Source organism: Sus scrofa, chromosome 4 (assembly GCF_000003025.6).
Source record: "Sus scrofa isolate TJ Tabasco breed Duroc chromosome 4, Sscrofa11.1, whole genome shotgun sequence".
Taxonomy (NCBI): Eukaryota; Metazoa; Chordata; class Mammalia; order Artiodactyla; family Suidae; genus Sus; species Sus scrofa.
The window spans coordinates 22,779,481-23,298,849 of NC_010446.5; the positions used below are offsets into that span (position 1 = coordinate 22,779,481).

At 37.2% G+C, this 519,369-nt stretch overlaps 1 protein-coding gene across 14 annotated transcripts; it reads left to right on the plus strand.

The window, feature by feature from the left end:
* On the plus strand, positions 126,147-383,382 carry TRPS1 (transcriptional repressor GATA binding 1). Of its 14 annotated transcripts, none has more exons than XM_021088994.1 (8): positions 131,468-131,998; positions 133,421-133,545; positions 175,494-175,652; positions 178,799-179,727; positions 192,879-194,008; positions 210,204-210,807; positions 373,278-373,400; positions 376,749-383,382. In XM_021088994.1, the coding sequence occupies exons 3-8, from the start codon at positions 175,616-175,618 to the stop codon at positions 377,808-377,810; spliced, it is 3,885 nt and encodes a 1,294-aa protein (XP_020944653.1). In that variant the 5' UTR covers positions 131,468-131,998; positions 133,421-133,545; positions 175,494-175,615; the 3' UTR covers positions 377,811-383,382. The 14 variants fall into 14 exon arrangements, with proteins under 14 accessions (XP_020944652.1, XP_020944657.1, XP_020944659.1 ...); XM_021089001.1 differs by having other exon boundaries at positions 175,494-175,638; XM_021088996.1 differs by lacking the exon at positions 131,468-131,998 and adding an exon at positions 132,057-132,662.

Below are 519,369 nucleotides of genomic sequence, written 5' to 3' on the forward strand. Positions count from 1 at the left end.
GATTTTTATTAAGATGTGTTACATATATAGGAGTTCCCTTTGTGGCTCAGCAGTAACAAACCCAACTACTATCCATGAGGATGCAGGTTGAATCTGTGGCCTCGGTTAGAGGGTTGAGGATCCAGTGTTGCCATAAACTGTGATGTAGGTTGCAGATGCCACTCAGATCCTGCACTGCTATGGCTGTGGTGTAGGCTGACAAGCTGCAGCTCCAATTCGACTGCTAGCCTGGGAACTTCCGTATGCTACAGGTGTGGCCATAAAGAAAAAAAAAAAAAAAAATAAAGATGTGATATATATAAACGAATAGAATATTACTTAGCCATAAAAAATAAAATACTGCCTTTTGCGGCAGCTTGGGTGGACCTAGAAAATATCATGCTTAGTGAAATGTCAGATAGATAAAGACAAATACTATTTGATATAATTTATATGTGGAGTCTAAAAAATAATACAAATGAATACATGTGCAAAGTGGAAGCAGACTCACAGATGTAGAAAAAAAACTTGTGGCTGCCAAAGGGGAGAAGAGAATGAGGAGGGACAAATCAAGGGTGTGAGATTAACAGATACAAACTACTGTATATAAAATCGATAAGCACCAAGGATATACTGTATAGCACAGGGAATTATACCCATTCCATTACACTGTAATAACCTATGATAGAGTATAATCTCCCAAAATAATAAATCACTATGCTATATATCTGAAATATTGCCAATAAACTATACTTCTATTAAAAAAAATTCTGAGGGCAGAGTAAATTTGGAGTATGGAATTAACAGATATACACTACTATATTTAAAATAAACAAATAAAAAGGATTTTTTTTTGTATAGTCCAGAAACTACATTCAATATCTTATGATAACTTATAATGAAAAAGAATCTGAAAAATATACATGTATATAACTGAATCACTTTGCTGTACATCTGAAAGTGACACAATACTGTAAATCCAACTATACTTCAGTAAAAATATATATTCAGTAAATATCACATTTGAGCTATTGTAATTTTCATTCTTAGAAGTTCTGCTTATTTCTTTTTTTCTTAAAAGTTCTTTTTATAGCCTCCATATTTCTACTTACTATGCTTGTTTCCCTTTAAATATTACAACATGATTGTAGTAGTTGTTTAGGGCTTTTGTCTACTAATCCTTTCTTTGCTATTGTTTTTATCCCTTTCTAATGACTGATTTTTGTTACCTAGTTATGGGTCGCATTTCTCTGCTTCTTTGAATGGCTGATAATCTTTCATTGGATGCAGAGCATTGTGAATATTTAATGCTACCTTTCTGGATTTTGTTGTCTTTCTTCAGTGGTTGTTGGTTTTGTTCCAATAGATAGTTAAGTACTCACATTTTGATTTGAATCTTTTGAGGTTCATTTCTAAGCTTTGTGTGGGTCTCAAATAGACTTTAGACTTGGGATATTTTAGTCTCAGTGCAAGAACCAGCCCTACTCTAGTTTCCACTAAATTTTACAGTTGACCATGAAGAAATTTCCATTCTGACTAGTGGGGGACTCACATGATTCTTAGTCCTCTGTGAGCTCTGAGAACAGTTCAACCAGTTATCATGTTACACAATCGTATGGGTTTTTACCGTATGTATATGAATGTTTGTAACCCAGAGATTTGTGGAAATGTTCTCCATGAGTCCCTTCTCCCTACACGTTCCCACTAGCTCAGATCTGCTGACTGCTTGATTTCCATACTTCTCCTAAACTCCACAAGACTCTCCTTTCTGCTTAGGTGGGTTTGATCCCTGGCTTCACTCAGTGGGTTAAGGATCCAGCATTACTGTGAGCCATGGTGTAGGTTGCAGACTCAGCTGGGATCCAGTGTTGCTGTAGCTATGGCATAGGCTGACAGCTGTAGCTCTAATTTGACCCCTGGCTTGGGAACTTCCATATGCCTCAGATGCAGCCCTAAAAAGAAAAAAAAAAAGAAGAAGAAGAAAGACAATTGCTCAAATACACTTATTGACCTGATTTCCTAGTATAATTTACTTAAAAGATCATTAACAAAGAGCACATATTCCAAGGAGCTTCATGTTTGGCTAGGAGGTCGGTTTTATATCCCTATAATACTAGAAAAAGAAAATTCAAGATATTAATCATCATACGTACTAAATGAGATAGATGATATTCAATACATATCCTTAATAGCCTGATGGCTGAACAACTAATAATTTTATTTTCTGCCTTAGTAACTTATTGTAGCTCCCAATACGGGATTTAATTTAATGAAGAAAACATAGAATTTCTACCTAATTTCTAAATGTAAGACCCTAGCTCCATCACAAAAAAAAAAAAAAAAAAAAGAAAGAAAGAAATTTCTTCAGGCCTTTTTCAAGAGCCTTAACAAGTTTTATAAGAGAAATGTGAACAAATCTGAACAGTTTCAATTACATGACAAATATAAAGGTAACACTAGCTAAGATATTATATTGATTTTTTATTATTGGACAGCCATATGCCTACATCAAACTTAAAATGCATGATTTAGCGTCTTATTAAATCACTTTAATCTTTTAAAATTTTTTTTTGCTTTTTAGGGCCTCACGTGCAGCATATGAAAGTTCCCAGGCTAGAGGTTGAATCAGAGCTGCCACTGCCGTCCTACACCACAGCCACAGCAATGCCATATCTGAGCTGCATCTGTGACCTACACCAAAGTGTGCTGCAATGCTGGATACTTAACCCACTAAGCGAGACCAGGAATCGAACCCACATCCTCATGGATACTAGTCTGGTTTGTAACCACTGAGCCGTAACAGGTGCTTCCTAAATCATTTTAATCTTTATCTTTTTCTCTGACTTTGGACTCTTTACCAGATATTTTTATTTTTTAAGGTCACCTTATATCCAGTGTAAGCAAACCATGGCTTAGAGACTAAATACAGTCCACCCCCTGTCTTTGTGAATAAAGATTTATTGGAACATATTCACCCTCATTTATTTATCTTTGGATGCTTTCAGCAGCAGCATCCTGTAGTTGTAGCAGAAGGTGTATGACCTAAATCGTCTAAAATATTTACTTAACATAAAAAAAAAAAATGTACGTGGTGGTGGTGGTGTAGAAGGAAGAGATTAGATATTGTGAAGGAAGTGGTGGGAAATGGTGGGAAGGAGTATGATGAGAATTGTGTCCACATGGTTACTGAACATTCTGCTCTTTGCTCTTATGCCTTGCTTAAAATTAAAATTTTAAAGATAGGAGTTCCCGTCGTGGCGCAGTGGTTAACGAATCCGACTAGGAACCATGAGGTTGCGGGTTCGGTCCCTGCCCTTGCTCAGTGGGTTAAGGATCCGGCGTTGCCGTGAGCTGTGGTGTAGGTTGCAGACGCGGCTCGGATCCCGTGTTGCTGTGGCTCTGGCATAGGCTGGTGGCTACAGCTCCGATTCAACCCCTAGCCTGGGAACCTCCATGTGCCGCGGGAGCGGCCCAAGAAATAGCAACAACAACAAAAGACAAAAAAAAAAAAAATTTTAAAGATAATTTTCAGCATCTGGAAGAGACTCTAGAGAACATTTAGACTTTTAATAAACTCCCTTTAAATCCTACTGACATCTTAGTTCACTCAGGTGAAATAGGATTGTAGTCATTTTTGTACCAGATTAACCTAAGGCCAAGATAAAAATCAAGTGTATGTGAAAATGTTTTTTCAACTCTACTGTTGACACTAGCAGGCCGTTGGTACATGATTGTAGCGTGCAATAAAAGTTGTCTAGACACCCCTCATTTTACAGAAGAGGAAACCAAGGCAGAAGGATTAGATGGATTGGGCGAAATCTCCCTGATTATTTTGTAGTGTGAGTAGAAATCGATCCGTGTCTTTTTTTCCTCTTTCAATGCCATTTACGCCACAGCCCTAGGTCATCTCCTTATGGTCTCCTTTCCCTATCACCTAACTTGGGGCTAAAAAAGATTCACGCAACCTTATTCAGCCTGCCACCCAGCTCATTAGAATATATGTATCTTCATGGACATTTGGCTTGAAACACACTTATGCTTTGGGGTTTTGCTTTCAATTTTTCCTTTTTTATATCTTTCCATCAGATTTGAGTGTTTAGTTTTTTCTCTTCTCTTTATTGTAGAGAATGAAATGGCAGGAAAAAAACACCTCCTATGGTACCCACATCTAATATAGTAACATTTCATACTTAAAATAGAAACTGACACAGTTACAGTAGAGCTCAGCTGAAATATAAACATGTATGTGTGTATGCAAACACTTGTATGTTGGGATACATATATGTGTAGATTGAAAATAGATGCTTAAATACTACTTTATTTCTTTGAAATGACTATAGGTTAGTGCTGCCCCAAAGTCAGTATCAAATCTAAATATGACTTTTCTTAGCTTATGAAAGAAAGGCATAAGATCGTCACTTTCTGTTAAACTATACAATGTACCAGGTATACTTTTAACCATTAGAAGCATACGGAAAAATCCGACCTAAATACAATGCCACCCACACCAAGGGCACTTGAAATGTTCCTTCCAGCAAAAAAGGATATTTTGGTCATTGTATCCTCAGTATGTGTAATATCTGTGGTGCCTGGGACTCCTGGATAGACACTCAATTGTTTATCAAATGAATATTTTTCTCCCTTGAATGATTCCTTCATTTCAATCTCCTACAGGAAAAAAAAAAGCAAATTATATTAGTGAACAAAGGACTTTAAAAATTACATCTTTCAAGCAAACTCTTTAAAATCTTTACAGAAGTTCAAAAACATTTTAAAGCATTTTAATTTGTTTTGTGTTCTTTCTGTACTTGATGCCAAAGACATGATGCTGCCTGCCTCCACTTGCTTACAGGTAGAGGCAACTTGATTCTGTCTCATGGAGGATGCCAGGAGAGGTGAGAGGAAGCGTGAGATGGAGGTATTTCAGAACCAGATTGTACTTGGACTTGTCACACATCTCTTGGAGGGCCATGGCAGCTCCAACTCTCTTCTTGCTGTAGAAGCAACAGTCAAAGAGAGGAATGTCCTGACAGTTTGTGGGTGGGTGGACTCTGCCAGACCTGAAGAACCCACAGTGTTCTCCACTTGATCCCAATTCTCTCTGAATCACTTTTGTTCCCAGGAGCAGCTGTCTTTCTCTTGGTACAAGATAGTCACATATCCATACTAATTAAACAATAAAGGCTTGATGGTCGCTCAAAATTATTTAGATTCCTGTTATTGGCATTGGTTGGTAGACATTTACCTCTGTAAAATAGTCAGCAGTGAACCAGAAGCTACTTAGGGACTTGCATGTACAGAATACTGTTGAAAAAAAACTGTATTAAAGAAAAAGGCTGGTATGTGGCAGGGTTATACATGGTTTTTATTTTGTTGTTGTTGTTGTATCTTCTGCAATTTAGGGCAAAAATAAAAGACACAGAAAAAGCAGCATGTGGGCAAGGCTTAGGAACCTTTAAAATGTAAACAAGGAAAAATGGCAATAGCATATCATTAAATAGGATGTGTAAGCAAAAAGAGTTATCTTTTCAAAGGTAAAATAAGGTGATTTACTTTTCTTACTTTGGAAGTATTGACTACAAGCATATTCATATAACAACTTTGTTATTGAGTGAATAACGTATGAAATTTTAATTTTAATAGGAGTATGACAAAAATTTGGATTTTGGAAAAATATCCACTATCAGTCATAATCCACCAACCAAATTTTATTTTTGTGTATCGCTGGATAGTCTATGTCTGCAAGGAAGCATTGTCTTGTAACATTCACTAAATACACATATGCTATATACTTTTTCCATAATTAATTCAAGATAAACTTAAATCTGAATTATTTTGATGGGAAAAAAAAATCTCTATGGCTCTCTTTAGTGTTCTAAAATGCCCGCCATATTTTTCAAAATTTCATTGACAGTGCCTACTCCCTACCTTTGTGTACTGACATCAAAATGGCTTTACCCAGTCATCATTTATTTCGAGGTATCAAATATCAGAAGGGAAAATAAATGAGTGTGTTTCTTAAGGCCATCTCATCAGTAGGTGTGGCTGGTATTCCCTGGCATGGATTTTCTGGTAGATGGCATGCCAAGGTCTTAAGGCTAAAAGTAATTATATCCAATGTAAGTTAGTTATTCTTTGTCAGTTAAAAGTGTCTTTTCAAAGAAGGATTTGAATCTACATATACATAAACTATTTCAAGAACAGAAGTACAAGAAGTACAAGTTAAATGATTTATTCAACTTTCAAACACAAAGTGAAAGTCAGAAAATACTGAGCGAAAGTAAGTGAAAAATACGTGGGAATTATAAAGGCGTTATCTAGGTAAGGAATTTTACCTTATTTGCATTGAAAATAGGTTGGCAGCAGAGTAGTTATTGAGCATTGCCTTTGCTAACTTTTTCCTCTATCGTATACATTATATCCTAAGGAAAAAAAAATGTCATTGTATTGCAACTGTGTATTCAACTACACATTTTCTATAACATTACTTAATTGAGCTAAGTGATAATGTTGTATAATGTTGAATAAAACATTTCTCAAATGCTGATTATCAGATTAAAACATCTCCTAGTAGCACAATAATAGGCTTTCAGTTAAATTATATGAAGTTGTATAATATAGAAGTATATTACTATATGTAACAAGGCATAGAAACCTATTTATTTTATATCAGTATTACTTTGATAGTACAAAATTTCTTGCTAAGGACATCAGGACCTTCTCAAGGGTTTTGGTTGAGTCTAACTAAGATCTAATGAGAACTCTTTGACTTTTCATTTCTATTCATCTCCTTTCCAAGTATTTTGTTTTAAATATACTGATAATATTCCTTAAATCATAACTGTAATAGAGCTTCCGAAGCGTGCTAAGCCAAGGATGGTCCTTACAATTTGTTTAAGTTACGTATTTACAATGTCCTTAATGTGACACAGTTATTACTCTAAATAGATGCAGATGTGACTGACAGCTATGTACATAATTTCTCTTACTTTCAGATCTGGTTTTAACATATCTCCAAATAATATGCTCTCCCCCCCACCAAAAAAAAAAAAAAAAAAAAAAATCTGCAGCTTGCTTTGTTAGTAAGTTTTTTGTTTTTTGTTTTTGTTTTTTGGTCTTTTTGTCTTTTCTAGGGCCGTACCTGCAGCATCTATGGAGGTTCCCAGGCTAGGGGTCCAACTGGAACTGTAGCCACTGGCCTACGCCACAGCCATTTCTACCTAAATGTTATAATACAGTAAGATTTTCAATCCTAATAGGATTTTAAAAGAGAGAGAGAGAGAGAGAGAGAACTGGAACTGTAGCCGCTGGCCTACGCCACAGCCATTTCTACCTAAATGTTATAACACAGTAAGATTTTCAATCCTAATAGGATTTTAAAAGAGCGAGAGAGAGAGAGAGAGAGAGAGAGAGAGAGAGAGAGAGAGAGAGAGAGAGCGAGAGAGCGCGAGAACAAGAGAGAGAGCGGGAGAGAGCGAGATGAATTTGACTCATGAATCTTCTCTGTAAAGTCACCAAACCCTCCCCCTTCTCTGTGTTCACACCCTTGGAAGATTTGCAGGCAGTTATCCTGTTCCCACTTAGTCCTTGCTTCACCAAGCTATACATACTCTTTTAATCTTTTTTCATGCAGTAAGTCAAACTCTTCCTTCTGATGTTCTCTGAACTCTTTCCAATACTACTATACATTTGAAAATAGCATTCTAGTGTTGACAATATGTCCATTGTTTTCTATTTTAGAAGGCTTTTCATGGGGCCAGAGCAACAAACTGAGTTCCTTAAATAGAGTTTATTTCAGAGGGGACATGTAAATAGCATAATTATTACAAATTATCACTTGCCCAAGTGACAATGGAGAGGTATCTTGATTTCACTTACTTTTCTACCTTTGTGGGTTATAGGGATAAATATTTTAAAAGTCACATTTATTTTGTAAATTCTTTTTTTTTTCTCCAAATATGTGGGAAGAGGGGTTCTAAAATATTTGATAATTACCTTCCAAATGTCCCTTGGGTAAGCTTGTTTTTCATCCAATTTTACAGATAAAAGTCAGGTTTATAAATTATACTTTCACATCTCCTTATCTTTGCCTCCTCACATTTTAGGCAAATTTGACAATGTCATGGTTTTACAATGAAATTGGCACACCCTACCTTAAACCATCAAGAGAATTTGGAATTCTCGGTCTGGCTTTGCAGAAGGAGAGGTTTTTAGTGTACTGTTCCTACATTTTATGAAATGAAACATGCAAATTTCTCTACTTTCTACCTCCTTCCTTCCCCAAAGAAGTCCACATTTTTCCAATAATGCATATGTGACCCACCACCTCTAGTACCATTTTAGAACATGGTCTAAAGAGCTGTTGGTCCAGTTTTCATAGCTGTGTTTGTTAATCATACTCAGCAATTTGGTGCGAAGAGAAATGAGTGAGGGTAATAAGGAGACAGGAGTGGATTCTCTCATGTGAATACGATGTTAGCAAGTGGAGGCTAGATCTTTCCTATGCCTAAAAGAACTAATTTCGTGGATAAAAAGACAGTGGTTCTATGGGCACTCTGCCTGAAGATAAAGAATTGTTATGATCTTTTCCTGCTTCATATTTCCCAAGAAGGCTAAACCAAAGAGCTTTAATCATGTAACCAAACCTCTGTTGATAAAAGCAATTGCCCCAAATCTCTGCAATAGGCAAATGTGCTTTAGAGACCTCATCTAACTAACTCACTAGTACTCAAAAGGTAGTTTAATACTGTCAGAATAAGATGAGGGCTGCCTTGCTAAAGTTAAAGCCTAGGAAAAGACAAATAAGTAAAGTAGGATTGACTAGTAAGAGAAGAGTAAGAGTCTGAGACAATGTAATGGGAAACTTTAAGAAGGGCCTTGTAGCTGGTGTGTGATGGCGTGGCGGGTGGCAGGTGGGGGGCGGGAGTTACCTAATGACACTCTCTGTCAAACTCCTACATGCACATTTTTGGAACAAGAAAATAGAACATCCAGTTTACTCTCAGCAATTTTCCATATTTATCACAATGTTTTGGTTATGTAGACATAGTTGCAATCACTATTATTCTGTAACTAATATATTAAAAGCCTCTAAAAATATTCTGTGGAGTGAAATCCCATTTCTTCAGTGAGCTGAGACAATGAACAAAACTTACTTAAAGTGTCGGAATAATTACTCAGAGGTATCCTCTCACTAGTTAATTTAAAATTTTCATATATAGCCATAGAAATTTAATTAGAAAGCTATGAGCATCTCCTCTGACTTTCAGGTGGAATTTTTTTTTTTTTTTGATAAGCAGATTATTTGAAAAAAGAGCCCATGTCTTTTTCAGGGAGGGATATTCTTCATGCAGTTCTTTTCTTTCTATTTATTTCCTTCTTTTCCCTTCTTTCTCTCTTTCTCCCTCCCTCCTTCTCTCTATTTCTTTCTTCATATCTATTTAAGGAAGAAAAGCGTGTCCTAAACCATTGCAACTTTTCCAAGACAATTTGCTGCACAGCATACCTAAACATGAAATGGATGCAGGTGAAAATTTTAAGTGTGAGTTCAAAGTGGAAGAAAGGAGCCCTGCCAAGATTGTCTTTTATCCTGCTATTTGTTTATTGATTTCTCTTTCCTTTAAAAACATCAGAGCACTGTTCTTGGCCAGTGACAAGTTTTACAAGTATAACTGCACCCTAAAAAGTAAATATAGTAAAGATATAAGGAGCAGTATAGGAGTTAGTTTACAAACAAAGTGAGTAAATATAAAGAAGTTTGAAAGCTCAGGTAGCAAGAGTGTAACCTTTTAAAACACTGCATGGACTAAGGTATAATGAATGGCTTTGAGAAGAGTTGAAAAAATTAAATTTTTCTCAAAAGCGAGAGTGGATCTAGTGATCATATTTTTTCCTTGTTTACATTCTACTTCCTCAAAATAGACTTTTTTGGGCCACACTTTCAGCATGTGGAAGTTTCCCAGCCGAGGATCAAATTCATGCCACAGCAGTGACCTGAGCCACAGCAGTAACAACACCTGATCCTTAACCCACTGCACCTCATGGGAACTCCAAAGTAGAAATTTTTATGTCACTTTTTCTGAAAGCCAAAGTGTCACTATTGAAATGGAAATAAATTCTCATCATGTATCTGAACTGGGAAAAGATTTGAACCTTGTGGGTGAGAAAAACTTGAGTGGCTTTGATTTCCTGCTTGATGTCCATTCCAGAGTGAGCTCCTCTTTTCAAGTCTTCTTCCCCTGGAGCCATGGCTGAAGGCAAGGCATGCATCCTCCTGACCTTTAGAACAGAGAGGTGTTTCCTTTGCCTAGTCCCTGGTTCTCTGAAGCCCAGGCAGTGCTCCTAAGAATTCTCATTGGCCATTTCCACTCAGCTTGAGAGGACTTTTTTCCATGCACTGGAGATGAATGAAGGGGAAGAGTTCCAAAAACATCTCAGGGAAGCTGAGTGTAAGGACCATCAAGAAACAGATTTCAGTTGTTCTCAGCCATTCCTTTATTTATTTATTTTCATTTTTTGGCTACCCTGCGGCAAATGGAATTCCTGGGCCAGGGATCAGATCTGAGCCAAGTCACGACCTAAGCTGAAGCTGTGGCAATGCCGGATCCTTAACCCATTGTGCCAGGGATCAAACCTGAGACCCAGTGCTCCCGAGATGCCTCTGATCCCATTTTGCCACAGCGGGAATTCCTCAGCCTTTCTTCATAATGGTCGCCAGCCATCAGAGAGGCTAATGGTTCTCTGAGCATTTAGGGGATCTAGGCACTTGGCACCAAAGGGGTCCCACCTGGTGTATTAGCAGAGGGAGGTAATTGAGAAAACCCTTATCCTTAAGCTTCCCATTGGTGGGATTTTCTGTTTGTTCTCCTGCATTCACAGGGGTAAAGTGGATTCAGTAATCTTTAATTGTTAAAGGTATTAGGTAGTAATGTAATAATACTGTCAGATATAGTAAGCTTCAACTTTATATTTAAATGTCCTCTTTACTCAGGTTTGCAAGAAACCAGAGAATGTAAAGCCCTTTTAGGAGAACAGTCGCTCTACTATGCAAGGATTCAAGCCATATGAATGTTCACTGTAACTCTGCTGCCACCTGATAATAGATGAATAATGGTTTTAAAAGAACATTAGTAAAAAAAAAAAAAAATTAAGATTTCTTGTTCAGCTTAATTCTACATGCAGAATCTGACCTCTAAATCCATAATGGAAATGTTAGTTTCATTTTTGTTTTCTTCCTTTAGAGAAAAATTATTTTAGCACTTTATTTTTTTTTCTTTCAAAGATTCCCAAATGTAAAGCATATTGATTATATGTAAAACTTTACCCATCATAAAATAGTATATATACCAAAAAGAAAAAAAAAATGAGGTTTTTCCAGTTCTTACAGATATGTCTATTCTTTTAACTATAGTAATTTCTCTTGTGGATCTTGTTTCTTGGTCTCAGGAAAGTTGGTTTCATAGAATTATAGGCTGGGGTTGTGGGATGGAAATCCTATAAAATTGGAATGTGATGATCATCACAACTATAAATGTAATAAATTCACTTAGTAATAAAAAAAAATGAATGAAAAAAAAATCCTTTAGTTCACCTACATTTTTCAAAGAGACACCTGTCTAGTGTATCCTTCGCAATTGGCAGGGAGAGAAACGCCACACCCTTTCTTAGAAATACAATCCATAAGTCTCTAATCAGCCAGTTTTATTAAGAGGCTTATGTAAAGAACACACTTATAAAAAGCCCAGTCTATTTTCATTTGACTGTTTTGAGGGGAAGTAATAAGGCCATTTAGCTTTGTTCCTTGCAAGTATTTGAATATTATTAAATGTCAACTACCAGCCTCCTCCAGGTTACATGACTGAAATCTTTTTTGCTCATTGTGCCATTCGCACTTGCCTAGAGAGTCCAGAAAAAAATGGAAACATCCTCAGAGCATAACACTGAATTTGAAAAGAAAAAATACCTTATAAAATGGTTTGTTGGTAGAAATTAGACTGCTGCCAAGTTTATAGAATGTACCTATTCAGTAAACATGTCCAGAGTACTCACTATATACCAGGCATCTTGCAAGGCTCTAGGCATAAAATGTCATAAGACAGTTACATAGCAAAAACTTACCCTAGAGTCTGATAAATACTGTAATAGAAGTTTATATCACATGCTTTGAGAGTATAAGAAGAGATCTCAGTCTAGAAGAGCCGGAAATATTTTCACACAGTAGGTGACATTTGAAATTGGGTGGTAGCTCTCCACAAGAAGGGAGCCTCATGTGCAAAGGCAGAGATTTCTGAAATGGTATAGTTAACGAAAAGTAGCTGAAAAGGCTGAAATATAGGCCATGCATGGAGAAATTTGGGGAGTTGGGACCAAAAGTTCATAACAAAGCCTAACGTTGAGAATTATATAACTTTCAAAGTCTTTGGGCTTTATCTTGTTGGTTCAATAATATATGTATTCATTCACAAAAGTTTTTAAGAATTATGTATTGAGTACCTACTATGTAGCACTATATGGTAAACACCAGAGGCCCAGCAGTGAGTAAAGCAACAATCCATGTGGTTAAAGTCTTAATATTTTATGAGTGAAGACAGTAACAAGTCAGATAAACAGTCAATATAATAAGGTTAATATACGTGTAGTACATAATGTGAGTTGAAAATTGAAATACCGTAAGGAGCTAGTGATGTGAAATGGAAAGAGCGGATAGGGAAGTTTCTCTAAGAAAGAGAGTATCTCAAAGTTTATCAATTTCAGTCTTCTCTTGTGATACAGCGGGTTGGGGATCTGGTGTTGTCACTGAAGCAGCTTTGACCCTTTCTGTGACAGGGGTTCAATCCCTGGCCCAGCCTTGGAACTTGCACATACCGTGGGTGTGGCCAAAAAAAAAAAAAAAAAAAGTTCATCAATTTGAAGGGAAGCAGTGAGCCTTATTAAGGGTTCTGAGTAAAAAGTATCAAGTGCAGTGGAAAGAACAAATCCAGAGACTTTGCAGGAGAAGTTTCTTAGGTGGTAAGAGACCATTGCTCAATTCAAACAGGATGAGCTGTGAAGGATATGGCACTAACCCACATTCAGAAACCCTGTCATTAAGAAGAAGATGAATGAGAATATATTCTTCTATATCAGGAAAACAAAAGCTTTGCACAGCAGAATTAACATCCTTTTAAGTTATTAACTCTAAATTCCTTTTTACGTTTATTGCCTCTCACCTAGAATGAAGCCTTTGGGATATGGGTAAATTTAGAAAAGACTAATAGAAATACTGAATATTTGTCTGCATTTTCAGACAAATATTTGCATGGGAATCTATGCATAAATGCTCCTGGCCAGTATGGGAGAATTTCCCGTTTTGACTTGGGAAAACTAAGCTTTCCTTGAAATTGTGGATGAGAACAGTTGCAGAAGAAGCTTTGTTAAGGTAGATAATGGCAACACAGAGTTCAGTGGATTTTGGAGTTTCACATTCTTTTGTTTTTCCTGTGGGGGGAAAAAAATTGCTGCTCCTCTTCAAGTGTCATTCTACGCAGTTGTTAGTCAGTCTCAATGCTAAACTCCAAAGTGTTATTGGGAGATTGGGGAGTTTTAAAGGCTCTTTCTGACAGCAGCTTAAAGTTTGCTTCTCTGTGTTCCAAATTGGATTTAGCTTCAATTTATACTTTTGCTCCTGTACCTCTGGAGACGTGACAAAGACAAATAGATTGACTAAGGGACATCAGAGGCCAGTACAAGTTACCAAAAAGAAGCATCTTTAGTTTCCCAGACTCACAGCAGATTTTCAGTGCAAAGGAGAGTTTTACTTCCTGCCTTCTCAGATCTTTCTTTTATAACAAGGACACTTCCTTTCTCTGTCCTGAGAGATTCTTTGTTGTTTTGAAATTCATATGCAGGGGACAATATTTGCCATATTAAATGTCCTCACATTTGCACTGCCTTTGATTTTCTGACTAACCTTCTCTTCTGTCACCTGACATTTGCCAATGAGTTTCTGTTCATAACTAAAGCCTTAGACAAAGGCTTGACAGATCCTCTCCACAGCAGCACCCTATCCTAAATAAAACAAGTGATGGTTTCCCATATGTTTTATGAAGCAGCACACAAGCTGTTTAATTACAGTATGTCTTAGGAGAAGAATTTAAAACTTCAGATTCAGAGAAAAGTGTCTTCCTTTTCTAGAGTAAAGTAAGCCCCAGAATCCTCCTGGCCTCCTCCTCTACTCAGAGTAGGGAAAGACATATACCCTTGCTTCCTTGTGAGATCCAAGGTAAACACTGAAAAGGAATTGCAGCAAGTGTCTTAGAAACCAATTCAGAAGGAGTAAGCAAGACAGCAACAGTGACGGCATGTCACCTCTTGCATGTCAGTGTTTCATGTCAATTTATTTTGAGTTCAGCCAACCTTTTTCTTCCTCTAGTCTCACTCCAAGGGCAAGCTATAAATCTCATCTCAGCACCTTAATTCTGGGAAATGCTGCAAGCACTTTATCAATAAGATGTAGACAAATATATATTTGTGTGTTATGAGTTGGTTGAGTTTACGTTGTCATAGGAGAATTATAGCCACTGATGGTTTAAAATATCTGCTTTGGAAATAGCAGGGTTTGAAAAACCCAAGTTCTCACCGACAAAGAACAGGAGAGGATGAATGGGGGATGAGTCAAAGAGGGGCAATTTGCTTTGCTCCAGATATGTAGCTATTCTTCATACTTCCCATGGTCCTTCAGCCTGGAGATGATGCCCAATTGTCCGGAGGATGGAAACTGGACTTTAAGATAGAAAGGACAGCGTGAGTTACTTTGCTACATAGAAACTATTTGGAATTAGTCCTTAAAGAATTTTAATTAGAGAAATAGAAAAACTAAGAGTGGGATTTAACCATTCTGTGGGAGAAAAGCATCCAATAAAGCTGTTAACCTCCTGGAAAATAATAGAGAGTAGAGGACAGCTGTGCAAGTACTTTTATTTAATACCTTCTGCTTCATTGTTCAATGCTGAGATCATTTAAGGGCTTGTGATAATGAATGCGGTATTTTGCTCCCTGTGTCTTTAAAGTACCTGTATTTAGGGGTTTCCTGGTGGCTCAATGGGATAAGGATCTGGTGTTGTCACTGCTGTGGCTTGAGTTTGAGCCCTGGTCCAGGAACTTCCACATGCTGCAGAGGCAGCCAAAAAAAAAAAAAAAAAGGAAAAGGTATATGTAGTTAAACCACAGTATTTATCCATTCAATTTACAAATATGTATTACATGTGTAACATACCGTATGCCAAGCACTATACTAGGTGCCAGGAATATAAAGGTAACCTATATAGACATTGTCTCCATCATTCAATAGCTTACAAGTAAGTGGTTAATTATTTTAAATGATCAAATCCTTTCCTCTTGGGTCTGGAAGGGAAGGATTCAGGAAAAAGGAAAAAAAAAAATCCTAGTATTTGAAAAATCATTAAATATGTAAGCATGACAAATAGACCTAGAAAATAATAAAAGTGATTAAAAATGATTGGCAAAACAAACAGCCATAATACCTGCATGAATCTGAAGCAAATAATATTTATGTGGTCATGTACATGTAAACACTGATTATTAATTTAATTAGACTGTTACTATAGTGTAAGAAGAAGTCGGAGAAGAAAGACGAGGGTTGGTATAAGTGATCTGAGTCCTCATCTATTCAAAAAAAATCAAAATTTATAAATCAAGAAACCGTAAGTATATTACTTAAAAATTTGGAAATAAATTACAGAAAAGAATATCTGAAGAGTTAAATGTTTTTTGTATCTCAGAGATAGGACTAAATAGAGATAAAGTAGGGTGTATTACATTTAGTAATAAGGATATGGTAACAAATTAATTTTTTCAACATGCTCATATATTTTAATTAAAATTAAAATAATATTAAAACTGTCCAGTCTTCCTTCGGCTGCTGTCATAGCCTTTGTGAGTCTGTGAGCTTCTTAGTGTTGAGCAGAGATGCAGAATACAATTGATAAGCTCTTCACAGAATATTCCAAGTGGAAGGGCATTACCCTCTTTCTAAATCCCTTGCTACTTATCAATTCAGTCATTTATAACAAAACTAGGAACAAAGATAAAGGATATCCATGACCTTCTTATCTGTCAAGTGGTTGACAATTATAAATTAGTTTTCTTTTCGTCCTTTTAGGGCCGCACTCACAGCATAGGGAGGTTCCCAGGCAAGGGGTGGAATTGGAGCTGTAGCCACTGGCCTATGCCATAGACACAGCAACTCCAGATCCAAGCCGCATCTGCCGCCTACACCACAGCTCACCACAATTCAGGATCCTTAACCCATGGAGCAAGGCCAGAGATCAAACTTGCATCCTTATGGATGCTAGTCAGATTCATTTCTGCTGAGCCAGGATAGGAACTCCTAAATTAGTATTTTGGAAGGAGAAGTGACATGCAAAGGATCATAAATATTAGAGTTGATCTAATTATGAGTATGTCTTAATATTAAACAAGAGATTTTGAGAAGGAAAATGGGGTGGTAACTATTTCTCCAACTCTTCGTACATAAATTGCAAATCACCTTGTACTTCCTAGGGAAATACTTTTGGAATATAGGCAATGGTACCATTGCCCCTCACGATAACCTTGGTGATAACGAATGGACTGAATAAATGTTCAAAATTATAGAAAAATACATATACACATAGGCAGATTTGAAAGCTATCCTACATTTTCCTTTTTAAACAAATTCATCAAATTCCTTCCTACCTCAGAAGCTGTTAAAAATGATGCAAAAGGAAACCAAAAAAAAAAAAAAAAATCCTGTGTATAGAAAAAAAAAAAAAAGATCTCAGTACAGATAGTCATCAGTATCATTTATTGAAGAAGAAACTTGAATTTCTTAAGAGGAAACTAAAATTGAAGGAGTTCAATTTCAGAATTTCGGAATTAAGCCTTGTTGCTCAGACTTTGAAATCCAGCAGTTCTGAATTCAAATCCCAGTTTTTCTTTCTGTAGCAAATTAGTGCATTTAGCTTCAGTTTCCATATCTGCAAAATGGGGAATCAAATGACAATATTATAATTTTGTGAGACTTATGTAAAACAATGCCTATAAATCACACAGAGACCAAACAGAGCAAACTAACTATAAATATGGGCATCTCTGGAGATACTGCGGTTTCTGTTCCAGACCACCACACTAAAGTGAATATTGCAATAAAGTGAGTCACATGAATTTTTTGGTTTCCCAGTATATGTAGAAGTTATATCTCACTATACTATAATCCACTAAGTGTGCAATAGCATAATGTCTAGAAAAAAACTTATATGCAAAGATTACCAAAATGTGACACAGAAACACAAAGTAAGCAAATTCCATTGGGAAAATGGCACCAAATGACTTCCTCAATGCGGAGTTGCCAAGAGCCTTCAATTTGTAAAAAACACAATATCTACAAAGCACAGTAAAGCAAAGACTAGTAAAATGAGGTATGCCTGTGTAGGTTTTCCTCTTAATTATTAATGCCAAGTCCATTGCATGCATAGTGCAATTTTTAGTAATAGTTGATAACTCAATTGCAGGCATAGTGCAATTTTTAGTAATTATTGATAACTCAATGACCATCCCATTTGTACTCAGTGTTTTATGTGTAGGTCACTAATCCTCAGGAAACCATATGGGATTATCACCCATTTGACACAGAGAAAACATAGGCCCAGAGGGAAAAAGGAACTTGCTCCAGGTTACACAGTTAATGTGTAGCAAAGATGGAATTTGAATCCAGAAATGTTTGACTCCAAACTCAGGCACTTTCCATTATTAGTGTACATCACCAAAAATGTTGCATTTCTATCAGGAGATCAGAATTATTAAATAAAATTACTACATACAATATAAGTAGAAGCCCCATGGAAATGAGAACAAGCTTCTAACTGTGTTTAATATTAGTAACATTAAAACAACAATGCTTTCTTACAGGGGCAATTTTAAATCTGTGTCCATTCAAATTAATTAAAGCAGCACCTGTCTCCTTAAAAAGAAAAAATGGGGCCAATACGTTGAGCTATACATGGGAATTGCTTATTTGAGCATTAAGATAAAATTTAAAGTCTACTAATATGAGTCTTTAGCAGTGTAATATATTACAGAGGTATGCAGGGCTTCTGACAGCAAAGTAATTTACATATATTATTTTAATAATCCTCATAATTTTTCTACTGGGAAGGTAAGTAGCAATTATTTCTCAGATTTTTCAGATAGTGAAACAAAAGCAAAGGGAGGAAAATCTTTTATATGTATCTCTCAATAGATCTCAAATTTTATTTTTAACTTTGGAAGCATTTTCTGTATTTGAGGATAATTATAATAAAATATGTCTCTATTTTAAGTGGAAAACTAGTAGTGACTAACTTTAGAGATATACTCTGAGTTATAACAAAAATTAGGGAGAAGTAAATCAATTTGTGTGTTCTTCCTTCAACTATGGAAGATATCCAGGGGTAGTCTGGCAACTATTTCAATCAAAGTAACAACAACTCTTATCAAATAAGTCATGTTTTGACATCAACATTTAAATTGACTTGAAAATGCAAATGATAGAAACACCACCTGAAAAACAATTAGCTGTCAGATTTCACACCTACCTCATGATGTAAGATGCCATGCAAGACTATTTCCTTGGAATGTTTGTGATACCAGGATCATAATAGCCCTCAAATAAATATTTAAACTATAGGGAGCAGAAAGTCAGCACGAAACTACCACTAGTTTTATTTGAAAACTCATCATATGGTTTTTATGAGTTTTCAAACAAACTAGAAAGATGAAAACAAAATGGAAGCAAGGAAATCTGATATCTCTCGTGAGTCAGATTCTGTTTTCCTCATTGTGCCAAGTTGTGCTTTACTGCATCTGTGATGAGTAAATGGAAATTTAAATGCACTAATTGGTTGCAGAATTCTCCTATCAGCAGTTTATTTAACCATAAGATTTAAATTAGTTGTATTTGAATAGTGAATGTTGTTACAATTTGATAGAACTGTTGTCCTTTTGCTAATTTTGCTTTGGTACATAGAGAAAATTTTAATTTTATGGGAGAAAAGCTATAGTTACTTACTGGTGCATTACCTATAAGAGAAAATAGGGAAATAATAAGTTTACACGAAAGATGAATATGAAAGTAATTTCAAGGTGTTCGCCTAGACTACAAATGTTTGATGAGCACCTACTATGTGCCACGCACTGTCTTAGATAAAATAAGCAAAGATAGACATAGTCCCAGTGCTCATAACAATTTTGAGGAGGAAACATACATGCATCAAGTAGTTATATATTAGCTTAAAATTAGAAATGAGGTAAATGTTATGAAGATATGTTATGAGAGTATATATAGCAGGGGATTTAACAATTTAGGGAAGTCAGAGAACACTTCCACTGGAGAAGTGATGACTACATTGTAATCTGAAGGATAAGCAGGACTTGAGTGGATAGCAGGAGGAAAAATCATTTTGAGCAAAGAAATAGTAATGTACAAGGGCCCTTGAGGAGATACCTCAGTATATATAAAAGATAGAAGTTCAGTGTGCCTGAAGTGGAAGCAGAGTGGAAAGGTTAAATTGTACAATTATATTACATATAATTCATGACAAGAGTTGCAGTGGAAAACTGTTTCCAGAACAGAGTGATGGAGACTGATGTACCCTCCTACCTTAAACAATGATAAAAGAGATGAAAATATATGAAACTGATTTTTCAAACATTGGTCAATGGGCTGTGAATTATTTCAGGGAGTACTGCAGGAAGAGAAGCAAACTAAGTGGGTGCTATGTGCCCCAGCTTACTGCCTAGAGAGTATTCACTCTACAAAGCAGGAAGGAAAACTAAAACAGAGCCTGCAGGAGTCCGAGTTGAAGAGATAGATTTGAGAAATTGGGGACAGCAGAGTAGAGAAGAAAAGAGAGATGCATAGAAAGGGGGAGAGACACACGGAGATAATTAAAAATCTATAGAAATCTGAATAAACTACCTAAGCCCAAGAAAAGAGCACACTGAACCATACTGGATGATCATACAGAGCCAGAAATTCCATTTAATATAGCACAAAAATTAAAGCACTTATATAAAAATCTAAAGGAATATTTTCAAAAGATCTATGCTGTAAACTACCACAAAAAATGATTAAAGATAATTTTAAAAGATCTAAGTAAGTGGAGAGACATATCTGTTTTGTGAATTGGAAGACAATATTGTTAAGATGCCAATTTTTTTTTTTTTAATTTGACATCATCCCAAAATCCCAGAAAAGTTTTCTAGAGATCAATAAGATGATTTTAAATTTTATATGGAAATACAAAGAATTAGAAAAGCCAAGAAATCCTGAATAGGAAGGAAAATTTGGAGAACTCATGCTCCTTGATATCATGACTATAAATTTATAAGACAGTGTGATGTTGGTGAAAGGACAGATACAAAGTCAGTGGAACAAAATAGAAGGCCCAGAAATAGATCCACAAAAGTATAGCCCACTGAAATTTTACAAAGGTTCAGAGGCCATTTAACATTAGAAAGGATAGTATTTGCAACAAATAGTAATGAAATCATTGGGCATTCATTTGCAGAAAAAGTAACCTCACCACCTGCCTCGTATATTGTATAAAAAATAACTCAAAATGTACCACAAACCTAAATGTAAAACTAAACTATAAAACTTTTTAGATACAACTCCAAAAGTATAATCTATAAAATAAAGCATGACCCAAGGATCAAAGAAAATATCTTTGAAAATGGGAAATTTAGAAAGTATTTTGGAATGAATGAGATGAAAATGAAAACAAGATACATAAAACATGCAAGATGCCATACTTAAAGAGAAATTTATAGCAATAAACATCTATAATAGAAAAGAAAACCTGTTTCTATCTAATCAATGACCTAATAGCCTATGTTAAGAAACCAAAAAGAAGAGGAAATTAAACAAAAAAGAGAGAGACATAGAAGGAATTAATAAAAAGATCAGAAAGCAAAGAAATAGAAAACATAAAAGCAACAGAAAAAATCAGTGAAACCAAAAGCTATTCTATGAGAGGGTCAATAAGATTGAGAAGCTTCCAGCCAGACTGATCAAAAATAAGAGAATACACAAATTACCAATATCAGAAATGAGAAGAGGGGACATTATTATAAATACTACAGACATAAAAAGGATAATAGGAGAATATAAGGAATAATTTCAGTTGATAAATTTGACAACTTAAAATAAATGAACAAATTGCTCAAAAGACACAATGTATATATACTAAATAAATGGAATATGTTGTCCAAAACCTTTCCACACACACACAGACACACACACATCCCCCTTCAGAAAGCCCAAATGTCTTTCTGGATAGATTCTACCAACTATTTAAGGAATGAATAATGCCAATTCTACATAAACTCTTGCATACATTGAAAAGTAAAAAATAAGGAATATTTCTCAATATATTCTGGGCAGTCAGTATTAAGCCATTAAAGTTAATGACATTACAAGGAAAGAAACCTACAGACCAGTATCCCTCATGAACATAAATGAAAAAATTTCTAACATTTTACAACATTGAACCTAGTAAAAATAATATATCAATGGGGTTTACTCCCCCCCCCCAAGAATGCAATGTTAGTGTAACATTCATAAATTCAAATCATGTCACATACACAGACTAAAAAGTAAAAGCAAACATAATTATTTCAATGGATATAGGAAAAAAAAACATTTGATAGAATTCAGTATCCATCCATAATAAACACAGTAATAAACACTGTAAACAAACTAAGAGGGAGCTTCCTCACCCTGATAAATCAAAAATCCTACAGCTGACATCATAATACATGATGAAAGATTGAATGCTTTCCCCTGAAGATCAAGAAAACCAGAGTCTATCCAATCTTACCACCTCTGTTCAACATTACATCACAAGTTCTAGTCAGTGATATAAGGCAAATAAAAAAGAAGTAAAATTGTCTTTATTCTCAGCAGACATGATTGTCAGTGTAGAAAGTCCTAAGGAATATAGCCAAAAGAAAAAAAAGAAAAAAAGGCTACTAGAACTAGGAAGTTCAGTAACTTTGCACAATACCAGAGATCAATATCCAATATCAAATCAATTGTATTTCTATTGTTCTTACAGTGAAACAATTGTTATAATAGCAATTAAATCACAGACTCTAACACTGGATTTCATCCCACTTGAAGCCATGTTTTACATGCACCCTGTTTTATATACTTATTATATGTCTGAGTTAGAGTAGGTGATTTGACTTTATTATTACAACTCCATGACTTACTTATTTTGTAACCGGGGAGTTCCCATAGCAGCTCAGCAGAGGCGAATCTGACTAGTATCCAGGAGGATGCAGATTCAATCCCTGTTCTTTTTCAGTGGGTTAAGGATCTGGCGTTGCTGTGAGCTGGGATATAGGTCGAAGCTGCGGCTCAGATCTTGTGTTACTGTGGCTGTGGCATAGGCTGGCAGCTAGAGCTCCAATTCAGCCCCTAGCCTGGGAACCTCTATATGCTGCAGATGCAGCCCTAAAAATTAAATAAGAAAATAAAAATATTTTGTAACTAGAAGTTTGTGGATGAGGTCAGACAGACGTCTCGCCTAGACTCCAAGTCCAGTTGCACCTCTTCCTACACTGTCTCCTGGAGGGCATGTCTCCTATTTCTGGACCGCCCTCTGGGTGCAACTCCCTACCCCACATGGTCATCGAGTAGGTCTCTTCCCTGTCTCCGTCTTTCCAAGGGTGAACCGTACCGTAGTGTGGATGCTTCAAGGCCAGTAGGCTGTTTAGCTGTTGGACTTCCAGACGGGAGTATCTGTGTGCACAGGCACAAGACCCGCATGGTGTGGGAGGACGATAAGGATGAGAAGAGAGAGTGCCTAGGATGAGGATGGAAGAGACAGGGGGCATCGGCCAGGGTCCAGTGTTTCATGTCAGGCCCCAGTCTCCAAGGCTTCCGAGAATCCTAATTCCAACTGGATGCTGAGAGGTATATTTGTCAAGGGATGTGGATAGAACATATTTTATTTTAGCCATTTCTTAACTTAAAACTTTTAAATATTTAGGTCTGTAGGCAATGGGCCACAATCTGTACTCTTGTTCCAAGGTCTGCAAATGTCAGAAGCAGACCTTCTTTAAACAGGAAAACTTTCATTGAGCAACTATGCTGTACCTAACCCTCTAGTAAGAGTTCTTGATCATTTTTGCTCTTCTGACATTTCTAGACTGGTAATTTTGATTTCTCTCCTAGATGATAATCTCAGGTTAAGCAATTCCATGCCTTATAGTCAGAGAGTTCATTCCACTTTGTCTCCTTCCATCAACAACTATTGTTTTCTAAGTCATCTGCTTTCATTGTGGATTATGTCACAGTTGTTGATCTAGCATATATTTATTTATTTCTCTGTATGTACTTTTCCATTTTGTTTCTCAGTAGGTGCTGTTCTTTGAAGGAGAATTATGGGGTATTTTTTCCTCATTTCAATCCTGCCTTTAAACTGTCAAGTTTCTGACTGAAAAAATCATGTAGGTTTTGTTATAAAGAATGAAAAATAATCAGAACTTTAAAATAAGTACAGGCTGGTCACATTCTCTAAAATATTTACACCTGTTGCACTGATGAATCACCTGGCTTCTAGCAAATCAATTATAATTTATTTTGTTTATTAAAAATGGCTCAACAAGGGATAGAAACATTTTAACACACTGAATCCAAGATGAACCTGTTCTGTCACATGTTGTAGGTGTTAACGTCCCAGAAAAGCAATTACTAACAACTCCTCAGGGGTTCATTTCAGATGTCACTTTTTTCTTTGCTATTCTCCATCTTCTAAATGATACTTTTGCCTAACTTTGGCTTTCCTTGGCATTGACAGCTGCAGAAAACCATCCTAATTAAAAACTATGTCTTTTAAGGTGCAATAGCCTGTCTCTTATATTTCATTGAGCCTCTTTAATTGAAAAAATGTAAATGTTTTGAGATGATGGGCTTCATTTCTGTGTGTTTAGTATTTGCTTTAATTTGTGTTCATATATTACATGGTTATGATAGTAAATAATCTGGCTTTAGAAGTTTATATTAATGTCTCCATAAAGCTGCAAAAAGCATCTGCTACCCTCATCTCATTTTATCTTTTTAAATTCCTCTACTGCTAGCATTTGTATAAACCATTTTAACTTTCCTTACAAGTCATGCCCTGAATGTGATGCAGGGCTTCTTAATGATTTTAAAATTTACCATTTAGGATCAATTACTTTTTCACTGACGTTTATGTTGAAACTAGGGAATATGTGGGAAAAAAACAAAACAAGAGTTCCCGTCGTGGCACAGCGGAAACAAATCCGACTAGGAACCTTGAGGTTGAGGGTTCTATCCCTGGCCTCACTCAGTGGGTTAAGGATCTGACGTTGCCATAAGCTGTGGTGTAGGTCGCAGAGGCGGCTCAGATCCTGTGTTGCTGTGGCTCTGGCGAAGGCTGGTGGCTACAGCTCCAATCAGACCCCTGGCCTGGGAACTTCAGTATGCCACAGGTGTGGCCCTAAAAGGACAAAAAGACAAAACAAAACAAAAAAAATGCATGTAAGTAAAGTTAAGAGTATACACATGTCATTCCACCAGGCTGCAGAAAGAACACAAGTATGCCTTAGCCACCATCAGCATCATCATGAGTATAATGTCTGGTTTATAAATTATTTGTAAAAGAAAATTGTTTCTTAGAGCAAGAATCAGATAGGAATCAATAATGTGGAAAGGAGTGGGGGGAAAAAGAACAAATAAATCAACCTGAGGGCTGTCAAATCTGTAGTGTGTAAAATATTCAGCCTCCCAACAGCTTTTTGAGAAGTGAGGAACCGTCCAGTTTTAAGTGTCTGAAAGCCAGAAGAGTGTGTTTTTAACCAAGAAAATCTGTACTGTTGCACCTGGTTAGGGTATATTTTTACTTAAACAGGCCAGCATTTATTTTCAGGAGAGAGAGTGATGTATTGTGGCTTCCTGCTTCCATATGTGCTCTTCTGTGCCCAGGCACAATCCAGTTGACTGGAAAAGGAGAATGTGACCCATCCTCTCATCCCACTATTCACCCGCTGGCAGGGCTCAAGGCCTCTTGCCAAGGCTCTGGCAGGTTTAGGACTCTTTCCTGGCAGCCATTGGCTTTGCGAGGCCATCTGACTCTGCTTCTGTCCGCCTGGATTTTGTTCTGAATTTCTTAAGGGCTTGCTCCGTTCAGAGCAGCATCTCGGCAGCAGCAGGCGCCCTGGGATTCAGTGAAGCCATGTTAGCCAGGGACTTTGGATCCCTGAGCTGCCCCAGGCTCCTGCCAGCTGCTTGCTTCAGGGCTTCAAAGGCGGGCTCGGCTGGAGGACCCAGGATGCTTTGCAGCGGCTGCCACAGCCCCTCTTTTGAAGCACCATGGTAGCCAACAGAGAGGATTCTGTGTTACGTACAGTATGACCCTGGAGGTGCCAGCCAGCTGCTGTGACTCAGCTAAAAACAGGGAACTCGCTGTAAGAGAGAGGGCGTAAAGGGGAGAGATTACTGAGGGGGAGGGAAGAGAGGAAAAGCAGCAGGACTTTATGATTGCCCAGAGTTTGTCAAAGGGCTCAAAACCCATTTCTGGAAGAGCTTTCTGGATGCCCATCTCTGTGAGTCTCAAATTTGCTTGGGCTACATAATATTTAATGACCTTGGTGTCTAATGAAAACAGGCGGCAGAAAGATTAGGGAAAACCAGGAAAATAAACGATCTCTCCTCTGACTCTCAGGTGCCCTGAGGAAATGTGTACTAATTGGCCCTTCCAGATTCTGTTTGTGATCAAACACACTGATGTAGAGAAATAGAATCCCTCTGTGTAGAAACTTTTTATTTTCTCTTGCTTTTTGCTTTTTCCTGTGATGTCCTTCTAACAGGAGGGGGGTTACTGTCTGAACTGATCATCTCAGAATCAACGTTGAATCCATATTACCAAGGAAAATAACACGGTGTGGGGAGGATTTACTTATGAAATATTCCATTATGCCACTCTCCTTGGCTCTGGACAGTTGTGTCAGGAGAAATTCGATGCTCAGATAAGATAGGTCTTAAACCGCAATCTCAGGTTTATGTTGTGAAACCTTTGCTAGAGGATGTTGCTCAGCTCAAAGATAGAAATGTATAGACGTCTGGAATATAAGACGCAAAATGCACCTGGACTGAAAGAGCAAAGGTGGGCTTGGGGAAAAAAGGAAGAGAGGAACAGGATTGGATTCAATTAGCCTTTCAAAGCAAAGACAAAGGTACTTTCTCCCTAACATCTCATGTGAAGAGGCAATGCTGGGATGATGCAATGATCAGTCTGGATGAACAGAGAAGAAAATCAAGTTTGAGTCTTTTATCCACCAGACTGGAAGTAGCGAGTGAGACAGAAACTTAGGGTTAAGACACCAGAATGATCAAGTTTGCTCATGACAAGCAAGAAGGCACACACAGCTCATCAGCTTGGGCCTGGGTGTGTCTGATCCTGGCAGAGTTTCTAAGGTGATAAAACCCTGAGCAAGTGGTGACAGCTATCCTCTGGAAAAAAAAAAAAAAAAAAAAAAAAAAACTTGGTCTTCAGAATTTTGCCAATGATTTTTTTCTGGTCGCTTCAGCTCTCAGGAAACATGTCAAATCGATAGCAAAAGAAGAGAGGCTCCACCCAGGTTGAAGGCTTGTATTTGCGGTTTTATCTTGTTGTTGTTGTTGTTGCTTTGCCTGTCTGTAACTACTGGAGAGATAAGCAGATAGGTTTGATTCAAGAAGGATAATTTTCCTCCCAGATCCAGCACAGCTTAGGAAAGCTGGATCCTCAGAAGAAACTTAGAGGGGTTTCTCAGACATTGTTTTCATTGTGGAGGTTGTGTTCTTGGGAAGGGCATTGTTTGAGAAAAGGAGAAGAGGAGTGAATATTTTCTTTCTCACAGGGGCTTTTTTGGGAAACTCTGTTTCCACATGAGAAGAAACTAGTATTTCCTCAATAGGCCTTCTGGTGAGTGCTTCAAACGAACGGAGAGTGAGAGAGAGCAAGGAGGGAGGTCTCATTTCTGCTTACAGATACACTAACAGTCCCCAAAGAGGTCTGCAAAACCCCCTGGAGGAGAGGGGGAGAGGGTACAAACTCATCTTTGGGGGACAGGAGCAGGTTGGGAACTCCCAGTTCTGTTCTTCAACTCTGATGAGCCAAAGTTTCATCCTGAGTACCCCACAGAGTGTCTGGAATATTTGGGGGAAGGGGGATATGTAAATTGGATAAATGAATAAATGGATGATGCCCTTTCCAAGAATACAAACTCCACAATGAGCAAACTTGATCATTCTATTGTCTTAACCCTGAGCTTCTGTCTCACTCACTACCTCCAGTCTGGTGGATAAAAGACACATCTCACTGAATGATTATAAATAGCTTCAATAGGAAAATGGTATGAAAAGAAGGATGTGAACAGAATGTCAGAGAACAGTGTGAGGGAGGAGCAAAGAATTAGTAGAATTAGGAATTCCTCTAATTCAAAGAGTAACTGAAAGCATCACCTGACATCTTCTCAAATGCCCACTGCCTGGCCATTGAAATAAGAAAGCCATAAGCAGTGAACATGAGGATGAAAGGCTGGATGATCTGGTGAACAAACTGGATGGGTTGTAGCCCCAGGTGAGAAGGGGAGGATCAATTGGCTGGACTTCAGTTCTTATTCACATGGCTTATATGACTCATTTATTCCATATCCCATTTGACCCCAGTGTAGTCCTTGCCTAATTCTGGATATTTGCTGTGTGGCTTATAGGCAGGAATTTCCTTGGATATTTTAGGACGCTGTACTGAGTTGGACTGTGGCTTTTCAAGAGAGTTACCTACAACCTATGACTATGACCTTCTATATATGCAAAGGGTCTTTGCAGATATAATTATGAAGAATGTTTAAGATAAGCTCATCCTGAGTTAGACTGGGCCTTAAATCGAATAACACATATTCCTATGAGAGAAGGAAAAGGCAGAGGATACACAGAAGGGAAGGCCCTGCAGAGACTGAGGCAGAGATTGAATTAGGCAACTATAGGCCAAGGAATGCCAGCAGCTTCCAGAAGCAAAGAGAGAGGCCAGAGGAGACTCTCCTCAGAGCCTCCAGGAGAAACCAACCTTGCCAACACCTTGATTTTCAGATTTATGGCCACCAGAATGGTGAGGGAGTACATTTCTGTTGTTTTGAGCCAGCCAGTTTGTGCTAAGCTGTTACATTGGCCCTAGGAAACTAAGACAGACTCTCTTCAAAGCCAGCATTGCTGTACTGGCGGTGCTGAAGTTGAGGCAGAGAGAAAAAAACAGAATGAATCTATTTGAGCTGATTATAATATGTGTCTATGTGACTTCCTCCAGAAATGGTGGATAGATTGGTAAATCAACTCCACCAGGTGTCAGCTGAGTGCTTACTGTGGGCTGAGCACCATGCTGGGAGGCCACAGAATCAAACAGCTTGCCTGTCGTTAGGAAGTTGATGCACTAACTGTCCCCACAGAGGTCTGCAAAACCCCCTGGAGGAGAGGGGGAGAGGGTACAAACTCATCTTTGGGGGACAGGAGCAGGTTGGGAACTCCCAGTTCTGTTCTTCAACTCTGATGAGCCAAAGGTTCATCCTGAGTACCCCACAGAGTGTCTGGAATATTTGGGGGAAGGGGGATGTGTTAATTGGATAAATGAATAAATGGATGAATTCATCTTGCCCAGAAGGTAAGGGCCCCAGGTAAGATATCAACAGCAGATGGTCAATTGGGGGTGGGATTTGTTGATGCCACAAAGTGCAGAGGAGGTTTTCTGACCTGCGCCAGGACCCCCATTTACATGTCTCTTGATTGCACACTCCATGCTGTTTTCCAGGTTGTGGTTCTTCAACTGCTCTAGCAACATGTTAAATCTCCCCTGATTTCTTTGATCCACACTCAGTGGATTCTGTTCTGAAGGAACACCTGCCCCAAGGTGGGTGCAGTTTCCCATGTTCAGTTTGGAAAAGACCCACAAGCCCAATGGGGGAGGCATCGCTGAAGGCGCTGTGTCTGGGAAGTCTGCTCTTTTCGCAGCCAGCACTGCTGTTGGTTTTGCCTGCTGGCTTACACGAATTGGCTTTTACACTTCTTAATTTAGACGCTAGCAGTATGGAGACATATATGTGTATATATACATTTTCTTCCTGTCTGAGAAGAGCACTGTTTTCCATTGCACAAATGCAGACGACTGCCAGCAGCCAGGAGGCGCACAGAGCAACACGCAACCCACAGATGCTGCATGTTGTGGCACAAGGCTGGGCAGTGGGAGCTGAAGATCTTTCCTGTGATTGGTTCAGACTGTTTGTTTGTTTGTTCGTTTTTAATCTGATTAGGAGCTAGGATGTTTAAATACTAATTAAGCACATTCTATTGTAGGGGAGGTGAACCTCTTCTTTCTGGTGTTTCCAAGTGTTTGGGAAGCCATCAGTTTATCATAGTCCCCAGTCTGCACTGCAAGTACTGAGTAAATAGTGTACCTAATAATATAGCCACACCATGTGCCAGGTGCTGTGCTAAGCACTTTGCAAACATTTCATATCTACGACAAAATTATAAGGTCAGTGAAAGTAGCCATCTCTTTTAGCAGATGAGAGACCAGAAGCAGAGATGCTGTTACTTCATACATTCATCCGATGTCACAGATCAGTATCCCTAAAAGCAGAGCTGGAGGTAGTCATTTATTTAGAAGAAGACTGGGGCCTCAGCTGGAGCCCACCGTCAGTCACTCTGATCCCACACAGAGCTCTGAAGTACAGGGCACACCAGGGATTTGGTCCCACCTTGCAGGAAGAAAAGGTCTTCTGAGCCAGGCTGACAGCAGGCCATTGGCTCTCAGGAAGTTTTTGCATTTTGGCAAAGGGCAAGTCTCCGACGCATGGGGTGATTGTGACCACAGCTGGCAGCCAGTATTCACAGCAGGTGCAGTGGGCACAAAGGCTGGTAAAGGGATTCTCGATGGAGCCATCACAGCACTCATTACTATTTCTCAAGTGGAGGAACTTGGCTTCAAATCCTGTATGACTCTAATACCCAGGTTCTTAATATTGTGCTGTATTATAAACACAAACTTTTTTAACAAGGTTAAAAAGTGTCATATTTTTATCAATCTTCAGATTCCAAGGAATATGCTGTTATTGTTACTCCCAGAGAAGATGTCAATAAAATCTCCTACCTTTTCTTTCTCAGTTTAAAATAACATAATCTCAGAGCTCTTCTAGATGCTGCAGAATTTGATGCCCACTTCTGGCCCCAGGGCTACTTGCCTTCCCTCTAGCTTACGCACAGCTTGTGCCTCCCACTTCCCTTTGGCCCCCAAGTTCATGATGAAGAACAGAGCCTGGGCAACGTCTGCATGTGGACATGTGTATCTCTGCTCCTTGCAACCAGCAATAAACAAGAAAGAGTAAGAAGAGAGAAAAACTTGTTAACACCATGCTGTATCTAAACAAGCAATCCCAGATGGCATCCTTTATGCCTTCTGCCTCTGATAAGAAAAGATTGAGCAGGGAAAATAAGCAGCAGCTGACAAGCCATACCCAGCATTAAGACCAACAGGAAGAACAGACCCCAGCTCTGTATTTTGTCCTATCGTGGCTCAGCACCCAACCCAGAGCCCTGCCTGCCTCCAAACACCTTCAGCTGTGTGCTCTTTCATGGAACCAACAATCATGAAAGGCTATAGGCCAAAGGCTTTTTCTTTTATGGTTCAACACTTAGTTTGCTGATGAAGACTGAGGCAGGAGGCAGTAAGGTGATTTACTTAAGGGTATTTTGTTGTTAAAGAGACAGAGAAGAAATGAAATTCGCAAGCTCCTGATTCTTTTTTTTTTTTAATTTTATTTTAGGGCCTCACCCACAGCATATGGAGATTCCCTGCCCAGGGGTCGTATCTGTAGCTGCTGGCCTATGCCACAGCCACAGCAACACCAAATCTGAGCTGTGTCTGCGACCTACACCACAGCTTACGGCAACGCCGAATCCTTAACTCAGTGATGAGCTCCTGATTCTTGGTCACTATTTTTCCCAGAACCCAAGGCTGACTTCTCTTTAAATGTGCACACACATATGTACATATACACACATATATGCATACCTATGTGTATATATACTCACATTTTTATATGTGTGTGTGTGTGTGTGTGTGTATCAAATTCCTTTAGCAACAATCCTTGCACCTTGGTTTTTCCATTGGCAAACTGAAGATAATTCTGTCATGGAGGTTTGGGAAGCATTAAGTGAGATAGTCCATATGCAGAGCTTAGCACAATACCTAACACATGAAGCATTCAATGAAGTTAACACATGCTGGTATTTGTCTATCACCTCAGGTAAAACAATCAAATGAATACTTTCTCATACTGGGCACTGGGATCACTCACTACAGCATGATATCCCTCCTTAAAGAACTCAGTTCAATTGTTTTAAAATGCTGCCTTGGAATTAGATGTAGCTATGACACTTAACTATTTCAACATGGACATTGTTTATGTAAAGTGCAATAAGACATGAGTTATAGCAGACTCTCCAAAATCCAAGTCAGCAAGACTGTTCATTAGTAAGAGCATGATGTTGGGATGAATCAATAGACATGTTATAAAATAGTGTAGAAGGGAGTTCCCATCATGGCTCAGCAGTATTGAATCTGACTGTTATCCATGAAGACTCGGGTTCGATCCCTGGCCTCGCTCAGCTGGTTAAGGATCCGGTGTTGCTGTGAGCTGTGGTGTAGGTTGCAGACGAGGCTCAGATCCCGAGTTGCTGTGGCTGTGCTGTAGGCCAGAAAAAAAAAAAAAAGAAAAAAGAGAAGAAAAGAAAAGAAAGAATCGAAAAAAAATAAAATAAAATAAAATGATGTAGAAGGAATCCCTCAGTGTGGCCATTAGACAGCCCACCACATCTAACCAACCCAGCATCGAGGATAGTTTTTATTTGCACAATTTGATAAATGTGAAATACTCAGAGATGGTGTTGAAATGATGCAAGAATTTTAATGAAAATCCTGGAACCAAAGGGCAAAGGCAATAGTGTAGCTTTCCATACAGATGAGAAACCCAGTTGGATTTGTCTTTCTCCCCTTGCTTTCAATTCCAGAAGATGGCTGAATGTTCCATCTCAGCTTAGATGCACTGAGGTTAGACAAAGGAAGAATTTTCTGATAGTCAAGTTCCAGAAAGCAAAGGTTAGGAAGTCATGGATGACACAAATGGCAGCCTTTGAAAATGAAAAGTGTAGCAACTCTTTAAAAAGAGCTTCTGATAATGGAATGGAAATGAGTCAGAAGTATGCAAATTAAATTCACTTGAAATATATATGTCTTTAAAAATTAAGTGATAAATTGCTTTGTCAAATGCTTTTGTGTGTGATTTACCACCTGCACACCCCCATATTTAAATTTGAGTTTAAGATGCTTTTCTTAACCTGGAACGCATTTTTAGGAGTGACTGGGAAGGTCAGAGGGGAGGCATGCTTCAAAACCTGAGAAGAAGTGGCAGACATCTCAGTTCTGTTTAACAGAGAAAAGAAAACTATTATAGTGTAAGTAGAGGGAAAGCAATGTAATATCACAGGAATTTTGGTAAATTGGATGGATGGAAATGTAGCATGCTATAATGAGCCCAGGTGAGATGCTTCTTAAGAAGAGAGAGATCTCCTTATCCAATAGGCTTTTCTTCATAATTAATATAGAGCTCAGCATGCTGTCCATTCGTGAAATATCTATTGAATAAATCAGTGTGTATTTTCCTGAAATCCTAATGCACACCTTCATAGTAAGTCCTCATCAGAGATGAGCTTTAACCATTCCAGGTACTAGGAGATGATGGTGCATTTGATTGAGATGCTGTTTACTTTAAAAACAAACAAATAGGAGTTCCTGTTGTGGCTCCATGGAAACGAATCTGACTAGTATCCATGAGGAGGCAGGTTTGATCCCTGGCCTCACTCAGTGGCTTATGGATCCAGCATTGCCTTGAGCTGTGGTATAGGTCGCAGACACAGCTCAGATCCTGAGTTGCAGTGACTGTGGCATAGGCCAGTGGCTACCTACAGCTCCGATTTGACCCCTACCCCGCGAACCTCCATTTGCTGTGGGTGAGGCCCTAAACACACACACACACACACACAAAACCAGGATCTGATTGTTTCCAGAAAAGCTACAATCAAGCCTAGAATAGCAATGGATTAGGGAAACTAGGGCGCAGCCAAAGGTGGAGAGGACTCCGCTAAGACTAAAAATGGAGAGAAAGAAGCTGAGGAAGTCCAAGTGAAAAGTTAAGCTGCCCCAAAGTAGGAAAAAACACAACATCCCAAGGCTGTCAGAGAGCAGAGAATGAAAAGGCGGGCAACCAGTCAGAGACAGGTATGGTTCCAAATCCCTCACAAATTGCACTCATTAGGTATATGCCAGTTCTCATATATCAGTTATACCTCAATACAGCTATTTTAAAAAGTGAAGGGGAGGCATGCAGTGAATGAAAGCAAGATGTCCAGTCAAGAAAACAGGTGCAGACTCATGGCTCCTGAAACATAGCAACCTTGAACTCAGCGAAGCCCTGACTCAGACAGGAAGCCGTTCATGATATTCCTGCTGCAGCAGGCATGGGTGATGATGACAGGGGGAAGAGAACAGGGCCCAGGGCCTCAAAGTCAACTGAAAGATGGCAACTCCCTTTACTGGACTGCTTCTGACCCAGGCTATATTGAAAGCTATTGCAGCTTAAAGGCTCCTTGCAAACTGATACACATTTTTCAAACTATCTCTAAATCCCCAGACCACTGATGGTACCCCATGGCTCATCTGAAATGAAAGTGACTGATGGAGGGCTTCTCAGTGTTTCTCTACCTTCCTCCCATTGATTTCTTTCTCTGAGCAATGAATGTAGAAATAAGTGAAATGCATTTTCTTCTGCATAATTTCTCTGTTTGCTTAAGCAGTGATCACATATCATTTAATTTTTGTCACTGAACTTTCAGAGGTCTTATCAATTTCTGAGTTCACAATGTCAGTCACAAAACCATTTACAAACATATTTTCTCACCTTTCTCCAACCAGTTTGCTAAAGTGATTTCTAAAAAAAAATTAAAGAGAATGTACAATATATACTCAGAAAATAGGTAAGATAAGAAGAGCCTCTCCAGACAGCCAGACCAATCACTTGTCCCATCTGAGGGTTCATTTGTAATTGCAATTCATAGGGGATTCATGTACAGTATCCCTGAAAATTTTTTAAGGAAAATGACAGTTCATTGTTCCTTGTTCTAGGTGCTGGTAGAAAATTCTCATGATCCAAGGACATTTGACTCTCTGGCATTTATCATGTTTGATACAAGTTCTACCCTCCATAAGCACAATGTTTTTATATACATAAACCTTTAAAATATTTGGAGACACTTACACAGTCAGATAAACACAAATCCCCAACACTGAATCATTTTTTTTCTGTGTGTGATAAAACTCAGATTGGCATATGTCATGATTTTCATGTCTCCCAATATTCTGGTTACTCTCTTTCAGTATAATCAGTTTGTCAGCATCCTTCTGAAAATGTGTCACAAAGAAATAAGCTCAATTTTCCAGGTCTGACCTAATCTGTGCAGCAAATTTTACGTACTTTTCCTTCATGACGTTATCATTGATGTAACCTGTGATTGCATTAATTCTTCTGGCTGTGCTGTACACACTTGACTCACTGAGTTTCCAATCAAGCTAATTATTAAGGTTTTTTTTATATATAATATGCTTCTGGGTAACTACAGTCGCTGTAATCCATCAGCTTGAACAAATGAATGAATGCATGAATTATAAGCAAAAATGCAAAGATCTTGAAATATATATGTGTCTTTCTTACTGATAGCAGCTTAGCTTTTGGATGACTTTCAAGAAGGAATAAAATAGGGATAGATTATTCTATAAAGCTGATTTTTTTTCTTCTGAAAACACAAGTCTTTCCTAATCTTGAGTTTTAAGTTCATTAAAGAAATTATCTGGTTCCTTTTATTTGTTGCATCTATACTGGCCCCAACTTTTAATTTATACCTGACCTCATTTAGATAATTATTCTAGACAAACCACTATTTTCAACTAGTAATGTATTGTTATCCAGGCCACAAAATGTCTTTTCAAGCTAGATTTCCCATTTGCTAAATGGTTTTAAGAGTTTTGAAGCACCACTGGGAAACTATAAGTCATTAGAAATTTGGTTGTCAGCTTTGAGCACCGTGTACAGTTTAAACCAAATCAGAATAAAGCAAGTGGTTTAGAAGTGATTTGGAATTTTCTAACAGGCTTTTGCTTAAAAGCAGATTTGTTGCGTTGCTTCCAAAAAGTCATTTTTTTAACATAAATTATGAAAAATTGGAATTTATTTTAAATTTTATGTTTCTATTTTCTGATACAACAATTTATTTTTTATTTTTATTGAATGTTAAATTTTATAAGATATGCATTGCATTTCTTTTATTTATTTATTTATTTATTTAATTTTGCCACTGTATAGCAAGGGGATCAAGTTATCCTTACATGTATACATTACAATTACATTTTTTTCCCCACCCTTTGTTCTGTTGCAACATGAGTGTCTGGACACAGTTCTCAATGCTATTGAACTTGGAAGAGAATTTCTTGATAAATGATGATGAGGAGATCAGTGCCTTACATTGTTGTTCTATATCATATTACTTTTCCTATTTTTGCTCAAAAGAGGGTTGTGGAATCAAGATGGTGTTCTACTTCATTGTATGCAAGTTAAATGAAGCAAATTCTAAAATAAAACAACTGAAAAAATACCAATTCTAACACTTATCCCCATAATGAGTTGAGACATCTATAAAGCCCTGACTATGTGGGGGAGGCTTGCTGCCCCCCTTCCTACAATTCATAGGATGCATATTTAGATGTAGAAGAAAGGGACATACAGAGGAGAGAGCATGGGACAAGTTCTCACAACTGATATGACAAGCCTCCTATGAAAATTTATTAACATTTTCACAATAAGGGTTGTATGGAAAAAAAAAATTCCCTTGGTTAACCTAGATATCAGAAATTTGGAAATCCCAATGGAAATCCCAGATATCTCTGTCTCCTCTAGCCATAGGGCTGTGCAACTTACCTCCATGCCCTGCTGAGGAATAAATTGTTATTTGTCAACTAGAAGCCATCAGTCCCTTTGAGCGCTGTCTGCAGATGACCAAGGAAGAGGATCTTTAGGTCAGGTGAGCACTCCTCCTACAGTGGCCACAAGGAACATTTTAGAATGACCTCATTCTAGAAGCATGTGTTAATAAACACATGTGCATCCTTCTATATGTGTAAGCCGGCACACTCATATCTACACATGCAGATAATTATACATCTCCAGGTTCGGTTTGACAAAATAGGCCTATTGTGTGAGAACAAGCCATAGGAAATCTGCCTGACAGTTACAAGTATCAGGGAAGGCCTAGTGCTACATAATGAATCACTGTTGTTGAAAGAAATAGCACAAAACAGCTATTATTTCCTAGATGAAGGTGAGGCTATTCTGGCTCTTTGGGTGATTGTAAATAAATCTTTTGCAATGTCCTGGAACCCGATCAGCCAACAGGAGAAAGAACAGTTGTGAGGCTACTAAGCTGTTTGACCACAGCCTGAGCTGAGAACGGAAAATAGTCTCCTTGAAAATCTTCTTCCTTATACCTTCCGCATTTACAGGAGGGCTTGGAACCAAAGTGGAACACCGCCCCTGCTGCATTTTTTTCTCCTTATAAATGGAACAGAAGTGTTGTCCTCTTTTACTGGGAAAAGTTCTCCAAAGAGTTCAAGTTTTCCTTTCCTTTGATTGCAAGAAACAGCTTAATCTGGTGCCAGCCAGTAGAATTGGTGTGATCCCAGGCTTGAGCAGGAAGAGGTAGTGGGGCCAAGAGGTACGAAGCCTCAGGGACAGAAGAGTGCTGCAAAAATATTGAAAGGGCTGTATCTGATGAATGGGCCAGGTATGTGGAGAACGCGTGGAGCTCAGCCACAGAAGCATGTCTGTCTCGGGTGGAGTCTTCATAGTAAAAGACGAGGTAGACCCGGGCTGTCCCTGGCTCAGGATTTGAATGGAAAGGTTTAAGTGTCTGTTAGTCCCTGTAACTGGTGTACCAAAACATCTGGAAAAGAAGAGCGAGACCAGGCAGGATCAAATGTCTGTGTTAGGATCTGCTAAAAAAAAAAAAAAAAAAAGAGAGAGACAACTTAGAGCACCATTGGATGGGAAAATAACTCCATGGTTGAAAAGTTTGACTTTCCATACCTGTGTCAACTCAAAAGTCCACTTCCCAATTCGGTGGTCCCCGGATCACTGGGAGGGTCAGAGACCCATGGAAACATGTATATGTATTGCTGACCACGCCCTCTGGCTGTTACCTATTAGATTCTAGACCTATGCTGTCCAGCAGCCACAGGGCACACATGACGCTTTAAATTTAAATGAATTAAAAGTAAATATATTTTCATTTACTTAAAATTTTAAATTTCGTTCCTTAACCACACTGAGAACTGTCAAGTGTTCAGTCGCTACGTGTGGTTATGACGATCACCTAGGACAACCCGGAATATTTTCCTCATGGGAGACAATTCCTTCAGACCTCGCGCTTCTAGAAGATTGGCACAATTTGTGCATTTCTCACCGACTTCCATGGCTAGGTATCAAAGGAGAAAGATCATCATGGAGCCACCCGAAATGGTGCTCTACAGTTTATCTGTGTGGAGAACATGATGCTCCATGAGGAGGAAACAAACAAACAAGCACGTTTTAAAAAATACCCCAGGGAGTTCCTGTAGTGGCTCAGTGGAAACAAGTCTGACTTGCATCCATGAGGATGCAGGTTTGATCCCTGGCCCTGCTCAGTGGGTTAAGGATCCGGCATTGCTGTGAGCCCTGGTGCAGGTCGAAGATGTGGCTCAGATCCTGTGTTGCTGTGGCTGTGGTGTATGTCAGCAGCTGCAGCTCTGACTCGACCCCTAAGCTGGGAACTTCTGTTTGCAAGAGAGAGACAGAGACAGAGACAGAGAAGAAATAAAGGAAAGAAAGGAAGGAAGGAAGGAAGGAAGGAAGGAAGGAAGGAAGGAAGGAAGGAAGGAAGGAAGGAAGAAAGAAAAAGAAAAAGACCCCATCCTTTATCCCCAGCTGAGAAAATAGAAATGACCATAAAAGGTTCTGAGAGGTCCCATAGTAGAAAGCTTGCTTGTCAGTAATTAACCTAAGTCCTTCCAAAATAACTTAAACACATGACATCTAATAACTTTCCGCAGAACTTGAGTTCCACGAAACGTATATATCTTAGAATTTTCCCACAGAGGAAGATCAATTCAAACCTCTATAGCCGCTTTCCCCCTGGGATCTCAACAGACAGGACAGTTCCAAACTAGAGTAAATTGACCTGGGTCTGATGGTCGGCATATATGCTTTATGGTTTTAGGGAAATCAAGTTGGTTACATATAAATTAGAAAAGCTCAGCGGTGAACATGAAATAAGGTACTCCTTAAATGTCATTCCTGGAGATACTGACCAGATACACGGCACTCTTTCTAAAACGGGTTGCTGATTATCTACCTGAAATCGAAACTATCATACAATCTATCCTGGCTTTATCTCCCATAATCCTGTGACATGGAGTTCTCTTATTTCATAAAATTTACTGAGCCAAGCTTGTCAAGGGGAATTTCTCCTTGGATTTCTCTGTGTATCTGAACTCCAACATTCTTAATCTACTCGGCTGACAGAGACTTAACATTGCTTAAGAAAAATAGAAACACAGTTTCTAAGCAAGCCATGTTCTCAGTTCACTAACCCAGCACTGGGAGAGGTGGGGGTTTCTGGAAAGGGGACTTGAGGTTCCTGCCCCTCCCATGCTCTGCTTTACTCCCTGGAGCAGAACCCTGGGATTCCTTCTTATTCTCCCAAGTTTCTTTTCTTTTCTTCCCTCCTCTCCTCGTCTTTTCTCTCTTCTCTTCCTTTCTTTTCTTGGCTTCACTTTTTTCCTCTTCCATTGAGTTAGTCTGATGGCGTCACTGCACTCCAAGGGCTCTTATTATCCATGACAGCCTCCTTAAAGAGTACATCCTTGAAAATAAATAGCTGCCTTCTAGCTTGCCTCTAAAAAACATCAGCCATTCCCCTTAGACTTTTACACCCTGGCATGTGTGCTGTGCCATCTGAACAGAGAATTATAAAGTGAAATTAACTCTATATGGATTTCTGGGTTGTCCTCTCTGATGTCTCCTCACCTGAGGGATTTGTTCTTGCTCGAGGATCAGCAGGTAAGATGAGTGTTAATATTAAAAAAAAAAAAAAAAAAAGAGAAAGGAAAGAAAAAAAGCCTTTGCTGCTCACACTAATGCCACTAACATGAGGATTCCTGTTTAGAACCATGCTCTTCAAGGCTTAGACTAAAGTCTTATTTGGGATGACAGCAGTATTCAGATTAATAATATATTTGAGCACTTTAACTTTAAAGTATAGCATGGATTATTATGTCAAAAGTAAGTGGTGTATAGTAAGAGAAAGCTAAGTTAGAAGGTTTAGGCTCACTGGCTAAATTTGCCCAGTGTTTATATTTGCAATACAAGTTGTGAGATTAAAAGGGTCATAATTTAACTTTTTATAAGGAGTTTTTATAACAATACAGATTGTTTGTACATTACCTATTGCTGTAAATCAATCACAGCCCAAGAGAAGATGTTTGAAAATACTTCATCATAGTGGAAAGGAATCGAAGTTTACAAATAAAACCTCAGCCAAAAAAAAAATATATATATATATTTTGAACAATATTATAGGAAGATCATATCCCATGTGTTTTCAAAAATATTAAGCAAGTTTAAATCTGCACTGACAGTATAGTTCCTGCATTAACACATTAGTGCTTTATTCCATACCACTAATTTAATAGTCTCTCCTCCATGATTTGCAGACCTTTGTACTTTGGCAATATAAATAGTGCTACAATATAACTGATTCACAAATCTTATTCATCTGTTGGAGACATGACCTGGATAGCTCTGTAAGAAAAGCAAACATAACAAAACTGTTTTGCTGAGAAAAACCCCATGAGCCAGCAAATATAAAAGAAAGCTGAAGAAGTAAATATGGTGCTGGTGCTAGTCCAAAATTATGTGAGGAAATGTCATCTAAGTGGATGTCTTTTCTGCTTTTGAGGCTCTCATGCTTGACAGTGAATCGAAACGTCTTTTCATCTACTTGGTAATTAGAAACAGAATGTTTGTTGGATTTCTTAATGAACTAATTTCAAAATAGCCCCGAATTCCACTGATCTTTTTGCTTCTACAGATTGCACTTGCCTTTGTATTTTTTTGTTTGTTTGTTTTTTGCTGTTTGACTGTACAGTACCCCCACCCCCAGAGAAGCGTTCTGGTCAGAGCAGGTTTCCTGTAATCGCCATGTACCTAGATTCTAGAAGATAGCCCCCCACTCCTGCCCCTGCTTTCCATGAACCCTCCCCCACCTCTAACCGCACGTACCTTCATCTGCGCTTTCTGTTCCATGAAAGGAATGAAGCTGAAAGAAAGCAGGAAAGGAGAATTTGATGTTATTTTGTCCTTTCCTCTCTAAAGTTGAAGATACAACTTACTGAAAAGAGGTTTCACTAATTCAACTACATATATCCTTCCACTACATATGCATCCATTTGTGTCAATACCTTTAGGATCACACATCCTCACTTCGGTGATGCCTCCAGTAAAAGCTTTGTTTAAATCATAGAACCTGCACTCACTCTTTCAAGCTCGTCAGTCTGGCTCTTACCTGCTTCCCACTGTGAACTTAGGAAAACACTGAAGCATTGACCTACAGCAAATAAGGGGTTCAGTGTAAATCTGTTTACCTGAAATAGTAGCCACAATGAATAACAGTAAGAGAAAATATGTCTTCTAGGCTTTGCAACCTTCCTACGTGTGGGGCATTTTCACTGGACTCTTCAGGAGAGTATTCTTCTGTAAGTTCTAGATTAAGAATTAAGATGTAGGGCTCTAGTTACTAAAAGGCCCCAAATTCATTGCCCCAGAGAAGTATTTATTATTCACCTTCTATATGTTTTCATTGTACTGTGTTTACATGACTATAGAGCTCTCTTCCCATGCTATTACATTTGTTTGTCTTTCTCCAGATAGATGGTAGATTTAAAAGGCAGGGAATTTATTCATCTTTGTCTTCAGCTTCTAGAATAGTGTTTGGTATATAGTAGACACTTATGTAAATAAATATAATTTTTCCCAATAGAGGTGTGTGTATGTACACGTGTATGTTTAAGTGTGATAGTGACACTGAGACAAGTGATTAGTTATTTTGAGCACATACATGCACACACACATATTGGTCATTTATATTCGGTTTGTACTCACATATGAAAACATGGCAGAGGCAGTGTGATGTTTCCATACCATGTATGTATGAGAATTGAAGTTGGATTTCCAGATACCAGGAGAAGTTATGATTTATTTTCTCTAGGACAGCATTCTTTTCGTACATATAAATTTTGCTGAATCACGACAGTGATCTTGTTCCTTATCTACTTAGAAGTCTTCAGTAAATCCTCATTGCTGACAAATTAAAATCAAGGTACTTTCGCCTTCTTTTCAGCCTAACTTTTTCCGTTTCATTTCCCCTTATTCCTGCCACTTACCGATCAATCCCCTGACCTCGTTTATCCACAACTCTAGTTCTGCACCTTTGTTTCCACAAGACCACTGCTCAATTTTTTTTTTCTTTTTTGCATGTCCAAATGTTACCTCTCCTGCATGCCTCAGGTGAAATGCCATCACTACCTTCTGGAAAATTTCTGGGTCTACTAGGGAACAATTAATTTCTCAACTCTCAACATGTACAGCTTTTGCATCTCCTCTGAACTCCAATAGCACATGACTTATTTATCTTACTGAACCAGTAGTTACAGAATATCCACAATAACCAAACACAGTTAAAATATCCAGGGTATGTTTGTCTACTCAACTCAATCAGGGTTCCCTTTAGGAGAGAAACAGCAAGTGTTGGGTGGGTGTACTAAGATGTTTTTAACTTGCAGTTTAATATGACCAAAAGCACAATTGAGAAGAAATGAAACGATATCAGGAGGTTATGTGCAAGATGACCATCAATCCAGTTTATACATAGTGTATGATCTCCGTTTGCTAGCTATTAACTGTCTATTTCTAGACATATAGAAAATGTTTAGTGAATTATGAATAATATGCAGGCTCTTTATAATTTAGACTAGATACTGGTGACGTCTTTGGCCAGAGGTCTCTGGGTTAGAATTTTCTCTTCATATCATCCATCACCCTGATTAACTTATTGCCGCCGTCAGATATCTACGTTTGTCCCTCATAGGGATCTGCACTCTCTCAAACATTTCTTTGTGGCAGTGACAGTATTAGAATTTCCAAAATGCCCACCCTAATATTCTCAATCTCTTTCTCAATTTTTGAACTTGGAGCTTTTCCATTTTGCTAACTATTCACAATTTCTCTAGGTAGTTACTGCAGGAGTAAGAGGCGGGGACATGGCAGGTGTTCTATCCTTATCTCTCAGCATTTTGGCCTCTCTGACACTCTCAGTCCTGGTCTAAGTGATGGTCCGAATCCTAGGTTAATATGTTGAAATAACCCAGCTTCTAGGCACCTGTGTTTCCACTGTCGGCCAGAGGGTGGGGTGGGGTCTATCTCTAAGAAAAGGGAGCTGCATTAGTGATCCAAGGAGTACCCACATGTCTAACTTGAATTCAAGAGTTTCCTGCCTGTCGCCCATGGATATTGCACTGTTTCTGCTCTGGCTTCAGAGTGCAGCAAGGGTTGACAGGGAGGTGACAGCAGTTTGAGATGATCTTGGACAAGCCTCTCTAGGGGAAGGCATGAGAGAGGCTCGCTAAAGGACATCAGTGTGAAGCAGGTGGAACTGTTAATTCCACACTCTCAATTTCTTTTTTCTGTCTTTTTTTTTTTTTTTTTTTTTTTGGCTTTTGTAGGGCCACATCCACGCCATCTGAAGGTTCCCAGGCTAGGGGTCCAATCAGAGCTGTAGCCGTCAGCCTATGCACATCTGTGACCTACAGCACAGCTCATGGCAACCACGGATCCTTAACCCACTGAGCAAGGCCAGGGATTGAACCCGCAACCTCATGGTTCCTGGTCGGATTCATTAACCACTGAGCCTCGATGGGAACTCCCACACTCTTGATGTCTATGCCAGAGGAGATAAAGCTGCCTGGGAATAACTAGAGAGGGGAAACAATCAGCTTTTGGAAGTCTTTAAAATGCCTGAGCTAAGGGTAGGCAGAAAGGTTTAGAGGAAAGAAAATATCTACTATATCCACACATTTATCCCCAAAACTGCAGGGAGATTTTTTCACCCCATAACACTAATAAGATGCATTTTTGTTAATAGTGTTGGTCTGGTTTCTGAAAGCAAAATTGGTGCTCAAAAAACACTTGACACAAAGTGCTTCTTCCTCCTTAGGTTTGTGTTATGCCTACTCAAGGATGACATTTAATGAGTGACTCTTGCCTAGTTTTCCCAATTCTGGGAGGACCGTCTTTGATTGACATCACGTATGTCTTTGCATACAGCAGTGGTTGTAGTTCAGGATCTGTAGGAGGTGTGGGTCCCCTGTGTGACTCCTTCGGAAGACACATGCACACAACACACACATGCACACATTGGATTACCTTCTGTGACAGTAGGAAGTAGGATGTTGTTACCTCCAATGGGATTAGATGGATAAAATAATATATTCTTGGCAAAATGCTAACAGTAGGCTTTTTCTTTTATGGTTATGTTGTCCCCAAGTATACCCTCATCCTACGTTTAGTCCAGTGAACATGTTAACTGTTGTATATTAGCTAGTCTCATGTTAAGCATGACTTCGTCCAACTCTATTACGAGAAACTTGAAGGATGTTTCTGCTGCCTTTGTATCCTCTCATCACTCACCCTATGCAAAGTAAGAACTTAATGAACAGTTTTTTGGTTACAATTATAGCCATATTAGACTCTTAGTCTATCATATAGCCAATTAGGCTATTAAGGAATAGGCAAATTCCTTAAAATTCTTCTTTTGGAGGTTTTTTTTGTACTGGACTGTTTTATTTTGAGCTGATGCATGTGCTCTTGTGTGTCAGCAATACGAAAGATGCCATGCTGACAGAGTGTTTCTTTAAACACTACTTTCATCCACCCTTCTTGTGGTCACCTCATGGCAACTCACCCTATTGAATGGTTATTTACGAATCTTGAAATTGCTTTCAACTTGGTCCAGCCAGTAGAACTGTATCAGGGTGACGTTTGTTTGTGTGCCAGTGAATTCATTTTACATCATATTCTTATTAGTGATCGTTTATCATTTATGTCTTAGAGGTGTCGTGACAGGAAGGAAGGAGGAAAAAAGAGAGGGAGAGAGGGAAGGAGGAAGAGAGAGGAAAGAAGAAAGTGAGAAAGAAAGAGAAGGAAATGGTGGGAGGGAGGAAAGAAAGAGTAGGAGAGAAACACTTTCTAATCAAATAGTCCCATTGTATTTTATAACCAAACATGATAATATATGGAAAGGCATCCCTGAAGAAATAAAGAGAAACTGAAAGATCCTCAAAACTTGGTCAGTTAATTTTTCAGACTGTTTGACCAACTTCATGTTTACATGAGGGCAATTTGGTCACTGGTATTCAGTCTGCTGGGGCATGACTGGATCATTGCAAAAGATTTCTCTGAATTTTGATGTTGATGTCAACTTAGAAATTAATGGTTAACAAAACTATGCCATTGTTGCTATGAATTAACTTGTAGGATCTGAACAAGGTCTGTCCCTGGAAGGAAGAATTTACTTTCATCCTTGAGCATAACTGTTTTTAGTATTAGGCATTGAAAGAATTGTCTTTGGCCTCCCACAGCACCTTTTAGGGTAACAGCTCTACCAAATACTTTCAAGCACAACACAGATTGTAAAAAATGCTTGTTAAGTCCTGCCTCTCCTTTGTGTGGTTCACATTCTAAATAGCAAGTACACAGAAGTTTCCCTAATCACTTTCTAAGTGCTTCAATTTCCCTCTTTCTTAAAATTATCTGACTTTGTATTCTGCTTTTCCTATTTCACACTGGTTAGAGATGGAATTCCTGTCTCTTAATGTGTCAGCAAACATGGGAGGGTCAGGAATTGAGTTAGTCATAAAATATTTATCAGCCATCCATCCTCCATGTTAATAGTTCTTAGCACATGATTTAAATGATGCCCTCTTCATTTAAGGCTCAGGTCACCTCTTCCAGGAAGTCTTCCTGACTTATTGGCTGCTTTCCATATTCTTGTTCACCATCATGAAATCCCATAGCACTTTTTGTTTCTGCTATATTGTTTGGCCCTTGACTGTCCTTTGCCATATGTTGTTCCCTGATTCCTTTTTTATGTCTGTTCTTTCCTCTCCAGTGAGAGTATAAAGTCCCTGGGGGATAAATGATAGACAATATATGACTGAAAAACTAAAGAAATGACTTGTCTCATAAAGAAACCTGAACTTAGTCATCCAAGTGGCAACCCTCATCTTCCAAGCAGCCGCTGTGCTGTGGTATTCTGGTATTGCAAAGAAGTTTCCATCACCCCAAAATATCTGGGACCTGCCCTAAGAATCTATGACCAAGCATATTCTTTGGAATATTCCCTAAGATGACAAATCTTTGACTTTTGAAGGTGGATTTGGGTTTTGGAAACAGCCAGGAGTCAGTTGGAGCCTGGAATTATGAATCGTCCAGTGATTAAGAAGGGCGTTACAGTTTCTAGTGAGAAATTAAGTAAGACTCTAGAACATGGGCACTGATTTTTTTTGTGTTATTTCTAAACCAGCTGTGATGGCAATGCCAGGGGTGTAATGACACATGTTTTAAAGAATGACACTTCATTATCCTAAGTGTATTTCTTCTAAAGGTGAATAATTTGAAGAAGATGATTCTAACTTTTAACAAAATACCTGGTCATTTGGTTAATAAAAAAGAAATTGGTCTTACTGTTTCATACACACACATCCTAGGTCTTCTGTATATGTATATAGCCTAGTGATGAATAGTAGGTTGTAAATAGAAAATACTGCATACTCTGGAGCCAAATTGTCTGAACTTAAGGTATGCTTTTGCTGCATCCCATTGAGTGACCTTGGACAGGTAACCTACCTCTCTGGGTCTCAGTTTCCTCACCTCTAAAATCATGGATTTCTGTGAAAATTAAACTAGGTAACAAATGTGATGTGCTTAAAAGCTTTCTTGGTACATTAAATTCACTGTTAGTATTAGTGCCTCAATTAGAATTGACTAATAGGTATTAACTATAATTATTTTATTACCCTTTTTAACTTATCACCATTTTAACTCAAAATTGAAACACAATTTTAAAAGTCACTTTCTATAGGAGTTCCCGACGTGGCTCAGTGGTTAATGAATCCGACTAAGAACCATGAGGTTGAGGGTTTGATTCCTGGCCTTGCTCAGTGGGTTAAGGATCCGGCATTGCCGTGAGCTGTGGTGTAGGTCACAGATGCAGCTCGGATCCTGCATTGCTGTGCCTCTGGTGTAGGCTGGCAGCTACAGCTCTGATTAGACCCCTAGCCTGGGAACCTCCATATGCCATGGGTGCGGCCCTAGAAAAAGACAAAAATTAAAAAAAAAAAAGTCACTTTCTACAAATGTGATGTTTTTCAACTTAAATACTAGAGGACATTCAAATAACGCTCTCTCCACGGGGCCATTACTTACTACCTGTGCCCCTGGGGCTTCCCTAGCATTCTGGAAGACATCATGAGTCAAAAAGTCTTCCAATGGGGAGTTCCCAAAACGGCTCAGTGGTAATGAACCCAGCTAGTATTCACGAGGACGCAGGTTTGATCCCTCACCTTGCCGTGGGTTGGGGATCTGGCATTGCTGTGAGCTGTGGTGTAGGTTGTAGACGTGGCTCTGATCTGAGTTGCTATGGCTGTAGCATAGGCTGGCAGCTGCTGCTCTGATTCGACCTCCTAGCCTGGGAACTTCCATATGCCATGGGTATGGCCCTAAAAAGACAAAGAAAAAAATGTCTTCCAAGCACACTGGATGAGATCTGGTCTCAAAGAAGCACACTGTACAAAGTAGTAGGTAGAAAGGAACTTGGAAAGAGGCAAAAGAAAATATCTGAGTTCTGGACCAAGGCACCACACATGTCAAATGGGTTTGAAATAGCTGGCTGCCTTCTTAACATTCCTCCCGACATTCTACCCTTTAAGACCTCAGCTCTTAGTGACTGTGTAGAACTGAAGACACTTCTAGAATCCACTTATCCCTTGGCTTACCCCAAGAATCACACGCGAATTAGAGGCCACAGATTTCAGCTCTCCGGTGCAGGGGTAAATGCTCCTTCCCTCATGGATCACGAAACACCACAGACAAGCAAGCCCTCCTTCTCCTTTTCACGGCCTCGGATATCTGGCCATGGGAGCAGGAAGGCCCTCTGACTCTCCAGAAATGGGGCAGCTGCCCCTACTTCCCGCCACCTGGAAGTGGGTGGCCTTAAGCTGACGACCCATTAGTGTTGCAAACATGTATTGTGTTGAGTCCATCATCCTGTTTAACTTGGCATCACCTACAACCACTCAACATTTTGTGAATGAGATGACTGCCAAATCGCTGTGTTTCAGATTCAGTTACACTTAACCCATTATCTCTAAGTGCTTCCATGATGCTTGTACTGATGATGAACCCTGCTTCTGTCTTTTTTTTTTTTTTTTTAACTAAGAGGGTATAAGTTTTCCCTTTCTGTCAAGGAGATTGAAAGCCGTGAGCCTCTTTCCAAAAACTTTTCAGGATCTGCAGTGGCATTTTCAGTGGGAAATTGGCGAGGGTTTATGTGTGAATGAAGACAAAGAAAGCCAGTGAGCAGTTGAAGCTCTGCAATTGCACGTCTGCTTGTCCACATGTCAGAGAAGAAATGTGCAAATCTTCCTTCAGCTCCTAACAGAGTATGTCTGCCTGAAACTCATGAGGTCTGATGGATTTTAGGAATTTAAACAGAGGGAAAAAAAAGAAAAATGAACACCTAAAGCATAAATGCAGGCTTGCCTGGAAATATCATTCCTTTAACAACTGTGTCTAGTCACACCCTTCCTCTACTGCCTCCAACAGAAAATGGAAGATATGACTACATGGTGCCAAGCATCTGGGTTACATTTAATCTTGGTGTTTTGATCTCATATGGACATAGGGTTATTTTTTTTACGCCATCTGCAAGGCTGACATAATCTATGTCAGTGAGGGTAGTACAATCGCCAGACTGCAGAGACTTTTACCAGATCATAAAATTTTCACCAGCCTTTCTCTCAGTGACTACTGTTTTATCATCATTTACAAAATGAAATTCAATAAATCACTTCCTTGTATAGGTAACTACTAATGGTTCTTGTCAAGCTGGCTATTTTAGAAACAACATCTCTAATAATCTTGGCCAGAAGAATTAGTTTTGGGCAATGTTTGATTGGCCAAACAGTAGATTCTGGAATGGCTGGCCAAGATTTCAGTTATCAGCTCGGCTTTGGAGTTCTTGACAAGTCTCAAAAAATACTAAGAGTTTAAAAAAGGTAAAGGTGAAATGTAGAAAGAAAATGGACTTTGGATTAAGAAAAACTTTCTATTCGAATGTTCGCTTTATCTTGTGACACCCTGAAAGTTATTTAATCTTTTGAGCCATAGTTTTCCCATCTGCAAAATGGGGTTGTCATAATATTACATAATAAGTTAGAGTTGCTATGTTACTATCAGATTAATGGCAAGTGCTCAAAAACTTACATTAAAGCCATTATCCTTTAATTCTTATTTGTATCAAAATGACAATATTGAAGTTCCCTTGAAGCACAGCAGGTTAAGGACCTGGTGTTATCTCTACAGTCGCTTGGGTTGCTGCCGTGTGTAGGTTCAAATCCTGGCCCCAGAACTTCTGTTTGCCATGGGCATGGCCCCCAAAAATGACAAAATTATTATAAGCAAAGAGAAAAATGTAACTGTCCTTGAATTCATTGATTTGTTCTCACAGGTGGGCTCAAAATATGCTGATAAAGTCAGGAAGACAGAGCACTAGACTAGTGGTGAATTTTCAGTCAATTTTCCAGAGCTTGTTGTGGTGGCCTTGGACAAGTCTGTTTCCTTGTTTGGGCTTCATATTATTTATCCTTAATCATGAATAGGTTAGATATGCTGTCTAAGATCCTTTTAAGATCTATTATCAATGTTTCAAAGGTTTCAAAACAGCTAGAGCTAAAAAGGATGCATGAATACATGCATGAATCCCATGTTTGGATTTGATTGTGCTATATCAACATTAGTTACTGAAACAGCTAGAAGGAAAGGGGAGTCCTGTTGCGACTTTGATATTTGTCACTGTTACTACTGTACTCAGTATTGTATCATACTGGTGTTTTCATTCAGATACTTTTGTTTAAGTGGTAGCATTATTTAAAAATTTTTCACTGTGACTTCCTATCTTCACACTGGCTTTTACAATCTTTTTTTTTTTTTTTTCGGTCTTTTTAGGGCCATACCCATGGCATATGGAGGTTCCCAGGCTAGGGGTCCATTTGGAGCTGTAACCCTGGCCTATGCCACAGCCACAGCAATGCCAGATCCTCCGAGCCATGTCTGCGACCTACACCACAGCTCATAGCACCCCAGATCCTTAACCCACTGACCGAGGCCAAGGATAGAATCTGCCTCCTCATGGATACTAGTCAGATTCATTTCTGTTAAGCCACAATGGGAACTCCTACAATCTAATTTTAATTCAGCAGCTTCACTGATATCCTGTGTGGAAAATTCAATCCACTCTTCTCCAGATCTTACTTGGCCCCTTGAAAAGATTAGGGAATGAGATAGCAATTTCAAAAGTTTAATACAGATGTTTGTGAGTTTCATGGACTTTCATTTTTTTACTCCACTCAAACCTGTTTTTCTGCTGTTTTGTTTTATGTGTATTCATGGAGGGCAGAAATTATTAGCTTTCATCATTTTTTTAACAAGGGAGGACCCATCCAGTGGGAATCCGTTTGGTTATTGAAGGTGGAGGAGGATTTACTGTGTCTTTGAGGGGCAGATCAATGTTGCATCGATTGTGTATGTTTCCTATCAACTGCTTCCATGACTTCTGTCACCAAGTACTTGATTCTTGTGTTTTGGTACCTGCATCACTATGTTGGGATTTCTCTTCCACCCAGTGAATTATGGGGTGTTTTATTACATGTTTAGAAATGTCCAAACATGATTCCTCTGACTGATAGAGTAATTCCCAGAAGAAAGAACACACTGTTGGCCTTTTATTTTAACTCTTTACTAGTTCTGATCCATCCTTGAAGAAATCATATTTCTTCCTTACCTTTTTCAGCTTTTAAACATATAAGGTATCAGAGTGAATGAAATAATGTGAAATATAGCACAGAAACCTGGCAAATATTAGCGTGATCATTTTCTTAAGGATGGGTCTTATGTTTACAAATATGATTAGGATTGACTTTTCTATATACCAGTCCAGCATAAGTTACTTATATGGATTAATTAGTGAAGCCATGTTTGTGAAATCAAAGAATAAGTGGCAGTAAAATGTAAAGACATATAAAATTAAATATAAAGGCAAGAGGACTATCAAAACTGATTCTTGAATGTCCACATGTAAAGAATACCAGTCTATAGTACCAAGTCCTAAGCAAGACATTTTTAAAAGTAATTATTGAAAAATTAAAGAAATGCAGGGTAGTTCCCATTATGGCTCAGTGGTTAACGAATCCGACTAGGAACGATGAATTTGCAGGTTCGATCCCTGGCCTTGCTCAGTGGGTTAAGGATCCGGTGTTGCCATGAGCTGTGGTGTAGGTTGTAGACGCGGCTCAAATCCTACATTGCTGTGGCTGTGGTGTAGGCCAGCAGCTACAGCTCTGATTGGTCCCCTAGCTGGGAACCTCCATATGCTGCAGAAGCGGCCCTAGAAATGGCAAAAAGACAAAAAAAAAAAAAAAAAAAAAAGAAAGAAAAAGAAAAAGAAAAATTGAAGGAATGCAAAAGTCACTGACAGAATTGAGAAGAATTCCCTACCTTAGAAGAGAACGCAGTCTGTTACCCTAAAGGAAGGAAGTAGCACAGATTAGAGTACTTCTCAGTCTAGGTTTGGAAATGTTTGGTAAATTGATGATGAACACATTTCTAGTGTTTCCAAAATGTCTTTTTCCTACATTTCCCCTCCATATGTTACTATCACATTTTTTGCAATTATTGAAAGTTTCCAATATAGTAGTATAACCATTTGACTTCCGTTGACATTAGTCAGAAGAGTAGATCTAAAATAGGTCATCATTGCACTGTATATTTCAACAGATTCATCATCATTAGTTTTCTTTTTCTTCAAACATGGCGAAAGTATTTAAAGACATCTACATTTTTTTCTGTGCTTTATTATGAATTGTGTTTCTGTATTCTACTTTCTAATACCATTTCTTTATCCTATGCCTTTTTTGTTGATTTTCTCTGGACTAACAATGTCAACTATATATGTTAGAGTATACTAAGCTCCTGAGATCATTAAATCCTCAAGAATCAGTAACATAACAAATAGAAGTTTAATTTTTCTTAATGAAATAAGCCTGGGCAGCAGCTTTAAGTCAACAGTGTCTCTGCTCCCTGCACAGTCATTCATTGAAGTTAACTAAGACTGAAACTGCCTTTTTTTTTTTTTTTTTTTTTTTTTTTTTTGTCTTTTTAGCTATTTCCTGGGCCTCTCCCGCGGCATATGGAGGTTCCCAGGCTAGGGGTCTAATTGGAGCTGTGGCCGCCAGCCTATGCCAGGGCCACAGCAACACGGGATCCGAGCCGCGTCTGCAACCTACACCACAGCTCAAGGCAACGCCGGATTGTTAACACACTGAGCAAGGGCAGGGACCGAACCCACAACCTCATGGTTCCTAGTCAGATTCGTTAACCACTGCGCCACAACGGGAACTCCTGAAACTGCCATTTTTAATGCATCTTAATTCTAAGATGGCCATGGTCTTTTCCATTATAGTCTTCAGGAGTCAGAAGGAGTATGGTAGCACATTTCACATCTGCTCACATTCCTTCAGAATGATCTCAATCACATGGCCATATCTGAATTCAAGGAAGGCTGCGAAATGCAGTCCAATTCTGTGCCCAGTTAGAAGAGGAAAGCTTATTCTGGCTCCCTACATACCAGTATTTACCCTCCATGTCATTCTCCCCCTGTACTTACCTTTGCTAGCATGAATAGTTATTCTTCTTCACCTCTCTTCACTTTTACATCGTTTCTAGCTCAGATCTCATTTAATTCATCAGGCTAAAATTGAGAAGAAATTCAACACAGGAAATACAAAAAAGCCAATCTTGAGGTAATTGGCTAAAATGAATTTTTTTTTTTTGCCATCAATAAATGAGATTAAAATAACAAATCTCTGAGTTAAATCGTATGGCTTGTATCCACAAAATTTTTGTTAGAAAAAGTTTGATATGGTTTTAATAATACTAAATACTAAATCATGATAGTGAATTCATCACTCAACAGAGGCAACAAGTAGAGCTATTATAACAACTTCTGTATATATTTAGAGAGAAATCTAGGGGCTATCCAGCTTTCTTTTAACATTTATTTTTAAGCCTTGAAAATAACATGCAAATTCAGCAGTACAATGACATAATATTTCTTATATTCAATGTATCCGTTATAACCTCACTGCTGTGGCATGGGTTCGATGCCTGGCCTGGGAACCTCCACATGACTCAGTTGCAGCCAAAAAAAGAGAGAGAGTAAAGCATGTAGAAGCTGCAAGGTATGCATTAAGTGCTCGATAAACCTTGGCCATTATTATTATTTTATAATCAGGCAATTATTTTTCCTATCTTATTACTTGTCTTCTTTATAAATGGCCCCAAATAGCTTAATTGAAATTAATGTAGCAGGACAGAAGTAGGCTTTAAACCAAGAGGCAAAAATTCGTCTTTTTCTCACTTTTAAAGTGGAAGAGAATAATGCTTCTTGCCCGTGCCTAGCAGGGATCCTTTGGAAGCAAATGAGGTTTTGCACCTGAAAGGACTCTGAAAACCCAGACCTCGTGGCTCTTTGACTTGTATAAATTCAGTTACTTGCGATTGACCCCAGAGGTCCTTACAATGAATATGTTTCTAATTTTATTTAAACACAAATTTGAATCTACATGTTTCCTAAGTTAAAAAAGTTTCTGCTGTTTTAAAAAGTGTATTTAGCTACTGCCGGTATGTGTACCTAAATCACTTGGCTAGTAGGTATTTTTGAAGATAGGCCATAATGAGAGTGAGGAAGAGGGGATAAAGGGGGCCAACCCAGTGTGTCCTTCTTGCATGTCAAATGCAATCACAAATATCAATATTCTTGCATGGGGATGAGGAGGAGAGATCCCTAGGGGAGCTGAAATCCTATGGTCCTGGGTAAGCACTGTCCACTGTGGTTAGAGAATTAGGAAGATGCAGCACTGGCCTGAGTCAGCCAGTCAGAAAGGCTGAAGGAAGGAGAAAGAAGCCCTGGCCAAACGCACCTGTTGGCTTATTGGCCACCATTCAGAAACACTCTCACAAACTTGGGTGGCATCATTTAAAATCACCAGTTATTGCCCTACTGCTCTTTACAGGGTAAATTATAAGCTATAGCAGTACCTACAGATTTAGGGATTTGAGATCCTCTGAAGAAATCTAAAGGGCTATAAGTTCATCCTGAAGCTTTAAAAGGACCCACATGTCTCATATTTGGAACAAACTTTTAAAATGGTATAGGATAAGAAACCATATACCTATGAAAAGACAATTTCCATGTCATTTATCACATGTTAATTGGTTTGGAAAATGTATTTTCCTCCTCCATATCAGCAGCTGCCTTTTTTTTTTTTTTTTTTTTTTTGTCTTTTTCTCTCTTGGGGGCCACGCCCACGGCATATGGAGGTTCCCAGACTAGTGGTCCAGTCGGAGCTACAGTTGCAGGCCTGCATCATAGCTACAGCAACACAGGATCTGAGCCACATTTTGTGACCTACACCACAGTTCAGAGCAAGGCCAGATCCTTAACCCACTGAGCAAGGCTAGGGATCGATTCCACGTCCTCATGGATGCTAGTTGGGTTCGTTAACCACTGAGCCAAGACGGGAACTCCACTTTTTTTTTTTTTTTTTTTTTTTAATGACTTTACCACCTATCACCAGACATTGTCTGTTGAGCTGTTCCTTAGTTATGCAGCTGAATGATGATGGCTGACTTCTTAAGAAGGCAAGATTAGAAACTTGCTGACGAAGTTGCGGAGACACCAAGAGGCTTATATGGCATCGCCCAATTCACTCTTCATCAGTAGATGTATTTCAGACACAGCTGCTCTAGTTGATAGAGAAGTTCGGCCTTTGTCGCTGTAATGTTTGCCATACACGTGCTACAGAGAACACGAAGCTTAAAAGAAATACATAGTAGGTTAATTAAAATTTCATTAAATAAATTGCTGGTCCTAGTTTATAATTCTGATTCTCAGACCCTGTCTGGTTTCTGCCCCGTGGCACAATAATCAGGCTTATGCCCTTAGCAATTTCTCATGAAAACCTGGATTTCCAATGAACCTATATAAATTTTGGATGTAATGATGGTACTTTTCCTCAGGCATTGCTAAATGACTTTATTTTCATAGATTTTACTTTGTTTCAAATTATTCCCTTCCCTGAGAAGAATTTCAGGGTTGCCAAAGTTCAGAACCCTGACCAGTGGTCCCAAAGTCAAAATAGAATACACATGACCTCTTGCTTATAAGATAGTTGCACATTTCATTAAAGTAGTCATGATACTGAGACTTGCTCAGCTGGCGCACATGGATGTGAGAGGAGCTGTAAGAATGGAAATGACCTGTAAGATTGTACCAAGGACAAGAAGAGAAATGAATTGGCAGTGAAAGGAAGTTTGCTCGAGGTTTTTTTTTTTTTTCCCCCCACCTAGTGAGATCTCTGAGAAAGTCATGACATGCTATAACAAAGCCCTACCTCTTCCTGTCTCTTCGTGCTTGTTTCCTTGCATTCAGCCTAAGCCGCCTCTCACCTGGCCACCTGTGAATGCTCCAGCACAATAAGCCGGAGTGCCTTTGACCTTGACATTCCCTTTCTTGGAAAACCTGGCCTTGCACTTCTGACTTGCTGCTCACTTCTTTCAGATCTCTATTCCAGTATCTCACCTTGAAAGGTCTTGCCTCTCCACTCTGCTAAAATAGCCCCCCCTTCTATCCCTGCTACTCTTTTCTTTATTCTTCCTGAAACTATTTCTCTTTATCTGGCTGACAATAACTTTTTTTTACTGGTTCATTATTTCAAAGTTCATCTCCTCCACTAGAATCTGAGCTCCATAGAGGCAGAGTTTGTTGTATTCCCAGAGAAGTTTCTGGTATAGAAGAGATGCTCGGAACGTATGTCTTGAGTGAATGAATCATTTGTAGCCATACAGTTCAAATCCTAGGTTACCTGATTTCTGAGATTGTTTCCTGATCCTTAAATTGAGAATAAGACTTTTTCTGCTTCCAAACTACTGTGAAAAATCAAGTAGAATTATTTATGTAGAAGGACTTATAATCCATAAAGCCCTGTATAAAAGTTAGTGAATGTCAAGAACTGTAGTATGATGCAAAATTAGCTTACCCCGAATTCAAGGTCAGGCTTCTAATGGGGGCTTTGTCATTTAGTACGGCATGTGTCTTTGAACAGGTATACAGCCCTCTGCACCTCATTCTCCTTCTCTGCTGTAAGAATGAAATGAGATGATGTATATGTATGTACTTGATCAGCTGTAGAGCAGTACAGGACAATACCACATTATCACTTGTCTGTATAGAGCGGAACCACTCCCCTCACTGCCTTTATCCCTGGTATCCCCTGTTTATATATATGTAAATATGAAAAGGTATTACATGAGGGGGAAAGGTAAGCAACTTCTTCTGTTGTTAGGCTAGTGCTTTCCCAGAGGTGGAAAGAGTATATTCTCTAAATAAATAAGTTTATATGCAACTCATGTCACCACAATGCCAAAACTTATTTATTTTTTTAAATTTATCCTATTTTATTTAACTTATTGATGTATACCATGTTACATATGTTACAGGTATACAATGTAGTGACTCATAACTTTTAAAGGTTATGCTCCATTTATCATTATGATAAAATATCTGAAAAAGAATGGATATATGTATGTATAACTGAATCACTTTGTAGTACACCTCTGTATACCTGAAACGAATACAACATTGTAAATCAACTGTACTTCAATAAAAAATGAAAATTAAAAAAATAACAAGCTACAAGGAAATATTGTACATATGGAGAATATAGCCAATGTTCTAACCTATTTCTTGATGACACTTTGTCTCTAAATTTGTTTTAGGTTAAATTCTAAGGTTAACCAATTCCCTGGAATTCTTCAGCTGCAAAGAGCCTGTGAAGATCCTTGACCACTTTGGTTCAAGTTAAGCCATGCATGAATTGAACCTTCTTCAGATTATTTGCTTGTGCTCAAAGCACTGCATTAATCAGAGGAGGAGGCTTCAATCTTGGACTTGTTCTCAGAGGCTCTGCTGCATTGTGTTGCCTTTGATGAAAAGCTTAAAAGGCAGAGAACAGGAAATCCACTCTGATTTCATTGTTTGCTTTGAACAGTTCTTTCTTCTTTGGAACAATACTGGTTTGCCTAAAATGGCTAATAATCACTACTATTTATTGAACATTAATTCTGTGCCAGGCACTGCACAAAGTAGTTTCTATACATCTTTACATTTCATTTTCACACCAGTTCTCTGAAGGAGATTTTATTATCCCCATTCTACAGAATAGGAAACTGAGACTGAGCGACCTGGGGGAAGCGGGGGGAACAAACTTCTCCTATGGTCTCCTAGACAGAGGACCAAAGCTGGGGGTAACACATGGATCTGGTTCCGAGGCTTCTACTCCTAACCACTAAATCAGAACCAATTGCGGTCGAAGCCTGGGGGAGTTTGCAAAAGAGTAAGGGTATCTTTTCACATTTGCTGTAACAATTTTTGAGACCTCTCAAATTGTTGACTACCAATTCCATCCATTGGTGCTGAACAACCAACACTTCTATTTCTCGTTCGGTGTCTTTGTGTGTCATTACTTATTTTGGTCTCTGAAATTTGATTATGTGATTTTTGTACAATGAAAATATGTTACCTTGGAATAATTGATTCAGAGAGATCATTTTGAAGTATGCATGTAGCGCCTGGCATTGGCATGGATTATGGGCAATGTATGTAATATCCAGTTAATTAGAATTATCTGTATTGAAAGGAGCATTGTGGTTCCAACATGGGCTTTGGAATTAAGCTTGACCAACTCCAAGCCCTTGATCTATGATTTTGAGCAGTTGTAGAACCTCTCTGATGCTCAATTTCTTTATCATTTAATTGAGGGTGGTGATAACTCCTACCACACAGGCTTATTTTGAGAGTTAAGCAAGATAATGCACCTTAGATGTGAAGATTAGTTGAAATAAAATGTGTCAAGTATATAATACGGAGCCCAGGAAATAGCACTTTTTTGGTAAATCTCGACAACATTAATTTTTTTGTAAAATTAAAATTTTTTTGGAAGAATCAGGACTATCAGATATATTTTCATGTATAGTATAATTAACTACATACTAGTTGTTTATAACCTACACATTTCAAAATAGGATTTGAGATTACTAGATCAATATTTTATCCAGTGGCTGGCTGGCCTCTAAGTAGCTCACTGCCTTTGAATATTTGGGAAGAAAAATTAGTCTCTGTAGCCTGAAATCAACTTACAATTCCTTCTGGCATTTTTTTCATTACTCAAAAAACAAAACAAAACAAAACAAAAAACTCTGCTCCAGATTAATGAATTACCCTGTTTCTCAAACATATTAACATTTTTCAGCACTGCTTTCCTTCTCAAATGCTCTGCCCACACCTATTTATTCTTCAAATTAAGTAGTTATGCCAAAATCTCTTTTCTCTGCCTCTGAACTCAACCATTACTAATCGACTATCTACTCAATTGGAATTTATCATTTTTCACCTGATTTTATTTTATGTTATTTTATATCTCTTTAGGGCCACACCCACAGCATAGGGAAGTTCTCAGGCTAGGGGTCAAATAAGAGCTGCAGTTGCCGGCCTATGCCACAGCCGCAGCCACAGCAACTCGGGATCTGAGCCACACCTGCTACCTACACCACAGCTCACAGCAACACTGGATCCTTAACCCACTGAGTGAGTCCAGGGATTGAACCCGTGTCCTCATGTATACTAGTCAGACTCGTTTCCGCTGAGCCACGACAGGAACTCCTCACCTGATTTTATTAATTGGATTTTGCATGCTCTTACATGTCTTCTCTGAGCAGCTAGAGAGTAAGTAAACTGTCCTGCAATGTTTTTGTACTATTCACATTGTGGAATCTTAGTTTTATAATATTTATCCATTATTAAATCTTCATATAAAATAGTCGACAAACAGTAGATCAGGAATGAATTCTCCTTTTCATGGTGGCTTGTGCCAAATCCAGGCACTTGGATTTTATCTGCACTCTGGTATTTCATTTTTTGAAATGTCAAATTTTAGTCAAATGGCTAGTTTTCTTGTCAAGCAGTGCTGCGTAAATAATTTTCTCTTCATTTGTTCGGTTAGCAATGACTATCAGCAATTGACTTAATTTACCAAATCTATCAATTCTCCAAGCTATTACAAGAATGCTAACAAGATCAAACGCTGATGTGCCCCATTTTGTTGATACTGTGTTTAATCTCCTAGTTTATAGGAAGACATATAATAATTGTCAATAAAATAACAATTTGGTAACCGAAGCAAAACATGGATGCTTGCTCTGTAAACTAGCATGTCACTTTGTCCCAGACAATGTTTCCAACGAAGGAAAAAAACAAGTTTTAGAATCTTGATAAACCTGTTTTTACACACCCACAGCTGATTCATGAAAAGCCTTAAACCAATAGCCATTTTATCAAGCTATGAGTGTCTAAGAATTATGTCAAGTATGTTGAGGTTTTCAAAAGTGACCATCCAGTTTTAGTATTCTTAGTTGATTTGGTAAACCTTGATAGCCTGGTTTACATTTCAGTCATGATGTTTTCAGGCAACTTAATGCATAGATAAGTTCAAAAATGGATTCCATAGATGCACATAAACCCACCCTTATCCTCACCTCTAAAGAGAGAAATGTGGTATTTGGGGGATTTCCTGAGATCAGATATTTTGTTGCATTCAAGCCAGGAATGTCAATGACAGGAGCAGTATTGACAAACCCTCAGTCAATGAACAATGGCTGAGTCTAGACAAAACTTGAGGAAACTGTAGGGGAGCCAGCACCTTTCGGTCATTATAAGATTTGTTTACCTAGCTCCAACCTTCTATAAAGATGCAAGGACTTATTCAAACCACTATTACTTGGATATAAAACCTTGAACAGCCATCCATGGGAACAAAAGTTTTGGAAACCAAGTTAGGTACTCCTCAAATGTTGCCACGTGTCTGAAGCTCCCCCTTTAATAGCATTCATTAAAATTGGTGATATTACTTACTGGATGATCAGTCTTTTATGCCAGGCTCTGAGCTCTATGAAAAAACATTTGTGTTTATTTTACTCTCTATTCTACCCTTTGCATCTCCAAAGTAGTTGGCCCATGACAAGTTCTTAGTAAATATTTGTGAAAGAAAAGACGCAGAGAGGGCAAGAAGAAAATAGTGATGTATTGCGTTAGTAGAGCCTGCTTTAGGCCAAGGTGGTGAAGTTAAGTTCCATGGTCAGCCTCCACTGCACCTGTGTTTGTCCTGGTTCAGACTTCTTTTCCCCACTTCTCAACCCTACCAACTCCCATGGCACTCCAATCAATGGGTCCTGCTCTGTACACACAAAATAGGAAGTTTTATAGACTAAAGCTATTCAGGATTGTACCATCCCTGCAGTCTTTATTCTTAATCCTTAATCCCAAAGTGTCAATCATTAACAAGGGCACAGAGCAGAAGGGTTTCCCAGCACCAGATAACCATCAGCTCTGCTTACTGTAAAACCAGCTAGCCCATGTAAGCAAAACTTCCACATTCATTCATTCAGTCAGTGAGTCATTCATTTAACCAACATTTATTTAACCAGCATTTATTGAGCATCTGTAGCAAGCTAGGCTAAGTGCTGGTCAATGCCACCATGATCTGAAAAGAAAAGAGCAAACATATTATTATTTTTTTGTCTTTTTGCCTTTGTAGGGCCATACCTTCTTTTATCTATGAATGAAATTACTATTTTTTTTTTGGTCTTTTTTTTAGGGCCGCACCTGCAGCATATGGAGATTCTGAGGCTAGGGGTCTGCCGGCCTACACCACAGCCATAGCAACGCCAGATCCGAGCTGCATCTGCAAGCTACACCACAACTCACAATAATGCCTGATCCTTAGCGCAATGAGCCAGGCCAGGGATCAAACCTGCAACCTCATGGTTCTTAGTTGGATTCATTTCCGCTGCGCCACAACGGGAACTCCGAAAGGAACAAACTTATGAGGAAGTGACCCATTTCTCTTTGGGGTCCTCTTCTTCTTCTTCTTGAAACAGCTCTAAGAGATGAATCTGTAAGAGATCAATATTTACCCATGGACTGAAAAGGTACAAGGACATCATAGGCTTTCTTAAATTTTCAAGGATATAAGAATCACTTGAGGAAAGGGAGCCAGTTTTCCAGGCACCTTTGGAAATCTGTCTCTCCTTCACTGAGTCATCCAACAAATCTGCCTGAAGCACTGTCTGTGGGGCACTTACTGTACTCGGCCTGGGACATGTAGATGAAAGAGAGTTCCCTCCCTGAAGAAGGTCACAGTCTAACGACAGACAAGAACAGGCAAATTAACACTTATAATAAATACAGTGAGATAAGTACAGGGTAGACATCAGCAGAGGGTACCATGGCAACCCCAAGGAGGGGCCCACAACTAAGCCTGAGGCAGTGGGTACGGCTTCCCAGGGCAGAAGACACGGATGTGGATAGCATAAGTTTTTTCAACAAAGGAAGCAGCAGAGGCTCAGAGGTGAGAGAGAGCAACACACCCGTGGGAATCGACGAATCATTCAGGAAAGTAGGGACCTAACTCTGGTGCAAAGGGAAACAGCCAAAATGTGGTAGCCCAACTGGGACAGAGTATGAAGGGCCTATGTGGGGAGCCACCAAAGGTATTAGAAAGCTTATGAGGTGATGGAATTGCTTTTTGGCAACTTGCTCCTGGTAAGGTGGATTAGACAAAGGGAAAGGGACAGGGGAGGGGAGGATGCAAAGAGGCGAGTATTTTATTTATTTGTATGCTTTTATGTTTTGTATACAATGTTGCTCTTAAAAAAGGTTTTACAATCTTAAAGAAGACATACAGCACAGTGACATAAATTATTAAGGAGTGTTAGAAGTAAGGCAAAGGGAAAATAACAGCAGGGACATGCAATGGAACCTGAAATGAGATAGAACAACAACGGCAAAGTATACCATGTGCTTATAATCAGCATGTAAGGGAGGTAAATTTGGCTCTCAGCTTCCTACAAGCCCATGATTTATTACGTTCATAAGATAAACACGTTGCTCAATATTGTCCTGGTACTAAGATTTGAATGAGTATCTACTGAGGAGTCATATGCAAGAAATCAGGAACAATCTTATTCTTTGTTAAAACTAAAGATCCATGAGTACAGGGATTTTTTTTTTTTTTTTTTTTTTTTTTGGTCTTTTCTTTTTAGGGCCAGACCCAAGGTATGTGGAAGTTCCCAGGCTAGGGGCTGAATCGGAGCTGTAGCCACTAGCCTATACCTACACCGCAGCTCATGGTAATTCCAGATCCTTAACTCACTGAGGAAGGCCAGGGATCGAACATGTGTCCTCATGAATGCTAGTCAGATTCATTTCCTCTGAGCCACGATGGAACTCCGTATTTTTTTTTTTTTTCATTGCTCTCTCTTCAGTGACTTGAAGAGTAACATTATCCAGGGAGGGATCAATAAATATTTCTTGACTACATAGATGAATGAATGGATGCGGTTAAGTAAGCAATTCTGAATTAAGCAAAAGTGAGATAAAAGCCGAGCAAAAGTAGACCAGCATAGAATAGATCTATGAGATCCCTCAACCATTTAATCTCCCAGAGAGATCTTAACAAGCAGCATTTTCATGAACATTCTTAGAGTGAACCAAGCAAGAATTTTTATGGAGATATTTCAAATAATGCTCTAAATTTAGGATAAAAATATGATACCAAGAAGCAACTTAATAAAAATGAATTATGAGCTATCTGCTCAGTTCTCTAATAATCTGGCATAATCTAAAAATAGCTTTTAGAAGGCCATCATGAATTTCTTTTAAAACACTCTAGAAAAATTATTTCTTCCTGCCAAGTCTTCAAATATCAGGCAGTAGTGACTTCAGAATTAGACTCTCCAGCAAGTATCTGCTAGGCAGCCATTTGGTTTATCCAGTTCAGGTTAAAGCCTTTTGCCAAACTATGGATGAGGCTGATAACCTTCGAAAATATTGCAAAGCTTAAGTTGGATAATACTTGGATATAAGAAAACTCTTTTTCTATCTAGAAATAAGCAAAATGAATAACGTCAGGTAAAACCAATACATCACTGAGAAAATACGTGTATACTAACACAAAATTCTACATCATATGACATGACCAGCGCTATAGCCTGAAAAATGTAGAAGATGGTGGAGGTCTCTTGTGCCCCAGCAGGTTAAGGATCCGGTGTTGCCACTGCAGCAGCTTGGGTCATTGCCATGGTGCGGGTTTGATCCCTGGCCCAGGAACTTCTGCATGCCATGGCTGCAGTCAAAAAAGAAAATAAATTTAAAAGGTGTTATATCCGGTTACTCTCCTAGATCCTTAAAATATATTAGATATATTAGTAAAACTCCCACAGGTCACTTGGATTTGAATAATGTAACTTCCATATATACCCTTGACACTAAGGTGATTGTATGAGGTGACTTGCTCAATGGATGTATTAGTAACCAAAAAAGTTAAACATTGTAAAATGCTGATGAAAATGGTGCTTTTTTTAAAATAGTGACCTATAGCCTCTCTTTGGGGCACATGTCATCCAGTAGGTCCAGTGTCCTGTTAAGACCAATTGAAGTCATGGTAATAAAACTATATCATAGGCTTAAAAGAGGATATTCACCTTTTATTGATAGAGAAAAATGTACATGCATCCTAGTTATGGAAATAGTATGAGACTACAAGGTTAGAACACTAGAAGGAACTCATGTAAGGATGGGATCTAGAGGTTTAGGTTTCATTAACTTTGCTGAAAATTTGCTTCTCCTGCAGGGTCTATTCACTAAGAGAATGTAGAATGAAAATTTTCAGGGTCAGTGATAAAATAAATTTTAGATCTGTCAAGTTCTGGTGAGTCATCAAAATGAAAATGTCCAGCAACTAATTGGATATATAAATCTTGCCTTTAAAAGAGAAGTCCGAGTTGGAAATAGATAATTTAGGAGCAATCATTTAGATTTAAACCTATGGCAATGACTTAGAGGGAAATCTGAACCTAGTTATTAAATACAGAAGATAATTTTGCTAAGTGAGAGAGTCACAGGTCTTCTTTTCAAGTGCTTAGCTCTAAAGCGATACCACAAACATTAGTAATTTATTAAGAGCAGTTTGAAGATCATTACATAAGTAATTTCCATTCCTGATACCATGTCAGGCAGAATTGGAGGTGACTTTCTCAAACTCTGGTTTCATCATCTATAGCCATGAAGTGGAACAAATCATAGGAAGGGGCAGCATTTCTGAGAATGAGTAATTGGTACAATAAAATTTATAGGTGAAAGGAAGGCTCAAGTATGTGAAGATTGAGTTAACAAGTTTAAACAATGGAATGAAGTATCATGGCATGTTTCTTATATTCTGCATGCATTGGAAAGGCTGATAAACCTCCTCAGAAGACCTTGATTTGTGAACTCTGAGCGAGGAAAAAACTATGAATTTAGTAGGACATGGCTATTAGACCCCCTTCCACCAGCCCTTGCAGCCTCTCTTTTCAGTACTTCTCTCTCCTGACTCTCATGGACTTATTGCTGGTCTGTGTGCCTGGAGTTTCCAAGCAAAATAATTTGATGACCTCATTCATTTCAGTGGATTCATTCACGCATTTATTTTATTCAACAGATATGTAATGAGTATGTGCTTTTTGTGTGCTAGACATTATCCCATGTCTTAGAATATGGAGGTCAGCAAATAAGGGAAGAAGTAAATAGATATAGATGGATCGATTAATGATAAGAGAGAAATGGAGAGAGTGAGCAAGCAGGGTGGGAAGGAGGGATGGGAAGGAAGGAAGGAAGACAATTGGGCAGGATATGTGACATTAAGCAAGCCTTAAATAAAAGCTGAGAGATGAGAAGCATGTTCTTTTAGATACAATTTTAATAGGTGGGGATATTTGTACCTATGAAACAATTGACATGATGGAGCCAGTAATACCAAGAATGGAAGAAAAAAAAATCCTGTTTAGACAAAGTGAATAGCAGGTCTATGGCAAATTATATTTTCCAAAGATGGCCAAGACAATATGTCCCATCCAATATGCTCTACTTAGAATGGGCCATTGACACACCTCACTTGAACCTGAGCAGAACTTGGTGACTGACGCAAGCAGTAGGATCTGGTGGAAGTGACGCTGAGTACTTTTAAGACTAGGTCGTAAAATTGCTATGCAATTTTCTCCTGTTCTCTTGGGATGCTGGCTTTTATTACTCAGTTTCCACGCTGTGAGGAAGCCCAGGCTACATGGAGAACAAAGCAGGTGTTCTAGCCAGGAGCTGCAAGGGAGTCCACAGCCAACAGCCAGCATCAATCACCAGATATGTGCACAGAGAGCCTTCCAAATGATACCAGAGTCCCCCTGAGCCTTCAAGTCTTCCCAGCTGAAGACTCAGATGTCAGGGAACATAAACAAACTATCTCCCCTGTGTCCTGTATAAATCCATGATCTGCAGAGCCCATGAGCATAATAAAATGAACAGCCCACCAACTTCGGAAGTAGTTGTAATGCAGCAATGCAGGTAACTGGAACTAAGTGCTAAAGCCCATAGGTGGGGATGAGCATTGGATATTCAATAAACACTCGACACAGTGGCTACTGTGACTATGCAGGGTAGCTTCAGACACCATGTAGAGATGAGGATGGAAAGCCTTGTAGGACAGATCCCATACGGTCTTTCAAGCCATGGGAAGGAGTTTAAATCTTTTCTTCTAAGTGTGATGGGGCCTTATTATCCTATTCCTTTTGGACAAAGATCTTAATGTCTGGAATAGAAAACACTTCAACCCTGTAGCAGGATCATGTGGGTTCAAGTGACACCTTTTAAATTTGTTGTATGTATTTCTTGAAAAATCTGTTAATCTTTTGGACTTTTAGTATCATCAGCAAAGTAGGATGAAAATTACACCTACTGCTTGACAGGGTTTTTGCAAGGCTCAAATAATCTAGTGTGTGTGAGATCACTCAGGAAAGCAAAAACATCCCAGGCTTTAAAAATTTTGGAATAGGAGTACCTGTAGTGGCTCAGTGGGTCAAGAACTCGACACTGTCTCTTTGAGGATGCAGGTTCCATCCCTGGCTTCCCTCAGTGGGTTAAGCATCCAGTGTTACTACAAGCTGCAGCATAGGTTGCAGATGCAGCTCAGATCCAGTGTTGCCGTGGCTGTGGCTCAGGACTGTAGCTGCAGCTCTGATTCGATCCCTAGCCTGAAAACTTCCATAAGTTGCAGGTGCTGGCATAAAAATAAAAAAAAAAAGTTTGGAATAATATGATACATGAAGTTTAAACTTTTAAGCAGAGAAATTTAAGTGCATCAAATTTCCTTTACAAAATATACTTTCAATTAACTGATGACACCATGCCTTCCTACATGGGATTATTAGCCAACTCGAAACATATACATCCTGTAACTGACTTACAGCTGATGGTCAGATAAACGTTGTCACATATCTGGTAGTTAAATGGAAGATAGCACTTGCAAATCTTAGTAGGAAAAGGGATAACGGTATTTATATAAAGAGAAGGAAGACAAGAACTAGTGAGCATTTTGAACACTTTGCTTTGAAAGCCACCATACATCTTACTACATCAAGAAATAGCATTACTAGCTAGGCTTTTGACTCAAAACCCCTGTGTAGAATTTCAGTGATCTAGGTTGGATTATCAAAATTCCATTTTTTTTTTTTTTGACTAGCTTGCAGACTAGGACCAAAGCCCACTAAACAGGATTCTTTCCCTAAAGGCAACACCAAGGAAAAAAATCTGAGTAGCACTGGGAGTAGTGATGGATTGAGAAAGATGTACCTGTGGTTGGATTCCTCCGGTGGGGGGATGGGGGAGGGGCATTGAGCCTAGACCAGCTCTCCAGTTTCAGAAAACAAATACAAATGGAGAAAAAGCAATGGCTGGAGGTTGTCTCAGGGCTGAGCAAGTGGCTCAGGATACTTCACCACTCTCCCTAGATTTAGGAATAAGGAAGCCGTTAATCAATTGTGATAACCGCAGTAATAACATTTATTTAATGCCGCCTGCTTGACATGCATTAACATATTTAATAATCACAATTTACCAATATCAAAGTAATCATTATAAAATTATTATCACCTTTTTTACAGGTGAGGAAAAATGAGGCTTAAAGTAGCTAAGTCCTATCCAAGTCAATTCAGTTAGGAGGTATGGGAGCTGAGATTTGAACTCCAGTTTATTCTGACACCAGTGCCTGTGGGCTTAACGGCTAAGCTGTACTTTGTTTCTAATTTCCAAAAGAAAACACTCAGTACTTTCCAACTTTAAGTACTGGAAAAAATCCTTCTCTTTAGGCATGGTAGGTGAGTCTGGATAGACACTCCCCTTCCACGGGCTTTGGGTGAAATGCCCTAAACTTGACCCCTTGCTGTTAAGGGTAGGGGGATGGAGCAGTTGGACAATGGGAAGGAAACTTCACCAATGGTATTCAAAGAGACTGACAAATTGAAATTATCAAATTTATCCACGTGAAGCTACTCTAGTTTCTTCATCGTCGGTATAGTTGATATACTCTTTGAATTTGAAAAGCGTAATCTATTTTTTGGGAAAAGATAAGTTATACTAGCATCATATATTTATTCATATTCATTATATATATATCTATGTGTGTATTTTTTTCTAAGCCAGCAACAGTACAGGCAGTTGTCCATGTGAGATGATGGGATACTCTTACTTTAAGTTATCCTCCTCTCCTTGGTCCCTAGAGCCTGATAAGCTATCATTAACTACTCATTCCTTGGGGCTGAGCATTGTCCACACAATGTCAGACATTCAAATGATGGAAATTTTTATTTTTCTTCTGGAAGTCTGACTTTGAAGACACAGGCTTCATGAGTCATCCTACTCATTATTTGTGATAATAATGGACATTCTGACTAGTGCATGTTCCAACACAGAACTGGGTGCAGAGATCAGATAAAAGGCAGGCAGACAGATCGTCACAAAAGAGCTTTCAAAACGCATTTAATGATCAGTTTCTAAGTATTTTACAGCTTCAGGTACTGCCAAATTTGGCAAAAGAAGAAGGCAGTTTGAAGATATTGTACAGGGGATCTGTGTCCTTTTAGCTGTGCATATTCCCATGAATGAGCTCTTTTTTGGCTTCAAATAGTATCAATGGTTATATTCTAAGTAGGAGTCAATCGTCTTTCCTTCCTGCCTGCCTGCCTGCCTGCCTTCCGCCCCCTTGTCCCTCCCTCCCTCCTTACTTCCCTCCCTCCCTCCCTTCTTCCCTTCCTTCCTTCCATCCTTCCCTCCGTCTCTCTTTTCTACTGTTGAGCAATTCCTCTGTGAAGCACTCTCTTCTCTTGGCATTTGTGACATGATACACTGCTAATGGCCCCCCTACTTCTCTGGCAGCCTCTCTCAATTTCCTTTGTCAGCCGCTTCCTCTCTATCTGGTGTTTCATAGGCCTCAGCTTTAGGTCCTTTTTCTCCTAACTCTACACACACGTCCTGGGTACTTTCATCCATTCCCATGTCTTTGAATACACCTATAAGAAAGCAGCCCCCACATTTATATTTCCAGCCTGCATTTCTCTTTGTAACTTCAGACTGGTATGAGTGACAGCCTACTTGAAATATCTACTTGCATGTTTCAAAGGTAACATGTTTAAAAACCAACTCCTTGATCTTCAACATTCCTTTCCCCCAAAGGCTTTCCTCTAGTGTTAAACTTCTCAGTAAATGACACCTCCGCTCCCCAAGATACTCGGGGGTCTGCCCTGAATCTTCCCTTTCCTACACCCCCTACAAACAATCATCAATTCCTTCTGTTTATACATGAAATATATTTATAATTCATGTTTAAATCCATCTTCACTACCTGTCTTCTAGTTCCAACACATCATCTCTTTCCTAGATTATAGATGCCTAAAAAAGGATACAGATGAACTTATTTGAAGAACAGACGCAGATTCACAGACCTTGAAAACAAACTTATGGTTACCCAAGGGGACAGGCTGGGGGTGGTGGAAGGGATGGACTAGGGGTTTGGGACTGGCATATGCACACTGTGGTATGCGGAATGCCTGGCCAACGGGGACCTGTTGTATAGCACAGGGAACTCTACCCAATAGTCTGTGGTGCTCTGTATGGGAAAAGAATCGGAAAAAGAATGGATGATGCATGAAAATGTACAATGAATCACTTTGTTATACAGCAGAAATTATCACCACCTTTAAAGTCAACTAAACTTCAATAAAACTTTAAAAAAATGAAAAAAAAATGAATTGAGGGAAAAAAATGACTCCATAACAGGTTCCTTGTAACGAATTCTCATTCCTTTGCATTGAATTTAGCATGAAATGGAAAGTTTGTGAAAGGGGACGAAAAGTCCATAAGGAACACCTGGTAGGCTGGGGTCTTCCCAGTGGAGTTTCCTCACTCTTAAGAATGAGACAAAGGGAACCAAGTATATTTTCCTTCTTCTGGGAATTTTTGAGTCTGGATGTGACACACGGACCTGTGGGCAGCCATCTAGCAAATGTGAAGGAAACAGGCATGAGATAATACTAAAACATGGAATCTGGCAAAATCAAGACATGGAAGGAACCCATATTCAGGACAACAGCATGCAAACCCGGATGAAGCTCATCCCTGGATGTTCTTGGAAGCTCAGATTATCTCTAGAATTGTTTATTTGAGGTGATATATATATACACATGTTGTCTAAACCTGTTTGAGTGAGAGGTTTTGCCACCACAGCTGAAAGCATCCTAACTGATAGAAGATAGACCAAGAAATCAGTTTAAACCTATTGTAACTATAATCTAAATCAGAGACCACAGCAGAGAAGAAAGGTGCATTATATGTTTAAGAGATTAAATCAATAGGACTGAGATAGAGAGGAAGGAATTAACATGAATAAACAAACGTGAACACCAAGAAGTAAGAGGGAAAATGTGATAATCACAACAAAAGTGCAAATGAAAGACGCTGGGAACTCAAAGGAGAAACTTATTTCTCAGAAATAGGTATTAGGAAATGCTTTATGAAATAAAGATGTATGAGATAGAATGTAACAGAAAATAGAATTTTAACAGGCGCCAAGATGAAGAGATAGCTACAAGCATAAAAAAATTATAACAGAAGAACCTTCCAGATGGGGAGAGTAGAGAAGAAATCTAATACATTTATAAGAAAAAATTGAAAAAGTACCCTTAAATTTGAGTTTAGAAGTTCAGCGCACTATCCATTGTGTGACAGAGTCCCAAAGTCTGAGTCTAAGGTGGTGGGTGATTGTATCCACTGAAGGTACCTTTTATTTGCTGCTAAAAAAAATGTTTCCAGTACCTTTCTAATAAAGATTATCTTCTAAAGGTGCTAATTCTGTGTTTTATTCTTAATTTGATGGTCTCCTAAAGCAGAATTAATTAAGAATAAACTAATTTATTATTACTTTTTTTAAACAGATACTCATTATTTCCTTGGTAGATGAGATAAATACTTATTTCATATTTTTAATGATACCCAAGTTCAAGAAGACAATAAATACCATAATTTTCCCTTATTACTGGTGCTAATTTTCTAAAAAAATTCTGCAGGAAGTTAATATCTTAGTTTTTAATTGGATTAATAGGGCCAAGATCATGAAAAGACATGCAATGCCTTTCTGAATCTTTAAATTAATTAAAATTAAATAATAAAGGTAGCATATTAAAGAGATCGATAAAATGTTGGAATTACTTGGTTAATGGCAATGAATTTGAAGCACATTGAACTATATGAGATTATCAATATTTGGTCATTTGACCTACAAATTGTATGTTTCAAATAGTTTAACCTGATATCCTATTGATAGGTCTTTACTTATTAACAAGGATATTATGGTTTTAAAATATATTGATGAATTTATTCTGATTTGTAGTAAATAATTTTCATTTTAAGAGATTTATAAGTGCTAGTGATTAAGAGCAAACTCTAAGATAAGAGTGTCTGAAGTAAAACCTGGCTCCAACCCCACACACTCTAGTTTTGAACAAGTTACTTGACTCTTCTGTGCCTTAGGGGCCTACCCTGTAAAAAGGGTATAGAAAGAGTACTGATTTCATAGGATTATTCATAAGAAATAATAATTACACCTAAAGTATACATGCAGAGCAATGCTTGAGCCAAGGTAAAATCCTTAATAATGCTTAAATATTGGTAATATTAGTAGTATTCTTTAATATTCAAAATTTTAATTTTTCTCACTTTTCAAAATGTATTTTAAAATTTCACAACCTACAAACATAATCTAATACATAGAATTTTATATTTCAAAGTATTATGAGTCAAAAAGAAAAATACAAATTATATTTTTAGATGCTATTTTATTTATAATATCATGCTAAAATACAGGGCTATTGTATATTTAAATACAGAAAAAGAAAGCCATAAAGGTAATTGAAAATATATAGGAGTTTCTAAAAGATTCAAGATTTTAATTTTAATGAATTAGAGTTATTAGTTCCTCTCAACCAAGTCCTGCTCTTCGATATTTTTCCCAGGATAATACGATAAAAATAACATCAGTCACTTGTATTTACTCTATTAAATACTTCTAAATTGGAACTTTCTCCTCACTTTCCTCAAAGGAGAGCTTTAAGTAGCCTTATTCCACCCAAGGAGGACAGAATGTCAAAGTTCATACGGTCTGTCCTGCTTAAATAGTCTTCATTCTCAACCTTTTCCAATCCTGGACTTCACTTGTGGAGCAGATTAATAACTTCATTTCATCTTCATTCGTTTCTACAATATATTGAAAAAAGGAAAATTATATTTCCCTTCTGCTTTCTGAACTCCTTTCACTTTCATTTCACCTTTCCAAATCTGACTTTTTTTTTTTTTTTTTTTTAATTGTCTTTTTAGGGCCGCATCCACTGCATATGGAAGTTCCCAGGCTAGGGGTTGAATTGGAGCTGTAGCTGCTGGCCCACACCACCGCCACAGCAACACCAGATCCAAGCCATGTCTGTGCGACCTACACCACAGCTCATGGCAACACCAGATCCCTAACACACTGAGCAAGGCCAGGGATCGCATATGCATCCTCATGGATGCTAGTCAGATTCGTTTCCACTGAGCCACAACAGGAACTCCTAAATCTGACTTTTTCTAATGAGCCTGACCAAGAAGTCACTTTGTGACTCATGTGTAATGGAATTGTACATTTCACATTTGCAATAAAATTTTGCAGAAATAAATTAGCATGTGCTGGTATTTTATATGAGGGAAACTGAAGCTTGGATTTGGGATATTTTTATCAAGTATCTTTTTAAAGATATTAAGTAATAAAACCCTTTGAGGTTCATAATAGTCGCATAATCTAGTGCATTGAATTAAGGCTTTAAATAGGTGGACTTTCTTCTACTCGGGACTTCAACTGATTAGATAAGTCCCATCCACATCATGGAGGGCACTCTGCTTTATTCAAATGTTATCTATTTAAGTGTAAATCTCACCCAAAAGCACCCTCACAAAAACATCCAGAACAATGTTTGACAAATAGTTGTGCACCATGACCAGTTAATTTGACACATAACATTAATCATTACCTTTACCCAGTAATGTAAATTTATGTGTTTAAGGACAAATAGCCAGCTGGTCAAGTCCTCTACAAAGTGGCATTTGCCATGGTTAATTCATTTTTTTAGAGTTTTTAATCTACCTTGTCTGAGAAGACACCTCTGTTTGTAGGTATAATCAACATGGATTCAACTCTTTGACTCAGGTTTGCATTAGACAAATTCACCGGCTGTATAAATATATTTGTGTACACAAAATTCCAATATATGCCTTGACAAGGAAGAAAGACTGTAAAGCCAAGACACATGAATAAGTCCACATATATTAATTGGAGGCTGCCATGTTCCTGACACCATGCAGATGCTGAGGAATGTAATAATGAGTACTCAGCTTGAGCCCTGCCCAAGGTGGTTTGCAATGTATTTGGCTGTGTTGGAATGTGCTAGACTGTGGTGTCAGTCCTGTATACACTGTATTAATTTTCTACTGAAGTATAACAACCTACCACAAACTTAGTGACTCAGAAGAATGCCCATTTCACATTTTTGTGGGTCAGAAATATGGCCTGGGGTACTTTGATTATCTGCTTAGAATATCACAATGTTCAAATCAAGTGTCAGTCTTTTCTGTAGACGCTAGGCAAAATCTGTGGGTTCTAGGGAAAATCTGCTTCCAAGCTGATTCTTGTTGGCAGAATTTGGATCTTTGAGTTTGTAGGACTGAGATTCTTGCCTTCTTGTTGGCTGTCAGACCCTAGAGAACTCTCACCAGGATCAGTTGTACCTGAGAACCCAATATTGTCTCTATGAGGATGGGGGTTTGATCCCTGGCCTTGCTCCATGAGTTAAGGACCCAGCATTGCTGCAAGCTGCACAGAGGTCACAGATGCAGTTCAGATCTGGTGTTGCCATAAGCCTGCAGCTACAGCTCTAATTTGACCCCTAGCCTGAGAACTTCCATGTGTTGCAGGTGCAGCCATAAAAAGAAAAAACAAAAACAAACAAGCAAAAACTGTGTCTTCTCTCACTGCCTCAGTGGAATGATTCATGAGCATCATGACTAAAGCTTTAAATAACTCCTCCCTCTTTAATACCCTCTGAGAGACCCCCACTTGGTTTGGTTTATGTTTGCTGAACTCAAATCACAGTCATCATGCATGGATTTAGTTTAATTCAAAGGGCAAATATTTTCAACTTCTTGTAAGATGAGAGGAGTTTTCTCATATTTCATATTTAACATCCATTTCTTTTTTCTTTCGCTTTCTTTTTTCTATAATTTATATTTTTTAAATTTATTTGTCTTTTTTCCCCACTAGACAAAGGGCTCTCTAGAGGCAAGGCCTTGGCCTATTTCACTCCATACCGAATGTATGTAGACTTTCACAGTGCCTGCTTTGGAATATTAGTACTCAATGAATATGTATTGAAATAAAGAAATGTGTGTGTGAATGTAAACATTCATATATACCTCTATATATGCACATATCTAAAGCCTTCTGAAGAGACTTTCACATTTCTGTTATCAGAAAATATTCTGTCACCTTCAAATGATGCAAGATGTCTAAAAATATACTCTTAATATGTGTTGCTGTTGTTTCTTTTCTGTGGGGGAAAAGGACACCTGATGGAGACCTTTACATGAGTGAGGGATGCTGTACTGACTTCAATTTTTTTTCTTTTTTTCCCATATTCTAAATTTATTTTTTAATGATTTTTATTTTTTCCATTACAGTTGGTTTACAGCGTTTTGTCAATTTTCTACTATATAGCAAAGTGACCCAGTCACACATACATATATACATTCTTTTTCTCACATTACCCTCCATCATGCTCCATCACAAGTGACTAGATATAGTTCCTAGTGCTGTACAGCAGGATCTCATTGCTTATCCATTCCAAAGGCAATAGTTTGAAATTATTAACCCCAAGTTCCCAGCCCATCCCACTCCCTCCCCCTCCCCCTTGGCCACCACAAGTCTATTTTCCAAGTCCATGAGTTTCTTCTCTGTGGAAGGGTTCATTTGTGTCGTATATTAGATACCAGATATGTGATATCATATGGTATTTGTCTTTCTTTTTCTGACTTACTTCACTTAGTATGAGAGTTTCTAGTTCCATCCATGTTGCTGCAAATGGCATTATTTTGTTCTTTTTTATGGCTGAGTAGTATTCCATTGTGTATATATACTACATCTTCTTAATCTGTTCATCTGTTGATGGACATTTAGGTTGTTTCCATGTCTTGGCTATTGCGAATAGTGGTGCAATGAACATACGGGTGCATGTGTCTTTTTCAAGGAAATTTTGTCTGGATATATGCCCAAGCATGGGATTGCTGGGTCATATGGTAGTTCTATATTTAGTTTTCTGAAGTACCTCCATACTGTTTTCCATAGTGGCTGTACCAGTTTACAGTCCCACCAATGGTGTAGGAGGGTTTCCTTTTTATCCACACCCTCTTCAGCATTTGTTATCTGCTGACATTTTTTTCTGTTGTTGTTGTCATTTGTTGACTTATTGATGATGGCCATTCTGACTGGTGTGAGGTGGTACCTCATAGTAGTTTTGATTTGCATTTCTCTAATAATCAGTGATATTGAGCATTTTTTTGTGTGTTTGTTGGCCATCTATATATCTTCTTTGGAAAAATGTCTGTTCAGGTCTTTTACCCATTTTTCAATTGGGTTGTTGGTTTTTTGGTTGTTGAGTTGTATAAATTGTTTGTATATTTTAGAGATTAAGCCCTTGTCAGTTGCGTCATTTGAAACTATTTTTTCTCATTCTGTAGGTTTTTTGGGGTTTTTTTAGGGTTTCCTTTGCTGTGCAAAAGCTTGTCAGTTTAATTAGGTTCCATTGGTTTATTTTTGCTTTTATTTCTGTTGCCTTGGGAGACTGACCTAAGAAAATATTTGTAAGGTTGATGTCAGAAAATGTTTTGCCTATGTTCTCTTCTAGGAGTTTGATGGTGTCTTGTCATTAAGCTATTTTGAGTTTATTTTTGTGCATGGTATGGGGGTATGTTCCAGTTTCACTGATTTACATGTGGCTGTCCAGTTTTCCTAGCACCATTTACTGGAAAGACTTTTTCCCATTTTATGTTCTTGCCTTCTTTGTCAAAGATTAATTGACCGTAGGTGTCTGGGTTTATTTCTGGGTTCTCTATTCTGTTCCATTGGTCTGTATATCTGTTTTGGTACCAGTGCCACACTGTCTTGATTACTATAGCTTTGTAATATCGCTTGAAGTCTGTGAGAGTTATGCCTCCTGCTTGGATTTTGTGCCTTAGTATTTCTTTAGAAATTCTGGGTGTTTTATGGTTCCATATAAATTTTTGGATTGTTTGTTCTAGTTCTGTGAAAAATGTCATGGGTAGTTTGTTTCATAGGAATTGCATTGAATCCATGGATTGCTTTGGGTAGTATGGACATTTTTACAATATTAACTTTTCCAATCCAGGAGCATGGAGTATCTTTCCATTTCTTTGAATCCTCTTTAATTTCCTTGATTAATGTTTTATAGTTCTCAACATATAAGTCTTTCACCTCCTTGGTCAAGTTTATTCCTAGGTATTTAATTTTGGGGGGTGTGATTTTAAAAGATATATTTTTATATTCCTTTTCTAATATTTCATTGTCAGTATACAGAATTGCAACCAATTTCTGAATATTAATCTTGTATCCTGCTACTTTGCTGAATTTGTTGATCAGTTTGAGTAGTTTTGGGGTTGAGTCTTTAGGGTTTTCTATATATAGTATCATGTCATCTGCATACAGTGACAGTTTTACCTCTTCTCTTCCAATTTCAATACCTTTTATTTCTTTTGTTTGTCTGATTGCTGTGGTTAGGACTTCCAATACTGTGTTGAATAAAAGTGGTAAGAAGGGGCATCCTTGTCTTGTTCCAAATTTTAGCAGGAATTCTTTCAACTTTCTCCATTGAGTATTATATTTGCTGTGGGTTTGTCATAAATGGCTTTTATTATGTTAAGGTATTTTCCCTCTATACCCACTTTGGTAAGAGTTTTTATCATGAAAGGGTGTTGGACTTTGTCAAATGCTTTTTCTGCATCTATTGAGATGATCATGTGGTCTTTGACTTTTCTTTTGTTAATGGGTGTATGACATTGATTGATTTGCTATGTTGAACCATCCTTGTGAAACTGGAATGAATCCCACTCAGTCATGATATCTGATCTTTTTTATATGCTATTGGATTCAGTTGGCTAAAATGTTGTTGAGAATTTTTTGGGTCTAAATTCAACAAAGATATTGGCCTATAATTTTATTTTTTGATAGTATCTTTGATTTTGGTATTAGAGTGATGGTGGCATCTTAGAATGTCTTTGGGAATGTTCCTTCTTCTTCAACCTTTTGAAAAATTTTAAGGAGGATGGGTATAAGTTCCTCTTTGTATTTTTGGTAGAATTCACTCATGAAGCCAGCTGGTCCTGGACTTTTGTTTGTAGGGAGTGTTTTTATTACATATTCAGTTTCATTTCTAGTGATCTATCTGTTCATTTGATCTTTTTCTTCTTGATTCAGTTTTGGTGGGCTGTAAGTCTCTAGAAAGTTGTCCATTTCTTCTATGTAGTGAAATGTGTTGGCATGTAATTGTTCATAGTATTCTCTTATGGTTTTTTGTATTTCTGCAGCATCCGTTAAGATGTCTCCTTTTTCACTTCTTATTTTATTTGGGTTTTTTCTTTTCTCTTCTTAGTGAGTCTGACCAGAGGTTTATCAATTTTGTTTACCTTTTCAAAGAACCAGCTCTTGATTTTATTTATTTTTTCTATTGTTTTTTGAATCTCTATTTTAATGATTTCCTCTCTGATCTTTATGATTTCCTTCCTTCTGCTGACTTTAGGTTTTGTTTGTTCTTCTTTTTCTAATTCATTTAGATGGTGGGTTAAGTTGTCAATTTGAGATTTTTTTCTTCTTTTGTGAGGAAGGCCTGTATCACTATGAATTTCCCTCTAAGCACTGCTTTCCCAACATCCCATAGATTTTGAATAGTTGTGTCTTCATTATCATTTGTCTCAAGGTATTTTTTAATTTCCTTTTTGATTTCCTTATTGGCCCATTGGTTTTTTAGCAGCATATTGTTTAGTCTCCATGTAGGCAGTTTTTTCTCTGTACTGACTTTATGTTTGAATTCATGTCAATGAAGTTATTTTGAAAACTAGGTTAAGTCAGTGAGGCAAGCATTATCTATCTTAGTATTTTCTCTCCAGTATCTATGAGTGATAGGTCTTTTTTTTTTTTTACTTTTCTAATGAAATAAAATAAAATTTAAAGTTTGCTTTACTTAACCAAGTGACACAAATATCCTATCTTCCTTATAATATTTAATCTAAGTATAATCACCATTATAACTGATTATGATAAACTCAATTCTTATGATTTTAAAAATACTATAAGTGATATATTTTATTTTTTTATTTAATGATTTGAATTTTTTCCATTATAGCTGATTTACAGTGTTCTGTCAGTTTTATAATGTGCAGCAAGATGACCCAGTGACACATACACATATGCATTCCTTTTTCTCACATTATCATGCTCCATCCTAAGTGATTAGATATAGTTCCTAGTACTATACAGCAGGATCTCATTACTTATCCATTCCAAAAGCAATAGTTTGCATCTATTAACTCCAAATTCCCAGTCCATCCCACTCACTCTCTCCCTCTCCCCCTTGGAAACCACAAGTCTGTTCTTAAAGTCCATGAGTTTCTTTTCTGTGGAAGGGTTCATTTGTGTCATATATTAGATTCCAGATATGTGATATCATATGGTATTTGTCTTTCTTTTTCTGACTTACTTCACTTAGTATGAGAATCTCTAGGTCAATCTGTAAGTGATATATTTTAAACCATACTATAAATCTGTAGAAGTGAAGTAAAACCTCTCATAATTTCTTCACTCCTTCTTCAAATGTCAAATGGTTTTCCCCCAAAAGCTACAACACATGTTTGTGATCTTACATCAAGTTACTTACCTTCTTATGTGTTGGGGAACTCATCTATAAAATAATTATTATGCTATTCACTGAACAATGTTATCCCTCACACATGGAAAGTGGTTAATAAATCCTAACTTTTTCTTTCTGTTGGCAATCACATTTTCATAAGAAATTTTTTTATGTGCCATAAAAAATGAAGAGTTGACCACTTAAATTATGAGATAATACCATCCTACTCTATAGTATAGACTATAAGACATACCCTAGTTTCTGAAATGTTAAAATATGAAAAAATTGTGCTTTATATTGAAAGATATAAATTTATTTAGAAAGGAATCATTCAGTCATTCATCCAACAGACTTTTCCCGAACACTGATGGCAAATGGTCAAGGTAAAATAAGGTTCAGGAGTTCCCATCATGGCACAGTGGAAACAAATCTGACTAGGAACCATTGAGGTTGCGGGTTCAATCCCTGGCCTTTCTCAGTGGGCTAAGGATACGGCATTGCTGTGAGCTGTGGTGTAGGTGGCAGATGTGGCTCAGATCTGGCATTGCTGTGGCTGTGATGTAGGCCAGCATCTGTAGCTCTAATTCGACCCCTGGCCTAGGAAACTGCCATAGTCTGCAAGTGTGGACCTAAAAAGCAAAAAAAGCAAAAGCAAAAGAAACAAACAGAGCAAATACAATAGCAGCCAAACAAGCATGGAAATAATGTATTCCACAGATCAAGTAGAAGCAAGTTGGTTTAAAAAAAAATTTAGGGGTTCAGTTTTTTTTAGATTGCACAGTCGTTTACAACATTTTAATAAAAGATTGAAATAAAGGCTAACATTTAATATGATACTAGTATTACTTAACTATTTCTTTAAGCATTAGCTTACTTTACCTTTCTGTTAAAAAATATCTGATCCAGGCTTTGACTTAGATACTCAGGAAAGAAAGATGATAAGGAATTGACCCTGTGCTAAAAGCCCACAGTCTAGAAAGAAGACAGACAAGGAAATAAGTATTTACAATAAAATGGAATCAACTCACTGTCAGGATTGCTCAGGGAAGGGAGCAAGTCCCTTGCCTACCCCAACATATTGTGACCAAAATGTAAGATGATTTCCCCCATTTTCACAATAAGAAATAAAGTAAGGAAAGAATATAACCAAACAATATTTTAGACCAACTTGAAATAATAACATTGTAGGATGATAATGAACTAGTTAAGAACAATTTCTACTTGTTCTTAACTAGTTCAGATTATTGACCAGATTATAAAATCTATTTAAAATAATATATACATTAATATTGCTGTTTTTTGCATCATTTACATATTCCATGAGGCAATGTTTTTTTCCAAAGTCTTCCTAGCACTTGACATTGATTTCTTTTTTTTTGCTATTCCTCACTCCGTCTAAATTGTTAGAGAGACAATTCCTTTAGAGATTATCTAGGTATCATCTTTGAAAATTTTATCCAAATTCTCAATTGTCTATGTAAATAATATTAGAATCATCTAAAAAATACATACCCTTTACAAATATATTTGTGATCTGCACATTATAACCAGTTCCTGTATTACATTTTTAATTGATTGTTAAAAGACTTATTCTCAATAATGCAATTTTTCAGGTATGCTATCACACTGGAAAAAAATAATTTTTAAATCTATGTGATTGTATTTGCCAGCTTTTATGATTCAGTTTCATCAAGGACCTCTTTAAGAACAAATAACTGTTATTTCTGCATTTCTGCTTAATATGACTTCCCCCAAATAAATTGTTATTCGAAATAGGAATAGAAAGAATTGTGCGTAATAAAAAACACACCTTAAAGAATTAAGGTGCCCCTCCTATTTTTTGAAAGATGATTTTGAGAAGGAAACATGCTTTACATTCAGATGTATATGATATTCTTGAGAACGCAAGGGGAAAGTTTATCTTTGGAGGGGAAGAGACCAAGTCAGGACTTGAAGGATTGTTTGGATGTTCCTGAGAATGAAGGAAAGAGAGGAAGAAATAAGTATATTCCATGTAGAAGGAGAATAAAGACTCAAATTTTGTATCTTCAGAAAAAGATGTCAGTATTCAACTGGAGCCCGAAGTAAAACGTACATGAGAAATGGATCAGAAAACTTGGGAAGTATGTTGGGGTCAGATCATGTGGAAGTAGTGAGTATCTTAGAGGCAATAGGGATCCTTACAAAGTTTTTAAACTGACAGATTACAATATTAGTTTTTTAGGTCCATAAAATATCTAAATGCTAGTGACCCACACTAAGAGAAATACAGTGAGGTAGGTATACTGAAAACTAGCTCTGTGTAAAATGAACTCGCTATCCACACCCATCACTTTTGTTTCTGTACCCATTTCCCCCTCTATAGTATACTCATTTTATTCCGTATTACTTACACAGTACCCCCACACACTCTGCTTCTTCTTTAGACATCAAAAACTTCTCTTGGACAAAGAGAGGGAACCTGTTGTGCACCTTATTTAACCCACCAGACATCATGAATAAGCTTTATTATCCCTGTTTCACAGACACCAAAACTGTGCCTTGCAGAGGTTAGGTAAGTTTTAGAGTTAGAAATTCAGAAATGGTCTATGGCAACACACATCCTTGCTCTTAAACATGGCAAGATGTGTGAATCTAAAGCTGTACTGAGTTTGATGTGCCATATCAAGGAATTTATAACTCTAACAGATGGGGGAACCAAGAGGGAAGAAACAAAGTGTGTATGTATGTAATTTAGGGGTAAACTCAAATAGAGAATTAAAAGAAATCTTTGGGAGACTGAAGAGACCTGGAAAAAAGGACCTTGAACATACAACTTAGCCACTGAGGAGGGATGATGGCAAATCTGTTAGTGGGGAGTGCAAGAACCGAGATGGATCTAGAATGTTCAAGATGATAAAGAGTGACTAAAACAGGCAGAGGTTCCAGCGATAGGAAATAAGATTGGATATGGGTAAAGGGTTTATATAGGAAAGACTCTGGTGTCAGATGGGACTTACACCAGAAGTGCTAGTGATGATATCTGTAGGTTTTGATATGATGGAAAAGATAAATATTAGAAGACTCATCTGGCAGCCATATACAGGATGGATTAAATTTGGGGAGGGACAGAAGAAAAGCCAACTAACAGGCTGTTACAGTAATCCAGGTGTGGAATGATGACAGCCTGGACTTTTTTTTTTTTTTTAATCCCTTATGTAAAACTCATGGCAACAGTCAAGTCTCTGAAGCTTTTCAGAAAATAATACAAAAACATGGCCTTGCCAACTTGGAGATTACCAGTTTCACTGGACAGAGGCCATGGACCAATGAGTCACTGGAGACGTTTTAAACAATGCATTCAGACAGTCTCACTTTGTATTCAGCTGCAGTATACCTGGAAGGTAGGGTAAGGATATCATCAAAAACTGTGCTGAATAATTCTGTGATGCATAGGCCAGCCATTCAGCCTATAAAACTACAGCCTATGACCCAAGAAGCAAATAGAATTATATGTTGAGAAAAAAAGTCATCTACTGTTCTACATTCATGTCAATAGGTTCCACTAATTGAAAAAATGTTGAATTTATCAAGATTTAGAGAAAACAACAGTTTCTGTGGTCACTCTCAAATTACAGGGAAAAATCCCTCAATTTGCTGTCACAGACAATGTCTTTAATTTAGGAAAATGGAAGAAAAAATGTTAATGTTGTTAAGCACTCCAAATGTTTTTGGATCCACATTCTTTTTCTATTTGCTTTTCCAGAATGTTTCTGCCTGTGTGCTCTGTTTACTAATGTGGACAGTGTAATAAAGGCTTCCAGGATCGAGGTACTGCTTCCTATTTGTATTCTACAGAGTAGACAGAATCTACTTTAGGAACATGTATGGATAAGCACCTGAATTTATTTAGAGGCTCCTCGCATTTCAGAGAACTTAGTGCTTCTCTCTGCTTTATCCCCTTTGATCATATAGGAGAGGCAGAGTCTCCACGCGCCTAAAATAATTAGGAGTGATGAATTAGGAGGGATGCCCATGGTTTAGTGAGTGATGCCTCTGGAACCATCATCTTACTAGATATGGAACATACATTCTGCTGTTAGGTCATTCTGGGAGAAAGGAGAAAGGAGACTAAGCCATGTGACCGCTAAGGATAGCAACAGGGGACTCTGGAAGAGGAAGGGAGGAATCTGAGTAGTTTGGCCACAGTGTTTGTTCAGTACAGACCAGTGCTGTCCAACAGAAGCTTCATGAGAACCAGGATATGAGCTGCATATATAATTTAAAATTTTCTTGTACCCACAGTAAAAATGTAAAACTAAACAGGCAAAATTTGTTTTTAATAATACATTTTATTGAATCTACTATAGTCGAACTATCATCATTTCAACAAGTAATCAATATAGACATTATTTATGAATATTTTGTGTTCTCTTTTGTACAAAGTCTGGTATCTATTTTACATCTTCAGAACATCTCAATTTGGACAACCACATTTGATTTGTGTAATAGCTATGTGAGGTTAGTGGCTACCCTGATGTACCCTAACCTTTCACAAAACTGCTTAAACAAGGAAAGGTGTTCTCATTCAGAAAAGAGAATGGAATGTCACAGAGATAAACTCATCAATGTTGAAGAAGGAAAAAGAGAAGGTTAAAGAACAAACAATCAAAAAAAAAAAAAAAAAACCCTCAGTTTTACAATCATTTTAGGCCAGTGTTGAAGTTTATTCTCACAAGGGAATTCTCTTGGAGAGCCTGCAAATGAGGACACAATACTTAAGGTGAATACTGATTACTGATAAAGAGTTTACCTGCCTCCAAAAAATTAAGCAGAACAAAAATAATATGGTGAGATTTCCAAAAAGCAAAATTTATTTATGTTAGAATGTTTCTGTTTATTTTGATTGTATATTTTTCCTCACTTGTGTGGCAAAAAGGCCATCCCTTCTATTAAATACTACTAATATTAATCCAGTAGTAGATGTGTTTTTAATGTCTCCCCTGGCAAAATAAAATCTTGGCAGGTGTGGATTGATTCTGAGCTCTAAATATGTTTCTTTGAACTATGAGGATCATGAGAATAAGTCTAGAGACAGCTATTAAAGGTGATAGAGACCTGTTTTGGAAATCAGACATTCAAGTCCTGTTTTGGCTAATAAACACCTTCAATGAGTCTACTCCTATGTAGCTATAATCCTCCATTTTTCTTATATTTTAAATCCCACATAAAGGTGAAAACATACAGTAATTGTCTTTCTATATCTGACTTATTTCCTTGAACATAATACCCTCTAGGTTCACTCATGTGTTGCAAATGGCAGACGCACAGATACAGTAGACAAACCAGTAGTTCAATGGGGAAAGGATTTGGGGGAAGGGCAAGATAGGGAAAGGGGATTAAAAGGTACAAACTACCACGTACAAGATAAATAAGATGCGAGGATGTAATGTACAGCACAGGGAATACAGCCAATATCTTATAATACCATTTATGGACTATAATCTATAACATATTGAATCACTATGTCCTACACTTGAAACTAATACAGTATTATAAGTCCACTATATTCAATAAATTAATTAATCTATCATCAATCAACTAACCAATTAAAACAAAAACAAAACACATTCAATGGCCTGAATCCACTCACTGAGATCTTCTAGTCCTCACATATTCATCTGCAAATTGAGGATTTGGACCAGGTTACTGCAAGGTAGATTATACCCACGAAATCTCTGCTTTTATGACTCAACTAAGATCTTTTAGTAGGGCAGTGACAAGGTACTGAAGGCAGACAGTGGCTCCTGACACAGAGCTCGTGCATATCTCCAACAGAGGCAGATTATGTGATCCCTGTTTGAGAAACTCCTCCTTGAATGCCTATGAAAGAAAATGTTCCACATAAATAATAATCATCAAAGGAAAGATTTGCTTCTAAAATACAACCTGTATATACACGGTGATGTAGACATGTAATACCTTCTGAGTCATGCTCACAGAGCTGCCCCATCTCCTGACATGAGTAATATACCTTCCTCAATCCTTATGAGAAGCTTCATTATGGTTTTGGCAGTTAAACTGATTGATATTTGGCTTTATCACTTTAATACTTCTATAAAATACCTGTTTAACCTGTTCTAATATGTTGGTGAGTAGGAGTTGAAATAGTTTCCAATAAGTAAGCTGAAATACTTCTCTTGATTTACTGCCTAGAGTTGGGAGGAAGAGGAATTGAGTTCAAGATATAGAAGTGTTTGAATATAGTGTATAAAAATAAAACTGAAAATCATCCTCTGTACAATAGCATTGGTATTTCACTCAAGTTAAATATTAAGCTCCTGTAGAAATTTGTATAGCTTTAAGTTTGACTTTTGCTACCTTGCTCTTCCTGGCCTTTGGTAATACGAGCAAGGATCAGACTTTTACGCCAAAGCTTTCAAACTGATGTATTGTTTTTTGTAGCCTTGAAAATGTGCTGGTGCCCAATTTTCACAAGCAGAATTAGCTTTATAATGTGTGTGGGGGGGAGTAGACTTGTTTTTCATTGCTTAAAGTTTATTTATGGATATTATTTATGACTCTAGTTCCTTTCCCTGTGTATAGTTTACTCTTCATGACAGCAAAAATAAATGAATTAAAAAAACACAAATAAATGTAAAGTTAAGAAAAAAATCAGGGGTCATGCCTCAAAACAAATTCTAAGTGCTTTAAACTTCTGAGAAGGAATGTAAATGGAAAATATAAAAACAAAAAGGGAGGATTTTTCAATAATCTCTAAACTTTAACCTTTCTATGCTGATTTTGCTATCTACACAGCACATGTACCAATACAGACCTTTAGCTACCAAAGAGATGAAAAGGAGTCAGGTTCAACAATTTCTTTTTAATTTTATTTTTTAAATTAACATATAGGTGATTTATAATGTTTCTTCAATTTCTGTTGTACTCAACAGAAGTGACTCAATCAAGAATTTTTAAATAAAAAGATTCCATGATTTCGGAAAGTGAGAAAGTTCTATGTAATAGTTGAAAAATGTCATTTACTAAAGAAAATGCTGATTGTTTTCTTTTTCCTCTTCGCATTGAATATATAAATAAGCTGGTCTGAACTTACTTCTGGATAAGAATTCCATTATTTGGGAGTTATACGTATACTTATTATCTGAGAAAAATAACTAAATTCTAATCATTTTTTAAAAAGATGAAAAATACACAGACAAATCAGTTCACATAATATAATTTTTTTCAGCCACACTACATTTTTGGTTGATAAGTGCAATAGGTTCTATATGTATATATATGGCTAAATGCTGTAGAAAATATACTGTTTTCTGAAAATCTAATATTTAATGTTTCAGCAAAAGCAAAGAAATAAATCAGATTTTTCCCCTGAGTTACTTAAAGCAATTCCTGTTAATATATTTAGAATATAACTAAATGTACATTTCTAATGTGACTTTTTAAATCTGAACAGATTTCTTTCATCTGAACAGTTGATGATAATGAAATCATTTTTGCAACAATAAATCTCTTCTTTGTAAGTATTTGTACACTGAGCAAGTTAGGCTATCTTACCATTTGTTGAAAAATTTCACTTTCTCTGAAGTGTATGAATTATGTTATTGAATCTGGAATTAATATTACTGAAGTATTCACATTCAATCCTTTGTGTATTTTATTTTATTTTATTTTATTTTATTTTATTTTATTTTATTTTATTTTATTTTATTTTGCTTTTTAGAGCATACTTGCAGCAATATATGGAAGTTTTCAGGAGAGGGGTCGATTTGGAACTGTAGCTGCCAGCCACAGCCAGAGCAACGCTGGATCCAAGCTGCATCTGTGACCTACACTGCAGCTCACAGCAATGTCAGATCCTTAACCCACTGAGCTAGACCAGGGGTTGTACCTGCGTTCTCATGGATGCTTGTAGGGTTCGTCACTGCTGAGCAACAATGGAAACCCCACATTCAATCCTTTGGGGAAATGAGAATAAGAATAAAACATAACTGATCATTTCCTTGGTTATACACTTAAAACTGAGTTGCTAGTACATAGTGGGTCACCAAACTGTTCATCCAATAAACATTTCTTGAGCAGCTTCTGTTCACACATTTGATGCCTTCAGTTGTCTTGCATATATATAGTCTCTTTTGTCCTTTTAAGGCTGCACCAGTGGCATATGGAGGTTCCCAGGCTAGGGGTCTAATCAGAGCTATAGCCGTCAGCCTATGCCAGAGCCACAGCAACACCAGATCCGAGCCGCATCTTCAACCTACACCAAAGCTCACAGCAATGCTGGATCCTTAACCCACTGAGCAAGGCCAGGGATCGAACCTGCAACCTCATGGTTCCTAGTCAGATTTGTTTCCGCTGCGCCATGACGGGAACTCCTGTCTTGCAGATATTTTTTGAATACCTACTATGTATCAGTCATGTGGGACACACAGAATGCATCAGTAAAGAAGACCTAGATGGCCTTTGTCTGCATGAAGTTTACAGTGTGACATCGAATAGATAAGTGATAAATGTTATAAGACATAAGAGGATGTGGGCAAGGTGGTCAAAGACAAAGGAAAATTAAAAGGAGAGTTTATAGAGCACTTTCTGATCTGAGAGGCAAAGAGAAAAGATTCTCCTGAGGAGGCGACCTGCAATCTAAGTGGAGGATGAGTAAGAATTCTTGTTAGTTTGGAAGAAGTAAAGAGGAAAAAATAGAGCATTTTAGACAAGAAACCAATGATGGGTTGAAGGTCCTCAATCCTGAGAGATGTTGGAGCACTTGAGGAGTAGAAAGAGCAGATAGAGGGACAACATAAGATAGGGTCTCCAAGAGCTAATCAGGAGGTCGATAGTGAAGGATCTTTGGAGTTGTGATACAGGCTTCACATTTTATCGTGAGAGCAACGTGAAGCCAGAGAACGGCATTAAATAGGAAAAAATAATCTCAGAATGGAGGTGGGAGAACAATTCATTGGAAGGCAAGAGTACAAACAGAGACTATTATGAGGTTGTTGCAGTAGTCTAAGCAAGGGGCATGGCTGTGAAGATTGAGAGATGGGGATAGATTTTAGGTAATTCGAATATCAACTCTGTAGGACCTGGCTGTTAGCTTAGCTATGTGGCTAGAGATAGACTCCTGGACTTCTTGCTTGGGTAACCGGGAAGATGGTAGATTTTTGAGGAAACTGGACCAGGAAGACAAACTCAGGGCACGTCAGATGAACTCACTTTGAGCATGTTGTTATTAAGGTGCCTGTGAGACACCCAATTGTCGATGACAAGTAAGCATTTGAAAACATGATCTGGGGCTCAGAAAAGAGGTCCGAGCTAGAGAGATAAATTTTACATTTCCTTTTATGGGTGGTAATTGAAACCATGTGAGTATATGAGATTGCCTAAGGAAATTGTGTATAGAACAAGCAGGAAAGAAGTTACAGGACAAGGCTCTGAGGAACCTCACTACCTAAGAGTCAGAAGAAGAGGAGCAAGAAGAAGAGATTGAGAAGCGATAGTCTGGGTCACAGAAAGAAAACCAAGAGAGGAGCCCACAGAAAAGAGAGTTAGGAGGAGAAAATGTTGGGAGAATCCAAATGTTGAATTCTGCTGAGAGATCAATTTAGGTATGTGCTGTGTAGAAAGATGGTGCTGAGGACGCTGAGGAATACTGAGATGACGAGGCATGGACCTTATCCTCAAAGAGCTAAGGAACCAATAGAGGAAATGGACATGTCATTAACTTCCAAAGAGCAGAACACAGAGGTGCTTGCTAGATTACCTGCAGATACTTGGAGAATAAGGAAAAATTAATGTTACTGTTGAAAATGACTTTGCAAAATTGGCTTTTAAAATTTTAGACAAAGGTCATGTTTGAATGCACAGTTCAGGTATTCATTTTAATGATGGCATTGAGAAAAATACCATTTTACTTTATGTATGCATTACTTGGCTGGTACACAGCAATTGTATAAGGCAAAGGAGAAAGAAATACTTTCCTCTTGAGAAATCTGAGAGTTTTTGATGCTGGCTCAATAACTTAAGTACGTATTAGCTTATTCAAGGAAAAGTTTCAGGATCTCTTTCTTCTGGAGTTGGCTTTACCCCATCCTGGCCACTTCATAGAGATCCAGGAATTTGGCCTGAAAGAAGATTGGATCTTAAGGCAAAGGAAGATATTGTTCTTTCCTCTTTTGTCAGATATTGTGACAAAATGGCCCATCTGTTAAAATGTTTAGCAGGAGCTGGGACAAATGTCAGAGACATTAGTAATCGAAATTGGTGATAATTTGGACACACCATAATTCAGTCATTCAATTCTCATTATTTAAAAGTTGGTCCCAAATATTTACATATTTTGTATGTCTATTTCTTACTCTAATATAATCTTACAGTTTAAAATTAAACTTTCAAAGGAACAAATTCAAAAGCTCTTTTTAGCAGATTTTTATATCAGTGATTTCCCTTAAATAATGATCTTTCCTGTGAATTTAACGTTTGTTTTCATTCATTTTCACCTTTGCTCTACAAAATTTCTAGTAGTTAACCATGTTTTGTTTATTTGCTTTTATTGTTGTTTTAAGAATACTTTTGTCGGAGTTCCCGTCATGGCGCAGTGGTTAACGAATCCGACTAGGAACCATGAGGTGGCGGGTTCGATCCCTGCCCTTGCTCAGCGGGTTAACGATCCGGCGTTGCTGTGAGCTGTGGTGTAGGTTGCAGATGCGGCTCGGATCCCGCGTTGCTGTGGCTCTGGCGTAGGCCGGTGGCTATAGCTCCGATTCAACCCCTAGCCTGGGAACCTCCATATGCCGGGGGAGCGGCCCAAGAAATAGCAACAACAACAAAAGACAAAAAAAAAAAAAAAAAAAGAATACTTTTGTCATGTGAATGAGACACTGCTGTAATATTCTTATTAATACTTTTTAATATCATACCAGAAAATGCCTCATGCTTAAAAACAATGATTACCTTTCATTAAAATGATTTAAGTTACAATATTCACTAATTAGCTTGAACTTCTCCTTATTTTTGTAAGTTGATGAAGCTTTACAGACATAATTAAACTTGTCAAATTAATTTAAATACCCTGAGAGACTTTGTCTTGGACAATGATTTTATCTTACCATAGGGGGTGGTAGGCAAAAATCTTTTTGATAACCCTGCTTGTATTAAGATACTCTTTTAGTTCATAGTCTCCCTCTTATGCTTTAAAGTTTTAAAAGAAATGAAAAAAAATTCTGGTCATCTTGGGCATAGTGAATTATTGTACACATTTAAAACCAATTGGACAAGCCTTTATATTTATGGATGTATGTATTGAATCAAGTTGTAGTTCTGTATATTTTGATGAGAGTTCACATCTTAGGTGGCATTTAAGGGTCTTCTGACATGAACAAACCAGGAATTAAAATTTATTTTCTTCCTAATATATTTTAAGAGAGTATCCTTTTTGTTTCTCTGGGAAAGTTTTTATTGACATTTCAGAGTATCTGTCATGAGAATTTATATTTATCAGCTTGCTTAGTGCTTTTAAATTTAATCCCCAGCAATTTTGTCATCAGAAAATAGCCATATTCATAACAACCCACTTTAGGTTTAATTCACATGTCAGAGATTCAATACATGTGGTTTCCTCTGGGGTCTACTGGTTTTGACTCAATAAATAAAGAGCTGAAGGAATGCAGGTGCCAGACATTAAGTTTCATTCACTGAGGGATGCTGGAGAGAGCCAGGGGAAGGAGAGCAGCACCAAACAGTATGGATGGATGATCCAATTTTTGTTAAAAAATAAATAAGAAGAAAGGGTTGTGTTTAAAAGTGCGTGCGAGTAGGGCAGTGAGAGTGGAGGGTGATTTTGTTTTTTTTTTAGATCTTTATATTTTATATTGAGCTTAAATTGTTTTTACTAAAGCATGATCAATATATATTTAAATATATATGTATGCTATTTTCATTTTGGAAGAAAATGATGTAGTCAGTTATAGAGGGGGGATTCCTTCCTATATCAAATTTGAATATTTAATGAGTAAGGGCAATTTTGAGCAAGAAGCAACATGTATGATTTTGTTCTTATGTTTTAACATTTAAAAATGACTAATGTAAACCTGAGTTCTACTGCTATTCTGAGTCTTTAAATAAGACTCTCAAATCAATCCTGCATATTGATTTTAGAGATTTTAGTTTTCAGATTTCAGATTTGAAGATGCATATTTTCCTCCACAAATTTGAATGAAATTTCTGCAGAGTTCACTGATGTGTGCAGAGCATTATTTTCAAAACTGAAGTCTCCCTTCCACATACAGAATATTCTTAAACTATTCCCAAATTAAGTTAATTAAAACCCATTATTCTTGTAATATCCCTCCTGTCTTTTTTCCCATTCCTTTGTACCTTTCTCTTCTCACTGTTTTCTTGAGTATTCCTAGGAAAACAGTTGGCTGGAGTGGAAAGAAATTCAAGTTAGACAACTTGGACTTGAGTCATGTCTCAGGCACTTACCAGTGAATGACCTTGAGTATCAATTAACCTTTTATGTAGTTGTCTCAACTTCCTCCATCTGCAAAGCAAGGATAATAGCACCTGCCTTAAGCACCTCTTTGCGTGGTTCGGGGGTTCAAATTATAAGATATACGTACACTATAAAGTAGTGTACAAGGAACAGGTATTACTATGATTATTATTTTTAGTAGGCTCAGGAAGGCTAACAAAGATCATATGTTATCCTTTGGCTATCTTTATCTCAGACCACAAAAGATAAAGCATTGAGAATTTTGAAAATTAAGGCTTTAGAGGCATAGGTAGAAGGTCACAGTTGTCTACACAATAAAGTAACAGGAAGGTTGGAGAGAAATATGAAATATGTAAATATGAAGGTATGAGAAAATTAAGTTGCATGGTAACTGGATCTGTGTATGTTCCCCTATGGGTATGGAAAGGGCAGAGACAAGCTTTCTTTAATTTATCTCAAAAGTCCTGTGTTACATAATTTGTTTTTTTCTGTCTTTTTTTTTTTTTTTTTTTTTTTTATTTTCCCACTGTACAGCAAGGGGGTCAGGTTATCCTTACATGTATACATTACAATTACAGTTTTTCCCCCACCCTTTCTTAATTTGGAAAATGAAGTTAATGATATCTAATGATAGGATTTTATACGGATACTGCTTTATGATATTAAAGAATGACCTAGTCTCATGACAATTTCAATAGATTCAGCTCAACAAATATCAATTAACTAGTGACTATGCTTAAGATATTGTACTTGGCCGATAGACAAACCACTAAACCATAGGGTGTAATCCTTGGAAAGGCATACATTCTGAAAAGTAGATGATATATACCAAGTGACATGATGTAAATAAAAACGGGGCGAATGCATAATGGAGGTAAAAACAAATTGCTATGGGATTCAAAGGAGGGAAGAATCAAATTTGATTGCATTAAAATCCAGAAGTTTTATAGGAAAGACAGAGTGAGATAGTGATGTGGATAGTTTGGTTCGGCTGCCAGATAACATTGTCAGAGTGGTATGTGATCTGGGCCTTAAAGGATTGTGCTAAGGAAGAAGAAGGGAAAAATTAATTTGTTCACTTGTTTGGGATTCATTGTGGGTATATTTTGGACGTGCATTGTACAAAGAGCTAAGACTACAACAATGAAGAAATCACAGGCGGGCTTTCCTTAGAGAGTAAAACCAGAGGGAGGACAGCACAAGGCACCCCCTTCAGTCTGGTGGAGCTGCACGGAGAGAGGGCGTGTCCTAGGCATAAGGACATGTTGAAGAGGTCACAGAATGACCAGTTAAGGATGAAAAGCCATTTTTGAACCTAGGAGATAAAATATCCAGGAACAGGTTTTGAAAGTTTTATCTGACAGCAGAGTTCAGAATGGATTGAGGTGATTTTAAATGCCCCAGTGCATATTGAAGATTTTATGTGAATGTAAAACATTTTATGTATATTCTTTCCTTTAATCCTCACAATGATACTTAGAGGGAGCTGTCATGATTCCAATTTTAAAGATGAGTAAAGTGAAGTTCAGAAAAGTAAAATGACTTCTTCAAAACTATAGAGTCAGTAACGGGCAGTGCTAGGACTTCATCCCTGGCATTGACTCCAGAGTCTGTGACCTTGAACTCTGCCCTACACTGAGTCTCCGAGAGAAAGAGGTAAGCAGATATAAGCAAACTGTCATCCTTGATCCTAGCACTGATCATGTGGAGTCGTTCCATCCTCTCCACTCATTTTCACAATGGGGGTTTGGTGAGAAGCCGTGTAAGACATTCATACATTATTAATTTATTCATCCCTTTAACAAAATCTTTATTATGCCAAGAGTGGTGCCAGGTGTTTGGAACAGAGATGCATAAGAATCTTTGTCATCAAAGAGCTTAAAAATCTGGAAGAGGGGAACGTTGGGTCAGCAGGCTAACTCAGGGCACCGAAGTAAATGCTATGGTAGGAATCAAGGTGAGGATCTATAAGGAACAAATGGACGAGGTTCCTGATCAATCTGGGGAGGGTCAGGGAAGGTACAGTATGATATGGGCAAGATCAGGGGGTGCTGGCTGAGGACAAAACCGTGAAGGCCGGGGGGGAAAAACGTGGAGGCTGGGAACATGTGGGATATTGGCAGGCCTGTGGATGGTCTGGTACAGAGGCCTAGTGGGGTCATCCTAGTGGTGGTGAGAGAGGGGCGTTCTAGAGAGTGAATTCAGATCTCTCTGGGGCTGGATCATGAAAAACTGCTCACCCTTTTGGAAAAACATCACCTACCCATTGCTAGTGGAAGTGCAAATTTAGCCAAGTTTTTGTTTTTTGTTTTTAACAGCTGCACCTGCAGCATATGGACGTTCCCAGGCTAGGGGTCCAATCAGGGGTGCAGCTACAGGCCTACACCACAGCTCACAGCTTGCAGGAAGGCTGAATCCTTAACCCACTGAGCGAGACCAGGGATCGAAACTGCATCCTCTCAGACACTATGCTGGGTTCTTAATCCGCTGAGCCACAGTGGGAACTCCTAGACAGGTCTTTAAGCAACACATTACAAATGCTTTAGAATTGACATACCCTTTGATTTCATATTTAGGACACTTCTGGGCAATTCCATTAAAGGAAATAATTTCAAATGTAGACATAGACATATGCACAGTTATTCCCTGAAATTTTATTTATAATGCCAAATTTTATAAAAACCAAAATGCTTGAGGACAGAGGGGCATTTCAGTCAATGATGGTGTGAAATATGAATGTGCGATAATGCATCGCTATGTTATATAGAGAGTTGATCCTCATTATGTGTGGAGTCCATATTTTCAAATTGGCCAACTCACTAAAAATTATTTGTAACCCCCCAAATCAGTACTCATGGACTTGACAGCCATTTGCACAGGCAGAGAACAGCAAAAAAAAAAAAAAAAAAGACTTATCAGAGAGATATGTTCCCAGCTGAGATTAACAAGTAATGTTCTACCTTCTAGTTTCAACTCCCGTGCAGTAAACAAGTGCCCTTTACTCAGTGTACATAATGGCACATTTTTCACATCATTGTGAACTTTTTTTTTTTTTTTCGTGATTTTGCCTTTAAAATGGCACCAAAGTTAGGGCTGAGGTGCTGTCTAGTATTCTTTAGCACAAGAAAGCTGTGGTGTGACTTACAGAGAAAATCCACATTAGGTAAGATTTGTTCAGGCATGGGTTACAGTGCTGTTGGCGGTAAGTTCAATATCAGTGACTCAACGCATATTAAATAGGGTGTCTTTAAACGAAAACACACTTAACACAAGGTTAGGTATTGATCAGCTGGTGAAGATACTGTAACTAGAGTTTTCCAGGAATTGAATCCCATATTTCTCTTAGGAACAGTGGTTCAGTATTTACTAACTCGGTAGTAACGCAACTCTATCAAACATAACAAGCTTGGAGTTCCTGTTGTGGCTCAGTGGTTAACGCATCTGACTAGGAACCATGAGGTTGTGGGTTCGATCCCTGCCCTTGCTCAGTGGGTTAACGATCCGGCGTTGCCGTGAGCTGTGGTGTGGGTCGCAGACGTGGCTCAGATCCCGCGTTGCTGTGGCTCTGGTGTAGGCCGGTGGCTATAGCTCTGATTCGACCCCTAGCCTGGGAACCTCTATGTGCCACGAGAGCGGCCCTAGAAAAGGCCAAAAGACAAACAAACAAGCAAACAAAAAAACATAACAAGCTCAAGTAATGACTGTATATATACACTGACATACATATATATATGTGTTCACATATATGTATACCTATGTCTCTGTGTATATACAGAGACATATTGCTCAAATATTAACTAATTTAATATATTTTAGCATTATAAGATAGCAATTTTCTAATCACTTTTTATAGTGTTCTGTATGCCCCATACCTATATAACTCAGAACGAAACAAGATTGGAAACACTTAAATATGGAACCTGATTTGTTTTAACAACATATTAATATCATAATGATAGAATAATGCAACTAAATAGCAGCTAACTTAGATATTTAATTCTACCTGAGCTGAACAGCATAGGTGTAGCTAGAAGGCCTGTTGATATGTTTGGAGGAAATCAAAGGCTCAAGTCAGTGTTCCCTTAACCTCCACCTGTGAAGGAGACTGAGACACCGTCGCATCATACACTCCTTCTCCTTAATCCTTAGCCTCCTCTGTAGATTATCTCAACCTCTGCTGATGTCATGAAGCTGAGTTGATGAATGTCTCAGCTACAGAGCTGTTTGTATCTCTTGGCAAAGTCCATGTGGGAAGGATGAATTGCTGAAGGGATACTTTGGAATATCTTAAAGAGAACCAAGAGAAAAAAATCCTTTTTTGCCTTGGTGCATGCCTAGCAGAGGCCTCTAAGACAATACAGTTGGCTGACTTGGATGAAGGCAAGAAACCACCGGTACATCCAGGTTATGTTGATCGCACCTGAAACATAAGACATGCTCCGTGGGAGCTGGATTAACGGAGGGATCCCGTCAAGGTCCCACCACGTTGAAGCACGAGACTTGGTGATGGCGGTTGGTTGTGTGGTTAGGATCAGGGTGGCCCGATTGGGATTAACCATAGGGAGTTTTGGCAATGAAACCACACCATTTAGAAGGAGCCTGCAGTGAGTGGGTCTGAGCGCAAGACGGCTGCAAGGAATCAAATAAATCGACTCTCTTTTCATTCCCCACTTCCGTGGGAGTACAGCAGTTCGCAGGCCTAGTTTGGGGAAGCCTGATCCTGGGAGCAGATATCTGCAGGGGGCGGCGGGGTGGGGGGGAGGGATTCCCTCTATTTCTATGCAAAGTATTAGCATAATTCCTCAAGCACAGACTCTCTAAGATACCTTGAGTTATTTATTAATATTTAAAGAGGTTATTTGGCATGAAGCATGGAGTATAATTCTTAAAAGGAGCTGACAGCAGAATACATTTGTTAACTAGAAAGACATGTCTAAACTTTGCCAAAAGAAACACTGTGCGCATCGAGCACGCTTGGTGGGGAGGATGGTTTTTCCTATGGACAGGTTTGTGTATGTGTGTGTGACTTTTTTTGTTGTTTGGTTCCCCTCCATTTCCATGCGTCTTGGACCCATCTTTGAACAAAATTCTCATGATTAAGAAAGACAGACTCACAATGGCCAGGAAGACTCACCCTCCACCCGGTCTCGGGGCGATCTCTTCTAGTTTAAGCTTTACCAGGAGACCACCCCTACTGTCCTCCCGTCTCACTTGTTTATATTTTGTTCATTTTCTTCATTTTAATGAGGTGATGAATAAATGCGCTTTACAAGGAAAAAGGGACTGTCAGGGCTAGAGACTGGACTGCTCTGTTCATTCATACACCAGGTAAGGCACAAACAGGCAAAAGGCAACTCTGTCTGTCAGTAATCACACATTTGGCCCTGGGGGGGAGAACCCAGTTAAGTGAAGGTAGTTAATTTTTCCTCCCGGCTCCTTCATTCCTGGGCCTCTTCAGAAGGGGAGTTAAAGTGCTGGTTACTGATTTGTTTCTTTCTCCAGACCACTGACTAACACAACACTTTAACTTGTTTCCCCTGCAAGCTTCATCATACCAAGGTTTTCAGCATGTGGTGGAAATGTTGAAGTGTGCTGAGAGCGGGTAAAGACAGATCAATATTCTATCTGTGTTTGAAAAGGCTCTGAGAGCTATCGGAGCTATCAAAATTAAATACAGTTTAAAGTATAATGTCTAGGGAATTCATGCTGGGGTGCCGAAACCGTAAAAATAAAAGCAAGGAAATGATTACCATAAAAATCCAGGACGGTGGTTCCATTTGAAGGGAGGGAAAGACCACGGTTAAGATGAGGTACCTGGAGGAACTTTTGGGGAGCCAGGGAAGTTCAGTTTTTTAACCTGAGTGGTGGGTATAAAGAAGGTGTTGACTTTATAATAATTCAGGGTCTATAAAATAGTAAGTAAAATTCTGGAGAGTTGCTGTCATTGGTAGAGAGAACAGAGCAGCTTGTAAGGTACTTCTCAGATGCTGGATTTACCCTGTTTCTTGACCAGAGTAATGGATATGTGAGTTTGCTCAGTTTGTAAAGCTTCTTCCTGCTCACTATTTATGTACAGTAGTTTATATGGAAATTATATTTCAGTCAAAATATAAAAATTCAAAACTAGACTTCTTGAAAGACTTTAAAAACAGTTATTAAGATTTCACCCCAACTCTTCTCTACCTCCAATAAATCTCTTAGTGATTAACAAAAATTCTTTCAATTTTCTTGAACTTTTCAGTGGAAAGGTCTAACCAACTACCAGGAATATAAACTGTGCTTATGTCGGGGAATAGGAGTGGAGGGAGGAATTTAGAAGGTGGATTTAGAGAAAAACAGTTTATCTAGGAAATGCCATAAGACTTCCTGAGGCTACGACTTTCTATAAATACAAAACAACATTGAACAACTCAAGGCAGCAGGTCAAAATAAATATATAGTAGCTTCTCCAACTTTGACCTTGTATGTGTTAGGAAAACCAAACAGCACTAAATGAAAGTGTTTTGATTTGTTTTTCATTTTGCTGATAGAATTTTTCTTTCTCCTGGGTTGTAAGGTCCTGTTAGGACTGAAGCCAACAGAGACATTTTGGTAGCTGAATTAATATTTTTTCATCTATTGAGGATGCTTCTCACTGAAAGTCAAGTCAGAATCCATTTGGGATGTAATCTAATCTTTTTAATAGCTGATAAACGGAAATGAATAGCTTCTTGGATGCAACAGGGGTGGAGCAGGTTTGAACAGCTGGCATCTCGTTTTTTTTTTACATGTCCATGCAAAGATAAACGGCGTTTTGGAAATATGGAATGGCTAGAAAATCAAGCAAGCAGACTAGAAACCACGTTCAGATTTTTTCCTCCTGGGATTTTACATGATTTTTTTTTTTTTTTTTTTGAAAATAGGTTTGGAAAGACATAGGAGCAGTTCTGCAAATCCTAATTTAAAGGGGAAAAAAGGACTGCGTGAGGATTCTCTGCTAAAGATGAAGTTAGTGGATGCAAAGACTGCAGGAATGATAACAACAAAAGGTGTGGGAAGATTTTCCCTGGCGTCTCGAAGATTAACGTGGGCAGATTGCCTTTAATCATCACCTAAACTGACGAAAAGAAAGGGCAAGGGTTTTGAGTGACATGAGGATGGTGCTCTTTTTCTGAAGCAGGATTACCATATAGTTCCCCTAAAAAAAGCCCGGGTGAAGGTAAAGGAAATACAGTTTAGTGTAACATCCCTTAATTATTTACAGATGTTTATGAAACTCCTAGTTGTCTCATCTGTTCAGCAGGGGGAAAAGCATAAATGGAAAAACAGGGATCGTATCCCTCTGTCTGCTATCAATTAAATCATCAAAACAAAATTATCATTCAAATTACAATGTATCATTTCACTTTTAGAATGTATGGGGGAAAACCATCTATGAAACAGAAATCTGTAAACCATCAAAGCAACAAAGCGACATTAAAGTTCAATAAGAGGTTTGTTCATGCATGTTTTAATCTAGTTAAAAAATGGAAACCATGTTCACGTGGTCAAAATAACACTTGCGTCAAAGGAGTCTTTGAGGTTCAATCCAGTGAGACAGGCGAACGATTTTTGTGAAACCCCAAGATATTTTCAAGAGGAGAAAAGGGTTCCCTAGAGATCTGAATACGGTGGCATTCGTGGAATTTTAATGTGGGAAAAGCATCTAGCAATAAGGCAGGCTTGTTAGAGGGAGAAAAATATTGAATGTTCAACTTCTAAACGTGTTCTCCTCAATGATTATGTAATTGAGAACTGTTTTTTGTTTTCCATTAATACTTAACATTCTATTGTTTCCTATCATGCCTATGCTAAGCTCGCTTTGTATTAAGTCCTGTGTTATTGTGTCTTGCCATGTTAAAGTAATTATCTGTCTCTACAAAAGAGATTTATTACCTTCATGAATCTGACCATACACACATCTTAAATAAATTAATGAACTGACAAACAAAGAGTGCACCATCATTCTAAGTAGCTGACAACATTGAAAAAGCAGTCACATTGCAGTGGCAAATGTTTTCAAGGGATGGGCATTTTGGTAAGAGTAAAGGAAATGATTTTATTTATTTTTAAAAAATGTTTATTCAAGTATAGTTGCTTTACACTGTTGGGCCAATTTCTGCTGTACAGCCAAGTGACTCTGTCATACATATAGGATATCATTTTCTGAATAGTCATTCCAGCAAGTATCCTAAATTGGACCCAAAAGTTAATTCAAGATAAATGCTACTTCTACATTTTTTGAGAATATGGTTTCCTTAGAGATCCTTGGGTTATTTTCTACCAAAAACCATGTCACTCTGGTGTTTCTCAAGAAGCAGTTCTCTGGATTGACTTAGTAACTTTATCCAAAACATACTGACCAGTTTGATTCAGTAATTTGAGACCAGGTATGTGGAATTTATTAAAGATGAAAAAAGATTATTTATTTATGGACATGTGTAAAGTATTGGCAAAGAAAACAAACGCTAGGTATATTTAAGCAAAAATCCTTTTCTCCAATAAAAACTTTTTTAAAAAGATTATATTTCTTTTAAAAGGCTGCATTGTCACATGTTTTAATCTGAAATTTAAATGTTGACCAATATTTAGGACTGCCAAGTTATCTCTCACCGCCCCTCCCAGAAAATGAAAAGGATATGCTTCTTCTTATTTATCCATATTGCTCTTCTGAATTTTTAAAAATAACTGCAAAAAGAAAATAAAACTGAAAATTCTTGACTGAATAATTATCTTAACTTGATTTTACTGTAATTGAAATATAGGAGATAGTCACGGATTTTTCTCTGAGCCAGGTTACTGCTACGCTGCTTTCCTTTCACATAGCTAGCAAGGCACATTATGCTCTTATTAAATTTTAAGTCAACAAAGTGGATATAACAAACATATGACCCATCACAGGATAAAGGATGTCTCCTTTCTGTATTTAAGAATTGTCGTAGGAAGCTGGAACAGTATTTACTTCTGGGCCTCACGAATCATGAGTTTTAAAAAAATTATTGAGACAACTGTGCTCGGCTAGGTGCATCAGGGAGCCAGTCCCAAATATTCATTTTTAATGTTTGACAGTTATTTTTTGCCTTATGAACAAGGCTCTTAGGAAAGATTTGGAAATTGGATTCCAACAGAACTTCTAAAGAAAATGTCACTAAAACCAGTAGTTCCTCCAGCATGCCAAGGTTTTCTTCCCTGTGGGGATTTCTTGAGGATGCTACAAGTGTTTTGAACCTGCCAGATTATGTTTGAGGGTTCTAAAATATATTTTGTAAAACCAGATACTATAGCAGACCCATGTTTCAGAGACTAACTTTTCTGGTTAACAAACCTCTTATGTCCTGCTAGTGAAGTGCACATCATACATTCCCCTAAGTCACTTTAAACAATTTTAAAGTTTTTGCTCTCATAGGTATCAAGGCATTTCGGAGTTACTACTAGCGGATTGATGTTGGTTTCCTTTCCTTAACATTCAAAACTAGAAGCTTAATCATTAACTTGAAAAAATAAAAGTACATATCTATAATTTAAAAGATTTTCTTAAAGATATCAAAAATATCCATTGCTAATATATATCTATTACATCTTTTTGTAAGGCAAAGACACTAGATGTTAACATAAATTTGTGTTGTTTTCTATGCATTAAGATATAGGCAAATACTGATGGTAAATAGGATATATACTACAGTAGTTACTACCTGCTCCATGTTTGTGTTTTATCATCATTATCATCATATCATAACTAAAAATTTCCAAGTATTTGTTGTACTAAGTGCTTTATGTGCATCCTTTCATTTCTCTATTTAGCCCTCACTTCCAGGAATATGTCATGAAATCAGCACTTGATCAGTGATGTCTTAATGTGAAGGTGGTTCTTGGTGGAAGAGTCACCTAACAATATAGGTCAACATATTTAATGCTGCTATTTGAATTAATGGGAAAAAAAAAACTTTAACAGTTTTGTGTCCTTGTCTTTCTAATGCACTGTAGAAAAAGAAATATTGGTATTGGTGGGAGGAGGAAGGAAAGAGGAAGGGTAAAGATATTGCATTTGGAGAAGATAAGAGAGAGGTCTCTATTTAGAATGGAGGCAATGGAATTATTTTCAAATATGATACTTATTGTCATTATAACTTTCTCCTTACATATAGAATAATGTAATTTATTGTGAGTGCTATTTTCAGTCAGTGTTCAACAATTGCACTACTCCGAATCATTCAAATAGACAGAAACCTGGGTATGCTGCGGCTGTTTTAGAACTACAGTGCATTTCCCTTCCCAACTAAAAGTTATTTCTTTAGAAAGGAAACACTCTTACGTTAGCAATATTTTCTTTAAGCTGTGTGCATTTCAGTTTTGATTCTGTTGTGTAACTGTAGGAAAAGGACAGCACCTGAAAAACATTCAAACTTTATTTTATCTTTCATGTCATTTGGTACTATTCCATATTTCCAGGAATCCATTTTTGGTTTTTTTACGTTCTTTCACAGATGAAATAATTTTAAGTTGGGTTGGGCTTAATTTTAACCATTCTGCCAGAAAATAGAGCTTTTCAATCCCCCCAACTCAACTTTTTAAAAATGTTGATTTAATATTTCTTAGGTAATGTAGAAGTGGCGATTTATAGATAAAATTTTATTACTGATGATAGTTTTTCTGTGACTAAAATTTCCTGATATAAATCTCAGTACAAATAATTTTCTAAGAATCCCTTTTTTCCTTCTTCCCCGTTTCATTTTTATCGACAATTTTGTCTCATAATGATACTCCATAAATATTCTTGGATAAAAGGTGCCATGTAAATGCAAATAGGCTTTAATTAAACTCTCCTCCACCAAAGCGAGGTGGATGAACATCTATTATTTTCTCTGTCGTGAAAGAGGATCATTTCGAGGTAACTTGCCTGTGATAGGGGTTCATGCAAGCACTGGCCCCTCACACTTCCCATTTCAGCACCCCACTAAGAATGTTTTCCAATAAACCCAGCTTTGCTAGTCCTTTTCAATATAAAACTTGATTTTAATGTCCTTTGGATAGAAAGCAGCATTGCTGTCAACTTTCCAAAAGTTCAGAGTAAATATAAAGTCACATGCTTCAAAAACAGTATGACCCTGTCATGTATCAGAGTCCAAAGTCCACCTGAATAACTCAGTTTAAAGAGGCTGTCAATAAGATGTTTTTCCTTTGTAAAAGTTTCATATGAGCCAATCACACTTATTTAAATCCTACAATGCAGCAAGAATCTTTCCAAAAACAAACAAAAAAATGCCGTTGTCAAAAGAAAAAAACAAACAAACAAAAACAGAAGAAAAGAAAAGCTGTTCCTTTAAGATAGGGAGCTTGAGATGTTTTGGGGCAATTCTCACCCATTCAAAAGAATGTAGGTGTGGAGAATTAAAGACTGTTTCACTTGGAAAATTAGAGGAACTAAATCCTTAAATTGTAGGAGCAAATTATATAATGTGTTTTTTTCTATTGCAAAAAAAAAAAATGCAAGTCAGAAAGTAAACTACTCTTCAATAGAACCTGGTTTATGTTTGTGACCCATTTATTATTTCTGCTAAGAGTATCACCTCTTTGTTAAAACAACTGAAACAGCCCCAACATGCAGTAACTTAGAGAAAATTGGACATCACTGTAATTTAATAAGATACATTTTTTCCATGTACTCAGTTATTTACCTTTATGTTTTCAAGAGAGAAATTTCTTGTAAATCAACTGAATTTGTCTACATGCAAACAGCTTTGAGAATAAAAGTTCTTTAAAAACAAGGAAAATTTGGTCTGCTTGCAGAGAAGCAAGTGTAGCATATTTTTTTCCTTCTTCTAATCTTTCCACAGGTCATCAATCATGAATTTTCCCTGGTAGGTTGCCGAAGCAGGGAGTGAAATATGCAGCTGTGATTCTACCAATAGGAGGGTTTCCGTACCTGCACATTTTAATAAGTCATCCAAACACAGCCAGAAGGAAACCCAAACTTTGTTTTTTTACCTCATCTGTGATTGTAGCTGACATCACAGTGTTTTGGCTGAAAGCATTATTCACTTCAAATAAGGTGCCTTCGTATTAAAAATGAGATGACATAGTTTAAAATTAAGATCATTAATACACTGAAACATTAACAAACTCAACCACATATTCTGGAAATTGCTATATGTTTTATTTTTCATCCCTTTTTAAAACATCTCAGTCCCATCGAATTAACTCTGGGACTTTACCTCGTACTCCCCAAGTGTTCTGCTGTCTTCTCCTCTTTTCATAGCTGGCATTTATAATTATAAATTAGTTGATCCCAGCAATATGACTGGCCAGTAATGTGATATAATTTTCTATATTTTCAGATAATAAAAAATTAGGATATGTATCTAAGGTTCATGAGCAAAATGTGCTACAGGGAAAGACAAGACTTAAAAGCAACCAGTTTCCAATTAATTTCTTGAATCGTTCTCTGCCACTGTTTCTGAAAGTGGTCCAAAGCTTCCAAGCTTCCACTACAGTTTTCCACTAAAAACGTGATGGCATGTTCACATGTTGCCTTCAAGACTCTGATGTACTTTTAAAAGTAGAAAAATTTAAACCTTTTTGGTTTAAGTCAATGAACAATTACTGAACATCTGTAATATACAAGCACTATCCTAGGCACAGTGGATCACAAAGGTCCTTCACCTTAAGGAACTTCTGGTATAAAATCAGTAAAACCTGGAGAGTGAAAAAACACATGGAAAGTAATATTAAGAAACATATGGGGGATATCATAAAGAGTGATGACACTACAGATCTGAGAAGACTTCCTGAAGGAAGGGGCACTTAAAATGAGTCTTGTATTATTGGTGTATTAAAATCTGTGAGATGTTGTGAGTTGGACCTGGAGAGGTTGATAGCAGGTGATGGATCTTTAGAGGAAGAAGCATGGATTTTTTTTTTTTTTTTCCAGTGCCTGAGAAGGGCTGTAAGCAGCAGACATAGATTGTTTTCCAACTCATTCTTGAATCAACATAAAGGGAGGCTGATGTCTGAGAACAAATACGGAGACACCAAGATGACTGAAGAGATACTGTGATCTGTAGACAGCACCATTGGCACAATCTCCTCCGGTTCCACCCAAACCCTAGTGAATCGGAATCTGTTTGATCAAGAGCCCCTGGTTATTTATGTACTCCTTGAAGTTCAGGAAGCACTGATCTAGATGAGTGGGATCAGGTGATGGGTTAGGTTTTAAGAGGTATTGAGAAGGAGGAACCTAAGCCTGAAGGGGTGAGATCCACTGCGGGAATCTTGCACACCTTCCATAGAGGCTAACACATGTGTGAACTGTAAGCATGAGTGTACATGACTTGTGTTCAAAGGCTGGAGAGACTTAGTTCAAACACATTACAGAGCAAATGCAGAGTAAAGAACAGGTGACAAAGAAGATATGGGAGAAGGTATTTTTGAATTTTAGCAAAACAAAATGTGAAATGACTGGGAAACTCAAAGGGAAAGGTCCCTCAGGAGCATTTTTAGCCATGCCTGTGGCCTGCGGAATTCCCAGGCCAGGGATCGAAGCCATGCCCCAGCAGTGACCCAAGCCACTCAGTGACAATGTGGATCCTTAACAAGGGAACTCTTCCATCAGGAGTTTTGATTTACATATCTGTAGATCTGAGGAAAGGTCAGGGTAGGGCTAAAGATGTGAGAGCCTTCCATCTATTTTTGGTTGTTAAAATCATGTTGGGGGACAGCATCACAGGGGAGAATATATTGGTCTAGAAGAGCCATGGGATGCAGAATTCCTGAGGACGACCCTGATTGAGAGAAAGAAGCTAAGAAAGAGAAGTCAAAGATCCCTGAGAACATCCAGGAGCCCCAGGAAAAAGGAGTGTTTCAGGAGAGTATGTTCAACAAATTCCAGTGCAGCAGGGTTCCAGGAAGATTTATGTCTACTGGATTTGGCAATCGTTTTAGTTCGAAAGCTGGAATATTAATTTCTTAAGGAGAATCAAATTCACGGTCTTCTGCTAACTAGCTCATATTACTTTTAGAAGTGACATAGAAATCACGGCTGAGTCAGAGTCCAAAATGCAGTCTAGATTGGTGGTTTTATCCAGTATTTAAGTTTCTTTCTGACATTGAAATTTATGCCCGGTTTCAGTGGGATTCCCTAAGACGACTCCTAAAGATCCAGGTGTGATGTAGCACAGTAGCCCTAAAGTCCCTTGGGGTGTGAGTCACACTGTAAAGGTTAATTTCCTGGCAGATCAGCTGGTAGGGCAGGATTGGTTGTAGGTGGTGTGATCCTGAGGGTAGGATTTGAAATCAGGCATCTCCATGGTTAAAACTCATGTATGTCAATTAATAGCGATGCTGCTTGTTTTCTCAATCTCATTCTGCTCATCTGGAAATGGGATGAATAATGCCTAAGGAATCACTGAATTATTTAGAAGAGAGAGATAGAGAGCTGGGGCTGAGGGGGGGGAAGACAAAGAATTCCTGCAATTTGGCACACTCAATCATCCCTCCTCCCCACCCCTATAGAATCACATTTATTTTGTGACTATTATCAGAAGGTAAAGATAATTAAAAAGGTGTTTACCTTACTTTGAAATTGTTTAGAAAATTATAGTTCGATGCTTATCAGAGGAGGCCACATAGTACTTCAGAAATATTAAGGATATCAAGAATTTAGAGACCTGGATAGAAATTTCAGATTCCTAACTAATTAGGTGAGCAATAGTATTTATCTTATATATGTATATGGCACGCTCATTGTAGATCAGTTCTTTGGTAGGAAAAGCAGAATGTAAAATCCATGAGGGAAGGGATTTTCTTTGTTTACTTTATTGCTATAACTTAGAATATAGGAGGAACACTCAAATATCTATATTTACCTGGATCTTTAAGAGTTTTAAATTATTGTTGTACATCCAAGTTATTGTAGACCTCAATTTTGTCATCTGTAAAATGGCGTCTATGGTCTTTTTCTGCTCTAAGTCTCCATAACTTTACAATCATGGACAGAATACAAGAGGTAGACAATTGTATATATAAACAGAGCAGGAACAATTAAATAGTTCGTGTAATTTTTTTTATTAGGTTGGTGGGACTGGGCTACCATTAACCATCCATGTAGAGAACATTCAACATGTATTTTTGTGTGCGTACTGTGTGCTGAGCTCTGAGCATTGGTGAACACAGTTGATACCGCTTTGCCATCTTGTGATCTAGAGTTCACCTTTTCTCTTTCCCTGTACCAATGGCATCACATGTAAGAGGGCTGGCAGGGAGTTAGCCTGCAGTTCATAACCATCGTACAGAATGAATTAAACAAATCTACACTAGAGCTAGTCCCATTCCACTGAATGTTACCTAAAGACAGTGGCTTGCCAAAGATGAATTAATATGAGAATAATTTCTTCCTGACAACTGCAGTTGCCTGAGATAAACAAAATAGATTATAGTCTGCCCTTGATGCATCAGCAACCTGACCAAGTAGGGCGAAAGTATGCAGGCAAGCAGAGAAGGAAAAAGAGAAGTAAATAAAACCACACAGAGGTAGTATCACCAGAGCGGTGAAAGAGCAAGGGTGACATAAGTCACACTGACAGCCTACTTGGACTGAGCCTGATCCAGAAGAATGTCTCTGCAAGCAATGGGTTTAAATCCCATGGGCTGTTGGTGAATGTTTAGTTGTATTTCCTGGTGTCTGGTGATAACCCCTTACATACATCCCAGGAAGATATTCATCACTATATATACATATATATATATATACACATATATATATATATATTCCTTTCCATAATTTATCAGCCACCCTTTATTTTGTAGACAGTATTTCATTGTACGTTTAGAAAGACTATCTATCGCATAGCTATTCCTCCTGGTTATGTTACTATATGGCGACAATGATGATTTTTAAAGGTTTTTTTTTTTAAACTTGTTGAATTTTAAAATGTAATTCCATTTTCTCATTTCTATATGTTTTCCATTTTTAGGGTAATTCTTACTTAGTAATTATTAATTTTAATTTGTATAGATTTTTCCCTCAAGATGTTAACAGTAATTCTTTTACCTGAGGAATTAATATTAATAATATTACTCTTGTTTTTTGATATTCTAACATGGTATATTTTTAATTTACCTTTAATAAGTTGAAGTTTTTCAACTAATTTGTCTGAAAATACACTGTTTTGACAGATGTTTATATACAAAAACAAAGTCACATTTCTCTGAAGCATTAGCACGTTTATGGCAAAACTCAAAATGTTTTTTATATGTATGGCTTAAAAAGTGATGTCGTGAAAGTGCCTATCTGTATGCATAGTTGCTAATTAATGTTTCTTTAGAGTGAGAGTAGTACATAAATGTGTGCATATTGACATGGAGTTAGTACAGGCAAACGTGTAAATAAATCTATTTAACCATATGTTAAACAATCAATATATATCATCTCCTAAATACCAAAAAGGAAAACCCCAAAATGCCCTGTAAACTGTTTACAAATTATTTTAAAAACCTCAAGGCACTGGTTCTTCCTTACTCTTGGGATCATGAAACCTGAGTGCCGGATAGATTCCCATCTTTCGTAGGACCATGTGTCCGTGTTGTCTTTACAGAACTTCTACTTATGGAGCTCCTGTCATAGCTCAGTGGTTAACGAATCTGACTAGCATCCATGAGGACACAGGTTCCATCCCTGGCCTCACTCAGTGGGTTAAAGATCCGGAGTTGCTGTGAGCTGTGGTGTAGGTTGCAGACGTGGTTTGGATCCCACATTGCTTTGACTGTGGCGTAGGCCAGCAGCTGCAGCTCCAGTTCGACCCCTAGCCTGGGAACCTCCATATGCCAAGGGCATGGCCCTAAAAAGCCAAAAAAAAAAGAAGAAGAAGAACTTCTACTTATCATTACAAAAATCTGCAAAAAGTTTAGAAAAACAATTGTTCCTATCCTGCAGAATTTTTTGAAAATAGGACGTTTACACATACCAAGTATAAATCACTAAGAGGATCATTTGTTAATAAAATCTGAGATGTTCTTTTGGAATTAAGTTTTTTTATTTGATTTGAAAACAAACCCTTCTGATTTTACAGAAACTTATTTAACTTTAGAAATAAAAGCAAACTTTCATTAAGTTCCCTAATGGCTCAGTGGTTAGGGATCTGGTTTGTCATTAATGTGGCTCAGGTCACTGCTGAGGCATAGGTTCAATTCCATGGCCCAGGAACTTCTGCATGCTGCAGGTGCAGCCAATAAAAGGGAAACTATATCTTTAGTGATCCTCACATCACTTATAAGGAAAAATGTGGAATTTAGATTTTATCTTCAATTTGTCTCATATGATTTCTTTATTAGGGAGCTCCCAATTACCATACCATAAGAAAATTCCATACACTGATTAATGTCATTAAAACTTTTAATTAATAATGAGCAGAATGCTGAAAATAAAAATAGATTTTTGTTGTTCTTATTAATGTAGCTGTTTTATTTCAGAACACAAACAAGGAAGGGTTATACTCATTGCTTAAGGAAAAATGTTGTAATGTTAATAGGCAACAGAAAATAAGCATAACTACTCAACTTTTTTTTTTCCAACTTTTGTATCAAGGAGCATGATCTTTAAACTGGAAAAGTTAGAACAAACATCGTTAAGAAGGAATTGAATTCCAGAGTAGATGGGGAGATAGTAGAAAGTACCTAGCGCTTCAAATGAGTTCAAGTCTCCTTATGAATAACATCCCACGGTGCAGATGTGATGATGAAACCAGTGTCAGGAATCTTTAAGAAATCATGGACAACAGGAGAGGTGCCAGAAGACTGAGTATGTGAAAAATATCCCAATTCTCTAAAAGGGGTAAAAGCAAATTGCATCAACTACATGCTGGCAAACGTTGTCAGCTCCCAGTCCAATTCAAGATTATGTTGTCAAATAGATGGTTTAAAAGGAAGAAAAATGCAGTCATTACTAGAAGTCTTCGTGGGTAACCCCCAAACAAATATTGTCCGGCTCACCTCATTTTTTAATTTTGTTACAAACCACTACTAACTAAAATGATTGTCCAGAATTCCCATTGTGGCTCAGTGGGTTAAGGACCTGACATTGTCTCTGAGAGGATGCAGGTTCAATCCCTGGCCTCACTTAGTGGGTTAACAATGTGGTGTTGCTGCAAGCTATGGCATAGGTTGCAGATAGCGCTCAGATCCCGAGCTGCTGTGACTGTGGTACAGGCCTGCAGCCGCAGCTCTGATTGGACCTCTGGCCCAGGAACTTCCATGTGCTGCAGGTGTGGCCCTAAAAAGTAAAAATAAAAAATAATAAAATTATCTTCAAAAACAAAAACTTAAACCAAAGCAGTAGGGGACTTTAGGTGATAAAGTTATTTACTGGTTCAGGATAGATAAAAATGAATATCTCAAGAGCTGCTGAAAAAGGAGTTATGGTTTTTAATTGCCAACATGTTGTGTTAGGCAGCTGTGTGACAGACAGAATGCTTAAATGGTGGCAGCATTGTGAGGTCTATTAATTTCAGGTGAAGGAAGACAATATTACTACCGCACCTACAACTAGTCAGAGCTCATTGTGACACTTCTTATTTCCAATTTCGGGGGCGACAAGCTTTGGAGGATGATGCTGAAGTGAAGCCTATCCAAACAAGAGTGACAAGGCTGATGAAAGGAACTTCAATCGGAATGACAAACCACTGAGAAACTTAAAGCGATTGAAAGAGTAGTTTTCAGTGATGTAAGTAGAAGGACACAGTCATGCACAGATTGTTTTGAGCAGATCCAGAGTCCTAGGCAGGAACAATTGGTGGATGTTGCAGGAAACCAGGGAAGAGGTTTCTTTCAATTAGAAATACCAAAAAATGAATCTGCCTATCTTATGAAGCAATCATTTTCCTGTCTCTGGGAGTGTTTGGGGAGAGACTGAACAGAACAAAGGGATTTCCACATTGCTTGAGCAATTGGTCAAGTTTTTAGATTCCTTTCAATCCCATGATTATTTGATTCTAAGTATTTCTAACTACCACTTAGTATTCTTCGGATACCCAAAAAAAAAAAAAAAAAAAGTGATAAAATACTTCGAACAATCTCTAAATGTTTAGAAAAAGTTGATTGAATATAGTACTTTTTCATTACCATGAAGAAATGCGTTCAGATGTTATATACAAGATAACCCAAAAAAAGCTTTATTTTATTTTTAAAGCTCTCTTCTTGGGCATAGACATAATGTTTATGACATCTTAATGATGAACATATATTTTTCCATTTTATCTGATTTGTTGTTATAAAAGAAACATGTTTAAATTATATACTTACATAAACTCAGCATCATCTTCTCTTTACTGATTTCGTAAATATAGAATGCAAGACTCCAAAGTAAGCAATTGGTTGATTCTCAGAGCCTTTCGAGCTAAAAACTTATGACTGAGAAAGTAAAGACTCCCAACCAAAGAAGACTGACTGCAGCTCCTCCCAGGATAGAAATAATTCGATAATGTGAAAAACACAACTGCGATTACTCTGCTTCCATGAGCTACTCAAGTTCAGCCTGTGTAGTAAGATATGTCCTCACAAGTAGCATACCTATAAAATTGTTGGATTCCTAACTCAGGAAATTTGCATGTTGGTTGAAGATAGAATCTTTGCAATGTATATTCAAATCAATGAACCATGTGCAAAAAGAGAAACAGTCTCTAAAATGGAATACTCCCTTGAAAAAGGCTAGTACCCCAGTGCATATTTCTTAGGGAATGGGAAGTTTTAAGACGTGGAGAAAAATTAATTTACCAGTTAGAAAGCTGTGGAGGTTCTCCGTCAAAATTAGAGAAAACAGCTCTATTGTCTTACAAGTCTTGCTCACTACACCATAAATCTTTAATATACTTAACTATGGACTGATAACATCAAGGAATATTTTTGAACATATGCAAAACATAAGCAATTTAGCCAACATGACTTTACATATTCATTACATAAATTTCAATGCTTGCTCGAGTTGTGGACAAGTAATTTAATCATCATAATGAAGTGCTTGTAGAAGAATTACACTATTGGCAAAAGTTACTATATGCAGTCGAATTTTTGAAATTACGTTTTATAGCAAACCTCATGTATAATACATCTCACTAAAACAGGGTTTATATATGCCAAAGGGCAAAGACCCACTCTTTCTAACCCCTAAGCCTATGAGAAAAATGTACAAAAGAAAAGAAAAGAAAAAATTTGATTACCTCCTTAGCCCTTGTTTTAGGTATTACTCCTAATTCCTATATCCAAATGTTGTAAAGGATTTCATGGTATTTCAAAAATGTGGATTGTTATTGCACATATAATTTCATAATTAAAGTAATCAAATGTATATGAACAGAAAAGCAAAAATCTTAAGGTACAAAGTCTTGGAAAACAGCGTAATAACTTAAGAACAAATTAGTTTCTGGAAAAACATAGCATTTCTCAGAAGAATGCTAAATAAGATAAAACATAAGATAAAACATTTGTATTTCAGAAAGGCATTAATTTTCCTTCCTAAATAACACTTGCTGAGTTAGTTAAGCGTCAAGAAAAAAGTATATGAAAGAAAAAGAGGCCAAAATAAGAAAAAAATGCTTAGTGAGAATGTTTTGTTATATAAAGGTATTTAAAGGGGATTGGCTTTAGCTTCTTTAAGATTGGAGAAAGGCATCTATATTAATGGAGTTTGCAGATGGATGCCAACATTATATTAAATTGTCAACACTAAGAAATATGTTAAACTAAGAGTGCTCCTAAAGAACTGGAGATATTTACAGAAATCATGATATAAACTAAACAAATATAAAGCAAAATATCTGTGGAAAATAATTGAAAATGTACTATTCTGTGGTGAACCTGAAAGATACTTACTGGATCACTGGTTCCCTTCCTTGGGTCGTGACCCAGATTGAGGTTGCTGAGGGGCTGCAGAGGGTCAGGAAGGATCCTCAGGGAAAAAATGTTCCCTGGCCTCCTGGATAAATGCAGAATGGCACAGGGGAAGGAGGTGTATTTTGTTTTTCTCTCTGCCCCTCCTCACTGTTCCCTCCACCCAAGAAAAAAAGAAATGGTAGGGAGGAAAAATACATGCGGAGAAGTCTTTCTCTGAGCCACGGCCTCGGGGCCGGCAACCAGTATTTACAGATCAGCGTCACACAGATACCTTCCTCTATAGAGCTGGCTGTCATCCACAATCTCACTGCCTACCTGGGATTCAGCAGAACCCATGGGCTATAAAGTGCTTTATCGCAATAATCCTTGTTCTATATGAATTTCAATCACACAAATAGGTGGAACTCTTTTAGTCATTTTTCCAGTCTGGCCAATGAAACCATAATGATGAAAAGATGATAGCTTCCTTAAGAGAAAATTGAGAAGTAGGATAGTAGATGATAGAGATAGACTGAGGTCCAAAAAGGAAGCTGTGCTGATTTTTATTTTTTTATTTTTTATTTTCTTTCTGGGATCTAAATAAGGAAATTTGGAGCAATTTTGATTTTTCCGAATGAGAGCCAAAAACAACTAAAATAAATGAAGAAGCTCCAAGGATACATTGGTGGAGGAAAAAAATGTGTGAGTTAAGCTGCAGAAAGAGGAGCCTGCACACAAATTATTGTGGCAGGCAGTTCAGGTGAATGGTAAGAATAACATTGTAACTAAACCTAAAAATTTAGCTTGAATATGTAGGAACTATTCAAGTATTTGTAAGTATGAAAGAACTATTCCCATAAGACAAGCATCTGAACACCTAAGCTTGATAGAGGCTTTTTAAATGGAAGAAACATTCATTTCTTCATAAGACGAAGCTTAGACAGTAACTTAGTACTATGCTTTCAGAAATGAACTGCATAAGTGGTTGCTATTTCTCTAATAGCTAAGATTTCTGTTCTATTTACACTAAAAGGAAAGATAATTTCAACCTGATCATTCTCAGCTCCAAAATTTCACTTTGGGTGCATACTGCCAGCTTGGAGATCATCTCCAGGATTTGCACACTGCAATCAGGGTTGCACCGTGTGCAGCATCCTTTTCCTAGAACAATAAAGCCCTCCATACCTTTTCAACTTGTCACGTTTTCACTGCATTATAGAATTTAAGCAAGCTTTGAAGATGAAAAAGACTGTACACAATGCCTAAGTGTTACTATTATTATGATGATGATGATACAGTCTACAAGATGTACAAGGGCATTTTGGGATGAATGTATTATGAGTCACAAAGTTGCAACTGAAGACAGCTGTTTGATTGCTACTTGAGAGAGTAGAGTTGAACAAGCCTGAATATGGATGATCTCATTTGGCTTTATAAAACTAAACAGAGCAAGGCAGTTAGTTGGATAATATATCTCCAAGGGAAAGAAGAGTTAGTGTAATTCATCTCTCTGCTGTAGTGTATATCATGCTTTTGCTTATAAACGCCAGATAGGATTTCTGTTTCCAAAAGGTCAGATTATCTTTAGCATGGTGACCTCACTTTTTGGTCACAACACATAAACTTGCATTTTATTTTTATTTTTTAACTTTAGTTACATTTTTCACTTTCTTATTTTCTTTTATTTCCCTCCACTCTATTATCATTCTTGTGTTATTGATATCTTCCTTTGCCATTTTCTCCTCCCGTGGGATGAAGAAAAAATTGCTTAGAACATTGGCTAGTGTTTATGAGCTCCCGTGCTACTATAAAGTGTGGAGGAAGGAGATGAATTAGAAACCTACAACCCACTTAATGATTCAAGACATAAAGAAGTGAAGAGGGAGGTAATTATATAAGATTAAATAACAAGAAATTTTGGAGTTCCCACTGTGGCTCAGCAGGTTAAGAACCCAGCTAGTATCTATAAGGATGTGGGTTCAATTCCTGGCCTCATCCAGTGGGCTAAGGATTCGGCATTGCCACAAGGTGTGGTGTAGGTCATAAATACGGCTCAGATTCTGCATCATTGTGGCTATAGTGTAGGCCAGCACCTGCAGCTCTGATTCAGTTGTAAAAAAGAAAGGGGACTTTCCTAAAGCCATATTGATAAGCAGAAAGAAGCAGGAATGATATTTTCGACTGGAGGAATGCTATGAGAAAAGTCACAGAGGTGGAAAGGAAGAGGTATTTTTCATGAAATGGTATGGTTGAAATGAAGAACCCATGGAGAGTTTCTAGGAAAACAGTTGGAAAGGTTGCTGGAGAAAGATTGAGGCATATGGTGAATCTAGACTAAGATGAAACTTCATTCTGAAAGCCTACGGTAGTAAATATTATGGTGTCACATCTGATTTATTGATTGATCTATAGATAGATTGATTCGTAAAGGATGATCTGAAATGTGTGTTAACAGAAATTATGAGTTGGTTCTAGGAAGGATTTTTAAGATTCAGTTCCCAGCATGTTAAGAACCTGACTAGTATCCATGAGGATGCGGGTTCCATCCCTGGCCTTGCTTAGTGGGTTAAAGATCCGTTGTTGCCACAAGCTGCTGTGCAGTTTGCAGACATGGCTTGGATCTGGCTTTACTGTGGCTGTGGCCTAAGTGGCAGCTTTGGCTCTGATTCCACCCCTAGCCTGGGAACCTCCATACACCATGGGTGCGGTCCTAAAAAGGGGGAAAAAAAAGGATTCAGCTGGAGAGAGTGCTATGAATGTGGACCTAAATGTAATGGCCATATGGATGCAGAATGCCTGCCAGGATTAACCCATCAGTGGGTTAAGCAATATGGAGTCACTGAAGATTTTGATAAGAGGAATAAATAGATGAAAAGGCTTAAAATATTTCTTTAATAAATATGTAAGTCTGGATTGTAGAGAAAAGACAATGGAACAAACCAATCACACATGAGATTGGGTCTTAATAAGGGGAGATGGCTGTAAGAAAGGAAAAATTATAATAATAAGTTACATGACAAATAAAAAAATCAGTAAGGGCTGATGACTCGTTGTTTATATGGGATATGGTTGAGAATGAATTGAAAAGGAATACACAGTTTTGAGCTTGGTGGACTGAGAGGTTTTTTCTCAAAATTTTAAAACGGCTATTAATCTAATATGCCTGTCCACCTTGTGGAATCTGGGCCGTTGGGAAAATGGATCATCAATCTTGAATGAATAATATTCCAAAATACAGTAGAAGGAATATGAGAAATGTTTAGTTGGCAGACTTAAAGAAGAGAAAAATACGTCTAAGACAGAAGTAAGTGATTCATTGTGATTGTTGAAAATATTTGACTAGTGATTAAAAAAAATACATAATTTTCAGTGGCTTACACTGCATAAGTGAAGGATGTATATATACCTTTTTTGACCAAAATGTATTACAAGGGTTGTGTGGGTAAGTCCCAAAAAGGCAGACACCATATGTACTTTTGGTCACAAACAATATACAAGCAGATGCTCCTTGGAAATATCCAAATTAAAGTTTCCATGAAAAGGAAAGTATTCATTTGATTTTTTGGCCAGAAGTGATCTAATGGTCTATGTGAAAATGAGGTCTCTCAACTTCAGATCATACAGCTCCTAAATATACAGCCTTTTAAATCAGTAAATTTTCTTACTAGAGTATGACGCCTTGGGTAGTAATTAAGCTAAGTTAGTCACCAAAATATAACATTTGGGAAGCCTATCAATGAGGAATTGCAGATAAAAATTCACCAAGGAGAGCAGCGAAACAAATCCTTCTTCATCAAAATATATCATTGACTCTACCTTATATGTAGCACTATCTAAACTAAGAACATCCAAGGTACAAAATGTCAAAATTACTGGTCATACACTATTGTTTCACTGCAGGAAAAAAACAAAAAACAAAACAAAAAAAAAACCTCATCAAAGCCTTAATCACACATCCCCATAGCATATTTAAATGTACTTTATTTGTAAGAAATTGTTTGAGGAGCAGTTGTAAGAAAAGCTACTTGTGTTAATTCACACTTTGTTTTTAATTTGTTAACTTTTGGTGGTATCTTTCAAATCATGCAGGTAGAGATAGACCACATGCTATATGGCTGAAAGCCAAATCCTGAAAGAGATAACCTACTTCTCCAAAGGCTTGAGATATCTAAGAATGACTTGAACTGATATAATCTAACCTAGAAATGGATGGGGGAAAATATCAGAGCACAGGAACTAAATTTGGTTCTGCTACTTTTTTTTTTCTTTTTAACTAAGTAGCTGTGCGAACTTGAGAAAGCTACTAGATTTCTCTGAGTTTTCATGTCCTTAGCTCTAAAGGGAAGAGATTAGACCAGACGCCCTCTCATGGAACGAAGTTTCATGAGACTTTCTCATGTAGAATATGTGTAGGTGACCAAGCAGGCTGAAAAGAAACCCAGGAACTTTGATTTTGAACCTTAGCAACACAAGGAAGTCTAGAGCTACTGTCTCTTGACTGCTTTTTATGTGCTACTGCATTCCTTCAGTAATGTTATAGGAACAAATTCTGAGAGGAATAATAAATGTCAATTTGATTATAGAACCCTGGCAACTTTGGAGGACCACAGTCACCTGCCTCAGAAGGTATAAAATTATATAGCCCTCCCCAGTTCCTTCAGCTGTCTTCAAAAGAGTCTTGGTTCCCATGGGGACTTGCATGTCATGCTCATGAAGTTATAATCAGTGCTTTATTTCTGGAGACGACAGTACAGTTTGCAATGTGAAAAATTGGGGACCATCTATAACTTAAGAGATGGATACAAAAACAGCCATTAAAAGTAATGACATAAATGGAATGGAAAAATGTGGACGTTTTATCAGGTATTAAAAGAAAGTTAAAGACACACATGCCTAATATACTATTTATGAAAAATTTATGAACGTACATACACATATACACACATTTATATACATGAACTGATAGGGCCTCAGAATTTTTAATTTTTTTTTGGAACTTTCCTACAGCTATTGAATTGTTTTCAAATCAGTATGATCAATATTTCAAAAACAGTAAAATGGATAAAGAATAATGTTGGCTTCTAATGAGCTGGAAAGGAAAATAAGAACACCTGGATGACAGCTATGCCAGTGGTGAGCATTCTCTTTCAATCATGGGTAAATTGTAAAAGTTGTGTAGAATTAGGAATGCCTTTTTTTTTTTTTTTAAGAAGTCTTCAGTATCAGGAATTACAATGTTTGCAACTGTGCTTAAGTATTTGTTTGTTATATTATTGTAACTAAAGGACTTTCTTTTTTTTTCTGGCTTAAAAACCTTTGAAGTTATATGCTGACATGTATTATGCCCTATGACAACTTTGCTCTAGCTTCAAAGTGTGAGATTTTGTAATTATGATTTTTTTTGAAGTATATTTTGTCTTTCCTTGATAATCATTGCGGGATACTTCATTTGCCTGTCCAATATTTTAACATACTCTTCACCATATGAATCTTTGTAAAGAGTAAAGAAAAACCTTTCCCTATAGAAGTAATCATGTGAAATACTGGCTTTTATGGTATCTCTTCAGTAAATGTATAGTCTCCATCATCTGACACCTTTGCATCAGACTTTAACTAAGGGGCTAGCACTGTAAGAAGAGGGAAGTAAGGGTGACTCTTTCTCAGTAGCAGAAACACTGGCAATGGGCTAGGTTCTGGGGGAAAAATGCCAGCTGTGCAGATGTCACATTCTGGGATCAGTAGTGGCAGCAGAGATTTCTTTATCAGTCTAGTTTCTAAAGATAGTTTCAAGGGTTATTTCCGAAAGCTAAGCTTTCATTGGTTCTCAGGTTCTCCCAGTGATTTCTCGCACTGTTGGGAACACTGGTAATAAGTTTATTTACTTCTTAATCAACCAGTCGTCATGCAGCTGAGGACTCTGCCTGATACACGCATACTTCTCTGTTCCCCATCATCAAATATACCCAGATACCTGCATCTTTGCCTTTTTCTTTGACCCCCAGGAGATGTGTACCCCTCCCCCCAATGCAAGGAAGAGGATATACTGGAGATGCCATCTATCTCCATCTTAAGGACTTGGCTTCTCAGGTTATACCCTCTTTTATTTGCTTTATCCTCACTTCCTTTTCACAGGATCTTTCCCTGTAAACGTGCAAAGATGTTGACAGATCTGCCATCTTTATAAAAGACGTCTTGCCCTCATCCATACTTTCTAGTAATTAAGCCTCTGGCTCCTCAATTGCCAAACATCCTAAAAGGGTTATCTGTTCACATTGCTTCCATCTTCTCACCTCTGACTCATTCCCCAACACTCTCCATTGTGGTTTTGGTTCTCATCATTCCGCTGGAACAGATTGTGAAAATGTCTCCAACAACCGAACACCATACGATCTAACTTATGTAACTCAACCTCTTGGCTTTCCTTCTTTCTTGCAATATGTTCCTTTTGGGTTGTTTGCACCTTGCCCTTGTTTTTTGTCTTTCATATGGGTTGTTGTCTCCCTAGTCCCTTTGCCACTCTAGAAGAAATATTTGCCCGTAACCTAGCTCTCTAGTCTCAGTTGTCCTACTCCTCGTTTCTATATCTCTTCCAGAAATAATGTGACTATTTTAATGGCTTGAAATGTCACTTGTATAATGATGTTGATCATGAGCTATATAGATTTATTGAGATCTGGATCTATGTATTTTCTTTCCTTCCCAGATCCCTTTACCATGAGTTCTAGATTTCAGCATCTCCACTTGAAAGTCACACTGGCCCCACTAAAATGTATTCCTTCCCTAACCTTCTCCATCCCAGTAAATGGCACCCTATTTCTTCAAGTAGGTAAACTGGAAGTCATCTTTGAATCTTTCTTTCCTCTTATTTCTCATACTCAGTCCATCAGAAATTTCTATCAATGTGGCATGTGAGTTAGCTCTCAAGTCTGCTCACTTCTCTCTACCTCTTTGGGCACTAGCCTCATCTCTCACCTAAGTGCTAAGTGCCCTGAAAGTCCTATAGCCACTCATGCTTGATGGCTCCATTGGCTTTGCTCTAGAAGATCAGGCTCTGTGACAGAAGGGTTTGTGTGGTCTTGAATTTCTTACTCTTAGCGCCTTATACATAGTAGGTATTTGGTAAATATTTGTTTATTGAACAACAATCAAAAAAAAAAATCAGTCCATCAGTCAATTGATTAGATTCAGCTGGCAGCAAGTTGAGCTCTAACTTGTTCTAGAACACTGAGGAAAAACCAGCAGATGGTGATATGAATTGGATTGGGATACTTTATAAATAAAACTAAAATTTCCATTATCACAGTTGCCAAATAAAGAACTTGAATGCTACAATGGAATATTCAAAGTAAGTGGACTGAGAGGTATAATCATGTTAATGAAATTGCAGTTTGTCTCATTTGCAATGGAAATTGCTCTTACTTAAAATAATTTAATACATCAAACTACTATTAATTACCTGATTAATAAGACAAATAATTATTGAGGACCTATTATATGCCAGTTACTGTCCCCAATGGAGAAATCCAGCAGCAAATCAAACACTCAAAACCAGCACTTACAAAGCTTAAAACTTAGAGACATACAAATCACATAAATAAAATTCATAGTACATCATATACTGATAAACACTGAAGATAAAGAATAAAGCAAAAAAGGAAGTTATAAAATGTGGGGTGGGAATTACCATTCCGAATGGCCAGGGAAAGCTGGCTGAGGAGCTTATTTTTAAGTAAATATTTAGATGAAGTGAGGAGGAGAGCCATGGGGTTATTCATAGGAAAAGCATTCCAGGCAAAGGAAACAGCAGGTGCAAAGGCCCTGAGGAGGTAATATGTTTCCATATTAAAAGAATACCAAAGAGACCCATGGCTGGAGTAGAGGGAATGAAGTTGAGGGTAATAGGAAATTAATTGAGAGGTAAAATGAGGATGGTGGTGGGATTCTTTCAGTGTTACAGTGAGGGCTTGGGATTGAATGCAGAATGATGTAGAGAGGTATTTGATCACTTTGAGTAGAGGTGTGTTAAACAATCCAGCTCAAGTTTTTTCTTTTCCTTTCTTTTCTTTTCCTTTCTTTTCTTTTCTTCTTCTTCTCTTTTGTCTTTTTAGAAGGCCACATTGGAGGCATATGGAGGTTCCCAGGTTAGGGGTCGAATCAGAGCTAGAGCTGCAGGCCTACATCACAGCCACACCAACGAGGGATCTGAGACATGTCTTCAACCTACACCATAGCTCACAACAATGCTGGATCCTTAATTAACCCGATGAGCAAGGTCAGGGATCAATCCTGTGTCCTCATGGATGCTAGTCAGATTCATTTCTGCTGAACTACGGTGGGAACTCCCCCACTCAAGTCTAAACTGGATCACAAAATGTATTTCACAGTGATTACCCTGCAAGTTTGGTTGAGTGATGCCAATATAAACCAGGTTCAAAATTATCTTAATTATAGAACTTGTACAAATATTCATTATAGTCATGTATTTTAGAGCATGCTAGTTATATGACTTTCTGATACTATGGCCCAGGCAAAAAATTGAAGAAAAAAAACCGTTAAAGGCAATAAAATAAGACTCATGAGCACTTACAGTAATTATATTTATTTTAGAAAAATTAATTCTAAAAAGAAAAACAATTATATGATAAACACAACATTTATAAAATGGACTAATTTTTAGTGAGCGAAAAGATTATTTTTAGCCTAGTAATTATAAATCATCACTAAGTGTAAAATTTAATATGAAATACGTTCATTATTTTTTTAGGGAAACTCTGGGCCAGACTGCTCACATTTATATCCTAGCTCTGTTACCCACCAGCCATGTTTTCTCGGGCAAGTTACTTCTCTTTGTGCCTTAATTTCCTCATCTCTAAAATGTGAATAATAATAACAGCTCCTCCAAAGAGTTGTTTTGAGAGTAAAGGACTTAACACAGTGCCTGGCATAGAATAAATATTCTATAATAGTTATTATTATTATCATTATGAAACAATTGCTTATTTTAAAGCTGTTGCATTTAAGACAGAATAATCAGAAATGAATGAATGGGAACTTTTCAGGTCTAACCGTTATACAGTTGTATTTGGAGTAGAGCAAGATTCTGTTGCATTTGGCCTCACAACACAGTGCACTTTTTTAATAAACAATATTTCATGGATAAATTGGAAAATATGTTTTAGAAGTTCAGAATAATTCAAATATTTTACTGGTTTGACAGATTATTTGGATTTGGCATAACATTTGACACCTAGGTCTCACATGCTTTTAGTGTCTCATACATTGTTACAGAATAGCCTTTTTTTAATCCACCCTGTGTTTATAGGTAACATAAAATAGACACTAAGAACCATAGTGCATCGAGTGCAGTAAGTAATAATGAAGTACAACAGAAGAAGTTGATATTTTATCACTATTAATATTGATAACAGAAGGATCAGAAAAATCATTTGAGTCTCTCTACCTCTGTATCTTTAGTCCAATAATCTTGTTTTAGAGCTGAAAGCTTATACAGGTGATATATATAACCATCATTCACACACTTAGGCTAACAGTAAATGCTAACCTCTTGCCCCAAATGGATTTTTTTTTTATTTTCCATTATATTTTATTACATGGTGTTGCATACAGTTCCCTGTGCTCTGTAGTAGGACCTTGTATGTCTATTTTATATACAGTAGTTTTTATCTGCTACTTCCATACTCCTATTTTATCCTTCTTCCTGCCCTTTCCCCTTTGGGAACCGTGATTTTGTTTCCCATGTGTCCCTCATCATTCTGTGCCCACCCACTGACTTTCTGTGACACCTCGTTTCCCACCTGTGGATTTGAATTCCTTGGTCATCTCCTCATGGAGCCTTCAAATACCAAAGGGTTATCACCATGTTACAATAAGCACTTCGCCGAGTTAGTCTCTAATTTCTTTCGGCATATTTTGAAGGGTGTTGTACAAAAAACAGCCTTCTATTAATTAAATAATAGTAATGTGTGAAGTCAAGGATGCATGTAATTTAAGACTATTATATACAAGTGCCGATGTAAACAAACAAGTATCCTAGAGCTGAAGGAAGCACAGGGTATTTCAAACATTCTGCTCTTGTTCACAGCAGTTACTGGAATTTGTCTTTGCGGTATGTCTACTGTATTTCCAAATCGTTTCTAATATCTTCATGTCTTTGCCATGTGAGGATGGATTTGATGTTGAAAACTGTCCAAAATTACACAGAGCTGAGTCTGGCAAGTAATATGGCTCATCAATCTGTGCAATATCACTTCGGGTGAAACACATGAAAATCTATTTGTTTTACTCTCTTATAATTGGCTAGAAGTGCAATTATAATATCTTTAAGTTCCATCACAGTATAGTTCTGTGATACCCATTCACCTTGGTTTAAGCCAGAAGAAGCTGGAGACCACAGGAGTCGAGGCTAACTTGGGGTGCAGTGAAATTCAAGGGTCCCAGTGATGTGGCAGAACCCAGGAACTATCTCAATATGGCTAAACACTGTTTTCTTTGCCTTCACTCGAATCTTCTGTGGTGACCAGACAGCTCCACCCTTGCATCTTCACAGGACAGAGTACAGCAGAATGAACGATCAAGATTTTTCTCTCCATTTGTTCCCCAAGGTTTCTGTGGCTCCAACTCTGTCAGGTTCCTGAACGTGAGGCTCCGATAAGCAAGGCCAGAGTCAGATGCTTGCTTTCTTTCAGTGAGTCATCCTTGTGGATTAGAAACAGGGGCATCTCTTTCCTCCTAGAGAAACTCGTGGGCTTTGCTAGGAAAGAAAGAAATGCTCACCACAGTGGGGACACACACACACACACACACACACACTCTCTTTGTATTTGCAAGGTTCAATGTCAAGTCAAAATCATAGGTTTTGATTTGAGTCCTAGTTCCGCCCTCAGAATGAAAACAGTACAGTGGGGTGTTAGACCCTTGACCTAGCTAGTTCTACACTGGCAGCATGTGACTTGGGCCATGTCATTTTGTTTGCCTCAGTTTCCTTTTCTATAAACTGGAAATAAAGGAAAAACATTCTACCTCTTAGAGTGTTTATTCAGGGTAAATGAATTAATAGATGTGAAATACGTAGAGCCTGGCACATAACAAGGTCTGTGCCAGCGTTAGCCATTATTATTACTTAGGTGAGTCCTTGAGCAGCAGGCATTCACTGCCAAGGCCTCCGTTTCCTTATTTGTAAAATTAGAGGGAGGGTCTACATTGTAATGGAAAGTCGGTGTTCCATAACTTTATGCTTTCATAAGCATACCCTCTAATATAGTCTTTCCTAAGGAAACTTTGAAGCAGGAAGCCTAAAGCCCAGCACAAAGAGGCTACATTTTACCATGACCTCAGTAGAAATTACATAACTTCCCTCAAATTATATTCTGAATGAGAAAAGAAACCTACTGTCAAAGATATGGCTAAGGAATTTGTATCTGTTAGAATAGCTTGTATGCAGTTGAGTCACAAAAAAATCTTCATAAAGCAGAATAGTCCTCAGCTCTTACCTCTCTTCTATCAATAGAGTAGCATCCTGGGTATGTGACAAAGCACTGAGCAAGATTTTGTCTAATGACATTAAAAATCACAGTATAGTATCCTACTGAACAGTGCATATATGTAGTAGGATAGACCATAGAGTAACTGTGACTACAACCCATACTTGAACCATCTTTGGAACACATTCCATGTGTTAATGTATACAAATTGTCCAGAGGTACCCTAGGGAATAGGATGTTTCTAGATGAATATTTTATGTTCATTTTTTACTTTCGTGGTCTGAAGATAGAATTGCTTTTACTCACCAAATGTGAGGTCAAGATAGGAAGTGCCATGTCTCTTTAAATAAAATAAGATTTGGCTCAAAGCACCTCAAAGTTGTGCTGAGATGCTTAACTGTTACACAGTAAGTAGAAACTCATAGCACAATTGAAATAGTTGTTGCATTCTTCATATGTCTTTATGTTTGAGAGAGATAATAGGAGATATGTTTCGATTATATCTCCTTGTTTAAAGGGCCTCAGTATATGTATGAATTTTTGTATATGAACATATAGGCATTGTGCTATGAAATTCTGCATACCTGGTTTAATAATTGGATATGAATAGTTAAGGATATTACCCAGGACTGCTTTTAAAAAATAAGTTAAAGAATCTTGAGAATGTATTAGGTAGTACTGTCTAAAAACTTAATTTAAGAATAGGGGAAAAAAGATAATTTTATCACCTAATAAAAAAGTAATCTCAATCTATAGTCATTAACATAGGCCTCAGACATCTTGTGAGGGGGTGGTGAATAATATAATTAGAAGTTTCAAATATTATTAATGTTCTAAGTCTCTAAGTTGTGAATTTCTTGGGCCTGAAGAAATTTCCTTAATTCCCAAGAGTCTCACCTTGTTTATCTTACTGACTTAATTAGCTTTGAACTATGAGTGTCCATGCTTCTCTTTCCAGACAGAGCTATCTCTAGAGTCTAGACTAGAGCAAATTGGAACAATTGCCCAGGGCTCTGCTCTGCTGGGGAAACCTAGCATCTGGGGCTGCTGCCACAGATTTGTGGATGCCAGCTAGAGAGGACAGGAGGGGATGGGAGTTAATATGAGAGAACACAACGATCAAAGAAAACTATCACAGTCAGTATGGCATTGTCTACCCCAACTTTTGAACACCCCATGAAAAGGCAGTAACCCCAGTGCTTAAGCACTGGAAATCCACATAAATGACCTTGCCTTCATATCTGAAACACGTTATTTGAAACATTAGTTCATGCCTTTATTCATTCACCCAACTAACCTTTATCAAGGTCTTTGCATCTTCACGTTTGTAATGAACTATTTAATACATGTCATAGTCAAAGGATCACTCTTTCATTCTTTATTGAAGACAAGAATCACATGGAGTCCTAATTTAATTTGCATCCTCAGGCCCCTCTCCATTTGTACTTTTAAGAAGCACCCAAAGCTAGTCTAAGAAGTACTTAATTAGACCATAAAATCCATAAGGTGAGGGGCCTGTCGGCTCATTTACTTGGTACCAATACCTAACACAGTGTCTGGCACGTGACAGTTACTCAACATCTATTTGTTTAACTTTATTAAATTAGAATTCATTGAATTCTAAGGACTTGCTAGACCCTAAGGTAGAAAGGTGATTTTATCATAAGCCCTTTTTTTAAAAAAAAATCAGAGGCCCAGAAGATAAGATAAGGCACACTCAGAGAAAAATTAGAAAAGTGTTTTCATAAAGGATCATTTTCAAAGTCATGGGCAGAGTTTATAGACCCCAAAAGAAATGGTGAAACATTTAGGGCCTAAAAACCATCAGAAGCAGCCTCCCCTGGGCCTAACATCACAAGGGGTCTGAGTGGGAAAACCTATTACTGGAGCCTCGAGAAAATGTAGCCATGGCAGACAGGCAGCTAGACAGCGGGGAGTCAAGGGAATAAGTACCCTGACTGTCTATCCTTCTATTCCCTGAAACCAGACGGCAAGGGACCTCAGCTGATAAAGTGGTCCTCCTCTTATAGCAGAGAAAGGTGGCTGCTGTGACTTCTGAGCACTGTCCAAGTACTGATGCACAAAGTTTAGAATCAAAACACTAACTAATACTTCTCATTGGATCATCTGGCCGTGTCTCTGTGGATGTCTGACCACCAGGCCGTTCAAATTGTTGAGATACACAAAGGATGAATCAAATGTGTGAACACTAAGATGGAATATTAACTAAACAGCAATTTTCATTACCAGATGGTCACACACTCACCAGATGCACATGGACACACACATGCTCACATACACACACTTCCATGGGATTCACAGGACCTTGTGAGATGCAATGCCTGTGGGAACCTGGATGTTTGTATCTATAGCCTCAATCAAATATCACATAAAAGCCTGATAATTTAATACCTGCAAAAATTAATAGCTATCAGTAGACTGGCATATGCTAAAATGATTCAATAATTTTATGTTAAACATTAAAGAGAACAGACGCCACTAGTTTTTAAAGAGATTATTTTATCTCTACCTCACTGCTCTACCTTTCCTAAGGTACACCTTTGGCTTCTACAACGACTAAAAATCCCTTCCCATCTAAAAATGTTCAGCTTCTAGGCTCTTTTCTATACTGCCACATTTTAATGCCTCAGATTTAGTTAAAGATCACTTAATTCACTATTTTTAGAGCAACATGGAATTATGAACCCAAACTTAACGATAATGAGGACAATATTTCTGAGGGGGACAAGCGTCTTCTCTGATACCCTGCCAAAAATATGCTGCTGAGATGAAGACCACCCAGAAGCTTCAATTGGCACATGATGCATCAGCCCATATGCATTAAAGGAAAAAAAAGGAACAGAAAGAAAGGAAGAAAAGGCCACATGGAGCATTTGAAACTTGCACTCTGTAGTGTGTTTCTAAGTAAAACGTCAAGAGCTTGTTCCAACCTCCAAATTCAATTTAACAGATGTTACTGAGTACCCATGGCTTGATGGTCTTCTGCCCTCAAGAATCTTACAGTTTAGTAGAGAAGGTTGTTAGGTCAATATTGTGTAAATCACTGTGACGAAACACTACCTAGAAAGAGAAGCAACTCCCATAGAAGCTTACTTCCTGCTTTGCCGATTCTGATGTGGAATTTGGGAAGGCTTCACGCAAAAGGCAGAATCTGAGTTTGATCTCCCAAGAAGAGAGGATTTTCAGCATGGAGAGCTGGCATGAAAGGACCCTTCGAAGCCTTCCAAGTAAGTAGAAGGTGGCAGTAAGTATAAAACAAGGCATTTGAAATGTCAGCTGGATTGGGGGAATGGTGCAATCAGGGGGTCAGGGGGGTGTGGAAGAATGGAGGGAGGAGTGAGGCCAGAAAGGTGTTTGGGACTAGGATATGGGAGGACTTGACACCTCGGCCCTTTGGTGTTATTCTTTTGGGAGCTGGGGTCACGGGATTTTTGTCCTGAGGAATAAAAAAATGCAGAAGAGAGATGGTCAGATCTGGTAGCTCTGTGTAATAATGATGAGAGGGAGAGAGAGGAAGGAGGAAGAGCTCAATGAGAGATGATGACTTCTTAATTTGGGAAGAGTTCACGTGGGTGGAAAGAAAGGCAGTAAGAGGTACAAAAGCCTTTAGAAAGGAACAATGGGAAGACTAGGTGACTGATTGGATGTGGGGCCTGTGGGGAGGGTATTGCCAAAGATGTCAAATGTCTGAGGTTTCTGGTCCGGATGACTCATGCCTAGAACAGAGATAGGGTTTGTCTCTTTCCTTCCTCCTTCCATGCTGTCTGTCTGTATAGCCTCCTTTTCCTAAATTGTGCTATTTGACATGTATCATATCATTCAGCTTCACAAGTTTGAATTTCCACTGGAATAGTTCAGTCTGAAATTTAGGCACAATTGGGTGTTGGACTTGTTTACATACAACTGAGAGGTTAATTGCCCCAAACTGGGAAAGTGAATGGGATGGGACAGTATTGCAGCAGAAGATCATAGAGCAGAAGTTAGAAATATGGAGAAAATTGGAAAACGTCTACTTTTCAGGGTCAGATGGTGAATCGGGGTTAATTGAGGTAGGAAGTGCTGTCTCTGATGTGAGAGAAGGGGAAGTGAGTCCAGCTATGTCCCAGAGGGGTTTGGTTTGGATACCCAGTGCTGAGCGCTCCCCTCTAATTCTGCTTCTAATCTAGTGGGTAGTGTAAGAGTTGGACATTCAAAAAACCTAATGAAAAAGCAAGAATTGTTATTATTCTTTGGCACCCAGGCAGGGATTTTGTATGTATGTTCGTGTGCATGCATGTGTGCTATGTGTGTGTCTACACCTCAGAAATTTGTTTCCTCTTTTAATTAAATAAAGCCCATGTTTGTTGGCTTTTAAGGGTGGGCTGCGAGGCCCATCTGTTTAACTAGGCATTTGCTTGATACTGCAGGGGGAGGATTGGCAAGTGTAAGTGTGAACTTGAAAACCAGATACAGGCTATTTAAAGCTGAATTTATCTTTCATAAATTCACCCAGAGGTGTTCAGGAATGGGTAGTTTGGAAGATGATCATAATTTGTGCAGAAGAGCTTTTTTTTTTTTTTTTTTTTTTAAAAAAAAAAAAAAAAGGTTAAGTGGCGTGTGATTGCCAGGAGAAAGGGACTCAGGGGTGTTCATCTTTGATACATGCACGCTTGCTTCAGGTCTCGAGATGAAGGAGGCTCTGCTTCAGTAATTGCTTCTGATATGCTGGAAGCCAAAATGGTCTTCCATTTCCTATGATATAGTCCGGACTTCAGAGCAAATAATACATAAATATTTTCTGGAGCGTATGTGTTAAAGCAGTTGGCATTTATTTAGGACCAAGGGTTGTCAATCTTTGAGGTTTCTGAAAGGAATTGCAATTTATGACGTGTTGGAGTAAATGGTTGGATTACATTTCTGAAATACGTGTTCCATCAGGTAAAATCATTGTGATTACAGGCACTGGAACTGTAAGTTATGTGCTAAAAGGTTGAAAATGTAAAACAAGTATGCTTGTGCTTAACTACTAATCCCTCTTTGTATCTCTGCTGAATAAACTACAAGACAAGGGGGGGAAAAGAATGTTTAAAATAAGAAAACCAAAAATGTGTATTGTGTAATTTTGATAAATAATAAGCATTAATACATACAGCTCAAAGAATTGTTCCATCAGTGGTCTAGCCATGAGAGAAAATTCCAGAATTCAAAGAATTAAGAAAGATTATAAGAAGTCATTTTAGTTGGAAGTTGTTTCTTCGGTTTGCTTTTTAAAATTTTTCTTAATTTCTCTTTTCTTTTTTGATGTGTCCTATAAAAAGGCAGGTTGTCATTTTAACAGCCAGGCTCCATTGTTCAGAAATGCGTTGCAAATAAAAGCACAAGAAGAGAATGGTTTTAAGAGCTTTGCATATGTTTGACAGCAGAAGATAATAAATGTAAATAAATCTTTAATATTTCCCCTAATTCAGTTTGTGCCATGCAAATGTCAGGACTATAAAAACAAATCAACAAACATTTGAAGGAAAACAATATACATAACTTATTTTTTATATTAAAAACAACTGTCAAACAATTATGACCTCATGTATTAGTTGGTTGTTTTTGAAATATTCCTACTAGAATTAAAAAATGCTAATGCTACGAGGGCCTTTGAGCTTAAACATATTGTGTCCATCAAGAGCATATGTAATATATCTAAAGCATGAGGTAAAAATTTTCTTCATAAATTATTTCATAAATAAATAAGTAATTTGCTTGAAAAAGTTTACAGAAAATATTTGTGCTTTTATTAAGCTCTCCACAGATCTTTTGTGGTTAATGTAAATGGATTGATACAGACAGCATTTTGATCTGCTGTATATTCCAACTCGAAATACTAAAAGGAACATGAAGAGATTCTTCATGTCTCAGGCAAACTTCAGCAAAACTGAGTCCGTGAAACTTCATTCATTACATTTTTAAGTGACCATGAATTTGTTGGCTTAGTACCTGAAGTGTAACTTTATCCTTTCAATTAAAGAACATAATTCACCCTGAGACCTTTGGCTTTAACTTTTTATATAATATATAATTTGGGGTACGCTTAATGGTCAAATTTTTTATTATTGCAGGTGGAAAAACACTAGCCATCTCAAGGGTTTTGTGCTTGCAAAAAGGGTGTAATTTTATATTTTTGAATCAATTTAATCAATGATTTTCATGTGAGTAAATTTACACTTTTGATGACTGCTTGAGATTTGAGGGTGACAAAGAGGAAGATCACTTCCCCTTTTAAAATGTCATTTAAATCTTGGGGAACAGAAGGAGATTAGGGGACTAATCCTTGTGATGCATTACACCAGCTTTGCTGCTAAGATGTCATACTTAGCTTCAGTTTTTATCAGTTACGTACCAGCTTCAGTAGTTTTAGGTGGTGTTAACCCTTTAAATGCAAATGGTTTTACTATTCAGAGATGTATTTCAGAATTTATTTGAGCTAATATTTTTAGTTAGTCATGGCTAAAGAATGTTTCACTCAAATCCTTTTTTTTTCCCCTGAATAAAAATGCTTCTCACTCTGCCGTGCATATTTCCATAAAAGTTGGTAAGCTAATTTATGGCTTAAAAAAAGAAAATAAAGTTCTATATTTAATATATGAATATTTTTTACAGTGGAAATTGGTGGCGGACAGTATTAAATGACTCTAGTGTGGAAATATGCAGGTGGTCATTAGTAGCTGACTATGAGATTTACTGAAGGTTTTGATATTAATTTTCCCCACAAGCAGGACTATATATGAATCTAACTCTTCCCAAATCCATTTAAATTGATGATAACATATGAATAACTCTGTGCATATGAAGTTCATTGTTTTCTCCTTCCTTTAGGGAATATGTTGTTTGCCTCATTGTAAAACTGTATTTTGGATACTCTTTTACCTGACTAGCTTCTTTATTACAAGAGGATTATTGCTTTTCTACTCATAAAAAGTGTTTGGGACACAATACTAAAATTCTGGAATAAAAGTGGTACAAAAAGGAATCACCTGTCTGCCTGATTAGGTGTATTAAGCAGAAATGAAGAGCTTACAGAAAAAGCAGTAATGTTCTAAGAGCACATGCTTTTTTTTTTTTTTAAATGATTGTCTTTTCCACTTCTGATAATAGTATGTTTCAAAAATATACACATCTTTTCTCTGAAAAGATGCAAGAATCATTTAGTGAAAAATATTTTGGAGGAAATTACTTCATCTTCAACTCACAGTTTCATGATTTGTACCTCTCCAAAATTCTAATTTTAATCATTTTTTAGTTTGGAGAAGGGAGGATGTTTCTCCTTTTAGCACAAAATTAGTTTAAACTGACTTTTACTAGAGGAAAAACATGCCACTTAAAGTCACCCAACTGAATAAAATGAAGTCCAAAGCCCAAGAAATGTTTACTTAGTTTTTAACACCTACTATACTTCGAATCCTGTCTTGGTCCTCTTTTGTGCATTGTTGATCTTTAGAAGTTAAAGAAAAGGGGGGAAAAAAACCTCTCAATTCAGTAACTTCATGTTGAGGGAATTTTACTTAACAATGAGAGTATCTGAAGATGTGAACTGGTAAAAAGAATGCCATGCTTAATTCAGAACTGCTTAATTCAGAATTGCTTAATTCAGAATTCCTTATCTGCTACTAAAAACCCCAAAGAGCAGCAGGTATTAATCTTGCCGCATTTGAATAGTGTTCCCATTTTATCTATTTGTAGTACCCCCTTTAGGCACCCATTGAGCTTGCTAGCTTCTCCCCAGCTCAGAAAACCATAGCAACCTCAGTCTGTACTTCTCCAACTTAGGACAGAGTTCAAGTTGTTCTCCTCCAGCCCCCTTGCCATCAGATGCATGGGAAGCCCTGACCACCAGCTAGGTGTCCTAAGATTTCTTCACGTCCTAGAAAAAGGGCGGGGGAGGGAACGCGCACGCACACTCACACACACACACACACACACACACTGCGTCGTTTAATTGGAAGCAAGAAGGGAAAGTAAAAACCGAAAAGGTAAACACTTTCAGAGTTCTTTTGATTGTTCAGGAGGAGCATCTCTGAGTGTTTGGGGACCGTCGGTTGGGCCGCCACGCACTAGCCCCCACCTGATCCCCCTCCCACCTCCCCCCAAGGTAGGTCCTCCTCTTTATCACATTATTCCTAAAGCTTGCGGATTTTTTCTCCTTTTCCAGCCCGCACGTTCCCACATGGGGGGTGGGGGAAGAGGAGGGGGGAGAGGCGGGCGGGAAGGTAGCCGGGTCCCTGAACCGCGCAGTTCTCATTCGCCGCGCTCGGACTCGGGCGAAGTTCTCGCGCAGCCGGCTGGCCGCGGCCGGGGCCGGTCCGGGCGGGCGGCGGCGGCTGGTGCTCGGAGCCGGGCGGGGCGGCGGCGGCGGCGGCGGCGGCGGCAGCGCGGGGACGCGCGCTGTCTCTTTAAGGGAGCTCGGTCTGGGGTGGCGCTTTCCTCCGCGAAGGCTCCTTTGATATTAATAGTGTTGGTGTCTTGAAACTGACGTAATGCGCGGAGACTGAGGTCCTGACAAGCGATAACATTTCTGATAAAGACCCGATCTCACTGCAATCTCAAACGTCCTCTTTTTTGGTGCTGCTCCTTTCTCCAGACTCCGCGTCCTCTCGACCGCTCTCTCGCCTTCCTATTTTTTTTTTTTTAAACAAAAAACAACACCCCCTCCCCTCTCCCACCCGGCACCGGGCACATCCTTGCTCTATTTCCTTTCTCTTTCTCTCTCAATCTCTCTCTCTCTCTCCTTTTTTATTAAGGGGGGGGGAGGGAAGAAAAAGGGGGGGAGGCAGGAAAGACCTTTTTCTCTCCCCCCCCGCCCCAATAATCCAAGATCAACTCTGCAAACAACAGAAGACGGTTCATGGCTCTGGCCGCCGCGCCACCATCTTTCGGGCTGCCGAGGGTGTTCTTGACGATTAATCAACAGGTAAGGAGGGGAGGCCCGGGCGGGCCGCGGGGCTGGGGGCCGCGGGGGGTTCGGGAGGCACGGGAGCCCCTCGGCCGGGCCTGGGGAACCGCGACGCTAGCGCTGCGCCCGCGCTTGTGTGCGCAAAATGTGGGCGATCGCGAGCGGGGAGCCCTGGGAATTAAAAGTGACTTTCTTTGAAAAAAAAAAAAAAAAAAAAAAAGCAGAGGGAGAGTATGCAGAAAGCCAAAGGCAGGCTTCTCGGGTTTCACATGCATTTTCTTTCTTCCTTTTTTCGCGTGTGATTTCTCTCTTTCTTTCTTCCCTTTTGCTCTCTTTTTCCCCCCTTCCTCTCCTCCTTTTGGTGGGTCTAAGGCATCTGAGTCTTAGGAACGAACGACTTCAAACTGCAGTAGTCCCTGGAGTCAGGAGGGTCAAGTTCAGCCGCCGGGGAGGAGGAAAAACAAATCCCCATTTGCCAAAAAAAGAAGTTTCAGGCCGGTGCCCCCTCCCCCTCGCAGCCCCACTCCCCCTCGCTGTCTCTTTCTGGCTGATTTTAATTCTCTTCTACCGGGCGCAGCGAAGGAGCTGGGGGTGGCCGGACCCCAGGGGCCGCCGCCGCCGCTGCAAGTTTTCTGGGGCTCCTGACAAGCGGGGAGCAGACTAGACACCAGCATGCAGAGTAGTAAGTTGTTCGAACTCGGGAGGGCCGGGAGGGTCTCAGAGAGGGGCCTTCGTGTGGTCCCCAAAGAGGGAAAACAGTACAGGACTGGCGTTGGCTTTGAAGAGTTTGCAAAGCCAGGCTTCAAACTTTTTTCCCTTAAAGGCCCAGCTGGGCTGGAGATGGAGGGTGTCGCATCCCCTGATGCACCCGTCTCTGCGCGGCTCAGGGCAGCTCCGCCGTGGGGTATTTGCCCTGTCCGTGCCATGTGGCAGGCCTTGCAGCCAGGGCGCTTCCCGTAGGGGCTGAGGAAGGGGCAGACTTCCTCTGCGGTGCGGATGATGGGCCCAGTGTCGCGGGTCAGCGGACACTGGCCGGTGATTAAATGCCTGACAGCGGTGGGACATCAGGCGGACAGGCGCTCTGCCTTCTGTCTAGTTCCTGTTTGGGTTCTAGAGAAACGCATCCTTGAAAGGCCAAGGCAAACACCGCTGTCCCTTCAAATAACTCCAGGATTGTAAGACCCCATGAATAATTTGAGGGTGAGGTCGAGGTGGGAGCCTTTTGAAGTGCAAAACTGTTTTTGTGGCTGGGAAAGCTTTTTTGTTAGTACCTGTGTGAGATGGTGGTGTTTCCCCTTTTCTCTGGGGAAAGTCAGTAACTGTTTTATGGCCCTAAGACTAACAATTTAAGTTAGAGGGCGAGAGGGACTGGTGAGTTTCAGAGGGAATCTTGGACTTATTAAATTTTAGGTCTTGCTTTACTTCCTCATGTCTTTTTAGGCCTCAGAATTGATTCCATGAAAGTTTTTGAGTAAGAGCGATGGATCTTAATGATGAATCAAAATTATGATAGAATATTCATCCTTATCCTATTTTGGAAAATCACGGCTAGAGTTTTAAGTGAGGTAAGTGAAGTGAGAGGCTGAGCGGAGAAGTGAAATCGCAGACCAGTTAGGCCGATTCATTGGACTTTTGTAGATTCATTGAACTTCTGTAAACGCAGCACCAGGTGAACAGGAAAGGGTTTGAGAGTGACAATAAATTCAAAGGGAAAATACAGATAGGGCCTGGGACAAAATTACCAAGAAATTATAACGTTAGGCCTGGTCGTTGGCTTACCATTTGATTGTTTAAAGCAAAAATAAAATAGGAACCTTCTAACCACGTTTTAGAACCCTCCAGCTCTTAAGGTAAAACCTATACATCTTGCTGGCATCATGTTACTTTCCTGCTGGTTTTAGGAAAAGTTGATCATTTAGAAAAGTCTGCCAGAGTTAAAAATGCATGGGGCAGTGAAGGAAAGTCATGCAGGCGGCCAGTTCTTGACGTGGACAAAATGAGAATGAAAGTTTCTGAGCTCAGTGTTGTAAAGTTTCTTGCGTGCTACTCATTTGCTTAGACCGCTTTCTCAGATATTCCACCGGTGCATGTATAAAAGCAAACTAGCTCAAAAATGGTGTGGGCTTTTTTTTCTTTCCCCAAGTATGCCAGGGTTGTGAATAAGTACAGGGTTTGTATGGGAAGATGAAGCGTTTCCTGTAAATTGTGATGCTGACAGGACAGTCTGGAAATGATACCAACTTTTTGATGATTTTTTTTTTTTTTTACCTTTAAGTGAAAGTTTATTAATGACGTGCTTCATCTTAACAAGTCAAATATATCGTTCTTCGAGCTTCTCACTCCTCAGATTTCATAACTTCCTTTTAAAGCTGTACCCTTGGATGAAAACTCTCTAGATTCAGTTCAATGTACAGGGCTACCAACGTGCTAAGGTTTGCCGATTATTTCTGGATATTAGTAATGTGAAAATAAAAGTCCTGAAGGGGAAACAGAGTTTTAGTGCCAGCATTATGACTTGATTTCTCCAAATGCAAGGCATTCCCAAGCTTTCTCAATACTCGGCTGGCAAAGTATTCTTTGCCATCATCGGCGAGCTGATGTTTATGGCTTCCTGATAAATCTGTTATATGTGTAGGATACTTTTCCATAGGTAGGAACTAAGCCTGACGCTCTCCAAATAAATGGTGGGACATATAGCAAGTTCCTTACAAAAAAGTTAGTCACTCCTTTGAATTTTAGACACTGTCAGGGTCTTTGCTGCTTTTTAGATTTTTGTCCTTTGTCTCTTAAAGGTAACATTAAAAGAAGGAGAAAAGTGTTGTAGTAACTGTGAAGTCTGGCTTGATTTTAGAGCTCAGCATTTTGAAGCGTAGTATTTTAAAGGATTTTATAAAATTTTCTACGTGCTTGCTTAAAAATAGGTTACAGTCGGTGTGAGTGTGCTCGTCATAAGTGAGTTACACATGGCCCTACCATATTTTCAGTATTATTTTTACTTTTCTTTTAAGTCACATACCACTCCTGAGTTTACTCTGATTTCCTCAGGGTAGATCTTGCTAATACACACAAGGAAATCTTCATTCATAAGGAAAAGCTTCAAAGCAGGGAAATGAATGCATCTGTGAAAAAGCTGCTTTTTAAGATTCTAGTATTTCAGTGATGTTTCTATTATTGTTGTTATTATTTGTGATGTGTGTGGTGTGTGGGGGGGTTGAGGGGAAGAGAGAAAGAGAGAGACAAGAAATACAGACCATAATTTCAACTAATGACCCCCATATTTGTATTAAATACCATAGGGGGTTCAGTTTTAATAAACTCTTGTCTTACCTTCTTTGTTGAAGTAAAGAAACATTATTGAAAGTTTTCGAAGGGCTTGTAGCAAGTGAATATTGAGCTAGAACTTTATTTTGCATTTGAAATTAGCACAGGTATTGCTAACCCGCCTTTAAATGCTTTTTATAATACATGTATGTAAACGTTATTTTTTTTTTTACTTCAGTACCCCTTTTGATGGCAAACAGTAATGTAATATATTATGTGTATTGTGTGTAAAGCAAAACAGACTTTAAGAAAGTTAAAGTCAGGTGTTTATAATTGATTTAAAGGGAAAATTATTTTTGTAATAAGTGATGCACTTAAACTGAAATGACTGGTGCACATTAAAACACATTCTTATTAAGATATCCTCTGGTGTGTAAAATGCAGCCATTCATTCAACAGGCTGACAACTTTCCACTTGGTATTTACCTTTGCTTAATTTAGTTTCTGCAGGACAGCTAGTGTGGTAGTCTGCATCTGTTTTTGGCAGGCGTAGAAAACTATAAACTCAGACAGTTCTGTCCCAAATATTGCAGCTCACAAGTTACAATCAATTTGATAAAAACAGGCAAGTTTTATGGACTTGCTTTCTGTTGTTCATCCCTTGTCAAGCTTTCAGGTAACAGAAGTTTCTTTCTCTTCCCCTTTTGCTGGTTATAAGTACTAATACCCTTGATAACTAATTCTGAGTCTTGTGTACTCAGCTTCCTTCTTTTTTGTTTATTGAAATTTGGGGAAATTAATGACAGCATGTCTAGACTTGGTTTTACTTTGATTGTCTCTCTGTGTGATAACTACCTTCATCTTTTGGTACCACCATACAGAATGAAGTGAATTCTTTGTTACATTACTAGTTATGATTTATGGAATTGTAGGGTTCCTCCTTAGATTAAAATATGAAGAAACTCTTACAGCCTTTATCAAGTTGAAATTCAATCTGATTCTCTAAGGACTTGTAATCATCATGTATAGAGAATACTAATGCACTTTGCGATTCTCTTATGTTGAAGAAAATTGGGCAGAGTTTTTTTATAATTATCAAAAGTATTTATCGCCCAAAAGCTTTAACCAGTGGATTAATGTAAATATGTTAAAATACCAAATGGTACTTTATACCCTGCTCAGTAGCAAATAGTGTTGTGGGGGAATAACCACTTTTAAAAACTTATCCTCGGGTGCAAGTGGGTCTTAAGCCATTTGCTTATTTGTAGAGGATATTCTATTAATTATATATGTCCTTTACAAATAATGTCTGTAATGTTGCTATTGTGGTCACCTTTAGAGTTGTCCTCTACTCAGTGGTCCTCGGATCCCTGGGAATGGACTTCATTGGCCTTTGATTTGGTTTTCTGTTGGGTATAAGAATGTAGAACTTGGTTTAGATTAGAGAGAGAGATTTGGGCTTAAGGAAACCTCTTTGCTGAATTTGCAGAAGGATCTATGGATGAAAATGATTTGAATGGTTAAGAGTTAGATGAAGCAGCTTGGCTGGTCGCTGTAGCCGTAGTAACTGTTATAGCAGCAGTGTCTACTTTTTGTCATCAAACTTTTTTTTTTTCCCCCTAAGAGCACAAATCCAAGTAGCAAAAACGAAGATGAAATTATCTACGTACTTCATATTGGAAGCATCGGTGGGAATCATTTTCAGATTCAAAGCTATGATTGAAATACAAATAACATCAAAACACCCCAAGGAAAGACATGAGGGATACGCTTTTCATTCCTCAGTATGTTTCATTAAAAATCAGAAAGAGAACTTTTAATTTTTAAAATGTTTCTAGCTCTTTAAAAACCTGCAGTAAATACTTTACAAGTAGCTAGACACCTTCCCTGGTGGTTTAGTTTATACAAGCAGGAAACTTTCTCTCCTACTCTTTCTCTCTCTCTTTCTTGTTTTCTTTAAACCAACTGACGTAATGCCAAACTTTGCTTTAAAAGAACAGACAGAAGTAATTGGTAGCTTTTAACTTTTAATAATGTTCTGGATTGGTTTTAGTGGCCAAAATGCCATTAAAAAAAAAAGTTCAAGTAAGAACGGGCTTGTGGCCTGAGGAAGAAAGGCTCTGTTGATGCAGTTATTTTTATTCTGTTTTTCAATCTGTTATTAAAAATCTTTCCTGCTGAGCCCTGCTGGATTTCTCCAATTGCTGTCTGTGATGGCTGGTGCATTTCAGGTTACCGTAACTTAAACAGTTTTTGGGTTTGGGGGGAGAGTGTATATTTGTGTTGCATTGTTTCTTTCTTATTTGGGAGGGGGAGAATTTGTTTTTGTTTCATTTGAGATGAATTAATGAAGATTATCAATGGCGACAGGTCAATGAATATGTTTAAATAAAGAATGCTACACCTGTTAGCGAGAGTCTGAAATGTGGAAGTTTAATTGTGACATTAATCATTTTTATGTGCAGAGGAAGGAAAATAGATGAAACTTTACAAAAATATATTTTTAGATTGAAAGCGTTAATTTTAAGGGTCAGTTTTTACGGGCGTTTTTTTTCTCACAATTTTAGATGATAGTTTTTAACCCTATTATCACAGTGGTTTTAGTTTTCTTTTCTTTTCTTTTCTTTTCTTTTCTTTTCTTTTCTTCTCTTTTCTTTTCTTCTCTTTTCTTCTCTTCTCTTTTCTTTTCTTTTCTTTCTAATAGTCAGTTTCTCTCCTCCTGTTCTTACATAGGCAAACAGAACTTTCTCTGGTTGCGAGAAATCCTGGTGATGTTGGTGGACATCACGGCATCTCCAGAAGCTGGCAAGTAGGAAAATCTTTTCAGAGGGCAAAAAGATTTGTGCCAGTTTTTCCTTTCTTGGGGAAAGATACTCCACCCAGAAATGAGGCCCTCCACCCCATCTGGTGGGCCAGAACCCACTATCGACATTTCTAGGAGGAGTTGTTCATAAGGTTTAAATATTACGGTTACTTGTCTTAGTTTAAATCTTATGGTTCCTTGACTTGGATTTTGCTTTTAAGCCCAAATTTGTTCTGAGGGCTTTATTTTATTTTATTTTTTTCTTTTACACAGAGTGTGTTTTAGTAATAATACATCCTGAAAATGAGGTGTCATGCAGATACCTTAAAATGTCCTTTAAGGCATTGGTCGTCATCATAAAAAAGCATTCCGTCTGTTCAGGGACGTTGAAGAGTTCTCTGCATAGAAACTTGATGGTTTTGATTTACCTTACGTGTTTCTCTCTCTCTCTCTCTTTTTTTTTTCTTGTGAAAACTACAGACTTCAGTTCAAATCAGAGGCATTCTTTCTTTACCCACCGCTCCTTTACATAAGGATTTGTCTGGAAAAACTTTAGAAACTCAAGCTACACTTTGTTCGCATCAGTGTAGCAAGAGTCTCTTACACGATGTCTTGCTTTATTTTAATTTCACAAAGTTTTCAAACGAAACTCTCAAGTGATGGGTGTCTCTGTCATTCCATTTTTATTTCATGGTTGTTGGTTTATTACTGCAAAACTGAGGGAACAGTACTGAAGTTTGGCAAGAAGGAAAAAAAGGGAGGGAGGTGTTTGGAGCTGCCGTCCCTTAATATCAGCAGTTTGTTTACTGTCGACTGGTGGGGAGGGGTTGGGGAGGCTTTGTGGAAGATGATATAAAAAAAATTCCATCAGCTGCACATATGATCCCCTCCCCTTAAGGTTTACTTAAACAATATGTTTCGGTTTTGCCTCAAACCATTCTGCACCACTTCTCCTCCAAGAATCCACCACTAGCTTGGTTCCTGAGCGATTAAGGATGACACTTTGTGTTCTATAATGAACTGCAGTATTGTTTGAGCAAAGGTAACTTCTTTTGATATGTGGGATTTTTTGATAACTAGTAGTAGGATATCTGTAGTATGGGATGTCTAGCATTGAGAATGCCTGCAAATGCTCGAAGTATCCATGGTATGTTTAAGTTACTGCTGATCTGTGTGTATGCTCTTGTAGGTGTGTTTTACGTACACAGTGTATGTGGATTGATAATATGTAGATGTAGATACACTTTGATGAAGCCATCTACTTTGCTAAACAATCAACTCCATGCTTTCAACCATGACTCTTTTAAGGAGCTACCTGACCTACTTTATAAAGTCCAGAAGTTCGAAATGAGTGTGGAGTTTAAACATAATGAAGCCATCATGATCATAATACTTATACCTATGCTGAATTTACTAAGAAGTTTTAAAAATGACCAAACACTAAAAATTAAAATGCCGCCTTTCAGTGTATTTTAAGAAATGCTTCTGCAGATAATGTTTTTAAAGTCCTAAATTTCTGTTGAGAGGAACAGTTAAGTGACGGTGCTGTTTCTGAATGTATCTTTTTATGGGATAGCACTTTATAGTTTACAGTTCTGTCATCTCAAAACGTTATGCAGAAATAATATGGAACATGTAAAGACTTTGTACTATGATCCCATACGTTTTTCCCTAGGGTGATGGATTCTGTGCGTCACCCAAATGTGATGCTATTTGCCAGGCTTGTAATACTGGTTTTGAGGGTTGTATGTCCTATTTCATCAGGCAATACAGTACAACAACTTTGGTATCTAGGTAATTGACACAGTCAAAATAGGTTCTGGAAAATGTTCTAAATAATACTTTTAAGTAAGTCAGAAGTTAATGTATATTAAATTTATTTAACACTTGAATAAACAAATGACTCACTGTCAGCTATTTAAGCTTTCTATAATAGGTAGTGTTAGAGGAAAATATGCAAATGTCCATAGTTTATTTTCTGATTCTTTTTTCCTTTATTCGATGGGAGCATGGTTCTCTTAATCGCTTTATCTGTTAATTATCTGTATTCATGATAGTGAGGAGTATAGTATTATAAAGCAGAATAAATATGTTCATATTATCTACTGTATATGTCCCAAACGTTAAAAACGTTAATATTATATTATTAAATTGAGTATTATCATAGCAAAGAATGAACCCAATATAGCAGGACAGATATATCACAACTGCGACTTAGACGTTAAATAGATTTAGCTGTAGAAAAAAAGAGACAAAAAAAGGTTTTGCCTCAGAGCTTTTTTACTTATAGAATTTGGACGGAATTTATGTAGCTTACAAATCAACAAACGTTTTCACTCTAACATGTTTCTTGATTAGATTCTCCAGTATGGCTTTCAGTGAATCCTTGTGAATCATTATTTCTGTGTCTCCTTATTGAGGCATGTATTATATCTGAGAGCAGATACATCTATAAATAGTGTAAATATATACGGCAGAAGTTAGTTTGTGGAATCTAATTTCTCTATTACATGACACACTTCATGTGCAAAGGGATCAAGCATTACTAATCTATTTTAGCTTTATTTTTTTCCTGAGCTGTGCACAAGTGCAGCATATGATGTGTGACTTCATATTAACTTGGTGCATACATGTACGTGCACATATCTATATTCTCACTCAGACAGAATGCCTTTACATTACAGGCACCGAATGGAATTTTAACGTATTACATATATTTTTTTGAAATGACTTTCGTCTTTGTAATAGCCATTTGAATTACTTAATGCATCCCAACACCTATTTGAGGGTTAATTTAAACATAATTTGGGTTCTGAAATGAGAGCAAGATTGGCAAAGCAAATTAAAACAAATTTCTACTTATGGCTTCTTTGTGATGTCAATATCCACATAGCTTTAGCTTTGAAAGATGTAGAAATAAATATATCAGCCTGTTTTTTTTTCTCAATACTACTTAGTTCCGAACATGTAAAAGTTCCTAAAAGAGATTTTGGCATTTGTTTCTGCTTTACTTTTTTGATGCCATTAAATATTTTTGTGGGATTCTAGCTCACTTTAATTTTCTAAAATGACATTCAACTGGTGGAAGATTGGCCTCACGTGTGTGTGTGTGTATGCACATATGTATTACATTTAATCAAGGCCCATGTTACTAAATTTTCTCAATACATCTTAGTCTGATTGTTGAATGATTAATAATTCTTTACCATTTATTTATATATGTACCTTTGATATTGTTTAACATCATGTATTTTTCTGTATTTGGCTGCTAAAATTCTGTTAATAAATTGATTAAACTATAAATTGAAAATCCACAAATGATTACGTTTAATGCTATCTTTAACTTATTATTGGAAGTATAGTCTTTTTAAAGATTATTGCAAATTTTGAGCCTCAGTTTTGCAAACTCAGGTACGTTTGTTTTAGAAGCTAACCTTAGGTACAAGTGGCCAGTGTAAGCAATTATACACTTAAGTAATGAGTAATATGAAACCTCATTTTCTGTAATTTATAAGCAGATAGTAAGAGATGTTTCACTTTTGCATTTAGAATGAGTTTGCATTGCAGTCATTGGATGCAAGATGTGGTAAATTACTTAAAGAAACTATGTCATCTAAACCTCAGTTACAATGAACTGTTTATTTTACTCTCTGTCCCATCAGTGTTTATTCTACTTTGAAATGTCCCGTTCTGAAGACAATTTATGTTGTTGAAAGAGCGCCCTCATTATTTACATTTTCCTTTTTCTTTGTACTTTGATAAGCTTTGAGTAAGAAAGCTGTCACTCAAGATTTCAGGCCAATAGTAAAAATCATAAAGTACACATTTTCTGTGTAAATGTTTGTGCATGATCTTGCATGTTCACTTTTGCCAAACATTTAACTCTTTAGTGTTCCACATATTTGTGTACACTATGTACACACCTGTCTTTTACTTTTTGCTCCCAGGATAGCTCACCGTGTCATTGTTAACGTTTGATTATATGTATGCACACCCGTCTCTTTCCCTGAAGAATTCCATATATCACTGGCCATTATAAAAATTAAAAAGTGAGACACGTGATGATTAGAAATGGAAAGTGGGGGTGGTAGATTAGTGTAAGCAGGTTCCTTTGCTTTTTGTTTTTCCCATTTTTTGCTTCCTATTTTAAAAGATTGATGTATGCATATATCTGAACAGAAGGGGGACTTGGATGCTGTGCAGTCCATTATAGCATAAGGGCCTATTGCTCTCTCTGGCTTTCCTTATTGATATATTTTTGACATGGAAAGCTCTGACCTCTTTGCCTGCGGTACTTGGGAATGTTAGGTAAACTCCTTTGGGGTCCTACTCATCAGTTCGGGCTCTGTGTGACAAAAAGCATCCTCTAGCTTCTGGTGTGCTACTGTGCTGTTTCCCTTCAGGAATGGAAGCCCCGTAAGTTAATTTGGCATTTGAAAGCACAACTAGAATTTTTCCTTTTTGAAAATCCTCTGGATGGTTATGGTTTTCAGAGGAGTAAGCAGGGATCACGGGCAGCATGATGTTGTTTATGTCAGGATGCTAAAGAAAAATTACGCTGAGAGCAAGCATGCTTCCTCTGGATTATCATGCCATGCTTTATTGCTACTGTTCTATTTTTTCTTTTTCTTCTTTGGGATCTAATATTTCAGGATTTGGAGGAATAAGTATTTCTTCTTTCAGTGGAAAAATGTGCCAGCTCTAGGATTTTTACCTCCATTTCTTTAAAATATTTGGGGCAGGGGAGCCACATAGGAAGAGAAGAAGACCTTACATATTGTAAAGTATTAATTTGATTTGATTGTTTGCTGGTGAGCAGGCCTTTGCCATTCCATTTCTGTGAGGAAATGCATCCAAGGAAATTAAATAAAGTTGTGGTATAATTTTGCAACCATCGTAAGCACCAACTGTGACATATTTCTGGCAAAAAAATTAAGACAATTTTAGTTACTCAGTGCTTCCACCAAACTCTGTACTCCAGGTTTATAAATATGAATTTGAGCGTTTGATCATGGAGAATGCTTAAAATGAACGTATCATGATTCAGGGAAGGGAGTACTTAAATTATGCTCACCGTTGATGTGCTTTAAATGTGCAGGAAATAGAATGCCAGGCATCATGTTATCAGCCCTTTGAGATCTTAAGTAAAGAGTTTTACTTGTTTATGGTAGCTTATATTCAGTACCATCAAGCAGAGACTGCTTAACATATTTGCTTGAGCTGAAGTGAAGTTCAATAAATGATTGTATTTCCATCACAGTTTGGGGAATAAGGAGCCCTAGACTGGTAGCCATCTATGAGGGATGGTTCTGAGACTTGGGATTTATAACTGATTTTTAGGAGCCACGGCATAAATACAGTAATAGGTAGAAATCACCTTTGATAAAAGTCAGTTCTGTCTTTCATGTCTAGGAAAATGGAGCAGTGAGTGTTTGCTCTCTGTGTGTTTTGTCTCCAAGCAGAAGAAACTGACAGTTTTATGTTTTAAGTGCCGAAAGTTGTTCTTGGCTCTGTGGTCCCTGAGTTAATCACTGGGATGTTAACTTGATTTTTTGTCTTTAAAAAGTTTTCAAATTTTACAACGAAATATGCTTCCATTATTTCCAAATTGACATCCTGAGTTCTGGGTTGGTTTTTTAGAGAGAGAAATGTTTTCTAAGTTCTCTTGGATTGCTTGAAGTCCATTGATTTTTGAAATATTTAGTTTTGTTTTTTAAGCTTTTCAGAAAGGAGAGGAAATACTTCATCTTTCTAGAGTTTTCTATTTAATGTAGGATCCTCGCTAGCTCCCATAAAATGCAAATTAATTTTGCATTCATTTGGTATTCTTTGTGTGTGTGTTTGTATGTGTGTGTGTAGTATTTTCAGCAACTCATTTCGAAGCATCAGAAATTAGAGAGATCAGTGATTTTAGCTCCCCCGCCACACCTTTCTGTGATAAGATATTTTGGTCATTACTATGGAATCACTGTGGAGAAGTCCTTTCTTATGTCATATGCATACTTTTATTTTTACTTCAAAAAAAGAGTGACGTGGTGTATTTTTTTTGAGGTTAATTGCAAAAATTATGAACGGTGTAAAATGATGTGACATTCGGTTGTTTCTCATTTGCATCCTAGGCAGTTTGTATCCAAAATTTTGAAGGAAAAAGAAAAAAAATATTTTAACCGGCTTTGAAACCAGCCTAAGAGAGTCCTGTGGAGTTTTCCCAAATAAGTAAGAAAATGTGAGCTACTGTCAAGGCATGGGGTTAAAATTAAACTGCATATACAGCAGAGACTTTAACCTGACATACTTTACTCTAAAAATGTTTTAGTATAAAGACACATTTGTCTGGTGTCTCCTGTATATTATTTTTTGCAGACTACTTTGCTTAAAATGATTGGCATCCTTAAACGATAGTTTTATGTGAAACAAATAAGGCTGCTACTATCAAGAAGCAGCAGTTCTGCACATTCATCTTAAAGACGATTTTAAAATATTTTCATTTGAAACAAGTGCATCAGGCCCTAAAGAAACAGATACCTAATTGCAAACTAGTACCCATATCACATCCCCCAGCCAGTCGCTGAAAGTGGAATCGACTCTGAGAAAAGGCCTTATTTTCAATCTCAGTGCAGTGTATTTAATGGTATTTTGGTGTCTCCACTGGTAGAATGTGGACATTTCAACCAACCACCTCCTTGTTTGGCAAACATTTTGCCAAAAATTTTGGTCTGGTGTAATAAAACCCTGTTGTGGAATTAGGCTAATATGATGATTTCAAATCGTGTTGAATGTGTTATTCTGAAAGGACACTTTTAAAAAATTTACCCGTTAGGAATATAATGGAAGAGCCTGGATAGCACTTTTAGATTTAATTCAAAGCCCCAAGGTTCACAGATCCAGAAGGAAAAAAATTCCATAGACATGTCTTCTTTTCCAAATGTAGGAGAAAGTGGGGTTTATTTGCATAAACACCTTTGTACAAATAGTTGGTCAGCTTTATTTTGACAGATAATGATTGTGTAAAAATAGGAGCCAACACTCTGAGAATTTTAGTTTTTAGGTTACATTGATAAAACTGTGTGCAAAAAGAAGCTAAGAAAAAAGCAAATTCCATCTCCTGTCTCAGGTTAGATATAGATTGAACTGCTTAGTTTCTGAGAGAATTTGCCTTGTTCTGTTGCTTGTGCTCTAAAACCCAGCCCCGTCTCCTTTGCTGGTGGGCCCATTTTAACTGTGTGCACGAGCACATAATGTTCTGCTTCCCACGTACATGTGGACACGTGCATCTGGACTTGAGAATATTTTAGCAGTTTTGTTGTTGTTGTTTGTTGTGAAAAAGTAGACCCTGGCCAATTAAACACTTCTTTCCGCAATGGCTGAACTTTCCCTTAATGGTCAGTCTCGCTTCTGCTGCTCAAGTTTAAATTTTGTTTTCCTTTAATTCAAGTTATTGTTCAGAGTGGCCGTAGGTCCTGTTCTGCTTTCAGTGATAGAAAGCACATGAGCTCTACGCATTCTAGCAGAATCATCTTATTTGACAAGGGAGAAAACTGACCATTAAGTGAAATGAATTTTCCACAATCGCACATGATTAAATAAAGGACTGAGCTAGAATTGGTGTTTCATCATCATCCTCATTTATACCTAAAGCACTTGACAATTTTGATATTTGTTGAGAATATCTGCTCATTACATGACAGTAATTAATCTTTGTCTTTCCTTTTGTAGATGAATAGGGGAATAGAATTATTATTAGAATGAGTCTTTGGGAAGTTAATGATCATATAATAAATCAGTTGGTATATTCCATATTATTCTTCTATCAATATCTTATGAAGATATGCAGATCAAATATTTAGTCTAAAAGTTACCCTGGAAGGTTTAAACATACTGCAGAAAGCCTAGGCTTAATGTTTCTTTCACACACCTGAGCAAATAGATACCTCTTTGGGTTTATATATATAAAATCCAGTTGGTACTGAAGAATTGGTTATAAAATGGTCATTAATAAGAACTTAGTTTGTATTATTATTCTCCCTTTAGCTTGACATACCTCCAACATTTATCTATTTTGAGACCAATTAAAAAAAAAAACAGTCCATTGGAATTAAGGATTTTTTAATCTTTCAAGAAACTGGACTTCTCTTTACTCTTAACCCCCCATAAGCCCTTTGGCAGGTTGTAAACTACAGACAGCTTCTGTGATATTAGGCCTGAAATGTGCAATTAGTTATTAAAATGTGGTTGAGAAGCCATTTGTGGCATTTTACATAGACTTCCTCGGCATTTATAAAAACAGATTAACAAAAGAATAATGAAGGAACCTCATTTATTTTAAATGCTTTTCTTATCCTGTCTTGTGAAAGATTTCAGCCTACATATAGTGAGAATGAAATATTTTTAAAATATAAATTTAATCTGTATTTTTAGCATTTCTTTAACATTCCTCTTTTATCTATGACCCTTCTGTACAATATGGATACAATGAACATTTCTTTGTTGTTTATAGTTAAGCTAATTTTAATCATTTAATCTATTGATGGGAAAAACAGAAAAAAAAAATCTCTTCTTGGACATCTGAGGCATTTTACCTAGATTTCTTGTTTCTTTTAATCTTTCAGTTCCAGTAATTATGTTATATAATCTAAAGTGTTAATGCAGCTCCCCCATCAGTGAAATTTGTGATTTCCAACCTCTTATGCCACTGTTTCTATTTCTGTTTTAAAGAATTGCAGTGAATGCCCTCCAGAGGTATTGGACCCAAGACATCTCCCAAACTCTTTCAAAAGACAGCTTCAGAGGTGACTTGGGAAAGCAGGAGGAGTGTGTCAGTCTCTGGAAGTGGGCTGGTTTGGTCCAGGGTCTGCACTTAAATCAGCATGTTGAGTTATAAAGTGAAGATACAGGTTGGTCAGGTTTTTTATTTATCTAGGTTTTCTTCTGTTTGTTTCTTACCCAAAGGGCAGACTTGTCTTTTTTTTTTTTTTTTTTTTTTTCCCTCTGTACATATGGGTTTGTTTCTTTGGTTCTTTCAGGTGAAAACTCTTTATAAATGGTTGTGGATGGTTATTCTTTTAAAATGATGTAGTTTGCTTGTGGAACATTATCGTCTTCAATCCAGTTAGAAATAATTAAATCAGGGAGTAATGGAATGATCTTTAACATTAAAGAGCACTTCCAGAATGGATGAAGGAACCGTTTCAACTATTACGCTGATCATCCTACATAAACTCTCTTTCCTGGAGGGAGCATGCTATATAGAGAAAAGCTGAAAACTTCCATTACTTATCTGTTAAATATTTAGGACTTTCCCCTCCTCTTCCTCTGGCTATTAGCTCTTTATACAGTTGATTTTTTTTTGGCCCTGACTATAAATTACAGTTTAGCATACGATGTATACCTAATTGGAAGAAACACCATCAGTGCCTACTTTGCCCTAGTTGTTCTTAATGGTTTTCTTAATGTTATTTTGGAATTTGTTTTTCTGCTTGATTCTCTCCCTATATTCCTAGTATCTCATTTTCTCCTTTGACTTTAGGAGATTGGAACCTTATCCTGTGCTCTTGGCATTGCAGATCAAAATAAATTTAAAGTGGCCCTTATTCTGAGCTTTGTTTATCAAAAAGTACTTTTTGGTTGGCTTTTAACTCAGATCAAATCCAGATAAGGTTTCAGTAAGATGAGTTTTTGTATTTCGTTTTTTCTTTCCACTTTTTAAGGGATTTGCTTTCCTGATAAATCAGTATACATTTAATTTTACTTTATTCCCTCTGAATCAAAACTGTTCTCCCTGAATATATTTAGTTACTTGTGGTAAATGTCTTCTCAGACATTCTTTAAACTGTTTTATCCTGTTCTCATGGCACGTATTTGTGAACGAAGACTATCCTGCATGTTTTATAGATGATAGCTAAATAGCATTTAGCTTCTGCTCATTTGGATAATAATCCAGTTGCAGTTGTTTATGGAGTTTTCTTAGGATCTAGGAAAAGTTCAGTTGCAAGTGTGTTACCAATAATATAGTTACTGAAGCTGAGCAATAGGTTATGGTTTAGGCATTGGATTGATTTTAGGTAACAGTCGGCAAATAATGAATATAGTTCCCCTGACAGTTAAGAAAAAAATACAAGGTAAAACAAAACAAAAGGCTACTTTTTTCTTTATTTCCAGATGGATCTCATTTTGTATTTGGCATGGCGCAAAGTCTAAATGTTGCCCTTTAAGATTTATTAATTAGAACCTTTCTAAGCCAGATATGGAATCTGGTCTCCTTTTTCAGATAAAAGGTAAACCTACGCAAATATAAAAATAACTTTAGAGTGGAGAAATACCGAAAGCCTGAATCTGGGCCTCTCTGCATGTACATCTCCATTTCTCAACTTAGTGAACTCTGCCAAGACTCCCTTCATCGACACTGCGGTATTGAGGACACCGGTGGCATTGGCATCGTGGAAGCCAAGCCCAATGGTCTTTCCATCTGAGTGCACCTCTTAAACGAGTTGGGAGCTGCCAGCCATTCTCTTGAAGATCTCTCTTGGCTTGGCTTCTGGGGGCCCTGCATCCCCATCACACTCATTCTAGGCTATCCTTGACTTTCCTCTTAATCTCTGCAATTTTCCTTAAGGATTCTATGCCTTCACCTTTTGATCTGAATGAAATCACTCCAGAACTTCCTCTCTGGACCAAAGTTGGCCTCTGAATTCCAGCATCAAGTGGCCTTCAAACACAGAGGTACTTGTTTATCAACCTGTTTATCGTCATCAGCTTGGCATGCCCGACCCTAAACCCTGCTGCCAGTTTACCAGTTCTGTCTGTATGATAGCAGGTGTTCTATCCTCAAAATAGTACTTAGTCCCATATCATTCCCAAACCTACTTTCCTTCATGTCCTCCCCTCTGTGAAATGCCTTTCATCCAGCTTTAACTGTAGGAATTCTACCTATAGTGCGGATGTTGACTTTTGTCTTTCTTCTTCCTGAAGCCTTTCCGTTTCCACTCACTGAGAATTTAAACATCCCTGCCTTGTGCTTTCACTTATTTATGGCTTTAGTATTCCATACCAGAATCCACTTGGCATTGCAGGTGTGAGGAAAGTAAGAGCATACACAGTTTATTTCTGTTCTTTTTAAAGTGCTTTGGATACAATGCTTTCTCCAAAGTGTTGCATTAAATTGGCATTTAGGAAAAGAATGCTTTGGCCAGAAGAGCATAAGACCTTTAGGTGCTGAGAAAATTTTGAAATTGGGTTATCAGGTTTCAGAGAGGCAAAGGATTATCTGATGTTGCGTAATTGATAGCCATTTTTTTGAAGTCTGCCCTCATGTATTGTTCCTAAAGTGTAATACCGCTGGCTATAACTTAGGTTGTATTTTTCAATGTTTTCAGATTCTGTCTTTTGCTCTTTTATGTCCTTGAACCAGGTGTGACGGGGTCAATGAAACTGAGGTAAAGGGAAGCCCAAATACATTTGCCAACTATAGAAAAATGAAAATCTATCCCCCTCCCTTTTGTGCTTTCCTGATACTGCAGTTGAGGTACTAAGAAGGAATCAAAGATGCAAAGTGATAACCTATGGGCCCTTAAAACATGAGAGCTAACGGCGTTAGGCTTCAAGGTCATGAGTCAGGACTGTGTAGTTTTAACTTCCACATGTTGAGTATTTGTCAGCCCAAATGTTGTGTTCTGGTGTTTGTGGTTTATGTGTTGTCTTCATGATGAAAGTTACCTCTAAGTAGTCCACGCTTGTCTGCTAAGGGATCAAGGATTAGGTAGATCTTCAGAAGATCTAGCAAGGATACTGGTGAATGGGGTTTGTTGGGAGCTGAGCAGAACCGTAACGCTGCTTTGGGAAGCTCAGGTTTATGGCAGTGAAAGGCTATTGAACCCTTCTTTGCTCTTTTTAATATCTGTGTCTCCTTGAGAGATGGCCAGTAAAGTGATAACTGAATAATAGTTGCTTAGACATTTCTCATGTTGAAACAAGAGTACTGAGACGTCTCTGCATATTTGATTTTTACTAATCACTTTGATTTCATCTTAAAAGCCAAGGAACAATTTTTGAAGCTTTTTTTTTTTTTTTTTTTTTTTTTAAGGACTGTATCTTTGGCCTTCTCTCTGTAGTTTTTTTTTTTTTTTAAATAAACTTAAAAAAAAATCCTTTCTTTTATCTGAGAATTGGGAAGTCCCTTTGATTTAATACATGAATCTGTTAAGCACTTAAATATTATTTTAAACAGCTCTGGGAAATTATTAAGACTTGCTCTTATTGTGTATTCCCAAATCTGTATGGACCTGGAGCCATAAAGGAGAAATCAAGGACAGGATTTATTTGATGAATTTCTTTACTTCTAGGACAGTTCATTACTTGCAGGGCTCATATTTATCTATTTCTTCCTTATAACAAAACATTCCAAAGCTTCCTAGAAACCTTAGCTAATTGCATCTTTCAAACATACTTTTCTGATGTCATCTTATGTCTTTTAGCAACTTTGAAAATCTTTTGGAGGGGAGAGCTGGGGTTTTAAAAATAATATCTGCCTGAAATTTACAAACTATGTAAGTGACAGGAGAAAACATTGCATTGTAGAGTACATTCTAGTTAATGAGTAGGGGCTTTTAAATCTTCTGTACTTTTCCACCACCGAAGGGGTGCATACTTTCGGTTGAAAGTGAGTAGGCGAAACTTAGTCTGCTGTTCTGGTAGTCTTGGTGGCTTAGAAATCTCTTTATTGCAGTTTCATAATCCCTGACATGACTATCCAGCTCTCGTGTCTGCTAAATACAGAAATAGAGGAAGGAAATGTATGTTTTGGCTCCATTAAAATGTTCCTTATCAGACTGTATGTAGGAGGAGTGGACTTTGTTGAAGATGCCTCTATTTGCCAGCTGGACGGCATGTGCACTGGGCCAGTTTCCTGTCTGCTAAAGCCGCGTGCTGCCCTTTAATGATGGGAAGGGGACACGACTAAATGGGTTGGTTGTTGTGTTTTCACTTGTGAAAATCAGGGAGCAGAGGGCATGCAAACTTTGTCCAGAGGCTGGCCACTGTTTACAGTTCACGTGGAAATGAGCGAGTGACCTGTAGCAACAGCTGATTTGGTGGATGCCTGGCGAGCACTGATCACTAGAAAAGAAATGATAGCCACCACCGGCCACAGGTGAGCTAGTTTTGCAGGGGACAGGTTCGTTTTCCCGACAGGTTAGTTTTCCATTAGGGGCCACTTCCAGATGATGATAATGGGTCACAATTGTTGAGCACTCTGCTTGAGTGGCTTGTCATCCCCATTTCTCAGGGAAGTTGAATCAACTGCTCTAGCTTCAACAAGGAGCGGTCACGGCTTCAGAATTTGAACCCAGGCAGTCTGGCTGAGAGTGCTCACATTTGGTCAGCAATTTTGCTTTGGGGTGAGCAGGATTTTGAGATGCTGTTATGTTCTGGGGGTTCCACACACTAGGTGACTGTCGTATTAGTACTGTTCCTTTCGGCTTTCTTAAGCCCTAATCTACCTTTGTTCATTGTGGGGGAGAGAAAAGCCATCTATAAGACATTTTAAAGTCTGGTTTTTATCATAATTCACATGCAACATGTCTACAGAGATAGCTGCAATCTCCTGTTTAAAAAAAAAATCTGTATTAGTCTAAGTAACTGCCTCTTCTTTGGCTCCATTACAGTGAAAAGGCTGTGATCAGCAAACTCTTGTAAGGGGAAGTTGTTGAATGACGTGGAGCTGTGGTGCTGTCCTGGTAATCCTCTGGGCTTTGTGTTTCTTAAATTATTTGCACTCCTGGGTAACCGCCCCTGCTCCAAATGGGGTCTTGACAGCCTGGCTTTCTGACTTGGCTTCTGTGTTACAGACACAAAAAGGAAAGGTTGGTTTGGGTGAAACATACACACAAATAGAACCCTTCCTCATCTAAATATTAGCCGATTTGTCTCTGTTGGATTAATAAAAAAAGTAATTTCTATTTTATGAATGAGCTTTCAAGCCCCCCTGTGTTTTGGTGGTTAGTATAGTCCCAGCACTAAAAGCCAAGAGTAAAATTGCCTCTTTTTTTTTTTGAAGGAGGACTAAAAAATCAGAACCGGCGCAGATCGGGAACAGAAATAGGATTCCATTTTCTTTTAAGGGTTTCTCAAGAAGCTAGCCTGAGTTGCTGCTGTCGGGGAAGGAGGCTGCTTGCTGTCTGGGGCCCTGACTTTGAAGCTGCGGAGACCGGAGCTTTGTGTGTGTTGGGGGCGCTCGCTGTCGCCTGAGTCCCGGGGCCTGCAGCAGCGCCACGCGTGCCCCCGCCGAGCTGTGGGCGTGTTGTTGCAGGAAGTCCTGCGGAAGCAGCCGCGCTCGCCGCCCGCTTCCTCGCCCGGCTGCCCGGTGCGCGCCGAGCTCCCGGCCGCGCCGCCTCCCCATCGCCCTCCCTGCGCCCTGCCTGCCTGGCGCCCGCGTCCAGCCCGCCCGGCTTCCCCGGATCCCCACCCCTCGCCTGCTCTCCCACCTCCCTGCCATCTCCCTACTTCCCAACGAGTTTCCCTCTCTCCTCGAACTCTCTTCCCCCCTCTCGGCTTCCCCCTGGCTGCCTCCTTTGCTTGCGGCTACCCCTCTTGGATTTGACGCGCCCGTTTCCTTTCCTCCTGCCCGCCGATCCCAGGACGGGTTTTCAAACCCTCAGTCTTGAAATCTTCTGCCTCACCTGTGATCAGCGTGCCCATGCAGTCGACAAGGAGAGAAGGTCGCCGGTGGAGATAACTGAAGTTCTCCTTTTTCATTAATTAAAAGAAAAAGTATTATTAGCCTTTCAATTAGTAACATACTTTCTCATACTAGTTTTCAAGGAGGTGCTTCAGTCCTGTTGCTGATACTTTGAAATATGTGTACTTACAGACCTTCTCGAGCAGTTGGGGGGTTGGATCTCCTGTATTCTCCATCAGAAGGCTGTGAGTAAAATAGACCCAAGAAATTCGTAGGCACCAAATCACAGTTTAGGTTCTCATTTAATAGTCTTCATGAGCCTTTTTGGAGTGGTGGAGGCTTCTATTTTATTTTTGTGTTCTAGGAGTTTGAGGCCTTTGTATTTTTCTTAAATTACAAATTTGGAGACAGTTGCTCTACATGGATCCCTATTAAATTTTATCCTTTGCCACATTATCAAGTTTATTTTTAAATTAATTCTTTTTAGGGCCATGCTTTTTATATCCTCTCTATTAAGTTCCTTTTCTGGAAGCCCATATTATTAAGGCCATATCATGCCTCATCAGTACTTTTAGTAGACCTGGTCTTAAATTCCCTAGTGCAAGAGAGATTTAGTAAGGATTGCACTTTATTGATTTGTATAATTATATCCACTTGCTTCATTTTTGCCTGGAATTGTCCAGTCTGCCTGACATGAAGAAAATAGTTGACCTATAGCTGGACTGAGGGGACCATTTTAACTTGTAGATGATTGGCTTAATATATTGATGCCTTAGCTAATATTAATTATTTTTTTTAAAAAAGGAAATTTAGATCCTTCTTTTTAACTTGTAACAGATTAACTTCTAATATTGAGTTCTGTAGGGAGAGTGTTTAGGTTGATATGGTAAGCTGATTTCATAAGTCAGTATAGAACGAGAGATGTTTGAACAAACATTGACTCCTAAAACGTGAAGTGATTTAAGACAGCACATCTTTTAAAAGTAATATGTTGCCCCAAAAATGATAATCTTAGGATAAAGACATCAACACATGCTAAACCAATAATTAGTAAGTACTCTCCTGTCCTTAAAATTCTTAAATAACTGCCCTATGGAAACAAAGTACTGAAGTCACAGCACCAGGAGCAGTGGTTCTCATATACAAATAAGAACCACTGAGTTCACCAGACACGTTTCTTATTGTTGGAACTGCCATTCCTGAAGTTTAAGAGGTCCTTATTCCTTCAGTGGTCATAAACGTGCATCACAATATTTTTTTAACCTTTTCGGTTTTTTCCCCCTTTTTCTATTCTCTGAAAACTTTGGCCTCTTTCCAAGCTTATTTATTCACCAGCTCTGTATAGCACAAATTAGAAAAAAAGAAGTTTCAGCCATCTCAGTGCCTTTAGAGACATGTGATTATCTGGCATAGGCTTATGTCCAGCTGTGTTTGGAAAAGCCATAGGTTGTAGCTATACTTTCCTATCCGTGGAGTGGCTTTGGTGGAGTAAAATTAGAATCAGAGTAAGTCTCTAACATCACTAGCTTATAGCCTCCACATCTATAGGCTGTGAGTAATATTGCTTGGGCTCAGGTTGTCGGGTGTTGGGGGAGAGAGTCATTTTAAATAATATATGTAGAACAGTCTAGGTGAATGCCGAAGGGCTGTGTGAATATTTATTATTATAATAATAATTATAATCATTGTTCTGTTTCTAATCTTTGTAATTTTCATATGTCATTAACTATGGGAGTACTCATTAGACTGTTCATAAATGGTATTTCTAAGGCCTTATTTTAATGTTTAATTTTAAAAATGTTATTTAGGATATATACTGAGTGGAATTCTAGCTGTCAGGTATTATAGGGAAGAGTGGCATTAATTTATTCCAAAAGACTAACTGGCATTGTTCCCTTGGAAAAATATATGCCTTAATTCATCAGTTCTTCTGTTTGGATTTCTGTTGTATAAACTTTGGTGTTTGAGGCCACTCTGAATTATACAAGTTCCTGAAAGAAATATTTTGGGGGTATTTTTTCACATTGTCCATCTGTGCTTTATTCTTTGGGTCATTAATGACCTTATTCCATCATTTTTATTTTAAATTGCATTTGTACTTAACTTTAATACATGACTTTTTGAGAGCCAGAGATTTCCTCTTCTTGCTTACTTTTCATCTTAATTTTATGAAATTTCTTCCTCTTCTCCAAAATGAGTCTTAGAAAATTCCCCTTCAGAATTAATCACTGTCATATTTGTCAATAGGTTGCGGTAACTTGGTCAGAATGCATCAGACCCTTTCCTGAGGAGTAGTTTCTCACAGATAATATTTTGTGATTCTCTCTGGACATTTCAGAATTTTTCTTTTTTTCCACCCATATACAGGATATGTGCTTTGTGATCATAGACACTTTGTGAATAAAAATGATTTGTTACTACTGAGGTCACCGAGTTTTTCCACAGGAGAATAATAAATAGTCACATGATTTCACAGCCACTGTAGGTTGTACTCTATGGTACAGTGATTCTGAGGCAGCATTTGTAACCACATGTCCTAAATTTTCAAGCTGTGTGTGTGTGTGTGTGTGTGTGTTTCTGTGTGGGGTCTCTCTCTCTCTTTTTTTCCCTGAAGTAAGCATGCTTTTAGCATCAGAGATAAAACTGCTATTTACTGATAAAATATATCTCTTAAAATAACAAAAGTGATTAAAATTATACAAGTTTTTTTTTTTTTTTTTTTAAGGTTATAAGCTCAAAGCATTTTCTTAACAGTGACACATAAGATGCCATGCATATTTTCTAGGGGAAGTTACAGCAAACCACTGGAATTGGTTTCTGTTTGATAGATAGACAAGAGGTCCCTACTCAGAGGCACTGATCCTAAATTTGTGTTGACAAGTGCTGCTGTCGAACTCTATCTGCAATAAAAAAATTCACAAGTTCTGAGTAGGTGCTTGCAGTTATATTGATGAGATGACTTGAATTTCTCTTTGTGATATGCAAGTTTTCAAATACTGGAGGAAATTTTAAAGATCATTCAAGTATTTCCCACAGGAGACTTTCAAAGAGTCTGATTCTCTTCCATCTTCTCTTCCATCCCTATTTATTTTGTGTTCTGCAATAAATGAATCAAGTTTAGATCTATTTTGTATTTGTATTTTATATTGCATTAGGATTATTACTTATGTAGATAGTGTTTGTTAGTAAGTATATGTCTACTTAAAATATTCCTATTCCTTAGGCTTTGGAAATTAAGGAAACTGAAAATGGGACTTTTCCTCTCCACATCAGTATGTTTTTCGATACAGATCTTCAGTAACTGGAAGCCATTTCTATATTCCCGTAACTTGATAACCCATTTTGGAAATGCGTTTGTTGAGCTCATTGTAATTCCATGTGATGCTAATGAAAGGCATGTGAAGGTAGAGCTTGAAAGAATGAACTGTAGTTGGTCCCTATGGAGACCCTGCTGCTGCTTTTGGGCCATCTTTAACCTGGCACCCACTAGTGTTTTTGCTGAAACGGAGTTTTCCAAAATTCAAATGATGTCACATTTGAAAGCGATGCCAAGAAACAATGTGGCAGTTTCTAAATTTTGTGAAGCTAAAATCCCTGGTTACAGGAAAGAGTACATGTCACAGATGAGTAGTTAGTAATGACTTCAGTTTAACAGGAAAAGAGCAATTCCCATATGCTGATTCTAGTCTCAAACAAAGAATGTTATAGAAAGATTGCACAGTATTTAACAAGCTGTGAGTTAATGTGACAGTGTCAGTGGCTCTAGTTCCAGAAGGATAATCACTTTACCATATTTCTTCAAAAATATTTAAGTTATACAGAACACTTGCTGCAAATGACTTCAGACTGTTCCCCACTGTACCCCACCCCACAATTTAGGCAGTGATACTGAGTTTAGTTAAACAAATTGCTCAAGACTGCCTGATCCTAAGTACCTGGTTACATACATAAATCTCACTGTCGGACTCAGAACCTCAGAGACTTACCTCCTGTATAAGGGAGAGTGCGTGGAAATTAAATTGTTATCCTTTGAACCTTAAGTATCCAAGACTTGATTTTTAGGACATCAGTTTACCTTTTACTGAGAGCCATACCCCATTTGCACATAGACTCCATCCTGCCTCATTTATGGTGCTTAGAAGTCGGGACAATGAAGTCAAGTTGTACTGCGTTCAACCCTTTGGAACATGTACTGTGGACATTCTTTGATATGCTTGGTTTGTTATCAACAGTTCATTTCCAAGGCCTTTTCCAGAGACTTGGTCTCTGTTGTATTTTCTCATTGGCACTATGGTTTCCTTGCTGCTCTGTGCTCTAACAAATGGGTGGGGTTAATTTTGAATTGTAGGTTTGACTCTGTCCCTTTAGAGCTTAGAACTCACTCATTGTTTCACTGTTGCAAAGATTCTTAAAGGCAGGGATGGAGAGGAGCTGAGGAAGCAGGGAGAGGGTCTTATTTCCTTCAGTGATGTAGAGAAAAGTGCATCTTTTCCATCATCATGAAATCAGACAACCTTTTTTTCTACAGGCATGTGGAAATTCCCGGGCCAGGAATCAAACCCACTCTGCAGCAATAACCTAAGCTGCTGCAGTGACAGTGCTGGATCCTTAACCCACTGTGCCACAAGGGAACTCCAAAAGATAACCTTTTTAAAGTCAGAGAACATTGGGAGTTACTGTTGTGGCTCAGTGGGTTAAGAACCCAATATAGTGTCCATGAGGAGGTGGTTTTGATCCCTGGCCTTGCTCATTGGGTTAAAGATCCAGCGTTGCCATGAGCTGTGACGGCAGTCATGGATATGGCTTGGATCTGGCATTGCTTCGGCTGTGGGGTAGGCCAGCAGCTGTAGCTCCAATTCGACTCTTAGCCTGGTAACTTCCATATGCCTCGGGTGCAGCCCTAAAAAGAAGAAAAAAAAAAAAAAAGAAAAAATCAGATAACATTGTTTTATCCTTTCAGTAATGAGATTGTTTTTCTTTTTCTAATTCATATATAGAGTTGAATATTAGGAGAGGGAAGTACCTAAGATTAATACTCCGTCTCGAAGAATTTTGACAAAATGCCTTTTAAAAGGATATTTTTTTTCTTTGAAAGCAGTTGTAAGCTTGATAATTAAATGAGATGCAAATATGATTATATTTAAATAATATTTTCCAATCTTCTTATTGCTTGGGGCATTCCCTGATAGCAGACCGGAATTAAGGAGTTCTGACACTGTACATTTATAGTCTGCTACTGCTGGATATTAATTGCTTTCATAAGTAGAAATCCTAGTTTGTTAAAAGAGACAGGGCTTCTGTATCCAGTGATTACCTCATGAAGTGACACAGGCAACAGACATTCTGCAGCCACTCTTCGATTTACCCTGTGCTTCTCATATACAGAGAATTTGAGAGACATTGGCTTAGAGCAGAAAATTCAGTGGCTTCATAAAAAGATGAAACCAAGAGCAACATAATCAAATTCACTTTTTTTCTTTTTCCACTCCAAAATGTTTGGCTGCATCCTTAAAAAAAAATCGTATTATGACTGTGAATTTACCTGTTCAAGAAGTACATCTTGCCTTCCAATAGATACTGGCAACTTGATGTCAGTTTTCATTCGGTGTATGTGAGAGCCCACTGTGTGCTGTCTGCTGGGACCCTATGGTCTATGGGGGAAGAGTGGAGTGTCGTCTAGTAATTATACCCCGTTGCCTGTTACAGTATCTTGTCTTATGCATTTAATGTCTATCCACTTCTCTTTTCATTCCCTTTAAAACAATAACTTTGTAGAATAGATCACGTTGTATGTATTAGTTGTATGTATTATCATAGGAATAAAGACAATATAGGTAAACCCCAAGATGAGGATAAAAACCTGGCCAAAACCACTCTTGACTGTGGTTTATATGCTTCCGTAATCCTGAGAGTGTGTGTGTGTGAGACTGTGTGTGTTTTAAGTGTGTGCATTTCTTTTTTATTTATCCTATTCAACCTCAAAAAAGAGGCAGTTTTGCCAGGAGTTGTTTTTGGAAGTACAAGGAGATCTCTGCCCACAACTCTTTGCAAGGCCTATTCAAACTTGAGAACAGTGTGAAATTTTCTGGCAAAAAATGCAGTGTGGCTTATGCCTAAAGGGACCTTTACCTTCCTGGCCTTATTAATACCGATTCTCCGGTCACCTTGTTTTACTACCTGGGCTCACACTTCAGGGTTTCTGGCTACAGTCTTAGAGGACACAGAGAGGGCTGATCCCTGCCTAAAAGTGACCTGATTTTGGAGTGTTCCTACTTTAAAAACAAATTCCATTTGGATGGAGAGCACCTGGGACTGTTGAGTGGTTACCAGGAGGTAGGTGCTGGCAAATGAAATTTTAGGTGGACCTTTAGTGCTTAAATTTGAGGCCTGCCACGTCATTCTCTGAAGCTCTGGCTTGAAATCTTTACTTCAAGGTGTGCTGTGCCGGGGTCTTCCTGGCCACTGTTTGAACTACTAACTTCCATCGATCAGAATGTATTAGTTGGATCGTTAATGGAGTTTTTGACCAAGTGCTGAGTGAATTCCCGGTGGGACTACGAAGATCTGGGATCATTTTGGAAGGCTCACTTTTAAGTTACTTTGGAAAACTTCACAAAAGGCTGCTGGTCTAAGAACTGAAGAGTTAGAATGGATTCAGGAGAAATAGGGCTGAGGAAAAAAAGCTCTAAAAATGGGCAGGCAGTTCAGAAACAAAGGGGTGTCAGGTAAGCTAGTTTAGTTAACTGATCAACTCTATATTTTTGTTTCTTCAATAAACTTCAGAAGCTTATTCACTAGATTACAATCACTTCAATAAGTCCACTCAACAAATATTTACTAAGCAGTAACCCACTCATTTATGGGTACTGTATTTGGTCCTGAGAATATCAATATGAATGACCGTAAGGAAAACACTGTTCAGGAAGGAATTTAAATTTGGAAGCAGATACATAAAATATTAATAGTCAAACTCCCGTTCGAACTAGAGAAAGATATAGTGGCGCATAAATACCTAAGTAATCCAGTATCATTAATGTCTCACAAATGTCTGTCAGCAGTTCCTTCCTTTTATCTGAACGGGTAAGATATCTGATTTGTTGTTGTTGTTGTTCTCTTATGATCAGAATTGGAATGTGTTTGATTTTCTTTGAAATATATCACATTCTTCATTTTTCTCTTTTCTTCAATGTACGTAATAACACCACCTTTAGTTTAGTTTTCCTCATCTCTTCTGTTTGGAAACCTCAAGTGGATTCCTGTTTTCTGCAAGTGCTCCAGCCTCATCAGTTGGGATAGCAGATTCTATTGTACTAACCTTACTAACCACGCATTCTAGTAGCTCAGACTCTTCGCCATCTCTTGGCATGTTTGTATGCGAGGGTAACCCTTTGTTTCTCGTACATCCTGTTTGCTGCAGTGCTGTTTTCTTCTCCAGAGCTGTGCATTTCTTATATTTCTCCCTCAGAATCATCTTCACTCTCATCTCCCTGAAATGTTTCCACTGCTCCTGACCACATTACATTCTTTTATTATGAGTGAAATAAGTAGTGGAAATAATACTACTACTCAAACAAATAAGAGCGGACATTTAGGACTTAACTGTTTGTCTTTGAAAGAACTTATTGTTTGTACTGCTGATTTTGATGCAAAATCCTAACTTCTCCTGTATCTTTACTGAAATGCTTACTGTGAACCTTCTTTCTTTGACAGGGAACCCTTTTTTTTTTTTTTTTTTTAGAAAGTGGTAATTTTATATTAAAATTCTTTGTGGTATTCAGCAACATTTAAAAAATATACTATGTGCTCAATAAATTTAAACTGTATGAATGAAATGATTGATTAGAAATTTTAGGGTGAAATACTAAATACCCATAAGCAGGATGCATATATGACATTCGATGTTGCTTAGTACTTTTATTTTCCAACCTGATGAACCAGAATGTTTTTCTTTTTTTTTGGCCATAACCAAGACATATGGCAGTTCCTGGGCCAGGGATCCAGTCTTGCCACAGCAGCAATACAAGCTACAATGGTGACAACACTGGATCTGTAACCGTTATGCCACCAGGGAACTCCAACTATGTGATATTTTGACATGACTGACTTTATTCTAAGTTATTGAATTAGACTAAAGCAGTTCTCTTTTTTGCAATATTCCTGGTAATCGAAAAAAATACTCTCGGGAGTTTCTGTTGTGGCTCAGCAGTAACGAACCTGATAGACTTGTATTCATGAGGATGTGGGTTTGATCCCTGACCCTGCTCTATGGGTTAAAGGATCTGACATTGTCATGAGCTGTGGTGTGGATCTCAGATGTGGCTTGGATCTGGCGTTGTTATGGCTGTGGCATAGGCTGGCAGATTCGACTCCTAGCCTGGGAACTTACATATGGTGTGAGTGCGGCCCTAAAAATAAAAAATAAAAGAAAAAAGAAAAATACTTACTCTTCAATAGTGCTGTCTTTTAACTTGTTAGCTATCCAAAGTAGTTCATGCTTTTTTTTCATTATTCATACACTGGACTGAGGACCTTACCTTCCAGAGTCTGCTAGTGCTTTGGCTTATTTGGACTAAATTGATGATACTTTGTGAAGGAGAACTCCATTTTTATTTTCATAAACCAGGGCAGTATGTTTTGGGACCCACAACCTATTTTTTTCCCCCTCAGAATAATACACACTTAGTAGACCACAATTTTCTTTTATCTTTTTTTTTTTTTTTTTTTTTTTGTCTTTTTGCCATTTCTAGGCCCAATCCTGAAGCATATGGAGGTTCCCAGGCTAGGGGGTCTAATCAGAGCTGTGGCCTCTGGCCTACACCAGAGCCACAGCAATGCCAGATCTGAGCCGCGTCTTCGACGTACACCACAGCTCACAGCCAGATCCTTAACCCACTGAGCAAGGCCAGTGATCAAACCTACAACCTCATGGTTCCTAGTTGGATTCGTTAACCACTGAGCCACGACGGGAACTCCTTACAATTTCTTAAAGACTTCATGTCTCACTTTTAATGTAATCTGTTCTATTTCGGCATTAAAACAGCATTCTTGGAGTTCCTGCTATGGTGCAGTAGGTTAAGAATCTGGCTGCAGCGGCTCAGGTCTCTATGGAGGCGGAGGTGCGGGGTGGATCCCTGGCCTGGTTAAAGAATCTGTCGTTGTTGCCTCTGTGGTGTAGGTCACGGCTGCGGCTCAGATTCAGTCCCTGGGCTGGGAACTTCCAAAGGCCATGGGTACAGCCATAACAACAACAACAACAAAACAGCATTCTTAATATTACAATAGGATGAAAAATATTGTACGTCAGTTTCATCATATGTTAACTTTTTCATGAATCATTTTGGTGAGAGTAGTTTATTCTCTGACCAGCACTCTGGTTGGTAGCCTAAGTAATCAAGGCGTCATTTGCAGGTATGAAGATAATAATATTACTAGATACCAATACTTGTTGAGGTGAACTCTGCAGTGATCTGAAATAACAGTAAAACTGCCGTCATGTGTCATAAGAAGTTCAAAAGAATCACAAAGCAATTAATTTTAAATAGAACCACATAGCGCCACTGTTTTCTAGGCATTGTGTTGCTCCTTTCACAAACATCTTTTCCCATCCATGCCTCAACCTGTTTCCTGTAGTCAGCAGTTAAATGAATAGAGCATTAGTGCTTTGACGTCCGGGACACTTAGGAAATGGAACCAGCCAACCAGTTCTTACTCTGCTTAAACCAAAGGATCTTAAGCTCATTTAAGTGACTATATTCTCAGACTGTATGGTTCTCTTTGAGAAACTCCATGACCTAGTGTTACATTATCCTATCACAGAAACCCAAGCGACTTCCATAGGGTGAAATGTGTTTGTATTGTTTCTCTCTACCTACAAAACAAATGCTAAACGCCACATGAAATAGTTTTAAGAAATACTATTTTCACCTTTCTCTGTTAACACTTGTGGGCTGCTTGTTCATTCTTTTTTAGAAGCCACGTGGTAATAGAAGCCAAAGTCTTCAGAAAATATTAACCAGGTGGCAAGTTTAAAACTGGTAGAATTTTACCTATTAACTTATCTTTTCTTGTGTGTGCAAGATGGGGAACATCCATCATTATTCAATGTGTGAGATGGAATACCTTATTGCATAGACCGAGAGAGCAGCTACCTTCGGCAAAGGTAGAATCTGCCGCAATTCAATTAAACAGAGCGTTGATTCCACCTTATGCAAATACTCAGGATTTAGATGTGTGGAGTCTGTGAAAAAGCCACCGTATTGTTTGATTGGCTGTTTTTCACCAGTTCCATCCAATCTTCTAAGGTAAGCGGGTTACATGAACCCCTTTTTAATTCCAGTTTTCTCACTTGTTAAATTTTACCTATTAACTTACCTTTTTGTGTGTGTGTGATGGGAAACACCCATCATTATTCGATGTGTGAGATGGAATACCTTATTGCATAGACTGAGAGCAGCTACCTTCGGAGAAGGTAGGTTCCTTGCAGCTTTCAGTGAGGACGAAATGAGGAAATTATGTGAGCCAAGAAGCAAATGGCTGGCACATAATAGATACACAGCTTTACGTATCTATTTTTCTTTCACTTAAGTTTGCCTGTCTCTCTGGTCTTATGGATGCAGTGTGTTCTCATGAGACACTTAATAACTTCAGAGATGTGTCTTTGCTTTGTGCCTTTCTGACACCCCCACCCCACCAGGGTCCAAGACAGAGACGTTGCTCTTGTTTCCTTGTATGTTGTCTTTTGCTTTGTATGTGTGTCTGTTGCTTTTTGGCCTCTAACTTCTTTTTAAATCTTTCACCTTTTCCAGTCTCTTTTGCCCAGAACTTTTTAAGTTCTTCTGCCTTTTTTTTTTTTTCCTTTTTAGGGCCACATCTGTGGCTTATGGAGGTTCCCAGGCTAGGGGTCAAATCAGAGCTCTAGTTGCTGGCCTACACATAGCCACAGCAGCAGTGGAGCTGAGCTGTCTGCAACCTACACCACAGCTCATGGCAACACCAGATCCTTAACCCACTGATCAAGGCCAGGGATTGAACCTGCATCCTCATGGATACCATTTGGGTTTGTTAACTGCTAGGTCATGATGGGAACTCCCTCTTCTGCCTTTATTTCTCCTTTTTTTCCCCCTTCTTCTTCTACTACTGTGTTGACTGCTTGGCACATTCGGGCTCTTTGTGCCCTGCAACTCAGCCTGAGTAGCCAATGGCGGCATCCTGCTCCACTGGATGGCTTGGTTTGCCCATCAAAAAACAGCAGCTGAAAGGTTTCCTCTCAGTATATTTCATACTCTGTGGTCCCTGCAGAACAACTGCAGTTTCTCTCTCTTTTCACATACACCAACACCATTTAACTTTTTATCTGAAAAATGCACAAATCATAAGTCTGTACTTGCGTGAGTTATTACAAAATGAATACGCTTGTTTCACTGTCTCTCATGTCAATGAACAGGCTTTGCCAGTGCCCTCCACGCCCCAGGGTGCCCCCTCCTGGTCACCTTTACTTTCCTTCCCCCAGGAATTCATTGCTGTCCTGACTGTTCACACTTCAGATTGGTTTTGCTTATTTTGAGACTTTACATACATCAAATTAAAGTATTCATATGCATGAAAAATATACATTCTTTTTCTGTCTGATGTTTCACACCCACCCTCCTGGTTCGTGAAATTCACCCACGTTGTTATATGTAGTTTGATTTATTTTTTATTACAGTATAATATTCTGTTGTCTGACTCTCCCCATCCCATTGTATAATCATATATTGCAGCTTTTGAGTCTGTTCTGTTGATGTACATTTGGGTTGTTTCTAGTTTTGAAAATTTAAATAATGATATTGTGAGCATTCTTGTGAATGTGTGTGTGTGTTCATGTGCACATGCATAAGTGGGCTTGTGTGCATGCACACATTTTAAAATTGAATTTTGGTTTTATGTCATTCCAGATGTTTTAAGCTGCTAGGAGCCTGGGTCAGATGTTTGAGACTTTTCTGTATTCTTTTGTTCCAGCCTGTTCCTTTAGAAGACAAACTTTTATCTATTTTTATACATTATGGTATTAGTACAGAACATTTTGAGTTTTGGAATGTTAGTGGATATATGATAAAAAATTTGTAAATAAGATTTATAGATTTAAATGCATGTGAAGTCATACTGAGCATTAATACATATTTAAGAAACACATTAAACACCATGTGATATTCACATATAGAATTATGCAGATATATGAACTTCTAAAAGTCATTTTATGATTACAGTAACATTATTATAGAATTATTACTACATTGAGTTTTTTTTTTTTTTTTTTTTTTTTGGCTTTTAGGGCCACACCCAGGGCATATGGATGTTCCCAGGCTAGGGGTTGAATCAGCGCTACAGCTGCTGGCCTTCACCACAGCCACAACAATGCAGGATCCCAGCTGAATCTGTGACCTACCACAGCTCACAGCAAAGCTGGATCCTTAACCCACTGAGCGAGGCCAGGTATCGAACCTGCATCCTCATGGATACTAGTCAGATTCTTTTTTGCTGAGCCGTGATGGGAACTCTGAGCATGCTTAATTTTTAAATGAACCTTCCGCTAATTATGTAATTCAGTTCACAAATATTTTCAGCATGTGCATTTATATAGCCATATGTAGAAGCCAAATCAAACCAACATAGTTGTGTGAATCACAGTTGCAAAAAATAAATTTGATAATTCTTATATCTCACTCCTTAAGCATTTATTGCTCTGTGACCATGGATCCAGAGCTATGAAATCTGATTCTTTGTTTGGCTCAAAGAAAGTCAAAATTAATACTTTGCGCCCCTATATGTTTTGATTTGGTTTATTGTTAATTATGCTAGTGAGTGAACTTTAGCATCATTCTAACTTTTATTCCTGTGAGACTCATGTCCAGAGATTCAGGCATTCCTCAAAGAGATAAACCTATACAGAAATTTCCAAGTGTGTTAGCATCCATCTTTCCAGTAAGAACTTTTGTGAGTGTCTGCTCTGGGTGGTGGTGTCTCATCTCAGTGGGGAGGGCCAAGTTAGAGTTTCTTTACTTTTAGAAAACCTGTATGTCCTTCGCCCCAACACGCTACTCTATTTCCCTCTGATAACCATGATCATAATGTGCCATCATTAAGGATGGAAGTGTGTTTTAGCCTCAGAGATGCTACACTTGGGAAAAGCTTGAGAATCGTTGCTAACATAGAGATACCCAAATACATGAATTAATTTTTTTATCAGTTTTTATGAACGTGGTCCCATGTATGAAATGGCTGGCTATACATTAATACTTTGAACTAACCTTAATAATATTAATAATGCTGTTTTCTGGGCTGGAGAACTTCACCGTCTAGCCAGGTAGCCCAAAGCATAAACATATAATCTACATTGTGTTGTGGCAAGTCCTTTAAATGGAGACATGTAAATATCCACAGATGATAGTGGCAAAGACTCAACTTCTGTTTGGGGGAATTGTAGAGACTTCACAGAAGTGCATCCATTTAGAGACTAATAATTTGGTCACCTTAGTGATGTGGTAGGTGTTAGGAGGAAAATTTGAAAGTTAGAGTTAGGATAACCTAGGCATCCATGAGCATAGTGGGAAGATTGTGTATTTGCTTGACCCAAGTATGGAACCCATCACCTGTATTTGATGGCAGACCCATAAAATGGTGTCTGGTGGCTTGTATTCTTCTTAAGTTTCTGAAGTGCTATCCCTTTTTATGTCTATGAAAGCATTGCTTACCTGTGGTTCATAAAACACGAGGGAGTTTGCAGGAAGTGCAGTGGTAAACCAAGTGGTCGTCTCATTTGGCTTTGGGCTCCTTCAGACCTAAACTAACTCTTCCACGTGCTGGACCTATGACCTAGGCGAGTGATTCAACCTTTCTAAATCTTCGTTTCTTCCTCTGCAAAATGTGGGTTGTAATGGTATCTTATTCAAAGAGTTGTTATTTAAAATGAATGTAATGCACTCTTGGCCTAGTGCTTGGCTTATGGTAACAATAACGTTGTACATTTTTGTTATTAACTAAAAATCCAGGTTGTAACATACATTATCATTCACGATTGTGAGCTTAAAAAAAGAAGTCTAGTTCTGAACTTTGCTTTCCTTCAAAATTCAAGTAGATTTTGAAGGAATTATTTGTAAAACACCTGAATCCGGAATTATATAAATATATATTTTTTTCATTTACTCTGTTGTGACAGGTGTCCACAACAAGATTGACGGAGAAAAGAAATTACTAATTGGGTTGCAGGTGGTGCAGATCTTTTCTAAAGGTGTGTGTGTCTGCCTCTGTGTGTGTGTGTGTGTGTGTGTGTTTAGATAGATTCTTAAGTTTATATTGAACTTGAATGTGAAGATTGACTAGATTAGTTATACAAAATATTTAATGCGTGAGCTAATTTCTGCCCTCACCAGTTCCCGCACCTCCACTCATATACATCCCACCACTGTTCTCTCTCACCTGGTGCAAGGTAAAGGGTGAGCTGTGGGGTCCAGGAGGAACCTGAATTTGTGGTCATCCTCTCAGACTTGGACCTCACTATGACCTCACTCCCATGTCTGGCTTTGTGTTTAAAATTTACTTCAAATTAACTCCCCCTTTCACATTTATTTTGGCATATACCTAGTCTATTCCTATTTTTCAGTTTAATTTCAAATCTTTTGTTTTACTCTTTGGGGGTAGGGGAAATGCAGTAGCAATAAAACAAAATCCAAGAGCCCATAAAGCTACAGCCTGGGATTTGCAAGGGTGAGTGAGGGAGGCCACTCTCTATACATATCATTTCTCTGCGGCACCTTCTACCATTACATATTCTTTCAAAATACTGATTTTTTTTTTTTTTTTGTCTTTTTGCTATTTCTTGGGCCGCTCCTGCAGCATATGGAGGTTCCCAGGCTAGGGGTCTAATCGGAGCTGTAGTCTCCCGCTTACACCAGAGCCACAGCAACACGGGATCCGAGCCACATCTGCAGCCTACACCACAGCTCACGGCAATGCCGGATCGTTAACCCACTGAGCAAGGGCAGGGACCGAACCCGCCACCTCATGGTTCCTAGTCGGATTCGTTAACCACTGCGCCACGACGGGAACACCCCAAAATACTGATTTTAAATCTTTCCTGATAATAGATCCTCATCTTCTTTTCCTGTTGATAACCATCTTGGAAAAAACAAAAACAAAAACAAGCCCTTCAAAACTGTTGATTTCTGAGGTTCCCTGCTGACTCAGTGGGCTAAGGATCCGGTGTTGTCACTGCTGTGGCAAGGGTTTGATCCCTGGCCCTGGAATTTCCACATGCTGCAGGCATAGCCAGAAAGAAAATTGTCCACTTTGTATCAACGCATCTTAGTTTTCTTGCCAGGTTGATGAAGGAGTACTTATTTTGTTTAAAACATCACATATGCTTTTGTTTAATATTAATACTTAAAAATACTACATTTGCATAGAAAATTACTGTGTAGAGCAGCATCTCCCACTCTGCTCAGAGGAACATTAGTTTTGCGGGTAAGTGGCTTTATGTGACATAAAGCCAAATGAGATTGGGAAATTCCAATCCAAATTGAACAGACTTCCCACTGTATAACTCCCAGGACTTTTCAGAGCTGTAATCACTAATGTGCATTGTAGATCTATGAAGAGGGAGTATAAAGTATAGTTTCCACTAAATGTATTTGACCAAGGAACCTCCTTAACGTTTCTTTGTTTGAAGCTAATATCATGGAAAGAACATAGAGAACAGTCTTGAATTTCTTGTCATCTCTGTTGAAAGAGTTACCAGAGTAATATTCCAGATAGAGCCTCACTAAATTCAGGGTGCCCATAGGCAGAATGTCCTGAAATAATGGTTTATTTAAAAAAAAATTCTTATAGCTGAAGATTTCTAAGCCTGTTATCTTACCCAAATTTTGAAGGGGTTCTGCCCCATACTGTCCTTTTTTTTTCTTTTTTCTTTTTTTTTTTTTCCATACATAAAACTTTTCTTACCCTAGGTGTCAGGAAAAAGTGGTTTAGCCTACTCTACTATCAGGCATTGCTTTCCATTTTAAAGATACTTTCCTTTTAAAACATGATCAATTTTCTTGGGAAAATTTCTATATACTTAACAAAAGAGAAGAATGATCCCAACCTGTGTGTGTATAATTTGTTTTTTTTTTTTTTTAATCAGAAGGGCCAGTGATGCTATGTTCTTACATTAGCATTTAGCACTAACTAGATTGGTATTTAAACCAAATTTCATGTCATCAGGGTGTGTTCATTACATGGAGGGAAAGATAGCCATCATTGCTGTTTATTAACTTAAATGGACTTTTAAAAATATGTACTAAACAAAGATCCCTGACCTCTTGGAACACACACACACACACACACACACACACACACACACACGTATGTATGTATATTTAATACCATTCTGAAGTAACTTTAATTGCCTTTCATTGCCAGTATGCATGTACTGATTCCTCATGATATTTTTGCCTTACCTGGTAGACACTCCTGTGGTTTGCTCATTGGACAGTTGGTCTCAGGTGGGTGAGACCTTTTAAGCTGCTTTCCTTGGTACCTTAGGGATGAGCAAGTAGTACCTTAGTGGTTTGCAAGTTAATTACCAGTGTTATGAGCAAGAGCTGGTGAATACAATGGCACAAATTTATATCCCCTATTGCTTTGGCTATTTTATATTGATAATATAATTTTAAAAATGTATTTTAAAAATATGTTTTTAAATGAGACAATTGTTATAAAAATTAAAAGATATACACAAAAATATATAAACACATTATGTTGTGTATTACGTGAAAGATATATGTTAAATATATTTTATATGATTATATTTTATGTAATATTTTATATATAACATGTTATAAATATTTTACAAATAACATGTTAAATATCATATAAAACAGATAAATTTGTGTTTAAAATATGTGTGTGTGTGTGTATATGTACAGCCAGTATAAGCTCCCTGTATTCTTCATAGCAATTGTTTTAATCTTATATCTGCTTTGGCGCTCTAAAAAAATGAACAAAAACTTTGCCTAAAATGTTGGCTTAACAATGCTATGAAGACAGTGAGCATTCTTTCTGAATCATCATGGAATGCATCTCTTTAGAGTCACCTTACTGTACATGTGTGTTAATTTACCAAACGGGTTTGCAGTGATTGACTTACATTTCTAATAGGAGGACGGAGACATCTGTTAGTTAGTTATATAGTTGGATTGAGGTAATCATTGAGATTTTCTTTTCTTTCTTTTTGTCTTTTTAGGGCCGCACACACAGCATATGGAGGTTCCTAGGCTAGGGGTCAAGTCGGAGCTGTAGCTGCTGGCCTACCACAGCCAGAGCAATGTGGGAACCGAGCCACGTCTGTGACCTGCACTACGTAGTTCATGGCAACGCTGGATCCTTAACCCACTGAGCAAGGCCAGGGATCGAGCCTGCATCCTCATGAATGTTAGTAAGATTAGTTTCTGCTGAGCCACCATGGGAACTCTGAGATTTTCTTTTCCATTGAATAACAGACTGGAAAACAGACAAGTCAACATCAGTATCACAATTAAACTACCTTTAATATACAATTTTTTTTTTTTTTTGGCAAATGCTGGGAAGAAAGTCAAAGGCATTCCTATGAAGCACAATGCTTGTTATTTTTATCAGTAGAAATGTGGTATATATACAAATACAATATCAATTCCTATCATAACTATCAAGATAGAGAGATGCACATATGTGTACTTTTTCCATGAGCTATTCTTTTCGAACCTAAGTGCTTTGTTGGGCACTTTGCCCGTGGATCAGTTGAAACATTCTAAGTTTAACAAAGAAGAAAGGATAAAGTTGAGCTTGGCCCAAGCACACATGCAAAGTCAGACTGGCCCCTTTGAATCAACAGTTGTCACTGTAGATTATTTTAATTGTTTTTTTTCTTGGAGAGGAAAACAAAAGGAAAAATGATATATGTATGGGCAATGAATGGTAAGTTTCTTAATTTGCTTATTGAAATCCTGATCTTATTCAAATCAGAGTTTTTAATACATTTGCCTCTCACCTGTTATGAAAGGAAAAATAATCAATCCCCCTTTCTCTTTGATTATCCGTGATGTATACTTGTTTTATTTTAGTTGTTTTTTTAGTGAAGGAGGTGCATGCTTCATCTTTATATCCTACAATTTCATTTAGACCTCTAGCATAAAGTCTTCAAAGGCAAACCAAAAAAAAGTTTTGTAATTTCTTTATAAAAGTAGTTAATTAAACTTTTCTTTAAGATATATATAGATATATGGATACTAACTTTGGCAAATATGACATTATTACTTATTTACCAGACCATCTCCTTTTACCTAGACTAGTACGTTTGAAATGAGGTATTTAAAATGTAGAGAGCATAGCATGATGACATAAAAGCCTAATAAAATGTGTTTGGGCCAGCATCAAAACTCTTTGAAATCGGATATCTAAATAGTGTGTGTTTTATCTCAGAAAAGCTTGGGTTCATTCTAGTGTCCAGATGACTATTAATGGGCTTTGTGCTCTGAAGCATATGTTAATAGAAGCGATCATTATGGATTAATTTGATGTGAATTAATAAGAGATTTATTTGATGGGAGTTGTTTGAAGGTGATGACATTTAAATCTCAACAGGATTTACGATGTTCAAGAATACCTTTAAAGATTCAGGAACAATCAATTGAGAGAGAGCAAATTGAATAGACATGGATAGCAAAGAACAGGATCTGACACTGGATTTATGAAGTTTGAAGCAGTTTACCAAAAAAAAAAAAAAAAAAAAAAAAAAAAATCTGGAATCTGAAGAAACAGAAAACATTTAAACTCCTTCAACAATACTTGGGTTTGTGAATTGGATAAACAATGTTCTCTTGCATTTTATAGTTCACTTAAGCAATCTGATTTTGATCTGTATATATGGAGTAGACAGGATTCAAGTTTTTTTTTTCCCCTAAACCAATGAGCAGACACATATGTTCTTTAAAAACTGAACTTTATATGTTGTTCATATGGAAGCTATCTAATTTGCCAAAGCCCAAGATTCGACCTTCTTTCTATTTTGCTATCACTTGCTTAATTCTTTACATTCTTTGTGGGGGACTTTTGATCAAAAGAAACAATTTGCTTTTTTTTTTTCTTTTTAATTTTTAAAAGAAAAGCTACATGCAATGTGTAATTAATAACTCACTGCTCTTGGGCTGTTGATACAAACAAGCCTGGAAGTACATATATTAAGGAGAAGACTATCATGTCTTTTCTTTTTTGTGCTGCGCTTTGATTTTAAACCCTTGAACATTTTATTATCTAGAAAAACAATAGGAAAATGTCATATGGTATTATATATTATGATGTTAAGAACTGCTACTTATAATAAAAATCATAGCAGCATTGGAGATGGAGGTCAGATTATACAGTCTTTCTCTCCTAGCGTTTTGGTCTTGTTTGGTATACATTATACACACACACACAGAGGGAGGAAGAAAGAGAAATTATCAGTTGAAAGTGTACCTAGCTGAAATTACACCTGAAATGGTACTCAAAATTTTTTAGGTTTCTTTTTTTCTTTTTCTTTCTTTTTTTTTTTTTTAAGAAAGAGGAGTTCCTTAGAGTGTTTTTCTTTTCACTTAAAAATATCATTCCTGGAGTTCCCGTCATGGCACAGTGGAAACAAATCCAAGTAGGAACCATGAGGTTACAGGTTCGATCCCTGGCCTCGCTCAGTGGGTTAAGGATCTGGCATTGCCATGACCTGTGGTGTAGGTCGCAGACAAGGCTCAGATCTAGCATGGCTGTGGCTCTGGCATAGGCCGGCAGCTGTAGCTCTGATTAGACCCCTAGCGTGGGAACCTCCAAGGCCCTAAAAAGACGGAAGACCAAAAAAAAAAAAAAAAAAAACTACAAAAAAACCTACAAATCATTCCTCTTTTAAATTCATGTCAAATAATAAAGTTGAAGTTATCTTGCTGGATGTGTTCAGCACATAGCTGATGCTGGATATACGTTTGCTGAATGAATAAACAAAAGTTGAAGCAAATGGAAACCTGTGAATCATAGTCATCAGTATTATTTATGCCACCCTTAGTTGTTGATGGTTTTAATAGTTTATAGTCTTTGAAGGAAATTGGGTAAAAATTTTCTAAGGTAAAACAAAGTGCCTAAGCTGTTAGCCAAAGCCATCATAGGGTCTTAGAAGCAGAGTGCAGGCTAGAAATAATTTATTGTAATTCCCTCATTTGCAGATAAGAACAGAGGCTCTGGGAAGTGAAGGAGCTTGCCCTTGATTGTATCAGCAGGTTATCTGAATCAGGTTCACATACATGATCTCTATATCCTTCTTCCTCCATAGATTTTGATTCTTTGCTTTGTTTAGGGTCCAGATAACCACAAAGCACCTAGAATTTATATCTCTTACCTTCGAAGAGTTTCCCATATAATGGAAATGCATCCTTCCCTTATCGGCTTTGGATGGTTGTGTGATCTAAGGTCTTTTTTAAATTACCGTGATAGTTGATTCCTTCTGCAGGATAATTCATTTGATTATCAATGGCAGGGTTATTTATTTATTTATTTTTGTCTTTTCAGGGCTTAACTCCTGGCATATGGACGTTCCCAGGCTAGGCGTCACATTGGAGCTTAGCCACTGGCCTACGTCACAGCTACAGCAATGCCAGATCCAAGCCGTATCTTCTGCCTTTACCACAGCTCACGGCAACCTTGGATTCTTAACCCACTGAGCGAGGCCAGGGATTGAACCTGCGTCCTCATGGATACCTGTCAGATTTGTTTCCACTGAGCCATGATTGGAACTCTAGCAGGGTTATTTTGAGTAAGTGTATTTAATAAATCTGTGTGTGAGTATATTTACATACATACATTTATTACCCTCATATGGATGAAATAAAACTAAATAACAGTCAGTTCAAGATATCTAGTTAATAATAGAAAACTCAGATCCCTATTGGTGTGAAGGTGTCATTCTAAGAATATAAGTCACAGATGTCTTTAGAAAAATTTTTTCTTATGTCTTTAAGCATATTAATCATTGAGATAAAGAGGTTACCGGAATTATATTTTAAGCTCTAATGCTGGTTGTTCATATTGCATAAACCTGTCTCAGTGATGCTAAAACACAAAAATAGTGCAGTACCTTATTGTGTTTTTTTCATAGTAAACTCTTTTACTAAAAATGCAAAGAAAACTTTTAGATTTGTTTTAATCTAGAAGGCAATGAGCATAGAATTTGAGATTTTTGCGAATGGAGTGTCTTATATCTCAGTAATGAAAATGAATACAAATAGAGTGTTTTTAGAAAGCTAAATAGGTCTTGAACTGGTTTAAATATCTTGGCACGTAACACGCACTCATGCGTTTGTAAAGCTGGAAGATGATGTAAATCTGGGAATGCTCATGATTACCTTCCTCTCCCCTAGCCAGCCCCCAGGCTAGTTTATCTCATAATTAGGCAGAGGACTGATGTTGGCACTTTTGAGCCTGGTAGTGCTCATTTAGATGCTTCAGCTCCCCCTCGTTCAATTCACTTTTCGTTCGTGTTTTTTGCTCCTTGTTTAAATGGTTGTCTGTAGTGGACTAACTGTAATGGTATTTTGAACATTTTTTGGTAGTCAGTGTGAGGGTAGTCACTGCTATGTAGTGGAATGAAAAAGTTTAAAGTAAGTTGCAGGAGTTCCCGTCGTGGCACAGTGGTTAACGAATCCGACTAGGAACCATGAGGTTGTGGGTTCGGTCCCTGCCCTTGCTCAGTGGGTTAATGCTCTGGCGTTGCCATGAGCTGTGGTGTAGGTTGCAGACATGGCTCAGATCCCGAGTTGCTGTGGCTCTGGTGTAGGCCAGCGGCTACAGCTCCGATTAGACCCCTAGCCTGGGAACCTCCATATGCCGTGGGAGCGGCCCAATAAATAGCAAAAAGACAAAATAAATAAATAAATAAAGTAAGTTGCAAAAACTGATGACTGAGGCTCATTGATATGAGTATATATACTTATACACACACACACACAAATACATGTGTATACCTATATGTGTAGTACATCTGTTCAACTGTATTATGACCATTAATGCAATATTTACCTCAATAATTTCATTCAGATAATAAAAAAGATAGTATAAGGATGGTTTAATCACATTACAATCATATTTATCAAGAGTGAAAATAGAAAACTGTTAAAAATAGCTAAAAAGGTAACACATGTTATAGTGTGTCATGTTTCTGTAACTCACTGTAAGGCTTATGTAGATCTGATGCAGAATTTCTAACGGCATTGAAATAGTTTTTTTTCCCTCAGTCCCATGGTATATATGCACTGGTACTGTGCATCTGGAGAAGACTAGTTATGGGTACCACTCCATGTCTTTAACTGTGACCGTGCAGTATCAGCAGATGCACTTTGTTATCTTTTCCAGAAGCAGGTTCCCTTCATGTTTACTAATTACGATGTTTTATCCCCAACCTAATGTAGGTAAGTATGGTGGCCCTTTAGGTTCAGGGGGATTTACAGGTTAAATAATCTTTCCAAAATCACCATCTGCTGTGAAAATGACTTCTGCCATCTTTTATATCATGTCCCTCCTTCTCTTGCTGCTTTATTAAAACCCAGAGAGGGGAGAAAAATATTGCTCAAGATGTGCTCATGCTTTTTACCTGATATCTTTTAAGCGGGCCACGGTGCTGGCATATTAAGGCATTTTAGGTGTGATCCATTAAAGTATGTTCACATCATTTAGGAAGGAAAATATTTTTTTTTTGTTTTGTTTTGCAGATGTACAGATCAGCTCTCAAAATGTCTTCTGTGTCTTCTGAGCATCTTCTAAGACAGTTGCATTAGCCCTCCTGCTAGTTGACTAATAGAATTAATAATTGTAAAAAGCACTCTAAAGCCACATGCCTTATGAAGTCAATGCTGGGTATGATTTTACAAGTATGTGATCTATTTTTTCAAGTGAAAATTTAACTGGAAAAGTTCTTGGCACACAGTTCAACGTCATGCAATCTGTTATTTGTCTTAGAGATAATAACTTGAGGGTGGGTCTAGTCTTACGGTATCTAACTTATGAGTTGTTAGGGGAGTTTCTTCCACTTAGAAGTATTGCGAATGTGCTTATATTTACATAATATGTCATTCTGAAAAATTACGGGGATGTAATTCCAGTAAAAAATTATTTTTTCTCGAACTACTTCAAAGAGTAGTCAACTAAATTAACCATTTTTTTTTTAAAGCAAACTAAAAAGAACATGTCCCTTCCCCCTCACAACAACAACAACAAAAATAAAGCCCAAAGGACCTTTCAGATATGTCTTTGAAGTTTTAGCAGTTTAACATTCTTTGCAATGTATATTATTAAAGGCTTTCACATAGGGGCGTCACTGAGTCATAGGAGTTCTGAAGGTCTGTTCTTGGGTGGAAGAAGGAACTGAAATTTGAAAGGATGAGAATGGAATCAAATTATATTTTCTTTTGGTCACTGTAGAGGCTGGTTGAGTAGTTTTTAAACTATGACCCATTACTTTCCTTCATGATAACAGCACATCAGCAAGATTCAATTTTTTTTGTTGTTGTTCTGGAGAATGTATTAATTTTTCCAATTCTTCACATATTTGTATCTACTCATTTCTAAGTATTTTATCTTAGTTCCTTTGCTATGTAAGATGTTTCTGTTCTAGTTGCCGTGATCTTGATATAGGGGCCTAATCTTAATGAATTGAATTCTTTCATCCTCTTTTCTTCATGAATCCTGCCTTTCATATAGATTTTTATCTTTTCTATGTGGCCTTATTTATTTCATTTTGGTGCATCTCTGTTAGATTTTATTTATATGGTGGAGAGTATGTTAAAATCCAATGGAAAAACAAAGAGGAAATCCTGGGGGGAAAGACATAAAATTTTGTACCAAATCATCATATTTTTGTATGGAGGAATGGCTGATATTCTTTAAACTAGTATTTCCTTTTCTTTATTCTTTAAGTATAAATATATACTTAAAACAGTACATTTTTTTTTACTCAAACTCTTATGTTTTAGACTGTAACTTGTTTCTTAAGCTCCCTTTTCATTCTTTTTTTCCTTTCCTTTTTTCTTTTCCCTTTGTCGACCACCAATAAAATTGCTCTCTAGTCTTCCATGCGTTGGTACAAGTTCTCAAGTTCTGTCTCTTCACAGAGGAGGAGACTCTCCTAAAATGTCACTATCCACAGCTAAGACATGAAAATGCAAACATTAAAAGACAAATTAGTTAACCAGTGTTCCTTCTTTTAGAAACGATGGTTACCTAGCTTTCTTCATTTTAGGAGCTAATGGTAATGACACCAAGGTGAAGACCACATTCCCTCTCCTCCCCCACGCCCTCTCCCCACTTCCAACACTCCCTCCTCCCACCCCATGCCAGGCATGTTTACCCACCCTCACCTGAAGCTTCAATCCTTCATCTGATAAATGGGTTTTTGGGGGTTGTTTCCTTTCCTAGAGGGCGATTCTATGGCTGTTCAAAGACTGACCTTCCTGGCATATAAGAACAGTGTACTTTCTTAAGAAGACTTACAATATTTTGATATTATTCAAGAAAGTGAAATTTTTATCTTGTAAACAATTCATCATACTCTGTTTAGTGCATTATCCTGGCTCCATGATTCACATTCTACACATTTTGCCTGACCAGCTTTTCAGAAGCGAAGGTTAACCTGTATCTCCAGAGTCAGTGTGGTTCCTCCGTGCTTGTGAGAAATTATAAATGAGAGCAACTAAAGCATGCTATTAATTTGGATTTTCTTAGGACATTGTGGATAATCAAGGGGTAACAACCTCTGTTAAATCTGTCCTTTGGTAACATCAGCTAGTAAAGAAGGCTTCGGTCATTAGTCAGCCACAGGTGGATTTTTCCAGTTGGGGTGAGCGCTTACAGTTTTTTGGCTGGAGGATTAAGGAACACAGGCTGGAACCTCAGTTCTCCACAGCCCATTGTTACTGTGTTCTTTTACTGACACGACACATTTTGTGTCTTATCTCCTTATACCTGTGGAATTCTGACTCAGTAGACTCCAGGGGAGGAACTTGTCACTGCATTTTTATTTGGACTTTGCTCACGATGCCACTAACTTGAAAGGCACAGTTGAACTAGCCTGTGAAGGTGAACCATAGGACACTGCTAACATGCCTGTGCTGAGTTACAAAATGACAGTGTCACATGTTTCAAGTGACTGTTTTACTTGAGTCATTTTCCAGTTTGTTCCTGATGGTGGGGTTGGTACTGTGTCCACCATGCTATGTATAGAAACCCCAGGCTTAAGTAGGTTCCCATCATGCTGGATGGGGTCCCAGTAAATCCCAGCCTGGCCACTAGGCTGTGTACTAGGTCACCCTTCTTTCAGGCAAGCCCCCCACAGGGGGCTTAAAGTAATTTATTGGTAGGTCAGAGATAAAACATTTGTTATCCACCATACCTGAAAGGAAAGGGGCAGTTTGCACTTTGTTTATAACATGCCGTTTCTGTCTTTTGACTGGGAGGATATTTTGGTTGAAACTATATTTATATCTTGGTTGTACAATGTGTAACAATATCAAGTTTCACTTTATGTTGTTTATATACACGTATACATATCATATAAATAAACACATAGTCTATACTCTATAAACATAAACATGTGTATATATATTTTAGAAACATAACATGTGTACATATTATACATAGCATATAACACAGATAAATATAGGAGCATATATCTATCAACTATAATTGAAGAAAGAAATTGAGCAAAACATATAATTGGCAGGATATGGTAGCTCTAATAGGAAGGATAGAGCTAGTAAAAATAATTAATCCCTTGGTATTCATAAAACCATTTAAAAATAACAAATGAGACACTTTGTGATAAAAATAATTCTAAATGTAAATTGTTGGCTTTAGTCTCAATTTTTTTGCTATTTTCAAGCTGATTTTTCTTCCTAGAGAATTTTTTTTGTTATGCACCTCAACAAGCCTTGTTAGAGTAAGTAAAAATGTTCTAGATTCGATTACATGCCTGCAAATTTCCAATAAACCTGTATCTTTCTTTTCTTTGTATCTTTTACAGATATGGTCCGGAAAAAGAACCCCCCTTTAAGAAACATTGCTAGTGAAGGCGAGGGCCAGACCCTGGAGCCTATCGGTACAGAAAGCAAGGTATCTGGGAAGAACAAAGAATTTTCTGCAGATCAGATGTCAGAAAATACAGATCAGAGTGATGCTGCAGAACTAAATAATAAGGAGGAACAGAGCTTGCATGTCCAAGATCCATCTTCTAGCAGTAAGAAGGACCTAAAAAGCTCAGTCCTGAGTGAGAAGGCTGGCTTCAATTATGAAAGCCCTGGTAAGGGAGGAAGCCTTCCCTCCTATCCACATGATGAGGTGACAGATAGAAATATGTTGGCTTTCTTATCTCCAGCTGCTGGGGGAGTCTGTGAGCCCTTGAAGTCTCCTCAAAGAGCAGAGGCAGATGACCCTCAAGATATGGCCTGCACCCCAGCAGGGGACTCGTTGGAGACAAAGGAAGATCCTAAGATGTCACCAAAGGCTACAGAGGAAACAGGGCAAGCGCAGAGTGGTCAAGCCAATTGTCAAGGCTCAAGCCCAGTTTCAGTGGCCTCAAAAAACCCACAAGTGCCTTCAGATGGGGGTGTGAGACTGAATAAATCGAAAACTGACTTACTGGTAAACGACAACCCAGATCCGGCACCTCTGTCTCCAGAGCTTCAGGACTTTAAATGCAATATCTGTGGATATGGTTACTATGGCAACGACCCCACAGATCTGATAAAGCACTTCCGAAAGTATCACCTAGGACTGCATAACCGCACCAGGCAGGATGCTGAGCTGGACAGCAAAATCTTGGCCCTTCATAACATGGTGCAGTTCAGCCATTCCAAAGACTTCCAGAAAGTCAACCGTTCCGTGCTTTCTGGTGTGCTGCAGGATATCAATTCCTCAAGGCCTGTTTTACTAAATGGGACCTATGATGTACAGGTTTGTGCTTTGCATTGTGATCTCTGTGTACAGAAAAAAATTGTTAGTCATGAAAGGTGCATTCTTACATGCATGTTAAAATTAAGCTCCCGATTGCAAAGGGGTTAGCCTGATAGACCGACAGGAGAGACAGACACCCTCCATAGCTGTTTCATCCAAATGTGTATTCAGAGTTATCTTTAGCCTCTCATCATGGAAAATAATCCCAACATTTCTGTGAGGCTGGGAAAAGTCTTTTCAGGGAATTAGCTAGGCTTCGTATTTCTGGACATATTTCATGGTAATTTGATGTTTTCAGAGTCTTCCAAAAATGGCACTAATCTTTATGGTTCTATGTGGTAGTAATTCATGCTTTGTTCTCATTTTAGCTTCATAATCTTATGTTATAGCCTTTCCTTCAGGGAGCATCTTTCCTGTATCTTGGATGAGAATTTTATTTCACACTCAGCCAAATTGGACCAGATTTGGGTCACACGGATGGGTACAAAGATATACTATTGAAAAGGCAACATCCTTGAAAATGCAACTTTGGAAATAAAATTTTTCATTGGTTGAAAAGAAGTCAGTGTGATTGTTAAGTATTAGGGACACCAAAAATGGTGTGGGCCAATAAAGCATTCCTTCCTGAGTTTAAGGAAAATCATAATTTTCGAAAGCATTTAGTAGTAATTTAGATTTGTACATTTATTAAAACTGGCATCCCTTTTTGATCTACCTGTCTGAGTTTATGGCATATGTGAAATGAAAAAAAAAAAACAAAAAACAAAAACTACCATTTCAGATAGAGTGAAATGCAGATGGACTCTTAAGTAATGTATTCATTTGATTTTAGCAGTTTTAGTTTAGTTAAAATTCATGATCAGCTGGAGAAAATGTATTGGTTTCTGTTACATTTGGTAGATTTTTATTGTATTATTAGGCAGGGATTTCAAAATGCGTTAAATTTAATATTAACCTTCTTTAAGAATGATTCGAAGTACCAGAGAACCAATGAAATCGGATCACACTTATTTGACCTCCTAAATCTCTGAAAATATTTGCCATTTTTATCAACTTAGTAGCTTCAACATTTGTTCTAGACCTCTCTTTTGACCTAGTGCCAATTGAGAAAGGCAGGCGAAGGGGTTATAAATAACAGGTAGTGAACATATTTTGCAATTTTGCAATCCTTTTGTAAGAAGGATTAGAAGAGAAATTTCCAAGTCCTTTAAAAATGTCAGAATGGCAATCTTATCACTTTCAGGGAGATATGAAGAAAAACTCTTAAAAAGCCAGTTTCATCTTTGTAAAGCTCTCTTAAAACTTCCATCTTACTTGGTGAATTTCCACAAATAGAATGATTTCTGTGGAGCAGCAAATTAAGCCAACATAGTTATTATGCATGAAAGCTTCATGCTTTGAACTGCTGTCTTATTAAAGATCATTTCACTGTCTTATGTCAGATACACTCTGCTGTCAAGCTATGATTGGAAAGCAAATACGTGTTTTAGATAAAAGGGTTAGAAGTGAGTTATGTCAGTATGTGAAATGGTGTTTTATAATTAGCGAGGAATATGATGTTAATACCTGGATTTCCGGCCGGAGTTTCGGTTTGTTCACTCTGGGGACGACTTCTGAGGGAAGTTGATCTGGGCTGTCAGGAAGGCTCTAAAACGAAGATTACTAAAGGCCTATAGTTTGGAAGAATTCAGATTTCTAAACACACTTCCATTTCCCCCAAACAGTTATTTGTTAGGTTCCTAGTTATTTATAGTAAAGTTTATGTTTGGGTAGAACGAGCTGGACACTTTTCCTGGGCAGTGATTTTAGAAATAAAACAGATGTGGGGAGCTATCTGAGTTTGAACTAATAGAACTAGAAATAAAACAGCTGATCCTAGACTCTGGTCTCCTAAATCCTTGCAGCAGCACCCAGTAAAAAAGACAGAAAAGGTAGGAATCACCTCCAGAGAGATAATCTTGTTGAAATCAATTTTTTTTTTCAAAGAGAGATAATACGGCTAAAAATAGAAAACAGCAATCTATGGAAAAAGGGGGTGATTCTTTCAAAGAAACAGTTGTCGAGAGAAAGAAGCCTAAAGAGAGTTAACTTTCTTCAGTCTGGGAAAAGCCCACTAAATATACTTTAGGCCAAACGCTGATCTCGAATACTTGACACACACACCAGATGTTGACGCAGAAACAAATATAAAGGATAATAACATTAATATTTTTATGCTGAAGTAACAAACAGCTTCTCTATATGCTTCAGTTGCATAAGAGCAAATCTGAAATCCCCCTTTTTAACCCACATATGTTTGTGTTGCTGAAATGCTGTTTGAGTTTCTTTCCTTGGCATTTGAACTGTGTGGAGACTAAAAGCTGTGGGAAATAAAATGCTGACTACAGAATTTCTTTAATGCAGTTTTGTCAGAAATTGATAGCACATTAATGGCTTGTGTGTATTCTGATAAAAAGATATTGGTAAATACAAGGATTATAGACAGATAATTATTCAGTTTCAGGAATTATTGATATAATCTGTACTTTGGCTGGTTGAAGTCATAGATGACTGATTCATTAATCTTTTTCAATTTAACTTAAACCTTTTTTTTTTTCTTAAACCTTCAGGACAGTTGGTAGTTAATGATAGATTTATGACATTTTAGGCCAAGAAAAAAGGAGCAGAAGCCAGAAGTAGAGGACTTAAAAACTCTGTGGCTTTGATCTATATTTTGGTTTGACATGGATAGTTTTAAATAATTTGAACTGACTTGAGTGCAAACAGGAGCTAGACCACTGGGGGAAGAAATAATTGAAACAGATTATAAGATTTTGAGTTCCTGATTCAGATGGTTTGATACCTATTTGGTGTTACTAATGGAAGTTTAGACATACTTGCCCTGAAAATATCCACTTCCGTGTAAATTTTATTACACATCACAAAGCCAAAGAATCGCAGATTTGTAAAAATAGTGTCACCAACAATGCTTCTTTGTGCTTCATAGTCAACAAAGCCCCGGCCAGATAATGGAGGTTGTTTTAAAGGATCATCATCAAATCAGGACAGTCATGTCCTCCCCGTGAGGTAGCAGGCCCAGCCCTAAAGTCAAGCGAGATAGGGGTCTTTCCCAAGAAAAAAACAGGGATGGATATAATGGCTAGCTTAGGACTCATTGACCTGACTGGGATGTTAGTTTCTCAATTTTTAAATTTCCCCTGCATGGTTACATTTTTTTAAAATAATGGATGTGGCATGGTTGGGAAGCCCTTCATGTATTTTTTACTACCTATATTCAGCCTTTGAGGCTCATATATAGACCCGTAATAGGACAAGAGATTGAGTTCTTCAAAAAGTAATTACAGCCTCTTTCTTTTTAATCTGCTTTATTATGCTTATATTTAAACCATGGCCGAACTGGAGGCCTTCGCTGTTAAACGCGGACTTTGCTGTTTCATTAGGGCTTAATGTGTGGTACATTAGGGTGTTTGCGTCATCTTTATGGGGGAGCTCTTAGCCCTCAGATCAGGTTATAAAAGTCAGAGTCCTGTCAAGTTGTGCTTCCCACGGGAAAGTGTTGAAGCGCTCCCAAGTTTATAAATGCTCACGAAGTATATGTTGCCTTTTCATAATTAGGAAATCTTTCCTGTTAGTCTGCATTATTCAGTACCCCTAGGAAGGAGCTATAGGATGTCAGCTACTACATGCATTTTGGCCCTTAATGAAATTTTAAGGTTAATGAAAGAATCTCACTCTTAACTTACCAGTGACTGTCTTATGTTTGAGCTAGGAGTACTGTGTTTCTGTTTTGTAAATATTTTATATCAGAGTTGCACAACATGTCATGTTAGAAGCAGGAAGAACAGATTTTTGAGCTAGGAAGTCATCCTTTGTATTTATCTTTTCAACGTATTTAACTCTCTGAGCTTTATAGATTCCTGACACATGCCCCGGGTAGGTTCATTTGAACAGGGGTTTACAGTTTGGTCTGGGAAAAAAAAAAAAAAGTCTAGGGAACATGAATCTCATTTTGGTCTCTTTTGGCTTTTCTTGAATCTGGCTTCCAAATATTTATTTATTTATTTATTTATTTATTTATTTATTTATTTTGCCTTGCTGTTTCCTTTGATCTGGAGCAGGAGGGAAGTTGTAGATCTTAGCAGGTTCTGTTGCTTTGTTTTTCTGAGCTGAGGACAATTACTCTTTAGAAAAAACTGGTGAATGAGACTTAAATCACTTCAGACCCTCTCTCTGGAGTACAGAGTGTTTGGCATATGAACCCATACTTATTTTCGGGACTGTGTCTCTTTAACAAGTAGTAAAGTTTGCAAAATAAAGCATATGCTCACCCTAAGGCCATAAAAGCAAAGCAAGGCTCAGGCGTTTACCAGGTTATTTTCGTCATGAAGATGGCCGAGCTGGATAATGGAGCCACCCGGCTGGAATTGAGTAGTTTGACCACCTTCGCTAATCCTTTTACCTGCATGGTGGTGACATCTCCATTTGGCTTTGTTACAGGGGGTCACTGCGATAAATGTCAGTCCCTCTTTGATTTTTCAGTTTATTTGCCATCCTTGAGAGAACATGTATCACTTTCTTGAATGTCTGTATTGCTCTCTGGGCAGAATGTTTAGAAGAAAGAATCATGGTTATCAGGGCATTCAATCAAATTTGGCATCATTCAACTCTTAATAAAAATTTTATCCTCAAATGGCATGTCCTGCTAACCATACCAAGTCAGAGGATTATTCAGTGCTTTTTGTTTCTTGGGTCTTTGTAATGACAGCACACACGCAGCTGTTGGAAACACAGATACATACGTCGTGTGTGCTTAACTCCAGGAAAGTTGGGAGAAAGAGAGCAGTTTTCTTTCATTTTCTGATTTCCTGCATGGAGTCTGTGTCTGAGAATCATTCAACCAGAGACCTCTTGAATTCTTCATCATATGATTCTAAAGGTTGAAGTAAATATTATGCATGTTCAGAAAATCAGAGAAGACCTTGTTTAATCTTTTTAAAATTTTATTTATCATAGTTGATTTGCAGTGTTCTGTCAGTCTCTGCTGCAGCCTTGTTTAATTTTGATTGAAAATCAAATGTGAAATGTATTTTTTTGTATTACTTTTCATTTGATCTGCCCTTTCATTTTTAGCTTATGTTATCAAATTTTACAAATCTCCAGTTCCCCCCACCCCAAGTTGGATTTACTACTAATAATAGCTAATGTTTATTAAGGGTTTATGTGTGTATGTAGGTCTAAGCTCATAACATGTATTGATTAACTCATCTTCATGAAAACCCTTGAAGATGACACTACCATTATGTCCATTTGAAAAGAAAAATGAGGGAACAGGCATATAAGAATAAAAGTCACCTGCCCAGGCCTACAGTTGTGGCAGTCAGGTAAATGGGGTGTAAACCAAGGTAGGTGGGCTACAGAAACCTGTCTTCACAACCACTATGTTATATGGCCTTCCCAGTTACAAGACCGAGGTCACTGCAAGTAGAAAAGCAATGAAAGCTAGGACATCTGCATGTGAAGGAGGAGATAGAAGACTCCAGGCTGCCTTATGCATACTCTGTGAGTCATGTTGAATTTGGGGACTTCAGCGATTTCTCTGAGGTTAACTCTTATCCAGTCTCTGTAGTGTAATGCTGCCTTACTTGCACTTACCAGCTTATAATTGAAATTGTTGAAAAGAACCTTAGTTTTGCTGATTTGTCTTTTTACTTAATTACTGTGATTCATTTTCACTGGTACTTTGCCTACAGAAACTAGTTCTGATAGATTGTGTAAGGGCCAAATTTCGCTTTCATCCATTAAGGAGACAATGTTTTATTCCCATAGGATGGGACACTTCATCCACATATTTGATTGATTTCATATCCTCTTCATTTGGAAGACTGCGTTTCAGGAATTTAGAGTTGTATTCCCCACTTCTAGTTATTAGGCATAGTCTAGGTTGGTTTTTCTATCAAGAATACATGCCTAAAGGGATGCACCCAGCTTCCATTTACGTTCTTCAAGGCCGTATAATCGAAATTTGTTATTTACGTACAAGAAAGTACAGGATTGGGTGTGAAGGCAGAGAAATCGAGATTTACTTTAGATTTAGAATAAACTTTAGATTATCTTCTAAATTAGTGAGACTGACTCTAAGATTTACTGGTTTTCTCTCCGTCCAAATATCAAAGTGTCTAATTTGAGTGTGTACCAAGTCCCTCACCTGCTCAGGGCTGTGTGAGTTCCCCAGAGGCTGACAGTGAAGAAAGGTGGGATCTGCCTTGAGGATCTGGGAATTCAGAGAGAGTCTACTTGCCTAGTGCTTTTCCTTGACTATAGAGGTGATCTGTTGATGTAAGACTAAAAAACACCTGGATTCTCTCATGAGTCCAGTAACATGTTGGGAATCTTACAATAAGCAGTGGTTTGTTCTAAGACCTGTTTTTCCAGCTGATGGAGAGGCAGCTCCACCTTGATATTCCACCTGGCACCTCCAAGTCAACATGAGTAGAAGTGAAGTTGTTAGCTCCTACCCTAAAACAACTTTTTGTGTCTCCTTTTCTTCTAGACTCCCAGTTTCAAGTTAGTCAGGCTGGAAATGTCAGTTCCCCTGATGTCTTTCTGATTTGTATCTCTCCCCGAACAATGGAGTGATTTGTCCCCTTTTTTCCTTCTTTATTCTTTCCCTGGCACCGCCCTTATGTTTACTTAGCAAATTCTTAGTGGTTTCTTTCCTTATTATCTTTCTCTTTCTTTTCCCTTCTCTTTTCAACTCTCTTCCTTCCTTTGGTTTCTGTTTCTTTTTTTCTCCTCCTTCCTCTTAATCTTTCTTTCTTCCCCCTTTCCTGTTACCCTTTCTCCTTCCTTTCTTTAATTTGAAAAAGATTCCACTGACAGATCAGTCTTTCTGTCTTTTGTAGTGTAAGTTTACTTTCTATAAAAAAGTACATCATTTTAATTACACCTGTATAATTCAATATAGACTCTCTGTTAAGAAATACTTTCCCAAATTCTCACCCCCAGACTTCTTCCACATTTCCTGAGAGCAACTTGCACCATTTCATCTTCATTTATGCTCATTATTTTGTTTCTTGTACCTGAAAAGCTTTTCTGAGATCACTGCCTTTGAGACACATCTCAAATGCCAACTCATCTGTCCACAGCTCGCTTGTCACCTCCTTCTGGAAGCCTTTGCAGACCAGTGAGTGTAGGTTAGGTGCTTTTCCTTTGTGTGGTCATGGAACCTGATACATCCCTCAGCAGAAACACATATTCCACTGTTATCTACTTACTTGGGAACTTTTCTGCACTAAAACCCAGACATGTTGGGAGTTTGGGACTTTGTCATTTCTTTGGGTCTTCTTGGCACATGGTAGGCATGCCACAAATCATGTTTCCCTGGAGGAAGGATGTTCCAAAGTGATTCAACTCTGTTTTCCCATTAAGACACTCTTTAGAGCAAACACACAGTTATTGTTTATTTCCATCAAGAGCCAGCAGCGATGGCGGATTGAATGCTATGCTTAATGTACTCAGCCTTATCATCCACTTGCACTGCATTTTTTTGTTTTCTTTTGCATCTTTCCCCCTAAAAGATTATCTTCTAAATTAGTGAGACTGACTTTACTGGTTTTCTATCAGTCCAAATACCAAATAACCATAGAAAATTAGATTGATATTATGCTCAGTAAAGTGAAAAAACCAGTTTGGGAGAGACTTTATTATTGCAATCCAAAAAGCTTATTGTAAAAATGTAGATAATTAAGAATGGTTAGTATATTACCCTTATATTTGCCCCTTCTACCATTGTTTTCGTTCCTGTCCTTCCAAATGACAACAATGTTTATGGGATTTACTCCAGCAGCACAAGGAATCAGCTATGATGTCATGAGACTGAATTGACTGCCGTTTAACTAGATTCCTTATTGAAATTTTTAAATTTTTAATTTCCATCAAAGGTGTATCATTGAGGCACACTCTGTATTCTGTAGTGTTTTTCAAAGCACTGTACGACGCACAAACATCGCCTAGGTTGATTAGCATGTTGATGCTGACTAGAGTTATTTTCAGCCAAGATTGGCCCTGACAGATTTCTTCACTTTATTTGTGACTGCAATGTTTGAACAGTGATTTTTTTAACAACTTAGCTTTTTTATTGTCAAGGTTTGACTTTTTTGACTATCAGCCCGTAACCTCAAGTCCTTTTAAATTAGTACCCTCCTAATTGTCTCTGTTGCTATCAATTACAGCACTTGAAAACGAACCACATCTGAGGAAGTTTGTGTTTAGTTCAAACAACTCTTTTTGTTCCGTTGAAAATAAGTACATGTGCTAAAGTGTCATTTTAAGAGTTCTGAGGCTTTAACAAATCTTTTCCTTTGACACATTCTATTAGATACTATTCTTACTAGGTTTTGTTCCATATTATTAGGCAGAAAGAGCTAAATTGAGGTGGAAGACCTTGAAAAAAGCCAGCCTTTTATATTTTTAACTTCCACATGAAACATGAAACATTTTTCTGAAAAGCCATATGTAGATAAATTATAAAGGAAAAACATGGAACATACTACATGGAAGAAATAGTACTACGTGGAAGAAAAACTGAGGTTAAAAAAAACCAAAAATCAAAAAACATCATAGTCGCTAGTGAAAAACAGCTTAAAAACCTGTCCTTTTTCACGCCTTAACAGGTATCTTGGTTGTTTCCTTATAACTCATATTCACAGGGGAATGTCTCCATTTGTCATTTGTTTTTGGGAGAAAGATGCAGTTTGTCCTATTTTTTGAAGAAGCCCGTATTTTCAGGTAGAGTCGGTGATAATGGGCCATGAATTAGTATTGCTTCTATATCGCAAGTAAATGGGGAGATTTACATCTCCAGTATATAGCTCATTCTTTCAACCAAGATGTATCGGGTTCCCTTTTACTTCCAATGATGAATGAAATAGCATCCTTCCATCCAAGAAGGAATGTAAGTGGAAGCATTGGCTTAGTAACAGCAGAACTAAACTTTTCTGCTTACAGCTAAGAATACCAGACAAGTATTTGAGGTTGGCTTCACTACTCCCCCTTGTATAGTCTTCATCTCACTGTCAGGAGAAATTCAATTAGACAGTTCGTTTTTTGAAATAATAATCCCTTTCATGTGAATAGTACTGTAGAGTGTGCTGTCTGATATGGTAGTTGGTAGCTCTGTGTAGCTATTTATATTTCAGATAATTGAAACTAAATTTATGAAAAATTCATAAAAATGACATAAATTAAAAAATCAGTTGTTCAGTTGCACCAGCTCTATTCCAAGGGCTCAAGAGCCATGTGTGGCGAGTGGTTGCCATGTTGGACAGGTTAGACCACAGAACATTTCCATAATCTCAGAGAGTTCTGTTGCCCAGCATTGATCTAGACTTTGCAAATGACTCTCAGGTGCATCCTCTCAGCTGATCCTCACAATAACCCTATAAAATGGCAAGGCATGCAATAGCATTTATATCCATAAAGATGAGGAAACTGAGGTGCCAGGAGGCTAAGTAATGTGTCTTTGCACAAGATTTACCTTGAGAACTTCCCTTGGGAGCAAGGAAATGCAAATAAAGCTATATACAAATGAATAAAGGATTTCATCTACAAATTTTGATCTTAAAATATAAATAATTTAAAAGCAGAGATGAGGTCTACCTTGTTCACCATTGTATCCTGATATCCATCACAAAGGTTAGCACAAGTTAAATACTCAATAGGTACTGATAGGATGAATGAGTAGATGGAATTTTTGGTCCAAACAGAATTTGCAGTTTAATAGGAATCTTTACAGCATTGATATCTGTATCAAGGGCAATGCTGTATTGGAATTCTCCTGTGGTATAGCAGGTTAAGGATCTGGTGTTGTCATTACAACAGCTTGGGTTGCTCCTGTGGCTTGGGTTTGGTCCCTTCCTGGGAACTTCCACATGCTGTGGGCATGGACAAAAAAGATGGAAAGAAGGAAGAGAAAGAAAGAAAGAAAGAAAGAAAGAAAGAAAGAAAGAAAGAAAGAAAGAAAGAAAGAAAAAAATGTACTGGTGGATTAATGGGTTATCATTATAGGTTTGGTTAGCAAAAGAGGAAAGATTAAAGTTTATACTCTTTGTTCTGCTTGTAATATCTTTTTAGTACAGTGGTAGTTAGGGAATACGTTTTTTCTGTTCGTTGCTGGGTTCAACCATTTGGAAAGTTTGAAATAATGCTATGGGTGTGTAGGTGCTATTTCCTGGCAATAAGACTAAATAGACTATTGCTGCAAAACATTGATTTTACATTAACTCTTCTTGCTGTGTTTCATGTTTAACCCAGAAAAGAATTATTTTAAGTATTTTTGTGAATCATGAAAATAAAATGAAAATGGTCAGTAGTCTTAGGTATGGTGTTCTAAAATAATAAATTTTGTTTTATCTCAGAATGGCAGTTAAATGATATACATTAGTCATCTTTCACTATGACTTAAGTGAAAGTATAAAAAATGGCCACAAAGACCTTCTTTTGGAAAGGGAAAAGGAATGAAATACTGAGTAATTATGTTTTTCAGTTGGCTTTTATAATATGTCAGATATATAATTCTAATGTTACATTCACTTTTAATAATATATAATACTAAAATGATTAGCTGCTATTTACCGAGAAGGCAAATTGATAATCTATACAGGTGTCAGTGTTTGTTGTTTTTGCCATTAAATGAGATCCTTGTATTGTTGGGTTGACTGGGTGGTTTTTGAAAAGGCAGTAAGATGAAGGCACTTTCTGACATAAAATATATTACCATTAATAACATCCTAAATAATGGAGTTGGCTGAAAACACAACTTTTAGACACAGACACTACCAACTTAAAAGTTTTAATGCAGCTTTTATAGTAGCTTAGTTAATCCTAGACCGAAATGGTTTCCTGGAGGTTTTTGGTATGAAATGTCCTTTTCACCAAGTAGTAGTCTTTCTTAGCGTGGATTTTCTGACCCTTAAAGTTGATGTCAGACACTGGAAGAGATGCTGTGATGCATAGTAATAATTTTAGTTCATTGCAAAATCCTACATTTAGGGCTTTCTTAAGAAGGTATGTGCTCTTTGTGCAGCCCTCCCAGTGTGGACATGGAACATGAGACTGGAAGATTGCAAAATCAAAGAAAAGAGTGATGATATGTTGTGGTTTCTCAGGAACTACTAGCCGAAGTTCACAACCTTTTCTGTTAGGGAAACTAGGCAACTCCGAATTAGTGTGGTAGCTAAAAGAAGCAAATTTCTGTCTCTAGATTTTGTACACTGACTTTCTTTGCTTACATCAGAGAAGATTGGGATACTTCTGAATATGCTTTTTCTGATTCAAGTTGAAGTTCTTGAACAAAGTACCTGGGCTGGTGGCATCCCATTGAAAGATTTTTTTTGTTTTTGAAAACAAGGTTTCTTCTCACCTCTAGTGAATTGGGAAAGAGATGGAGGAGTCTGATGATATTATGCATTACATTTCGGTGCAAATTTTAGTTGCTTTGATCACTAAAGTGCTAGGTTAGAATGGGTGGTCTGGTTGGGACATCCTTCACACCTGTGATTAACTGTCAAGTTGCTGCCTGGAAGGGTGTCCCCATTTTTGCCCTTCTGGTTAGAAAATGCTGTGCTGTTGACAGACTGAAATCTCGGTGTTCCCAGTGAGGGGAACACTCTCATCCTTCCATGAAGGGCTGTGGGAGATGTTCATGAATTATTATCTTACTGTTCAGTAAATGTGCTGGTGATACGTTCACACACATCTAGAGCTGTGATCCTGGAAATAAGTTTACAGGTTGCCCCCATGGTGGAAGCTGTTGGCCAGAGAGGTTAAGTAATTTTATTCAGGTCATACATCTCTTTAAGTGGCAGAGCGGACTTCGATCTTAGTCCTCTACAGTAGAGTACAAACAGACCTCTCAGTGCGTTAAAGGAATGCTATTTGCATATTAGGTAGGATCTTTTAAATGATTTTGAGACGCTCAAGACTTTTCTCATGGAGTGATTTGGATATGGGCAGTGATCACACATGTCATTTTTGAGCAGCTGTTGAAGCTAGCAGAACACGATTATGCCACGTGCTTAATCTATTACATCTGGTTGTTGGAAAAATCCAAAAATTCCCTGATTGTTGAGAGAGGAAATCTCTTCTCCTTTAGAGATTTCTCTCAGAAACACCGTTTTAAACTAAGAATTTTGGCTTCTGGATGGTGGAACTTCGTTAAGCTGCCTGCTGCGGTGCACTCAGAGAAGAGTTTTCTATAAAACGCCCTTTGAAGGCTTCATTTCCCTAACACTGTACACAATTTTATAATTTTGGATAGACGGTAGAGCTGTGGTAATTGTTAGGGTGGAATGATCTCATTTTGGCCCTTGACTATCCCCGTGGCCCAGCCACAGGAGGGCCTGAGTGTTTGCTCTGAGACAAAGCCTTCATCAGATAAGGCCCTGGAAGGTTTCCTTCTTTTCATTTGCCCTGGGTTGGGAAACACTTTAAACTCCTTGCATTGGTCCTCCTTCTCCAAGATCTCAAGCTCACTGCATTCATTTTACTTTTCAGTCCAGTTGTGCATGCTTGGGCTTTAATTATAAACCATTTCGTGTGGTCATTTAGCACCTTTATTTTCTCCAAAAGATAGACTTCATCTTTGCCTGCAGCCTCACTGCGGTAGAAACTGAACAGACGATTTCCTTGGAGGATGTCTGCATTGAGTAATCTCTGAGCAACTGCCTCTGGTTTTGACAGCAGCCCTTAGCTTTGTGAGAAGAAATTACCACATGATTTGGATGCTTCCATGGGCATGTGATTTGAAGGAAGCAGTAGTAAAAACTCCTTAACTGAAAGTTGTCTTCTTAGTTTTTTTTTTTTTTTTAAATGTATAGATTGTTAAATCCTTTGACTTAGCTGTGGTACTTGTATTACTTACCCTCATCTGATACTTTGGCCAAAAATGTTTAGCATAATGAGCCTCTTATAGAGTCGTGATTGAGTAATGAAGAGTGAATTTCTTTGGCTCTGATTATTCAATGATTTCATAATAAGCAGAAGTCCTATTATATTTTTTGATGTGAAATACTTGGCAGTGTCACCTCCTCCCTCCTACAGAGAGCGCTGAATTAATGATACCTTTAGAGTAACATCCGTTTCTTCTATGCCAGGTCACTTCAGGTGGAACATTCATTGGCATTGGACGGAAAACACCAGATTGCCAAGGAAACACCAAGTACTTCCGCTGTAAATTCTGCAATTTCACTTATATGGGCAACTCATCAACGGAACTAGAACAGCATTTTCTTCAGACTCATCCAAACAAAATAAAAACTTCTCTCCCCTCCTCTGAGGGTGCAAAACCTTCAGAGAAAAACTCTAACAAATCCATCCCTGCACTTCGGTCCAGTGATTCTGGAGACTTGGGAAAGTGGCAGGACAAGATCACAGTCAAGGCGGGAGATGACACGCCTGTTGGCTACTCAGTGCCCATCAAGCCCCTCGATTCCTCGAGACAAAATGGTACAGAGGCCACCAGTTACTACTGGTGTAAATTTTGTAGTTTCAGCTGTGAGTCTTCGAGCTCACTGAAGCTGCTAGAACATTATAGCAAGCAGCACGGAGGAACCCAGTCTGGCAGCCTTAATCCAGAATTGAATGATAAGCTCTCCAGGGGCTCTGTCATTAATCAGAATGATCTAGCCAAAAGTGCAGAAGGGGAGCCCATGGCCAAGGCAGAGAAGGGCTCTAGTGGGGCGAAAAAGAAGGACTTCGCCAGCAAGGGAGCAGAGGACAATATGGTCACGAGCTACAATTGTCAGTTCTGCGACTTTAGATATTCCAAAAGCCACGGCCCCGATGTGATTGTGGTGGGGCCACTCCTTCGCCATTATCAGCAGCTCCATAACATTCATAAGTGTACCATTAAACACTGTCCATTCTGTCCCAGAGGCCTTTGCAGCCCAGAAAAGCACCTTGGAGAAATCACTTATCCATTTGCTTGTAGAAAAAGTAATTGTTCCCACTGTGCACTCTTGCTTTTGCACTTGTCTCCTGGGGCGGCCGGGAGCTCGAGAGTCAAACACCAGTGCCACCAGTGCTCCTTCTCCACCCCTGACGTGGACGTGCTCCTCTTCCATTACGAGAGCGCACATGATGCGCAAGCATCGGATGTCAAACAAGAAGGCAATCACCTGCAAGGATCGGATGGGCAGCAGGCGGTCAAGGAAAGCAAAGAACACTCATGTACCAAATGTGATTTCATTACCCAGGTGGAAGAAGAGATTTCCCGACACTACAGGTAAGCCTGGTGGGAGGGACAGTGGTGAGGAAATGATGGAAAATGTCCAGAGGGCTGACCCCAAAATTTATTTATTTACTTATTTGCTTATTTAGTTAGTTATTTTGCTTTTTAGGGCTGCACCTGCAGCATCTGGAGGTTTCCAGGCTGGGGGTCAAATCGGAGCTACAACTGCCACCCTACGCCACAGCCATAGCAACGTGAGATCTGAGCCGTGTCTGTGACCTAAACAACAGCTCACGGCAATGCTGGATCCTTGACCCACTGAGCGAGGCCAGGGATTGAACCTGCATCCTCATGGATACTGGTCGGGTTCGTTTCCACTGCGTCACAGTGGGGAAACTCCTGACCCAAGAACTGATGAGAATGATTGTGGAGGCTGGTGGACGTTCTAGAACAAGATCAGGTATAAGGTCATAGAATTGCAGATTATATACCTGGAGGTGTGATACCCACAGATTTTAATTTGATCATTGTTTCAAACTGTCTTCTCTTATGTTTTTTAACATCTGAAATTTGAAGTGGTGTTGATAATGGTGATGGCTTCACTGCAGTTAGATTATTAGTCCTTGTTAAATATGACTCCAGATGCCATGATTTTTGATCGAGCAGCTTCCAGATGAAAGAAACCACTATAATATGTTCTATTCTCTTTTCCAACTGGCAAACCATCCGCTTGAGAACATGTTGCTCATTTTCTTTTAAAATGAAATCAGATATTCTTCTAGGTTTAAAAGGTTAAGCAACATCCTTGTTTTGCATACAGACAGTAGTCTGCAGGTGAGAATTCTGTAACATGTGTGACTTTGGGTTTCCGTACATGCTGAGGGAGTAAAGCTGCTTAAGCTGTTTTAGATTCATACATAGGTGTAGTGTGTATCAGTGTTTTCTTTCTACTTTCATCCTGTTCTCATTATGGACATTAACTTTGCCAATTAATCCTCCTTACTTTCTAGAGATGAGTTTAGAACACATATCTTTATTTCACTTATATATTCATTCCTTAACTAATTATCTCCAAAAATGCACATGGTACCAGGCACTGATTTTAAAGGAGAAAGGAAGAAAAATATTGTGCCCTTATGAAAGTTATGGATTAGTAGGGAAGGTCTTAGCACATCATTATAAGAGTGATGAGTGTCAGGAAGGAGAGAGACAACTTTGTTTGGATATAATAACAACTTAGCCTCATATATGGTAATGAGGAAATGTCCCCTTGAGGAAGGAGCATTTAAACTGAGATTTGGTTGTAAATAGGAATTAGTTCTGCACAATTTTGGTCGTGTCATGTATTCAGATATTACTTTGTGAGTATCAGGTACTTTCTTGTTATTGAGGCTCTAAGCATCAAAGTGAAGGGTTTTCTTTACTATTTTAAGTGCTTTTCCATATGCAGACTCAATACCTTCGTGTAAAAAAAAAATCTAGCTATTTTAATTTTTACATCCCGAAGTTTTAAACAGCGCTTCCCAGTCTTTCAAAAAGTTGTGTGTTCGTACCAGTGTGTGTATGTTTTCTCAGTCCCCAGTAATGAAGCAGTTTATGTCCAACAATAGACTAATAATGTTAGATGTTAATTTGAAGGGCATCCTAATGTTCACAGTGAATCTAAATGTTCAGAAAACACTTCCTTGAGATTTACACTGTTTAATTTATAAGGTCAGCCCTGGGAAAGACACAGTCCTGCAATCAAATATGTGTTCACACTTGCAGTGAGTGTTTCTGGCTCATCTAATGTTGGCTGCATGTTAATTTATTTCTGGGGTAAGCAGACATTAGCTTTCTTCTGAGCTTTATTAGGGTACCTATTGTGTGTGTACATTTCTCTGGCAATGTAGAAATTAGATAATCCATTCTTATTTGGAAGGAGGAGGCTTTTTTTAAATCATGAAGAAATCAGCCACAGACACACACATATACAAACACACACACACACACACACACACACACATGCATGTAGATACCAGATTTCTTGGATGAGTGGCTTTTTTTTTTTTTTTTTAAGGAAGCTGAGGCCATTGCTTGAAAATCTGGCTGGAAAAAAAATTGAGATTCCATATGTTTTAGTTAAACAAAAAGAAAATCCCCCGAGAAATAAAAGTATGAATTAACATATTATTGAATAATCTCAGAGTTTACTTAATATTTAGTAATAAAAGCTTCAGAGGGAAGAACACTAGTCTTGTTTTGTTCACTAGAGTATCTGCATGATTTAGCATAGTGCCAGGTTGGGTAATAGGATGGGTAATGAAATCCCTGTAAGATTTTGACTTCACAGTAGTTAAGAATAAGTCAAAATCTCCATGGTGTGTTTTAGTTTAATCTTTGTCATTTATATGATCTTGGAACCCTTCTGAGGACACACAAAATGACAGTTGTCTGTGCATTCTGAATTTAAGTCAACCTTTCAGTGTTTTATTAGATTAAAAAAATAAGCAGCATTTGTCTCTGGGTAATTATAATACTCTTGCCCTTATTCTTAAACCCTAATGCAGTTTGCGTGATCCTAGATCCTGTAAGGCATTGAGTAGTCTATATCTGTTTCATTTGAATTCTTATAGAAATATTTGAAATTTGGACACTTGCAGTTTTGAGAATCATTGCTTGGTAGGAAGTATAAAGAAACTCTGTTGAAAGTTGAACAGGGGAGGCTCCTGGGATGTGAAAAGAAATAGTCACATGGATGTTGAAAACTTCATCAGCCATCAAAGCACTTCCCCCCAAATGCCACATTTTGAAGATAATATAAGAGCAGATGAGTTTACCACATCACCATACTATCTTTCTAGTTAAATGTATGTTTATTCATATTATTCTTATTGGGAAATCTTTACCACAATCCTCTTATTACTCTGGAATATTTTAGGCTTCTGAGTGCTTTTATACAAGACTTATAGTGTAGTAAAAAATAGCACACATGGAGAGCTGTACAATGTGTGAAGTTATGTAGTTGTAAAATAACTGCAGCTGAAAAGCATTGAGTGATTTAGAGCTAGCAGAGAAAAACCTAGTGTAGGTTTCATTCCATGGGCATTTTTTCAAAGAGCCAGGTTTAACCTGAGTTGAACTGCCAGCATTATCCAGTTAGCAAGTGAAACTCGGCCAGTTCTCCTTTATTTAGGTTTTGTATTTACTTATTGATACCCCATAGTTTACATCATGACAGAATTGTTATATTCCACTCATAAATTTGTTTCTCACACTCCTTTTCTTTTCTTATATATTATTCAGTTAAACCATGTGCCCATTCTCTGATTGACTACATTCTTATCAACATTTTCAGTGTTAGAACTTAATGATCCTGGAATACATAGGAGAACTGTCTGCTTACACAACTATACCAAACAAAACATACTTCTTAATGCCTTGTTAGACCTCCGTGAATTAAGAGAAAATCCTGAATCTCTTCTCTTTGCCTCTTCATCAAAAGTGAACTAAACCCAAACTGGGGAAAGCAAGCAGAGAATACGAGGCTGCACTGAGGGCAAATAATGACATTGATGTTGCTATTATACCAAGGCTAAGCTTGGAGTTGCTGGAAGAGACTGTTGAATCTGTGGGTTTCACTCTAAGCTGGTACCTTACAGGTGACTAGTGTGATTCTGCATCACTGCCTTCCTGTCACTCTGGTCAAAAGTGAAACAAATCTGTTTCTAGGCGACTACTCCAGTTTTCACCTGTATGCTATGTATGGCTTAAGATAAACTTTATATGCACTCACAAGTATAGTAGTTCATGATATGGACAAGAATATAAATCACTACATGTGAAATCAGTACAAAATGCAAATAATAGTTTTAGATACCCAGTAACTTCAGATACAGTACTTTCATTTCAAAGTAATAATAAATGTTTAAAGATATGAAACTTAGACTTACAAATTGATCATGCTACATGAGACAGTAAATGATTAGAAATATTCAAAAAAGAAACAAATAGCAAATATAATTATTGAAACTTAAAACATGCGAATAGATCAAATCACAGATTAGCAAACGTTTGAGAGCAAATGAGTTAATTAGAGGTTAAATCTGAAGATATTAGCCAGAATACTTACAAAAAGTGAAGGGGATGGAAAATATCAAAAGTGGATATAGGATATGGAAATTTAATAAGCTGTTCTAACACACCTCTAATTGGAGTTCTAGAAGAAAAGAATATTAAATGGAAGATAGGTGATTAGTGTTGAAGAGATAATGGCAGAAGAATTTTTAGAACTGATGAAAGACATAAATACACAGATACAAAATAGGATAGCTGATACTAAGCAGGATATGTAGCTCTTCTTCAACTTATGATAGGTTGTTCCAGTAAACCTGCTGTAAGTAGAAAATAACATAAATCAAAAGTGCATTTATGCATTTACTTAACCTACTGAACATCATAGCTTAGCCTAACCTAACTTAAATGTGTTTAGAACACTTACACTGCTTTACAGTTGAGAAAAATCATCTAACAGAAAGCCTGTTTTATAATAAAGTGTCGAATGTCTTATGTAATTTAGTTAATACTGTACTGAAGGTGAAAAACAGAGTAGTAGTCTGGTACAGAATGTTTGTAAATGTGTTGGTTGTGTTCCCTTGTGATCATGTGGCTGACTGGGAGCTGGGACTCCCTGCTACTGCCCAGCATCATGACAGTATATCATAATATATACCCTGCACATTATTAGCCCAGGAAAAAATTCAGATTCAAAGTATGGTTTCTACCTAATGCATGTGGATTTAGCACCATCCTAAGTTTGAAAGATTGTAAATCAAACTGTCATAAGTCAAGGACCATCTGTATACCAAAAAATTCAGTTGTAGACATGTAGTAAATATTGAAATGCCAAGGCAGAAAGGTTCCTTAGAGTAGCTAGAGAGAAACAACAGATCAACTATTCAGAAAAGACTTAGGTTAACAGCAGAAACTGTAAGAGAAAGCAATGCTATTCACAGTTTTGAAGGGGGGCAGGGGGAAGGCAACCTAGGTATTGCCTGTCTTTCACACTATCTTCCAAGAATAAGAGCAAAGACATTTTCACATAAACAAACACCAGAGAACTGTAAATCTCAACAACCATAGCCTGCCTTATTTATGCCGTTAAAAAGGTACTCAGATACTGGACAGCACTATTGTGTGCTTTTACAGGTAGAATGGTCAGAATTAAGTGTTCTAAGGTGCTTGAATTATCTAGAGTTAGTGAGTTGGGACTTCATTATGCTTATTTTGAAATTTTTTAAGGTAACTAATAAAAGAGTAGGAAATAAGTTCATAACTTCCAAAGCTATAGAGGAGAAAAATGGACAACAAAATAAAGAACACCCATAAAATTCAGTGTTTTCTTTAATGGCAAAAGAGGGTACATGGTAAAAAGTGGACGGGTACAATTTTTAAGGTAAGGTGATTTTTAAAAACATCCAGCTACTAGAAATCTTAATTAAATAACCTGTGTATTAAACTTTCCACTTAAAAGAACTTATTAAATATATTAAACAAGAAAATTCAACTATAAGCTCTTTATAGGTTTTACACCTAAAGCATAAGGCTGTGGAGAGTTTGGAAGAACAAAATAGACTAAGTTATGGAAACAAATATAAATTAAAGGAAAATTGAAGCAGCTTTCTTAATACCATACAATTTAAACTCTAAGACAAAAAGCATAGGAGGGAAAGTCATTGCTAATGGTAAGAGCTTCTGTTTGTCAGGGATGTAATAATTCTAAATACATAAATACAAATATAAAAAATATGTATGGAAAGCAAAAAGTTGAATAGGAACTACAGGGAAAATATGACAAATTGAAATCACAATAGTACCTTTTAAGAAACCTCCCTGATTAAAGTTTCAACAGAAAAGATTTTCAAAATAGAACAATAAATTAGCAGGTTAACTTAAAATGTATAAATTCTATGCCCAACAATTAGAGAATGCACATGAATTTCAAGCAGGTATAAAGTGCTTATAAAATTTGACACATTAAGGCAAAAAGAAATCAGATTTTAAAAAAATAGTATGTAGAATATAATCCTTCAAATCAGTGTAATTAAAGTAGACCTCAATAGCAGAAAGATAAGGATAGATGAAACTACAACAGGCAAATATTAACCAAAGAAAAAAATGAGGTCATTTTATTTATTCCAGAAAACATAGATGTTATGATAAAATATAAATAATGGATTAAAATGATCAGCACCTATGACTTTATAAAATGAATTTAGCAAATTCTGGCAATATCAAATTCTTATATTCCCAAAGACCACATCATTTCACTTCTGAGAAAAAAATTCTTGTGTGAGGGCAATTGGAAACATGCAAAAATGTTCAAAGTAGTATTTTTTTAGAGCCAAACAACCAAAACAGACATCAGAAAGAAAAACAAACAAGAAAAAAACCTCAACTGTCCAAAAGAGATTAGATGACTTGTAGATTTTTCTTACAGTGGAATGTTATACAGTAGTGGATTTGAATAAATGACAGTTGAATACACTATGGATGCCTTGTAATTTTGGCTGAATAAAAACAAAGAAGACTATTAGCCACATTCTATTTAACAAAGATCAAAAACAAACAAAGCTATATACATAAACATATATTTATATACATATATACCATATACCTTCTGTACATGTATGAACTGAACCATAATTATTATTTTCTCTCCCTAAGTCTATCATTCTCTCTTTCTGTATATATATGTGTGTGTGTACATATGCGTGTGTGTGTGCGTGTGTGCATAGACTCTTTGTCACTCTGTCTCTCTTTATGTAAAGAATATATATAAAAATCAATCATATTTTATCATTCTATAATTATGTTCCAGTTTTCATTTTTTTGCTAGACCTAGATATCAATGTGTATATCTCTGTCTGTACACAGGTATGATTAACAGTACACAATAAAAATTTTAAATAAAGATGAGGCATGAAGTCTCACCAGTACATATATCCAATAAATATTTGAATAAATGCTCAACCTCCCTTATTGAAGAACTACTTGAAAATCAATAATATAGTCATTATTGACCTCCTCGTCTAGAATGTGGAAAAATGTACACATTTTTTGGTAGTGTATGTAATGATAAGCATCCATCTGTTTAGAGATTCATGATGCATTAAAAGTTTTTAAAAGTGTTTGAATATATTAGATGTAACTCAGGCTGAAGGAAAGAACATTAGATGCAGGTGCTGATCAAATGAATATATAGCTACTGCTCAGTTTCTATCTTAAAAGAGCTCTGGGAAGGAACATGAACTGTGTGCTCTGCTAATTCTGAAGAATAGATCTGATGATAAGCACTTAATTATCAACACATCTGAAAAGGCTAAGTACACAGTGCATTAGAACAGAGTTTCTAAAAGGGTGACTACCATGATGGTTACATCTAGATTTGTGTATGTTATGTGTCATGTTCTTTTAAACAATACCTTATAAATCAGTTGCCTGTAAAACCTTGAAATGGCCATTGTAGTTCAAGTTGAAAATTCTCATTGTGAGACAAAAAGTTACCCAGGGTATTATAATCATCAGGAAAATAACTCACAATTGCACTACCTTTTTTTGGATACATTATTTATTAGAAATTTCAGATTTAATGATCCTGAGGACTTTATACAAGAACAGTTATCTTCTTAGAATGAGATACATTTTTGCCATGCTTTCTATTTTATGTTAAATAAGTTAAATATGTTATGTAATTTACTTCCCACTTTTTGTTTACTTTCTAGTTCAGGAGAAGACTTATCTTTCCGTTTTGAATATTTGATAGGAATATCTTCTTTTTGAAAGTGAATTATAAGTTAATGTCTTTCCTGTATGATATTAGCTGTGTTTACTTCCACAATGTGAAGGTGAAATCACCCCACACCCTTCTCCAACACTCCAAATTACAGTGAGTAAATACTCATCAGATTATTTCAATTAAAAAATGCAAGATGAGTGGATTGAATGAAATCTTATGCATTTAGAATATCAGGTTTCCTCAGATTATATTTTGTAGACTGCTTCTTCACATTTGACTAAGGCTGAATATTAAATTTTCAACTTTTAACCGTTGATTGAGGAGTTCCCCTCGTGGCTTAGTGGGTTAAGGACCCAACGTTGTCTCTGTGAGAATGCAGGTTGGCTTCCTGGCCTGGCGTTTCTTCAAGCTGTGGTGTAGGTTGCAGATGTGACTCGGATCCAGTGTTGCCATGGCTGTGATATAGACCACACCTGTAGCCTTGATTCAACCCCTAGCCTGGGAACTTCCATATGCCTCAGATGCAGCCATAAAAAAAAAAAAAAAAAGAAAGAAAAAAGTTGATTGATCTGGTTATCCACCTATATATCTATAATTCCTTTTAAAAAATATTTTATTGAAGTATAATTGATTTACAACATTGCATTAATTTCTATAGTATAGCAAAGTGATTCAGTTATACATACGTGTGTGTGTATGTATATAATGTGCACATACATATACATTATTTTTCATATTCTTTTCCACTTATCTCAAGATATTGAACATAGTTCCCTGTGCTATACAATAAAACCTTCTTGTTTATCCATTCTCTACGTAATAGTTGGCATCTACTACTCCCAAACTCCCAATCCCTCCCTCCCATCTCACTGCTTGGCAAACACAAGATTGTTCCTTATAATTCTGTTTCTGTTTTTGTCCCTCCAATACTCTCTTCACTTGCTTTTCATTCCAACATTTGACAGTGTCAGTGATTTCAAGTGCTGCATGTGTAGACCTTTATGACAACAAAGTATGTATTAACAAAAATGACTAACTTTATTAGTTGTCACTTCTACTGAACTACATTTAAATTGAATCACTTCATTTACTCTTCTGTGACAACTTATCTGTAGGTATTTGTTTCCGTAATTACCAAAAATACCTTTCAGAGTTTCAATTAATTAGTATTTATGATTTATCCATTTACTTTGATGTCCATTTAGTCATTGAAGAAGAAAAACGGTGGTTAAAACTGTTGAAAGTGAAATACAGTTATTTGGTAAAGAAGGGCTTTTTACGTGATAGCATAAATATCTGGAAGTTAACATTTAAAGAAGGAAAACAAAGCACTGCTTAGAGCTGACTCTGCAAATACTGTGCCCTGTATGTTATGAAAACCAAAAAATAGAAATATTAGAATAGAGCAAAAGAGTAGCATCTTTTGGGTGATTTTTTTTCTATGAAAGCTCCGTTCTTTGTGATTTAGGAAAATCATTTTTAATCTCTACTAATGAATGCAATGCTACTGTGAGGATGAAAGGCCACTGTGCATTGAAATGTGAATGGACCTGAAACAAGTAAATTTTTATAGCACACAAAAATTCTGTCAAGTAGTATAAAGAATAAAAACATCTTTCTTTCAAAGAAATTTTGAATCACTTGAATTAAGTATGTTTTTGTTTTTGTTTTTAGGCAGCTTGATTGTAGTTTTCTCTGGAGGCAAAGATGATTATCTCTTTTATCAAATTTTATTGTGTCCATCATCTAAAGTATTGCATGTGACAAGTTGAGATTTTATATAAGTATATCCTAAACACTGCATGGTACATGCTTACACTAAAATGTTATTTGTATATTATCTGAAATTCAGATTTAACTGGTCATCCTGTGCTTTATCTGGGAACGATAATGGTAGGAAGATGCATAAAATGACCTCTTTTTTTTCTCAAGTGCATGAAGAGAATGCTCTCCAGTTGGCAGCAGAGTATAGAATTTAAATGAATGCAAGTATATTTGTGGTGTCTTTTAAATTAGTTTGGCTTAACGTGGCTGTAGCTAGAAGTTCTAGTTTTTAGATAATGAAGAATTTATTCAGGGGACCACTCCAAATATACCATCTGCAAAATACCTATGCATTTCTTAATATTTCTCTGCTGCTTTATGACTCTATGTATTAAGTCTAGTGTTCCCAGAGCTATGGTGGTTCATTCCTTTGGTTATTAAGCAGATATTTACTGACTGTCTGGATGTTCTGGGTGGGAGTGGAAGGGATACACAGATGCATGGGCTTTGATCTTGATTTTAAGGCAATTACTATGTAACTGTGTAAGACATTGATGGTTATTTGGTAAATGAGAGCTTTTTAAGTGATGAAATAAATCTTTTTATGCCATCACTTAAATCAAAGGTCATTTTAATAAAAGACAATGTGAAAAAAAGTCCTCAGGGAATGACACAGTTTCAGAGCATCTCAGAGGATGGTAGGTTTACTCTTGGGGTGAGTCATTTGGGAAGTCTTTATGGATGAGAAGGTAGTTAAGGTAGGTCTTGAGAAGTGGAGGGAAAGTTCCCTGAACCTCTTTAAGGTTTTCATATTGCTGCTGATAAAATGAAATGCATTAAGTAGATCAGAGCAGAGTCCAAACTAATGTAGTTTGTCAATGACTAAACTTTTATTCTTCAATAATAGTTCTTATACTAGGGATGAAAATAACCTTTAGGGAGACATGGTATTATGTTGAAGGTCTTTTCAGTTATCATTGAACCAAGAGTGACACAAGTCAGAGGACATGCCCAAATCTTTTAGGAAATCCTTCCCAAACGAGCCAGTAACATTGCATCAACTCCCAAACAGCATACATGGACAAGAGCTAAAATACTATGCCACGCCCTGCATATTATTTTATGAATTGACTCCTCTATGATTCATGTTCTTCTTTTATGAAGTAGGGATGGAAATAGGTACTTTGTGTGCTTGTTGTATAATAATATATATAAATGACCTAGCACTAAAATTGCTGAAAGGTAATCCCCAAAGAATGAAATAAAGAGATGGATTACTGTTTGGGGATTATGCTTGACAATGTCGTGTTTACAGTTTTAGCTTACAGAGCTGTTAGGGGGATGATTCTCATAGGTGGGAGTGTGTGCTTTAAGAGGGAAAATCTTGTTGCTCATCATCAGTAATTCATTTGGGAATGTTCTATCAAGTACTGAGTATGTATACTGAGAGTTTATTCCAGTCTAATTCTCATCTTGATGTTATTTCTGACCATGGCTTCAGGACTCTTGCTATTTAAGATGTAGTCTGGACCCAGCAACATCATCTGGGATTTTGAAAGAAATGGAGACTATTGGGTACCACCCCAGACTTCTAGAATCAGAATCTGAATTTTAACAATATTCCCAGGTGATTCTTCTGTATGGTAGGGCTTGAGACACATTGCTCTAGGTGTTAGTATTGTTGATTGAAAAGAGTATATTGCTCCCAGCTTTCGAAAGGTGTGTAATATATTCTTAATATATTTCCTATCATTTATATGACTGATACTGTAGAGAGAACGAAGACCTTCAGATCTCCAGAATATTATGCAGCAAATTACCTTTTATGCCTCATCGGGTGGTATTCAATGGCCTGAAAGACAGAGCAGTTTAGCAGTTTACTGCTTAATTGTCAAGCTTTACTTTCTTTTCATTAATAGTAGTCACGTGCAGAATCTTATGATTCTGAGTAACAAAGATAGGGCATTAGCTGTGTTTTATTAGAGTCCAATGGGTAAAGGATGCCTTGTGTTCTCGTTACGTTGTTTTGAACCAGGATATATCTACAAGGGAGTTTGTAAATAGTCCGTGTAGGGGTAACTTCTGAAGACCTTGCTAAAAATTCAGATTCTTAGGTTATGCCCAGGAGATTCTGATCTTCAATAGGGCAATTAAGAGGCCCTGGAATCTGTATTGCTAAGAACTCCTTTGGTGGCAGCACCGCACGCAACCAGTTTTGCAAACCATTGCTCTAATCAGTCTTATTTCTGACAGTTATAAGATCTTGCCCTCCCTCTCTGTTTTCATTTTTTTAAAATCCCTCATGTTTTCATTTTCAGTATCATCAGCAATTTCATTTGTTTTTATATAAAGTTAAAAATGAAGGCAGCCAAAGATTGAAAAATAAAGCATCAGTCTGGAAGGTAGAGAAGCCCTGCATTCTTGACTTGATGTAAAGGGACAAGACACTGTTTTCTTCACTTTCCTCATCTGTAAGATGGGCTTTATGCTTCAGTGGAATGTGAGATTGTGTATGTGTGAGTGCTTTGAAGTCTTCAAAAGAAAAGTTGTGTGAGTGGAGCTTGTTATTGCCACCTCATTTTAATATCCTTCCTGTTAAAATGTGTTTTTCTTTTCAATGCAAAACGTGGTTCTCACTGAAAACGTATGTCTGCAGTTTCTGTCTCATTTCTGAGCTACACCCATCCTTACTGTCTTCTGCATTTGGAAGGTCTTCCGGCATCTGTATTGTGGAAGGTTTGCCCTGATCAGTCAGGATAAGTGCTCCTCTGTGGGGCAGATCAGAACAGCTTTTGCTGAAACCTGTAACGAGTCAGGGAGTTGTCCCTTGGGATAGGAACTAGAAATTAGAAAATCTGGAAGTCCCAGATCCCCTGTTTCAGAATGATACTCAGTGATGAACTCATGGTCTGGGTCGCACAGACCCATGACTCCTTTTATAATTGGGAGGACATACCAGTCAAATAATAGGTAGAGGTTGGATGTGTTCATCTTCACTTAGAGAAGGGATAGGATGGTTCAGGGACATTTCTAGATTGCAGAATAAGTAGATGTGGAAGGCTCACAATTCTAATTACTGAGATATGTTACTAAGTATATTATGGTTCTAAACCACCTTACTGAATACACTAGCAAAGCATCCCCATCTCTGAAGACTTTAATAAAACATAGGTAACGCCCTTTTGATCTTTGCTATTTGACATTTTAAGATTATGGGTCTATTATAATTGAAAAAAATACAATTTAGAATTGTAGTAAACCGTAAAAATACAAAATACATTATAGTAAAAACACAATTTACAATTCTAGTAAACTTAATTGACTTTTCAATTAAGTAAACTGCTAAACTGCTCCATCTTTCAGGCCATTGAACACTACCAGGTGAAGCAGAAAAGGCATAGAATATATTCTGCGTGGTGCTGTCTTATAAGAAAGGATCTTCTAGGACATAAATTGGCTTTAAGAATGTTGTCTCTCATGGTTAAGGTACATGGAGGAATGAAAAAGATCCACAATTGAAACTGAGGCATTCTGGTTCTAGAGTCTAACTCTTAAGTGAACTAAATTATTCCTCCAATGAGAACTGTGAATCTTCTCTTTTAAAGTAGTCTTATCACATGATACCCTAGTATCTTGTGTTTCTTTTTTCCCTTGTATGTTGATATTTTCTCCTTGTTGCCCTAGAATTAATTGCCTTTTTTATTTCTTGAAATAACATCTCTATGATTCTTTGAAACTTTGTGGGGTGGTGCTCTAGAATTTTGTGTTTTCTCTTTTATATGTTGATGCATTCTCCTTCTCGTTGCCCTGGAATTGTCTTTATTTTTTGAAATAATGGCCCATGTAATGTTCATTCCTTGGAATATTTTTGTACTTGGGCAGAAGTAGCAGTGGCAATTTATAGTCTTAATTTATAGGCAGGGATCCCATCACAGATTTCAAGCAGAGACCCTAGCATGTCAGGAAAACCATGAACTCACCATCACAGGGGGTAGTGAGCTCATTAGAATGGTCTTAGGGTGAAGGTCAATCGGTGCTTGTGAACGTGCTTCCTGAAGTTTGTTTAATATTCATGATCGAATAGATTGCGTGGTATGTTTTCAGTAGGGTATTTCCCAGGTATGTTTTGAGCTATAACCATTCTCATAAATCCATTTTTATCTGTCTGAGCTTCTTAAAGCTAACAATTGGGGGTACAATTTTGAGTTGAGGAGTTTATCTTCCATTGGATCACATTCAAATACAGTTGTGTAGGGAGTTTCTCTGAATGAGGTTCCAAGAGGTTCTCGGTCCTAGATTTTGAGTCTTGCCTGTTGTCCTCCATGACCTTTATTCTATTTGGGGTTTGTTGGCCTTGGCTTTGGTGGCAGAATTTTTACTCGAAGTCTTATACATCCTCTTCCTGAGAGCCTTCTTTCACTTGAGAAAATTAATTTTAACATTGTATTTTTATAGACAATGCATCATTATTTACCATGTGTTGCATTTCCTTTTGTTATATCTATACTACTCAGTGAAGAAGAATAGGGGAAAAGATTGAAAACAACCTTCTCTGAAAAGTAAAAGTTATAAGTCCATACCTATTCAACCAAATGTAAGCTCTTACTGATAAGAAGATAATCATGTACCAAATTAAGTAGTCTCAGCAAATAATTCGCTGAGCTTTTGTTACAGGTCTTAATATCTCTGAATTTTGCTTCTATAAAATAGGAACATTCTTTTGGATTTTCAGCCATGAGGCAGATCTCGCAAGGGAGTGAAGTCATCTAATACAGAAACTATTAGAGTCTCAAAGTATTAAAATGCAAATTTAACCATCCTACCCCTCTGCTTAAAACCTTGCAGTTTCTCCCCTTTGCCTATGAAGACATCTACCTCTTTCCCAACGCTCTTGGTCATCTTCCAGCTTGTTGATTATGATGCCTCCCCTTATTTATTCCTCTCAAGCATTAACAGCCTCTTTCAGTATCTCAGACTTGCTAAAATGTGCTATCCTTTCCCCTTCCTCGTCCTCCAACAAAGATAGCTCCTTTTCATCCTTTGCTTTGATACATCTCCCTCAGAAAAGCCTTCCTGGTGACCTTAAGCAGCCCTTCCACCTCGTTACCATCCCAGTCATTTCATTCTTAGCACGTTATCACTCTTTGTCCTTACATATTTATTTAGAGTCTAATGTGAAGCTTGTCATTCCTGACTAGACTCTAAAGACCAAGTGGACAAAGACTACGTGCCTTGTATTCACCAATGTGTACCCAGTGCCTGGCCGAGTAATATTGCGATGATTATCTACAAATTATACAAAGCTATTTTACAGTGGCTTTAAGTTATAGTTCTCAAAACTTATTTTGTTACTTTAAGTTGGTAACTCCCAACACATTATATCAGTGGAGTTGCAAGTTATTTCACATGATTATTTAATTAGAGGGTCATATGAGGTTTTTAAAGTTAAAGGAAGTATGCCTTATTCTAAGTTATTTGTGTACCTTTCCAGTATGCCTTTTAGGATATAGTGTCTCTGTTCTTCTTTGTTAATCAAACATTTGTCTTAATTTAGCAGTTACTGTTCTGTCTTTAACAGCAGGAGATGCTATGAAATCCAACAATAAGATATCCTTGTTTCATGCTTTATAAAAAGAAAACACACACACACTCTTTTAATGATTAAATTTTTACAGCACCTGTTATGCCGTTTGGCAGGAAACAGAACTCTATTTGTTGAATGTTCTTAAGTCCTTAAAGATAGAAAAAATTTGTTTTTTAAAATTTTGAGCTTCTGATGTATCTTATTTAGAAGATTATGTAGCTTAGTCAACCTTAGAAGATTATGTAGCTCAGTCAACCACATTTCATTGATTAAATGGATTTAAATTTTATGATAGAAAAGAATGTAATCAGTTAGGTAGAATTGATTTTAATATATGTAAAATCTGTACAAAGCAATTCGGCATTTGAAATGTATGTCTCTTTATAGTGAAAAAAAATCTCAGCTTAGTTTAAATAAACAGAAAAAGTCCATTGATGAAATCAGATGGAAAAACATATGACTATCTATTAAGTAATATAGAATGATGATTATCCAGTCATGGTGAAATAATCAGAGCAGTGCTTCAATAATAAAGTAAATCAGGAGTTCCCATTGTGGCTCAAGGGAAAGGAGTCTGACTAGCACCCATGAGGATTTGGGTTCGATCCCTGGCCTCTCTCAGTGGGTTAAAGATCCAGTGTTGCCTTGGGTTAAGGATCCAGTGTTGCCTTGAGCTGTGGTGTAGGTTGCAGATGTGGCTCAGATCCCACATTGCTATGGCTGTGGCTGTGGCATAGGCCAGCAGCTACAGCTCCGATTTGACCCCTAGTCTGGGAACCTCCATATGCCGAGGGTGCGGTCCTAAAAAGACCAAAAAAAAAAAAAAAAGTCAAATCAGCCAGCTTTAACTGTGAGTTGGCTGGAGTGTGTGCATCTAAGTGTGTCTGTGTGTGCATAGACCTGTTATTGCTCATATGGGAATGGGAATTCCCAAATGGGAATATCGCATTCCTTATATAGAACTGCAAATGCCAGTTCATTACAATGCCAATTTCTGGGTGTTGAGAATATTGTACTTCATTCTACCCGTTACATTACAGGAGATAAAATTCAAGTGCTTAAAGACTATTTCTTTAAGCCCTTCTGAATGCTCGATTTCTAGTGACGGTTTTCTTCCTCTGCAGGAGAGCGCACAGCTGCTACAAATGCCGTCAGTGCAGTTTTACAGCTGCCGAGACTCAGTCACTACTGGAGCACTTCAACACTGTTCACTGCCAGGAACAGGACATCACTACAGCCAACGGCGAGGAGGACAGTCATGCCGTGTCCACCATCAAGGAGGAGCCCAAAATGGACCTCAAGGTCTACAGTCTGCTCAATCCAGACTCTAAAATGGGAGAGCCAGTTTCAGAAAGCGTGGTGAAGAGGGAGAAGCTGGAAGATAAGGATGGGCTGAAAGAAAAAGCTTGGGCTGAGAGTTCAAGTGATGACCTTCGCAGCGTGACTTGGAGAGGGGCAGACATCCTGCGGGGCAGTCCATCCTACACGCAGGCCAGCCTGGGCCTCCTGACCCCTGTGTCCGGCCCCCAAGAGCCCACAAAGACCCTAAGGGATAGCCCCAGTGTGGAAGCAGCCCACCTGGCGCGCCCTCTTTACAGCTTGGCTGTGGAGACCAAGGGGTTCCTGCAGGGGGTGCCAGCGGGCGGAGAGAAGGCGGGCGCCGTCAGCCAGCAGTATCCTGCATCCGGAGAAAGCAAGTCCAAGGATGAGTCCCAGTCCCTGTTACGGGTAGGAAGGTTTCATTTTTTCAGTAATTCTTCTCTCTTGAAGGGGAAATGGGGGTGGGGGACACACACACATTCTCTAGAGTTAGTGTCATATCTTACCAAGTGCAACTAAATGATCTGTATCCTTGGGGAATTTATACGTAAAAAGGCCAAAGTGCTGGAAAGCAGCTCACGTGCCTCTGTGTGTGTGCTGCTGATTGAGTAGGTAGAAACCACTTGTTTCTCATTGCTGTTAGCTCTGACAGAATGTTTGTTAATCATTCCTGGTGATTATGCGAAACAACGAGGCCGCTTTCAGAGAAGGGAGGTTCAGAATCCCAGAAGGATGCACATCTGTTACATTAAAAGAACTACATGACTTCTAAATTTTAAGGTGGTATGACACAGTCTACGGTTAATAGGGGAATTAGCAGAGATTTAAATCGCTAAGAATGCAAAGCCCTTGGTGAGATCTTAATACGGAAATAGAGAGTTTCTTAAAAACCCATGTGGAATTATGTACAGATGACAATGCTCGGTGTTTAGTTGCCAAGAGGAGGGAAAAAATGAGATAGACCTAAGTGTGAATGGTGTGAAGAGCATCCAAAGAAGAGAATCATGCGTTTTATATGTTTGGGCTCTTGAAGGGGAGAAAGACACAGTCCCACATGGAAAAAAACAAAACAAAAGCTCTTTAAGATAAGATCCTTGCTTGCTCTCTTCATGCTGTGTTGAGTGAGCATTTCAAGAAATATTTCAGATTTTGAAAATTCACGAGCTCCTAGTTAAGTGATGCTTTTTTGCCTAAGGCACCACCACTTGGCTGTTTAACCTTGACTCTGAGAAAGTTTTGAGCTTTCTGGATGATTTCAAAGCTTTGTTCCTACATGGAAGGTAGGATCAGAAACCAGCTAACCTTGACAAAAGAGCTGGTTAGGAAATACAGTTCCACCAGCACAGTCCTTTGACCTGGAGGTGAAAGACCACTGAGTTCTCTCTGGATGCATTCTGGGGGAAAAAAAAATGCTCTATCCAATGTCTGCTTGGCTACTCTGCTGTCATTCCTGCAGATTCTCTGAAGCCTGTCAGTGCTTCTCTGTGTTTTTCTGGTGGGGTTGAGAAACACGCCTTTGAGGAGCACAGTTAATTATAAAAGCTGTTACCTTTCCCATCTGCAGTCATGCCCCAGAGCTAAGAGAAGGGCTTGAATGCTGAGGAGGAGATGCCTCCTGTACCCTGAGAAACAAAGAATCCTTCCTGCCTGGAAGGAGCAAGTTTATCAAAAGTAACTTTGGAAAGAAGAGAAATAGTTCTTGTGCTTTTCAAGTGGGTGTTCAAATTAGGGAACTCCTTTCATGTATTATGCATTTTTTTATCATTGTAAATGCTCATCATTTTCTTAGCATGTCAGGACTCTTCTGGTCTGAAGTGGCTCTTATGATTTCTGGTTATAAGGCAAGAATGACATGTCCTCAGATTTTTAAATTTCATGTTGCATCTTGAGAGCATAGCAGAATTGATTGCCTTGCATCTATATCACTCAAGCGCCCCACTCTTTTTTGCCACTTAAAGTTGTTTTCACCCATGACGTCTTCATTTGATACCAAATTATGTGACTCTTTTAAACTGTTTCTGGAATGTTACCTTTTTTGCCACCATTTGTGTATGCTAAGAATTTGGACTGAGCCATAATTTGTGAAGCAGTGCCGTTGAAAACTTGCATGATAGTTCTGTTCTCTAAACAGGCTGAGGATAATACTTTTCTTTAAAAAAAAAAACAACTTGTTTTTCTTAATTCCTCCACTTCCTTAATTCCCTGACTTCAACTTTCTGTTGCATCATTTCAACTGTCTTTTCAGTTCCTCCGCATTAGCTGCTGAAGTAGGAAATCTTTAGCGAGAGGCTACTTAGGTTCTACAATGTATATAAAATTCCTGACTGTAGGATTTGTGATACTTAAAGGCTATCATCTACTAAATTTTGAGAGCTGACCAATATATATATATTTATGATATATATATGTGATATATTTTAAAGTGTCTTGGATCATTCTGTGATTTTGTGATTATAGTAAAATTTGAATCTTTAAAATTGACATTTTCCTTGCATTGGATAGCGCTTTTGGAAATCACAGGTTTTAAATAGCCATTTGGAATAGGATGTATAGCTAATTTAATTTATTGTGAAATATTTAGTATATTAACAGAGTTAAAAAGTTAGAATGTGCACATATCTTGCTGATCAGCTTTTTAAGAAACCTGAGAGAATTAAGAGGCAGACCCACACTGATTGTGAATTTGACATGAATTCTGCTTCGGTGGTAGAAATTGTTATTGCTAAGTTATCGTAGCAGATACACACTTCTCAGTTCCTTCCTCTGCGCTCAGTCAGGGAAAACTCAATATCACCATCGTATACACTAAGGCAAAAACAAAGTACTTTAATTTTGTAATTTTAGAGGTCTAGGTGTTAGCAAAGGTGTCATGTAAAAATTTATAGATACACAATTGAAATATCAAATACAGTGTACATGGTTGCGATGAAAATACAGTGGTCTGTGTAAGCATATACCTGCAGAATGTAATATTCATATTTGAATTTAAGAAGTAGAATGGACCTTGAAGTTGCCTTGCTGTTTGGCATGTTTGTTTAGAAATAATAAGCATCTTAAGAAATAGAAAATAGGTTTCAAAAGCAATTATTTAATTAAATAATGCATCCCATATAGCGTTAATCGAACAAGTATATTTATAAATACATTTATAAATGTAGTTTCTAGTACTAAAAGTAAAAACTTGATTATCATCTTTGACTACTGTGTAGAGTGATATCGAGAAATAAGTGTGGAAAAATTATCCAACAGAAAATGTTAATTTAAATAGTTCAACATTATGCACGCAAATAACAGAAACATTTTTCAAGAATACGCTGAATGGAGATAGGGTCGTGTCACAACGCACCTGATTATAATGTTGCTTTAGAATATTGGTCTTTTGAATACATGTTTTTAACTGGCTTCAGTTATGAAATTTTGTTGCACCCAGAGTGAGGAAGGAAATATAAGAATCACAGAGAACAGCTCAGGTTTCAAAATATTCTTTAGTTTTCTTCACTTCTTTTTTCTTTTTTTCTGTTTTGTCCATGGGCAGCGTTTGGCTTTCAGTTTTATGTTCGGGGGTAGCTCATTTATGTATATTTTCATTTGGTGAATGTCTTTGGAGTTCCTTTGTTACTAGTATGGAACTGATCTTGTTATTAAAACAAAATCTAAATTGTGTAGGTGACCTGTGTATCGCAGGGGGACACATTGACATAAGCTTCACCTTGTAAATTGCTTCATGAAAACTAGGGTTTTTGTGTGTATCAGTAGTATTTCTATAAAATCATTGTTTTTTTATGAGTAGAATGAAATATTAAACGCTTTAGACTCTTTGCAAGAAATAGTCCAAGTTTATATGTAAATTTTAATTGTTACTCTTTTAAAACTTCCAGAATAGATCTTATAAAACATGAATAAACTCCTGAAAATGTTTGGAAAGCACAGTGTTTAAATTTGGCTCTGTGAAGAGGTCAACATATTTAATATAACCTTGCTAAAAGCAAAGGTTAATTGGTTTTGTGTATTCAAATAAATGTTCCTTCTCATTTTAAACTGAACAGCCCAGTCTAATCAGATCTCAGTATAGTCGGGTGCTTCTCTGATCAGCTTCTTACAGAATTTTTATTTTAACAAAGGTATTTATTTATTTGGTAGATTCTGAAGCAGATGTAACTGCATTTTTTAAAATTATCTTCTGGTTGAGAAATTCTAAGTTTCATTCTTGGAATTAACGTTTTAGATTGGATGTTATAACAACAGAAAGCTTCATCTTTTAACTGATAACCACATTAAAAAGAAAAAAAAAAACACCTGTCATTAAATTTTGCGAAGATTTTCCCAATACCAAGTGCTATTTTTTTTAAAGAAACACAGAAGTATAATTATGTAGTTGGCAAATCTATAGTTTATGTAGTTTGTTGCAAATCAGCATTCATGTAAACTTCTCCATGTCGTGTCAGAAAAGAATGTCACAGTCCGATAACTCATAGGCTCTAAATCTTCCAGAAGTTCAAACACCCCAGTTATCAACCTATCTGATAACATGCATGCACCCAGGGGAAAAAATAAATCTCTTTGTGATTGATTGACATTAGTTTTCAGTGTAAATTTATTTAGGGAAGTTTGTCCATTTTAACATGTACATTTTGCACTGTTTGGTTTTGGCAGAGATGTCTGGCCATGAGCTGTGGAGTGGAGTTTCAAGTTCTGGGAGTTGAGATCCAAGTTGAGCCACTGGCTCAAAGAAAGGGCCTCCCAGGATCCTGTTCATCTGTCTCAGAGAGGGTCGTGATGCTCGCCATCCTCCCAGGAGTGTTGTGCAGCTTAGTTAATTAATGTTTGTCAGGCCATTTGAGATCTTCAGATGCAGGGCTCTAGATAAGGGCAAAGTAGTATGATTATTTGTTCGTTTTGTAAATGTGATACCAAGACGGTACAAAGCAGATGCATTTCTCCCTTTCTTCAGCGGCGTTAAATTTATAGTTTAAAGATTGTTGATACCGGACAGTCTATTGAGATGCAAAAATGTTCTTTTGGGGACAGTCCATTGGCAGCCAAACAAACATTTGAACAAGCAACAGTGTTGAATGCCTTTGCAGCCATTGACAGAAGAGCACAGGAACTTTTCTTAACTAAAGATGATCTCAAATGAAATGTCTGATATTTATTGTTTCGCTTCATGCTTAATGAAAGTAAAAGCAGCTATCATATACATAGGTACTATTGACTTAACACAGTGTTTGGTTGGGTACATAACCATTTTCCTGGCCCCATTTGAATGTTTTACATTTGCAGATATCAAATACCAAAGAGAATGGTCTATACCAGGAAAAATGGGAAATATACACCTCCCTAATCATTAGCTATGCAATAGTAGTTTTTAGGTCATGTCGATAGAATTTCCTTTAGGTAGACAATGATATTTGTTTTGCCTAAGAATAAGATGTTAAAAACCATTTACTCTATCCAGAAATTAGCAATCCTTGTACATTGCTCTGCTTCTACCCTATATGGATGAATTTCTGTTGTCGCCTATTAGAAAAGAATTTAGAAAATTTAAATTCAGGTACATTGTAGATTTATTTTAAAAATAGTCATTCATCACTTAGTTATGTTTAAGAGCAAACATGACCATATTAACTGTTTTTATTAAATAAAAAATCTAGGGAACTTTTTCCTCTCTTTTGTTATTTATCTTTTACATTGGTGTACCGTATTTGACAGTAGATCACAACTAAAACTAATTTGATACGTATATGTTTGGTTTTATTCGTTTACCAATAGGATTGTCTATTACTCTGATTTAAGTGACTTAGAAGAAATACTTTTGAGCACTTGCTCAAGTATTTTTTTAAAAGCTTTTTTTTTTCCTTTTTTTGTAACCTAGGCTATTTGTGAAGTCTGGCATAGTTCTGCTGGCCCCAGTTTCTAAGACAGGGGAAGCAGATGTATCTTGGAGTGAACTGGGCTGTAAGTTGGTAGTTGCTGTGAAATGTTATCCTTCAGCACGGTATCTATTAATTATTTCCTGTATAGCTATCTTTTGCTCAGCTTCCTTTTTTCACAGACTGCGTGAGTCAGAAGATAATAGGGCCCGAAAAGGGACCCCATTGTTGAGTGTTCTTAGGTGTTGGAAGTGGAGAGTACACAGAGGGTGGCCCAAGTTTCAGGAGCACAGATGCAGAATGATTCCAAAGTGTGTCAGCCATGAGCTGGACAGCCTTCATGTCAATCTCGTATTTTTCTGGCAAAGTCCAGTCTTGATGGATTTATCAGAAATGTTGGTTACCTAAAATTTTTTATTTTGGATTTCCATGTGTTTTGTTATTTTCTCCCACCAAAAAAAAAGTTCATAATGTTTCCATTGTCCCTCTGCTACTCTTTCTTCCCTCTGACCGTTAGTGAACTTTCATTAAGTGTTTATAGACAGGGACATCGATTACTAGCATGGTCTACCAGTAAACCCAAGGAAGCTTGGCAAGCAGGATATTGCTGCATCTAGTTGTGCAATTATTAGTTTAAGGAGATGCAAATAGTTTCAGTGAGGTTCCAAGAACCTGTTTCCTTCATTTTGGTGAAGCAGCATTTTCGTTTAGAGATGTTTATAATTAACTACAATTTACAAATAAAATAGAACCTGGAATATGACCTTATTTTGGAAAAAAAATCCATAATACTTTATCTTACGGCATTTTTTATGTTGTTATCAGTCATTAGGAGTAAGGCAAAGGAACCTCACTTTCTTTTTGTTTTTGTAAGTACAGGACATTTGTGATGTGATAAATCGAGTGGTATCATCTTTCATTTGAGAATGATCAAATAGCTCTTGCACATAAATTTACATGTTAGCTTGCCTTTTATTTATTTATTTATTTGCTTACATAATAAATTTTTGGGGTGTACCTAAGGCATGTGGAAGTTCCTGGGCCAGAGATGGAACCCACACCACAGCAGTGACCTGGGCCACTGCAGTGACAACACCAGATATTTAACCCACTGAGCCACACAGGAACTCCAGTAATTTGCCTTTTTCAAAAGAATATCTCAATCTATAAGATTTAATTTGGGCATATTAATTATGAAAAGGATGAATCATTTGTATATCCTAGGAATTTACTTACCCGTAGCATCATGAGTAACCAGAGAAAAACTAAGGATATAGAGATATATTTTTAAAAGGCAAAAGGCGCTGTATGATATTTAAGTGAGGAAATACATGACTGATAACAAATGGTGTCCTGTGTCCAAGTCACTGTCATCTAAATGGGTCATTTAAAATACAAAATAAATTCACTCATAAATGATGCTTGGAGAGTATTATCCTAAAAATCTTTCATTAAGGATTAGCTGTTAAACTAAATAGACTTATTTAGTGATGAATGCAGATAATTAAGGAAAAAGCAAATGATAATCTTTAAGAGCTATTTCTCACATAGCTGAAATATAGCAAATGTCCAATAGCCATATGATGTACTTACCTTGTATTGCCAATGCAGCACAGTTTATTTTGTAGAGAAATTTATTTCCAAGTACAACACATGTTCTTAAGCAGAGTTGAGTCATATGTCTTAACTGAAAGCAGTCACCTTAGATAGGTTTACCTCGTTAAGGGGAGAAATGTCACTCTTTTTCCTTATTTGCATTTTGTCTCCACAGATGATGTTTTTACTACCCTTCTGCAATTTTTGAACCCAGTTTTAAAGTCCTTACCTTCCTTGGATGTGTGTTGGCTCTGCTGGGTAGTAGTGTGGGCTTTGAGGGAGTATTGAGAGAGAAGAACTTGATCTTTTTTTCTTTAAAATATGGAGTTTAATGATTTTTATTTTGTTTGTTGCTGAAATATTTATAATTATTCCACTAGAAGGTATTTTTTATAGGATTTTCAGAATGTCAGAGAGAACAGTCTTTATTATCACTTAACATATTAAAAGGGGCAAGAATATTTCCTCAGTTAACATTGTGTTTATGGTTGTTATAGGCTAAAGTACAGAATCTCAGGCCATTCTTAGCTAATTAATAACATTTATGAAAACCTGCATGATGTCATTTATATATGCAAGTTAGGTCCACTTATAAATGGAAATCTAAACATTTACAAACATTTCATTTGAGAGAGCTGTTCACTTAATATAAAAATACTCATTTGCTTAAAAAAAAAAAAAAGACCCTCGGTATGGGACTTTTAAAATTTCTTCCCTAGTACCTTGAAAAATGAAAATGTTTTATTTACTTAAACTTTTTGGAAACCTATCTGTTTTGCAAATCATGCTGCAATTGAAGCAGTGTTGGTCATGTTTTAGGAGATACCCATGTTTGGTTAATCTGATTCCTCTTAATGTCAGGAATTTACAACCTAAAACTTTCTTGGGAACTCAAGAAAATCCACCTACTTCTCCCGAAGCATATAACTTGATTTAAACACGGTTGGAGGTTTTTAAAATGTGGCTTGTCTAGATGGGCAGTCTGTGGTCTACAGATTACCTGTCCAGTTAATATCCCTTTCAAAACTTTATGCTATGGTAATAGATCTCATGTATGAATTAAAAAAAAATCAAGTAGAAATTTAGAGCTTACCTCAAATTCACATGTGATTAAATATTTTTCAAGACTCCAAAAGAGATCCAAATTATTCTTTAGTAGTGTGCCAGTCCCTTTGAGGTTGCAGTTAGGTTGTGATTCAGGCTTGACTGGATGTCATTTGCCAGTAAAATTGTATTTTATGTTTTCTTTTTTACTCTTCCCTTGTGATATAGTGGAAAGAGTACTGGATTGGAGGAAAAGAGGCTTTGTGTCCTAGACTCTGTGACTAACCAGCTGTGTGACCCTGTGTGAGTCACTCAATCCTTAGGCCCCTTTTCCTTCTTAGGAAAATTATAGCGATGGAAGCATGCAGTTGCCCACATCTCTTTAAAATTGCCAACTCTAGGGCCCACCAAAATTTTCCATAAAATCTTAAACATTTAGATCTGCAAACTGATATCCGAGGCAACTTTTAAGACAAAAATCATATTTTAGACTTAGAGAGCTGGTGTTTGAAAAGATATCATGTATTTGATGCCAAAGTACCCCAGTCAGATTTCCCTCTAACGGCCAAGAACCCCTAAATTATAAACCGCAGTCACAATACAGTCTAAAATCTTCAACAGTTATATTATTTGAGCTTATCTTACACAAGAAAACTCATTCTTTGAAAAATAACTTTGTTTCAAAGAATCAAGCTATTAAGGGGCCACATATGAATGATGATTAAGGGAAGTCTGCACAGTGAGAAATAAAATAATTCTGGTGAGAATATGACATGTTTAAAGTCTTATTTCCTCAGTTTCTTGGCATTGAGCAATGATGCCTGTTTTGTTCACAGTCAGATGTTCAAATCGGAATTTTGGATGCAGAAACTAATTTTAGTAGGTGGGGTGCAAATTTCTTATGAGTCCATGAATAGACTCTAATCCCAGCTGTTTCATTACAATTATAAAAATAAAATTGGCTGTGAATCATTCAAACTCTGTTTAATGGATGTGAATAATTCAGTTTCATCCCACTAAAAGTTTAAAACGATAAACCTCTCTTAGATTCTTTCTGCTCCTTCAGAGTTAATATTTCATTATTTATATAGGGATTATTTGAAGTATTGGTGGTCATGCTGAAAATGACCATATTTCCAATCAGTTTCTGTGGGTTTCAGGAGAGGAGGTGGTGTGGTGAGGGTGAGGTGGTGACGGAAACAAGCAATTAGAACGAGTAGGACAAGAGAATAGGATGTCAAATTAGTATTTGTTGGCATTTTCTTTCCCATTGAAATCTATGTTCATTAGAAAATATAAATAGAAAGAAGAAAATGACATTTTTAGAAAATATAAATAAATAGAAAGAAGAAAATGACTACTCAGCACCTTAATCTGGACACACACACACACATAAATACAGAAGACATACATACACACATACACATAGAAACATAGATTTATATGTTTATTATTAGATAGCTTTGATTTCCTTTCACATAAATACAGAAGACATACATACACACATACACATAGAAACATAGATTTCTATGTTTATTATTAGATAGCTTTGATTTCCTTTATAGTGAATTGTAAATATTTTATCACATCAGTGTTTATTTTGCTGTGTCACAGTTATTGACTTCCTGGTATTTCATTATGTATTGTACCAGTTGTACTTATAAAAGATGATTATTGATTCCTTGTTGTTGGACATTTAAGTTACTTCCAGTTTGCCGTGGTTAATAGTGTGACATTGAAAATCCTTGAGGCTACATATTGTGTCTCGCTTGCAATTTAAACTTGTTAGCACTGGTTTTCCTATAATCAGGTTCCTCCATGGGGTGACATGGTAGTGGAGTTTATTGGCAAGTGTAGGTCTTTTACCAGGCTCTCTGTATATATACTCCTGGGAAATGGGTAAACAGTATCACTCCTTGACTTTTATTGGTTAGAATTGCCTCACAGGGGTAGCTAAGAACTGGAAACCCCACCATTTTCTTTAAAAATTATTATGGGGAAAAAGTTAACATGAGGGTTTGAATAAGGTGCATTTCTGAAGCATCAACAAAGTTTCAGTGAAGTATCTATTTCACTTTTACAGTTGAAAGATTTTTATAGTCACCTTGGCATTCAAAGAATATTTAAGTAGTATAGCGTACTGAAATGAGTATTACAAGGGATTTCACTGACTCCGAAAAAGATTCTTAAAGTGAATATGTTGCTGATCACGCAAAGTTCATGCCAGTTAGCTACTCAGTGACATAGTGACACACACAAACTCTATTTTAAAATATTTGAATTTATTTTAATTTTCTCAAGGTCATTTATATAGTTTATTGAAGGTAAGGATGAAAATCTGCTGTTAAAGGAAATGTAGAAAACCATTCTAAATTTCATTTTATTTTCTTTTTCAAACATCTCACTCCTATATGCAAAATCCTTTCATAAGACCAGACACTATTTGTATTTATATTTCATGAAATTTTAACAATATACTATTTTGTTTGGGGGATTGGAATGCAGGATTGGTTATATCTAAATTTAAGTACGTTAATACTTACCTGGGTTCAGGATTTCTTTTGCTTTTTTTGGGGCTGCACCACAGGGTATGAAGGTTCCAGGCTAGGGGGCTCATTGGAGCTACAGCTGCTGACCTCTGCCACAGTCACAGCAATGCCAGATCTGAGCTGAGTCTGCGACCTATACCACAGCTCATGGCAACGCCAGATCCTTAACCTATTGAGCAATGCCAGGGATCAAACCTGCTACCTCATGGTTCCTAGTCGGATTCATTTCTGCTGCCCGCCACAAGGGAAACTCTCCCAGGATTTATTTTCAAAGAACCAACATGGGTTAGACCAAACTCACTTAGACTCAGACTTGAAAGAAGTAGAAATCTAAAGTAAAAGGTAACTTTAGAGTCATTCCCTGATACACTGATCTCTAACTTTTCTTGTCCCATAATGATAATTTAGTATCTGCTTTGTTTCAGGAATCATGAAAGATCTTACTAAGAATGTAACTCAGTAACTCAAGGTTCTTGCCCTCAAGTAATAAACAATCATGTATAGATGATAAGCTAAGTATACGGATAACTATAATAAAAGTAAGACTTCCATAGAAGGGACAAGGAGAGGAGAGCTGTAGTCTTTGAGTGTTTAGAGAGAAATAGATCACATTTAGTTGAGTGATTGAAAATAATTGTCATAAAGTTTTTGGAGGGTTTTTTGTTTGTTTTGCTTAAAGACTTGGCTTTCAGCAAGTGAATATGATTGCATGGAAGGCAAGCTTTGTCGAGAGAACAATGTAAATTTAGCTGAGGGCATTTTTAGGATATAGATCATGGAAAACCTTGATCAAAAGATAGGTGCAGTGTAGTTTGGGTAGCTAAGACCTGATATAGGTTAGGGGAGTTTCCTGAAATGCTTATTTGAAAGTTTTCATTTCAGAAGGAAATAGGGAACCATCACAGGATTTGGATCTGAGATACCTTGCTCAAACCTTTTACATAGAATGGTTTGGAAGGGGGTGGATTGGTGGACAGAAGTGGGGTAGAGGAGATTAATTAGTAGATTAGTCCCTTACCCTGTGACAGATAACAATGTCTACACCAGGATAGTGAAAATGAGAAATTGTTCTTGTAGATATGCTAGATGTAGAATATTCACGTTGAATATGTGTGGGTAACCAGAGGATGGAGGTTATGATGAATGAGGCTTTGAATATGGATGACTTGGAGAGGAGACAAAGAGCTAATATTTAATGATCACTAACTGTAGGTCAGGCTCCCCTCTCTAGTTAGAGTCACTCATTTAATCTTTGCAGTAATCCGATGATATAGAATATATCTTCAGTTCCATTTTATAGAGGAAATAAAGCCTCAGAGATATTAAGTCACTTGCCTAAAGTTACCCAGCTAGTAAGTGACTGGACCATGTCATGCTAGGCCATGTCCATGTAGGCTGGCTTCAAAGTCCACATCATTTACTATATAGCATTTTGATGATTGCTAGTTCCATTAACAAAACTCTATCGTAAATAATGAAGCTAAATAATGAAGCTGGTCTTAACATCTACGAAGTTTGCAAGCATTCAGGTGAAAATATCTAATGGATAGCAAGAAGTGGCATGTCTCATAGGAAACAGAAAAGTTGGAATCACTTCTAAATTAACTGACATTGAATTTATATTGAAAGCCTAGTTAGTACAAAATATTCTAGGAGCGGTATCAACATGGCCAGGCCATGGACAGTAATTCTATAAATCATTGGGAAACCAGTCTGGGGGAAAATGTTCAGAAACCGAGATGATGGGTATAAAGAAAGGACTGTCAAGTGCCATGGAGTGAAACAAAATATAGTCTTTTATTTTATTAATTTTTTTGGAGGAGGAAATTATCTCCTCTTAAGTCAGCCACCAAGGAAGCCTTTCTGGAAGAGGATACTTAATAGTGGGTTCAGAAAGGGTTGGGGTTTGAATAGATGGTGATAGATGGGGCGGGGATTAATAGGTGCAAGAATGAAATAAACCAACCAAAAAGACCTTTGGTATTTGGAGAGCTGTAGGAACAATCAAAGTACGTAAGTCTAAAGAGAACTGAGTCAAAGGTGAACTTTGTAACTTCAGCTTAAAAAAAAAAAAAAAGCATAGTAGGTGAGCCCTGCTGTAGAGTGAAAGTTATTATTTTGACACTTATGAGATTAAAATTTAAGATCCTCTATATATGGTGAAATCTGTTGTTAATGGATAGGATTCAGAAATTCTCAGAAACATGTATTCTTCAAGGATCTTATTATTTGCATAATAAACCCAAAGGAAAGGGTAAGTTTTAGGGCAAAATTGGGTTATTTAAATCAAAGTCTGAAAGAAGAATTTAATAAATTCTTTCATTAGTATAAATAAGTGCCTGAAAGTTATTTTTAACACACACATATATACTTTTTATAAGTATATGTATAGTATATATATAAATTACTCTTTTATTCAAATATTAATTAAAAATAATTCTGTATAGAGCCATGCTGTACATACAATCAAAAGAAATATAAATGAAAAAATATTGGAAATCTGTTTAAAATGTATTCCATACGTGCTATACTAATTTGATTGACTCATTATATATAAAAACTATTATATTTTAATTTTATGTATTCGTGTTCTGATTTATTCTCTTAGCTTTAATCCATGGGCTCATTTTCGTGTCCTATTTAATGTATTATTTTGTCATTGAGAAGAAAGAGAAATAGTTGCCTGTGATATGTCACCTGTTGTTTAATGGCTAAAACTGTACATATCTTAATGCTGTATTACATTAAGTCATTTTAAAAGCATTGCTATCCCTTTTGTATGAAATTCCTACAGTCCCTGGGATATTGGTAGGGGGTTAATGGAAGTCTTGATTAAAATCTTTTAAATCTTCAAGGCTTTCAGTTTTAGTAAACAATTTGGATCTGAGAGGTAGGCTTATGTCTTTTTACTATTCTGTTTACTGATTTAATGTTAAAAAATCATTAAGTATTTTTAAAAATTTGTTGTAACAAGTACAAATTAAAATGCATTAAAAAAAATCAACCACAGTCCATTGTGTGATGATCTTGGAACTTATGACAGTTCTTTCAAAAATTCTCTCTAGACACAGCATCATCATTAAAAAGTAAATGAACCATCTTCAGTGACCAGTTTTCCATTTTTAAAAGTAAGCTTTTTAAGTTTTCTATCTAGACTGCTTCTAAGTGAACTTGCAGGACCATAAACTCTAATCATGATAATCAATTTCACTTGATTCATAATAGCTAAAAAGTTATAGGTGATGAAAGCTCCAAAACAGGTAAAAATCATAATACCGTTGAGGTTTACATTTGGATCCACAAGCTTAGATTCATTAATTATCCATCTTCGTGACCACCCTACACTGGCCCTACCTCTCTTTAACCAGGCACTGACTGCATGATACTCAGATTCAGTCAAATTCTTAATTCTATTTTTAATGAACTGATGAGTTTTAATCATGGCTTTGAATTGGGTTTCACATGGAATTGAGATGGCGCCCACTTCGTTTCTAGTCCTTACGATTTTAATGTACAAATTTCATTGCAGTATTGGAATTTTTGATATCCTCTGGACCTGAAATGGACACCCACTAAAGTGCTTCTGTGTGTGTGTGTGTGTGTGTGTGTGTGTGTGTGTGTGTGTAGTCTGGCATTTTTTCCTCCCAAAGCAAGGAGTATTTAAACAAGTTTGGGACACAATAGAGCAAAGAAATGAGAGAAATAGCAAAACCCAGATCTTATAATTATCCCTTTGTGAATTTTTCTCCCATAATAGATTGTGAGCTCCTGAAAGAGAAGGGCTGTGCCATTTTTATCTCTGTTTCTCATCATCTCCGCCGTACTGCTCATCTTTTAGGAGGTCTAGAACCAATGAATAGAATTGAATAGAATTCTCTTCGTTGAGTAGAATTCTGTGAGGATATATTCACTTTTTAAAATTTGGAAAACCGCCTTTTAATTTCTGCATGAGACTGCAATACTGTTTGTATAATTTTTTTACTATTAAGTTTATAATTACAAACTGATTAATATTTGAATACTCTTTTTAGGACTAAAGGATTAGGGAAATTATTACTTATATACAGTTTTTTTTTTTCAGTAGCCTTTAGAGTATGATACTATTTGGTGAGTTATTTACTCTGGGTCAAAAAATCAATTATACCAGTTTTAGGTTCACAAAAAAAAAAATTGAACTTTACTAGATCATTTTTAAGTTTGAAAAAAAATTTGCTGAGGTATCTAGTGAAGCCGAGATTTCTCAGATTTAAGCGAATTTTTTGATAGTGGAATCTAGGGAAGCAATCTGCCCATGTGTTCCTAGGCTTAAAAGAGTTCCAGTTAAACCTGTTTATTTTTTAATCACTTATCCAAATTTTATTTTTATGTAAATTCTTTTTTTAAAGTAATAACTCTAAATTCCATTTTAGTTGAAATAATCTGCACAGCTAAATTCATGCCTTATAGAGCATGATGCTGAACTCTGTTGAATTTAAAATGTGGGAAAAAAGTTTTCGCTATTCATCTGTACTGCTCCCTCTAAAGAAGGGAAACATTTTAGAACATTGAGTGCTGGGCTCAAAGTAAGAGGAAGTGTGCAGTGGACCATTTATTCCAATAATTTTATGACCAAGTCAGGGAATTATAGGCTTAGAACACTAGAAAATGTGATATGAAGAAGATGAAGATATTTCTAGGTATTATTCTTCTAGCCTGCAGCATCCCGCTTGCTAGAGACAAACCCAGAAAGAAGAGTTTGAAAGCTCTAAACTCAGGAATGCATGTGTTGTTTGTACTATAAACCCAACTTGATTGTCTTAATCCCCTTGCCCAGAAGAGATGAATAAAAGTATGGGTTGAATCTGCGGAACTGAAATCTATAAAGGCAGGGAGCTTTATTCTTCAAATGGAGTTCTTGTTTGTTTTCTTGACCCTTTTGCAAAGTAGTGGAGGGAGAGGAGAGAGGAAGGGTGTATAGCAGTATGCAAAAGAAAGCTGGTGAATTATCCTGCTCACCTTAGCCCTCATGCTGAATTGTGTGTACACTGTGGTGTCCCTCTGGTACCAGATTCATTGACTTTCAGGGTTGGACTCCATGCCCAGAGGAAGGATTCCTGAAGAAATCATCAAAGTCAAGAAAATCCTTTGCTGTCGTCTTGTTCTATACAGTCAGTTATTTTTGTCTGTGTGGTTTACAGAGATGTAACTCCTTCAATCATCTAAATGTGATGTAGTAAAAGTCATTTGCAGGAAGTGAAACTCCACTTGGTTACTTTTTTTTTCCTCTCAAAGGCTAATGTGATTAGCTCTAAAACATTTGTTCATCTTTTTATTCAGTATTTGAACTATGCCTATGGAAGACATGGATTTAAATAGTACTTGGCTTACCATCTGCTGATAAGGGAAAGTGAGATGCTAAATCAGAGTGGCAGGAAAGTCTATTTCAGTAGAAGCTATTTCGATCTGAAATACTGTAGGCAGTTTTACAGAGTATTTTAATTGGGATTATATCGATGTGTGTTAGTAAAAGGAGTATATTTGCTAGTGTGGTTCAACTTAATATAATCATGAAATTTATATGTCCGTTTAGAGATATGGGACAATGCAAAATTTCAATTCTATTACTTACAGACTTTTTTCCTATTATAGCCTTTTTTCCAATTATAGTCATTTGTAGGAAAACCTTTCTGATTCATTCATTTTAGAGCAATAGTACATTTAATATCTCATACCAGAAATTGGAACATAAAATATCAACTTTTCAGATAAATTAATTAGAAATTTTAAAAAGCACAATTTATTCAATACAGTGTGCAGTTGTTGAATATTTTTTTTTATTTTGAAAATTCAGTTTAACCTTGGGGAGATTAGAAGAAGAAGAAAAAGAGAATGTCTGTTTTTATGATGACACAATACTGGTTTATAATGGTGAAAAGTCCATAATTAGCCACATTTATATTTCAGGTTAAACTTTCGAGATTGTAAAATCATCTAGACATTAAACATGTTATGAAATATAATCTGAATCATATTTAAGTATGTGCACATATATGTGTATTTATATATTATAAATATGTATATAGTCTTAATTAACCCTTACACCAAGCTTATTTTTCAACTTAATATGTCATTCTTTCATAAAACGTGTGTGTGGCACATCACTTTTTGTGGTGAAACAAGGGTGAATAACACATGCTGTCTGCCTCCTGGGAGCAAGTACAGTTAAGGGTCCTTCTCTACGTCCAAAATTATAAGAAGCAACTTCACAGGCATCATCTCCGTTAGTTCTCTGTATGACACTGTTAGGCTGAACATTTGCAACTCCATTTAAGTGAAAGTTCAAAGGTATAGGGAAATTGAATCATTTGCCCCCGGATAACGCGGTTAGTTAAGTTTGAAGGTTATGTAGCGAGTGTCCACAACCTTTGTGCATCAGGCCCTGAACTCAGTGCTTAATACAAGATGAATAAGAGCAAGTCCTTGCTCTTGAACACAGTCTGTGAGATGACAGAAACATAACAGGATGGTTTTGAATGCAAATTAGAAAGAGCAGCAGCAGAGAAGGCAGTGCTGAGGACAGACAGCTGGGAGGTCTGAGAGGTCCTTGCCATCATGCTGGAGAAGATGATGCCTGAGCTGAATTGGGTTTGCTGAATAAAGGTGGAACAGGAGGCCAAGGAATCACAGCATGAGCCCAGTGCTAGAGCCATGAACTCAGGTCCTGGCAGTTTATTTGAAGCGGCACTGTGCAGTCTGGTAGGAGAAGATAGCCACGTGTGGCTTTGGAGCACTGGAAATACCCAGATCTGAACTGAAATGGGCACATCAGATTCCTCAGACTAGGTTTGAAAAAAATCAGTGATAAAACTCACATTATGCAATCTTAAAATAATTACATTTTGAAAGGACAATATTATAAATGTATTTACTCCAATAGACGTACTTAATTTTGCTTTGATTCGGTGAATTTGACTCACTGATTTCACACATCAGAGATGGCTCGATGTCTTGGAAACTTCAGAATTTCTCCATCCTGTTGCTTCTGTTGATATTGTTTTGTTCATGTATGTGAGTTGTCGAATGGACAGATTTTTGGATGCGTTGGCCTTTTTAAAGAAATAGGTGGGCACCTCATCAGTTTATTTCCATGGGAAAATTGAGCAAGGTCCTGAAATCATACACACAGTATCGTTTCTTAGTAGTGTTTTTAATTTGAACACTTTGCATTCAGTTTCTTGCAGGTAAATTTATGATTTTTAAAAACATTTTCTAGTCTGAAATAACTGCTGTTTCGAAGTTAGGTATTTTCTAACTTTTTTTTTGTACCAATACATTTTTTCAAGACATGGAACTTCAGAAATTTCTGTTACACTTTGTTTGGTAGCAACTTTTTTCTCTTCTGTCATGGAAATTCACTATGTTAGTTTCCTTTACTAAGGCGCTCATGAGAATCTAATCGAGAAGTCTGGAACAGACTGTAACCCCAGGATCTTACAATGTGGTTGGTAAAACACAGGTCAGCACTACAGATTCTGCGGGCGAGGAGCTCTCTTTTTTTTTTAGATCCTGTGATGCAACTTTGTGCTGAATGAACCCCAATCAGTTGACTTTGCCGGGTTCCACAACCAGGTTTGTGCCTCAGACACAGAAAGTTTTTCTCAAAAGCAAGTATTATATTTGTTTTTGAAATGTTCATTCTTAGAAAGACCACAGTTAGGTTTAGCACCACAGTATTGTCATTGATTTATTTAAAAGCCACCCCAGAATTACTGATGAGTTACTCATGTCCTTTTTATATATCAGAAAAGAGCACTTTCTTGTCCCCTTAAGTGAGAAAAAAACAGGTTGCATGTCAGTATTTTAAGGTTGGTGGTGGCAGATGGCCCAATCTCAGGGTGTGCTTTTCCCATTCCCCCCCTTTCTTTCCCATTCTCTTTTCCTTTGGCTCCCTTCCCTTTAGCTCACCTCAGTGTATGAGAAGAATTAAAACATAGCCTCTTAGAACTAGAAGGTCATTGTTCCCAGCATTCTTATCTCTGCTCCATCATGAACAATGAAAGAGAAGTCATTTAACTCTACTCCACAGCCGTCCTGAAAGAATAGCCGAAAGCAGAAGGAATCACCTCCATGTTATGGATTGTGTAGTGAGCACAAAAAAGAAACCAGAGACCACATGAGAAGTCCACCTTGGTAGTAACAGGTGCCTGGCCTCTGCTCTCCTCTTCTGCCCAGATTATGAAGGTGCGACCAGGTACCTTTCTTAGCAAGGCTACTTGCCTCAGGGATTTGGAAGATTTAGGTCATAGAACGAATTAAAACTTTCTTTCTTTGTCTTTTTAGGGCCATACCTGCGGCACGGGCATTTGGAGGTTCCCAGGCCAGGGTCGAATCGGAGCTGCAGCTGCCAGCCTCCACCACAGCCACAGCATTACGGGATCCTAGCTGCATCAATGACCTACATACACCACAGCTCATGGCAATGCCGGATCCTTAACCCACTGAGTGGGGCCAGGAATTAAACCCAAGTCTTATAGATACTAGTCAGGTTAGTTACCACTGAGCCACCATGGAAACTCCACGAGTTAGAACTTTTAAGTCACTGTACCAGTGCACCAAATTCTCTTTCTTGTATTTACCTTGAATATGTTTATGAATATGTTGGGAGACTTTGTCTTAGAGGGAGAGTTACAGAACTTTTTTTTTTTTTTTTTAATATTCTTCACTGAGAAGCTTCCATCACCGTTAACAGATGGTGTGGTCAAAGATATCTTATTCACAGACTCTTCCAGGTTAGATTCTTAGAAGTGGAATTTCTTTGTTGAAGGATATGCACCTGAAAATGTGAGCAGGTAACGCTGGATTACTCTCCTGTTTCTCATATCAGCGAATGATTTGAAACATTTTTCTAGACCAGAATGGCAATGAAGGTAGGAATAAACAATCAATGAATGGAACAAAAGGTCTGTAACGAGGGATTCTCTCACTGACATCTTCTGTTGTCCTGATGTGTTAGTCCCTTGATGGCATTTATGGAAGCCACTTGTTTTCCTCATGTGGTAAATCTTTTTATCCCTCTATCTCCCTGTCTTTAGAATGAGTGTATCTTGGATTTGACTGGTACACATGACTTGACAGTGTCAACCAGCCTTTCCTTTCAGTGGTGCAAACTGTTCCGGTTGTTAAGAAATATTCAGGGGAAAAGTAAACTTTTTTTTCAGATGAGTAAAAGGTACAGGGTAATTTAAGATTTAAAGTGGAGGCAAAAAAATGTGGCAAATGTACATAAGGGTATTGAAGTGATAACGTCATTTACCTCATCAGATGTTGAAGCAATGGAATTGTCTTCGTTTCTCACATTTTCCCCCCATTTTCTGTCATTTCTTTCATAAAACAGTTTGATGAATGTACAGGTACTGATCCATTTTTAACTACTTATCTATTGGAAAAATATTGATTTCTGAGTAAACCTAGGTAAACCAAACATGTATGATTTATTATAATTTCCATAGCTGTCTTACATTTTTATAGATAGCCAGAGGATCAAGTTGCCATGACTTGGGGAAGAGTCATCATCCTTATTTTGGAGAATGAGTGGCAAAAGTGATGACATTCTGTTTCTTCTCACTGTTTTCTGGAGCACTGCCATTCTCCACATTTCCTCTGGCCTTAAGAATGCCAGCTGGCTATTTGAAAAAAAAAAGAAGAAGAGAGAAAGAAATGCAAAAACAACGACACAGAAATCATGGCTTAGGAAACCTGGGTACAGCCCTTCCCCTCGTGTCTTATTGCCTGGAGCTCCTCGAGCAGGTTCTTTCTGCTGTTTTAAAACTGAACACCTGGATCATCGCCATTTTCCATTATGCCAACTGGCCATGAGCAATAGATCAACTCTTCCCCTTTTTGCACTAGGCTTGGAGGAACAGGAATACAGTTTCTTTCCACAATTCTGACCTCTTCTTCTTTGGGGAAGTCTTGTTGGAGATTTTTATTTACCAAGGCCAGCCTGTCTGTAGATTAAGCACATGCAGCTTTTCTCATCACCTGGTAAGACCTTGAACAAAGGGGCTGTGTCCCATGTCAGATGCATGCACACATATATATGCACACATATATATGCACACATAAATTTATGCCAAATATGGTTTGACAAACATGCCCACAGTTCAGTATGTCCGGTTGCTTTAGGAGAGCAGTTAGCCATGCACTTGCTGGCATATGTGTCAGAGTAAGTAGAGGTATACCTTACAAGGTTAGGTAGACAGTGTTGTGTATATATGTGGACTCAGAAATCCCTTCCCCTTGAAGTTTCAAGTAAATGTGTTTATTTTAATTTGGTGTGATAAAAAAAAATGTTACCCTTTGATGAGATCAGAATTATGGAGCATATGATGCTTTTCATTTCTTGGTACTATTATTTTTACTACACCAAATATGTATTTCAGATGGCATTGTGAATTACCTCAATTGTCAGTGCAGTCAGAAAACCCATGATTCAGTTATACTGCTACTGCTCATTGGATCATTTTCTCAGCTAGTGCACCCTGGAAAGACAACTTCTGCAGTTTCCACTAAATTACAGAAGCTGAGACAATCGGATGGAATTTTTTCTTTTCGTTTTTTATTTACTTTGTGGTGCTTTGTAATACTTTGGCAGGCACCCTATGTATGAAAAAGCACAGGCTCATCAAATGGAAAATAAAATCAAAACAGGAAACTCCAGCATGTTTTGTAATAAAGAAATCTAAAAAAGCATTATCATTTTTTCCAATGCAATTAAATAAAAAGAGACTGCTAATATTACATTTATCTAATTAATGTCTCTGCAAAGGGAACCTTCTTCTTTTGACAGGTGTGTACACTATCAGGCTTTACCAACAGAATACATAGCTGGGGTTTTGAAAACAGCCTTTGAATCTTCTTATAGGCCAGCCTGCTCAAAGATGGTGTTGGAGGAACCACTTGTGAAAGCCTTCTGAACTTAAAAAGAAAAACACCTGTGCTGTCAGCACTGCTTCCAGTCCAGCAACAGTTCACATTGTTATGCGTCATTTAACTACTTTCTCTCTGTCAGCAGGAGTCTTTATTTCCACACCTGAGGGTTGTCATGTCAGAAGTCAGAATAAAAGCCCCAAATCTCTAACTTGAATTTCAACAGTGAATAAAAATAAGGATTTTTTTTTTTTTTTTTTTTTTTTAACCCCAGCTCAGTTTAGCAGTTCATTGTGATCCAGGGGCATCTTATATGCACATGGTAATAACATGTTAAACACTGTTTTTCCCTAAGAATCCCCTTGCACTCAGCTGTCTTTTAGAAACATATATGTTTGTTAGAAATGTTTATTTATATGTCATAGAATTAGAAGATGAAGAAATGTTTGATTGTCCTTGATATTACTCTCTCCTCAACATTCAAGGGTATGTACCATTATTTAGAAACCTATAAAGGTTCTATCCAGCGGGGTTAATGCTTACAAATCTACCATGAGTATGGACAGTGGTCATGTAAATATCCTTCCTCAAAAGAACAGAACTATCTAATCAGTTTGTGTACTGTGGCCCCTTGCTCTTAGCTAGACAGGTTCTCCTCCTCTGAGCCTGCTGCAGGAATGGACAGGAATCTTGGGGGTACCAGCGTTGTGAGGGGGTTGGTTGAGTTCAGCATTTTGGCACCCAAACCTGGAAAGAGATCACTGATGGCCCATACGGTATGTGTAATGGGTACTATCAGCTGTTTAAACACACAGCAGTTATTTTCAAGCTCTCCAAACCCATCTGTCACCATATTGTCCAGTCACATGAAATGAATTGTCATTTCTCTCTGTATAAACTGATAGAATTCTAATTGATTTCTGCCTCAGACTTTTGTGTAGATAGACTTGTGTCATCAAGCTCTATTGTTTATTTGTTTCTGCTGTTGTTTCCCCTACCAATAACTTATCGCACAGTTTTTTTTGCAAAACTGGTGGGGGTGGGGGTGGGGAAGCAGGTATAGCCAGATGGCCACATCATTAAAAATAAAGTGTTAAAGACACTTGATGTGGGATCCAAAAACACCTTGTGGAAACGACAGCGTATTTTCTTTTCCAATGTGCATAGCTGAGTCAAGAAAAGCAAAGTACATCTTTATTATCAATCCTAGTAGTATATCTCATAATAGCTTATTTAATCACTGATTTTTTGTTGTTTTATTTTCCTCTTCATGGTGTAAAGTGTGATGTGACATCAATTCCTGGGCCTTTTGGCAGTGTTGGCAGGCTTTGTTCGTAACTGGGGGTGGTGGGAGAGAAATGTGAGCCCTTCTCTGTGCAAGATCTGAACAGTGTGCAGGACACTTCCAGTTCTCTAGAGGATTTTGTAGGGCAGTATGGGGTGTGTAACCGAAGAGGAAAGTGCACTTTTTTTTTTTTTTTTTTTTCTCCCCAGTGGTAGTAAAAGCAAGAGATTTCTTGGTAACTGATTCACTGGTTGCCAAATATGTTTTACCTCTGGCAATGTTAAATAGACCCAAGATTGCATTGGTTCCCCTAGGAGGTATACACTCCAGAAATACCCATTATCATTGCATGAGTTATCATAACACCTAATACCTCAGCTGGAGTTTAAGCATTATGACAGTTAGGGGACTTCAAGTGAGTACAGTAAAGACTTGGGAGGGCCTGTGAATACAAGTTAAAAATCATGCGTTTGGCTTCCAGAGAATATTTAAATTTTTCCAGTAAACGTGGATGATCACTTGGAAGTCGTAGATTTTCCAAGTCTGGTCATGAATAAAGAGTCTATCATTCTCCTTAAATTTCTATGACTTTTTTTTTTCTTTTTCTTGCACATTTGCATAAGAGGAAATGAAACAGTACCAAGTTTTAATCCCCCCCCCAACCCCAGCTAAACCACCGGTTTAGTGATTATCAGAGGAAACTTTTATATTATGTTTTGAGCTCAGTTCCCTGGCTGCAATTCACTCAACCTTGACGTAAATCTGCAATAAGTACTTTGTAAGGGGTTAGCCTTTTGTGCTGGGTGTGTGAGAAATCCTGCTGGACCAGGTTGGTTACAGAAACTAGTGTCAAGTTGCCTTTCCTGAGGGGTGAATAAGAATATGCAGACAACAGAAAAGTCGGGGGAAACACATCTTCCAAAGCACACCCTTACCCCCCACTTCCGAAAGGCTTATGATCTACTTTGAACGACTCTTGATCTCCTTTCATAAAATCTATTTGTTGGGTGGGTTAATTTCGCTTTTTTTTTTTTTTTTTTTTTTTTTTTTGCATTTTTAGGAATTATCCAGTCATTGCTAGTGGGTACAGTATGTCAGTACAGTAGACAAGAGTTCCATTCACTGAACCCACATTTTGTGTAGTGCTTGTTGAGGCTGGTTGCCTTTCATTTAATCCATTTGATCGTGCTATTTGCCTTAGGTGATCAGCAACCTTTAATGTAAATCCTAGCCAATCTAATAAAACTAATGGAAAAAGAGAAAATGCACGCTCACACGCACAGGAACTGTAGGCATGCCTTCACTGTTTATGTCTGTATTGTCCTGGAGCATAGATAAATTATATATCTCCTCCCCACCTTTGAAATACCTACTCTTTTTCTCTTTTGATTTTTTTTTTTTTTGAAAAGCAAGTTCTTTCTGTTGCTTAGGAATAGATGTATATTTTCTTATCAGCACACGCCTTGTACTTGGAAACTTAAAAGAAAATATTCAAAATTTTGTTTAGTCCTGAATACAGTCTATTTCCAGTTAGCCTGAAAGTTGTTTTAAATAAATCATGTTCCTAAAATCCAACCAAAAATTTTTTTCTCCTTATATAAACTGCAGTTCAGCATTAGTGAACCATTTTTTTTGGCAGTCACACTGACCAGCTGATTTGGGTTTCAATTCCATTTGGAGAAGGAGAAGAGGGAATAATTCTTGATTAGTCCAATTACAGATTTGTATTAAGTACCAACATTAAAAAGCTTGCTTTAATAAGAAGCTTTTATCAAACAGTGATCCCTCTAAAATATTTAAAAAAATGACAAAAGGAAATAGCTATTTTCTTCATCCATCAGAACAGTTGGAATAAAGGTGATGTTGAGAGCTTGAAAATGTAGGGAGTGATCTCTCTGTTTCACATAAATACTTTTAAAGGGCTCTACTGAGTTAGGATTTTTATTTTTAATATCATGGAATCACTTTAAAAACTCATAACATGTGTCAAAAGCTTGAATTTTACCTGCAAAAAAAAAAAAATACCACCTCATACACTTATCTTCTTGGAACTCATTATTGTATCAAATAAGATTTTTTTTTTTTTTTTGGTCTAGACTGGTACAGTCTCTTTTTCTTTTGCTTTTTCTTTTGCTTTCTTTTTTCTTTCTTTCTTTTTTTTTTTTTTTTTTTTGGTCTTTTTAGGGCCACACCTGTGCATATGGAGGTTTTCTGGCTAGGTGTCAAATCAGAGCTGTAGATGCTGGCCTACACCACAGCCACAACAACTTGGGATCCAAGCCGCATCTGCGACGCATACCACAGCTCACAGCAATGTGGGATCCTTAACCCACTGAGCAAGGCTGGGGATCAAACTTACGTCCTCATGGATACTAGTCAGCTTTGTTAACTGCTGAGCCATGATGGCAACTCCCCACACTGATGAATTGTCATAGATTGTTACTTAGGGAACACACACCCTCCAGGAACATTTAAATCCCCTTTTTTGTAAATAAGTTTTGAAAAATATTTTTGGGTTTGTTGATCAAGATCTGGAGCTTCTGCTGTGCTGTGGCACAATGGGATGGGCAGCATGTTGGGAGCCCCTGGGATATCGGGTTTCGATCCCCGGCCCTTCACAGTGGGTTAGGGATCTGGCATTGCTGCAGCTGAGCCTGAGGTTGAGACCATGGCTCCGATCCCTGGCCTGGGAGCTCCATGTGTCTCAAGGTGGCCAAAAAATGACCCCCCCCCAAAAAAAAGATCTGCATGTGATAATGGCACTTGGCTTCCCTTCCCTTGGCAAGTTCCATGTAGGTTGGTAACCATCGGGTGTTCGACTGACTAGTAATTGAAGGCTTTTGTTTTAGATGGTGTATATACATTTCAGTCCTTCAGGGCATGCTTGGTAGTGTTATTAATAAAGATCCAGAACAGGCTAGGTACTATTTCTTGTTTTTCTTGCTTTCTTCCTTTAGTAGCTGTGTGTGCTTTGAGCCACTAACTTAAAGATGTATATTGGGTATGGATAGATCTTGGCATACTATTCATGTTATTTGTTTCCCTTGGAGCAAGTTTTATTTAATCCATTCTTTTCCAGAAGTTACCAGGGAGCCTAGCAGGTAAGGATCTGGCTTTGTCACTGCTGTGGCTGGGGTCACTGCTGTGGCACAAGTTCAATCCCTGGCCTAGTAAGTTCCACATGCTGCAAATGTGGCCAAAAAAAAAAGTCACCAGGGTTAAAATTTTATTTTCTTTACTTAATTTGTTTTTGTTTTTTTTATATGCCCTCAAAATTGCACCCCACTTTGCTATTGGAGTTCTGCCACAATTGAGGAAAAAATAAAAACAAGATGAAGGAAGTTGAGAGCAAAAATTTCACCTCTGTCTCATTCAGCTGATGTAGACAAATGTGGCTTGTTCTGTATCTAGATAGGCTTCCTAAAGTTGAATCATCTGGCCTTATACAAGTAGTTAGTGCTTGCAGAACTCATGTGTGTGTGTGTGTGTGTGTGCGTGTGTGTGTACATGCACGCACAGGTGTAGACACCACAGACTCTATACACAAATGACCAAGATGAACCCTTGCTTTCATGGTGTTTTTAGTCTATTAGGGAGGAAATGCTGTCACACAAATGACCAGAATATAGCTTAATATTTGTTAAATGTCAAAAGCGAAGAATAAGCATTTCAGAGATAGGTGTAATATTCAGACTTATTTTTGCACCACAGAGGTTTTGCTTATAAAATGTTTTGAAACATTCAGATAGAAAAGGTTGTATTAGTGCAAAGTATTCATAGCACTGATCCATGATGACTGTTAATATTACTTTAATCTTTATGAAAATATAACTGTGGCTTTTGGCCCTTGAGGTTTAGTAAATGTGGTGCAGAGGTAATAAGGGAAGAGAAGGTTAATGTCAAAATTGTCAGTCGGGTTAGATTCCTTCTTAAGTCCTAACGCAAGCTTTTTGTATCCAGACTGAGGGTTTTTTTGGTGTTACCAACTCAGCAGGGGCTTTTTTTCTGCCGAAAGGATGGTTCTTCTGCAGTCAAAGCGGGGAATGAAAATAGTTATTTGTTTCCTCGACTACCCTGTCTGCCAGGTAGCGTTGTGAAAACATAAACATGCATATTGCTTCAGGGCATTTGTCCAGTCTAGTTTTTAAATGACCCCTAAATTTTGCCTAGGGTTGATAAAAGTACACTTTATAACCTAACAGGCAGTTTACACCCGTGTACAAATTATTTTACCCACTCATGGTTGTCAACGTTTCTTTTAACTTTTCTCACAGTGCATGTAATTTTGCATTTGGGACTTCCCTAAAACGGACTCAGCAGCAATTCCCTGGAATGTTCAAAATAGTGCAAGGCACAAAGTAACCTAGATATTTAAACGGCCTCTTTACACCTTAGCAACATGGTTGTTATGATTTTATGAAAACAGTCTTTGTTTCTTTTCTCTGCGAACTCCTGGCTTTAGTCAGCAAAGATTCCTCCGCCTCATTAATGTTGTAAGGACTCTAAATAAAATTTTTCTTCATGGATTGCTTTTGGGACAGGCCAGATATTGATCGCTGATTTTAGCGCTTGTGTTTTCCTGACCCATTTTATGGTTTGGGGAAGTGGCCCTGTTAGATTTTGAATGTCCAGTAATCCTCTCTCTATCTTTGGGAAATGATTTATATAAGTATAAAATCTTACTGAAGGAGTTGTGTAAAATGACTTAAAAGGTCAGCTTATCCATCACTGGCTGTTATTAAAATCAACAATTTGATGACTACTCAGTTTTATACTAAGGATACACACATGGGAAAAAGTGCCTTTAAAATGCAGCTATACGATTTTTATAGGAGTTTGAGTTTTTTGTGCTCAGAAATTTTGATGTTTTTACAAATTTTATTTTATTTGTAAACACAGCGTTGCTCTAAAAATAACATCCTCATATGGCCTCAAATAAGCTGATGCTATATTTATTCACATACTCAATAACATGTGTCAGTGCCTACTAAGAGCAAGGCCTTAGGCTGGGTGCTGACTCTTTGGAAGTTAAGTAAGTGGAAATATCCCTGCATTTTTGGTTTATTTTGTTTTTGTATTTCTGAGCATTCAAGGCTAATAAACATAAAATATTTGTGGTGCATGAAGCTTAGGAATAAATCAGAATGAGCTCACATCTACTTATTTCTTATTATAGCCCTAAAATTGACACTTTATGAATTTAGTGTTATCCAAATAATAATTCAAAATGAAGATGAATATCTGGCTTTAAAACGTTAAAAACCTGGTTTTAGAAGGCCAGTGAATAACATACTCTCACTTCTATATCAATATTTCAAGGGCTGCTGGGTAACATATCGATATGCAGACACCAGCCATGGATGGTAATAAATATGGTATTTTATTCATATTAATAAACTGGATAAAATAAATGTCTCAAACATCTTCATAGGATTTCAAAATGGATTTTGTCACTCATAAATATTAATATATTTTATAGTGCTGAAGCATTAACATGAAGGAGTGAAAGCAGGCTTTATCTGGAGATTTTACAGTGTTCGGTAGATTTTAAAACAGGGACGTATTTTAAATAAAGCTCAGACTCCTTTAAGGGCAACCGAAGACCACTGTGGCAGGAACGTTATCCATACAAATGAAATCTTTAGGTAGAGTGTCTTTGAAAAACAGTTGTTTTTAAATCTCATCTCCCTGTCCTTCTTCTTAAAAAAAAAGTACCATATAAGCATTCCAAAGATTCTTTATTGTTTCTAGTGCCAGCAGTTGTTTTTACGTTAGCATGGTGCCTTCCTATATGTAGCCACTTTGATTCCAGGTAATTTGATAATCCTAAAAGTACATGAAATTCATCACAAATGTATGTTACAAAAATACAACTGTAATTGCAGGTTTGAAAATTCTTAATTGTACAGAACCTCACTGAGTAGATGGTGAGCCTAAAAAGCAAGATTAAGTACAGGCCAGTAATGGAAGAATACAAATCCATAAAGTGAAGCTTAACGCTACTCCTAGTGTTTTCTCATAGGTAATTGCTAAAATGCTTTGCACCAATGAGCAGGACGGAGGAACAAGGAATCCTTATGCCCAGCTTTAACTCTGGATTCCATGTAAGAGTGGTGCCAGGGGCTCTGGTCTTGGGTCTGGTTTTCTGGAAGAGGTGAGTTGAAACATTGAGCTGCCTTTGTTTCCCCTCTTGTTTTCTGATTTCCACTTATAATCTAAAAATTCAAGAGCTTTCATTGGAAGCCAATAGGAGGTTTTACTTTCTCAACCTTTCCTAATGTTAACAGTAAATGACAACTATCTTTATCATTATCTTTATCGCTATCTTTAACTATCTTTATCTTTATCTGAATAAATTAAACTACTCAGATGTTTAAAACCATTGTGTGCCCATGTATTCCTGATCATAAGCCGTAGTTTATAGACTATCCCAGAAATTTTAAGCATTTAACACTTAACCTTCCATTTTTGACAAAACCCTTCCTTTTCTGTTATGAATTGAGTTTAAGATTGCTCTCCTGGTTAGGAATCTCGTTACCTGAGTCCCAAAGTGAGATTTTCTCAGTATTAAGAAAACATCACCACTCAATTATGCTGTAATTGCTAATGTGACATTAGGATTTAAAAGAGTAGTGCTTTTGTATGTCTTAGTGTCACTGACAAACGAAACATTCTTAGAAATAGATTATTCTTCCCAAATCTGAATTGAAAGGCAGACAGCAGCTATCATGCTTGAAATGTGCCATCATGATGGGATCAGAGATAGTAATCGCATTTTTCATCTAAGGGTCATATTTGCTCATCTTCTTGGATTACATTTTTGGGGGAAGGAAGGAGAAAGTTTCAGTGGGATTATCATTCACCTTTCTGGGAATTTGGAACACAGAAGAAGGGGAAATAGATCTTAAGTAGCAGTACACTTCAGTGCTGTACCTGTCTTTGCCATGGACTGACAAACTAATTACTGGGGTCATGGGTGCCAGGGCTTTGATTATAGGTGGCTTGAAAATATGGCATGTTGATGTCCTTTTATCATCATAATGATTTTAAAACGCAACTGGACACGATTGAATTTCTGGAGATCCTAGACAGAAGATTTCCCCAATTAATTAGGTTACCAGATTTGCTGGATGGATATTTGTGTGTAAAGAAGCAAAAATTATTAGGAATACATAAGAATAGGATGTGCTTCTTGGCTTAAGAAGCGTGCAGTCTGTTTCGGAAAGAAGAACATAAACCCATGGATTGGCCACGAAGGACAGTTGCCATCCCTCTTGACAGATATGGGGACACAGAATAAAGGACCTGATTTTCACAACAGTTGACTCTGGGGTTTGGAACCAGGATTGATTCTCCTAACTGGATAGGGAGGCATTTGAGTAGTAGGAGAAACCGGTATAAACATGCCATTTACATGTCAGTAAAAACAGTTGGGGATTTAGAATATCAAGGTAGTTCAAAGCAACCATTCAGAAAAAAGCATACCCTGCAGTCAGTCTCTCTATTATAAAAGTATTTTGTCAACTTGTAGTTTTTAAAAAGACCCCAGTATTCAAAAGATAAATTCAAAACCTTTGCGGGTAGAATTCCCATTGTGGCTCAGCAGTGATGAATCTGACTAGTAACCATGAAGATGCAGGTTCGATCCCTGGCTTCGCTCAGTGGGTTAAGGATCTGGTGTTGCTGTGAGCTGCATTGTAGTTTGCAGATGTGGCTCAGATTGGCGTTGCTGTGGCTGTGGTGTAGGCCGGCAGCTACAGCTCTGATTCAACCCCTAGCCTGGGAACCTCCATGTGCTGCAGGTGCAGCCTTAAAAAAAGCAAAAAAAAAAAAAAAAAAAAGGAAAAAAGAAAAATTTGTGGAAAAGTGATGGTAGCCAACATGAACCTTGATACCTTCTGGTGGCCAGTCTGCTGGGTGTTTTGTCTTGGCTAATCTTTTACTATCTCTGATTAAGATCAGCACACCAAGTGGTTAGAATATATTGAGATCACACATTCTTTTAGGTTCTTGGAGAGATTTAAGCATCATCTTAACAGAAGGCATTATGCACTGACTGCAGGTTTGCGTATGTGGAAATAAACTGGTAGAAGCTCCACCCACCTGGCCATATGGTGATGTTATGTGTCACTATCCTGTCCCCATCAGCCTTCTGCATCACAAAGTCTTGTCCGAAGAGAGTGTATTGGCTGTGGACTGGAGGAGAGGAAGATAATTACTTGCCAAACAAATCTGATTTTTAAAATCCATGGTAAAGGTGCTTGATAACATAGTGGAAACGTTATGAATAATTGTTAGTTTTCTTTCTCCTCTTTAATAATTACAAAAGAACTCTTGATGTGGAGGTGAGAAACACAAATGTCGAAATAATCTGTTTCATTGACCCCGTATGCTCCTGCGTTTGGAACGTGTAACGTGGTAGTGAAAACTCTAGTTGAAATTCTGCACTGTATTTTCCTGAAAGTTATAACGGTGAAGTTAGCAGAGGGGGTGGGGAAACAAAAACTAAGCGTCGCTTTAACTAAATTGTTAGTTTGGAATCATTCATTCGGAAGAAGCTTACCTGTGCAAACTCAGTGCCTGTTATATTGTGTTTGCCTTTGATAGTGAATAGCGTCTGGGGTTTGGGTGTTTAGGGAATCAAACTCCCGAAGATATTTGGGGAAGAGATAAGAAGGTATCCGTAACCACAAAGTGGAAGAATAGCTCAGTGTCTGAGGTGGAACCAGTTATTTTCACCTCTTTGCCCTGTTTCATTCATGCTCATTATCCAGCTGGTCCCTGCCTCCCTGGTCCTTCCTTTGTCCCTCTCCTCACCTACCCTGGGCCTCCTGTCTCCCTCGTCACACTGTCACACCTCTCAAAGGGCCTTCTCTGAACCTGTGCCATCTGGAGCGGCCGCCTCTTATCTCAGAGCTCCATTGACTTGCCTCTTTTTCTAATCTCTTTGGAAGACTTATCTCTTCTTTCGGCCTCCGCTCTGTTAATTTATTTCTGCTTCTCTTATTACATCGATAACTCACACATTTTCACCAGACACTGAGGGGTGTGCTGTTGAACTGATGTGAATCTTTAATTCAGGACAGTGTTGCCATCCTCATTACCATAACGTGGAGCTGCTTTTGCATGGAGTAATTGCAAAGGCATCTCAGTTTAAAATTTTAAAATGAGGTATGCTTCAGGTGTGTCGGCTTACATCCATCATTTTATGTGGCATATTGTTTTATCGTGTCTCTGGAGTAAGATTGGTGCCAAGAAAGGAGTGGTCGTTGAATTCAGGGCCATAGAAATGCCCGTCTGCAGGTGCCTTGGGTTTGCCCTGGGGTTCTGGGAGGGGACAGGAGGTCTGACTGCCCTGTTATTTTCAAAAGCTCCCTTTTAAGGCAGGTGGGGGCTTCACCCTTAAGTCTACTGCCTGGGACATCAGAGGAAGAAAAATCCTCTTCTATTATTCACTAATGCCTAGGAATGCTGGACCAGTTTTACAGATTTTCCTCCATTTGTTTACTTTGCATTAACTTTAAGAATGCTTTTGAGGAACTAGTTTAGTGAATGAGAAAATGACATAGAGACCCTGGCATGGAAATCTTTATTAATATTCCATACTGTTGAACATTCCACAGTCTTAGCCTTAGTTCTTTAAAAGTTAAAAATGTTTTCCTAAAAGTCCTATACAAAGAAATTTTGAGGAGGATTTTAGGGAACAGAATAAATACTTTTTTTCCCTAAAATTTTAACTGAAGGTATTTAGTTATGAGTCTGATAATAAGTTTATTAAAACAGTAATTGTGTAAGGAAGATCGTGAACCCCAAATAGTTCCCATTTATAATCAGATCAAAAATTTAGATACTGTCATCCAAATGCCAGCTCTTATTTGTTAAATGATTCAGTAATTCTAACATGAATTTACTTACTAGTATGCTACTATGAAAGTGAGAAAAAGCAGGGACAATTTCTGAATATCAGTAATGCCTATCATCCTAGTATTTTAACCTAGAAAGATAAATGGATTTAAAAATTAATCCATTTAGTACATATATAGTGATATTTACACTCTTCTAGTTTATATATTTACTTATTTTTATTGCTGTTTACTTATAAAAGTTACATCCACATTAAAGAGGACAGTAGACTATTGCAAATAACATATTATCACAAACTATAAGCAGCAATAATGATATCCTTTCTAAAAGGTTTTTAACAGCATGTCAGCCTAAACTTCATGTTAGTGTTTTTGTACGCTGAATCAGAAATGAAGAGATATGAACTGCTTTTTGAAGAACTGACATATACCTATATTTGGAGAGACTTAAACATTAGAAATAGCGATGTCTTTATTCAGTCATTCCTTATTTATTTTAACAGTTTTTAGAGCATTTACTCTGCATGAGCCAGACACTGATCTGAGCATTACAAGTTGACCCTTATAAGGGCTTACATCACAGTAATCTTTGTAAAAGACTGCTATTTTTTTTTTGAAAGAGTATTTGCTCAATTAGAATGATGTAGTAGAAAATATAATTTTGATATTATCTTAAAATAATTTTAACATGAAGTTATAATTCTCCCACTACTGTTAGGGCACTGCTTTGAGGTCCTTTTGCAGTAGATGCAGCACATTTTTAAAAAGCCTTCGTATTCTGTAAGATACCTCATTTCCAGATTAGGTTGTGATGCATTTTTTTGCTTCAGCATTTTGGACTGGGTTGGGGGAGGTATGACCACTGTACTAAGTGAAATTTAATCAGTCATTTCTTGAATGTACCTTCCCCTCTGGATAGTGCCAGGATTAAAGTTTGAAGGTGAGAGTGCTTTGAAGAAAAAAAAAGTGCTGACGAATAGTGTATTTTCCATGGTTGTGTAAAAGGGGCTTTATAAGAACTAATGGAAACACTTATACCAACCACATTAGTACAGAAATTAAAAGAAGAGTGTTAAGGGGATAGCTTAATTACAATGCAGTTTGTTGGTTATTTTATTTTATTTTGTCTTTTTAGCACCCCCCTAACCCTGGCACATGGAAATTCCCACTCTAGGGGTTGATTTGGAGCTGCAGATGCCAGACTACACCACAGCCACAGCAACACCAGATCCAAGCCATGTCTGCTGCCTACCCCACACCTCAGGGCAAGGCCAGATCCTTAACCCACTGAGCGAGGCCAGGGATCAAACCCACATCCTCATGGATACTAGTCTGTCAGGCTCGTTACTGCTATGCCACAATGGGAACTCCCTGTTGGTTATTTTTAGTTTACTGACTCAAAAAGTTACTGTGCTACAGTTTTGAATTAAAAATACTAAGTTATTTCTATACTCTAAGAAAGGGGTGTATTACTGTAAACCACTGTCATCTGCTGTGTAATATACTTAGAAATTTCTGTTGAAAAATTATCCTTAAAATTCTTAGTTTAATACGCATTTCATTTCACACTCATGATAGCTAATCTTTGCGTGAAAAGGAGCAGAATTATTATCTTCTTCTGATATGAACAAATAAAGTAACAGCAGATCAGAATCTATCTTTTTTTTTTCCTAAGAGGGATGAAGAAATTCCAGCATTTTCAGATTTTAAAGCACATTATGTAACTTCATCCACTAGCATGAAGCTCAGACAGATTCTTTAATTTTTTTGGAAAGGCCTTGTAGCACACTTAATCTGCAGATCCTTTCCGGGAGGGGTGGGGGAGAAGCATATCCTGTTAGATTTGGTGACATAAAGGTCAAAAGATAAACTGTAAGTGATACCTATGTTTATTTTTTTGACAGTGTTAAATTAGCAACCCCTCAGACCTCTCCTGCAGAAGTACAACCTGAGTAATTGAACATGTCACTAGGGAGTATGCTTGGTTAAGCTGATTCCTATTATGTTGACTTGTCAGGGGCCAATAATTAAAGCTGAAGAGCGATGCTCATTAGTGTCTGCAAGATGATTCAAAGAGTAAGAAGGAGAAGTCCTTGAGGCACACCTGCAAAAGGCAGGCATTCATTGCATGGAGGTGAGAGCAGACTGGCTTGCTTTTCTGCTGTGTTAGCAATCCAGCCATAAAAAAGGGATGCAGTAAATTAAGTGTTGCAAATGTATTCTCCTCGACTTCGATTTTAAAATGCATTTTACTTCTGCCTTTGAACATAATTTTGTTCCATGTAATCATATTCTGCTCAATTATGTTTTTAATGCTATATACGATGTTTTAGAAAATAGATACAAGTCTATTCCAAAGCACTTTGAAAAAATTTTATATGAGTAATCATTTCATTCATTTTACTGGAAGCATCATAATAATCAAAATCTGCTTTGCTTCTTTGAACTCTCAATATCCTACACGTAAAACACAGGAATTATCCAACTTTGACAATTAAAGACCTCAGTAGCAGACATTTGTCACATTTACTTTGTAAAAATGGAAATTTTTAATGTATATTTAACGTGAACCAAAGCATATGTACATGAGCTTTAGCTCTAGAAAATCCTAGAAGAAAAGACTATATAGTATGTGTAGAATTTAAATAGATCACAACTTGAGCAAACCTATGGGGTTTTTTGGAAAAAACCTAAACTTTTTAGCACTAGAATGGTATGAGAATTTAAATCCTAAAGCCATGAGAAGCTTTTGTTCCCCTTTTTTAGAAATTTGCCTTACATAGGCTCAGCTTTTGCAAACTCATTATGAAATCAAACTCATTATGGAATCAAGGAAATTCCATGATGAGTTTCAGAAAAATAATATTTTCGGAAAATTAGGACAAATAATTTGTTGCACATTTTTTTTTCTGTGATCTGATTTTGAAAAAAAAAAAAAAAAAGGGTTTTGTTGTGGTCAGCTGGTCTTTTTGCTTCCAGTGTTTTGTCTATGAAATCCATCCTTCACACTTCAGTTGGAGGGCTGTATGTGTCTTTTACAAGATTTCAGAATGAATGCTGGAGTCTCTAGCTTCAGGGGTCCCCTGTGTTATATATATCCTCAGGATTCAGTCTTGAGGTGGCTGTTTATGAACCCGGATTTTGTAGAGCTTGTATCACTGGAAAAAACACAATAGGTTGAAATTGTGTTTCTCTCTCCCCCATTTGAAGGGCAGAGACTGATTCTTGTTAATGTTTTTATGCATTAACAGTGGTTGAAGCTCAGTACCAGTTGGTTAAACTTAGTCAAGGTGCAGAAGAGACCTTCAGGCGTAGTTATAGATTTCCAAGAATACCAAGGGCTTTAGAAGTCAAATAGAACAACCTCCCGCCCAATGCCAAGAATTCCTTACGTGATGTTCTTTAACTGATCCTTGCCAGGCTTGGTAGAAGATTTCTTGTATTAGAGAGATTCCTACTTGGCAAAGCAGCTGTTTCTACATAGGGCAACTCCCGCTGGATAAAAATAACAAATAGCAGTTAAAAGGACTGTAGGTTATATAAATTTCATTTAAGTGACTGAGGCAGGAATTCTTAACACCTCGGTTTTAGAGACAGAGATGCCAAACTTCAGAGAGGTTGAGTGACTTCCCAGAGTCCCACAGCTGATTAGTGGTTGAGCTGGCATGAAGGTCCATGTGTGTCTGACCAAAGACCTGGAATGCTTGGGTGCCAAGTCCACACCACAATTGTCCCTCTCTTTGTTATTGTTATAAAGCTATTTTTGATTACTTTCCTTTCCAAAGGCTCACTGTTAGAGATTTTTTTTGAATTCTACAAATGATTTGTTACCACTAGACAATGTTCTTGATTTTTTTTTTTTAAACAAGAAGAGACTTCTGCAACATTTGTTCTCCATCCAGGCCTCCGAGGTCAACATTGCCCATCAGATTGTTGCTCCATAATTGTGACCTGAAAAGCCCTGCCCAAAACAAGTGGCTTCCTTGATTTTAAACTCAATTTATGTTTAGTACTTCATGTAGTTTAAGTCTTACTCTGAAGGGCTGATTTTAACAAGGTGTTAGAGTGGAAAGTCTATGATTTTCTCAGACTGAGATTCCTAAATCTGTCTTAACTAGCTGGAAAAACCTGAGCCACACAACAGGAGTATTGTCCTTTAGCTGTTCAGAGGTGGTGCAGGAATCCCTTTTCTACGTATCTTCTAGGGTTGATGATATTAGAATAAAATAGCCTATATTTGAGAAAATTTTTAAAATCAATTTATGAATTGAAATGTTTTGTTCTTCCTTAGAAGTGTTTGTGGTATTGATGCTCTTACTTTATATAGTATGATCTTTCCCTATGACCTGTTATTTTGGAAAAATGAGCAATAAATATTGACTCTTTTGGCAATGACAAAATGCTGAATTCATACTCATTTTCATAAAGATGATTGACAGTGCTCAAATTTAAAAGACTCTGGCCTGGAGTTCCCACTGTGGCACAATGGGTTAAGAATCCAACTGCAGTGGCTCTGGTGCTAGGAGTTGTGGGTTTGATTCCCAGCCTGGCACCTGGCACAGTGGGTTTAAAGATCCATCATTGCTGCAGTTGTTGTGTAGATCACAGCTGTGGCTTGGATTCAGTCTCTGGCCTAGGAACTTCCATAGGCCGTGGGTTTAGTCCTAAAATTTGAAAAAAAAAATTAAAAAAATAACAGGCTTTGTCCTAAGCTTTGAGCATTTTTTCTTAAAGCTTCCACATGGTGGAGGGGAGGGGTGTGTAGGGTGGCAGTATATTTAAAACATTTTCCTTTTTAAATGTATTTATTGATTAAAACTAGAAACAGCTCAGCTTCCACCTTAACTCATAAATTTCAAAGATTTCTCTTTGCTGTAAAATGAGATAAACCAATTATATATTCTGCCCAGTATGTCTCTCATCTGTTCCTTTAAAAAATGTTAAAGCGCCATTGAGCCAATTTTTACGGTACTATTAATCAGTGTAATCAGTATTAATACACTACTTTACCAGCTCAGTGCCACTTGTCAGTAATATGACAGGGCAAATTTTACATCTTCTTCACAAAGGCTTTCATCTATTAGGGGAAAAAAAAAGATCAGGATTTTAATTGTTAGCAATCAGAAGCCTATGTGATTAAGACTGGCATCCTGAACAAGACACGTCAGAGCTTTCACTGGGAATATTTTTCATCCCTTCCTAATTCTTTTATGAATTTGAATATAGTCTTATTTACCAATACCTTGAAACTTTAATTATAGACCCACTGGAAAGTAATATGCCCGTTTGAAAGATTAAAGAATTTAATGTTAGAGTTTGGGCTTTTCAAATGTGGTTATAACTGCCCTCCTTCTCCCTTAGGTCTTGGTTTGTTGGTTTCTGAAATACACGCTTCACTTCCTCAATCCTGCAAATGAATCTTACTGATTTGGTTAATAATAGTCCCACTGTAAGACTTGATTTCTTTAGGTTTTAGCTTGCTTGTTATGAGTAAGTGTTTTCTGTTAAAATAGAGGTGATTCTCTGAGAAGCCACATGTTAATTTATTTCTAGCATTTATACCCCAGTGCAGTTTAGTTTTTCGTTAATATTAATTAGCTGTTTGAAGCAGGGAACAGGAGCCAAGAGAAAAATCTAAGTAAGTGCAATATGCAAGAAATGATGGAGAGCTGGCTACATAAAGGCCACCACTTTTCAGGGGTGAAGTCTTTACTGGGATGAGAGCAGGTCCAGATCTCTTTATAGGGAACATGATGCTTGAGGGCAGAGAGAGAAAAAGGGCCCAGGAAACTTCTGATTTTCCTAAAGTTTATGATGATGATTGCTTCCTTATCTGGACCACTTAAAAATGCGTGATGCTTCTAATGACTAGAGGACCAAGTCACTTTCTTAAGATTCCAGGGCTAGGGACAAACATTCACACCCAAGTCACTCTGCAGCACAGCCCACAAGCTTAAATCCCATGCTTTACTGGCCCAATGACTTACTGGATGATTTCAGCTTAGCAGAGAGAATAAAAAGAGAGGGAGAAAGGGAGAGAGAGAATGGGTCGTCCTTTGGTCTCTTCTTTCCCTGATTTAAAAAAAAAAAAAAGTGATGATACTTAGTCATTTTAACAAAGTATGAGTAATAAAAACTTCTTTTAAGTGTTTGCTGTTTGATATGGCATTTTAATGATTTTATCAGACATGAATTATACTGTTTGACATATTTCTTAATATAATTAGAAAGTAAAATTAAGAAAACTTCCCTTAATTTGGATGCTAGATTACAACCTTCATTTTCTGGGAAATTACAAAGTCAGTGATAAACTTCAACTGTAGTTGATAGCCATACTGACAGTTTTATTATTTAAACATTTGAACTGGGCCCTTGTGGGGAGAATTAACATGGGATTTGGATTTTTTCCTCAGAATTATTTAACAACTGCCTCTTGCCTGTATTTGTGGGCATCTGCCCTTCTTTTCACCAGCCTAGATCTAGAAAGTACCTCTGCTCCGTTTTTAGAAGTTAGCCATTTTCAGTCAAAGTAGAAGTTGTTAATTCAGCTCACAGTCATGGATAATTACACAGATAACTGCGTGGTCCAAGTTTACGTTGTCTGTATTAAATAGTTGTAATTGTAGATAACTTGAAAAAATGTAATTTATGGAAATGTTAACATCAAATGTTAAACATCAAAAACTCTGTGTATGCTAACTATATTTTTTATATGCCAAGATCATTACATTTATAGTTCCTTCCTACTTTGTCCAATGGGCATATAACATTTTCTTTTCTTAAAGCACTAAGGATAAGATATATCAAATTCAGAATGACTTTAGAAGTTCCCTTCTGGTGCAGTGGACTAAGGATCCTGCATTGCCTCACCTCTGGCATGGGTTTGACCCCTGGCCTAGGAACTTCCACAGGCCATGGGTACAGCCAAAAAAAAATTCTGAATGACTTATAAAACAAATGCTATTAGGTAAGAGCTGTTATAATTCTGGTATTAATACAAGTAGCATCTCAAGTGTCACTTACATGCATTGGGATACTTATTTGATTGTTAGAGGAAAAGTCACTCCATACAAAGTTTTTATGGCTTTTTGTTTGTTTATGTTGTGTTTTTGGTAACTAACACTGATTCTCATTCAAAACATATTGCAAATGATTTTTAGCTATGTATGTATAAGCATAGATATATGTGCATTGTAATTGTACAAATTACTTAATTATATTATATATATTTCAAAGTGTGACATTTTATTTCTTTTGAAAGTTACTCTCTGCCTACTCTTGGCATTTTCTAAGTATGTTCTGGTATATAAATAATACCAGGTCAGGTTTACAATTTGCACAATCTGGAGAGGCTTTTAAAATTTTTCTTAAGGGAGTGACAATAATAAAGGCATTATCATGTCATTGTTCTTATATATTTTTTCAGATAAGAAATTGTCTTCTGTTGTCTTCAGGTTTTATTGTGTACTCTGATATTCAGAGATAAAGAATCAAAATTGGCAGAGTCATAATATGTGAATGTCACTTATACAACTTTGTATTCATTTTCCACTTCTTTTAATCTCATCCTGAAACAGTGAAACCATTTGTCCTAAAACTAACTTTGAATAATGGTTTCATAATGTATAATTAAAATATACTCTGAGATTGACTGTAGCGAGATCATTGGCTGTTTTGGTTTGTTTTCCCAAAATTTTATTGTTGTTGTTGTTTATTTTTTTTTAATAGTTATTTTCTCCATACAATTTTTTTTCCTACTGTACAGCATGGTGACCCAGTTACACACACATGTACACATTCTATTTTTAATTGAATCATCTACAGTATGCATAATGAAATGACTACTCAGTTGTAGTATAATCGTTTTTAGTAGATATAGACTATTCTCTAGATGTATTCAGTTTTTATTTTGGCTTTAGTTTCACATAGTTTCAAGAGTAAAACAACTAACGCCACTGAAAGTCTTATGGTATTTCAATGACTGTCTGTTCTTTAAGAATATTAGACAGTGTCCACCAGGAATGTCCAAGACCCTTAGGTATAGTAAAGGAGGAATAGGAATCATCTAGATGAGAATTGAAGACACATTAAGGAAACACAGTATTAACTATTGAGTAAATTCGAACTATTTTACTATCCAGTTGAAAAGTGGATAGAAAAATACAATTCATGTGGTTTAATTGCACAGGTTACCACATTTTCAGGGGTAGAAGGAATTCGAATATGGATCTACAGAGAGCAGCATCTTATGTTTCATTCTTTCAGCATATTTGCTTATCAAGGTATTATTTCTTGTGTTTGACTGCATGTGATAGAAGTTTTTTTCTGACAGCGAAAAAACAAAGTGAAAACATTGTAAGGAAATATCTTCTCAAGTCATGCATAAGGATCCACTTCAAAAATGACAGATAAGAACTGCAAGTGATAATGACATTGATGAAGATGATTTTGTTTGAAAGATCTTTAAGAAAACAATTGTTAAAATTCTCTCACTCCTCTTAAAGGACATTGTATAAGCCATTTAGATATCATGTGTTGTTTGTATTTTAAAGTGACTGCCTTTAACAGTAGGACCTTCACATAATGCATAAAAAGATGGAAACAAAAAAGTTACTTCTTCTTTTCCTCCCTCTTCCTCTTCACCCTCTTCCTTTCTCTTGCTTCTCCAGTGAGATTCACTTACTTATAAATTCTTAAGTCTATCCATTGCTTTGGTTCACAAAAAGCAAAAACCAAGGATCCCATAGAAGTTGCGCTTTCCTAAAGAATGAAATAATTAAATGTATTATTATATTTAATTAGGGAGGCATTTGAACTAACAGACATTCATGCATTGGTGCACTTCAGTGCCTCTCTGTCAGGCAAAAATGAGTCTGTTTAAGTTCACGTTGGTGTGAATAACTGTGTGTTAGTATAAATATTGTCCATGAAGTAGTTTTTCTGAGGTTGCTGGATGCCTATTACTTTTATTTAGTAAAATCATACAGTTCAAGTTTTAGTTAACTCTTCTTATGTCTAATTTGAAGACATTCTTCCCGCACTGGGATGTTAGCACTAGCACTAGCCCTAGCTGGCTTCTCAGCTGATGCTGGGGAGACACAGGAAGTCGAATTTAATGCCTTTATGGTACTCCCACATGCCTGCACTCTAGCATCATATAGGTCATGATTACAGAGTCCCTGGGGGCCAGGTGGGAAAATATTTTATATATGAATTTCATTGCATCTTCCCAGAAATCCCATGAGTTAGATTCCATTCCTCCCATCTTACTGATGAAAAATATGAGGTCTGAAGGAGGTGAGGGGCTACCTGGTGACGGGCTGGAATTTGAATTGAAACTTGGTACCAAATCTTTCCTCTTCAGCACCAGTCTCCTGCTTCTTTCCCATTATGATCACCACTAATATGATACTGAAGGGATCAGGACTTATTTCTCTTCTGGCCTCTGAATTTCCTTTAAATCAGTTACATCAGTTGTGAGGACTTTATTTTATGTTTAAGGTACATTTTTTGTTCATTTTGCCCTCATGAATTCTAAGTAATGATTTGAAAAAAATCTGTCTCATCATTGAAGATATTTGCATTTCCAGGTTTTATTATTAAGGGCCCTGTGAGTTCTATGTTGAACAGACATGAGTGTCCAGAAATGCTATTAGAGCAGTATCAGGGAAATCATTCCTTCAATTACCTTTGTCAGAGAAAGTCCTGAGGATTTTATGAGTAAATGATCTACACACTGATGAGAGAACCATTTTAAATTCCAAAATACATTGGAGTCTTACTTGTCTTGAGGTATCATTTCATCTCTGCTTCATTTTAGTTTGACTTTCTAATGGTGCATAGAAAGAGAAGAGACTTTGGACTTTAAAAACAAGTTACTGAAATGAGTCTTGGATGAAGATAAAGAACAGGGACACCGTTTTTCAATTTGATGAAGAATTAGCCTCAATTTTTAAAATCTTTATTTTGGTTAAATATGTTTTGTATTTATTTGCATAAACTAAAGTCAAAGACCTTGTATTTTACACAAAATCAACACTCGGTTCTTTCAGGAGAAAAAAATGCAGATGACTAAGAAATAAAAAGGAATTTTAAGGTGTCTTTGGAAAGCTAAGACTTGGCAATTTTTAAGTCATTCCTAATCTTGAAAAAACTAAATTTATGAAACCTCTATATTAGAAGTGGATATCCATAACCCCCCAACAACAAAAGCAACAGAACCCACATAAACCCAAACTTAATTTAATCCTTGTCGTCTCTATATGGTACCCTAAGGTCTTTGAAACCGTATCTTTTCTCTAAAACCATGTGTGCTTCCATATGAGAAGGATAATGGAGATAATGACAGCAGTAGAACTTGCTCACTTTTCCCATGTGTTTCAGGTGCTGCTGAAAATATCCTGAGTCTTTCATTTTATTCCCCTCTCTCCTTTGAGTCTCCACATCCCTTAGGACACTGGCCTGCTTCAAGAACTGCTGTAATGACTTCATGAAATTGTGTCAAGCTTTTGGAGAGTATGGATTTTTGCAAGTCATAAATAAAAGGCATGAGTTTTGGTCCTGGTTTTTGGTTCAGTACATTGAAAAGAAAAGGCTAGAGCTGGTGGTGCTTTTCCTCATGGAACTGTGATCATTTTGGGGTAGGTCATATTGTGAGACTGAAAATTGTTTAATTATAGCATTTGACAGTTCTCCCAGAATAATAATACTTAGTATTTATGTAGCCTGTTTCATCTTCAAAGCATTTCACAAGCACTAATTAATTCTCACAACATGCCTGTGAGGTGGGTGAGTCTCATCGTCTCCATTTGACAGATGTGGAAATCGATGCAGGCAAGTTAAGAGCCTTGCCATGGGCCACAGTGAGAAGTCAGACTCTAAAGCCAGGATGCAAAGGCAGGGGTGGCTGGCGCCTAAATCCTCTTCCTTTGCTCTAAAATTAGGCCTCCTCCCCCTTCCTCCCCATCTTCTCATCTTTTTTAAGTCCTAGGAGGGCCTCTGTGTGGTGTTTTCCTTTACAGTCATCCTCTTAGAGAGTAGTTTTTTTAACACTGCCCCAGAAATAAATAAATCATCTTAGTATAACAGCCTTAAAGACCTAATATGTCTAATCAGGATATAAATATTTCGGAAAGTCAGGAAGTGAATTAGGTTTGGGTGCAAGAAAGGATTCCAAATTACATTTTGTCTAATAAATATTGCATCCGTAAACAGTAAAAGTAATGATAGTGATTAGTTAACAGTATCAAATAAAACGTGCATTTAAAATGAACCTGACCAGGCATTTTTGTGTCATACTGACTGATGTATACACAGTCCATTCTTTGAAAAATCAAGGCACTCATTTGACTTGTAAATTGCCAACATTGTAAATTGTAATTTGCAGTAGTCTTATTGTGCTGAGATGTGACAAATTACAAATGGAATATTGGCTGGGCTTCCATATCATGCATTTCTCCTCCACTAGCTGCTACTACCACCATTAATCTCTTTTGCAGAAGCTGCATGGAGAATTGTGCTGGACATGGAAAGGACATTAAGTTGCATTGTTGGCTTTCGCAGGGCTATGTGTGGCTTCTCTGACCTCTAACTTTTCATATTGGTGCAATTCAGTATAGGGCTACTCCTGTTGGGTCCTGCTGTGTGAGGATATAAGAGGTTCTGGCACTGTTTATGCCTGACAGCTCACTTAATAAATACTGTATTACAGTCCAGAATTTTGGCCATAATGTGTCAAAGATATCTTAAAATGGAATATGGTCCTTAAAAAATCTGTATCAGAATCATAAAATAAATCAATGATGAGTGGATTTTCAGTTCAATCACTCATTTTGCAAATGAGGAAGCTGAAATTGAATGCAGCTTAGTAAAGATTGGTTTTTGGATATGAAGCAGCCTGTGTAACTGTCAGAGCTAAACAGTAGTGTTTTCAAGTGGAATGCTTGACCTTTTTATTTAATTTTTGTATTGTAGAGTTTTCGTCTTAAAACACAAATAAATTGTGCATATTAATTTTGAAAGCATGTTTACATGTATAGGGTATGTTTTAGCTAGGCAGTATAAAATATTTTACTGCCTTGGCATAACCAATGAAAATTGGTTACACTAGGATAAAGATTATTATAGCTTTTTGTTTTTAATAGTTCCTCATGATAGCATTAATCTGTAATAAGTGAAGGGGAAATTGAAAATTTTGCCATGTGATGATAAGGATGGATATTAAGAAAGAGGATAGAAATCCTCTTAACCCATCCTGTTTAACCAATGCTCCCTGGATTGTCTTGTAAAATGTATCACTTGATGGCCCCAGCATGCTGAGTGCCTCATGATAGTAGACTGTATTCTCCAATGTAACCTATATACACTTCTGCTTCTACTGGTTGACTTTTGTGACTGGTTGAGTCTGTGGGGATTGTTTCACACCTGTTATAGTATTTTAACTTAGTACTATATTTACATAAATAAATAGTATATACAATTATGATATTTAAGAATGAAAAGAAAGTTCTATGACTATGACAGTGCCTCCTTTAGAAAGATTTAATAAAGTGTATCACTTGAAGTATCAAATTAAGTGTAGGTAAGACAGTTGTAGAATATTTGGGAAAAGATCAGAAGCATTCAGAAATTTTAGAGGATTCTTTAGTGCATGGATTTATCTAAGAAAAATGACTCGGTATCTAATTCTGAAATTGACAAAAATATATTTTATGTGTTTTAACATGACAGTTGATTAATTGAATAATTAACTGATTACAATTAAAAATAGTACTATTTATGGCCTTTTTTTTTTTTTTTTTTTTTTTTGTCTTTTCTAGGGTCGTTCCCGCGGCATATGGAGATTCCCAGGCCAGGGGTCTAATCAGGGCTGGAGCCGCCGGCCTACACCAGAGCCACAGCAACGCGGGATCTGAGCCACCTCTGTGACCTACACCACAGCTCACGGCAACGCCGGATCCTTAACCCACTGAGCAAGGCCAGGGATCGAACCCGCAACCTCATGGTTCCTAGCCGGATTTGTTAACAACTGAGCCACGACGGGAACTCCCATTCATGGCCCTTTTTAATGATTCTCTACTTCAACTGATTTTTTTTCAACTATACTGATCTGTCAACTGGTGAGGTGACTTCTACAGTAATGGAGATTGAGAAATGCTACTCACTGATCTTTTTCACCTTGTGCACGTAAACCCACCAGTCAGCAATTTGTTTTTTGAGGTTCTTAGCTTTGTAATCTTACTGATTTTTAAATATCCTTTGATATTTACTCCATTTTCTTACAAATCCTATTCTTTTCCAGTAGTATTCTACTTTGACTATAACATTTGCATATTTTAAAATTTGGTGTTCATTAGTGTCCATTATGCTATTTCGCTATTTTGTACAAAAATTTAAAATGTTAGTGTTTCTTCGCTGATGTAATTTCTAATCCAGGATACATACAGCCAGGTGATACATTCTAAATTCTGAGAGATGAAGGGAGATTGGCAGTCTGAGGAACAGAATAGACATATTGCAGTCAAGGAGTGCTATGTGGAGTCTGAAGGTTTGTCTTGCCAAACCATACCCAACTCTCATTCAGCAGAAAAGAATCTGCCCAAACTTGAAGAATGAGAGAAATATGATTCCTTAGAGCAGGTGTTCAGATGCTAGATGCTAGATCATTGAAATGGGGTAAATTATCCAGGAAAATGAGAACCTGGGAGAGATTGGGACTGGACGTAAGGATTTGGAAGTGGTAGCAAAAAATGGATAATTGAAGCTTAAAAAGATTGAATTAGATTCCAGAATTTTTTTTTTTTTTTTTTGAGCTTCAGGTTGGAAATTAGAGTGAGATTAATCCTGATCCCCTCAGCTTTTCTTGTCACCCTTGTTGGTACTTTACCAGTGAACCTATTATGCAGTGTTATGGACAGCTCTTTGCCAATGCATCTCCTGCAATGGCGCATGGAAAGATTCTTGGATTCCTTTTCCTTTTATTTCTAGTATCTGAGATAGTATGGGCCCTCAGTAAATTTCAATTGAGTGCAGCAACAAATCAGGAACTAGATGATTGTTTTTACATGCTTACTTTTAGGTTGACTCAGTTTTAACACAAGGTGATATTTATAGGCATCTACAATTTAGTGCGTGTGCATTTGTTTTTTCTTTTCCTTGTGGTTTCCTTTGATGCAGATCTTCATAGTGAGTGAATGCTTTACTTTTCTTGATGTTATGTTGGCAAGGCTGGTTGAAAAAAACAAAAGCTTAAATTTAGAAGAACTGAGTCCAGACTATAGCTCTCTGTTTCTTAAGGGCCATGCATGCTCAGGGACTGGTGAACTGGATACTTCAGATTAATCAACTGTAAATTGGGGGTTATTACTTCTGCCTTTCAGTATTTTCTAATACTTACAAATATAAATGATTAAATTAGAATAGTACAAGGCCCATGGTATCTGGCACATAGCGTGTTCTCTATAAATGTTTTCTGATCCTAAATATTACTCACAGAAAAGCAAATGCATCTCACAAGAAATATTTGGAAGCTCACTTTTATTTTCTGAAATTGTGGAGAATTTGACACTTGCTTCCACTCTCAAACATTACTTCCTCACGGTCATGTAGGTAATTGCATTGTCGTCCTTATGATTTTACACACACACACACACACACACACACACACGCATATGGCAAAGAAAGACAGAAAAGTACAAAATGACAACACTAATACAATTTGTGAACATCTCCCAAATTTGCTGGCAAGCCAGTCTATAAAATGTGTCATATGCACATCTTGTTAATAGAACAAACAAAATAATACTTAACTGTGTAATCATATACAGTATTAAATCCCCCTGGGAAAAGAGTTGGTTTTAAATACTTTGAAAAGAAACTTTCAAGTTAGTGATTTACACAGTTAATTATAAACAACAAGACTTGTAATTAAGTGTTGCCATTTTGGGTGGAATTGGTTTCACCCATCACTAATCCGTCTATCCTTGTCTTTGGCCTTTGAGAGATTACGGGAAAATGCACACGATGAAAAGTTTAACTTGTCAAGTATAAATTTAGATGCAAAGTCCGGAATATCAAACACCACAAGTGATAATTATCACCACCTGGAAATAATTTGTACCACTGAGTTAGTGAAGAATTCTCCCTTTCTGCTGATGGGGAGTTTTTAACCTCCTGATCACTGAAGCACTCCCTGCAGTTTACAGTGATATATCTTGTGGTTCATTCCCAGTAGTCACCATAGCACCGAGCAATTAGGAGAACACTGGAGGATAAGTGTTAGCTTTGTAAAATGTGACTAAGATTAAACCAGAAGCAAATTAGGAACAAAGATGATTGACTGTCCAGTTTTTAAGTTACTTCAAGTCCATCCAACTCAGTTACCTGTTACTTCGGGTTTCATCAAAGCCTGGACTGCTCACTTAAACAGTGAATAAAGAAAAATTTTAAATGATCATATTTTCTGGATTATATCTTGGCATTTTACAGACATATTTTCACCTATGTTGAAAACATCTTTCTGAAGTCACATGATGTGCCTAGTTCATTAGACTTATTAATTTGGAATCCTCAAACATGCAGATCAGAGGCTACTTTTTTATAATAAATAATTTTTTTTTTTTTTTTACATTTTGTATGGTTGAATTACTTAGACTTAGTTAAGGGTTTTGGGGGGGTAGAGGTTGGTTTTTATTTCCTGATGGTTTTTTATCTTATGATTGAATTTCTTAGCTTTATTGAGTTTTTGTGATTGTTGAAGAGATTTCTGTGCAGCCCTCTGTAGGAAAGAGTTGATTTTGAAATTTTGACTGCCTATGTTTAACAAGATTTGATTCCCTTTCTCAAACATTTACATGTATAATTCTGAGAACACATTTTATTTAACACAATATAGTAAACAAAATGAATCATAACGATGAACATTTCCAGAGGCATTTCTTGGATAAGATTTTATAAAAAGAAAAGCTAAGATAACATGCAAAAGACTTATGAGTGGAAGAACTTAAGTATTTGAAGTTAGCTTTTTTTAAGGAGTCACCTGTTAGAAAATTCAAAACAACCTTTATTTATCCAATGAGAATGAGGAGATGGAAGAAAATCAAATATGCATGAGCTCCCTTTGCTCTGTAATAGCATTTTATCCATGATACTATGATGGAAAACTTTGGCTAAGGTGTCAAAACAAATTGACTTTTCTCCAAAGGCAATTCGTACCGTTGATAGATTATAAAGGAAAGGGTTTCACAATGTAAAATTTGAACCTTTGAATTTGTGTTAATATTTTTTAAATGATGGAAATATTAAAAATACATGTTCCTCACCAGTGAGAGGGAAAGAAACTTCAGCTATATTTAGGGAGCACTCCTTTAGCTTCCAAACATTACAGTAAAATGCAGGGTTTAATCATGTTAAGTATTAGTTTACTTTATGGTGGTGGCCAGATGGGCAAACTGGCCAATTGAATTCAAACTGACTTATATATTAATTAAAATTAAAAAATAAAGTATGAACAGGCACAAAAATGTGTTGGTGAAAATGAGAATTAGCTTGAAATTATGTAAATGATATTTTATAATACTGTGAAATGTGATTTTATGATAACCTAGGTTAATTTTTTAAATATGCCTTAAAATGTTAGGGGTCAGTGAATTGCATTATATAACAATTTGCCTTTTTCTGTATCATGTTCTTGGATGCATTTAAGTAATTTCAGTAACAGATACCTTCATACTTTACCTTAGGGCTGTATAATTTCAGATTTTGAGTAAGAATCATCTAATTTTATTCTTATAGAATTCAAGTAATTGTTATGACAGGAAATGGTCTACAAGCCAGGGAAAGTCCTTACCAGAAACTGAATTCTTCCGAAACTTTGATTTTGGACTTTCCACCCTCTAGAACTGTGAGAAAATAAATTTCTGTTGTTTCAGCCACCCGTTCTATGGTATTTTTTTTTAATGGCAGCCTAAGCTGTCTAAGATATCATATTCAGAAGGAATTTAGAATGAAAATTACTTTAATTTGACAAAAGGATGTAACTACTTTTGATAGCTAAGAAAAAAATAGGTGCATAGTTTGTAGGAAACCCGTATGTTTTTTATTCCAATTATGTGAATATGATATCCTCTTGACAGTTTGAACACTTAGAATATTTCATTTTAACTTAGTCTTTTGGAAACCAGTTTCCAGGGAAACAAAGGACCAGTTAGGTATAGGAAGCAGGGCGCTTAAAATTTGGTTCTGTTCAGTGTCAAAGCTTTCCTATAGATACTCTATGTATGACATTATAAATGGGTTTTAATCATTGGTAACATTTCAAATATCAGGCCTCATTTTCCACTGACTTCTATTCCCAGTGGGGTGAGAAGGTATGTGGGACGTGTGATGACAGAGTATAGTGGACCACCTAGCAGATTACCTCATAGCTTAAGGCTGTGAATCTTCCATCTTTGAACCATTAACGAGATGCTAGATGTTTTCTCAAGCTAGAGTTTCCTCTCTCCTATCCCAGCTGTTTACCAATGTCACTGCACTATAAAAGTATGGATCATCCAGAAAAATTAGGGTGCAAAACATTTAGAACTGCTTGCCTTTGTTTCTTTATATTCACTCACATCTCGCATCCATCATCCTTTTGTCTTCTCTTCCATTTCTCTGGTTTAGACCTTGTTCCCTTCTAGACACGCACAGCTGGTGAACTTCTCTTCTTGCCTTTGGGTTCACTCTCTGTAATCCATCCTCCACTCTGCCAACAGGAGAATCTTTATGAAATCTGATCATGCTCCTGTTTGGCTTTTGTTTGAAACGCTTCCTGGCCTTCTTATCGACATGGCATACAAATCTCTTGATGGGCTAGCCACTCTCTCTTCATGTAGCTCATCTCCTGACATCCCCCCTCGCCCTTGCCTTTGTGTTTGGTAGCCCAGTGAGATGAACTCATTTACTAATTAAAAATTTTAAGCCCTTTTGATATACTAACATACTAAGGTAATTGACAAACTGTTCCTGTGTTCTGAATGGTCACCACATGAATCACACGCAGGCTTCGGAATTCAGCCTAACTGTTCACGCCCAAGAGGAAGCTCCCTCTGACTGGTCCTGCTGTCAGGGAATAGCACTGTCTGTGGGCCTTACTGATAGCTCTAAAATTGCATCATGTTGTAATTTGTTGTTAACAGCTCTATGGCCCTTCTAAACCCTATAGATGGGGACTATAGCCTATCCATATGTTCCTGAGTCAAGTCTAGTGCTTGATTGATGTAGCCTTTCAATCAATATTTGTAGAATTTATTGCACTGAAAACTGCTTGGAAAGCTTGTCTTTGGATCGTAGACTCTTCATCTATTCTCTAATTTATAGTTATAATTTATATCAGTAAAAAAATTTGGTATATTGTTACCATCAATTATAAAAATGACATTCTAATTTTAATTCCACCACCTTCCTAGACCGTATAGACTTATTTTAGAAATATTAGGCCAGGAGTTCCCACTGTGGTGCACTGGGTTAAGGATCCAGCATTGTCTCTGCAGTGGTTCGGGTCACTGTGGAGGCACAGGTTCAATCCCCAGCCCCTTGTAGTGGGTTAAAGATCCAGTGTTGCCATAGCTGTGGAGTGGGTCTCAGCGGTGGCTCAGATTTCATTCTGGCCTGGGAACTTCCATGTGCCGCTGGTGTGGACAAAAAGAAATATATATATTTCTTATAATAAAAAAAATATTGGGCCAATTGTAGCTAATTTCAAAAGAAAGTCATGGTTCAAACATGTGTTGTCCAAGGTAAGATTATCTAATCTGTGGATTATTGTGTATATGTGTGTATTTGGTGACTCTTCCAATATCTTTTTATCAGAAAATCTCAACCCTTCAGTGTTAGTACGCTTTCGTATTCCTTTCTCTTCAGCTTTTCTCAGGCACGCATTGCCTTAGATTTCATCATTCTGTACTGAGACATCCCCTTAAGATCAAGAACTCAGAAACCCCTGATTGTGACCACATCTTCCCATTCTCTCTCTGACCTTATCAGTTTCCTCAGTCTTTCTGAAACATTTCCAATCTATGCATCATCAGATGTCTTCATGCTCTTTATCCCCTTTGGGCCTCCATGGATGGTGACAGTCCTTACACTGCTCTTGATTGGATTGCCTGCGATCTTTGTGACAAATCTGTCTCTGTTATCCATTCCACATTTTCTCATTCTTTGTAAGTAATTGCTTCTGTTTTACCCTAAGTACTCTGAAACTTCATCTCATCCTGATAACGCTGTATTTTTCTAGCCTAGCTCTTTAATCCCGTTGATCTGTCCTCTCCTGACTTTTTCATCGGTCTTTCCTTTTATCTTCCTTTCTACCAGTCCATTTACATCTGCATAAAAATGTGTTAAATTATTCCGTCTTATTCATAATAGTTTTTGTTGCTGTTGTCTTTGCTCATCTTCGTCTCCTTCTCCTTCCTCCTCCTCCACCTCCGCCGCCTCCTTCTTCCCCCTCCTCCTCCTCCTCTTCTTCCATTCTCAGCCTCTCATTTGGAGAGATGTCTGGAGCTGAAAGTTTTCTGACAGTTTAGTATATAGCTAATGTGTTCCGCAAGACCTAGGTAATCAACAAGTTACTTGAACTGGCTAGTCTGTCAGGTGGCCGAACCTAACATCTTTGGTGACAAGGCTACTTTGGTATTTCTTTAATATTGTTAGTAAGTTAGGGACTTGGCAGTATGATGTCTTTAAGAAACCTTCTCTAAACCACTTCAGTCTACATGATCATTTACCTTCTCTGAATTTCTTTTAGTGTCTATCATTTGCTAATTCATAAAATCACTCAACCGAAAGTTCCTTAAGCACCTCTGTGTTTTGATATGAAAATTAATTATACTCTTTAGGGCAATTGGCATGCTTAATAAATGGGTTATGTTTCTAATGTAGTTGCTGCCTTTATCTTGATATTACTTCATGTTTTCACATTGACTTGCACATGTACCAAAGTTTGATAAGTATGCTCACTCCAGTTCTCTTCTTACTAACCGAGGACCACACAACTGGCTTGTTTCCTCATACTGGTTAAGTACTCTTTATAGCAACTCCCAGGGTTATTCATGCCTCCTTTTTCCCTAGCACATTGCATGTTCTACCATGGCTGATTTTCGTCTTTAATTTCTCTTATCTCCTCTAAAGTACCTAGCATAGTGCTAAACATGGAGTTGACACTTGGTGATATATGTCACAATCTTTAGAAAATACCTAAAAACAAAGTCAGGTAAAATAAATGTTGAAATAGTGTTATATTCTTTATGGTGGAATATTATTGATAAGTGAGGTTTTCAGAGAATAATTAATGACAGAAAATGGTGAGATATGAATTTGATTGAAAAGAGAAGGACTCAAGAACTAATAACATGAGGATTTTTTTTCCTGTTAACTTCTCCAGATTGGGAGGAAAATTATAGGAACCAGGTAAGCAATCCCAACTTTTCCTTGTGTTATTCTTTCTTTACCCCAGCCATCATAGATTTCAATGCTCATTTAAGTGTCTATGCTGATTTAACTTTTCATAGATCTACACACAAACCATTTTTATATGTCCCTGCCATTGCAGTTAGATTGTCAGGTTTTGTGTGCTTTATATCCTGTGCATATTGAAGACCTGTTCTTTCCATAGGTTTACCCGATGCTGAAGACTAGTGACCTCTGATTTTCTACTGTCTTGGTCAACATCATACATATTGTTTGCACAAAAATAAATACACCAAAGACTTTCTGTAGTGTAATACTGATTTTATGCTGTGGGAACGAACACCTTGTGGATGTTTCTGTTCTCACATGAATGGGGTGAAAACTGGTGTGAAATCTTTCTGCAGGATAAGCTTTCTGTTCTTATTCAGGAGAGTTAGTTGTAGATGTTTACTACATGAAGGTATTGAAATCACCTGTCCAATAAAGGCACTTACTCGTTTTCTTCCATATAAGTTAAACACTTACGACATCTACTTCTCCACCAGTTTCCAGACCATGCCTTTTAACTACTATAAAAGAAGGGGGATATTTTAATAATGCAAAAATATATGTGTATTAATATATAATTTTCAAAATACATATTGTACATGCAATTATTATTTTAAAATTTTAGGAGTTCCCATTGTGGCGCAGTGGTTAACAAATCTGATTAGGAACCATGAGGTTGCAGGTTCAATCCCTGGCCTTGCTCATTAGGTTAAGGATCTGGCGTTGCCGTGAGCCATGGTGTAGGTCGCAAACGTGGCTCGGATCCCGAGTTGCTCTGTCTCTGCCATAGGCTGGCAGCTACAGCTCTGATTAGACCCCTAGCCTGGGAACTTCCATATGCTGCAGAAGCGGCCTTAGAAAAGGCAAAAAAAAAAAAAAAAAAAAAATTTTACTTAGATCAAGTTATTTAAAGCCACAGTGAATGGCTTTGCATACAATTTTTAACTGTCACCATTCCATATGTTGATTTGTGTTCATAATATTTAACTGCTCTGAGTTATGTGATTCTATTCTGATTTCATTCAAATCCTTTTTTGAAATAGCTTCTACAATTATAAATTAATAACTCATTAATATCACTTAGAGAGCATGTAGTATCATCTCTACATTTGACTTTTTTCTTGTTTTAATTTTAAAGACATATTACTTGTGGTTCATAACTTTTTTTAAATTCAATGTTATTGGATCTACTTGGCTTTTATAAGGGTTAAAGTGATTAGTGGTTAAAGTCTATTAACTAGACTGCTGTTTGTCCTCTTGGTTAGCTTTGAATTTTGTTTTTTGTTTATCATTTATCCCCCTAAGATTTTTAGCACCATTCTGAAGATATTAAATGGATTAATAATGGCCAGTGAGGTCAAAAATATCATGTGAATGTAGAATGTATCATCTAGATATTAAAGTGAGGTCAAGAGTGTTTGAATCTTTATTATCATTTAAAAATGAAAGTCAGTTTTGCTTTTGAATTGTGGAGTCAGACTTCTTTGGTTGTAATCCAGACACCCTTACTTCCTGGCTAAGAGTATGTTTTACCCTCTGAGTGTTGGAATGTTGTGTATAAAACTCACTTTAATGCAGTGTCTGACGAGGTTCAGGGCTCAGTGCATGTTAGTTATTATTGAAATCAATTACCTATCATAAAGAGGTATGAATTAGACTAATAGTTACTTAACAAAAGATTAGTGTAACAACTTTTGTCACTTGAATTGCCCAGCTTAGACGTTATAAAGTTTAGTAAAGAGTTAGCTTTGAGTTGAGTTCTACTTTCCCATAAAAGGGCATCTCTGTCTTTTATGTTGTCTACTTGGGTTATTTATTTACTTACTTTCTGCAGTGATTTCTTTTTAATGCTAAAAGCAGAAAGAAGATGAGTAAGAAGAAGAGCAGGCACATTTCAGCTATCGTTTGATGGGGCCAGGGGGGCTGTCTAACAACAAGTAATTAACTATGATTTTTCCAGTTTCACCTATCCGTTGAAATCTAAGATGGCTGGAAACGAAATTGTCCTTATTTCCCGGTAAAGGAACAGGAAAGCTCTGACTTGGGGTGCCTTAGATTCTGACACTTTGAGAATGAATAACAGTGACCATTTGATTTTTATGCCGAGGGAACAGTTTATCCCAACGCTCTTAGCACAAAGGAGGTAATGTCAACTGAAATAGAATATCAGAAAGGCTTCTTTTTATTAATGCTTTATTATCTTGAGCATTTGCGGAAGTAAATATCTCCTCATCTATTAACTGCATTTTTTCTAAAGTTGACTTTTCTCCTCAGGACCATTTTCAAGTGAAGGTATAATTGGCTGGTGAAAAGGACCTTTACCTCATACAGTTTCAGTGTTATTATAAATTGCTCATTAGTGCATTAAAAATGAAGTGAAAGGAGTGGAATTATTACTGTTCTTCTCTTTGTTCCAAGCTGCCACTGAATTTTTCTTTCTTGCTTTTTTTTTTTTTTCATAGATAGAACTCAGCATGAAAGATGTGGGGCGATTGGGCCATTTTATGTGTATTGGTTAGATTGTCAGAAAAGTATGGTCCTTCAACATTCTTTTTTTTTTTTTTTTTTATTTCAACAGTGAACAAAGCCACACACATTTGGGTTAAATTATTTCACCTTCCACCTAAAATGTAATTTTGCATATCTGAAAAATAGGTGGTGATATACTTACATAAATGATTGCCATTTTATGCAGAACACTTATTTCCTTAGGAGATTAGAGATTCGAGAATAAAGATTTAAGTGACGGCTAAAAATTAAAAAGAGGCTGAAGTCAGAATGAAAAAAAATAGCTGAGGGTTCAAATCTCTATTTACATCACTTATATTATCAAGATGTTCTTATCAAACTCTGGAACTCACAAGTCATGAAAATTCAAATTTCGTAGGAAACCTGATATCCCCTGGAATACTGAGATACAAAATGCACAGTCTGCTTATGTTCCCAAAGGGTGCTGGACCCTTGGGAGAAACACATAACATACACACTTCAGAGCAGAGTAGGTAGATGGAAAAAAAATTGTAAAATGAAGCCTCCCATCAATATCTCTCTCCTATGAATTAAACCATTCAGATTCGCTTTACTCAAAATTCCTTGGTAGAAGACCAAATTTGAATTATTGTTGAAAATTGGGCTACTGGGCAGTGTTTCAAGGGTCAGTTTTGCAATTAATCCTTATGTGACTAGCTAATTTATTGCTAGAAGAAACAAATAGTCTGGTTCTTTGCCACATAATTTAAGGCAGGGCAATCTGGGGATTCCTTTTCTAATGTACTAGAACTAATGTTTTGTCTTTAGTGCATAGTTTATTGCTTTCTCTTAAGTGAGGCATGCATTTGAGATTTTTAATTGTGATTTCATTAATTTTTTTTAAAATTTCTACTACTTAGTCAATTCTCTCTACTCTCTTTTTACTCCCTCAAACTTAATTATAATAACCCACTTTTTAACTTTTTTTGTCTTTGTCCAAATTATAGACATAGTGTATTGTGGGAAACAGAACAAAGAGAAAAGAGATTTACTTAGGCTGTTGATAGATAATAACAGTGGTGCTTTATTTCTGTGTTACCTGCCTGTTCAAACATCGTCAGGTTATAGAAAAACAGACCCAAATTGATTCCAGTATAGCATTATCAGTATAAACTGGATGACCCAGAAATTTATGGAGTGTTTTACGTGTTTCCATTTTTAGCCTGATTTAACCTGATATCATTTTCTGCCATGAGCAATGTAAAGTTTTGGGGAATAGTTTCCTGTCCTACATTATTTCTCACTGTTACTCCACCAGTCGCACCACACCTATTTTAGGTAAAAGATTTGCTTAATAGAGAATTGTCATTGTTGTTTTTTAAGTTTTATCTGTTAGTCATACCAAACAAATGAAGCCCTATTTTGATTTTCATGCTTATAAAGCTCTCTGAATTTCAGTAGAAATTTAGACTCATCCTATTCCTGCTCTCCTCCAATAGAGTTTTCTGTGATGTTGAGCATTTTCTATAATCCGTGCTGTCCAAATACAATAACCACTAGTCACCTGTGTCTATCATGCCAAGTGGAATTTTTTATTATATTAATTTTAATTATTTTAAATATTAGCAGCCACATATGGCTAGTAGCTACCGTACTGGATTTCACAGCTCCAGAAAATGAATCTTTATCGCCACTATTTCTTTATGTCTCTCTTCTATTGAATTCAAATTCTTTGATCTCAAATTAAAACAATATGGTAGGTTTGTAAGACCTAATCTCAATTAGTCTCAGACTAATGCACATTTCACTATCTTGTAATTGTCTCTGAGAAGCAAAACACTTATGATCTGTGTAACACCTGTGATATTCGTATCAAGTTTTTAAATGTAGTTAAAAAATGGAAAGTTCTTCCTTTCTGTTATACTATTTGCTCTTCTTTCCTGCCTTCTCTGAGATCTTGCTTCATCAATTATCTCCTTTTATTGTATCTTTGTTTTCTCCTTTCTCACACACTTACCAGCTTTGTTTTCTCCTTTCTCACACATTTACCAGGTTTTATTATTATAAAACCTCCTCTAATAATATCTTAATAAGACCCCATTATTCAAAGGCGAGTATTAGCTACATGAGGGCGGGGACTGTATTGGGTGTTTTATGGCTCCAGAGCTAAGTGTAGTGCTTGGGTTATTGCAGGAGTTCTATTCATTTTATCAATGAACAAAGGAATATTATCCCCTCCCAGTGCTCTGTTACTCAGTGTGGTATAAAGCCATGGCTTTGAAGTCAACTTCAAAGACAGCTTAACTTTTCTGAATTTCAATCTTCATACATAAAAACAAAGAAAATAATTTCTGTTCATAAATTTGAACTATAAATAACAAAGAAAATGGACTAATATATTGTAATAAACTGAGATGGGCTAAAGAACAAATGGTAAAACATGGTAAATAGTCATTAGAAAAAATAAGTGGCTTTCACCAATGTTCTGACTGGTATTAATTTGTGAAATTCAAATGAAGTAAATTTCAATTCATGATGGTCAACTCTAGGAACTCTCATATTTATGGAAATAATACATTATTGGATTTTTTAAAATTATTGCTATGTTTATTTAATTGAATCACTGTAATCTTGAGCAATGTAAGATTGATATATGACATAATAGGCCAAAATATATATAGCACGTGTGTTTTGCATCAGAGTTTTGAAAGTAACTATGCAGACAACATAAAAGGAATAATTGTTACTGGTACATCATTTTTCTACCTTCGGAAGCTTTAATTCTACCCACTCTCCCATGTTACTTAGGTGTTAACAAAAACAAAAACTCAGGAATCCATCACATAATCAGACTGGATAGTTATTACTATTATACCCATAAACCCATTAAATGTGTTTCTCTTGTATTTTCTATCCCACCTGCACCACGTTTTAGGGGGAAATATCCTCTATGAATGTTTAAATGGGCTGTGCTTATGAGCATAAGCTTCACACCAGTGTGGGGAACACTGTGTGAGCCTGTTGGAATACGGATTCTGCATTCCTGGCTGCTTCTTAAAACAGGCAGATCCTCATTGGATCTGAGTTTAGAAGTCAATTAAAATTGTACTTGATTTAATTTGTCAGGCATTATGTTAATAGTGTTTTCTCTCATAGACTTTCTGTATTTTACGGGAAAGTTTTGAACTATGTATAGTCCTGTGTGAGCATAGAGAGGAACTGATCCGCTGTCATTGAACACTGAGCACACCAAGATACCTAACCAGAAGATTTTCCATAATACTCAATTTCTGCTAAAATGGGAAGATTTAAAGCTCAGACAAAATGCATCTGTTGCTTTCAAAAACATTTGCGTATGTTTTTATCTATAATAGACCGCCTTCTGTATTTTGGCAAAAAACAACTTTTAAGGGACAGTATTGATTGGACTTAGACTCCTTCATTAGAAGCCATGCTAAAATCTGTATAAAAGTTAGAGAAATTCTAAATTTTGGGATAGGATTATAACAATTATTGTAAGATTATTTAAAGTGGTAATTAACTGATCAATAGTCCGAGCTAGTGAAGTTTTGTTAATTTTATTAAGATAGCTATTTTAAGATAGTTAATTTAATGTGTTTGTTCACCATTTTTTATGTAACAAATATTCTGATGCCATCTTTATATTCTTTTAGAACTTTCTATCCTTTGCTAATTTACTACAGATTGTATTTGAGAGGATGAGTTGATACTAACACACATGGCATGTGCTTCTTCTAATTTTATTTTTAGAAATATGAAGAAAATGCAACAAAAAGAAATGTTAGGATTATGTGAATGCTGTGGTATGAAACAATCCAGTAGTCTTTCGACACTTACCAATTATTGGTGACAAATAGATAATAAAATGGCCTGCTTAAAGGCAAATCCTCTCTTCATATGTGTACTTCACAGCTATATGGGCAGGTAAAATAAATTTTACCCACTTATCTGATTATTGTAATAACCTAATCAGAGTTATAATTCAATAACTCCAATTTTGTATAGCTTTTTTGGAAATTCCCAGGCTAAGGGTTGAATTGGAGCTGCAGCTGCTGGTCTATGCCACAGCCACAGCGATGCCAGATCTGAGCCTTTTCTGTGACCTACACCACAGCTTATACGGCAATGCCGGATCCTTAACCCACAGAGTGAGGCCAGGGATCGAACCCGCATCCTCATGGATACTAGTCAGGTTTGGGTTTGGGTTCGTTTCCACTGAGCCATGCTGGAAACTCCCTGTATAGCTTTTTAAGAAGCTTGAATAAATGGAATTTTCTGGACTTAGAGGTTTTGGATATGAAAATTTGTTATATAAAGGGTTCTGATAAATGCATTCTTTTTTAAATAGATGATAGAGTAATTTTAAATCTTAAAGTAATTTTAGAAAGAGAATGGAAGATTCTTTTCTGTATTTTGAGTTTGGCAATAACCTTCTTAACTACCCAGTGCCACTAATTCATTACAGTTCACAACTGATTTGAATACCATGCCCATTTGAATACCATGGTTCATTGGTGAGCTAGAAATGAAGCTTCCTTGTTTACCAGCTGAACCTTATTTAGAGACTTAACCCATGTATCAGCATATAACACCATTATGATGCTCTTTTAGGTAGTGATTTTTTTTTTTTTTTAAGGTTGGTTTTGCCATGTATGAAAGCCCTAGTCTCTAGAGAAACATCCTAATTTCAGAATGGAGTTTTAGTGATAGTGGTCTTTCAAACTAGAGTTTGCATAGAATTTGGGACAAGTTTCCAAATGGTTTGCATGGACAGTTTAAAGGGGACTGGTTTCCAGGTGGTATGTATGCTTTTATAATCACTTTAAAAAAGAAAGACATAGCCATCACGTATCCAAAATCTTCTTAGCATGATACCTCTCTTTAGCCTGTGAAAACCTCCCAGACAGCAATCAATGGGGTAAGTCAAACTCTGGTTTTCTTGGATGCTTCTTTCAACTTTGCAGAACATTTAAGTCTTTAGGCTTCCTGCCTTTCCTGGACTTTTACATTTCTTATAAATTTCTACCGTGTAAAGCTTACATATTTGGAGCTGTGTTGGAATGTTCTGAGTACAGTCTCTTTTCCCCCTGAGTTTAGGATCTAATCTCTGAAAAGTAAAATCAAAAAGGTATCAGAGAGGATTTGGGTGACTAAGATAGGATCACAGTGCCTGAGAAACAATAGCTTGACTCCCCATTGATCAAAGCAGCAGTACATATTTCTAAATAAACACAGAAGTAATGTAATCATAACCAGAGATCTTTTAGAATCAAGGGCATGCCAAAGAAAGCTCAAAGAATAGAAATTTATTCTGGTGAACAGAATCTGTGATATCTGGACTTATTATATAGAAGATAAAAAATAACCTTTTGCTAATCTTTGCTCAGAATGATTAAATGCTTTAAGGCTGGTTTATCATTTTAGCAGAGATGAAACATGTGTCTAGTTTTGCATTAATATAACATATAGTGGCAAAGAATTCACAGGCTCCCTTTTGTTTTATATTATTTTATTATTAAGTCCATCAGCTTGCCAAAATTTAGCATATTTTATGACTTTTTCAGGCTCGTTATTTGGTGGTATCATTAAACCAACTCAAATAACGTTTACTTCCCTCAACTCTTACACAACTTATTGCATACACTCAAGTTTTATCTTTTATTATATTTGGTCATATTATGGAGCAACCAGATACTTCACTTTGGAAATGACTTTCTTTCTTTTTTTTAAAATTTCCTCTTGCTGGAGAAAGAGCATATTCCCTAACTTGCTTATATAGTTAGACTTTTCTGCCACTATTGCTTATATGAAGTCTTAATTACCCATGGTAACTATAACGTTTCACCAAATTAAGTAATTTCGGTTTCACAGAGAATGCTAAGAGGTAGATATTTAAGACACGTCTATCATTCACAAACATTTTAGCAGATTTGCAAAGCTTACAAATGCCGTCACACAGTCTCCTAAATTCACATACATTGATTTTCTATTCTGTTAGGTGGAAAAAATGAATATTTGTATTAAAATTATCCAAAGATCTAGCAAGGCAAAAATTTTGACAGATCAGCAATCAGTTTAATAATACCTTATCTTACTTATTCACCAGTTATCTAAAGATTACTCACTAACTCAATTATGATTAGCCTCCCGAACTACAGAATGTAATTATTGATATAAAAATATTTTAGTTGAACACAACTTTACATTTTTCACGATCCTAGATAAAATGTTGGAGAAATGTTAGCAATAAATCTTTATAAGAAGTTTGAGAAGTTCAGATTAACTAGTCTCCTCATGAGGACACAAAACTAAATTTTATAAAAATTTAAAATGTAAGCTTCAACTATCCTTACCATCAGTAAAATTAGGGAAAAAGATATGTCATGTTTTCAAACCCAAATGATCTTAATAGTCACAATGGTATAAAAATGTACCTCAGTTATATAAACTTGGATTTGTATTCTTATACAAAAATGCTGAGTTGGCCAATTCCATGAGGATTAAAATAGTTTCTTAAAATACTAGCTCATTTAAATTTTAGAAGTTCAAGTTCTTCATCGAATCTGAAAACATTAGAATGAATGTCATTATATTTTCTCTCAAAAGCAATCATAACATAACCTGTTCAACTTAAATATTATCATATTATTTATTAATGCAATCTGGATATAGGAGACATTTTCAGTTTATGCAAATTGATGAAGTCCTTTCTCAGAGAATCACTTCAATTCTTCAACCTCAGCCATGGGTCAAGAGTAAATAAACACAAAACTCACTGGTAGGTATCTGAAATGTTTGTTGTATTTACTATGGGTATGAAATATGTTCTTGCACAAACATATCAACATAAGAGACTAACAAGACAGAATTTCTGTTGTCTCACACCCAACAGAGAATAGAACACCAATACATCAAGATCATCAAATGGTCAGTAATAGGGTTTCCTGTCATTAGTGTCTCCAGGAGGACTAATTCATTGGCTATGTGCACATCAGAACCAGAATCAAATGACTTAGCCAAGAACCAGAAATAAAACTATAAACACAGAGTTATGATAAGAAAGAGAAACCATTGAAAGTAAAGTTTTATTGTTGTTTAGGATTCACTCCTGGGACCAAAAAAAGAGTGCCTTTGCTTAACTATTTCTGGAAGGTGTGTCCACTTGGGCATCTCTGTGGTATCTGCCAGACTGTCAAAGAATAATTTTAGGAAAGTTAAAAAAATACTTGCACAAATATAGGATAAGTGCTAGTTAGAAGATTTTTTTAAATTCATTAATAAGAGAGCCAGTAAGATGGCCAAGCTGCTCTAAAGGAAAATTAGTATATAGAAAATTAGAGGAACATGACATGAGACAAGACCAGCTAATGGTGTTCAGTAGGATAATGGAAACTTAACCTTTGGTGTTTTCATTTCTTTTGGATAGAAAATAAATATAACTTCACACAATCTGAAACTTTAATTAATATTAAATAGCAAAGTCAAACACAGGTATATTCCCCCAGATAAATAAATAATCCTTGTGTGAGCCTTTAACTAACCCCCAAGTATGTATTGAAAGAACATCCTGCCTACTCTTTATTTTGCCTTTTTTCAGGTTTTGGATATTTTTTTAATAGTAGAACTAACAGAGAAGATTTTTTACATGTCAGCTTAAAAATGTGCATGTTAAAATTAGGTTCTCAGGGTTTTTTTTAAGGCCTACATAAATAATGTTTGACTACTGAATAGACTATCCTTTGTTCATCTGTACAATGTGTTGGTGGTTTGACCAAGAATCACAAATTGAAAGCTAAAGTTCCCACTGTGGCTCAGTGGGCTAAGAATCCAACTTCAGCAGCTCAGGTTGCTATGGAAGTGTGGGTTCGATCCCTGGCCCAGGAACTTCCATATGCCACTAGTACAGCCAGAAAGAAAGAAAGAGAGAGAGAGGGAGGGAGAGAGAGAGAGAGGGGAAGGAAGGAAGGAAGGAAGGAAGGAAGGAAGGAAGGAAGGAAGGAAGGAAGAAAGAAAGAAAGAACAAGAATCTCCAGCCAGTTATAGGAAGAAAAGTTGGAGGATGCATTATCTGAGATGAGCCAGGATAACACCAGTCCTGACTCCTTTCATCCTAAAGTTTCCAGCTCCTTGGTTTATTTCTGTTGGTCTCCTAGTGGCCAAAGTATATGTATGTGCATATATGCAACAGTTCCTGAATTTAAACTTAAAGATAATCATCTTGAAACTGCTGACAGGATAAAAACCCCGGATAATTAACACCGCCAATCACAATCAGGACATATATTAATGCTGCTTTTTTAAACTGTTTCCACCTTTTCTGTTGATGAATTAGCAAAACAATCATGATTACATTGACAGGAAAGAGGTATGTATATGAGTCAGTGTCTAGAATCTAGATGTGAGTTTCCACCTTTGCCGAGTTGAATATTTTAGATTATAATCAAGTGGGAACTCAAAATGCCATGAACTGTTGCCAAAATATAGTTAGGCATTTTATAAGAGGTATTTCTTAAAAAGTACATTCTAGATGTTTGTGTTTAAAAATTTTTTTTGAGTTTCGGAAAAACCTTACATTGATTATAATTGACCCTTCTTTTCTTTTGAACTGTCGTAGAACCTTAATCTATGTTTTTAAGAAATTCAGAATTCAAGTAATGTCCTTTATTTATTTGTTCTGTTTTGTTTTGAATTCTTGTTACATTATCATACATTTTATCTGCAAAATGCAGGGCAAAGCTTTTTAAATTTTAAGTTATAATATAGAAAACATTTTTACATCTACTGGATTACATGGCCAAATAATTTAGTATTTTTTGTTGACTTCACATCTATTGCATATTTAAATACATTGGAAAGAGCAAAATACACATACACTTAGATTGCAGCTCTTAAGGTTTTTTTTAAAAACTCATGATCATCTATTGAAATGGACTTAGAGCCACTAAATAAGTTATCTTGAAAGAGAATCTTTTTATTAGATTTTAGTTTATTCCAAACCCTTAACTGGAATATGATTTCTAAAGGCAACATATTTCAAATTTACATTGTGGATTTCAAAGTTAATTAAAGATTTAAGTTCAAAGGATTACTCTAATGAGCATTTATGAGAGTAAATCCTCCCTAGGAATATTGTTAAGAAGTTATATTCATCTGAGGAATGTTTCTATGTAGTTTGTACAATGTGTGCCTTTATGACTGAAATTTGTCTTATTCTTCATGACACATTTGGTTTTTTGGTTTTTCCTCTGTCATGTTCACTGCCCATGAAAATATTACTTTTAAGTTAATATCAACAACAACTTTTTTAAAAAAAGAACAGAAGAAGTTGAAATATATTACTGTAAAAACAAACATCAAATAAATTTTAATGGATTTTTCATCATATGATTTTGGTGGACATGAGTAAGTATGTACACTGAAGTGGTTCCTGCCTTTTAGGAAAATGCGGCCTGGTGGCACATAACATACATGACCTTGAAAGTCGCAAAAGCTCAGCGGCATTCATGACCAAGGTATCTTTACACGTTACATATGTATAGGAACAGTTATTTGATCTGCATCTGTTGATGTTATATGAAAATAAGTTTATGTTTCTACCTAATTATTTGCTTAGAAATTGGCAGAAAGTCCTACAAGAAAATGTCACCATCACTCTGCTCATCTATTAATTTTTAATTTTTCTCTGTTGGCCATACCCGAGTTTCTTTAACTTAATGACAAATTAAGTTAAAGAACTTAATGATTTTCTCCCATTTAGATTAGCATCCACAAGGGTGGATCTAGGTTTTGTGAGGCCTTAATTAAAGCTTGTAAAATTTGGAGGGCCTCCTTTAAGAAAAATAATTCACAATTATAGCTACAATTAGGCTAAGACAATATTTGTTTAGTTTAAGAAAAGAAATCCGAGCTCATTACAGAATTTTAGAAGTTGACAAGTACCCCATCTACCATGAGAATCTACGAAAATAACATCATATCTGTGTTAATTATGTTCCTGACAACATCTCAGATCCCTTTCTCTATATGATCTTTGAACACCTCATCACATGATAAGAATTTTGTAATGTTTTTGAGAAAGAAAAGAAAAAACTTGTTTTTTTGCTTTAGCCTGGCTAATCAAAATTTGGTTTGTGTGCATGATACCTTAGGATGTTCCCTTTGACGTTACAACTCATCATATGTAGGTAATTTTTAGGATTGTCATTCAGTTTGATGACACTTCAAGTTGTTTTCAAGTCAGAACTGTAAGATTTGGATGTATTTTCCACAGTCTCGCTTCTGGTTCTGTGCATTTCAAATCTTCTTTCTTGGCTTCTACCAAAAAACCTTTCAGTGCTGGTCACTGTAGGACTGCTTCATACTGAGGTAGGACCTCTGGTCCTGCACGTGCGCCTCCTCACCCTGTGGGTCAGCACCGTGTGTAGTGAGAACATGCCTGGAAGGCTTTCCGAGACCAGAGTTACTAGCCGAATAATTCCACTGGATTCAGTCTTATGATGTTACCTCGGAGTCTTACTACATAGGCAAATAATAATCATGACTAACATAAATATTGGTCTGAGACAAACCCAGAAGAAAATGCTAAAATAGTTCAACCACCAAGAAGCCCAGGGAGGGCATAGTCAAGAGCATGGAGTCGGGAGTCACTTGACCCAGGTTTCAAGTTGATGAAAGATTGTCCAGTCTTTGAGTTCTTTTTCTCTCCAGAGTGGACTGGACATCAGAATTTGGAACATTAAATTCTGATATACTTGGGATACAGTACACATTTAAAGTTTCTTTCTTTCTCTCTCTTTCTTTCCTCCTTCCTTCCATCTTTCCTTCCTTCCTTCCTTTCTTACTTTCTTTTTCTTTTTTTTTCTTTTTGGCTGCACTCAGGGCATGGGGGAGTTTCTGGCCAGGGATCTAACCCTCGCCACAGCAGCAACAACCTGAGTTGCAGCAGTGACAATGCCCGATCCTTAAGGCCCTGAGCCACAAGGGAACTCCAAAATTGTTTTCTTCCATGCAGAAAGATATATTTAGTGTATCATCACATTAACTCAAACCATTTATCTGACTTTTTTCTGTAGTTGAGTCCTAGAAGCTTCTTAACACCTATTGTTATTACTTTAATGCCGTACTTCCTAATTAGGTCTTCAGAACCCCTGTGACATCCTTTGGCATTTTACTCTGTCTATCTTAATAACAACTGTTGCATCAAAATTAAGTGAGAAAAAGGTCCTCAAGTTGAGACCCTTGATCTACTTTCCTCATATGGGTAGAAAAAGCACATCTCTTCCAGGGAAGGTATGAGTGTTAATGCAAAGCCTCTCAGAGGCTTTTGTAAAGTGAAGCCTTTGCAAGATTTGAATAAGCAAGTAATTAAAATATCTATCTGAATGTTAATAAGAACTCATTGAGTGCAGACTGGAACTTTGAAGCTTATAGGAAAATATAAATTTTATGTTTTAAAACAATTTGTTAGAAATATCAAAGCAGGAAAACTTTGCTCTTTTTGACAAACAAGGTGATTGTTCTGGATTGGATGAACAATCATATATTTTGGTTTAAAAGCACATAAGTCTCAGATTATCTTTTTACATTAGGAATGTATATATCAAAAACTGCAGAAAATTATTTTGTTACCACTTTGTTTCTCCAGCAAAGACAAGGATGAAATAGAATATTCTTCCCCACCCTTTGCTTTTTTAAAGGTAGGATTCTATTAATTTTTCAGACATTCTATAAAAATATAAAGTTGTTTCAATTGATGATGTAGTATTATATCGTGAAAAAGAACACAGGACTGTGATTAAGAATATCTGTGTTTTAGTCTGAGCCTCAAATGACTTTGTTTATACTCTTCACCCTTGATGAGCCTCAGCGCCCTGCATTCTAAAATGGGACTAATGGTGTGTACCTTGCCTGCTTCTAAATTTGCTGGGAGGATCAAATGATAAAATGTGTGTGAAAATGACAAGCAACTGTGTCATCCCTCCAATCACTATTGTGATTTAGAGACATAAGCAAGACATGAAACAATGATTAAACTTTTAAATCCTATTTTATATGATTTCTCATTGATCAGTTTTCTGTGTTGTTGGATTAAAGTTAAACTCTCAGCAGCAGCTTGACTGACATTTTAGGCCAAACAATTCTTTTTCCTAAGCTGATATCTTATGCATTGTAGGTTGTTTAGCAGCACCCCTGGCCTCTACCCACTAGAGGCCAGTAGTACCCTCCCTCCCCAACTCTGACACTCAAAAATGACTCCAGACATTGCCAATGTCCTTTAGGGGCAAAATCACCCCAGATTGAATGCTCCTGGATTAAGATCGAGTGGAAGGTCTTAGATCAGTTGACTGTTGAACAGACAGCCCCCAAAATGGGTTAAAGCAGACAACTGTTTAAAAAGTGAACACCTGAACTGTGTTGTCACAGGTGACACATACAGAACACAGGTTGACCTAGAGCCTTTTCTCCAAGTTACCTCTACTGATTGTAGTCTTACCTCCTTTTTTTTTTTTTTTTTTCTAGACCAATCCTTTAATGTGCCTTTTCCAGTTTTGGAGATCCAGTTTTTAATAGCTGGATAAAAACAAAGGCAGTTATGAAATAATTTCAGTGTTGAAGTTGTAGGAGAGGAAAAACAATTTTTCCTTTATGCTTCTAGCTTCTTGGATGAGACCCCCTCCTCTAATAAAAGACAGACTAACAGGAGAAAACCAAATGGAAGTTTAATAACATGTAGACCTCTTGTGTACATGGGATATACCCAGGAAAACTGAGTAACTCCCCAAATTGGCCCAAGCCACCACTTTAAATACCATCTCCAGCTAGAGACAAAAGAAGGTGTTTGGAAGGGAGTTTGGGGGAGAAACTAGGAAAAGAACAGTAACAAGGACAAGATTGTTAGGTAGTTTCAGGTTTTTGCCTTGCCTTCCCCATTAATAAGAGTTTCCAGAGATTGAAACTTCTCTTCCAGGGAGACTCCCTTATAGCTGAAGATTTCTCTTAAAAATGTAAAGGTCTCTTGCCAAAGGCTTACTTCTACTCAATTTTCAGAGCATCTCTTGTGTTTGCTGTTTCTTAAAATAGCCACTGCAAAGTAATCAATATGCCCAAGAGGCATGTGTTAGAGTGGTGTATTTTGCTCCCCTTTTTCCTCTGCATTTTATAGTGTTTCTCTGTTTTTTAATACATTATCATTGTATCCAAACCAATGTTAAATTAATGACCACTTATCTTTTTTTAAGTCTTTTCAGAAATGCAATGTTATTTTCATGAAAATGTCAAGTATCAATTTCTTAAATTTCTTAGGAATATTGACTAGAGGTCTGCATGAAATATAAAATTTAGACACACGTATAAAAATATATTTAAGAGCCAGTATTAAATATTTTAGATACATTTGTCATTTGAACAAAGGAAGCACAAATAATTTCAATACCTATGGCAAAATTCATTCATTCTGTAATCATATACTTAAAAAATGCCTACTGCATAATTGTCTTCAAAATTTGTTAGCACATTAGTAATAAATTTAAAGTGTGTGTGTATACCATTTGATAACAACTTAGTGAATGTCAGTCAGCGTAGATTCAGAGACTAGTGGTGTATATGGTAACTTTTAATGAAATGCTCTAGTGTGCTTGGGTTAATGATTTTTAATTTTTTTAATTTACTTAGTCTTTTTAATTTATTTATTTTGGCTGCATGCAGTGGCTCGATATGGGATTTCAGTTCTCAGACCAGGAATTAAACCCAGGCCACAGTGTTGAAAGCACAGAATCCTAACCACTAGACCACAGGGGAACTCCCAATGATTTTTTTCAAACATGCTTGCCAAAAAAAAAAAAAAAAATCATAGTATCATTGGTAAGACTTTGGAAAATTTCAGGGAATAGGAGAAAATTGAATTAAAGAAGGTGATGGTTTTGAAACCCAATTTGATTTTTATTCCATCATGGATTTGATTAACAAGCAATGAGTGGTAACTGACAGGCAAGCTTTAATGTCTATCAGCTAAAGTTAGCATTCAGTTTTACATGGTAACTAGAGACAGCATGGGCATATGCATGTATATTATCTTGTATTACTTTATAAAAATGTTTAAGGCATAATCAAATATGAAATTACTGGGGTTTTTTTACTTTTGTGTCCACAATTATTACAGAAGAGACATTTTCCATCATTTTTAATGTTCATATGAAAAAATAATCCTCTCTTGGTACACATGACCTTTGACATTTATTGTGTATTAATCAAAACTAGTTCTTCATTCAAAAAAGAATAGGTGGCACCATTTAGAACATCTTATTACAAACCATATGATTTTATACACTATGAATATGAAATGCTTAAAGCTTATTATAAGATTCATTATATTTTGATATAGGTCAGTTATGTAAAAAAAGAGGTTGATCTGTCTGTTTTTACTAATGCTCCATGCCAAACTCGGTACATTTGAAGTAATCAGAAAAAAGTATTTGACATTTGATTTGATTTATTCTTCATGGAAAAATGCATAAATTTGAGTTTTCAGCACACAATGGTGAGCTAATTCTTAATTTTAAACTAAACTTGTTAATGTCATTGCGTAAAGTTTTCTGGATATATTTGAATAATGACTCTCAAAAAGGAGGCTAGTCTTTAAAAACACCAGATCTCCTTGACTTCTAGAAGATGTCTGTCACACGTGTGACAACAGCAAGATCTTAGTGTTATTTAGGAAACATAGAATAGTAAAGAGGGTTTGGACAATGAAGGTGCATCTTTATATTCTAGCGATGAGTCTCTCTAACTTAGTCTATGGCCCTGCAAAACTTACTTCATTTCTCTTGGGTCCCTAACAAATTTTCCTGATACACCAGCTTAATTATCTCAAGTATATATGTGTATGTACTTGTATGTCATCTCTGGAGATTCCTTCTAGCCTTTGGCGCTCCAAGTCTTTGTCATACAAGAATCATACTTAAAAAGGAAAAAAAAATTCAAAATATATCTCGTTTTTCTTATATTGGAATTGACACATTATACTGTAAAGATCTTGTGATGATAGATGTCATACATTTGAACATGAGACATTGAACATTCATTTCCTATCCTGGCCTGAGAAGTCATTTTTCCTATTCGGCTGTTTTTTGTGTCTTCTGTTTATTTGCAAGGTTCAAGTGGAATGTGTTTAGAATTGTAGCAGGTAATAGTTCACTGCAAAATTGAACTATAATGTGTACAAATGAGGAATATGGCGTCAGTATGGTGAACTCAGATCATTGTATAAAATGATAATCATAATAATTTAAGCACATTTTAAAAAATAATTAATTATATACATGAACTTAATAAAAATCATAATAGCTTGGGAGTAGGCCATAGGATAAGAAAGAAGGAAAGAGTAGATTCACTTTAAATACATGATGTTATCTAATCTAAACAAAATTTAAATACTCATTTCACCTACTGCTGTATTTTCTTTTTTTTTCTTTCTTTCTTTCTTTTTTTTTTTTTTTTTTTTTTTTTTTTTTTTTTTTAAAGGGCTGCACCCGAGGCATATGGAAGTTTGCAGGCCAGGAGTAGAATTGGAGCTGTAGCCACTGCCCTGTGCCACAGCCACAGCTACGTCAGATCTGAGCCACATCTGCAGTCTACACCACAGCTCATGGCAACACCAGATCTTTAACCCACTCAGCAAGGCCAGGGATCTAACCTGTATCCTCCTGGATGCTAGTCAGATTTCATTTCCGCTGAGCCACTTTGGGAACTTCCCTACTGCTGTATTTTCAGTGAAGATCCTGGAAGCAGTCACGATATTTTCACTCTGATGTTGTGTTTAATTTTTACATCGAAATAGTATTTTTGGTTTTGATTTACCTTTAACGTGTTCACCACCTCTTCTTGTTTTGAAAATCTTTGAACATCCATCTGTCCATTCAGTTTAATTCTTGATAACATTTATTTTCAGCCGGTTCCTATATAAGCAGGAGGTAAGTGGCAGTTGTGAACTAATTCAGCTCGTGGTTCTACAGAGAAAGGATCGAGCCTTGCTTTTTTTTAAGGGCTGCACCCCAGGCATATGGGGTTTCCCAGGCAAGGGGCCAAATCTGCGGGCCTACGCCAGAGCCACAGCAACACCAGATCTGAGCCATGTCTGCGACCAACCTACACCACAGCTCACAGCAACGCCGGATCATTAACCCACTGAGTGAGGCCAGGGATGGAACTCGCACAACCTCATGGTTCCTAGTCGGATTTGTTTCCTCTGTGCCACCGCAGGAACTCCCGAGCCTTGCATTTTGCAGATACTCTGGGGCTTGGATAACTGGAGAAAGACCTAGGCAGGTCTCCAGAGAGGCGGGTGGGAGCTGAAGGCTGGCCCTCTGAGGTTCATACTAGGGACGGTGGTGTCAGATTGTGGAGTGGCAAGGGACAAAGCCATTAAAAGAGAAGAGAGAAGAGAATCATGTGAACAAGTGGACTTTAGGTTTTAGAGTTTTAAACTCTGGTAATAAAGTCCCAAAGGCAGGACTAGCACCTCTAAAAGGGATGGAGGGTGCCTTCCAGGAAGACCAAAGGAGGGCTGCCCTTGCATTAGCAGGATTGACTTGTTTCAGAGAGGATCACTATGGGCATGAGGGAAAGATTTGGGGTGATAAAAGTGTTCTAAAACAAGATTGTGGTAATAAGGTTGCATCACTGTGTAGATGCTCTAAAATTCAAGAATGGAAGAAAAACAACAGGCCTATGGAGGCCATCTTTTTTGAAAAAAAAAAAAAAACATAGGGAATTTGTGTAAGAAGGGATGGATACAAGTCATTTTCTGTCTGGATCCACAGTTAGACTATGAGCATCTTGGAGGACCCAGGCCATATTTTGTGTATGTGGTATTTCCATTCCTTATAACATTTGGGACAGTATAGTTAGCTGTTTCAGCATAGAATGAAATAAAAATTAAAATTCTCATATATATTGGGATGCGTTTGGTGCAATAGTAGACCAGTCTTATTTGGACATGTATGGGTATATCATATTTTTTTAAGGCATGTATGCAATAACTTACTTTTCCATGAATGTTTTTTTGGAATTTAACATGTACACACAAAATTCAAAGGAGCTAATTTTGACCAAAATCTAAGGCTATGGTAGATAATGACAAATTTAAAAATTATACATATTATATATATGTGTGTGTATATATATATATATGATGTGTGAATATATATAGTGTGTAATATACATACATACATATATATATCCACTTATACACACACACACTCATATGTTTATATATGTATTTTGTGGAGGCAGAGATAGGAAATATAGTATTCTGTGGCCAAAAATGTGATGATGATTCATTGAACTTTTTTCACTCATGAAAATAGCTTCTTTAGCTCAGAAGGATAAGTGATGCATTTATTTTTCACATCCATAGTGGAGGGAAGGATGGTATAGTTATTTCTGGGAACAGTCTTCTGAGAACAATGAGTTTCTTCCCTTCATGATAGGCTCCATTTGAAATTATTTTAATTTATATCAAATTTGTGAAGAAACAGGGCCAAAATTTGAATTTATAGTCTGAAAATTTCCATTTTTAAAAACAAAGTAGTTCCTGAGGAATGCAGATTTAAAAAAAAAAAAAAGGCAACTAAAACCTCAAAAATTCTCTCCTTTTTGTCTTCAGATGCTTTAAAAAGTACATGAACATACTGTTTTTAAATTTAGGCTTAAAAAAAAAATGTCCTCATGCTGAGTTCATGTTTGCCAAGTTTTGGCTTGGAGAGAATTTTTATAGCTTTTATAAACGCCTGAAAATAGAAAATTTTAAGTGGAAATCCTTACACACCCTTGGTAAGGGCCACAAATCTTGCCACCTTTTGAGAATTGAGGGTAGCTTTTCATTGTTTAAAGATGGCGGCAACATCTGTCATCATGGTTTTCATAAGGACGACACTTTTGTTTAGCTACATGTTTGACACATTAAATTCCTCATGTGATGTAACAGTTTTAAGTTTTAAAATGCTTTGTCTTCAACCAAATTATATATGTAGAAGTCTTCTACATATATAAGCCTTTGCCTTACCCATCTTATGGATGTCTTCTATAATTTAACTTGTAAAATACGTCTTGTGACTTAACTGATGAATGTGGTTTAGATTCACTGTGGACGTTGGATTTGTTGTAGTCGATTTGATCATGGCTGGCTATCTTGGAAAGTAGAAAAGATCCTCTATACAAGTCTTTATTCGTTTTGCTTTTATCATGTAAACCAAAAGGTCCCTTGTCCTTTGGGGGAACCCAGAATATGTCAGGTCTTTGTTGGGCTTCAAATCTGTCTTGGGGATTTAGGCCATTGGAACCGAGTGTCTCACTTCCAAAGCGATAACTGTCGGGTACTTTAGTGCAAATAGGGGTCAGTCTAGTTTGGGGAACAGAAGGGAAAAGAGTGAATGATTGAAATTTTGGACACAGAGGACTTGCAGTGCTGGGAAACAGATACCCAGCAGGAAGAGTTGGTCACTTTGGCATGGAGCTCAACAAAATTGAAGACATACTGCCAAAGACAGTCAAATGCATGCATATTTTTCAGTTATCTCCCAAAAAAGATTTCCAAGCAGCAATAGCTATTTATTTTGAACCAAATCTGATACAACAGAACATTAGTAATGTAGAAAATTTATAGACATCTGATAAAATTTGTTGTATCAGATAATTCAGATTGAAAGAGAGAAAAATCCTTATTTTTCCTGGTACATGTCTGTGGCTTCTTTCCTCTGCCAGAAAGAGGGTAATTTCAGATTTGTCAGGAGGTATGCTTTTTAAACTCCTGACATGCATAATAACCTCTCGCACAAGTGCCCCTAAAAGAAGATCAAATAGTTTGATGAAGGACAAGTTTAAAGGAAAAAAAAAAAAGTAAAACAAACTCCTCTAAGACTAATATTTAGTCTTTGAAACAGGTGCATGAATTAGTGATGCAGTATTTCTTGACTACATCCTTAAAATCCTTTACATTTATTTCTCCAACTGAATGAGGCTTTCTAACATCTGTATCTGGAACTAATTCTGATAACCTTGACATTTAAAATGGAGATAAAGGATAGATAGCCTTCCTCAAAATGCTTCAATATGGCAGGAGGAATTATCTAATATTGATAAATAAAGCAATGTGACATCTGTGTTGAATTCCTAATCGACTTGTTGAGCGGTGCAAAAGGTAAAAGAAGGACTTAATTTCAAGATGTGAAATGCATTGGGAAAAACCAAGGTCAAAGCCGAAATAGATTCAATGCAAAAAGATTTTCAATCTTAATGAAAATCTCTTTCAATAAGAAATTGGCAGTTGAGGAACAGTGTCATTGTCAGAAGTTTAACATTCTTTTTAGAGCCTTAAGAGACAAAATCCCAGAGAACTGAGTCATATTAATAGCTACTTTAAAATTTATGGCTTGGGAAGTTGAGATTAATAGTTTTTGGAGTAAAGCCTAAATTATAGAGGGATGACCTGAGCTCTGGCATGAGTGATCAGTGAGTTCAGTGTCTGAAACTGCAGGGTTTTAAGAACTCTTAAAGGTTCCTCCTGGCCACTGAAAAATGCATCATAGAGGATAAATATGTTACAAGCCAGGTTTTGTACATGTATTTAGGTACCTATACAGTTCTAAGGGGTTATGGTACCAAGGAGACTAGTTTCTCGATATGTATGAGAGGACATGAGTGAGCAGGGCTTCGAAGGATGGGCAAGGCTGAGGTAAGTTGGGCGGATTGGGTGTAGCGTGGATGCTGCAGGAAGATGCCGCCTAGTTTGGATGTAGATCTTTAAGGAAATAGAGTTGAAGACACAGAGGTAGAAAACTTGCACATCAAACTAGATAAGTTGCACTTTACTTAGGGGTAAAGACATCGATATTTGCAAATGAGAGTAATGTTTCATGCACATTAACCCTGCCGTAATATCAGGGAAGGTAGTAAGTCCCTGGAAACCCCTTTGAATAGCAGGTATTAACTGATAAAGCACAAGCAGGGCAGTAGAGTGGGGGCCAGGGCATTGGAGAGAAAGGCAAGGATGCTTCACATATAAAAGAAGAATTCCCAGGACTCCAGGAGACACTGTATATTGAGTAAGAGAATGCAAAGAACAAAACATCCCTCGTATTGAGTTCCACCCACTAGGACATAAACAGATTCCTTCTTTGTTTTCTGTAACTCACTTCTTTTGGAAATGGATCAACTTCTTCTAAACTTCCGAAGTGAACATTCTTTTTTTTTTTTTCCCTCTGTAAAATGACAGGAACTTTAGCTTTGAAGGAACAATGTGCTGCATTGTAGGTGATAGAAAAGTGACAATAGTAACAAAAACAGAATTGAGGTTAGTAGGTTTAATATTTGGCCTAACCAAATATGCCTCATCTATCCTGTGCTACCAGCACTGCAAGATGCTGTGGTATTTATTAAGCCCTTCCCCATACCAGACAGCAAATTTCAGAGGACAGAGATCTCTCTCTTACCTGTCTCTGAATGCTTGGCCTTAACCTCATGGCTGGCACCTAAGAGGTGTTCTGTAAAAGAAAATTAAAAATAAATGGAAGCTTATTGATTTCCAGCATTGACTGGTTTGTCATAAGCCTTCTCATTGGAATGAGTCCTATTCTGTTAGGAACTTTTCTACCTCTTTAAAGAGATGATGACAGTTTGGCTTTGGGGAAAACAATACGTAGTTTCACTCAGCATTGCTTTTCTTGGATGTTTTCATATCCTAAAACAATTATTACTAAGCTCTACTAGTCCTTTAGCACACTAGAATCTTAACTCAACATAAGAAGTCACTGAGAGGAATTTTAAGACATAAAAGAGAATATGTTTGGGACAACATTTTTGTCTAGTTCAAGAGAAAAGCAAGCCCCTCAAATGCTGCATACTTGAAAACATTTTTTTAGAAGTGACCAGTGACCAGTCTTTCCAGGGTCTGCTGAACAATTACTCCCAGGAAAGTAGATCAGGAGTTGGAGAGCATTTGGACTCACCTCCCAATGGCTCGGGTCTCAGAGTCGTACAGTAGAGAACTAAAATTCTAGAAAGGTCTAGGTTCAGAAACCATAGCAGAGTTATAAGAAAACGTTTTCTAGCTTCTGTTTCTTATGCCATTCAACAAGATTTAGAAGGAAATGCAGCCAAATGCAATGGTCGTTACCTGATGAAAAACAGATCTCCTCTGGATTATCCCTCATGCAGTCCCGAGCACGACTAAATGCAATTAGGAGACTCCACCGAGGCCGAGATGGTTGAGGAATCACAGGAAAACCATTGCATATGAAATACGGTCTCACCATGTTAGGTAACCCATATGTTTTCAAAATAATATTATAGGACAAGCATTAGAGCAATTGACCGTGTTGTGAAGAGCACAGTAGATTCATCAGCTAAGGACAGCATTAAGTCAGTAGTTTTCAGAAGGTCTGGAGAACGTTGCTTTCAGTCAGGTCTTCAAAGAATGGAGGAATTCTTTAAGCTGATCATTCTCCACGAATATTCTACCCTCTCCAATCTTTAACATTACCTTGTTTTTCTCGAAAGAAAGTTCGTGCCATCTCCTTTGAGTCCATTATATTTACGCTACATGATACTCTTTGTTTTGTCTTTAAAATGACCAACTCCCTGTATATCTTTATGGGAAACTTGGATTTAGTCCTCATGTTGAACCATAGGGTAATTTTGATAATAAACTGGAATACAGGACCTATCTCTCTCATTTAATAAATGTGATAAGGTGGTCATTACCATTCAAGAGAAACTAATTGTTTTGCGTTTTTATTTCAAGGAAGTATGTTATTAGCATTTTTTTTTCAAAGAGCACAGTACAGGAAATATTGTGATCAGCAGTTGCTTCTGAAAGCTAGACCAGCTCTTCCCTGTACACCACTAGTGGAATGGCAGGGCCATTTAGTAACTTAAGCAGTCATTAAGATTCACAGCCTATGCAGAGGCTTCACCCTCAGGCCAGACCTATCGTAGTTGTAAGAAAATGATTTATGTGTTGTAATAAATGTTACTTCTCAATCTGTTTGCTTGTTCAGTGGTTGAGGTCCCCAAAGAAAAGGTCTATCTCAAATTAGGACTGGCATGTATTATCTGTCAATTTTATATAGTACTGTAAAAGTCATTCAGCTGACAGTAATATTAGCAGAATGTTTTATAGGTTTTGTACTGTGTGAAGCTTTGTATGGGTGAGAAGAGGCGATGGGTCTGTGAGGGGCTCTGCGGTCCAGGATGAAGTTGCGTGTAGATGAGTCGTTTCAATGCTTCTCTGTAAATGAACATCTGGCTCCCATATTGATTCCATGTGTGAAAATGACATCAGCCCATATAATGACCAGAATCAATCAGACTTCAGCCGAGGAGTAACATACACTGGCCTTGATTTGTTAGACAACCAGAATTGGCAGCACCTTGCATAATTTGGCACCAATTGACAAAGATTAGGCTGTTTGGGGGCCTGGGTGGTTATTAATTTGAAACCCCCCTTAAATATTTTGCAGAGTAAAATCAGCTGCAACTTATTTGTCCCAACCCCCTCCTTTTCATTCTAGCTCTAATTGTTTTAGACAAACAAGTGAGCTTGTGGCCTGTTCACTTTACATGGGACGACATGAATTCTTTGATCCATACAATATTCTTTAGCTCAACCTTGGAGCTATTTACTGAGGAGATTTATTTGCAGACAGACAGTAGAACAGTTCTTTGTGAGTAGAAATGAGTACAGCTTCCATGGGTTTTCGGCTCATGTTTCTGCTACTTACTGTAAGAGAGATAAAACTAAGCCATCTTTATTTTTAACCTGAAGCATTCTTTTCTTCTTTTTTCATATTTTTGAAAACCAAATTAGACTATCGACCTTTCCGCTTTCTCCTCACCCTTTACAGTTATTAGAGCAGAGATCAAACCCAGAAAATAATAAATACCATTTTAGTTTTGAGTTTTGCACAATCATGAAGAAAAAAGTGGAAGATTTCAAACAGGACAGATGTTGATTGTAAATATTTTAGAAACAGGCCTCACTCCCTAATTTCTGGGTACAAAAGACTCTACCTGTGCTATGTTAATAGTAGATATTTGAGGAAAAGAGATAGCTATAATTGTCCAAATGTAATTTTTTAAATTGATTGTTGCTGCCAAAAGTTTTAAACATAAGCCTCATTTATTTTGAATTTAGGTCATCTTATTTAGGTAAGTATCTAAACCAGTATTTAATTTTTCCTCCAATTAAATGACTTACTTGAACGAAGCCTTTTAAATGCTTTATATATAAATGGGCCAGACAATGTAATAATAACAATAACAAGACAGGTCCATAAATATGTCTTTTTATAATGTTGTAAGATATGAGCTCCATTAAGACTATTTGATTTCTACTTAGAGAAGTTTGATTCATGAAATCGGTTTTAGGGATAATCCTCAATTCTTTATTATCTCTGATAATTTATTCCTAAACTATATTCTTTTGTTATCTTAGAACCTAATTTGCTGGGCCTCTTAATAATGAGTATATGAAAAGTCATCTCCCTTCTTCAATTTTTTTCCATTCAAATTTGTAAATTATAACTTAAAATGTATTGCTTTAGAGAAAAGTCAGGATCTTCTAATTTTATATCATATATGGGACATTAACATCGTATATGGGACATTCTTTCCTTTACATTTCCTTTTGAATAATTTACCGACAGCATTTTAGAAAGCTATGAATGGCTTCATGTAAATCTTTGTAGTTGATTAACAAGATAAACAGCTCTCACTGAAAAATCAAAACTATTTTTACTCCTAAAAAATAATCAAATATTTAGCAAACATTTTATTTCATACATTTTTAAGTTGTAGATTAATGTTGACAGATTTTCAGATTTTCATTATAGTTTTTGAAATATATTCCCTTCCATCTATATACAAGTTTACAGATAAATATAACTTTGGGAAGAAAGCATTTTCAGACCCTTAAACATGCATTTTTTTTTTTTTTTTTTTTAATCAGGAAGCTTTTAAGTTTAAACAAGGATTTGGTCTGTGAGTCCTGATTTTTCAGGGTCTTTCAAGTTGCCTCCATAAGGCTTAAGATCTCACTTTGGTAAATGAAAGTGTCTAAGTTTTTGCCAAATGCTTTACAAGATCACTTTGCGAGAATAATGTCTAAAGATGCTGGAACCTAATGCATAGCTCTGATAAGGAGTTAAATTATTTGTTATTTGTAAAAAGTAAAAGGATTGAGAGAAAATTTTAAGAAAGAATGGTTGTATGTATAGGTAGAAATGGGCAGGCCAAAAGGCTTTATAATTTCAGATCATTAAATAACACTGATTATCAAGCTATCAAGACATCACATGCAGCTGACATTTTAGACAAAGGTGAAATGTATGGTTGTCTCACACATTAAAACAATTTTAGCACACAGGCGTTTTCCTGTCTCTTACAGATAGCCTCAGGTAAGAGTTCTTGCATGTTAAAATATTGCCACCATCGTTGGCGCAAACTGCAGTGTAGGTCATAGATGTGGCCCAGATCCCGCTTTGCTGTGGCTGCGGCTGTGCCCGGCAGCTGCAGCTCCAATTCGACCCCTAGCCTGGGAACGTCCATATGCCACAGGTGTGGCTGTAAAAAGAAAAAAAAAAAAATAACACACTAAAGAGAGAGGGTAAAGGAGCATCATACCCTTGCATTATTCTCAAGTAGCTCAGAATATGATAAAGGAAGTGTGATTACTATTGTAAAACTGGAGAAAATTTCGGAAATCTGGATGAAGCGTATACGTGGGTACTCTTTGTACTATTCCTGTAACATTTCTATAAGTCTGAAATTATGTCAAAATAAGTTTAAAAGGAACACATCGTGAAAGTGGTTGCCTATGGGATGGGAGGCAGGGTTGCCAGGAATGTTATTTTCACTCTGTGTCCTTCTGTAGTTTTAAAAGGTTGCATAACAATTATTTTTTTCAAAAAATAAAAATAAATAAATAAATAAAGTATTGCCACCGTGATTCAAAGTGAAGCCAAATCCTGTTACAGGAATACATGATAATTTACCGTCCTGTCTACACTATAAATGAAACCATGTTAACAGCAGCCATGCTTAAACATGGTTTTCGTTATATTTCACACATGGGTGTGGACAGCTTTGTATTTCATAAGACACTTCTTTCTTGTCTTTTTGGTACATTGGTTAATTTGGTAGAATTCTTTCATTGAAATCATCTATAAATGCTAATTGATCATGACAGTAACTTTCGGCTGCCTTCCCAGATACCCTGAGAAGGACTATCTTTTATTTGACTTTTATTTACAGTCTCATTGAATGTGGTAAGACTTTTTTTTTTTTTTTTTTTTTTTTTTTTGCCAAAATAACAGATGATATGGCTCTCAATTTGGATCTAACGGCATGTATCATGTGCCTTAGAAAAATGTCAACCAGAGTCCCCCACATGATATCTGTATCTTTGTGAAAAAACACTATCCTTTGGTGATTTTAGAGTGAAAGATTTTCTTACACCTCAGTAAGTTCTCATTTTTACTTTATTTCAATTTTATTGTATTTAAGGTATAACTTGAATATTTATGAACTAGCTGTGAAGAAATTCTCGAGGTAGGTGTTCATGCATTTCAAAAGCAACAGTCTTTGGGGGATTTCAGAAATAAATATGCCTGACAGATAATCATTTCATGGAAAATGACTCAGTGCTATCAGTATCACTCATAACCACATGGCCTGACTTATGCTAAGAAAATTATTTCCCTTAACAAGATTATTGAAGCTGCCTATTCTACCACTTTTTTCTTTTGCTTTTTAACAGATATATTTGAAGGTCGGGCAAGAGTCGGCTCTCCAGTTGAGGGCATTGGGTTTTGTGCCTGAGAGCAGTGAATGACATGAATGAAAAGGTGTTTAAATTCTAATGATACAGGCGGTCTTGAATACTCTGAAATCATCTGAGCTTTAAAAAAATTTTTTTTATTAAAGTATAGTTGACTTACAATGTTGTGTCAATTTCTGCTGTACAGCAAAGTGACCCAGTCATACTATATATTTAAATTCTTTTTCAATATTTTTATATTCTACTTACAATATTTTTTTAGGCTATACAAGTCATTGTCCCTAGACTTATTCCACTCATGTAGCATTCAGTAGCTTAAAAAAAAAGAAAAGAAAAGAAAAAAAATAGAATTGTGGACAATGGTTGTTTATAAAAATAGTCCTCAAATATCCAGAATTTCTCAACCCATTATCCTGGCTCTCATCCCTTTTGTCTTGGGGTATCTTGGGCCTTCCAACTCTTCTTCCCACAAGAGAGGCTAAAAACAGATTAGATAGGTAGATAGATAGATAGAGATATACACACACATATGTATATTTGTGTATATATATATTTTATAGTCTAGGTAAGACCTGACAACTTTCTGAAGTAGGACATTGTAGTGGAGTTGACACACAGGATTTGGTGACCAGGTGGCAGTGAGAAGGGTTTGAGGGGTGATAAAAAGTTATGCAAGGAAGTTATCCTGCCTGAGATAGGAAACACTGGACTGTCAGCAAATGTATAATTGTACACAGGCTCTTGGAAAAAATATGAAAGTTGTTGTCTATGACAATAAGGGTGCATAATTTTCATCCACCATCATGATAATACCAAATAAGGGAAGACATGGTTTTCACTGCGGTAATGAGTTGGTGGTACAAATTACATTACCATGTTAAGAAAGGAATGTTGGTTCTTGTCGTTCAGCCCGCAAATAACTCCAAAATCAATGACGATGATGACAACAAAATATATATTATTTGAGGGTATGCCTCTTTGATAATAGATGAATATGTTTTGCCTCTTTCAAGGTTATTTTTGTCCACATGGAAATTTTAATTTTTCTAGAGCTGAGGCAACTTCAAGAAGCTGACCCAGCCATCTCTATTTAGCATTCAGACAAGTCATACACCACAGTTTGTTAAGCACCTAGTGTGGGCCAAATACAGTGTCTTGTTTCCAGATATTTTATTTCAGCTCTGGATTCAAGTGTGTGCCTGGATAGCACATAAGCTGGGATATCGAAGAGCTTTCAGGTGCTTTGACACCTCAAGCCTTGTAGAAATGACTACCTTTCTGTATTGTGGCTTCTCTTTTTGTATCCCTTGCATTTTTCCAGGATTCTGCATCAAAGAGATCAGGGGGAGGGAGTTGATGATTGAAGGTAATAAACCTTTCATAATTCTAGTTGTTGAAGTTAAGGCTGATTATTGCCCAGGCCTCCAGGGTGTTCTCATCTCCTTTAAGCTGCTGGATTCTGTCCTCTGTGGACTTTCTCCAGTTCTGATCACTGTGCTTTCAAAATCTAAACCCATGTTTCAGAGGAGAGTGTCGTGACTTAACTGATCTCACCCTGATCTTGTGACTGTAAGTTTGCTCTATCAAGAAAAAGTGGACTCAAATCTGTGATATGTCCTAAGGGGGTGACTTTATTCTTCTAGATGATTCCCTTCTTAGCTCACTTGTAATCCACATAGGAGAATTTATTTCCCATATAGTTAAGTGTGTGTTTGCTCTATAAGGCTAGAGAGATAGATTTGAAAACCTTTACTTGATAGTGAATCACTGAAATTTAAGATGTTAAGTTACCTAGCTTTGGTAAAGATTAAATACATCCTGTGAGAAAAGGGGAAAATGACTTCCTATTTTGTCCCTGACTGACAGTGTGAAAAGTTGTTCCATTTTTACAAAAATAGAAAACTAGGACATTGGGGTGGGATGGGGGTGTTCATGTGTAGATGTTGGGGATCATATTGGTGATAATGATATTGTTTGTTTGTCTTTGAATTTCACATGTTTGGGTCCATTCTTTTAAACTGGAAGCAGGTGAGGATGTGACTCCAAGAGATACTTTTGACTACACAAATTTGGAAATTTGGAGTGTTGAAGTGTTAGTTGAAACCGTAGGCATAAATTAGATTTCTCAGGGTTCAGAGCTCCCATTGGAGTGTATGGGTACCTCGGTTACAGCAGTTATCCCCGAGCATCATTTTTACTCCCATGTCTACCTCCCCACTAGATGGTGTATACCTTAAAGCCAGAATCATCTTTCTTCCTTTTAACATCTCCAACTGCCCAAAACCGTGCCTGGAACACGAGTAGGCACTCACTTATGCATTTAGTGAATGAATAAACTAATATATGAGCAAACTCAGGAAGCACAAAGTGAGAAGGAAGGGACTCTGAGGAAAATGTGGTCTGGCGTTTCAGTACTGATTCTGAAGAGCAGTCCCATGACAGTGGTGGCAACTACAGAGACTGGTGGGTATTGCTGCAGCCAGGGGAGGTGTTAAGAATTCAGAGTTCCTGGGCATAAGGCTTCTGTACCCCCAACTCCATGAGAAAGTGGAGGATCCACCCCGTAACTAGATCTGTACACACGCTGGGAGGATGGTGGGTTTAGATAGATGCTTGACATTTGGGGTACACTGTCACTGGCAAGAACTCAGGCCACGGCTGGACTGTATTGACATTCAAACCAAGTCCATCATGTGTTTCCATTCAACTTAATACTGACGACCTCTTCTATGTTTTTCCACACGTTGAATGATCTGCTGACAAGTCTGTCTTTAAAAAATACTCTTTCTGTATCTGCAGGAATTATTTGAAGGTACCAATGTTCAACATGAAGATTCTTGCAGAATTCAGTGAGAACATATTAATAATAGCATGCCAAGCGTTTAGTTTGTAGCTTTTGCAATAGTGGAGGTGGATAACAAATCTGATTAGGCAGAATCCTGCCTTGACTATTTTGTAATGACAAAAGGATGGCACTGAACCTGTTTATGCAACTTAAGAAAGAAATCCAGCATTTTCCTAAAGTCCTTCAGGTCATAATCCAGTGTCATAAGTAACTTCACCTGACATCCCATTTTCCTATATTCCGTTCAGTTGTATGAAACTGTCTTTATACAGTCCAATCAGTTATGTTGATTAGACACAGAAAACAAATTCAATAATTTCTCATATTCTGTGTTCATGAAAAAAATTTTAACCTATAAGAACACTGAAGCAGCATTTCCCCTGCCCTCAGGAAATGTATGGAAACGCTTCAGACAGACCGACTGCACTGCTAAAGGAAACTGTGTTTCAGGAGACACTCCTAACTTATAGTTTTGATTGAGGATTCTTCCTACGTTCATGTTGCTTTTAACTTTTTTGTTGTTTAAAAGTAGAGCCTGATTGGAATTCCTTTGTGTCACATGGGTTAAGGATCCAGCATTGTCCCTGCAGTGGCTTGGGTTACTTCTGTGGCATAGATTTGATCCCTGGCTCAGAAACTTTCATATGCTGTGGGCGCAGTCAAAAAAAGGAGTTCCCATCGTGGTGCAGCGAAAACGAATCCGACTAGGAACCATGAGGTTGAGGGTTCAATCCTGGCCTTGCTCAGTGGGTTAAAGATCTGGAGTTGCTATGAGCCATGATGTAGGTCGGATCCCGCGTTGCTGTGGCTGTGGTGTAGGCTGGCGGCTACAGCTCCAATTAGACCCCTAGCCTGGGAACCTCCATATGCCACGGGTGCGGCCCTAAAAAGGACAAAAGACAAAAAAAAAAAAAAAAAAAAAAAAAAAGAAGAAGAAGAATTAAAGCCTGATCTATAAAAGATCTAAATTTGAAAATCTTAGATTTTTAAAAACTGGAGCATTTTGCCTTGGGTAGCTAAAATGAGTGTCCTCTTGGAGGCAGAATATACACAAGAAAGAAAAAGGAAGTAAAAAGTAACTGATATTAAAACACAAGAAAGCTACTGGCCCTGGTCAGTCTTATTTTTGTGTATCATTATGAAAAAATACAGGAATTGTTTTGTTTTCCAAATAAGCAAAGCATATTGACTCATTAGAAATACATACATATCACTCACATAGCATGTACACTTTCCAAGAATTTTTGCTCAATGATCTTCAAACACATTATAAAGAAGAGTTCTATTGGTAGATAAATTGCAGTAAATCCGAGTCAATTGCCCTGTGTTATTTATAAATTCACCATAATTTCAAAATTTAGGAAATACCAAGAAGTCTGTTTTCTCTGAAGCAACATAATCCCTGTGTCAAGGTAGCTCTTCATCCAATCCTCAATTTATTCTCCTATTAAATAAAAAATAAGAAGAAGAATATCACAAGTTCTGCTTGAGGGATGAGTATTATTAAATATCAAAAATGTGTGATTTCTGAGAACTTCTGTCTTTTTTGGATATAAAGGTACTTTCTTTTTTTTTCCTTTTTAGGGCTGCACCTGTGGCATATGGAAGTTCCCAGGCTAGGGGTCAAATTGGAGCTACAGCTTCCGGCCTACACCACAACCACAGCAATGCCAGATCTGAGCTGCATCTGCAACCTACACCACAGCTCACTGCAATGCCCGATCCTTAACCTATTGAGGGAATCCAGGGATTGAACTCGCATCCTAAAGGATACTAGTTGGGTTGTTTCCACTGAGCCAAAGTGGGAACTCCCAGTACTTCATTTATTGAAAGGCTTAATACCATAATGAGTAAGCTAAAATGATGAGTAAACATTTCTAGTTTATGGAATTTATTCTGAAGTCTTTCACACTTGCCATGTGGTAACTAAGTGTGATAGAAACAGGTTGCTTTATTACAACCTGTTCCAGTAAATAACCAGGCCTAGCACATTTCTATCTGGGGTTATATGTATTTTCTTTTAATGACAAGAAGTGTATTTGATGAGTCCGGATTCCATCAAGCTTGTCATTTCCTCAAAGAAATACATGGTATGAAGTTCCTTTTGTGTTTTCAGGCAAGGTTTGATTTTCTTTACTTTGTGTAATATGAACCTTTTGTTTCAAATACATTAAACTCCACACTACAGGATTAAAATATATATCCATGGCTTCTACCACAGTATATCATGTTTTTCTGGTTTATCAAGTCCTAGGTAAGTTAACTCTCCAAATTCTGAAATCATCCTCCAAGCTTAAAACTGAAAAACAAAAACAAAACAGAACAAAACAAACAAATAAAAACAAACCTTTGGAGTGGAAGGAGTCCTAAAGTATTTGGTAAACTACCTGGTTGAGGTCAGTCAATCAACTGTAGTTTCTTTTGTGATATGATTGATTCTTGGTCTTATAAGGTAGCAGACAGCGCCCATTACCCTTCCCAAGTTGCATCTGTCTTATATGTTTTTTGTGTTCGTTTGTCTTTTTATTTAATAAATGACAAATATTTCTGCCTTGCTAGTGATGGTCGATGAACTTCCCTACCCCTCATTCATGCCGTCCCCTTTCGATGCCTCTAATCTGCTGAGCAAGCACTTCAAAACTTGTAAAAAGAGAATCTGATTAAGGACACAGTTTTATTATTAATAATGGCATGATCTTCATGTTTCCTTCCATCTCTCTTGACTGAGACATTTTTATTCTCTTTTGGACATTCGTCTTAGTTTTGGAGAGGAGAATTTATTCTCATTCTTTATTTTGAACTTCAAGATTATTCCTACCAAGAATAGGGCTAGGGAACCAGTATCACGTTCCGTCTTGGGATCAATGGTCTTCTCGAACAGTAAGACTTAGCTTTCAAAAGAGCAAAGAAACACCAGGTAAAGCACATTCACTTGTTAATTTTCATAATAATCTTCCAAGCTTTGACTGCAGTTCTTAAACCTGGTTTCAGATATCTTAGGATAGCACAGACTCAGGTGGTGCAACCATGCCCAGGGTCATGAATTCTTAATTTTCCTGTTAGATCCGTAACAAACCCATGTGTTACTATCTGACATTGTTCTACAAAGACACTAAGGATACAGTGAATTTTAAAAATCCTCAATTTTATGGAGCTTTTTATGTGCTGAGACATCACCAATAAGATAAGGTCTTTTCTTTGAATGCTTTTGTTCCTGCTCAAATTAAGATTATAAAATTAACTGGAAAAGACAAAACAATAGTAAATGCTCTTCTTGGTGAAGTCATTCCTCCTCTTTTATCTGTACACTAGGAACATTTGTATCTCTTTTAATGCACTTGGCAAACTCATATTTATTGTAAATAAAATTTTACAGTTCTTCTGTTTCCTAGGTTCTAAACTCCTTGTCAAAAGTGTCGGTCCTGTAAACATCCCATGTTTCCTGTAGGGTTTTGTATATGGAATAAGATCAGATATTGATTAAGCTCCTCCAGGCTCATGGTCCTTGACAACTTTGAGAGTGTCTTCTTTTTTGGTGCCTATGACATCTATAAACACTTGATAAATATTTAATTTGTATTCAAGTAATATTTTCATATCACAAGAATGCACCTTGTGAGTATATGCCGTCAAAACCTAAGCTTACAATAGATGCCTTTTACAAAGGCTAATGCATGTTACATAATTTTAACCTCTGATTTTTTTTGTGTCGTATATAAGTCACAAATTGAACAAGCAGATGGTTTGTCCTTCTTTAAAACTGAGCAACATGAAATTGGAGAATTATTGCTCAGGCCACATGGTTATTCCCAAAACAGAACCGGTAGAATTAGCCTTAACCCTTCCGCATTGATCACTTTTTCTGTCTTGCTTCTGTGTAATTTCCTCTGTTTTTTAGAAGAATTAGAACTTGAGAATACTGTAGCCCATCATCTCTAGACTTGATCTAAGCGGAAAATAGGGTCTGTGAGGGAGAAAGGGAAAGGGAATTTTCTATGGCACAAATAAGAACTGAATTAGGTTAGTACTAGGTTCGCATAGAGAAATAAATATTCCATGAGCAAAGTAAAGATAATATTTGATGCCTGGATTTTTTACTTTCAGGTTATTATCATCAGTTGCCCCCCCCCTTGCTTTGGACACATGAAAATAAAAATTTGAGATAAATGGCATTTTTGAGACTGAGATTTGATGATTTAGCATCAGAACTTTAAGCAGCAAAATTGGGGGTGGGAGGTGTGTATAAGTGTAAAAGTACATTTTTATACCCACATAAAATATATATTAAAAAGCTTGATCTAAAACTGAGATACAAATGTAGGGAACTATGGTTATAGCATCTTTATTTAGATGTCACTGTATGCATTACCAGTGACTTTGAAGATTTATAGTTCAATAGGTTGTTGCTTTTTTTGTGGTTATGAAGTTGGCATTATCCTTTCTTCACAAAACAGAGAAATTCACCATACCTTATGCTTTTTATCAGCCTTGAAATGACCAGCAAAATTGCTGACAGCAGTTTAATTCCCTAGAATTTTTTCTCCCCTGGTTATTTAATACAAAATGATAGCCATTGTACTACAGAATGGAAAAACCAAGTATTTGTGTACTTTTTAAGCAGACAAACTTGTTATAGGACATTGATCACATTTAAAGGCTTTATCTTCTTTTTGCCTAGAATGATTTACTTTTCTGTCTTTGATTATTAACGTCAATATCATTGTAGTAAAATAGTTCGCCATTTGCAAAGGAAAGAAATTATATCCGGATGTAGCCTGTGTATTTTTTATATTTAAAAATTGCTTATTAAATTTAAAGACTTCATTACTTACCATATAATACAAGAACTAGAAAATGTGCTTTATTTCCAAAGGTGTCCCATTTGGTCAGAAAGAGCTTGGGCTTTGGTGATTAAAGAGGTGGGTTCAAATTGTGTTCTGCTAATTAGTACCTGACTCTTGTTGAGTGTTCCTTAGACTTTCTAAGTGGCAATTTCATTTTCTACCTAGTAGAAAGAGCACCTATTTTTGCATAATTATTGTAAAGATTTTCAGACACAGGATTCGACATATTATAGTTGTTCTATAGATATAGCTATTAGTTTATTATATGAGCCATGAAAAACAGTGGGAGGAGTTGAGGAGGTGATGGTGGAAAGAAGACTTTAAGACATCAGATCATTGACTTTACTGTAAAGGGACAGTTGCAAATAATCATCCAGGAAAGGAACTGTGGGACCTCAAATAGTCCCTTGTTGAAGATAGCTAAAAATCTAAGAAATACCATGCTCAATTCCGCTTAAAATTTGGACGCTTTATAGTTTTGTTTGAACATATGATTAAACTGGTATAATCCATTATTCAGTTGTAACCTGGTCCACTGGTTTCCTCATAGCCCTTTTGTAGATTTTTATTTTGTGTTGCACAGGTGGTGGCAAAATATGTTTAGGAGCTGGGAAGGTAAAAACCAATACTGTTTTGCATAAGCGGTCATCTTCTGGTGTAAAGAAGTAACTTCCATTCTTCAAATGTAAAATATTTCAATTTCAAATTCTTTCAATTTTTTTCAATTAAAAAAATTTCAGTACAGTCCTGTTCAATACCCGGTTAATTTAAACCTGTCTTATTTTTTCTCCTCTAGTTTCCACCATAATTTAGCTTTTATTTTTCTGACATAACATCTATTAGACTATAGTACAGGTTTCATCACAGAAGTAAATAACAGCATGTTTCCTTGGGAGCAATTGAACAACAGGATAAAACAGTACTTACTGTTTTTTGAAAGTTGTGTCAGATTGTCATGGTAATACAGAGTTGCATTATGTTGTCATAGCAACCAGAATTATAAAACGGATTGAAGGAGGATGAAGAGATACCCTTTGGTGTTGTGATTCCTTTAACTTTAAAGATTTCATTCCTCCTCTACTTCTGTTTATTTCATTTTGCTGCCTTTTTGTAAAATGTGAAAGGGGAGCATGGCTGGAGCGACTAATGGAACCCACCCATACTTCCTAACGTGAGAAATTGCCGAATAAAAGCTTAAGTCCTCACATTCTCTTTGAGCCAGGTAGCATTCAGGGTCCAGAACACGGAATCCGATACACTGCTATGTCAAGCTAGCCCAACCCCAAACAGGAGGAAGTTTTACTCTGAGTGGGTGGAAGAGGTATTTCGTCTTTCTTTATGATTATTCATGGCTTTTCGTTCAAGCAAAAACATACCCATCTTCCTCAGAACACAAAGCAATATTGAGCCTCAGGAGCTGATCCATTAACTTTATCAGGCTTTGGGGAAGACTGTTTCTTCTCTGTAATTAGAATGATTTTGGTCGTTAGACTTCTTCAAGAAGTTAAACTTTGACCCTGGAGGTGAAACACTAATTTCAATGCTAAACCTTTTCCATTATTCCACAAAGGGAGCCAAAAAAAAAAAAAAAAAAAAAAAAAGCTTTACAAGTCAGTTGAGATATTTGTTTCTGGAATGTGTGTAATGACAGATTCTACAAAGAGTAGTGACTGGGGACAAAAAAATGTTACATGTAAAACTTTGCTAAAACTCAGTTGGTATAAATATGCCTTTTCTTAACACAGCCCTCACCCTCTTGGCATAAACAGTTTGCCCTCATTCTCTTTGTTGCTACTTTGCCTCCTCTCAACTTGCTATTTAAAAAACTCTTGAGATGCAAGTTTCAGCAAGTTTAAGGCATTAGTAGTGGCCAGGTAGTATAATACTATTTTTAATGAATGTCTGTTTTCTATTCTTTACCGTGCTTTCTTTGGAAAGAGGCCCGCGAAACAAAGTATTAAGAAAACACACTGCTGCCCTGGAATGTGTGTATTAGCTGCAGATTATTTCCTATTAGCAGATTAGCTGCAAGGCTATTGGCTCAGAAAGGTCTTTGAGAGTATTTTGTTTTGTAACTGATTCAAGCCATGGGAGAGAATTGCCACCATGATTGGAAAGAAGAATTAGCTACTGTTGCCATGGACACTGGAGTTCACAGTCCCATTGTTAAATCTAGTGCTTGAGAATGAGATGCCCCAGCGTGAGTTCAAGCTTTGTTAATGAAATGATCGAATATATTTTTTTCAGATCTGTGACAGAATCTTGTGGAAGATAATGTGAAATACATTTTGGCTATGAAAATATCTGGGGTTTCCTTTATAAGTCAGTGTTTTCCACTAAAATAATTCTATGCTATGGCACGCTATGGCAACTAATACCTCCATCTCTTTAAATCTTTAATTACCTCTGTCATGCATAACCACTTACAGCATGTCTTTGAAAATTATATTTCATTTAATAAATATAGAAAAATGAAGTAAAATTTCAAATGTTCAGGTTATTAGAAGATCTGTACCAGTATGCTTTCTAACAGGAAAAAATAATGATAGTATTATATATATAAGGTGTATCTTTTTAACATGTCTTTAGAGAATCGTGGACGTCAAAGCTGCCACTCAGCTTTAAAGGTGAGCTGTAGATCATGATGTGACATGAAATAGAATTTAATTTTTGAAACTGGAAAGAATTTGTGGAAGTTAAAGACCGGTGGCTTATTGTGGTGATGCCCAGGAAAACCTGTGGAGTTCAAAGAGAAAGTGACAAAATGTTATCAGTCCCAGACTTCTGCTAGTAGTCCAGTCTACAGATATTTCAGGGCAGGCGAGAGGCCAAGAATAATGTTCTGTACTTCAAAGAGAGCTTGTGGTCTTAACCAAGCTTTCTTTTTTTATATCTTACCCCTCCTATCCATCAAAACCACCATTGTTCCATTTTTCTACCCATTACCCAGTACTATTTTGTTCACTTACTTTTCAGAGAAATGTAAGTTCAAATCTACTTACTCATCACATGACTTTGGACTTATTAAATTATCTTGTCTAAATCTCAGTTTCCTCATCTATAAGAGTGACGAGAGCACCTCCATAGAGTGTCATGGATTGCATTAAATATGACAAATTTAGGAGTTCCTGTTGTGGCTTGGTGGTTAACGAACCCGACTAGGATCCATGAGGATGCAGGTCTGATCCCTGGCTTTGCTCAGTGGGTTAAGGATCCCACGTTGCCATGGCTATGGTGTAGGCCGGCAGCTACAACTCCAGTTCAACTCCTAGCCTCAGAACCTCCATATGCCACTGGTATGGCCCTACAAAGACAAAAGACAAAAAAATAAAAATAAATAAATAAATTTAGTGATGCAAGGTGCTTGACATTCAGAAATATAATTGTTATTTTCAAAAAATTTCAGGAGCTCCTATTTCTCACAAAATGTTTAGATATTCTAGCAGTGAAATTTGGGCTATTACTGCTAATTTATCTGCCTCTCCAACCATTTGTAAAAAATATATCTAGTTATTGCCCTAGTTAACCCCCCCCAAATATATTTCCTGAGCATTCTTACCTCTGTGTCTTTGCTTAGCAAAGTTCCTTACTAAGAGCACCCTTGCCCCTTCTTTTCTACCTAAGGGCAGTATTTTTTTAAGATCCATAGTCTCTGAAATATTTCCTAAGCCAGTCTTCTTTCCCCCAATTTTTTGTTTCTCAGTACATTTTTTTTTCAAAATTTTAAATATACGTATTAGAAGCCAAGTGAGGGAGTTCCCGTCGTGGCGCAGTGGTTAACGAATCCGACTAGGAACCATGAGGTTGCGGGTTCGGTCCCTGCCCTTGCTCAGTGGGTTGACGATCCGGTGTTGCCGTGAGCTGTGGTGTAGGTTGCAGACGCGGCTCAGGTCCCGCATTGCTGTGGCTCTGGCGTAGGCCAGTGGCTACAGCTCCGATTCAACCCCTAGCTTGGGAACCTCCATATGCCGCGGGAGCGGCCCAAGAAATAGCAACAACAACAACAAAGACAAAAAAAAAAAAAAAAAAGAAGAAGCCAAGTGAGAACTTGTTTGAAATTAAAAAGACCCTTAACCCTTCATAATCATCAGGCCTCCTTGGGGTATTTTATGTATTAAAGAAAAAAAAAATCACAGAAAATAAATATATTCCAAAGATAGTAGCTTTCCACCACTTTCACTTATTCTAAAAACTGCTTTGTGTCTGTGGCTTTATTCTCAGTTGCCAAACCTATAATAGGTTGGATTAATGTGTCCTCTGGATATTGATCATTATACAATGATTCTAATGGCCTTGTTGGTGCTGGGTTCTCATCAGCTGGGAAGGCAACATCATCAAGCTTTCCATGATCGTTTCTTTTGGCACTGGGAGGGAAGAGACTGTCACATCCAAGTCACAGCTAAAGAACAAAAGCAAACCAAAAGGGCTTCAAGATGAAACAAGTAACAATGTAACATGTTACTGGACGGTATATACTCTCCTTCCAGTGGAATATCTTAGAATTGCATGCAGATAAACTCCTTTATTTGGAGATAAAATCTGCTAAATTCAGCTACCTGTGACATTATGAAAAAGAAAAACTCAAAGGTCTCATCAAAGAGGATAATGAGTAACAAAGCTGCACCAAAAGGAATTGGAACAACTTTGGCAAAGTCTAATTATTAAACAGTAGAAGTTCAGATGTCTCATTAGTATTATCTCCCAGTTAGCACTTCGGAAGAAGAGAAGAGAGCTGTTCACCATAAACTGACATCCTACACAAAAGATTGAAGAATTTTAGTGAAATACTGAAATCGAGAAACTGTGTTCCAGTACTGTGCTGTTATTTGTTTATGCTGTGTTTAAATAATGGTGGAATTAGATTATCAAGTACAATCGATTTCGCTAGGTTTGTATTTGAAGAGCTGTAATCTATCCTCTATTCAGTTTGAATGGAAAAGCAAATGTTTTCCACTTTACAAAGTAATAAACCAAACCTTCAAATTCTGGAAATTTTTTTTCTAGCCCTTGATATTAACTTAAAAGAAAGATTCATTAGAAGATAATCATAGTTTCAAATTCCATAAGATTAAGCTTGTGGTCAGAGACAATGGAATTATGTGGGTGGATCAACCTGTGCCTATTGGCAACAGTAATGTCAGACATAAGGAATTAGAGCACAGAGGTAGACCTTTGACTCAGGAAGGATACAGGATACAAGACTGAAATATACTGATTATTGTCCATAATATTCAGCCTCTTCTAGTGGACATATGAATCTAAACACTGGAATTCCAAATCATTAGACTATTACTCACTGGCTCAATTAGGAAAAGTGTAATTTTTGCATGCATAGACATGCATTACCTGCACATACGTGTATGCAGTGGGTTTTATATGGGTTTTAGGGTACGGATTATAACTGAAAGATTTTGAACTGTAATGGCATAATTAGCTATACCGCTTTATCCTCTTATAAGAAAGATATTTTAAATTATCCTCCCCTTAAGGAACAATTGTGATGCAAAGAGTTATTGTACAGGCTTACCACTTGCCTACCATAATTTCTGGATTTTATGAGAACTGAGATATTTCAGAATTCCCTGTAAAACTTGGTGTTGCCCCAATAAAATGCCCTTGTTTTAGTAAGGTAAAGTGTGTTTGACAGAACTCCTGTATGTGCCTTGCTCTGACATCTATGTAAAAATACAAGTGTAAAACAAAAGGGAATGAGGTATAGAGATAACTATCAGCCAAATTCCAAAGACATTATTTCATTCTTTTTTTCTTCTATACTTACATTTAGGTAAAAAATGGGAAATTGAAGGATCAGTAACCTTTCCCTAGCAAAGAAAGGATGGAGGGACACAAAACAACACAGTACATCTTTATGTGTAACATAGGAAATGGCTTATTGTAAAAAATTAAGTTTACGATGGATCAAGAAACATTAATTTCTTATGAGAAATTAATCTAAGAAACTTACATTACTAGAGATGGAAAAGAATGGTAAAATATTATACACTTATTCTTGGAGTGTTTTTAGAAATCATTGAATCTGTTTCAGAAAGTTGTAACTTTAAGGAAGCTCCTTTAAAAAGCTAAATTCGTACTAATAGGGATTCTGACAAATTTCTGATCACATTTACTGACCTCTTCAAAATGTCATAAGCCCATTTTTTTTCTTCCTGCTTAAAACCACACTTTACTTTGAAATTAGAATATGTCCTCAGAGCATCATAATTCATGATCTTTAGATACAAGTAAATGAAAACAAAATGTACACTTTAATTAATGTTTAAAAATCTGTTTGTTAGTAAATCAAGAAATATGTTATTGTTGAACCGAATTCTGTCAGACAATGGAATGCTTTAAACTTTTTAATTGGAAAAGATCGAATGCTCCAGGAAGAATTATGCATCTTTTCTAAAAATTGAAATTGGGAAAGGCCTTAATTTGTTTTTTCCTTAAAAACTTGTTTCTTTTTAAGACTAGGATTCAACCAGGGTTTTAGTTTCGTATGATGGGAGTCACTGGGCAGTGTGGCTGCACAGAAATGAAATAAATTATGTTCCCACCTGCTGTGATGACAAATGCTAATATTTTAATAGCATCCCATAGAGCTCATGTGTTTCTCTATGAAAATGTGTGTACTGTATCATTCACTTGAGACTAGGTATGTATCCAAGTTTAGACAAGAATGGAAGCAGGATATGTGGGATACAAAGGCCAAACTAAGTCATTTGAATTGTTTTTCAGTAGACAATGTCATTATGACAAGGTAAGAGTGTGAAACTCATCAGAATTGTACTTTGGAGGACAGGAATTTTGTCACTAATTTTTTTTTTTTTAAGTAAAAGTATTCGTGACCCACCAAAAAGAGTAAGTTATTATTATTATTTTTTAATGGCCGCACCCCCAGCACATGGACGTTCCCAGGCCAGGGCTTGAATCTGAGCTGTAGCTCTGACCTGTGGCCACAGCAGCACCAACACCAGATCCTTAACCCATTGCACCAGGCTAGACATCGAACCCACATCTCTGCAGTGACCTGAGCTGCTGCAGTGCGATTCTTAACCCACAGCTCCACAGCAGAAACTCCTGTAGTTGTTTTCATAAGAACATTTTTTTTTTTTTTTTGGCTGTGCCCGAGGCATGTGGACGCTCCTAGGCCAGAGAGCAAGCTGCCAAAGTGACAATGCCAGATCCTAAACCTGCTGTGCTGCAAGGGAACACCTATAAGAACATTTTTTAAGAATTGAAACCTACACACCCTAACCTCAGTTGTAATAAACCTCAATGACTTGAGCTGATTATTTTATTTCTGAATTACCCAGTCTCTACTTTCTCATTAAATATCCTGCTTTTTCTGCCTTTGAATATGAATTCTCCAAAGCCATCTTGAATGAGTAAGAAAGTTAGTCTCTCAAAGATGCAAGAGGGGCTCCTTTAAAAAAATGGCTAGTTACTGGTTGGTTGTCTTACTCTTTCAAAAACTACACATAGTTGCTGGATCACCACAACCTTCCCCCAGTACTTACACAATAGCAACAAAAAAGAAAAATAACAATTTAAGTCAAGGAAAATAGGCTTTGTCATCCTCTGTATGAATGGCCCTGATCAGGTAAATTGCTTTAGCTCTGTGCCTTGTTCCTAGCACTAGAAGTGGGAGAGAGACTAGCTACTAGCTGCATTTTGATTTTTAGATATGCCTTTAAGATTCTCTGCCCACGTTTCTATTTGTATTATCATATACATAGTTATTTCATTTGTTTCCATTTTTACTTCTTCGTTTAAATATTGAACCATGGCAGCTATTACAACTTTTGTTATATTTTATGAGAAAAAAAAATGGCATGAATTGATCTCATCACTTGGGCATAGATGATGAGGTTTATGTGGGATTACTGCTGGGAACATAGTAAGCCATACCTGAGAGTGGCCTGAAAGGGCGAAAGGGTATCCTTTGTTACTAGTATTACCAGGAACTGAAATGAGGCATTAGGAATAGTTTCCTTTACTGTGTCTGTCCTTTTTACCACTTCTCATTTTTTGAACAAATTTGTGATGGTGAACCAGGTCTTCTCAGTGTATGAGTAACTCAAAAGTTGTAGAAACTGATAACAATAGCACACATTTCCATTAATACTGAAACAGAGATGTGCATTTGCAAACTTCACTTTATACAAGTGGGTTTCTTCTTTATTGGACTTATCCTAAATATTTTTCAGACTCATTTTTTTAGCAACAGTCAATTCATGTGTGGTTGGGTGCTATTTCCCAGTCTTTTTAGTCCATTCCCCCCCTTTTTAGGGAGGTGGGGCAGGATCTAACCTGAGCCACAGCAGTTACAACACCAAATCTTTTAACTCTTTGGCCATCAGGAAACTTCAGTCCACGCCCTTTTTTGATAAATGTGAAAACCTTCATCTGCTCCATCAGTTGACTTTTCATCCCTGTTCCAGTTGAGAACCACTGTTTCTGAGCTTAATCAATATCAGAAAACACAATTCAATATGAACTTTGAAAAATAACCAGTCTTTCTTGACTTTAGATTTAACTATAACACCTTTCAATCTGCTACATTTGTTTAGCGCATGAGAGAAATCATGTATTTGCTTTAATATGTACCCTTACCAAGGGATGGAAAAAGTGGCATGGTTAGTAGTCATTAGTGAGCATTTTTTAAAAAGCAAATAATGAAAGCAGTAACTTATTCTTCCATGCTGATTACCATCTTCTGTGCTCCATCCTAGCACTGCACATATATTAGCGTATTCATTCCTAAGAACCCTATGAGGCAAGTACTCTTTTTATGCCCATTTTATCAATGAGGAAACAAAACCTAGAGAGATTTGTTTCAGGTTTGTTTGTAGGCTCTCTGTTTCTTTCATTGGGATTACTTTTTCTTCAGTCTTTCTTGCACAAAAATTCAGATGGTGTTTAATTCTCCACTTTTGTTTTCCTTTTCCTTCTCCCAGTTCCCTCATCAATCATTTTTCTTACTTACTCAACTCTGCGAGGCTTTGAGACAAGTAATCCAGACTCACTGCTTTCTGGAATTACATGATTTGTCTACTTTTTCACTTTGTTTTCACTCAGAAGAGTAACTCCTTAAAGGCATGGCATTTGCCTTGCTCCCTGCTGTATCTCTGGTACCTGTGATGTGCCTAGCGCATAGGGGGTACCCCATGAACACTTGTTTGAATGAATCGATTGCAAAGATTCCACTCCCCTCTCAGGTGGATGAAACATCTACCAGTGTGATGAAGAGGACTGTTTTATCCAGTCTTCCTTCAAATGTGTCACAGGGAATTCCTTCTCTTTCATTCCCACTGCTCATCGTTGGCTTCTTTGCTTCTCTTTTGATGTATTGCCTGTGGTCTGTCACCTGGTCTTCCTGGTCTTTTTCTTCTCTCCTGTATGCCCTGCAGTTTCTGCCACGATAATCTTCCCAAATCACATCATGCCTTACCTCAAAACCTTCTGATGACTCGTACTATAACCTAGGTTATCATTGACCTATTTCCTATGTCTGTGCCTTGTTCCCTCAACTCCATGTTAAATGCTGGCGGCGATTAGGGCCAAGTTCTTTACCCTCCCCCACCTCTACCCTACCCCCAGTGCGGCTATATACAATATTGATTATATTAGCAGACAATATGTAGTAAATACATTTCTGTATATAATGTGATGCAGGAAACATGGGTTACATTTAAAAAACTAAGGAAATGTATTACTTTCCTATTACTGTGTAACAGATTACAAATTTAGCAGTTTAAGGTACTACAGATTTATTCCCTCACTGTTTCTTCATGTCAGGAAACTGGATACTCTGCTTAGGGTCTCACTGGGTTCAAACTGAGGAGTCAGCGAAGGCTGTTGTTTTCACCTAGGCTCAGAGACCTCTCCTGAGTTCACTGGCTGTTGGCAAAATTCATTTCTTTGCAGCTGTAGGACTGAGGTTCCATTTTCCTTCTAGCCATTGGCCAGGGACCACTCTCAGCTCCTCTTGACAATTCCTTGCCCTTAGCCCCCATAGATGTTAACTTTCTTCTAGGCAAGATGGGCTAAGTCTCTCTGACTTCTTCTGAGCCCAGCCAGAGAAAACTCTTCATTTTTATAGAACTCACATGATAGGTCAGGCCCACTTGGCTAATCTCCCCATCACCAGGTCAACTGATTTGGGACCTTTCTTAATCTACAAAATCCCTTCACAGCAGTACCAAGATCAGCATTATTGAACGACTGGAACAGATGTATATAAACCAGAGCTAGAGTCTTGGAGGCTTATTTTAGGATTCTGTTCATTCTGACAAGTTACAGATTTCAAATGGAATGTGGTTCTAGAGGCGATGCCTCAAAACAACTGGTTCTTCAAGACTAGTGGTATATTCTTTTTTAAAAAATTTTTATTGAAGTATATAGTTGGTGTACAATGTTGTGTTAGTTTCTGCTGTACAGCAGAATGATTCAGATATATACATATTGGTGGTATATTCTTCATTCAACTGGTGTTTCTGAAAGTTCTGTTAGAATGCATCAAGCACTACTCTAGAAGTTTGTGTTGGGTTTTTTGTTTGTTTGTTTTGTTTTGCAGTGGCATGCAGCGGCTTAATGTGGAGTCGGTTTCAGTGATTCACTGGGGTTGAAATCCTTCTGTGGGGACTCAATTTCCAGACCAGAGGTTGAACCCAGGTCACAGCAGTAAAAGCACCACGGCCTAACCACTAGACCACCAGGGAACTCCCACTACTCTAGGAGTTTTTAAAGCCTCTATCAGTGTGGTATAATTGGGAAGCTCATATAGCGTCTTCCCCCATATACCAAATGTTGAAGAAGATAGTGTAGAAAGTTTTATTTCCAGGAGAAGTTGTAAATCCGTGATGCTATTTTCATTGAAGCTCAATAGCTGAAGGATTCTCAAGATGAATACTTTCATAATATGCTACAAAGCAAATAACAAACTTCAGACAGGGAAGCAGCACTCTAAAGAACTGAAGTGAAACAGAATAAGGATTTAGGAAACCCCTTCTTCTAGTCCCTCTTTGTTTCTGTGGGCAATATTTGTGATGTCTTTAAAGTCTTAATACTATGGAGATTTCTTCTTCTGTGAAACATTGTATTGACTTGCTTCTCCCAGTTTAGTGTTACAAGACTAAAAGTTGCAAATCTATGTGAACTAGTGACATTTTTTACTGAATCTTCAAATATTGAATATTCGATACTTAAAATGAATATAGAATGAAAGTAGGTGTTGTTTAACCGTTTTCTTTGCCAGAACCCTATTTTAGGCATAAGCTGGAAAAAAAAAAACATGGTTGGAGTTCTCTGGTAACGCAGTGGTTAAGGATCCAGCATTGTCACTGCTTCTGTGGCATGGGTTCAATCCCTAGCCTGGAACTGCTGGGTGCTGTGGATGCAGCCAAAACAAAACAAAACAAAAAAACAAAGAAATGCTTAGATTTTCTAGTTGGGAAGTAGGCTGCCTTGTTTTAAGATACATTAGTGTTGGTTTATTTAAATGAAAAAAGATGCTTTCATTATAGAACAGATTTGACTTATGATGACTTCATTCCATTCTGTAACAAGAATAAAATTGGTATATTTTTCTCCAGAATTATATTATTACAGTGATTAAAGGGGGAAAAACGTAATTTACAAAGCAACTATGAGTCGAACACACACTTTTCCATGAAAGAATATTTAAAGCTGGGAAATAGACTCCTTTGTTCTCCACTGTTACTTGTCTGGAGGAAATCCAGTTCTTGTCCCTTATATGCCTTTCAAACCATCACTTCTTTTAGAGGCTACTATAAACCAATTATAGTGTTATGCCTTTGCTATGGTAGGCTGTATAAATTTGTAACCTGGTGTGTATTTGTACCTGTCACTGGCTTACATTTTGAGAAAAGAGGTAAGTAGTGCCTTTTCACATAATACCTGCAGTGTGTATCTACAGAGGTTTGAGAACCAGACAGACCAAAATTTGAATGTTGACTCTGCTACTCACCAGCTGTGTGAACTTAGGAAAGTTTCTTAACCTCTCTGAGCTTAAATCTCATCTGTAAAATGGAGGTAGTCATCTCCTCATCATGGGATACTTAGAATTAAATAAAAAGGCGTAAGTACTGAACATGATGTCTTGGACATTCTAATCACCAATATTTACATTTCCCACCTACCTCCTCTCTCTTATAAGTCATGATCACATGTCTGTTTTGATAGTGAACTCTATTCATTAGCAAATATTTAACTGTTTATTCTGTGTTAGGATCTGCATTGGTTTGTGTAAGCCCTCAGGGACTTCCTCTGCCCACAGAGAGGGCAATACCAGCTTTATGCAAGAACACTGTATATGCATTTAAAATTTAAGACAGTAAATTATATTCATGTGAAAATGCCAAACTGCAGCTGCTTAGTGCAGAAGATAAGTTATATAACAAGTAGTATTGATCACATGGAAATAATTATATTAATCTTTCTGGGTTTTACCATGGCTTTCCATCATTTCAGTTGCAGTTAAGGTGGGGTTCTTTTATCTGAAATGCCCACAGGCTATGGATCCCTGGCTATTGAAGATGTATTCTTATTTCCTTTCCTGTAGGAACTATGTTGATGGTCAACTGAAGCTGTTTTCATAATCTTTCTAGATTTGAGGTTTCGTAAAAGGAGCCAGAAAGAATTCAAAGGAGTTACCTTGCCTTAGGGACTTCCTCCTGCTATTTAATTGATGTCTCCCAACTTTGCTGGGCTTTGAAAAATACTAATAGGCCCATGTTTATTCAGTGTTGAGTTGAAAGCTGGGAGGGGTGTGGTCTCCTAGTAGTGTGATGTTTGCAGAGAGGATATAGCCATTACTTATGTTTAACTCATCGTTTCTTGCCTTAAATATTTTAGATATTCTTGGTAATTGAAGCAAGGAAAACTGCTTTGTAAAGTGCAAAATTTATTCTTTACTTATTACCATAAGATTTTGTAAAGCCAGAATTTGGCCTGTGTATGTTCTCTTATGATTCAGTGAAATTAGTTTTCATACATAGGCTGGTTTTCATTTATGCATCACCAAAATATGGCAAGCTAGGACTATAAATGTCCAAACATATATATGTTTACCCTCATTTGAAATCATGTGTTTTTTTAATCCCCATTGAATAGTTAGTCTTTATTCAAAGCTGTGGTTCAAACAGCAGCATTAATGACCTGAGAATGGCCCAGTAAAACATATTTTGGGGTCCTGGCTGAGCTTCTTATTTATACTCAATCTTTACCCCCAAGGATTCTCTACCTTCTCTGGCTTTTCTTAGCATTTTAGGGGACATATCAAAAACACTCTCCTACCACACCCTATATTCCATTTATCTGCATCATTATCCTTTCTTCCTAATCACACTGAAATTTCCCAAGAACTGTCTTTCATCTGTGTATTTGTCACAGTAGCATCTTTGTAGCATCTTATCTGAAGTGGTGCTTAGTAGAATTTTTTTTTTTAAATCAGAGCCTTAAGGGGAAAGTTTGATATTTAACTATACCAAAACATTTTAGAAAAACTCAAGAGGGAGGAAAAAAAATCACTTTTTCAGCAGATACAGGTATTCAGGTTTCCAACATGTTTCTGAATGCCGTTCTAAACATAGTTTCTGGAGTTCCCATCGTGGCGCAGTGGTTAACGAATCCGATTAGGAACCATGAGGTTGCGGGTTCGGTCCCTGCCCCTGCTCAGTGGGCGTTGCTGTGAGCTGTGGTGTAGGTTGCAGACGCGGCTCGGATCCCGCGTTGCTGTGGCTCTGGCGCAGGCCGGTGGCTACAGCTCCGATTGGACCCCTAGCCTGGGAACCTCCATGTGCCGTGGGAGCGGCCCAAAGAAATAGCAAAAAGACCAAAAAATAAATAAATAAATAAAAAATAAACATCGTCAGTTTCTGTTCTGCAAAGAGTGACCCTCTCAATTTGTGATGAGCCGATAGGAACTTCTCTAGACAGTAAAAGTAGATGAGCAACTGAGCAGATGTTGGAATGAGTTGAGTTCTCATAGCAGTTTCTACGCCCTAGCTTTTTGATGATCCGGTACAGTTAGATAAGGCATTCTAGTGCTTAAGTGATGAAACAACATCACTTCATTTCCAGCATATTCTCCCACCCTGAGATTGTTAAGGACAAATAAGTAATATAATTACTCAGTATTTGTGGGAGAGTGGGGAGGTTGGTTAAGGCTAAAGGACTGTTTGGGGTAAAATGAGGGGTTGGAAAGCAGCATTATGAACTTCATTTGCTAGAACCACAAAAATTTTAAGACGAATTGAAATTTAAACTCTGAATGTTGGATGAATAGTACTTGGCTAGGGTCATGCTTTGCTTCTTAATTTGTTTTATTAATTCTTAGCAGCAACCAGCCTTTTGAAGAGCCATTTTACAAAACTGAACTTTCAAATCTAAAAATGGTCAAAGAAGTCAAATCTGTATCTTATTTACCACATAGTTACCTTTTTCTGACTCTGTTCTATCCCTTGATACTTGGGGAAAAGGGATGGTCCTTGGGGAAAAATCAACAGCAAATAAGAAAAAGGAAATGTCAACACATTGCAAATGATAAATCTAACCTAATGTTTTCTCTTTGTAATGGTAAAAAGGAGCATAGCATTTAATATTTTATTTTAATCTACAATACTTCAAAATATTTTATAGTAAACCTTTTTTTTCTAACCAGTGTTAATTATTCTGTCGACTTAATGGTTGAATGCACATAAATTTAGTGTTCTTACTGAATCAAATCATTAGCATGAAAAAATTACACAACAGCAAGTCCTGCTAACTAATTATGCTAGATTGGCACTTCAGAAGAGATTCATCACATATGAGTATTATCATTTATAGAAAGAAAGCTTTTCAAAGGAAGTGTCTACTTTAAAACTTGTTAATGAAAGAAATTTTTTTAAATAGATGTATATGTAGAAATTATTTCTGAGTATAATATATGCATCCTTTACGTGTATTCATCTTACGGTGAGAGGTTACATAGTAAGATAGATTGTTTCCCAATTTGATATAGTGTTTCAGATAGGTTTCTGATCTTTGAAAGCATTAAGTAGAATGAAGGAAAAAAAGGAATCAAAAGGAAGAAAATGAATCTCTCCCCAGATAAAAAAATCAACATACCTAGACAGTACCAGTTTCCCATATCTCATAAACACACTGATCCTTCATAGTGAAATGAGCCAGTCTCAGAATATAATCTGTAAGGTAACATTTTCTCCTGTAAACTCTGTAAAATAATATAGACACTCAGCCATTTTAATGTTGAGCTCTTATGTTTAAATTTCTTAATAACAATAGCTACCGCTTATTGAAGTGTCACATGCTGAGCGCTCAGCTAAGTGTTTTGTATAGTATTTCATTTAATCTTCCTTTTAAAAGCTATAGATTAGGCAGAGCAGCTCAGAGAGGAAATATGAATCTCCTAAGATCACATGCTTCTAAATGTCAGGATTCATGCTCATGATGGTCTGGCTTCTTCAGTCTGAGCAAAAGAAAAACTGAACACCTTTCAACTGCATCATCTATATAAAGCAAGTTGAAATAAATGCTGTGAAATTTGAGTATATAAATATGAATCAGACGACATCCCTGTGACCTTGCTGTCTTCCACTTCTCTCAGATGTTTCTAGCCTCAGCTTTGGGGAGTGAAAGCCATCACTGGTCCTGAGCACTGTAATGTTATCTAGTCCTTTCTGCACATAGCACTGTTCTAAGGACTTTCTGATGCTTTGTGGGGACCCTTCTAAGAAATACATTTGAGAGTTTATGCCATATTTTCATTGCTCGTTTTTCCAGAGTCAGTTATTTATTAAATGCAAAATCTGTGACAAGTTTACTGCTTGTTAATCTGAAAGCTTCTCTTTGCTACCCATTTATTCATTTACTATATATGTTGATATCCTAGCTTCCATGATTTGTGATACCACTAAACAGAATTGCATATAAACGGGGTACATTTGGGATAACATTTTAGAAAAGATAGAATTCTCCAAGAAATTCACAGAAGTCTTAGGTTTTGTGCAGTTTTTAAAAAATCCTTATCATCTGTACTCTTAGATCATAAATGAACATTTCACAGTGAGAGGAGATTTTTTTTTTTCTTGATTTTATTTTTTTCACCAGACAAGCCATCTTGTATTTCTTGTGTCAAACAGCTTTAGGCCAAATCCTTTTCCTTTATAGAGCTTTTCCAACTCAAAGAGAACTTATAACACACTTAATATTTTCTCATCTGCATCAATGATACCTGTCCAGTTGTGCCTCTGACACTAGATCACAAGGTATGTAAGATCAGTGTTTAATTCACCCATAATGTTGGCTGCTTGCTCAGTTTTACTGGTAAGAGAAATATGCACTCAAATAGAGATGAAATTCTATTTTTCTACCACATGGCATAGGTATGGGCTAATGAGTACTTTGATAGTTTAAATTGGTATATCTTTAGGGAGGTCTATTTGATAATCCATAGTAGAATTTTAAATCAGCGGTACCTTGCTAAAAACCCTGTAGGTCTTCTTCTTCTGTTAATGAAACATGTGGATGCTCATCACATATTGTTTGTATTAAAGAAAGAGAAGGAAAAAGGGAGGAGGAGGGAAAGAAGATGGGGAGGGAAGAAGATTGGAAGCAATTGAAACATACGAAACCTTGTACTTTGCTAAATACAGCATTTGTACTACAGTGTGGAAAACTCTAAGTGTGGAAAACTCTGCACATATGAAAAAGGGCAATGTAGATTGCTCTGTATTTATTGATATTAAGTGATGTGAAGTGAGAAAAATGTGGGTTGAAGTAACCATCTTTATAGTAGAATCTTACTGCCTTTTGAATATTTGCTGTATGATCTAGGGACTGAGGATACAGAGACGGAAATAAGAGACCATGTTCTAATGGAACTTAATGCTATGTAACTGAGCCTAACAGGCTGACAATGGATATTTATACTCAAAAGATATGACTTGGTTCCAAAAGTGTGGGTCTAAGTTAGAGAAGCATCAATGTATCTACAACACTGAAACGTATTGGAGTTCAGTGGTTAGAAATTCATCTCTATGGTGAAGCTTCCAAACCAGTATTTTGTTAGAATTTCCAAGCAACTGGGAAAAAGTCATGAGATAGTAGTTGAGAGATGCCTGAAAACCTTACCTAGAAGGGGATGATATAGGAGGAGTTCTATACACTTGAGGGCCTCTGCAAGATGTAAAGCAACTCACCTAGTCCAGAGCTAATGATGTATAAGCCATTGGAACATCATGGGAGGGTGTTGGTACCCATTAGCTCAAATCTATTTTATGCTCAGGAAATACATTCCTTAGTGCTCTTGTCACTGTTTTCTATAACAAATTTGTTTATTATAAATGTTTTAATGTTTTAAGACTTATGCTTTCTTACACATCCATTTTTTTTCCTAATTCTGTATCCAGAATTGATCAGTAGTGCCATAATATTTCTGTGACACATTTCTTTCAACGTATTAAAATATTATTTCACCTTTTTTTTTTGTCTTTTTGCTATTTCTTTGGGCCGCTCCCGCGGCATATGGAGGTTCCCAGGCTAGGGGTCGAATCGGAGCTGTAGCCACTGGCCTACGCCAGAGCCACAGCAACTCGGGATCCGAGCCGCGTCTGCAGCCTACACCACAGCTCATGACAACACCGGATCGTTAACCCACTGAGCAAGGGCAGGGACCGAACCCGCAACCTCATGGTTCCTAGTCGGATTCGTTAACCACTGCACCACGACGGGAACTCCTATTTCACTTTTTTAACCTATGAAAGGATATGGATGCTGAGGAAATTATTCTAACTTCAGCGTATAACTCTGAGTCTATAAAATTTACGGTTACTTTGTGATGTGATATTTTTGATAAAGGCTATAGTTACTGTTGTGTGTTTGAAAAAATGCCAGCATGTGAAGGAATTATTTTATTTGCAATATATTTATTAGATGGAGAAAAAGTAAGCACAGAAGTGTGGTGTAAGCAAGTCTTTGAAACTTATTTTTGAGGGCATTGTCAGAAATAGAGGGTACTGTTTTTTATTCTTTGTTATAACTTTGGATGGAAATCAAGGGCATCATATCAGCTGCAGTGCCCAATATTTTATGGTTTTCTGTTTTGCTTGATCGTGTTGGTCCTTTTGAAACTCAAACATTTATGAAAATTCATAATTTTGTGCAAATATTGAGGACCTAGATTTGCAAAGCCTATATAAACCAAGAACTGCTGCTTGCTGGTTAGGCAAAAAACTAAATTTCTGCCTGGCTTTTCCTTGCATTTTTAATTAGAAGTACTTGTTTGTTACAATATGATTTTCTTCAAAAATAGATGCTCTGAAGCAAAAGAGGAACCACAGGCTATATGTTCAATAGAAGGTTGATTAGTTGGCCAAACCTCAGTAGCAGGAGCCTGCCATGCTTCCTAGGGAAATAATTCCTCCTACGAAATTTTACTGTGCTAATTGCTAGTCCCAACTTGAGTTCCATATTGCCAACAATTGTTTTCAGGTTGCGTTTGAATCAGCTTAAGCAATTTATGCATATTTCCTTGTGCTTAAACATAAATGTATTTTCTGAACATCCTATTGTGGGAAAGCATATTTAATCATTAACATCTACAACTTGGTGTCATTTCTTTTCTTTTTTTAAACTCTCCATGCTTCAAGTTTATTGAGCTGGGAGCTAGAGCATATCACAGGTGGGGAAATGGCGATATACATAAAACTCCTTCCACATAGGTGTGAGATAGGTAACTACTTGGAATAGTAATTGACAGTGTAAAGCATTCCGTGAAGTGTCTTCCTTGTACTTATTTCTAAAGTACAGCCCTGATACTAAATGATAGATATTGAGATAACACTGCTAAAGTGTATGACTGGGGCTGAGTATAAGCTGGGAATTACAGAATCTTGGGATAATATTTGCTTTTATTAAAAAGTATACAGAGTTCCCATCGGGGCTCAGTGGTTAGCGAATCCGACTAGGAACCACGAATTTGCAGGTTGGAGCCCTGGCCTTGTTCAGTGGGTTCAGGATCCGGCGTTGCCGTGAGCTGTGTAGGTCGCAGACGTGGCTGAGATCCTGCATTGCTATGGCTCTGGCGTAAGCTGGCAGCTATAGCTCTGATTGGACCCCTATCCTGGGAACCTCCATATGCCTCAGGTGCAGCCCTAGAAAAGACAAAAAGACCAAAAAAAATGAAAAGTATATATTCACTCTATTGCCATGTCTTTTATTAAGACTGAACAGCTTTCTTTTCAGATTTCACAGACTACCTTATCAGGCTTTTGTTTTGTGTCCAGTATCTTAAAGATGCTTATGAAGTTAATGATAGTTCCTAAGAAGAATTTCAAATTGGTACCAACTAATTGAAAAAGTAAAGCAATACAAGTTTGATAAGGAAGAAAAAGGTGAAGAAGGTAGGAAATGTGTGTTTGGGTGTTTATTTTCTTTGTAATGAACATACCCCCCTCCAAATCTTGTAAAATTATTGTCATTATCCCTAGAAGCTATTCAGCTTCAAGCTAACTTTATAAACAGCACATGACTCAATTTGTGTTTTATGACAAGAAAAGTTCAGAAAGTAATGCTTTTGTTATGGTACTCTTTTAAATATCATTTATGCTTTATTTTACAAACCTGATTTTTCGCTTAATCCTCTGCTTTATGCACTGAGAGTTTTAGAAGTTTTGCAGTAAAATGTTATTGTCTTTAGCTTTTTATATTTTAGTTCAGGAAGAAAGCAAGTTCATTAGACACTTAATTTTAATTTCCTTTTGAATCTGAGAAGCCGTTACTTTTTTCCTTTTTTCTTAGCAGACCGGAGAGGCCAGCACCATTATGGTCTGCTATTTTTATAACCTATGGGCAAAGAGAATTTTTTCTCTAGTCTCTTAAGTAGAGTACTCCATCCATATGCACAGCTTTTAAAATACTCCACTCTCCCCCCTCTTCATAGTTATTTTTTTTTACTTCTTTAAATTTTCTTTGTTTGAAATTGAAATTTTTCCTTGACTTTCCATATACAAGTTGCATAAATACATCTCTTCATATTTTAAGTGAAATTTAGCTGCTACTTAGTATTTGGCAGTACATTGTACATTGAGTTACTTGCTTCTGCTCACTAAGGAACCACTTTTAAGTAAAGATACTTTTCACCATTGTCTCTTCTCACAGATAATGGAACAAGAGAAAAATTTAAAGGACAATATAAGAGCAAGAAATGCACAGGCCAGTTCTGAATAGTATCAGTTGCTAGAAGGAGTTTTCGCAGAGGTCTGAGTTCTCCCCTTATCCTTTCCTCTCATCATCCATCCCAGAGTATGTTGTCATGGCTCCGTGGATGCTTTCTGGTCCTAAACAAAATCAAGAAAGAAGCAGACCTTCTGAGGTTCTTTCTATCTTTAAGATTGTACAGTGATGGAAATAAGCCATATGTTTTGTGAATTCCTTTTGAGAAGTTTCAGTAATTTAAAATTTTTAAGGATTTTTTCCTTTTCTTTCTTTCTTTTTTTTTTTTTTTTTTTTTTTTTTTTTTTTCCGTGAAGGGGTTTTAACTTATTTCCCCAAAGCTTATACCAGAGTTGTTGTAAGTTATTCTGGTAAGGGAGTTCCCTGTTGTGGCTCAGTGCTTAACGAATCCGACTGGGAGCCATGAGGTTTCGGTTCGATCCCTGGCCTTGCTCTGTGGGTTGAGGATCTGGCATTGCCGTGAGCTCTGGTGTGGGTTGCAGGGGTGGCTCAGATCCCACGTTGCTGTGGCTCTGGCGTGGGCCGGCGCCTACAGCTCCGATTTGACCCCTAGCCTGGGAACCTCCATATGCTGTGGGAGTGGACCTAGAAATGGCAAAAAGACCAAAAAAAAAAAAAAAAAACGTTATTCTGGTAAGATCTTTTATTAAACTCTTAGCAACCCATAGTGAACAATTTTCAGTAAATATCACACAAGAATCTGTGACTTAGGACTCAAAATGGCCAAAGTCATGAAAATAACTCAAACTTATTTTTTTTAAAGCTAATAGTGTAATGACTCTCAATTCTCTGCATTATGTACAATTATCACAAAAGGGAATTTCTCCTGCACACTATGGTTACACATTTTATAGAAAAGAATATTTCATCTAAACCTGACATCTTCCTTTATTGTTAGATTTGCAACTCATAACTTGAATGATTTTGAAATTCCCATAGCAGAAAGTTTTGCTTTTCCCTGTCTCTCTCAGAAAGACTTATTTCTAGTACTAAAAACTAAAACAGCTCCTTAGAGCACGAAGTCAGGGCACACAGCTTATTCCAGACCACTTCCCTAAATATTAATGTAACTTACATGAATCACACATAATATATACTGCCCCTTTGTGCTGGGAAATGCCACGCTTTTTATAGCCGTTGCTGTACAGCTAGGATAATAGGAACCAAAGTCGTAAAACAGTAATTAATACACTTCAGAAGTGAGCTGTTTTATTGGGTAGAGGCTAATTAAGGATGATAGATGGCAGTGATTGAAAGAGGCATAAACCATTTGGTCAACACAAGTGAAAGGTCAGGTATCATCTTGAATGCTTTAATTAAGGAGGTTTTGCTCTCCCCCCCACCACACTTTTAAATATCTGAAAAAGAGTGGATCCACATTAACAAAAAATGAACCAATGCATAGTGCCTGTCCTAGGGGTCTGAGGTTGGGATATATCTGTGTTAAAATGTTTGACCTGACTCCCGGTGAAGTTTCATCATTCTTTGCAAGCAAACGCACAAGTGCTTTCTGACCCTGGCAAAGTCAGTCACGTTTTTAGGGGATTTTTGCCTTAATCACAGGAGTACAGCATTATGTTATGGAGACAGCAGCTGCCCTCGTGAAAGCAAAGATTCTATGCCCAGAAATAAACTCCAAAAAGTTAGAAACTGGCTAAAGATCAGCTCCATCTAATGGAATGCTTACTATCTATGGAATTATCTAGAATACAAAATGAAAGGAACTTTGCCAGAGTGCAGACTAATAAAACTAGTGTATTTGCACATATTTGGCATAGAGACTATGAGCCGTAAATATGGTAGTTGTTAACTTTAATTTGACAGCTGCCTATTGTCCATTTGGTTACATTTATTTACCTTTTGTCTTTCTTAAATGACATATACTGCTATCATTATGTTTAATAGAAAGATGCTTCCATTTCAGTGGCTGATGTTAAAATATCTTAAATAATTGGCCTATGGTAAAATTACATTCACCAGGCAAAACAAAGGTACTTTTTTAAAAACTAAACTAACGTCTGATTGTAACAACACACAAGTATTTGTTGTTCTGTCCATATTATATACATAACATTCATAGATAGACCTGTGGTTAGACAAAAATCTTTTATGGAATTGTTTGTCCACATGTATAATTATCTTCTTGATATGTAAAAGCATGCATCAAAATGTGTAAATAAGTGCAACACAAGAAAAAGTAAACAGATTTCTGTATTTTCCAATTTGGGCTGTGATCAGATCTTGCACGTTATTATTTCTCTTTTCAGTGTCTTAGTCAAATACTGAAAAGGACATTGAGTTTAAAGCAAGTGTGATTTAAGGTTGCTGATCCATAGAACGTTCCACTCTCTGAGCAGAAACCCTAATAATACTGCTAAAAAAAGAATAAGGAGAAAAGTTCTTGAAGTTGGTATTCTTCATCACTAGAGAAGCAAAGAGTAAGAGACATCATCCCTTAAAACCCTGACCTTGTTGCCTAATCGTGGAGTCAATCTGTCTATGACCAAAGCACATATAAGGTTGGACATGGCAATATTCAATCTGGTTTAAGTAATAACCTTTTATGAAATGAATGGAGAGGTTTATATTTCAAGAAGTTTTCAAAGGAACAGGACAAGGACTGAAGTCTGTGGGTAGCATTGATGTTGTGTCCCTACAACTACAACACATTGATTTTTTGAGAAAAAAAAAATCCTGAGTATCTATAACCCATTAATAGTCTTTGGAAGAGAGGTAGTAGTATAATTGTGGCTATATTCATTTGGGCATTATGGGCAAAGGCATGGCTAGAAAAAAATTTTCCTCAAATAGCCAATTTACTGAAGACAACACCAGGCACTGTCTTCTTAGCACCAGTTAATGACGTTCTAGTTAATTTGTAACTTGCACAATATCTGTTCTTGCTGTTGCTGCCAAGCATATTGCAGATCAAGGAGCCTGTTATGCAACTGTGAATAAGAATCTTGGGCCACTTCAGTCTGTTTCATCTTGTCAATTGGGAGTTTTGTTTGGTTCTGTGTGTGTGTGTGTGTGTGTGTGTGTGTGTGTGTGTGTGTGAACTAAAGTCTGATGACTTTTAAGCAAACAAGTAATGGGTTATGTAGATCCCTTTTTCAAAATGTATCATGAGTTCTTTCATTTCTAATTGCTCCCTGCATGCATGTATGCGTTGGGGGCAGTGGGGGAGGTGACACCAGTATCCATGCACTTTACTTCTGCTTTCCAAAATGATGGGCTAGCAAGGTAGCTACTCTGTTCTACTCTTCAGGGTTTGTTTGTTTGGTTGGTTGGTTTTTTTTGCATGTGTGCTTTTATTGAGAAGTATGAAGTTCTTTCAAAATCATTTCCATTTAGCTTCGGCAAGAGTTTTTTTGTTGTTGTTGTTCATTGGAGAGTATCTCTGATCTGAAAATTCTCTGTAATTCAGACACAGTAACCACACAGTTAATATGTGGCTCATGTAAGGCTGGAAACACTGCCTACTTTTTCCACCCTATCCTTCTAAATCCATTTTATCGCTACCGCCTCTTTATTCTGGGAGTCAACATTCATGCAGATGTACTATTTGCTTGTTTCTGTGTTCAGGGGAAATTACTTTTATTCCTAGAGCATTCCTCCCTCCTGAAATCCTGGATTAGATTAAGCAAATATCCTGTTTATGTAAATAAACATTTAATTAAGCAGAGCCGGTAACAATGTCAGAAACAATAAAACGGATGATTTGTCAGAAATAAACTGCAGGGCATCTGATCCTTTGAAGATAATGGCAAGTTGACTATTTAAAAACATGAATTGAAAAAATATATAGATGGATCTTGACGAGTTCCAGTTACCGAAATTACTGTGGCGTTGGTATTTTGGAAAGTAAAACTCAAAAACAGAGGTCTAGTTTGTCACTTCTCATCAGTAATGTGTTCTACAGCAAGTAGTAGTAGACTCTTCATGGGCAATTTCTGCGGGGAGAAAACGTGAGAGTGTCAGCCATGGAGGAGGGGGCTGGGCCATTCCTCTCTCTGTTGGAAGGAGAGCCCTTCTCCAAGGACCCCACTTGAAAATCATTCTGTTGCACCCAAGGTTACAGACGTTTTTCTTACATTCAGAGGAAGAAGTTCAGTTACAATCAGCCTGGAGGAATATGATGACACTTCTTGCGTAGGGAGCAGAGGCGGTGTAGGTGAGCTCCAAGCATGGGGTTATTTACACAGCAAGCTGAGTGTAGTGATAAGGAATGCTGTGTGTGAGAGACTGGTTTCTTATCCTTTTGAACATCGGTCTCCTCGGTCTCATCTCCCTGAGTGACTTTATAACGTGCCAGCTGTCACATTCCATTCCATCCCCTTTCATGTCTGGTAACATCATTTTCAGTGCAGTACTTCTAACTTAGCCCCCCTCATTTTTTTTTTCTTCTTCTTCATGTCTCTTACTCTGTCTTGGCTCTCAGATACACGTATATCAATTTGGATCATTAAAAATGTTTAGGATAAATGGGGTTTATGTATGTATAAAGAGCAAATTGGAACACTGATATTTTGTGAACTAAGGCCAAATTCCTTTTTTCCAAAAGGTTCTCCCAGTCACACCTCTGTACTGCCGACTTCCTAGCGAGGCAGTATTTCTGGAGCAGTTTTTGTCACAGAGCAGGTTTTACCATCACTCTTGTGCTTGTCACTCTGCCTTCCACGTGCCAGAACTGACATTCTGCTTTTTTCCCCCTTTTTTTTTTGAATTTATTATAGTTGATTTACAGTGATCTGTCCATTTCTGCTGTGTAGCAAAGTGACCCAGTTATAATATATGTATATATACACATTCTTTTTCTCATATTATCTTCTATCATGTTCTATCATAAGTGATTGGAGGTAGGTCCCTGTGCTATATATAGCAGAACCTCATTGCAGAACTGCACTTTTTTTTTTTTTTTTTTTGGCTGCCTATTTTTATTTTTTTTTTTATTTTTATTTTTTTATTATTTTCCCACTGTACAGCAAGGGGGTCAGGTCATCCTTAGATGTATACATTGCAGTTACAGTTTTTTCCCCCACCCTTTCTTCTGTTGCGACATGAGTATCTAGACATAGTTCTCAATGCTATTCAGCAGGATCTCCTTATAAATCTATTCTAGGTTGTGTCTGCATTTTTTTTTTTTAAGATGGGGGTATAAAGACACTACCACTGTATATGAGGGAATTGATTAATGTCAAATATGATTTTTTTGCATTTATAACTTCTCCACATGTTCAGTAAATCCATTCTGGCCATTTTCTTTGTGTAAATGATTTTTGGAAGAAATAAGAACCTAATGTGGGAATACGATTCAAAATTTCTTTAAGGAAATTCCAACCTGTCTTCAAATACAAGCCTATGGTAAGATCTTTCTAACCGTTGCAGTATACGATTACAATGAGAAAATTATTTTTATTCATTTCTGAGGGGAGGTCTACTAAAAAATGGTGCATAATTTCAGAGCACTTCTCTAGAGATGAACTTTTTTTATGGTAAAATGAAGCTATGTAACATAATGCAAATCATACTACCATTACAAAAAGGAAATTAAAGTTGGAAGAATCTGTCAAAATATTGTGAAAGATGAGGAATCAAACTTTATTACTCTATTTTTAGAATTTGCAAAGATGTTCCACTGCAGAAATGCCTCTGGGCATTTGTGAAATGGGAGGGAAAGGAAAAGAGCAGTCCTACTGAAATGCCTGTGACTTCAGCCCCCTGTCCTGCCTCCTCGCTTTCATCCTGCTCCTTCCTTACCCCACCCTCCGGCCTCCACCTCCTCATCTGACCGTTCTGTCTGGAGCAAGGCTAGACCTGCAGCCAGTGTCTGTCCAAAAGGGTTGTGTGATTTCAGATGCTTCCTACGGCATAAGCTCTTCAGCATAGTAATTGTGTTGAAACTAGATTGTGTTTCATTAGAAACCCTTCGTCACTTTGTTGAAGAGTTTGCATTAAGGTTTCAGAAAAATTCTCAAACTCTCAAACGTTTAGGGAATGGAAAGAAAGCAATCGCCTATAATCCATTTGTCAACTGTTTCCTTTTCTGAATATATTACGACTGGATTTATGACATTACAGAGTTATGTTTCCCTTTAACCTTTCAATCAAACTCCTGACACCCTTTTCTTAAAAAAGAAAATCAAATCAGCATTATCTGGTGTTTTATGTTTGCTTTGTTTGTGGAGTCAAGGAAGCACTAGTAAATTCATTTTTAAAAAGTTTAAACAGTCAAGCAGAAGTACCTTTAGCTACCACTTTCTCTGTCTCTTAATTACTGAAGCCAGATTATAATTTATAAATTAAAACTAAAATATTGAGGAAATTGCATAAAGAATGTTTATGGGTTTGACTGTTTGTGAGTTCTGGATTGAATTTGGATGCATAAGCAGAGTTTATGCTATTTGATTGAAACTACCTGCTTCTGTAGAGGTAGCCTTAAGGAGCTAAAGGCACAAGCTATGAAACTCCACCTTTGAGTGCAGTCAACTTCTCAGTTATTTTTCAATTTTAAAATACATGTTTAGGAGTTCCCATCATGGCTCATCGGAAACGAATCTGACTAGCATCCATGAGGATGCAGGTTCAATCCCTGGCATCACTCAGTGGATTAAGGATCCATTGTTGCTGTGAGCTGTGGTGTAGGTCGCAGACGCAGCTTGGATTTGGCGTTGCTTGTCTGTGGTGCAGGCTCTCGGCTACAGCTCCAATTCAACCCCTAGCCTGGGAACCTCCATATGCCGTAGGTGTGGCCCTAAAAACACAAAAATAAAGTAATAAAAAGATAAATAAAATGCATATTTAATTTTTAAACTTCTATAATAAGTATCAGAGACGCCACAATTAATTTTGTCAATCATTACTTTTTTGTTACAGGACTCTTATGTGTGAGCCTTTATAATCTAAGATAAAATGAATCCCTTATCTTTAAGCAGATTTGGTAAATGAGAGCCCACAGCGCCTCTATGTCATACTCAGTTCACATTGTGCAATAATAGATCATACTTTTGCACAGAAATTAGATGTACTTTAGAATAATGTTATGACAGCTCAATTCATTCCCACAAGTTCAGGTTTAATAATATTACTGAGGATAGTTTATGTATCTTTTCTACATTATATATAATATTAAACACTTAATATTATACTTAATATTAAAATGTAAGTAATAATAAATATAAAATATATAAAATGTTTATATCTAATACAAAGTATATATTTCTATATATATATTCTACATGAAAGAATACACAAAAATATCTAATTTTTGTGTAAATTTACTATTTGAGAATTTCAGGGACCTAGAATTCAAAGTTCTGCCCTAGTTCCCTTGTGCTTCAGAATTCTAACTAGCTAAACTTCTGCTTTTCATGGTGACTGTTGGCCAGGGCAGAGTAAGCCAAATGTATTATAGAAACTTATGTTGAAAAATCTTAATAATGTGTTAAACACGTATTTTCGATGCCTGGGTCTGTTGAGTTGGTTTCCAAAAGCATTTAGAACTTTCTTAAACCCTGGAGAAATGCCTTTTAAAATATTTCTTCTGTTTACCAACAAAATACAGCAATTATAATAGGACACATTCTAAAGATTTTTCATTTTCTTTTGTGATTTTATATTCTTTGGTGGTTAAGTCTCTAAAACCCCAACTCTAAAGTGAAATTGAAAAGTTCTAAGAAAAGAAATCTGTTGTTACAGAGTCTAGAGTAGGAGAGAATAATTACACATAGCTTTTTGATAAACAGTCTAAATTGTGCTTCAAAGGACAGATGTGGCTTTAATAATCTGAAACATTTGCATTTTTAGATTAAACTCTGCTTGATTGCATTGTACTTGATGTGTATACTTAAATCTATATGTTAAACGTTATACTTTGATATAGCACATCTTGTTTGACTTTGTTCCTATGATCTGACAAGCTTCATTATATAATAAACTAGTTTAAATAAATCTTAAAGACATAAAAGTGTTCCTGACAGTAAGAAAAAATTTAAAGCACACAAATGATATATTGGTTAGATGTTCCAGAGAGAGTCGAAGTTTTTTCATTCAAATCTTTGAACATGTGTTTTGAATAAAGCTGTAAGGCATTTTCCAGTAACCAGTGTTGTATTACAAAAATGAGTAAAGTAAAACAAAAGGAAAACATGTTTCAACATTTTATTCAGTATTGTCACATATTGTTGCACATTTCCTGCTGGAAGTAAATGTGACATTTGTAATGCTAATTTTTCAAACCTAACCTTTTATATCGTATAAAATCTTACTGAGAATATTATGTTCTTTTCAGACAAGCACAAATAATAAACTACTCTATCAGAGTTCAGAGGGGTTCCTAATAGTTTGTGTGTAGTTATATTACAGTTCTGATATAAATCCATCATTCTAATTTTTGAAGTTTTGTACTAAATTCTATGCAGGGATAACCAAAGATAAACAGGTTACAGAACACCTGACCCAGTATCACAGCCTTTTGTGCAGAGTGGAAACTGGGAAATAATATTGCTGTAGTTAAACTGATTGCCAGAGAGAACAAAGCATTTGGATAATATAATCTACTGATGTAATAAAAAAAAAATCAAGGAGTTTACTTAAATGTAGGAAATTCCATGCTCTACTACTGGGCCTTTTACTGTTTTGTTTTGTTTTGTTTTTAATTGAAAATTAATGACTTTAACTCTGAAGTACAAAAATATATCGACATTTCTTTGGTCATTTTGCTTTTCATAATAAACAGCTGTCAGGCGCTAACTATATAGCAGTAAGGAGGCAAAGTATTGAGCATGTGCAAACAATTTCAATATTTAAAACGCCAAATTGGGGAGAAAAGTACTTAAGCTATGAACTAATTTAGAGAAAGATGGATATAATTTATTTGAATGTTGTATTTGTTATAGTATATTATATATTTTAGTAAAATATTAGCTTTGGAACAAAATCTGAAGCATGTACTTTTTAAGCTATCATTAACAGTCCATTTCTACTAAGGGAAGCTACTTCTGAAATAAGGCAAACTGAAATTTAATATTCAAGCTGGGGAATTTTCCCTTTTTACAATGTTAATTTATTAAGTTGTTTTAAAATTTAAAGTTGTTTTAAAATTAAATTGTTTTGAATAATTGATAGCCTGAAATCAATGAACCACTTTAGCCTGTTTCTTTAGCACAGCCCAGAGTTCCTTAATGAGGGTTTCCAGGTTGGCCAGTCTGGGGTGAAGATTTGGTTTCATATACTGAGTGTGGTCAGCAGCTGGCCAGACTCCCTTGCACACTCCATGGGGTCCCCAAATCTGACCTCTAAGTTTAGGAGTATTTGCGTGAATTCTGTCATTGCGTCTAGGAATTTAGACAGACGAGTTTATGATGAGGGTGACAAAATGCATTACTCTGCATTTCCCTCTTCCTCTGAAGATAAAATAGTTAAGTTTCTCTGAAAAGAATGAACGTATCTTTTCCTCGGTTTTCAACTTGGTTATACTAAATTTCATTTTTATATCCAGCCGTTGTTTTTAGGAGCTTATGTTCAGCCCACGTGAGGGAAGTTGTGGTTGTCGGGTAGGTTCGTACCTAAGCTTTATGGCACGTGGCTTCCTCAGTCATGCCCTGCCCGGGGAGACTTGTGCATAGTTCTCAGGGAACATATCTCAGCGGCCAAGCCAAAGTCAATATCATGAACACTGCAATTCAGATGGTGTTTCAGCTGGCACAAAGTTTGGCTCTAGAAATGACTTTATTTCAGCTCACAGCAGCATGAAAAAGAGAGAGCAGGTGTTACCACCCTTATTTTACTGATGAGAAAGCGGAGGCTCAAAGGGGATCAACATTTTGGGGTAACATGTGAAAGACCCTACATTTAGTCAGATTTGGGTGCAGTTGTGTTTAATGCATGACTTTGGGGGAGGCATCCACTCTGCTTCATTGTGCTGTATCCCCACCCCCCACCTACTTTTTCAAGGAATGATGATTCATAGGTGCTCAAGAAGGGCATCAAACGAATGAATAAATACAAGATGCAGGAGAGCCTGACCCTGTCGTCTATCCGTTGTCTTCCCCTGCGGGTATAGAGCTCTAGTGAGTATTTGGCTCCAAAAGTGTGTTCTCTTTTTTTGAAGAGATGAGATATTTCTGGAGATGATGAAAAGGAAATAACTCTTCCCTTTGTCAAGTTGTGCTTATGAACCTAGGATTTAATAAGAGCTAACACTTTTCATGTACTCACTCTGTGCCAGATGCTCTTGTAAGCATCTTACGTGCATGAATTCACTTAAGCTGAACAACTCTACGAATTTTATACCACTGTCATGTCCATTTTATAGATGAGATGACTGATGTGGGGGGGGGAGTGGTGGGTTTAAGTAACTTGCCCAAGGCCACAAAACAACTGCAGTGGCTCCAAACCCCGGTGTGGCCCTTGCCTTATACTGCCCCATGCTACCCTATAAATTCCCAGTCTCTTGGTTTAAGTCATCGTAGGAAGGGGCAGTGGCTAGTTACAATGATTTTTCTACTCAGTCAACTGCTAGATTGTCTGCGGAGATCTTTTGGTTTCTGTGGGGACTGGAGTTGCTTGGGAACTATCTTGTTCCCTGGGGTCCAGTTGTGATGACCTAGGGCATGGTTGAAACTTTGAGCTATTTCTTCGGGATGCTCTCATTATGACTTTCATTTTTTTTTCTGGCTGTAACCTTTGCTCTTTGGGAACAAGAAAGATACACATTAATTTTAGGATAGTTTTTATCCCTTGGAAAGGAGAAAGAAGGAAGGCATTGGAAACAGATCAGGAGGCTTCTCCTCCATTGATAGTGGATTTGGTGTGTTTGCTTGTGTGTATGTTGTTTGTTTGCTTTAAGGTTAGATTGTGCTTTCGTTACGTTATTTTTATATTTGTTCAACACCATACCCCGTTTCTTTTTAAATTAAGGAACATAAAATAAATCTAGACCTACAGATAATCAATAAACATTGTGTGACTGGCACTGATGGCTTCAAGAAGAAAGTTTGTACAGGCAGCTTTTAATCATAGCCTGGAACAAACATATTCTCTTTTTTACCCCTATAACTGAGGCTTATAGAAATCAGTTACTCAATAAGGAACTTAGCAGGAAAACTTTATTTTTTAACTCAGAAGGCCCTTAGAGACCAACTAGATTGAAACAATTCTGAGGCATAGAAATATTAATTGACGAAGATAGTTAGTTCAGGTGTTCATTAATTTAAGAAACCTTTATGGAATGCCTACCATGGGGAAAGAACCCTAGGTGTTGCTGGGGACGCGAAGATGAATAAGACAGTGTCCACAGGGGATTTGTGGTCCTTGGAGGAAAGGCATCCAAGTAAACAAATAATTATAATACAGATTATTAATTGCCTTAACCAAAGATGGGATTTATGGTCTATCTCTACCAATCACCTATGTATCTACCTATTGATGGATATATGTATTTATCTATCACTGTCATCTGTCTATCCTTAATACATGCAAAGCATTTAGCACAGGGCCTGGAACATAGAGTTCTTTTTCTAAAATTATAGTTTATTTATAGTGTTGTGTCAATTCCTGCTGTACAGCAAAGTCACTCAGTCATACATACATATATATACATATATATATATATTCTTTTTTTAAATATTATTTTCCATCATGGTCTATCCCAGGAGATTGGATAGAGTTCCCTGTGCTATACAGTAGGACCTTGCTTTTTAAAGCATTCTTAATAAACAGTATTTGTGTGATCTGCGACTGTTTCCATGTCCCAGATTTTTCATTGTATTTTATAGCATTTAGAGAGAACTCTGCCAGGACTGCCTGTTCAGCCCTATTACCTTTATGTTTGTGAGACTACGAAGCCTTACTTGAACCTCTCAGGCAAAACCGTTAACTACTCTGCTTTTGCAGGGCCTTGTAAATACTCCTGTAGCTATACTTACTTAGCCATAATTAAATTATTTGTTACATAATTTGGCTTCAACTACAAGATAAATTCATATCCGGCACTGACTCTTACTCATATCTCTTATTCATATCAGGCATCATCTCTTACTCACCGCCTCTTATATTCTAAGCCCTGAGCATCCATATGCTCAATGATCAATAAATAGTTGTTTGTTGCCTGAATGACGGCATCTTACAAAGGGTTCAGCCAGGTAGATGGGGACAGGAAATGTGGTTGAGAGGTAAGTCCAAAGTACCTCTTAGACCTTTCTTTGAATATGAGTGATTTTGAGGCTTGCAGAAAGGGAATATCATGGTCAACTTGAGTTGGTTACAGGGGCTGAATTCTTAAAAAGAACTCATTTCTAGATCATGAGTACCTCCTTTTATGATGCCACCACCACATGATGTCCCTACAGTGTAGTAGCAAAAAAATTCTGCTCTGAGATAATGTGCTTGCTGTAAACAGTATAATTTCACATACCTTTATTATATGAATGGAAAATAAAGAGAAAAACATGTATAGTATGTTTTATAAACCCTAAATTTGTACAGAAAAAAAATAACCGGATTTTTTTGCTCTTAACTCCAGAGAACCTTGAAGTTAAGGTTCAAATAGCAACTTCAATCAGGATGAGCTTCTCACTGAACTTTTGATAAGATGCTTACGTTTTGAGTCTTCTGCGGGGGGGGGGGGGGTGTATGTGTGTTTGCACATACTGGATAAACTAAGATAGTCTTATTCAGAAAAGGCAAATTATTTTTTAATCTGCAATCTGATCATAAATTTGACAGACCAGGTGATTATATTTAAGGATTTGCAGTTCATTCATTTATCCGTTATTTATTGAACACCTACCGTGTAGCGATCACAATTTTAGACACTGGCGAGATACATTAGGCACTGGTGTAAACAAAAGAGACACATTCCTCCCTGCTTGATGCCTTTCTGATAGTTTTTTAAAAACCCAGTTATTAGTGAATTCACTAGTGTGTTATTGAAATATGTATGACATACATAATTCCATATTACATATATATCAGTTTTTTAAATGTCTCTATGTGATTGGCCACGTTTTTGCAAAACTTCACCTAACTGGTCTACAGAAGAAGCCTGGATATTGATTTGTATAACTCAGTATGCTGGTGGAATCCTAGCTTCAGAGACATGTGGATAACTTCAGTGGTCTGAATTTGATTATGCCCTATATAAGGGAAACAATTGAAGTAGTATATAGGGAATTCATAATGTAACTCCATTAAAATAAATGAGAACGCCCGCACACCTAAACACCTGTTCACAATTGATAAATTCAGGCAGGCAGTTCCACTCAAAAGATCACTATATCAGCAGCCTAATAGTCTTTGGGGATCATAATTTTATCATTTCACATGCTTTCTCATTTAACTTTGTCATCCTACAAACCCATTTGGGTTTGAAAATTATACAATTTGGGTAAGAAAATTACACAGTTTTTTCAGGCTGGTGTGATTCTGGGGGTGTAGGTCCTGTTTGAAGTGAGGCTCAAAAACTAGATAAATGCAGAGCTATCTTAGAAATAGCACCAATTGGAACACTGGGAACTACAGTGAACTACCAGCTGTCCTCAAATATGAACCCATTAAAAAAGAGAAAGTAAATTTTAAAATTTCCAAGACTTGTAAACAAAATTCATTTTTAAGCTATGAATCATAACCTTTAATGAGTAAGCATGTATTTTGCCCAGTGGCATTGCAATGAATTGAAAGCCATTTGTAAGACCAGTAGCAAGAAAGTAATTAATTGCTTTCATTCACAGTGACTTTTAAGGCTCTTACGTTTTAGGTTTTCATGGACTGTATCTAACATTTCTTAGAGTGTTTTAACTGTTTTTTTTTCCCCCTTTGAATCAGATATGCTGGTTGTTGTACCTTACACTCCAAAGTTTTATTTTTTACCATGAAGAAAAAAATTTAGGCAAGGTAAAATATAAACAAGGCAATAAATGGATATTTAAGGTTTTTATAGGATATTGGTTTATTAACTATTTGTCTGCTGTAAATTACAAGATAATTTCATCTACTTGTAGGTTAACACCAATACTTGGTTTTATTTTTGAACAGTGAGCTTTATTTAGTTGATAATATGCATTGGAAAAGCACAAACTTCCATTAAGGATTCCATATTTTTTTTGAAAACTAGCCTTAGAAATTAATTTAATGGTTTTATCTTTTATTACATTTTAAAAGTAGAATTTAAACATATTTTTGAAAGGATTTATTTTATTTTAATGGCAAATAGTTTTCAATTCTCCATGAATGATTTTAATTTAAAATAGGATTGTAGATGTCTACCATAATCAATTGATACTCTACTTTTTCAAAACAACTTCTCCACGTGTTTTTGTACATTACCGGTGCTTCACATCATACCAGGATCTGGCACAGTCAGTGTTCAGTAAATAATTACTTGTGTTCTAAGTCTAATCTAATTGATTTTCTACAAGTGTACTGTTAAAATTTGAATTGAAGTATGGCAGCATTATTTACTAGAATCATAGTCTTTTGGGAGTGGAGGGCCTGTCAACATGGTGTTTTTACAACCTTGTCTTTTTATAGAAATGATCCTCAAAAGTGCAGTGAATGATCAACAGCAAGTGGGCCCTGAGCTTAAATTTCGCCCATTTGGTTCAGCTGGTCCATTCAAATTATTAGTGGTATGATTAGGCAGATGTGTGTATGTTAAGAAGACTACACTATGGTATCTCTTTTAAATTAGAGTAATCACTCATTTAAGAGAGATCTAGATTCAAATATGCCATACACCATTTGCATAAGAACTTTTCTGAGCAATCCAGTAGTGCTTCTATTCTTGGAACCCTGTAAACAGTCTAAAAGCACAACCTCCTGTGAGCCGTTCAGTGAGCCACCAAATCACATCCCTAGGGATCCCCCTTTGACAGCCCCCCTTCCATTTCCTCACATCCAGTCACTGAACATCAGGGTTGAAAAGGAACTTAGAAGTCATGTGACTTCATGCAGTGCCAAAATTTCTCTTGAACTTATCCCCTCCTTTCAGTTGTGTGCTTAGTCATCGGAACCTCATGAATTTCCTAAAAGGATTGCGGTTTTTTGCTACTTACTTCTCCAATATGTATGTAGTCCATGCTTTCCACAAATGTATATACCTCCCACACAAACTGGATTATCATATACCCAGCTCGGAACCCGTTCATTGTTCCAGATCCCTTAATTGTTCTCCTTGCTTTAAGCAAACAATCCCAGCCCTTTTACTGAACCATTCAATACCCCTTGCCCCATGGGTGCCCACACACTGTCCTTCCAGCTTTGACGGTCACTAAACTCCTCTTCTCCTGCCTGTCTAGAACACTGCTCACCATTCTCATTTTTCTAAATGTTGGATCTGAGCCAGCCTTTATGGTATTGTTTATTTAAAAAAAAAATAAAAAAAATTAAAAAAAATGGATTTCCCATCATAGCTCAGTGGTTAACGAACCTGAATAGTATCCATGAAGATGCAGGTTCAGTTCCTGGCCTCACTCATTCGGTTAGGGATCCAACATTGCTGTGAGCTGTGGTGTAGGTCGCAGACACCAGACGTGGCTCAGATCCTGAGTTGTTGTGGTGTAGGCCAGCAGCTACAGCCCCAATTTGACCCCTAACCTGGGAACTTCCATATGCTTCAGGTGCTGCCCTAAAAAGACATTAAGTAAAATTAAAAATTAACCTTTAAAGTAAAGCTACCTACATTTTAATCGATCTAAATTAACCTAAATTGTTTACCTTTTAAAGTAAAGCTTCTATACTTTATCTAATCAGTCTAAATGAACCACTTCCTCTTCTCTGCATCAATACTGTTTTGGGTGCACACTGTGCTTTCTCTCTTAGTGGCTTTTTAAGGACAACGTGTTTTAGCATTTCTGTTCTCTTCATAGCATTTGAATAGTGCCATTTCTCCCCAACTAAAATGAAAGCAATAATTTTTGTCTAATTTTGTTTCATGCTCTGTTCCCAGATCACAAGATAGCTTGTAGACCCTCGGCAAACACTTGTTAAATGAGCAAAGGTTTGCTTATTATCAGATGCTGGATTGCACTGATTTGAATAGAATACATCTTGAAAACATCTATTTCCATGTACTTTATTAAGATTTCCCTAAGTCATTCTCTTAGCAAATGTCTTAATAAATTTAGATGTAAATGATCTAAAATAGGATTTTACTATAGCAAAGAAAGAGGAAGTGTGCCCATGTGTGTTGCTTTGAATTTTCTTGGGGAATAGAAGAGAGGAATCATATACTTTCTTATTGTTTCTTTATGATTTTCTTAAAGATATACTAAGAAGTATTCCAGACAATCTTCCCAAATATACTGAGATAAATTCCAGACAGTCATAAGATGACTATTGCCAAGTGAGTAGTTTGGACAAGAAGTTAAATTCCCTTCATTTCTAAAATATTTTGAATTTGTTTCTTAGTCCCCAACTATTACTGATTTGAATATTGTAAAATACAAGGTAGAAAACACATCTTAAAAGTTAACAATATCTTGTAGGTTGATTAAATATTCAGAATACAATTCAAGTTTCAGATCAGAATAAGAATTGAGGAATAGAAAGCTGTATCAAAACTGAATCATCAAGAAAGAAAGGGCTAAAATTTCCAAAGTACTAGAGGGCCACCCTGAGACGTTTAAGCATGTAATTCAAGGCCAGCTGGAATAAAATAGGATGCATCCAAAGGGTCATCATGAGTTGTCTAATTTTTAATCTAGAAAAATTTGCAATTACTTATAAAAAAATTACTTACTATCCATGTATTAAAACTGGGAGGAAATATTTTCCTCTTTCAAAAAGAACCCATACAGCATTAGAAAAAAAAAGAATCCCGGCTTTGGAGGGAAAATAAAACACCCAGATTTGGACTTATTAGATGTATTATCTAATCTCTCAGATCTGTTTCAGAATCTGGAAAATGAGTTTAGTTTCACTTGTTTAAGTTTATTAGTAAGTGTTCAGCCAGGATTCCCCCAAAGTACCTTAATTGTGCAAGCCCAGTGGAGCCCTAAGAATTCCAGCAGACTTTCTCCCTTAATAGCTTCACTTATCCTTAATTATAGAGATTGAGCATCCATACAGGTTTGGAAAACATGGTTTCACCAGTTTAAAAAAAAGTTTGAAAACCACAGAAATAATGTATTTAAGCAAGAAATTAGCATGCACTCATAAATCATTTTGTCCATTATTTGATAACACGGGCTAAATCTATTAAACATTAAAAATATGAACCTCCTATTACTAAATTGTAACCTCTCAGATCTCCTGGAAAAAATGTCTTACAATGGAGCACCTCTCAAGTGAAATTAAGCCCTGATGCAGGCATTGCTACAACCTGAGGTTTTGTATCACTTAAATGTTTTGCTTTTGTTGCAGCGTGTGCCATTAAATTAGGTTATTGTAGAACTGGGCTGTAAGAATAACTATAAAGAATATGATGTGCTTTAAAGTACAAGAAAAAGAATGTGAAAGTACCAACAGATCTTTGGCATCAGTCAAAGCTAGGAATGAATCCTCAAGAGCTTTAAAAATACAAAAGGACTTGGAGCAAATGATGTTTTATTTGATCAGGATACTATAATCATTCTTAGAAAAAAAATCTATACAGTATCTGGATGCCAAAAACATACAGAGACCTCAGTTACATTTCTGCTAACATTCTAGCAATGGATTATTAGGAAAAGTGTGGGAAATGGAAGTTTTTAAAGTATATGGAGTTAAGGCGACATGTTTGTATTACCAACGATTTACATGTCATGCATATAACAATTTTTAGAAAGAAGGATCTTCTAATGTTCTTATATTGTTATATAGAATTCTTCTTTGAAGATAGTCTATATTTCAAGATAATCCTGTGCATTTCATGAAAATGACACAATAAAAGTGAACTCGGCAAGCTTCCACCTCATAGAGTTAATTAATGAGGAGTGTTACAGGATTTACAAATAATACAATCCATCAAAGTGCGGTGGTAATAATATCACTGTTGACTCCATCAGATTGAGATTAATCAAGCATCAGTGTCTTGGGCTCTGGGAAAAATATGAAGTAATAGAGTGTTCTATCACTGCAGTAGTGCGAATGCTGATGAAAGAACTGGTGGTTAGAATCCTCTTGTGGAATTAAATATGTCAAAACAACTTATACACAGTGGAGCTTACTTTGCATAAAAGCCAAAAACTTGAAAATCTTAAAAGACAAACAATCATAGCAAGGAAGTACAGTAGTACAAGTGGAATAATTTAAAACATTACTAGAAAACTATTTGAATGTTTTTTAGGCCAGCCAATTTGGCTGTATCCACGGTGATACTCAAAATATTGAATAGACAGCATGGCAGGCACCAATCAGTCCAACAGACACACTGTGTTGTACGTTTCCGTCCAGCATAAATGCACTCAGTGCAAAATTCAGGGGCCTTGGGAGGCTTAAGAGAAGTAGACTCCAATATCCAGAGATTCCAGGGGGGTGAAGCCCAGGCATTTATTTACTGTTTAAAAGTAACCAAGGAGTTCCCATTGTGGCTGAGCTGTAACAAACCCAACTACTATCCATGAGGATATGGGTTCGATCTCTGGCCTTGCTCCATGGTTTAAGGATCTGGTGTTGCCTTGAGCTGTGGAGTAGGTCAAAGACACAGCTCAAGATCCCATGTTGCTGTGGCTGTGGTGTAGGCTGGTAGCTACAGCTCTGATTTGACCCTTAGCCTAGGAACTTCCGTATGGTGTGGGTGCAGCCCTAAAAAGACAAATAGTAATAATAATAATAAATTAACTAATTAATTAAAAAATATAAAAGTAACCAAGGTGACGCTAATAAATAGGAGTTGGGGAACCACCGGATTAGACACCCTATTTCAGTTAAACTCCGAATGACTGGCCAAGTAAATAAATTGCCTTGCAAGTAAAGATTTCTCTCATCCTCAGGCGTCAAGTGACTTAATATGGGTAGAGCCAAATGTACACTCCACCATCAAAATTACCCCAGTGCAAACAGCAATTCGTAGGTATTATGAAGTCAAATGCATCCAAATCAATTGCCTGTTTATAGTTTGGGTACTTGAGAAATTGGCAGTCTTGTAGAGTTGACTCTGCAGTACATGGCTCCGTGCAGGTGTTTTGAAAACCAAGTTCCTTTTAATGTGTCTCGGGGAGTTATTGTTGATAGGATTGATGTGGCTTTCCCAGGATGCCAAGCCCACAGTGGGTTTCACATTTTGAACCCGCTTTCAACTTTATGTAAGACACGTGATGAATTGTCTGAAGGCAGGCATAGAACGGGTTCACTGAGAAATCTACCCATACACACACACACACACACACTCTCTCTCTCTCTCTCTCAAACACACACACACACACACACACACACACACTTACATTCCTGTTAGCAGAATTAAGAAACAGATCTGAAATCATGGAGGACATTTTTATTTGATTGATTCCGGTTTTGTTTTGCCAGGTAACACTGAATTGGTGTGACTTCATACTTTAGGGTCAGAAATTGGGGATGGAGGATATTGGAAATTCTATGATGGCTGATCCTATTTTCTAAATAGCCCCTGAGCTTTTTAAGGTTTGTTTGTTTCATTTCTGTTAGCCTAGGTTTGTTAAAAATCTATTTCTGTGCTGATATATCTAGAGCATTATTAATAGAGATGCGACATTTTATATGTCAGGCTCTTGAAAATGATTTAGGTAAAAGAGACATTAGTTTCTTCAGTTTCAACTAAAATGATAAATTCTTATGCAACCTCTGTGCTCAAGGAAATGCCACTAATGTCTGATTTATAGAAATGTTTGTCAGGTGACTGCCTAATTGTATAGGCATCTGAGCCTTCTCTAAGCATTGCCAGGGCCATGGTCCTTGGAAGTTTCTTTTGTATTTCAGTCTGTGGCATCAAATGCAGCTTCCCCCCCCCCGACCCCCTACAGAAAAAGGCAGTTTGCATGTTATCACATCAAAGGGAAAGATGCCATTGTCTGAGATCTATCAGAATAAATCGCTTATGGGACAGAATTCATTTAAGGTACCATTTCTTCTAAACAAGAGACCCCCCCATTTCCTTTTCAGAAATGTAAATATATAATATATATTTTTTTGTTTGTTTGGTGCAAAGATACCAGTAAAGTGATAACATCTGGCTGGAGCACAACGCTGCCAGCTAAGGAATGGTTTCCTCTCTGCGGGTCTGACCAGAGTCTGATGTTGTACAGATGTGCGCCCAGGCCTGACTGTAAAAGTTATAAACATTGTCATAACATTGTTCGACTTCTCTAGTATTTCCTGTCTTCTGCTTAGCACTTTATTACGAAGTCTGGCCCGCCGCCAAGTGAAATGCAGGGAGTGAGGGCCTCTGGCTTGAAATTTAAAACAAGTCCAGAATTCATTGGGTTTAATTTGATATGCGAACTCTGATAACTCACACTTGTTAAAATAAAGCCGCTTACCATTCAAGTTAGATTTACACAGCTTTGAGAGAACACGGGAGGAGAGGGGGAAAACACATTTTTCAAAACTTTAATATTGGCTTTTAGCTCTTGGTTTTAGAGGTGGGGGTGGGGGGGAGGATGCTGAGCGGGGAACAGCTGATTCAGAAGCTGGACAGCTTACAGCAAACTTGTGTTCATTTCCTGTATTAGATGCAGTTCCCTGGGCACAGAATGGGCCTTTCTTTCAACACTTCTGAGCACGTTCTTTCTCTTGGCTCATTTTCAGATTAGGAAGGCCACATGAGGCTCGTTGCCTATACATCATAACAAAATGGTGAGGTGCAAACAAACGAACGCTACGCCACCCGGCTGATTTTTCTGCAAAGGGTATCTTATGCCAGGGTTGCACAGAACATCGTTGAAGCACCAGCATGAAGACATGTTAACCCAATTTTTCCTGTAATGTATACATGATTGATTGGCCATTTTTGGACCACAGGCTGTGGTTAGGATTACATCAATCAGGAAGCAGTAACTCTGGAGGGACTTCCCTTCAATGATCTAGTGTTTATTGGCGAAAGTGGTTGCATTTTTCGCTGTCTGTTTCTTTCATGTGTTCATCAGCCCCATTCTTGTTTGACATATGGTATCCGTGCATGAGATAGGTCACTTTTTTCCTTTTATCCCCGTTAGTCACTTAAAATGCAAGATGACATACTTAGCACAATGTCTGGTCCATCGAATGCACAAATTTTTTAAAAATGAACTTTGAATGAATGAGAAATGAAATAGGAAAACAAGAATATGTTTAAGGGTACAGGTGACCAGATTTGGATTTTATGCTCTTCAGAAGTGGTTTGGATCAGCTGGTGAATTAACGGCATAATAAAGGTTTACCTGGAGAGCATCACTCACCTAAATAGAGCTCTGCACTTATAAATATATCAATTAACAGCAATATGCAGTTTTTAACTTCCTTCCATAATTATATTACATCATGTACTCCTAGTAAATAAAATTAAAATATATGAGAAAGAAAAGGCAAGAAAGAGGAGGTATTTGCTGGGTTGCTGATCGTCCTCGATGTTCAGACACTCCACACTTTGGAGGAGAGGGAAAAATTTCATCTGTAATGTGCCCTCCGAGTTCTGATGGCTGTCTTTGTTGTTTGTTGGATTTCGGTAATGGTTTTGAATACATGTCTTGCTATGGTCCCAAAAGGATGTGTTATGGATCTATGAAATTTTTGTAAGGTGCGAATGCTAAAAAACTGTCCCAAAGCTCTGCTGTTAATTTGTTTTTATTGAAGGGGAGGCAAGAATGAGGCCCATGTGAGCACGACCACTTCTCACTGCTCTGTGTTTTCATGGGCAGTGGGTGTTCAGGGACGCTTGGGTGACATGTGAGTTACAGTCCATAATGCTGGAGAAGCAAAAAGTTCCTGACACAGATCTTCCAGGCCACCAGAGTCTAAACTTTTAAAATGGAAAGGTAGGAAAAAGAAACATGGGTACTATTCACTTCAAGTTCAAGGTTGAAAAGGGGTTTTTGAAAGAGTCAGAGCCTTAGCTAGTGATTTCATTGATGCGGTCCTCACAGAATCATTGACGCTTAATTGTATTATCTAATTTTTGGAAATGGAATGTGAAGCATGTGAAAGTTAAATAGCGTGAAGAATGAAAAGCATGTTCAAAGCAGTTAAGATGGTCGGGCGAGGCCTGTGCCATTCAGAGCAGCTCCTGCGGACATACAAGGGGGCTGAACACCGATCATCTAATCACGTTGGGTTTGGGATTCAGTTTCTGGCTCCACATCACGATCAGAACAGATGTTTCCCAGGCTGTATAGGTGGGTGCGAGAAATGGGTTTCGGAAATAACTCACTAAATTTATAATCAGATTTTTGTAAGAAAACTCCAGAATCATAATTCTCAGAATTCTCCATTACACCCATTCTAGGGGCTCTCGGAACAAGATATACTTGTGGATATAGTTCATTACATTCCTATAGACTCTGTTTTGTTTTCCTCACACAAGAGATTTCTCATTTTTTTCCTCTCCCGGTATTGTGTGTGTGTGTCTGTGTCTGTGTGTGTGTCTGGATTTTTTTTTAAATCACATATTCCTTTGGCCTCTCCAAGTGAAGACAACATGCATTTTAAAGTGTTATGTGTGAAGTTCAAAGTATTTCCTGTTATTTGGGACTGGTGCTTCGACCATTATTTTTTTTCCAACAGTCTGATGGGAACTCGGCATTAATTATGTATGCCATTTTTTTGGAATGATCAAGTTAAACAGCTAGTTGATGTTTACCCATCTTCTTTGAATATTAAGTAGGCAGATAAGAAAACCTCACCTTAATATTATGCCCTTGGTCTCCGGTAGCTTGTTAACAAAAGGAATATGAAGCAAAGAATACAGACAAGAAATCATGAAATCTTGGTGTGGCGCCAACAGACCTCTAGCTGGCTGCTGGATTGGTAAGAAAGCAGCTTTCTGCTGTCAGAATCAACATTACTCAGACAGTTGCAGAAGCTCTGAAGCCTTTGGATTTGTTTGCAATGAGAGATTTGTTGTGGATTTTTAACAAGGCTCCTGTGTGTGTGCCATGCTTAGTAAATATTGGCCTTTAGGGTATTTTGCAGTCACGCTGAATGGACTGTTAGTTTCCCCAAACAGCGAGTGAAGAAAATCCATTTCCCTGATTTTGTTGCCACTGAGATTGCATCATAAGTTTTGCAGTACAAAGGCAAAATTAAATGTAGCAAAAATCCTTTAGAGTACTGGAAAAGTGATCAGGATAACAAAGATACCTGTGATTATATAAGCAAATGTGCCTAGAAGGGAACTATAGAAGTGTTTCATAGTTAAATTGTTCCAACTAAAGTAACTGAAATATGTCAATTTCTTTAGAATGGGGGAAATGAATAATATCATAATTATTATGACTAATGTAATCAGTTACCTTTTCCAGTATTATAATATGTTGAATATACTTTTCAAATGCTACTAAAATTTATTGATAAAGAATCAATCAATCGAAGTAACCATGGTAAAATGTATGTGATGAGGCTTCCAGAAAAAAACAAAAACAACTCAGCCTGTCACCAAATGTTTTCTTCTTTTGTACATAAATTCCATAGTGATTTTCCATCAGCAAATGAGTCAATATTGGCAATTATTTTGTACTCGAGGATTACTTGACATTTTTTAAATTGATGTTCAGAACGCACTTTCAAAGGATGATTGAGTTCTAATATTTGGTCTTTAAGAAGGAATTTCAAGAGATATCACAATTATGCCAAGGGCAAACTAACATTAGAGGTCCAAAAGTTTGAGTTTCATAATAGTTGGTCAATGGTGAAGCGATAACAAAAATGAAGTTATCTAGCAGAATTCACGTGCTTATAAACTTTAGTTCTTTTAGAAAATGATCTACATTCCTGTAGCAAACACGTCAACTTTTGGGACCTAAACTCTCAAAATTGTGCTAAGTCGGGGGTGAAGAGAGGTATTTAGAAACACCTATTTGAGCCTGAATTTTAGGAAACTTTCTCTAGTCTATAATTTCTACAAACGCCTTGGATATGGAAGAATAACCGGAAAGAGGGTACTTTTCCATATGTTGTCCATTTGGCTGTCAGCGCTTGTTCTGATGGAAAAGAGGCAGGGTCTTGAGTGACTGCTAGTCTGTCTTAAAGTATGGTAATGAGGCTAATTAGGAGAGATGAGAGCTGAACTAGATTTGTGAAGGCAATTATCCATATAGCTTTTGTGCCATGCTTTATCTTTATCAGATCCCTCTTCTCTAATTTTGTCATTTCTCAAACATCACAAGAATAATGAAAGTGTCTAAAGCCATATGAGAAACGTGGTTGGTAGAAAAGAATAAAATATATTTTGAAATCCTGTGAACCTGCGTTCTATTTGGACTCTTCCAAAATAAAGATTTGGAGCATGGCTAAGATGGTTCTTAACTAGTATCGTTATTGTGTAGTTTACATAAATGAAAATTAATTGCACTTTATTGTAATGAGTCTATATATCTTCTTCGGTAAGTGAACAGTGTTTTGCTTGGTCCTTTTATGTTAGTCATCACGGCAAGTTTGTAATTTAGTGTACATGAAAGGAAAAGACATCAGAGGCTTGCAAAGCAAGCATAAAATGTATTCTCTTTTATGTGATTTAGAAAGTTGAGACATTTTAGTTTCTATTTTCAAAGGTTTTATACATTTTAACTCTGACAACAGTTATGAAAGTAAACTAACAGACTCAGATCTCTACATAGCACTTTCATAGTAGGTGACATAGAACATAAGTTTCGTTTGTTCTAAGTATTTAATCACAAGAGGTAACGGTTAAAATACTTGTATTTTTTTTTTAACTGCAGAATTATTTTTGAGTAGTGCCATTGACCTTTCTTTAGAGATATATACAAGCTGGCATTCCAGGAACATCACATTATTTCTAACGTGTAACTGTAATGTGAGTCTCTCCCCCTCAAAAAAAAAAAAAAAAAAATCTGGAAATTTGGAATTATTTAGGACTACACTAAAATTTTGAAAGTTTCAAAACTCATAGCAAAAGAAATCAGCCTTGTGTTTACCAGAGGCTAATGGTGGAGGGAGGGAGAATTGGAGGAAAGTGGTCAAGAGGATAAACTTGCAGTTATAAAATAAATAATTACTAGGGCTATAATGTAGAGAGAGCAGGATGGCTATCGTTAACATTGCCAAATGGTAAAGAGTTGTTTAGAGAGTTAAAAAGAGTTTTCATCGTGAGGAGAATTATTTTCCTTTTTTCTTCTTTTTTTAAATGTATATGAGATGATGGAGGTTAGCTGAACCTTTTGTGGTAATCCTGTCACTATCACAGTAGATATAAGACCATAGTGCTGTATGCCTTAAACTTTTATAGTGATGTGTATCAGTTATTTCTCAAAATGGGGGTAGGGGGCTTGGCTTGAAGAAAAAAACGTTGGCTTAAGCTAGTAAAACTCAAATTGGGTTTGATTGGTAATTGTCTGCGTTCCCATTACATCTAGGTATAGTTTTAGTTATTTTTAGCATATTTATGATCAATTTTATTACTTCTGTTTTTCATACAAAAGTTCATTAGCCTATGAGCTTCTTGTAGGCATGAAGGAGGAAATTGGGGTTTTTTGCTTTATTTTTTAGAATTAATGGAAAAATCTAATAAACCAAGACCGTATTGGCAGATGATCTGAATTGCTAAATAATCTTCCTACATGTGAAATTCCGTTACCTTCGAGTAATTCAATAACAAACCAGGAAAACTCCATTCTATCTCATGATCACAAGACAGGGAACAGTTAAGGGGTAAAGGTGTAGTAAGTAGGTTTGGTAAAGAAGTTATAGCAGGACCCAAAAGGTTATAGTCCAACTGAAGCTGAAGGACTTAGAAGTGACTCAAACTCAAACATAACCTGGAATCACTAGGAGATCACGTTAAAAATACAGAGTCGTGGACTTAGAATGCGTAATTCCAATTCAGTGGGTCTTGAGTGAGGCAAAGGACACTCCAGTTTTAATAGATACTCCTGGGAGATTTTGATGCAGGTGCCGTGGTGGACCACACTTCGAGAAACACTGTTCTAGATCAAGAGACTTACTGCCCCAAATATCAGAGCAAGGCTAAGCGGTGAAGCAAGGAGGGAAATAGAAGTTGAAAGACAGGAAGACATGGAAAGAAAGCAGGAAGGAGGCCTGAGTCTGCAGTCTCAGAAATGACATTTTTCTGGGTCGAACTCTATAAAATGGCAATTGCATGAGGTCCAATCTATAATTCTGCTTTGTCAGAATGGAAGTTTCATAATCCCCATGACCGGTCCATGGTCATCGTCTGTAAACTCATTCTAGCATTTGGGGATTCCACGCCAGCCGTGGCTAGAGAAAGAAGGCAAAGTAGGACTAAACTTGGGAAAATGCACACATCAGGGAGTGAAAAATCCAAGTGCTCAGAAACCATATCGAGAGTAGGGAACCAAGAGTTTTAGAAAAGGAAAAACAAGCAGGAAACTAAATTGATGCAAGATTCCTGTCCCTAACTGAAGCAGCCTTCTGCCTCAGGCCCAGGTCACTTTCTTGGTTGTTTTTGAAAGAGAAACCAAACTCAATACAACTAGATGGAGTCCTGCAGGTGGAAGCAGGTAATTGGAAGCAGCTGGTGCAGGTGAACGTGTGAGATTGGGGGAAGCAGCGTTTTTTGGTTTTGGTTTTCTTTTTTTGGTCTGATAGAGCAAAGTCATTTCTAATAGAAATAACAGCGAGTAATAAACACATACTGGTATTGTATACGTGGCACGTTGCTTTTTATGTAAGTGGTGTTTCAAAAATAGCTTGAAAACACTTAAACTGAGTGTTTTAAATATTCTCATTATTTATGCACATCTTTGCACTTTTTATGAACTCTGTAAAGAAGGACTTGGCAAAGGCAAAGCAAACTGCACGACATCACAGTATCCACCTGTGTGCAGGCCCAGTGGTCACTTTACAGTACTGTTATCCAGATTCAGAATTTAAAAGTCATCCATGTTTGAAAGGAAAAAAGTTCTGCAACAAAGAATAGTATTTGCTTAATGGGAGAACCATCGTGATTAATATATGCATCCTATATTTATTCATCCTTTTATGAATGTATCCATGAGTGAAATTGTGGTTAATGACAGGCTGCATTTTATATTAAAAGCCTTGGGTATTGATATTTACCAGTAAATCTCTTAAGTTTGTTGTGAAAGTGCAGCAATAATATGTCATTTTAGTGATTTTTCTCTGATAACTTCATCTCTCTTTACAATTTTAGCCCTTTGTTACAGTCATGTTTTGAAAGAAGATTGTCTTGAAATTGAATTAGTGGTCTCCTTTTCAGAAATTGAGCCATTAATTCTTTTCAGTTCTTTACTGAACTAAATTTTGCTGAGGAATTAAAAGGCATAGTTTCTTGCCTCCTAGAATTCACTGTCCAATACATAACAAACATGTGATTTCTTCATTGGTTCTCTTTGTTTCTTTAAGTGAAGGAGGGATTGGGGTGCAATTTAATCCCAACATCTCTGGGCCACCTTAGAGAGGAGTGTGATTTCAGATGCATGATTAGAGTGGAGGAGGAATTCAACAGGACCCACTGAAGGAAAGCTTGGGGGATGTTAGAGAAAAGGATACATCGAAAGAGAAAATAAAATGTTTATTTAGCTGATGAAAAAGGCTCTGAGAGCATAGGAGCAATAAAGCAAGTTACTTGAAGCTTCCTTAGAACTGCTAGAAGCCATACTTCAGCATTTGAAGGTTCTTCAGGTCCAAATTCTTGGGCTGGACTTTGAAGGTGACAACAAGTTTCAGAAGGTTGAGGGGAGGGCAGAAAAGAGTATATGAAAAGGCACTGAGCTGGGAATGTACAAGATCTGTGTGAGGGAACTTGGAGCAAACTTGTTTGACTGGAGAGTTGAGGGAAGCTAATTGAGGAGTTTAAGTTGTGAAGAGCCTGAAGAATGTGGGGCAGAGGATTTTGGAATTCATCCAAAATGAATGAAAAGATGAAAGTTATGAACAAGGAACTGATAGAATTCAGATTGTCTTCAGATAATTAATCTAGAAATGTTATTCTTGGTGGATTGGAAAGCCGTGGAGCCATACAAATAATGAGGAAAAGGAGGAACTCGTGGTGGATTAACACAGATTTTCTTTAGACAGTGATCAGGTTTTGAGATAATGAAAAAGCATTATTTAATTGAACCACTGAGTACGGCTGACTTCCACGGCATTTTTATTTTTGTTTTTTTTTATAATTTTTATTTTCCCACTGTACAGCAAGGGGGTCAGGTTATCCTTACATGTATACATTACAATTACATTTTTTCCCCCACCCTTTATTCTGTTGCAACATGAGTATCCACGGCATTTTTAAAACGACCTCCTCAACGTATGCCCTTTCTCCTTGATACTCATTGTTTAGTGGAAGAAGTAGCCATGTTCACAAACAGTACAGAAAAAGTAGCTTGAAAATGTTAGAACTACTAACAAGATGAAATGAGAAACTATAAGGCAGTGAAGAGAGCAGTCTTCTTGGAGGAGGAGGTGTTTTGAGCTGGACCTGAAAAGATGGGTGGGAAGAACTTAGATAAGGTGGATACATTCTTCATTTGTTCATGCATTCAACAAGATTTTGTCGAGCACCTGCTTTGCTACAGGGAACACCTTGGGCACTGAACACAGTGATAAGAAGGCACAGTCTGTCAGGGAAAAGGAAGACTGGCGAGTAGAGGGTCCGAGTGAATGGCATGGGATCCCAGGTTGGATGGGGCTAAAGGATGAGGATGAAGAGAGTTTGTAGAAGATAAGATGGTGAAGATCAGCCAGACCAAACAGGGAAGGAAGGAGAGCGCTCAGTCCTTTTGTTCCCTGAGTGGTGGAGAACTTTAAAAGATTGGGAGATGGGCAGACATAGAGATCTCTACTGAAGACATCGTAGACATATATTTTAGAAAGGCAACAAAATATCCAAATTAAAATATTTACAGATAGATTAGACAGGAAGATACCATTTAGGTAACCATCCAAATGGTGGAGTCTGCCAGTCGTAGGAGGTATGAGCTTGCTAAGTTTGAGTATGAGGAAAGGACTGGGTTCTGAAATGGGAGCTATAATAACTCTCATTTATTGAGTACTTACCAGTCATTATCTAAGCACTGAATTAACTCCTTTATTCCTTGAAGCAACCTGTCAGTTAGGTGCCATCATTATACCCTTTTTGCAGATAAAGCAGTGGATCAAAGTGAGTTTAAGCAACTCGCCCAAGGTCACATGGCTAACTAGGGTTAGAGACAGGATGTGAATCTAGGCAGGCAGGTTCTAGTGCCTCCAGATTAGGAAGGCAGCTCAGACAGAGAAGGTCTAGGATAAATAATATCAAAGAATTTGAAAGTTATCATGGCAAAATTAAGTGCTTAGGAGAGCTAAGCAGGTTGTATAGATGCCAAAGCTCAGAGGTCCTGTGGGGAATTGGCAAGTAATTTTCTAAAAGAGGCAGTCACAGCCACCCCCACTGTGCCTTGCCATGAGGGAAGATGAACCTAGCAATACTGGACTTTACAAGTGCCCATAAAACCTAGGAAAAAACCATGGCCTTATGTGAAGTCATCTAATGTTTAAATACTGATAGCTAATTTAAGTTTTCCTGTTATGCTACCTTGTGTGACCTACCTGCCTTCCCAAAACAGACAAAAAAAACCGCAACCTGCTACTCAGATTTTTCTCCAGAAAAAAAAAACAAACAAACTCTGATTTATAACACAACCCTTCGAAATCCTCACATACATGACATCTATATTAGTGAACCTTCCTATTTCAAATAGAATTAGAGTTTGCAAATATAGAACTCACTGCAGTTTTTAATTTTAGGTAAGCATTCATACTAACTTCTCTCCCACAGTTCTACAAGCAAAAATAGAAAATCAGATGTATTTTTTTTTTCCTTCAGAAAATCAATGGGTGAAAAAAATGTTTGTTGCTGCCCACACTGTGTCATCCACTCAGAGGATTTGACTGTTTATATAAAACCAGTGAATCTAAGTCTGACATTTAAAATCAATCCTCCAAGTGGCTCCAAGTAGCCACAGGCATTGCGTCACGTAGACTATCTAATGAGCTTCACTATGGTTGTTTTTACTCCGTTTTACCCAGAAAAGTTAAAATATTAGTGATCCTGCGGGTCCATTCATAGGCTTTGTGAACCGTGGTAGGAAACTTGTGCATTTATGAAGAGGTTTAATAATAATAATAAGCTATAAAGTTGTGTTAGTGTTTCAAAGGGACTAACATCAAAAACTTGTGGAGAAAAGCCACAGACTACCATCAACCTCAACTCACACACACACACACACACACACACACACACACACACACAGCATAGCACACATTTGGTTGAGAGACCTATTTTGGTCGAATGAAGCCTGGTTCACTAAAGAAGAGGGATAATGAGGCCATTTTTCATTATTTTCCCAGTAGATTTTTTAAATAGTTACCTCATAAAATAAATAGTTTAAGTTTCCACATTACTTTTGCCTTTAATCTGTGCCTCCCATGCAAGTAAATGAGTAGAGATTTTTATACTCCTGAAAGTTTATACAGAGGCAAATATATTAAAAAAACAAGCATCCAAGGTAAGTGTAATTTCTTACTTAAAGCAGCAGCTTACAGGATGCTCTGGTTAATAGAGGGAAGATCCTTTAGTAAAACAAAGCTATAAGATTTATTTGGAGACATTGTGTTCAGGTAGTTGCTAGCCCTACCCAACCTTGTCTTCATAGTGATAGGTTTCTCGAACTTGGATTTACTCTAAGTGGAAGACATTAGAGCTGAACTGGGCTGCTGAAGCACAGAAATGTGCATTTGGAGTGTGAGTTTCTATGGAAAAATTGGACCCAAACTGCTTTTGAAGCAAACCCCACCAAGACCAGTAAGTTGGTAAAGAACAACTCTAAGCTTTTATAAAATTAAAAACCCATGCACTAAAATTAGAAGTGGTTTATTGCCCTTGTTAAGAGACAACCAAATTAACCTAGCTATCTAGCTAATAAACAGAAATAGTCCACCTTAGTCAAGCTCTAATTACAGCCTCTGAACCTCTCGGCAAGTTTACAGCTTAAAACATCTGAGTGATTCTGCCTTTTCAAAGCCATGTGAAGTTAGAAAGGCAGCCTAATTAAAACAAATCTTGGATAAACCACTTCATGGAGATAGAAGTTTGATGGTTGGATATATCAAAAATTGTTACCAGATGTTGTGTAGAGGCCTTAACAGTTTAAAGATCAGGAGGGGCTTTTTTTTTTTTTTTTTTTAACAAAAGCAAAAATATTCTAATTGAAGTTGTCAGCAGGAGTGAGACTAATATGCCTGTCTTTGATTAAATAATAGTTTATTTAACATTCAGTGTGGCCCAGAATTGGCCAAGACAAAAGTCAGAAAACATTTTAGCCAGAAGACTAAAAAAGAAAAACACAACACACTGACAGCGCTGTGTAGGTAACTCTCCGGCACTGTGGTTTGATAATGATCTTGAAACTGTAATTGCCCCTTATCCTTACATGCCATACCCCGTATACTTTGCAACAGTGCTTCAGAATCCATTCTTTCATGCATTTTGTATCTTCCCAAAAAGAAAAAAAAAAAAAAAAACTAGGAGAGCAATAGACTCTTATACGTCTTCATGGCTGAAACCCAGCAAAGCAAACATCGTGTCTTTTTCCATTATAAAAATGTAAACATCCATATTTTTAGGAGTTATGTGTGTGATGGAGACTGCTGTTCTGACTCGCACTGGGATGTGAGGATTTGGTCTGTGTAAAACAAGAGTGTAAGACTCAAGTGTTCCTGTAACAACTTGCAGGCACCTTTTCCTGATTACAGGATGGGAGCACGTAACTACTTCCTTCCTCTTTGGTGGACAGCTGTGCACGGTTCTCAGATGAAATGCAAGCGTGTCCTCCTTTTGAAGAACATGCAGTCTTGCCTCATCCACACGGCCCTTCCTACTGCCTTGCGCTGCTCTCTTTCCCCTTTTATCTTCTTCCCAGCTACACACCTAGCCTTGCACCAATGAACAGTGAGGCAATTCCTTGATTTTTCCCGAATACAAGTTTGTGAGACCTTTACTTGATAGAACCGTGTAAGAACTTATCTGCATAGAATACTGGGAAATGGATGCACTTTTTAAAAAAATGAATTTTCCATGTAGTGGTCAATGGCCGACCTCTCGTTTGCTCCCCATAAGACGCAGCGGTCTGGATTTTCAAAGTAAACTGCAGCTTACTCTGTGGCAATTATGAGAAGACAACTACACTAGAGGGTCATTAATCATTTAAACATTCAAATAAAACTCAATGTTTCTTTTTTAGATCTAAAGTGCAGCCCATAACACAATCGAAATAACATTAATGGGAGAAGGGAATGAAAAGACAGAAAACAGCTGCTGCTCCCTGGGCCAATGTGCCCTGGGCTCTAATCAGAGGGTGAGACACTGTATACAGTCAGGGAGGGACTCGGGTTGGTTCCCCGCATTTCCTACCATCTTGAGCTCTCTCAGCTTAAAGGAAGTCGGGGTGGATGTTCTGACATGTCATAACACTGCATTTCTGGACATTCAGCAGAAGCAACCAGCGACTGGAAGGTTTAGTTTTCCAGCTGTTGCAGAGGAGTGTTTGAAAGTCGCTTGTTAGCTGCAAAGTGCTAATAATAACGTAAACAGGGTACAAAACGTCCCCCGTGGCTAATGAGGAAAAGCTCTGCTCTTGAAATATAACATTTTCGTTATGAAAATAAATTTCAGTTTTACTAGAGGTTTACTTTCCAAACAAATGAGGCGAAGACCTGGAGGACATGACATAGTTAACCAAATTTGTCCTAGATGATAGCACGGAAAGTAACCTGCAGGCCAGTTGAAAAACGAATGACTCCATCCTGTCTTTTTCTCTCTTAGCCATTTTAACAAATTCAGTTTCTGTCCATTTGATCCTCCCTAAAATGCCTTGACTTTGTGGCATTATTTTTACTTGCACTTCCATTTCCCATATTCTGATTTTTCTTACCTTGCTTGTGTCCCTGGAAAATAGCAGTTAATGTCTCTTTTTAAATGTATTTAAAGGTGAAAATTGTCAAAGAGAATAATAAAGTAATTGGTTCCAGTGAAAAAAATAGTCCCAGGTAGAACAAACTAGAATGCGGATCTCTCGACTCCCAGATTCCTGCACTGGTCAGGATGCTGTGCCAGGAAATAGACATCACAGCACTGCCATCCTGAAAGGCTCAACTGCCTGCTCCCCAGGTCCCCTGGGTGATGGGCTCCATTCCTAGTTTAGAGAAATGCACAAATGAAGCCAGTAAGGAACTCATCATCTACACTCCAGCTCAGGCGCTTTGTTGACTGTCTCAGCTTAGTAAAAGAAACACATCTAAAGCTAACTCCATTGTCAGTTAAGACCATTTGACTCCCTCTGCTCAAACAACAGAAGATGAACCTCGAAAGTGTGACGTGCACTTTGCTAAGTATTCAACAAATATCTTTGAGAAGAGTGAAATCGACATTCATTCACCCTGTTGCTTGAGACACAATGAATATGTCCTATGTTAGGTCAGATCAGTCACCAGTCACTGTATATTTGGATTGTGTTTTAAGAACTGCCAGAAGATGATCTTGGAGTGTTTGTTTTCTTGTGAAATAAAATTTTTCTTAGAATCAGCCCTGTATAATGCCCGGATCTTGAGTCGTCTAAAAATGACAGATGAACAAAACAGAGAAACAAGGAAGAAAGAAGGACGGAAGAAGGGAAAGAGAGAAAGGAAGACAGGAAGGGTGAAGGGAGAGAGGAAATGTGAGTCTCCAAGCTAATGAGGTTACTCCTGATCATCTGGGAAAAGAATGAACTATTCATAGATTACCAGAGCTGGAAGGGATCTTGGAGATCATTTATTGTTTACACTCTCTGCCCTCCGTTTTATATAAAGAGGGAAGGAGGAAACTAATTTATTGAACAGTTCATATGCGACTGGCATAGTGCAAGATGTTCTACCTGCATGTTATCCATGACTCTTATGAACAGTTGGCAATTTGCTTTTTTTTGCTGAGTCAGAACCTAGGAAATAGCTTTATTAGGTAGAGCATTTATCAGGTCTTTGCTTCTATGGCTTCCCTGATAGCTGATCAGCAACTTGAGGTCATCATGTCTTTTGCAGCTCTGTGTCCATAGTATCCGGCATGGTGCTGGACACAGGGAGGTACTCAATGAATGGTAGCCAATAATAACAAATGAGTACATGAATTACAAGTAAATATCACCTGATTAATTGCATTTGGTGTGCCATGGGCTCGATGCTTATACAGTCCTGTTCATCTTGGTGCTAGATTTACTAGCTTTTTGCAGTAAGTGAGCCTTACTATTTATTGTTTCTCCCTTTTAGAATCTTGAACACCTTTTGGATGATACTGGTTTGCTTTCATTTCTATATAGAAAAAAATATGCTAATGTTTTGGTATTAGCTTAACATCCTCATGTAATATAAAATTCACTTGCTAGATTGTAAGATGCTTTTAGTTCCTAGAGGGAGATAGAACTTACAGCTTTTCTTTAACCTTACAGCAAATATAGAAAATAGTCTCATGCTCTCTTTAACTCTGAATTATAACCCAAACTAGAGACATGCCCATTGGTACAGAATTCAGACAGAAGAGTATACCAGCACCTTAAGGATGTGAAGAGACCAAAAAGTCGAAACTGTAGTAGCTGATCTAATAATTATAGTGTAAAGATGAGAGAGCACCAGAAGAAGTATGTATTTTTTCCTAGTCTGTTCATGTATTTTTCTCCCAATCTTTCTTTCCTGTAAAAGAAGGTGAGCCTTTCTTCTTGTTCATATAGTTAGTCTTTCTGTAAGGATAATGGTTTTTATCAGTTATTCATTTTTTGACATATGGGCCAGTGGGAACAATCATTGACTCATTCAGTACTTTCTGATATTTGACACAGGATAGTAAATACACGCATTCAGAAAACAATCTGATGCTACCTTTGTCATCATTGTGACACCTGAAAGGCTCTTTTGGTCTTTCAAATACAGATAAACCTTCAAGAGAGTTCTCAGGTGAGCTGTCCACAGGGCTTTTATTGTGAACTTTCCACACGTATCCTGTCTATTCATTGTGAACTAAGGAAATGGCATGGATTGAATCTCAGATAGTTGACCACAGCATCTGTCATGGGGCGTCCTGGCTTTTTGAGCCAACCGTGTTTTGCCAGGTTCTTCTAAACAGACTCTTTAGTGGTATAGTGACCATTATACTTCGCTCATGATGTGGCTTTTGAGGGAAAAAAAAAAAAGGAAAATGGCCTGGATCTATTTTGTCAAAACAGTTACATGAGAAGTGTAGATAATGATGAACTCTTTCAAGGATTATTCACACCAGAGAAAATACTAGAAGGCATGGATGGATTACTCAAGTGACCAGTACTATCTCTCCTTAAGTACAGATGTTCTACTTACCAAGAGACTTCTCTTCTGGAGAAGTGACATACAGAGGAGTGTGTGTGTGTGTGTGTGTATTTCTAGAAGAAACCTGTTGTTTTATTTTTCTAAATTTGTAACATCTTTAATGCCTTCCTTCTGATAATAGTCCTCAATTTTCATTTCAAATTCGCACTTCCTCATTTTATTTCATCTAGTTCAGATGAAGCTGGTTTTGCGCCAGATCCAGGGCTCAGGTTATGCTTAGATCCATATTATTCAGATGGAAAGCTTTTTAGAAATACGGAATCTCAGGTCCCACCTCAGCTACTCAGTAAAAAACCTGCATTTTGATAAGATCACCAGGTGATGGGTAACCCACATTGGAGGCACTGTTCTAGACCTAATAAACCAATCCAGGCATTCCAGCTTTTTTCCCACCTGACTAGAGTGGGACAGGGACATGGCCCGAGTTTGGCCAATAAGGCCCTATTTGAGGACATGGGGCTGAGCCATAGGGAAGCAGACACTGTTTTCCTCTCCTTGTTCAACTGGGCACATGGCTTTCGATGTGCAACAGCCATGCTGCCATCCAGGGACTAGGTCTGTGTGAGTAAGACTATCTCCAGCACAGAGGAAATGATTTCAGAGATGGAAAAAAACTATTCTCTCATGGTATCTTGTGAATCCTGGTTAAACTATGCCCAAAGTCAGAGTTTTTCCCAGTTTTTCAGTTGCATGAATCAGAAGATTTATCTTCACATTGATCTGGTTTGGGTTGTATTTTTCTGCCACAAGCAACTGAAAGAAACTGAAAAAATGTAGTAATGAGTAGTGATTAAGGGCTTATGCAAGTCAGCCACCTACTTCCATGGGCTCTTTCGCCAAGGGGTGGGAGTGGAGCGGGAGAGTTTCACATTTCGAATTTGTTGTAGCAGAAGCATAGGAATCATAAAAGTTTTGGGATTGAGACGTGTCTACATTTTTGCATCGCACTCTTAATTGCTCCATGTATATTTACCTTACCTCCCCTCAAAATTATAAACACTTCAAAGGCACTGAAATTTTCTTACATGAGGTGATAATTTAAAGTAATAAGACGTTTATAAATAAACACACCAGAACGTATACCAAGTGAGTGTAGGCTTTCAAAACCACCACCTGAGGAAGCTGCCCATTTATTCAGGGTTTGCTGACTTTGGAGAACACACTGTTGAAAGTCTCTGGAATAATGATCAGCGGCAGTTTTTCAGCCACAAGCTCACACTGGCGATTTGCTAGTGACATCTGATTTTTACTGAAGTGACCCTCCTGGGACTGATACTCAACCCGGTCAGAACGCTTGAATCCCATGACTAGCTTCAGCCCTGTGCCCCTGGAGCTGGGAGGTCTCGATACCCCAGGGCCCCCTCCTCCCCTGAGCACTCCCTGGGACCTACCACCATCTAGCAATAAAGGGGTATTACCTGGCCTCATGGATGGTCCTGGAATTCTGCACCTGCACCCCACCCAGTACGGGTTCTGATTCGGATCTGTCACCCTTGAGTAGTACCAGGGTGGTTCTCCCCTCTTAATAATCATCTCTCCTCTGCACACATTTTGCCTTCTTCCAAAAATGAAACTGACTCCCGAGAAAAGTTGATTTTTTCTCTTGCAGAGGAAATGCATAGAGTGAATGGCATGACCAGATACCTCTGAGAAACTCAGGAAGGAGAGAGTTTAGATTCCGAGGCCTTGTCATCTTTGTGTAATAGAAAGTGACTCTCAATTGTATTCAAAAATAAGAGGTGGGTAATTTGTAACGAGCTAGTAGAGGAGAGCATGTTGCTCACGCTCCATGTGATGTAGTGACTGAAGGTTTTTGATTCTGTGGGAAGCAGTGAATTTTCATTTCTGCTCCTAAATGAGGAGAGGAGGCAGAGTTTGTAGAGAAGCGAATTCCTAAAGGAGAAAATCCTTTCTTTATTGATCAAATACCAACCATTTGGGTTGTGAGTTTTTTCCTTTCCTGTCTGTGACTTGTGCAAGCCAAGAAGATTTCAACAGGTAATAAACATTCAAAGAAATAAAAGGCTGTGCATTGGTTGTGAAGGAAAATCTAAATCAACTTAGAAAGAAGGTAAAGGAAACCAATGTTTATGGCTTGGACCAAAGTGAATTTTATTTGGAGTTCTAATGGAAAATTACACCAATATTGCCAAGTTAAAAATTACATATTTATCTAATAATGGAAGCATATCCAATCATTTAAACTGCAAGCTGAAAAATATGTTTTCAAAATAATGATATTTGTGATAAGATAAAGGCAGTTTTTTTTGTTTGTTTTTTTTTTACAAAACATAATGTCTATGTTACCATAATCTGGTGTAGATTATTTTCTTAGACTGTCGAAGCTAAACCTCTCCCCTAATGTTCAGAAATTATATTACAATATAATATAAAAAATTATTGTATGGTAAAATAAAGTAAAAGAATGGATCAGCTTCCAGAAGCCCCTCTCTTTACAATGTGTGCTGTTTTCCGAATTTGTTTTAAAATATAAATTTCAGAACTATAAATAGAAGACCAAAATTTTCAATAATTATATCTTAGACTATCGATATGACATTTAGATTTGTCTAAATTTTTTCTTAACTCAGAATAAACCATTTAGAATCACCCATGTAGAACACGTGTGTATGTGCGTATATACACACAAAGTTGACCGTGATATTTATATATCCTGGGATAATTATTGTGCTAGGTATGGACATTAATTATGCATGCTCAATTATTAACAGCAGTAGAAGGCTTAGTGTGACATAATAATCATTTTTGAATAATCCAAAATCTACTCAGGTTGAAAAGATTCTGACAGCAGGAGCCTTAAACAGCTGCCCTGAGCAAAATAGACACTGCTTTCTTTTAAAGTTGAAAAAGAGAAAGGTAACAATTATCCCTGAGACACTGGAAACAGAGTTGTCTGATTTTTTTTTTTTTTTTTCCCTCTCTCAAATGCCTCTACCTCTTGTAAAAAGAACATTGTGCTTGGGATGTGCTTGATAGCATGGACCTTTCAGAAGCAGTAATGAAATAAAAAATTCATGTATTAGAGGTGTAATTGAAATTAAGAATAGCTTTCACATGTGCATTTTATTATTTGTCCGAGAGATACTTTCTTGAAGTTTAAGTCAAGATGCCATGGGGAGCCAAGGTAGAAAATAACGCTTAAACATAACTACCTCTGCAAGATAAAACTTGATACAGAATTGGCTGGGGGTAGAAGCGTGATTATTAAACGTTTGTTTTGTCCCTTCGTATTTCTTCCATAAATCTGGTATTGCTTTGTATCATTAAGAGAATTCTGAGTAAGACCAGTATTCCAGTTAAGTCAAACCAGTGGCTACATTGACTATAGCTGTCTAGAAGTATTTTTAGCATAGATTAAAATGTGCCTGCAAATTATTTTCCCTGTAGGAAATTTAGAAAAGAAAATTTCCCTGAAATGTTCTAGCTTAATAAATTAAAATGATTTACATTTAGTTTTAAAAAGTAAAAGCCTGCAACTGCAGAGAGTCCTCCTAACAACTTTCAACATATTACGGTTTGCAATTACGTATAATGGCATATGTTTAGTGGCAGGAGGTTGAAGACCAGAACATTCAAAGGAATTGTTTCTCTATTTTAATAATCATACATCCGTATATAGCGAACTCTATCTATTGTGATATTTTCAGATTCTTTCTACATCATTTATTCCTTTGGCCCCAAGTGTGTGTAATACTTTAGTGTTCTTCTGTGAGTTTCAAAATGACTCACTCAAATAGGAAGTCACATTATTTTTCCATTTCTTATCCCTGCCTTTCCCCACCATCACCAAAGAACCCACATGCCTCAGTAAATCAGTCTTATTTTCATGCTTTCTTAAAAAAAAAAAAAAAGTCAAGTTCAAGAAAGAATAGCACAGCTGTTCAAGATGTCATATCTTATAAAACAAATCTATTAGGAAGGTCAGATCCTGGAAGGGGTCAAGTTAATGATATAAGTGGAATAATTCAGTCATTTTCTGAAATTTGTAAACCTACAAACATAAAAGCCCAGCATTAGATTGACTAATTAGCTAAACCTTTGCTAATGGTGATTTTCTTCTTTAAAAGTTAGGACTTTTATGTTTAAGGGACACACTTTTTTTTTTTTTTTTGGAACTGTGAATTGCTTTGAATTTTAGTCTGGTACCAATCAGTCCATTGTGTTTATTTTTGAATTATTGCCTTCATTTGGGATGAATTTAGAGGAAGATGGTTATTTCCATTTTCATTTTGCCAAAGAAGTATGCACCTGGTCAAAAAAGTTTATATATGTAATATTATGTGTGTGTGTGTATATATATATGTATGTGTGTGTATTTACATATTAAAATAGCAACTAATAAAAACAATGAAATCTTGGAAAATATGTAGAAAAATAAGGATGATTGAAGTTAAATCTAGCCACTTAACTTTTCCTTCAGAGAGTACATAACTTTTTGGAGCATGTATTATCTACAGATTCCTTTAACGATATATAAATCTACCTGCTGGTTTCTTAAGTTTCATTCATTCATTAATTCTGCAATTTCACTTTTTCATCAGAGACAGTTTATCTTCTAGCCTGTTATAATGCTTTAACCTTGGAAAGAAGTGTAACTTTCTGGTTTTAAAAGCAGACATTTTAAAATATAAGGCCATCAGTGCCTGGATTTTTTTAATCATTAAACTGGAGGACTTAGAAGCCACTTTTTTTAAAGGGAATATGTGTATGTATTCACACTTATATGTATTTTAGATATGTATCTGTATGCACATATTCTATATGTGTTTTATATATATACACACACATGTATATACATATATATAATGTTAAATTCCAAATGATTGCTTATAGATATAAATTTATCCAAATATTATTTCTTATGCAAAGATTTCTAAGTCTTGATCTATGTAAACCTAAGTGAATCCACTTTGTGTAAACTATGAATTAAATATCCATTGTCATATTTTATGATTTTATATATAGATATAAAACTGTGTGATTACATCATAAAGAAGAAAACTACCCGCAGTTAGCATGAGTGATGTGGATAAGGTAACTTGGCCTACAGTGCATTTCTTTATGTTCTAAAGATTTCCAAAAGCCACTGATTCCTTCCCCAAATTTCCACTTAGCTGTTAGGATGAGAAATATGTATCTGTGTCAGTCTCAAGAAACTCATGTAAGTGGCTAAGTCACTACCAGTGGTTTATGTAATGAAATCCTTAAAAGTCTTTTGGAACACAGCCAAAAAGGAAAGACTAGGAGAGGCAGAAGAGGAGATTTATATTTTTAAAATGCATAATTAATGTGATAAATTTTCTTTAAGACAGTCACCTGTCTGTGAGAGTTTTCGGATCATTATTTATACTTATTTTCATGTTGTAAAAATAAGGACCTCTATATACATTTTGTTCAGACGTATGTAAATATATATTGAACTATATATGTATATATACCTGTCCAAAGCTTAGTTTTTCAGTATCTCCTAAAATATAGTATCTATTGATACTCAGTATCTTCTGAAATTAAGAGAGAAAGAAGGAATTTTACAGAAACAGCAGAGAACTGGGTGACACAGCTCACCCAGTGTCTGATGCATGGTAAGCATGGCATTCAGAATTCTCTCACGTAATTATGATTTATGTTAATTGAGTGAGTGTGTGAATTAAGAGAACTCTAATACAGTAATAAAAATGAATCACAAAGTATTGATGTCTTATTTTCCACCTATTGAAATAAATAATTATTAGGCTGACAAGACACTCTCCTAGGTATTCTTATTGCTTATTTATTTTTCACAATCTTTTGTATAAGTAGTTAATTAAATTTATTCTCAACTCTCCAGGAAACTCATGGAACTTTTTCTCTTTATTCTAACAACATCATTGGTATTTTAGTTTCATTTATAAAATATTCTGTTTTAAATTTCAGCTTCTCTATGAAACCTTTCTTTCAAATATTTTTAAAAGCTTGATAATTGATGGTGTTTTCTTTTTTATTATTATTCATGTTATTCCACAATAGAATGTGTTCTTTCTTGTAGGCAAATCACTTCAGATACTAATTTGGGGATCATTTCTTGATCTAATTTATTTCTCTTCTGCAGAGATTGTGGACAGTTTAATAGTGTTCATCCAGGGGAAAAAAGTAATGCCAACAGAAAAAGAATATAAACATCAGGGAGGGGAAAAATCAAGTTTTAAAAGACGTTTGTTGCTGTGGTGTAATTTCAGAGCCTCGTCATGAAATAAAATCTCACTCCCCAGGAGGTTTATGTCTCGGGATGTACAGCCAGGCCTCAGTACTGGTTTCCTGATATTCTGCTTGATGTACAAAATGTCAAAGCATGGAATGATTTTAACTGTTCCTTTTGGTAGGAATGACTGAGGGGTCGTCTCCAGAGAGAAGGCTTGATGCGATGAGGTAGTTCTTGCTTTGGTACGTGATACGGTGTGATTAACAAACTCCAGATCGCACAGAGAGGCAGGTCCAAGGACAGTTATTAAGTGCAGTCCCCAACCCAAAACGATATATTGCCTTGCACTGATATGGCAGTGCTGGTGGGGAGACACATACATCTAGAAAAAAGCAAAAACAATCCTTGCTTTCTTCTTGAGCAGCTGCAGCCAGTCCCACTAATGGACGTGCAAAAGCAGAAACGAGCAGCACAAGGTATGTGTGCATTTTTACAGATGGTACTGCAGACAAGTTGGTCATGGAAAAGGAAGTCGTGCACGTGAGCTTTTGGATGGGGGGTGGGGTGGGGGTAGGGGGGCAAAAGGAGGACAGCCCGATTGCAGTACTTTCCTGTGTAATTGACTGTGTGAGTTATTGAAGAAGCAGTTTTCCCATGAAAAATTTCAGTTATTACAAAATTACATCCTTATTGTTAAGGGAAATGCGTAATTCCAAGTTGTCCTTTTAAAATAATGTTATTAAAACTTTAAAAATCAGCTTCAATTTTCCTATCTGCCCAAAGCCTCTGTAATGAAATTATCTGCTGAGGTTGGGTTTTACCCATAGCAGTCACAGAACCCTTATTTAAAAACACATCTTCCACTTGAACATACTCTATTAGATACTTATTTTAGCTCTTGGAAAGGTGTATTTAAATAGTTTATTTTATACATCCTGAGGAAATTTAAAACTGAATAAAAATCGAGATAACCTTTTTAAAGAATTATTTATAGCTTCAAAAATTAAATTGTTTTGGTTTATTTCCCTTAGATCTCCCCCCCACACACACACCCCCAATGTATTTAAAAGTCATAGGGAATAAAATGGTACAAGATGTACTCCTGATACAGTCTTGTTAAGTATTTAGTTATTTTGTTCAGATTGCGTATTTAGTATCAGGGTCTCTCATTAATACACTTGCAGATTTTAACATAATTATTAACTGTTTCAAACTTCGGTATATTTAGCAATATTTCTCTAAGTTTTTTGTTAAGTGGGATTAAGCAGCAATTACCATCTTTCTACTGAGCAGATTACATTTTGTGTTTTAACATCTGATCTCAACTCAATAGCCTATAAAACACGTTTCTAGAGTTTAGAATATTTTGGTCTTTGCCGTTATGTAATGAAATGGAAACTACATCACACATGAAAAGGATTAGAGTCCACTCCATAGGTCAATAAAGAACATGTACTTCTTTGTCTAATAATACGGGAAATGTTTAAGGGAAAGTAATTATGAACATTTTCATATTCAGATCTGAGGGATTTGATTAAATGACCTCATATTTTTTTCAGAACTGGGCAGTATTTTATCTTGAATAATGAGGACACCACACGTTGCAAAAGATTTCCACCAAGGAACATACAAATATATAAAGTAAATCTAGTAAATTGTTACCTGAACATGTGTGTTTAGAGGACTTGTCAAAACCCCAGCAGCATATTTCCGGCCCCATCTCTAAGCTACAGCAAATACAAAAGAGACCCTGATTCACAGCTGCCTTCCCACGCTATCTATCAATTTAAGGGGCTAAATCAGTGCACTAATATCTGCTATTATGTAGAGGCTTTTTTTCACATATTTTTTATTTTTATTTTTGAGACAGCAGGGTCAAAAACCTGTGCACTGGACCCATCCCCCATTCCCCACTACTGCCTCTCCATCAGCTAAATACTGCATCCCTCTGGCTATGACTGTATTTATCAACCTCAAAACAGATCATTGCCATATCTGATCAAGGAAGAGTCATTTCTTTCTGGTACCTCAACACTTGCGTAATTTCGATCAGCTGTTATAGGGTGGTTTGAAGAGATAAAGTTCTTCAAAGCCAAGCAATGAGGAAATATTTTTGGTAAAATTTCTGCAATCACCTCTTTGGTATTAAGGCCTGAAACAAGGTTGGTTAAGAACTGTAGCTCTGAAGCAAGGAGGCCTGGGTTTGTATCTCAGCCTGTGCTCTTTAGGGCTCTGTATTTGAAATATAGTATATACTTAAATATATATTTTCTTTATATTCTATTTGAAAAGAAATGTGTCTAAGCCCTAGTTTTCTCATCTGTAAAGTGGACAGATAATAATCATAGTAATACGAATGCCTGTCTCTTAGGATTATTTGGAAAATGTCAAATGAGCCTTTAGTATATTATCCTACACATAATAAGTACTAGATAAATATTAGATGTGTGATGGTGATTATTGAAGGAGGGATGAAAAGTTATCAAGCAAGAAGAATTCTACCAGGTAGTTGATTCAAAAATGGTTTCTAGAAAAGTCTTCAAGTCTTAGGGACTAGGATATCTTTTTTGATACCAGATAAGTCAAAGACCCACTCTCAGTCTTCTACTCTGTCAGCGAAGTGAGAGAATAGGAATCGCAAGTGATTCATTTCGAATCTAAATGGAGGTAGCATATGTCAGTCCTTCATCTTGGCATCCGCAGGCACTCAGATGCATACGGCATCTTTGGACACATTTTATGAAATACATTCTTTTAAGTAGCCTGAAGTTATTTGTAAAATATTTTACTTTTTTAAAAATTTCTGGGGAAAGTGTCATAAATTTTACCAAAAGAGTTTATGACTCCTAAGAATGTTAGAAATTGTTGATATATACATACACCTTGAGGATGGTAAAACTTCATGGACCCGTTATTATCTGTTAGCTAATACAAAACAATTACTGATTATTATCTGTGATTTTCTCTCTTTCAAAATGACCATCATCACCATTATCTATTTTAAAGCTAATCCTACATAGGTAATACATAAGTTATCTCTGTTTGTTTAAGTGCTTAGAAGCTGGACTCCTTGAACTTTAGCCTTTTTCTAGAACAGTCCCTATCACCAGGGTTTTTATTTTCTCTAATGTGAAGAATTTCCTTTTAAATGGGTTTGCTAAATATGTTGTTTAAACAACATTTGCAGTAAATGTATGGAAACAGTCAGTACTTGTATTCCCATGCTCAGGTTTACTTAAGTGGTGCTGAGATTGTTTAACTGTGCCTCCAAAAAGCTTTTTTTTTTTCCCCCTTTTCAGTGTCAGATTTTGGCACTGGCATAGAACGCAGTCACTGTAGAATAGCTCTCCAGCCATTGTTGTAACTGAAGGGTGAAAATGGACCTGTGGGGCAGAAATAGAAACAGTGAGAGACTTGAACAGTTCTTTTTTAACAATAGTGACTTTCACATGGAATGAGTGCAGACATAAATCTTCAACCACATTTTCAGCTGTCCAAATACATATTACGACAAAGGCAGAACGTTGCTACAGAAACAACAGGGCTTAGAACTCCAAAAATCTGGGTTTTTCTAGTCCTGATTTGTCATGTACCTTGTGTATGACATTAGATGTTTGGTTTGCTTATTTACCAAACAGGTGGTAGGTCAGACGATAGAAGGTGGTCATCCTTCAGCCCTGTGTAGTGGTTATATAGCTGTGTGATAAATTTCTAAAATCTGAAGATTTGAGGAGTCTAGATAGATAACTTAAATTGTGGGATTTACCTGGGGTACTCTTATTTTCTGCTCTCCCACCCACGAGTCACCACGTGCATCTCAGAAGAAATGGAGCTAATATGTTTCAGCTCACTAGCATGTCCTGGGCAACTCCTGTGTGGTGAGGTGCCCATGGAAAAGTCTTAGGCACATCCATACCTGGGTATAGTATGTGGTTGCTGGAGTATGTATTGCCTCACATCCTGGAACAGAAGATGTTCCATTGCACTTAGCCAAGGATGTCAGTTTAGTTTACACTGGTCTCCATGATCACTGCTGATGTGTTAAGGAAGTGAATTTAATAAGCAGGGTAGACAGGTTTTGTTTCCAGACTCTGAGATAGGTGATTATAAGATGGGTGCTTGGCTGAACCTTGTAGAGTCTCTTCAGTTTTCTGGCAAGAAGTCTGAGGGCATAGAGGGTTGTTTTAAAGCAGGCATGGACTTGTAGCACAGCCCGTTTCAGCTGATTCTTTACCATTTTATTTGGAACAAAAATCAACCGAGGTATTGATAGCTATTGCTTTCTGTTGGCAGAACTCTGCTCCTGCTAAAATTTTGGCCAGCCTATGCTTCTGATAAAATCCTGGCTATTAATTTAAAGGTGTTCATTGCAAGCCACCATCTGTTTTAAGTGGTCTTAGGTGCTGCTTTCTTTATATCCTATAGGGTCTATGGAGGGAAATGGGAGAGAGTGATTTTCTGTCTCTTTTAGTGGTGAATAATAGTGATAATGACTAAAATAATATTTATTATTTAAGCAACAATTATTGAATGTCTATTATATATAACAGCCACGAACACATTATTTTGTTTATATCCGCTCTTTCGGGGGTTAATAGGCCAGTGATATTGATAAGATGTTGTTACTGATGGGACCACAAACCAGGGTTTGTTTCTGAAATAACTAGACTATTAGCCATTTTTATAAAGGAGCACAGAGGATAAGCCTTCTGCTGATTAGATAACTTTCAGCCTTGAAATGAGATTTATTCTTGGGAAATATTTTGGTTTCTTTTAGAAATGTTTCCATATAATTTACATGAATTAAACTGTCAATGTTCATGAACAATCTCAGTTGGTATCACACTACCTCCCCATAAAGTATGTTTTTAGCAAATTCTGCTGGAAACGGAGAAATTATAGACCACCTCTCCCATATACATCACTGTGACCCCACCTTCTAGCGCATTGCCAGGCACATGGTGAACATTGAATAATCCTTCTCTGAATTAAATTCACCACTGAAATTTTATTACTGCAAAGTTGTACCAGAAGTTTCTATCATAATAGCCATCTGTGCATTTCTCTAAAATGAAGTTCTCAAAGGATCCTTGATATAATTGAATAAGCATAGAAATTATTTAAAGAGTTAAAGATATTTGAGGTACATCCAGACTAACAGTACATATATCAAATTTCAGATTGATTTGATTTAAAATGGCTGAGATATGAAACCATAAAAAATGTGAGTAAATACTCTGCCTCTCAAGGCTTGTTAGGTAATTACATGGTTTCAGTATGGTTTTTATTCATAGAAAACTATTATAAAGGATCATTTCTGCACAAACAACTTCACCAATGCGGACTTTTAGTTATCTTGGAGATGAATATCCATGTCTCTAAATGTTAAGCCACTTGAATGAATAACTCAATCAAATTTACGTTTTATTAATCAGATAGAATAAGTTCTACATTAATAATGAAATGTGAAAACCTTAAAGTGTTTGTTTGGGGCTGGTCTTCAAATAATAAAATAAGCAATAAAAACAGCTGAACCAATTTAAAACTTTTTTTTTCATTCTTGCTCTTTTCTAAGGACACATCTCGGTTTACCAGCACATGTCAGAGCTCAACACAGAGGGATCTGTAACTGACAGAATTTAAGCCCCCTAACAGCAAAACTGGAATCAGAAGCTTTGAGAAAAGATTTCATGATAGTGATACCATACAGTGATTAGCTGTGAACCTAAAGACTAAAGTTCTGCTATTGTTATTGTTATTCTGTCATTATAGTTCTTGGTACACACTACAGTGGGAGAAAAACCAATTATATTGGATGTAAAGTGTATTTGTTTTTTGTTTTTTGGGTTTTTTTTTTTTTTTTTTTTTTGTCTTTTTGCCATTTCTAGGGCCGCTCTCACGGCATATGGAGGTTCGCAGGCTAGGGGTCTAATCAGAGCTGTAGCCGCCGGCCTATACCACAGCCACAGCAACTAGGGATCCGAGCCACATCTGCAACCGACACCACAGTTCATGGCAATGCCGGATCCCCAACCCACTGAGCAAGGCCAGGGATTGAACCCGCAACCTCATGGTTCCTAGTAGGATTCGTTAACCACTGCGCCACGACGGGAACTCCTAAAGTGAATTCGTATTGAAAGATGAGTATGTCATTTTCTGTTTCAAATCCTGGCATAGATGATTGTCCAAATTTATCACCTAAAGTGCTGTTGTGAAAATCAGGGTGGTGGTTATAATATATTTGAAATGTGGAAAGAAAATAAGTGATTCAAAGAATTCTCAGTAATCGAGATTGGCCCATACTGGGCCAGTCATGGGGCAGATCTCAGAATTCCCAGCCATTAACTGTTCTACCACCATCCTTCCTTTTTCACACAGGAAATTATCAGCCAACAGAAATAACGTGGTAGCCACACAAATGCCACCTAAAAGTCAGTAGGCCAATAGGCAAACTATTAAATCTTGAAATTAAAAGTGATCATGGGCAGCAACATGGATGGAGCTAGAGAATCTCATCCTGAGTGAAATGAGCCAGAAAGACAAAGACAAATACCATATGATATCACTTATAACTGGAATCTAATATCCAGCACAAATGAACCTCTCCTCAGAAAAGAAAATCATGGACTTGGAGAAAAGACTTGTGGCTCCCTGATGGGAGGGGGAGGGAGTGGGAGGGATCGGGAGCTTGGGCTTATCAGACACAACTTAGAATAGATTTACAAGGAGATCCTGCTGAGTAGCATTGAGAACTTTGTCTAGATACTCATGTTGCAACAGAACAAAGGGTGGGGAAAAAAATGTGAATGTAATGTATACATGTAAGGATAACTTGATCCCCTTGCTGTACAGTGGGAAAATTAAAAAAAAAAAAAAAAAAAAAAAAAAGTGATCATGGGAATTCCCATTGTGGCTCAGTAGGTAGTAAATCTGACTATGATCCATGAGCATGCAGGTTTGATCCCTGGCCTTGCTCAGTAGGTTAAGGATCCAGCATTGCCCTGAGCGGTGGTATAGGTCACAGATACAGCTTGGGTCCTGTGTTGCTGTGGCATAGGCTGGTAGCTACAGCTCCAATTTGACCCCTAGCCTGGGAACTTCCATATTCTGTGGGTACAGCCCTAAAAAGACAAAAAAGTAAAAATAAAATAAAATAAATAAAATAGTAAGCAGTTCCTTGAATTGTTGGCTCCAAAATTTCCTCTAGAGAAATTTTCAGTTGAGGTGACTTTATGTAGATTTGGGGTTTTGGCCAACCTTCCTTCACTCTTGCCCTCTATTGAATCTCCATAGAATTAGAAGGCGCCCTTAGAGAAGGCCAGGGACAGAGGATGTTATGACTATATATAGGTTTGGATGTGTAAGAGTCCAGCTTTCTTTCAGCCTGAAGTGAGAGTTAGGACCATGCGAAATGTACCTCCCAGGGACTCCATCGCTGTTATCTTATAGCTACCTATTCCTGTCCTTTCCTCTCCCAGAAGTGTCCTTATCCTTGTCTCTCCTGCACAAAGTCATGGAGTTACAAATTATTATTAACTCTTAAAATCAGCTTGTAGGAAAAGGAGAAAACTATTGTAGTATTTAAACAAACACATGCACACAGAGAGCTGTTGGCAATGCATGGTGACAGTACAGGGGAGGTGGAGCTTCCCTCTACTTGACCTTGTATCCTCAGGACCCAGAAAATACCTGGCTTCAGCTGCTTCTCAAAAATAAGTGTGGAATATAGGACTGGAACATTCATTCTCTTGATTTTATTTTCTATGGCATCATTGGCCATCTCTGCCCAAATGAAGATAAATTTTTTGATCCAAACGGAAGTCATTTCAAACGAATTTTTTCAGGACTTTTTCTTTTCCAAAAATAGGAGTAACTCCTAATGATAAAAATAATAGCAAGAGAGATTCTTTTCAGCTTTATTCATGTTTAACCACTCAAGACAGAGAGCACTGTCCTAGGTACTTATTACTTAGAATATTTGATGACTCTTAGCAGACATAATTGCTCTCTTAAACATAGTATAAAGGAGAACAACAAAATATTTTGAAACTGTCATGCCTGATAAAGTATGACTAAAGTCTTCAGTGCCTTTCTCTTTGACAAGCATATTTTTAAAAAATGGGGCAGGGGAGACTTCTTTTCTGCCTCCCATTGGCAGCAGAATGCTTCTCTGTGCTTGATTAGGCTGAAGATGTTGGCAACTTGAAAAGAAAGGCTGTGCTCTGTCCAACCGGGTTGCACTGTACACGGTATGGCTCTCGCTGGGGTCAGGGCTCTCATCTGTGTTGTGCTTTAGAGAGACGTGGCTTGGGCTGTGATTCTGTGGCTACTCAGCTAAGAGGATTGTCCACTTCTCCCACCTTCTCTGCTGCTTCCAGAAATTCCAAATGTGCCCACCGTAAGGTTTGGCCATGCTTACCAAAGTAATACATTTGTTTAGATGGGAGGTAACTTAATGTGTGAAATGCTTCTCACCTACCTCCCACTTTCCGCCCCCACACAAGCATGCTCCTATTGAATTCTAGGTGTGAACACCTAGATATTTCACTCTGACTCAACTTTCCATTCTCATATTTGATAAGATTGACACAAGTGAAATGTATGTGATAAAATCCAACTGTAGGCTTTAAGCATATCTAACATAAAATAAGTGGGTTAGAGAGATAAAAAATGAAACTAACAAAATGTTTTTCTCTTACAAAAGAAACACAACTGAATCCCCTTTGACGGAAAGCTAACTTATTGAACATTTACTACATCCCTGGCATTGTTTTAATCGCATCCATTTGCCCAAAATAATATTCACAGCAGTTCGCACTTTAAAGATGAGGAAGTTGAAGCACTGCCAGTTAAGTAACTTACCCAAAGTTGTGCCCAGCAAAGACAGAGACATGCTTTGAATATAGGTTGTCTAACTCCTAAGTCTGATTATTAACCCCCATGCCATACTGACTCCGAGTAAGTGAATCTAAAGTACTCCTGATGTTTTTAAAATAAGATACGGTTTACCTAAAATATATCAGCCTTTTTTGGATCACAAGTGCTGCTTAATGCAAGATATGCCTGTGGAAACGAGTGCTGTAATTTCAGGATTTTCTCTCGAACTAATGAAAGGCATTTTCTTTGCAAGAGAATTAACACAAAATTGTGAAAGGATTGAAGAGTTCTCTGAAACCAGGATTATACCCACTTTGGCATGCTGTGTCAAGCACCCAGGGCGTAAGAAAGAAAAGCAGGCTGGAGTGAACGGTTTGACATTCAGATGTGAGCCTCAGCCGCATATGTGTGTTAGTTTCCAAATGGACATTTACATTGCCTTTATGTGGATCAAATTGGTATTTATTTGCCAAACGTGTTACTCAGATCTAGGAAAAAAGACAGCATGGCCCCAGGGAAGTTTCATAGTTATCACCAAACTAGGCTCCCCAACTTAGGTCAGTAAAGGGGGCCCCAGAGTGTTTGATAAACCACAGCTTCTAATAGGTCATTGATTTGGGGGAAATAGTAGTTGTACTTTTCAGTATGTCCCAACTGGGACTTCGAGGACCAACACCCAGCATTTTGTGTCACTTTTATCGAGACTGAGAAATTTACGATATATTCCTAGTCCTGGTTTGTGTGGAGGGGGGAGGGAAAAAGGGGGAGCCAGAGATTATCTTTGTGAAAAATCTAGCTTTTATTACATCACCTAAAGTAGCACAACCTGCTACACTAATGAAATTGTGTTCTTGGTTGAAAAGGGCAATTGTTAGCCTGACTTTGTGCTCACTAAAAACATTCCCCCAATCTTGTTAAATTATTGCTCTCATTTCAGATTTTTATGGCTGTGCAGCTTACCAGCCCTCATTTCTTTACGTTTCATTCATTTTCCTTGTATTGATGATTAATGGAGGATGTCGAATGTTAGAGTGAGCAGGCATCAGCAATTGCAAGATCATAATTAGTTTAGCTGACGAGGGCCTCTGATAGCACTTGCATCTGGATGGAAAAATTACCCTATAGGGAACTGGCTGCTCACCAGGTCTTTTTAGTGATACATTGTGAAACACCCGATGAATCAAATGCCCTTTCAATGCCAAGAAAGTGTTCCAGTCTTGAAGCCAAAATTATGTCTGCAGAAAGCTTTCCATTTGAAATGTATCAGAGTACAATTATAACCATTGTATTTTCTTGGCAAGGACACCACTCGTCTACAGTATGGACTCAAGTTAAATAAATTGCCTAAATTTTATGAATCCCTGAAATTTTGACTTAGAGTGTTAAATTTATAACAAAATTGGGTTCCAGCAAGACTTTTCCCACTCCTTATCTCACATGCATATTTTATCATTAAAGGTTTTGCTTCCTAGAGAAAGGAGAGCAGAATTGCGATGCAAGCTGCCTTTTTTTTTTTTAAAACAGCAAGAGAGTTCCATTTCCTGCCTGTTAGTATTTGCGCCTCCAAACACAGCCTGACTTTTGTTTCAGTGAGAAGTTTAATGGAATCATTAATAGCAAGAATGGAACAAGCGATACTAATGATCTACTTTTAAATATTCTTGGATTTCTTTTTGAATCTGGTGATTACAGACTTCAACCCACTAAAATCAATTTGTGTTCAGGAACGTTTGCAATCTCCAAGTCTGAGTCAAATAAAATAAATAAATAGCCATTGATGGGACTATGTTGTTTGGCTTAAGCAGACCCCTCTTAAGGATTCCCATTCGTAATGCTGTACTTCTAGTTGGCAGAAGTTTCTACTGTTCCTCTCAGTCTTGGGAGATAGAAGTGTTCTCTTCCAGATTTTACAATTGCAAACCCCAAATTAGAATTGAGTGTCTTACAGTTGCTTAATATTTATCTTTCGTGAATGACATCCAGAAAGACACTCATCAGGTTGAATTGTGAGTGGTTGACATACTGCATTTATCCCGAGCTTGACTAGATTTTAAAGCTCAGGTAGCCTGCTCCCCTCCTTTTCCAAAGTATATTAAACATATTGCCAGGCTCTGTCTTTTGACTTTTGTTTTGACACTTTTAAAAGGTATATTTTAGGGTTCAGCATTTAGGAGCCATCATTAAAGGCACAAAACCCAAAGTTCAAAAAGTTAAAGCTGTTTCTGTGAAAAGCCTTTGGTGTTGCACACACCTCATCCATCACTGTAGGGTTAATTATAATGAAAATCAGTGGTGCCTATTAAACACAATTGAACCTGACCTCATTATGGGCAGTGTGGTTTTATACTGTCATTGTTGCTAGTCTAAAGACAAAACTCCTGGGTTGATTTGGTCTAACTCCACTGATCATGTGACTCACCTCTGACCTTGTGTTTTTTTTCCCATTTCAGAGGCGTAGAGGCTCGGGTGTTTTTTGTGCCAATTGCTTGACCACAAAGACCTCTCTCTGGCGAAAGAATGCAAATGGCGGATATGTATGCAACGCGTGTGGCCTCTACCAGAAGCTTCACTCGGTAAGAACTTGTTAGACTGTTTCAGGAAAAGCTTTATAAAGCAGCCTGGTCTGTGGCGTGATAAGTACCATTCCCTGGCTTGCACTGCCTGCCCCTGCAGAGTTTAAGCCAGGCTCTTTGAATGCACATGTGATTTATGGTCGAACAGCTTTAGATGTTATAGGGAGATACACTTGAGACCATTAGTAATGCAAAATGTTTCTTTTGATATAAAAGAGGAAAATGATTGATCTCTGGGAACTTCCCATAACATAGAGGTGAACCGAATGGTTATCAGAATTTGGTGAAATGAGTTTAGGTAGATAGGAGAAACTTTAAATATTCAAAAGTATATAAAAAGGTTTTTTTTGTTTTTTTGTTTTTAAAGAGGACTCTCCCATGTTCAGTACAAAATACAGGGCAGGGAAAATCTGCGTATTTTCCAGTTTACCCTTGGAATTTGCGAGCATCATTATGGCTGCCTCGGGGCGGGGGGTGGAAGTTGGACACATTCCAAACAGTGGTTCTGAACTAGAACCCAGGATGCCAGGTGCTTCTACAGCAACTTCCAGTGGGATCTGAGGCATCTGAGGGCTTGATGAGCACACAGCAGAGTAGACTGTGGTGCACAAGTGCTTTGTGTTTTAAGACCTCTGGCTTTTTCTAGGGCTTTCTGAGGTACTTCCAGCTATTTCTAATTAAATTTTTGTTAGAATTCTATAATAAAATTTAACCTTACAAATCTCCCATCTTTATATGCATTTGACTTCCTGAAGGATACTTTTTTAGTTTAGAAAGTTCATCTGTTGACAAGAGCTGCCTTTAAAAATAGGAATTAATAAGAATGATTAGTAAACAGCAGTCTATTTCCCTCTGCCTTTTTCATTTTGTTTGGCATTTTTACCCCAGCTCTTAGCACAAGGCAATGAATAGATTACAGCGACAGGGAATACATTTTTAGACCAAAATGTCCTCATAAATGGACCATTAGAAGCACTCTTTAAAAAAATGCATGAGGCCAACAATACTAATTGGTGGCAAACTGTAAAAATCTTAGTTATTAGCATGTAGCTAGTAGAAGGATTCCCACCCATCCACCACCATCACTTTCCTTTATTTTAACCTTCACCAGTTAAGCACAGTAATAAGCTTCCATTTAATGAGTACTGACATTAACAGTTTTAATTGAACTCTGGCCAATCAAAGGCCAAAAATTAATTAAACTACTGCTCTTCCCAGTTAAGGTATTTTAACAACTGTTAAATAAACTAAACTTTTTTTTTTACAATTATTTAAATATTCCTCTCTCCACAGGTGAGATGTTTTCAATTTTGAAGGGTTTTTAAATCATAAATTTAAATACATAAAGGTTAGGCTCACATTTCCTGTCAAAGACTTCCACAAAATTTTGAAATTTTAAAAAAGGTGTTAATGCAAATTTCAGATTTCTTTAGAGGACAGAGATTAAATACCGCATATTTTTATAATATGAACATGAGCGCTTTATAAACCTGAAATTCTGAACAAAGTAAATGAACATGGAATAGCCAAAAGATGTGGCATTTTCATTCTGAAAACCAGTAATTTACTTGTCAATAACAAATGTGTTTTCCTTCAAAATATTCTTGTGACAAGAAAAACATTCCAAAAGGATTTATCTTTTGCTTAACATATAGCAGAATACTCTCTTGCATTAAAGTGCATCCTTTCTAGGTATAATTCACAAATTATGTATAGTTTATATTCATATTTTATGTAGAAATTATTTCCTGATTTCGGTAATCTTTTAGAAAAATCAGATTTTAGCCCATTTAAGGATTCTTCTAAATTTTTAAGCTATAAATATGCAATAATTTATTAAACATGTTCTTTTGATTTTATAAATCAAAGTTAGAGCTCTTACTGCAAGGAAGTTTTTATTATAGTCTTAACTATGGATTTAAGTCATGTAATATAAACACCTGTTGAACATGTACATAAATACCAATCATATACTGCTTAAGTCAAATAGCATACTTAAGTGAAAGTCAGTTTAAGTATAGAGTAAAACGACAGCTTGGATAGTTGAACTGAGACGACAAATAAATTTAGATTTTCAGCAGAAAACAAATACTTCACCTGTCCATAAGTAAAGTCTTCCATAGTGGATACTTATATAATTAAAGGAAAAGAAATCAAAGTGAGTAATTTTATTTTAAAGAATATTAAAAAAAAAAACAAAACAAAACCTTCTCACAGGAGTTCCTGTTCAGTCCTCTCTTGTTTTCAAGCAGATTAAAGTTTTTCAGTCCTCTCAGTGGGTTAAGAACCTGACAAAGTATCTATGAGGATGCAAGTTTAATCCCTGGCCTGGTTCAATGGGTTATAGATCCAGCATTGCCATGAGCTTCAGTGTAGATCGAAGAATGTGGCTCGGACGGTGTTGCTGTGGCTGTGGTGTAGGCTAGCAGCCACAGCTCCAATTGGACCCCTAGCCCAGGAACTTCCATATGCCTCAGAAGGAAAAAAACAAAACAAAACTCCCTCACTGAAATGGCTTCGATTACCTGATATCTTTTCTTACAGTTCTGTTGGTTAGTCTTTGATTACATTTATGATCTTTAATATTTTATATTCACACTTGCCTTTATTTAGAAGAATATATATATCAGTCTCCTGGGGTTGGCCTAACAAAATTCCAGCAATTTAGGTGGCTTCAACAACAGAAATATATTTTCACACAGTTCCAGAGGCCAGAAGTCTGAGATCGGGGCACTGGTGTGCTTGAGTTCCAGAGAGAGCCCTCTTCCTAGTTTGTAGTAGCTGCCTTCTGGCTGTGTCCTCATTTAACCTCATTTATCTCCTCAAAACCTTATCTTCAGATATGATCACATTGAGGGGTAAAGCTTCAACCTGTGAAATGAGGGGCAAGAGGGCCACAGGTCAGACTACAGTAATGTACAACTTTTCCACATTTGTCTAAAAAAACTTGTCTCCCCTGTTACTGTGCTGACATCTTGGTGCAGGACTCAAAAGTTGAGAAATATTTCATAAAAATCACATTGCTTCAAGTAACTTTCTATACAGTTTTATCACTAAATGATCCAATTCCAAAATCTATTGAGCTTGGAAAAGCTGTTTTCAAGCAGATTAAAGTTTTTCAGTCCTCTCTGTAAAGATGGGCATGATTTAATTAGGGTAAAATAGTGTGCTTCGGTTACTTCCTCTGATCCTGCTTAGGGCAAAAGAAGGAGATTTAGTAAATCTATAACATAAAACCTATCTTTGCTTTGAACTTAAGCATGGTTTATATTTGCGAGGAATTGTTAATGCATTTTAATGTATGTTTTAATGTTTCCCTTTTATGTATTGTGTGTGTGTTCCCCGCAGACTCCCAGGCCTTTAAACATCATTAAACAAAACAACGGTGAGCAGATTATTAGGAGAAGAACACGAAAGCGCCTTAACCCAGAGGCACTTCAGGCTGAGCAGCTCAACAAGCAGCAGAGGGGCGGCAGTGAGGAGCAAGTCAACGGAAGCCCCTTAGAGAGGAGGTCAGAAGATCATTTAACTGAGGGTCACCAGAGAGAAATTCCTCTCCCAAGCTTGAGCAAATACGAAGCCCAGGGTTCATTGACTAAAAGCCATTCTGCTCAGCAGCCAGTCCTGGTCAGCCAAACTCTGGATATTCACAAAAGGATGCAACCTTTGCACATTCAGATAAAAAGTCCTCAGGAAAGTACTGGAGACCCAGGAAATAGTTCATCCGTATCTGAAGGGAAAGGAAGTTCTGAGAGAGGCAGTCCCATAGAAAAGTACATGAGACCCGCCAAGCACCCCAACTATTCACCACCAGGCAGCCCTATTGAAAAGTACCAGTACCCACTTTTTGGACTTCCCTTTGTACATAATGACTTCCAGAGTGAAGCTGATTGGCTGCGGTTCTGGAGTAAATATAAGCTCTCCGTTCCTGGGAATCCGCACTACTTGAGTCATGTGCCTGGCCTACCAAATCCTTGCCAAAACTATGTGCCTTATCCCACCTTCAATCTGCCTCCTCATTTTTCAGCTGTTGGATCAGACAATGACATTCCTCTAGATTTGGCGATCAAGCATTCCAGACCTGGGCCAACTGCAAACGGTGCCTCCAAGGAGAAAACGAAGGCACCGTCAAATGTAAAAAATGAAGGTCCCTTGAATGTAGTAAAAACAGAGAAAGTTGATAGAAGTACTCAAGATGAACTTTCAACAAAATGTGTGCACTGTGGCATTGTCTTTCTGGATGAAGTGATGTATGCTTTGCATATGAGTTGCCATGGTGACAGTGGACCTTTCCAGTGCAGCATATGCCAGCATCTTTGCACGGACAAATATGACTTCACAACTCATATCCAGAGGGGCCTGCATAGGAACAATGCACAAGCGGAAAAAAACGGAAAACCTAAAGAGTAAAACCTTAGCACTTAGCACAATTAAATAGAAATAGGTTTTCTTGATGGGAATTCAATAGCTTGTAATGTCTTTTGAAGACCTATTAAAAAAAATACTTCATAGAGCCTGCCTTATCCAACATGAAATCCCCTTCTTTTTATTATTTTTTTTTCTTTTGATGAGTAGGTTACCAAGGTTAAAAAGTGAGACAAATGGTCAGTGAGAAAAAAAATGGAAGATGGTAAATAGTCATGTGTTAAAACCTAGTAAGTCAAAACCATCTTGGTGAATGGGTACTGTGGAAACCATCCATAAGAAGTATCACCAGACTGTAATTATTATGTTTGTAAAGAAAGTGATCAAAGCTGTCTAGAATTTGGAAGGGTTTACATACTATGATCCTAAAGCAGTATTGGGCTGGCCATTGGCCCATTTGTTCAAAAACCCATAAATTGTTGCCTCAGTTTAGAAGTATCATGAGATCCTAGGCAGATGAAGAGAAATCTAATCTTCAGGGCAGTGAAAGGAAAATGGCTCCCTCTTAGAGGAGTCTCCTCTCATTGACCATGTTTCAGATTTAGACCTAGAAATGCGAGCTGTGGTTAGGCTTGGGGAGAGAACAGTGGGAAAAGTGACAGATGGTGGCACAATGATTTTGGCCAGCCCTGCTTGTACATACACATGCACACCCTCTCTGATATTTTTGTCCTTTAGATGTTCAAATACTCCTTTCAAAAATAGTCCTTTTGTTTGCAGTTTAGGTTCATTTTGTCCAAATATATATGCAATTTTGAAAACAGTGTCCTCCAGTGCTTACGTAGTAATTTTCTTTTAGCCACATATTTCTTTCTTGTATCTGATGAACCAGTTTGGGTTTGTTTTTTAAGCTTCCTCTTGGTCACTAATCTTACTTGGCACATTCTAACTAAAGGGATCCCCCTCAGTTTAAAGCGTAGATGAATACAAAAGTTCAAACCATGGCCTTCTTTTGTTGAGAACACATGGTATTTCTCCACAAGGTAACCTGCTGTATTTATTTATTTTATTTTGGTTTAAATATAATTTCCAAACTTTGTGGTCAGGCAGCGTCTAAGGTTACGTTACCACAGACTGACAGTTGGTATGTGTACCAATCAATCCTTCATTAGATTTATACAGGTTTAGTTAAGTAGCATTAAATAGAATTCTTAGAAGTATGTTCTTCATAGTACTTTTAATACTTAAGGCTTTGTAAAACTATCCATGAAGGGAAAGCCTCAGCATAACTGCTCAGGGAAATAGGGCTAAATAACTGAACATTAAATAATTGGTTAAAGGTGCTGTTAGTCGAGCCTCAATGCTTGCTACAAGGATGTATGTACAAGGACTGACTTTAATAATTTGCATTATATTGTCCCAACCAGTAGTTTATTTTTTGCCACGGAGATGTAGAAGATATTACAAGCTACTGGATGCACTGTCAGATTAACTTATTTCATTAAAGAAGTTGGGAGAACAAATAGGAAAAAAAAAAAAAACCTTATTTTTCTAGTAAATATTAATGTATTACATTTCAAATAATGGTGCCTGACATATTGAATAATTATTTTCTACAGTGTACGTATGCAACAAAGATATTCCATCATGCATTAGAGTCAGTTCTGGCTCTGCCTAGCTGTTTACATTTGCAAATGTAGCAAACAAGGTAATGAAGCAACTATTTCTATTGCGGTAGATATCTTGTGTGTGTGTGTGCGTGTGTGTGTGTGTGTGTGTGTGTGTGTGCATTAAAGTTGTAAACGGTAACATGAAACAAATGAAAGTTCTTGGTATAATGGTATGGAAACAAGAAGGAAATGAAAATATTTTTATGCATACTTAGGAAAAAAAGGGTAGCACTATTCATTCCAAGTACTTTTTTTTTTAATTTTTAAGCTCTTAACTCACATTGTTATGCTTAAAATGATAAACATATATCCTCTTTTTATTGCTTTGTCTATGTTTCGGATGAAACATTTCAGAAATTATTTTGATAAGTGCTGCTGGAATCTGCAGCACTGGTATTTTTATTGCATTCTGTAGTCGCATTTGCACTCCATTTTTACATTAATTCGCAGTTGCTTTGTATTGTTTTGTTTTGTTTCAGTTTTGTTTCTCTTTCACAGTGCCAGGTCTTCATTTCTTCAAGTTGGATGGCAGGTAGAGTTCAACCAGTTTGTGACTGTGGTAGTGAATGAAGTTAAACATGTCTTTCTGATGTTGTGTTGTCATTTTCATTCTTGCATTTTTGTTTTCATGTTAAAAAAAAAAAAAGAAAGAAAGAAAGAGAGAGAGAGAAATCAGGACTAAGCCTTCTGCTTCAGTTTCATTTTCAAAGGGTCCTATTCTGATCTCACCTGTCAAGTAGCTCTAATATAATTCACATGAACTGAGATAAAGAGGTGGAATGAGGGGCTTTTGACATTCAAATTATGTAATGGAATTTACCTTTCTTAGGAATTTTGATGAATGCATCTCAAAACGTATAAGCAGACTGGGAGGTGGCAATTCAAGATCTAAACAAGAGGTGATGTCCCAAACAACAGAATAACATTTAAATTTCTTAGTGAAAGGTTTAGAAACAAAGTGCACTGTGGCAATTCTTAAAGCTTTATATGTGGACTGCTCAAATCAGAAAATATTCAAAGTTTGGTTCACTTAGGCCATAATACAGGTATGATGTTTTTGGGCAAAACTACTTCTTAAGCAGTTTCTCCAGTGTGTCAGACACAGTTGGTTGTTCATTTTTGGCATGTACGTCTTTTTTTTTTTTTTTCACCTTTTATTTTTTTTTTCTCAGATAAGTAGTAATGGTTAGCATTGGAAAATACATATCACTATTCTTGAAATATTTATGGTCAGTCTACTTTTGGTAGAATATTCTTAGATAGCATTGATACAATAGACCTTATTTTGTGTTCCTCTATTCTTGATTATTTTATTTTCGTGTTTCGATGGAGAAGAGGTTGGGCTATTAAAACAGATGAAAAGTCATCACGGCACGAAAGTACCCCTTGTTTTTTGACTTATAAAAGAAAGCCTTTGTTCCAGCTCTCAAGATAATTACAAACATTATTGGTTGTTATCTTTATTTTTATTTGGGTTTAAGATTTCTGAATCATTTTGTCTTAATTCGTGATCTTAAATGAGCTGTTTAGGCTACTTAATCTTTGTTTGTTTGTCTTGAGGACTCTCAAGATGATTTAAGAATAACTCTTGGAAAAGGCTTTCCCCATGATAAAAACTATATGCCAGATAAAATTGTGTGCCATTTAAAAACTCTTAAGTCTTTTAAAAGTACACATCCATATTCTGAATCAGGCTTTGGATCAAACTTTAGGCCAGGACCAGCTCAATGCATTTTCATTCTCCTTTTTCTCACTCTTTCTCTCTTCATCTCTCACCCATCTATTTATATTGTTGTTTGGGATAGAAAAATCATCAAGAGCCAGCCCACCTCAGAAGATTGTGGATTGGGAGACACTACATGACTCTTGAGTATATGAGCAAAGGATGGAGCTCTCACAGTTAACATGTTAACTCCGTAGTTCAGAAGGAAGAGTGTGTGCCCATTCTTTCTACATGACATATTGAGATGTTCTTTAAAAAAAAAAAAAAAATCAGCTTTTAAGATAGTGATGTTTTCTTCTAAACTATTCTCTTTTAGTAAAGGTAGATTTTAGAAAACAAGCATGGGGATTCTTTTCTAAGGTAATATTAATGAGAAGAAGAAAAAAAAGTGATTATCTTTAACAGCTCTTTGTCAAAGCCTGTGGTAGCACATTATGTTCATGATTGCACATGTGCACATAATCTATTAGGATCCAATGCAAATACAGCTCCCAAAATAGTAAATGTATATATATTTTTAAATGCCTGAGGACGTTTTCCTTAATTAGTCGAAGAGTATCAATACTGCTACTAAAATAATGATTAGGCTCCTGCTGTGTGGCTGCAAGACACCACAAGGTGACCTGTCTTAAGACCTCAGAACTGCCTGCCTGTTTAGTTAGCGAACATTAACACAATTCAGGAGGGGAAAGACCTGACGTTCCACGGCTGGTGGTCAGCTTCGGTGCCCTACGCCAGCTTTTTGCCTCAAGTTTGAGCTCACAGCTTCCTGTCTCTGGGTTGAGGGCCTTGGGGGAAACAAAAAAATGCCAGGCATCTTTGGTGAGCAACTTGGTGAAAGTCTGCTGACTGTCCTAGATCACAGGAGAAAATGGAGGAATTGAAATCCAACCTGAATAGGCAACTCAATATGCTAACCAAAGGTAGGTACTACTAGGTGGAGTTCTATCAGCAGGCAACCATACATGAGGAGTTAGAAAGACATGCATCGGGACTTGAAAGGGCTGTGTAATTTTCCCAAAGAAAGACTTGGCCAAGGGCAGAAGGCATAGCTTCTTTGCAGAGCGCCTCCTTTTGGTTTTCCGTTACTGTCTCCTGGACAGTGGACTCATGTGTTCCTGATAGGGGTCCGTTGTTTAGAAAGCATCCACAGTTATCTGCAGTAATTAAGCCCTCTGGAAGATGCTAGGGTTGACGCGTGTCAAGTCAGGGATGAAGAAAATGTGAAATTCAACGCTGATCCACACGTGGAGACTGGATCATGTATGCTCACGTGTTGTTCTCTTAAAAGGAAAGGTAGAGCTGTAAGCCTCACTCCGTCCTACACCAGAGAAAAGCAAGAGTAACCTTACATGGAAATAACATTTAGCCTTCATCAGAGAAAACGGTCCTTCAAGACCCATGAGTCCTAAAACTGGATCCCGATTTTTACCCCTGGTTCTTTTCATTATATGACCTGCAGCAAATCACTTTTTTTTCTTTTTGTGCCTCAGGTTCCTCACCTGTAAAATGGGAAAAATATATTATTAATAATAATAATATTAATAATAATAATAATGGTAATGTAGTACTTGTTTGTAAAGCACTTTGAGATCCTTGGTTGAAAGGCACCATGGGAGTGCCAAGTATTATTATATGGCCCAGGGGCTTATTTAAACTCTCAGTTCTCAAGGGCCAGGAAAAGTTGGGGTCATTTTTATTAAAGATGAGCTGTAAATATCATAACTAGGCAGCCTATAGTGTTGGCTATGAAGAGGCAAAACTATTACAAGGCTGATAAAACCATAGTTTCTTAATGGCTACCAACAAGGCAAATATCACAATAAGAAATGCCAAATTCCTTAGAGTGGACTATTTGATAACATGGATAATTTTGGGGGGGCGTGGGATGGGGGTGGGAAACATCTCAAAATGCCAATGTAAAATTCACTTACAGCAATATTCACCAGCAGAAAATGTCTTTCATATGGAATGATTTCATGTTGCTAAGAAAAAAAATTCAATTTGTAGTCCTGATTTGAATATTAGAATGTTGGCTATAATAGTTCTGTTCTTACAACACATGGAATTTTTTTTTGTTTTATTTAATTTTGTTTTCATAGTGCATGTTCATTTCTACTCACAAACATGTTCTTGGTGTATTTCTTATGCAAACAATCTTCAGGCAGCAAAGATGTCTGTTACATCTAAACTTGAATAATAAAGTTTTACCACCAGTTACACATATGGTGTTGGTATGGTTTATGTGGATTCACTTTCACCCGTGTAGTGACAGGGAAATACAGACCATTGTATTTATAGATAGGCTCTGGTGAATTGAGACGGTGAAATCAAATTACCATTTTCAAAGAATATGACTAAGATTGAAAAAGCCTGGATTCTCTCAACTTGTTTTGTTTTGCTTTGCTTTTTTTTTTTTTTTCCTTTAACCAATCAATCTCTTATTGATAGATTTTGTGTAAAAAAAAAATATATATACTAGTTTCTTTAGGAAGATTAACAATAAAAATTGTGTTTATTTCAAAAACATTTATTGAGTATCACGTATTGAGTGTTGAGTTTGGGTAATGATTCTGTAACAATATGTAAAAAGTCCTGCTTTTGAAGTTTAACTTTGAATTCAGTTCAGTTTACCCAAATGAATAGGATGTGAAGATCCTGATAAATCATCTCAAGAAGTTTATATTAATATCTTGCATGCTTTGTTTGATGGCTTAAAATGCAATCAGGCAGAGAGATTTCCTGAAGGTTGATTTTTAAAGAGGGAAGAGACAGAAGAAAACCAGGTAGGCAAAGAAGATCCACCCAGATGTTTCCGACCAGAGGTAAAAACGCTAAAAGGACAGGACATAAAAGTATATAAATAACTCCTTCTTCAGAAGATTTTGTTTTGAAAATTCCAAATTAATTTATATCTGTCCTCCTTGCACAATCTTCGCTCCTCGTTATTGTGAACCCCAATTAACAAATCCTTTGTTTATATCCTCTAGCTGGTTCTCTTTTCCCCTGTTATGAAAACAGCCGCGTCAAGGCTTTGAGGAGCTGATCATAATGGTAATAAGCTTGTTTCACAGCTGGAGGCAACATTCTCTAGATAAGAGTGCCGTCCTAACACTTAACGTGATTTCTTTTCCTTATGTAGGATTTGATTCTTCTCTCAGGGAAAACGTCTCAGATACATACACTTTGTTCTCACCCAGGACTGTCAGAATCCCATTCAAGGAGAACTCTGGGCTCATCAGCTTTTTCCCCTTGTCTGGAGGAGGGGAAGGAGGGAGGAGAAGGATGAGTAGCTTTGTCATCCCTCCCTCCCCATTTGGGCTCCCATCCCTGGGCGGGCAGGGCCCAGTCAGAAACTCAGTACCCAGAAGAAACAGGCAAGTTCCCCAGGGGTGGAGGAGGCCAGCTGGGGGAGACTGTGGGAACTGCAGGGCTGCATAAAGGTAGCTTTTCCTCAGCTCTAAGAACGTTGCCAAGCTGACTTGTGTTCCCAGATTTGCAGTTTTCCAGAAAAACGGCACAAAGGGAATTTTCTATGAAATCTAATTTTGAATGTCAGTGACTGACTTTTTTTTTTTAATATATAAATAAAATACTGCAAGCCAAACAAAACACTTGTTCAGAATAAATTCCACCCCTAGACAGGCAGAGTGTGACCCCTGGAGCTTGAACAATAGTGAACTCTGGTAACTGGCAAGGAGGAAATTGGGCAAAGGGCTGAGGTTAGCAGTAGTTCCTCTGGGTTTTGTCTCGGGTCCCAGTGCATCACCAGCTCTGCCAGGAAACCCGAAAGCCCTGTGGCAGCAGCACCTGCCTAATTCTTTCACAGCCAAGTTTGCTGAAGACAAAAAAACATTTGCACAGAAGAGGAAAAAGCCCTGTTTGGGGAGCATACTGCTAATTGCTTTGTATTTTTGTTATTCATCTTTGTAACCCTGAGTTTTCTTTTTCTTTTTTTTTTTTAACACTCTAGTAGACACAAAGAAATCTCAAAAACGATTCAAAGTTGCTAAAGTTAATGTCCAGTCATGTCTGAAATGTCCTTATTTCCCTCACCATGTCATAGTTCAGAGTGAAAATAAGGGGTAGAAACATCAAGAATAACAGTCGATGGGAAGAGAGGGCCTTTTTCATGTCACATATAGCTGATCATTTTAATGAATAATTAAGAAGTTTTTAAGTAAAAATAAGTGATTTGTATATTAGATTTATAATACTGTTCTCCAATACATGCGGGATGTCAGTTCCAAAGCCATCTTTCATAAACATCACCATAGAGTCGACACTTGAACAATGTGGATTTTTTATTTACATGTGGATTTTTTCAATCATAAATAACCATAGTACTACTTGAGCCACAGTTTGTTGAATCTGGGGAGGAAGAACTTCAGATATGAAGGAATCACAGACAAGTTGGGCCAACTATAAATTAGGCGTGGATTTTCAATTATACAGGTGGTCAACTGATAGGATAAACACAGAAGACTGGCCATTAGCTTTAGCCATGTAAAGGTTACCAGCAGACCGGGCTATATCATACGTGGGGCCCAGAGCAAATCGAACACCTGGGGCCCCCTTGGTCAAAAATTAAAATTTCAGTGTGGTGACATCAGAGCATTACACGAGCCTGGGGCCCCGGGCAGCTGCACTGGTTACACGGCCTGAAGCTGGCCCTGGTCCATGGTGACACAGTCTAGAGCAGTTTATTTGGAAAGGTGGGTGCCTAACAGAGGAAATTTAAGAGTGACTAAGAAGAGAGAGACATTTGGAGAACTGAATATAGGAACAATTTGGAGAGCTTTGCTGTAAAGAGGATCAGACCCACCCCCCCCCAAAAAAAAGAAACTGACAAGAGATGATGAAATCTGTAGAGAGGTTTTATTGTTCTATTTTGTTTCAGCTTCAGGAGAGAGAAGAGAAAATAGCTGGAGTGATGTACTTTAATGGGTGAGTAGATGAGAGGAGGTAAAATCTTAAGCCCAAGTGGAGAGGACAGCTTTAGGAAAGGAATGAGCAGTTCACATTGACAGTCACAGTTGGCAAAGCAGATTGTGGAGACACAGATGTTGGTACACGTGTGAATGTGACTGTGCAGTCCCAGAAAACTCTATTTTCTTGATGAAATGCTTTTCTCATGGCACTGCTGTTCTGCCTATTCCTATAATCAGAACTCCAAAGCATTCCATTCAGAAACAAGGCAGTTTATACATTAAATAAGCCAGTATAATTTCCTTGCATCCTAGTGACATTTGGATATTTGGATAAAGTCAGAAAAAAGTCACTTGACTGAAGATGACATTTGAATCTCACTTTAAAAATTTTTTCTATAGGGAGTTCCCTGAGTAGCTCAGTGGTTAACGAACCTGACTAGAATCCATGAGGCTGTGGGATAGATCCCTGACCTCGCTCAGTGGGTTAGGGATCCAGCGTTGCTGTGAGCTGTGGTGTAGGTCGCAGATGCAGCTCAGAACCAGTACTGCGGTGGCTATGGCATAGGCCGGTAGCTGTAGCTCCGAATAGACTCCTAGCCTGGGAACTTCCACATGCCTTGGGGTCTGCCCTAAAAAAAAAAAAAAAATTGTTTATATAAAAATCTCCCTGAACATTGATTTTTAGTTAGTTCAAGGTATTATTTCTCATTTCCTTAGTTCTATTCTTAAAAAGACAGCATGCACCTAGTTATGCTAATAAGGAACACCACAGAAAATATAGCATTCTTAGTTTCTCTTAATACCATCTCAGAAATTCCTAAAGATATCCCAGCAAAATGTAAGTTTTTGCAAAGTTCTCCTTAGGACTGTGATTGATTTTTTTTTGAGTGAATTAATTCGTGTTTGTTGAATATACAGATTCCGGACTCAGAACTGTGCAAGAGCAGTAAAAGACAAAAAAAGAGGGTTCAATTTAGTGCCTTTTTAAAAATTTTTTTCCACAAATATACAGGCAGACCTCAGATATTGTGAGCTTGGTTCCAGGCCACTGCAATAAAGTGAATATCACAACAAGTTGAGTCGCAGGAATTTTTTGTTTCCCAGTGCATATAAAATGTGTATGTGCACTATACTGTAGTTTAAGTGTGCAATAACATTATGCCTAAAAACAAAGTACAGATCTTAATTTTAAAAATGCTTTATTGCTAAAAAATACTATCATTGAGCCTATGAGTTGTGATCTTTCTTCAATAGAAGAACATCAAAGATAATGATCACAGATCACCTTAACAAATATAATAATAATGAAAAAGTTTGAAATATTGTAAGAATTACCAAAATGTGACACAGAGACATGAAGTACGCAAACACTATTGGAAAAATGGTGCTGATCCCTTGCTTGATGCTGGGTTGCCACAAATTTTCAATTTGTAAAAAACCAGTATCTGCCAAACACAGTAAAGCAAATCTCATTAAAACAGGGTATACCTGCACAGCAATCAAGTTTTAAGTTTCCTTGGTTATAAATCTGTTCTCATTTGGGAGTACTTTCTGAACCTTTAGTTGCTGCATTTCATTTCATTGTTTAATACCCTTGACAAAAAGTCTTCCCATTATCTTAATAAAATTTTATTGAACTTTTAGGAGAAACTCATCTATTACTCTCCCATGACTTTTAAAAATCAGATAATATATTCATTGGAAAGGCTTTGGTATTTGATAACAGTACAACTTCTAAGTAACTTCTTAGCTAACAGTGTAACTTCTAAGAAAGCACTTTAGGAGTGATATCATACCTTTGATAGTTAACAGTAAAAATCAAAACTTGAAAACCGAAATTAAGTGAACATAGATGACCCACAGATGTTTTTAGAGAATGAAATCGGCTTAGTTTTTCCTATAGTGTATTGCTCTTGTAATCCAGCAATCAGCCAGTGCTATTTTATCAAGGAGTCTTCCTTGCCAACAGCCGTTGTCCTTGTTCGGTAATTCGGCAATCACACTTCATGCATGTAAACCTTAGGCTAAAGCAAGCCTCTCCAAAGACAATGCAAATTTCTAACATCCTTGGAAAGCATAATTAGGGTAAGTTTCCTTGTATTCTTACATGACTGACCAATGATGGCAAGGGAGACTTCAGTATTCTCAATGCAGTGGAAAATCTTTTTTTTTTTTTTTTTTTTTTTTTTTTTTCTGAATTGGTGCCAGCTGGCCCTGAATTCCTAGACAGTCTCAAATTTAAAGACCGCAGTTAAGCTTTCCTTGATATCTTTGGTTGAAGCTGTCCACAGCAAAAGCAGGGGGAAGCCTTTCTCATTCCGCATCTTTGTGTCCTCTGGCCATCTATTCTCCCCGCAAACCCTATCACCTTATCGGCCTCTTAACATCCCAAGGGAAATGGATTGTCATTTGCTTTAGAAGATATTGGATTCTTGATGCTTAGTTTTCTTTGCCACTTTAAACCTTATGTCTTGAAACTAGATTTTTGGTACAAACATGACTTTCAGCATTTTCCTTGATATGAATCAATGACCTTAACAACTTAACAGGCTCTGACTAGACATATTTTCATTTCAACTAGTTGAGTTTAAAAATAAATGCATCATTTTAAAAGGCCCACTCCTGAATGTCTCTTTGCCAGACTCTACTCACATGCACTCAAGTACTGAAGCCACTGAAACTTCCTCTTTTTAACCTTCCTGCCCCCAACCACTTTAACCTCAAAAACAAACTTTAAAATGTTTTTAAATTAACAAGAATTATTCTTTTCAAGACAAACACCAATATGCAGCTCTGTTGATAGTTAATTTCAGTTAGCCAACATTCTTTTACAGAGAAGTATATTTTCAATATTTCTTAAAGGTATAAACACCAATGAAAAGAGTACTTCCCATTGGTATACACCATTATTCACGACTTTTTGATAATTGATCATTTTAATTTGGGCCAAGGAAATATAACATTGTATTAGCATTAATCCACTGAGTCATGTTTTAAATTTCTTTGGTCTCCAAGAAAGACATGAATAATAGCAACAACAAAAAGCTACAATCTTAAAGTCTATGTTAACTTGCTGACTCCTATTTTGGGCACAATTTTCATGGAATTCTTAGGAAACTTTTATAAACAGTTCCCATGATATCAAAAACTTGAGGTATTAATAATGAATGTTTAGGATCCAATCAGCTATTGAAGAGATTCTTTATTTCCCTTTTTCAAACTGTGTTTTTTTCCCCTAAAGGCTTATTTGTGTATTGACTATGCTTATCAATAGAAATGAATACATGGTGATATTTTGCATTTTGGCAAGTCAGTTTACATAATTTGCCGTTTATCACTTACCAAACACACAAAGTTTACAAAAGCAGACAACCAGGGCCATCTACTGTATCTTACTACAAGCTTGAAGAGCCAAGGCTGGCTAGTTCTTCAGGGCTCCTATATAGATTATTTCACACATAGAATTGGGCTCTGCAACTTCTAGGCACCTGTTAATTTCCTCCTTCCCAGATGATTAAATCAACTTGGCCTTATCCACAGACATTCCGAGAACTTCTGTGGGTTAGAGGCAAAAACTTTACAGATGGGCTCTTCATGTACAGTGTTCCAATCTCAATGGGTTTGGTGGTAAATAAAATAACTAAGTCATTATTTTATTTTCAGATTGCCAAAATGTAACAACAAAAACATCATTCTTACAGGGAGAGTGAGCACAAGCAAAGTATTGATGAGCTCATAAATGAGAGGGAAGGAACAGTAATATGACAAAACTGGTGGAAAAAGGATATGAAAATCTAGAAGAGAAAGAATGATGAAATAAGATTGCTAAATTAGATGCATATAGTTCATGTCCTATTTGGCAATAAAAATCATAAACCTTCTGGGTTCTCTTCATTACTGGGTAGAACACACCGGCTTCTCTTCTGGACCAAAAATATAATTATGATGGATCAATTTGCTATAAGGTAACTTTAGAGAAATGTAAAATAGTAATAAAGTTATGTTCTCTTGGAGAGCAGAATGATAACAAACCTTAAGATGATAAACCTTTTATTTACATTATATTTAGTATGACCTTGAAAGTTCAAGCAGTTATTTTTTTTTTTTTGCCCCATTTCCAAGATAGGTTATTTTTTCAAACAAAATATAGAAGGATCTAAAAAAAATTAAAATACGTTTCCACAATATACACTTTCTGAAAATAAAAGTTACTCCTCTCTGCAGATTATTATAAATTACAGTTGTAACAAACCACATGAATGTAGCCTTTTCTAGAATCATAATTGAAATTGAATTCACCATAATTTCAGTAAGTAGTTACTCAAGATTCCCTATGATGAGTTATCTAAAAAAATCCCACAAGGTAAAAAATATGGTAAAGATAAATACTAGGGTATTCTAAGTATATTTATGGGAAAATATAAATAGCTATTTTTTTATGTTTTGAGGTGAGTGATATCTCATTGAAATGTTACAGAAGACTAAAATTCAGGAAAATTTATCTGCTCACACTGTATGTTTTATGAATCAGTATAGCTTTCTTATTTTCCAAAGCATTGAAGAGTGTACCAAAAATTCTCCTTTTATCAGAGGATGTTTTCAGTATTTCTCTTAGGAAATCACAACAAAATAATTCTCTCACCCACTATTATTTATACCTATATCTCTGCCATTCTAGCCATTATTTTTTAAATAATGGACTGATGCTACAGATGGTAATTACTGACAATTTCTTCTTCAACTACTTGCCTTTGGTCTATTTCTGAAAACTTTTCAAGAAGAGGGCAGGGAAGGGAAGAGGAGGGAAAATTTTGCCCATGATCAGAAAAGACAGAGCTCATTTCTTCTTTGTCCTTGGTGTTTATCATCATATCAGATAACAGTGAGCATTCAATAAACTTTTTTAGATAAAATAGAATCACTTATTAATGGCTCTAAAAATGTCTACTAGGGGAAGAAGTTTTAGCAAAAATGAAAGTAAAATCTGGGAAATAATTTGGGTTCAAAAGTCTGTGGGATTTCTTTCCTGTTTTCAATTTAATACCTACTGAAACTGTTTTAAACATATGGTCCCTGAATAGATACTTGTTGATTAAATCATGAAGGGTCAAGGATTGGGTGTGTTTCTAAGCAAGGACTTAGAATGCAGGGGAACAATCTATTTTATTTTATTTTTAAAATTATTATTATTATTATTATTATTTGATTTTTATGGGTGCACCCACAGCATGAAGTTCCCAGGCTAGGGGTCAAATTGGACCTATGCCACAGACACAGCAACGCGGGATCCGACACCTACACCACAGCTCATGGCAATGCTGGGTCCTTAACCCACTAAGCAAGACCAGGGATTGAACCCGTGTTCTCATGGATACTAGTCAGGTTTGTTACCACTGAGCCACAACGGGAACTCACAGGGGAACAATCTATGCCACCAGAGTGGATGTGTGAGAAACTGCCAAACCCAAGTTTGTTCTCAACTTTTTTTCTTTCTTTTTCTTTTTCTTTTGGTCTTTTTAGGGCCGCTCCCGCGGCTTGTGGAGGTTCCCAGGCTAGGGGTCGAATCAGAGCTGTAGCTGCCGGCCTACGCCACCACTCACAGCAATGCCGGATCCTTAACCCACTGAGCAAGGCCAGGGGTCGAACCCACAACCTCATGGTTCCTAGTCGGATTCGTTAACCACTGCGCCACCATGGGAACTCCCAACTTTTTCTTTTTTTTAATTGAAGTATGTTTGAGGTATAATATTACATGTTACATATGCACAACATAGTGATCTACAATTTTTTAAGATTATACTCCATTTATAGTTATTATAAAATATGACTTTATTCCCTGTGTTGTACAATACATCCTTGTAGCTTATTTTATACATAATACTTTGTGCCTCTTGACTTTTTCATTCATGGTCCTTACAAGTTAGCTAAGTTAGGATAACAGAAGTTCCCTAATGTGTTCTGCCAACTTTTTCTTTTGAGGTAATAGGGACACTTTTTTATTTTATTTATTAAAAAAAATTTATTTATCATTTTTAGCCACCCCGTGGCATATGGAGTTCCCAGGATCAGATCCAAGCTGCAGTCTTGCCCTAAGCTGAAGCTCTGGCAACACTGGATCCTTAACCCATTGTGCCAGTTGGGGATTGAACCTGCATTCCAGTGTTCCCAAGATGCCACCGATCCCATTGAGCCACAGCAAGAATTTCTAACGATGCTTTTTAAAACAAAATGTCCCCATGAAGTCCCTGTGCAGTCTGGAAACTTGCAGGAAAAAAGCATGCATCCTAGAAAATCTTTTGCTTTTATTCATTGGGGAAATTTTTCTATTTATCAATATCTTTTTTTTCTTTTTATGGCAGCACCGTGGCATATGGAAGTTCCCTGGCCAGGGATTGACTCTAAGGCACAGCTGTGACCTATACCACAGCTGTGGTAACACAGGATCCTTAACCCACTGTGCCTGGTGGGGGATTGACCCTTTGCCTCAGCAGCTACCTCAGCCACTGCAGAGACAAGCAGGACACTTAACCCACTGCTGCACCGCAGCAAGAACTCCTATTTGTCAATATTTTAACATAATTTCCTAGTTCTTTCAACCCAGATTTTTTTCAGTCTTGTTGGAAAACATGTCTTGACTGTCAGTATCACGGGAACTACATGTCATCCCATTAATATACTATGTCTGTGGATAACATCAACATCATAAAAACCTAGGAGCCACCCTGGCTCTCTCCTTGAACACCCCCTGTCCAATCTTCGAACAAGCACTGCTCATTTGATCTGCTAAGCCATTTTCTCATCTGTCACCTCTGCATCTCTGCCCATGTTGAAGCATCTTTCTTCAGGTCTTGGCCATAGCCTCCTAGCTGGATGTAGCTTCCACAGAGCTGCCAAGCGAACTCCATAGAAAACAAAGCTGACTTTGGTATTCACCTGCTTCAAAGCCTCAGGCTCCCTGCTTTGTTTACAGTAGAAAATACAAGTGTATTTGTATTGTAAAGCCTTCATTGTTTGGCCCCATCGATCGTCGTGAGTGCTCTTCATGTGTTACTCCCAGGTAGAACTACACTGGTTTCTTGGACTTCTCAAATGCATTCTGGACGTCTCAGAGTTTATATCATGACTTTTAATGTTGCCTGTAAGAGTGCCATAGGGGTGCCCTTCCCCCGTTTATTTGCCTAGCTTCCTCATTACTGAACTGTCAAGACTCAGATCAGGAATGATCTCGTGCATGACTTCTCTGAACACGGTGGCAAAAATTCCCCTCCTCCGGATTCCTGGCATATGCCTCTTTCTCTCTTCACTCGCATCACACTGATACCCGTCCCTACATGAGAGCCACACTTGACATGTGGCCAGTATGACTGAGCAACTGATTATTTCATTCTATTACAATTAAATAACCACAAGTGGCAGGTGCTATTGAACAGGGTAGCACAACTCTAGATTCTTCCAGAAAGGGATTTCACGCTATGCTGCTCTATAGTAGGAAAAAATACCACCAGGAGCTTAATATCCTGTTTTGCTCCTTGTTTCTGTGTAAAAAGCTGAGTAATTAATAATAAGCACTTTATATTTATGTGTATTAATGTTAGCGTCAAAACAGGATCATTTTTTTAAAGATATAATTTTTACTAACTTTTGGAATAATTTACTTGGCAAATACATTGAAGTCATTTTATATTACAATAATAAGCCCCTGCCTCTGTAGTCAGCTGAAATATACTTTACTCCAAGGGCCTTTTTAACCACTGTGAAAAATTGATTACACTTCATTTGATCTCTGGTTTATAGTATCAGAGTATTCATGTATTTTGGGACATTATGGGTGGTTTGATAAAACAAGGAGAAAGCAAAAGCTGTGAATAATTTTCAAACTTCAACCTTAATTTCAATATTTTTAAATTTAACTGACAAGGTAATTATCCCTGAAATTGTCCTAACTAAATGATTTGTGAAACTATGATTGTCCCATTAAAATGACAGACTACTCAATCAGGAGAGAAAAATAGTTCTCTGAGGTTTGGCCCTATTAAACAGGTTCTTTATATTATTATCCACTTCTCCTTTTGAATATATACAGCTGTGTGTTTCTGGGCACGTGAGGAAAATTGTCACAACTAGAAGATAGCTAATGTTGATGCAGAACAGTGAAGCAGGGGGTGACAAGCATGGATTCTGGGGGAGACTGCCTGATTGGAATTCCACAGGGTGACATCATGGGTGGTGTGATGGATACAATTGAGTTATGCACTGTCTACCTGAGTTTCTTCATCTAAGCATGGGGATGGTCTTTCAACCTGCCATGCTCATCTGCACTGTGCTCTAGTAAAACCTGCCCATCTACATTTTATAAAGCAGCAGAAGATCCTCCTTCTTCTTTTTTTTTTTTTTTTTTTTTTCCTTTAGGGCTGCACCCTCAGCATATGGTGATTCCCAGGCTAGGGGTCCAATTGGAGCTACAGCTGCCTATATCACAGCCACAGCAACACCAGATCTGAGCTGCATCTGTGACCTACACCACAGCTCATAGCAATGCTGGATTCTTAACCCACTGAGTGAGGCCAGGGATGGAACCCACAACCTCATGGTTCCTAGTCAGATTGGTTTCTGCTGCGCCACAAAGGGAACTCCAGGAGAGCCTTCTTGCTAACACTACATGCATGCTTATCTCAGATCACCTAGGGCTCTGATCCACATCGTGCTTACTCAAGGACCCAAGTAGAAAGAGCAGTCATTGTCTGGAATAGTGCCAGTCACATATCAGAGGGGAAAGAGTGCAGGAGGGTTGTCTGCAGCAAGTGTGCTTACCTAGAAGTGACCCACATCACTGGCCAGAAGCAGTTCCAAGGCCAATGGTTCTGTCTTACCATGTGCACAAGAGGGAGACCAAAATATTCAGTGATGGGGCACTAATGATTACTACAATAATTATACCTCTCATGTACTAAAAAGTTATTTCACACAAATTATTTTGAACAGGACCTGAAGTAAGCTATTTTTATAAGCTAAGGGAAGAGTAAATGCATTAAGTGTGAAATTGGACAGTTTAAATTTCACATCAAACTAAATGATTTCAGGACTCCAACTCTGCTAAAACTAACTAATCTGAGGTGGAAAATTGATACTGAGGTTATCCAGAGGGTTAATCCTTTATTTCCATCAAGTATGATTGATTTTAAAGGATACTTTGGTTATAACTCCTTCATGCAAAAGAATAGTCATTTATTCATTCATTTGTCCTTTCAACAATACATACAGGCATTGTGTTAAATGCTGGGAACACATGGTGAACAAAACAGAAATGGTGTCTGCCTTCATGGGAGACTGGATGTTACGCACATCACATGTAAATAGTCACATAGGTTTGTGATAAATGCTATGGAGAATTTCCGTACAGGCAATAGAATCAATGATAAGTATCTGGGAAATTTACAAACCTTTAAATCATGCTATATAATAATTCCTCCATCGCACGTATATTTAGGTATTGAACATCAACAAGTCTCATGATCTAGATCTGTACTAACCACCAGGAATAAAGATATTATTAAGGCATGATCCCTTCCTTCTTCAAGGAGATGGTAATCTCCCTCAGAAACTCTCACATAAACAAGTAATCTTGATATGGCCCAATAAATACCATGATTGAGATCAACTGAGTGAGTACCTCAGACAGGGAACTATCCCTACTGGAAGGGTGAGCATGAGAAGTCACTTCTGGGAGAAGTAGACACACCTGAAATCAGTTTTGATATATCATCTGGAGCTAACTAGACATAGATGATGAAATGTGTTGCATATGCATAGGCATGTGCATAGGCATGAACTTGGAGGTGAATATTGTGTATATGAGGAATTACAAGTAATTCACGGGGCTTGGAAAGAGGAAGGTATATGCAGCCAGCCTGGAGATCCTGCTAGACCTGATCAAGGAGTATCTAATGCTTTTGGGTTTTACACCAAAGGCATTAAAGAGAAATTAAAGAATATAACTAAATAAAAGAATTTAACTTAATAAAAGAATATAACTAAATCAGATTTGTAGTTTATAAAGATATCTCTCATTGAAGGGATGATTTGATGGAAGTTGAGGTAGGGGGAAGACAGACCAGTTAAGTCTTTTGCAGCCATAACTCTGTGGGTTTTATTTCAAGAATGCAGGGGTAATTCAACCTACAAAAATAATGTGATTTATTATATCAATAGAATAAAGGACAAAAATCATATAATCATCTCAATCACTATAGAAAAATCATTTGACAGTTCTCAACACCTCTTCATGACAAAAACATTCAACAGGAAGGAAACTTCGTCAACCTAATAAAAGGTATCCAAAAACCTACAGGTAGCATCACACTTAACAGTAAAAGGACGTTGAATGCTTTCCTCCAAACATCAGAAACCAGACAAGGATATCCGGTCTTGCTACCTCTATTCAACATTGTACTGAGAGGTTTAAGCCTGGTCAAACAGGCAGGAAAGTAAAATAAGGAACATCCAGATTGGAAAAAAATAAGTAAAATTATTTTTACTACCAAATGGCATGAACTTTTTTTTTTTTTTTTTTTTTTTTTTTTGTCTTTTTGCCTTTCCTATGGCTGCTCCCAAGGCATATGGAGGTTCCCAGGCTAGGGGGTCTAATTGGAGCTGTAGCCACCAGCCTACGCCAGAGCCACAGCAACACAGGATCTGAGTCGCGTCTGCGACCCACACCGTAGCCGGATCCTTAACCCACTGAGCAAGGCCAGGGATCAAACCCTCAACCTCATGGTTCTTAGATTCATTCACCGCTGCGCCACGATGGGAACTCCCGGCATGAACTTGGATATACAAAATTCTAATGAATCCACTAAAAAAGATTAAAACTAATAAATAGCAAAATTATGGCACATAATATGCAAAATCAATTATATTTCTACACAGTAACAATACGCTACCCCCAAAAATTAAGAAAAAAATTTATTTATGACAGCATGAAGAAGATAAAATATTTAGGAATAAATTAAACAAAAAAAAAGGAGCAAAACTATGCTCAGGAAACTACAAACTAAATTTCTGAAAGAAATTAAAGATCTAAATAAATTGAAAGATAGCCCATATTCTAGGGTCGAAAGACTCTATTGTTAAGACTGCTGTGCTCCCCAATCTGGTCTATAGCTTCAATGCAATTCCAGCCCAAATCAAAGTTGACTTCTGGGCATAAATTGACAAGTTAGTCCTACAATTCATGTGGAAATTCAAAGGACCTAGTCATGAAAAGGAAGAAGAACAAAGATTTAAGTTTTCCAATTTCAAAATTCACTATAAAACTACAGAAATCAAGGTACTGCCATAAGGACAGACATCTGGATGAATGCGGTAGAATTAAGAGTCAAGAAATAAACCCTCACATTTATGATTAATTAATTTTCAGCAAAGGTGCCAATACAATTAAATGGGGGAAATAACAGTCTTTTCAACAAATGGTTTTGGGATAATTGGATATCTACACAAAAATTATGAAGTTGAATTGCTCTCACACGATGTACAAGAATTAGCTCAAAATCTATCAAAGACCTAAATGTAAAAATGTAAGCGAAAACTATAAAATTCTCAGAAAGAGACTTTGATGTAAATCCTTATAATCTTTGACCATTAGGCAATGGCTTTTAGATAGGTTCCCGAAAGCACAAGCATCCCCCCCCCAAAAAAAAACAGAAAAAAAGAAAGAATAGACAAAATGAACAAAGTTATCAGTGAGTTCTCAGACAACTTCAAGAAACCTAACATATATAAAACTGCAGAGGAAAATGAAAGGTAAAAAATTAAGAAAATAATACATGCAGTATTTTCAAATTTGATGAAAATCATAAACCTACACATTCAAGAACCTCAATCAATTCTAAGCACAAAAAAATGAAGAAAACTATGCCAGGATACATTACCATAAGATTACTTAAAAACATTAATAAAAGAAAAATGTTAAAATAGCCATAGATAAAAGGCAAAGCATATACAATTGCAAAGATAAGAATGACAGCAGATTTCTTGGGAACAATACAAGCAGAAGACAGTGGAGCCATATCTTTAAACAAATGAAAGAAAAAATTGTCACCTAGAATTTTACTCTGGGTAAAAGTATCTTTCCAAAATGAAAGTGAAACGAAGACTTTTTCAGACATAAAAATAGATAAAAGATTTACTAGTGGACTGCTCTAGGAGAAATGTTGCAAGAAATCCACCAGGTGGAAGGAGATGATAACAGATGGAAATCTGGATCTACATAAGCGAAACAAAACTGAAGAGTAGACACGCAAGAGGAAGCAGATCAGTGGTTGCTATGGTCGGGATTTCAGGGAGGAGCTGGAAAGATATATCACAATGAAATTTGAGGAAATTTGGAGGTTGATGGATACGTTCTTTGTTTTCATTATGGGGGATGGTTTCATGAAAGTATAACTCACCAACACTTAAATTAATACTTTCACTCTGTGCATATTATATGTCTGTTATGGCTCAGTAAATCAGTTAAATTAAAGAGAAAAAAATTTGAGTTCCTTTGAGATATTCAAGTAGAGCAGATTTAGATTAGAAGAGTACAAGAGTTAGCTTGTTAGATATAAGGGTCTGTAACTCAGGGGAAAGGATTGGATTTATTGAGTTATTTGTGTTCCACACACTGAATTGAATGAGAACATCATGTACAGAAGCCTGAGTCCTGGATTCAGTCAGCCTGACGTTGAACACTAGCTTTGATACTTTCCATGCAGGTGACTTAATGTTCTTCTAAAAAATTCTACATGACTCATCTATAAATAGGCGGAATAATACTACTGATGTCACAGAGTCATTATGTGAAGTCCTCAATAATCACTAATAGAAGCAACAGCGACAATGAAGGCATGGGAGTGGATTTGAATTTACATAGGAAGCAGCATATCAGAGCAGTGTTACGTAGCCTTTTTTTCATTATTAATGTCCTAGGGAGACTTTTTGAAGACTTTTCCTACTCTTTGCCAGCTCATGAAATTTTAATATTGAAGTTATGCTATATATCTGGTTTTCTACCGTGGCATCTGGAGGGCCACAAACTATTGTAAACGTTATAGTATTTTCCCTCCCCAAGAATTGATTTTCATTCCTTGGGGGAAATATTCTCACTTCCCACTCCAAGTTGAGAATGAATGATGAGAAGATGTAGAAAAGAAAATCACATTTAAAATAAAGAGTCAAGGATAGGCGTTCCTTCAGTGGCGCAGTGGGATCTGTGGCATCTCTGCATGACCAGGACACAGGTTAGATCCAGGTTCTATCCCCAGCACAATAGGTTAAAGAATCTGCTGTGGACACAGCTGTGGCATAGCTCACAACAGTGACTCAGACCTGTCCCCTGGCCCAGGAACTCCATATACTGCAGGGAGGCCAAAAAAGGAATAAATAAGTGAATAGATAAATAAAGAGTCATGGATAAATTGCTTAGCAGCATGACTGAAATCATCAGACATTTCCTACATAGGACAAAACGGCAGACTAATTAAAATAACTCAGAACTGTAAAATAAATGGTATTGTCATTGGTTTATACATACAGACATAGCTATGGGTATATTCTACTGATATTTAAGTGTTTTATTTATTTATTTGTTTGTTTATTTATTTATTTTGTCTTTTTAGGGCCACACCTGCAGCACATGGAGATTCCAGGCTAGGGGTCGAATCAGAGCTGTCACCACTGGCCCACGCCACAGCCACACCGATGCCAGATCCAAGTCACATCTGTGACCTACACCACAGTTCATAGCAACACCTGATCCTTAACCCACTGAGCGAGGCAAGGGATCGAACCTGCATCTTCATGGATACTAGTCGCTTTCGTTACTGCTGAGCCCCAATAGGAACTCCCTCACTACATCTGTTTCATTGTTAGCAAAGCCTCCAACAAAATCCCAGCTAAAATTGCCACATGAAAATGGCAACTATTCTATTTAACATAATTAACTGGTACCTGGGAAGTCTTTGTGATATCCCTTACCTTTCCGCAAATAAAATAAACTTATATAATGGGCAAAGTGGTCAAAAAGTACAAACTTCTAGTTATTAGACAAATAAGTCTGGGGATGTAATATACAGCATGGTGAATATAGTTAACCATACTGGATTGTATATTTGAAAGCTGATAAAAGAGTGGGTCTTAAAAATTCCCATTATAAGAAAAAAGTTTATAACTGGATGTGTGTGGTAATGGATATTAACTATACTCATTTTGGGAATCATTTTGCAAAATATGCATATATCAAACCTTTATGTTGTACACCTAAAATGAATACAATGTTATGTTTCAATTACAGCTCAATTTCTTTAAAAAAGAAAAAACACTCAGGCTTTGCTTTTTCCTTTTTTATTTGTTAAATTACCATCCCTGTTTTAGGCACAGTAAGAAAAAAGAATTATTATGTTTAAACCCCAGGAAACTGGTCAAAAACTTCTCATAATAAATTCTGTGGTAAATGTGTATTCTGGTGTCATAGTTTGGTGGCAGTGAACTGTAAATGATGTAAGGATATGAGAGTACTTCCTCATGTGTAAAACGGCTCGGCAAAGCTCTTTCTACAGGAAGACAGATGTTGAAATGTCTTATGTTGACAAGAGGACCTTCTATGAGAAAAAGCTTGAATTCTTAGAAAATTACAGATGCATAAAGATCACAACATGTACCCACCTCTGAGTAGCTGGGCAGAAGAATATCTCTATTGCTTAAGAATGGAAGGAAATGAGGTGAGACCAAGGAGAAGGTCTGGCAGACTATCTAATCACTTGCTCCACCTCCCCTACGTTTTAATCAATTGCAAAGAAAGGCACAATAAGCCAAGTGTTGGTTAAGCAGCAGTTTTATCACCCAAAGTACAAAGTTCACTGTTCATCCTGTGTGGGAGGATAATGGCTTAAGCCTGAAAGAAAATGAGCCCATTAGGTCTCCTTTGAATTAAAAATCACCTGCACAAATAAGAGTCTTACTTGAATGACCTACCCAGCCAGAGAAGAAGATGCTGGAATAGAGGGAGTGGAGATCTGGATAACTGATGGGGAAAAAAAGGCCATTCCTTGTTTTGTGTAGCACAGCGGCTCTCAATGTGTGAACTTAGGACCACAGGATCAACATTACTTGTGAACCTGTTAGAAATGCAAATGCTTGGACCCTAAACCCAAACTACGGAATCAGAAATTCTGGAAATGGCACCCACAATCTCTTTTATTAGGTATTCCAAATGATTTTGGTGCTCATCAAAGTTAGAGAGACACGGGTCCAGATATGGAGAATGGAAATGCGAGACTCACTGGTCCCTGGCATGGAAAGCCAGTCCTGCTTCCTGAGTCTGAGGAAAAGTTACTCACACCTGGGACCTGACCTGGTGGCTTTCAGGCTCTCACCAGTCAGGTGACTTCTCTTTGCCTGATGGAGAAGACAAAGTGGAAAGTAGCTCATTTCTCCAGAGACAAAAGTGGGAGGCTGAGAATGATTATTCCAACTGGAAAGACATTGACAGTTTATCTGAACCTAAGGTAAACTCAAACACCTGTCCATCATAAAATGTAAATGACTGAAAAGCCTCCGCTATTGTGTGAATTTGCCTTTTCTTTGGTCCACTTTGACCAGGATTCTGAAGATGCTTTTTTTTTTTTTTTTTTCTGATAGCACAATATTTTTAAAACAAAACAAAGAGGGCTATCTAGCTCTTGTAATTTCTTCTGAAGCTTGCTCAACTATCTAAAAATCATTTAAGCACTGCAAAATCTTCAAAGTCTAATATAAAAGTACTTACTTTGCCCATGAGTGTCAATTTTTTTTTAAAGAAAGGAGAAAACACTTTAAAAAGTGTATTCATTCTAAGTACATAGAGAGAAACCAGGAGACAGGAAAAGACAATAAGCTGGATATACAAACATATACATAAATTTTTGAAGACAAGAATTTTAAGCCAATATTTGCACATTGATACTCCATCAAATATTCAACCACCAGTTTTTTAATAGAATGAGTGAGTGTTCATTCTGTGGTAAAAATTACCAAAGAACAGTTAAGAAAAGAAATTAAGGACAAGTAAAAAACTGTGAACTTAAAATTGAAAAATCCCAAAGCTTTTTGTTTGTGGCTTTTTTTTTTTTTTTTTTTGGTCTTTTAGGGCCACACCTGAGGCATATGGAAGTTCCCAGGCTAGGGTTCAGGCTGCTGGGCTACACCACAACTATAGCAACACCAAATCTGAGCCTCCTCCGTGACCTATACCACAGCTCATGGCAACGAGGGATCCTTAATCCACTGAGCGAGGCCAATGATTGAAACTGTGTCTCATGGATGCTAGTCAGATTTGTTTCCTCCGCTACACAATGGGAACTCCTTTTGTTTTTTTTTTTTTAACAGAATGTTTTTGTTTCATTAGATCATAATGAGTACTATTCTGCATGCATATGTGTTTGTATGTGTACAGAGAATGTTCAAATAAATTTTTAAAAAATACTAATTTAAGCAAAACGAGAAAGCTTCCTTTTTTGCACACCTCCTCAGAGTCTTCAGATGTGCTAATGTGCATAAAGTTTCCCAACAGTGATACACAGCATTTCACAAACTTGTTTCACTGAGGAATCTTTCTGTCTCTACACATCTACCATCTCTGACCAGAACCAATTTAGGAAATGGTGACATACCTCTGCTAAGTATTAGTAGATGTTTATGTCTCTGCAGACTTGTTTATATGAATATGGAAACCTTACCATTTCCTTGATTACTTGAAATCTCAAATGAGAGGTATAGTTTACTCACTAAATAATTGAGAATTACATGTAAATTTTACACACCTTATCTGTCTGTTATCACATCTGGAATTTTCAGCCTTACTTACATTCTCTCCGCTTTTTTTGGATGTAGAGTATATGAAATTGATTTTCCATTCCAGTTTGACAAATATTTATCAAATATTTTAAACAGGTTCAAATGGAGGTGAATACAGGTAGATGAGCTACAATAATAAAGCATGTTTCTTAGGACATGGGTGAACCATATCTACATGTAGAACCAGTGCTGCAAAGAACTTCACAATCAAAATCATGGAGAAAAAATATTTTATTTGAAACTTAATCATCTTTTTTTTTTTTTTTTTAAGGCCTGCACCTGCAGCACATGGAGGTTCCCAGGCTAGGGGTCCAATTGGAGCTGCAGCTGCCAGCCTACGCCACAGACACAGCAATGCCAGATCTGAGCTGGGTCTGCAACCTACAACCACAGCTCATGGCAACCCTTAACCCACTGAGTGAGGCCAGGGATTGAGCCTGCCTCCTCGTGGATACGTCAGATTTTTTCCGCTGAGCCACAACAGGAATTCCTCCCACCATCTATTTTTAAAGTAGGATAACACTTTTTTAAATATGAAGGTTTTTTTTTTTCCTCTAATCCTTCTCATTTTATCCCTTCAAACAGTAAATTCATTATCTTAGGGAAAGAAAGCAAAAGAAAGTTAGACAAAAGTCGTGTCTTCAGGGCTATTGGTTTCCAAATGTGTCAATCCATTAAGGAGATTTTGCTTGATGCCTTTGAAGAAAGCAACAGAATGAATTTTTCTGCCCTGGTGGAAGAAAAATGGAGTAGAGATACCAAAAATCGAAACATCAGAAGCATCTGAAGGGAAGAATCCTATACCTGGGACCCCGACAGTCTAGGGCAGTGCTAAGACCTCAGAAAGGCAAGGTGTGTCTGAGTAAAGAGCTGTTAGGACAGCTTCTCAGATATTTTCATGTTCTTGCTGGCTAGAAGGCAGCAGGATTATTTCATGGCCATCAAAGTGCATCTTCAAAGACTGGTGATCTGCACATCCTATGATGTTGAGAGATTTCTTCCAATCAAATGTCTTGGCACCATGTAAAAGCCCCAAACTTAGAAGCCCAAGGAAAGCAGATACTCCAAAGTAATGAATTTTCTACAATGCCAACAAGGTGGGAGTTTATATTGACACTGATTTAATTATTCAAGGAATGGAAGTTCAATACCAGGGTCTCTAGGTGGAGGCCATTCTTGAAGTCAAGGTGATCTGGGGAGGCCCATTTAGGTTGCAACTTAATGCTGGAAAAAGTGGAAGATGCCAGAGCCCCAGACAAAGGAGCTGAGATCTGATCGGGGCTTTATGATATCAGTTACCTTTGATCACATCCAAGAATCCACTTCCCTACCAAGGGTAAGTTTGTGGATTTAAAAGGCATGACAACAGGGGTTCCCATTATGGCTCTGTGGTAACGAACCCAACTAGTGTCCGTGAAGACATGGGTTCGATCTCTGGCCTCACTCAGTGGGTTGAGAGTCTGGCTGAGGTGTAGGTCTCAGATGCAGGTCAGATCCTGCTTTGCTATGGTTGTGGTGTAGCCCAGCAGTTATAGACCTGATTTGACCTCTAGCCTGGGAACTTTCATATGCCACCAGTGCAGCCTGAAAAACAACAACAACAACAACAACAAAGGCATAATAGCAGTTCCCATTGTGGCTCAACAGGTTAAGAACCCAACTAGTATCCATGAGGGTTCAGGTTCAATCCCTAGCCCCAATTATTGGGTTAAGGACCTGGTGTTGACCTAAGCTGAGGTATAGGTCACAGATTCAGCTTGAATCTGGTATTGTTGTGGCTGTCATGTAGGCTGACAGATGCAGCTCTGATTTGACCCCTAGCCCCCTAGCCCAGGAACTTCCTTATGCTGCAGGTGAGTACCGCGCCTCCCCCCCCCAAAAAAAAAAGAGGAGGCATGACAAGCTGGGGCCACATGGAAGAGTTACCTATACAGTTTCTACCTCAGTTGAACTGAAGGTATTTGTTTAACTCATATTTTTAAAATCTTATAGGTACTGGGTACTGACTAGGTACCAGAGTATAACAACACAAAGACGATGTAAGCATCATATGCTTTATGGGGAAGGCAGACAAATAAATCAGCAGTTACAATCCTTTGTGATGAATGCAGGGGCAAGTGGGAAGCCCTAGGTTTTAAACGTATGTCTCTAACAGCATGGGAATATCAGTGATGGAGATGATGCAAGCCTTGAGCTAATTCTTCTAGGACAGGAAGGAGTTCCTGAGGAAGGCACCAGAGCTTCATGCAGAGGATGAAACACTGGCAAAACAAAGAACACTGGAGAACTCCGGGAGTTTGCTGTTCCTGCGGTGTGCAGTCTTTGCTCAAGAACCACCAGAGAGAAGGAAATCAGCCTGGGTGAGTCAAATTGTAAGAGCTTTAACACTTTCATGAGTTAAGGATGTCTCCTCAGGTGGAAGTCTGACTTCAAAGAATTTTAAGAAAATTGATGATCAGATTAATGTTCTAGAAAAGATAGCTCCAGATAGCTCTCTACATTTAGGAGGTAGAGAGAGAAGCATGGGGACAGTGTGGTGGGTGAGAGATGTTTGCCTGTTTTAGGGATGTGATGATGCCTTCCTAAGTGAAAGCAGGGCACTGAAGATGGAGTAGAGTTGGGAAATTAGAGATTTTTGAGGTAGAATTGTTCCAGAGGGTGTGAACCACAGATTCAAGTAGAGAAAGATGTTAAAATTGTTTTCTGGGACTAACTGGAAAACTGAAAGTAAGAGCAAGAGAAAGATGGGGGAGGAGAGAAGATGGGCACTGCCTTTGACTTGCCCTGGTCAGTCTGCATTTCAGAATAAAAACCAAGTGAAGCATAGCCTCTCTGGACTGGGAAAGACATGATGTGTCCCCTGGGATTTACTATCACTGTTTATCCTCGGCAGATCTTATTGAATTTTGCCATAATATTTAATTTAAAAAATATTTCCCTTTTTGTTTATTTTATCTTATTTGGCCATACCTGTGGCATGCTGAAGTTCCCAAGTCAGAGATGGAACCCACCCCATAGCAGTGACTCAAGCCACAGCAGTGACAATGCAGGATTATTTACCTGCTGGACCATCAGGGAACTTCGGTATTTCCCATTTTAGTATTAATATATTTTAAAAAAATCTTTGTGGAATTCCTGTCATGGCTCAGTGGAAATGAATCTGACTAGCATCCATAAGGTTGAAGGTTTGATCCCTGGCCTTGCTCAGTGGGTTAAGGATCTGGTGTTGCTGTGAGTTGTGTAGGTCACAGACGTGGCTCAGATCTGGCATTGATTGCTGTGACTGTGGCATAGGCCAGTGGCTACAGCTCTGATTTGACCCCTAGCCTGGGAACCTCCATATGCCATCGGTGTGGTCCTAAAAAGACCAAAAAAAAAATTTTTTTTAAATAATATAGGCATTTATAAAACAAAAAGATTAATTAAAAACTTATCTTTACTCCACCCTAGAAACCCATGTTCCTCTCTAGAGGTGACCAGTGCTAACACTCTTTCACACACCTGTCAATGTATTTACATATATGTAATACACGTGTAAATGTAAACACATAGATTTTAATCATACTATGATATATATTTGTCATCTCTGTCTGCCTTTTACTCTTCTATTCTTGTTCTAGTTAATATTATGCCTTGGAGATAGTCACATATTAAAACATATACTATTACCTTATTCATTTAAATCTGTGAGCAGTATTCTGAGAATTTATCAGAATTTAACTACTAATCTATTGGTAGTCATTCAGTTTGAGTCCAGTTTTTCTGCTTAGTAAACATAATAAAATGAATATCTTCTATGCCTCTATGCACACTTACAAATGTCTTTCTCTAGATTAGAATCCTAAAAGTAGAATTATTGGGTCAAGGAATAAGCACATTTTAAATTTTCATAAATACTGCCAAATTGCCCTCCAGAAAGTCTATTCCAATTTATATTCTCATCAATAGTGTATAAGAATCAGATCTTATTCTTACTTTAACATTTTATTTCTATACCCTTTGCCCAAAGGCTCAGATTTTTGCTTTACAGTTATCTTACATAATTGTTACGATGGGTGTGTGTGTATGTGTGTGTGTGTGTGTGTGTGTGTGTGTGTGTGTGTGTGTATAGTGGTTGAATGAGACAGGGTGGCAAGATGTTAAATAATCCCCCCTTTTTTACCTTGCACTATTTGTAAGGAAATGTTTGTCATCATCTTTGTTAAAAATTATTGTATTACTCACAGAACCTCATTACAAAATCCTTTTTTATGGTGGGGATCATTACATCCTTGCTATTTTTTTCCCTTGCTCCCCAGCATGTGGAAGTTCCTGGGCCAGGAATCAAATCCGACCCTCAGCTGAAATCTGTGCCACAGCTGCAGCAACACTGGATCCTTAACCCACTGTGCCGCAAGGGAACTTCCTCTACGTCCTTAATTCAAGACATAGTCATATTTGATATCTCTTCAAGAGCATGATGGAGATTTTCACATGGAGTGTGGCTGACATACTGTCATATAGTGTATATACACCTCTTTAGAAGTCAAATCTTTAGGGCAAACATTGAACCCTTGCCTCAGCAGCGACCCGAGCTGCTGCAAAGGTGATGCCAGATCCTTAACCTCCTGCACCACAGTAGGGACTCCTTGAATTGGAATTTTACTAATGGGAGTTTTCATTGTCAAAGGCTCTTGTCCAAGCTTATTAGCCATAGGCTTCCAGGCTTCTAATATGTATTGTCTCCTTCCTCTAAAGAATCCCTCACATCCAGTGTTTCCCCAACCCCCTTACTCTTCTTGGCTGTATGGTTTAAGGATGGTCTCAAGATTGGATCTAATGAAGAGCCATGTTGGGTTAACCTGAGTTCAAGTTCTGCCCTACTCCCTATATCACGTGTAACTGAGATTTAACTTGGGCTAAAAAATAGATGCCTTCCTCTTGTAACTATATTTATTTAGTCGAGTAGTTTTAGGCTGGAATGAAAAGCCAGGAGAAGTCATACCATCCCAATGTACGAAACTGAGCCCAGTTATAGCTAACAGCCTGCCTGCTGTGCCATGCATGTCCTTTCTTCTTACCTTTACCTTGTGGACTCTTCAGAGCCTGACACTACAGATGGTTTGGAGATTATGTCTAACCACCAACTGATCTATCCAGGCTGTTCCTACTTTTTAAATGGTTAACTGAGGCCTGTGTCAGCATCTCATTTATCAGTCTTTGCTTGGTGAAGGGTAATTTTTCCTTTATTTTCAAAACAGTCTCTCTTCATTTGGTTGTCAAGTAGGCCTCTCTTACTGTGGGCAAACAGATTATTTATTGCCAAGCTAACTTTCTCTTTGCACAGGAAATCACTGGGAAGGTAGGTTGGAACCTGAGTCCCATCATCTTCAGGATCATTAGTGACAGTGTAATATTTTGTGGCTGTCAGCCTCAGGCTCCTCGCGTGGTAGAGGGGTCATCCTTCGGGGAGAACATAATGATCCCAGAATGTTGGCTGACAGGGTCTTGATCTGTGCTTTTATTATGTTCAATTTATCAGTCTCTTTGGAAAAAATTGACCATGGGGTTCTTTTAAAACATTCAAAATCTTTGGATAAAAGCTCAGAGACAGGCTATTCCTACTTCCATTAATTTTATAATCAATGATGTCAATTTGTCACTATTAATAATGTTTCCACAACCTCTTTCCCCAGACTTTCCTGAACTTAAAAGCTTCTAGATAAACTCCTCCTCCTCCTTCCCCGCTTCTTTTTTTTTTTTCTCTTCTGATCTTAGTTTTCCTCATTCTGCTGACTATACTCAAATTCACTTCACTTTTTTCTGGCCGTCAAAACTTTTTTTATGTTCTTGCAAGACATCACAGTATAGTTTACAATACCCAGTTTAAGATGAAATTTTTGAAAGCTGACAACCTGAATTACGACTGTCTGTTTTTAACTTTTTACATTTTACCCATGTGGTTAAGTTTAACTTTTTGGATTTTCTCACAAAAGCGATATGTAAGCTTGTTTTCCAATTTATTGAGAAATTCTTTTTGTTATATCCCAAGTCTCTCCAGTCTTGTTTGTATGATATCTCTTATATGTTATTAAAACAAAACAAAATATAAGCACTTTTTTATATTTTTATATATGAATAAAAATACATTTTTTAAAAATGTCTGAATCTTAAAGATGGCTAAATGCCAGTTGATAGATGATACTGGTTAATTGTAGTTTGCCATTAACACGCCTAGATTGGAATACCGCAGCTGTTTTGTAACTTTGGTCACCATTCTGGGTTTTGGTTTTCCTCTGCCTAAATAGTACTATTCACCCTTATCTCCTAGAGTTCTTTTATGAATTAAGTGACAGAATTCTTGCAGATGATTTAGCATCATGCCTGACATAATAAGAGCCCGACACAGACACGTTATCTATAATAATGATATGAAATAACATCATAATGGTGATATAAAATATTATTAATAGTGCAACTGAAAAAATATGCTATCCAGCAGTATAGTTCTAAGTTCCTTTGGCTAGATCTTCCTCTAAGATACAAGCAGGGGTAGGCTTACCAATCACAAACAGCCAGGAAGCCATACTGCAGTTGCAAGCAGCCTCATTAAGACAAGGTACAGATAAGATCTGAGTAGTTACTGCAGGAGGAAGAAACAGAAATATTAAGGAGTTAGATGAGAAAAGGAGAGAAGCCTGGCTCTCTGGGAGTCTAAGAAGGACAAGGGAGAAACTGAGGCAGATGGAATCAAGAATTTGGGAAAAGAAATAAGGTAAAAGAAATTTGGTTTCTAAGCAGAGAGACTGGGAAACAGGAAAAGGTTTTCTGCATCTGATAAGGAAGTGAACTCACACGTAGGGAGGACCCAGGGAAGTTTCTGAGCTGTTCTTGCCCATGCAAGACTTGCTCGGAGCAGGAATCTGCAATTTATTCCTTCAAAAAAAATTTTTTTTAATTCCAAAAGGCTTTTAGAGTTAAATATTTTTCCAGAGGGGTTGTGGAGAAGACAAAAGATTTTCCATCACCTAGCATACAACATTTTATTCCAAAATTCTCCTACTCAGTCTATATTTCTATTAAAGTCACCCTTCAGCTTTGGCTTCTCCTGACCTCCTCCTCTGCATACCCTCAGCCTCTAAGAGTCTCCCACCTCGAGTGACATTTCTTTCTCCCTCCTTTTTCCTTATCCACAATAATTTAATCTCATTGGTTCTGCCAATCTCCCAGCGCCAAAGCCATGGTCACTTAATACTGGAAGCAATCAGTCAATAAAAGATTCTCCAGGGTCAATTTCTATTGCCCCCCTCTTTTTTTTTTTTTTTTTTTGGCCTCCCCATGTCATATGGAGTTCCTGGGCCAGGAATCAGATCTGAAGCCACAACAGCTGCCACGCGGGCTGGGGATCAAACCTGAATCCTAGTGCTCTCAAGATGTTACAGATTCCATTGTGCCACAGTGGGAAGTCTCTTCAGGGTCTAAGAACTACATTTCTTGTCAAGTGGAAGGAAACATAGCAAATGGTTTCTTTTGATGCCAATTTTTTTTTTAACTGCTAAAATTACATTACTCTGTGTTAGCTTTTCCTCTGACTACGTGGCTTTTACATATACTACTGTGTCAGAGGAGATGACAATCGCCAAGCTTCATTCTTGAGCCCTAGGCCTACAGATCAGTAGCAGCAGTAGCAACCGAAAATGTTATAGGTTGTCTTTATTTAATTAGCAGTTATTTACAAAAGATTAAAGGAGGCTATAGTTGAGCTGTCTTCTATGCTAAATCCAACTCATGGTTCCCCACCAACCCTAAGCTGGACCTCTTCCAAAGTGTAATCCCTCCCTAAATGACATCGATATCTACTCAGTGTGTGAGTCAGAATGAGCCAAAGGTAGCTATAAGATGGACTTGGATGTTATTTAGATTCCCAGTAATGTCTGTCGTGCCTCTTCCAAACTACACACCCATATACATAGCACCACCCAAGTAAAAATGATGTTCTAGCTAGAGGAAATTTTTCAACAGAAGTGTTTTTTTTTTTTTTTTTTTTTGTCCAGACTTTTCCTGTTTTCTTTTTTGGCCACTCTGTGGCATATGGAGTTCTTGGGTCAAGGATCAGATCTGAGCCACAGTTGTGACGTAAGCTGCAGCTGCAGCAATGCTGGATCCTTTAACCCACTGTGCCTGGCTAGGGATTGAACCTGCATCCTGGAGCTGCAGAGACGCCCCAGATCCTGTTGTTCCACAGCAGGAACTCCTACTTTTTTCCACTATTAGTGATCTAATCCATCTCCAGAAGAAGGTCTGCAAAAAATATTTTGCATTCAAATTGTCCTCCATGATGGAAGGAATGCAATGTGCCACAAATATGAAATCATCTTTAGATCATCTTAAGATCTGTCTTCAAAACGTCTCCAAATTCCAAATATAACCATATCTTACTACTGCTGACCTTCTAATCCCTATCATCATCTAATACGCTACCTTGGTGATTTTGCAAAAGCTTCCTACCTCCTGGGATCCACCGTGGTCTCACTACTGTCCATTCTCAACCTAGGAAATTTTAAAATGTAAGTTATATTAATACTAAGTTCAAAAGTTTCTGACACCTTCCTATGTCATTCAGAATAAATCCAAATTCCTTACTGAGGCAATAGCCTACAATATGGCCACCAATGATATTTGACTCCTTGTATGTATGCCCTTAAGTAGTTTCCTCCCACATTGAATCATGCTGACCTACGTAACCATTAGAACATTGTAAAAATGATGGTGTAGGCCGGCAGCTGTAGCTCCGATTAGACCCCTAGCCTGGGAACCTCCATATGCTGTGGCTGCAGCCCTAAAAAGACAAAAGACAAAAAATAAAAATAAAAAAATTAAAATGACGGTGTATGACTTCTGAGAGCAGGTCATAAAGACACAGTGGCTCCTGCCTTTCATTCTCTTAGATCGCACACCCTCTCTGGAAAAACCACCTGCTATGTTGTGAGGACATTCAAACACCCCTCTGGAGAGGTCTATGTGGTAAGGAAATGAGGCCTCCTGACAATAGCCAGCACTGCTAGCAGGCAGGTGAATAAGCCAACCTGCAAATCGATCCTCCAGGCCCAGGCGAGCCTTCAAATGACTGCAGCCCCAACAGACATCTGACGGCAACGTTCTGAGAGAACCTGAGATGAAGCACCCAGCTAAATTTCTGACCCACAAAAATCTTTATGAGGTAATACATACTGATTGTGCTAAATTTTAGGATCATTTGTTATGCAGCAACAGGCAAGTAATACACATACTATCACCAAGAGGACACCCTTGATATGACCTACCATTGCTTCACTAGCTTCATATCTTGCTGCTCTCCTCTTTTCTCAGTCCAGTCTAACTGCATCAAATTTTTCTTAAAACCAAGAATGCTTCTGTCTCAAGGTTGCTGCCCATTTCTTGTCTTTGTTCAAATATGACCCTTCTAGAGCTCTTCTTAACCATTTCCTTGCATCCTTTTCTGTTTTTTTTTTTTTTTTTTTTTTTAGCATTTATCCACGTGACGTGGTATATTTTACTTTCTTTTCTTGTTGCTGCTGTTTCTCTCTGCATAACAATGTAAGCTCTGTGAGAGTAGTGATTTTGTTTTTGTTGTTGTTCACTGCAGGTATGTTAGCACTTTGAGTAGAGTTTGGCACATACTGAGTGGGTCAATATTTTATTAAGGGAACTAATGTTGTAGTGTGCTGGGTTTTTGTTTGTTGGCTTGCATATTTTCCCCCTCTGGATTATAAACTCCTTAACGTCGAGCACTCTATCTTATTCATCTTCATATTTCTGTCACTTATATGATGACATATGGAGTAACATATCCATTTACTAAAGTAGAAAAAAGGGTCTGAGTTATTTTTGGTGTTTATACCACAGAGAATATTTTAAGAAGTTAAAATATAAGTTTTAAAAAATGTAAGGGCTTAAAAATACTTTGAATGAGTCAGAGATCTTATGAAATTAGCAAATATTACTTAAAAACAATTAAATTGCACAAAAATTTGAATTTAAAAGCAGCAAGACCAATTTACTATGTAGTTTTAAAACCAAATTCATTTGAACTCGATAATACATTTGACATAGAAATTAATTTCATTGTATTTTAATCCCCTTCGAGATTTTTTTTCTTCACTTGAGCACGTTTTACCTACTAGCTTGAATGAAACTCCTTTTATAAACTGACAAGCTAGAGCTCATTGAAAAACATTAATTTTTTTGATAAATATTTTTAACCTGGAGAAAATCTCCAATTATATAACCATTTCCCCCATATTTATATTTTTGGGTTTAAATAGCTTTTTAGAAAATGTGTTGAATTATATATGCTTAATACTTCTGATTTTTTATTTGTTGCTAATCATAAATTATGATTTTTATTCACTCCTAATCATTAATTTCAAAAGTGAAAAATAGAGAGGAATTGGATCTACCAATCTCCATGTCACTTTCTAAAGGCAAATTTGAGAAGATAAGAACTCTATTCTTTCATAGAAAGAAGCTATGTTAGGCTTGAACAAGTCCTGGGAACTTAGAGCATCCAGTTGACTTCTCCAAAGTCAAAAATATAGTTGAAGGCATGAACACTGCCACAACTCAGCTGTCTAACCTCGTTAGTAATTGTTCTGCTCACTAACCTAGCCCGCTTTCTAAAGTGTTAAGCGGATGTTGGAGAACAAGGTTATCTCTCCCCTGGGAATTCAGGATGCCATTGTGTGAAACAAACTCATTACCGAGAAAGTCAGAGTAAGAGGGAGAGAGAGAGATGGGAGGAGGGAGATTATGCATATACATAAGCTAAATTCTGCCATATTCAAATGCAAAACCCAGAAGTTGCTGTCATTAATATTCAAAGACAATTTGGGATTACTTGCAGGAGATGGAAATGGTTCAGACGGGAAGGTTGTCCCATCTAGCTCAAGAGATGTGAGATGCAGAGTTCCTGTTATGGCTCAGCAGGTTAAGAACCTGACATAGTGTTTGTGAGGATGGGGTTTGGTATTTGGCCTCCCTCAGTGGGTTAAAGATCCAGCATTACCATAAGCTGTGACATAGGTCATGGAGGTAGCGTGGCTCCTGCATTGCAGTGTTGCTGTGGCTCTGGTGTAGGCCAGCAGCTGCAGCTCCAATTCAAGTCCCAGCCTGGAATCTTCATAAATTGCAGGTGTGGTCCTAAAAAGAAAAGAGAGAGAGAGAGAGAGAGAGAGAAATGTGATACACCATGTCCCATGCCCAGGAGATTTTGGTGAAGATGGGAGCCCAATTTAAAACTTTTTTATGATTATACTAGAAAAAATTAGATACATTCCTTATGAGAATTCACAGAGAATTATACAGAAAGTAGTGGAAATCAATATATTATTGTTAAGGAAGCATAGTAGTTTGGTACTTACCAAGTTTACTCACTTGGACTTTTGAAGTCAGAGAGTTCCAATACTTTTATTATCGAGTATGTTAGCTGTGGATTTTTCTTGTGTAGGCTTGATTATGTTGAGATATATCCCTTTTTTTTTTTGTATGTGTGTGTATGTGTGTATTTATAGGGCCGTGACGTATGGAGTTTCCCAGGCTAGGGGTCTAATTGGAGCCGCAGTGGCTGGCCTACGCCAGAGCCATAGCAATTTGGGATCTGAGCCGAGTCTGTGACCTGCACCACAGCTCACGGCAATGCCAGATCCTTAACCCACTGAGCAAGGCCAGGGATCGAACCCACAATCTCATGGTTCCTAGTTGGAACTCTCTGTGGCTGATGTGCATCTTAGCTTTGCTGGTCTCCGGCTGGGGTGATATCAAAGCAGGGCATTTGTGTAGTGCCTGAATGGCTTCAGAAGCTGGATATTCATTCACCCTCTTTCCTAGAGGGGGAAATGCTTTTTATCTGGGAAGTTCCCATTTGGTGCTGAGCAGTGCCCGGCAAATGCAGGCAAAATGTAGCTATCCTTCCTTCCCTTTTTGTACAGTTACTCTTAGGTGTCCTGTTGAAGTTTCTTAAGGGGACTCCTAGCTCTCCCAGAACTGTTTTTTTTTCATGGGTAGCTGTCTAATTGTTGACTTTTGTAGGGGAATTGAGGCTGCAGTCTTTTATACTGTCATCTTGGCATGTTCTTGAGTTCAAGTTTATTAAATTGATTTGCTTGTTGTTGTCTTATAAAAGGGGAAAACACTATTAAATTTTTCTTTGCTGCAATGATTAAGTTCACTATTTCTACAATTGTTTTAGAATTTTAATTGGAAAATCTTTAAATAATCATCTACTTAGGAGTTTGAGTCTAACTCATTACTAGACAAAGATAATCTCGATTTAAAATCTAGGTGAATATGTGTCCTAAAGCCTAGGACTTGATTTTAAAACTAAGTTGTGTGCATGGTTGAGCAACTCATATGTGTGGTGGATTTATCGCTTGTATGATCACCCTTGACCATAGGGGCATGAGAACTTCTGAGTGAATGCTTTCTCTTCCATTCCTTAGAAGGACAGTACATTTCATGAGGCTCTAGTTAGGCTACTGGGGACTCATACACCTTTGGCCCACTTGGTAACTCACATTTGAATTGGTTACAGACAAAGCGCTTTTGTTGGGGGGGGGGGTTAGATTTTATGTTTGATAGGCTTTGTATTTTGACTTTTTTGCATCTATTTAATTACTCTGATAACTACTCTTGGATGTGTTTGATGTAAAGTATTTTGTTCCCTAATTTATAAAGCTATTTCTTAAGAAAAAATGTTTAATCGGATCAGATCCCTGGCCCAGGAACTCCATATGCCGTGGGGCAACCAAAGCAGAAAAAAAAAAAAAAAGACAAGATGTTTAAAAAATATGGATCCAAGTAACTGAACATGAGCTATGTCTTAAAAAAAAATAATAGCTATTCCAAATTCTAGTATCTGGGGGGAAATTTAATACTTGTATGTATAAATACGTATTATATGGTTAAATATTTGAAGTAGATAAACAAATGCAACTAACCTTATTTTATATAATCATCTTTCTCTTAGGACTGGCATAAACTTTTACATATTATTTGATCAATACCATCATGTTAAAATGATTCTTGCCCTCTTTTCCTTCAAAAATTTTAATAGTTTTTATGCCTTTCAGAAGATGAATAGATTTCATTAACACTGTTCTTTTTGTGAGATAATAGTCTTAAAATTAGTCTGAAAGCTGTATTTTAAAAGGCTTAACTGTTTAGAAGAAATATAGCTTCATTTTTGACTTTAAAGTTGAATTTTAAAAAGGTATTCACTACATTTGTTCAAAAGTTCATTCAGCTAATCATCCTACACTCCACTTTGATCACAAATCTAAAAATGACAAGGAAGGGTGTTCAGTTTTGATCAATTTAAGAAAGAGAAATTCTGAGATGCTTAGTTTCAGTCCAATATCTCACATTCTGTATAGTCATAAGAAGTATTGGTTATTGTGAGGCCTTCAAGCAAGGTTGTCAGATAAAATACAGTACACATAAACTTGAATTTCAAAAAAAAAAGAATAATATTTTTATTATAAATATGTCTCAAATACTGCATGGAATATTCAAATATAACTAGGCATTATGAACTTTTATTTGTTAGGTCTTGCAATCCAATTTTGAAAGATTGAAAAAAAAAAAAATGGGTGTTAGGAATTCGGAATTGTCACTGCAGTATCTCTGGTCACTGCTGAGGTGCAGGTTCATTCCCTGGACTGGAAATATTACATGCTGCAGGCGCAGCCAAAAAAATTTTTTTTAATGGTTATTTTTATTGAGTACAATTGTATAGTATACCAGCATGTATTTTATGAATCTTGAGATGGGGAATCTTTCATCCCTAAAAAGGTAAAATAAAAGCTTGAGAGTCATAGCATGTGTAGTAAATAAATATTGTGCCTTAAACTATATGTAGCTTAAATTGTGTAGTTTAAGTTCTTCAATTGTGTAGTTCTTCAACCAATAAACATTTTTTTTTTAAATTTACAAATCAGACATTTTTCTTAGATCTGTCTGATGAGTTGGCATCCACGAGACACTTCCCTATTGACCACAGTGGGATGAGACGTGTTGGATTTTTTAAGGTGGGTACATTGGTTAGAGCAGAGGGGTGAACTGGCCTTGTAATCAATTTCTTCAAAGCAGGTATTTTCAGTATGATTATAAAAGTTACAAATGAAGGCTCAAATAAACCCCTATTGAAATGCCAAGCATTGTGTGGGTTCTTAGCGTTCATTTCATTTAAAATTAGAAAAAGCATTTCAGCACATGGTTAGGTCTGTTACTTACTTTCAGTGCAGTAAAGAAGTCTACTGGAAAGTCTCTATGCTAGTCATTTTATTTTATTTCTTGGATAAAAAATCATTTTCCTTCCAAATAGTGGAATTTAGCCCGCTTTTCTGAACGCAAACTAATGCAGTCCCCACTTTTTCAATTTTAATTCAGATCTCTGGGAGTAAGGAAAGTATTTGCAAATATTTAGCACCTGCACCTCAATCTTTCATCTTCAAAAATCTTATTTTTATTTAAGTGTAGAGTGTATGACCAAGAACAACAGTTTACAGTGTTCACTTGATTAAACAAAAACATTCATGGAATTTGAGTGGCTCCATCTGAAATAGACAGTTTAGACTGATGCAGTGTGGAAAGGATGTGGAATCACAGAAGAATTAATGTGAAGTATATGATTTGGCACTAGGAAGTCCTTATGAATACCATCAATTTGAGATTTTTTTTTTAAGTATCTAAATGTGTTTACACAGCTGGATATTCAGTTTCAGCTTGATCTCTTTTCTTCATGTTTCCAGGTTATTTACAAATGTGTTTCCCTCTGCTTTTTTTTTTTTCCTTTATGCATTTTATTTTCCAAGTTTGGATTTTAAAATCTCTGATAGTAACAAAATATTGTGAAATACTTCCTGAGAGTTTTGTTTGCTGTGGTATTATCAATATTAGGAGAAAAGGAGGCTTCTGGAACAAAAACATTTTTTTAAATATAATTTTGCAGCTTTATCTAATTAAGGACAATAAGAATTCATTTAAAAAAAAAACCACCTTTCCATGTGGATGATTAAACTTTTTGTACCTTGGATTAATGTTGACAATATCCGAATTTTAGCAATATTGTGAAATAGCAACTCTTTAAATTTATATTTTCCTCTTTGTATACCCTTGATTATTGCCAGAATTCCTTATACTTAATCTAAAGTCGATGCGATGTAAGGCATGGAAAATGTGACGTGAATTTTAAAGATCTCTGTCCTTGTCCCAGGCCCAATTGCTGGCTGTTTGATTTAGAGAAGTTATTTAACCTCTCTATGCCCCAGATTTCTCTCTTGTGAAATGGAGTGTTATTTTTCAACTGCCTTCTTCATTTAGTATCAGGAGGCCTAATGAGATAATGTGCCAGAATCGTTATCCTGAATCATCTTTTTTGGGAGAACGTAAGCTCACAGGCACAAAGGCCAATCCATGCGAGCCGGATAGAGGCCTTCCTCCTCCATTAGTTACATGTGGATTGAGTACCTGCTGAAACTATTCTTGGCCACAAAATCCACACGGGCTTGCACAAATGCAGAAGAGAGAGGGGCAAGGCTCTGGGAAATCCACGAAGGGAAGGTGGTATAGTCTATGGGCAGAAAAGTAATTAGAAATTCACAAAGACCTGCATTAAAGTACATTACCGTCTACTGTAATTTATGTTTTGTTCACTGATGAATTTGTTAGAACATTGCCTGGCACATAGCAGAAGCTCGATAAATATTTTTTGGGGGGGTGAATAAATTACTTTGAGTTTCTCCTGATATGCTAGAATTCTTCCTGTAGTTGACCTTTAGAGGCCTTTTCCCCCTCTTTGTGCATGAGCAGAATCTTAGCTTGCAATAGTATTCAAACACAGTATTTTTTTTACACCAGATTTTTCTTTTTTTTTCCTTTGGTGTCATTGTTCTATTAATACTTGGTGTTTGTCTTTTCTAATATCCTTCACATATACCTGTGGCTGGAGATGGTTTCTATATTCCACTGCTTTACTCTATTCCTTAGGAGATTTTCCCATTCATATGGAGTAAGAAATTCTACTTTAATAAACAAATCTGTTAGCAGGCAGGCAAATAGAATACCTTGCAGCTGGAGCTGGATCTTTCCCTTTGGCTGCGAATAAATCTGCCTGAAAAGGTGACTGTGGACGGAGCTGGAGGGAACATCTCTCTTTTGGCCCCGAAGGGAGCATGTATTCCCTGGTACAAAGGGGAAAATCAAACTTTCTCATTCTTCCAAATGGAGATGAGTGCATTTTTTCCCCTCGACTAGTGGTTCCCAATCTGTGTTGGCTTGAGGCCCGCCACAGTCCCCGCTTCCTGTAATGTACTTTTACTAGAATTCCCATGGCAGCTGCTGCTCTAACTTTTTTTTAAAGTCCTCTCTCTTCCTAAAGAAAACCTTAGTTAATAAATGTGTAAACTTTCCTTTGCTTAAACCCATGTGTCTGGCTGATGCTCACATCATCTTTTCCAGATGACAGCAATTTCAGTGACTTCACAGCCTCCCTGCATCCATGTACCCCCTGGGGTCCATTTCCATGCACTATCATGAAATGTAACTCCCCTTTTCTATGCCAATTTTGCACGTTCATTTTTCCCTGAGATTTGAATATGGCATGTCTGGCAGCCAATAAAGGACAAAATAACAAATTACAGGTCAAAGACTTCTGCTTCTGGCATTATGGGGGACCAGCTAGTCGGAGAACACCCTCTCTCCGTATTGAACACCTAAATGCTGGATTAAATATGAAATCTTATTAAAAGCCTGGCTGAACCAGCAGTAAAATAAAGGAAGTAATCAGTGCCCAGAAATGTTTAAGTCCAGATGTGTAAGCAAGTGCTAGGTTTGGCATTTGCCTGTGAGCAACTCTAATCACTCAGTTGTCTAGAGTGAGCCGTAAGAGGCACATTTAGCAGAAGACTGCAGACAGAGCAGACCTGAGGCCCAGGTTAAAGTGGAGGGGCGGAGAGAGAGAGAGGCAAATCTTGAATAAAATTTAGACACCGAAGGATGACATGCTGTTAAGGAACAAAAACTCTTTTATAGAGGGGCCCAGGCATACTTTATCCCAACCTTGACTCTTGTTGGGGTCAAGGAAAAAGAGATCTTTGAAGATTCCTAACCACAACGTTGCATTCACAGATTTGCAGCTGGTATTTCCACTTCTTACGTGATCACTACCCATAAACAACCCCCCTCCCACACATACAAAAAAGATGAAAATTTAGCTTGTCATAATCCTAGGTTAATAATGGGCATTTAATAGCAGGAACATATTGGGTGCTGACAATCAGAATTAACTGTTTATCATAACACGGATGCCCACCCAGTAGTGAGTGCTAGGCATTGTGTAAAGAATGGAAGGTCCTGGCAGGGGCTGGGGCATAGGTGGGGTGGCACTCATCGATCTAAAGCCCATGGCCGTTTCCTGGTTGGCATTGCCATGGTTGGTTGTTTAATGATTGATGTATGGATATCAGTCTTAGCCTTGGTAAGTCCTGCAAATGTTTAGAGTCTTAAGCTTCCTTCTCTTTTCTGGCCTGCCTACCTCACAGGGTTATACAACAATGTCTGTGAAAATGCTTTGTGCAAAAACACAAGTAGCAGTCAACGGAGGTCTGGTTTTTACACAGTTTCGCTTCAGTGTAGCAGGTAATGCTTTCTGGTCTGAAATAATTTAGTTAGTTCCTCCAAGTGCCCAAAGTGGAGGTTTCATATGATTTTCTCATCTGAATCTCTGTTGGGCGAACAGCACTCAGTGTTAAAGGAAACGTGGTGAAAGATGGTCAATGAAATATGCTTTGGGGAGAAATTTCACAAAAGCGTAACTCTCTTCTTGGAACAAAGCACTCACAAGTACTTGGGAATGGGGAGGGACTGGAGGTGTGAATCAGGAAGGTGACAGGTATAATGGGGATGGGCTGGCAGGAGGGCCTTGCTGAAGAGGTGCCGACACCTAAAGAACTGCTGGGAAGGCCAAAGGGAAAGCAGCTAAAAGGGGTGGCAAGTAGGGTGGGTGGGCAGGAGTTGGCGCCACTTCTCCACAAAGGAAGAAAAGAGATCAAAGGCAAAGGTTAAAGCCCAGTAAAGCCAGGGATATTAAGGAAAGGTCAAACCTTAAACGGAGGAACAAAAGACACCTAATTTCCCTGTACACATGGACTGAACACCATCTCTAGCATTAAGTGGGTCATAGCAAACATCTTCTTTCAACTGGTAACCGTTTGTTTCTTTTTGTTGGGGGTCATTTGGTTCTGGGTCATAAATGGGGGTCATCCAAGGTGGAGAAGTAAGCGGCCAAGGACTGCACGGGTCAATCAAAGGAAGGCTGCACTGGTGCAAAATTCAAGTGCAATACAATACAAAATACATAGTCATCCAGGGAACCAACTCTCAATACTGGTGGAGGGTCGAGTGTTCTAGAAGTTCCAAACAGCGGTGACCTGAAAAAGCAATGGAGTTGGAAGCATGCAGTGCAGGAGGGGATTAGTGCCAGAAGAAGGCTTGAAGAAGGCTTTTGAGTCACAAAGACTAGGTTTCTATTTAGATTTTCTGCTACAGCTTTTTTTTTTTTTTTTTAAAGTAAGTCATTCTACATGCATTTTTACTCACACTTGGCATAAGACCGAGAAACACAGTTGTCCTTATTGAAGGATACTGAGGAGGCTGATAGAAATGAAGAGAGAGCTTATGCTCTGTTAAGTTCTTTCCCTGTCACCCCTTCACCTTCATGCTACCACTGGTTAGAGAACTAGCAAAGGAATGAGGGACCTTCAGACACTTCATGCCTGAAGTAGCATTATTTCTTTCCACTTGTCTATTTTTATACATTGGGTTTCTTTCCTCTTTTTTATTATTTTTTTCTTTTTTCAAAGTCTTTTTTTCTTGGAAATTCTATATCCTCACCTCCATTTCCCAAATTCTGAAAACCTCTGACCATGAAGCCTCCACTGCCAAAATAATTTTTAAAATATTATGATGAGAGATAAACCAAGATAGGCTTAGAGGATTAGCTTGCATTTTCTCTCAGTGGTGTATATTTAGGCAGCACGCATTCAGGAACCTTAACACTTGGATTTGAGTTTTAGCTCCGCTATTTATGAGCTGTGTAATCCTTGAGTCCATCCTATGACCACACAGGGTATTGCTTCTTTTCAGCCTAAAGCCCAAATAAGAGTTTGGGCTTTAATAGTTGACCCCATTGCTTCCTTTCTCCTAAACATCCTGAGAATAAATTCTCCATATGGGGATGAGAACTTTAGTTTTGTTTGGACCCTCTAAATGCTAGGACAGCAAAATAACATATATTTAGCCTAGCTTCCTCTGAATTTATCTCAGGTGGGCCAACTGATTTTCCCCAAGGTACTCCAGACGGTTCTATTCCTCAAAATTTGTAATGAAATATTAGGTTTGATCACTCTACCTCAACTCCCCAAGCCATCTGTGCTATTTCAGAGTTTTTCATTACATTTCCAAATACTTGTTCAACGTCTGTCTCTCCTGCTAGATTATAAGATTGGCGAGGGTAAAAACCAAGTGTTTGTTGTTGTTCATCATTCTATTCCCAGCACTCAGTGCTTGGTGCATAGTAGTTACACAATACACACTGGATAAATAAATGCCTGAATGAATGATTTTATAAATGAAAGGGATAAACATCTAAAATTCGGTAAGAGTTAATAGACCATCTAAATATTAAAAAAAGTATTGCCTTTGTTATTTGAAGCCCATTAGAAATAATTATCACATTCATCTACAAGGACTGGGACGCTAGCAGTTTTGATGAAAATCTTAAAGAGATTAGGGAATATTTACTGCAGTATTTTTGAATGTCTGCCTGACTATTACTAATCTCGGTAGATCTCCAGTGTCACTTGAAGTTCAGAACTCGGTCTCCATCTGATTATCCCTCTGCTACTAAAGGCCACTGTGGTGGCATCTTTCGCATCTTATTGCCCCAGGTAGCGTTTTATAGGCAGTCCCAGTCCAATCACTAATGACTACAGTGATTTAAAGTTAATTTGCCTTCATGACCTATTTATGTCAACTGAGGTTGTTAACTCTCCTTTGTGACATGGCTTGGATTGGTAATGTGATATTCTTCTGACATATGAACTATCTGAGGAAGTTTGTTAGCTAATTTTCCAAGCTCTATTTATGTTTTCAAGTAACAATATTGTCATCAAGGAAGTATTGATCCCTACTCTTCTAGTTTAATAATCATTAACCTCTTCCTGGTCCTGGTGAAGTTCTTTTGCTCATTCATTCACAGAGCAGCATTTAAGCACCTGCTAAGTAATTATTACATAGTAATTAACAGCAATAATTATTATATAGTTTCTGCCCTCAAAGTACCCTGTTCAATTGTCCAGTGGGTAGTATTGATTTAAAAAATATGCGTGACCTACAAGTTGAGAGTTAAGTTTTATTTGAGGAAAAATGAGGACTATAACCTGGGAGGCAGCATTTCAAATAGCTCTGAAAAACGGCTCCAAAGAGGTTGGGGTGGGGGGATGTCAGAATATATGTGATTTTGGTGATGGCGGAGGTGTGTGCACACATTTTGTGGAAGTTTGCTACTAGTCTGGTGAGGGTTACTGCGAGTCACAAGAAGCAGACATCACCATGAAAGATTTTAAAGCTTTTCTAGATAAGAGGAGATATAAGAGTTGGGCTCATAAAATTGTCTCCTGAAAACATCTAACTCTCTGAAGGTCTGTTCCGCCGGTTTTCCAAGAGCACAGAGTGCCTCACGCCTGATCTCCACCCTGAGCTCCTTTCAGGGGGTATGGAGGGTTAGCAATTGCAGTGGCTCATGATTCTGTCCATGCAGAGGCAGATGGCAAGTGCCAATCTCCAGTTCACCATAGTTCGGTTGCACAGTCAACTGGTCATTACAATACAGTTGATGAATGTTATGCTAAAGGTTGACCTAGAGCATTTTGGAGCACATGGGAGGGATACATGACAAAACTGGGGGAGGGGCCACTAAAGCCTTCTTAACGGAAGTAGAATTTGAGAAGCAAGCATGATTTCGTCTCTTGCTATCTCTTTCAATGCATGCCCTATGAGTTTAATCTTCCATTGCTAGACAGCTCATTGAAGTGTTTTCATTATTCTTTCCTAAAAGAAATTCTGGTATCAGTTATCAAAGCCATGTTTTAAGAGGCTACTCATTAGTAAGTGAATGGTGAAGAGTAAAGAAGGAAAGATTTGAATTTTAATGAAGCCGCTGTGTGTATGTGTGTGTTTTAAATATATCAAAAAATGACAGCCAAGGAGTTCCAGCTGTGGTGCAGCAGGTTAAGGATCCAGTGTTGCAGCTTCAGTAGGTCACAGCTGTGGCTGGCCCAGAAACTTTCATGTGCCAGAGGTGTGGCCAAAAAAAAAAAAAAAAAAAGACCGCCAAAAGCACAGAGGAAGAAGTAGGCATGGCGCATTTTGTAGAAGAATGAGTAGATTAACATGTTTGGAAAGGTATATTTGTAGGAGTACTTGAAGAAAGTTTTCAAGGTCAGTAGGGGCCGGTTTCTTCAGAGGCTTAACTATCAGATTTAGGAGTCTGGATTTTATATGGAGGTATTTGAAAATTTTTTTTGTCTTTTTTTTTTATTATGGCCACACCCACAGCATATGGAGGTTCCCAGGCTAGGGGTCAAACTGGAGCTATAGATGTCAGCCTACACCACAGCCATAGCAGTGCCAGATCCAAGCTGTGTCTGCAACCTACACCACAGCTCAAAGCAATGCCAGATCCTTAACCCACTGAGCAAGGCTAGGGATCGAACTCGTGTCCTCATGGATACTAGTCAGATTCATTTCTGCTGAGCCATGACGGGAACTCCTGGATTTATTTTTGAATGTGGTATTACATGCTCTATCCCTTCCCACCTACAGTTCAGGGCCCTTTATATGCATGAGGTCCTTTATGATTTTTTTCAGCTTTATCTTATTGAACTACTTATGGTGTTACCAACGCATCACTTGGTTTCACTGTTACAAATCTTTGCATATGCACATGGACTTACCACCTTGAAAATTAATGAACTGTTGTTATTCAAAGTCTTGCTTTGCAATATCCATGTGAATATTTCACTGCTCCTGCTCTTCCTCCTTATCTCCCTTAAAACTAATAATTTTACCTTCTTTATTATCTTTATATATGTTATATTTATTTACTGCACATATATTGTCCCTAATAGACTATAAAATACTGGAGATAAGAATCCTCCCTTCTTCCTCCTCCTCTTCTTCCCCCTCTTCTTTCCCCACTTTTTGTCTCTCCCCCTCTTCCTCCTTTTTCTTTTCTTTTTCCTCTTTTTTTTCTTCTATTTTGACATCTAGCTCAGTACTGAAATTATAGTAAACTCACCTTAATACAGTATTTCACCTGTATCAATCTGAAGCACTGTGTGACTATGCTAAATTTGTGAAACCTCTCTGAATGCCATTTTCCTAATTAAAAAATAGAGATAGAAATTACTTTATCCAACTATCTTGGCTCTTAAATGAGATTGAACATGGAGACTGCTTAGGACCATACCTTGTGCATAAGATACATCTACATCTGTTTATCTGTTAGTCATTATTAAGATGTTAACTGAATGAGATCTCACAGAGGTGGACCCCTATTTGTTACAGTTGTTGAGTAGCGCTAAAAACAAAACAAAAAAGCTATTTCTATTGCCCCAAATCACTTAAATCTTTTGCATATCTTTGTTTTTTTTTTTTTTTTTTTGTCTTTTTGCCATTTCTTGGGCCGCTCCCGCGGCATGTGGAGCTTCCAAGGCTAGGGGTCTAATCGGAGCTGTAACTGCCAGCCTAAGCCAGAGCCACAGCAACGCAGGATCTGAGCTGCATCTGTGACCCACACCACAGCTCATGGCAACGCCGGATCCTTAACCCACTGAGCAAGGCCAGGGATTGAACCAGCAATCTCATGGTTCCTAGTTGGATTCGTTAACCACTGTACCACAACGAGAACTCCCTGCATATATTTCTGAGAGAAACTCAAAGGAGATCCTGATATAATCCACCACATGTTGTAATATCCCCTTTCCTTTCTTTCCTGATATTTTTAAATCTTGTAGATGCTTTACAGATGCTGTCTTTGCACACCACTCAAGTGGAAGGGGAAAAGCGGGTATTAGGCTCTCTTTACCACCGTGTGTCAACTCCTATACACATATTTATGCATCCTCATGGATTTGTACCTCCACAAGTGTTTGATCTTTATCTGACTATATGAGAAGGTGCTAGAAGTAGTCAGAAGAGGTAACATCACTGTTAAGAGAAAGGATTGAGGAAGGTATGATGGGGTAGAATTTGGCTAGGCATACATGCAAGGGGACGATATTACACGAGACCAAACAGAATGACCAATGCTGAGCAAAGATAACCAGGTGTATAAAGGACAGGGTGTAAAGTGGCTGGATGCTTTGGAAAATTAGATAGATAAATTAATTCAACACTGCTATTTAAACTGAATTGTCTCTAATAGCACTCAGAGGGAATGTGGGAATGAATAATCCCCACAGAGGAGACCACGATATTAGATCTACCAGATCTTCCTAGTTAATGTGTTGAGTTTAGTACAGATACAGAAGCCTTTGGTATCCTGGTTGCTCAAATTCTGTGACTTTGACAACAGACAGATCTTTAGGACCAAATTTTAAAAATTAATCACATACACCTCATGCCATGAGGAGACTGGGGTAGACCCTCAATTTATAATTGATTCAGCAAACATCAAAGCAACATGAGGTTTACATATTGTCCAATTACTTTGCTTTAAAGACTTAATGCTTTATTCATGTACTTAGAGCTGTCAGAAAGAATACAATCTGTAGCAAATATTTTTTAAATACATGTATATCAAATCATCCGTGGTATACACTTACACTAAAAGTTTATGTGTTGATTTTCTGACATTAAAATTAAACTGGGAATCTTGCATTTTTATTTGCTAAATCAGGCAACCTTTGGTATACTATGTGGATATTTCATAGACAGAGATAAGAGTTTATAATATTTAATAAAGCAATTCACAGGCCTTGTTAGATTTTTTTTAAAATTTAAAATGAATTTTAAATAACTTCTTTTAACATCCTCCCCTCACACATATGCCTACTGATTGAGGGGGAAAAGTCCACAATGAATTTTAAGGTGTTTTAGTGAAAATGTGTATCTTCTTTTTGCTAATGCCCTTCTTTGATGGATGTGATTATCCTTGAAAATAACTTCATTTTAACAAAAACAGCAAAAACAAAAACCTGACATAAAAATCTAGTTTTAAATAATCTATTTTCCTGAAATCTACTGCCTATTACTCAAAGGAGCTTTCCTCAAACAGAATTGGATCACATACCAAAAAGTAGACAAGTATTCTGTGTCTGAAGGGAGTTTTTAAAAAGCATGCTTTGTCTTAAGGGTACTTTTGATGTATTATTCAAATATTTGACTTAGATAAATAAAAGATATGAACATGGAATTCTTCAGATTAATATATTTCTTAGGAAAACATTCCCAACTGGGACTTTAGATTCGAGTAGGGAGTAATTCAATGTCCTCCTGCAATTTCTTATTGTTGGAGGGCTAAACAATTTTGCCAGGAAACAGTTCAGAGTAAATGCAATTTCTCTCTGTCCTACACTGAGGCTCAGCAAATTAGTTTCAAAAATGGCAGTGCAACATTTTGAAAACAAGGCATGAGGAGAATTCCAACCATCTGTCCTTGGTTGAGAAGATCTTTACAACTAGGTAGATGCCTTAGCTTTGCTGTACTTAACTAATTTATTATAGTTTAGAAATTGGAAATAATTGTAAGAATTATAAAAATAGAACTTGCTGATTTGGGGGGGATAGATTATATATGGAAAGGAATTACATTGCTGTTATTTTTTTAATTGATGGCAAGTTTGTATATAAACAATGGGGAAATCTGTTATTTGTATGACAGAGGGACAAACAGGGTACCCATCTCATTTCTCTATCTCTAGTGGTCATTTCAACATTTTCATTAAAAAAAAAAAAAAAAAAAAAAAAAACCTAGGGACCAAAACTATTCTTCGAAAAAGCTCTCTCAGAAGCTCACGACGGTGCTTCTATAATTGAAAAAAAATAAGTTAATACATAAAAAATTATTTTTAAGAATTCCTGCTGTGGTGCAAAGAGATCTGTGGTATCTTGGGAGCGCTGGGATGCAGGTTTGATCCCCAACCCAGAACAGTGGTTTAAGGATCCAGCGTTGCCACAGCTGCAGCTTAGGTTGCAACTGTGGCTCCAGTCTGATCCCTGGCTTGGGAATTCTGTATGCTGCAAGGCAGCCAAAAAAAAAAATTATGACAGTTTTTTCTCTGTTATAAGGACAGGAGTTCCTGTTGTGGCTCAATGGGTTAAAAAACTGACACAGAGTCCATGAGGATATGAGTTCAATCCCTGGCCTCACTCAGTGGGTTAAGGATCCTGTGTTGCCACAAGTTGTGGCATATATTGCAGATATAGCTTGGATCTGGTGTTGCCCATGGCTGTGGTGTAGTCTTCAGCATCATCTCTGATTTGACCTATGGCCTGGGAACTTCCATATGATGCAGGTGTGGCCATAAAAAAAAAAAAAGAGGCTATCATACTGTCACTACTCAAGAAATGTTGATAGAATGAGTGAATAAATGATTATGCTGATGTTCCTAATATATATATATAATACAGAAAAATTTGTAATTTAGAAACTCTCCTTTTAAAGAAGATTGAATAGATACAAACTATTTAGAATGGATAGGCAGTGAGGTTCTACTGTATAGACAAGGAACTATATCCAGTCTCTTGGGATAGACAATGATGAAAGATAAGAAAGAGAATGTATATATATGTATATATATGTATATATATGTATATATCATACATATATGTATATATGTATGATTGGGTCATTTTGCTGTACAGCAGAAATTGGCACAATGTTATAAGCCAACTATACTCTAATAAAAAATTAAAAAATAAAAATAAAAAGGATTGAATAATTTGATAAACTGCTTGGAATAGAGGGTTGAGACTAACAAGGGAAGTGATTGAAAAATAAATAGATAATCGCTGAGGGGCTTTTGCTTTCCTAAATGGAGTACACTAGCTGAGGGTAAAAATTAAATTGTTCAGGATAATTGAAGGGGTTTTTTTAGAATATAGGAAAAAAGAAAAGAGAAGAATGATAAAATGGCAGTAGAGGGGAGTAAAATTATTTAACTGAAATTTTTATTATTACCAGCGTAAGGAACAAGCTATTTTCTGCACTTCCCTCTGAAATTTCCTGCAAAGTATTTGTGTTTCTGTTTAATGTGTTGTGGAGTTGGATCTAATCCTGGGAATGGGTCAAAGTGCTCAATATAAGTGACAAGGTAGGAACTGGGTAAGAAGTGATGTCCGTGGAGGACCTATGCATCTGGATAGGAGGCAAATCTCTTTATGCATTTCTTTGCTTGGAATTCATCAATGGCTGTCCATAATCCACTGCCATGATTTTTCAAATTAGGTGGAAAGGAGGGATGCTGTATCAATCACCTGAGACATTTTTCAAAACACATATGGTTACCATGTGTCTTTGGAAAAGAGTTCTCATGTGATTCTATTTTCTACTCTATTTTCTTCCCAGAGCCTTTGTCCATTTGTGAATGATCACCTACAGGATACAATTAAAACTAGCAGAGTTTCGAAGACTGTCAAGATGTGGTCCTTACCTTTTTGCTCAACAATACCTGACCATTCTTGTTTCAAGCTTTGAACTCCAGAAATAGGAAACGATCTATATATTTTGCATCCAGCTCTATCCTTTTCTTTGCATTTGCAAATGCTGTTCTCTCCTCTTGTTATATCCTTTTCTCTACTACCTCTCCTGGTCAGTGCCTCTTCATCCTGCAAATAACAGCTCCATGCCCCTGTATTACCTTTTACCTTACTAGTTATGCATGTTATTTGCACATCTATTTATCTAAACTTTGAGACTTTCAGGGCTGAGGTTATGCCTTTCTATTACTCTACTCTCAAGGAACGTTATAATGTCAAACACGTAATAGGTTCTTAATAAGTATTGGGGTTGATGGGATGGTGGCAAAGGCAGATATGCTGTGTCTCTGGTGCCTATTTTATTTCCAAAAAAAATCAAAGATACATCCCATAAGCATATTTGTGAACTCCAACCGCTTACGTTTGTAAACACTTCATAGATTCATATGAGATAAATGGTCTGATACAATATTTTTGTTGGCTTGTTTTCATACCACAGGACCTCATAAATTGGCATATATATATATTATTTTTAAAAGGAGAGCAAAACTGGTATTAAAAACGGCAACCACTTATAAATCTAAAGTGATATGGATGTTAAGCCACCTTGGAGAAGACTATTCTTGGAGACATTGAGAATCTGTAATTATTTCTGCTGTGAAAGAGAGCCAACAAATTGATATGTAAATGGAGGAGGGAATAGGGTCAAGAGAAGAAAATAAAATTAATTGGAATATTATAATTGCATATTGTTGGGGTGATTTAGTAGGAAAGAAAAGAAAAGAAAGTAATACGGGAAGGAGGAGGGAGAAGCAGGGAATTAAAAAGTAATGAGTAAGTGTAGGGATGGAAGAAGTGAACCATCTGGATTGATGGTCCATGTTTATCTCCAAAGCCTGATTTACTGTGAGGAAATATTACTTCAGGCATATCCTGAACTTGAAATTAAGACTCTGCCTATTTCAGCCACACTGACCTTGCAGACAGGACTTGGGTAAACTGAAAGACAGGTCTTGGGTAAACTGTCCTGCTATTAGCAGTTCAGGTCTATAAGTTGGTAGGAAGAGGCCAAGGTATATTCAGCCCTGGGGCAGGAGGCTGTGCTGCCTACATCCTGAAAACTGTGCACTGGGAGACTACTCTTACAGAGAGTCATGGTGCATTCCTCATCACCAACTGTTTTTTCAGTAGAAAGAAATTCGACTGGACTTTGGTTTGGGCTATAAATTAGGCTCAACTGACATGAAATCTTTCAGTAGAGGACAGTAATAATACGAAATCGCTTCGATGATATATTTCAGTGTAGTGAGTCTGGATGTTGCCAGCATTAGGCAAGAAAATTTGGGCTACAGCAGCTCCTCATTTTCAACACTGACATGTGGCGGTCACATGAGTGACTGAAGCAGTGTACGGGACTTTCTGGTGGATAGATGACATTTTTTTTTTTTATCCATATACTGACAGTGGTCAGGACTTAGTAAGCACTCCCTAGGGGACTGTTGAATGCATCACAGGAAAGATAATGATAGGCAGAACCAAAATTTATCTAGGATGGTGTCTTAGCTCTTTAATTGCGCTATTATGTAAAATGAAACTTCAGTTTACACTCAAAGTTGATGGAACAGGACATAAAATTTATGTTCATAAATATTTCACACTGTTCCCTGTGAAGTTCACCATCTACACACATATAATAACAGACTGTAAAGTTAAACCCTTTCATATTTATTCTATTCATAGGATATATAGCACATTCTTATTTCATCTGAATGCCTTATGGGTGTGGTGGAGTTGGTGAAATATATGTAATATTCTCTACTGTTCAAGCCAAGACAAATGAAAATTTATCATGTGTTTATAAAGAAGAAATAGTTATTTAAGCAATTATTCTTTTACTTCCTACTATGTTGATTTATAATCTCTGTAGACATGGTGCCTTGAATAGTCTGGGGACTAAGTAAAGTTTGCATATAAATTTGAATGATAACATATTTTTTATGTTATCTATAACATCTTCAGAATGGAAAAATAGCAATTTTTTTTTGTAGTGCTCATTCTTGTGACCAAGTTTAGTTCTCCAATGTGTTGAAGAGGTTATAAAACTATCTATAAGAATGTATGGAACTAATATGTTGCAAAAATAGTATTCTTCTTGTTATGTTTGTCAGCTGGAGGAAAGAGTATTGGCTGTGGAGTCTGAGACTTGAGTTCTGGTCCTGATCCAGTTTATAAGTGCTCGTACAAACTTGGCAGGTCCCTTCCCCTAGATTTCAATTTCCTCTGTGTAAAATGAAGGTATTGAACCTGAGAATCTCTAAGGTTCTTTTCAACTCTAATAGTCTAAGGATGTGATGTATCCATTTTCTCCTGTTGCATTCATTACTGCTAAGTGGCTAATGTCCAGTAAGGGTCAGTGCTCTGTTAGACTCAACAAGTATTATTTTGATATATTGCATTTCTTAGGAAGAACAATAGGCTTCCATTAAATAAACAAATCATTAAGTGGAGACCAGTTCACTGAACAGAGGCATAATCTATTTGCTGAACACTGTCAGATACTAACAGGTTATAGAAAAGCTAACTGGCCCAGAAATAGTTTTATGTGTATCCAAGATTTCATTCATTTGCCTTATGTATTGCTACCTTGGCACACTCCAGGGTTATAGAAATCAATCCAGGAACTAATGGACAAATACATCCTATTGACAGAAGACAAAACATTTTATGGTTGAATTCTCTAGGCTGCCTTCCAGACATTTACTTGACGAGGGAGAATCTGACAGACAAATATAAGAAGTAAATTTGTCCCATGACATATCTTTTTCTTATCATCCATTCCTAGATCTTCTTCTCAGTGCAGTTAATTTCTTTTAGAATGGATTGAGATATTTTTAAGTAGTAAGTTTATTAACCCATCAGACAGTTTGATGTATTTTCATTATCTGTTTATAAAAAGAATAGCACAATCTCTATTCGATATTTCTTGCATCATGTTTTGCCTTTGAAGGAACTTAATCGGTTTTTCAAAAGCTATTATTAACTTAAGTCAAGAAGCTCATGGGCATTTAGGAACAAAACAAAAATAATCTTGGACCTTAGTCAAATTATACGAGGAACTTAAACTTGGGGATAAATGCTTTTATTGTGTTTGTTTATTTTTGTTCTTTTTTAAAACAGTGAATTGTGCCTTTCATTATAAAGAAATGCATACTATTGTGGTTTCATATATAATGCTAATTAGTTATCTGTATACCTGTGTATATACCCACACTGAATGTTATTTGATGTACAGAATCAGAGATGGTTGGACCTTTTATATGAAAAACTTAAAGCCACCCAAACTGAATTAGTAATTACTTCAGCGAATAGCTATCTGCTTTCATGTAGGAAATGTGCATTTGAGAATCTCAGTAAATTAAAAAAAATTTTTTAATGCCTACCTCTTACAATAATAAACAAAAATATAGTGTGAAATTTGACTCTCACACAAATGTTTCATGCAGTAAATGACCTGTACCTTAGAAAGATTGTTCAAGTTGTATCCTCTATCTCATTCTTTATAGAAAATCTAGCCTTCTGCAATTAAGAAACTTGAGGATGAATTAATCTACAACTATAGCTATATCTCCCTCATCAAAAAACGGTAACGTGTTAATCTTTCCACTTTAAAAAATCATTTAATTTTCCTATACTCAGCTCAGATTTTATGTGTTGTGGTTATCTTTGCCATTATATGTAAAAAAAAAAAAATACTTGTTTTTTGTTTTTTTTCACATCTAGCAAAACCCATTCTTCATAACATCTGATTGTCAGTGCCGGTACCACTGAGAACATCTGAATATTACTGGAGATGGTTACACTGGAGAGCACATTGGTTTCATTAATAATTTGGAATTACTAAGTTCAAATGCATTTTGAATACTGCTTGATCATTCCCTATATTTTTCTGATCTACTCTCTTCTATGGCCATTTTGTACATTTTCCATCCTTTTTAAACACCCTAAGCACTGCCTCCTCCTTGTCACTCTCAGCCAACAACACAACCTTCTATTTCCGCTAGAAAATCCTTCCACTGACCACTGCCACAATAGAGACTGGCCCACATTCACTTTGATCATTTCCTCCTTTACTCCAGTATTCCAGAAAAAACTAAGGGCTTTTACTTCTTTTTTGAGTAAGGGTTGAATTGGAGCTGCAAGAGTCAGACTATGCCACAGCCACAGCAATGCAGGATCTGAGCCACGTCTGTGACCTACAACACAACTCATAGCAACACCAGATCCTTAACCCACTGAGCAAGGCCAGGGATTGAACCTGCATCCTCACGGGTCCTAGTTGGGTTTGTAACCCACTGAGCCACAATGAAAACTCCCTTTTACTTCTTTTTAATCACAATTCCTTCTCCTGGGTTGGAACTTTAGATCCAGTTCCTTCCTGCCTTTTCAAGAGACTGCACATTTCACTCTTACTTTATCTTTTGTATGTATTCAACCTCCCTTTCTCAAGAAAATCCTTCTCACTTTTAAGCATACTCGAATATCTTCAGTTTTAACCAATCATCCACAAAGGATTTCATATTTACTTCCCCATTGTACCTCTCCATCCCTTTTTAGCCAATCGTCTCAAAATATTTACTTTGACTTGTATTCATGCTTTTCATACAGGAAGGTGGCTCTAATCTAAAACAAAGTTTCTCACTGCATAATTCTGTACCATTACATTCGAGTATTAATGAAGGAAGATACTGTATTGATATGTTCTTTCTTGAAACTAGAACAGAAAAATATTTCTCTAAAATTGTCTGCAAAAAAACCAACACAAGGATCTATTCCTTAGATTAATGAAATCCAGGAATGTGGGTGACACTTGCGATGAATGAAAACTATTCTAGTTAGAACACATAGACTGGAAAGAGTGATGGAGCTAGAAGGGGAACATTTATGATGCAGACCCGTGATGCTCTTTCTGTTGTCCCTGACTAGTCAATGCAATTAATATTGGAAAGCCCACAACTATCAATGACTTAATTTTTTTTGCTTGTGTAAAGTTTGATACAGGTCAGACAACTCGTTTTCATTTTATTTTTGCCATCTGGACTGAGTCCTTTGAGGAAGTGACATGTATTACTTCTGCTTGCATATGCACTGTAAAGAGCCACATGTCTTCTATCTTATCTTCAAGGAGACTGGGGATGTGGGGGAGGATGGGGATATTTAGTGAGCACTAGTTTTCTCTGCCACAGTGACAGTCTTTAAGCAGAAAGAAAGCAGAGAAGGAAGAGAGGAGCAATTATCACCATGTTTCAATGAAAACTGGTTCTAACTGAGATGCACTAACCTCTTTGGAGGGAATAAAGAATCAGAAGAGAGACATAAGAGAAAAAGAAGGATTCGTTTTGGGGAGAGAATGTTCAAAAGGAAAAATTCTGAAATCCTGGATCAGAGCTGCAATGTACACCTGTTCGTACTTTCTTGATTCACCTCACATTTTGCTCAAACACATTTAACAATCGAAAGGAAAAAGCACCAGAATTATGCATGGATACCCCATATACTGGTGTCCGTCTTTTGGATCTCAGCCACACTTCATCTTTCTATACTTTTTCCTGTATTTCTCAGGGCTGGAAACCTGTAATCTCTACTTCACAAGCTAGTGAAGATCTTCCAGTAAGAGGTATTGACAGGAGATGAAAAGGCAAGAGGAAAGGAGAAGCCACTTTTTGTTCTGTTATTTTCGTTCTGGCAAGGACTCTTTTGCAGGTGACTGGGGCCTCCTGTAATAAAGGTGTTTGCAAGAATACCATGGTGGGCAAATGTAATGACAGCAAGGCCTCAGCAGTGGGGAACTCTAATCAAGACAGTGACAGGAGTGTCACTCCAGTAGCCTCAGTGGCAGCATACTTATGGATTTTAGGTAATATATTTTCTTCCATCTGCTTCTCCAGCCTAGAGATGGGAGTGACTTCCTCTAGTTAGAGAGCTCTGTGTGGCATTGCCGTCACCCATTTGCTTTTCCTGCCCTTTCAATACATTTGTATTGGAATCCACTCTGTTCGAAATACCTACAGTGGTCCTACCTGGAGTCCACCCAAGGTGCTACAAAGAAACACAAATCTAAAGGAAGAAATAAACATAAAGAAAAAAGAGAAAAGTCACACAATGAATCATCATACATTGTAAAAGGATTTAGCCAAGGACACAGAAGAAACATTTTGAAGAACTTATTTCAAGTTCTTAACTCAATTGTAGGTGAGGTGATTTACCTTAAATTAACAACTCAATAAACAGATACAAGTGTTCAAAGATGAAGGAAATGCAGTGAAAGACTACAAAGAAGAAAAAAGATGGTAAAATTTATGAAAGAAATGGAAGAGAAACAAAATGATGCAGGAAGAAAATATATTTGATGTAGTAAAACAAACACTACTGAAGGTCAGTGAGAGAAATTGCACAAAACAAAATGCCAAAGAAGAAGAGCACAGAAATAATAATTCAGAAGGTTTAGATAGGGAAGATAATTTGGAAACTCTAATTGGTAAAGAAGACGGCAGAACAAATAGAACAGATAATGAAGAAAATTTTCCTTAAGGGAATATTCCTGCAGTGAAGGGACATCTGAATCTTCAGATCAAAAGGAAGTCAGGAAGTATTGTGGCAAAGTTATTCAATGTCAAAAATGAAGAAATAAGTATATTACATTCTAGCAGGGAAAAACAAAACAAAACAAAACAGGTCAATAGAAGAAACTCAGGCTTACCAAAAGTGCACAGAAGAACTCAATACTAGAAGGTAGCAGAGCAACACATTCAAATACTTCAGGGGAGGAAAAAGATGTTATTTACAAATTTGTTGTAGAACCTGAGACATAAAGGGTAAGGAAGCAAATGGTGTCAAATGTGGAAGGGTTAGGACGCATCCATGTATCTTTTTTGAAAAGAACAACTTGAAAACAAAATTCTGGAGTTCCCATCGTGGCTCAGAGGTTAACGAATCTGACTAGGAACCATGAGGTTGCGGGTTTGATCCCTGGCCTTGCTCAGTGGGTTAAGGATCCGGCGTTGCCGTGAGCTGTGGTGTAGGTCACAGATGTGGTTCAGATCCTGCGTTGCTGAGGCTGTGGCTGTGGCCCAGCAGCTCCAGCTCCGATTAGGCCCCTAGCCTGGGAACCTCCATATGCCGTAGGTGCGGCCCTAGAAAAGACAAAAAGAAAAAAAAAGAAAAGAAAATTCTTCAACTAAGAAATGAATCAAGCGAAGAATCTAGGAAAGGACAAGCCATAGAATTTGAATCAGTAGGTGATTACTCCATCTATTTAAGTAGATTGCTATCACTGTAATAAAACACTGGAACTTTAAAAAAAAAACTCAGTGAATTCTATTATATTTATGGTTGCACAACCATCATCACAAAAATCGAGGACCTTTTTAGGAAGAAAAAATAAGTATAGAGAGACTCATTTCTTTATTTTTACAGTAGATGGTCAATAGATATTGTATGGATTTAAACAGTAGGGGAAGAAAATAATTGTCCCTTTATCTTTTAGGTTCTTTGTCTGAGGCCTCTTTTGAAATAAAAGACAAAGAGGAGAAAAACAAACCAGTACACTTCATGTATTCATGGAGATATCCAGGAAAACAGTAATTCCCTGAAATGGCCCAAGTAATCAACTTAAATACCAGTCAAAGATGAAAGATATTGGGGGGGGCGCAAAGTCAGTTATGGAAAGTTACCATGAAAAAACACAGTAAACAGGGGTACAGTTGTTAGGAAGATCTAAGGCACTGCCTTCTCCATTGAAGAGAATTTCTAGAGATTTAGTCAACCTTCTCTTCCTGGTACAGAAAGGGAGATATTCATATTAATAGAGATTTCCCGTATAAATTTAACTAGCTCATACAAAGGTAACTTGTACTTGGTTTTCAAAATTTTTCCTGAGTTAATCTACTGTTTTGTTTGTTTGTTTTGTGTGTCTGTTTGTTTGCCTTGGCCAGCTTGAGGAATGTGGAAGTTCCCAGGCCTGGAATCAAATCAACATCACGGCAGTGACAATGCCAGATCCTTAACCTCTAGGCCACCAGGAAACCCCCCTGTGTCTACTATTATTTATTTATTTATTTATTTAGTACTTTTTAAGGCTGCACCCATAGCACATGAAAATTCCCAGGCTAGGGGTTGAATGGAAGTTTTAGCTGCCAGCCTATACCACAGCTACAGCAACACCAGATCTGAGCCTTGTCGGCAACCTACACCACAGCTCATGGCAATGTCAGATCCTTAACCCACTGAGTGAGGTCAGGGATCAAACCCAAGTCTTCATGGATACTTGTCGGGTTTATTACCGCTAAGCCATGATGAGAACTCCTCTACTTATTTTTTTTTTTATTTTTGGATAAACAACTCAAAATAATACTTCTCCCAGAGAGACATATTTTGGGATGACAGATTCTGCTCTCCCTGTAGAACACATATTTTTAAAATTAATGCCATGTATCTTTTTTTTTTTAAATAACATCATCTTTTCCATCAGGAAGGCTATGTTTTAAAGAAAGTAATAGGTCTTATAAAGAAGACATATTTTTAAGCAGATAGGGTATAGGGTCCCCTGAGAAAGAGAACCAGGCATGGCTTTCTTGACATAAGAGACGCCATTTTTGGCCTAAACTATTTTGTGATCTAAGCCTGGCCACGATGCTTGTCCTTGGACAGATCTCAGTAAAATGATCTTAAGACAACAAAAGGATGAAGTTGTCAGGCAACACAAGTAACAATCACAAAAATAACAATCAGTTATGAAGACTCTCAGATCTATTTCAATGATAAAGACTAACCTAAAGCACAGTCTCAAGCTGTACTGCAGAATTTAAATTCCTGTGCTATACTGCAGGTCCCTGTTGGCCAATCATTCCATATATTTCAGTGTGCATATGCCAATCCCAAACCCCCAGTCCATTCTTTCCACACACCCCACTTGCCCCTTTGGTAACCATAATTTTTTCAAAGTCGTGAGTCTGTTTCTGTTCTGCAAATAAATTCATCTACCCAGTATTCTGTGATAATCTATGCAGGAAAAGAATCTGAAGGAGAATGGGTATGGTATATGCATGACTGAATAAATGCGTTATATAGCAGAAATTATCACAACCTTGTAAATAAACCATACTTCAATAAAACTTAAAAAAAATTAAATCCTCCCTCAGGTGTTCAACCACCAGATCAACAGTAATCTAACAAGTGATAAGGTTGATCTTTTCTGACCCTCATAACTCCAATCCATTAATGCTTGGACTATGTCTACTGCCCAAGCCCCTTCATGAACATGCATGTACCCTTAGCTTAAAACTTTCCTAGTGTAACTGTTGGGGAGACACTGCTTTGGGAAAGATCTCCTGTGTTCTCTTTATTTGCTGCAAGTAATAAATCCTTTCTTCTCCCCATCTTTGGCTTGGTTATATCTTGTGGCTGGACCAAAGGTGACCCCAACATTCTAGTAACATATTTCCCTAAACCCAAGTAATAACAAGTTTTCAACCCTTCAGAAGCAAAGGGATTTTTTTTAAATATAAAAGAGAATGGGGGAAATTTCAAGACCTCCATGTAAGTAACTCTATTTTAATTACACATCAAGCCCCTAGGGGAAAAGTATCAAAAGAAAACAAAACAATAGTCATCCACATACATTGTTTATTTGTAAGGTCTTTTTATTCCTGTTATGGAGAAAAATTATAAGATTAAGCCAGAGGATTGGGCACATAAATGTAACTGCTACAGCATATTGAAAGTACCCAAATGAGCTCTAACAAAAATTCCAGTGATAAAAATCCATTTCATGTTCTTGGTTTCCTGCTGGGATGACATTCTTTGCATTTTCTGGGCTATGCTATATGATGTTCTGCTAATGAGTGGAATAAATGTGTCTATATGGTTAAAACCAAACCAGGAATTTTAAAACATTTAATTATTTAGACTAATATGTATGTAAGGCTGGGCAACATTTCCATTGAAACCACAATGTTGATACCAGATTTCTTTAAGGATTATTCTAGAAAATCAGAGCAAATGCATATTTTACATGCTTAGATGGTTTATATTTACAAATACACACACACACACACACACACACACACACAGACACACACATGCAAAGAAGAAAGTTCAGTGCTTTAGTTCCTGTTGTTAACCTCTGGTCACGACAACCAGAATGAAAATTAAGGACTCTGGGAAGCATTTAGTATATAACTTGACCTATTTTTTAAATCATTTATGAATAGAAAAATTTTAATTGAGAATTCTTGTAGGCCAGGCAATTCATCAATACTTTTAGAAGCATAAAAATCCACCATACTAATAATCCCAAGGTTGAAAGGCTTTTACATGAAAAGAAAAAGGTAATGGATACAAAGGAATTATTACCATTTGCATTGTTAAAAATCCATTCATTGAATTGTGTGGCTTGAAACACAATGCCTTCTTTATAGGTCTAATAGCCAAAAAGTAGTATATGTTCATTGAAATATGTGGTTATTTATAACACTAATGCTCAAATACTTCACAAGAATTTTAACATTTTCACTTCTTTTATCTTAAATGTTGATGAAGAATCTACTCTAAGAAAAAAGAATGAGTAATATGAATACAATTTTTGAAATAAAAATCAAGTCACAAGAAATAAGAGGGATCTAGATTTTACTTATTAATTGAACTCAAGAGTATATAGTTCTCTTGGAGAGAAATAATGCTTTCTCAAATATTTTTCTAACAGTTTTCACTATACCCATGTGTGTTTGTTTATGGATAATATATATATGTATAAACACTTATTTTTAATGCATACCTTAACATTTTTTTTACCATATTCACACCAATATAATACTATTAAGTTTTAGGGAAAAGACTTTCTCTTGGATTGATAAACCCTTTTTTTTTTTTTTTTTTTTTTTTTTGCTAATTCCATTCAGGCAAATTGGTATTTGTATCTCTATCCAAGTATAAAGTCTGACATATTGCAATGGTTTACTTTCCGATAATTAAATAATTGAAGTGTAAAACAACGTTTTCCAAAGCCTGACAAGATATTTATGTGTAGCCCAAGAAAAAGGGAAAATATTTGAATATTTCAATTCAAGGGTGTATAACCATGTTTATTTTTTATTTAACTTAAACATAGACCTAATACTATTTAGAAAATACATGGAAAATGAAAACGACAAAGAATCTGAAAATTTCTTTGGAAGTATTGTTTAAGTTTCAAGATATATAAAAAAAAAAATCAAGGCAAGCAATCCAAAAACATGATTTTAAGTTCACCTCCGTGTATTTTTTATTACTCCATTATGAGACTACAGCCCTCCCTTGGTATCTGTAGAAGATTGGTTACAGAAGCATACGATCCACAGATGCTTAAGTCCCTTATAATAAAATGGCTTGGTTATCTACATATAATCTAGCACATTCGCCCATATGCTTTAAAAATTTTTTTTATTCTTTATTTATTTTTTTGTTTTGTCATTTTAGGGGTGCACCTGCAGCATATGGCAGTTCCCAGGCTAAAGGTTGAATTGGAGCACAGTCACAGCCACACCAGATCCAAGCTGCGTCTGCGACCTACACCGCAGCCCACAGCAACGCCAGATCATTAACCCACTGAGCAAGGCCGGGGATCAAACCTGCGTCCTTGCGGATACTAATCAGTTTCGCTTCCACTGAGCCGCAACAGGAACTCCCTTTAAATCGTCTTCATGTTATTTATAATATCTGAGCAATGTAAATGCTATGCAAATAGTTGCTTATGTGCTGCAAATTCAAGTTTTGCTTTTTGGAACTTTCTGGATTTTTAAAAACATTTTTTTGATCCATGGTTGGTTGAATACATGGATGCAGACCCCACACTACAGAGGGCCAACTACCTATCAGTCAGGATAGGCTAGAGCAGGGACTGGCAAGTTAGGGCCCCACAGACCAAACTTGACTCACCAACACCAAGTGTTTTTATAAATAGAGTCTTATTGGAACACAGTTATACCTGTCCCTTTATCTTTTCCTCCTGTGGCTTCTTTTCCATTACAACTGCAAAGCTGAATAGCTGCAACACAGATCTTATAGCCTACAAAACCTAGAGTATTTATTAGCTGCCCTTTGTAGCAAAACTTTGCTGCTTCCTTGTTGTAGGAATAAACAGTTTCTACATTCCTGTGTCTGAGCATAAGAACATTTATTTCTCGCTTACCTTACATGACTAATGTGGATGGGCATGTGTGCTAAGGCAGGGTCCTAGGCTGATAAAAGTTGCCTCTTGACAAAAAGCTTCTAAGATCAGGTGGATTATATTGGGGCTTTTAAAATTTCCATCTGGAAGTGACACATCAATTCAACTTGGACTTCTTTAGCCAAAGCAAAAAAAGCTTATCCTGGACGAAATGGGAAAATAAAATCTTGCCACATATCCAGAAGGAAAATCTGAATATCTGTGAATAATCTTAATCAATAGCACAGGGAAATAACCTGAATAATCCAAAGGGTAGTTGTCACAACAGTTATTGAGAAGTGTTAATTAATCTGGCCTGAAAAACTAAGCATGAAACAGAAGTTTAAAATAAAATTATAGGAGTTCCTGTCACGGCGCAGTGGTTAATACATCTGACTGGGAACCATGAGGTTGCGGGTTTGATCCCTGGCCTTGCTCAGTGGGCTAAGGACCTGGCATTGCTGTGAGCTGTGGTGTAGGTTGCAGATGTGGCTCGGATACCGCATTGCTGTGGCTCTGGCGTAGGCCTGCGGCTACAGCTCCAATTGGACCCCTAGGCTGGGAACCTTCATATGCCACAGGTGCGGCCCTAGAAAAGGCAAAAAGACAAAAAAATAAATAAATAAAATAAAATAAAATAAAATTATAGCGAGTGTAGGAGTCATAAAAGAAAACTCTATTATTCACCTTGCGAGCAAAGGATTTAAATGTGTGCATGACATATATTTATAAGAAGATAATATTACACATTAATTATTAATGAACATCTGCAATGATTTTACAATCTATACTGTAAATTATAAAGAGGTGATTAAAGATGTTGCATAAAATATTTAAACCATGTGTTGAGCATTGCTATTTCATAACTGTTTAAAACTTTAATGAAGGCTGGATAGTTTTCTAGGTCTATGTAGTATGCTGTGGATAATAAACTAGACAGAAGTTAGTCAAGTTATTAATTCTGCTTACAAGTATATATTTTAATGCTTAGCAAATTTTCGATATCATTAATGCAGTAAATATAATAGTCTATGTTTTATAACACAAGAAAAATAAACTTAGTTAATTTTTATCATTAATTTTTACTTAATTTTAATGCACAAAGGAAAAGCTGATTGCCCCTTAAAATCCTGTATTGTACTTCTATTCATCAATAAAGTGTTAAAATGAACCTTGATAATGGGACTATTTATGTTCATTTTTTCCATTCATTCAAAAGTAACCATTATGGGAGTTCCCGTAGTGGCGCAGTGGTTAATGAATCCAACTAGGAACCATGAGGTTGTGGGTTTGATCCCTGCCCTTGCTCAGTGGGTAAGGATCCGGCGTTGCCATGAGCTGTGGTGTAGGTTGCAGACGTGGCTCAGATCCCGAGTTGCTGTGGCTCTGGTGTAGGCCAGCGGCTACAGCTCCGATTCGACCCCTAGCTGGGAACCTCCATATGCCACGGGAAAAAGCAAAAGACAACAACAAAAAAAGTAACCATTATGTTGAAAGAATTAATCTCTATAGAGTGTAACTTCATACAAACCTCATAGAGAATAACTTCCTCCCACTGACATCTCATTAATCAAGATTTGGCTTTTTCCAGTTAAAAGAAAGACTGTGACATGTAGTTGTTTTTCAGGAGGGAGGCAAGGAATATTATTGATATGCACAGAATCAGGTAAGATAGAGTAAAAGAGGTATTAGAATGGCAATAAATAATGCCTCCCGCTGTGTCGAATCATCCATTCTAGCTTGTCAAAAACAGGTTCTAGTTATTTTCACACCTGTGTTTGAGATTTCTCTATCAAATTCCTTTCTACTTTTAGCCCTTTCCTTAAAAAATCAAATTTAGTTTTCCTGGGGATGTTTTCTCCATCATAAAGTTAACATAATAAACATATATTTGGATACCTGATTTTTTATTGTCTCAGTGTGTTCAGAAGGATAAAAAAAATGAAAGTACAGAGGTGAAGAAGAGAGGACATGAAGAAAGGGATTATTACAAATAATTACTTTAATGATTGAAATCTGTTTATCTCTATGCCTCTATCAATCTATTAACTGTTCTTTCTATCTATCATTTATGTCATATCTATGCAATCTATTAAATTCATACAATTTTATAGTATAATACTGCTTGATTCATTTGAATACACCAAGATATTTTGAGAGATAATTCACATGGATTTAACTATACTAGTTGCAACTGGTCCATCCAAAAGCAAAACAAAACAAAAAACCAAAACTATACACCATGGTTTTACATAAGCTATAAAGATGAGATATATTATTTCATACTGTCATGTGTTTTTAAGATTAGAGACCCATCTAATTTGAATTATATTGAGTAGAAATAAAAAGTAAAAAAATAAATAAATAATTCAGCAAATATATATTGATTGCCTCTTCTGAATTTTTCCACAGAAAGCCCTATCAGTTAAAAATCTGTGTATTAAAAATGGTATTTGCATGGACATCAGAATTGAAATTTATTTTTAACTGAAATGTTTTTGTTCCATTTTACTTTGAAAAATGTTAAACACATAACCACAACTAATGACATGTTTACTTGGCTAAAGCTATACCTGTGAATATCCCTGGGGGCAAAATACTGTTTCTTTAGTACTTATGACATAAACAAAGCTCAGAATAAATGAAAGCATCAGCTTTTCTCTAAGCTAAATTTTTGAGTCCAAAAGTCATAATTAGGCAAGTCCATTCCTCTGATTTTCATTAACCAAATAATATTCTATAATATGAATATATTTTCCTGGCATGTGGACCAATGCAGATAAATTAGGCAGTTGGTTGTATTAAAATCCACAGATTATGGTCTGCCAAAACTCAAACAGTGCCATATCATTGCTAATTAGTTGTTTGCAACATAGAGTTGAGTAAACCAAGATATCAAATGCGAAGCTGGGTTGTTTTGAGTTAAAATGCAAATTAATTTGTATTTATTCAGTCAAGAAATATTTACTAGGTGCCTACTACAAGTCCAGCACTGTGCTAGGCATTAAGGCAAAGTTTTTTAAAGTGATAAACGGACTCTATTATGAAGAAAATTGTAATGTAGTTGGGGAACCAGTAGGAAAATATCTGGGTATTTTTGTTTTTGTTTTGGCCACACCCATGGCATGTGAAAGTACCCGGGCCAGGGGTTGAACCCACGCCATAGCAGCAACCCAAGCCACTGCAGAGACAATGCCAGATCCTTAACCCACAGTACCACAGCAGGAGCACCTGATGTGTTTGTTGAAGAGGGGAGGCATTGATAAGCTATATGAAGAGAATCTTGTCAAAATAATGAAATTAAAAGTCCATGCATTTTATTAAATCTTATCATTTTATCTATCTTTAGCTGACTCTCTACTATGTATCAGGTACAGGTTGTGTGTGAGCTGCTTTTCATGTATCATCACTAATAATTCTGACAGTTTTGTAAACTAGGTGATCATGGATGGCCTGAGATGCAGGTAAGTTTAGGAACTTGTTAAATTCATTTATTATTCAAGTAATTGTTAGGATTCATAAATACCCAAGGTAGGATTCAAGTCCAGGCTGCCTGATCCTTAATTCTTTTAACTCTGAATCAGTTACTTCAGAAAATACTGTGTGTGACATTTTGTTTTCTTTTGTTTTTCTCTTTGGAGGTTCTCAGCTTTATTCTAAACATCAATTTTGCTGCAAGTTCAATCTCAAAGTCCATAAAGAGATCAACACAGCTCAATGTTTCACAAGTGTGTCCCATAGAACCCAAAGTCTCTGTGAAGGAGGTTCAAGAGTGGATTTAAGGGGGCAAAGAGAAAGCCAGATGGGTGAGGATCTGGATGGACTCTCAACCCAGGCTTCAATCAAAACACCTTTCATTTTATAGGGGTGTGTGTGTGTGTGTGTGTGTGCACACGTGTGCGTGTGTTTGAGTGACAGATTTCCTTAGGGAAATTAAAAAAAAGATCTGTTATTAAAAATAGTTGAAATTCTTCCTCCCCCTCAGTTTTGTAGACTGTAACAGAATAGCATTTGACACCCCTGCCTCCTAGGACAAATTGTCTTGAGTAAGTCATCTCCAAATCCATTTTACTCACAGAGGCTTGAATATGCAGAAATAAAACTTGACTCAACTTGCTCACGTGCTCACATGCATTTCTACCATTGTCAAAAGGACACAATTAATCTTAGTCGCTTTGAGGAAGCACAATCATCCCTTTTAGACTTAGGGCTCTCTCAAAATAGCTTAGTTCATTTTGTACAAATAACTCAGTTCTTCACCTCTTTTTTCCTTTCTTTTCTCCTTTTCTCCCCAAAGTAAACAGAAACTTACATACTGTCATGGTCTTGGGTAGAGTACTCTAGTGTCTTGCTGTGCTCTCCTCCAGTGAGCTGTAAACTGGGCAGAGGTCCCCAGAGAGATAACATGGGTGGCACATGAAAACTTCCCAAGAGACAGGTATGAAATGAAAAATTTTTAAGGGAGCCAATTTCTCATGTCTCCTCTTTCATATGTATTCTTCCCTAAGACCTATCAGAGGACTCTCCTACAGTTGGTATGTCCTATATTTTCTGCTTCTCCTTTCTGGATTGCCTTTCCCCCACTTCACAATGATAAAGCATCCTGATATTTTGGTCCTTTGTTCCAGGGTGTAAAAAGACCTAGAACCTCCAAACAAATGGATAATTTATATGCAATCAATGAAACTTTTATACAAAGTAACAAAATCCATGGCAAGGGTGGGGTGGGGTGGGGTGGGTGGGTGGGGGGAGTGGTAGATTTCTCTTTCTTATTTATTTATTTATTTATTTATTTTTGTCTTTTTGCCATTTCTTGGGCCGCTCCCGCGGCATATGGAGGTTCCCAGGCTAGGGGTCCAATCGGAGCTGTAGCCACTGGCCTAGCCACAGCGGCAGCAACGTGGGGATCCGAGCCAAGTCTGCAACCTACACCACAGCTCACGGCAACGCCGGATCCTTAACCCACTGAGCAAGGCCAGGGATCAAAGGGGCAACCTCATGGTTCCTAGTTTGATTCGTTAACCACTGAGCCACAATGGGAACTCCTAGATTTCTCTTTCTTACATGTGTATATTTCAAGGGTGAAGAGTGAATTAAGAAGCAGAGTACTTTGGTCTATATACCGATGTTCTGAATTGAAAGAACAGGGTGAGACAATAGGAGTGATGGTTTTTTACTGATTCAAAGCTCTGCTTGAATTCTTGACTATTGTCATTGCTCCTGAATGAGAATATAGTAAAAGGAACATGAAGAAGGTTTTGGTAAGAAATATTCAATGCTATGTTACCCCTTTAATCTAGATGACAAATCCTGGCAAGGGTATCTGCCTTATCTATTTTAGAATTGGGTAATCAACAGTGGGGGATCGTCATCAAGAGAAAGTATATAGTTATCTGAATACAAATAAGTTAGCCATTTTCCAGCAGAGAGTAAATCATATTGGGCTAATGAATCTGACAATAAAGATTAGCCTTTCCAATTAGATCATATGGTAGACATTTAAGTAAATTAAATAAACCAACTCTGCAACTGCAAGATTTTAAAGAATATTTATTGAAAATTTGTAAAAAGAGAAAACTATTTCATTAAAAATGTTGTAGTGGAAAAATTATTGACATTAACAATGATTTTATTTCCTCCACTCTTTCTTAGTGTTAAAAAAGTGCCTCTAAGTAAAAGAGAAACAAGTATCAGTAACAGTCTTGATGACCTTTTATAGCTTTTTTTATGGGCTTCTACAAAATCTAATCAGTTAATGACTTCATTATAGACTCTATGGAACAAATTATTTTGTAAATTAGGTGTTGTCCAGTTATTTGTTTAAACAAAACAAAAGGAGGAGTTCAATTATTATCTGATAGATAATTCGAGTTATTTTTATAAATAATTCATTATAGGATTTTTGGCATAAAACTTAGAAAAGAGATTTAAGAGAAAAAGAGTGAAATGGCCACACAAAATTCCTTCTCCCATCTCCTTGTAATTGTATAGAAAGTTTCTCAGCAGATAAACGATATTGTGAAATATAGGGTAAGAATGGAATTATTCCTGTTACATTGTAGTGATGAATAATATGAATTCATATATATGTGATTTTACTGGAAAAATCTAGCCCATTCATCTCGTTAAGTAATATGCTTTCATTGAAATATGTTTTGGGGTTATAAATTATTAATCAAAATTTGTAGTATTTCAGAGCACTTTGCCATGATATATTAGTAATAACCTTACATATACACACACACACGCGCACACACACACACACACACACGTATGTCAAATATTCAGTGATTCAAAACCCAGAATTAATGGTTATTTAGGGAACATTCTTCAACCATTATTCCCTCATCTGCCTTGTTCCCAACACTACTCCCTTCTCAGATGATGTCTTCATATTTTCTTAATATTTTAGAGGGTTTTTTCTTTGTGTAAGAAATAAAATTTGGAGTTCCCATCGTGGTTCAGTGGTTAACCACCCTGACTAGTATCCATGAGGATGCAAAGAGGGTTTTTTCTTTGCTGAAGAAATAAAATCTGGAGTCCCCACTGTGGCTCAGTGGTTCCCGAACCAACTAGGATCCATGAGGGCCTTGCTCAATGGGTTGATCCAGCGTTGCCATGAGCTGTGGTGTAGGTTAAAGAAGTGGTTTGGATCCCACATTGCTGTGGCTGTGGTGCAGGCTGGCAGCTACAGCGCTGATTCAGCCCCTACCCTGGAACTCCCATATGCTGCGGGTGTGGCCCTAAAAAGACAAAACACAAACACACACACACATACAAATAATAATTAGGTTGGAACTATTTTTAAACAAACTGAGCCATATGATCATCCTAAAAAAAAAAAAAAAGACAAAAGACAAAAATAAAAATAAAATCTGCATGAAAATTCTTATTTTACTCTCCCTTTTAACACATTATTCTATTCTTTGTCTTTCACTTGACATACCTAAGGATATGCTACATTAGTCTATAAAGACAGAGTTATTATTTCGTTTTTAAGCTGCATTGTATCCCTTTATATGGTTTTACCATGATTTAACTGGACACTTATTAATAGTATTTTTCTACCTTTTTTTAACTTAGAGCTTCATGATCACTAGAAGTCAAAACAGAATGGAGAATTTCAAACTATGCATATTTTTGTTATAGTGGCATATGAAAAGTTGATTAATAAAATGCTTTCAAGCATAATATTGCATTACTGCAGATTAAATTCTATAGTGAAATTAAAATAAAAATAGAATTTTAGGGAAAAAAAGGAATATTCCATTCTAAAATTTCTGATTTCTGATTGATAAAGAAGAGCTAACTCATTTATTTTTTTTAATTTTTCTTATTTATTCTTTTTTTTTGGCTGTGCCCATGGCATGTGGAAGTTCCTGGGCCAGGGATCAAACCTCTACAATAACAGTGACCCAAGCTCTTGCAGTGACAATGGAGGATCCTTAACCCACTTCTTAATTCATGTAATTTTTAAACAAATGATGGCAGATATCAAATCTGTCTTGTATTTAGATTTCATTGACTACATTTAAAAGATTGATGTAACAGGTTTCTTTTAAAATTCCACAGATGTAATACCACAAATGACATATTTCACAAGTATTTAAAAGTAGGATGGAAAAATTATAGATGACAATTTAAACAATGAACAAGAGTATAAGCAGCTTTTAAAAACTCCTTTAGGGGATGATGCATAAATTATTCTGGTTCTTTTCCAGCTATCAACAACCTCTGTTTGAGGTGTTTACAGTGTTTGAGGTGAGCTTGTCTGGCTTGGTCGTTGAGAGTCAGCCTCTGTTTTAGTTGCTTCCACTCCTGAAGTGTATATGGCTGGTGTCTGTGGCTGTTGTTTCTGTTCTATTCTCTTGACATGGTCAAGGCCTTGTGGTTGTCACACCAATGCCACTTCCTCCTTCTTGACCTTCATTTACTGTGAAAGCTGCAATTCTTAAGTGGAACTCAGACTTTTGTTGCCTTCTATGCATCCTCTCTATAGGGCCCTACTATTCAAAGTCAGCTCTCTGCTACTAGTCTCTACTTCCTCCCAAAGCTCTGTTGAGAAATAGAGCAAAATTCTCTTCTATCCTTGTGTCCTCAAACCACTTAGATGATTTCTGTTTGCCCTGGCTTTCATAACTTCCCACTCTACCATGGAATTTTTCCTCTATAGGAGTTCCATATCAGGGATCCATTCTTATAGGTGAATCTTTTTCCTTTTCTCATCCCTCAAGATTTCTTTTTTTTTTTTTTTTTTTTTTTTGTCTTTTCGCCATTTCTTGGGCCACTCCCGCAGCATATGGATGTTCCCAGGCTAGAGGTCCAATCGGAGCTGTAGCCACTGGCCTACACCACAGCCACAGCAACGCAGGGATCTGAGCCGTGTCTGCAACCTACACCACAGCTCACGGCAACGCCGGATCCCTAACCCACTGAGCAAGGCCAGGGATCGAACCCACAACCTCATGGTTCCTAGTTTGATTCATTAACCACTGAGCCATGACGGGAACTCCTCAAGATTTCTTTAAAAAAAAAAAATCATGGAAAAGAATTTCATTTTCCTATGTGGCAAACAAAACAAAACAAAAAACTCCGAAGTTTTATTCTTGTTGACTTTCTACTATAGCTTATATCAAAATTATGATTGCTTTCTTAACCAAACTTTCTTGGAGTTTAGAATCCAGCTCTGTCTGGTTCTTGTAAATCGAAGTGTTTTCTATCACACTGTTATAATGGCAATATTTACTAGAGCCTATATGGAATCATGCATAAACATTGATTTATTTACTTGTTATTTATTTATCTATTTAAAAACTTTGGCTTCTACCCTTAAAGACATGGACACCCCAATCTTACTGGAGAGGCCATGGGTCAGCAAACAGTACTAGGGAAAAAAAATCACAACAGATGATACTTGGAAAGTTTTATTGGCATTCAAAAAGTAGTCTATAACCCACTTTTTTGACCTTTACTTGGAATTAAATAATTCCAATTAAACAATTGAATGAGTGACCAAAAGAAAAAGATGTGCCCTGTATTGCCAGACAACTGCCAGCATCTCCTAGGTTGAATTTTACTGGCTATACCTCTTTGTATTTATGATCAAAAGGGTTGATAAAGTGAAGTTAATTGATAGATTTAAGTGACTAAATGATTGGTCTTCTAACTCTTTCCATCACTCTCTCCTTCACAAAAACCCCTTCATAGACTCCACGAGGAAATAACATCTATTGATTCCTTGGAATTGTGTGACCATGGGAATGATACAGCTATGCTCACTTCTCAAATTGAAACTTTATGTTCCCAGTCTATAGCTTTTCATATTGGCTAAAAACAAAGTGACAAACATATGGTTCTGTGTTCTCTGTGTCATCTACACTTTCATGAATCTTTTAAAGATTCAGTTTTGTGGTTATAGGTTAGACAGCGAAAGAGGTTTTGTTTAATTGCAGCCTTTTGAAGAAGGAATTGATTCAGAGCTAGACTCTTCTGCCAAGTATCTCTGGTTTCTTAATCAGAAAGGTGTCTTAGGGGAGGTGTCAAATTTTGAATACTGTTTTTTGGCAGGGTTTGACTGCATAAGTGTGTGAACAACTTAGGAGGACAGATGGTCTGAAAGAAAACAAGAAAGGGGATTTAATGAAGATAAGATGACAGAGAGGATGAGGAAGTGTGGGCATTAAGGAGAGAGATATAAAGTAAAAACTGGGACAAATTTGTAGAAAGTCTGGAAAGCCCTGAAACCACTGTGGAATCCTAGGGTTTATAGAACACAATGGCTCAAGTAGGAACAGGTTTTGTGGCTTAGGTTCCTGCCTGGGATGTGATTACATTTCCCATATAATTAGGCACCTAAGTGTGTTCCTACACTTAGTGGATGCATTTATAGTACCATGTAATTGTGATTTATTTTAGAGCTCTTCATGTGGACCTACCATCTTTTACATATCAACGGACCGTATTTAATTGCTGAAACTATTTGTGCTGTTTTCAGACTTGCTCTGACTAGATTTTGAGAATTTAAAAGGCAACTTAATATTGCTCATTCTAAACAGAATTTAAATATCAGAATTATTACCATTACTGTTTTTTTGCTTTTTATAGTCACAGGTACGGCATATGGAAATTCCTGGGCTAGGGATCAAATTGGAGCTGCAGCTTTCAGCCTGTGCCACAGCCACAGCAACATGAGATCCAAGCCGTGCCTGTGACCTACACCACAGCTCACGGCAATGCCAGATCCTTAACCTACTGAGAGGCCAGGGATCCATGTCCTCATGGATACTAGTCAGGGTCATTACCACTGAGCCACGAAGGGAGCTTCTAAATATCAGAATTTTTTACCTCTTGCCAATTAGCTCACATAATTGTTGAAAGTGACCAGTATTTTCTACCAATGCTGAAAATGAGTCTAAGAATTCAATACTTTTAGTGATTAAACTATTCATTAGGAAAAAGATTTAAAACATATCTGCCCATTTGTAATTAACAATTTTATTTCTAGGAATTTATTCTAAGGAAACACTTGTGAATATGTGTACAAAATTATATACAAAACTACATTTTTCAGAAGAGTAAAAACATAGACAAAATATTAACATTCAACATAATAGGGAATACTATAGAACCACTAAAATGATGCTGTAAAAATTTACCATTAAATATTGTTGATAGGAAAATAACATTTATATTCTAACTTTGTAGTAGTTAATTAACTAACTAAATAAGCATATAAATATCTATTGAGTCAGGAAAAATGTGGAAGAACATATAAAAAATAATAACTATGATTTTTTTCTTTTCAAAGTGGAATACATTTGCTTTTTTTCCCTACAATGAATATGAATTACTCTTGTTATACAATTCAAATTATTACAATTAGAGATTTGAGTGACATAAAATATCCATATAAATCACCTAATTTATACCATAATGGGAAGACATAAAAATAAGGGATTTTATGAATAGCACGAGGATCAGAATTTGGGTATATAAAAATAAATATTTATTTGTTAAGTGATATAGCAAAATTAAAGGAAAATGAAAGAAAGCTCTAAAAGTGCACTGGCTTACCTGCTGGAGAAATTAACACATATTATCAAGAGACATAGGCCTGCTTATGTAATGAAGTCCTGCACAGAATAATGAGAACACACAAAAATAAGGGAAGACCCCTTTCCTCAAAGAGCTAACAAATCTTTGAGGCCAGACCAACAAGCTCACAGTTGTGGTTTAAATATATGGAGGTATGCTACGGATCAGAGAAAATGAGGCTTTCCATCAGACTGAGTGATTAGATAGGAGTTGTCTGTAGAAGTGATATTCGACTGAGTTATTTTTGAGAGTTAATATTTGTATTTCCCTGATTGTAAAAGTTATGTGCTAATTTAAGAATTTTAAAAAAGATAAATTAATACAATAGAAATCATCATATACCGTCATGTTAGTTTCTTTCTCTTTCTCTCTCTCAAAAGATATAGATAAATAAATACATAAATATATATATGTATATATTCATGGCCTTATAAGGTCAAACTATAAATATATATATTTATATATCAGTTTACTTGACAGATTAAAGAGAGATGTTTTACATCCCATGGGAAAAGCAGAAAAAAGTCAACATTTTTTTTTTGCTTTCTTTTCTCTACTTTTCTTTGAAAAGCAGGGAAGTGACATGATTAGGTTTAATTTAAGAAATAATCACTCTGCTTGGCAATGGACAACACAGGGTTAGAAAGCAGGCATAAGAAGCTGCTGCAGTGATCTAGGAGAGATGATGATGATGGTGGCCTGAATTAGAAAGTGGCTGTGAGGATGAAGAGAAGGAAGCAGATTTAGGAGGCACAGTTAAGGGTCACTTAAAAAATAGGCAAAATTTACAGACTCTTTTTTTTAGATGTGAGAAGAGAGGAATACTGAATGTATCATTTAAAATAATACTTGGAGATATTGAAACATCAGGGAAACAGAGGTTAAAGAGAAAAAGAATGAGGGAGTTCCTGTTGTGGTTCAGCAGAAATGAATCTGACCAGCAGTCATGAGGACGCAGGTTCGATTCCTGGCCTTGCTCAGTGGGTTATGGATCTGGGCTTGCCGTGAGCTGTGGTGTAGGTCGCAGACTCTGCTCAGATCTGGCATTGCTGCTGCTATGGTGTAGGCTGGCAGCTACAGCTCCAATTCAACCCCTAGCCTGGGAACCTCCATATGCCATGGGTGCAGCCCTAAAAAGCAAAAATAAATAAAAAAAAAGAAAAAGAAAAAGAATGAGTATCATTGTGCCTAATAAATACTGAGTTAAGACCTATACTTTTCATTATTTTTTAGTTTAAAGTATTTTCTAATTTCCACTGTAATTTTTTTATCTACTTTTTTTTAAAGTGTATTTTTAAATTTCTAAGCTTGTGATTTTCCGATATTTAGCAAAAATTATTGTTAAGATCCCGAGAGTAGTGGATTTTCCAATGATTTTGCCTTGACTAATCAGAATAGAAATAGCAATGAATCATATTAATTTCTAAATTTATCAGGGTCTTTTGCTATGTTTTATTCATTTTTTAATTTAAAAAAATTATTGTCTTTTTTAGGGCTGCAACCACAGCATATGGAGTTTTCCAGGTTAGGGGTGAAATTGGAACTGTAGCCACTGGCCTACACCACAGCCACAGCAATGAGGGCTCTGAGCCACATCTGCGACCCACACCACAGCTCATGGCAATGCTGGATCCTTAGCCCACTGAGTGAGACCAAGGATGGAACGTGAGTCCTCATGTGTAATAGTCCGATTCCTTTCCACTGAGCCACAATGGGAACCCCTTGCTATGTTACAGTTTAGAACACACCCTATGTAATTTTCTATACTTTGATATTGCTGATAATTATTTTATGACCTGGTATTCAGTCAATTTTGAACAATGTTCCTAAAGTACACATTGCTAATTATGCTCTTCAAATTTTTTACACACTTAATTGCCTCCTTTTTGTCTGATTTTACTATTAGTTATTGAGAGAAGTGTATTAAAATCATCCACGTAAAGGTAGGTTTGTCTATTTCTATCAATTTTGATTAATATATTTTGAGGCTATACTCTTACTGCCTACAAACTAAAGTTGAGATATCTTCCTGGTTGATAGATTCCTGTTTGTCATTTTGAAGTGTTTTAATTCTACCAATATTTCTCCTAAGATCTGCTTGTCTGACACCATTCCAGCTTCTTTTTGGGGGGATTTTCATGAAACCTCTTTATCTATCCTTTAACTTCTGGTCGTTCTGTGTTCTTATGCTTTATATCTCTTTTTCATAACCCCATTTGGCAATCTGTGACTCTACATAGAATATGTAGCACATTTGTCTTTAATAAAATTCATTATATATTAGAATTTAAATCTACCGTTTAATTTATGCAATCTGCTTGGGATTTCCTGAGCTTTTGAATATTTATACTGACGTCTTTAATTAGTATTGTAAAAATTTTAGCTATTCTCTTTTTTAAATAGTGCCTTAATAACGCCCCATTGTCTTCTTCTTCTGGACTTTGCGTAACCTTTTTCTTTGACTTTCTCACAATAGTCTCTCTTTTATCCTCCTTCTGTATTTTCTATATTTTTGTCTCAGAATATTTTCACCTAACTTATTTTTAAATTCAGTAATTTGTTGTTAACTCTATCTAGTTCCCCTTTACAACTTGTCTAATGAGTTATTTATTGCAATATTTTTGATTCTAGAAAATATATTTTGTTTTCAAATCTTCTATGTCACATTGTTAGAGCTTATAGTTTTATAGCAAGTGTCTTAGTTCTTTAAATGTGTCATTGTAATTATGGTAAGATCTGGGATGACCATTTCCCAAGTCTGATTTCTATGCAGATTTGTTGCTCTTGTTTGTTATTTTTGCTGGGTTTTGCTCAAAAAGTTTATTTTCCTTGTGTGAATCATCTTTACTGTCTATGTGTTACACCATGTATTTGATAAAAATCTTCAGAAGTAAAATGAAAGTCTGTAATGGAAATATTTTTCTCCAAAGATTGGCATTTGTTTCTGCTAGGAGACCATGGTCACAGCCTCCAGGACTACTTTAATATGTTCTCAAGATTTAAAATATCCCTAAACAACATGGGAGATTAAAATCTGAATATAAATCCATGTGGGATATACTATATCTGATTCATCTTCACCTTAAGAGTATAGTCTATTCAGCTGGATTTCCTGTTCAGCTTTCCACCTTATACTCACCAGGCTTTGATTTCTGTCCCCTCTCTCCTTCTTTGTGAAGGTGACAACACAAATAAAGTAATTTTCTTGGATCAACAAATCCTTTTGGGACAAAAGCAGATTCCAACCAGCTTTCTTCCTTCAGTCCTCAATTTCCCTTTCATTTGAGCCTAAGAATTCTTTATTGCCTTTCTTTTTTAAAATACAGTCAAGATATTGCATGTATGTTTGTATGTATATATACTTTGTCTAATTATTTAAACACCAGAGATCAGGAATACACTTAAAGACAATGACAAGGAATAGATAACTATAACTTTTTTTGCTTCTGGAAATTTATTTGACACTAAGAACCTGTGTTAAGGGTGATATTCAGCTGATTTGCATGAGTTGTTTACAGATAGGATTCATTCTTAGTGGCTGCTAGTGTAGTTTGACAGCATTCTGATTTAACATTATTTATATTGAATGAGTTATTAAATGTGCTTAACGTTACCCATTTCTCTGCTGTTAAAAAAAAAAAAAAAAGGAGGGGGAGTTCCCTTGTGGTACAGGAGGTTAAGGATCCAGCATTTTTACTGCAGTGTTCAGAGTCACTGCTGTGGCATGGGTTTGATCCTGGCCTGGGAATTTCCACATGCTGCAGGTGCAGCCAAAACAAAAAACAAAAAAACAAAAAACAAAAACAAAAATAAAAACAAAACAAAAAGGGAAAAAACTGTTTAGCTGCCATACAAAGATATTAGATAAGAAAGGAAGAAAAATATTAAAATCCTGGTTATGACAATTTTCTTTCTGTGCCTAAAGAGACATCAAAGAGAGGTTACTGCACTGTAACCACAAACAATGCAATAATTGCTATGCTTAAGTCTTTCTCAGAAAGCACTGTGGGGATTTTCACATAGCCTCTGGGATTTTACAGATTTCTATACAAATTAGAAGTTAGCTGTTTACAAAGGATGATTTAGTTTGGTTTTTTTTTTTTAATGACAGCATATTTCAACATACACATTTTAAGTTTTTTCATGATTTTGTTGCACTACTTATTCATTAACAGCAAATAGTAGATCAAACTCTGCTGGGAAACTCCTCCACCAGTCCTTTGAAAATAATTCCCAACCTTATGTGTTTACATAAGTATCTGGAGTTTACTTACTGTTTGACAGTGTGAATCTTTCCTTGATTGAGAACACAAATATATACACAAAATTTAAAAAGGAAAACCTGAGAAAAATGTAAATGTATGATTAAGCATATTAAAAATTCCCATCCAGGGAGTTCCCGTGTGGCTCAGTGGGTTAAGAATCCGGCTAGTGACCATGAAGATGTGACTTGGATCCCTGGCCTCACTCAGTGAGTTAAGGATCTGGCATTGCTATGAGCTGTGGTGTAGGTCACAGAGGTAGCTCAGATCCCACGTTGCTGTGGCTGTGGAGTAGGGTGGCAGCTACAACTCTGATTCAACCCCTAACCTGGGAACTTCCATATGCTGCTGGTGCAGCCCTAATAAATTAAATAAATAAATATCCCCATCTAAAAGAGAGATGTAGAGTGAGAATAACAGTAAAATTGTTGACCTGAAAGATAACATTTTATTTGAATTTTGACCTTGTTGCACTTGTGGGAATTTCTCTGCAATGGAGATTTGTGAAATGTTGTACATCAGAAAAGCTGTTTTAATTGAGTAAATGATGGTTGTAATATTATCTGACATGTTTAGAATTAAAATTCAGCGTAACTCCAATAGTAATTGAAACTGCATACAAAATTTTTTTTATGGGAAAAAATAACAGAAGAAAAATACAGCAAGAGCAGCAATGGGAATATAAAATTTAATTGAAAATGAAATATCATTGATGGCTATAGAATTTTTTCAATAGTTATATTTGTCATGTTACATGACATACATACTCTCCATAGTATACATTCTCTTAACAATAATAATTTATCTACCCAATGATTGGTCTCATGCTTTCAGTACATTATGAGAATGAATCATTTTTAAAGTTACTTTAGTTTAAAGTTACTTTAGTTCTATCAGTTGCCTAAATCAAGACTTAGTTACTCTGGAGAGTTACATGATCTGAAAGTCTCAGAAAAACATTGAATGGACACTAATTTGATTTGCTTTTTTTGGATTTCTGGAAAATAATTTCCTTGATAATTTCTCTAAGTAAGATGACTATTTATGTCAATATTATTTTTCCCATTGTAAACAAGTTAACCAAAATGTAAGTACATTAAGTTAACTGTGTAGGGTTTTACAGAAAATTGCTGACAAAACTTATCTCAGAACATCCAAAGTTAAGAGAATTCTTAGCACATTTCCTAACAAAAGGATACACACACACACATCTCCCCCACAAAGTTCTATTCTAGGCACTTGATTTACAATTTGGGAACAATAGTGGTGCATTAGGTAGAAAAAACTTAATCAAAACGGAAAACAGCGGTGCAAGTATTGTGAGTAGATCTTATTTCAGAATGTCAGGGAGGAAGAAATTTTGCTTTACCTTTCTTGGTTCTTCTGTATCATCTAAGACCTAAGTTGACATGAAACAGATCAACAGGAGAAAATCAAACAAAATTCAATAACGTATTTACATGTTAGAGACCCAGGGAAATTGATTAAATTACCAAAATGGTCAAAGCCCTCCGCTTAAATGCATCTTCAACTAAAAACAAAAGAGGATATTGGCACTTAGGGGTTTGGGGACTTCAAAAGGGAGAAAAACAAATATTTGCTGATTTAGGCTGATTATTTTTAAGAGATGGTGCACACAGAGTAGACTCTGCTCTCTAGGCCCTGCTAAGTTCCTCTGCCCCTTACCAACCACCCACCCCCAGCCACCAACACCTGTCCCATAAATTTGGTCGCTATCACTGGTGATACCCCTATTCTGGGAATGGGTCCTTTATTTAAATTCTTTCTGGCAATTAAGGGGTATAAAAAGAAAAACTTTTTGAGGGTGCTATTTCTTAAAAATAATCAGCCTAAATTAACCCTCATGCCAAAAGGACATATTTTGGCATGGTAAATTTTGCTCCCTTATAAGAACATCTAAATTATTAAGTCCTCTTCTAAACCTTAGTCTCAGATGATTGGCTTCTAAGACTATATATAGCACATACATGTTAACATTGTTATATCTTATAATTATTTCAAATTACTAGATGCACATATTTACCATCTAATGATACATTATCTACCTCCAGCTTCTATGTTTCCAGAAGGTTATTTTTGCTCAGCTTTCCCATTTCTATTAAGTTGTGAGTATTGCATCATTAGTTATGCAAAGAACATTCAGATCCCATAGCAATCCACCTCCATCAAAACAGTACTTCAGAAAAATCTCTATATACCTATTTTTTTCTTTAACACATTAAGATTTCTCTAAGATGGGAATATTAATAAATATTTATTGAAAGTAGTATGCTTATGGTAATATAAAAGACTAACCCACTGTTTTAATAGTGAGCATTTTAGCATAGCATAAAAGTAATCCCCCAGATAGCTTCAAGACATAAAAGCTGAGCTGAATTGAATTGCTCACTCTAATATAAGTGGAAAACCTCAACTCCTTTCAAATCCTTTCCCAAGGGAAGTTTGGGCAAAATGATGGCTATTAAAAACAAAATCAATGGTAGTACTTGTTTTCAGATCTTGCTTGTTTGAAGACAAACTCTTCTCCAAACTGAAATCATTTCTACTTTAATTTTAGACACAATTTCTTTGTTTTTTAGAATAAGGGAATGAAGAGCAGAGACAGTCTCACTAGTAGGTTTTGAGACTTCTTGGGAGGTTAAATACCCATGACATAGACTATTGAAAGTCTAAAGAAAAATCCAGAAGGAATATTTGGTATGAGAGTAAACAGCAATCAAAGACAACTTGTATCAAAAAACAAACAAACAAACAAACAAAAAACCTGGAGATGGGATGAACCATGTTTGAACATATTCAATATAATTTTTGCCAGGCTGTGACAGTCACAGGATGGTTTTATATCCCTTTTGCTTTTGGTGGAAGGAATAACCTGAGATTGAGTTCAATTTGAAAAGCCTTTCCTACAGTGCATAAATCATGGGTATCCTAAAGTCCATATGTAACACCATTAAATAGCCTCAGTAGCTATAAAATCTAAGTGTTTTCCTTAGGGCATAAAAGTGGAATTCCACTTTAGCAGTTACAGTGGTCAGGAAAAAAAAAAATCACTGCTTCCTACACAATCTGGACCCGGATGAATCCTTATGGATAGAATTCTAGCCCACAGCTTTCCTCTAAAGTTTATTGTTATTTGTATATTTTCAGTGGATCCTGCAGCCAGAAAACATAGAAGTGCTTTTGTGCTGAGCACATGTAGAGCAAAGAGGTGAACAATTCCAGGAGTAACAGAAGAATAAAGTGTGAATGGCACTCCTCTGAGCATAACATGGTAATCTCTGCTGTGTTCAGATGCCATGAATGTTTTATACATTTTTCAGGCTGCTTCTTCCTCTGGATGCAGGGAAGGAAGATCTGGTAGAAGGGCAGAAAAAAGCACCAGCAATGTGGTAAAGCCAGCTCACTATCTGTAGGAACAAATTGTGAAATCCTCATTAATTTTTCAAGTGAGTTGTTAATTTTTTGGCATTTTGAAATCATTGCCATTGAAAGTATTTACACCATAGAAATTGGCAAAAACCGTGAACTGGGGATTTATTTACAGAGGGAGAAACTGATTATCAGCACACCACTAAACCAAAGTGTTTCTCCTCCTTTGTCTCAGTACTTTAGGTACTGTGTGCTTTAGGTATTGTCTCTAGCAGGGACAGTTCTCCTCTGTGGCTCCAGATCTGGGTGCAGAACTTGCCAGTGAGGCATTGTTTTCCACCAGGTATGCAGAATTATTTCTACTTTCCAGTAGGAGGCTCCTGTTCCCTGCTTCTCTCCATTCTTAGAAGTGGTAGAAGCTTCCTGCTGTTGCAACATCTGGGTGGCCTCACAATCCCCTGCTTAGCTTTTCAGCTCTTCAATTACCAATATATTCAATCCCCTGTATTAATCTTTCTTCTTTAACTGCCCAGAATGGCTTCTGTTTTCCTGATGAGCTATTGTTACCATTTTACATACCTTCTCCTTTTCAATTCCCACATGCACTCAGAGGGACAGTATTTTTTTATTGACTTTTTGCTACATTGTGGATGCTTAAGCTCTGGGGAAATTTTTCCTTACAGTTGTATTCTTTTCAGATTAATATGAGAGGGGCAATTTTAAAGCTGGGTTAGCTGATCATAGCCTGTTATGGTCAGTGAATATTGGACCAGATTTTGGAGCCTCCATTTATTCATTTAATAAGATTTTGTTGTTTGAACCATGTATGAAGAACTGTATTATTTCTATGGCAGAAAGAAGAATAAGAATGTTCCTTTCCATCTTCTCCATTTTTTCCTTTTATTAGATTTGATGATTTCCTAATACCATTGTATTTGATAAAATGTATTTTAATTACAGTTTTTTCTATTACTCCATTATTAGATAATGAATACATGGGGGAAGCAAACTTACTGTTCTTATTTACTGCCATATTCGCTTATTCCAATATATAGTAAATATTCAATGTGAAATTAAATTAACTCCTTTCCATTATTTAAGTTTCAGGAGAAATGTTGCTTCCTCTATAAGGAGTTACTCACATCTCCAACTGAAAAGAAATTAGAGAATGGTCTTTTTTTCCACCATCCTCTGGTATTGTACTTACTATTTTGTTTTAAGATTATTTGTTTAGAGATCTCACCTTCTGATTGACTAAACATTCTTGGAGAATACGTGAAGCATACAAATCAGGTTCCATATATTAATAGATGAATGAATTCATAAGGAACTCACAGTCTGGTCTGGTTATAGAGTTAGGAAAAATTATGATTCCTGATAAAGACTAGAGTGGCAGTAAAACATAATAAGGAGAAGTACATAAAACTGTGCACTCACCTGCCTAAATGCATATTAAAAAGCAAGTTGTAACAGTACCAATTCTTGTTGAAATTCAAGGGCCTGGAGCAAAGCACACTGGCAAAATGCCTAATCTTCAAGATGGGTTGAGTTTCAACTCTTTGCCCTTTTAAATTTTACCCTTCCCATGACAGGTAACCAGGCTGTTTCAAAAGCGCCTTCAGAGATGAATGTGTATTTAATCATCTAGCCATTCATTTGGCAAATATTAAGTAGCTTCTACCAAGTGCCTTCTCAATACTTGGGATAAGCAGACAAATAAAACCCAACTTATGTCTTCAAGGAGCTCAGTATCTGTTATAATCATTAGCATTGAGCAAAAGACTTTTCTGCACTCTTTGGTGACATGCCAAAGAGTTTTTGCTTGGCTTATGAAAAAGAATTCTTATAGAAATTCATGATCGGTGTAGCTCCTAAACAGAATTGTGATGTCCTATTTTTGTGGTGCTACTAAAGCTGCTTTGTCAATTTATGCATAACTGAACTCTGATTGTGGTATTTATTGTGAGAAGTAAGCATTGGTTTTCTTGGAGCCATGTTGGTCTTAGGCAAAAGCCCTGTTTCCCAATGGAAAGGAAAGCATACATGTCCTATTTCACACTTATGGTCTTGTAGCATGATTACATGCATTTTTGTAGCCGCAGGGCAGATATTTTGAGGTTAAAAAAAATGGTATGGCTTGATTACAAATTTTATTTTCCATGTTATTAATTAGATGAAAGTTTTCACTATGTTTGGCAAAACAAATTAAACAAAATAAGATTTGTTTTAATGGTATGGCACTGAATACACCGAATACTCAAGGTGGAAAAGTAGATTATAAAACATACCATGTAAAACTTCACTGAAAAGATGTAAGCTAGGAATGACTTTGGTGGAGTAAATGACAAACTTTTTTCTTTTCCTACGTTTGAGCAAAAAGAGTCAATGGTGTCTTGGCTTTAACACACAAACCCACAATAGAAGGACCAAACCAGCTCCCTGACTCAACTAATGGTGCATAATGAACAATTGCAACTCTTCAGTGGCATACAACAATTAACTAAACATTCATTTAGCCAAAGCATGTCATGTAATCAGACCTTATGTCAGAGCTGGGGAGATTATAATTTATATGACAAAAGACTGGGACACAGAAAGGAGTAAATTTGTGGGGGTGGAATGGAATATAATATAGCAAATTCTTCTTTGTAACTGTCCATTTGAGAAACCTGTTGAAGATTCTATAGCAAAACTATTTTGATGAAAATAAAGTTAGTAGTAAGTGCCAGTAAAGGTGATATGGCCATTTTACTATTGAATAGAAATTTATTATATTTTTAGTTTAATGTTTAATTAAGAGCCAATTATGGGTCAGCGCTGGTACTAAGGTGATGGAATACAATGATGACTAAGGCATATTCCTGTACCGGGTGTAAACTTATTGGGAAATTTCAACATCAGCACATTCACACAAAACTGTGCACAGAATGTCATCTTAAAGAGTAGGTAATGAGCTCAGAAACCTTGAGGAAGCTTCTAAGAAAATATTTTGTAAATATTATCAAAGATTTTTGATAAGCCACGGTTGGAATCAAAACCTACCTTGGACTTGGCATTTATGAGTACTGTGGTACATACAGCAGGGTCCTAAGTCTTTATGGGATGATTGCTGAAGCTTTGTTCTCTGGTGAATAATCAAGACCTTCTGACTCTAGGTGATGTAAATTATGATGATAATGTCTGGACTTCATTTTAATACATTTTGAAAGGTTAGATGACATAAAATTCTTCAATATTCCCCCAAGGAGTCATATCAAGCACAGCATGCTCCCCTGGTCTAGGCAGACGCTGTGTTTAATAGTTTACCAGGACTGCTGGAGAGTGGATTTATATTGCTTACTCTCACTGAGCTTTTAGACAGAACCCCATCTTTATCACCAGAAGATATGTTGGACGGCAGTAAACAATAAAGGATAAACAGGCCCTCAACTAACCCTTTCAATGATGCACAGACGACATTGGGCTAATCCCACCCTAAATCAATATTGTATGGTTCTGTAAGAACTCAAAAGACCCAAAAAGGAATATAAATACCACATTGATTTACATCGTCTTCCTTTTTCCTCCACTATGGCATGCACGATAATGGCAATGTTCCAGAACATCTCTTGCTGCTTTGATAACTCCTAAGTTAAGGAGGACAGAGTATTATGGGACTGCTTTGGAGAACAATATTTTATATTCCTTTGGAGAAAAATGCATAGACTCTTTAAAAAGCCAGTTTTAGCATGTGTTAATGGCTGCACATCTGGGAATGTCAGTACCAGCTTTAGTAGGATTTCTTTCTATTCCTGTTCTGCCACATGGAAATGTGAGATCTGAAATATTATTTCATTAGCCTGCATGCTTTTTAAAATCGGTGTTCTGAATAAGCATTTGCTTAGTCTGTAAGAATAAGCATGTCTTTTCCATGGGGGGAAAAGTCATTAGGAATTTAGTATGCTGGAAACAAGCAGTGAGGTATTCTTTCACAAGATTATTTGGTAATCCTAGAAATGGCAAATTCTTCAAGGTGTACATTGGCTTCACACTATTACTTACGGGAATTTACATACCAGACATAGAGTGACTTTCACACTGTGTAGAGGCAAAAATTTTACCCCCTTGGCAGCCCAATTGCATTTCATATTCCTAACCAAGTTTCAATTATGAGCGCTAATGAAAGAGAAAGACAATGAATATAGGAGGAACACATAGAAGATTTAAAATTTCCCCTCTGTCAAAACCTTACATTAGACCTTGGTTTAAATATCTTTACCTCTACAGTGTTTGCAGTTTATTAATTGATTTGGTAAATATTTTTTTTTCCCAGCACACTGATCTCATGGCTATTTTAAATAAGAGTGAATGTTTACTAACTTTTCTCAATTTTTTTCACTGTGAGTTGGACACATGAGTGAATGTCTTATGTATATATGCACTCATTGCATTCTCATAACAAATGAAATAGGTACTGTATTGATCCCACTTGACAGTGAGGAAATAAGGCATAGATAAGTAATTTGTGTAGCGTTCCAAGGCTAGCACGATAGAGGAAGTATTCAAAGCCGGATATTTTGGATTAGAATGCATTTAACCACATTTAGCCATGCATTTAACCACTACACAATACTTCCTCTTTAGAACAGTGTTTTCCAATGGGCCATGCTTGCCAGAATCACCAGGGATTCTGAATAGAAAAAATCCAGTTCCTGAGGCACCACAGACCTATAAAATTTCCGTCTTTAGATGTACAGCCTGAGCATTCAGCTCATATCTTTGAGAGGACCCTCTGGGCTTCCTTTATTCATACTCCTCTCTGTAGGGTGAGAATTCCTTAGAGTCAAATCTGCATGTTCACCCAGAGCTGATGCCTGCCCTTTCAGACACATTCTGAGTATTCATAATTTCTAAATTCCCTGGACACATGTTTCATAGTGGGCTTCCAGGACCTGCATGGGCCTCAGCTCAGGGCTCTCCTCTTGACGGCATCCCATGTCATCACTGTGCATATTCCCAAGTACAGGGATGACCAAAGGGTTGCTATTTGTAGGACGTGTGGACAAAGCTTAGATGTGCCATGTGGGCTATTCATACATGTCTTAGTCAGCTTGGTCTGCCATAACCAAATATCATGGATAGGGTGGCTTAAACTACAGAAATGTATTTTCTCACAGCTCTGGAGGCTACAAGTTTAAGATCAAGGTTCTGACAAATTTAATTTCTGGTGATAAGCTCTTCCTGGCTTGAGGATAGTTACCTTCTATTTCTCACATGACCGTTCCTCAACATACATGTGTGTGTGTGTGTGTGTACATGTGGGAGGGGTAGAAAGAGAGAGAGAGACTCCCTGATAGTGCTTCTTATAAGGACACTAATCCCATGGGATCAGGTCCTTACCCTATGACCTCATTTAGCTTTAATTGCTTCCATGTTTTAAATATCACTACATTGGGGGATTTGGGCTTCAACATATAAATGGAGGGGGGCATGCAAACATTCATCCCTTAGCAACTTATGTGTGGGTGAGGGCTTTCAGTTAGGAATAGAATCAGGGTGGTAAGAAATAAGGGAAAGCCTGGGCAAAGGTGTAGAAGTTGAATCTATCAATGCCTTCGTGTTTTTGTGTGGAGCTTCACAGACTCCAATAAGTCTAAATTTGAGTCAATTCTGTGTATTGGTAAGAAATAGTAAAACTAAGCATTTTTTATATATCAGCTTATTAGTTTGATTTATGACTTAAAAATTTTGGCCTAAGGCTGTGGGTCTCCTCACAGCACTAGAGGCTGACATACTCCTTTCTCTACTCCTGTCACTGAAAGCACATAGGCTGTCTCACTCTCTGTCCCCATTCTATATCATCCAAGGGATTAGGAGAATTGGTCTTCCTAATCAATAGAGTTTAGTAGAGTCATCAAAATTTGTGTCAAAAATAAAGGGAAAAGTTTTTTTTTTTTTTTTTTTTGGAAAGTGGGTGTTTGAAAGGATACTCCAGGAAAGATGTGTTAATGTGAGCCCCTACAAAGCCAGATGGAACTCATAAACTTGCAGTTGACACCTTAAAAAGGGAATTATTTGGCATCAAAAAGAAAAAGACTCTACGTAAATTTAACCAAGGAGGTGAAAGACCTACATTCTGAAAACTATAAAATATTGTTGAAAGAAACTGAAGGAGAAACAAATCAATGGAAAGACAGTCCATGTTCATGGAGTGAAATTAATATTGTTTAAATGATCATATGATCCATAGCAATCAACATATTCTGCACAATCCCTACCAAAATTTCGATGGCATTTTTTTTCTGTAGAAATAAAACAAATAATCCAAAAATTTGTATGAAAACACAAAGCAATCCTGAGAAATAACAAACATAGGCACCATGCTCCCTGGTTTCAAACTACACTACAAAGCTATCATTATCAAAATAGTAAGAACTGACATAAAAACAGACACATAGATCAACAGAATAGATTAGTGAGCCCAGAAATAAACTCATGCATATATGGTCAATTAATTTACAACAAAATAGGGAAGAATAAGTGATAGGGAAAGGATAGTTTCTTTAATAATTGCTGGTGAGAAAAATCAAACTGACATGCAAAAGAATAAAACGGGACCCCTCTCTTATGCCATATACAAAATATAACTCAAAATGGATTAAAGCCTTGAATGTAAGACCTGAAACCGTAAAAATCTTAAAAGAAGACATAGGTCTCTGCTCCTTGACATTGGTGGTGATGATTTTTTAGGGCCTGACTTCAAAGGCAAGGGCAACAAAAACAAAAATAAACAAATAGGACTATATTGAAAAAAAGCTTGTGCCCAATGAAGGAAACCATCAACACACTGAAAAGGCAACTTTCTGAATGGTAGATGATATTTGGAAACCATATATCTGATAAGGGGTTATTATCCAGAGGACTCATTGCAACTCAACAACAGCAACAAAATTGTATAAATATGGGTAGAGTATCTGAATAGATAGTTTTCCAAAGAAGAGAGATGGCCAAGAAACACATGAAAAGATGTTCAACATCACTGGTCATCAGGGAAATGCAAATCAAAACCATAATGTGATATCCCCTCACATCCGTTAGAATGGCTATTATTAAAGACAACAAAGAACAAGTGTTGGCAAGGATTCGAAGTAAAGAGAAACTTCCTGCACTTTTGATGGGAACATAAATTGGTGCAGCCACTATGGAAAACAGCATGGTGTTTCCTCAAAAAATAAAAAATAGAACTACTATATGGAATCCATTTCCAGGTATTTATCAGAAGAAAACAAAAATACTAATTTTAAGATACATTCAATCCTATATGTATTATTTACAATAGCCAAGATATAGAAACAACCTAAGTATTCATCAAAGGATGAATAAATTAAAAAAGAGGTGAGACATATATGTATATATACAATGAAATACTGCTTAGCTATAATATATTTATAAAAAAGAATGAAATCTTGCCATTTGTGACAAGGTGGTTGGACCTTGTGGGTATTTTGCTAAATGAAGTAAGTCAGACAGAGAAAGGCAAATACCATGTGATCTTACTTATATTTGGAAATATAAGCAGCAAAAATGAAAACAACAACAAAACAAAAAAAATCTCATTGATACAAAGATCAGAGTAGTGGTTGCCAGAGGGAGATGAGTTGGAGCCTGGGCAAACTGAGTGAAGGGAATCCAGAGGTACAAACTTTCATTTAGAAGACAAATGATATGGGACCAGTGATTATAAACAATAATATTGTGTCGCATATTTGAAAGTTGTTAAGAAGGTAGAACTTGAAACTTCCTAAAACTTCATTAAAAAAAAAAAAAAAAAAAAAAAGAGGCATTCCTGATGCAGTGCAACGCCTGGCAGAGTGGGTTATAGGTTATGGATCCAGCATTGCTGCAGCTGTGGCTTAGGCCACAACTGTGGCTGGGATCTGACCTCTGGCTCAGGAACTCCATATGCCATGGGGCCCCCCAAAAATAGAAAAATGGAAAAAAAAAAGAGAATATTTTTGTAGCTGTGTGGCGAAGGATTGTAACTAGCTATTGTGGTGACCATTCTGCAGTGCGTGTAAGTGTTAAATCATGCTGTACGTGTGAAACTAACGTAATGTTAAGTAGGAACTAAAAGAATAAAAAAGCAATAACGCAGCAGGGAAGCCAGTGATACTTAAGGCCATGTTGGGATACTTCCTGCAATCACTTTGAAGTCATGACACCCTAACCTGCTTTTTCCTGACTTGATTCCTACTTCACAGCACTGAACCCTGCTGGCCTGGGAGCATTAATGCTGTTGACACTGCTTGCTCTCACTGAGCCAATTTTCTTTAGAAAATTTGTTAGTTTGTATCTCTGTTTGAATCCTAGGTCCTCCCCTTAGAACTCAAGTACAGTTCCCTGTGTGTTAGGTCTTGGAGCAAAGAGAGTACAGATTATGATGATACTGTTAATAATGACTGGCTCCAGTGGTTGAGCATCCTCTGTATGCCACGGAAGAGCTCAAGCACTGAGAAATGTTCTGGTTTAATCATCACGCTAACCTCAAGAGATCAGTATCATTCCCATTTTACAGTGAGACTGAAACTGAGTCTTGGAGCATAAAGTTACCTGTTTAAAGTTACACTTTCCTTCTGGTCTATACTCTGTTTTTAAACCACATGTGAACTCAAGCTAAGAATTTATATCCCGTGTAAGAGGCTTAGGCTGACTTTTCAGAGATAAAAAACCTTTCATCAATATTTTGAGTCTCACAGTTTCTAAGTATAGATTTAGATTTCTTTAAAAGTTTCATTTTTTTTTTCCTCCCAAACTTTCTGCAGGTAGACGACTTAGCGATTTTCTATGTAGATTCTTCATACCTTTTTTTTCCTTCTTGTCAATCTTATTTCATATGATTCAAATAGAGGGGTTCATTTTTATTATCCAAACTTACTACCAGCTGATTCCAAAAAAAATGTCCTGTTTCATGTGGAACTGATTCCCTCTGCATAATGAAACCCCCCAGAGGCGGAGTCGGTCTATCTGTAGTTTACCACATCCAAAAGACTCATTACTGTTTATTTTTACTTTTCAGCATTTCCTCCAATTTCTTGTTCCTGTGACTATTCGAACACTCTATTAAATGCTCAATTAGACCTGCTGTTCAGTAGTTGCCAGGTTTGAGGCAACTTTATTAAACTTCCTGCAGAGTGTCACTGAGGTGCATCTGCTTCTTCCCACCATCAGACCCCAGCCTTCTTCACCATCTTCCCATATAATATTTTCCCTTCCTTTGTGGTCTTTCCCCCACTTTGTGGTCTTTCCCCAGCAATGCAGGATCCCACTCACCGAAGTGTGGAAACAGCATCTGCCATTCACCTTTCCTCTCTGATGGGATAAACCTCTTTGATTTTATTTTTTGTAATCAATTCCATGCCTGAAAATTAGCATGTTTTTTCCTTGCCTTTGAAGTTTTTGGAATTCCTGTCCCTCTCCACCCCCTCAATTTTTACAGGAAGCTTTTGATCTTGAGGCGGTTCTAAATGTATCTTCCAAATTTCTTGAGACTTCTGGGAACACCACAAATAGAAAAAGCCCTCGTGTATAGGGCATCAATCAGGCACACGACTCTGAAATACACCTTTTCAAATGAAAGAGGGAAATGGTACTCGCCCTTGTCCCAGTCAGGTAAATGGCTCATTATACAGTGCGTGGTGATAAAGGCAAAACAAAAAGTCACAGTGCTATTGATATATGAGCCTATCCTGGACAGCTTTTTTGATGGGCAAGGACTTTGTCCACTTTCAATGGCCTTTCAACCCTCGTCTCTTTAAACAACATCATCGTTCTAGCCAGAATATAAATGTGTGATGAAAATTTCCACATATTTTACACAGCCAGCCTCTTGGTATAGTATTTCCTGATAACAGAAAGTTGGTTGGCAAATAGGAAGTTATCTGAATTGTTCAAGTAGCTCTCCTGGTTGAGATAAACCCTTGTTCAGCAACTTGTTTTCGATTTGTAAAAACAAGCCAGATAAGCCTCTCTTGTCGGGGTTATCTCAGCTCTTTCAGAGGATTCCATACTATTGTGCACCCATGTACAGTCTGCTGCCAAGCCTTATTTAACAACAATTTTCTTCCTTGCAAATGAGGCATGAAAATTTAGGCAAATATGCCTGGAAACCTCCAGATTAAAACAGGAAAAGATAACAGAACTAGTTTGTTAAACTAGATAAGATATGAGAATGAAGCCTCGAGGGATCCTATTTCAGAAGATTGATGATGAAGATTCTCAAAGGTAATGAGCCAAAAATTCAATAGCTTCTTTGAGAGATGAAAGAAGAGTTTTATTTTGTTGCTTCCTTAAACAAGCAATTTTGCCTAGACTTGAGAAGTAGTGCACTTTGAAATACTCCTACCAGGACAAAATGGTAGTACATCTTATATTCTTAGACAATTTACTCTCTTGCTTCCTGGAACACTTATCTGTACCACCCACTTTGGCGTTTGATTACCCATTCTGGTGATTTATTCTCACATTTCCTATTATTCTTGTCTTTCCAAAGACAGTAAACATTTATTGAACTAGTCTTTTATGGTTTAGGGTAGATATAGTCATTCTTGCATACTTTATCTCATTCAGTACCTGAGTACCTAAGACAAATTTGTGGGAAAATGTTTTATTATCTCCAGTGTTTTAGTCTTGGAAAGAAAACAGATTTAATTTTAAATAATTTAGGTAGAGGAGCCTGGACATGAAGCCCCATTCATCTAACTCCAAATCTTTCCCCCACACTCCAATTCCCTAATGATACTATACATTCTTTGGAAGTACAGATGGATCCCAATTGTACTGAACTTATTATTCTTGGAAGGTTATCTCACTAAATCAACTGTCTCAGACCTGAGAGGTAATATAAATGACTAGGTCACCAATAGTTATAAGTTCTTTATATGCATGATCTCATTGGGTCTTCAAAATAACCCCAAGTAGGAACTATCATTATTAACATTTACAGATGAAAAGATGGAGGTTTAGTGAAGATTGACCATGTCCACACAGAATATAGAAATTCAAACTCATGTCTATCTGATGCTAGTTTCCAACATTTTATTCACTCTACTTATATGTCTATTAACGAATCATTGAGCTTTTAACCACCCAATCAAATGGCCCCCTTGATGCTACAGACCTTCTGCTATGGACTGAATGTTTAGGTGCTTCCTTCCCACAAATTCACATGTTGAAATCCTTACCCCCACTATGATGGTATTAGGGTTGGGGTTTTGGAAGGTGGTTAGGTCATAAGGGTGGAACTCTCATGAATGGGATTAACACCCTGATAAAAGAGGCCTTAGAGACCCCTGGCCATCCCACCATGTGAAGTTATAGCTAGATGGCCCTCACCACACACCAGATGTGCTAGTGCCTTGATCTTGGACTTCCAGCTTCTAGAACTGGGTGAAATAAATTTCTGTTCTTTAGAAGCTTATGGTATTTTGTTATCACAGCCTGAAAGAATAAGATAGCTTCTTGCTAAAAACACTTCTTCCAGGAGTTCCTGGTGTAGTGCAGCGGGTTAAGAATCTGACTGCAGCAGCTTGGGTCACTGTTGTACATGTTCAATCCCCAGCCTGGTGGAGTGGGTTAAAGGGTCTGGCATTGCTGAAGCTGCAGCATAGGTTGCAGCTGGTGCCTGGCTTTAGTTCCTGGCCTGAGAACTTCCATGTGCCGTAGGTGTGGCCATAAAATTAAAACAATGAAAACAAAAAACTCTTCTTCCTCATGTTCTTCATGTTCCCTATGCCATGGTTATCTTTATTCATCTCTCTGCTTTAAAAATAATGTTTACCATAACATGTCTTGTGCATATCAGAAAAAAAAAAAAAAAGCACAGGAAAGAACATCACAAATATCCATGGTAAAGGCAATATTTTGGTTTCCTATTTGCTTTGAATTTTTTAAAAGTAATAAAATGTTATAAACACCAGTTAAAACTCTTTCTTATTCTTCTGCTATTTCATTCCCCTCTCTTACCTGAGGCAAGAGTTATCTTGAAGTTGTTTCTGTTCAATACAGTTCTCAGTCACCTGTACTAATATATGGGTATGAATAATTTTATACATATGTACTATTAATTTACTTGCATATAAATATGAACAAGGGGTATCATTGGAAGTGCTTTCTTATGAAACCTTCCAAAATTTTATTTTTTATGGTTTATCTATGATGACAAACACAGCAATAATTTTTATAGTGCTGAATTATACTCCATTATATAGTACTATAATTTAAAAACAAAAAAGCATATTTTGGAGTTCCCTTTGTGGCTCAGTGGTTAACGAATCCGACTAGGAACCATGAGGTTTCGGGTTTGATCCCTGGCCTTGCTCAGTGGGTTAAGGATCCGGTGTTGCCGTGAGCTGTGGTGTAGGCCGCAGATGTGGCTTGGATCCCATGTTTCTGTGGCTGTGGCGTAGGCCAGCAGCTGCAGCTCTAATTCGACCCCTAGCCTGGGAACCTCCATATGCTGTGGGAGCGGCCCTAGAAAAGGCAAAAAGACAAATAAATAAATAAATAAATAAAATAAAAATAAGAATAAAAACAAAAAAGCATATTTTCATGAATAGCAATTTTTTTACTTTTTGCAAAATTTTGCAATTAATGTTACTGCTGTTGAATAGGAATGTTTTTGATTTTAAAAAAGTCATTTTATCCAGAAACCCTTCTGAAGTCTCTTATTAGATGTAAAATTTTCTCTCTAGATTCTCCATGAGGATAATGATACTGTCTGCACATAATAATAGTTTTTTTTGTATATTTTTTTCCAATTATTATACCTTATTTCTTTCTCTTGCTTTGCTTTTTAGCTAAAACCTTCAGCACAATGTCAAATAATAGCAGCAATAGGGCCATGTTTAAATTGCACTTTATTTTGAAGGTTAGACTTCCAGAGTTTCATCATTTGTTATAAGTTTTTGATAAAATACTTAATCAGGTTTGCGAATGTTCTGTTTCATTTTTCGTTTACACTTTTTTATTGTTAAAATCAATTTATTTGTATTAAAGTATGGTTGATTTATTTACTATGTTTTTAAAATTCATGATTGAACTTTGAGTTTTATCAAATGCAGTTTCAAAATCTCTTGAGCTTTGTTTACTTTTTAATTTCATTACCCATTCCTTTTGCAGGCATCAAAATGTAGGGGGCCCAAAGTTCATGACACATGCTTCCTCTCCATCTACATCAGGGATCCCGTAACCCATTCTGTGCCTGGGTGGGACTTGGAAAAGACACAGATGCTCAGACTCCATCTCAATAGACTGAATCAATTGTTCCAGATGGGGTCTTGGCTTTGCCTCTTTTAAAAGTTCCTTAGGTATTTTTAGGTAGATTTGAGACGTACTATCATAAAGGTACTTTAAAAATGACAGTGGTGGGAGAGAGATGGAGGGATCAAGGGAGAAGTTTCTTTTACCTTAAGAGGGTGTATCTGTCTTTTAAAAATACTTTATTCACTATCATAAGCTTGCAAGTTCTCTCTCTTTAGCAGCTAATTCTTTTCATGACTATATCTTATAGGATATAGGATGAGACCTTCAAATGAATAAACTGGCTGGTTGGGGGCTTTTCAATTGCTAAAACATGAAAACTTAACCATTTTGATTTTATCCTATGCATTTGCTCCAGATATAAGATTTCCTTTCATCTTCTGGGACAGTTTGAATATTATCCCTTTCCTTTCCTCAGACAAGTGAAAGTTATTTTCCAAGAGCCAGTCCCCAAGACAAAGTGATTATCAGGGTTTATTGAGATAAAACAAAGAAGGTTTGGGAGGAGGGTTAAAAAAAAAAATTGCTAAACTGGTCACTTACCCCTGTGGACTACAATAAATTGGAGGAAAAAGGATTCTCCCCTCCAGCAAGAAGAAGTTTAAAGGGCAGTTTGCTATTCCAAGTGTGGTCTGCTCCAGTGGCATTCCCAGTCACCTGGGTGCTTGTTTGAAATGCAGATTCTCAGATCCCTCAGAACAACTGGGTCAACATTTGCAATTTAACAAGATTCCTGGTGATTCATATACACAATCAAGTTTAGAAACACTAGTTAAATGAAGCAGTGGTTCTCAAACTTGGATGCACAATGTAATCACTGGGGGAGTTTTAAAAATGAAATGTTAGGTCTTTTCCAGGGATTCTAATTCAGTTGGGCTGAGGTGGAGCACACTAGAACCACCGAGGGAAGGAAGAGGAAGCTCTTGTTGATGGAGAGCAAAATGGGAGTTGGTGCGTTCCTAGTGATAACCAAGAAATTAGTTGAGAAACTGAAGGGGACTTCAGGGGTTTTAAAGCATTTGGGGAGTTTTGGGGATGCAAACTGTTACATTTGGAGTGGATGGGCAATGGGATCCTGCTGCACAGGGAAATGTGTGTGATTGGGTCACTTTGTTGTACAACAGAACCTGACAAAACATTGTAAATCAACTATACTTTAGTAATATTAATAAAAAAAGAAGGGGAAAACATAACAATTGCTGATAATCCTTCCTGCTTTTCACTCCTGAGATTTCTGACTAAAGGTACCTTTCTTTGCACGAAGACACATCTTTAGAATATGGAACCAATCGCCCATGGATTGGTTTATGTAGGAGGGAAGCCTGTATAAACTGTACCCCGAAGGATGTTTTGAATCCATTTAATTACAGTATCTTCATCATTTCTTCACCCTAAATGATCCCAGAATGCTTTTTAAAAAAATGTATTCTCAGAAAGAATTACCCTCTGTCCCAAATCTGAGGTTTTGTGGAAATAAAATCTCACTTATGTGTACTTAAATTTTGCTCATTATATTGTGTTAATTCATGTAAATTCAGTAGCCATTTATCAAGATTTTTCTACTTTATAAGTAAGTGTTTTAGAACACATCCGTTATATATGGAAAGTGTCAATATTTATAAGTCTGTAAAAGAAAGAAATATCTAGACTATGGTTCTGAGTAGCATCTAAATAGTTTCAGGGAGTTCCCGTCGTGGCACAGTGGTTAACGAATCCGACTAGGAACCATGAGGTTGCGGGTTCGGTCCCTGCCCTTGCTCAGTGGGTTAAGGGTCTGGCGTTGCCGTGAGCTGTGGTGTAGGTTGCAGACGTGGCTCGGATCCCGCGTTGCTGTGGCTCTGGTGTAGGCCAGTGGCTACAGCTCCGATTGGACCCCTAGCCTGGGAACCTCCATATGCCGTGGGAGCGGCCCAAGAAATAGCAAAAAAAAAAAAAAAAAAAAAAAAAAGACAAAATAAATAGTTTCAGATAAGTTATGTAGGCTTTTTGTCATATTATGGACCCAAATCTTATGCAATAGCAATGTATTTTTTTCAAGTTGTCACTTTTTTTAAAAAAAAATTGGATTCTCTGGTTTTGGTGGTTCACTTTTCAATCACATGTTTCATAATGGTAAAATTTGTTGTATTTAGCTCCTGGCCCATTTGGTCATTAAAATGCACATCTTTGCTATTACTGTCTCTTCCATATTTTCTTTCTTTCTTTCTTTCTTTCTTTCTTTCTTTCTTTCTTTCTTTCTTTCTTTCTTTCTTTCTTTCTTTCCTTCTTTCTTTCCTTCTTTCCTTCTTTCCTTCCTTCCTTCCTTCCTTCTTTCTTTTATCTTTTTGCCATTTCTAGGGCCACTCCCACGGCATATGGAGGTTCCCAGCCTAGGGGTCGAATTGGAGCTTTAGCCACTGGCCTAAGCTAGAGCCACAGCAACACTGGATTCAAGCCGCATCTGTGACCTACACCATAGCTCATGGCAACACCAGATCCTTAACCCACTGAGCAAGGCCAGGGATCGAACCTGAATCCTCATGGTTCCTAGTTGGATTCGTTAACCACTGAGCCACGATGGGAACTCCCCATATTATTTCTTTGAAGCCCAACATAACTCTAAAATATCTTTTCTTTAAATTTTTTAATATAATTTTAGTTTTTTTGTAGTTTTCTTTCCAACTTTGACAAATAAAATTACCTTTTATTCAATAGATTATCACGATGTAATTTTACTTGTCAATTTAAGTGGAATAAACTTCTCATTATTTTTGGATTATTTTGTAAAGCTTTTGATAGTCAAATATGAAATTAGTACTTAATTATACTATCTGCAGACCTAAATCCTCTCATTTTTCTGTTGTACCTCATTTCAAATAACGCTTGAGCCAGCTATCCAGAATTATTGTTTATTTATTATGCAGTTGATAATAAGGCCAAGCTGCTTCTTTTGCAGGCACTTTCCACTTAGAATGACATCCTAAGCTTCTTCCTCTTGTTTCATAATCATGTAAACCATTACGGTATTGTTTTTCCTTCATCTTTCCTCTCGGCTTTTTTCTGACAAATTCCATCTCCCTCTACAGCCACATGTGCCATGCATCCTGACTCAGTCTTACTTAAAGAATTATAGTACTAAGGAGATATAACTAACTGATTATGTAATTTTGCTTCTGTTTTTTACTCTGTAGATCGACAAATTCACATTCTCCTCTTTTATGAGATTTCTGGCTTTGGTGGCTAGACACTGTGACTCTATAGTTTTCCTATGCTCCAGTTCTCACTCTTAAGTTTCCATTTAAGAATATATTGACTGATTGAATAGTTTTATAGGAAGAAAGAAAATGAAAAGAATACATGAATTTTTATTATGTTTAAAAGACAATGAATAAATCTTCATTTTTTTTTTCAGTAGGAAATGAATTTTGGAGCACAAGGGCAGGCATTTTGACACTTTTCCAAGTAGTTGTAGGGTTGTGAATAAATCTGTAAATAGTATCTGCCTACCTTCAAAGAGGTATTGAAAATTCCTAATGCATTGTCATGAATATCTTTTCTAGCTAGTCTATCAGTTTCACTGATAAACTTTTCATATGCTTTTCCTCCTCCCGTTAACAAGAGAAGGCTAATATTCTATCACTAATGTTTCTGTATAGTCTACAAATATAACGCCCAGGTAATTCTGACAGTGCATGCTGAAAATCCACTCCTGCTCTCAGATTACAAGGCCCTTAAGAAGGCATTTTCAGAGTGCCTATAAATTAGGGTAAACTCATGTTTCTGAGGATATACTGGATGAAGAGAAGGACAGAGAGGCAATGCTGGAAAGTAAAGGGGTGGGAAGAATAGTATCACATAAACTTAACCATCATTTCTCTTGTTCTTTCTCTACCTGCTCTAAAGGTCCTTTAGTTCTACCTTCCCTTGAAATAGTTCTAAGGATCCTGATGGGAAAACTCATTGGCTTGATGCATGGCCATTTTGGATGCTTTCTAGTTTCTGCTATTTCCTCCTTCCCTGACCCAGTTGCTTATGATGATGACTTCTGTGTCAACGATGTCCAGAACTAACTCCTGTAACACTAAATGTGCAAGCCTAGCTTCTGGGGCTCCCAAAATACAACATCTGTATGTTTAGGATTGGCTAGATGCTACTGCTGAAATTGGTTTCTTCTGAATCTGTGCTGCAAATCTCAGGGATCCAAATCATCTCTTGAGAGAGGCTTTTCCGATCACCTTACGTAGGAATGGCTGTTCTTTTCTTTCCTACATTACAATTATTATGTATTTTTCCTCTTCATTGCACAATGCCAGACGTAGTGCAATATTTGAATGAAGGAAGGAAGATCACCTAGGCATTTCATTAAATATATCTATTATTAGGCGTCATCCCCAGAGATTATGAATCATTGTCTGGAGTTGAATCTAGGAGACTGATTTTTATAAAGCGCTCTCATGTGATTCTGCAGGTGATCTGTCTAGGGACCATGGGTTAAGAAACACTGCTATTGGAGCAATAAATATGGGACTTGGCAAAATTCTACACACGAATTGGGTTTTTCCTCTGGAAAGAAAAAAAATTAACTTAAAGGAACTCCAGAAGGTGAATTTACCATGAACTCCATGATACATGGATTGACTTAGCAGTTTATTTACATGTATCTAGACCTAATTACATCATTCGTTACACAAATGCCAACTTTGGATTAAGAGCTATTTGTATTAGGAATGAATAACCCCATAATGAGTGAGGAGAGCCAAAGTCCTAGTCCCGGTTCTTTTTTTTTTTCTTATCTGATTATGGTTTTTGAAGTTTTTTTCTTGGTAGGAATATTGTCTTGTGTAGTTTTGTGGCTACAAGGCCTCTTGATTTGTTTCCTTAAAGTCATTTGCCCAAGTTATTGCTCCCCTTGCTAATACACTTCATTCATCTCCTTGCTCATCAATTGCTCACATTTTGCATTTAAACTTTTGTTAAGCGGTATTTTAGTGCTGACTGTGATGGAAACCTGTCTAGTTAAGAAGATATTTTTATGCTACATTTAACAGATGTGATTGTTTCTTCTGAGCTGGGTTTCCCTCTGGGATACACTAGCCTGCGCTTTTTCTTTGTGATATTTGTTGTACGCTTCTGTAGGGGCCGCTTGTATTTTAAGGTAATCCTGCCTGCCTTGTCCTCTCTGGTGGTGTTTCTCAAACCATAATGTGCAAATAAATTACCCAATTCAGGAGGGGTGGGGCAGTGCTCAGGATTCAGCATTTAATAACAAGCTCCCAAATGCTGCTAGTCTACAGACCAATCTTTGAGTACTCAGGCTCCAAGGAACCCAAGGATTGGTTTTATAGCCCTTCAGTCATTGATGTCACTGATCATAATCCTTTTCCAGAAAGGGGCTGCTTCTTGAATTCATTAAAAAAAAAAAAAAAAAAAAAACGTTGTGAGTAATCTCCCTGAAAAAAAAAAAAAGAATCCTTTTGTATTTCTTATCATCTCGGTTACATATAGTAGCAAATATAATCCACCAAGTTTTGACTTACGAACTGTACTCTTAATTTAACTGCCTTATCGCTCAAGATTTTACTCAAAACTTAGTCTCTTCCCAACACCTTCTACCACAAAATTTAGGTCTTTATTGTTTTTCATTTTAATGACTATAAATTATCCTAAATGACAACTTGCTTTCCTTAGTCTTTCTTTTCTTGTAATTCGTATCCCATTTATCTCCTCTTGCCTCCTCTTTCTTTTCCATCCTCCCATGTGAAACAGCTTCTGATGTGCTTAACCCAGGTGTGGATGGAGCCTAAGCCAGAGAGGAGAAAGAGTGTGAGGGTGAATTTCCATCCCACCTGGCAGAAACTGAGCCGTTGGACCAGGCTAAGTCATTGCATCTCACCCTCTGATTAAGTGCCACAAATCTGCTGATGAATCCATCATTGCCTGTGTAATTAGACAGCATTGCAAAAGGCCAGTGAGAGAAGGCACAGCCCTATGAACTGCAAAGGATAAAAGCCCATAGACTCCAACAGTAAATGTTCTCCTTTCCCCTATAGCATCATAGGCTGTGCTCAAGGTAAGCACGGCAAATGGGGAAAGAGGCAAATTAATAGGAGCAGCATTTTCAGAGACTTATCAAGGTTACCATTTTTGTGACTGAAAGCCTTAAGCAGTATGTGTGAGTTCCCACTCTACTGGCAAGAAGAGATGGCCAGGTATGCTCTGTTGACACAGGAAAGCACTCCAAGGAATTTCTAGAAATATCTGGGTGGAGACCCTCCAAAAAAGAGTGGGCTCTCACTAATCAAGCTGGTGCATCTTCAAATGCTGAGATTTATGAAGTGATATTAAACCAAGGTGACCAAATATTATATACAAAAGCTTTTGAATTTCCAGCTTTACAAGCTGTCCATAGATCCCTGGGACCTGTCCATGCCAGGTAGATCAGAGATGCTATTAAATATTTCTTGAATAAATTAAAATAGTTAATAACATTTCTAGGTATTATATTTGATAGCTTCTCTGGATTAGCTCCCCTAACAATTTGATTGGCAACCAGGAAAGATATCTTTTCAGGTTTTCATGAATATTATCTTTATTTTAGTAATATTCAATAATCTTTCTTTTAAATTTAAAAAGATAAAATTGAGGGAGTTCCCGTTGTGGCACAGTAGAAATGAATCCATGAGGATAAAGGTTTGATCCCTGGGCTCACTCAGTGGTTTGGGGATCCGGCATTGCCGTGAGTTGTGGTGTAGGCGGCATCGCAGACGTGGCTCAGATCCCTCGGTGTTGTGGCTGTGGCGTAGACCAGCAGCTGTAGCTCCAATTTGACCCCTAGCCTGAGAACTTCCATATGCCATGGGTGAGGCCCTAAAAAAGCAAAATAAATAAATAAATAAATAAAATTGAAATCTTTACAGAAATGGCTTATATCAATTCTTTTGCAAAGTATGCTATGGAAAGCCAAATGTGGGAGATACAATGGGTACAGGGGAACCAAGGAGGGTAAGCAGACCTCTACGTCTAATCAAACAGATTAGATTTATGCTTTCCTGTTTTGTATCTTGGATTTCCAAGGAGAACTTCATTTGGAAAGAGGGATCTTCTGGAAATAAGAAAGTAAATATAGAAGTAAAATAAAATAAAATAAGTAAATACACAAGTAAATAAAATAAAATAAAGTAAAATAAAATAAGTAAGGAGTAGTGCAGTGGAAACGAATCCATGAGGATGGGGTTTGATCCCTGGCCTCGCTCAGTGAGTTGGGGATCTGGTGTTGCTGTGAGTCGTGATGTAGGCTGGCAGCTGTAGCTCCGATTTGACACCTAGCCTGGGAACTTCCAGATGCCGCGGGATCGGCCCTAAAAAAAGGCAAAATAAATAAATAAATAAAATGAAGTAAAATTAGTAAATAAGTAAAATAAAAATGGCAATTCAGTGATGTACAGGATTCTGGGGTGTGTTGGTTGTCTTAGTTGCCCTGGGGCTGCTCTACAAAATATGCCCCCTCCTCTGGTTTGCTACCAGCATGACATTACAGAATCTTCCACTGGGCGACTCCCTTGTGTTGACAGAGCTCAAGCAGTTTTCACAGGAAGCTGGGCCTCTGTAAAGTGTGTCTGTGAGGAAGCTGTGTGCTCTCAGATCTCAGTGTAGCCACGGAATTAAAACGGTTACTTCTGAAGAGAGGTGACTCCATGAAATATTAACCAGACCTCGCTTCAGGGATAAAGGCTTAATTCCTGCTGTGTCATCAGCACTTTTGAGCATAAAAATTTCAACTGCTGGAAAGTGTCCTTCCTTACTTCGTCTCTATTAGTGTCAGTATTATTCTTCTTGGCTTTTTCTTTAGCTTGGCTACGTGACTTTGTGACAAAAATTGCTGAACTCCATGGAGGTCAAGCTCATCAGGGGATTTATTTTATTGTATTTTTTTTTTTTTTAAGAGATCACATCACCCTCTGTGATCTCAACTTCAAATGGTTAAGGAAAATTTTGTAATTTCAGCTCATTTCACAAGATTATTTTCTACTAATTTGTTGAAATAATTCTTGAACTTACCCATGTTTTTCACCTGAACTATAGTTTCAGATAACCACTTTCTGAGCATAATTCAATAGTGTTACTGTCTACCGTTTGTCTTCATATCATTGTTTCAACATTTTAGGGGCCTCTTTTCTATTTATAGTTCCAAAATGGTAGCTGTAAATTTATGTTCACATTACTAATTCCCATTATGATTTTTTAATCCTTGTTTTTGGTATTAAAAAAAAATTAGCTTTTCACTGGAGAATATGGTAACTGAGGGCTTGTCATATGGGTCCTTATTGTGTTGAGGTACATTCCCTCTAAACTCTGTTGAGTCTTTATCATAAACAGATGTTGACTTTTGTTGTATACTTTTTTCTGTATCTATTGAGATAATTACATGATATTTCCTCCTTTATTTCATTAACACGATATATCACAGTGACTGGCAGATGTTGTATCATTTTTGCTCCCTAGAATAAATCCCACTTGATTGTGGTATATAATCCTTTTAATGTGTTTTTGAATTTGGTTTGCTAATATTTTGCTGAGGATTTTTGCATCTATGTTCATCAGGGATATTGGCCTGGAATTTTCTTTTCTTGTGGTGTCTTTGTCTGATTTTTCTATCAGAATAATGCTGGTCTCATTAAATGAAACGAAGAATTTTTGAGAGTTTCTTCTTCTTCTGTTTTTTGGAAGAACTCAACAGTGAAGCCAGCTGGTCCTGGACATTTGTTTTTTAGGGAAATTTTTGATCACTGATTCATTCTCCTTACTGGTAATCAGTCTGTTCAGATTTTTTATTTCATATAAAAAGTAGTTTTTGAGGGTCTGTGTTTCTATAAGTTCATCTATTTCTTCTAGGTTGTCCAACGTGTTGGTGTATAAATTTTTTTTTTTTTTTTGCTATTTCTTGGGCCGCTCCCTCGGCATATGGAGATTCCCAGGCTAGGGGTCCAATCGGAGCTGTAGCCACCGGCCTACACCAGAGCCACAGCAACGCGGGATCCGAGCCATGTCTGCAACCTACACCACAGCTCACGGCAACGCCGGATCGTTAACCCACTGAGCAAGGGCAGGGACCGAACCCTCAACCTCATGGTTCCTAGTCAGATTAGTTAACCACTGCGCCACGACGGGAAGTCCATGGTGTATAATTTTTTATAGTAAGTTCTCATGATCCTGTATTTCTGTGGTACAGTTGTAACATCTCTTTCATTTCTGATTTTATTTGAGTCTTTTCTCTCTCTTTTGCCAGTCTAGCTCAAGTCTTGTCAATTTTGTTTACCTTTTTGAAGAATCAGTTCTTAGTTTCATTGATCTTCTCTATGACCTGTTTATGTTCTGTTTCATTGACTTCTGCTATAATCTTTATTTCCTTCTTTCTACTAACTTTAGGCTTCATGTGTTACTTTTTATAGTTCTTTGAAGTATATGTTAGGCTTTTTATTTGAGACTTTTCTTGTTTCTTGGTGTAGGCATTTATCACTATGAACTTCCCGCTTAGAATTGCTTTGGCATTATCCCACAAATTATTTCCATTCTTGTTTATTTCAAAGTGTTTTAAAACTTCTCTTTTGATTTTTTCTTTGACCCATTGGTTGGTGGATAGCATGTTGTTTAATCTCCACATATTTGAAAAATGTCCATCTTTCTTCATGTAATTAATTTTTAGTTTTGTACTTTGGACTTGGATAAAACACTTGATATGGTTTCAATCCTCTTAAATTTATTAACACTTTGTTTTGTGGCCTAATATATAATCTACCCTGGGAAAATATTCCATGTGCCCTTGAGAAGAATGTGTATTCTGTTTTTTTTTTTTTCTTTTTTCTTTTAAAAATGCAGTTAGCCACTCTGTATTTTTTGACTAGGGACTTTAATATATCTACATTTAAAGGATGGAGTTCTCACTGTGGTGCAGTGATTAACTGCAACTGCAGTGGCTCAGGTCTGGAGGTGAGGGTCCAATCCCCAGCCTGATTCAATAGGTTAAAGTATCTAGTGTTGTCACTGCTGAGGCTAGGATTAAATCCCTGTTCAGGGAACTTCCATGTGCCATGGGTGCAGACATTAAAAAATAAATAAATAAAGTATTTGTAGGGAAGGACTTATATTGCCATTTGTTCATTTTTTTCTGTTTGTCTTGAGGCTCTTTTGTCGTTGTTTTCTCTTGTTTTTGTTCGTTTCATTGCTTTTGTTTATTTTTAGTAACATAGTTTGTGTCCTTTCTCTTGTTCTTTGGTTTAATTTCTATAGATACTTTCTTCGTGTTTACCATTAGACCGACAAAAATGTCTTTTATTATAATGGTCTATTTTTTGATAACAACTTAACTTCAATCACATACAAAAACTCTACACTTTATTTCTCTCACCCTCACTTTATGTTATTCATCTCAAAAATTACATATTTTTATATTGTATATCCATTAGTACATTTTATAGCTATAGTTTTTGTTTTACACTTTTGTCTTTTAACTTCTATTCCAGAGTTAAAGTGATTTAATAACCACTATACAGAATACAATATTCTGCATGTGTCTGCATATTTACTTTTAACAGCAAGCTTTATACTTTCCTATGCTTTTATGTTGATATTTAGCATCTTTTCATTTTATCTTAAAGGACTCCCTTTTTTGTAAGGCAGGTCTAATGGTGCTAAAATCCATCAGCTTTTGTTTATCTAGGAAAGTCTTTATCTCTTTATTTTCAAAGGACAGCGATCCTGAATGCAGTGTTCTTGGTTGGCAATTTTCTCATTGAGCACTTGGAATATATCATCCCACTGAATACGATTTTCAGTTTAGTTATTGCATTCTTCAGTTCCAAAACCTGATTGGTTCTTTTTTTATATTGTCTACCTCTTTGCCAAATTGCTATTTTGCTTTTGTTCTACTTTAAGTTTTGAATTTGTTCTATTTTCATTTTATTCATGTGTCATTTTTCTTAGCTTGACTATGACAATTATTTTAGATTCTTTGTCAGGTAATTCATATATCTTATTTCTTTCATGTTTGTTTCTGGAGGTTTACTTTTTTTCATTTGACTGGGCCATTTCCCCCTGTTTCTTCCTGTTCTTTGTAACTTTGCATTGGTGTCTATGCGTGTGAAAAAAACAGTCACCACTTCCAGTCTTTATGGACTGACTCTATACAAGGAAAGACCTTCACCCATCAGCCTGACTAGAGATTCTAGGACCCTTAAAAGGGTCCACATTTTTTGTGTGTATGTGTCTTTAATTATAAATCTCTACAAACAAATCCTTTGTGCAGATTCCTAATGAACAGGAAACACTGTTCTTCTCAGCGCCCCACCACCACTTCGGGTGCTTATAACATCTTATACCCTTCGGCGTCTGACTGCTATACCACAGGTCCTTTGAAGCAGCAGCATGACACCCAGCTCTTTTTTTTGTCCTCCACAGCCTTTAGGCATGTAGATTATGTCAGGTCATGTCAGGCCCCCAAGTCAAGGTAGACAGAACTGGATCCTCAAGCAGCCCTTGGAGACCTGGAATGTTGACGTCATGCTCCACTCTTCTCTTTCCACCTGAGGATGCAGACACTGAGCTGTGTCAGCCTATGTCTGATATACAGTGGGTTCCCTGGAGCATCAGGTTGCAGTCCAGCTTTTTCTGTTTTTTTTTTTTTTTTTTTTTTTTTTTTTGTCTTTTTGCCATTTCTTGGGCCGCTCCTGCGGCATATGGAGGTTCCCAGGCTAGGAGTCGAATCAGAGCTGTAGCCACTGGCCTATGCCAGAGCCATAGCAACACGGGATCTGAGCCACGTCTGCAACCTACACCACAGCTCACGGTAACGCCGGATCCTTAACCCACTGAGCAAGGGCAGGGATGGAACCCGCAACCTCATGGTTCCTAGTCAAATTCGTTAACCACTGCACCACCATGGGAACTCTGCACTTTTTCTGTTTTTTGTTGCTCGCAGTGGTCAGCATCTAGGTTGTGTTGGGTCCTATCAGCGGTCTGAGATAAGAAAGAGGGAAGCCAATCCCTTGAGCAGCCCTCACGCTTCAAAATCAGAAGGTGGGATGCATACTCTCTAGGCTTCTGTTTGCCTCTTCATGAGGAAGCCAGAGGCCTGGAGTTTAATTCTGATTGTGTGAGAGAACTCATGATGAGAAGGCTGCAAATATTTTCCTACTGGCTTTGCTGCAGCTGGTTTTATGCTCACCTGGGGTACAGGGGCCTCTTAGCTTTTTTCTAGATTTTTCATAAAAGAATTATTCTCATAAAGAGAATTAGTCCACATATTTTTGTTGACAAAGTGCTGTGGGAGAAAGGGGGGTCTTGGGCTCCTTATTCTGCCATATTGGTGATGTCACTTCTTAAGCTTTTCATTTAAGATCTTTAGAGGCTTTATGTTTATGAAAATTAATCAGCTTAGCTTGGTGTATTATTTAAGGGGTTGATGCTGTGGAATGAATATGATAACTTATGAGTTCTGGCCTTCTTTCTTGAAAACTTAGCATGTAGCTGCAGAAACTAGTAATAGAAGTTCAAAAAGATAGTCATAAGGTAAGAATTAAATATCAAGAAAGGGGGAAAAAAAGCAAGAAGTAACTTCACAGATATTGCTTTCATTGTTTTCAGAGCCTTTTATCCTGTGAGGGCTGTTTCACCTATTTCTTCAGGTCAGTCTAAACAGGGAGGGGTTTTCTGGATATAATCTGTGGATCTGATTGGAAACATCAGCACTGATCGTTCATCCCAAGGAACTGCTATTGGTTACTTGAATAAACTGGAAAATCTTGCTAGTATTGTCTCAGCAATAGAGTGAAAGCCTTGGATATTAATATTAGTGCAAATTAAACCAGATTTCAGCATTTATAACTATCTTTTTGTGAGCAAAGCTCTTTGGGGTTGGTAAACACTGTTCTAGCCCTAGTTATTTGCTCTTCTCCAATCACCCCATGGCACTGAGGTTCCAGTCTGGTATGTGTTGGGACCCTTAGCACAGGACAATTTCAAAGTCATAGTTAATTAACCGCTGGATGAATTATAATCAGAAACTAATGATGAATTTCAAAATACTTGGAGACTTCAGGTTAGAAAACACTGACCACAATTCATGGCTTAAAAAAAAAAAAACAAAAAAAACCCAAAAAAAAACCAAAAAAAAAAACAAAAGCAACTCTTAAAATGGAATCATCTAATTTTATCCAGATCTTTAAAAATAAAAAATAAAAGCAAAGTTTTCTCAATTCTGTTTTTTAATCATGCTGTTCTCCTTTAGGCCAAAAAGTGATAGGCCTTTCTGTCTCATTTCTATCCAATTTCTTTTCTGCCTTTTCTGGTCTGCTTTTATCTCAATCAGATGAATCACTTTTAAGTTCTCCTGCAACCAATCCAAAGTCAAGTTGTTTTGTGTATTCTTAGAGACTTCTTTGCCATTTTAGACAAGTTTTTAAATTTTTCTATTTTAATATTTCTATTTTAATTTTAGGGTTAGGTAGACAAGCTGTTATCTATGAGATTAACATACAAATGTAAAAACATTATTTTCATCAGCTCATCTAGCCTCCAATCTGATATTCCTTTTCCCTCTGTGCCATCCCTGGTACTCATCTCCCGAAGCTGCTGAGTTATTTTTATCAAGCCCTGAATTTGCCTTTGAGGTTTTTTTTTTTTTTTTTCCTTTCTTTGGAATGTCCTTCTTTCTCTTGACTTTAAGGATAAACTCCTTTTAGAAATCTTTCAAATTGCCCTGGAAATGGTGGCAACTGTAAAATCTATTCTCCTTTTCATATTTTAAAATTCTACTGAGCTACAAGAAAAATTAATGTGTTCTATTAAGGGAAGGTCGGGTGGATATAGATGCTTAGAGATTGCATTTTCAATAGAGAAATACTGGTTTCTAGAGTTCAACTGTATGAGAAAAATTAATTTTATTTAAATATAAAAATTTAGAAGGAAAATATGCTGGAATGCAATGAATTTTCTTGGGGAAATGAGTGGTAATGAATGTGTGCTACTCTGCTAACTTATTTTTTCATAATGATCTGATTATTAATTTCATAATCAGGAAAAATTGTAGAACGGAAAACAATTAGGAATGAGGTAGTAGTGATATTACCTAATTAAAAAAAAGCATCATGTATTTTAAAATTAAGATAACTGGGGAAACATATGGGTCTTAGAAGCTTTTACTGAACATTTGAAAGCCCTAACACAGAATCTGGAAACTAAATAAGGCAAGTATTAATTTGGGCTTCAGGAGTGAATACTTTTAGTCTTTGACGATTGTAGGCAGATTTCAGGATAGATGTTCATGCAGAGCCAGACTATAAATGGATTGTAGTCACTCCCTTGAGTAGTTTCATTTTCAGATAAATTTAGAAAAATCCTGAATCTCTTCCTGAGTGAACATCAGTAAAACTGGGAATCTTTCCAAGAGCGCATAGAGGGATTTATCCAGAGTCTGAATTTCTGTTGCACTAGGAATGTCAGATAAGTACTTGGACTACGAACATCACTATCAGTGGGTTTGCGCGTCTCTGTAGTGAATTCTGCATTTATAGGCTATTTGTGAGAATTTTATGACCTTGGGTCAGAGAACAGGACTGGAATCATCTCCTGGATAAGCAACAAAGGACATTAAAATAACTGGCTTTGCTAATCCTTCTACAATGGGCAGGCTCTAAATATTACAGTCTTCAAAGACAAACAGGAAAGGAAAAATAACTGACTGACAAAATAAGAAGTATCTAATTAAATATGACTCAAAAGAAACAAGGACAGTGTAGCTTGTGTTAGCTACATAGTAAGGAATATATAAAAATAGTTAAGATATTCAATAGGAAGGAAAGAGGGAGGGAGGGAAGGAAGGAAAAGAACAAAAACTGAAAATCAACATCAAAGCTTAAAATTTACAGTTTGGTTCAAAGACACCTACCTATGTTAATACTGCATTATTCTCTATTGGGGCCCCATTTTTGTACCCTACACATTTTTAAAAACACCTAAAGGCATCTTTACTATAAGACTCTGGCAATAATAATGAAACTTAATTCTAGACTTGGTAGATACAGAAACCATTGTTCCCCAGTTTTAAAGACTTGATCTAGTTAGGACTTGGTTTAATTAAAGCAAAACTAAACCAAAAAATAATGACAAAGACCACCACAACGAAAAAAGCTGAATTTCCTGTGACTGGAGCTTAAGAGATCTTTGCAAAGGGTATTTTGAAAATTCGTGCTGGTACTTCAGCCATGATGTCCATCTATTTTACATTGTTCAGTTTCTACCGTGGGAATACAAAGAATTCCTGTTCTCATCCTACTGTATAACTGAGGATATAGTTCAGAGAAGGAAACTGAAATAAGTATCATATATATTTAGGCTCTAATTGGGATTATGTCAATCTTAAGAGTAAAAATAGCTAACATTTCTGGAGCATTTCCTATATGTCTGGTGCTACCATAGCATTTAAGATCAAATAATTAACCATTTCATCTTTATCACAACCGTAGCCAAGACTGTTATTAACCCTATCTCATAGACGAGGAAACTGGAGTTTTCTAAGTGTATACAACATGGAAGTCACAATGGAACTAGGATTTGAATCCAGATCATCTGAGCTAGAGTCAGCACTCTTTTCTACTTGGTTCTTTGTGTTTCAGTTTCAGTAGCTTGTGTTTTATTTTTGAATTTTATTTAATTTTGTTTAACTCCATTTTTTCAAATGAATCAGGCTATTTCCCCCACTCAGGGTGTCTATTCCTATTAAATTAACTATCTTTCCTTTCTTCCTCCTTCACCTAACCTGACCTGCTCATTCAGATGTTAATTTAAGTGATCTTTCTTCAGAGAAGCATTCTTAGCCCCCTAGTCTTCATCTTCAAGTCACTTATTTCATTGTTATGAAATAATCTTGACTTTATGTGTAATTTCTGTATCACCACCTATAATATTAATTCTCCAAAAAAGTACAGGTGATGGTTTTCTTTGCCTTGGTGTTCTAGTTTAATGCTTGGGCCAAAGCGGGTGCTCAGTAAATAGTTGGTGGATGAATAAATGAAATGAAACAAGATTAAATTTCTGTGCTTAAGTGAAAGCGTAAAGTCCAGGAAATAATATATATTTTTAAAGAAAATAAAACATATGTTTGCATTCAATTTAAATGAAATAGAGGCTGACACATTTTTAAAGCCTAATTAAGTATTTTTATATGCCATTTTTGCTTCACTGTGGTAAACTTGAAAGCTTACAAATACCTCCTGTCTTCATTCTCCTATGATTAAAAAATTTTAAAAATTCAAAAGTAAACCATTTATATTAATAAGCTTTACATTTAGTCTGAATCAAACTGGTTGGAAACTTAGTAATTTTCCATTCATTGGTTAAATTCTCTGTGAATATTTCCTTTCATAATGAAACTATTTCTACCTAATGAAGTGTTAGTTACTGGAACAAAAATTATAGCCTCAAACGAATTAATGGTCCCACCAAATCGTGCCTGTTCTAACCACAGTCCTGTTGGTGGTAGAGACCAAGGGAGGTTTTAAAGGGGCCAAAAAATGGGGTGAGGTGGGGAGGGGTGGCTTATCATTCCCAGGTGGAAACAAAAAGGAAAGACAAATTTGAAAGTTGAAACAAAGCAAAACAAAATGAAAAAAAAAATAATTTCACAAGGCCCTACAACTAATTATTTGTGTAGAAAAAAATCTTGGCAAGTTTATTGGCATTAAAACCTATTTGATCTCAAAACCATAGGGTTCCAGGTGAAAAATATCTGCATTTAGACCTTATAGTAAGTATATGGATCTTTGAGAAAAACACTCTGCTCAGTTGTACCACCCTGCTTCCTTTAGAGTTAGTTTTTACTAATTATTTTTCTGGTGAAGAATGTAGTAACTTATTGATATGCTAGGGAAAATGGAACATATTTTGTTTCCTTATATCAATGAAAAATAAGAAGCTCTGCGTGCTTCCGTGTGAAAAAAAATCTGTAATTTTATATAGGAAATTCTGAAATCAGGGTTTGCTGAAAAGCCTTTACAGTAAAAAATATAAAAGACGCTAGCTTTGCTTACTTCTAAACATTGAATTAGAAGATATAGGGAATATAAACACATTTATAAATACTCTTCATAAATTTGAATGTATTTATTATAGAATGAAATATTTGTTTACAACTTGCTAAACACAAGTGAGATTATATAAACAAGGACGGCGTCTTGAAAGTAGAAAGAACTTGTGAGAGTGTCATTTTAAATAATTTTTGTTCCAACAATAATAAAATGAATATTGTAGTTTTGTTTTACGAGCCTTTCTAAATAGAGCTAATGTTATCAGTAGTATATTAGATTAGAAAATGTCACACTATTATTTATGATCTAAATACATTTCGATATTAAGTTGTTTTCTTAATGATGGATTTATTGTATTTACAGCTTTACAAGTAATTATGATTCTGTCTCTATTCTAGAATGCTATGATTTTTACAGCCTTTATGGCCTGTCTTTTATAGAAGAAAGGAACATTGCTGTTGTTTGTGAATAAGTGCTAGACTTTGATAATATTTTTAGGACAAATTCTAACCTATTTCATGTGAAAACAGGCATTGAATCAATGTTTTTGGTTATGAATATTTATGAAAAGCACTTTTCCTTCTTTATGCGCTTTCAGCTCTCTTTTAGTTAATAGGAAAAATTCTTTAAGACTATTGATAAATTATGCGTGTGCTCATATCGTCCAAGGAGGTGAACTGTTAACCAGAGGGAACCTGGGTATATCAGCCTAAGGTTCATGCCTAGAAGTTTTGATCATTGCTAATGACTAAATTATCAGATAGCTAACGAATACTCTTAGATGATCGGCTTATACTTTCAATTTAATTTTATCACATTAATGGATTAGAATTTTTTAAAGGTTATCTCCATTTTATAACTTAATTTTATTTTGAGTTGAAGGAGAAATCAAGGAACTTTTTTAATTAAAGTTGTCCATTTATCTTTTCAATTCTAGGATACCGATAGCATATTCATTCATGACAGTGGTAGGGTTTTTTTGCCTGCTTTTTGGTGCTTTTTATAGAAACCAGTCCCCTTGTCGTTTATCTTTTTTTTTTTTTTTTCTTTTCTATTTTGTTTAGTGTATCTGGGGATCTTTCAACATTTTTATTAAAAAATAGTTATGAAATTATGGGCTGTTTTTATATCTAAGTGTGTAAAGCTTATCTGTGATTTTTTTTTTAAGGATGATCGTATGTCTCAGTTTGTTTGGAAACAGTTCCAAACTAATTATTATTTGTGTGTGTGTGTGTTTTGTCTTTTTAGGGCTGCACCTGTGGCCTATGGATGTTCCCAGGCTAGGGGTTGAATCAGAGCTGCAGCTGCTGGCCTACACCACAGCCACAGCAACTGGGGATCTGAGCCGTGTCTGTAACCTATACCACAGCTCATGGCAATGCCGGATACTTCACCCACTGAGTGAGGCCAGGTATCGAACCCACATCTTCATGGATACTAATCGGGTACTTTAACCACGACAGGAACTCCCTCAAACCTAATTATTGACAATGATCACTCTTCCTCTGACGAGTGCCCTAGCTCGAACAATAAATATGATTACTCTCGTGTTACCATCTTAAACAAAATATGCGCAATTTTCTGGATAGTTTCTCGTGGTAAATGTGCCGATCAATATTTTTATTTCCCTGGAAAATTTTTTTTTGACAACAAAAGGCAAATGCTTCAATTTTTCTTTACAATATATTTGCTTGATTTTAAAAAGAAAAAGATTTTCCAATAATAGTGGCTGCATATCTTAGATCTTCACTCTCTGAAATGCTATTTGGGCATTTAATTACTTTTCACAAATTAAATGGTTTTGAACTGTGGGAATCCTTATGCCCTCAAGCCATGTGAGGGAGTGAAGTGGTTGGGGCTCAGAACAGGAGGATGTACGGTTACTAAAGACTAAGATTTTTGAAAGAATGTTTATTATAAATAGACAACATATATATCTGTGACTAGGTCACTTTGCCGTAGAGCAGAAATTGAAGGAACATTGTACATAGTGAATCAACTATAGTAAAAAAAATTTTTTAAAGACTAAGATTTTGGAGTTGCTGTCATGGCGCAGTGGAAATGAATCCAACTAGGAAGCATGAGGATGCGGGTTCAATCCCTGACCTCGCTCAGTGGGTTAAGGCTCTGGTGTTGAGGTGAGCTCTGGTGTGGTGTAGGTCTCAGACGTGGCTCAGATCCTGCATTGCTGTGGCTCTGGCGTAGGCCGGTGGCTAGAGCTCCGATTAGACTCCTAGCCTGGTAATCTCCATATGCCACGGGTGCTGCTCTAAAAAGACAAAAGACCAAAAAAAAAAAAGACTAAGATTTTTTTTTCCCTTTTTGGTCACCCTGTGGCATATGGAGTTCCCAGGCCAGTGACCAGATCCAAGCCATGGTTGCCACCTACACTGTGGCTCTGGCACCACTGGGTCTTTTACCAACTGTAGGGGGGCCAGGGATCCAACCTGCGTCTTGGAGCTGCAGAGACACACCTTTTTCTGCTGTGCCACAGCCAGAACTCCAAGACAAAGGTTTTTGAAACCAGCATTCCTCTACCTTTGATACTGATCACCTAGAGATACTTACCCTTCACAAAATTTTCATGATTCTCGAGACTCACTGCCTTAAGGAGCTATTGTTTTACTTCTCTCTAATTTGAGGTGAGTACGAACATTAAGGAACATAGACAATTTACCAAAATGGGAGATTTTTTCTTTGGAGGGGGCTGAATAAATTTCGCATGTGTCACACATCAATCACACTCTGTGATATACATTCACTCAGATTTTTTATTAAAAAGACTACCCAGTTACAGACTTGTGGATAAGGGTTAAGGAATGAGTCCTGGGAAAACATGTGGGGTAGAATAATAAATAATTATTAGGGAAGTCCCAAATGAGAATGACAAGAACAAAGAAAATGAAGATTAGAATAGAAAAATAAGTCCTGGAATTTCCACTATTATAAAATGGGATCAGCGGTGTCTCTGGAACCTGGGAACACGGGTTTGAGCCCCAGCCTGGCACAGTAGGTCAAAGGATCTGATATCCTGGCACCTGCAGCTCAGATCTGATCCCTGACCTGGGAACTTCATGTGCCAAGGGTTGGCCAAAAAAGAGAAAAGAAAAAAAGAGTCCTGGTTTTGACCAGAAGAACTGCCTCACACAGGGTTAATAAATTAGAGCAATACAGCTCAAAGAAATGGATGGTTTATTTTTAATTTGTCTTCATGTATCCAGAATTTAATGAGTTCTTTGATAAAATGCAAAAAGAAAACAATAGAAATAATGTAAATTTTTCAAAATGGAAAAAGAGTATAATCACACATAAAGAAGAAAACTTACAAGGAAAAGATGAGTAAAACTATTACAGTGATGTGGATTCTACTTTTAAATACTGAGAAAAGAAGTGAAAGAATACAAAGATCCCTGGAGCCAGGTTGGGAACATGAAAAGCCAAGGCCTTTCTATCTCTGAAGGTGTAAACCACATGAAGTCTTTTAACAAATTCCATTGTAGCAAAATCTCATGAGAGTATATACTTTCTATCCATTAGACTTTGCAGGCTGAACCTGGAAGAAGAAGCGCTTGGCAAAGATAAAACTTTGATGTATAAAAGTTAAAAACAAAACACAACCTAGGTCCTTCTTCTTTCAAAGCATTTTCCATCCCCTTGATGTCCCTCTGCCAAGAAGAAGTTCTAGCCTTGGGAGATTTTACCCTATGTATTAAAGCTTTGGCAAGGATTACTGTCAAAGGGATTGAGTGGGTGTTCACTTGGAATTGAAATTATAATTGTGTTAGACGTCAGAGGTCAACTTTCTGTCTCTTGAACATGTTCTAAGATTCTAAATACCAAGAAACATGTAGCAAACAAATGGTAAAAAAAATTAAGTGGATGGGTGTGGAGAAGGCTGGGGGAATTCAAAGAATACCATTCCTTGTCCCCCGCGGCACTGTAAGACTTGATAGCAAGTCATAAGCACTCCACAGGAAAGTAAAAATACTGGGATCTAACATTCAGTTCAGACCAAAGTTGTTCGTTCCTGTTATTTGAGCGTACCTATCTAGAAATCATATTCTTCTCTACATTCTAGATTGAAAAGTTCTCTTCTCACATTCCAAGTAGAAACATTTTCTCACATATACACCAGATTACTTTTTTCAGTTTTCTCCTTTCTTATATAGTAATATCTGAAAAAAGTTTCAATCTTCTGCTTTCAATACAATTTGACCTTAAAAAAATAGTTTTTTTACGTAATGGAGATGGGCTTATTAAGAATATTTATCCATCTTAGAATGAGAATAAAATGTCTATGATTAACCCATGTTATATAGAGCCTCTGTATATAACATATATCAGATGAAAATAGTGCTACTTTTGTTGAAGAGAAATGGAGGGGCCAAGTTTGTATTGCTTAACTCTTTCTTTCTTTCTTTTTTTTTTTTTAACCACAGAAGCAGACTAGGAGCATTTTGGTAGAATATTAAACCTTGGAAGAGCATTGTTTAAATATATATAATATATATATATTGCTAAACTAATCATAATACATGCTTCAATCTAAAAATACTATTACTAGTGTCCTTTAAAAACAAAACAGAACAATTATAAGTCTTTGTGTGTGACTATGCAGAGACTAGTAATACCCAGATTTATCTTTTCAGTGATGGACAGAATTTATATCCTGGTGTTAGCTTCTCCATGCATACCCAGATTGAGACTTCATTTCCTAGTCTCCCAAGTGGCTAGGTGTAATCATGTAACTAAGTTTTCTTATACACTTGAGTATTCTGTAATTTGTAACCCAATGTCCTAAATGATACAGAAGTCAAAAACAAGTTACACAAAAAAGTGAAACTATAAAAGAATATATATATATATATTTGTCTTTTTGCCTTTTCTGGGGCTGCTCCCGCCGCATATGGAGGCTCCCAGGCTAGGGGTCTAATCGGAGCTGTAGCTTCCAGCCTACGCCAGAGCCACAGCAACGTTGTTGTTCTTCCTCAAATTGTTGTTCTCTAGCAAAGATAGACTTATTAAGGACCAGCAGAGAAATGCAACTCGGGGTCTGCAACCACCACAAGTCCCCACTCACAAGGGCAGGAGAGCCCCTTTTGTGGTGAGAAAAGCCAAGGCCTTTCTACCTCTGAGGGTGTAAACCCCATGAAGTCTTTTAACAAATTCCATCGTAGCAAAATGGAATGGGGGCAGCTATGGTGAACAAAGAGACTATGGCTTTTCACTGGCTGTGTCCTCAGCATAAATGAAGAGGAAACTTTCTTCCTCCTGTTGGGCTCTACCATCCTTGAAGGGCATGAGAACACCCCCTCTGGTAGCCCAACTCTAATTGAGGTTTTTATTATTATTATTTTTTTTTATTTTTTTGTCTTTTGTCTTTTGTTGTTGTTGTTGTTGGTATTTCTTGGGCCGCTCCCGCGGCATATGGAGTTTCCCAGGCTAGGGGTCCAATCGGAGCTGTAGCCACCAGCCTACGCCAGAGCCACAGCAACGCGGAATCCGAGCCGCGTCTGCAACCTACACCACAGCTCACGGCAACGCCGGATCGTTAACCCACTGAGCAAGGGCAGGGACCGAACTCGCAACCTCATGGTTCTTAGTCGGATTCGTTAAGCACTGCGCCACGACGGGAACTCCTCTAATTGAGATTTTTACTTATTAGTTTTTTTAACCGTAAAGGGTAAAATGATGACTATTTCTTAAAGTTAATATAATGAGGACTTTCTAAAAACTGGTTATACTTCTAAATTGGTACATACCCCATAAAGATCAGATTTTACTGAGGCACGTACCTGTTTCCAAGAGACTTATCTATTTAGCCTAGATCTAAGGCTGAGTGTTTTATCATTTATTTCTAGTGACAGAAACATCCCCATTGAAAGTTACCCAGAAGCTGAGAAGAGCTAGCTTTCTGTCTCTTGCCTTTTTTTTTTTTGCATCCAAATTTCAAAATTTATAGTTGTTTCTATAGTATTTTCAGATTTTACTCATGATATTCTGATGAAACAACCCTTTTTTTTTTATGCACTTACTTTGGCAAATTCTTGCTACCCTAAATTGCAATTCCCTCTATATGTCATATCTTCCCAAAGGAACTAAGATCAGCCGAGGTAATTCCTTGACCAGCCAAAGATTTTACCTTTTATCAGTGAGACTTTAAAACAATAAATGGGACAGATTCATTAAAATTGATTCCAAAATATTTTGAAGCTTGTTCTTAAAAATGTGGTGCTGGAGGGAACTAGTGTTATTCTCAATGTGATTCTCTAAAACCTATTGTCTTTAATTCTTTACATCCCCTGGCTATAGTCACAATATGTTTGCTCAGTTACTTAGGGACAAAAATGTAAACATTATAAATACAATTTGAGGAAGAACTATTTGTGCACTAGAATAAAAAGGAAAGGACCTGAGGCTTAGTTGAGTAAATGCTGAATGAGTCAGCAGTACGATGCCATTGTGGAAATAAGCCTACCCCATTTAATGCAGAGACAAGAATAAAACAGGCAAAAGGCTACAATCTTTCAATTTTACTTTCCTATATTTATTTATTTTTTGTTTTTGTTTGTTTGTTAATGCAGAGACAAGAATAAAACAGACAAAAGGCTACAATCTTTCAATTTTACTTTCCTATATTTATTTATTTTTTGTTTTTGTTTGTTAATGCAGAGACAAGAATAAAACAGACAAAAGGCTACAATCTTTCAATTTTACTTTCCTATATTTATTTATTTTTGTTTGTTTGTTTTTTTGTCTTTTTGCCTTTTCTAGGGCCGCTCCCTCGGCATATGGATGTTCCCAGGCTAGGGGTCTAATCGAGCTGTAGTTGCTGGCCTACACCAGAACCATAGCAACGCCAGATCCAAGCTGTGTCTGCGACCTACACCACAGCTCACAGCAACGCTGGGTCCTTAACCCATGGATCGAGGCCAGGGACTGAACCCGCAACCTCATGGTTCCTAGTCGGATTCGTTAACCGCTGAGCCACAATGGGAACTCCTACTCTCCTATATTTAAAGAGATGTGAAAACATGGACAGTTACAAAATACTTAGAAGAATAAAAATGATTATATAAAGAATGACTAATAGGATTGGTCTGGGGGCTTGGGGAAGTACAAAGGGCGTTTTAATTGTGGTCTCCATCTGTACATCTATTAAATTGAGAAAGTTTGCTCAACATTTATTCTCTATAATTCTGGACAATAAAGATATAATAAATTGCCATAAAAATAGAGGAAGAAAGATGAGTATTAGACACAAGGAAGACATTTTTTAATATGAAGGTGATGGAATTTGGTATCAAGGGATATTGCAGATGTTGAGATTACATTTGTTAGGCGCTCCATAAATCCCTTCTTTCCCATCCCTTCCCTCTCCAAGGTCTTCACAAAACTAAGTATTTGTTCTGGGTGATTCAGACATTTACTGGTAGGAAGGACTGAACCAGATGATCTTTTCGAATTCCATCCTCTCTTCCACTTTTGTCTCTCCAAAGTGGTCAGCTTTTAGGGTGAAAATGAATACAAACTGGAATGATGGATGTCCTTGAAGGAAGGGGTTCTGAGAAAACTTGTCAGCTTTTTCTCTCAGACATTTTTTTAGGACTCCAGCAATACTCTGTATGGTAAACAACGTGAATCATGGGGACCACACTGGGATAAATTAGATTGGGATGGTAAGACGATTTAGCAGCTATACAACCTCCAAGTTAAGTACACGGCAGTTGTCCTGTCTTGTTGAAGCAAAAAGCCTCTCTGTAGTGAACCTTGATTCTGAGTAATTTTAGAGAAACAGAATCCTTAGAGAACAATTCCTTTACATGTATTTGTTTTTACCTAGGTTCAGGTGTGCACAGCAATCTTTTACAACATCCTAAATGTATTTTCTTCTCACAAATGCTGGATATGATTGAGGGTCTCTTCAAGGCAGGAGTCCCCCTGACATCCTTCCTAGTCATTTAAAGATAGCCCCCCAAGTATCATTTTTTGCAGACAAGTTATTATATCTATATGCCATTTCCTGTCCACTGATTAAGTAAAATGCTTTCATAATGGGTTTCTGTGACCATCAAAAATGACTTTAGGGCTTTTGACAATTTTAAGAGACAAGTTGAATACAAAGGAGGCAATAATGAAGGTCAAAGATTTAGGATTAAATCATGGAGTGTTTTTCCTTTCTTAGTGAAAGATCTGCTGGTCTCCAGCAAACTGTTTTTGATGATGTGAATTCATTAATCTTTTGAGAAATTAGTTTTTCTCTCCAAGATGACAAAAACAGAAGAAGATATAAACAATAGATTTGGGAGACTGAAGGTACTTATTTGTGTTTCCTTCTGTTTCTAACGGGCACATTTTGGGGAAAAAATGTGGTGGAAATATAAAAGAAATACAAACACACAGACAGAATTATAGAGCATACGATTTTAGTTCTAGTCTTCTCGGGGGCATTTTTCTCACGTCAAGAGATGCATACCACCATGGTAATGTCTGGGGCACAAGATAAAATAAGATTTGTGAGGTCATCAGGGAGATAAAATTTCCCAGGTTGTAGTGTTCATGCAACTCTGACCTTGTCATGTATCAGTTTAAAAAGGACAGGTAAATATCATTGTTCAAAATTTTCAGGTGATTTCAGAATTCGAGGTTATCGATTCTCAGTTTATTTTCTTCCTGGCAAGAAATGCTTTGTGCTGAGCAGGCTCAGACTCTTAACTATCTTGTTCCTGTGTGGTTTCTGACGCCTTGGGGCTCTGCTTCATTAAGTTTCTTCTACAGCTCATGCCCCCAATGCTTTCATTTCTTTTCTTGATCCTTGCCAGGCTTGGAGCATGAAGCCAATTGTGATATGTAAAAGATCTGACACTTGGATTTCTTTTTGGGTTTAGCTTACCATGCTGTAATGAACACTTAGAATGAAAGTTTCCTTTATAGATCTCGAATCACCACTACCTTTCCTGGAATCCCCTGGAATCTAAAGGGTAAATCATAAAGTTTCCCTTTTATGAGCTAGACTCTTATTATTCTAACTTCACTTAAGACCATTGGAGCACTAAATTACAGAGCAGTTGCTATCTGGATGTGACATTCCCTGAGCTGTTACCCTCATAGAAATACTCTCTGGGTCAATTTACATCTTAATATCTAACATTCTTTTTCACTAACAGAGAATATATATAGCCCCCTTTTTAAAAAATAAGACTCAAGATTGAATGACTTTTTTCTGGTCCTCCCTCCCTCCCTTTTTTTTTTTTTTTTTTTTTCTGTCTTTTTGCCTTTTCTAGGGCTGCTCCCATGGCATATGGAGGTTCCCAGGCTAGGGGTCTAATCGGAGCTGTAGCCACCAGCCTACCCCACAGCCACAGCAACGCGCGGGATCCCAGCCACGTCTGCAACCTACACCACAGCTCAAGGCAACGCCGGATCCTTAACCCACTGAGCAAGACCAGGGATTGAACCAGCAACCTCATGGTTCCTAATCAGATTCCTTAACCACTGAGCCACGACGGGAACTCTCCTACTTCTTTCTTTCTTTCTTTCTTTCTTTCCTTCTTTACTTTCTTCCTCTGTCTTTCCTTCTTTTCTTCCTTCCTTACTATGTCCATTTTTAGATACTAGTATGAGAAGTTGACTGCTCATTTCTCTCTTTCACCACAAAATTGACCAGTTCCTTTATGCTTCCACCCTGCCTTGCTCTGACTATTGTCATAGTATATATGACATCTGGACCTTTCTCCTGCTCTGCTTTATCCTGTGGGGAGCTTGTCTGCTGTGGGGTGAACTCCTAAGGCTCCTACATCAGTTAGATTCCAGTTGGTGTTGGTCAACTTGTCAATGGGACACACTGGCTGAAAATCCAAAAGGGAGGATTGAGAAAGTCAAGATATTTCTGCCTTGGGCTACTTTCCCTATAGGAGTTCTGTTTCCTTCATGGGTCCATCTCTTCTCACTTGGCTGGTTAGCCGTGGTTTATTTCTGTTAGATGATTCTGGTCCTCTTGTTTTTGCAATGATGGAGTGACTTGCTATTTTGTTAATCTCTCATTTACCTACTTGTTCCTTGTTTGTCTCTCCCACTCCTGTCACCCATTTAAGAATTCCCTGCATTAAATTCCTTCTGTTGTCTTTAATGGGATTTTTAGTTTCTTGGGTAGACACTGACTGATAAGTATTGTTGACCTTGTTTATATTCCTACCACTTTCTACCAGACGCTTCACTTCTTTAGAGAATGGACTCTTTTCAGCTTGGTATCACTCATATCTAATGCAACAGCTCCTGGCACAAATAGTAGTTGTCGATACATTTTAATACTTTTATTAGTTGCTTCAGTGAGTAAACCTATGTATTATCAAAGTACAATGACTTACTGATGTTTTAGATTTACCATTTTTGTAGATAATCATAATCTAGATTGAGCCATTTTATATTTATAAACTTTGTTAGTAAATTAAAAGAAAACATCTTTAGCACAGAGGTGAAAACACAAATGAAAAAAGGAAAAGCTTTTTAGAAATAGGAGAGCAGGAGAAACCAACAATTATTTGGGCTAGTTTAAAGAGTTAGCTAGAGCCTATGGAGTCCTTATGAAAAGTGATTGCCAAAAACAATAGAGAGAAAAATCAGAGATTTTTCCTTTCTATAGTTCTTTGTAGCTTCTCAGAAATTTCTGCAATATGTAGCACATAGAACTTCTTGATAGATATTTACATTTTGATAGACTTATCCACTGAAGACCTCTGTCAATCAAGAAAAATAAAGAATTGGGATATATATTGCACTATTTTAATAGTTCATCCACATTACTCTTACATTTGGCCTAAGAAAGGTAAAAGAACACATAACAAGTTTTTGTGGCTCGGGACCTAAAAGCGAGCCAAAAGATTGTGAGCATAGGTCCATTTCTCGAAGACAAAAAATGTTGAAAAGAAGGAAACATTTAGATAGGCATGGGAAGAGATGACCAGAAAATACTGAAGTAAGAGTAAAATGTCTCCTCATGAATTTCTCTATTTGTGCAGAGGAAATCTATTTAGTAAGAAATGAAGCATTATCTTAGTTTCATTTCATGTTGTCTCCACTTCAAAGTGATGACACCACTGTTCGTATAATCAATATGTAGGAACACTAAACTGACAGATATTGTTATGCTTCATTAATTAGTTCATTAACCACATGGAGGTGAATCAGGGATAGGCAAACAAAAAATGATGGAGTTCAGATCTCTCATTTTGGAAGAGAAATTTCTGAGACATTTACCTTCACTTCCTTCGAATTTTATTTATTTATTTTTTGTATAGACAAAGAATGCAAAAGAGGAAATTAAATTGATCTGAGGCTCATAAGAAAAGAGAATTTAACAATACGCTTCCATTTCTTCTCACTTACGTTTTTCTAATTTCCACAGGGATAATCTAACTCACGGTCTTCTTAAATACACGAATCATTAGGGTGTCAGTTATGTTCAGGGTTTATGACAGTCTCGGGAAAAGTATTTCCTCTGCTTTCTACACCAATAAAAAAATCTGAGATTCAGGGAGTTCCCTTTGTGGCTCAGTGGTTAATGAACCCGACTAGGAACCATGAGGTTGCTGTTTGATCCCTGGCCTTGCTCAGTGGATTAAGGATCCGGCGTTGCCTTGAGCTGTGGTGTAGGTTGCAGATGCGGCTCGGATCCCGCTTTGCTGTGGCTGTGGGGTAGGCTGGTGGCTACAGCTCCGATTGGACCCCTAGCCTGGGAACCTCCATGTGCCGTGGGAGCGGCCCAAGAAATGGCAAAAAAAACACCTAAAAAAAAGACCAAGAAAAAAAAGAAATCTGACATTCAGAGAGGTTAATTAACCTGTCCCAAATTTCACAGTTCACAAATGAAAGAACTGGAGTTCTAATCCAGCTACCAAAGACTTGGATCCTTATGTTATACCTATGTATTTTTTACCACTTTTTTTTTTTTTATGTTTTCTCTAGTAGTTAGAGTTCTCTCAGTTATTATGTGTCTAAAAAACTACATTAACACTGGATTTAAAACAGAAGGAAACAAATATTGGTGAAAATTAAAATAACACAAACTCTCATTGACTGCAAGGAAATGCAAAATGGTATTAACTACTTTGGAAAACACTTTGGCTGTTTTTCACAAAGCTAAACATAACCTTCTTATACAGTCTGGCAATTCAGCTGAGCTAAAACTTACTCCACACAAAAACCAGTAAACCAGAATGTTTATGGTGGCCTTGTTTGTAACTACTTAAACTTGGAAACAACCAGGATGTTCATCAACCTAAGTGAAGGGACCAGCAAACTGTGGTTCAGTGAAGTCCAAACAGTGGACTAGTATTCAGTAATAGAAAGAATTGAGCTATTAAGCTATGGAAAGATATGGGAAATCTTGAATGTGTTTTGTTACGTGAAAGAAACCAGATGGAAAAGACAAAATATTGTGTGAGCTAACCCTACAACACTCTGAAAAAGGTAAAACTATGGCGATAGTGAAAACATCAGTGGTTACTAGGAGTTTGCAGGGAGGGAGAGATGACTAATGGATGGAGCCCAGGGGATTTTTAGGGCAATGAATTATCCTGTATGTTACTGTAATGGTGGATACATGACATTATACCTTTGTCATAACCCATCCAGCTATACAACACAGAGTGAACTCTAATGAAACCCAAGGACTTTAGTTAATAATGATGTATCAGTAATAGTTCATCAGTTTTAGCTAGTGTATCAGAGTAATGAAAGATATTAATAATAGGAGAAAGTTTGTGGGGGGAGGAGGGGTGTATGGCAACTCTTTACTTTCTGTGTAACTTTTCTGTAAGTATAAAACTGATCTAAAAAATAAAATAGTGCATAAAAAAGAAATATTTGGCTAGAAATGGAAACCCAAGAGCAGTTTTGTCCAAACCTCATCTAACTATATCTATATGTATGTAACTATATATCTCTGAGATATCTAGATTCTCTTTATATTTGGATCCAATTTCTTAATGTTGGCCCCATTCTCCAGAACAGATTATTTTTTCCGTGCCACAGAGAGATTGTCTTTATTTCCTTGAGTTACGTCTGTTCTCATTTATAACCACACAGAAACAAAAAATCACTTTTCTGACATAGAATCCCAGAACTGGTTTTCATTGGCTTTAATTGGCCTGCCTTCTATCATGTGACTGCATATGAACTAACCACAGTGGCTGAAGGATGAGATTTTCTTCTAAGAGGAACGATATGAACACAAATTAATTCCTTCCAAATCACATACTGTTAATAAAGGGAGAGAGAAGTACAGCACATATTGGAAGACACCGAGCAAATGTCCGCTACTGTAGTTATATAAAGAGTACAGATTTTTAACACACTTCCCTTATGATTAAGCAGCTTAAATATATTTTCCTTCAAGTGCAAAACTTTCATTTCACAAAAATGCTTCCTCTATGGTTTAATGGTGTTTGATATGTAATAATTGCCAGTATGTTATTTCAGTATATTCAACTAACACACAAGTATAAAGTACCTGTAATTCTCAACTGTGGGGAATAAAAGTCATATAAGATACAGATAAAGACATAGCCCCTGGCCTCAAGGGATGTGCAGTCTAGTAGGAGAAACAGAAAAACATAGATATGTATATATATAAGGATTGTCAAGTAGAGAGTAGTGCTGTTAAACAGGTGCCACAGAGGCTTGAGAGAGGAGTTCAGACTAGGGCTAAGTCTTGTAGGACTAACAAAATTCCACCCAATGGATCAATGGTAGAACTTATTCCAACTAGATAAAACAAAGTAAAAAACAAACAAACAAACAAACAAAAAACAAAAACAGGAAACAAAACAAAAAAACCCTGAGCAAAACATGGCAGCATGAAACATTGTGAAAATTGGTAGCTGGTGAATAAGTTGTAAGAATGGTACAGGAAGAGATAAGGTCAGAAAATTAGACAAAATTTAGTTTTATCAAGTAAGGAATGGAGAAGTTTTGAGGCAGAGATGGGTAACAAGGTGAACACTTCCTTTTATAAAGACTTCACTGGTGTAGTCTGACTTGGATCATAGGGACACCAGGCTATGGAGAAAGGGAGATGGTTTGGAGGCTATTGTCAGAGATGAGAGGAGATTTGAACTGAGGATTTGAACTGAGACAGTAGCAGTAGTCATGGAAGAGGGGACTGACTTAAGGCTTTATGCTCAGTTATTGCCACTTGCCCCTGAGTTATCATAGGTATACACATAGCAGTCCTTTACACTTTAGTGTGAATTTATATCAGACTATATGCACAACGTAGGTTTCCTTATGGAAACTGAAGGGTCATGAGGAATTTAGGAGCCTGTTGATGACAAAGAGTAACACATACAATTCTAGTAAATATCCAGAAATGAGGATATAAGGATAAAAAAGGTCAACTTCTTCCATGCCACAGTTTTTCTTGCAATGGCCTAATATATAAAGGGATATCAAGAATGTAAAAAATCTAGATGTTGTACAGATAATTAGAGAAGACGTTGAGTTTCATGGTGTAAAATCAGCTGCTAAAACCAGATCACAAATTCATTATGATTAGGTGAATCTATTTTATGTACGGTGTATGTTTTACTAAATATGTCCCCAAATATAAATATGTCCCCAAATGGATTTTAAAGATCAGTGCCAATTCATGTCAGCAAAAATATACCATAAGCCAGACTGCAAACGTAGACACAAATATTTAATACTGATCTATTCCATTATGATGCTCATTAAAACAAGTTTTCACCAAATAAATGTTAAGAGGAATAAAAATATATCTTTGCTAAAAAAATATGTCTATAAATTATTGCCTTTGGTTAGTCTTTCCTAACGGAGGCAGAAGACAAATTTTGTCTATAATTCCAAAAGAATGACATCCTGAACTTTCTAAGTCACCATTTACTTAGCAATTCTAAATTTAGAGTGGTAAACAATTATTGTATAGAATTTGGCTCTGGTAAGATACTGAGGTTCTGAACCATATATCTGGAAAGTTATGGCAGACCAGGGGAACACTAATGTTTATTCCTTTTACTGATCATGAATCAGAAAAGAATAGGAACAGTTGGAGAACAGCCCATCTCCAGCCACCATCTGCTTGTTGTAACATAGCTGTATGTTGTCATTTTTTCCTCTTTTTTTATTACTGTTATTAACACACTATAAAAAATACATTTAAATAGCATTAAGTTTGCAACACAAACCAGCAAAATGGAGTCACTCAATCTTTAACTTGTTCTGTGGAAATTACTTTATTCCTCCTTTTAGACATTGTTTGGAGTCATGCAGTATCCTGCTGTTCAGTTATAGTAAAAACAGGTGCCCAGGAGAGGTAATTACCAATCTTACATTTGGCGCTCTATTTTCTTTTGATTCAAAGTCTTTTGTTCATTTATAGTGTATTCCGATTGGTACCAGATTAATGCATGAAAGCATGTCTTAGAGTAGAAGTGAACAAAGTTAAGAGAGTTTATGCTTTAATTGAAGAAATGACAATGTGACAAATAATATAATAATGTAAAATTAACAAAGTAATATTAATTTTATAAACATTTATTAAGTCAGTGAGAAAGGTACATTGTGGTCACATGATTTTACTTTGTGTGGTATTTCACCTCCTATTATTTATATTACATATCGTGTCCAATTAATATAATCAGATTAATGAATATAAATATTTTATAACACATTTATGTGCCTCTAAGATATTTGAGGAGTTTTCTGGTGGCTCAGCAGGTTAAGGATCTGGCCTTGTCACAGCTGTGGCTCTGGTTATAGCTGTAGCATGGGTTTGATCCTTGGCCCAGGAATTTCTGCATGCAGTAGGCATGGCCAAAAAAAAAAACAGATTTGAATTTTTTTCAAAATGAAAAGTTTATAAAATGATACATGGACAATGAGAGTAAAAACCGCAACTGTTCTCTACCATGAGATAATTGTTAGTGTGATAATCCCTAAAAATGTGTGTGTGTGTGTGTGTGTGTGTGTGTGTGTGTGTGTGTATACCATACAGGCATATATGACCAATGATTTGCAGATTCTTATATGGAGGGATGGTTTTGAGTTCCCACGCTGATTGAGGAGACTGATTAATAAAGTGCCTTAGCCAAGGTCTAGTCAGAAAAAATGGAAAGCACTTTTAGTGCTTCAAACAGAGGGAATTTAATGTAGGGAATTGGTTATCCAGTGTTGAAAGGGCTGAGGAAGTCAAAAGGGGAAGTGAGGTAATCCAGAGATAAATAATAGCAGGAAACAGCTACTATAGCCGGGGAAACAAGAAAGGAGACATGCACCAGGACAGGGCAGTCAGCCCAGTGAGAGACTGTGGGGGAGGGGTACTGAGGCAAAGGCCTGGTTGCTGGGAAATTGCTGCAACTTCTAGAGAGAGCTGCTGCTAGAAGCTTCAAGACAGAAAAGAACATAGAGGAGAGAGAGAGAAACATGCCTTTTCCATTCCTCTTGCTTATGAACCGGCCAGGCCCTCCTCTTAGGACAGGCAAAAAGGCAGCAAGCTGGTTGGCAAGGAAGTCTGAGAAATGTAGTTTACAAAACCCTAGTCCCAGCATTAAAGAGTAGACAGGAAAAGGATGGGTGTAGGGCTGAGGGCAATTCTAAGTAACCAACTCTGCAAATGAAAAACCTGAGAATATTTGGGGTGGCGAACCCTGGGAGCTGACTAGACTTCTAGATAATTTAACAGGTAGCACTAAAGGGAGATTAAAGGATCTTGTTTTGCATTCACAGACAGATGAGATCTGAAAGTCTGGGCTGTGTGTGTCGGGGGTGGGGTGGGGGAGAGAGAGCAATGGAGAAAGTGGAGATAGGGATAGACAGACAGACAGACAGACAGACAGACACACACACACACACACACACACACACACACACACACACACACACACACACTAGTACTTAGCTTATAATAATGTTCCAAAGTGGTAGCTATCATTATCATTGTTGTTTGAAAGCATTTTTTAATTGCTTGATGTTTTCATAGTTATTTTTATAAGTAAAAAATAATCACATTTTGTCCATTTACCAGGCTTTCTTTCCAAAAAAATGTAATTTAATATGTGGGTTACTCCTTTATTTAAGAGCAACCAGTGTATCTCAGGCAAGGCCAACAGGGTAAGAGTTACTTCTTCAAGATATCCACCTTGTTATGTGAACTTCTAAGTGTTGATAGATATTACTGTTCACGAATTCCTATAGGGGCTGTGTGATGCCGGGTGTGGGACCTCAGGACACAAAGGACAAAGAATGCTACCTGCACTGAAAGAGTTTACAGTCTATATGGGGGGGGGGTCTTAAATATAAAGTGTAATGAAAAAACAAAGAGAAGCAAAATATGAAGCTTTACGATTTTTCCTTTTGTTTCCCTTTGTTCTTTCATACTCTCAATCTCTTAAGATCTATCGTCATTAATGCAATATAATGACTGTTTTGCCTATTTAGGCACATATATCAGAAATGACAACAAACCAAAGCCAAGGGGGAAAAAAAAAAAGACAACAGATCATGTGGGAACACAATGCCCAGAGCCCTCTCCTTCCCTTTTTCTTTTCAGTGAAATGTGTAAAGGGATGGTTTGTTTTCTCGTTAAAGATGGGAGGCAATGGAAGCGAGAAGAGGAAGCAGAGAGCCGGGGAGTCTGAGAAGAAGCCAAAATAGTTTCACATCTGGAACAGAACCGTGGGAGAAACGTTAGGAGCCTTTGTTTGCTCCTGGCCCTTGTTGGGCTCAGCGGCAGACAGGCCCACCGGGCACTGAAGTGATCAGCAGAAGCCCGGCCAGGTCCAGAGCGGGAACACCGAGAAAAATGGCAGACACTGTAAGGGTGAGACTCGCCATACGCTTGCTTGCTCTCCTGCTGGAGCTTCAAAGTCTTGTGTCTTTGAATTTCTTCCAGTGTCTTAGAGAATTGATCAAGGGAGACTTCAAAACAAAACAAAGCAAAAGAAGACTATGTTTCGTTTTGTTTTTTTTTTTTTCTCATTCAAGGATTCATTCATGAGTCCCTGAGGCTAATCCTGAGAAGTGAACGGTCCAAACCACTGGCTTCGAGCTTAAACAATATCCAGACTCACTTTCTCCCCTTAGATAGGAACCTAATGGCCTTATGCTAGGTGTGTGCACAGGAATTCTCTCTCTCCCAGGAGATTCCTAAGATTCATGTTCAAATAGATTTCAAGTGATCCCCCTTCTATAGGCCTGCAGACATGCCCAGATAGTTCATTAACCCAGAGTGAATATATAGTTTATGCTCAAGTTGGGAAACTACAATACTTATACTTAATAAGGAAATTATTGTACTAGTGAGCATGAAGACACAGATTAAATCCATGGTGACAGACCATTTTACACCCTTCACGCTGGAAACAACTAAGAAGTCTGGTAATAATGTGTTGGTGCATGTGGAGTCGTGTGAAATTTTAGCTGGCCGGTGAGACTATAAATTATAACAACCACACTGGAGAACCATCAGCAAAATCCAGGGAGGCAGAGGTATATATACACAATAAGCCAGCACCTTCTGTCCTTAGTATTATCTTAGGGGAAGTCTTGTGCTCAAGGAAACTTGTGCAAGAATGGCCAGGAGGTCACTGTTAATCAAATATAAAGAATGTTTATAAGGGAGTTCCCCATTGTGTCTTAGCGGTAATGAACCCGACTATAATCCTTGAGGATTCGGGTTTTAATCCTGGCCTACTCAGTGCGTTAAGGATCTGGCATTGCTGTGAGCTGTGGTGTAGGTCACAGAAACAGCTGGGATCCTGTGTTGCTGTGGTTGTTGTGTAGGCTGGCAGGTGCAGCTCTGATTCAGCCTTGAGCCTGGGAAATTCCATATGTCTCTGATACAACAACAATGTGAGCCCACCCCCCCAGCAAAAAAAAAAAAAAAAAAAAAAAGCCAAAAATAAAAAAAGGAATGTTTAAGATAATCATCATGAAGATGGGGACGTGGGATTGAGATCAGAAAGTGGTGTACAGGTAAGGATGTGCATCCATTTAACAGAGGGATTTAGCTGTTTTGGCAAGGGGCTCAATCACACCAGTAAGGTCTACTTTTTTATTATTTATATTTTTATTAAAGTATAGTTGATTTACAATGTTGTACCAAATTTTGCTGTACAGCAAAGTGGCCAAAGAACATATATACATTCTTTTACTCTTATAATCTCTCATCATCTTCTATCCCAAGAGATTGGATATATTCCCTGTGCTACACAGTAGAACCTCATTGCTTATCCATTTTTTTTTTTTTTTTTTAGGGCTGGAAGTTCCCAGGCTAGGAGGCTAGGGGCGGAATGGGAGCTACACAGCAACGCAGGATCTGAGCCATGTCTGTGACCTGTCACAGCTCACAACAATGCTGGATGCTTATCTAAATGTAACAGTTTGCATCTACTAACCCCAAACTCCCAGTCCATCCCACTCCCTCTTCCCTCCCCTTGGCAACTACAAGTCTGTTCTCCATGTCTTTTGAGTCTGTTTCTGTTTTGTAGATAGGTTCCTTTTTGCCATATTTTAGAGTCCACATATAAGTGATAACATATGATATTTCTCTTTCTCTTTCTGACTTACTTCACTTAGTATGAGAATCTCTAGTGGCATCCATGCCACTAAAATAGCTTTATTTCATACTTTTTATGGCTGAGTAGTATTCCCTTGTGTATATGTACCACATCTTAATCCATTCATCTATAGATGGATATTTAGGTCTTATTTCTTTCTCTGGAGCTGGTTACCTGGGTTTGTTATTATATTTGCTATTAGCTGTGATGTTTTCCAGGTTATATATTAGGTTGGACTAGATGAAATTGTTTTTCATATACAAAAGTGTCAACTGGATGTGGTTTAGTATACTCTTTCATGATTATTTTTTAATTATCTAGAATTTTCAAAACATCACATTGTAAAAAATAAGAAAAACACACCCCAAAATACTTTTTACCAGAGATTTTTGAATCTTATTGCAGAATGTCTTAATTTTGTTGTTTCAGTGATGAGCAGTCAGTTATGCCAGTGCTATGTCTAAATAACTGTGGGTTTGCTTTTTTTTTTTTAGGGCCACACCCGTAGCACATGGAAGTTCCCAGGCCAGAGGTCAAATTAGAGCTACAGCTGCCAGCCACAGCCAAGAGGGATCTGAGCCACATTTGCGACCTACAACCACAGCTCATGGCAATGCCAGATCCTTAACCCAATGAGTGAGGCCGGGATCGAACCCGCAACCTCATGGTTCCTAGTTGGATTCGTTTATGCTGCAACACAATGAGAATTCTGGGTTTGCTTCCTTAAATATTGATAGCAACTCCTATCATGACATCCAAAAAACCCTGAAGAAATCAGAAAGGCAGAACCAATTACTCTCTTCCTAGATGGAAGTTCATTGGTGTAAACACAGTTGCCTCCACATTGGAAAGATGTGATGACCTGCTGTGGGTCTAGAAGGTGCCTGTCCACAGTCACCCCTTGCTTGTCAAAGTCTGTTATTTCTTTAAAAAAAGTTATTATACAATGATTATTTCCCATAGGAATTAAGAATGGCTCAGGCTACTACGTAAGGAGCATAACAGAGGTCACACCGAAAGTTAGGTTGTTGGGCCAGACATTATTAATTTTATTTTGACAGATTGTATAAAGGGTATTGCAGTGAAATAGTAAGAAGGATGTAAACTGTGTCAAGTGTAATGATATCAAATGAGTTATAATTTTACTGACAAGTCTTTGTTATTCTTATTGCAAGATAGTTTTAAATACCGTAGTTAACATATTTAAATTTCTCTTTTACTTTACTGTTTGTTAACTCAGTGGAAAGCCTTAGATGCTTGGATGGGTGGCTCCCTCTCTCTAGATTGATTCAACTGATGCTTAAACAAGTCATTGGACCGGATGAATTCTTATTTGCCATTAAGTTCTCAACCTTGAAATCAAAGCCCAACACAGACACAAAATGCATCTTTCTGAATGAGTCAACTTATTGCAAGTTTATTCTTTATTTAATATTTCATCCCTCATAAAACCTTCCTTTTGAAGCTTTTTCTGAGGGCTCATGATGATACGATTTCTTCATCTTTTCTTTTCTTTCTTTCTTTCTTTTTTTTTTGGCCGCTTCTGTAGCATGTGGAAGTTCCCTGGCCAGGGATTGAATCCCAGCCCCAGTTTTGACTTAATGCCACAGCTGTGACAATGCTTAACCCACTGTGCAGGGCTGGGGATCGAACCCCTGCTGCAGTCAGATTCTTAACCCACTGCACCACAACAGGAAATCTGACTTCTTCGTCTTCTGAAATACCATGTTTCTGCTACTAGAAGGTATGTTTCTTGAGGACAGGGTTCTTTTGGGTAACTTAGAGAAGCTAGCATAATGCATTTGATCTGGTAACACTCAAATTGTGTTTGTACCTTTACTGTATTCTGTGGCTCCTTTTAGTACTTGTACATTTCATGATTTTTTCTGCTTGACTTCTTTCTGAGAGCAACTATGACAGGTAGTTTGCATCCAAATTTATGGGTTTGAGAATAGAGGATTTGGACAGGCAAGGGAACTATTTCTAGTGTAGAGTATATAAAATTTGTTGCATATAATGTGATAAATCCCCCATCAAAGCTCCATCAAATCCTGATTACAATTTTGTAATTTCCATTATATTTAAAGGCATTACCTAAATTGATGAAATGTTAGACCTGTAATTATATGAAGTGACCATGAATTGCCAGATTAATTATGCCTCATTCATTAATGTATATGCTCAGGTATATACCAAGTATTTGGGAGATCAATTAACATACAGTTCTCATAGTGCAGCAATCATGTAAAGACCATATTTTTAATTCGTTGACTAGAAAATTTAAACTATGGAATCATTTTATAGTACTAACATTTTAGGGGAAAATAATCAAACTATTTGCCTCTATCTAGGGATTACTATATTACTCTCTGCCTAGCACTGTGCTAGGTGCTTTTCTTACATTGTTCTATTTATTGTTACATTGTCCAATAAACATCAGAGGGAAATACACTGCATCATTTTTACAGATTTGGAAACTTGTCCAAAGTTACACACATGACAGTTGTGGAAGAGGGATTTGAATCCAAGTTTATTTGACTGAAGTTCAGGATAACTCACTGCACATTTTGGTTCTTGTGTTAGGGGATCTCCATTAGGTGTTTGTCGCTGTTGCGCTCCCTCTAATATTTTGTTTTTGACTTTTGTGATTCTCTTCTAGCTTGGCTCTCCTCTCCGACCATCCCTTCTCTGGTACCTTTATGGGCTCTCCTTCCTCTTCTGGCTCATTAAAAGTTCATTTCCCACTCTCCCTGTGTTTATGACTTTGGGCTACTCTTTTTCTCATTCTACACATTTTCTGGCTAGTGTCTTTCATTCACGTGGTTTTAATTACCACTAATTTGCTGGGAACTTGCGCCTCCCCATGACCCCATGTGCAATAGGCCCTCCAGACTCAATCCAACTCCCTCCTCCTGCTCAGACTGGCTGCTCTTCCTCTCTTTTCTAGTGCAGTGAATGGGTGGCCTCACCATCCCCCTGAGTCACCCACCTACAAACTTCTCCTCCTCCCTCACCATGTTAGCTCTGCCCAGATCTGATTCATTAAGGGGGCCTCGTAGTTTACTCCATTTTTTTGGAGATCTAACTACTCTAGTCCAACTATTACTGCCGTAGCAGAGATTGTGTTTCCTGAGCTAATGCAAGAACTTCAAAAGTTCATCTTGAATACTCCTTCAACCTGTCCTCAATGCTGCTGAGTCCCTGAAAATGAAAATCTGTTGATGCTACTTGATTGGTTTAACCTCTTCAGTAGATTCTCATTACAATTGTAGGATGAACTTTGACATGAAGACTTCTGCAATTCGTCCCTGCCACCTTTCCCATCTCTCTCTCTCTGTGCTGCCTGCCACGCACATTAAAGTTTCAGCAATTCTATTTATTATTTATTTTTTATTTTCATTTTATTTTTTTCTGTTTTCAGCTGCACCTGTGGCTTACGGAAGTTCCCCAGGCTAGAGACTGAATTGGAGCTGCAGCTACCAGCCTACTCCACAGCCATGGCAACATTGGGTCAGAGCCACATCTGTGACCTACACCACAGCTTGAGGCCACACCCCAGTCCTTAACCCACTGAGTGAGGCCAGGGATCGAACCCACATTCTCATGGATGCTATGTTGAGTTCTTAACCTGCTGAGCCATAACAGACACTCCAGTTTCAGCATTTTTAAACTGCTGTCTTAACCCGAAAAGCATCATACTATTGATCAACTCCACTCCCATGGTTGAGCTCCCAATGCTCTTTTTAACTGGAATGCCTTTCAATCATCACTACTGAGTGGAGCTCCACTAACTTCTACGAACCCTTTAAACTTTATCTCAGAAGTCACTTCTCCTAGAATAGGTTCCCAGACACTGTAACACAGACTTGGGGTTATTTACACAGAAACTTAAGTATTCATATACTCCCTCAAAACATTGTGAACTTTTTGAAAACAAAGAACATTTCTTCAGCATCTTTTTATTTCCAGGGCTTAAAACAGTGCTGTCACATAATATGTTCTTCTCAGATGTTGAGCAACTCCTCAAGTTCTCCAAGGAAGTTTGTTTTCAAATTTGCTATCACTTCTTGTCTACTTAAAGGAAAAAGTAATGTTGGAATATAGGCAGAGTGTGGAAAACTGAATAGAGTCATTCTAACTTCTTAATAATATATTAATTTCATGCTTGCCTTCTTCTGCTACCCTGCATATTTCTAATCGTCTTCTGATATTGCCTAAATTATGTTCAGGGAAATCAAATACTTCTAAGAGAAATTTTAAAAATATTACAAAATAACCACATTTCAAAATGACCAAATGGTGCAACATGCATTAAATTGAAAAGACTATTAGTTATTAGTCTTTTAAAAAATTAAGTGTCTATTTTCCAGTTTTCTTTCTGCCACATACCGATGTATTCCCATCATACTATGAAGCAGAACTTAAAATATTATGCTAAATGTGCATATGAGGAAACTGAGGTTTAGCAAAGTTAGGCCAATTTGCTGAAGAACACACAACTAGGAGCAGGCAGGGCCAAAGTTTCCATAGACGTCCTTAATCAAAGCCTGAGTCTGTAATTGCTGCCTGATTCTGCCGGGAGTTTGCTTTATTATGAAACTATATTCACAACAATTAAATTAAAACCACAAAGAAATCAACTACCCTATGATGTTTTTCTTTAATCGTGTCCTTGAATTTTATCCCTAGGAAAGATAGCATTGGCTTTACTAAAGCATAGATTCCATTTGGAAGTTTTATTTGTCAATGAAGTACTCCTCATCTTAGATCTAGTCCCACAGAGATAAAAATCACTGAGAAAGTGTTCTGGGGACAATGGAAACTCTTGTGGCAGAGATGATTCATCCCAAAAGGAACATAGGAAGAAAGACCATAAAATAGAGAGAACATTTCCATCTGCGCCAAGTTCAGCTCAGCAGGGCGATAGCAAGTAGGCTGGCCAGAGAGTCTCCTTTGCTACAAACCACAAAAATTCTGGTTCGAATCTCCATACTTAGAATGTAAAGAAAGCATAAACAAGAAGTTCAGCTACCAGATGGGGACCCTTCTAATTAGTTAAGTCTGCTCTAATTTTTGGCCACCACTTGGCAGATGCAACAGATGCCAAGGGAGTAAACAGAATATGTTGGCAGTTTTGCATTTTAAACCAGTATATCACAAATAGATTCAATTTAGAAATATTTTCCCCTTTGGTTAAACTCCGTAACTTAATTTCGTCAAATGCCAGGAGTTAGAGATGTGTTATGAAGCATTTCTTTTTAGGCTTTTCACATTTTTGCCTATAAATTGATGGCCACAAAAAATATGTTTTCCAGCATGTTGTCTCAGAATTTGTAGGGTGTAACAGGAATGCTTGTATAAGAGCAGTATTTTACTCTAAAAATGGACTAATGTAGTAGTTTGCAATTTGAAAACCCCATAAAATGTAAGAATTGTTTTTGGGGAAATACATCTTGAGATGAACAAGGACGTTAAGAAAGTTAAGAGATCTGGTGACCATAATCACTATCTCTAGTCTCTGCACACTGTTGGTGGTTCTGTTTTATAAGCAATAAAACAAAACATTTTCGCTGGAGGCAACATTCCATGATGGTACAACTCGTAGGAAGAAGGACAGGGTTGCTTTGACTTTTTTGGACATAACTGTTTTCCTTTGAAGTAACACATCAGTGATGATGTTTTAATTTTTCCATTCTCAGGAATGATCAGCTTTCTGATCTCAGCTACTCTCAGAAATGGGGAGGATTATTCTTAAGTTATATTTTATTTCCTATTGAAAATCATGTTCTTGATTTTTTCTGTACATAATTAGTAAGTTGTCTTGAGTGCTCAGTGTGTGCCAGGCACTGCGATTGTCCAGGGTCCACTGAGCTGAAATAGGGTACAGTCCCTAATGATCGCTCATGTACACAAAAAGCCCAACGGCTCCCATGTATTACAACACTTATTGCGTGGGATGTAGGCCATGTGTGACTTCAGGTAAGTCACTTAGATTTTTTGGACCTAAGTTTTCTCAGCAGCTAACTGGGGAAAATAATAGTAGCTACTTCTGAAGAGTTAATATATGAACATCTCTTAGAGATGTGCCTGGTACAACCTAAGAGGCAATATTTATTGACTATTAACCATTTTTTTTGCTCCAGTTCACGACGAACAAAAATGCTCCAAAGCTATTTGGTAACCAATATGGCTTCAGAAACTCTTAGCTTAATCTTATTTTTATTTTCATTAACACGTATAGTATAATCTCAATGTAAAAGATTAATGAAAAGAAGACATAAAAAGATAAATACACCTCTGTTCTCTCCATTGCCACCGACCATAATTAAATCACTGCCAACAGTATGATGTGTATGTTTCTAGATTGTTTGTTATTCATGCCCACACAATTGCACGAACCCTATAAAGATATTAGATCATTACCTTCATATTATTCTCCAAATGATAAAAATAAGTCAACTACACATAGAATATCCTTTGGGGTTCATACCTATGGATCTGCCTTGTCCTTTTAATTGCAGCAAATTAGTCCCTTGGAGGTAGATGTCTTAAAGTCTATCTCATGAATGTTATTTGGTTTGTTTCTAAATATTTGCTATTTCAAATAATGCAGCCAATAACATTCTTATACAGCCACCAGTATTCAGTAACTGACCCCCTGAGGGTCCCATTAAGAGTACAGAGTCATCTGGTTTGGGCTCCAAATCATTTTAAACATTCACAAAAAAAAAAAAAAGAAAAAAGAAAAAAGAAAAAAAATGACTCAGCATTTGTAAATCAAGAGAATTTAAATGAAAATTCAGATTTTCGGCTTCTCTTAAAAAAAAATTCTAAAGATCAATAACCACTAGGTCTATTTCTTGAGTTGTAATAACAACTCTTGACAGAGTTGAGACTCCTGCAGTTATAAATTTATATCTATTTCACCTGCTACACTTCCTGCCCTTTCTATCACCTTGCACTTGGCCAGCTCTCCTCATTTACAGTACTTGCCTGACCCTCATGGGCCCTTAAGTTTGTGATCCCTGAGATGTATCATTAAACATTTAGGCAGTTATACTAAATGATAAAGCCTAAGTGGTGAATTTCTGGGTTAAAGGGTAGAAATATGCTACATTTTGGAGAAGTAGGATAAGTATTATCAAATCATTTTTCAAGTTTTATTAAAGGCCCAGAGGACTTTTACCTCTAGGCTCTCAGCTAGACCCAGGATTTATGCAACACAAGTCATATAGGAAAAAAAAAACAAAAACAAAAACACAAGAAGAACAAAAAACAAACAGAAACTTAATGTGAACATTTATAGAGGAATATCTGGTAGTTGTATCAGCCAGAGTCCTGGCAAGAAACAGAATGCATATCTAAAGGAAAATTGGTCGAGGGACTATTTGCAGAAGTGTGGGTGGGGTTAAGAGAACTAAAAAAAAGGATGCTGAGCTCCGTAAAGAAGCTGAAACCCCAATCTTATGGGACAGGAAGAGGACATGGTTTTTCAGGAGTCTGGGGGTTGGGGCCTGGGGGGTCTAGCCTCTGAGAACTAGACTGCCTCACAGGAGTTGTCAAGGGACAATGGCCACTACTAAAACTTTGCTGGTGAGATAGAGTGGGACAAGGGGTCAAATTTCTCTGGGCACCGTCTCCTTCTATCTTTCTGTCATCCGATGGTGTCTGCTGTGGGTCAAGTCCCTCAAGTCAGGCAAACTGGTTAAAGTTGTCCTTTGCAATAAGAGCAGCAAATATGGGGAATACACAAGGCAGGGATATGCAAAGAGAGAACCAGCAGCCTAGGGCTGTCTGGTCTCAATTGTCCTAGGACATTTTCTGAATTATTTTTTTGGAGGTCATTACACTGAAAAAATATTACTTCACTGAGCCATAAAAATCTGTAGTTTATAAACACTGATTGCATAGATGAGTTTAAATGATTCAAGTACTTGTGGGGAAACCCCCACAAATAGTAACAGGATGCATATAATGTCTTTATCAATATAAACAATATTTATGGGTTTTTGTTTGTTTTGTTTTTTAGAGCTGCACCTGTGGCGTATGGAAGTTCCCAGGTGAGGGCTTGAACTGGAGCTGCAGCTGCCAGCCTACACCACAGCCACAGCAACACCAGATCCGAGCTGCATCTGTGACCTACGCCATGGCCTGCAGCAGCTCCAGATCCTTAACCCAATGAGCAAGGTCAGGGGTTGAACCCTCATCCCCATGATGACTATGTCTGGTTCTTAACCTGCAGAGCCACAGTGGAAACACCCATATTTATAGTTTTTGAAGTCCAATTAGATTTACTTCAACCGTTTTAGCTTTACTAACAATAAGATAAAATTTTAATGAAAGCTTCCATTAGCTGAACATAAATAAAAACCAGAAATGTAATTTTTTTCAAAGGGGAAAAATCATGTACCTAAGTAATTATATATTTGAGTAGATGGTGATGAGAGTTTCAGATAAAGGACTTCGGAAGTTTGGAAAAAAGAGAGATAACAGTAGAAGCTCTCTTGACAGAACTCCACTTAAGAGGTGTCAACTGGTGTCTCCATTCCCCGTGTGAGGCAGACTGGCATCTACAGCAAAAGCTAACACCCTGCTCTCTAACACCCTTGCCCTTCCGATGGCTCCATCTGTGTTAAATTCTTACTAAGAGCTGATTTGTAAATCTGATTATGCTGTTAAGTAAACCAAAACCCGATTAAGC

Excerpts from the sequence above, each read along its gene's own strand:
- TRPS1 (XM_021088993.1), top strand. The coding sequence starts at position 126,248 with ATGGAGAGCTGGCATGAAAGGACCCTTCGAAGCCTTCCAA. Across the intron at positions 194,009-210,203 it reads GAGATTTCCCGACACTACAG|GAGAGCGCACAGCTGCTACA; the intron begins GTAAGCCTGGTG and ends CTTCCTCTGCAG. Across the intron at positions 373,401-376,748 it reads TCTACCAGAAGCTTCACTCG|ACTCCCAGGCCTTTAAACAT; the intron begins GTAAGAACTTGT and ends TGTTCCCCGCAG.